At 44.7% G+C, this 518,114-nt stretch overlaps 3 protein-coding genes across 4 annotated transcripts; 1 reads left to right on the top strand and 2 right to left on the bottom strand.

Annotated features, from left to right (window-relative positions):
* Positions 1-131,861: 131,861 nt before the first annotated feature.
* On the bottom strand, positions 131,862-379,030 carry FRMD3 (FERM domain containing 3). The gene is made up of 14 exons (XM_088470113.1): positions 378,732-379,030; positions 263,979-264,083; positions 259,575-259,617; positions 228,491-228,569; positions 200,988-201,085; positions 197,536-197,659; positions 189,230-189,317; positions 184,409-184,497; positions 181,221-181,284; positions 176,971-177,059; positions 175,488-175,562; positions 174,360-174,428; positions 164,769-164,896; positions 131,862-137,626 (listed from the first exon to the last, which is right to left on the bottom strand). Exons 1-14 carry the CDS (start codon positions 378,870-378,872, stop codon positions 137,028-137,030), a joined length of 1,791 nt encoding a protein of 596 aa, XP_088326239.1. The 5' UTR covers positions 378,873-379,030; the 3' UTR covers positions 131,862-137,027.
* Positions 379,031-408,673: 29,643 nt separating this feature from the next.
* IDNK (IDNK gluconokinase) lies at positions 408,674-448,188 on the top strand. The gene is made up of 5 exons (XM_088470290.1): positions 408,674-408,739; positions 409,649-409,679; positions 419,552-419,638; positions 427,976-428,019; positions 447,681-448,188. Exons 1-5 carry the CDS (start codon positions 408,696-408,698, stop codon positions 448,036-448,038), a joined length of 564 nt encoding a protein of 187 aa, XP_088326416.1. The 5' UTR covers positions 408,674-408,695; the 3' UTR covers positions 448,039-448,188.
* Positions 448,189-465,443: 17,255 nt separating this feature from the next.
* On the bottom strand, positions 465,444-517,315 carry UBQLN1 (ubiquilin 1). Of its 2 annotated transcripts, XM_088470111.1 has the most exons (11): positions 516,605-517,314; positions 511,866-512,017; positions 511,641-511,762; positions 510,937-511,199; positions 504,254-504,412; positions 501,970-502,192; positions 489,093-489,235; positions 478,518-478,601; positions 477,137-477,252; positions 467,932-468,088; positions 465,444-466,600 (listed from the first exon to the last, which is right to left on the bottom strand). In XM_088470111.1, the coding sequence occupies exons 1-11, from the start codon at positions 516,743-516,745 to the stop codon at positions 466,448-466,450; spliced, it is 1,713 nt and encodes a 570-aa protein (XP_088326237.1). In that variant the 5' UTR covers positions 516,746-517,314; the 3' UTR covers positions 465,444-466,447. The 2 variants fall into 2 exon arrangements, with proteins under 2 accessions (XP_088326237.1, XP_088326238.1); XM_088470112.1 differs by lacking the exon at positions 478,518-478,601 and having other exon boundaries at positions 516,605-517,315.
* Between the last annotated feature and the right edge of the window lie 799 nt (positions 517,316-518,114).

The raw sequence follows: 518,114 nt of genomic DNA, 5'->3' as shown, positions 1-518,114 counted from the left end.
AAATTTGCTATGTTGCGTGTTTACGTTGTTAAAAACATAAGCGGCCAAAGTGTGGCTTCCTATTTATATGTTCTGCATTCGCTAAGCTTTAACTTTTTGTGCTGGGTTTACGGTAAACATAAACAGCACATTTTATTTTTTATTGTATCAGTCATGCATACCTATAATGGTATAAATAAATAATACAGACTGTGGCGTTACATTATATTGAAGTCAATGTACTGTACTATTGGGAACATAAATTACCTCTGGTGTGGGTAAAAGCCGGGTCCATATTACCTACAAAAGAAGTAGGATACACAGAACAGCTGGATCCATACTAAATAATAGAGGAAAAATGGATTCACATAAAAAGCTGAATCCATACTAAATACACATGGAGAAACAGATTCATACTAAATACATAGAAAAAAACATATCCATATTACATACATAGGAAAAGTCAGATCCACATAAAATACCAGGGCCGAATTAAGGTCTTTGGGGGCCCCCGGGCAACAAATTTGTGGGGGCCCCTAATATATATACCGTGTTTCCCCGATAATAAGACACTGTCTTATTTTTTGGGGGGGTCAAAAAAACTCAATAGGGCTTATTTTCAGGGTAGGGCTTATTTTAATTAACATTGACAGCATCATTCCCTAAGTCCTGCTTTTATCCCCATCATGCCCTCAGTCCTGCTTTTATCCCCATCATTCCCCAAGTCCTGCTTTTATTCCCATCATGCCCTCAGTCCTGCTTTTATCCCCATCATGCCCTAAGTTCTGCTTTTATCCCCATCATGCCCTCAGTCCTGCTTTTATCCCCATCACTGCTTGCTAGGATGGTCATGTTACAGGATTACATCATAAACAGCCAATGTGATGTCAGATTTGGTATAAATGTCACTGCTTTGGAAAAAGCAGTCAGTTGGGGGGGAGGGAGGGAAGGGGGAGGTTGGGCGGGAGGAGGGAGGATGGGAGGGGAGGCTGGGGGTGGGAGTGATATAGGGAGGGAGGAGGAAGGGTGGGGGTTAGGGAGTGGGGGTGGGAGGGATTTTGAGAGGGAGAATGAGAGGGAGGGAGGGTGGGCGAAGGGGGCTTAGGAAGGGGGAGGGAAGGTGGGGGTGGGAGGATGGAGGTTAGGGAGTGGGAGGGAGGAGGAAGGGTGGGAGGGATGAGGGTGGGTGCAAGGGAAGGTGGGGGTGGGCTGAGGGAGGAGGAAGGGTGGGGGTTAGGGAGTGGGGTTGGGAAGGAGGGTGAGAAGGATGAGTGGGGAGGGTGGGGGTGGGAGGGATTTAGGGAGGTTTGAGGGTGGAGGTTAGGGAGTGGGAGGGAGGAAAGGGGAGGGTGGGTGTGGGACGGATTTAGGGAGGGAGGAGGTAGGGAGTGGCGGTGGGAGGGGGTGTGAGGATGGGGGAGGGATTTAGGGAGAAGTTTGGGTGGGGCTTAGGGAGTGGGGGTGGGAGGAGGCAGGGTGGGGTTGGTGGTTTGGGAGTGGATGTGGGTGGGATTTTGGGAGGATGGGGTTTAGGAGGAGGTAGGGTAGGGGTTAGGAAGTGTGGGTGGGAGGGAGGGTTTGGGAATTGGGGTGGGAGGGATTTAGGGACGGTGTAGGGTTGGGTTGCGGAGGTGGGTGGGATTGAGGGAGGGTGGGGGTTAGGTCGGGATTTAGGGAGGAAGGAGTGCGGTTGCGGATTACGGAGCTGGGGTGTGAGGGAATTTAGGGAGGGAGAGAGGGAATGTGGGAGGTAGGATGGGGCAGATGGTGGGAGGGAATGTGGCAGGTAGGGTGGGAGGGAGGGAAGATGCGGGTTAAGGGGTGGCATGACAGAGGATGGGAGGGATTTAGGGATGGAGAACGGATGGATGATCCCAGAAAGAGAACACTAATAATGAACTGGATTACAAAGTTAAAAAAACATTAACTGCGATAAAAATATCATAGTAACATTAGTTGCTAGAAAGCAGTCAATGACCAGCTGCATCTTCTGCTGTGACATCTTACAGTGTAAGGTAAACTTATGTTAACTTAAATATTATATGAAAATAATATTGAATGGGTAGTTATAGATACTGTAGAACATGGGCGGCCACACTACAGCCTTCTGCTAAAATCCGGCCTACTACCTGAATTCAGCATCTTTGTCTGGAGGCTGCTTAATCCTTGATGAGTGCTGTATGGGAACTGCAGTGGGTGAGGTTCCAGCGACATCACTTTGAGAGCGTCACCTCCAGACTGGCCCCGTCTGCTGCTTTGCCTATAACTACCCTCTTCTGAACAATCCTTCAGGCTGCAGGTGTGACTGAAGTGATGTGTGCTTGACAACTTTAGAGTAGCATCTTAGTTAGTGAGGCCATGAGTTGGAAAAATTAAAATATCTGCCTTTCACTATTTTATTTAGCAGCTGTAAATTGTATTTTTTGTTTTTCAGTTAACTGTGATCTACAGTACTGTATGAACTAACTGCACATCACACACATCATGAATGAGGTCCAAGTCACAACTCAACTGTTCGCATGAAGACAGCATGTCATCATAGTGCGTAAACTTAGTAAAAATATGTTTATTTCAAAATACAGATAAGTCCTCCTACATCTAGCCTCAATACGCCACACAGTGCAACTTGCCTGGCATTAGTAAGGCGCCAAGTCCTCTGCTACTCTGCTAGCATCAGGCATCTTTTTTGCCACAAATGCATCTAAGTCACAATGTGATGCGACTATGAAGCACCAGCAGACTGTGCTGATTAATTTGACATGCGACTCTTGTATATCTGTGTGCACCTGAGGCTGTATATGAAGCACAATGGTGGAACATTGAACGAAAAAGGCTGCAACCACTACATTATAGCACTTCGTTTACAGATTTAGAGACTCATTTGCACAAGATATACAAGTGTCACATATCAAATGAATCAGCACAGTCTGTTGGTGCGCACGCATTTTCATCACAAAAAAGATGCCCGGTGGTAGCATAGTCTCATAGGACCTAGCGCACCAAGAGGGGCTTTTTTAGCGCGACTGCAGCAAAGATGTGTAAAGACACATCTATAATTTTATTAGTTTTAGTGTTTGTTGGGATAATATTTTCCCAGCAGGGAACCTTTACCTCATTGCTTAGAGGCAAACTGTAAAAAAATGTTTTGGGGCCCACCAAACAAAAACATTTTCTTAATATACCATTCAAACAAAAATGTTTAGATATCTCTGTTGTAGATAGATAGATAGATAGATAGATAGATAGATAGATAGATAGATAGATAGATAGATAGATAGATAGATAAATAGAAAGATAGATAGATAAATAGACAGACAGACAATTAGATGATGACCATATAAATAAAAACATTTCAATGGTAAAATGCATGCAATTTGAATTAGATCATATCACTTCAGTAGGGATGATCATGTGACATTCTTAGATCCATAACTGCCATTGTGATGTCAGACTCCTTTGTTAAGTCACTGCTTGCTAGGCTGGTCATGTGACAGGGTTACATCATAAACAGCCAATGTGATCTCAGATTTGGTATAAATGTCACTGCTTTGGAAAAAGCAGTCAGTTGGGGGGGAGGGAGGGAAGAGGGAGGTTGGGTGGGAGGAGGGAGGAAGGGAAGGTGGGAGGAGGGAGGGAGGATGTGTGGGAGGGAGGATTGAAGGCTGGGGGTGGGAGGGATTTAGGGAGGGAGGGAGGAGGAAGGCTGGAGGTTAGGGAGTGGGGGTGGGAGGGATTTTGGGAGGGAGGGTGAGAGGGATGAGGGAGGGAGGGTGGGCGAAGGGGGACTTAGGAAGGGGGAGGGAAGGTGTGGGTGGGAGGGTGTAGGTTAGGGAGTGGGAGGGATTTTGGGTGGATGAGGGAGGGGGAGGGAGGATGGGTGGGGTAGGGAGGGATTTCGGGAGGAAGGAGGGAGGTTGGGTGGGAGGAGGGAGGGACGGGAAGATGGGGGGGAGGCTGGGGTGGGAGGGAATTAGGGAGGGAGGAGGAAGGATGGTGTTTGGGAGTGGGGGTGGGAGGGATGAGGTTGGGAGAAGGGGAGGGAGGGTGCGAGGGAAGGTGGGGGAGGGAGGGTGTGCTGTGGGAAGGATTTAGGGAGATTGGGTGGGAGGACGGAAGGGGGGGAGGCTGGGGAAGGGAGGAAGAAGGGTGGGGTTTGGGGGTGGGAGGGATGAGGTTGGGAGAAGGGGTGGGAGGGTGCGAGGGAAGGTGGGGGTGGGAGGGATTTTGGGTGGGTGAGGGTGGGAGGGAGGAGGAAGGGTGGGGGTTAGGGAGTGGGGTTGGGAGGGAGGGTGAGAAGGATGAGCGAGGAGGAGAGGGTGGGAGAGAGGAAGGGGGAGGGAGATTGGGGGTGGGAGGGATTTAGGGAGGATTGAGGGTGGAGGTTAGGGAGTGGGAGGGATTTTGGGAGGGAGGAAGGGAGAGGGAGGGTAGGTGTGGGTGGGATTTAGGGAGGGAGGAGGTAGGGAGTGGGGGTGGGAGGGACTTAGGGAGGGGGTGTGAGGATGGGGGATGGATTTAGGGAGGAGTTTGGTGGGGGCTTAGGTAGTGGGGGTGGGAGGAGGCAGGGTGGGGTTGGGGGTTTGGGACTTGATGTGGGTGGGATTTTGGGAGGATGGGGTTTAGGAGGAGGTAGGGTAGGGGTTAGGGAGTGGGGGTGGCATGGAGGGAGGGTTTGGGAATTGGGGTGGGTGGGGGTTAGGTTGGGATTTAGAGAGGAAGGGAGGAGTGCGGTTGCGGATTACAGAGCTGGGGTGTGAGGGAATTTAAGGAGGGAGAGAGGGAATGTGGGAGGTAGGATGGGGCAGATGGTGGGTGGGAAAGTGGGTGGGAGGGAAATTGGCAGGTAGGGTGGGAGGGATGGTAGATGCGGGTTAAGGGGTGGCATGACAGAGGATGGGAGGGATTTAGGGATGGAGAACGGATGAATGATCCCAGAAAGAAAACACTAATAATGAACTGGATTACAAAGTTAAAAAAACATTAACTGCGATAAAAATATCATAGTAACATTAGTTGCTAGAAAGCAGTCAATGACCAGCTGCATCTTCTGCTGTGACATCTTACAGTGTAAGGTAAACTTATGTTAACTTAAATATTATATGAAAATAATATTGAATGGGTAGATATAGATACTGTAGAACATGGGCGGCCACACTACAGCCTTCTGCTAAAATCCGGCCTACTACCTGAATTCAGCATCTTTGTCTGGAGGCTGCTTAATCCTTGATGAGTGCTGTATGGGAACTGCAGTGGGTGAGGTTCCAGCGACATCACTTTGAGCGCGTCACCTCCAGACTGGCCCCGTCTGCTGCTTTGCCTATAACTACCCTCTTCTGAACAATCCTTCAGGCTGCAGGTGTGACTGAAGTGATGTGTGCTTGACAACTTTAGAGTAGCATCTTAGTTAGTGAGGCCATGAGTTGGAAAAATTAAAATATCTGCCTTTCACTGTTTTATCTAGCAGCTGTAAATTGTATTTTTTGTTTTTCAGTTAACTGTGATCTACAGTACTGTATGAACTAACTGCACATCACACACATCATGAATGAGGTCCAAGTCACAACTCAACTGTTCGCATGAAGACAGCATGTCATCATAGTGCGTAAACTTAGTAAAAAAATGTTTATTTCAAAATACAGATAAGTCCTCCTACATCTAGCCTCAATACGCCACACAGTGCGACTTGCCTGGCATTAGTAAGGCTCCAAGTACTGTGCTACTCTGCTAGCATCAGGCATCTTTTTTGCCACAAATGCATCTAAGTCGCAATGTGATGCGACTATGAAGCACCAGCAGACTGTGCTGATTAATTTGACATGCGACTCTTGTATATCTGTGTGCACCTGAGGCTGTATATGAAGCACAATGGTGGAACATTGAACGAAAAAGGCTGCAACCACTACATTATAGCACTTCGTATACAGATTTAGAGACTCATTTGCACAAGATATACAAGTGTCACATATCAAATGAATCAGCACAGTCTGTTGGTGCGCACGCATTTTCATCACAAAAAAGATGCCCGGTGGTAGCAGAGTCTCATAGGACCTAGCGCACCAAGAGGGGCTTTTTTAGCGCGACTGCAGCAAAGATGTGTAAAGACACATCTATAATTTTATTAGTTTTAGTGTTTGTTGGGATAATATTTTCCCAGCAGAGAACCTTTACCTCATTGCTTAGCGGCAAACTGTAAAAAAATTTTTTGGGGCCCTCCAAACAAAAACATTTTCTTAATATACCATTCAAACAAAAATGTTTAGATATCTCTGTTGTAGATAGATAGATAGATAGATAGATAGATAGATAGATAGATAGATAGACAGATAGAAAGAAAGATCGATAAATAGACAGACAGACAAATAGATGATGACCATATAAATAAAAACATTTCAATGGTAAAATGTATGCAATTTGAATTAGATCATATCACTTCAGTAGGGATGATCATGTGACATTCTTAGATCCATAACTGCCATTGTGATGTCAGACTCCTTTGTTAAGTCACTGCTTGCTAGGCTGGTCATGTGACAGGGTTACATCATAAACAGCCAATGTGATGTCAGATTTGGTATAAATGTCACTGCTTTGGAAAAAGCAGTCAGTTGGGGGGGAGGGAGGGAAGAGCGAGGTTGGGTGGGAGGAGGGAGGAAGGGAAGGTGGGAGGAGGGAGGGAGGATGTGTGGGAGGGAGGATTGAAGGCTGGGGTGGGAGGGATTTAGGGAGGGACGGAGGGAGGAGGAAGGCTGGAGGTTAGGGAGTGGGGGTGGGAGGGATTTTGGGAGGGAGGGTGAGAGGGATGAGGAAGGGAGGGTGGGCGAAGGGGGACTTAGGAAGGGGGAGGGAAGGTGTGGGAGGGAGGCTGTAGGTTAGGGAGTGGGAGGGATTTTGGGTGGGTGAGGGATGAGGGAGGGGGAGGGAGGATGGGTGGGGTAGGGAGGGATTTCGGTAGGAAGGAGGAAGGTTGGGTGGGAGGAGGGAGGGAAGGGGGGGAGGCTGGGGGTGGGAGGGAATTCGGGAGGGAGGAGGAAGGTTGGTGTTTGGGAGTGGGGGTGGGAGGAATGAGGTTGGGAGAAGGGGAGGGAGGGTGTGAGGGAAGGTGGGGGAGGTAGTTAGGGAGGTTGGGTGGGAGGACGGAAGGGGGGGAGGCTGGGGGAGGGAGGGAGGGAGGAAGAAGGGTGGGGTTTGGGGGTGGGAGGGATGAGGTTGGGAGAAGGGGAGGGAGGATGCGAGGGAAGGTGGGGGTGGGAGGGATTTAGGGAGGGAGGGAGGAGGAAGGGTGGGGGTTAGGGAGTGGGGGTGGGAGGGATTTTGGGAGGGAGGGTGAGAGGGATGAGGGAGGGTGGGGAAGGGGGGCTTAGGAAGGGGGAGGGAAGGTGGGGGTGGGAGGGTGGAGGTTAGGGAGTGGGAGGGATTTTGGGTGGGTGAGGGTGGGAGGGATGTGGGAGGAGGGAGGGAGGATGGGTGGGGTAGGGAGGGATTTCGGGAGGAAGGAGGGAGGTTGGGTGGGAGGAGGGAGGGAAGGGAGGATGGGTGGCAGGGTGGAAGGGGGGGAGGCTGGGGGTGGGAGGGAGGAGGAAGGGTGGGGTTTGGGAGTGGGGGTGGGAGGGATGAGGGAGGGTGCGAGGGAAGGTGGGGATGGGAGGGATTTAGGGTGGGTGAGGGTGGGAGGGAGGAGGAAGAGTTGGGGTTAGGGAATGGGGTTGGGAGGGAGGGTGAGAAGGATGAGCGAGGAGGAGCGGGTGGGAGAGAGGAAGGGGGAGGGAGATTGGGGGTGGGAGGGATTTAGGGAGGATTGAGGGTGGAGGTTAGGGAGTGGGAGGGATTTTGGGAGGGAGGAAGGGAGAGGGAGGGTGGGTGTGGGTGGGATTTAGGGAGGGAGTGGGGGTGGGAGGGACTTAGGGAGGGGGTGTGGGGAGGGAGGATGGGGGATGGATTTAGGGAGGAGTTTGGGTGGGGCTTAGGTAGTGGGGGTGGGAGGAGGCAGGGTGGGGTTGGGGGTTTGGGACTTGATGTGGGTGGGATTTTGGGAGGATGAGGTTTAGGAGGAGGTAGGGTAGGGGTTAGGGAGTGGGGGTGGGATGGAGGGAGGGTTTGGGAATTGGGGTGGGTGGGATTGAGGGAGGGTGGGGGTTAGGTCGGGATTTAGAGAGGAAGGAAGGGAGGAGTGCGGTTGCGGATTACAGAGCTGGGGTGTGAGGGAATTTAGGGAGGGAGAGAGGGAATGTGGGAGGTAGGATGGGGCAGATGGTGGGAGGGAAAGTGGGTGGGAGGGAATGTGGCAGGTAGGGTGGGAGGGATGGTAGATGCGGGTTAAGGGGTGGCATGACAGAGGATGGGAGGGATTTAGGGATGGAGAACGGATGAATGATCCCAGAAAGAAAACACTAATAATGAACTGGATTACAAAGTTAAAAAAACATTAACTGCGATAAAAATATCATAGTAACATTAGTTGCTAGAAAGCAGTCAATGACCAGCTGCATCTTCTGCTGTGACATCTTACAGTGTAAGGTAAACTTATGTTAACTTAAATATTATATGAAAATAATATTGAATGGGTAGATATAGATACTGTAGAACATGGGCGGCCACACTACAGCCTTCTGCTAAAATCCGGCCTACTACCTGAATTCAGCATCTTTGTCTGGAGGCTGCTTAATCCTTGATGAGTGCTGTATGGGAACTGCAGTGGGTGAGGTTCCAGCGACATCACTTTGAGCGCGTCACCTCCAGACTGGCCCCGTCTGCTGCTTTGCCTATAACTACCCTCTTCTGAACAATCCTTCAGGCTGCAGGTGTGACTGAAGTGATGTGTGCTTGACAACTTTAGAGTAGCATCTTAGTTAGTGAGGCCATGAGTTGGAAAAATTAAAATATCTGCCTTTCACTATTTTATCTAGCAGCTGTAAATTGTATTTTTTGTTTTTCAGTTAACTGTGATCTACAGTACTGTATGAAGTAACTGCACATCACACACATCATGAATGAGGTCCAAGTCACAACTCAACTGTTCGCATGAAGACAGCATGTCATCATAGTGCGTAAACTTAGTAAAAAAATGTTTATTTCAAAATACAGATAAGTCCTCCTACATCTAGCCTCAATACGCCACACAGTGCGACTTACCTGGCATTAGTAAGGCTCCAAGTACTGTGCTACTCTGCTAGCATCAGGCATCTTTTTTGCCACAAATGCATCTAAGTCGCAATGTGATGCGACTATGAAGCACCAGCAGACTGTGCTGATTAATTTGACATGCAACTCTTGTATATCTGTGTGCACCTGAGGCTGTATATGAAGCACAATGGTGGAACATTGAACGAAAAAGGCTGCAACCACTACATTATAGCACTTCGTATACAGATTTAGAGACTCATTTGCACAAGATATACAAGTGTCACATATCAAATGAATCAGCACAGTCTGTTGGTGCGCACGCATTTTCATCACAAAAAAGATGCCCGGTGGTAGCAGAGTCTCATAGGACCTAGCGCACCAAGAGGGGCTTTTTTAGCGCGACTGCAGCAAAGATGTGTAAAGACACATCTATAATTTTATTAGTTTTAGTATTTGTTGGGATAATATTTTCCCAGCAGGGAACCTTTACCTCATTGCTTAGAGGCAAACTGTAAAAAAATGTTTTGGGGCCCTCCAAACAAAAACATTTTCTTAATATACCATTCAAACAAAAATGTTTAGATATCTCTGTTGTAGATAGATAGATAGATAGATAGATAGATAGATAGATAGATAGATAGATAGATAGATAGATAGATAGATAGATAGATAGGATGATGACCATATAAATAAAAACATTTCAATGGTAAAATGCATGCAATTTGAATTAGATCATATCACTTCAGTAGGGATGATCATGTGACATTCTTAGATCCATAACTGCCATTGTGATGTCAGACTCCTTTGTTAAGTCACTGCTTGCTAGGCTGGTCATGTGATAGGGTTACATCATAAACAGCCAATGTGATGTCAGATTTGGTATAAATGTCACTGCTTTGGAAAAAGCAGTCAGTTGGGGGGGAGGGAGGGAAGAGGGAGGTTGGGTGGGAGGAGGGAGGAAGGGAAGGTGGGAGGAGGGAGGGAGGATGTGTGGGAGGGAGGATTGAAGGCTGGGGGTGGGAGGGATTTAGGGAGGGAGGGAGGGAGGTGGAAGGCTGGAGGTTAGGGAGTGGGGGTGGGAGGGATTTTGGGAGGGAGGGTGAGAGGGATGAGGGAGGGAGGGTGGGCGAAGGGGGACTTAGGAAGGGGGAGGGAAGGTGTGGGTGGGAGGGTGTAGGTTAGGGAGTGGGAGGGATTTTGGGTGGGTGAGGGATGAGGGAGGGGGAGGGAGGATGGGTGGGGTAGGGAGGGATTTCGGTAGGAAGGAGGGAGGTTGGGTGGGAGGAGGGAGGGAAGGGGGGGAGGCTGGGGGTGGGAGGGAATTCGGGAGGGAGGAGGAAGGTTGGTGTTTGGGAGTGGGGGTGGGAGGAATGAGGTTGGGAGAAGGGGAGGGAGGGTGCGAGGGAAGGTGGGGGAGGGAGGGTGGGCTGTGGGAGGTAGTTAGGGAGGTTGGGTGGGAGGACGGCAGGGGGGGAGGGAGGGAGGAAGAAGGGTGGGGTTTGGGGGTGGGAGGGATGAGGTTGGGAGAAGGGAAGGGAGAGTGCGAGGGAAGGTGGGGGTGGGAGGGATTTAGGGAGGGAGGGAGGAGGAAGGGTGGGGGTTAGGGAGTGGGGGTGGGAGGGATTTTGGGAGGGAGGGTGAGAGGGATGAGGGAGGGTGGGGAAGGGGGAGGGAAGGTGGGGGTGGGAGGGTGGAGGTTAGGGAGTGGGAGGGATTTTGGGTGGGTGAGGGTGGGAGGGATCTGGGAGGAGGGAGGGAGGATGGGTGGGGTAGGGAGGGATTTCGGGAGGAAGGAGGGAGGTTGGGTGGGAGGAGGGAGGGAAGGGAGGATGGGTGGAAGGGGGGGAGGCTGGGGGTGGGAGGGAGGGAGGAGGAAGGGTGGGGTGTGGGGGTGGGAGGGATGAGGGAGGGTGCGAGGGAAGGTGGGGATGGGAGGGATTTAGGGTGGGTGAGGGTGGGAGGGAGGAGGAAGGGTGGGGGTTAAGGAGTGGGGTTGGGAGGGAGGGTGAAAAGGATGAGCGAGGAGTAGAGGGTGGGAGAGAGGAAGGGGGAGGGAGATTGGGGTGGGAGTGATTTAGGGAGGATTGAGGGTGGAGGTTAGGGAGTGGGAGGGATTTTGGGAGGGAGGAAGGGAGAGGGAGGGTGGGTGTGGGTGGGATTTAGGGAGGGAGGAGGTAGGGAGTGGGGGTAGGAGGGACTTAGGGAGGGGGTGTGGGGAGGGAGGATGGGGGATTGATTTAGGGAGGAGTTTGGGTGGGGCTTAGGTAGTGGGGATGGGAGGAGGCAGGGTGGGGTTGGGGGTTTGGGACTTGATGTGGGTGGGATTTTGGGAGGATGGGGTTTAGGAGGAGGTAGGGTAGGGGTTAGGGAGTGGGGGTGGGATGGAGGGAGGGTTTGGGAATTGGGGTGGGTGGGATTGAGGGAGGGTGGGGGTTAGGTCGGGATTTAGAGAGGAAGGAAGGGAGGAGTGCGGTTGCGGATTACAGAGCTGGGGTGTGAGGGAATTTAGGGAGGGAGAGAGGGAATGTGGGAGGTAGGATGGGGCAGATGGTGGGAGGGAAAGTGGGTGGGAGGGAATGTGGCAGGTAGGGTGGGAGGGATGGTAGATGCGGGTTAAGGGGTGGCATGACAGAGGATGGGAGGGATTTAGGGATGGAGAACGGATGAATGATCCCAGAAAGAAAACACTAATAATGAACTGGATTACAAAGTTAAAAAAACATTAACTGCGATAAAAATATCATAGTAACATTAGTTGCTAGAAACAGTCAATGACCAGCTGCATCTTCTGCTGTGACATCTTACATTGTAAGGTAAACTTATGTTAACTTAAATATTATATGAAAATAATATTGAATGGGTAGATATAGATACTGTAGAACATGGGCGGCCACACTACAGCCTTCTGCTAAAATCCGGCCTACTACCTGAATTCAGCATCTTTGTCTGGAGGCTGCTTAATCCTTGATGAGTGCTGTATGGGAACTGCAGTGGGTGAGGTTCCAGCGACATCACTTTGAGCGCGTCACCTCCAGACTGGCCCCGTCTGCTGCTTTGCCTATAACTACCCTCTTCTGAACAATCCTTCAGGCTGCAGGTGTGACTGAAGTGATGTGTGCTTGACAACTTTAGAGTAGCATCTTAGTTAGTGAGGCCATGAGTTGGAAAAATTAAAATATCTGCCTTTCACTGTTTTATCTAGCAGCTGTAAATTGTATTTTTTGTTTTTCAGTTAACTGTGATCTACAGTACTGTATGAACTAACTGCACATCACACACATCATGAATGAGGTCCAAGTCACAACTCAACTGTTCGCATGAAGACAGCATGTCATCATAGTGCGTAAACTTAGTAAAAAAATGTTTATTTCAAAATACAGATAAGTCCTCCTACATCTAGCCTCAATACGCCACACAGTGCGACTTGCCTGGCATTAGTAAGGCTCCAAGTACTGTGCTACTCTGCTAGCATCAGGCATCTTTTTTGCCACAAATGCATCTAAGTCGCAATGTGATGCGACTATGAAGCACCAGCAGACTGTGCTGATTAATTTGACATGCGACTCTTGTATATCTGTGTGCACCTGAGGCTGTATATGAAGCACAATGGTGGAACATTGAACGAAAAAGGCTGCAACCACTACATTATAGCACTTCGTATACAGATTTAGAGACTCAGTTGCACAAGATATACAAGTGTCACATATCAAATGAATCAGCACAGTCTGTTGGTGCGCACGCATTTTCATCACAAAAAAGATGCCCGGTGGTAGCATAGTCTCATAGGACCTAGCGCACCAAGAGGGGCTTTTTTAGCGCGACTGCAGCAAAGATGTGTAAAGACACATCTATAGTTTTATTAGTTTTAGTGTTTGTTGGGATAATATTTTCCCAGCAGGGAACCTTTACCTCATTGCTTAGAGGCAAACTGTAAAAAAATGTTTTGGGCCCTCCAAACAAAAACATTTTCTTAATATACCATTCAAACAAAAATGTTTAGATATCTCTGTTGTAGATAGATAGATAGATAGATAGATAGATAGATAGATAGATAGATAGATAGATAGATAGATGGATAGATAGAAAGAAAGATAGATAGATCAATAGACAGACAGACAAATAGATGATGACCATATAAATAAAAACATTTCAATGGTAAAATGCATGCAATTTGAATTAGATCATATCACTTCAGTAGGGATGATCATGTCACATTCTTAGATCCATAACTGCCATTGTGATGTCAGACTCCTTTGTTAAGTCACTGCTTGCTAGGCTGGTCATGTGACAGGGTTACATCATAAACAGCCAATGTGATGTCAGATTTGGTATAAATGTCACTGCTTTGGAAAAAGCAGTCAGTTGGGGGGGAGGGAGGGAGGGAAGAGGGAGGTTGGGTGGGAGGAGGGAGGAAGGGAGGGATTTAGGGAGGGAGGGAGGAGGAAGGGTAGGGGTTAGGGAGTGGGGGTGGGAGGGATTTTGGGAGGGAGGGTGAGAGGGATGAGGGAGGGTGGGCAAGGGGGGCTTAGGAAGGGGGAGGGAAGGTGGGGGTGGGAGGGTGGAGGTTAGGGAGTGGGAGGGATTTTGGGTGGGTGAGGGTGGGAGGGATGTGGGAGGAGGGAGGGAGGATGGGTGGGGTAGGGAGGGATTTCGGGAGGAAGGAGGGAGGTTGGGTGGAAGGGGGGGAGGCTGGGGGTGGGAGGGAGGAGGAAGGGTGGGGTTTGGGAGTGGGGGTGGGAGGGATGAGGGAGGGTGCGAGGGAAGGTGGGGATGGGAGGGATTTAGGGTGGGTGAGGGTGGGAGGGAGGAGGAAGGGTGGGGGTTAGGGAGTGGGGTTGGGAGGGAGGGTGAGAAGGATGAGCGAGGAGGAGAGGGTGGGAGAGAGGAAGGGGGAGGGAGATTGGGGGTGGGAGGGATTTAGGGAGGAGGGTGGAGGTTAGGGAGTGGGAGGGAGGATGGGAGAGGGAGGGTAGGTGTGGGTGGGATTTAGGGAGGGAGGAGGTAGGGAGTGGGGGTGAGAGGGACTTAGGGAGGGGGTGTGAGGAAGGAGGATGGGGGATGGATTTAGGGTGGAGTTTGGGTGGGGCTTAGGTAGTGGGGGTGGGAGGAGGCAGGGTGGGGTTGGGGGTTTGGGACTTGATGTGGGTGAGATTTTGGGAGGATGGAGTTTAGGAGGAGGTAGGGTAGGGGTTAGGGAGTGGGGGTGGGATGGAGGGAGGGTTTGGGAATTGGTCTGGGTGGGATTGAGGGTGGGGGTTAGGTCAGGATTTAGAGAGGAAGGAAGGGAGGAGTGCGGTGTTAAATTTGTAAATACCTTTTAATACATTCCTGCCTATAAACCTCTAAGATTCACCTGCCTAGAACCTCTAAGATTCACCTGCCTAGAACCTCTAAGACAAAACCTGCCTATAAACCTCTAAGATTCACAAGATGTCGCTATTTTGATTATACCATTAATGAAATACCAAGACAGTTGAATAGCGGTCCGAAGCGCTAAAGATTATTATTCAGGTAAAAGTACAGATGTTACAATGCTATGATCTAATAATGAGCGCAAATAAATTGTACAAACATTAGGTCATAAGGTACAGTTAAAATACATGAAACGGTTATTAAAGATCAAAATACAATGAGCAATATGAGACAGAGAGAGAGAGAGAGAGAAAGAGAAAGAGAGAGACATTTTTATACAATGAGAGATATATCAATGTCTGCTGAGAGCACATGTTCAAGATGGCTGGTGATGGAGTGTGTGTGAGGGGGGGGGGTTTGGGAATGCTTCCTGCCCTATTGTTCAAACCGCATGGTCTACAAACAAACTCCATTATGAAGCTACCTCATTGAAATCTCCCATAATGCCATAGTTAGTTAAATATGCAAGCTGAATATAATATGCCAACACATCAGGCAAACACTGCACCATTTAATATTCCAACATGTACCACACAAGCTGATTCCAATATACAACAATACCATCCTACAACAGACTTCATCCAGTAGTCACTAGACCGTGGGGAGGGGGAAGGGCCGAAGCACATGTTTTTCCTTTGTTTGCAAGCCTCATGATCCCTAGGCAAACTCCATCCTGCACCAAGCTGCAACTCCGCAAATCATCCATCAATGACCACAACCACAACAAAGACAATATACCTATCTGACCCACACAACACCACAACTGGGCAGAATCACCATTTCCCTTGTTCACCCCACATGGAGGCAAGCCATCTCCAACAAACCGCAGACAACATACCCATCTGACTCACACAACACCACACTATGATCACATTCATGAGTATACAACACACACAAAGCCCATCTCTCCCAAGCAGAGATACCGTTCAAGCACACGGCAAGGCCCAAACACAGAACACATGGCAAGGCCCAAACACAGAACACATGGCAAGGCCCAAACACAGAACACATGGCAAGGCCCAAACACAGAACACACCAGAGGATCTCAATCAACCAGCATCAATCATTCACAAATATCACAACAAATCCACAATCAATCCCTTTCCTGCATGCTGACAACAGACCACTGTACCCTACAGTGCAGATGAAAAGCACAGACCAGACAACACATCATCCACTGCATGCCAACACAGACCCATGAATATCCTTAGAAAACTACAAACCACACACCATGCTAAGCTAATAACAGATTAACACCAAAAAGCCACAGACACCCAAATAGGCTAAATATTGCACATTTTATACTCAGCTATAATAACCCAGAGGAACTGAGACCCATTCTTCCGTTGTCTGGTCAGGGAGTGTACCTCTCTCTTCCTTCCAAAATCTCCAAGTGCCTGCTAAGCTGTGTGTGTGTTCTCAGGGTGTGCATGCTATGTTCCCGCCCCCTTTTACCTGTGAGGTCTTCAGAAAGGGAGTATCCTTTTGGTTACCTGAAACTACTGTTAATTAAATTCTACTCCCAGTTAGCTAGCTCTATTGATTAGACTGGAATAACCAGTCCTTTGGACAAAAATTTAAACAGTCCTACACCATGTTATTGTCTTTTGGTAAAGGTTAGAAATCTGTTACAGGGCATTTATTGGACAATTCCAAATGGATACAAAAGGTCTCCAACCTCCTTTTGTATCCCCCACCTGCAAATCTAAGCTGCTATGGAAAACAACATTTCAAATAGATATTCTCTCTAACATTCATATTTCATAGCCGCATGTTCTGATCTTCATATTGATGTCACCGGAATGTTGTGGAAATAGAGTCGATCAGTACGGTTCCACACACAGTTCAATTGTCATTTACTAAGCCATAGTTACAGAAAACATTCATTTCTTTATATACTAACATTGCGTTTAAATTATCCTTTTTGCGTTACGGGACCATTGCTTTTAAATGTATGTATGCGGGGAAAACAGCACTGAATTGCATTGTGCGTCTGATTGCAAACAGATTCTGTCTTCGTCAATTATCCGGTTTTGACAGTCTACCCTTTGATAGCCAAACAAGCGCTATCACAACCTGTTCTGAATCTGTTTAGCCATGCATGAGAATATACCGTTCAATGTTATTATGGTATGACACAGTATGGTCATTTGAACCATTCAGATAATGCGTCTCCGGGAGGGACATGAAACTGTCCTTATACGCACACCGCGGATCCTTAAGGGATCATGGGAAAGATGTTGGGATGCACCTATCCTATAAGGAGAGCCTTGGAAGGGGTTGGGACTGCATTACCTAAGATGACTTAAAACAACATAAACGTTATATCCATGCATGACCACTCAAACTCAGGCTACATTATTATACACTACATATTGGACCGGCACTCCCCTGGTTTGGTATAGCACTCCTCCTTTCGACTCCTCTGCATCAATGCCGACATCAGCTCCCATTGTCTGTATCAGTCCCCTATCACCGAAACCAGGAATCCCCGAGCAACCCAGGATGGTGAAAACTCTGAAAAAGAATACAAAAATGAACACAGCGGACTGGTCCATTGCTGCAACACTGATCTGCAATTTCTTTAGCTCAGATAGCTCACAGTCACCTTTTAATCTTCCCGGCACAAGCTTGCGATCGACAGGTCCATGCTATCGGCCTCGTCTCCGCCTTGCATCTCCCCCGGTAGATTAATCCTCCCTGTATTTGGTGGAATGGACTCTGGCATCTTAGTCGGCCACCCTTTGAGGATGTAGAATTTAGTTAACACGTCGGATATGGTTCTATCCCCCAATCAATCAGGCAATCTGAACACAAGAAATTATTAGATCAAATGAATTTTTCTCCAGGTTTAACATCATTACAGTTTGCTTCAGGCATGTTAGTAAATAACACTTCAATTCCTGTTGTTCTTACACATTGTCATGAGAACCTGCACAGTAACCTCATAATATTTTCACATGAGGCTACCTGGCAAACAGTATCTCAACGGGAGACAGACAGGTGGTCTGGGATGATCTTGATACTAGTACCTATCACCTTACACATGTTGTAAAAGATATTACTTGTGAAATGAGTATTCCTTCCATCACTAATTCTAAGGATACTGTATTGATACAAAATTCCTGCAATAAAAAAATTCTGTTATAAATGTCTATGGTTCTATTGTTTCCTTGTCCCCTGAGTAGGGCAGTACTTAACCTTAGCCGGGTATGGCTGTCGTATGTCTTTGGCAGCCTTGCGTCCTGTATGTGAAAGATAAAGCACAACAGTTTAATATCATTTAAACATAACAGTTCTATAAAGCTTTGACAAACAATACTGGGTTAGTCCCTGGGACCCTGAGGCTTTCGTGTCTATGTGCAGTGTACCTCTCCCTTATATGGAAGCAAGAGGGCACTGGTAGTTGGGGTATGGGAGGGAGAAAATAAACAATAGTTAAGCTACCTTACTCTGGATCTCTTACATTTTTATGGGTTTTCACATTGACTGTACCTACACCCCCATCCGCATATGACGGTGGTGGTGCGCGTGAACCATCTGTACTACCTTCCACAACGCTACTGTGCCGCATGTGCGCGCTATTTCGCAGCTCGCACGCATTGCAATTCAGCGCTGCGGGTTTTATCCTATGGTAATGTGCTCACGACCCTAGTTTGTGTCGTTTGCACATTGTTAAGCCACGCATCCCCTTCATGCTGCCATATTTTTTCTAAACATTCAAAATACTTAATCTTTTTTCTCTCGGGATCGCACCATACTGATGTGACCTTGGACATTATCTAACACATTTTTATCAAAACCACCAATTCTGGGAAACGTTCTAACACTCTTTCTCATCATATTCCTCCATTAGCAGCACATCATTGCCTAACATTTCTACCGTTTGCGTGGCTCCCATTTTGAGACAACTCCTACGCTTTTCAATAAAGATTTAAGCCGGTGAAAGACAATCAAGATACTTTCACTTACCTACGGACGTTATTTCTAGATGCGCCACGCTCACCTACAGACGTTATTTCTAGATGCGCCAGCTCACCTACGGACGTTATTTCTAGATGCGCCAGCTCACCTATGAAAGTTATTTCTAGATGCTTTCACTCACCTGCTCTCTCTCAGCTCACAATCACACCCTAGTGCGGCTCAACTATAATGCTCAAATATTATTGAACATTGCAGTCACACTGAGAGCCGGTCCCTAACAAAAATAACAAACCATACACCTGCTACTGTGTTTAGAACAGTAAAGCTGCTTACCGAGCGGCTAGGCTAACCCTTGCACCTAGCCCTTAAGGATCATATGATACCCTTAACTGTCCAACACATACTCACTGTTACACACTTTTTTCTCTGCGCAGAAAATAAACGTTTACCCAGATATTGGTAGATAGAAAAAAAATGTAAACCTCAATGGCTTTGTTCAAACATGTGGCAGCAGAACCGGAAGTGCGTATACGCTTATTGTGCGACCGGCCGCATAAACAAATATGCGACTACCACACAAGAGTATAATGACTTTTTAACTGCGTATGCAAAAATGCGTCTCAGCCGCATACTCAATACTGCGGCACCCCTCTAAACGTAAGGTTCTATCAACAAAGGAAAAATAAACTTTTTCCTTTCTTGTCCCTGGATTCTGATCAGCGCTTCCTCTACACAATAACCGGCAGTACGCTCTCAGCAACACTGTGGTAATGAGAGACTAATGCGTCTCTCAAAAGGCGCCTCCACCCTTTTGCTGAGAGAGGACTGACCGATTGTTATCGTGTATCAGATAGTGTGATAAACCGATGCGAGCCCCCACTGTTAAATTTGTAAATACCTTTTAATACATTCCTGCCTATAAACCTCTAAGATTCACCTGCCTAGAACCTCTAAGATTCACCTGCCTAGAACCTCTAAGACAAAACCTGCCTATAAACCTCTAAGATTCACAAGATGTCGCTATTTTGATTATACCATTAATGAAATACCAAGACAGTTGAATAGCGGTCCGAAGCGCTAAAGATTATTATTCAGGTAAAAGTACAGATGTTACAACGCTATGATCTAATAATGAGCGCAAATAAATTGTACAAACATTAGGTCATAAGGTACAGTTAAAATACATGAAACGGTTATTAAAGATCAAAATACAATGAGCAATATGAGACAGAGAGAGAGAGAGAGAAAGAGAGAGACATTTTTATACAATGAGAGATATATCAATGTCTGCTGAGAGCACATGTTCAAGATGGCTGGTGATGGAGTGTGTGTGAGGGGGAGGGTTTGGGAATGCTTCCTGCCCTATTGTTCAAACCGCATGGTCTACAAACAAACTCCATTATGAAGCTACCTCATTGAAATCTCCCATAATGCCATAGTTAGTTAAATATGCAAGCTGAATATCGTATGCCAACACATCAGGCAAACACTGCACCATTTAATATTCCAACATGTACCACACAAGCTGATTCCAATATACAACAATACCATCCTACAACAGACCTCATCCAGTAGTCACTAGACCGTGGGGAGGGGGAAGGGCCGAAGCACATGTTTTTCCTTTGTTTGCAAGTCTCATGATCCCTAGGCAAACTCCATCCTGCACCAAGCTGCAACTCCGCAAATCATCCATCAATGACCACAACCACAACAAAGACAATATACCTATCTGACCCACACAACACCACAACTGGGCAGAATCACCATTTCCCTTGTTCACCCCACATGGAGGCAAGCCATCTCCAACAAACCACAGACAACATACCCATCTGACTCACACAACACCACACTATGATCACATTCATGAGTATACAACACACACAAAGCCCATCTCTCCCAAGCAGAGATACCGTTCAAGCACACGGCAAGGCCCAAACACAGAACACATGGCAAGGCCCAAACACAGAACACATGCCAAGGCCCAAACACAGAACACATGGCAAGGCCCAAACACAGAACACACCAGAGGATCTCAATCAACCAGCATCAATCATTCACAAATATCACAACAATTCCACAATCAATCCCTTTCCTGCATGCTGACAACAGACCACTGTACCCTACAGTGCAGATGAAAAGCACAGACCAGACAACACATCATCCACTGCATGCCAACACAGACCCATGAATATCCTTAGAAAACTACAAACCACACACCATGCTAAGCTAATAACAGATTAACACCAAAAAGCCACAGACACCCAAATTGGCTAAATATTGCACATTTTATACTCAGCTATAATAACCCAGAGGAACTGAGACCCATTCTTCCGTTGTCTGGTCAGGGAGTGTACCTCTCTCTTCCTTCCAAAATCTCCAAGTGCCTGCTAAGCTGTGTGTGTGTTCTCAGGGTGTGCATGCTATGTTCCCGCCCCCTTTTACCTGTGAGGTCATCAGAAAGGGAGTATCCTTTTGGTTACCTGAAACTACTGTTAATTAAATTCTACTCCCAGTTAGCTAGCTCTATTGATTAGACTGGAATAACCAGTCCTTTGGACAAAAATTTAAACAGTCCTACACCATGTTATTGTCTTTTGGTAAAGGTTAGAAATCTGTTACAGGGCATTTATTGGACAATTCCAAATGGATACAAAAGGTCTCCAACCTCCTTTTGTATCCCCCACCTGCAAATCTAAGCTGCTATGGAAACAACATTTCAAATAGATATTCTCTCTAACATTCATATTTCATAGCCGCATGTTCTGATCTTCATATTGATGTCACCGGAATGCTGTGGAAATAGAGTCGATCAGTACGGTTCCACACACAGTTCAATTGTCATTTACTAAGCCATAGTTACAGAAAACATTAATTTCTTTATATACTAACATTGCGTTTAAATTATCCTTTTTGAATTACGGGACCATTGCTTTTAAATGTATGTATGCGGGGAAAACAGCACTGAATTGCATTGTGCGTCTGATTGCAAACAGATTCTGTCTTCGCCAATTATCCGGTTTTGACAGCGGTTGCGGATTACAGAGCTGGGGTGTGAGGGAATTTAGGGAGGGAGAGAGGGAATGTGGGAGGTAGGATGGGGCAGATGGTGGGAGTGAAAGTGGGTGGGAGGGAATGTGGCAGGTAGGGTGTGAGGGATGGTAGATGCGGGTTAAGGGGTGGCATGACAGAGGATGGGAGGGATTTAGGGATGGAGAACGGATGAATGATCCCAGAAAGAAAACACTAATAATGAACTGGATTACAAAGTTAAAAAAACATTAACTGCGATAAAAATATCATAGTAACATTAGTTGCTAGAAAGCAGTCAATGACCAGCTGCATCTTCTGCTGTGACATCTTACAGTGTAAGGTAAACTTATGTTAACTTAAATATTATATGAAAATAATATTGAATGGGTAGATATAGATACTGTAGAACATGGGCGGCCACACTACAGCCTTCTGCTAAAATCCGGCCTACTACCTGAATTCAGCATCTTTGTCTGGAGGCTGCTTAATCCTTGATGAGTGCTGTATGGGAACTGCAGTGGGTGAGGTTCCAGCGACATCACTTTGAGCGCGTCACCTCCAGACTGGCCCCGTCTGCTGCTTTGCCTATAACTACCCTCTTCTGAACAATCCTTCAGGCTGCAGGTGTGACTGAAGTGATGTGTGCTTGACAACTTTAGAGTTGCATCTTAGTTAGTGAGGCCATGAGTTGGAAAAATTTAAATATCTGCCTTTCACTGTTTTATCTAGCAGCTGTAAATTGTATTTTTTGTTTTTCAGTTAACTGTGATCTACAGTACTGTATGAAGTAACTGCACATCACACACATCATGAATGAGGTCCAATTCACAACTCAACTGTTCGCATGAAGACAGCATGTCATCATAGTGCGTAAACTTAGTAAAAAAATGTTTATTTCAAAATACAGATAAGTCCTCCTACATCTAGCCTCAATACGCCACACAGTGCGACTTGCCTGGCATTAGTAAGGCGCCAAGTCCTGTGCTACTCTGCTAGCATCAGGCATCTTTTTTGCCACAAATGCATCTAAGTCGCAATGTGATGCGACTATGAAGCACCAGCAGACTGTGCTGATTAATTTGACATGCGACTCTTGTATATCTGTGTGCACCTGAGGATGTATATGAAGCACAATGGTGGAACATTGAACGAAAAAGGCTGCAACCACTACATTATAGCACTTCGTTTACAGATTTAGAGACTCAGTTGCACAAGATATACAAGTGTCACATATCAAATGAATCAGCACAGTCTGTTGGTGCGCACGCATTTTCATCACAAAAAAGATGCCCGGTGGTAGCAGAGTCTCATAGGACCTAGCGCACCAAGAGGGGCTTTTTAGCGCGACTGCAGCAAAGATGTGTAAAGACACATCTATAATTTTATTAGTTTTAGTGTTTGTTGGGATAATATTTTCCCAGCAGGGAACCTTTACCTCATTGCTTAGAGGCAAACTGTAAAAAAATGTTTTGGGGCCCTCCAAACAAAAACATTTTCTTAATATACCATTCAAACAAAAATGTTTAGATATCTCTGTTGTAGATAGATAGATAGATAGATAGATAGATAGATAGATAGAAAGAAAGATAGATAGATAGATAGATAGATAGATAGATAGATAGATAGATAGATAGATAGATAGATAGATAGATAGATAGATAGATAGATAGATAGATAGACAAATAGATGATGACCATATAAATAAAATCATTTCAATGGTAAAATGAATGCAATTTGAATTAGATCATATCACTTCAGTAGGGATGATCATGTGACATTCTTAGATCCATAACTGCCATTGTGATGTCAGACTCCTTTGTTAAGTCACTGCTTGCTAGGCTGGTCATGTGACAGGGTTTCATCATAAACAGCCAATGTGATGTCAGATTTGGTATAAATGTCACTGCTTTGGAAAAAGCATGAAGGTTGTGGGGGAGGGAGGGAAGAGGGAGGTTGGGTGGGAGGAGGGAGGGAGGAAGGGAGGGATTTAGGGAGGGAAGAGGAAGGGTAGGGGTTAGGGAGTGGGGGTGGGAGGGATTTTGGGAGGGAGGGTGAGAGGGATGAGGGAGGGTGGGCGAAGGGGGGCTTAGGAAGGGGGAGGGAAGGTGGGGGTGGGAGGGTGGAGGTTAGGGAGTGGGAGGGATTTTGGGTGGGTGAGGGTGGGAGGGATGAGGGGAGGGAGGATGGGTGGGGTAGGGAGGGATTTCGGGAGGAAGGAGGGAGGTTGGGTGGGAGGAGGGAGGGAAGGGAGGATGGGTGGGATGGAGGAAGGGGGGGAGGCTGGGGGTGGGAGGGAGGGAGGAGGAAGGATGGGGTTTGGGAGTGGGGGTGGGAGGGATGAGGGAGGGTGCGAGGGAAGGTGGGGGTGGGAGTGATTTTCAGTGGGTTAGGGTGGGAGGGACGAAGGGGGGGAGGCTGGGGGTGGGAGGGAGGAGGAAGGGTGGGGTTGGGAGGGAGGGTGAGAAGGATGAGCGAAGAGGGGAGGGTGGGAGAGAGGAAGGGGGAGGGAGATTGGGGGTGGGAGGGATTTAGGGTGGAGGTTAGGGAGTGGGAGGGATTTTGGGAGGAAGGATGGGTGGGAGGAAGGGAGAGGGAGGGTGGGTGTGGGAGGGAGGGATTTAGGGAGGGAGGAGGAAGGGAGTGGTGGTGGGAGGGACTTTGGGAAGGGGTGTGAGGAGGGAGGATGGGGGAGGGATTTAGGGAGGAGTTTGGGTGGGGCTTAGGAAGTGGGGGTGGGAGGAGGCAGGGTGGGGTTGGAGGTTTGGGAGAGGATGTGGGTGGGATTTTGGGAGGATGGGGTTTAGGAGGAGGTAGGGTAGGGGTTAGGGAGTGCGGGTGGGATGGAGGGAGGGTGTGGGTTTGGGAATTGGGGTGGGAGGGATTTAGGGAGGGTGTAGGTTTGGGAGTGGAGGTGGGTGGGATTGAGGGAGGGTGGGGGTTAGGTCGGGATTTAGGGAGGAAGGAAGGGAGGAGTGCTGTTGCGGATTACGGAGCTGGGGTGTGAGGGAATTTAGGGAGGGAGAGAGGGAATGTGGGAGATTGGATGGGGCAGATGGTGGGAGGGAAAGTGGGCGGGAGGAAATGTGGCAGGTAGGGTGGGAGGGAGGGCAGATGCGGGTTAATGAGTGGCATGACAGAGGATGGAAGGAATTTAGGGATGGAGAACAGATGGATGGTCCCAGAAAGAAAACACTAATAATGAACTGGATTACAAAGTTGAAAAAACATTAACTGCGATAAAAATATCATAGTAACATTAATTGCTAGAAAGCAGTCAATGACCAGCTGCATCTTCTGCTGTGACATCTTACAGTGTAAGGTAAACTTATGTTAACTTAAATATTATATGAAAATAATATTGAATGGGTAGATATAGATACTGTAGAACATGGGCGGCCACACTACAGCCTTCTGCTAAAATCCGGCCTACTACCTGAATTCAGCATCTTTGTCTGGAGGCTGCTTAATCCTTGATGAGTGCTGTATGGGAACTGCAGTGGGTGAGGTTCCAGCGACATCACTTTGAGCGCGTCACCTCCAGACTGGCCCCGTCTGCTGCTTTGCCTATAACTACCCTCTTCTGAACAATCCTTCAGGCTGCAGGTGTGACTGAAGTGATGTGTGCTTGACAACTTTAGAGTAGCATCTTAGTTAGTGAGGCCATGAGTTGGAAAAATTTAAATATCTGCCTTTCACTATTTTATTTAGCAGCTGTAAATTGTATTTTTTGTTTTTCAGTTAACTGTGATCTACAGTACTGTATGAACTAACTGCACATCACAGACATCATGAATGAGGTCAAAGTCACAACTCAACTGTTCGCATGAAGACAGCATGTCATCATAGTGCGTAAACTTAGTAAAAAAATGTTTATTTCAAAATACAGATAAGTCCCCCTACATCTAGCCTCAATACGCCACACAGTGCGACTTGCCTGGCATTAGTAAGGCGCCAAGTCCTGTGCTACTCTGCTAGCATCAGGCATCTTTTTTGCCACAAATGCATCTAAGTCGCAATGTGATGCGACTATGAAGCACCAGCAGACTGTGCTGATTAATTTGACATGCGACTCTTGTATATCTGTGTGCACCTGAGGCTGTATATGAAGCACAATGGTGGAACATTGAACGAAAAAGGCTGCAACCACTACATTATAGCACTTCGTATACAGATTTAGAGACTCATTTGCACAAGATATACAAGTGTCACATATCAAATGAATCAGCACAGTCTGTTGGTGCGCACGCATTTTTATCACAAAAAAGATGCCCGGTGGTAGCAGAGTCTCATAGGACCTAGCGCACCAAGAGGGGCTTTTTTAGCGCGACTGCAGCAAAGATGTGTAAAGACACATCTATAGTTTTATTAGTTTTAGTGTTTGTTGGGATAATATTTTCCCAGCAGGGAACCTTTACCTCATTGCTTAGAGGCAAACTGTAAAAAAATGTTTTGGGGCCCTCCAAACAAAAACATTTTCTTAATATACCATTCAAACAAAAATGTTTAGATATCTCTGTTGTAGATAGATAGATAGATAGATAGATAGATAGATAGATAGATAGATAGATAGAAAGAAAGATAGATAGATAAATAGACAGACAGACAAATAGATGATGACCATATAAATAAAAGGCTGGGGGTGGGAGGGATTTAGCGAGGGAGGGAGGAGGAAGGGTGGGGGTTAGGGAGTGGGGGTGGGAGGGATTTTGGGAGGGAGGGTGAGAGGGATGAGGGAAGGAGGGTGGGCGAAGGGGGGCTTAGGAAGGGGGAGGGAAGGTGGGAGTGGGAGGGTGGAGGTTAGGGAGTGGGAGGGATTTTGGGTGGGTGAGGGTGGGAGGGAAGAGGGAGGGTGGGAGGAGGGAGGGAGGCTGGGGGTGGGGTAGGGAGGGATTTCGGGAGGAAGGAGGGAGGTTGGGTGGGAGGAGGGAGGGAGGGAAGGGAGGATGGGTGGAAGGGAGGAAGGGGGGGAGGCTGGGGGTGGGAGGGAGGGAGGAGGAAGGGTGGGGTTTGGGAGTGGGGGTGGGAGGAATGAGTTTGGGAGAAGGGGAGGGAGGGTGCGAGGGAAGGTGGGGGTGGGAGGGATTTTGGGTGGGTGAGGGTGGGAGGACGGGTGGGAGGGATGAAGGGGGGGAGGCTGGGGGTGGGAGGGAGGAGGAAGGGTGGGGGTTAGGGAGTGGGGTTGGGAGGGAGGGTGAGAAGGATGAGCGAGGAGGGGAGGGTGGTAGAGAGGAAGGGGAGGGAGATTGGGGGTGGGAGGGATTTAGGGTGGAGGTTAGGGAGTGGGAGGGATATTGGGAGGAAGGATGGGTGGGAGGAAGGGAGAGGGAGGGTGGGTGTGGGAGGGAGGAGGTAGGGAGTGAGGGTGGGAGGGACTTAGGGAGGGGGTGTGAGGAGGGAGGATGGGGGAGGGATTTAGGGAGGAGTTTGGGTGGGGCTTAGGGAGTGGGGGTGGGAGGAGGCTGGGTGGAGTTGGGGGTTTGGGAGTGGATGTGGGTGGGATTTTGGGAGGATGGGGTTTAGGAGGAGGTAGGGTAGGGGTTAGGGAGTGGGGGTGGGATGGAGGGAGGGTTTGGGAATTGGGGTGGGTGGGATTGAGGGAGGGTGGGGGTTAGGTCGGGATTTAGAGAGGAAGGAAGGGAGGAGTGCGGTTGCGGATTACAGAGCTGGGGTGTGAGGGAATTTAGGGAGGGAGAGAGGGAATGTGGGAGGTAGGATGGGGCAGATGGTGAGAGGGAAAGTGGGTGGGAGGGAATGTGGCAGGTAGGGTGGGAGGGATGGTAGATGCGGGTTAAGGGGTGGCATGACAGAGGATGGGAGGGATTTAGGGATGGAGAACGGATGAATGATCCCAGAAAGAAAACACTAATAATGAACTGGATTACAAAGTTAAAAAAACATTAACTGCGATAAAAATATCATAGTAACATTAGTTGCTAGAAAGCAGTCAATGACCAGCTGCATCTTCTGCTGTGACATCTTAAATTGTAAGGTAAACTTATGTTAACTTAAATATTATATGAAAATAATATTGAATGGGTAGATATAGATACTGTAGAACATGGGCGGCCACACTACAGCCTTCTGCTAAAATCCGGCCTACTACCTGAATTCAGCATCTTTGTCTGGAGGCTGCTTAATCCTTGATGAGTGCTGTATGGGAACTGCAGTGGGTGAGGTTGCAGTGACATCACTTTGAGCGCGTCACCTCCAGACTGGCCCCGTCTGCTGCTTTGCCTATAACTACTCTCTTCTATACAATCCTTCAGGCTGCAGGTGTGACTGAAGTGATGTGTGCTTGACAACTTTAGAGTAGCATCTTAGTTAGTGAGGCCATGAGTTGGAAAAATTTAAATATCTGCCTTTCACTATTTTACTTAGCAGCTGTAAATTGCATTTTTTGTTTTTCAGTTCACTGTGATCTACAGTACTGTATGAACTAACTGCACATCACACACATCATGAATGAGGTCCAAGTCACCACTCAACTGTTCGCATGAAGACAGCATGTCATCATAGTGCGTAAACTTAGTAAAAAAATGTTTATTTCAAAATACAGATAAGTCCTCCTACATCTAGCCTCAATACGCCACACAGTGCGACTTGCCTGGCATTAGTAAGGCGCCAAGTACTGTGCTACTCTGCTAGCATCAGGCTTCTTTTTTGCCACAAATGCATCTAAGTCGCAATGTGCTGCGACTATGAAGCACCAGCAGACTGTGCTGATTAATTTGACATGCGACTCTTGTATATCTGTGTGCACCTGAGGCTGTATATGAAGCACAATGGTGGAACATTGGCCCTCATTCAGAGCCGCACGTTAACAACAGTACGCTCGTTGCGTTCCGATGTTGACTAACCGCGCATGCGTCGGTGTTACACTGCGCATGTGCGTACGACAGATTGCGAGCTTTTTTTCTCTCGTTCCTAAAATAGCGTACAGGAAGTGACATGTCAAATGTGATTGACAGAACAGGGCGTTTTTGGGTGTTGACGGGGGTGGAGATGAAAAAACGCAGGCGTGGCGAGACGTTTTTGGGGCGTACATACATTAGCAGATGCGAACGTCAAATGTGTTCGGACCGTCTCATACGTCACTGGAACATCCGCTTTCCCTTCAAAATGCTCGCACAGCTTAGGGTCAGGATTACTCGACCACATTGGCGATGGCCTTCTCCTCCGTCCCGGGACTCCACGATGGTGCAGCGATTAATCGCGGCTGGTCAGTAAAGTAATTAGTGTTGGATTGAAATCCGGCTTGGTATGTGTTTGGAAAGCAGTTTATTGGGATAGCACAAAAGCGTACGCAGGTGGAAATCAGAGCTGCTAATGTCATGATTACACAATCAATTAGCGTACATTTTTGGGGTTTTATTTTGGCCACAATTTGGTGGTTATGGCCTATTGTAACAATAATGTCATCATCTTTTAATTAGCTCCCCTTTTTTTTGGTTTACTGTGGAATTTGCATCGCTATGTGATTTTTTAAACGTTCCTTAAAGAGGCCTTTTTTTTTTTTAAAGAGGGTCAGTTTTTGCGTTTAAGGCCAGGATTAAATGTAACCCATTTGTCCAATAATGTCACAATACAATGTCAGTGTTTTGTTTTTAATTTATTGTTTACACACAAACAAATTGGCCTAATATTGTATTGCCTTTTTTTGTGGCCAAGATATTTGATCCAAAAAAAAATATAACATAACTACTAACATAAGCGTAAATACAAAATTTAAAAACATTTCACAAGAAAGGAGAGGGAAGTTTTGACCAGAAAGGAATATGAGCCAAGCACAGAAGGAGTGTGGGAAAAGTCGCCATTGCTGTCACCGTTTTCTCGCCCGTTTGGCTGGGTGAGGGTGGGCGCCAGACCGGGTCCGGGATGCCATCGGGCTGGCCTGTCCAGAGGCAGATGTTGTGGCCTCTGGACTAGGCACAGGGCTAGGCACATTTGGAGGATTGCCTGATGTTGTGCCAGAGGTGGAGGATCCGGATGTTCCGGCAGGAAGGGAGGTCGGCTCCACCATGTGCTGGCGAACGAGCTGCTCCAGGGCATCGGCGATGCGGATGTTGGCCCTGGTATTTTCCGCCAGGGCCCCACCAATGGTCACGTTGGCCGCAGCATTTTGCTCCAGGGCCTCAGCCACCCGTATCAGACTGGCGTCCATCCTCTGCAGAATCTCCGTATGGCAATCCGATTTAAAATTGAGTTCTGTGAGGAGGCCCACTGCCTGCGAGGGGGCACGCCCTGGACTGGCTTCTGCAGGGTCCTCAGCCGGATGTACTGGTTCCTCCCCTGCAGAGTCAGCAGAAATTCTGCGGCCAAGGCTCCCCTCTGGAGCAGACTCATCCGCCTCTGTCTCTGTTAGGAAATTGGAGAAAAGACTCACATTAGAATCTACATATTGGCACAATAGCATTTCTGAGTTGGTGACATCACAAGACTTACCTTGGCCAACATGAGGAGCCGCAAAGTCTGGCATGTCCGTATCCATGTTGGACACGCCAAACACCTCCACAGCCTGCACACACCCCTGTGCCATCTCTTCTAAGTCTGTCAACTCCAATGACACAGGGGTGGGACCCCCACCTGTCCCCCTTGCATGCCTAGCCCTGTCGGCAAGTTTTTGTTTGAGACGATATTTGAAGTCTGCCCATCTGTGGAATGAATTTGGAACCATTATCCTTTTTTTTACAATGGGGTTTGTTTATAGGATGGGAAAGTGTTTACTTACCGCCGTTTGACATCCCGGGCTAGACGGACATAATCACCCACCCTATTGACAGCAACGGCGACCTCCTCCCACATTCTCCACTTCTGGCTTTGGCTCATATTCCTGGCTGCCTGGGGCAGGATGTCAACGCACTTCTGGATCAAAACCTCCATCTCCTTGCTTGTGAAATGTGGCTGCCTTTTTTTTTTGGCAGCTTTGGCGGGTTGACTGGGGCCAGCAGTCTCTTCCATGTCATCCTCCTCACCTATTTGGGTAAATATGCAGATTTAGCCACTTCACAACTTGCACAATATTATGTTTTAAAAGAATCATTGACACAAAATGCATGAAGGCCTTACCGCCGCAATTTTGACCATTGTTTCCCTGGTTTGAAGCCATGTCTCTGCTTCCAGCATGAAATCATCCAGAAATTCTATGTGATTTCGTGACGTATTTATACATGCGTCCTTAGTTTGCGGCCGCATCATTGATTGTGCGTCCCTATGATTCATCCTTAATTTGTGCGGGAAAATAAACACTATTTATGGCTTGGTGTGTGTGGATTCGAGGTGGGGTTGTTGGAGTGTTGTCGGTTAAGTGGTTTGGATTTGGTTGGTTGCGTTTGGAGGATTTTGCAGAGTTGTTTTTTTGTTTGTTTTTGCTACATTTCTTTGGTTTTTCCGTTCGCATTTTTTTCATTTTTTCAACATCCTTTCCTGATTTGGTAAGTTTTGTGCATTCAAATTTGTGGCCAATTGGTGTATTCTTCTGTTTTGTGGTTCGTTAATTTGTTTAACACTCATTTCATCTTTTTTAGTTTTTTTTGGTTTTCGGACCCAAAGAAGTTTTTTGTGGAAATCTTATATATTCGAGTTGGGTAAGTCCATTTTTTGTCTTGCATTTGCGAATTAATTACCGCATTTTTGACTGTTGGTGTAGTGACTTGCATTTGCGAATTAATTACCGCATTTTTGACTGTTGGTGTAGTGACTTGCATTTGCGAATTAATTACCGCATTTTTGACTGTTGGTGTAGTGACTTGCATTTGCGAATTAATTACCGCATTTTTGACTGTTGGTGTAGTGACTTGCATTTGTGAATTAATTACCGCATTTTTGACTGTTGGTGTAGTGACTTGCATTTGCGAATTATTTACCGCATTTTTGACGGCTTATTCATCATATAATCCAGTTTTGCTTTTCCCTTTTCCATTTTTTGGGTCCATTTGAACCCTATTTGACGTACGGTGTGCAATGTAGTTTTCATCGATGGCCAAATGTGTTTTTCCGCTATTTTCTGTGTTGGCTTGCAACAATTTTTAAACCAAAAAAACACCCTCTAAATTTTTGAAGTCTCATTGTTGGCTTTTTTACAGTTTATACGTATCATGACAATACCCCGGCATGTAAGCAGCTATGGATGGTATCAGAAAGCTAAGTTGTTTTTTCTTACTTTTGGGGTGGGTCAAAAGCCTTACATTGTAAACTTTGAATTTCAGGTAGATCTGGGGCGAATTGTTCTGGCCCTGCTCCCGGAAGACGACCAACCTCAAACTCGTCCCAGGCGTAGGCATCGTAGGCATGCAAGGCCCCAGATATTTCGAACACGTGTCACCCTTTTTGGAATGCCCGATGATGAGGTTTTAAGACGCTACCGTCTACCTCCCAAAATCATCATAGACACTCTCTCATTAATAGAAAGTGATCTTGAGCGGCAAATTGACAGTCCAACAGCAATACCACCACTGACGCAATTTATGGCGGTGTTACATTTCTGTGCCTCAGGATCATTTCAAACAACGGTGGGAATAGTGGCGGGCATCTCCCAATCCTCCTTTTCCAGGATCCTGAGGGCAGTGATGGAGGCACTTTTCAAGCACCTCCATCATTTTATTAAAATGCCTTTGGATATGGGTGCCCTTAGTGTGGGCAAGGCCAATTTTTACCAAATAGCTGGCTTCCCACACATCATAGGGGTTGTGGATGGTACTCACATACCACTTCAGCCTCCAGCACGGCTGGAGGCAATATTTAGAAACAGGAAACACTATCACTCCCTGAATGTAATGGTGGTATGTGATGCCTCCCTCCAGATCCTGTCCCTGAATGCTAAATTACCCGGAAGTGCTCATGACTCCTTCGTCATCCGGCAATCAGGGATATGGCAGAAATTAACCAACCTACAAGCTGGTGATGCGTGGCTTCTGGGTAAGTGGAGACCTTTAGTACATAACAATGTTAAGCTTGATACACAGTGTTCCTGATGTGGTCTATTTTTGTTCACAGGAGACAGTGGATACCCTTGCATGTCCTGGCTGCTCACTCCTTATTTGGCTCCCACACCAGGGCCACAAAGTGCGTATAATTCCGCACTTACAGCCACCAGGCAAGTGGTGGAGCGCTGTATCGGCCTTTTAAAAGGCCGATTCAGATGCCTCCACCGCTCTGGTGGCGAGCTCATGTATGTGCCGGATATGGTGTCGAAAATTGTGGTCCTGTGTGGGATATTTCACAACATTGCCATAAGGAGTGGTGTCCCAATGCAGCCAGAGGATGCCTTACCTGAGGATGGCCCCCCCGAGGTTGGTCGAAGGTCAGTATGTGGGGGGGCCATACGCGATGATGTGGTGGCCAGATTTTTTAGGTAAGTTTGAACAAAACTCCAGTGTTTATACCTAATGTGTTTGTGTTTTTTGGCGAACATCTAATTTATTTTTAATTTTCTCACCATCTTCTGTTTGTTCACATAATCTTTGGCACTCCAACGCTTACTACTTCCTGCTACCCTTACCAAACCTGGATCTGGTCCTTTTGGGCATATATTCTTGAACCCATATCGCAACGCCATGTTTGTGGAATCATGTTGGCATGGTCCTTCGTCAACCAGTTCTTGATTTTGTGTTTTTATTTAATTATTTCTTGGTATGTGTTGTATTTGAATTTATCACTGTGTATTTTTTTTGGGAGTGACCACTTTGTTTTCTCTGTTATGTTGTCAATAAATGTTTGAAGAGTGAAATGGTCTTCCTTTTTTGGGACGTTAACAGCAAGTGTAACCAGGTTAACACAAGTTACATTTGACTAAGGGGTAAACCAGTACTGACGCCAGTTGAGCAAAACTGAAATATGTTTTCAGCTTCCCAATCCACACCAAAAGGAAGCCTGGCCCAACCTTGGGATTTGTAAGATTGGCCTAAGCAGCTTGCGCACCAAGTAGGAACCTGGAAAATGTAGAAATCTGAAATTGACACTACACCCAAAAAGGGAAATGACATTGTTACTGTTATGTGTTTCTGGTGTCTGTTTGACATACAAAGACAAAACACAATCTAACTTTTAAAAAAGGGAAATCCTTGCAGGAACTTATGTCAGGCTAAACTATCTTGGTTTTGGTTTTTAAAAATGAGCCACAACGTATATTTGTCTTAATAAATTTATTTGGAAAATAGAACAAAAAAAAAAAATCTAATGCCGAAGGAGGCCAGACAGCCGGTCGAGGGCCACCAGAAGGCCGATTACATGGTGGCGCATCTGCCCCACAACATCCGCCACCTCTTGCCGACGCCTCTGTTCCTCTGTGGGTGAGAAAAGTGTGTGGGTTAATACAACAATAGGGACTCCACAGAAAAACATAAAAAAAAAACCAAATCACTCCTAAACCCAAAAACTGAAATAAAAAGGGTGGGCGGGCAAAAATACAAGGCCTAGGTACAAATTCCCACAGGTATGATATGTGTATGCTTAAATCACCAGGAAGAGGTAAAGGCAAACCTTCACAATCAACAAAAGTCAAGACACAAAAACACGAAGAAAGGCACGACACATGATTACATACAAACAGTTTGTGCTTTAAAAAAAAAAAACATACCGGGAAACAAATCGGGAGCTCCGGCCAAACCTCCATGATCCTCCTCGGAGGATCCGTCATTCCCCAAAGAATGGGGCGGAGTTATGCTGGACTCCGGGGAGGGGGTAATTGGAAGAGGGGTGGGTGGAGGAGAGGGGGAAGTGGGACGGAGGGGAAGGAGGCCCGACATTTCCGGGAGAGGGTCTGGGAAGGATGGGGAGGAGTGGGGAATAGGGGAAAGATTTGGGGTGGAGTGTTGGCTGGGGGTTGGGGAGAGTGGGCGGGAACGCCGACGTTGACGGCGGAGTCTTGGCTGTCCCCCTAAAATATGTCAAATAAATTGCGTTTAGTTTATGGACAAATCCGGGCAAACAAACAAACAAAAAAAATAAAATAAAAAATAAAACCAAAAAAAAAAGCAGTAGATTTAAAAATTCAGAAAAAGAGGGGAAACATGCAGGCGCAGATATGAGTACCAATAATAAATAGAACAGACAGGAAAACATGCAGACGCAGATATGAGTACAAATAATAAATAGAACAGACAGGAAAACATGCAGACGCAGATATGAGTACAAATAATAAATAGAACAGACAGGAAAACATGCACACGCAGATATGAGTACAAATAATAAATAGAACAGACAGGAAAACATGCAGACGCAGATATGAGTACAAATAATAAATAGAACAGACAGGAAAACATGCACACGCAGATATGAGTACAAATAATAAATAGAACAGACAGGAAAACATGCACACGCAGATATGAGTACAAATAATAAATAGAACAGACAGGAAAACATGCACACGCAGTTTGCCCCACAAACACAAACATGAAAACACTTACTTGCCAGGATCTGCATGCGAAAGCATGCCAGCAAGCGGGGCGTTCGCCGTTGCAGGTCGGACCACCTGCGCTCCAGCTGCCCGATGTTTCGGCGTGAGCCGAAGGACCGCAGGCGGGACCGTACCTCCGCATACACGGAGCGCTTCTGCCGGTTGGTCATGGGTTGAGGCTGGCTGGTGATCCGGCGATCCATGACCTCCGTAAGCACCAGCAGCTCACGCCTGGTGAATGCGGAGGCTCTCATGATGGCAATGGTGTTTTTCTTAAAAATCATTTTTGATAAAGTGTGTAAAAATTTTCTGATTGGCTAATGTATTTTGGAAATTAACAGGAGCAATTTTATTGGTTAGTGTATGAGTCATGTGTTCGACAGGGCCAGAAATCTCTGGAGAGTTAGGATAGGCTTGATGCAGTGACATGCGTAAGCAAATTTAAATAAAGAAATGAACCCAGGGAAATATGCGGGGATCCACAGCAATAGTACAATTGTTTAATTGTGGTTCACATGTTTTTTGAACAATAAAAGCGAATGTTTCATCCGTACGTATTCTGCGGGTAAACACAAACACGGACAAGAGTAAAGTTTCTTGCATTGTGTTGAAAAAAAACAAACAATTAAGCTAATTGATACATTGATTGGCATGATACGATTGATGGAGGTAGGCAGAATAAAGGAGCAGGTAATCGACATCTGACAAGGCCACTTCCTGTTTATACGTGTGCGTGCGTTCCTTTCAAACCATTTCGGGGATGTACGCTCGCTATTTCGTACGCTCGTTAGTTAGAGGAGGGGTCGTCAGAGTTTAGGGAGGAATTTTAGATGCGAACGAAAATACGAGCGAGCCATTGAATTTAAATATTTTTGTACGTACGCCTAACGTACGTGCGCCCGCTTGCGAGTGGGTCTGAATGAGGGCCATTGAACGAAAAAGGCTGCAACCACTACATTATAGCACTTCGTTTACAGATTTAGAGACTCATTTGCACAAGATATACAATTGTCACATATCAAATGAATCAGCACAGTCTGTTGGTGCGCACGCATTTTCATCACAAAAAAGATGCCCGGTGGTAGCAGAGTCTCATAGGACCTAGCGCACCAAGAGGGGCTTTTTTAGCGCGACTGCAGCAAAGATGTGTAAAGACACATCTATAGTTTTATTAGTTTTAGTGTTTGTTGGGATAATATTTTCCCAGCAGGGAACCTTTACCTCATTGCTTAGAGGCAAACTGTAAAAAAATGTTTTGGGGCCCTCCAAACAAAAACATTTTCTTAATATACCATTCAAACAAAAATGTTTAGATATCTCTGTTGTAGATAGATAGATAGATAGATAGATAGATAGATAGATAGATAGATAGATAGATAGATAGATAGAAAGAAAGATAGATAGATAAATAGACAGACAGACAAATAGATGATGACCATATAAATAAAAACATTTCAATGGTAAAATGAATGCAATTTGAATTAGATCATATCACTTCAGTAGGGATGATCATGTGACATTCTTAGATCCATAACTGCCATTGTGATGTCAGACTCCTTTGTTAAGTCACTGCTTGCTAGGCTGGTCATGTGACAGGGTTACATCATAAAAAGCCAATGTGATGTCAGATTTGGTATAAATGTCACTGCTTTGGAAAAAGCAGTCAGTTGGGGGGGAGGGAGGGAAGAGGGACGTTGGGTGGGAGGAGGGAGGGAGTTAGGGAGGGTGGGAGGAGGGAGGGAGGGAGGAGGGGAGGCTGGGGTGGGAGGGATTTAGCGAGGGAGGGAGGAGGAAGGGTGGGGGTTAGGGAGTGGGGGTGGGAGGGATTTTCGGAGGGAGGGTGAGAGGGATGAGGGAAGGAGGGTGGGCGAAGGGGGGCTTGGGAAGGGGGAGGGAAGGTGGGGGTGGGAGGGTGGAGGTTAGGGAGTGGGTGGGATTTTGGGTGGGTGAGGGTGGGAAGGATGAGGGAGGGTGGGAGGAGGGAGGGAGGATGGGTGGGGTAGGGAGGGATTTCTGGAGGAAGGAGGGAGGTTGGGTGGGAGGAGGTTGGGAAGGGAGGATGGGTGGGGGGAGGCTGGGGGTGGGAGGGAATTATGGATGAGGGAGGAGGAAGGGTGGGGTTTGGGAGTGGGGGTGGGAGGGATGAGGTTGGGAGAAGGGGAGGGAGGGTGCGAGGGAAGGTGGGGGTGGGAGGGATTTTGGGTGGGTGAGGGTGGGATGGAGGGTGAGCTGTGGGAGGGATTTAGGGAGGATGGGTGGGAAGGACAAAGGGTGGGACGCTGGGGGTGGGAGGGAGGAGGAAGGGTGGGGTTTTGGGAGTGGGGTTGGGAGGGAGGGTGAGAAGGATGAGCGAGGAGGGGAGGGTGGGAGAGAGGAAGGGGGAGGGAGATTGAGGGTGGGAGGGATTTAGGGAGGATTGAGGGTGGAGGTTAGGAAGTGGGAGGGATTTGGGGAGAGAGGATGGGTGGGAGGAAGGGAGAGGGAGGGTGTGTGTGGGAGGTATTTAGGGAGGGAGGAGGAAGGGAGTGGGGGTGGGAGGGACTTAGGGAGGGGGTGTGAGGAGGGAGGATGGGGAGGGATTTAGGGAGGAGTTTGGGTGGGGCTTAGGGAGTGGGGGTGGGAGGAGGCATGGTGGGGTTGGGGGTTTGGAGTGGATGTGGGTGGGATTTTGGGACGATGGGGTGTAGGAGGAGGTAGGGTAGCGGTTAGGAAGTGGGGTTAGGGAGTGTGCGTGTGATGGAGGGAGGCTGTGGGTTTGGGAATTGGGGTGGGAGGGATTTAGGGAGGGTGTAGTGTTGGGAGTGGAGGTGGGTGGGATTGAGGGAGGGTGGGGGTTAGGTCGGGATTTAGGGAGGGAGGAGGTAGGGAGTGGCGGTGGGAGGGACTTAGGGAAGGGGTGTGAGGAGGGAGGATGGGGGAGGGATTTAGGGAGGAGTTTGGTTGGGGCTTAGGGAGTGGGGGTGGGAGGAGGCAGGGTGGGGTTGGGGGTTTGGGAGTGGATGTGGGTGGGATTTTGGGAGGCTGGGGTTTAGAAGGAGGTAGGGTAGGGGTTAGGGAGTGAGGGTGGGATGGAGGGAGGGCGAGGGTTTGGGAATTGGGGTGGGAGGGATTTTGGGAGGGTGTAGGTTTGGGAGTGGAGGTGGGTGGGATTGAGGGAGGGTGGGGGTTAGGTCGGGATTTAGGGAGGAAGGAAGGGAGTAGTGTGGTTGCGGATTACGGAGCTGGGGTGTGAGGGAATTTAGGGAGGGAGAGAGGGAATGTGGGAGGTTGGAAGGGGCAGATGGTGGGAGGGAAAGTGGGTGGGAGGAAATGTGGCAGGTAGGGTGGGAGGGAGGGCAGATGCGGGTTAAGGAGTGGCATGACAGAGGATGGAAGGGATTTATGGATGGAGAACGGATGGATGATCCCAGAAAGAAAACACTAATAATGAACTGGATTACAAAGTTAAAAAAACATTAACTGCGATAAAATGTCACTGCTTTGGAAAAAGCAGTCAGTTGGGGGGGAGGGAAGGAAGAGGGAGGTTGGGTGGGAGGAGGGAGGGAGGAAGGGAGGGTGGGAGGAGGGAGGGAGGATGGGTGGCTGGGGGTGGGAGGGATTTCGGGAGGGAGGGAGGAGGAAGGGTGGGGGATAGGGAGTGGGGGTGGGAGGGATTTTGGGAGGGAGGGTGAGAGGGATGAGGGAGGGTGGGCGAAGGGGGGCTTAGGAAGGGGGAGGGAAGGTGGGAGTGGGAGGGTGGAGGTTAGGGAGTGGGAGGGATTTTGGGTGGGTGAGGGTGGGAGGGAAGAGGGAGGGTGGGAGGAGGGAGGGAGGCTGGGGGTGGGGTAGGGAGGGATTTCGGGAGGAAGGAGGGAGGTTGGGTGGGAGGAGGGAGGGAGGGAAGGGAGGATGGGTGGAAGGGAGGAAGGGGGGGAGGCTGGGGGTGGGAGGGAGGGAGGAGGAAGGGTGGGGTTTGGGAGTGGGGGTGGGAGGAATGAGTTTGGGAGAAGGGGAGGGAGGGTGCGAGGGAAGGTGGGGGTGGGAGGGATTTTGGGTGGGTGAGGGTGGGAGGACGGGTGGGAGGGATGAAGGGGGGGAGGCTGGGGGTGGGAGGGAGGAGGAAGGGTGGGGGTTAGGGAGTGGGGTTGGGAGGGAGGGTGAGAAGGATGAGCGAGGAGGGGAGGGTGGTAGAGAGGAAGGGGAGGGAGATTGGGGGTGGGAGGGATTTAGGGTGGAGGTTAGGGAGTGGGAGGGATATTGGGAGGAAGGATGGGTGGGAGGAAGGGAGAGGGAGGGTGGGTGTGGGAGGGAGGAGGTAGGGAGTGAGGGTGGGAGGGACTTAGGGAGGGGGTGTGAGGAGGGAGGATGGGGGAGGGATTTAGGGAGGAGTTTGGGTGGGGCTTAGGGAGTGGGGGTGGGAGGAGGCAGGGTGGAGTTGGGGGTTTGGGAGTGGATGTGGGTGGGATTTTGGGAGGATGGGGTTTAGGAGGAGGTAGGGTAGGGGTTAGGGAGTGGGGGTGGGATGGAGGGAGGGTTTGGGAATTGGGGTGGGTGGGATTGAGGGAGGGTGGGGGTTAGGTCGGGATTTAGAGAGGAAGGAAGGGAGGAGTGCGGTTGCGGATTACAGAGCTGGGGTGTGAGGGAATTTAGGGAGGGAGAGAGGGAATGTGGGAGGTAGGATGGGGCAGATGGTGAGAGGGAAAGTGGGTGGGAGGGAATGTGGCAGGTAGGGTGGGAGGGATGGTAGATGCGGGTTAAGGGGTGGCATGACAGAGGATGGGAGGGATTTAGGGATGGAGAACGGATGAATGATCCCAGAAAGAAAACACTAATAATGAACTGGATTACAAAGTTAAAAAAACATTAACTGCGATAAAAATATCATAGTAACATTAGTTGCTAGAAAGCAGTCAATGACCAGCTGCATCTTCTGCTGTGACATTGTACAGTGTAAGGTAAACTTATGTTAACTTAAATATTATATGAAAATAATATTGAATGGGTAGATATAGATACTGTAGAACATGGGCGGCCACACTACAGCCTTCTGCTAATATCCGGCCTACTACCTGAATTCAGCGTCTTTGTCTGGAGGCTGCTTAATCCTTGATGAGTGCTGTATGGGAACTGCAGGGGGGAGGTTCCAGCGACATCACTTTGAGCGCGTCACCTCCAGACTGGCCCCCGTCTGCTGCTTTGCCTATAACTACCCTCTTCTGAACAATCCTTCAGGCTGCAGGTGTGACTGCAGTGATGTGTGCTTGACAACTTTAGAGTAGCATCTTAGTTAGTGAGGCCATGAGTTGGAAAAATTAAAATATCTGCCTTTCACTATTTTATTTAGCAGCTGTAAATTGTATTTTTTGTTTTTCAGTTAACTGTGATCTACAGTACTGTATGAACTAACTGCACATCACAGACATCATGAATGAGGTCCAATTCACAACTCAACTGTTCGCATGAAGACAGCATGTCATCATAGTGCGTAAACTTAGTAATAATATGTTTATTTCAAAATACAGATAAGTCCTCCTATATCTAGCCTCAATACGCCACACAGTGCGACTTGCCTGGCATTAGTAAGTCGCCAAGTCCTGTGCTACTCTGCTAGTATCAGGCATCTTTTTTGCCACAAATGCATCTAAGTCGCAATGTGATGCGACTATGAAGCACCAGCAGACTGTGCTGATTCATTTGACATGCGACTCTTGTATATCTGTGTGCACCTGAGGCTGTATATGAAGCACAATGGTGGAACATTGAACGAAAAAGGCTGCAACCACTACATTATAGCACTTCGTTTACAGATTTAGAGACTCATTTGCACACAGATATACAAGTGTCACATATCAAATGAATCAACACAGTCTGTTGGTGCGCACGCATTTTCATCACAAAAAAGATGCCCGGTGGTAGCAGAGTCTCATAGGACGTAGCGCACCAAGAGGGGCTTTTTTAGCGCGACTGCAACATAGATGTGTAAAGACACATCTATAGTTTTATTAGTTTTAGTGTTTGTTGGGATAATATTTTCCCAGCAGGGAACCTTTACCTCATTGCTTAGAGGCAAACTGTAAAAAAATGTTTTGGGCCCTCCAAACAAAAACATTTTCTTAATATACCATTCAAACAAAAATGTTTAGATATCTCTGTTGTAGATAGATAGATAGATAGATAGATAGATAGATAGATAGATAGATAGATAGATAGATAGATAGATAGATGGATAGATAGAAAGAAAGATAGATAGATTAATAGACAGACAGACAAATAGATGATGACCATATAAATAAAAACATTTCAATGGTAAAATGCATGCAATTTGAATTAGATCATATCACTTCAGTAGGGATGATCATGTCACATTCTTAGATCCATAACTGCCATTGTGATGTCAGACTCCTTTGTTAAGTCACTGCTTGCTAGGCTGGTCATGTGACAGGGTTACATCATAAACAGCCAATGTGATGTCAGATTTGGTATAAATGTCACTGCTTTGGAAAAAGCAGTCAGTTGGGGGGGAGGGAGGGAAGAGGAAGGGAGGGTGGGAGGAGGGAGGGAGGATGGGTGGGAGGGAGGAGGGGAGGCTGGGGGTGGGAGGGATTTAGGGAGGGAGGGAGGGAGGAGGAAGGGTGGGGGTTAGGGAGTGGGGGTGGGAGGGTTTTTGGGAGGGAGGGTGAGAGGGATGAGGGAGGGTGGGCAAAGGGGGGTTTAGGAAGGGGGAGGGAAGGCGGGGGTGGGAGGGTGGAGGTTAGGGAGTGGGAGGGATTTTGGGTGGGTGAGGGTGGGAGGGATGAGGGAGGGAGGGTTAATGGATGGGGTAGGGAGGGAGGATGGGTGGGATAGGGAGGGATTTTGGGAGGAAGGAGGGAGGTTGGGTGGGAGGAGGGAGGGAAGGGAGGATGGGTGGGAGGAAGGGGGGAGGCTGGGGGTGGGAGGGAGGGAGGTGGAAGGGTGGGGTTTGGGAGTGGGGGTGGGAGGGCTGAGGTTGGGAGAAGGGGAGGGAGGGTGCGAGGGAAGGTGGGGGTGGGAGGGATTTTGGGTGGGTGAGGGTGGGAGGACGGGTGCGAGGGACGAAGTGGGGGAGGCTGGGGGTGGGAGGGAGGAGGAAGGGTGGGGGTTAGGGAGTGGGTTTGGGAGGGAGGGTGAGAAGGATGAGCGAGGAGGGGAGGGTGGGAGAGAGGAAGGGGGAGGGAGATTGGGGGTGGGAGGTATTTAGGGTGGAGGTTAGGGAGTGGGAGGGATTTTGGGAGGAAGGATGGGTGGGGTAGGGAGGATGGGTGGGGTAGGAAGGGATTTCGGGAGGAAGGACGGAGGTTGGGTGGGAGAGAGGGAAGGGAGGATGGGTGGGAGGGATGAATGGGGGAGGCTGGGGGTGGGAGAGAGGGAGGAGGAAGGGTGGGATTTGGGAGTGGGGTTGGGAGGGATGAGGTTGGGAGAAGGGGAGGGAGGGTGCGAGGGAAGGTGGGGGTGGGAGGGATTTTGGGTGGATGAAGGTGGGAGGACGGGTGCGTGGGACGAAGGGGGGGAGGCTGGGGGTGGGAGGGAGGAGGAAGGGTGGGGGTTAGGGAGTGGGTTTGGGAGGGAGGGTGAGAAGGATGAGCGAGGAGGGGAGGGTGGGAGAGAGGAAGGGGGAGGGAGATTGGGGGTGGGAGGTATTTAGGGTGTTGGTTAGGGAGTGGGAGGGATTTTGGGAGGAAGGATGGGTGGGAGGAAGGGAGAAGGAGGGTGGGTGTGGGAGGGAGGAGGAATGGAGTGGGGGTGGGAGGGACTTAGGGAGGGGGTGTGAGGGAGGATGGGGAGGGATTTAGGGAGGAGTTTGGGTGGGGCTTAGGGAGTGGGGGTTGGAGGAGGCATGGTGGGGTTGGGGGTTTGGGAGTGGATGTGGGTGGGATTTTTAGACGATGTGTTTTAGGAGGAGGTAGGGTAGTGGTTAGGAAGTGGGGTTTAGGGAGTGTGGGTGGATTTTGGGTGGGTGAGGGTGGGAGGGATGAGGGAGGGAGGATGGGTAGGAGGGTGGGGTGTGGGAGGGATTTCGGGAGGAAGGAGGGAGGTTGGGTGGGAGGAGGAAGGGAACGGAGGACGGGTGGGAGGGTGGAAGGGGGGAGGCTGGGGGTGGGAGGGTATTAGGGAGGGAGGAGGAAGGGTGGGGTTTGGGAGTGGGGATGGGAGGGATGAGGGTGGGAGAAGGGGAGGGAGGGGGCGAGGGAAGGTGGGGGTGGGAGGGATTTTGGGTGGTGGGCTATGGGAGGGATTTAGGGAGGTTGGGTGGGAGGACGAGTGGGAGGGAGGAAAGGGGGGAGGCTGGGGATGGGAGGGATTTAGGGAGAGAGGGAGGGACAAGGAATGGTGGGGGTTAGGGTGTGGGTTTGGGAGGGAGGGTGAGAAGGATGAGTGAGGAGGGGAGGGTGGGAGAGAGGAAGGGGGAGGGAGATTGGGGGTGGGAGGGATTTAGGGAGGATTGAGGGTGGAGGTTAGGGACTGGGAGGGATTTTTGTAGGGAGGAGGGAGGATGGGTGGGTGGGAGGAAGGGAGAGGGAGGGTGGGTGTGGGAGGGATTTAGGGAGGGAGGGAGAAGGTACAGTGGGGGTTAGGGATTGGGGTTGGGAGGGAGGGTGAGAAGGATAAGTGAGGAGGGGAGGGTGGGAGAGAGGAAGGGGGAGGGAGATTGGGGGTGCGAGGGTTTTAGGGAGGATTGAGGGTGGAGGTTAGGGACAGGGTGGGATTTTTGGAGGAAGGAGGGAGGATGGGTAGGTGGGAAGAAGGGAGAGGGAGGGTGGGTGTGGAAGGGATTTAGGGAGGGAGGAGGTAGGATAGGGGTTAGGGAGTGGAGGTGGGAGGGACTTAGGGAGGGGGTGTGAGGAGGGAGGATGTGGGAGGGATTTAGGGAGGAGTTTGGGTGGGGCTTAGGGAGTTGGGGTGGGAGGAGGCAGGGTGGGGTTGGGGGTTTGGGAGTGGATGTGGGTGGGATTTTGGGAGGATGGGGTTTAGGAGGAGGTAGGGTAGGGGTTAGGGAGTGGGGGTGGGGGTTAGGAAGTGTGGGTGGGATGGAGGGAGGGTGTGGGAATGGGGGTGGGAGGTATTTAGGGAGGGTGTAGGGTTGGGAGTGGCAGTGGGTGGGATTGAGGGAGGGTGGGGGTTAGGTAGGGACTTAGGGAGGAAGGAAGGGAGGAGTGCGGTTGTTGATTACGGAGCTGGGGTGTGAGGGAATTTAGGGAGGGAGAGAGGGAATGTGGGAGATTGGATGGGGCAGATGGTGGGAGGGAAAGTGGGTTAGGTAAGATGCGGGTTAAGGGGTGGCATGACAGATGATGGGAGGGATTTAGAAACGGAGAATGGATGGATGATCCCAGAAAGAAAACACTGATAATGAACTGGATGACAAAGTTAAAAAAACATTAACTGTGATAAAAATATCATAGCATTAGTTGGTAGAAAGCAGTCAATGACCAGCTGCATCTTCTGCTGTGACATCTTACAGTGTAAGGTAAACTTATGTTAACTTAAATATTATATGAAAATAATATTGAATGGGTAGATATAGATATTGTAGAACATGGACGGCCACACTACAGCCTTCTGCTAAAATCCGGCCTACTACCTGAATTCAGCATCTTTGTCTGGAGGCTGCTTAATCCTTGATGAGTGCTGTATGGGAACTGCAGTGGGTGAGGTTCCAGCGACATCACTTTGAGCGCGTCACCTCCAGACTGGCCCCGTCTGCTGCTTTGCCTATAACTACCCTCTTCTGAACAATCCTTCAGGCTGCAGGTGTGACTGAAGTGATGTGTGCTTGACAACTTTAGAGTAGCATCTTAGTTAGTGAGGCCATGAGTTGGAAAAATTAAAATATCTGCCTTTCACTATTTTATGTAGCAGCTGTAAATTGTATTTTTTGTTTTTCAGTTAATTGTGATCTACAGTACTGTATGAACTAACTGCACATCACAGACATCATGAATGAGGTCAAAGTCACAACTCAACTGTTCGCATGAAGACAGCATGTCATCATAGTGCGTAAACTTAGTAAAAAAATGTTTATTTCAAAATACAGATAAGTCCCCCTACATCTAGCCTCAATACGCCACACAGTGCGACTTGCCTGGCATTAGTAAGGCGCCAAGTCCTGTGCTACTCTGCTAGCGTCAGGCATCTTTTTTGCCACAAATGCATCTAAGTCGCAATGCGATGCGACTATGAAGCACCAGCAGACTGTGCTGATTAATTTGACATGCGACTCTTGTATATCTGTGTGCACCTGAGCCTGTATATGAAACACAATTGTGGAACATAGAACAAAGGTGGGGCTTAGGGAGTGGGGGTGGGAGGAGGCAGGGTGGGGTTGGGGGTTTGGGAGTGGATGTGGGTGGGATTTTGGGAGGATGGGGTTTAGGAGGAGGTAGGGTAGGGTTTAGGGAGTGGGGGTTGGGGTTAGGGAGTGGGGGTGGGATGGAAGGAGGGTGTGGGTGTGGGAGTGGAGGTGGATGGGATTGAGTGAGGGTGGGGGTTAGGTAGGGATTTAGGTAGGAAGGAAGGGAGGAGTGCGGTTGGGGATTAAGGAGCTGGGGTGTGAGGGATTTAGGGAGGGAGAGACGGAATGTGGGAGGTAGGATGGGGCAGATGGTGGGAGGGAAAGTGGGTGGGAGGGAATGTGGCAGGTAGGGTGGGAGGGAGGGAAGATGCGGGTTAAGGGATGGCATGACAGAGGATGGGAGGGATTTAGGGATGGAGAACGGATGGATGATCCCAGAAAGAAAACACTAATAATGAACTGGATTACAAAGTTAAAAAAACATTAACTGCAATAAAAATATCATAGTAACATTAGTTGCTAGAAAGCAGTCAATGACCAGCTGCATCTTCTGCTGTGACATCTTACAGTGTAAGGTAAACTTATGTTAACTTAAATATTATATGAAAATAATATTGAATGGGTAGATATAGATACTGTAGAACATGGGCAGCCACACTACAGCCTTCTGCTAAAATCCGGCCTACTACCTGAATTCAGCATCTTTGTCTGGAGGCTGCTTAATCCTTGATGAGTGCTGTATGGGAACTACAGTGGGTGAGGTTCCAGCGACATCACTTTGAGCGCGTCACCTCCAGACTGGCCCCGTCTGCTGCTTTGCCTATAACTACCCTCTTCTGAACAATCCTTCAGGCTGGAGGTGTGACTGAAGTGATGTGTGCTTGACAACTTTAGAGTAGCATCTTAGTTAGTGAGGCCATGAGTTGGAAAAATTAAAATATCTGCCTTTCACTATTTTATTTAGCAGCTGTAAATTGTATTTTTTGTTTTTCAGTTAACTGTGATCTACAGTACTGTATGAAGTAACTGCACATCACACACATCATGAATGAGGTCCAATTCACAACTCATCTGTTTGCATGAAGACAGCGGGCCAAATGTAATAGGGTGAGAGTTTCTGACACTTTTTAAACTTTGCCAATGTAATAGAGTCCAAAAACAAAGTAACAGAGTGAACTTGCATGTTTTTTTAGACTTAAAAAACTCTCACAATTTAAAATCTCATTCAGATGTTTTCCCATTTTGAAGATAAAACTCAACCAATGTGAGAGTTTACTGCTAAACTTTCACATTTTCTAAACTCTCACACTATTACATTTGGCCCAGCATGTCATCACAGTGCGTAAACTTAGTAAAAATATGTTTATTTCAAAATACAGATAAGTCCTCCTACATCTAGCCTCAAAACGCCACACAGTGCGACTTGCCTGGTATTAGTAAGGCGCCAAGTACTGTGCTACTCTGCTAGCATCAGGCATCTTTTTTGCCACAAATGCATCTAAGTCGCAATGTGATGCGACTATGAAGCACCAGCAGACTGTGCTGATTAATTTGACATGCGACTCTTGTATATCTGTGTGCACCTGAGGCTGTATATGAAGCACAATGGTGGAACATTGAACGAAAAAGGCTGCAACCACTACATTATAGCACTTCGATATACAGATTTAGAGACTCATTTGCACAAGATATACAAGTGTCACATATCAAATGAATCAGCACAGTCTGTTGGTGCGCACGCATTTTCATCACAAAAAAGATGCCCGGTGGTAGCAGAGTCTCATAGGACCTAGCGCACCAAGAGGGGCTTTTTTAGCACGACTGCAGCAAAGATGTGTAAAGACACATCTATAATTTTATTAGTTTTAGTGTTTGTTGGGATAATATTTTCCCAGCAGGGAACCTTTACCTCATTGCTTAGAGGCAAACTGTAAAAAAATGTTTTGGGGCCCTCCAAACAAAAACATTTTCTAAATACCACTCAAACAAAAATGTTTAGATATCTCTGTTGTAGATAGATAGATAGATAGATAGATAGATAGATAGAGAGATAGAAAGATAGATAGATAAATAGACAGACAGACAAATAGATGATGACCATATAAATAAAAAAATTTCAATGGTAAAATGCATGCAATTTGAATTAGATCATATCACTTCAGGAGGGAGGGTGGGTGTGGGAGGGATTTAGGGAGGGAGGAGGTAGGATAGGGGTTAGGGAGTGGAAGTGGGAGGAACTTAGGGACAGGGTGTTAGGAGGGAGGATGGGGGAGGGATTTAGGGAGAAGGGTGGGTGGGACTTAGGGAGTGGGGGTGGGAGGAGGCAGGGTGGGGTTGGGGCTTTGGGAGTGGATGTGGGTGGGATTTTGGGAGGAAGGGGTTTAGGAGGAGGTAGGGTAGGGGTTAGAGCGTTTGGGTGGGGGTTAGGGAGTGTGGGTGGGATGGAGGGAGGGTGTGGATTTCGGAATGGAGGTGGGAGGGATTTAGGGAGGGTGTAGGGTTGGGAGTGGAGGTGGGTGGGATTGAGGGAGGGTGGGGGTTAGGTAGGGATTTAGGGAGGAAGGAAGGGTGGTAGGGAACGTGGGTGGGAGGGAATGTGGCAGGTAGGGTGGGCGGGAGGGAAGATGCGGGTTAAGGGGTGTCATTACAGAGGATAGGAGGGATTTAGGGATGGAGAACGGATGGATGATCCCAGAAAGAAAACACTAATAATGAACTGGATGACAAAGTTAAAAAAACATTAACTGCGATAAAAATATTATAGTAACATTAGTTGCTAGAAAGCAGTCAATGACCAGCTGCATCTTCTCCTTACATCTTACAGTGTAAGGTAAACTTACAGATTTGCCCAGCTATTTTGTTGCTCATGGCGTGGCATGAGTTGCGCCATGGACATGTGGCGTGGCGTGCAGGCCTCTGAGTCACGCCATGGACTTGTGGCATACCATGGTAGTCTTCAATGAAGGATATGCTACTGCATGTAATACAGTGCTTTACCGCTGGGTGGCGAGTGCTCCACTGTTGTAATTGCATGTAATACAGTGCTTAGCCGCTTGGTGGCTAGTGCTGCACTGTTGTAATTGGTACTGAATGCCTTGTACTGAATGCCATACTGTTAAACTTACAGTAAATTGAATGGATATCACATTCACAGCATTTGCATGTTCGCACTACCAATAGTTTTAATGTCACATAATGTACATACAGTACAGTACTGTACCGTACAGTAAAATCTTATAACAGGATGCAAATCACTGCACATACAGTATTGTACATACGGTGCAGTAACTGAACAGTAGAGAAGTTGCCCGAGTTGTTATCACGGTATAACCGATACTGTAGATTAATGAGATGAACGCACAGCTTTCACTGAGATGGGATGAATTACAGTATGACAATTTTTTTTAAAATTAAAAACAGCAGTGGGAGGAGTGCACAAGGATGAGGCCGCTCTGTGCGGTTCACTATAGCTGTCGTGTGGGCTAGTGGTTAGGTGATCACTTTGGAAGAATTATGGTCCCGGGTTCGATCCCTGGAAAAGAATATACTGTACCGTATACTGTATAATTTTTTTATTGGCACTGTCTGCTCTGGACACTATAGTGAAACTACTTTAATAGTGTTGTACTGTAATACTGTAGTGTTGTTGTTTAAAAGGATGCTTAAAAGTAAGACATTACAAACTGATTGTGTGTTTAAATAGTGCAAAAACTTTCGTCAATGTCTGCGCTGTGGTGGCTGTCTGCTTCGATGGGTTGCAATGGGATTTCATGTGCATGCCCAGTGGAGGGGTTACAATGGGATCTGTAGCGCCAAGAGAGGGCTCTGTATTTCAAACTGTGCGCCTAAAACGAAAACATACGACAATGTAGATGCGGTCTCAGCCTTACACACTATAGCGACGTCTCTTGGACTGTGTCTGAGAGTGGTTTCTGTCTGTGAGAGAGCTATCTGTGTTCAAAGCTGACTGTGCGTTTGAAGCGCAAAATAGCGTTTCATCGCAAACTTGTGACAATGGTGATGCTGTTCCAACCTTGCACACTATAGTGATTTCTCATGTCCAGTAAGTACGGTAGTAGTGGGATCTGTATGAGAGAGAGCTCTCTGTATTACTCGGTTGGCGCTGTGGTAGCTGTCAGCCATCTGTGATGGATTAGAAATGGAGGGGGTACAATGGGATCTGTGGCACCAAGCCATACGCCATGTAGCGCTATGCCATGGATTATGGAAGATCATCACTGAGCATGCGCATTTGGCTGTATTACTGCAGTCGGTATGCTGTTGAATTTCCATCTAAGGTGGACGCATGCCCAGTAGGAGGGTTGCAATGGGATTTCTGGCGCATGCCCAGTGGGCCGAGAGTCATACACAGTGCATCAGGTCCCTTCTCCCAAATCAAGCAAGAGCCTCTCATTACCATAATAAAGGATGCTTTGTTAATCCATTTAGTGTAAGCAGTCAGCTCTGCCCTAGTGTCCTGAAAAATGCTACGAATAGTGACCATTGCCAAAGATACCATCCCCCATCTGCTAGGACAACTAGTGTGCCGCTATGAATGTGTCTGTACTGTATATTAAAAACTGACGGTGCCATTGAATTTTGCACCACAAAATAGTGATTTCATAACTGCAGAAACTGGTAGTGAATGGACTGTATAGAATGAGAGAGAGGGCTCTGTATTACAAACTGTGCCTAAAGCGCAAAACGCAAACATGTGACAATGTAGATGCGGTCTCAGCCTCACACACTATAGCGACGTCTCTTGGACTGTGTCTGAGAGTGGTTTCTGTCTGTGAGAGAGCTCTCTGTATTCAAAGCTGACTGTGCGTTTGAAGCGCAAAATAGCATTTCATCGCAAACTTGTGACAATGGTGATGCTGTTCCAACCTTGCACACTATAGTGATTTCTCATGTTCAGTAAGTACGGTAGTAGTGGGATCTGTATGAGAGAGAGCTCTCTGTATTACACAGTTGGCGCTATTGTGGCTGTCAGCCATCTGCTATGGATTAGAAATGGAGGGGGTACAATGGGATCTGTGGTGCCAAGCCATACGCCATGTAGCGCTATGCCATGGCGTATGGAAGATCATCACTGAGCATGCGCATTTGGCTGTATTACTGCAGTCGGTATGCTGTTGAATTTCCATCTAAGGCGGATGCATGCCCAGTAGGAGGGTTGCGATGGGATTTCTGGCACATGCCCAGTGGGTCGAGAGTCATACACAGTGCATCAGGTCCCTTCCCCCAAATCAAGCAAAAGCCTCTCATTATCATAATAAAGGGTGCTTTGTTAATGCATTTAGTGTAAGCAGTCAGCTCTGCCCTAGTGTCATGAAAAATGCTAGGAATAGTGACCATTGCCAAGGACACCATCCCCCATCTGCTAGGACAACTAGTGTGCCGCTATGAATGTGTCTGTACTGTATATTAAAAACTGACGGTGCCATTGAATTTTGCACCACACAATAGTGATTTCATAACTGCAGAAACTGGTAGTGAATGGACTGTATAGAATGAGAGAGGGCTCTGTATTACAAACTGCGCCTAAAATGCAAACATGCTACAAAGTAGATGCGGTCTCAGCCTTACACACTATAGCGACGTCTCTTGGACTGTGTCTGAGAGTGGTTTCTGTCTGTGAGAGAGCTCTCTGTGTTCAAAGCTGACTGTGCGTTTGAAGCGCAAAATAGTGTTGCATCACAAACTTGTGACAATGTTGATGCTGTTCAAACCTTGTACACTATAGTGATTTCTCATGTCCAGTAAGTACGGTAGTAGTGGGATCTGTATGAGAGAGAGCTCTCTGTATTACATGATCGGCGCTATGGTGGATGTCAGCCATCTGCGATGGATTAGAAATGGAGGGGGTACAATGGGATCTGTGGCGCCAAGCCATACGCCATGTAGCGCTATGCCATGGCTTATGGAAGATCATCACTGAGCATGCGCATTTGGCTGTATTACTGCAGTCGGTATGCTGTTAAATTTCCATCTCTGGTGGGCGCATGCCCAGTAGAAGGGTTGCGATGGGATTTCTGGCGCATGCTCAGTGGGCCGAGAGTCATACACAGTGCATCAGGTCCCTTCCCCCAAATCAAGCAAGAGTCTCTCATTACCATAATAAAGGGTACATTGTTAATCCATTTAGTATAAGCAGTCAGCTCTGCCCTAGTGTCCTGAAAAATACTACGAATAGTGACCATTGCCAAGGACACCATCCCCCATCTGCTAGGACAACTAGTGTGCCGCTATGAATGTGTCTGTACTATATATTAAAAACTGACGCTGCCATTGAATTTTGCACCACACAATAGTGATTTCATAACTGCAGAAACTGGTAGTGAATGGACTGCATAGAATGAGAGAGAGGGCTCTGTATTACAAACTGCGCCTAAAGCGCAAAACGCAAACATGCGACAACGTAGATGCGGTCTCAGCCTTACACACTATACTGTGTTGGATACTACAGTATCTGACGATGACTGACAGTTGTTACCACACACTGACATGACTGGCAGACATTTGATTGACAGGCTGATTAAATGATACAGTACTGTACATGGACTAAAGGGTGACACACTATTGGTCGACATGGCTTGTTTGTATAGTAAACCTACAGTAACAAAAGGCAAGTTGATAGATCCACCATTCTAATGCCTGTCGACCAAATCTATGTTAATCTACAGTACTGTACACACTATTTATCTGTGCTGGGCCTGCCCCCTTTAAGTCTGACATTATTACTGTACGTCACGGACAGATTCAGGGGTCTCCAATCAGCTCCCAACTGTCATCTCACAGGCTGTGTTTGAAAAATGAAGTTTGGGAGCTGATTGGCTGGTATCTTATCACTTCTCACATCTTACATCGAATGCTTCATTGAAGCTGGAAAGGCACTGCCGAGTCTCCATTGCCAGCAATGGGGCCCACATCGCTCTCGCCATCTTTTGTGCCATCTTGTACAACTCGTGGGGTGGTGACAGTGCCACCCACAGAGCCTCTCTGTGACGTTGCAGCACTTGGTCATACAGTACTTTACTGTACTGTATATTTTTTTATATACAATACAGTACAGTACCATACTGTTTTATGTTGGGCCCAATGCCAGCTTCACAGACTACAGTAGTTTTTGTACTACAGTATACTGTATTGGTTTGTATTTTAATCAATAGCTAATTCCCTAAGCCATCTACAGTACTGTACGGTAATCCCTCTCCAATTTGGAATAGAGGTCTGAACTCTTGTTTTCAAATTCTCCTTAATGACAACATGTATTTTTCCCCACAGGGCGAGAAGCCCCCCTGCCCCGGCAGCACCACCACCACCACCGCCGCCATCACCACCACCACCACCGCCAGCAGCCGGGCCCAGTTGGATGAATTGTAGGAGTAAGTACAGTACACACTACTGTACACTGTTCTCTCTCTCTCTCTCTCATTTGTGTGTATGTTTTTGGTGTTATGGAGTATCTGGTCATGATTTGTACAGTTTATTTGTTTCAAAATGGTTTTGAGGGAAACTGACAGTACAGTGTTCTTTTTCCACAGTCCTACCTCCACCACCACCACCACCTTCTGCAGCCTCCTCCTCAAATGACAGTGGTAATGATTAAAACAGTTACAGTATGGACACAATAGTGTCATGCTACTGCCTTTTTTATTTTTTGTAGAATATTTTTTTTCTTATACTGTACACACAGACAGACTCGTCATTGATGAGGAGGCGCAATCTTACAGTCTAAGTCCCATGCCACGTAAGTACAGTACACCACATTGTTTTCTACAGCACTGTATATCTCTCCTTTTCTTCCCTTGTCAGTCTATCTCGACCTACGGTATCTCTTTCTCTCTCTCTTTCTCAGTGTCTCTCTTTTCTGTACTTGTGTAATAGTAACATTATTTTTTTTCAACAGTATCACCAACCGAAGCCTACATCCCTGGCCCCAGTGGCCTCACCTGGCCGCATAAGTACACTACACCACATTTTTTTCTACAGTACTGTATGTCTCTCTCTCTCTTTCTCTCTTCCTGTTTTTCTCTCTCCCTCTGTTTTTCTCTCTCTTTCTTTCTCTTTATCGCTCTTTTTTGCTCTCTTTCCCTGTTTTTCTCTCTCTCCCTGTCTCCCTCTGTTTCTCTCTCTCTCTTTTTCTTTCTCCCTTTCTTTCTCTCTCCCTCTCTGTTTTTCTCTTTCTCTCTCAAAACATCTCCAACGTCTTCTCCTTACACAATAATTGTTTCTGTCCTTGTGTATTTTAGTTGAAGACATTGAAGGGCCTCAGCCCTCCCCAGGTCAAGAGGAGGACCCAGACTCCCCTCCCCAGCCAAGTAAGTATTGCATACAGTACTTACTTGGCTCTTTCTCTCTCTCTTTGTTTCTCTCTCTCTCCCTCCCTCTCTTTTTCTCTCTCTCTCCCTTTCTTTCTCTCTCTCTCTCCCTCCCTCACCCCCTCTCTCTTTTTTTTCTCTCTCTCTCTGTCTCTTTCTCTCTCCCTTTCTCTATCCCCCTCTTCCCCTCTATCTTTCTCTCTCTCCCTCCCCCTTTTTTTCTCTCTCTCCCTCCCTCTCTTTCTCTATCCCCCTCTCCCCCACTATCTTTCTCTCCCCCCCTCTCTCTCTTTCTCTCTAAATCTCTTTCTTTCTCTCCCTCTCTTTCTTTCTCTCCCTCCCTCTTTCTTTCTCTCTCTCCCTTTGTCTCTCTCTCTTTCTCTCTCCCTCTTTTTGTTTCTCTCTTTCTCTCCCTCCCTTTGTCTCTCTTTTTCTCTCTATCTTTCTCTCTCTTTACATGTTTTTTTCCCACAGTTCCAGAGACTGCGTAAGTACAGTACTGTATACTACAGTACATTGTTCTCTCTCTCTTTTTCTCTCCCTTTCTCTCTTTTTCTACCTCTCTCCCTCCCTCTCTTTATCCCTCCCTCTTTCTTTCTCTACCTCTCTCTGTCCCTCCCAATCCCCCTCTCTGTCCCTCCATCTCCCTCTCTCTCTTTTTCTCTCTCTCCCTTTCTCTCTCTTTTTCTCCCTCTCTCCCTTCCTCTCTATATCTCCCTCTCTTTATCCATCCCTCTCTTTCTGTCTTTCTCTACCTCTCTCTGTCCCTCCCTCTCCCCTTCTCTCTGTCCCTCCCAATCCCCCTCTCTCTGTCCCTCCCTCTCCCTTTTTCTCTCTCCCTTTGTCTCCCTTTCTCTTTTTTCTCCCTCCCTTCCTCCCTCTCTCTTTCTCTATCCCCCTCTCTCCCTCTATCTTTCTCTCTCTCCCTCCCCCCTCTCTCTTTTTCTCCCTCTTTTTTTCTATCTCTTTCTCTCTCTCTTTCTCTCCCTCCCTCTTTCTCTCCCTTTGTCTCTCTCTTTCTCTCTCCCTCTCTTTTTGTTTCTCTTTCTTTCTTTCTCTCCCTCTCTCTCTCTCTTTCTCTCTCCTTTTCTCTCTCTCCATTTGTCTCTCTTTTTCTCTCTCTCTTTCTTTCTCTTTACATGTTTTTTTTCCCACAGTTCCAGAGACCGTACCCCCAGCCGGCCCCAGCGAGAGTCTGCGTAAGTACAGTACTGTACACTACAATACATTGTTCTCTCTCTTTTTCTCTCCCTTTGTCTCCCTTTCTCCCTCCCTCCCTCTCTCTTTCTCTCCCTCCCTTTCTTTTTCTCCCTCCCTCTTTCTCTCTCTCTCCCTTTATCTCTCTCTCTCCCTCTCTCTTTCTCTCACTCTCTCGTGTGTTTTCAGGGAAAATTACATGTTTTTTCCCCACAGTTCCAGAGACCGTACCCCCAGCCAGCCCCAGCGAGAGTCTGCGTAAGTACAGTACACTACAGTACATTGTTCTCTCTCTCTCTCTTTTTCTTTCTCTGTCTGTTTCTCTCTTTTTTTCTCTCGTGTGTTTTCATTAATATTTTGACTTGTCAACATTTGTTTTTTTTTGACACACAGATGACTGCTTTATAGTGGAGGAAGGCAGCAGCCCTGCCCCGATCTGTAAGTACAGTAGTGTACATTACATTGTTCTACCACTGTATACTTACTGTTTCTTTCTCTCTCCATGCATCTCCAACCTCTTCTCAATACACGCTAATTCTTTCTGTCCTTGTGTTTTTCTTATTTTCCAGTACTGTACAGTATGTTTCGGTGACTTGTCTTTAGGTGCATACACGCTAGACTATTTTTATGAATGCTAACAATATTGTTCAATGATACAGTACAGTACATTATACAGTGTTGTTCATATCATCTAGTGTGTGCTGTATGCAGTAAATCACCAAGGATGCGTGTGCGCGCTCCCCCAAGGCATCAACGATATCCGCAGTGGGCTGTACATGCAGGTCAATCTATGGATATTGTTAACCCTCCCACCCTGTTTTTCTTCGCTGCCGGCATCAGCAAGTGTGCATAGAGTACACTTGACAACGCCAGCACTGTGACGAACAATATCGCCTCATATACTGTATACAGTACCTGGTCTAATGCCCATGTCCCACACTCTACAGTAAGTGGATACTGTCAGTAAAGTGTAATAATACAGTAGTAATAATACTGTCAGGCTGAATTATTGACATTTTTCCATATTGATTTCATGCAAAATTACAATTTTCTTTTTCCCACAGTGCAAGGCACAGAAGGGCACCTGTCTCCCATAGAGCCATGGAAAAGGAGGCAATCCATTTTGTGTAAGTACTGTACCGTACACTACTTTACATTGTCTTCTACTGTATCGCACTCCTTTTTTTACTTTCACAGTGTTTCTCTCTCCCTCCCGTACTACAAAGACCCATCTCACTTGCTCCGGGGCTCGCGTGCGCAATGCCGGACAATCGACCCGGTTGCGCGTGGATCTGAATCAGGTCCTACTGTAATTCTTTCTCTACTGTACTTGTGTAACAGGAACATTCTGTTATTTTCCCCCCACAGTTCTGCAACAAGGAAAGCCCCGGTGCCAGCCCCCCACTGACCCAAATTTAGGCTTTTGCCCGCGTAAGTACTGTACCTTACACTACTACAGTATACAGTACTGTAAATTGTCTTCTACTGTATCACTCTCGTTTTTTGTGTGTTTGTATTGGTGTTATGGAGGTGTTATTTTTTCTACCGTATAATCGTTTTTTTCTTAAACACACAGTAAAAAAATTCAAACAGGAGCAACCGGAGGCACAGCTTCCTGGCCTCTGTACGCGTAAGTACAGTACTGTATCTTTTTCTCTCTCTTCCTTTGTCTCTCTCTTTCTCTTTTTCGCTCTCTTCCTCTCTCTTTCTTTCTCTCCCTCTCTGTCTTTCTCTCCCTCGCTCCGCCCCTCTCTCTCTTTCTCTCCCTCACTCTCCCCCTCTCTCTCTCTCTTTCTTTGTTCCTCTCTGTTTCTCTCCCTCCCTCTCCCCCTCTCTCTCTCTTTCTCTCTCCCTCTGTCTTTCTCTCTCTCCCTCTCCCCCTCTCTCTCTTTCTTTTTCTCCCTCTGTCTGTGTTTGTTTTTGTTGTTATGGAGGCTCTGTTCAAGATTTATACAGTTTATTTGTTTCCAAATGGTTTTGATGGAAACTGTTCTTTTTCCAGTCCTACCACCACCACCACCACCACCCAGTCCACCACCTGGCCCCAGTGGCGTCTCCATGCTGTGTAAGTACAGTACACCACATTGTTTTCTACAGCACTGTATCTCTGTCCTTTTTTTCCCTTGTCAGTCTCTCTCTCCCTGTCTTTCTCTCCCTCCCTCTCCCCCCTCTCTCTCTTTCTCTCACTCCTTCTCCCCCCTCTCTTCCTCTCTTTCTCTCTCCCTCTATCTTTCTCTCCCTTCCTCTCCCCCTCTCTCTCTTTCTTTCTCTCCCCTCTCTCTCTCTCCCTCTGTCTTTCTCTCCCTCCCTCTCCCCCTCTTCTTTCTCTCCCTCCCTCTCCCCCCTCTCTCTCTCTTTCTCTCTCCCTCTGTCATTCTCTCTCTCCCTCTCCCCCTCTCTCTCTCTTTTTCTCCCTCTGTCTGTGTTTGTTTTTGTTGTTATGGAGGCCCTGTTCAGATTTATACAGTTTATTTGTTTCCAAATGGTTTTGAAGGACTGTTCTTTTTCCACAGTCCTACCACCACCACCACCCAGTCCACCACCTGGCCCCAGTGGCGTCTCCATGCTGCGTATGTACAGTATACCACATTGTTTTCTACAGCACTGTATCTCTCTCCTTTTTTTCCATTGTCAGTCTCTCTCTCTCTTTCCCTCTCCCTCTGTCTTTCTCTCCCTTCCTCTCTCTCTCTCTCTTCCTCTGTCTTTCTCTCCCTCTCCCCCTCTCTCTCTTTTTTTTTCTCCCTGTCTGTGTTTGTTTTTGTTGTTATGGAGACTCTGTTTAAGATTTATACAGTTTATTTGTTTCCAAATGGTTTTGATGGAAACTGTTCTTTTTCCACAGTCCTACCACCACCACCATCATCGAGTCCACCACCTGGCCTCAGTGGCGTCTCCATGCCGTGTAAGTACAGTACACCACATTGTTTTCTACAGCACTGTATCATATCTCTATCCTTTTTTTCACTTGTCAGTCTCTCTTTTTCTCTCTCTTACTTGTGTAACAGTAAGTAACATAATTTTTTTTCAACAGCATCACCAACTAAAGGGCCCCAGCCCTTTTAAACATTTAAAAGGCGGCTTGCCGCCCTGAGTAAGTACCGTGCACTACTGTACTGTACATTGTGTTCTACTGTATTGCTCTCCTTTTTACAGTGTCTCTCTCTTCCTCCTGTACTTCAAAGACCCATCTCCAACCTTTTCTCCTTACACACTAATTCTTTCTGTACTTGTGTAACAGGAATATTGTTTCTTTTTTTCCCCCACAGTGCGGGAACATGGAAGGCCCCAGTCACGGCCCACCACCGCCCAGGAGCCTGATCCCGGGCCAAGCAGGCCTCACAGGCTGTGTAAGTACTGTACCCTACACAACTGTACATTGTTTTCTACTGTACTGTACCGTATATCTCTCATTATTTTTTTCATTTTCACAGTGTCTCTTTCTCTTCTGTACTACAAAGACGTATCTCCAACCTCTTCTCCTTACACACTTTGTGTTTTTATTTTTTAGAAAGGAAATCACTGCAAAGGTGCCCATCCACTTAAAGATATGAAAACCACTGCACGATTACGACATTGTAATCATGCAGTCATTTGTCAGTATGTGATGAGCCTACTGTGAACAAGCAGTTGTTCAGTACAGGGTCATCAATAATCTGCAAACATGCTTTGCACATACAGTAATAGTCATTAAATTGTGGGAGGTTACTGTACTGTATCTACTCCCCACCTAAAGTATCCCTCTGTCTGCCAGCCTGAAGCTTCAGTCAGTGTAATGTAGCAATGTTTAGACTGTACAGTACTTTTCCTGCATTGTACTGTATTTTAGTGTACAGTACTGTAGCCATTGTTTTGTTCGGTTATGTACTGTACAGTATTTTGTTAGGAGCTAGCCAAACCATGTACAGTAGCACTATACCGTATAAAGGTAAATACAGCACTGTTAATGTGAATATATATATTTTTTCCCAATACAGTCTTCCATCAGGGAGACTCCGAAGGGAGCCAGGGATCACGCCTGACTCGAGGTACAGTAGAGTACAGTATTTACACAGTAGTCTCAAGATTGTACAATATTGTAGATTAGTGTTGTAATGTAATACTGTACCCTTTTTTTTCTCCCCACAGAACAAATACTATTTTTTATGGGCCTGTATAGGCAGATGGGCCACTTTCTGTTGGATTTATTTTTTAATTTCTTGGTGACATTATTTTTGTTTATTTATGATTTTTATTAAAATTATTTTTACAGTACAACGTTTTCTGTCTTTTCTTGGTTCTGTGAATAAAGTACAGTATACTGTATTTTAATTTGATACTGTAGCAACAATACGGTAAGAAAATAAAGTACAGTAACTCACCCATACAGTACTTTTATTAATTGCACAACACTCTTAAGGGGTGATTTCATAAAGCTTGGAGAGAGATAAAATTGGAGAAACAGTCAATACAGTAGCACCAACCAATTAGCTACTACAGTAACTGTCATTTATCATTAAAACACAGCTTGTAAAGTGACAGTTAGGATCTGATTGGTTGGTGCTATTTATCTACAATTATATCTCTGTCTAAGCTTTACTAAATAACCCCCTTAAGCTTTAACTAAATAAATACACGACAACAGTAAAAATAGGAAAAGAGGCCACAGGCAAATTTATTAATAAAGATTTATACTGTGCAGTAAATATACATTACTGCAGGGTTTCCCAACCACAGTCCTCAAGGCACACTAACAGTCCATGTTTTAAGAAAAGCCATACTTGAGCCCAGGTGACTTAGGGCCTGATTCAGACCCACTCACGAGCGACTGTCCGCTCACAAGTGGGTCGATGGTGTGCACTGCGCATGCGCACGATGGAGGGAGCTCCGTCATGCGCATGCGCGAGACGCGATGAGCGAAGGACTTTCCTTCGCTCGTTGTGTCTGATCAAAGGGGGCGTACTGTCGATGTTGATTGACAGCACGCCCCCTTTGGTGGGCATGCCGGGGGCGTGCCTCCCAGACGGGGGCGTTCCCAAGGGAACGCCTACCGTCAGAAGCCGGCCCCACTGACATCACTAGTGATGTCAGTGGGAGTGATTTTGGCTCTGATAGAGCCAAAATCACTCCTGGCCTTGCGGTTGAGAAACTCAACCGCAGGCTTCGGCTTGCAGTGGCGATGGTCGCGATGGTCAAGACCATCGCGACCATCATCCTGCACGCTCGTATATGCTGACCCACAGCTATACGAGTGTCCAGGAGGATGCTCCATAATTATGGAGGTGGGCCCTGATTCAGAGCGAGCACTCTGGTCAGAGCGTCCGGCTCTGAATCAGGGCCTTAATTAGGACCTCACTTACTTTGATTGAATCATCTGTGCTTAAGCATGGATATCACTAATAACAGGCCTGTTGGTGTGCCTTGAGGACCGCAGTTGGGAATCAGTGCAGTACTGTGCATACATTACTCAGGGCTGCAACTCGGGGGGGTGTGGTTAGAGGTGCACGTGCACCAGGTGCCGGAATGCAGGGGGTGAAAAAGGGATGACTCACGGTGGCTTGGGGGCTGGAGAGTCAGAAAATGCCCATCCAAAAATGGCCACCAGCAAGGAGGAGACAGATGCTAGAGATCCTTACTGGACCTCTAGTGTCTGTTAGGCCAGCGCAAGTGCCAGGAGAAGATGCTGAAAGCTGGATCTTCTCCCGTGAAACCCCCTGGCAATGAGCATGAAATCCCCCTGGCAATGAGCAGGTAATTATAAAGTAATTAGAAGCTTTACTGTGGGGCATACAATATTGTTGGGCAAATATGTACAGTAAGTGCAGTTTGGTAATAGGCATTACAGTGTGTGGCATAATGTGTAATGGGCATTATTATGTGTGGAATAATGTAAGTCACTATACAAGGGATGTTTGACTAGTGTACTGCCTTATGGAGGAGCAAGAACAAAATCCAGGTACAGGAAGGGTGCTACAGTACCTTGCACCAGGTGACAGATATCCTAGTTTCAGCCCTGCTACTTTTTTTACTTTTTTTTTTTTACAAAGTCTTTATTCAACAACTGTATTACACTATGACATTATTAGTGCATTTCTAAGAGGGGTGTGGTGCCTGCTGCCATGCAGGTGTACTTCCATAGCATGCGTCTCACCATCAGCCCGTATGTTGCTCATATGGCCCTGGAATTCCAAGCTGGACACGGACATGACTACTGTACAGTACCTAGGAGGAAGGAGATGATGTGAGAACAGTCCTTCCTCAATGCCGACCGATACGCCCTACCAGAACGAAGACTACTCAAAAAGATTAGGCTTTTAAGTTAAAATCATCACTGGCACTTTTGGCCTCAGATCCACAGTTTTACCTATACCAGGTGCAGACTCTACCTCACATCGGAGTGAAAGGTCTACTGTACACCCTGAAGAAAGGAGGATAGGCAGAGACGAACAGACAGTAAAAGACAGACACATAGGTTCTCACCGGAGATGCTCTTGTTCTTCATCCTGCTCGATCCCACACACCCTGTACTGTAGGAGAGATTACGCTGTGCAGGGCCCTTTCCTGCTCTAACAGTGTCACACTAATCCACTTCTCCACATTAATATATGCCCTAACTAACCAGCCTAACAAATTTATTAATAACGAATTTGTATTATAATTAAGCCTGGTGGTGAAATACTCTAAGCAGTGCCCCTAGGCCCACAGCCCATATAACGATAAAAAAAATACATGAAACAAGACAGGATTTGGGTGCAGATGGAGGTGAACACCACCTGTCATTTTGAGGTCAAAAGTGAAAATAACTCAAACACCCCTACTGTAGCAGCTGGTGGCCCTGGGTTTCCCAAAGAACAAACTGGCAGGGAGCTAGAAGTATCAGAAGATTCATCTGTATGCAATAACAGAGCACTAACACTAGCAAAAATGCTTTTCTCACCTGATCCTGATGTCGAAGGGACCGCCGCTCCAACCATAGATGTACAGTAGAAACCTGTCTCTCAATGCACGGTGCAACCACTAATGTACAGTACTGTATGTCTGCAACTATGGATGTGGATGTTGAAGCAGCCACTACTACTGTACTGTATATGAACCAAAGGAACCTGAAAACTTGAAACATCTGCAATACAAACAGCAACATGAAGCGCAGTAGCAGAAACTGGCAGCTGCAGCACAATCTGTGACGATGCCAATGCATGCCTTGGAAAAGGGGGCAATGTACAGTAAAGTAGGTGTACTGTAGGAGCCAGTGGACGGGGTGGTTGAACCATTAGCTGCGGGCTTGCACACTGACTAGGCACATACTGTACAGTATTGAACCTGCTGTGCATAAGGGTTAAACAGTGTAGGGGCAGTGACATAATGAACAGAGGTGTGTGACAGCAGAAACGCAAGGACGGGGAGGGGAAGAGAGAAATTAATGAAATTAAAGAATGAAAGGAAAAGAGGAAAAGTATGAAGTACAGTAAATAAGGTACAGTAAGAGAAAGGTATTGTAAATAAAGAGCTTATAAAAGAAATTAGGAGAATACTGTATACTGTATAATGTAGGGACAGAAAGCACAACCACAATACTGTACATACCAGACAGTACAGTATGGACACAGTGTACAGTACTTAGCAGTCCGGATCACAAACTGAAAAGAGGAAGTTAAACTCCTCCTCCACATTACTAATTATATACAGTACAGTATAAGCTACATAGCAGTTGCTTGACCATTTCTTTCGATGACAACTGGTAAGACTCTATGGAGATGATCAATATAATTGTTACACTGGGCACATGTCAATACTGTTCTCCAAAACTTCATTATCCCATCCAAAAGTTCCTGTTTAGTTGTTGGTTTCACATCAGACCTGATGAACCTCTTCAACTGGGCCCAGACCAATTCAATGGGATTCATGTCCGGTGACCTACAGGAAAGTAAAAAAAATCAAATATTCAGTCACAGTACTGTACTTTAATAAAAACTGTACTAGAATAATTACTGCTCGGTACTGTACATACCGGTACTTTATTGTACAATAAACAGTTAATACAGTACTATAGGACAATACTCACTCTGGTGGTGTGCGTTCCCTATTTAACCCTCTCTCTTCCATGAATTTTGCTGGAGCCGAATGTTTTGGATCATTATCCTGGAATAATCGATGTCCTGATGGAAAGCATTTTCTCACAAATGGCACCATACAGCAATCTACTATTTTTTCTTGGAAGGTCTTATCCATGATGCCTAAAGAGATGAGAAATTATTGTCAGTAACAAGCGTACACTGTACAGGACTGTAAATAATTTTTACAACAAACATTACTGTACTGCACCTTCAAAAATATAGATCTGTCCTGCACCCCAACGAGATATACCTCCCCATACATGGACCTTTAACGGATGCTTCGGACGTGGTTTAAGTGAGAGATGTGCACGGTTCCGGAAGGACAGTCTTGAGAAGCTCTCGAGAGAAACCGAAGTTTCATCTGTGAAAATTACGTCATTAAAATTCTCTCCACTCTCTATCCACCGTCGTGCTTGTTCAACTCTCCTTACTTTATTAACATCCCTTATCATGGGATTTATCCTGTGGAATAAAAACAAGATTTAGTTTACTGTCATGTAAAATCAGTGCATTATTTATATATATATATATATATATATAATTATATATATATATATACACACAGTATATATATATATATATATATAGTATTTTGTGTACAGTACCTTGTAGGGCCGTAAGTCCATCCCAGTTCCTTACGCATCCGTTTGATGCTTGAACAGGAGATGTCCAGGTCACATTCTGCTTTTAGAATACGTTTTATTTGTAAAGCTGTACGCTCATCATCCTCACAAGTCAATTTGTGCACAATCTTTTTGACGCTCCTACGGTAGAACACATACAGAGCATATAGCAATTATTGGACAGTTAGTGTTGAAATTGGAACACAATACAGTAGCAATCTAGCAACATACAGTATAATAAAAAAAGGTTGCTGTAAAATACCTACCATGTGCATTTAGAAGGAAATCTATATCTGGTCCGCGTTCTCTGAAATGCATGATAGCGCACAGTCTGTAAACTAACAAGAACACCACACTCTTTCAGCCAGGCCTGGATCTGTCGTGTTGTTTTGTGTTCTTTTTTCATGTTTGCAATTATCTTGCTGATGGCTTTGCTGATTTTTGCCATGTTTGACGACAAAATCTGTGGAGAGAACAAGAGAAATACGGTACAGTACTGTTGCTGAGTATACACACTGAGTACAGTATACAGTACATAATTTAATGTTCAGTATCTTAAAAAATATATACTGTATAACACAGTACTGTACAGTCTTTTAGAACACAGGGAGGTATTACATTCTTACTGTATATCAGCCGTAACATACTGTACTGTACTTTTTTTAAACAAATACGGTATACTGTATACAGTAGTACTGTACTGTATATTGAGAAGTACCGTACCTGTACAATGTACTGTACAGTGTACAGTAAACTGGATACACAAATATGCGTCTAGGACCGGGGACATTGTAGCAGCACATACTGTGTTAATGAGTTAATGGGTCAGTATGAAATAGCAATATTGTGACTCACAAGATGGGCGCCAACCATACACAAGATGGTTGCGAGGCAGTGGGGGGCTATGGAGTGTTCATCGGTATACAGGGTATGTGAAATGTGGCCTGCTACTGTAGATAGAAACTCAGGGGTCTATTTACTAAGCAGTGTTAGGAGACATTGAAAAGTGATAAGGTACCAACCAATCAGCTCCCAACTGTAATTTTTCAAACACAACCTTGAAAAATTACAGTTGGAAGGTGATTATTTTGTACAGTATGGTACGGTACCTTCTCTCTTCACTGTCTCCGAACACTGCTTAGTGTACAGTGTGTATACCGTATATAATATATATATTGTATACACATATATAAATACACACACATACTGTATATATATATATCGTATATATATATATATATATATATATACACACACAGTATATAAATATATGTGAAATGTGGCCTGCTCAATGGAAAGGGGCATGTATGGTATCGAAGCTTGATGTGAGATAAAATAGTGAGATACAGTACCGGTATATACAGTATAACCAGCTAGTAAATTTCATTTTGCAGGCTATGTTTAATAAATTATAGTTTTGAGCTAATTAGTGATATATATTTCCCAATTTAATCTCACATCAAGCTTTCATACAGTACATACAGTATGCCCCTTAATACGCAAAGATGCATCTACCGTATGAAGGAGACAAACAGGACAATAAACACAGCAATTTTGTGACTGAAAATAAGATGGCCGCTGAGCATAACAAGATGGCGGCAGGGACAGGACGGTCACTCACGGGAGACTATGAAGGACAACGGGCGGCTAGGAATAGATCAATGGTATATGGTGTGTTTGATTGAAGCTCGATACGCAAATAAGCGACTACGGGGACGGGGCGTGCCGAGGCAGCGGGATATTAAACAGCAATATTGCGACTGAAACTAAAATGGCCGCTGAGCATAACAAGATGGCGGCGGGGACAGGACGGTCACTCATGGGAGACTATAAGGGACAACGGGCGGCTAGGAATCAATCAATGGTATACGGTGTGTTTAATTGAAGCTCGATACGCAAATAAACGACTATGGGGATGGGGCATGCCGAGGCAGCAGGATATTAAACACAGCAATATTGCGACTGAAACTAAAATGGCCACTGGGCAAAACAAGATGGCGGCGGGGACAGGACGGTCACTCACGGGAGACTACGGGACAACGGGCGGCTAGGAAACGATCGGTGTGTGTGATAGTTACTCGATACACAAATAAGCATCTACGGGGATGGGTGAAGGACGGGGCATACCGAGGCAGCGGGATATTAAACACAGCAATTTTGCGACTGAAACTAAGATGGCCACTGAGCAAAACAAGATGGCTGCGGGGACAGGACGGTCACTCACGGGAGACTAAACACAGCAAAATGACCGTGAACCATACATACAGTGCCGTACTGTAGCAAGCTACTTACAGTACCAGCAGATAGTAGTATCTCAAAGGTTCGTACTTATGATACGAGCAGCAAGTCCGTACGGCTAAGTAACAGATTCACGGTGTGGATCGGGAGGCCTGTCTGAGACGCTATATTATACTACCAGAGACAAAAGAATTCCTTCCCACTGAAAATCTGGCCGCTGATTGGTGTATTTGAAAAATGCACTTCCTTGTGGTCCAGTGGCATGGCAGAGTTTCGGCGGCAAGGTTTTCTTTGTCTCTGTTAGCATAAAAGAGCGTCTCAGACCGGACTAGATATCCACACTGTGAATCTGCTACTTAACTGTACGGACTTGCTGCTCGGATTGTCTCATCGGCACGTATCACCAGTACGAACCTTTGAGATACTACTGCTATCTGCAACGCTGCCTGACTTCTAAGTCGCTGTTGTTGCTGCTCATTACCGTGATCTACCTCTGCAACTCTGCCTGACTTCCGGGTCACCTTTGTTGCTGTACCCTGAGCATCTACAGCTGTTTCCTACAGTATCAACTCGCTGGTACTGTAAGTACGGTAGCTTGCTATGTTATGGTTCACGGTCATTTTGCTGTTTGCTGTTAGACGCTGAATTGCGTAGCGAGTTTCAATGCTTACAGTACCGTTTTGTTTTGCTTAGCGGCCATCTTAGTTTCAGTCGCAATATTGCTGTGTTTAATATCCCGCTGCCTCGGTATACCCTGTCCTTCACCCATCCCCGTAGACGCTTATTTTTGTATCGAGTAACTATCACACACACCGATCGTTTCCTAGCCTCCCGTTGCCCCTCATAGTCTCCAGTGAGTGACCGTCCTGTCTCCGCCGCCATCTTGTTTTGCTCAGCGGCCATCTTAGTTTCAGTCGCAAAATTGCTGTGTTTAATATCCCGCTGCCTCGGTATGCCCCGTCCTTCACCCATCCCCGTAGACGCTTATTTTTGTATCGAGTAACTATCACACACACCGATCGTTTCCTAGCCTCCCGCTGCCCCTCATAGTCTCCCGTGAGTGACCGTCCTGTCCCCGCCGCCATTTTGTTTTGCTCAGCACCCATCTTAGTTTCAGTCGCAAAATTGCTGTGTTTAATATCCCGCTGCCTCGGTATGCCCTGTCCTTCACCCATCCCCATAGACGCTTATTTTTGTATCGAGTAACTATCACACACACCGATCGTTTCCTAGCCTCCCGTTGCCCCTCATAGTCTCCAGTGAGTGACCGTCCTGTCCCCGCCGCCATCTTGTTTTGCTCAGCGGCCATCTTAGTTTCAGTCACAAAATTGCTGTGTTTAATATCCCGCTGCCTCGGTATGCCCCGTCCTTCACCCATCCCCGTAGACGCTTATTTGTGTTTTGAGTAACTATCACACACACCAATCGTTTCCTAGCCTCCCGCTGCCCCTCATAGTCTCCCCTGATTGACCGTCCTGTCCCCGCCGCCATCTTGTTTTGCTCAGCGACCATCTTAGTTTCAGTCGCAAAATTGCTGTTTAATATCCCGCTGCCTTGGTATGCCCCGTCCTTCACCCATCCCTGTAGACGCTTATTTTTGTATCGAGCAACTATCACACACCGATCGTTTCCTAGCCTCCCGCTGCCCCTCATAGTCTCCCGTGAGTGACCGTCCTGTCCCCGCCGCCATCTTATTTTGCTCAGCGCCCATCTTAGTTTCAGTCACAAAATTGCTGTTTAATATCCCGCTGCCTCGGTATGCCCCGTCCTTCACCCATCCCCGTAGACGCTTATTTGTGTATCGAGTAACTATCACACACACCGATCGTTTCCTAGGCTCCCGCTGCTGCTCATAGTCTCCCATGAGTGACCGTCCTGTCCCCGCCGCCATTTTGTTTTGCTCAGCGCCCATCTTAGTTTCAGTCGCAAAATTGCTGTGTTTAATATCCCGCTGCCTCGGTATGCCCTGTCCTTCACCCATCCCCGTAGACACTTATTTTTGTATCGAGTAACTATCACACACACCGATCGTTTCCTAGCCTCCCGTTGCCCCTCATAGTCTCCAGTGAGTGACCGTCCTGTCTCCGCCGCCATCTTGTTTTGCTCAGCGGCCATCTTAGTTTCAGTCGCAAAATTGCTGTGTTTAATATCCCGCTGCCTCGGTATGCCCCGTCCTTCACCCATCCCCGTAGACGCTTATTTTTGTATCGAGTAACTATCACACACACCGATCGTTTCCTAGCCTCCCGCTGCCCCTCATAGTCTCCCGTGAGTGACCGTCCTGTCCCCGCCGCCATTTTGTTTTGCTCAGCGCCCATCTTAGTTTCAGTCGCAAAATTGCTGTGTTTAATATCCCGCTGCCTCGGTATGCCCTGTCCTTCACCCATCCCCGTAGACGCTTATTTTTGTATCGAGTAACTATCACACACACCGATCGTTTCCTAGCCTCCCGTTGCCCCTCATAGTCTCCAGTGAGTGACCGTCCTGTCCCCGCCGCCATCTTGTTTTGCTCAGCGGCCATCTTAGTTTCAGTCACAAAATTGCTGTGTTTAATATCCCGCTGCCTCGGTATGCCCCGTCCTTCACCCATCCCCGTAGACGCTTATTTGTGTTTTGAGTAACTATCACACACACCAATCGTTTCCTAGCCTCCCGCTGCCCCTCATAGTCTCCCCTGATTGACCGTCCTGTCCCCGCCGCCATCTTGTTTTGCTCAGCGACCATCTTAGTTTCAGTCGCAAAATTGCTGTTTAATATCCCGCTGCCTTGGTATGCCCCGTCCTTCACCCATCCCTGTAGACGCTTATTTTTGTATCGAGCAACTATCACACACCGATCGTTTCCTAGCCTCCCGCTGCCCCTCATAGTCTCCCGTGAGTGACCGTCCTGTCCCCGCCGCCATCTTATTTTGCTCAGCGCCCATCTTAGTTTCAGTCACAAAATTGCTGTTTAATATCCCGCTGCCTCGGTATGCCCCGTCCTTCACCCATCCCCGTAGACGCTTATTTGTGTATCGAGTAACTATCACACACACCGATCGTTTCCTAGGCTCCCGCTGCTGCTCATAGTCTCCCATGAGTGACCGTCCTGTCCCCGCCGCCATTTTGTTTTGCTCAGCGCCCATCTTAGTTTCAGTCGCAAAATTGCTGTGTTTAATATCCCGCTGCCTCGGTATGCCCTGTCCTTCACCCATCCCCGTAGACGCTTATTTTTGTATCGAGTAACTATCACACACACCGATCGTTTCCTAGCCTCCCGTTGCCCCTCATAGTCTCCAGTGAGTGACCGTCCTGTCTCCGCCGCCATCTTGTTTTGCTCAGCGGCCATCTTAGTTTCAGTCGCAAAATTGCTGTGTTTAATATCCCGCTGCCTCGGTATGCCCCGTCCTTCACCCATCCCCGTAGACGCTTATTTTTGTATCGAGTAACTATCACACACACCGATCGTTTCCTAGCCTCCCGCTGCCCCTCATAGTCTCCCGTGAGTGACCGTCCTGTCCCCGCCGCCATTTTGTTTTGCTCAGCGCCCATCTTAGTTTCAGTCGCAAAATTGCTGTGTTTAATATCCCGCTGCCTCGGTATGCCCTGTCCTTCACCCATCCCCGTAGACGCTTATTTTTGTATCGAGTAACTATCACACACACCGATCGTTTCCTAGCCTCCCGTTGCCCCTCATAGTCTCCAGTGAGTGACCGTCCTGTCCCCGCCGCCATCTTGTTTTGCTCAGCGGCCATCTTAGTTTCAGTCGCAAAATTGCTGTGTTTAATATCCCGCTGCCTCGGTATGCCCCGTCCTTCACCCATCCCCGTAGACGCTTATTTGTGTTTTGAGTAACTATCACACACACCAATCGTTTCCTAGCCTCCCGCTGCCCCTCATAGTCTCCCCTGATTGACCGTCCTGTCCCCGCCGCCATCTTGTTTTGCTCAGCGACCATCTTAGTTTCAGTCGCAAAATTGCTGTTTAATATCCCGCTGCCTTGGTATGCCCCGTCCTTCACCCATCCCTGTAGACGCTTATTTTTGTATTGAGCAACTATCACACACCAATCGTTTCCTAGCCTCCCGCTGCCCCTCATAGTCTCCCGTGAGTGACCGTCCTGTCCCCGCCGCCATCTTATTTTGCTCAGCGCCCATCTTAGTTTCAGTCACAAAATTGCTGTGTTTAATATCCCGCTGCCTCGGTATGCCCCGTCCTTCACCCATCCCCGTAGACGCTTATTTGTGTATCGAGTAACTATCACACACACCGATCGTTTCCTAGGCTCCCGCTGCTGCTCATAGTCTCCCATGAGTGACCGTCCTGTCCCCGCCGCCATCTTGTTTTGCTCAGCGGCCATCTTAGTTTCAGTCGCAAAATTGCTGTTTAATATCCTGCTGCCTCGGCATGCCCCGTCCTTCACCCATCCCTGTAGACGCTTATTTTTGTATCGAGTAACTATCACACACACCGATCATTTCCTAGCCTCCCGCTGCCCCTCATAGTCTCCCGTGAGTGACCATCCTGTCCCCGCCGCCATCTTGTTTTGGTCAGCGGCCATCTTAGTTTCAGTCGCAAAATTGCTGTGTTTAATATCCCGCTGCCTCGGTATGCCCCGTCCTTCACCCATCCCCGTAGACGCTTATTTGTGTATCGAGTAACTATCACACACACCGATTGTTTCCTAGCCTCCCGCTGCCCCTCATAGTCTCCCGTGAGTGACCGTCCTGTCCCCACCGCCATCTTGTTTTGCTCAGCGGCCATCTTAGTTTCAGTCGCAAAATTGCTGTGTTTAATATCCCGCTGCCTCGGTATGCCCCGTCCTGCACCCATCCCCGTAGACGCTTATTTGTGTATCGAGTAACTATCACACACACCGATTGTTTCCTAGCCTCCCGCTGCCCCTCATAGTCTCCCGTGAGTGACCATCCTGTCCCCGCCGCCATCTTGTTTTGCTCAGCGGCCATCTTAGTTTCAGTTGCAAAATTGCTGTGTTTAATATCCCGCTGCCTCGGTATGCCCCGTCCTTCACCCATCCCCGTAGACGCTTATTTTTGTATCGAGTAACTATCACACACCGATCGTTTCCTAGCCTCCCGCTGCCCCTCATAGTCTCCCGTGAGTGACCGTCCTGTCCCCGCCGCCATCTTGTTTTGCTCAGCGGCCATCTTAGTTTCAGTCGCAAAATTGCTGTGTTTAATATCCCGCTGCCTCGCTATGCCCCGTCCCCGTAGTCGCTTATTTGCACATATTATACCTACAGTACTGTATCATTGCATTATTGCACCACTTTGCACATTTAACTTTTACACTAATGGTTCTAATGGTACTGTACACACTAAGGGGGTCATTCAGACCCACTCGCGAGCGGCAGTACGCTCACAAGTGGGTCAATGGTCCCCACTGTGCATGCGCACGACGGAGGGAGCTCCGTCGTGCACATGCGCGAGACCCGGCGAGCGAAGGACTTTCCATCGCTCCAGGTCTCGCACCAAAGGGGCGTGCTGTCGATGTTGATTGACAGCACGCCCCCTTTGGTGGGCGTGCCGGGGGCGTGCCTGCCAGACGGAGGCGTTCCCATGGGAACACCTACCGTCTGAAGCCGGCACCACTGACATCACTAGTGATATCAGTGGAAGTGATTTTGGCTCTGATAGAGACAAAATCACTCCTGGCCTTGCGGTTGAGAAACCCGACCACAGGGTTTCACTCGCAAGACCGATGGTCGCGATGGTCAAGACCATCGCGACCATCTTGTTGCACGCTCGTATATGCTGTGGGTGGTGACCCACAGCTATACGAGCGTCCAGGAGGACGCTCCATATTAATGGAGGAGGGCCCTGATTCAGAGCGAGCGCTCTGGTCAGAGCGTCCGGCTCTGAATCAGGCCCTAAGTTTTGATTTATGTTATAAAAATAGCACATTTGGCGCTCTACTTTACAGTACTGTACTGTATATCAGTTCAGATATTCACACATTTTATTACTGATGAGCTGACACCTACCGTACAGTACTGTACAGTATATAATTAGGGAGTGTTTTTTAGACACCTGTATTATTTATCATATTTATTATCTTGTGCCTCTATACAATCTCACAATATTGGTTAGTGCTGTAACAGTTGGCGCTGTAATCTCCTATATTTACCTGTATATACTGTATAACACGCGCACAGTGTTAGGAGACAGTGAAAAGAGATACTGTAAGGTACTTTACCAACCAATCTTCTTCCAAATGTAATTATTCAAATGCAACATTGAAAAATTACAGTTGGGAACTGATTGGTTGGTGCAGTACTGTACAGTACCGTATCTCTTTTCATTGTCTCCTAACACTGCTTAGTACTGTGTACAGTACTGTACCGTACAGTATGTACTATATTTGATTGAATGTACGGTATATTTACTGTTGAAAAAAAACACTGAAAACAACTTTTAAGCTAAAACTGAAAGTAAAGTACAGTACTGTCTTTATCCGGCATTTGAAGCACAGGTTTTTTTGATGCTCCCGCTTTGTACCCTATTTGGCACAGACAAACAAATGACTGGGCATACAGTACAGTAGCACTTTTAGCCATTGATTTGCAGATGGACACGAGCATTTATTCTGTGTGAAAGGGTCAACATACCGGTACTGTACGTCGAAATGACCAGGTCTCTGACCCAGGTTAAATGTAAGGTCAAAGTGACCCTTTCACACAGTAAAAAAGCTTTACTGTAAATGCTACAGTACTGTAATTTGCTTTTCTGTGTGATAGGGTTTTTACTGGAGTTGTATAGAGTACAGTAGCAGCACATTCTTGAAAGTGCAGTATGAGTACTAATTGTTTACAGTGTTGTAATGTGAAACATTTACTGTATACAGTACATGTATTTCCACTATTTTACTTAACATTGTATTTAGTGTCTTTATACTTGTGTATTTCAGAGTGCACCGAACTGTCAAAATGGTGAAGAGCAAAGGATTTTACAATGGAAACGAATCTTGCCCACTTCCAATGACCAAAAGGCTGAGTGCACTAGTCCCACAATGGTCGGCAAGCAAACCTTCCAAGAAGAAAACAGGTAAGGAAAATTTACAGGTACCTCTTCTAATCAAGGCAAGGAAGAATGCAAAGCCCAAGAACAACTCTTTGCAAGTGGACATCGGAGAAAATGGACCAGGGAACGTGGAGCAACCCATGAACGTCCAGAACCAGGAGGAAACACCAGTGATTTATGGACCCAAAAAATTGGACACCTTTGAGCCTCTTGTTGAAGATGTATCCCACTCACCAACTCGTCGAAAACTGTCATTCCAAGAAGATAATGCATGCACATGTAGCTGTACTAGGATGGTGAGAGACCTCGTGGGAAAAGTTGGTCATCTGGAAGCGAATATTGACAACTTGAAAGAAGAGCTGAAGGAAGGGCTGAAGGACACCATTGCAGAAGCAATGAAAGAAGCAATCCGGCAAAGTAAAGAAAAATGGCAAGAGGCCGCTGCCCAGAGTACCAGGAAGAGACATGACCAGGCAATCCAGTATGAAATGGTCACACCGGATGAATTTGAGCTTGAGGATAACGACGACGATTTCAACTTGGAGACTGACCCATCCTTCCACTTGCTAGATATGGACAATACAGTGGCATCAGAGCACTTGGACATGACACCAGTGCCATCATGCAGCCTGCCTCAGTGGGAGAGTACACTAGTGGCATCATATCGCCTGCCTGAATGGTCAGTTGAAGAATCGAGGATCAACAATGCAAGCATGCCTGTACTTTCACCAGGAACGCCTGTCATGTTGAGCACCCCAGCACCACTGACTGTATTTGGAACACCTTTACCGGATATACCACTGGCTGTAATCAACGTTGACAAGGACAATGAAATTTACAGAGCTGTCAATTGTGAGATGCATCGAAATGCGCAAGCAATATTTCAAGAACACGTGCCCTATGACCTGTATTGCAATTGGACCAAGCGGGTGAACTTTGATGGAAGTCGGAAGAAAGCGCCAATCCCCAACAATTTAAGAGAAGATATTCTCTCAAGATGCCGGACAAGATTCAGTATTGGAAAAGAACTTACCCAGATAAAGGACAGATCTTCAATCAACAAACACGACTTGAAGGGACTTGTCAGAAGACAGGAAGACACGACGCCGCCGCTGGCCAGGACGTGGCAGCGGCAGAAGAAAGAAGCTGAGGACAGGAGAGGACTAAAGGGGTGGAAAGCAAAAGAGCTAAAGAAGTTCCCCCCAAAAGCCTCTTCCACCATAACAGATAGGCCCTACAGTATGTGAGGCCAACGGAACATTAAACCCAACCTACAGTAGACCAACAGGTCTGAAGAGAGGAAGACCCATGTGAAGAGAGAAGCGGAGGACAGGAGAGGACTACAGGGGTGGAAAGCAAAAGAGCTAAAGAAGTTCCCCCCCTCAAAGCCTCTTCCACCATAACAGATTGGCCCTATGTGAGGCCAACGGAACATTAAACCCAACCTACAGTAGACCAACAGGTCTGAAGAGAGGAAGACCCATGTGAAGAGAGAAGCAGAGGACAGGAGAGGACTACAGGGGTGGAAAACAAAAGAGCTAAAGAAGTTCCCCCCCTCAAAGGCTCTTCCACCATAACAGGTACCGGTAGGCCCTCTGTGAGGCCAACTGTACTGTACATTAACATTGTAGCTTGTTAGGCTGGTGAGATACAGTAGGGCTGATATTAATGTTACAGTAGATTAGTGTGACACACTATTAGAGCAGGAAAGGGCCTTGCATGGCATATTCTCTCTCCTACAGGGACCTCTGTGTGGGATTGAGCGGGACGAAGAAAAAGAGTATCTCCAGTGAGTACTGTATGTACCGTACCTGTGTGTCTGTCTTTTACTGTCTGTTCGTCTCTGCCTATCCTCCTTTCTTCAGGGCATACAGTGGACCTTGCACTCCGATGCAAGGTAGAGTCTGCACCTGGTATAGGTGAAACTCTGGATCTGAGGCCAAAAGTGCCAGTGATGATTTTAACTTAAAAGCCTAATCTTTTTGTGTAGTCCTCGGTCCAGTAGGGCGTATCGGTCGGCATTGAAGAAGCACTGTTCTCACGTCATCTCCTTCCTCCTAGGTACTGTACAGTAGTCCTGTCCGTTTCCAGCTTGGAACTGCAGGACGTGCCAGCGTCAGAAGAAAGAAGTGGGGGACAGTAGAGGACTACTGGGGTGGAAAGCTAAAGAGGTTCCCCCCCCCCCCTCTGTACAGCATGTTACTGTAGGTTAAATAAAAATTGTCATTAATTTATAAAAATTGGTGTTTGTACTGTATGTAATTCAGTCTTTAAGTGCGCCTGAGACCCAACACGTGCATCTGTCATTAAAAAGGTACAAAAAGTCAATAACACACAGATGCAGGGGCGTATCTTCCTATTGGCCAGGATTTCACTCACCAGGGGCGCGCCGGCCGATGGGGGTTGCCGCCCACAGTCATATACTGTACAGTATCCCTGTTGCCCATCCCAGTGATTTCACAGCTGCCCGGCACTTACAGTACAGTAGACATACAGTACTGTACACACTGAGGGCCGGTTTCAATTTAGGGGTCTATTTACTTTTTTAGCCGATCTCGTCTTTTCACTCCAAGGGGTCTATTTACAGTACTAAGCAGTGTTAGTAGACAGAGTGAAAAGTCAATCAGCTCCCAACTGTCATTTTTCAAACACAGCCTGTGAGATGACAGTTGGGAGCAGATTGGTTGGCACTTTTTCACCCATTGGAGCGAAAAGACGTGAACGGCTAAAAAAAGTTTAGCCGATTACGTCATTTCGCCAGGCATAAAATTATCGCTGTATTCAATTTGAAAGCTTTTCCGCCTACCGTAGGCGGGAAGTCAATGCAATGTACAGTAAGACAGTACGTGAAAAAGTTTCGCCTACTGTATGAATAGCAGGCGGAAAAAATTGGTGAATTGGGGTGCAACGTTGCGGGAAACTTTCAATGTGCAGCCTTAAGACAGTCCCCTAAAGGTACTGTAAACTGCGTAATTTTTTTTTTTTTATATATATATAAAAAACAGTCAGAACACCCCAAAAAATCACTTTCATTTTGGGGGCGGAAGAAAAAAAATTTGGGGGAAAAATGTAAACATGTAGGGGTAGAAGTTACTGTACTGTATGTTGCCCATAGCAACCAATCAGATTCTACTTCTCATTTTAGTACAGTAGCACCTTCTAGAAGATAATACATGGAATCTGATTGGGTGCTATGGGCAACATCACTTCTTAATAGAACTCCCATCTTAGTAAATTTACCCCCCTAATATATAAAATGTACTGAGTTTAGTAAGGGTTGGATAACAATACTGAACAAAAGTAGCCAAGAATTAAAAAAAAAAAAAACGCTACATGGGTATACCGTAGATCTGGGCATGCGCCTGAGATACGATGACGTACAGTATTGTAGGACACACTCAGGCCAGGTGCAACCTTGGTATTGCAGGCGGCTGTAGTGTAATGGTAAATAATCAAACCAATACATTACGTCGCTTGTACAACCCTTTTGCGGGTTCGAAACTTGAAAGGTTACACTTTTTATTTTTTATTATTATTACACAGTCAAGGTTACACTTTTTTGTCATAAAGTACTGTGACATAGAAATACCAGAATTTCTGGATAATGTATTAGTGAAGATTTAAAACAAAATAAAATTACCGTATACAGTATATATTTTAAAGGTCTCGAACCAGCGGGACAAGAAAATGGTAGATGCAGTAGGGCTAGGCATTAGCCCCCTAAACTACTGCATCTACTGTACTGTACGGTAGTTCCTAGAGTCATGGAATCTCTACAATGTCTACCGTAAGTCCGGGACAGGGTCGACAGTATTGTACTTACTATAATACAGACAACTGGGCATGCGCAGTGCTATGAGACTCAATACGCCACAGTGTAGGGCGCAACTACAGTAGCAATGCGGTATACAGTATGGCGTACCGTATGGAGCAACAAACTACAGTACTGTAGCTGGGCACATCTGCAGTACATACAGTATAATATATTGAGTTTTGTAAGGGTTGGATAACAATACTGAACTACAGTACTATAGTGAACATTTAAAAAAAATAAAAAATTCTCAAGGTCTCAAACAGAAGTGTAAGCAAGACGGATCACCTAACCCCTTGCTCACAAGTCTCTCCTAGTAAGAATTGCATCTGTCCTCTACAGTACTTTATGTGACATCTACAGTACCCTACGATGAAGTACTCAGGCGTCTGTAGCGTAGAGGTAAGAAATCGAACTTCTACATTGCAGATGTCTGTACAACCCGGTTCCGGGTTCAAAACCTGGAAGGTTAAACTTTTTTATTTTTTTATTATTATTATTATTAGACAGTCAAGGTTACACTTTTTATTTTTAATATTATTATTACACAGGCAGTGTGTAATACGGAGATCCCACTTTCACTGTGTGTGAATCATGACCCGCTACTGTATGATCTTCCATACTGTACGCCATGGCATAGCGCTACAAGGGTATGGCTATGGCGCAGCCCCAGTGGCAATGCATTGCAACCCCGCCACTGGCCACGCGCCAGAGATCCTATTTGTACCGTAACCCCTCAGAACTGGCTATAAGTCACCACAGCGCCAACTGTGAAGACATTGATGCAATTTTGCGGTTTAAACGCAGAGTCAGTTTGTAATGCAGAGACCTCACTCTCAAACAGTGTCAACTATCAGTTACTGAACTCATTAAATCACTAAAGTTTCCAAGTCTGGGACAGCATCGACATTGATGCAAGTTTGCGCTCTAGAGCACAGTCAGTTTGTAATACAGAGACTTCCCTCCCAAACAAAGCCCACTACTGTAGCACTTTCTGACGTCATGAAATGAGTATTGTGTATATTGTAAGTCTCGGACAGTGCAGAATGGCACAAGTGTGAAAATTAAACAGTACTGTAGCAGTACAGACAACTGGGCATGCGCCATGGCATAGCGCTACTTGGTTTATGGCTTGGCTCCACTGGGCATGCGGCACACATTCCATTGTCATTGTAACCCCTCCACTGGGCATGCGCTGACATTGACGCAATTTTGCGGTTTAAACGCAGAGTCAGTTTGTAATACAGAGCCCACTCTCTTTAACAGAGACCACTACCAGTTGATGGTCATAAAAAATCACTATAATGTCCAAGTCTGGGTCAGCGCCGGCATTGACGCAAGTTTGCGTTCTAAGGTACAGTACTGTATGTACAGTAATAAAAATCTAAATTTTGCTGTTTGACTCCCGAAGCACTGGGCATGCGCTTCACATGTACTGTATTGAATACTGAATATTTTAAGTGAAGATTTTAAAAATAATTAAAAAAAACATATTTTCAAGGTCTCGAACCCACGGAACCAGAAGAGGGGAGAAGCAGTGAGACAAGTCATTAGACCGCTAGGCCACACGCTTCACCCATTACTTGAGTTCTGTAGTTTGTAAAGTAATGAAACCACTACAATGTCTAAGTCTGGGACAGTGGCGATAGTATTTACATTTGCGCAAGTACAGTATGATTTCAACCGCACAATCAGTGGGTAATACAGAGCTTAATGATTTCAAACTTTATTAGACATTCTTCTACCGCTTTATTATACCGTACATTCCTGATTCCATGTGGAAAACGCTGTAATAATGTATAGTGTACAGAATCACTGCTTCTCTCAATCAATCATCGGGCAGTGATACAGAACATACCATACGGTACATTGGAAATCACACACATGCGCTATGTAGTTTAGGAAAAGTGACACCTGGTGGGGAAGATGTTGTATTACACATAATGAAATCAGACGCATGCGCTATGTAGTTTAGGAAACGTGACATCTGGTGGGCAAAAAGTTGCATTACACGTAATGACTTTTTCATTACTAAACCTTCTTTGTGGCGCGACTCATGGCGTGGTGTGTGGCGCGCCATGCGTGGCGTGAGAGATAACGCTGTGATGCCACGTGATAGCTGGGCACATCTGTATGTTAACTTAAATATTATATGAAAATAATATTGAATGGGTAGATATAGATACTGTAGAACATGGACGGCCACACTACAGCCTTCTGCTAAAATCCGGCCTACTACCTGAATTCAGCATCTTTGTCTGGAGGCTGCTTAATCCTTGATGAGTGCTGTATGGGAACTGCAGTGGGTGAGGTTCCAGCGACATCACTTTGAGCGCGTCACCTCCAGACTGGCCCCGTCTGCTGCTTTGCCTATAACTACCCTCTTCTGAACAATCCTTCAGGCTGCAGGTGTGACTGAAGTGATGTGTGCTTGACAACTTTAGAGTAGCATCTTAGGCCCTCATTCAGAGCCGTACGCTCTGAGCAGAGCGCACGCTCTGAATGAGGGCCGTCCTCCATAATTATGGAGCGTCCTCCTGGACACTCGTATAGCTGTGGGTCACCACCCACAGCCTATACGAGTGTGCAGTTTGATGGCCGCGATGGTCTTGACCATCGCGACCATCGCCACTGCGAGCCGGAGCCTGCGGTTGAGTTTTTCAACCGCAAGGCCCGGAGTGATTTTGGCTCTATCAGAGCCAAAATCACTCCCACTGACATCACTAGTGATGTCAGTGGGCCGGCTTCTGACGGTAGGCGTTCCCTTGGGAACGCCCCCGTCTGGGAGGCACGCCCCCGGCACGCCCACCAAAGGGGGCGTGCTGTCAATCAACATCGACAGCACGCCCCCTTTGATCAGACACGAGCGAAGGAAAGTCCTTCGCTCATCGCGTCTGGCGCATGCGCACGACAGAGCTCCCGCCGTCATGCGCATGCGCAGTGCACAACATCGACCCACTTGCGAGCGGACAGCCGCTTGCGAGTGGGTCTGAATCAGGCCCTTAGTTAGTGAGGCCATGAGTTGGAAAAATTAAAATATCTGCCTTTCACTATTTTATTTAGCAACTGTAAATTGTATTTTTTGTTTTTCAGTTAACTGTGATCTACAGTACTGTATGAACTAACTGCACATCACAAACATCATGAATGAGGTCCAAGTCACCACTCAACTGTTCGCATGAAGACAGCATGTCATCATAGTGTGTAAACTTAGTAAAAATGTTTATTTCAAAATACAGATAAGTCATCCTACATCTAGCCTCAATACGCCACACAGTGCGACTTGCCTGGCATTAGTAAGGCGCCAAGTCCTGTGCTACTCTGCTAGCGTTAGGCATCTTTTTTGCCACAAATGCATCTAAGTCGCAATGCGATGCGACTATGAAGCACCAGCAGACTGTGCTGATTAATTTGACATGCGACTCTTGTATATCTGTGTGCACCTGAGGCTGTATATGAAGCACAATGATGGAACATTGAACGAAAAAGGCTGCGACTACTACATTATAGCACTTCGTATACAGATTTAGAGACTCATTTGCACACAGATATACATATCAAATGAATCAGCACAGTCTGTTGGTGCGCACGCATTTTCGTCACAAAAAAGATGCCAGGTGGTAGCAGAGTCTCATAGGACCTAGCGCACCAAGAGGGGCTTTTTTAGCGCGACTGCAGCAAAGATGTGTAAAGACACATCTATAAATTGAATTAGATCATATCACTTCAGTAGGGATGATCATGTGACATTCTTAGATCCATAACTGCCATTGTGATCTCAGACTCCTTTGTTAAGTCACTGCTTGCTAGGCTGGTCATGTGTCAGGGTTTCATCATAAACAGCCAATGTGATGTCAGATTTGGTATAAATGTCACTGCTTTGGAAAAAGCAGTCAGTTGGGGGGGAGGGAAGAGGGAGGTTGGGTGGGAGGAGGGAGGATGGGTGGGAGGGAGGAAGGAAGGGAGGCTGGGGGGGGAGGGATTTAGGGGGCGAGTGAGGAGGAAGGGTGGGGTTAGGGAGTGGGGATGGGAGGGAGGGTGAGAGGGATGAAGGAGGGAGTGAGGGAGCATGGGGGTGGGAGGGTGGAGGTTAGGGAGTGGGAGGGATTTTGGTTTGGTGAGGATGGGAGGAGGGAGGGAGGATGGGTGGGGTGTTGGAGGGATTTAGGGAGGGAAGACGGGTGGGAGGGAGGAGGAAGGGTGGTGGTTTGGGAGTGGGGGTGGGAGGGATGAGGGTGGTAGAAGGGGAGGTAGGGTGCGAGGGAAGGTGGGGGTGGGAGGTATTTTGGCTGTGTGTGGATGGGAGGGAGGGTTGACTGTGGGAGGAATTTAGGGAGGGAGGAAGGGAGGTTTGAGGGAGGATGGGTGGGAGGGAGGAAGGAAGGGGGGAGGCTGGGGGTGAGAGGGATTTAGGGAGGGAGGGAGGGGGTTAGGGAGTGGGGGTGGGAGTGAGGGTGAGAAGGATGAGGGAGAAGGGGAGGGTGGGAGGGAGGTAGGGGGTGGGAGATTGGGGGTGGGAGGGATTTAGGGAGGAGGGAGGGTGGAGGTTAGGGAGTGTGAGGGATTTTGGGAGGTTGAGGGTGGGAGGGATGAAGGAGGGAGAGGATGATTTGGAGGGATTTAGGGAGGGAGGGTGGAGGTAGGGTGGGGGTTAGGGAGTAGGAGGGATTTTGGGAGGGAGGATGGGTGGGAGGAAGGGAGAGGGATGGTGGGTGTGGGAGGGATTTAGGGAGGGAGAAGGTATGGTAGGGGTTAGGGAGTGGGGGTGTGAGGGACTTAGGGAGGGAGGGTAGGGTTTAGGAAGTGGGGATGGGAGGGATTTTGGGAGAGGGTGTGAGGAGGGAGGATGGGGAGGGATTTAGGGAGGAGGGTGGGTGGGGCTTAGGGAGTGGGGGTGGGAGGAGGCAGGGTGGGGTTGGGGGTTTGGGAGTGGATGATGGTGGGATTTTGGGAGGATGGGGTTTAGGAGGAGGTAGGGGTTAGGGAGTGGGGGTTAGGGAGTGTGGGTGGGATGGCGGGAGGGTGTGGGTTTGGGAATGGGAGGGATTTAGGGAGGGTGTAGGGTTGGGAGTGGAGGTGGGTGGGATTGAGGGAGGGGGTTAGGTAGGGATTTAGGGAGGAAGGAAGGGAGGAGTGCGGTTGGGGATTAAGGAGCTGGGGTGTGAGGGATTTAGGGAGGGAGAGAGGGAATGTGGGAGGTAGGGTGGGGTAGATGGTGGGAGGCAAAGTGGGTGGGAGGGAATGTGGCAGGTAGGGTGCGAGGGAAGGATGATGCGGGTTAAGGGGTGGCATGACAGAGGATGGGAGGGATTTAGGGATGGAGTGTGGGATGGAGAACGGATGGATGATCCCAGAAAGAAAACACTAATAATGAACTGGATGACAAAGTTAAAAAAACATTAACTGCAATAAAAATATCATAGTAATATTAGTTGCTAGAAAGCAGTCAATGACCAGCTGCATCTTCTGCTGTGACATCTTACTGTAAGGTAACCTTATGTTAACTTAAATATTATATGAAAATAATATTGAATGGGTAGATATAGATACTGTAGAACATGGACGGCCACACTACAGCCTCCTGCTAAAATCCGGCCTACTACCTGAATTCAGCATCTTTGTCTGGAGGCTGCTTAATCCTTGATGAGTGCTGTATGGGAACTGCAGTGGGTGAGGTTCCAGCGACATCACTTTGAGCGCGTCACCTCCAGACTGGCCCCGTCTGCTGCTTTGCCTATAACTACCCTCTTCTGAACAATCCTTCAGGCTGCAGGTGTGACTGAAGTGATGTGTGCTTGACAACTTTAGAGTAGCATCTTAGTTAGTGAGGCCATGAGTTGGAAAAATTAAAATATCTGCCTTTCACTATTTTATTTAGCAGCTGTAAATTGTATTTTTTGTTTTTCAGTTAACTGTGACCTACAGTACTGTATGAAGTAACTGCACATCACACACATCATGAATGAGGTCCAAGTCACCACTCAACTGTTCGCATGAAGACAGCATGTCATAGTGCGTAAACTTAGTAAAAAAATGTTTATTTCAAAATACAGATAAGTCCTCCTACATCTAGCCTCAATACGCCACACAGTGCGACTTGCCTGGCATTAGTAAGGCTCCAAGTCCTGTGCTACTCTGCTAGCGTCAGGCATCTTTTTTGCCACAAATGCATCTAAGTCGCAATGCGATACGACTATGAAGCACCAGCAGACTGTGCTGATTAATTTGACATGCGACTCTTGTATATCTGTGTGCACCTGAGGCTGTATATGAAGCACAATGGTGGAACATTGAACGAAAAAGGCTGCAACCACTACATTATAGCACTTCGTATCAGGGGCTGGCTGGCAACTTTCAGCCTGGGGGGCAAACACAAGCCAGTGGCCCCGGCTTTTCTTTCAGCATATTGTGAAGCATTTAGCAGCTTGGCCCCGGAAGAGTAATGCCTGAACGCACCATCAACAGAAAACCCCGCCCCCACCCTCCCGCTGGCGTTACTGGCGTTACTGGGTAAACGCTCTGGGGGAAGGAGGGGGCACGGCAATGCAGCACACTCTATATATACACACGTGCAATATTAGTGACAAGAAATTATAATTATCGGGAATAGGTACCAATAATTAATATAACTGCTGCTTTGGGGCACCATGTTAATGCATATATAAATACAAACATTATATATACCCCTCACACAGCTCTCGCCCCTCACTCAGATCTTTCCTCTCATATAGCTCTCCCCTCCTCACACAGATCCCACCCTCTTATAGCTCTCCCTCACACACAGACCCACCACCACACAGCTCTCTCCACTTACTCATATCCTCCCATACAGCTCTCTGCCCACTCACTCAGCTTCCCTGATCACACACACAGCCTCCACCTCTCAGACCCCCCCACACACAGCTCTACTCACTCAGGACCCCCACAGCATTCCACCCCACCCCTCACACGGCGCATCACCCACACATAGATCCCCGGGCCCTGGCCCCTAACACAGAACACACAGGGGGAGATCACCTGCTGAGCCTGCATTACATTGAGAGATCAGTGCATCGGGTGTGGGCGTGGCGGGAGCAGCGAGTGCCACTCTGCCCACACCCAGGGGTGTATCTAGGGGTCAGAGCACCCCTGGCAAAGTAAGAGACTGGCGCCCCCCTCCCCCCCATTATAGTCTAATGGGGACGGGGTGTGGCCACAAATTAGTACCAATTCAAATTATGCCACACAGTAGTTAACCTCATTCACATTACCACACGGTAGTCCCCTTAATCACGTTATGGGGCTACCACACAGTAGTATCCCTTATTCACATTATACCACACAGTAGTGCCCTTTATTCACCATATGCCACACAGTTGTATCCCTTATAGAACTATTTACCTCCCAATGCATGGGTGCAGCTAGAACATGGTAGGGTAGTAGGTATTACACAGAGCAGAGTCTTTGCCTCACTTTTTTTTTTTATAGAATAGCATCCACCTATTTAGCTATGTAGTTATTATGCTAGGACTACAGATGCCACATAATGCTAAACTACACAGACATACAGCAGAATATACTGAAAGTGTGTCTGTGTGTGTAGGGAATGTGCTGTATTAGGGAGGGCTTTAGCAGAGAAAAGAGCATAAATAGACACACTCACAGTCACTCATTGGCCACGTCCCCTACAGAAACAAATTGTCACATAGCAGCCAATTAGCACATCAGGCCTAGTGCATTACATACTTCACTTCTGCCAGGACTAGAGCCTAATTAAGGCTCCGAGGGGCCCCGGGGCACTTAAGACAAGGAGAAGGGGGCCCCTATGGACTAAAATAAAGTAACTGCAGTCCTTGGTAGTCAGCCCCTGGGTGGGAACAGACAGCCCCTCCAGCCCTCCACCAGGTGTTTGGAACCTGTATATTATATCTTAAGTATATATATATATTCCTAAAGCACATACATTAACCTCCCAGGATACAAATTCAAGAAAGGGAATGGGGGGGGGGGTTGGACAAAGACAGATGGGGAAACAGAGGGGAGGTTTAGGACATAGCACAGGAATACAAACAGGGGCACAGATGCCCATAAACCCCAGGAAGGACAGAGACAGAGGTTGAGAATAATACACACTGAGAGAGGGGGTTTACTAACACTACTAACACTTACTAACACTTCAATGACAGCAGCACCGGGGAGGAGGTGGAGTAGAAATTCAGGAAGTGCTAAACTAGGCAGCTACTGCAAAGATCCTGACAGCATGGCTAGCTGACCCGCAGGCAGCTGGTGCCTGGAAGGAACGTTTAAATTTTCTTGCATTGCCATCTTCTTCTGTCCTCTGGCCCGGGAAGTGAAGCACCCAGCTAGCCAGCAGAGGAGAGGTCAGGGGGCGTGGCATGCGCGAGTTATGTGACGCCCACCAGAAGAGCTGTGGCTGTGCTGGTTGGTATATTTCTGTTTCCCCTGGAAAACAGAACGCAGTGACCACATATTCCCTCTATGGGAACAAGTAGTATGTCCTGTCCATCATCTCCTCTCTCAGTGCGGATGCCGTGGCCAGTGCAAATTAGAATAGAGGTGTTTGTTTTTTTTAAAGGCATCTGCACTTGCCGCCGGCAGCGATTAACAGATGGGCCCCATGTGGTCCCCTAACCCCCGCCCGTGCCCTCCATTCTTCTGGCTGATAGCCTGCACATTGGGTCTGATTCAGAGCCGGACGCAATTAGCGCTCGCTCGTTCAGAAAAAGGGGTTGGCTATTCAAATGATCCGTTCGCTCTTTGCGGTCTGTTGACGCCTCCATATCTGAACGAGCGAACAAAACTTGCGGACGTTTATTTGAAAAATACGCCCCCTGGCCGCTCGCATCATACGTCATGTCCGCTATTTATTAGATTAATCGAGTACATCGAACAGCGAATGAACTGCTCTCTATTCTTGTGGTTGGTTTTTCCTACCACAATCTTCGAGCAGTTCTGGCTATAAAATAACCCAGTGACGTGGTCAATGACGCTGCTGTTTTAATTATGCACACCCATAAAACGCCGGTTTTGATCTTTAAGCACGCCTGCGTTCGGATCTCCACTCCCCGTTTTCAAGCACCTTCCCCTGTTACCACCCACATACGCCTCTTTCTGTCACTCAAAATAGCAGGCATTCTCTATTTAGCGAACAAACGATTTTCGACCGCACTGACTGGTTCGCGCATGCGTATTACGATCCATGCGCAGTTGGGCAAACATTGCTCGAACGAGCGTACTGCCGCTTACGAGCGGCTCTGAATCAGGCCTGTAGTCAGCAGCACATACCTCCAGGGGCTGGAGCAATGGAGGAGGGAGCCTCCATTGTATCCCGTAGTTCCGCCCCTGACCGCACCGCCCGGCCTTACACACGCAGAAGGAGAAGGCAGAGCTGAACAGCCTCCAGGCAGCTTCAGGATTCAGCACACTTTGTAAATGCTGCGAGTGGTGGGGTGCACCCCCTAGCCACACTCCGTAGTTTCCCCAGTGCATGTCAGTGTCTGCCGGCCCCTTCACTACTTGCACTGCTGCAGCCTGACAGTGACAGCCGGGAGGCAGGCATAGGAACCTCCCCGGCTGTCACTGATATATTCTTACAGAGCGCAGCGGCGGCCCCTAGTGCTGGACTATTGTGGGGGGCAGATGGCACCCTGCCCCCCGGCCCAGCCCGCCACTGCTTCGTATACAGATTTAGAGACTCATTTGCACACAGATATACAAGTGTCACATATCAAATGAATCAGCACAGTCTGTTGGTGCGCACGCATTTTCGGCAAAAAAAAGATGCCCGGTGGTAGCAGAGTCTCATAGGACCTAGCGCACCAAGAGGGGCTTTTTTAGCGCGACTGCAGCAAAGATGTGTAAAGACACATCTATAGTTTTATTAGTTTTAGTGTTTGTTGGGATAATATTTTCCCAGCAGGGAACCTTTACCTCATTGCTTAGAGGCAAACTGTAAAAAAATGTTTTGGGGCCCTCCAAACAAAAATTTTCTTAATATGCCACTCAAAAAAAAAGTTTAGATACCTGTTAGATAGAGATGAGAACCGGACCCACCCGAACATTGCAATTCCGAGTCGGATCCAACGAGGTCCTGCCTGACTCGGATCTCAAAATGAGGCAAAACATCATCCTCACGCTTCCGGATTCTCACAGGTATTGGATTATTTAAAGGTCCCCCCGATATGCGCCATTTTCACTCCGGCTTTGGAGAGAGAAGCTAGCAGACCTGTAGTCACTGTCAGTCACTCAGGGGTCTATTTACTAAGCAGTGTTAGGAGACAGAGTGAAAAGTGATAAGAAAGAATAAGGTGCCAGCCAATCAGCTCCCAACTATCATCTCACAAGCTGTGTTTGAAAAATGACAGTTGGGAGCTGATTGGCTGGCTAATCACTTTTCACTCTGTCTCCTAACACTGCTTAGTAAATAGATCCCTCAGTGTGTGTGTCCAGTCGGGGTCTTGGGCTGAAGGCTGCTGCTGTGTTGTCCATAAAGGGGCTGGGGCTGCAGTATATAAAGGGGGGAATCAGTGGGTGCTGCAGTTGCTGTGTCACTTGTCCTGTCAATCAAGTGGCTGCTGCTGTTATTATACATAAGGGCTGCTGTTGTTGTCCTGTCCATCAAGGGGCTAGGGCTTCAGTCCATAAAGAGGTGCTGTGTTGTCATGGGGGTGGTTCTCTGTCAATTAGGGGTGCTCTTCCCCAGTGTAAAAAAAAATAAAAGTGCATTTTTTCTTTCTTTTTTTTTGTGTGTCCGTTTGCAACTTAGCTGCACTATTATTGTTCGGTGATACTGCTGCAGTTTATAGTCCACGTATTTGTGACTCTACAGGTGGTCTGTTGGCACTCAGCAGGGTTCTTTTGGTGTCCATAAAGAAGGGGTGCTGTGTGTGTTGTTCATCAAGGGGCTGATGCCTCATTCAGGGGTGCTCTTCCCCAGTGTTAAAAAAATAAAATTTAAATAATATAAATTTTATCAATCCACAAAAAATAAAAAAATAAATATTTTTTCGTGTGTGTGTGCGTTAGCAACTTAGCTACGCTATTATTGTTTGATGACACTGCCGTCCAGACCGCAGTTTATCGTCCACATATTTGTGACTCTGCAGGTGGTCTGTCTGCACTCGGGCGGGTTGCTTTGTTGTCCATAAAGAAGGGATGTGTTGTTCATCAAGGGCTGCTGCCTCTTTCAGCGGTGCTCTTCCCCAGTGTTAAAAAAAATATTATTCGGTGGCACTGCCGGTCAGACCGCAGTGTACGTTTGTTGAGATGGAGGACAATCAAATGAGAGGAGAGCAGGAACCACATACCAGTCATGCAGCTACTGCCAGCAGTCACAATGACGATGCAAGGCCATCAACGTCATTTACGAAGGCCAATGCCCAAGGGCTTAATTAAGGGCATTTGAAATCAAACAATCAATGTTTAACAGTGTTAAAGAAAAAAAAATTAAAAGCTAAGTTAGCTGCAGAGAAACAAAAAATTGGCAATATGCCATTTACTACACAAAGTGGCAAGGAAAGGATAAGGCCTTGACCTTTATTTATGACTGGTGGTTCTGCATCTTATGATGATGTAAGCCCTTCTCCCTGTAAAAGTGTCAAAAAATAGAAATCACTAAGGCACATGAACCAACTGTGTGCTCAAAAAACTCACAGATCACTGAGGAGAGTAAAGTGTGTCCACAGTTGCCATGTGTGAGCCTGACCTTTCTAATACTGTACTTGAAGAGAATCCTCCTTCCACCGTTTGTGTACCCTCTGCAAATGTGGGGATGAGCAGCACAAGTCAACATGCTGATGTAGAAATTGAGGATGCTTCTGTGGAATTGCACCTGGAGGATGAGGAGGTTATTTCTGAAGTTGACGCTAACAAGGATGATTAGGATGTTGATGATGAAGATGTTGATGCCGAGGATGTTGTTTGTGTAAATCAGACAACAGTCGTTGCCCATGGTATGAAAAAGCTCATTGTCATGCCGGGGAAAAAGACAAAAAAATCCCCTTCTCATGTGTGGAATTATTTCCACCCAAATCCGGACAACAGTTGTCAAGCCATCTGTAATATTTGCCAAGCAAAAGTGAGTTGAGGTAAGGACCTTCACCATCTAGGAACATCCTATCTGTTACGTCACTTGCACCGCATTCATCAAATTCCAAAGTGTTTGCAAAATTCAGGGACTTTGGCGAAAAATTTAACAATCAGTCCAGCGTCACCTAGCTGCTCCATTCTCTCTGTTAGATCCAAACGCCTGCAATCTCCACCACCAACACCTGCATCATCAACATCCTCAATCATGAAGTAGTCCTGCTGCATCCAATTTCATAAGCATGACTGACTCCTCTTCTAACCCTGATTCCTCAGAAGGATCCTTGAGTGCTACACCTGTTGCTGATGCTGCTGCTGCTGCTGGGGGAGGATCTTCATCCCAGAAAGGGACCACGAAGACTACTACTAGTAGTAATTTAAAAAAAACAATTGACTATTAAACAATCCTTTGATAGAGGAAGTAAGTATAACAGCTGTCACCTAGTTGCACAACAGATAACTGATGCCATGACGGCTGTGCTAGTATTAGATGGTGAAATAATCGAAAATCAGAATGATAGTGTGGAGGTAGTGCAAAAGGAGGATGAGGGGAATATTTGTGTCCTATCTGACGCTAATGAGGATGTTGATGATGAGGATGTTGTTTGCGTAAATCAGCCACAAGTGGCAGCAGTTCTTGCTCCTGATAAAAAGAAATCCAGAAAAGCCATGTCTTGGGTGTGGAATTATTTTAATCTAAATTCTGACAACAGTTGTGAAGGCATCTGTTCCATTTGTAAAGCCAAAGTTAGCAGAGGAAGGGACATTAACCATCTAGGCACCTCCTCCCTGTTACGTCATTTGCAGCAAGTTCATGCAGTTTGTTTAACAAAATTATAATAATTGATAAATTAATAACAAGCAATCCAGTATCAGATACCAGCAGTTTGGACCAGCACATGCAATCTCCATCACTAACACCCTCATCATCAACCTCCTCCTTAATAATTGAAGGTAGTCCTTCCAAAAAATGTTTTGTGAGGGCCCAAACAAACCAAAGACTTCAGCCACAAAAGTGTCAGTCCTTGTCGCTAAAGTGCTTGGTTTGTTAAACTGTACATGTCCTTTTTTTTAAAAATACAATGCTTATTGAATTCAAAAGGACATAGAATAAAAAGACATAGAATAAAACAATACAAAGAGTGCGCATCAAATTACATTCGCAGTACATCACATAAAATCATAGAATTTGCAATACAAAATTACCATATAAGACAAAAATATATAACAAAATATCTGCAGTTGGGTAATGTAATACATTTTAATTCAATCAAAACTTTCTATTCTACTTATCCCTAGAGAATTCAAATTTTATTTATTTTTTTAAATGTGTAACAGTAAATTGAATTCCATTAGAGAATTAGGTCAAAAGGAGAAAAAGAAAGAGAGAAAACAAAAACCAAGAAGGTTGGTAGGGGGAGGGGAGTATAAGAGTTGGAAGAGAGTTTGAATTTACGAGGAGGGTTCGAGCATGGGTAAAGTCAACCACATTTAGAGAATATTCAAGAGATATTTCGTAACAGCGACCATTCATAATCTGTTCAAAAGTCGAATTGGGTAGATAATTAAGATAGGTTTCCCACTTGTTATAGAATTTAACTACACCCCTTTCAACATCAAATACTGCTGTACATCTATCAAAATAGACTATGTTGAGCAATTCCAATCTAGGCATTTCCAAAGAGGGAGCCACTCTAGAGATGCATTTCTACAAAATAATTTTCTTCGCTAGGGTAACCATTACAGCAAAAAAAAAGGTAACATAGAAGGGGAGATAAACTCTGGTGACCAAGAGGTGAAATCTGCGAAGAGGAATGCTTCCCAAGAGAATGGTAACCTAATTCTAGCAATTTAAATAATGAGAGTGTGTACTTTATACCTGTACCAACATTTTTTTATTTTAGGACACTGCCAAACATTATGTAAAAAATTTGCTGAGGATGCATGGCATTTTGGACAATTACTCGGTTCATTTGGGAACATATGACTTTGCTGTGCTTGGGATATATATGCTGTATTCAAGAATTTAATATGAGTTTCCTGCAATTTAGCTGAGTTTATCCATTTCATAGTAGATGGATTCAATGCCATAACCCGGTCTGAAAAGTCGAAATCTGGAAAATCCTGATTCCAAGACAACCAGACTCGTTTCCATAAATTCAGTAGTTCATTAGATAATAGATCATTGTATAGGTATTTGAGTTTATACTTTTTACTAGAAACTAAAGTAAAAAGAGAATGTAGAGGGGATGGGGTAGATAGAGCTAGTAGTGATACATAAGAACCAGAAGGCAATTTGCTATTAATATAATGTCTAATTTGTAGGTATAAAAAAATTGCTCGTTAGGAATGTCATAAATATCCTTCAATTGTTGGAAGGAGTAAAGATTGCCTCCAGAGTCAAATATGTTTCTAATTGCTGCAATCCCTTTTTGTTTCCATGTCCTGTAATGGGATATTGTGAGAGATGGGGGGGAGAGCCTGGGTTGCCCCAGAAAGGTAGGTATTTAGTAATATGTGGGTCAGAGCCTAGACGGCTATTAAGAGTAGACCAAGCTTTATAGGTATCCATAAAGAAAATGTTAGGGGTGATTCCTATAGGGAGCTTTGAGCGAGGAAGATGCGAGAGAGCTTCTGGAGAAAAGGGAGAGAACAATGCCTCTTCTAGTTGAAAGTTAGTAAAATGGGATTGGGTCAGGAACCAGTCGGAGATATATCTGAACGCTGCTGCATAGGAATAAGGGTGCCCACACACATAGCGATATTTTACCCGATCTGGCCGATTCCGATGCATTGGAATGACAGATTGTGTAAAATATGCCAAAATCGTGAGGAAATCGTGAGTCCCCACTCACAATCACGATGCGATGCGCGCCCCCGCAGGTCCCACATCGCATCATCAGATCTGCCGTGCAGTACAGCAGATCTGACAATCTAGGACACAATGCACTATAAAAAAGTCTGGCTGCAGGAGATCGTATGAAGATTGGACAGCGTATCGTGTATCGAATTTCAAGGGGAAATCGTACACATCAGCTGATCGTAAGTATATCGGTATGTTTGTGGGCATCTTAAGTCTGGATGTCTGGCAACCCCAGACCCCCTTTATCCTTAGTGTATAGCAGTCTTTTTTTTTAGCTATTCTAGGTTTTTTGCAATTCCAAATCAATCGCTAAAGGCTGATATACATTTTTCTGTATCCTGTCTAGATAGAAACATGGGAAGCATCTGAAGGGGATCAATTTTGGAGACAGTACACTTTTAATAACTGCAATTCTTCCCAACAGTGAAAATGGGAGGGTCATCCAATGTTGGATTTTTTCTATAATTTTTTTCAATAATTTGTGGGAAATTGACCGCATATATACGGTTTATAGAGGAAGTAATAAAAATACCCAGATATTTAAAACTGGAATTGGTAATATGAAAAGTAGTAGAGAGAATAGGACACTGAGGCAGCAGGTCGGGTCATGTTAATGGCAAAACTTCAGATTTTTCAGTATTAATTTTATATCCTGCAAAAGAGCTAAAACAAGAAATGTATTCCAATATTACAGATATACAGTAGATAATGTGCCCTGGGAAACAAATAGGAGCATATCGTCAGTAAACAAAGAGAGTTTCAATTCTACACTGCCCATCTGGATCCCTTGAGATGAGGAATTGGATCTGAGGGCAATAGCCAGAGGTCCTAAGACGAGAGCAAATAATAGCAGGGAGAGGGGGCATCCTTGGCGGGTACCCCTTTAAATTGAAAATGGAGCTGATAAAAATTGTTAGCCATAATGCGAGATGAGGAAGTCAAATTTAAAAACTGAATAAGGGCTATAATTTGAGGAGGAAACCCAAATCTGTGTAAAGATTCATACAGCAAATCTGTGTAAAGATTCATACAGGTGATTCATACACACTACTAAATTAAACACCTTCTCTGTATCGAGTGAGAGAAGAATGTGAAGGTCACTTTCATAAATCTCCTCTAAGTGCTGTAATACAGCAAGAACCTTGTGGATATTGGAGACTGCATTACGTCCCCATATGAATCCAGTTTGGTCTGAGTGTATCAATGAAGACACTACCAACTTAAACCGTTCTGCTATTATTTTTGTAAAAATATTATAGTCTACATTCAGTAGTGATATTGGTCGATAAAAATCAGGTAGGGTTGGATCTCTACCTGGTTTAGGTAGTACTTTTATAATAGCACCATTGAAATAGGCAGGTGGGGGGCTGCCGGCGAGAATGGAATTGTAAAGATTTGTTAAAGGGGAAGTTATTGAAGATTGAAGAGTTTTGTAAAATTCTCCAGAGTAGCCATCAGGGCCTGAGGATTAACATGGCTTAAGGCCATTAATGACTGCAGTGACTTCCATTTCAGTTATGGGATGGGTTAAAGTTTTTAGGTGTTCGTCTTATAGTTACGGGAGAACCATGCCCCTGGGAATACAGTGTAGAGTAAAAAGTATGAAGTATGTCTAAAATGTCCGGACCTTTATTTTGTAAGGAGCCAGTGTCGTCAACTAGGACTAAAATGGCAGAACTAGTTCTAAGTTAGATAAAAGTCTGCCATTTTTGTTACTGTGCATGTGAAATGTGTATTTGTTATTATGGATTTTGCAATCACCGACCTGCTGCAACAATGCATCAAAAGTCATCCTACATTCTTGAAACTTCCATCTATTTGAAGGCGAGGGATTTGTTGCAGAGTCACGTAGGCCTGGGTCAGGGCAACTTGAGCCGATTGAGTCATCTCAAAAAAGTCTTTATCAATGGGATGATGAAGACTCCAAATATCAACCAATTGTAAATGTTTTAAAAGATACTGAATATCTATTTTGCGTTGTCTATTGGGATTGGAGGTGTTAGATTGGCGGTCCATAAATTGTGAGGCAAGAAGATTGAAATCGCCCCATAGTATAAGTTGTGTATCTAAATATGGATATAAGAAATTAGCAAGAGAGGTAATGAATGAACTATTATATACAGCTGGAGCATATACATTAGAGAAAGTGTATGACATTCCATATCAGCCATGTTCAATACTTACCGTCCATTTTGGTCCGACCTCTGCTGAGTGATCTTAATAGGGATATTTTTCCTTACTAAATTGGCAACTCCACGTGATTTAGAATTAAACAAGGCAAAAACCACTATGCGTTGCTCCAACATAGATAGCTTCTGATGATCAGAATCATTCAAATGTGTTTCTTGTAAAAAAGTGATATCTGCGTTCTGAAGATTTAATAGGAGATAAGTTTACGTCTTTTTGCTGGCGAGTTAATGACCTGAACATTCCAGGAACAGATTTTAATGTCAGGCATGAAGGGGTATAAAACTAGACAACACCGCAGAAGTCAGAGCCAGGGCAAGCACAAATCGCAGCATGAACCATATGACTGGAGAAACAATGATAGACATCCAATATATATAACAAAAAATGTGGAAGACATGTGAGTAGTAAGAAATTGAAGGAAGGGAAGTAGGAAAAGGTAAAAAGGAGAATAGGGAAAATTGAAAGAAAAACAAAATAGTTTGGGGTAAGATTCCCCAGGTGTGACCACCGGTTTGTGTGCCCCCCCCCAGTGTCTGTGTGCCCCCCCGGAATGGGCGCTGGGAGAACTACATCTCCCAGCAGCCCTTGCCCCTCCCACCAGCCCCTGGAGCCTCCCAGCAGCCCCCAGGACACCCAGCAGCCTCCTATCTAGTGAGAGGATAGAGGGGAGGCCACCGGGAGCCACGGAGACCACCGGCAGGTAAGTGCAGAATTCTTTTTTATTTACGTGGCCACTTTTTTTAAATTGGATACCGCAGGTATAGGGAACGCGCATACTCGCGGTAATCCAAATTTGGGCGCAAGGTTTTTTCCTCGTTAAATCTTGCGCCCAATTGAATATGCTCCTTCGTTTAGCTGGAAATAGCAAGACTAATTTCCTCTGTGCCTGAATTAATTTGGAGCAAATTGGAGACATCTCCTTACGTGCACAGGATACCTCTGCCGAGTAATCTTGGAAAAGTAATAACCGGCAGTTCTGCCATTCAATGCGCCTCAGCTTGTGGGCTGCAGTCCATATTGTCGCTTTGTGGGCAAAATTGAGACATCGGAAAATAACAGTGCAAGGTCGTTTAGCATCCTTGAATGGTCCCAGTCTATGTGCCCTTTCTATGGCAAAGTCAGGAAGTTCGTCAGCCAAACCAAGAATTTGTAGTAGATCAGTAGGAGGAATTTGGTTAAATCAGTCCCCTTTAAACTTTCAGGCAGTCCGACTATTCGTAAATTATTTCTACGAGAACGATTCTCCAAATCGTCCACCTTATTTAAAAGTTGGTGATTGTGCTTCTGTAGTGTTTGCATCTTTTGTTGCAGATCATATATAGCTTGTTCATGTTCCCCTATTTTTATTTCATTAGTGACCACTTGTAGATCTGTGGAGGCTAGGTGCGCGTTGATATCTTTAAGTGCTTCGGTGAATTTGTTTGCTTGTTGCTCCATTATAAAGGCAATTGTATCCTTAATCGCTCGAACCATATCTTCATACATTAATGGATAGGCAGGAGCAGCGATGGGATTGTGTTTAAGTGAAGACAAAGTAGAAATAATTGTGGTAGAACAGGCGGGATCTGTAGATTCCGTGTCTGGATGGTCAGTTATTGCAGAGTTATCCCCTTTCTTGCCAGCCTTTACACGTTGAGCTCTTGCTGAGGTGGATGGCATGATAAAGTTATCCATGTCACCACTAGGTGGCGAGAAAGTATTAGGAATGGAGCCAGAGTATAACTGATTATGCTGTATGGTATGCAATGGAGAGCTATAATATAAGATTTCCCCTATAAATGATCTATACACTTGAAATGTCAAAAGATGTATAGTAATTCAAACACCTGCTTCATAAAAATAGAATACAAAAAGTGGCTGAGTTGGGAGTTCTCATATAGAAATCATTCCATCTCTCTTTCTCACAGGGAGAGCAAAAGTGGATAGTGGGGGTTCAGAGGGAAGAAGCTTACCTGTGTAGTTGGAATAAGCATGCAGGCTGCAGTGCTTCTAAATCTGCTGGAGATCCAATTTCCAAGATGGCCACCGACGTCTCCTGTTGCCGGGGCTGAAGAGGAGGCAGCGTGTCCCACTAGGAGGGAGCCGTCCAGTACAGTACAGGTACAGCAGCTCAGTAAGGGTAAGAGTGGACTTGGTGAATGGCAAGGTGAGTGACCCGGCGTTGTAACGGGAGAGCGAGCCAGCGCTCCCCACTCATGCAGAGATTCCCGCAAAGTGCATGTCCTTTTTAATATCCCACATAAGAGTGTTGTGGGTATGCAGTCGGGAAGCCGGCGGACCAAATCCCGACGGCCGGCTTCCCGACTGTCATATCCCGGCAAGGGTCTAAAGACAGGCGTCGATATACCGACGTCTGTCATTAGATATACGCCGGGAGCCCGACACCCGGCATCCCGTTCGAAGGGACGTCGAGCGCGGATAGCCGCTGGGGAGGGAGGGTTAGGTTTAGGGTTTCCGGGAGGATTTAGGGTTAGGCACCCCTCCGGGAGGTTAGGTTTAGGCTAGGGGAGGAGGGGGTTAGCGTTAGGCACTCCCGGGGGGGACTTAGGGTTAGGCAACCCCCGTGGGACTTAGGTTTAGGCCGCGGGGAAGGGGGGGTTAGGTTTAGGCACTTAAAGGGGGGATTAGGGTTAGGCACTGGGGGGAAAGGTTAGGGTTAGGCACCCCTAAGGGAGGGTTAGGGTTGTGGGGTACAAATAGGTTAGTATATACTTACCTTTGATGATCGGGATTATCTCCTCTGCCGGAATGCCGCTGTCGGGATTCCAACCGCCGGGCATGGGTCCGGCGGTAAATCATACCGATTCCAAGTGTGTGGGAGAGCACTAGGCCCAAGGACCTGTGGGTAGGATGGTGGGAGGGACTTAGGGAAAGTGGTACTGGGAAAAGGGCAGGAAGGAAGGGGTGTTTTGGAGGTTTTAGGAATGGAGGGAGGAAGTATAGAAAAGAGTGGGCAGGAGGGATTTAGGGATGGAGTGTGGGATGGAGAATGGATGGATGATCCCAGAAAGAAAACACTAATAATGAACTGGATTACAAAGTTTAAAAACATTAACTGCAATCTCTCTCCCCTTCTCTTCAATATAGCTTTAGATCCTTTCATTCGTCACTTTCACCTAAACACAGTATGGCGTGGGGTTTGGCCCTCATGTATTGATAGTATCGGCATATGCGGATGATCTATTACTCTGTTTCACTAATCCACATATTGCTTTTCTGGGTTTTCTGCAGCTCCTTCATGATTTTTAACTCATATCTGGGTTTGTGATCAATAAAACCAAGACGGAAGACTTGGCATTGCATGCGGGAGCGGCAGAGATTTGGAATGGCTCATTTCCGTTTAGGTGGGCTGATTCAACATTGACCTATTTGGGACTTATGGTACCTATTAATCCCTCTGACCTTTATGCAGTTAATTTTCCTATGGCCATCAGCCGTATTTTAGCAAACTTCCAAGATTGGAAACATTTACCACTCTCCTATATAGGTAGATGTCATTTGATAAAGATGGTCTAATTTCCACGGTTATTTTATCTGATTCAAATGCTCCCATTACTATTAACAGACTCCGACTTGAAAATCTTAGCCAAAGCTATTAGCAGATTCATCTGGTTAGGGAAAAAAACCTAGAATATCGTTATTTCAATTGAGCCAATCCCCACACTTAGGAGGTGTAAACCTACCTTGTATTAGAAGTTATGTCTTAGCTGCAAATTATCGTTACGCCTTGGATTGGTTCCAGAACTCTGATGACTTTGCTAATACTGGACTAGAACAAGCCGTTTGTCCCAACATTCCACTTCCTAGGCTCTGACACATGAGACCCACAGCATTTTCCTCTTCTGTTGCTACCAATCTATTGCTTACCACAACCTGCGTGGCATGGCGATTACTCTGTTCTAGGATGGGTGTCTCAGCTCACAACACTATTTTCCTTCCTTTACTTCACAATGCAGGATTTCGTAGATCTTCCATCTCTATCTCTACAGTACTATGTTCATGGCACCTCCAGGGTCTCCGTCTAGTTTTCCAGCTCCTGGACCAACAGACGCTTAAAATGCTTCCCCATGAATGTTTGGAGGAGGCATTTCCTCACCTCTCCATCCCTTTATTTGTGTATTAATTTAGCTACGTGGCTAAATTACTATCTAAGCTAACAGAAACGGATAGAACGCATGTGCTGGATGGTGTGCTGCACCGCTGCCCTGGGAGGGGTTGTGGTACCTCATTTTTGTATTCACATATTAAATTAAACACTCAATTATTATATATAATCTAGTATTGCCAAATGGACAATTGATTTTCCTACCACACCTTTCCAAACCATACTCACTGACCTTAAGGTGCCCACACACATAGCGACATTTTACACGATTTGGCCGATTTCGACAAATCGTGACAACGAATCGGGTAAAAAAAGTTCAAATCGTGAGTTTATACTCACGAGCACGATGCCGATGCGCGTCCCCGCTCGTCGTATATCGCATCTTCTGATCTGCCGTGCTGTAGGGCAGATTAGCCAACCATGAACCCGATGGACGCCGATCGTGAGGGTTTTTTTCCTCACGATGATTCGTACGTATCATCACACAATGCGGAATTTGACTGACAGAAGCCTGGACACGCCCCATCGCCATCTTGTGCAGCATCGTGTATGCAGCAAGACAGTCGCACATTGAGGAGCCTGCACACTGAAGTCTTGTTTTGGACAATTTTTGGTGAGTATTGGTACATACAACCACACTGACCACCAATATGTGCCCCCAGGCAATAAATGCATGACCCATCCACCGCCCGCCGTATTGAGGCGGGCGGTGGCTGGGTCATGCATTAAGCTCCCCCACTGCCCACCAATGTGTGCCCCCAGGCAATAAATGCATGACCCAGCCACCGCTCGCCGTATTGAGGTGGGCGGTGGCTGGGTCATGCATTAAGCTCCCCCACTGCCCACCAATGTGTGCCCCCAGGCAATAAATGCATGACCCAGCCACCGCTCGCCGTATTGAGGTGGGCGGTGGCTGGGTCATGCATTAAGCTCCCCCACTGCCCACCAATGTGTGCCCCCAGGCAATAAATGCATGACCCAGCCACTGCCCGCCGTATTGAGGCGGGCGGTGGCTGGGTCATGCATTAAGCTCCCCCACTGCCCACCAATGTGTGCCCCCAGGCAATAAATGCATGACCCAGCCACCGCTCGCCGTATTGAGGTGGGCGGTGGCTGGGTCATGCATTAAGCTCCCCCACTGCCCACCAATGTGTGCCCCCAGGCAATAAATGCATGACCCAGCCACTGCCCGCCGTATTGAGGCGGGCGGTGGCTGGGTCATGCATTAAGCTCCCCCACTGCCCACCAATGTGTGCCCCCAGGCAATAAATGCATGACCCAGCCACCGCTCGCCGTATTGAGGCGGGCGGTGGCTGGGTCATGCATTAAGCTCCCCCACTGCCCACCAATGTGTGCCCCCAGGCAATAAATGCATGACCCAGCCACCGCCCGCCGTATTGAGGCGGGCGGTGGCTGGGTCATGCATTAAGCTCCCCCACTGCCCACCATGTGTGCCCCCAGGCAATAAATGCATGACCCAGCCACCGCCCGCCGTATTGAGGCGGGCGGTGGCTGAGTCATGCATTAAGCTCCCCCACTGCCCACCAATGTGTGTAATACCTCAAATAAATAAATAAACAAGTTTTTTACAAAAAAACACCATACATTACATTTAAAAACACACATTATTTCAAGCTGGGGGTCTTCTACCTTTCGGTTTCCAGCTGTTGTGGAACTACAGATCCCAGGATGACCTGCCACCCACCTTTGAAACTGTTTTTAGGGCATCCTGGGATCTGTAGTTCTACCACAACGACAGGCCCAAAGGTGGAAAACCCATACTGTCAAAGAAAAACATTATAGTACCAAGCAATAAACACATAACATTCCTGTAAAAGAAAACATGATTAGAATACCATAACAAACCTTTAAAAACCTGTAAAAAATAAAATATTAAAACATTAAAAATGTGAACTATAACAACATTACATTTTACAAAACTATATACACAAATATTTAAATGTCCTTTTTTTTCTTATTCATAGATAATGTCCATGGATTCAGAACGTGAATTCGTTACAGGATTCATTGAAATCCTGCACTCGAAAGACTGTCTGTGGAAGATCAGTTCTCGGAAGTACCATAATAAGTCGCAGAAGTTGGCCGCACTCGAGGAACTGTTGGTGTATACAAAAAAATACATATCTGATGCAGACCTGAAAACTGTACGGCAAAAGATACAAAATCTCAGGACAGTATACATTAAAGAAAAAAAGAAACACTATGACTCCAAAAAATCAGGAGCGGCTACAGATGAAATATATACTCCTGCGCTGTGGTACTACCAAATGATGTCATTCATCAGTCAACAAGAGCCTCAAAGGGAATCAATCATCTTGATGTCGGAGCGTGAGGGGGATGAGGAGGTTGCAGAAGTCTTGGTAAGTAGTGACACAGTTTAAACCAAAATCCTTAATGTTTTTGTTGTTAAATCCCAAATGTCCAATTTAGTCAGTAGTTCACAGACAGTCCTCTTGCCATGGTACAGCACCTGGTCCATTGAAATAGGTCATGTATTCCTCCCTCACTTCTTTGGCACGTGCGGTGGATGTTGTTGTAGTTGTTGGTGCAGACACAGATGTCAAATGTCCAATGTCCTCCAGGGGTCCTACATCTTCTGGTCTAGCTGGGACTGGTCCTCATTGAGTACATTTTCTTCGCAGAAAGTTGTGCAGCACACAGCACGCCATCACGACCCAGTCTATCTTCTCCACATGTAGATTGATGGTGGTGTGGAAAATGCGGAAGCGGTTGCTCATTATTCCAAACGCATTTTCCACAATGCGCCGTGCCCGGGATAGACGGTAGTTGTATATCCTTTTCTCTCTGGTCAGGTCCCTGTGTGCAAATGGCTTCATCACATGTTCATGTAATGCAAAAGCCTCGTCTGCAACGAAAACGTAATTTAGGCCGTGCTTTGTCTGGTCCAGTGAGGGCAGGTTGAGGGTTTTGTTGGCGAGTCTCTGGTAGAAAGCCGTCTTTTTGAAGGACCCACCATCTGAAGCACGCCCATTCTTGCCGACATTCACAAACAGAAATTCGTAGTTGGCATTCACCACTGCCATGAGAACGATGCTGAAGAATCCTTGTTGTAGTAATATGATCCGGTGTTGGCAGGTGGGTTGATGCGGATGTGTTTCCCATCGATGGCTCCTCCGCAGTTAGGGAAATTCCAACGTTGTTCAAAATCTTCCGCGATGCTGGTCCACTCCTCCACGGTGTTAGGAAACTGTAAAAATAGGAAAAAAGATGTTAAAACATGACTATAATATTTCTTATATATTTTTTCCCTATATAGACTCCCACCCAAGACCCTGATTTAACATCAACACCGGACCTCAGTCTGCTCGGTGGCGACAGTGATCCGGAGAATAGCACACAAGTGGAAAGTCAAGTTCCACCTGGACCCTCATCTTCGAAACAACCCCAAAAAAAGAGAAAAAAAGGCAGAAAGGAGAATTTTACAGAACGAGAGGACCATTTTTTACAAAACGCAGAACGGCTGCTGCAGAAACCCCCAGATGCAATTGATGATTTCACAGCTCATGTGAACAGCACATTGAGAAATCTGGATGCAGATATCCAACGAAATTTTTTACGGTTAAACTACGACCTCTTGAGTCGCTGTATTAGCAAAAATATCTCAAATTCGACATACATTGCAGATCCAATGCTATTTTCCCCTGCCCCAAATAGGTATGTCCGCCCCCCCCCTGCCCAGTTAGATATTACTCCCCCACCAAGCACCCCAAGCACCAGCCACCACCTTGTATAATGCTCTGCTGGATGCAGCAGATGAGTCACCCCAATATACAGAGATGTAAATTTTTTCTATATTGTAATATCACCAAATTTTATGAATTCCAATCTGTGCTTGCTGCATGGGATAGGGTGGTGATGACGTCATTTGAACAAGGTCACTACGCACATGGCACAAGTACACATAGCTGGAAGCCGGGGCCACAATGTGTACTTGTGCCATGTGTGTATTGGCCTGTTCAAAGTGGCGTCTGACCCACACTATCACATACAGCCGGCTACCTATTGGGATTCATAAAATTTGGTGATAATGTTCTTTTGTAAAGTTGTAATAAAAAAGTATTGTGCACACAGTTTAGTGCACACTTTCAGTTGCCTGCAGGTCAGTGCACATTGTACTAAAAGAAGGCAATTTCTTGCTTTATGTTGAGTAAAAAATAAATCTAAAAAATTTTCTTTGCACAAGAAACCAATGTGTGGTGTTTTTTTTTAACTTACCTTGCAATACTGGTACTGTAGCACTTTTACGATGGCTTTGCAGGTCTCCGGAATGATGACGCCCAAGGACTGAGGTGAGATGAGTGTCCCAAACTTTAGGTCTTCCAGTGACCTTCCTGTAGCCAGGTATCTCAGGGTAGCCACCAGTCTGTCTTCAGCAGGGATTTCCCTCCGCCACCTTGTGTCCTGTCTCTTGATGTGGGGGGTCACCAGATGCAGCAATTCTTGGAAGCTGGCGTCATCCATGCGCAGGTAGTTCCGATAGTTGTCTGGGTTGTTCTCCTTGATCTCTATCAACAGGGACATGTGAGAGCGGGTATCCCTTTGTAGCAGCCACTCCTTGGTCCAGCATGCTCTCGTCCTTCTTCGCTGGGCCCTCTTCCTAATCTCCCGGACCCCGGCTTCAGCGACCAACACTTTATACTGATAGGGACGCATCAGTACAGAATTCAGAAACAGGATAGAATGCAGGTAGGTAGCACACACTTGCAGGTAGAATAAACTTTGTATAAGGCAAGCCAAATACAAAGAGCACAGTAGCAATGTACAGGATTCAGCAGGAATACACCTAGCCTCATCTAGTAGCAGAGCAGAATGTACACAGAGTTTAGGGTGCCTGCTTTTTTTATACTACCAAGCTAGCCCCTCCCATTGTTATGACTATTTAAATTTCCCTCCAATAGTCAAGAGCCTGTTTTTTTTTTTTTTTCAACTCACGATTTGTTATGTCGAATCTCATGATGCGTACGATCCGATAGATCGTGAGATCGTAAGACAGATTGGGTGTCTTTTTTCGCAAATTGTGATCACGACGGCAAGGGAGCTCCCGTGAAAGTTCATGAGGAAATTGGCCATAAAATTGTATCGTGAGCACATCAGTATATGTGTGGGCACCTTTACACGCCTCAATATAACTCTCATTTCTGCCTCCTATGTGGAGATGCATTACAAGCTACTACACCGTGCTTATATCACCCCTAAATTGCATTGTTTGATGGGTGCATCATCCGACTCTAATTGTTTTAAGTGTCAGACACCTGAGGCAGATCTTTATCATTGTGGAGTTGCCCAGAGGTCACCAAATTTTGGACCCTTGTTCACAAATATATAAAGAATACCCTGGCCATCACTTTTACTATCTCCCCCGAATGGGCCCTTTAGCACTTCTATCCGACTCCCCGACAGTCTGGACTTTCCATGGGACATTGCATTTTATTAGCCAAAATTGCTGCGGCAGGAAAGAAAACAGTACTTTCCCAATTGGTCTCCTCAGATACTTTGACCCTTACATTGTTAATGCCACACATTTCCTATTTATTCCATTTAGATTGGCTGGAAATGTCGATTAATAAAGAAAAGAGAGTGGAGAATTTCTTTGCAGTCTGGATGTCATATGTACAATACGTACTTTACCTTCATCTGTGAAGGAAACCTTCCACAATGCTGTAGTGTTAACCTCATGGTACAATCTAGAAACGTTTTCCTTGGGCTGTCCTCTGTTCTAAATTATTTACTTTTCATCTCTCTAAATCTATTCTCCTTTAGACCATCTATACTCCTACATGATTTGCCAAGTTGCGTGCAGCTCTCTCACTCTTTTTGTTTGTTCATTCTATCACATATGTGAATGTGTTTATATTTCTGTATATGTAAGTAATATGTGGTTCTTCAATAACATATAAAAAAAAAATGAAGGAAAGAAAGAGGGAGATTTCCTGTTCTGTGTGCATTCATAAAAATAGGTTATATGTGATAAATGTAATATGTGGTATATTGATGTAGATATACAATTTATGCAGATTATGGTAGATGCCAGGGGCGGGTTGGGATGAAAAACCAGCCTGGGAAAATTCTGTTAGCAGCCCTAATGGGGGCGCGTCTGCTGATGGGGCGGGGACTGTTGAGGGGAGCGGGATACTCCCTCCCGTAGAGGCCGTCCATGCATCTTTTGATGCAGCTGCGTCTGCGACTTAATGCTAATGCCAACAAAGCCCTTCCCTGGTGTACATCCATGCATCTGAATGTGCAAGGACAAAGACACCCACTGTCAGTGTGCACAGACGCTGCAATCATGCCTTGTGCAGCTTCAGACGCCAACGACAGTCGCGCCATTGAAACTTGCACCAGCTCTATGCTAGGGGCAGATCATCCAAATAAGTATGGCCTCCAATGTGAGCGATTCAGCGTCTCTGTACACAACCACTTTCCACAACACTCCTGTGTCACTCCAATAACACGCCCATCGTTACATCTGCGTCTGATTAGCCAATCCTGTGTAACCAAACAGAAACGGCCAACACATTTCTGATGCACTTATTTGTGTGTGTCCAAATTTGTACTGCATATCTGTACAAACACCTTCAGTATGTATGTGTGGTGTAACTCAGACAACAAACACCACTCCACTGCGTCCAACATTGCTGCTGCATCTGACTCAGAATAAGGCCCACAATGCTGTATACTATGTCATACTGGTGCTTGCTATATAATATAACTACAAAAGGGACATTCATATTTACTAATACTAATATGGTTGGACACCATAGATCATAGTGGCCCTGATTCAGAGCCGGACACTCTGAAAGAGCGCTCGCTCTGAATCAGGGCATTTTTTTTTTGTGCGGCCTCCTGGTCGCTCGCATAGCTCGCAAACGGGAACGCCTCCGTTTGGCCAGCCACCCCCCCTGCCCGCCTCCAAAACAGTGCGAGCTGTCGATCAAAATTAACAGCCGCCCCCTTTTGGTGCGAGACCTGGAGCGACAGAGGGCCCGTCGCTAGCCGGGGCTCGCGCATGTGCACGCCGGAGCCAGCTCCAGCATGCGCAGTGGCCAAACATCGACCCGCTTGCGAGCTCATAACGCTTGCGAGCGGGTCTGAATCAGGCCCTGTGTTCACTTTAAGGGCCTGATTCAGAACCGCTCTCTGCTGCTGCCTGCACACTGGGATTGTGGGCGTGCTTTGTTTTGTTTTTTTTGTTCTCCAGGCGCTCTCAAGGCTGTGGGAGACCACCCACAGCGGTATACAATCGGGAAGCCGGCTGCCTTAATACCAGCAGCTGGCTTCCCGACTATCATATTTGATCGGGATGCCGGGCGCCGCGAGCGGACAGCCACGGGGGGGAGGGTTAGGTTTAGGGCACCCGGGGGGGACTTAGGGTTAGGCACCCCCCCGGGAGGGTTAAGGTCAGGCTAGGGGGAGGGAGGGTTAGGGTTAGGCACCCCCGGGGTGAGGTTAGGGTTAGGCACCCGGCCGGGGGACTTAGGTTTAGGCAGCGGGGAAGGGGGGGTTAGGGTTAGGCACTTAGAGGGGGGATTGGGTTAGGCACAGTGGGGAGGTTAGGGTTAGGCACCCCTAAGGAGGGTTAGGGTTAGGGGGGTTAGGTTAGTAGATACCTACCTTAGGACGATCAGGATTTCCAGTGCTGTCGGGCTTCCTCTGCCGGGCTCTGCTGGTTTGTCGGGCTGTTGCTGCTGGGATTCGAGCTCCCAGCCATGCGGCAGCCGGGATATCATACCGATTCCTACACAGCTTGTGCGAGCGGCCTGGAGGCAATCGCGATATTCACGACCATCGACTTTGCGACGAGACCCTACAGCAGGGTCTAGGCTGCCGCAAGGCTGAGTGGACTTCCTGCTCTAATACAGCAGGAAGTCCACTATTGACATCAGTAGTGATGTCAGTAAGCCCTCCCTACAAATGCCAGGCGTTCCTAAGGGAACGCCTTCGTTTGTCCAGCCAACCCACCTAACCGCCCACAAAATGGGGTGAGCTGTCACTCACCATCGACAGCCGCCCCATGTTGTTGCGAACCCTGTAGCGACTGAACTTCATTCGCTCGACGGGGCTCGCGCTCGCTGGACGCGGCGCAAGCGCAGTGCCTAAACATCGGGCCGCTTGCAAGCACACAGCGCTTGTGACCGGTCTGAATCAGGTGCCGGACCTAGAGAAAGGGCACTTCTGCGCGTGCCTAAGGCGCGCGTCCGAAAAGAGCCATGGTCAAGGAAAAGGGGGCGCGTCTTTATGACACATCCCCTTTATGTCAGTTTTTGGGGCGTGCCCCCAAGCGCTGCGGTCACTGTGAATGGATGCCGGGAGCATGCGCCCAGCATCCACTCACCGACACCGACCGCTGCACCACCATTTACCCCACCCACGGGACACTGCGGCCCGTGGGTGGGGACAGAACCCCCAGGCTTGTTTCAGAAGGGTGCTGCGCCGGAGGGCAGGGTGCTTTCTGCCCTTTAGAAATAGGGCAGGGCACAGAGCACCGCTGAAACAGTCTAGTAGGAACGCTAGATCACATGACTGCACATTATTCCCCGACCACAGTTTCCAGCATAACCTGTAAACAGATCCACCTGTATACACTAGCACAGGGGGCGATTCAATTCAGTGCGATGTTGAATAGCCCCAGGAAGGAGTTACTGGAGCTATTCAATTGACCACACTGTTAAGTCTGACTAGAACCACTTAAGTCGGGAATGCCAGTGACTGCGCCTTAAGCTGGGTATTTAGTTGCGCTAACCAGCATCCTCCGACCAAAGTAACGGCCACAATGCTGTAGGATTTCTGCTCTCACCTCAGGAGGGTGCAAGCAGAAATCCTCTCAGTCGGACTTAACAGAACGGTCAATTGAATAGCTCCTTTCCGGGCTATTTAACATCACACTGAATTGAATCGCCCCCAGAGAGACACTACTGACAAAATAACAGCACATCACCGCCTCACTGACGGACATACTGTACACATTTCAGAAAAAGTTAATCTTTTTAAGGGCCTCATTTATTAACGAGTTCTCTCATTCACAACAAGTGATACAACTCATTGCGTATGATAATGGTGCTCCGGCCAATCAGCTCCCAACTGTCATTTTTCAAACAGATGACAGTTGGGAGGGTGATTGGCTGGAGAACTATTATCATACGCAACGAGTTTCATCGCTCATTACTAAATGAGGACCCTAGTCACTTACACTATTCTACCAGTTAAGGGGACCTGTGTGGGGGAGGGAGATGGGGGGTGCCGAGGATGAGGGTGGGTGAAGTGTTTGGAGCTGTGAGGAGAGAGCAGGAAAGGGGACATGTGTGGGTGAGGAGGGTTGTCGGGGGTGCCACAGATGGAAGTGGGGAAAGTGTTTGGATCTGTGAGGCTAGGGGACCTGTGTATGTGTGTAGGGGGGTGCCGTGATTGGGGGTGGGGAATATTTGCAGCTATGAGCAGCAAAGGGGACCTGTGTGTGGGGGAAGCGGGGCTGCGGATTGGGGTGTTGGAAGCGTTTGGAGCTATGAAGAGAGAGCAGGAAAGGGGACCTGTGTGGGGAGTCGGGGGTGCCGTGGATGGGGCGGGGGAGTGTTTGGAGCTATAAGGAGAGAGCAGGAAAGGGGTCCTGTGTGAGTGTGTGTGTGTGGAGGGGAGGCTGCGGATGGGGGTGGGGGAAATGTTTGGAGCTACGAGGAGAGGAGCAGGAAAGGGGGACCTGTGTGTGGGGGAGGGGGGGGGGTCGGGGGTGCCGGGATTGGGGGGGGGGAGTGTCTGAGCTATGAGGTAAGGAGCAGGTAAGAGGTCCTGTGTGTGGGGGAGGGGGGGAGTCGGGGGTGCCGCGATTGGGGGGGGGAAGTGTCTGGAGCTATGAGGTGAGGAGCATGTAAGAGGTCCTGTGTGTGGGTGAGGGGGGGGTCAGGGGTGCCGCGATTGGGGGGGGAAGTGTCTGGAGCTATGAGGTGAGGAGCAGGTAAGAGGTCCTGTGTGTGAGGGAGGGGGGGAGTCGGGGGTGCCGCGATTGGGGGGGGGAAGTGTCTGGAGCTATGAGGTGAGGAGCATGTAAGAGGTCCTGTGTGTGGGTGAGGGGGGGGTCAGGGGTGCCGCGATTGGGGGGGGAAGTGTCTGGAGCTATGAGGTGAGGAGCAGGTAAGAGGTCCTGTGTGTGAGGGAGGGGGGGGGTCGGGGGTGCCGCGATTGGGGGGGGGGGAAGTGTCTGGAGCAATGAGGTGACGAGCAGGTAAGAGGTCCTGTGTGTGGGGGAGGGGTCGAGGGTGCCACGATTGGGGGGGGAAGTGTCTGGAGCAATGAGGTGAGGAGTAGGTAAGAGGTCCTGTGTGTGTGGGGGAGGGGAGGCTGCGGATGGGGGAAATGTTTGGAGCTACGAGGAGAGGAGCAGGAAAGGGGGACCTGTGTGTGGGGGAGGGGGGGTCGGGGGTGCCACGATTGGGGGGGGGGAGTGTCTGGAGCTATGAGGTAAGGAGCAGGTAAGAGGTCCTGTGTGTGGGGGAGGGGGGGAGTCGTGGGTGCCGCGATTGGGGTGGGTGGAGTGTCTGGAGCTACGAGGTGAGGAGCAGGTAAGAGGTCCTGTGTGTGGGGGAGGGGGGGGGGTCGGGGGTGCCGCGATTGGGGGGGGGAAGTGTCTGGAGCTATGAGGTGAGGAGCATGTAAGAGGTCCTGTGTGTGGGGGAGGGGGGGTCGGGGGTGCCGCGATTGGGGGGGGAAGTGTCTGGAGCAATGAGGTGAGGAGCAGGTAAGAGGTCCTGTATGTGGGAGGGGGGTCAGGGTTGCCGCAATTGGGGGGGGGAAGTGTCTGGAGCTATGAGGTGAGGAGCAGGTAAGAGGTCCTGTGTGTGGGGGAGGGGGGGGGGGTCGGGGGTGCCGCGATTGGGGGGGGGAAGTGTCTGGAGCTATGAGGTGAGGAGCATGTAAGAGGTCCTGTGTGTGGGGGAGGGGGGGTCGGGGGTGCCGCGATTGGGGGGGGAAGTGTCTGGAGCAATGAGGTGAGGAGCAGGTAAGAGGTCCTGTATGTGGGAGGGGGGTCAGGGGTGCCGCAATTGGGGGGGGGAAGTGTCTGGAGCTATGAGGTGAGGAGCAGGTAAGAGGTCCTGTGTGTGGGGGAGGGGGGGGGTCGGGGGTGCCGCGATTGAGGGGGAGAAGTTTCTGGAGCAATGAGGTGAGGAGCAGGTATGAGGTCCTGTGTGTGTGGGGGAGGGGAGGCTGCGGATGGGGGTGGGGGAAATGTTTGGAGCTACGTGGAGAGGAGCAGGAAAGGGGGACCTGTGTGTGGGGGAGGGGGGGTCGGGGGTGCCGTGATTGGGGGGGGAGTGTCTGGAGCTATGAGGTAAGGAGCAGGTAAGAGGTCCTGTGTGTGGGGGAGGGGGGGAGTCGGGGGTGCCGCGATTGGGGGGGGAAGTGTCTGGAGCTATGAGGTGAGGAGCAGGTAAGAGGTCCTGTGTGTGGGAGGGGGGTCAGGGGTGCCGCGATTGGGGGGGGAAGTGTCTGGAGCTATGAGGTGAGGAGCAGGTAAGAGGTCCTGTGTGTGTGGGGGGGTCAGGGGTGCCGCGATTGGGGGGGGAAGTGTCTGGAGCTATGAGGTGAGGAGCAGGTAAGAGGTCCTGTATGTGGGAGGGGGGTCAGGGGTGCCGCAATTGGGGGGGGGAAGTGTCTGGAGCTATGAGGTGAGGAGCAGGTAAGAGGTCCTGTGTGTGGGGGAGGGGGGGGGTCGGGGGTGCCGCGATTGAGGGGGAGAAGTTTCTGGAGCAATGAGGTGAGGAGCAGGTATGAGGTCCTGTGTGTGTGGGGGAGGGGAGGCTGCGGATGGGGGTGGGGGAAATGTTTGGAGCTACGTGGAGAGGAGCAGGAAAGGGGGACCTGTGTGTGGGGGAGGGGGGGTCGGGGGTGCCGTGATTGGGGGGGGAGTGTCTGGAGCTATGAGGTAAGGAGCAGGTAAGAGGTCCTGTGTGTGGGGGAGGGGGGGAGTCGGGGGTGCCGCGATTGGGGGGGGGAAGTGTCTGGAGCTATGAGGTGAGGAGCAGGTAAGAGGTCCTGTGTGTGGGAGGGGGGTCAGGGGTGCCGCGATTGGGGGGGGAAGTGTCTGGAGCTATGAGGTGAGGAGCAGGTAAGAGGTCCTGTGTGTGTGGGGGGGTCAGGGGTGCCGCGATTGGGGGGGGAAGTGTCTGGAGCTATGAGGTGAGGAGCAGGTAAGAGGTCCTTTGTGTGGGGGAGGGGGGGGGTCGGGGGTGCCGCGATTGGGGGGGGGAAGTGTCTGGAGCTATGAGGTGAGGAGCAGGTAAGAGGTCCTGTGTGTGGGGGAGGGGGGGGTCGGGGGTGCCGCGATTGGAGGGGGGGAAGTGTCTGGAACAATGAGGTAAGGAGCAGGTAAGAGGTCCTGTGTGTGTGTGGGGGGGAGGGAGGGGGTGCCGCTATTGGGGGTAGGGGAAGTGTCTGGAGCTATGAGGAACAGGAAAGAAGACCTGTGTGTGTGTGTGTGTCACCGCGATTGGGGGGGGGTTGTTTTTGGAGCTGTGTGGGATAGGGGGAGAGAGCTGGGTATTATTTCAACATATACAGTATATTTTGACTACCTACCTTCTGTCTAGGCTGCGATGCTGGGATGGCTGCTTGCAGATCAGTCACACCACACTGCAGTGCAAATGGAGATGTCCTGGAGGCGGGCCTTCGGTTGGGCTGGAGGCAGAGCCATCAGTGGTGACTGACTGGCTCCGCAAAGGCTTATGGGAGGAGCTGCTGCGGCTGGGCATGTGCAGTAGCTCCCCCGACGGCCATTTTTTTTTTTAAAGTACTATTTCTGCCCGATTGGAGCTGAGCTCCGATCGTGGCAGCCGGCAGGAGGGGTGAGTAAAGGAGGGCCACCAGCCACTACAGGGAGCAAAGGGACCGGCCCAACGGGAAATGGCCCGGTGTCTCGGCGGCCCAATCCGCCCCTGGTAGATGCAACGTAAAGAAGTTTAGTGAAAAAAATATTTGTATTGTAGGGGTACATATTTATAGGAGCAATGTGTATCTTCCTAATTAAATAATATCTAAAGTGAAAAAAGGTCTAGTGTATGACAAATAATATATATGACATAGTTATAAAAGAAAGGGGGGAGGGGGTTTTGATGAGTGCAAAAATAAATTTCAAATTAAAATTTTACCTCTTCAGGGATACTGGCACATATGTGTACGGTTACTTTTATTTAAAAATAACGGTTATTTTTCATTGCAAAACTTTTTGAAGTTTGAATATATATTTATAACTAAATCACCCAATATACACAGGAAATGCATTTATAATTTCTATGCATTTGATTGGAACACAATACATATAGTCAACAACAATTTGCAACAGTAAAGTGGTGTATTTTTTTCAACATAATATAATTAAACTTTTGTGCAATAAAAAACAGGTGTGTACTCTAGACATGTTTAGGAATTGTGATTGCATTCATCTAGCGGATTTTTTGTATTGTGTCTATACATTCAACGTAAATAGTAAACATCCACATTTGTGGACATTTAGCGTTTGTGGGTATTTTTGTGTCAGTGTATATTCTATATGTATTTCTTGTGCCAGTGCGCAGTGTATCTGTCTGCCGGAGCATATTGATGACGTTACTCCCACTCCATGTCACAAGTCTCCGATTCTCCCAGATTCTTTCTAGGGATGGACATCAGAAGCCCACTATCAAATGATGGCTGGGCTTCCGCCATTGAAACTTTTGAGGAGATGATAACTATACATCACAATAAAAAAATTTGATGGAAAAAAGTATTCATATGATTTTCGCATGTGTGAAAAACCCTGTTTACGCATGCGGAATACCACTGCAGCACGGCTAGCTATGGGATGATCTCTACATATGCAGGAATAACACCGCAAGACGTCATCTCTAGATAGGACAGAAAACTAAAGAAGTATGCCCAAGTAACAAGGCCATGGGGGAGTAGATACAGTATGTACGATAGGATGATTGCTCACTACCCTCATTCAATCAAAAATAACACATTTTACCATAGAATTGCGTTCAAATATGGCAAGAAATCAGACATGAGTTTACTAGAATTCACAGCGGGAACTGCAGCAACATTAATTAAAATAGGTGAAAAAAACAAAAAAGGGGAAGGCCTTCTAACTCTAATGTGGAAACACCACAAAAAAAGCAAAAAGTTGGTAGAAGGTTGTACTTGAAATAAGATTGGAAGGAGCTGGACATTATCCCTAAACAATGGTTCTTAAAAATTCTCCATGATGCTACGACAAAAACTGTACCAGGCGCACTTGCTACATTTGTGGAAAATGCAAAGATTCAGTGGGTGCGATTCAATTGTTTGCGTCCGTGGCTTATGATGCCGGCGCCTGACAGAGCAATTCAATTGTTGCTCTGTAAGAGCATGTACATCCGCGGGAGCACACATTTCTGCTCGCAGCCCCCAGGCAGGCAAGCAGAAATATGCGATAAGTTGGCACTTTGGGCGCCTAAACGGGAGTTTGGGCACCCAAAGCAGGACTTTAGATGAGTTTAGCCGTTTTACGTGGCTAAACCCTGTCTATTTGGGAGCTACATGCTCTATATGCATGGGTGCCCAAAAACAATTGAATATTGCACCCTGATCTCCCGTCACTTTAGGCGGGAGATAGGGTGCAATAAAACAATTGAGTTGCCCCCAGTGTGTCCAGAATGTATGGAGTAATTTGATACTTAACAACCACCAAAGACCAACGTACATATGTGGCCGGTTCATTTTTCCTGCTTTTCACCGCTTACATAAAACAGTTTTTGTCTTAACTTGAAATTTATTATCTTTTTAATAAAATTTGTAAAAACAAAAAAAATTATATATATATATATATATATATATCTTTAAAATTTAAAGTTTGTCCCTGAAAAGGTTAAAAGACAACTAATGAATGATATAAATAAGATTGCGTCAGCAGTGTTAAAAATGAAATATAATTCATAAATATATTTGACGCTGGGTGTGTAATAATATAGAATAGCTTAATGTGATCTGTAGATTTGATGTGTGGCATACACCAAGGAGATAAATAGTAAAGTGAGATATGTGGTCCTTATTCAGCATGAGCTGATATAAAATTATAAGTACCTAGGACAGCAACAAACATTGTTGTTACTTGTCTAATAGAATCCAATGTGTTGGTCAAGATTTATATTGATGATGTACCATCCTATGGTATTTTAAGCTTCATAGGTAAGGTCAATTAACTACCTTCAAATATAGGGTCAATTAACTAGACAGTTTATGTTGGTAAAAAGACTGTAATTTATGCTCTCATTTAGACCTCCTGGTGCAAGTGTTCCTAGTTTGAAGATCTAGGCGCTTTCTCTTTGAAGTAATTCTTTAATGATAATGCTTCCTCTAATCCCCATCCGTACTCTCTCCAATCCAAAGATTTTCAGATTATGTGGGGCGTTGTTATGTTCCCAATGGAAATGCCTCGCGACAGAAGTCAGTTGTTTCATCTTGCCAAGATCTTGTAGGGCATTTCTTATTGAGTCCACGTGTTCCAGTGTCCTCTGTTTTAGCATTCTTGATGTCATTCCTACATATTGCATATTGCATGGGCATGTAATGCAATATATTACATTAATTGCATTGCATTGCAATTAATGAATTCCTTGACTTTGATATTTTTACCAAATTTGTGTGTGATGCTATCCTTTTTAGAATATACTTACAGGCTTTGCAAAATCCACATGGGTAGGTCCCTGTCCTTAAAGGTTTTTTGGGTAGTGTACTTGAGAAGTTTTTCAAAAGGCAAAAAACCTCACTAAGTGAGGAGAAACGCGTCAAGGAACAGATTTTTCTATTGAACTGCTGTTGCTGTTGATGGTGAGCCAAGCAGTCGATTGCCGCTGGTAGGAGGATTAACACACCGGAGTGTGTACTTATTATTTTAGCCCTTAGCGGATCCGGCTGCCTCACTGACTATTTTGCCGCTGACTGATTCCATTTGATCCCAGTTGACGGGGTTTATTGCTACACGTAGATTTGCTGCAGTCCATCGTCAAACCAGCCCGCTGTCAGGAGGAATAACACACCGGAGTGTGTACCTTTTATTATAGACCTTAGCGGATCCTGCTGCCTCACTGATTATTCTGCCGCTGATTGATCCCATTTGATCCCAGGTGACGGGGTCTACTACTACACGCAGCTTTGCTGCATCCCATCGTGGAACCAGCCCGCATCCAGAGACTCTGTGAGCGGAAAGGCTGTCACCCGTGGCCGGCTGTGCTCCGGCGATACATATTCCTGGCTGGGTGCTCATTGTCCACTTGCATCTCCCTTTGCTGATCCCTGGCCTGCTCTGGATTTATCCACGACGGTGGTGAGTGGCAGCTTATTACAGAGGAGATACGAATATTCCTAGTAAGGGAAATGAGCTATTTGCCATTTATTGAATTATCCATGATTACCATCTTTTCTATGGAGCTTCACCATTGATCAAGGAACTCGTATATTTCCATCAGTGACTGTATTGTGTAGGTCATTTGGACTTTATATGGCTTTATACCTTTATTAGTGTGCGGTTACAATCTGTTTCATTGTCCATATTGTATGGGTTAATTATTATATGAGAACTGCAGTTCTTTAGGTACATTGTTGCTATTTTAATAAATATTATATGATTCACTTTTGGTTTATTTTGTTAGAACAGTGAATCCCGGCGCAGACACATTCTTTTTGTTTGTTCAGGTTGATTTGGGGAATTTCAGGCAGTTATCCCCTTGTGTCAGCTGCCGACAATTCACTGGCAATCTCTGTTGCAATAACAACGCTACACTATTTTTCTATTGATATGTTCTCTATCTTGCAATATTTGTTTTCTATGTGATACTGGGCATATCTTGCAATATATGTTTTGTATGCGATACCGGATTTTCTATATTTAAACACTGTTGATGCTGCAGTGACTGCAGTACATGTATTCTACTGTGTAGCACATGTTTTCTATCAATACAAGTTTTCTGCGTTGTGAAGCCAGGCTTTCTGTGACATACCTAATTTTAAAAAATTAACTATTTTATGTTGCAATGGCTGTGCAGTACATGTTTTCCACCTGAACAGTGCAAGGTTCATCTTATGGGACAAATATTCTAAATAATTTGTGGAGATAACCTTAAGATCAAGAGAATAAGATTTTCTTTCTTCTTTTTTCCTCCCCCTCTTTTACTGTTTTATGAAGGTATACACAGGACAATTAGAGGATGCTCTTATACTGTATGATCATAATAATCCATATGTATACACTTTTATTGGTGCCTGATACTCATTATATGTAATACTTGTATTAACCAGAATCTCATATAAGAGTATATATATATATATATATATAAATATTTTGGCCCAGAGCCGTAACTAGACTTTTTGGTGCCCTGTGCCAGAAAGAGCATTGGTGCCACCCTCATTTTTCAAAGGGACATAATGCACCCAAAAAAGGGGAATGGCCTCATGGGGAAGGGCCAGGGAAGAGATAGGAGAGACCAGGACATGCTGGGGATGAAATAAGAGGAAGCTACAAGTGAGAATGATAATAAACAGAAATTTGACAGACCCAAACAGCACCCCCTGACCTGTGGTGCCCTGTGCGATGGCACCGTCCACACTACCCTAGCTACGGCCCTGTTTTGGCATGAGGCATAAATATTGTAGCCAGATTTTCCAATGTTCTTATTGTTTTTAATTTGAACATTATAGTTCTCATTTAGGGGGGCTAAAAAAGTTGTTAGACCACCCTATTAGTTTGCTTAGAGGCAAACTGTAAGAATTTTTTTGTGGACACTCAACATTTTCTTAATATGCCACTCAAAAAACAAATGTTTAGAAACCTCTGCTGTAGATAAATAGAAAGATGGAGAGATAGACAGACAGATAGATAGATAGATAGATAGATAGATAGATAGATAGATAGATAGATAGATAGACCATACTTACCGACATTTGGGCAGCCCCATCCATTCATTGTTTAGAGGCCCTTTAAGGTAAAGAATTTGTACATACTGTACACTGGGAACAGCTGCTGAGTAAAGGCTCTGAGAAGGAAATACATTCCTAATGACTGTTATTTTGGAATAGAAACATGACAGCTATTTTGGAAAATAAACATGCCAGCAAAAAAAAGTTGCTAAGGAAAGCAAAGTATAAATACTCTTACTACACAATAAAACAAAGGTCAGGTGACATCAAAATGTTATTTAATATTCTTCATCAAACAGTGGCATTTTGAAAAATGTTATGTTTCATAGGACACTTCGAGGTCCATCCAATTACACGCAAAGGGTGCACGTTGCCGTTGCTATGGCGTTAAAATTCCGTCAACGGCACTGCATCTTGCATCCCTTGCGGCAAGCTTCGAGCCCAAAATCTCATAATTTTGCTCGAAGCCTCGTGGGGCTGCAAGCATTTTTATGTGAAATCGGGCTGCGGTCAAGTGCGCCCCTTGTCGCGATGACTCGCACCTGCAAGTACATCGCGTGTAATTGGATTTACCCCTTCCACTGTGTTTAGAGTTTTGATGCAAAATCTTTTTTTTAACCTGTAGATGTCATTAAGTGGCATGGAGTATTTATAAACCGAGACAGAAACAATGACCAATACATGCTGAGTACATACTACAGATTATCAAATACTAACAATACTCTCATTTTAATAAATTTGGACAAGAGCAAACTATGGTGAGATCAATTGCAGTCAAAATGTCGGCAAAGTGTTGTCGGAACACTGGCACCTTGCGAAGACAAACATAACCAATTTTCCTTCACACTCTGTAATGGTGCATTGGAAAATTAGCAAAGTTGGACTACCGTAATTCTTGGGTATGTAGGTCTTGGCTGGAGTGCTGAATATCATACTGTATGTGCTGAAGTCAAAAGTGCACTTTACTTTTTAAATCTTAATCCGCATACACACTTAACGATACGCTCCATTAGCGATATCGTTAAGTGTTTCCCTTGCACTGCCGGGCTCTATGTTGTTAACGACATTGAGCATACACACTGTACGATATCGTTCAGTGATGGCACCCTCCCTCATCCCTGTACTTGCAGAACCTGACGATATCGTCAGGTTGCCCTGCAAGTACGGGCGATTAAAGACATCGTTAACGATCCGCGGGAGTGCGCAACATTAGCGATATCTTGCATATACACTGGGCGATATTGAACACGATGAACGATAACGATATCATTATCTTTCATATCGTCCAACTTATCGTCTAGTGTGTATGTGGCTTAATTTCGGCATTATACCGGTTTTATTCATTATATCTTCAGCTTCTATTGCTCGTGAATTGACGCATCCTGTCTTTTCTTCTCGTCATACAGGTAAATTACTACAGCTCTCAGCGTCTTGCTGCCTTGCATTTCTATCACCCAGCCTTAAAAATTTGTTTAGGTAAATTACTACAGCTCTCAGTATTTACCTTATAAGTTATAAGTAATGTTATATTGCATATCACTGCATAGTATCTCTATCTGATGATTTTTTACTTCGCTTATAGATGTATAGACCTAGGGCCTGATTCAGAGCCGGTCGCTATTTGCGCTCGCTCGTCCAGAAAATAGGGGTGGCTATTCAAATGAACCGTTCGCTGTTTGCGGTCTGTTCACGCCTCTAGGTCTGAACGAGCGAACAAAACTTGCGGTCGTTTTTTGGGAAACTACGCCCCCTGTCCGCTCGCATCCTACGTCATGTCCGCTATTTATCAGATTAATCGAGTACATCGAACAGGGTATGAGCTGCTCGCTATTCTTGTGGTTGGTTTTTGCTACCACAATTTTGCGAGCAGTTCTGGCTATAAAATAACCCAGTGACGTGGTCAATGATGCTGCTGTTTTAAATATGCACACCCATAAAACGCCCGTTTTGACTTTTAAGCACGCCTGCGATCGGATCTCCACTCCCCGTTTTCAAGCACCTTCCCCTGTTACCACCCACATACGCCTCATCCTGTCACTCAAATTAGCAGGCATTCGCTATTTTGCGAGCACATGAATTTCGGCCGCACTGACTGGTTCGCGCATGCGTATTACGATCCGTACGCATGCGCAGTTGGGCAAACATCGCTCGGAGCGAACGAGCTGCCACTTACGAGTGGCTCTGAATCAGGCCCCTAGTTGTTAGCTTTGTGGTATGGCCTGTTTGTTTAAGTTAATTTATTGCTAGCCATACTAGTGGGAGTGATTTGGGGTTGCTAGTAATAAGTGGATTCACATGCCAGGTCTCCTATGTAAGGTTCCGTATTAGGCTGTAGTGCTGAATATCATAAGTGCTGAAGTCAAATGTGCACTTTATTTTTTAAATCTAATTTTGGCGTTATACCGTGTTAAACCGAAATTAAACAAAAGTAAAACAATCTAACATCACTCAACAACCTAAACTATATATGAACAAAGGGCATGATTCAGACCTGCTCATGAGCACAAAGCGATGGGTTGATGGTGGCCCAGTGCGTACGCGCGGCATGCGCGTGCGCAAGCCCTATAGCGAGTAAGAACTTCACTCGCTCCGGGGCTCGCAACAAAACGGGGCGGCTGTCGATGTTGATCGACAGCTTGCCCCATTTTGTAGGCGGGTAGTTGCACAAACGGAGGCGTTCGTCTGCCGTTTGTGGGCGGCCCTACTGACATCACTCGTGATGTCAGTAGTGGACTTCCTACTCTATTAGAGCAGGAAGTCCACTCGGCATTGCGAGTGCTGAGACCCTACTTTAGGGTCTCCTCGCAATGTCGATGGTCGCGATAATCGAACATCGCCAGGCCGCTCGCGAGTGGCCTGGAGGCGGAGTAAGAAAAAAAATCTGCTCTGATTCAGAGCGAGCCCTCCCAAACTGCGAGCACCTCTGAATCAGGCCCAAAGTTGGATCATCAAATGTGAGTTCACAATCTCTTTACTACAAGTTCCAGCTGACTACATAACCAGGACATTCATCATTGGACTCCCTGTTTGGTAACTACAAAAACCTTGTGCCTCACTTGCTCCTATTTGTGCAGGCTCTGTGCTTTACATATAATCTCAATGCATACTGTATCTGTGCCAAAGTCAGTTTACCTCTCTAATAATGTATTTTTAGTACCTTAGCACTTTTGCCTAGTCTTTTGCATAGTCTCACATGATCTAGCTACTACCAATGTCTATTTTAATATTCAATGTCTGCTCCCACTAAATCTCCACTTTTATTATACTCAATTATAACTTTTTGTTGCGCAGACACCTTTTCCTACATTGTACTTCTACTTGCATTTCTGGAAACCTCTTGCACTTCATCTCACATTCTTACTTCATTTCCTCCCCCTATTAACCTCATCCTCACCATAAAGTCTACTTAATCCTTTGTTCTGCCCCCTGCTTCCACCTTTATCCTTTCTCCCTGGTCTCCTCCTCCCCTTATCTCCCCTCCTCTGTCTGTCTTCCTCCCCCTCTTCTACCATTACTCCACCTTCATTCTCTTCTACCCCACCAGGGTCCTACTATCCCAATGCTAATTTCTCCTCCCACCCTCCTCTCCCTGTCACTTCACCCCACCTCCATCCACATCTCATTAAACTCCCTCCCTGCCCACCTCCTACAGGTTTACTTACTAACACTGGAGCCCACATGATCACTATACGCTATTCGTCTCAGGCTCCCAAATAAATCTCACCTCCACGGTACAGCAACCCTAATAATCTCATTCACATCTCTCCCACTAACTCTGTCCCTCTATCCTGTGTCCTTTGGAATGCCAGATCGGTCTGTAATTACCTGGTCCCCACCCATGACCTTTTAATCTCCAACTCCCTGAATCTCCTAGCCATTGCTGAAACCTGGATTTCACCTTCTGACACCACTTCTCTGGCATCTCTCTCTTCTGGGGGCCCCACCTTCTCCCACACCCCTCTGGGGGTCACCGTGGTGGTAGCGTTGAGGTCCTTCTTTCCCCCGGTTACTCATACCACCTCAAACCCTCAGAAGCATCTCTTACATTCTCTACATTTGAAGTTCATGCTATATGCCTCTTCTAACCAGTACACTTCTGAGTAGCTGTCATTTACCATCCCCCTGGCCCTCTCTCTAAATTCCTTGACAGCTTCAGTTCCTGGCTCCCTCACTTTCTCTCCTCTGACCTTCCCTCCATTATCCTAGGTGATTTTAGTATTCCAATTGAAATTCCAACAGAATCCTCTGGTTCTAAACTCCTTACCCTTACATCTTCATTTAGACTCTCCCAATGGACCTCCTCACCCTCCCTTATGTGCACTCGCTTGACCATTGCGATATTTCTAATTTCTCCAATTCCCCATTCCTCCTCTCTGAACATCACCTTCTCCCTTTTAACTTATTCCTCTTTCCCTGCCCTACTCTACCTCCTAAGGGTACCATTACTAAGCATAACATTGGAGCAATCGACACTGTTGCTTTTTCCTCCCTGCTTGAATCGCTTCTCTCTGCTATCCTTTCTCTCTCCTGCCCTGAACAGGCCACTTCCCTCTACAATGCCTCCCTTACTTCTACTCTTGACTCTGTTGCTCTGGTGATCACTACTCACCCTCACAGATCCACACCTCAACCCTGGCATTCCAAATGCACCAGATACCTGCAAAAGTTTTCACAAACTGCCAAGCGACAGTAGAGAAAACCACGCTCTATGGAAGATTTCCTCCATTACAAATGTATGCTGTCATCCTACAGTGCTGCCCTTTCCCTCTCTAGTCATATTTCAAAAATCTCATCTCCTCCCAGTCCTCAAACCACCAGCGTCTCTTTGCCACTTTCAACTCCCTCCTCTGCCCACCCCCTCCTCGCCTCCCCTTCTCGCTCTCTGCCTTTGACTCTCAGCACTCCTCCCCCTCCTTACCGTGACCACCCCTCCCCATCCATCTTACAGAATTTAACATCCTTCTCCCCTGTATCTGGAGAGGAACTCATGGCCCTCATCCGATCCTCCCCCCTTCCACCTCCCCCTTGACCCTATCCCTTCCTGCCTCCTCCACTACCTTTTTCCCCTTGCCTGTTCCCATCTTGCCCACCTCCTCAATCTTTCTCTGTCATCTGGCAATGTCCCTTCTGCATTCAAATATACCCTTGTATCCCCCATTCTTAAAAAAAACTACCCTCGATCCTAACACTCTCTTCAACTACCGATCCATCTCTCTCCTCCCGTTTGTCTCCAAACTCCTTGAGCATGCTGTCTACAACCACCTTATCACCTTTCTTTCCTCCCACTCCCTGCTTGACCCATTTCAGTCAGGTTTCTGTTCTCTCCACTCCACTGAAACTGCTCTTGCAAGAGTCAGAAATGACCTCCTTGCTGCCAAATCTAAAGGCCACTACTTTCTGCTCATTCTCCTTGACCTCTCTGCTGCTTTCAACACTGTGGACCAGCCTCTCCTTATTCAGACCCTTCACTCTCGGTCTACGTGATACTGCCCTCTCTTGGCTGTCCTCCTACCTCTCTGACCCTTCTTTCTCTGTCTCCTCTTCCCCCCTGTTTCCAATGATGGTAGGTGTTCCCCAAGGTTCTGTTATCGGACATCTCCTATTCTCTCTCTATACATCTTATTTAGGTGAACTCATCAGCTCTTTTGGCCTACCATATCGTCTCTATGCTGATGATACTCAGATCTACCTTTCCTCCCCTGACCTCCCCCCCTCTCTCCTCACTCATATCTCCAACTGCCTCTCTGCTATCTCTTCCTGGATATCCCAGCGCTTTTTTAAACTTTACATATCTAAGACTGAGCTGATCATCTTCCCACCCTCCCGCATAGCCTCACTGCCCACAATTTCATTATCTATTAACGGTACAACTATCTCCTCTAGCCCGCAACTGCGCTGTTGGAGTCCTTGACTCCTCCCTCTCCTTCAAACTACACATTCAGTATCTCTCACAGTCTTGCCACCTCCATCTCAAAAATATTTCCAGGATAAGACCCTTTCTCACCCTGGAGGCAACTAAGACCCTCATCCACTCACTGGTCATCTCTAGATTGGACTATTATAACTTCCTCTTATCTGGCCTTCCTGACAACCAACCTCTCTCCACTCCAATCTGTTCTCATTGCTGCTGCTCGGCTCATCTTCCTCTCCAAACTTTCTACATCTGCCTTCCCTCTCCTACAAGCTTAACTGCAGGCCGGGGACCGCGACAGGTGGCTCCGTTAACAGAAAAAAAAAATGTTCATCTGGGGAATGTGGCCAGGGGCCGGGGACAGTGTGTGGGGGCCCCAGGACAACCACCCCTGTTGACCTGTCTATAATCAGACCCTGCCCTGAGTATTGCGACATGTAAATGTCTTTTTCAACTGCACATCCCATCTACAGTATCCAGGTAGCGAACAAATGTTCCCAATACAAGGGACCTCTACATCTTCACCCCCCCCATATTTTCACAACCAGGATTGGCTCACACAGCCTGGTGCTAGTTGTACCTTTAGGGGGGACCCCACGTCATTCACTGATCTGTAAATGCTTCTAACTCACACCTGCTAAGGCTATACAAACTAGCCTGAAGCAGGTCTATTATTTTGCAAGTTTTAGGTAAGCTAAACATTTGCACTCTATTACATTGGCCAAGTTGTATGGGAAAACATTTTGATGCGAGTTTGGCCATTGCGAGTTCCGGGAATGTGAGAAACATGCGAGTAGCGCTACATAAAAAAACAGAAAAATGTCCACCATGGCCATTTTCCTGGTGTTTTGTGCATGTGTAGTAGGAAATCACCGGGAAAATGACTGCCACGCCTTATCCCCGGTGGCTTGTGCATGCGCAGTAGACTCCAGACACAGACTAGGAGGCGGGGTGATGATGTCACAAGCCGTTATTGGCTCGTGGCAGCCATCTTTGAATTTCAAAAATGGCGCTGCGGCGCCATTTTTAAACTGGGCACGAAAGTAACCTTAAGCTCGCCTGTCTAAGCTAATAAGCACTCCGTCATTTGGGTAGTACTAAGTTCGTGGCTCACGTATTTGCGTTTTTTTGTTTTGCCAAAACCGTGGATGCCAATATAGAACTAAGAGGACGTGATCCCCGCATAGGAGGAGGTGAGTATGGATTTTTTTTATTACAGGTATGCTATGGATTATCTACTTGGACAAGTGGACATTATTGGCTTCAGGGATATGTGAGATAGTTTGTGCATGTGTGTGTGCATGTATGTCTTTAATAAACTTTTACTTTCAACGGTGTGTGTTTTGTGTTTATTTGAATATTTATATTGCTGTGGAACTACAGGTTCCAGCATGCCCGTAATGCCCTACATGCTGGTAATTGTGGTTCTCCAAGTACTGTAGTTCCACAGCAAAAGACAATATTTTTGCTATCATCAAACACACCACACTTTTCACAATCAACCCACCGTCCAGGGGTGTCGGGGCTATCAATACATGTTGTAGCTGCTGCCCCAATAGCTACATTATACTAAAAGAGGAATAGTTGAACATACAGTGGATATTTACATAGCGTTATTTGTGGACATTTATAGGAGAAAGATCGTCAAGTGGTCCTGCGCTTTGTCCCCACATGTCCCTGATCCATTTCTCATATGTATTATATCTGTGTGCATTTATAGATATGTGGTTGTAATCTTATTGTTTTGTAATAAGTTTATTTTTATTAATTATTGTGGCCACTTGATTGTACTAGAGCTCCACTCTCTTCTTTTTATTAATTTTAAGGTATACAGGATCTGGTCTTTCTTAAGAGCCCTATAATTAGTTGTGAAATGCGGAAGTCTGTAGCCTTCATTCCCATCTCCCAGACTGGCTGCAAAAAGTGCTGAGACGTAGTACCCATCCGGCCTATTGTGTAGAGCGAGGCTCCTGGATGTGATTGTGCTGTATTGGACCATTATCGGAATGAATTAGAAATCGAACCTAAGTACCAAAAAATCATTTAAATTAATTAACTTAAATTCTGTGTGTATTGTGTCATTCATATCACTTTTGATGTACTCCTGAACTGTTTGTTTCGACCGGAAACAATGTCCCAGTACAGAGTCCAAAGTCAAAATTCTGCCCGGCGCACTCCACCGTGAGGTCTGACCCCAACCACTCCATTAGGCACCCCAGACCAATTACCACCCCTCTGTGAAGTTTTTATCCACATTCATCCAGTCGAAGGCCCAGAACAGGCTCTCCGGGTCAAAGTTCTGCCCAACGTACACCAACGGGAGGTCTGACCGGGACCTCAACCCCCTAGTATTTGTTCTGGGATCCAATGTTACCACTCTGTAAAGTTTTCGTCCAAATTCATCCAATGGAAGGCTCAGAACAGACTCCCTGAGTCAAAGTTCTGCCCAGCATACACCAATGGGAGGTGTGACCGGGACCCTAACACCCCCTAAAACCTGGGCAGGATCCAACTGGACCACCTCGCGTTGGTTTCATCCCAATCGGTGCAGGGGTTTCTGAATGCATAACCGCACAGACAAACAAACAGACCAATAAATTTTATATATAAGATTTGTCGCTCTGTAACATTGTCGGGTTGTCGCTATGTGGTCTAATAGCTTCCTTTTTTTAATACTAAATAACTATGCAAAATTTGGCAGCTGCACCATTATAACTGTGGAATATATTTGCTAATGAACAAACTTCTTCTTTTATGTGTGTATATATATATATATATATATATATACACACCAGTGATTTTCAACCTTTTCAACTTGAGGCACACTACACAAGATTTTAACATTTCCAAGGCACACTATCTGGCTATACGGTGTGCGTGACCAATTAAAAAAAAAACAAAATTGGCTCCCACATAAAAATATACACACATACTGGCCTCCACAGGAATAAAACACACTACATTGGCCTCCTCAGGAATAAAATACAGTACTAGTACGCTGAGCTGACCGCCGCGGCACACTTGACAACCGCTCGCGGCACACTAGTGTGCCACGGCACAGTGGTTGAAAAACGATGATATACACGAATCCAAGAAAATAAGGAGGAGACTTTTCAATGAAGTGAGAGGAACAGTGAAAGCTTTACTGCATGAGTCAACGTTTCAGGGACGTGCTCCCCTTCTTCAGGACAAGTAAAACATCATAAAGTGAAACATTAAATACAGTGGCATAAGTTCATCCCAATCGCCCCCCGCCCCCCCGTCACAGCCGCTGACACTGTAATGTAGCAATTCGCATGCAGGCAGGCTATAGACGGACGAAGGCAGCAGCTGATGGTCTGACATGGAGCTCTCCACTAGTGTATTGTGGCTTCTCAGGTGTCGGGAAGAGGTGCCATGTATTGGGCGGCTGTGACGGTACACTCCGGGTACATAGTTACAGCCCTAAGTGGGGTGAATATGTTGTGAACAAGGTGCCCCTTCAGAGCTGGAGCCCGGCGGCAGGCGCCTCCATTGTCTCCCATAGTTCTGCCCCTGATTAAATAGGTGCGCTTACCTATAGTGATCCCCCCATCTGTGTGCATCCTGGACGCTCTGCCCACAGCTCCGGTCCGTCTACCTCCGGAAACGCTTCACTGCTAGACCGGAAGTGACGTTGCGGGACCCGGCAGTGCTGCCATGGAGACAAAATCAACAAAACCATCTTACTGCTAATGCTTAAACACATTACAAAACATATACATCGTAAATGCAGTGACTTAAAATAATACTTAAGACGTGCACAATCATATCACATGATTACAGTGAATAAATAAAGTGCAATATCTTTGTGCATAATATCATATCTGATATTAAAATGTCCATTAAATATATAATATATAATATGAGTGTTATATAAGAAGAATTGTTATATTTAATAAGAATAATTGTTATATTAAAAACTACACAGCCATAATGACACCTCTTATCTCAAAATATATCTGAACCTCATAAAAAACAGAATCTTGTGTCAAAAGCTTATGTATAATAATATCTTTTAGCTGAAATTTATTAGCTGAAATTTATTAATCCTAGAGAATCCTATAACCCCCTAGGTTTAACCGTGTCTAAGCGAAAAATGCTTTGCTACCAGTTCTCCTGTCCCTGACTGTAAGGCTATACGGATGGCTGATCTATGTTGTGCCATCCGTACCTTAAACTGGCACTCTGTTTTGCCTACATAATGTAGCCCACAAGGGCATATAATAATGTAGACTATAAATTTGGAACTGCAGGTTAAGGGCCACTTTATCTTGTATTTTTTTCTACGAGAATGTGGGTAAACAACTGTATCACCTACTGCCAAATAATTGCAAGTAGTGCAACCTAAACACTTAAAGCAGCCGTTTTTACGACGTAACAAATGTGTGGGTGCCTTCTTGAACCCAGTGATGTCCGTCTTCATCACTACGTCTTTTATATTCCTGCTCCGTGTATAACTTGGCATTAATCTAGTGTTACGCATAACACCCAAATCTGGATCTGATAAGACCATGGGCCATAATTATTTCGCCTTTTTACTGGTATATTTGCTAATTGTATTGAATTCATTTACCCAGGGTATAACTTTTTCCAATTTTCTCTTTGTCACAGGCCCAAGGAGTGCCTTTCTATCTTTAGATAGGGCCTTGCTCCTAGCTATCTTTAATTCATTAATCAGGTAGCCCCTAGCTATGAATTTGTTCATCATAAGATCCAATTGTCTTTCTGTTTCCTGTTGATCACTTGTGACCCTGCATACCCTTAGGAATTGGGAATATGGTAATCCCTTAATCGTGGATACTTGGTGGAAACTATCATGACGTAACAATGTGTTACAATCAGTAGGTTTGGTATAGAGGCTGGTATATATTGTTCCTGAACTTACCCTGATAAGTATATCCAAAAAACATATCTCAACTTTGTTACAACTAACAGTTAATTTGATGGAACTGTCAGACTTATTTTGTCCATCCACTAATTCCACCAACTGTTTTTCATCCCCTCGCCAAAATACCAGCAAGTCATCTATATAACGATAGTATAAAAATACCAATTTTTGTACATCTTATTTTTAAAAAAACAGATTGCATGCAATTTTCCACATATATGTGTTGGCGATTGATGGTGCCACCGCCTTAAGGGCTAACTGTTCTTCTTTTGTTAAGTTATAATGAATAGGAGGATCATGTTGTAGGCCAGATGTTTCCAATAACCTGTGATAAGTTTTAATCGAAGCGATTGATGAAACAGGGTCAAAGCGAGATTTTGGGCCCAATTTCCCTATTCTCGTGGGTACTGCTTCTTTTGACTGGGAGGGATGTTTATCAAAGTGTTCTTTTAGCTTTAAGGTCCTATTTAGTTTGTACATATCCACTTTCCATTTGAATGTCTTAGGTTTGTTGGTAGGAATATATGATAAACCTTTACTTAATACATTCATCTCAACTATGGATAGTGGGCTTGAAGATATGTTAAAAATCAGTTCTTCTTCACTTTCGGGAGTTTGTTTCCCTGCTTTCCTCCTTGTCTGGCCCCCACATCTGGTAAATTTCTTTCTCTCTGGTTAAATGATTCTCTAGGCTTAATACATTTTATCCAATAAATTTTATCTAAAAGATACTATTATACATAAGCTTTTGATACAAGATTCTGTTTTTTTATGAGGTTCAGATATATTTTGAGATAAAAGGTGTCATTGTGGCTGTCTAGTTTTTAATATAACAATTATTCTTATTAAATATAACAATTATTCTTATATAACACTCATATATTATATAATATATATTTTATGGATATTTTAATATCAGATATGACATTATGCACTATATCTTTTTGCACAAAGCTATTGCACTTTATTCACTGTATACATGTGATATGATTGTGCACGTCTTAAGTAGTATTTTAAGTCACTGCATTTACAATGTATATGTTTTGTAATGTGTTTAAGCATTAGCAGTAAGATGGTTTTGTTGATTTTGCCTCCATGGCAGCGCTGCCGGGTCCCGCGACGTCACTTCTGGTCTAGCAGTGAAGCGTTTCCAGAGGTAGACGGATCAGAGCTGTGGGCAGTGCGTCCAGGATGCACACAGATGGGGGGATCACTATTGGTAAGCGCACCTATTTAATGTTTCACTTTATGATGTTTTACTTGTCCTGAAGGAGGGGAGCACGTCCCCGAAACGTTGACTCATGCAGTAAAGCTTTCACTGTTACTTTCACTTCATTGAAAAGTCTCTGAGTGCCGCTTTATTTCCTTGGATTCGTACATTGGGGGGTGCTGTCCCCTGAGGAGGGCACCTAAGCAAGCAATCTCTTGGTGCGGTGTCAGAGTGCCAGAGTTGATGTACTGTATATAAATATATATATAGTAGATAAGTTAAATCTCCCTTAACCTGTGCTGCTCTGATCCTCTAATTTGGTGGTTTCTGGAACTGCATCTACAGATGTGTCCATATACATCTTACCTCCATGCGCCACAAGTTACGTTAATCATAATGCGTGAGCACCATGCTACTCATATCACATGCAGATGCACCCGTAGTCATACACAGAATATAGGCATGCCACATATTTTAAATCAGCAGAAGCTGCATGTTTGTCCAATTCACATCGCTTTGCGAATAAGATGCATTTGTAGGTTGTTACACGATCAGCGCTACTGATTTACGCCACGGCATGGCGCATCTAGAAGGTGTTTAACGCGAATGAAAGTAAGATGTATGTGGATATATGTGTAAGCAGGAGATCCCTTGTTAATAGCATAACACCTGTTTCCTAAACAGGGCCGTTTCTAGGGGCGGGCGACCCGTGCAAACGCACGGGGCGCTCCACCCTGTCACTGATCTCAACATACGCGGCCAACGTCCAATCACCGCCTCCCTACTCTCGTCATGGGTGGCACTGTCACATGACAGGAAGCCGCTCTTCCCGCTCGGCGTTCACAGCAGCCGCACTGACACTCTGGGCGCCGGCTAAGAGGGAGAGACCTCCGTCCTCCGCTCCACCACTCCCCCCGGGTCGCAGCCGGACTCTGAGTCCTGAAGGAGGGTCCGCTTCCCTGCCCTGTCTGGCTTCTGCCTCCGCTCCGTCTGCTGCCGCCTGCCGCTTCAGATTGACTCCCGCGGCGGGCGCGGCCGCCGCCTCATTCAGGTCTCAGCGCCCTACACAGTGACTGAGTCACATGGTGGTAGCAGGGGCCCCGGCTGTCCGACCGCTCCCATCTGCCGCAGTGCCGCACTCCGGAGTCCGGACTGGCTGGCCTGGGACAAGCAGCTACACCAGGTAAGGTAACCTCCGCGAAGGGGGAGGGGGTGTAGGCTGCTTGTGTGTGCGCACTGCGCAATATCAGTGGGGGGGGGGTGCAGGCTGTCTGCAAAATCACACAACAGAGGTTTTAGTGAAAATATTATAATGGGGGGGGGGCGCATTTTGAATGCTCGCACTGGGAGCCAAATGGGCCAGAAACTGCCCTGTTCCTAAATCAGGGGTAATTAACATATGGATTATTTGAACATATGGGCATCACTGTAGATGCAAAATAGTATGTGTCACATGGTGGTTTATTCATGAATTATTAATATTAAAATATTTGTGTACAGGAAAGTAATCAAGATATTTTTAATTATTGTATTCTTTCATGGAATTTTATTAGGGATTGTCAAGAATACCATACAAAACAATCTGGATGTTGACATAAAAATGTGAAATTTACTTCATACAAAGATCATAAGGCTTTAATGACAGGTAGAATTTTTCCTTGTATACAGAAAGACACACATATACATTTGTAGTTTAAGTTCCCAGAGTTGTGTTTTTCAGTAAGACAAACCACAAAAACACATTTTAATTACATACATAAAAACCACTATTTAACAGTATCATCATAAACCAACTATACAAAAGCCGTTATTATACACATGGCTGATTGCCGGGAAAAAAAAAAAAAATCATTTTTGATGTTATTTTTTTATCTATTCCATCTTTCTACGTGCTTTCAACAAATAGACCTGGTTCAGCTCCCAAATTGTCAGGAGCCTATCAATCAATCTGTCAAATGTCAATAAATATACAGCAGCAATAATATGCTTCTCTCATTTGTTTTTCTTTTAAATATTTTGATCCCTACGTTCAAAGTCGAAAGCTATTTTAAAACCAGAGAAGGTCAAATTTCAAGTGAATTAAATGATAATGCTCAATGAAAGGAGTACCGTGAACTTGTGCAAATTTCTGCTGCGTGAAAAAACACCACATGATCTATTACAGGGAAGTCATATGTTAGAATAAGAACATCAGGTTAGGATTCCAGCTTTACGGGCCGATGTATTTGCCTCCCGGGCTGTAAGATCCCTGTCTTTAGCAAATGTTTTATGTATTGCAGTGAGCAACCCACAGAGCACATATTTTTTTTGCCTTTCTATTTTGTAATTATGATAAAAACCTTCAGTGAGTAAGGTGGTCTATATACTAAGCCTTGGAGAGAGATAAAGTGGATGGAGATAAAGTACCAACCAATCATCTCCTAATTGTTAAGGGCTGTGGGCCTGATTCAGCACGGATCGCACGGCTGCGTTCGCACACACCCACTAGCTGCAAGATTATGCTAATGAATGCAATTGCACGGCAACCTCAGCAGTATACCAAGACGCCCATCACTGTATAAAGCCTGCCCACTTCCCATGACATGCATCCACAAGTCAGCAACAACATCGGTAACATTGAGTAATATCGGAACCATTCGCACAGCTGTGGTTGACCTGACCCTACCTCACAAACTGCTAAACTTCCTGTCGCCATCTAGAATTCTGCCAGCGTACACAATCGCAGGGACTTAATTATGCACGCCTCTGTAACGCCATTCACACATACAGGCACACCTGCGTTCCGCCAACCACCCTCCCTCTCCACCCCCAAACGGTCACTTAATATCAATCACTCTGTGAACACTCTGCATGCTCACTGTGCTCGCTTCCCGATCGCAGCGGCAGGTTCACGCACGCGCACTGCGATCCATACGCATGCGCAGAATGCAGCCGTGCAATCCGTGCTGAATGAAGCCCTGTGTTTGAAAAATTACAGACAGGAGCTGGTTTCGCACTTGGGCATATGTATCAAAGCTTGATGTGAGATAAAATTGTGAAATATATATCACCAACCAATCAGCTCCAAACTATCATTTATTAAACACAGCCTGCAAATTGTAAGTTAGAAGCTGATTAGTTGGTGACATATATTTCACAATTTTATCTCACATCAAGCTTTGATACATATGCCCCTTTATCTTTGTCTACTTTATCTCTCCCCAAGGCTTAGTACATAGACGCTTAAAAGCTAAACAAAGCAAAGATCTGGATCACTGGGATTCTTTACTTAATCCTATCTTTCATGTGGGTTTTTTGGCCTTTCAATGTATTAACAATGGAAATAAACCTAGCATGCATAGTGAATATATAAAACAGCTAGTTATAAAATTCATATATAAATCTAAAGTTACAGGAATTTATCAGAAAAAATCTTGAGATAAGTTGTGATGCGTGAAGGAAGTATTTTTGTTACACACACCAGTTTTCTTGTCTGTTGAAGCTCACAGCACAGAGCTACTTGTATCTCCTGCCTTTTCATATAGCATTGACATGTGTTAATTAGATGAGGTCTGACTTTATCACAGCCATTTGTTTAGCATATAAGACTGGTTTGGATATGGTCAGAATGCCGGGAGCGGATTCCCAACAGTGAAAATGCAGGCGATTTTTGGTGAGTATTCTAAGGCTAACTCTAACCCCAATCCTAACCCACCCCTACCGCAGCCTAACCCTAACCGTCCACCGATCCACCCCCGCCAGCTAACCCTGTCTCCTTCGGCACCCTAACTCTCCCCCCGGCACCCTCTCCCCCCCAAGCAGCCTAACAGTAACCCTCCCCTAATACTTAAGTTTGAAGTTGCCTGCATTCTGATCCATCGGTATCCTGTAGCCAGTTTATTAAGCTTCGGGAATCTGACTGTTGGGATACCGACTACATCCCAAAATAATTGCTTCAGCAGTTTAGTACAATAGCACTGGGTCTGATCACAACATACTTCATTGAATCAGAATGCTGGGAGCGGATTCCCGACAGTGAAAATGCAGGCGATTTTTGGTGAGTATTCTAAGGCTAACTCAACCCCAATCCTAACCCACCCCTACCGCAGCCTAACCGTCCACCGATCCACCCCCGCCAGCTAACCCTGTCTCCTTCAGCACCCTAACTCTCCCCCCGGCACCCTCTCCCCCCCAAGCAGCCTAACATTAACCCTCCCCTAATACTTACCTTTGAAGTTGCCTGCATTCTGACCCATCGGTATCCTGTAGCCAGTTTATTAAGCTTCGGGAATCTGACTGTTGGGATAGCGACTACATCCCAAAATAATTGTTTCAGCAGTTTAGTACAATAGCACTGGGTCTGATCACAACATACTCCATTGAATCCAGTGCAATACAAGCATTCACTGCCACCAGCATTTTCCAGGGCAACATTAGTTGAAATATGCAGCCTGTTCCCAAATATGCTGAAACCTTTTAATCCATGATTAGTTCCCTCATGGGCAGCTGGTCTACACGTATTACCTGTGATTGTCATAGAATTAAATAATACCTGTAGCTAGCTCAGTTCCTGTCAGAGGATATGGGAGAAACTCAATTAGCTCCGTTACGTTAACAATTGCTAGTTGATCGCCGGCAGCTATTCAATTAGTCCAACTTTATGTGGATTTCTTTTCGGGTCTCATGAGTATGCAGTTAATGGGCAAAAACACACATTAACACATAAGTCTGTGAACTTTTCACAGACTTTGGGGTCTATAAATCAAGCAGTGACAAGTGTGGAGAAGTGGACCAGTGGAGAAGTTGCCCATAGCAACCAATCAGCTCCTACCTATTACTTTATAGGACTGTACTTGATAAAAGCTACTTGAAAGCTGATTGGTTGCTATGGGCAACTTCTCCACTAGTTCACTTCTCCGCACTTTTCACTGCTTGATAAATAGACCCCTAAATGAATTAACACCCGTTAACTGCACTTACTGTCCCTATTTAACACTCTTTAATAAGGGGTTCGGATGAAAAAAGGCAGAGGAATAGGCTGAATCCCCCTCCTCTCCAATATGTGTTCACCACTTCGAAAACTCACTAAAAAGTGCAGATACAGTGCTCTGCCATGTGGTGACAGTAATGGACTTATCTTACTTATGTTCAGTTAACAGCTGGGAGAGACTGATATAACAGGTTTATAAACATTACAGCTTTATTTCTGTGACACTTTCACGGAAGCCATTCACTTTCTCCAATCCTGATCTGAACTTGCTTTAACCTGTCTCTACTTATTCTTTATTTATTTTATGAATAAAATGTTGATAGATGAAAAACGCATTGCAAGTACACTGATATGTGGTCTATAGAGGCACTGATGTATTTAATACCCTGCTCAATAATGGAAGAAGTGAAGAAACCTCTACATTGAGACTATGACAATTCAGACATTGTTGTAAATTTATTATTCCAGCAGCACAATACATGGACACATTAACAGGAGAACTGTTGTCAAAATATCACCATTTGCAAATGTGCCAATGAAAGAAAATTCTAAATAATTTAATTGAAAATATCCCGTTTTGCACATGCGCAGAATGGATCCTGTGCAAGAGCAGACTCCCAACATCGGAGATGTGCGCTAACCATCGGGTTAGTTTACATCTCTGAATTAGGCCCCTAATTTGATCGGATGGAAGTAAACGTGGATGGGACAAGCCTGTAGAAAGCTATGTCATGCCTTCACTAACTCACTCCTTTATTCCATAGAAATGTGTTTGGTTTGGTTTCAGAGGATTGATGTTTGTTTATAAAACATGGCTTGGCTTGTGTCAAAATAATGATAGGATATTCTCAAGGCCCCCATACACGGCACGATATACCTGCCGATCCAACAGATCGGCACGATATAGGCGCTATATCGTGCCGTGTTTGGACACGATATCGTACCTGATATCGTGCTGCACGCTCCCGCGATGTCGTACATCACATCCCCAGATCGTCCTGCAGAACCATCTGATCTTGGATGCTATGTACGATCCCATTCAAATAGAGGAGGGGGGAGCCGGCATATCGTGCGGTCAGTGGGGATCGCACGATTGCCGGCAGTAACAACACGATCCCGACAGATCGGCCGTGTATGGGAACCTTCAGTCTCAGAGCTACTGAAAGCTTTACGTTATGCAATGCATCCAATTATATTCATCTTTTCTTTACTTCTGCATTACTATTGCCTGCATTGAAAAGCAAAATATTAGAAAATTGTCAAATAAAACCTATGTTATAATACATCTTCAATTATTAGCAAACAACAAAACAAAATGTAAAAAATATAATGGTTAGATTCATTCATTTAAAATGGATTGTTGAACAATTGGGGAAAAAAAACTAGTCAAAATATGTTTTGATATTTAGGATAAGAACCTATAATTTAAATGTGTGATTATTTATCTTTCTATAGTATAGTGCAAGTGTATATTTACTTGTGGTGTGACCTCATATACTATAGATAATGTCAACATTCTCCTATATGATATGGAAGCTGAATGTTGATAAGATAAGTGACACTTTACAATGGACTAATATCAGTGACAAAAACATCTTTCTGCACATCCACATTTCTCAAAATGTTTCCAATTCATGATTTTCAGAAGGATAGTAAGAGTTGAGATAATAATGGTGAAATATAGTCTCACACAATTTGTTTGTTTTAAAAATATACCTTGTCCAATAATCAAAATACATTTTAATATGTGAACACTGCAACTCATGTGATATATAAAAAAGCATTTTGATTATATTGAATGTTTCTTTTTTTACTTTAGGATTTCTTTGTCGCTTGTTACATGACCAACATTCCAGTTTTTAATGGAACTGGCCCAGTGTTAAATAAAGGGTTATAGCGATCTGGATTTTGTTGGGTAGCTCAGAGTTGGCCCTAGTGTTTACTGATTTTTACCTCGGGAAAGATGAAATGTACAGTATGTCACTAGGCTGATATCTCTTTCTATTGATATAAATGGAAAAAGTCATGATTGCTAAATATAAACATTTCAATGAAATTACTGAAAGGTGGAACAAATATTACATATAATTGAAACTTTACATAAATATTAAATATCTCGCTACATTATGTTTTACACAATATTACTAATGACTCTTTTGATGACTTAAATTCTTAAAAGAATAAGGAATTGTATCATTGTGTAGTAGTCACACCACTCTATTGCCTTTACCTTACACTTGGATTTCCTCGCCCTAGGACAGGGCGATGGGGAGAACAGAGAGGGTTATAGGAGGCAGGGTGCTAGGGGAGACAATATAGGTAATTGGGATTAAACAGGGATGTGGGGGTGATATTAAGGGACAGGGTCCCAAAGACAGGAAGGACCCTGTGCCCAGTGGACAGGATAAAATAAATGTAGTACCATTGTGATTTCCCACCTTCTTTTGTCATTTTCACCTTTATTTTATCAGTCTCTTTCTGTCTCAGCTTCCCTCTCACGGTCTGTCTGTCTACCTGTCTCACTTACCTATCTCATTCTTTCTCCATGCAGGATCGGTTTCTTACCCGCCCTTAGCAAATCAGCTAAAGAACTTCGTCAAGCTGCTTCCTGTGCCTCCTAAATGCCGCTGTGACAGCATAGAAAGGAGCGCGGTGAGGATTCTATGCTTACATGCTGCTCCCATGGCACTTTTTTACTCTTCACAAAAGGCTTCTTTTTTTTTTACTTTAACCAACAGTAAAAATTCAGCAGTTGGGAGGTTTTCAGTTATAAACTAAAGCCTGGATCTCACCTTATATGTAATTGCCTTTTAGCTAAAATCCATCCTATACTGTACTGCAAAAAGCAACATATGGTTTTTGGGTTGGTAGTAAAACTGGACTTTGCAATGTATTTATTAGGCACATTACTTGATTTGAATATTCTCATTATTTTGTACTAGTCACATGATGACTCTCCCCATCCTGGGCAGTCTGCACGTGTCTCACTTCTTAGTGATATGTATCCATGAAGAAACTTCACTAAATCTAATCTAAACAAAAAGTGCATTTCTTCCTCTCCAGTATAATAGATTGCATCTTTCAGTGTAACATTTTGTAAAACTCAATATAAAAAGTAGTGATAATAAGGTTGGTATGTTGCATGTTTAACTTTATATAATTGAAATAGGTGAGACACTCTGAGCAAAGAATAATATACTGTATACATTATTATAAAATAATAATAAAAGGGGTGATGCAAAGATAGAAATAATTTAGTGTATATTAAGCAAAAGTAATAAGCCTCCTAACTGGTGTATATACATTTACATGTTGGTCCACATTGGCCGAATTATGTGAATATGCCCCTACTGAATTCTGGGTATTTGAGAGTACCCCATCACACCCCCGTTCCACCTCTATATTAGTAAGTGTAGATACATTCGGAATGTGTTTGACTCTGCATTCTCACATTTCCTGAGCACATGCAAAGCGAGTTCACGCAAGATATTGGGGGAGATTTATCACAATATTTGGAGAGATAAGGTACTAACCAACCAGCTTCTGTCACTTTACAGGCTGTGTTTGAAAAATAACAGGATATGTTTGGTTATTACTTCACTTTATCTCTCTCCAAGCTTTGATAAATCTCCCCCATGGTATACAAACGGTCATATGTTCAACTCTGCATAAGCCCGAAAGTCTGCAGTTGACAAATCTATTTTCTTCTTGGGCAGTCATCACTGATATACCAGCTTAAAACCTCTGAATATATTGTGCAAATATGTGTTTTTGAGAATTGAGACACAGATTGAAAAAAAAAAAAAAAACATTCAGAAAAAAGCCAATATTGCAAGTCATCTAAAAATATTTTTTTCAACATGCTCTTGTGCATTAAAGTTTTTAGTCTGTACAATTAAATAAGTTAAGAAGACTTATTTCTTTACTACAAATTTACCAAAATATTTGAACACATAAAAAGTTAAGAAAATAAAACCAGCAAAAAACGTTGCTTGTATAGGCATCGGTTACCCCTTCTGTGGCCAGGGTTCGACTGCATTATGCATCTGCAATGTGTTTCAGTACTCTCTGGCAAGGAAGGAGTTAGGGGACATTATACTGAGGTTTATATTCAAAATGACTCTCCCAGAACGTGCCACAGATCTCAAGGACAGATCACTTTTTTTCTGATTTAAACACACCAAAATGTCAACTGCTAAAAATATATACATAATTACTCCACTATACAGTAAAAAAAGCAAGAAAATCAAGATATTTACAATGTACTTCATTATTTTTGGTAACAGTTTCAATGACCCATTGGATATTAAAAATACATCTTTATGATATGTAGGGAAGAGAAGTATTGAATATAACCCTCAGTTGTTAATATTGCACTAATTTAGGAACTGTTAGCAACATTAAGTGCTGAGCTGATTTTACATGCCAACCACTTCCGAAGAGGACAATAGAACTCGTTGTGGAACTGCTCAAATTCCGGAGTCTGGCGGATTTCGTGAAGAAAGGAAACGTCAATGTCCGATTCCAGCAGGACGAGAAGCAGTGGGAGAAGCACCAACAGCAAGCCCAGGGTTACCACGAGAAGCCGGGAGAAACTCTTGAGAAACGCATTCAGCTGCATGTTTCCCATCAGTACATTGTAGCTCATGCTTAGTGCTTTCCTGGCAGCCTTCAACTCTTCCTCCTCTGCAATCAAAAATGCATGTTCATCTGCCTCAAACTCCTCAAAAGAATAAGCATCGTCTCTCTCACTTTCTGCCCTCAGTGGGCAATTAAAGAGCATCTCAACCCCCTCATCTACTGGTGTGGGCAACAAGCTAGCGCTGGGGTTGTACACCTGCTCTGAGATGGTCAGAGGCTCCTCTTTCTCACTCTCTTCTTCATCATGACTAGTATCTGGCATCACCTCTATGTCTCTGGCAGGGGAGTTACCAGGCACAGGGGGAGAAGTGACATCATGTTGCTGTGACAGCAGTATACCTAGAGAAAAGAACAAAAATATGAATCATTTGCCAGGATCACTGTACATGTTGTTCGTCACATGTTGTAATATTAAATGATAGTGTTCAACAAGGTAATGTTAGCATACACAGGACTTACTGTGATAGGATGTGTATTTGTTAGCAAGTTGTGTTCTGGTTAAGTCATTGTGTAACATGCCACAATTATGTGAGGGATGTAGAATTTATGGTTTATGTGAGAATTTATTTGTGATAACGACCCACATTGAGCATTAGTCTTGTGGATTACCTCTCCCTGAAACTATAATTCTCTCTTTTTATATGTAATTACATTCTACAGTTTAGTAGCCATAACAATAGTTATACTTAGGACATAATAGTCTACTCTACCTTCATGTTGGAGAGACTCCCAGATTATTGGAAAACCTCCCACACTATCTGTGGATGCAGGCAGCTCACCAGCCTGTGAATTGGGTAAGGACTGTCATAACGATGCATGCCATGAAGACCACTGAGGGGCTAATGTAAAGCTAGACACATTTACACTCCAAATGTATGCAGGAAAGGATACAGGCAAAGAAAAGTGCCTTTATGTAAGTGTGTCATCCTCATGCACCTTGATATGCAACCATCCATACAATAGTAGCTTTTGTGCCAGACCTAAGTACGTCAGACATACAAGTGTGAATACCTACACACCTTAATAGTGAAGAGATAATTTCAGTAGAAATTTGCTAAGGTCATATTACCCTATCTGTACACAACATAATAATTAAATTAAATATATACACAAGAGAAAAGGGTGTAGACATTTATAAATAAATTCAAAAGTCGCATTTTCAACATTAATTAAAAATTAAATATAAACGTGCTATTTTTCTCTTTTCAAAATCCATTTTGAATATTCTCCTCACAGTAGTCCAAGTGGAAATATAAGTTAATGCAAATAGATGGATGTGACTTACATTAAGTACTATCAGCTGTGTCAGTACACAAGCAGCCAATTAGAAATGTCTAGGTAGGTATGCTCAACATTGACTATCCACACACCAGCCCTCTGGAACTCGCACCCATGTCTACTTGAGATGCAATTATAAGAACTTGCTTTACTTTACTTATGCTCAGATTGGGTACAGGATCCCAGCTGTCGAGATGCCGGCAGTCTGAATCTCGACTCAACTAGGTAAGTGTTCCAACCCTATGCCTCCCCCTAACCCTCCCCCCTGCAGCCTAACCCTTCCCTGCCGCAGCCTAACCCTCCACCCTGCAGCCTAACCCTCCCCTAGTCCCTAATTCTAACCCCCCTTAACCCTAATACTTACCATCGGTTGCCGGCAGTCAGGATTCTGGCACCGGGATTCCGACTGCTGTCTGACTGCGGCACCAGTATTCTGAGCGCCGGCATCCTGAGCGCCAGGATGGTAACTACATCCCCTTTTGCTCACCCACCATTCTCTTCATGTTTTGCAAAAAGTAGTTTTAAGTGTAAGTTGCATAGAATCTGGATACAGACAGACATACATCCAACTCCACATGAGTCCATAAGTTAACAGGGGCATAATAATGTGATTTGCCCCATCACATACCTTGCCAGCCTACATGAGGACACCAATCTTATCATCAAGCCCTGCCCATGTTTTCTTTTCATACCTTCTCTTGGAAGGAAGATATTAAAAGTAGGTAAGTATGATTAAGGAGCAAACACAATTACACATAAAATGCCACCCTTGCAAATGTTTTGCAAAAAAGAACATTAAAATGTATTAATTCCCTGTATAATTCCTTCCTTACTAAGGGCCTGATGCAGTAAGGATCACAACTGCGATTGCAATAGCGATTATGCACGCATTCTCACTGTGATAGTATGCTAATCCACTGCGATCGCTATGCCTCCGCTGCACTATATAAGGACGTCCACTTTACCTCACACACATCCATAATTTTTAGCAAGACTGCAAAACCATTGGTACCATCGAGTACAATCGCAGCCTCACACACACTTGCACAAGGTTAGCAGAACTTGCTAACCTCACCCCCCCACCGTCACCAACCCCAAGCGGTACTTCCTGTCAATCACTCTGCGGTGGGTCCCGATCGGGTGCACGGAGTGCGATGCATATGCATGTACAGAACGCAACAATCGGACAATTGCGTGCGTATTAGCAGTTGCGATCCTTGCTGAATCAGGCACTGATACAACATGATTTGACCTGTGTTTTAGACTGGTTTTATAATGACTGAAAAAAATCTACATACTGTAAATAAATTACCAGTACGGAAGTAATGTCACCAGCGGAATTAAGTTATGAACTCTAGCTCATAAAAGACTTTTCTCAACAAAAAATGATCTTAATGAAAATCAGTAATGATAACACCTGCATAGAAGTATGTATAAATAAAATTGGTGGCAAAGGATTTTTTTTTTTTTATCAAGATCACAACTCAAAGGGGCTGATTCAGAGTCACACTCAAAGCGGCCATTTACATCTGCTTGCAAGAGCGTTCATCATCAATATCGCTATGTACACCAGCCATATCCTGAGTCCAAGACGTCCAACTGAAATTCCAGGTCTTTACATAGGCTTACCTCTGCTCTGAATAGACTGTAATTCCATCTACTGTACACACCCAAGGCAAACTTATGCTAAGTGTGAAAGCCCAGTTGCCATCCAGTTAAACTTATTTTAATATTGCATTTATTTATGGATTTTCGAAATTTACATCCACAAAAATATTACAACAAACAACATATCCAGGAGACAAGGCAAAGTACAGTAATAAAAGGAATAATACTTAGCACTTTAAGATATATAGAGATACGTAAGTAAAAAGAGCATACGAAATGTGACAAGCCAAGCAAAAACGAAACACAGTAAAATAGAGCACAAAAAGAGACACTCAGTAATAATTAGCATTTAAAAAAAAAATATTTGTGAGGTATCAGAGTAGAAATAAAAGCAGGCGAATAGTAATTCACCCAATACAGAAAATGTACAAGTATCAAAACCCCATAAAATAGAAAAGTAGTGAAGTGGGGCTCGAAGGCACCATTCAGGCCCACACAACACTAAACCAGGAGAATAATCGGTAGCATTGTGTAGACCTCAACACTCAACATCAAACCAAGCTGCACTAATGTGAACCTCTCTACAGAAGGCTGACGTGGTGCAACTAAGTATCAGATCAATATAGAGTAACTAACAGAATATATACATCAGCCATTAACTCCACAACATAAACAGCAAAATACAGCAATTAACAACCTTCCCCACATTCCCCCCACTCTGTATGACCATACCACCACCATACCCGGATCCCCGAAGAAAAACCCCTTCTAACTACTCTCCTGCACCTAAACCCCACCCATCAACACAAAGAACAAGGGAACAGTTATTCCTGAGTACCTAAGACCATGGTGTATTGAGCCAGATCTCAGTGGCAACAAAGAGACTCCCAAAAATAATAAGCGAGATAATCTAACCAAATATAAAACCAAAACAATAAAGAGCAATAAGGAAAACAAGAAAAAAAAGAACGTGACAGAGCAAACCATAGGGGTAAATAATTCTGGAACAGTATAAAGACAGGAAGAGAAAAGAAGACTCTTTGTTGGAGGCACTCTTAAAGTAGTATGAATAGTTTAAAGTTTTTAGGTTTTAGAATATAAGGGGAAAGAGGTTATTTTTCAACCTCCAATAATATTTAAATACAACCAACAATTACAAACAAACATATAAATCAATATAGTTGACTGTCAATTTTTGTTAATACAGGCAAAAGGCGATTGTTGTAAGTGGTTAGATTCAACACATTATATATATCTATTATTGATCATTCAAAAACATCCCTTGTTGTTGAAAATAATGACAGAAAAACTTTCCTTCTAATTTTGAAAAAATATCAGATAAACATATCTACATACAGTAGATTCTAGTATTCTTGAAGTAGTATTTTGTCAGATGGTTTATCCTGCATACAGTACATACTGTTATAGGAGATATCATTGTATCCATTTAGTACAAATATCTTGCAACATGTTGCAATGCAGTTGCTGAAGAGCTAGCAGAGAGACAATTAGTACTAATATGTTGCAGCATGTTGCAATGAAGCAGCTCAAGAGCTAACAGAGACAATTAGTACTACTATGTTGCAGCATGTTGCAATGCAGTTGCTCAAGAGCTAGCAGAGACAATTAGTACTAATATGTTGCAGCATGTTGCAATGCAGTTGCTCAAGAGCTAGCAGAGACAATTAGTACTACTATGTTGCAGCATGTTGCAATGCAGTTGCTCAAGAGCTAACAGAGACAATTAGTACTACTATGTGGCAGCATGTTGCAATGAAGCAGCTCAAGAGCTAACAGAGACAATTAGTACTACTATGTTGCAGCATGTTGCAATGCAGTTGCTCAAGAGCTAGCAGAGAGACAATTAGTACTAATATGTTGCAGCATGTTGCAATGCAGTTGCTCAAGAGCTAGCAGAGAGACAATTAGTACTACTATGTTGCAATGCAGTTGCTCAAGAGCTAGCAGAGAGACAATTAGTACTACTATGTTGCAGCATGTTGCAATGCAGTTGCTCAAGAGCTAACAGAGACAATTAGTACTACTATGTGGCAGCATGTTGCAATGAAGCAGCTCAAGAGCTAACAGAGACAATTAGTACTACTATGTTGCAGCATGTTGCAATGCAGTTGCTCAAGAGCTAGCAGAGACAATTAGTACTAATATGTTGCAGCATGTTGCAATGCAGTTGCTCAAGAGCTAGCAGAGACAATTAGTACTACTATGTTGCAGCATGTTGCAATGCAGTTGCTCAAGAGCTAACAGAGACAATTAGTACTACTATGTTGCAGCATGTTGCAATGCAGTTGCTCAAGAGCTAGCAGAGAGACAATTAGTACTAATATGTTGCAGCATGTTGCAATGCAGTTGCTCAAGAGCTAGCAGAGAGACAATTAGTACTACTATGTTGCAGCATGTTGCAATGCAGTTGCTCAAGAGCTAGCAGAGAGACAATTAGTACTACTATGTTGCAGCATGTTGCAATGCAGTTGCTCAAGAGCTAACAGAGACAATTAGTACTACTATGTTGCAGCATGTTGCAATGCAGCAGCTCAGGAGCTAGCTAGCTTTATTCTAAAACCTAAAAAAATAAACGTTAAGTTTTAATCTATTCATACTACTTTAAGAGTGCCTCCAACAAAGAGTCTTCTTTTCTCTTCCTTTTCCTTATTGATACTGTTCTGACTCAGGGGAGCACCACCAACCAAGAATTAGGAAGCAACCACTGCTATTGCTTTGAATCTTACTAAGTTGGTCTTTTACACATAATAATATAATATACCCTACTGTAATATTTTTCATATTGAGTATATAGTGCCAACCACTTTTTCGGATTGACCAACTTAGATTGTTTTTTTCTAGTGCAGGTCCCAATCCTTCTGTCTCTACAGTATAAAGATAGTCAAACGAAGGTCAAAAGCATAATTAAAAGGGTAATGACCAAACAAATTAAAGAAAAACAAGTCAAGTGCACCTAAGTCAAAACTGGATACAAAAACATAAGTACAGAATAAAACATAGCTCATTTTTATTTTTACATTAGTAAATAATACATACATTTTATTATATTTATTGGGGTTTTTTGTCATTTTTTTTACTGTTTATTAGCTATTGGTGCAAAACCTTCCATCTAGCCTGCAAATGCAGATGGTCAGCTAATAAACTAACCATGAGCATGTAAAAATGTTGAGGTTTAGCTGTCTGAAACTGCAATTCCAAAAAAAGCCATTTTAGTACTCTTGTAACTACAGGGATCTGAGGCACGGCCTCCTTGTATCAGAAGCGATGAGATAGTACTAACAGCTCCTAGTAAGGTGTGGGTGTATGCTTAGGGTTGGGCTGGGTGCACACCTTTGCGATCACTCTTTCGATATGATGTATCGATCAACTTCACTCCCTATCGTAAGACCTGACCACAGTGCTGATACCCGCATACACACCCATACAGTTATACTTGCAGCCTTCGATCCTGACTGCCAACATATCGTAAGAAAATTATTACACCACCCACAGAGGAGGCGATGCTGCTGGTGTAGAATTGCAAGAAAGGTGGAAGGTGCGTACACACAGCACTTTTGGTCCGATCTGGCCCAGTTGAATCTGACGAAAAGTAAACTGCACATAAGATGCGATCCTTCGATTCGACCACTTTTCACCAACAAAGCATGATCGAAGGTGCATACACTTTTAATATCGAAAGAACGAGTCAAAATTGAAAGAGTGGCCCAACGATTGTATAGGTGTGTACCCAACTTTACACACATGAATGTTATGTTTAAAACAGTGGCTCAGGTGTAGTATTGTACGGAGTGTAGATGCATATGACTATATATAGTAAAAAAACATACTAAAACAGGATACATTTTTTTGAAGACTTAGGGGTCTATACATTAAGGGAAAAATATTCCCAGTGATAATTAAGGATTGAATTCGCTGTGAGTTCAATCCTTGTATAGGAGGCATTTATCATGTGTAGTGTAAGGAGTATAGATGCATATGACTATATATAGTAAAAACAAAACATACTAATACAGGATAAATTTTTTCGAAGACCTAGGGCTGTATTCAATTAGAGGCGAAACTGGAAGTTCCGATCAGCCGATATATCATTCGATATATCGGCCACAATCAGCCGATTTGCGGACGAAATTTGCCAACTTTCGCCTAAAAACTGGAGAAAACTTTTCTCCAGCCTAGGGCAGGCAAAAAAATTAGCAAAATCCCTATTTTTGTGTAAAAATGTGGGGATTTCTTACAGAACCCTTTGGACAGGCCCCCTAATAATACCTTAGCGAAAAAATAAATTGTAAGTTGCGTACTTTGTTGAAAACGGCCCCTGAATTTTGCGGTAAAAAAAAATTTTCTCCATGAAAAATGCGTTTTACGTATTGGGTCTGGTATTACGGAGGGCCATAACGATGCGCCGAGTGTTTTAAATATCGCATGTATAATAGTACATAGGCAACCATAGAGAGAGAAAGTATTGGTGAAAATTAAATATAAAACAATGGGGTATGTATGTAAAAATGTATATAAATTTATTCTAAATTGTAAAATCAATGTTACCATATAGCAAACATATTAATCATGAATACTAATAAAAAGGAAAAGGGGCCCAAAAGTCACTGGAATATAATATGAGTAAGAAAGTTAAGATGTTACTTATATCCAATGCAGAGTGAATGTTCCTTTGCAATGAAAGAGGTGAATTAGTCTCTTATAAATTCCATACCAGATCACAGCCCTTGAGATAATGAAAAGGTGCTCCGTGGGTTAAACTGAAACTCGACCCGACCAGCAGGGAGTTGATGACAGGTAAGGCTGCCAGAGGGAGCTTGCATGTGTTGCGGTGACTCTTATGCAGCCGCTTGTAAAGAATAGTCCTGTTCTCACCTCGGCTTGTATCCTCCAAGGCGCGGTGATGTAATGAGAGCCATGGTGAAGGTGGCTGGCAGGTGCAGCTCTACCCACTTACTGGGGAGCTGATAAATTGCCGCTCAATGTTCTGTGGACGATGGGATAGCCGGGCTAGTAAGATGGGACGCTCCTGGGTTGTGGAAAGGGTGTGCAGTCGGGCTCCTTGAGAATTGCCAGTTTGTGGCCAAGCACCTACGTGTTTCAACTTCTAACTGACGTCTTTTTCAAGGTTAGAAGTTCATCAGCTCCCCAGTAAGTGGGTAGAGCTGCACCTGCCAGTCACCGTGACCGCGGCTCTCATTACATCACCGTGCCTTGGAGGATACAAGCCGAGGTGAGAACAGGACTATTCTTTACTAAAGTATGGGGACTGTGGAAATCATTGGGGGACAATTGTAACCAGTAGATATCTGTGATATCTCCTACTTTACAAAAATTATAAATTACTCAGGCACTTAATAGGTGAAAATCTTAATTTTCACCTACTTTTGTAGAAATTAAGTGATGATGAATAGACCCCTTATAGAGAAAGCTAAAATAATTGCTTGTTAACCATATATTATTAGACATAAAACATGTATAATAATAGATGACAAAAGCCAGGTGATAATTTATTGTGGAGAACAGTATTCTCCAAAAAAGCACTTAGAGGCAATATCAACAAGGGTAGAAATGTTAAGGTTGAGCTACTGCAGATTTATCGTAGTAAGAAGTGTAATAATTATATACTGTCGTTTTAATTGTTAGCAATTTATAAATGTTGTATTATCCTGTATCAGGGCAACTATTTATGCTGAAGCACAGAATAATAAGTTAATAGATGATTTTGATTCTATAAACAGGTGCCCAGAATCAGTTTTCAATAGCATCATGTCTTTCAGTGAATATGTACAAGAATGGGTATAGAAATCATTGTAAATTATTATATAGTATTAGATATTATTATTATTATTATTATTATCATTATTACTACTGAATTCTTAACATTTTACCATAAGAAGAAGTTTACTTGCATACATAGATTAAAATTGTTGCACATGCCAGCCGTATGTTCTGGATGAAATACATATATTAAAATAACCATAATGTTATCTTACTAAATACTCTATAGATATCAGTAATTAGTCACAAAATAGAGCTAATACATGTATGTCAATCTATCTTCCCTCTATTGAATACAGAAGCACACTGATTCCCTGTGTGAAGCCTCTGTGCAGAGTCAGACTGACACTGACTATAAAGCTAACAAACCCCCCGTAGTATAAACATTGTGGGGAAGAGAGAATGAAAGCAGGTATTACCAGCGCTCTTTGCTTTGATCCTAGATCCAAACTTCAGTAAGCGTATGAAAATCTCTTTGCTGGAGTGATTCACCATGCGCAAATATACACTTTTGGTAGTCTTGATTTTAACCAAACACTTCACCATGACTGGTATCTTGCTAGCTGTGCCATGCACCAGTGTGTTGAAGCTCTGACAATTGATAGCTATGATATGCCAGGGCCAGAAATGTTTATAACAAGAGAGAGAATAGGAAGGTCATATAAACAAAGCCAGGGGTTTAAATGGGAGGATAAAGTGATCCACCACTCTAATAATAAACACTTAGCTATGGAACTGGGCAATGCATACTTTCTCACTTCTAACCATATATATCAATATGTTTACAGAAAATTAATTAATTAATTGAGGTTAACTATTTGTGCCATTTCTAGAAGTTCAACCATCTGTCATTTGTAATAACAATATTTTTTCTTTGATAAAAATGTATTAAATGATGTTACCGAGACGATCGCCTAATGATCAGGGGAACTTTATATAAACGTCACTCATTACAGATAAAACATTTTTGTCACATAAAGTATGCTTAGTCCAAACATTTCTGACAACATTTATGAAAGGGTGCAAGATGCTGGCTATTCATATATAAGAACTGGGTTTTTTATTTTAGAGTAAACAATATGGGGGAGTTCTAATTAGCCATGTGATAAGGAATGCGCTAATACTACTGTATGTGGGGTGTGAAAGAGGGAAAATTGTGCTGGTTGCTGCTCAAGTCTCAAAGAGGTGCAAGCAAGCAATGAGCTATGCAGCCACACATTGAAACCTAGCGCTTAATTGAATCTGCCCCTTTGTATTAATTACTCTATAAGGTTGTCACTATATAAGATTATGGGGCAGATTTAATTAGACTTGAGCTTTAACGCCCGGAGCTAATCAATTATAAGCCCATTTCCTTTCATGGTAAGCCAGCAGCTAATGCGAGTTAACGCTTAGATTCTGAGTTAAGTACCCGTAGCTATGGGTTAACGCTCTTGTGACGGCCACGGTAAGGGCAAAAAGCGCTACCAATTCTCAGGAGGGTGTGAATAGACATTTGTGGTAAGTGCAGCCTTTTCGGCTTCCCGTGAGCAGCAATTAAATAGCCCCGGACACTGCTACAAGCCTACTGATTCACAGCCGCTCGCTAGATGCGATCGCTCGTACGATGTGTATGCAAATTGCGTAGGCAGTGCTACCACACAGCAATGCATTAGCACGCCCAGTATTTATTTTTTATTTTTTTACATCTGTTTATTGATAAAAAAAATTCACATATACAATAAAACAATAGATATAGCATAATAAAAAGCTACTGAAAGTTACAGAAATTATTGACCATAGTTATAGTATATCAGAGCATTACATTATCAATATTCTAAAATGAAAGAAAGAAGAATATAAGGGATAAGGGGGGGAAAACAAAGAAAGAGGAAGGGAGGAGATGACAGAAGGGATGAGAAAGTGAACAGAAAAGAATTAAGAAAATAGGAGATAGGAGGAATGATGCCAACCAGTGCAATTCAATATCTCTCTATAGATAGCGTCAAAAGAGAGTCTTTTTAAATTGTAGTCAAAGGGGGTTGACCATTAAAGTGGGAAGTCCATGGAGACCATACTTTAATAAAATGATCTGAAGTATCATGCAAGATAGAGGATATTCGCTCCATTTTATAAGTAATCCAAATTGCATTGATAGTAGCTAATACAGGGGGGGGGGGGTGCTGATGATTTCCAGTGAGCTGCTAATTGCCATTTGGCTGTGTTCAAAATATGTTTAATGAGTTTTTGTACAGGTCGAGTGGTGTTTTGAATAGGAGGAAAAAGCAGGGTAAATAGCGGGATAGAAGGGATTTGGACATCCACAATTTCTCTAATCAGTTTATGAATATTTTTCCAGTACTGTTGAATGTGAGGGCATGACCACCAGATATGCAGCAGGGTTCCACGCTGTACGCCAAATCTTTAATACATCGCGGAGACCATTAGGTATATTGATTGAAGGCGGGAGGGAACCAGATACCAGCGGTAATAAAGTTTTCTTTAATTCTAACTGAAATAGAACTTTTAGAGATTTCAGATCTGATTTCTATCCACTTCTCCGGAGTCAGAGTCTCTCCTATATCACTTTCCCAAGCCAGCTCATGAGGTTCTTTTAAAGACTGGTTGTGGGAAAGGAGGATTTGGTATATTGTAGAAATTAGGCCTTTGGTAGTACGGTGATTTTGGCATAATGACTCTATAGGAGTTTTATTTAAAGGAGAGGTTGGTTTTTTGAGTGACTGGAAAAAGTGACGGATCTGTAAAAACTGATAAAATACTTTGTGTGGAAGGGAGTATCTAGATTGTAAATCAGAGAAATCAGGGACGTAGCATAGAGGAACTATATCCAGTGGGAAAAGAATGTTAAATTTAGTCCAATACTGAAATGATTGATGGGTTATACCTGGGACAAAATCTGGATTATTCCATAATGGAATTAAAAGCGGATGGGAGGAGCGAAGTTGATATAGTCGTTTACAAAGGTCCCATACTGAGAGAGTAAACCGGACTGCAGGAAGGATGGAGCTCGTGGCCGGGTGGTTAGCAGGTGTACACCATAGGAGGCTATAAGGGGAATATGTCTGAAGGACATGAGCTTCGATACTTGTCCAAACTTTTCGGTCGGGGGGTGCATGCCATAGGATGCATGTTGACAAGTGAGTCGCACTAAAATACTTAACTAAATCGGGAACACCCAGGCCTCTCTGCAAGCCATTTTTTGAAGAATGCGCGACCTGCCCATATGAAGTGCGTTATCTTAATTTGAAGATTTGTTAAAAAAATTTGTGGAATGTGGATCGGTAAAGTCTGCCAAAGATATAAAAGACGTGGTAGGATATTCATTTTTACCACTGCCATACAGCCTATCCATGAAATCATTAGTTTTCCCCAAGTGGAAAGATCCGATGCAATAGTAGCTAATAGTCTTGGTGAGCAGCGTAGAGGGAAGAATACTTCTTGGTGAGGTAGATGCCCAAATATTTAAATTTGTCTGGCTGTCATCGGGAGGGGAATGTACACTGCAATAATCACTGAGAGGTCGGGGGAACTCGAATATCTAACATTTCAGTTTTGTCCGAATTAATTTTGAAGTTTGACAGCTGGCCATAATTCTCAATTTCAATAAATAGATGCGATAAAGAAGAGTGGGGGTCAGTTAGTGTCAGGATTACATCATCTGCATAAAGAGCAATTTTATACCAAAAATACCATTATTAAGTCTGATTCTAGCGGCTAGGGGCACCATCACAAGCGGAAAGAGGTGTGGGGACAAAGGGCATCCCTGTTTAGTACTATTTTGAATAAGAAATAGGACAGAGGAGAGTCAATTTACAAATACAGAAGCTGAAGGGTTGTGGTAAAGTGAAGTTAGACCGTTAGAGAAAGCCCCCTTGAATCCCATAGTATTAAGAGTTTGTTGGATGAAAGGCCAAGCCACTCTGTCAAAGGCCTTTTCCGCATCAAGGGCCACCACCAGGGTCAGCTCTGATCTGTTTTGAGCGAGATGAATCAAATTGATTAGACGTCTGGTATTATCTGAAACGTGTCTATTAGATATGAAGCCCACCTGGTCAGGATGGACCAGATGTGGCATAATCTGTTGGCCAAGATTTTTGCAAAGAGCTTCAGATCTACATTTAAGAGGGATATTGGTCTGTAATTCTTTATCTCCAAAGGGTCACGATCCGGTTTAGGGATAACAATTATATTGGCCCTGGTGGTGGCCTCATCAAGTGTCTTACCATCCAATAATGAGTTGAAGAGTAGTGGTAGCATTGGAAATAAAGGTTCTGTACATTTTTTATAGTAGAGGGCTGTGAGGCCATCTGGACCAGGAGCTGCTGATCTGCGGAGCTGTCTTATGGTGGCTATGATTTCTTCGTTGGAGATGGGTGCATTTAAAGAGAGAATATGTTTGTGAGTCCATTTAGGTAGGGAGCATGACGTTAAAAATTTACTAATTTTGGAACTTCCGGTGGGCGAGGCATCTGGAATGGCCGCCTTTTAGTTGTCTTCCTAGTAGTGGCGCATGAAATCCTCTTTGATCCTCCATCACATGCCCTATTTAGGGTTTTTTGACTGCCCCATTGTTTAGCCTATAAAAAGGGGATTCTTTTGATAGCCATATCGCCACTGCTCACCCAATCCCACCGGACTTCTGCTGCGAATAGCACAAAACAGCGAGCACGCCAAGTATCTGGTGCGAATTTCGGTGTGGACGCCGTCATGGCTACCTAAACTGCCTCCTCAGTGACAAAGCCGAGTGTGCTGCCGCTGACGCCCTGCCTGATTTGCCTACCTCGTGAGGTTGTCCGGCTCCTTACCTGCCAGGACCTTCTTGCTGCGGGGGCTGCTGATGGCCGGGATGTCCTGAGAGCTGCCGGGCCCTCTGCTACTGACGCCCTGGTCCTCTCTTCTGCTCCCGCCGCGGGTGACCGCACACGCACTGACTGTCCGGCTCTTTACCTGCCTGGATCCTGTTACTGCGGGGGCTGCTGATGGCCGGGAGATCCTGCGTGCCACCAGGCTCCTCCACTGCTGCTGCTCTGGTCCTCCCTCCTGCTCCTGCCGCGGGTGGCCGCACATGTGCTCCTGACACCCAGCTCATTACCTGTCCGATCCTGTTGCTGCGGGGGCCGCGGAGGGCCGGGAGATCCTGCGAGCCACCGAGCTCCTCCGCTGCTGACGCTCTGGTCCTCTCTCCTGCTCCTGCCACGAGTGGCCGCACATGTGCCCCTGACTGACCGGCTCATTATCTGTCTGCATCCTGTTACTGTGGGAGCTGCTGACGGCCGGGAGATCCTGAGAGCCTCTGGGCTCCTCCGCTACTGACGCCGCCGGTGACCCTCTGGTCCTCTCTTCTGGTCCAGCTGCGGGTGGCCTCACGTAGTCTCCTGGAAGCTGGCTTCTCATCTGCTGCCTTGCGTCAGAAGTCCTCGGTACTGGCGCTACATCCCGCCGGGTGTCCATCCTGGGACTGTTCGCTGTGCTGGGAGCGGTTGCCTGCCTGCACTCTCCCTTTGAACCAACAGTTCCTGCCTTGTTGAAGAGGCTCTGCTGCTGGCTGGGAGTCCACACGATTTGACGTCTCTGACCGCTCCCTGGTTCCTTTACTCTGGCAACTATTATTGGAGACAAATTTGGAGTGGACTTCACCTTTATGATCTCATGGACTCTGGTGATGACCATTTGACATCCCTTCTGGAGCCCTGGTATTAATATTGTCTGTCACCCTCCTTATTACCTGCCTACATATTCTTCTCCTTCTCCTTATACTTGATTCCTTGCCTCCCTAGTGTATTTTCCCTGCCCCCCTCACAACCCTCTCTCCATTCCTTACACCCAATTTACCCTATACCTCTTTCTCACTAAATTACCTTATGCAATAGTTGTGGATGTACTCTATGCAACTAGAGGCCACAACACGCAACATTCCTGAGACGACTGTCCCTTTTTGCACTTGGGACTAAATATTTTGGTTCCGCTTGTCCCCAAGTGAATTTTTTTTTAGATTTATTATTACTCACAAATAATATCTGGCAAGTCACCAGTTTGTATTCTGTACTACTCGTACCCAAGATATTTTTGCATTGTCTCTATAACTGTACTTAATTAGTGTTATCTACTACTATAAGTACTCTTGAGCTCTCATTTAATTTATTTTATTACTGTGCAGACTTACCAGATATAATATCTCACAACCTTTATTCAATATTAGTACTATTATAATCTTTTTGGCAGTAGCTATAATTTTTTTTAACACAACACCTCGTGGTGTTACAGAGTTACTGTATAGAATTATACTTATTGATTTTATTGATATCTATATTTGACAAATTCTGGTCACAGTACTATCTATTTTTCACTGCAGGGTGATTTCTTTTTCCCCCATTATTTTTTTTAGGAAAAAAAAAAAAGAATAATAATTATGTGATCCCGAATACTATTTTAGGGGCATCGTTTCCAATTTACCACTGTAATCTGTGTACCTATTTTTGGTAGCCAAGTTCTCAGTGACAACATATTATTGGTGGCCATTATATTTTTTGGTAATTTATTTAATCCCGGCCTACGGGGTATGGACAGATATTTTCTCAAGGCCTCTTCGTCCATATCCTCAGACATATCATCTCTCGCCACAATGGACAAATCAACCAATGGATCGGGTAAAAATGCCCTTCCCTCTCCCCCACTTGAGCCAACAGATGTCCTAGAACCTACAGGCTCTTCTGCCCCAAGTGTCATCTCCGTCTCCTCCCTACCTATGGTTGAAATGGCAGAGGCCATCTCTAAAGTACTAATGCCCCAGTTTGATAAGCGACTGGAAAGTACTGAAATGAAGATAGAGGCTGCTCTGACTAGAATTGATGCTCATGCTGCCCGTCTGACCACTTTAGAGACAAGGGTCAGCGACACAGAGGACAGAGTTCAGACCATCCAAGATGATACAGCCTACCACTCCTCCACTATTCAGTCCCTAAAGGAAAAAAATCGATGATTTAGAAAATCAACACCGTCGAAACAATTTAAGATTTATTGGTATCCCTGAATCCCATAAGGGCCCACAACTTCTTGACTTTCTTGCTAAGGACATACCTCTAGCCTTAGACATTTCAGATACATTAGGTACTCCCCAAATAGAGAGAGCTCATCGCTTAGGTCCAGAAAGACAGGGTGATAATAATAGACCTCGCCCTGTCATAGCAAAATTCCTCGACTACAGAGCTAAAGAACAACTTCTAACTGCTTATCGCAGGTCCAATCCCTTGGTAATCCAATCTCACAAAATTATGATCTTCCAAGATTTTTCCGTGCTAGTTGCTCAAAGCGCAAAGCTTTTTCTGAAATTTGCAACTATCTACAATCCCATAATCATCGTTTTGCACTCCTTTATCCAGCAAAACTCAGAGTGTTTGAGGATGGCCGACCATTATTTTTTGAGAATCCCGACGCGGCCAAACGTAATTTTTTCCCCACACGTTCACCTCCTAGGCCACCTTTACCTCCTTTGATCTAGGCCGTTCTTATATATTGGTTTACTGAAATTTACACTAAAGTATTATTTGTGCTGAGGATTTTGGGCTGTATACGATATCCTTAATAGTCCCATTATGGGCTCTATATGTTTATTTACAAAATAGTGCATTTTTCTTTTTTCGTTAAACCTATTGCCCTTACCACACTGGCTTAAGCAATATATAATTCATTATAGTTTTACAGCTCACATTAACTTAGTATATGTAAGCAGAGTTAATCGGTTACTTATTGTAATAGTTAAATTAGTCAGATGCCCCTGACTATTTTCAGAGTCTCTTTACTTATTGTTACTGATGTTTTTTTGGTTGCAATTTTGGACACATGCCATCCATTTAGGGCGACATGTGTCCTCATTTGTTGTTGGTAGGAAAATTGAAAATTGGAGTAGTAGGAAGTGAAACACTGTGCATTGTTTTCTTTTTTGTTTAATGTATATTTTGAGTTTAATTTTGTAAAGTGTCCGGTGCTCACCCACAGGAGTTTTTGTCAGCGGGTTGTGCATTCTGAGAATGTCGTTAGTCAACTTCTCAAATGGCACACAGAGATAATTCATCAATACCAATAATGAACACGACTCACTCCCGCGATCCAGTTCAACTGCGTGTTGCCTCGTGGAATGTTGGGGGATTGAACTCGCCCATTAAGCGCAAGAGGGTATTTACCCATCTTAAAAAATTACGCTCTGACATAATGTTTGTACAGGAGACACATTGGCGCACGGGAGATATTGCTACTTTACGTGCCCCCTGGATAGATTCATGTATTGCAGCTCCATTCTGCACTAGGTCCAGGGGTGTTGCCATTCTGTTCCGAAAAGGTTTGCCATTCACTATATTAGATCAGCTGGTAGATAAACATGGTAGATTCCTTATTATCGATGATGAAATTCTGCATTCTCGTTTCATGTTGGTGAATGATTATGCACCAAACACGGATTCTGCGACCTTCTTCCACCAAATTACTAGACTATTGCAGCAAAGAAACAATTACCCTCTTATCATGGGAGGAGACTTTAATACAGTCCTCAGTCCTCGATCCACAGATTGATAAGGCCCCTCCACCCCTTAGATCATCCCCCCCTTCATTAAATTTATTACAACTATCTGATCCCTGGCGCCTCCTGAACCCCACCGACCGGTCATATACACATCTCTCCGCAGCACATGGTTCATTATCACGAATCGACTATTTATTATTAGCTGATGTCCTGATGTCTCGCCTCCATGATACACATTTGCACATATTGATCTCTGATCACGCTCCCATCACTGTCACTCTGACATTTCCCTCAAATCCATACCGTGATAACATATGGCGGTTTCCTGCATATTTAGCATCTTCTGTAGATTTCCATTCTTATCTTAAATTAAAATGGTCCAATTTTATAGATGATAATATTGAACACTGGGACAACCCAGGACTTATGTGGGAAACCTCAAAAGCGGTATTAAGGAATGAAAATGAAATGAAACAACGACTACTTGTATTACACTACGTGCATCTGTTACCCAAACCTTTGCCACATATACTTTGGACCCATCCCCTGAGCATCTGCGACTTTATAAGTAAGCTCGTCAGCTATTAGAGGACTTTCTCCTTTCACAGGCGAAACAGAGTCTGGAATTTTCTAAACATAAATATTATCGCTGGGGCAACAAGGCTGGAAGTTTTTTGGCCAATATAGCCAAATCACGAAAGCCTAGAAATCACATCTCTGCAGTTCTTAATCCTTCTACCTGTTCTCCTGCTACTGATTCACAGACCATCTTGTCCCTATTTAACACTTATTATTCAACACTATATTCCCCACAACCAGTTAATTCAGAACAACAGAGACTCATACTAGACGAAGCTCGTCTACCTAAACTTAATCAGGATCAATGTGATATTTTAGATTCGGAAATCACTGAACAAGAACTTCGTGATGTGATTAAGGTCTTGCCCGCCCACAAAGCCCGTGGTCCAGACGGTTATTCAGGAGAGTACTATAAAATCCTCCAAGATGATCTCTCCCCACTTCTTTTAGACTTATTTCACCATATTCATCGCGACTCTCCCTCCCTTAGGTCCTTTAATATTTGCCATACAATTTTACTACCCAAGCCGGATAAGGATGCCCTCCTTCTCGGTTCATACCGCCCAATTACATTATTAAATGTAGACTTTAAATTACTTGCAAAAATAATGGCCACCCGTTTGCAGCAAATATTACCCACTCTTCTGACTGAACACCAGTTAGGATTCGTGGCAGGAAGACACTCGGTTAAAGGTATCCGCACTGCTATAGCCGACATAATTGCCTCCAATCAGAACCCCCATGTTCAAAATATGCTCCTGAGCCTTGATACACACAAGGCATTTGATACAGTTCTCTGGCCCCATTTATTTGAGGTTTTGAGTTGCAGAGGATTTGCTCCAAACTTTATCAAATTACTTAACTTTTATTATCACTCCCCCTCAACGTCTTTATTGATTAATGGATTACGTGGTACTCCCATGGAGCTGGGACGTGGCACTCGGCAGGAGTGCCCCTCTCTCTCCTCTCCTTTTTAATCTTGCTGTTGATCCCCTCCTTCGTATTTTGCAACAATGGTCTAGTTTTCAGGGAGTCCGTGTGGGCACTCAAAATGTTAAACTCACAGTATATGCAGATGACATTCTTTTATACATTCAGAACCCTCAACATACCTTATATTTAATTATGCAAAAGTTCGATCAGTTTAGAAGCATCTCTGGCCTTCAAATCAATGCATATAAATCAAGAGAAATGTTTCTTCACTCCACCATTGTTAGTCCCCCTTGGGCCTCGCTTTTTTCCTTCTCCTGGGCCTCCTCACACCTGGAATATTTAGGTATTATTTTACCTAAAAACCCTACTCAATTGTATAATATGAATGTGTCACGGATGACTCGTCTTATTACAGAGGAGCTCCGGAGCTGGAAACATTTGACGCTCTCATACCTTGGAAGAGCTGCCCTTATTAAAATGATGACCTTTCCCCGTCTTTTTTATATGTTGCAGACATTACCTATTCTTCTCACCAAAAAAAGATGTTCAATTAATTAATAAACTGTTTCGTTAATTTTTATGGCAGGGTGGTAGGGCCGCATCAGTCTTAGAAAACTATATCAACCTAAAGCTAATGGAGGAATAAACTTCCCTAATGTCCTAGATTATAACCATGCCTCTTGGCTACAAGATCAAGAGATATATGCGAATACATCCCTTGAATCACAATTTTTACCTAACATGGCCCTGAAATATTTCCTTCACATTCACAATCAAGAGGTTCCGCCAGAGGTTCTTGACGATCCTTTACTAATGACAACTAGACGCCTCTGGCATATTCTGCGTCACAAATCTTGTCTTAATGCTTATAAATCCATTTATCTTCCGCTGTTGGGTAACTTGGATATCCAAGATGGAAGGGCAGCATATCCCTTTACGGTATGGAGAGAGAAGGGAATTCATAATATAAGTCATTTGCTTGATATAGACACTCAGAAGCCCCTGACATTCCATGAGGCAACCGCGAGATTTGAAACTCTAAGGGCTTATCCTCTAGCATATTTTCAGGCACAACATTATATAGCTACGGTAATACGGCCACTTTCGGCTGATGACTGGTGTCATCCATTAGATCAACGACTTTCAGGACCAATACCCTCACGCAAAGCTATCTCTATATACTATAGATTCTTGAGTGAAAATCTAAATCATGACTTGGTCAGCCAAGGGATGCGCCAATGGTTGACACAATTTCCAACATTGACTATTGAGGATTTGGTAAAAGGGCTACTGAAGTCTCGCACACTATTAACCGCTAGTACATATAATGAACTCTTTTTAAATGTATATAATAGGACCTATTTGTCCCCTCACAGATTATACAGAATGGGTCTAACCAACTCTCATAATTGCCCTAGATGTGCTAGGGAAGAGGCCAATCTTTATCATTGTTTATGGGAATGTCCAGTAGTCCAGGGTTTCTGGAGGCAAGTACGACGGGAGGCTGAAAACCACCTAGTCAATTTTGTACCATTTACTCCAGAATGGGCCATCCTATGTATCTTTCCAAGGGGTCAGAGGCTCACTGCGGGGAGCAAAAAATTATTACTTGCAATAAGTGCCGCAGCAAAAAAAACTATTTTGCAGGATTGGATACACCCAACTCCCATCAACTTTCAATTATATAAAGAAAAATTAAATTTTATTTTACGTATGGATTGGATTGAGTCTGTGCTTGAAAAGGAAAGGAGGGTTGCTTTTTTTTCGATACCTGGGAAAGCTTTATTACGACTCTGCAAATTTTAACACAAACCCAAATTTATCACAGTATGCGTCTGACCCAATGGTACGAGACTAGAGCCCTCCTGGGTGATCCTCCTATTACGCTGCCTGGTGGGTGAGTGCCGGACATTCTTTCTTATTTAGTTTAATAGATTATTTGTTTTCGTCTGTTATTAGTGTCTAAATCTTAATTTGAATAGGATTAAATGTTGGACAAAATGGACACAGTTATATACATAAACATGAAAATGTCCTGGAATATTTGTAGATGTTAAGACACCTTATACTGTCTTTTTGAATTTGAAATTTATTTTGTACTATTCTGATGTGCGGTGTTATTTGCTTCAATAAAAAAATGTATTAAAAAAAAAATTTACTAATTTTGTTTGTGTCTTGGGGGGAATTTGTAATAGAGGAGGGGAGATTATAGAGGGAAGTATAATATTCACAGAATTGGTTAGCCATGGTTCGTGGATCATGAGTGGTGGAACCATCCAAACAATTCAGTGAAAAAATGCGATTACGTGTACGCTTAGCTCTAAGCTGACGGGCCAATAATGCATCAGCTTTATTCGATTTTTCATAGAACTTTTGGCGAGTCCACAATAGGGCATTGGACGCTTTCTTGGAAAGTATCTGCGACAGTTGGCCTTCTATCGCCAATATTTTCAAGGAAGTGCATTTTTTAGGATATTTTTGATGTAGGAGGGTTAAAGAGGATAAAGTGGATTCCAATTCTGATATGCGTTTAAGTTCTGTTTTCCTTTGAGCAGAAGCAAGACTAATAAGTAGGCTGCGTAAAGTTGATTTGTGTGCTTCCCAGAGAATGGAGGGTGATATGTCTGTTGTAAGATTGTGTTCAAGATATTCTTTTATGGCTAAAGAAATTTCAGTAATGTGAGTTTTTTTTGAGAAGAAGGGATTCATTTAGTCTCCAACTGCGGGGTAGGGGAGTTCTAGGTGTATCTATCTCTAGTTCAGTAGCTATGTGGTCTGTCCAAGCAGCTGGGAGAGTCTCTAATCGGGCTATGTGCTGCATAGTCGGGCTATGTGCTGCATTGTTATGGCAATAAAAATAACAATAATTACATATGCAAGTGTCCGTGACAAATCATTAGATATATAATAGCAAGTGCATATACATTAGGAAAATTCCACTAATCTCATGTACATGAAAAGTACAAACAGATATGTACAAAAACAAGTACTAAAAACAAATACATTACAAAAGAACACATTACAAAAAGTGCAACAGTCAGGTCTTTGTAATAAATCTTAAAACACTCCTGACTACAGTAAATATGAATTTAAAACATCAATGGTTCTACTAGTATATAGCAGCGATGCAGCATGGATATAGGTACAGGATATTTATAGGGTCAAACCAATAAAATGGACCTATGTTCCTATAAACAGTTCTTGTTCGAATACCTATTAAACTGCAAGATTAAATACCTAAATTGTCATATAGCTTCAAGAATTACAATGCTCATTAAATTAAGGAGATATTATCCTGTAAGATAGATATTGATACAACATGGCTTAAGGGAATATTTTCAACAAAAAATTAAATGTCCAACTATTGTTTACTAGCTGGGATACCTGGCATTGCCTGGGTTGAAGACTGGACCCTAAAGTACACCTGTAGCCTTTATTTGTTTACATTGTCCCATCCTATAACCCCATTCCATTGATCCTGAAAAGGACCACACTTGTTTGCCTCTGTGGCCCACCACTCCCCCCTGCACCCAGTCACGCACACAAGGTGGGCCATTAGAGTAAGGGCTGCTGAGAGGGGCCCAGGTGGCAGTGGTGGCAGTGCGAGGTAATCAGAGCTGGCGAACCGGCAGCCAATCAACAGTGGCGGTTCCTGATTGGCTGCCAGCCTTTGTGCTCTGATTTGGCTATCGATCTGCGCCAGCTTCAAATTGCACCAGCACTGTCTGTCCATGTCTGCCACAGCCTGCCGGTGCACCAGCTGTAATTAGCTGGTGGCCCGGCCCCAAACCCCCCACATGCTGGCTGCTGATGATACACAGAGGGAGGTGAGAGGCTTCTGGAGGGACACGAGGAGGTGAGTTGCTGGGGAGGGGGGCATTATGTGTAAGGGGCACTACTATTGTGTGGAATAATATGTTATATGGGGCAGTACTACTATGTGGCATAATCTGTAAAGTGCATTACTGTGTGGTATAATGTGTAAGGGGCATTACTGTGTAGTGTAAGGGGCATTACTGTGTGGCATAATGTTTGGAATTATATGTTATATGGAGCACTACTACTATGTTGCGTAATCTGTAAAGTGCATTACTGTGTGGTATAATGTGTAAGGGACATTACTGTGTAAAGGAAGGGGCATTACTGTGTGGCATAATGTATAAAGGGCAATACTACTGCATGGCATAAAGTGTATAAGGAGTACTACTTTGTGTCATAACCTGAATGGGCTCTGTTTGGCATAACCTGAATGGGCTCTGTGTGGGGGCAAATGTATGTTGTTTTTGCCTCTGGGGGACCCTTTAAGATCTTGCTATGTGCTCCCAAAGTTCTAGTTATGCCCTTGCATGCAAACACAGAGGACTGACTAATATATATGGTCACTTTAAAAAGGACTAATTCTGGATTTAATATGAACTTGCATGAGTCACAAAGTTTGACACTTAAGCTGGTCAGACAAACAGACATTTTATCTGGCAGGCTGTCATCTTGCAGATATCGCAGGCATACACTGTGAGATATCTCACAGTGAATTGGCCCCGATATCTGCGCTCCGCCCCTGGGGAGAAGACATTTCCCCGTACCTTCCCTGTGAAGGAACAGGTGAAATGTCTGTCAGTCAACCACGGCTAGGCATACACTGTGGCTGACATTTAACTTACAAAATGTTGTATCGGACAGTCATGCTGGACAAGCCGGCAAGCCTGACTGATCAATATTTTACCCTCGGTCGTCTGCACACACACTACAATTATTGGGGGGATACGCTGATATCGGATAGCAGACTGACAATTTCCACTTGAGCCAGCCCTGGAACCTTTGTAATTTAAGAGTGTGGCCATTTATAGGGCTTGTGTGACAGTATGTGGCCCTAACGAAGTTCAACCTAGGCAAAAACCTATTCCTGGTACAGGAATAGCTACAGCACCCTGCCAAATTTGGTGGAGCTAAGTCCAAAACTCCTACTGTGCTTAAAGGACAAAGAGACAGACAGACACACTTTCTCTCACTTATTATATCGATATGACAAAGTTTGATTATAGGAAACATATTAGACTCAAATTTTCATTGACTCCCTTAGGGGCTACAGTGTCCATCTTATATATCCATTTGGATTCAAGTTGGAATAATTTTTTTGGTCTGTCAACCTCACGTAATAAGGGAACTTGATCTATTATGCAGTATTTGACAGAAGCTACTCCATGTTTCGCCAGAGTGAAATGTCTGGCTACTGGTTGGTCGCTATTGCCTGATGAGATGGCAGCATGTGTGGCTGACCTTTGCTGTGCTATCTGTTCTTTAAATTGTCTCTCTGCCTTGCCCATGAAGTACAAATGTTGTACTTTTTACCTGAATAAGGATGGTAGACAGACATTGACATTATAATACTATCTGGAAGCACTTTGGTAATGTGGGGTGATCAATTTCCTGGTTTTAAAACAAATTGCATTGCAAGGTGCTAAAGGTGCAAACTATGGCCCTCATTCAGAGCCGTACGCTCTGAGCAGAGCGCACGCTCTGAATGAGGGCCGGCCTCCATGAAAATGGAGCGTCCTTCTGGACGCTCGTATAGCTGTGGGTCACCACCCACAGGCTATACGAGCGTGCATTTTGATGGCCGCGATAGTCGAGACCATCGCGACCATCAAAACTGCGAGCCGGAGCCTGCGGTTGAGGTTTTCAACCGCAAGCTCCGGAGTGATTTTGGCTCTATCAGAGCCAAAATCACTCCCACTGACATCACTAGTGATGTCAGTGGGCCGGCTTCTGACGGGAGGCGTTCCCGTGGGAACGCCCCCGTCAGGGAGGCACGCCCCCGGCACGCCTACCAAAGGGGGCGTGCTGTCAATCAACATTGACAGCACGCCCCCTTTGATCGGACACAACGAGCGAAGGACTTTCCTTCGCTCGTCGCGTCTGGCGCATGCGCACGACGGAGCTCCCTCCGTCGTGCGCATGCTCAGTGCACACCATCGACCCACTTGCGAGCGGACAGCCGCTCGCGAGTGGGTCTGAATCAGGCCCAATGTTTTTTCCATCTACACTCTATTAGTACAGAGACACACCTCCCTTTATATTTGGATGGAAATTTTTATCAGTTTTACCATATATATTTTTATTTGTTTTAGTGTTTGAACTTCATGGAACTCTGATGCAAGCACATAGAAGGGCACATATAAGCCTATATATTTATTTAGTAAGTGTGCACTTTGTTAGAACTTCAGTACACGGGTCTTATATATTTATCAATAACAATACATTACTAAATGATGCTATTTTCACCCTATTTTCCTAGATCTCATTCATAACTGCCTGAACAACAGCCATATTTGTAAATGCAGCTGCCGTAATAACCTATGGGAGTGTTGAAAAGAACAAAGTTTTTTTTAAATTATTTCCTGTGAAGGACATATCAGATTTTAGAAAGTATCCTGTTAGGTTAGCACTCATTACTACAATTATATATAACAGTAATAGGCTAATTTGTAAGTTAGGTTTTATAGTGTTTTAACTAATTTAGGAGTGATGACCCAATTATAAAAAAACAACTTTTGTGCTTTTAAACAGAAAGTGCCTCCATATTTAAGATAATATAATAATTATGATAATACTCATAACCACAACAGTAATAGCAATAATGATCAGTTATCTAAGAAGAAGAGTATGTTGGCACATTTAATATGTGGATTTTTTCTTTTACCAAAAAGTGTACAGTACGTATATTGCGGGCATTCCTGGCTATATATAACCCTAAAAGATGTGAACATGTATATTCCTTAGAAAATGGTGCTTGACTACTGTGTTGATTGTTGATTTGTGGTTTATTACATGAAAACATTTTTGTATCAGTACTTAAAATTAATAGAATTCAATCACACACATATTGGATGCAAACCTAAAATGCTGACAGATCCAGGATGCACTAGGTACAGAGCAATGCACACACAAGCCAGATGCGAAATAAAGTAGGGGTAAGATATTGCAGGCAGGATGCAGAAACGTTGAGTAGTAGAATATGCAGAAAAGAAGGGATAAAGCTGGGGTCCAGATAGGAACAATAAAAGACATGGCTTGTTTTTCAGCAGGTTTTTAGGAGTAGTCAGTTTGAGGCATAGTTAAGTTAGATCGTAACACATATAAAAAGAGCCTAAACTCACTCAAATGGTTTCTAGCCTGGGGTAGGTCCTTTGCTCAGGTGCTGGTTTTCTCTGGGGGTCTCGGAGAAAAAGTTGAGAAGTCAGACGCAGTTTTCTGCGATCCCTTGGGCTGACAGTAGTGTAATGTATTCTTAGAAGTACACTTAGTATATAACTCATCTTACATGTAGCCCTAATACACAGGTTCCTGAATAACCATCCACAGAGACAAGCTCACTGATTGTTATCAGGTTCTGGATTGTCATTTTATTCATACAGTGCCATTTTGGATTATACATCCATATGATAATAATAAAAAAGGTGTTTCCTCAGAAAAGCAGACCTAATAGCATGACTTAGCCCATTACTCTCTTCCAGGCTGGCTTTCTCCTAACATCTCTTTTGCTTCTCCAGAGCCAGGGAGGAAAGGGTTACTGTGACATATGAGAAATCTGCCCAAACTACCTTATGTGGAACACCATTTTGTTATATACGCATAGGGCCTAATTCTGATTTGGACGCAAGTGGAGATGCAGATGAATCTTGCATATATCTGCATGCTGCACTTACACTGTAGAAAGCAATCACCGACTGCGCATGTGCTGGACCAGGCAAAAGCACACGGATGGAGTCTGTAAGTGTGTACACACATTGATTCATCTGTGACGGAGCACTTTTTCTGGTCAGTAACTGGGCGGCAACCATGCGCATGGAACTATCATAGTGTGCGGATGCAGATGGGACAATTGTTTCTCATGGTTCTTTAGCAACCCAGCATGGGGTGGGTGCAAGTCCCGATACTAATGATAACGGCTGCAGCTGTGGATGTAGCCTCCACATGCAGATGTGCAGATACTCGGCATACACTGGCGGTTTCTCACATTAGCATAAGCTAGTAAGCGGGCTGAAGCAGCCAACTCAGAGTCAGACCCATAATACGTAAGGCACTACTATCCGGTGCCCGACCGCCCGATATGTCGGCCCCTGCAGCATCCCGCAGCATGGGGTCGTCAGTCGCATCGTCAGGTTGAGCTGCATGTAGGGTCAACCTGACGATGTGCCTAACGGCCCCACAGGAGAGCGCACCGCCCGACATATTAGGTACACACTGCACGATTTGAACAATTTTTTGTTCCGATTCGTCGGAAGTGTGTACCCAGCTTAAGAAATAAAAAGAAAAGACAAGAAAATAAAATGATACTCTAGTAGGGAGGACATTCTGTAAAATGCAAATGCAGGAGGACAATAGTGGGACCCAGGTTAAAATTTTGGATCCTAGGGCCTTGGGCATCCAAGTACACTTCTGCCCTGGTGTTTCCACTTCATATCCTCAGGGTCATTCCATGGTGACTCACGTTACAAAGTGACATAGCAAACATTTAACAAGTCCTGTATACAGTTTTTTAAAGCATGACCTGTCTTATTATTTTCACATAATTCCTTTTGCTGTTGATAGCCATGCATATACTTGCTATGTCACTTTGTAACGTGAGTTACCATGGAACAACCCCTCGAGTGTTTTGAACATATAATTATGTGACTGTATATGTCTCTGAAGGAGCTATTGCAGACAACACTGTAATATATGCAAGCAGATTAGAAAGAGTAGATTAATATGTATATACCCATTTACCTTCCTCTATAAGCGCCTCTTCCTCTTCCTCCTCACTTGGGGATGGGATGAGTGGCTGCAGTGGTTCCATATTTATAATAAGCTGCCTGTTTAAGGAGTAGGAGCTGCGACTGTGTGGTATTAGCGATCTAAATGGTAAACAAGAGAGATTTTGTAATTGTGAGCATTTATGTCATATGAGAAGTATCATTTTCATTCCAAATGTATAAATGTAAGCAGTAGCCAGGCTGTGTATATAGATGCCAGAGATCACAATTATTACTAATCAGTGCTCGAAATGCTACCAGTTCTCTATTGCATGTGACAAGCTATTTTTGGCTAAGAATTGTTTTCTTTGTGACCCTCCAATAAAGTAATATTTGTTGAAAACTTTGTAAATGGTGACAGGGCCATTACTAGTGGTGTGCAAACAGTGCACTGTTACTGCCCTGGTGGCACCTGTATTTCGCTTGCAGATTACCTGGAATGGCAGATTGTCTGGAATGCACCATGCAGCCTCGGGACTACCCTGTTATACTGAACTGAATGTTGCCCCATGTATATTATCTTCTATTGAAGGATGCCCAGATTGAGGATAGCTCTAGCTGAAGTGTCTCAGATAACTGGAGAAATTGTCAGATTCATTTATTTTTTATTTAGACATGCTCCTTAAAACATGGTTATAAATGTGTACTGCGAGTGGTTTTCTTAAGAAAAAGTCAGGTTCAGGTGCAGGAATGAGAACAACCTTATGGACAAGATGATGTTTTTAAAAAATATTTTCTAATATAAATATATTTTTAAAATAAATAGTAATTCTGTTTTTTTTCCACCATCGACTAAAGTGCTAATTTAAATTGTATTAATAATAATATTTAACTTAGTAATTTTGTACTGTATATACTAATAATGTAACATTTGTAAATGTAGTATGTTTTAGGCACAGACTACTACTATGTTACTAATCTTATGTAGATAATAATATAACAAGTATCGACAGGAATACATGTATTGCATAAAAGGAGTAAATGTTCTATATAAAGCTAATAACATATTGAAACTGTATCCCTGCAGTATATATTAGCTTAACTTTGTATGTACATAATGCTTCCCGGAGGAGTATAACTGTAACACCAGCTGCATGATCAGTCTACTATCCATATATTGAATCTGCTGATCAACAAAGTTATAACTCACCCTTGGTTAGGAGACTAGTATTACCTGTGTCCTCTTCATGACAGTATAAAGGTGCTCACAGACACAACATTGCTTTTCTTATTATGTAATCATATTCAAGGATATCTTGTGCTATGGTTATAGCACATGGATTTTCCCATATTATACAATATAATTCAAAATATGTTTCAGAAATATATTTGTCCAAGTTAAATTTGATCACCCAACATAGCTGTGTGTTGGCAAACTGAGCAATAATAAGCAATCTGTTTGCTCCACAGTTTATCATAATTAGATTATTCTGCAAATGTCTGAATCATTCAATGGATCACTTGTGAAAATAATCACAAAACTGTTGCATATATGGGCAGCTTGAAGAAGTACTCCGTCCCTGTCACACAACGTGGTCTTAGCCTTACCTATCCTGTGCAGCGGATTTATATCATGTTGACTTGCGCTTCTCCTTTTCATTCAGCAAAGACTCTGCTTCACCACTCAGCATCTGTCCTCGGCAGTACTCTGACTCCATCTAGCCCTGTCTCGCTACTTATACCCCTTTCACATTTGCAGTAATAACCTGGGTTATTGCACGTGAATGCGCAACAAACCTGGCTACTGTGCACTGTGAAAGGGCCAGGTTGAAATAAGCCAGGTCGAGTGACCCAGCATTTCAACCCTGGTCATGAGAAGGGTTGAAGGTGTGTTCAACCCGGCTCGCAGGGCAGTGTGAACGGGTAATCTGGGTCAATGCGACTCGAGTCCTGTTCACTGCATAGGAAGAGCCGACACTTGGAGATGAGATCATCTCCAAGCGCCGGCTCACCACAAGATGGCGGTGACGTCATCGACCCGGCAATAAGTCAGTTTGATGATGCCAGTCTGGAAGGGGTCTCAGCCGGGTCGCACCCGGGATGGAACAGTTGACAGTATCCCGGATGCAACCCGGTGTTTATATTACACTCATACCGCTCCACCTATTAACACATCTTACCTTGGAGACCTGTTAGCATACCTTACCTTAGAGACCAGACATCTACATCTTAAGTGTAGGTGTCTGGTCTCCAAGGTACAGTTATCTGGTAGCTGGTGCTAGTGCTGAGTCTCAGGTTCCAGTTATGTACTGGTTAGTGGAGCCCAGATCTGGGTATCCTCGGATGCACAGTTCTGAGTTCCCCACCTCTAGTCTCAGTCCTGAGTTTGTGATTATAGGCTAGTTCTATTTGGTTCTGAGTCTCTAGTTCTCAATAGCCAGTGCTAGCTTTTAGCTCCTGGGGTTCAGGTGCTGAGGATGAGTTAGCCATGACCGGTTCCAGGGCCTCATTCTGGTGGATTCCAGTTCCTAATTCCAGTCGTCATTGTTTTCAGGGTCATTCCCTATTACCAGTGCTACTCTGGTCCTGGATACATCAGATGGGCACTTGGGCAGTAGTTTTATTAACCCTACAAATTCTGCTTTAAATCAGCTTCAACTAGGCCCCAGGGTCCTGACACAGATTAAACAAATATTGGGTGCGGGATGCCGGCGCTCGGAATCCCGGCGGTCAGAATCCAGACGGCGGCATCCCGACAGGGTTAGCATACCGACACTTGTTGGTCGTTATGCTAACCCTCCCCTCTCCCTATCCTAACTCTCCCTCCCTACCTGGTGCCTGACCCTAACCTCCCCCCCTAGCTCCTAAACCTAACCTCCCCCTACCTGCACCCTAACACTCCCCCTAGTGCCTAACTCTCCCCCCAACCCCTCTACTTACCTTCAGTATACCAGCGGTCAGGATGCTGGTGCCGGTAATATAAGCATCAGCATCCCGGCCGTAGGGATGCCGAGCGTATCCCGTATATTATAACCACTATGCTATTTGTAACATTACCACTGAGAAGCGGAGTTCCAACCCATGCTGCTACTAACCCTGACAGGCAGGAGCTAGGGGCGGCATCCTTAGCTCCTCGTGTAACACTGACATAGAGGAGCATCAACCAGCATGTAATAAGATGCCGATACACAAAGAATATAAAAGTATTCCGAATCCAGGCATTCTAGGGTTAAATAAAAAAAACTATATCTTTATAATTAAAACTGAGTAAAATTTGGATAATAACTCCCTCTCCCTGATATAAGAATGGATTCTGAATAAAATAATCAAGACATATATAAACACCATGTCATTCTATTAGTATAAAAGGTTAAGGGGTCTATTTACTAAGCTTTGGATGGAGTTAAAGTGAACAGAGAAAAAGTACAAGCCAATCAGCTCCTAACCGCCATGTCACAGGCTGTTTGAAAAATGACAGGAGCTGATTGGCTGGCACTTTATCTCCATAATTTATTTAAAAATATTCGGTCATTTATTTCATTTGTAAATAAAAAAAGAAAGTCATATGCACAAGATTGCAATACGCTGGTAATAGCAATTTTCATATACACTTACACATTAGACGATATGTCGCCCGATTCGGTGAATCGGACCGACATATCATGCACATCGGTAAACGTGAATCTACTATGTCGGCCCTTGCGCGCTCCCGCGGGGTCGTTCTTCGCATCGACAGATCTGCAGTACACGTTGCTCAATCTGTCAATTTGATGAAAGACCCCATGCATTTGAATGCAGCAGGTGAACGGCATATTGTGCGGTCGTTCACAGGATCGTGCGGTGTGTACGAACCACGTGCTATGTTGTCCATCGCATCTGCCGTCGGCTGGGTCGTCCGTTCCATCATGGGTTGCCTGATGTGTACCCAGCTTTAACACTCACTCTTTGTAGTATTTACATTTTTTCACCTTTATAGCTAATCTTTAGTAGGAGATGCTGGTGGATAGGCCTACTGTATATGATATATATGATTTTTAATATACATAGAAATAAAATGTTGGTTTCTATTAAACCCTAGATTGCCTGTTTTCACAATATCATTGTTTATGTTGAGGAATAGTATTTTCTTATTCGGTGCAGCACCCAAATATTACAACCGAACACTGATATTTATAAGATGGAAATAAATAGAAAAGGGTTTACATTTATTTGCTGGTACCGTAGTATCTTCCTATGCAGAAATCCAATGGTTTCTCTAACTGGAGATCTACTTCTCCTTCATGTCAGTGGCCGTCATTCCATGTAGGTGTGTGTTTCCAGTACTAAAACCATTGAATGTGTTTATGTGCTCTTTAACTATTGGTACAGTAGGCAACCACCTAATTTCAGCTAATGATAGCACAGTCCTGATTGGCTGGTTTGATCCTGTCACTAGTTTTACCTAATACACACAGATTATATTGGACACTTCAAAAGCATGCAATGTTCCCAACTACTGATTGTGAATGCTCCCCTGACACTAATTGAAGCTTCTTTGTCACTCGGGCATAGATTACACTGGGTAATAAAAATATATATATTTTGTCTTGCCAAGGATTTAAGATCGGTTTGAGAGTACTCGCAGGTCCTATTTTCGCATTAGATCTTCGCTATAGCTGAATTGGCTCCAAATTTCAAATTAATAAAAAATTATAAAATTAAATTATTTTCTCCATTTGAAGCACCTTACTGGTCTAGGCCTGCTTTACTTAACATAATCAACTTAGTTTTGCTTTTCTAACAAATACTCTTTTTCAACAATAACAAAAAATTTTTTATTTGTGATAACGTAGCTGGTAGTCATGTTTGAGACATGTTACATCCTCAGACCACAGCCACGCCTCCTCCCAGCATACAGAGAGGAGCAGCACAACACATTCATATCTCCTCACTAACGCTGGGAGGAGGCGTGGCAGGGCACTGCTGAGCCTGCTGGGACATCCTCAGACCACAGCCACGCCTCCTCCCAGCATACAGAGAGGAGCAACGGAGAGGACCGAGTGACACAGTTAGCACACCTCCTGTTCCTTTGTTCGGCCTTCTCTCTGTCCCACCACAACCAATTTCCCGGCGTTTGGGCTTGTTTTGTTCAGTATGTCCCCGGCTTTTGTTGGGAGTTAGCACTGAATGTGTGAAACAAGACATTTTCGCTGTAAAAATTAGTTCTTCTCAGAGACGGTGTAGTAACAACCCTGATGTTTTTTGTTACATTTGTGGCAAATATCGTGTTACAAAAGAAATAAAAAATATAACTGTATTCATAAAACAAGCGTATCAGGCTTATTTTGGATGTCACAGAAGCCAGCAAGACAAGATTTGGGTGCCTCACAAAGTTTGTAAAACCTGTGTGGAATCACTCCGCAATTGGACTAAAGGTGATCGAAAAGGACTTAATTTCGGCATACCCATGATGTGATGTGATCCAAAAAATCACCTGAGAGACTGCTATTTTTGTGCTGTAAATGTGAAGGGTATGAATTGATTTAAGAAACGCAAATGGTAATACCCAAATATGACTTCTGCAAAACAACCGATACCACATAGCGACAATTTACCTGTACCATCATTCAGTTATTTGTGCGAAGTTGAATGTTATGATGTGGAAATGTTACTTTCATCCAGTGCAAGTGACAGCACAGATGAAAGTGAGTTTGAAGAAATTTCCTCTACTCCTAACCAGTTTTCTCAAAAGGAACTAATTAATTTAATTTGTGACTTGTAGAGATGAGAGGGTTCGGATCTCAGAGAACCGAACCCACCTGAATTTTGCAGATCCGAGTCGGATCCAAGCCGGCTTGGGTTTTCCCGTCTGACTCTTATCTCAAAGTGAGGCAAGACGTCATCATCCCGCTGTCGGATACTCGCGGGTTTAGGATTGTATAAAAGCGCGGAACGCGCTCGCCACCATTTTGATTCCGGCTGTGGAGAGTGAAGAGGAAGCAAGGGAGGGGCTGTGCTCTTGTTGTCCATAGCGGCTGTGCTGTGATGTTGCTAACATGCTGTGATAGGGGCTGGCTGCTGTGGTCACTTGTCATAGGGGCTGGCTGTTGTCCATAGGGGATGGCTGGCTGTTGTCCAGGGCTGTGTTGTCCACTCTATAGGAGCTGTGTTGCAGACAGAAGAGGGGGCTTCAGTGGCTCCTGTGTCACTGCAGTCCATAAAAAGGTGCTGCTGTGTTGTCCAGTGGGTGCTCTGTCCATCAGGGGGGCTCTCCCCCCAGTGTAAAAAAACAAAAAATGAATCAAAGTTTTTTTTTTTTTATGTGTGTGTGTGCGCGTTAGCCGTACTTATCAACAACGTAGCTGCGCAGGGGTGCTGCCTGTGTAATTTATCAAGGGGAATTTATCAAGGGGCTGCTGCCTCGTTCAGGGGTGCTCTCCCCCCACCAGAGTAAAAAAAAGAAATAATCAAAGTGTTTTTTTTTCTGTGTGTGTGTGCGTGTCAGCCGTACTTATCAACAACTGAGCTGCGCAGGGGTGCTGCCTGTGTCATTTATCAAGGGGCTGCTGATACGTTCAGGGGTGCTCTCCACCCAAGTGTAAAAAAAAATAAAGTAAATCAGAGTACATTTTTTTGCTGTGTATGTGTGCGCGTTAGCCGCACTTATCAACAACGTAGCTGCACAGGGGTGCTCTCCCCCAGTTTAAAAAAATAAATAAAAGTAATTTTTTTTCTGTGTGTGTGTGCGTGCGTGTGTTAGCTGCACTTATAAACAACGTAGCTGCGCAGGAGTGCTGTCTGTGTCGTTTATCAAGGGGTTTGCTGCCATGTTTAGGAGTGCTCTCCCCCCCAAGTGTAAAATAAAAAATTAATAAAAGTATTTTTTTTCTGTGTGTGTGCGCTCGTTAGCCGCACTTAACAACGGAGCTGCGCAGGGGTGCTGCCTGTGGCTGCACCAATTATCAAGTATCAACTATTCTTACTTTCACCAGTGGCTGCGCCAACTATCAACTATCAATTCTTACTTCAGCCAGTGGCTGCACCAATTATCAAGTATCAACTATTCCTCCTTCAGTCAGTGACTGTATCAATAATCATTTATCAATTCTTCAATCCTCAAGGGGTACCCCAACCATCAGCTTTGCACAGTCCTCAACTCTATTTATCACTCAGTTTTGATTCCGCCTAGGAATCATGACAGCCAGCTAGCTGGATGCAACCTTTTGGCCCTTAACTAGATGAAAAAAACAATATTGTGAGGTGGTTAAAATTGACTGGAACCTAGTGGAAATAAATGTTATTGAGGTTAATAATACTGTAGGAACAAAAATAGGTCAATTTTATGTGATTTTCGCTGTTTTTATGATTTTTTAAAAAAAAATCCAGATCCAAAACCAGAAAACAAAACACGGAAGGGTGGTTTTGGCAAAACCAATCCAGATCCAAAACCAGAGGAGATACAGATCCAAAACCAAAACATGGGGGTCGGCACACATCTCTAGTGACTTGAATTTATCGAAAAAAGGAGCTGAGCTTTTAGCATCCAGACTTCAAGAAAAGCACTGTCTTGAGCCGGATGTTACTATAACGTTGTAACGAAATAGAGAACAAGCCGTTCTTTAGCCAAGATAACAATCTTGTGTATTGCAACAATATTCCGGAACTTCTCCAGATGATGGGCTTACCAGAATATCGAGCAGAAGACTGGCGGCTCTTTTTGGATAGTTCTAAAAGAAGCTTGAAATGCATATTACTGCACAATGGAAATAAATTTGCGTCGATCCCTATCGGTCATTCAACAAAATTTAAAGAACAGTATGAAAATACCAAGTTAGTCTTAGAAAAAATAGCTTATTCTCTGCATCAGTGGTCTGTTTGTGATTTAAAAATGGTAAACTTTCTTCTTGGGCAGCAAAGTGATTATACTAAGTATCCTTGTCACATATGCTTATGGGATAGTTGTGCAAAACAAAAGCACTGGCAGCAAACCGTATGGCCTCCAAGAGAAGTTATAACTGTAGGAGAAGCCAACATCATTCATGAGCCCTTAATTGACAGGAAAAAAATCATACTGCTGACTCTCCATATCAAACTGGGTTTAATGAAACAATTTGTAAAAGCATTGGACAAGTCAGGTGATTATTCCACATATATTTGTTGAACATTTCCATCTCTTAGTATTGAAAAATTAAAGGCAGGAATTTTTGACGGCCCACAGATACGGAAACTGGTGTAGTATCCAAATTTTAACACATCTATGACTGAAACCGAATCTGAAGCATGGCTGAGTTATGTTTCTGTAATTCAAATTTTTTTAGGACATCACAGGACAGACAACTATCATGAATTAGTACACAACATGCTAAAATGTTTCAAGAAGTAGGTGCCAACATGAGTATTAAAGTAATTTTTTCGTATAGCCATTTAGATCACTTCCCGTCAAATCTAGGAGATTTAAGTGAAGAACAGGTTGAGTGGTTCCACCAGGATATTCAGGTAATGGAAGAAAATATCAAGGAAGGTGGGATCGTCACATGATGGCCGATTACTGTTGGAGTCTGCAGAGGGACTGCCCGCAACAAGACTACAAAAGAAAATCCTACAAAAAAGGGTTCTCATAGCTTCCTAACACTTATGTATGTAATTATCCTGTGTCTTTTTATAACATTTTACAATATCAAATTTAATCAGAATAAAAAAAAAATATCTTTTTAATTATTTTTAACATTGTTTAATTACATTTTTCATAAATAGTAAAGACAAATGCATATCTCAAAACTAGAGCCAATTGAAAAATAACCATGGCATATTCATGATCAGGAGCACAAAATTTATCGAAATGACTCTTAAATCCCTGGCAACAGATTAACTGTTCCCCAGTGTTCTGTGATCATGCTTAAGCACATTTTTTTGTTGCTTGATGGAAGACGGTGTGTTGTGTTTGCTGTATTACTGAGGATTTTGTAGTGTAATCGATATCAATATCAATTTAGTTCACTAGTTTACAACATGGGTGCAAGTGGGACTTGTGTCTAGTGTAAACCAGACACATAAGCTACTATTGTATACCGGAAAGCATCTTGAGCTCTGCATACGGGTGAACATACAGCTATTTATGCCCACTTTTGCCACCAATTTGAGAGAATATGAGCGTAAAACCTGTTATGCTGAGAGAAATCTTGTGTGGCAAAATCTTGTACTGTGAGGACCTTTTCATCAAACCTGAGTTGCACGCAGCCTAGAGGATATTTCTGACCATGGGACCATGTGGGGCTCACCTCCAGACTGCACAAGTAGCTTCAGGAAAACCAGGTGTTGAGTGTACAGCCTAGTAGAGGTGACTGTGCAGACTAAATGGAAGCTATTTCTCTACCTATATTACCAACCTATAATCTGGCTAAGAAGAGACTCTAACCCCATCCATCCATCCAACATGGGCGACAGGTACACCTAGGTACTGTTGTACTAGTGGGTTCCTGTTAATATCTAGACAAACTCTCTTGAAAACAGGAAAATTATATTTATATTTGTACTGGACAAAGACTATCAGTGATATAGAAGACTGGAGGCTACTTGGTTTTCTGTTCTTATATATTTACGTAATATGTCTAAATGACTGGGCAATGACAAGCTTACTGTAAATCACCTGTGAACTTCTGGAGGGTCCCTCTGGATCTTAGAACTTGCTTCAACAACTTCTTTTGCAACTTTCCCACTAATATGGAGCACAAATAATTCAGTGAATATAGAATATACTCTTCAGGTTATATTCAATAGCAACAGTAAAATACATTTGTCTGGAAAATAAACATTTGAATAAATTATTCATATAATCTATAATGTATTACTGCTTTGTTGTTGTTTTTTATATTAAATAAATGTGAAATAGCAGCTTTGAGCTGTAATAATCTAGTTCTTGTGAATATTACACAATGGTAGCTTAACCTTTCGAGTCTCAAACTATCCACCATTTTTAAATATTTATAAAGTATAATTATTATATATTAATAAGTACATTAAAATAATAAGTTATACTGCATGATGATTGCTTAGAAAAACAACTATTGTTTTTAAATATTTAATATGTACATTGGAACACACTTTAATCTTTTTATATACAGCACAGGATTGTACAGGTACCCAAAGGGACATAAAAGAATCTGAAAACTATTTGTCAAAGACATGTAGCATGCCATGGATCTATCAAAATTTAAACTAAATAGTTCTTCCTTATCTCACCTACCAGTTTCCTCTCTCTTATGTCAAACTCTATCCTCTTGTTCTAGAAATCCTTTTATTTTAACATACTGCCTTCCTGAACTCTTAATTCTTCTGATCTGTTTGAATGCTTACTTCATAATCTACAGTACCTACCTATCTATCTGTGGAAAAGCACCTAAACTATAGTTTAAGATAACCAGGACTCCATATTTTTATCAGCTGCTTTACTGCCATCTAGTGAACCAATTGCAGATTGCAGTCATCACCAAAATAAATGTACTTTCATAAGATGTACCAGCCATTGGTGGAGACAAATGAAGGTTAGATGTTGTAGAACTGATAAATTGGAAATAGGCTTCTGTAAGAACACTGGTTTTTAGAGACTGAGGGAAAGACTGATAGAGTTTGGTACGAGCTGAAGTCACACACGAGACATGGTAATGAGAGGGAAAACTAAAGAACATTTACATGTAGAGTAGTTTGAGATGTAATTAATTATATAGGAAGAGAAAACAATGAAAATACTATTTTACAAATATTAAAATATACCTACCAATAACGATATCGACTCCCTTTAAAAATTATATTGCTGCTTGTCACGGTCTTTACTTGACTTGATTTTGCATATCTAAAAGAGGAAACATGCCTGGATCAACAACAAGGTTGTAGGCATACTGTATAACTTTCACTTCATGGATATTGTTCACTCTGAACGATTGCCGGTAGGACAAGTGTGTACCCGGCCTTGACTGCAAATACACATATCTGAATGTCTTTATGATTTTGCTGTGCTCTGTAGGACTCTTTAGGCTCACAAAAATATTTGAAACTCACACTATGATATACACTATAGATGTGTCCTCATACCATGCGAATAGAACGCACAAGCAGCTTCTGCTGATTAAAATGATATGCGGCATGCCTATATTCTATATTCTCATATCATTTTAATCAGCAGAAGCTGCTTGTGTGTCCTATTTGTATTGTTGCGAATAAGACGCATTTGAAGGTAAAAAGTCGCATGTAAAGACGTCCGGTGCTACCAGGTCACACTGCTCTCACAAGTTATGTGTAACGCGACTTGTAACGCACGGAGGTAAGATGTATGTGGACACATCTGTAGCTGGTCTATTTATTAATGTTAGATAAGACAGTCATACAGCAGACACAGGTGTTTTCACTGGAGTTGGGGATTCTCCCTCAAGATAGTGAAAGCTGGGGTACACCTCAGAAATAAAAAAATATATATTTAAAATTTAAAAAAAATGTGGAAATAATTGGCCGACTGGATTGCACTTTTTTAAACTTTTTTTTTTTTTTTTAAAACAAGACAAAATGGAGGCCTACCATGCGCAGATGCATGCAAGACTGGCCCGGCAAAGCGATAATATCAACCTTACAGCTGTGAGCCCATACTGTCGCAGAGCTAAGTATCTCTCTGCTGCTTTGCTAACACTTTCTTAGTAAATTGCATTGATAACTAAAAATCAGCCTTATCACCGCAGATTAACAAAAAGGCCCATAAAAATTACACATTTTGCCATCAATACCCAGTTAGACAATTATATTTTAGCACTTCTATTACTGGTAAGAAAATATAGTCAATGACCCAATCTTTTAGCTGTCTGTCTGTTTGTCTGTCTATCTATCATAACGTACATATGTGAATGTTTCGTTACACCCTTGAAACTCATCAGACTAGCTCATCCGACAACAGACCATACATTTTTACATTTGGGTGCAAACTTGAATTAGTGTGCTTAGGTTAAATGTGTCATTCCTGCCATTGCTGGCATCTGCATGCACTACGCTATGAGCTTACAAGTGGGCAATGATACAAATACTGGAGAATCTGAAACTCACACTATGGTACACACTAGCTGGTCTGTCCTGTCTGCTAGTTTGCATGTTCTGAAATTATGCTTCCAGTGTATGGTGTATTGGTAGACTTTCTTATGCAAAGTATGTGCTTAACTGCTTGTCTGATTATCTTATAGGATTACCACTTATTATTTACAGCAGTAGTACAAACTCACTTGTAAAACGCCTGATTTTCAACACCACATTTCCAGAGATGCTTACAGGCTGCAGGAGTTGAGGTATGGTAAGTTAGAGCAGTTTTCTTCTGGAGGTTGGAAAAAAAAACAGAACACAGCACAATAAGTGATTACTGGGTAGAGGAAATATATTTAATATCATTGCAATGGCTGTTTAGTTGCGCCATTTAATGTAGAAGTAGAAGAGGGTTGCATTGAGAATAGAGAGAATAATTGGTGAGTATTGGTGAATATATCACTTTACATCTCTAACAAAACTAAATTGCATTAGCTATATTACCAAAATCCACTCTGTCTTGCTGAATATTATGTTCGTAATTGTCTCTGATAACAAATACCATGGCATGTATCCTACAGCGGTTATTAAACACAACATATAATACAAAGGAATGGCTGTTTGTTCAGGTCAGATCGGAGGGAGTGATAGGAACTCTGGGCCTGATTCAGACCCGCTCGCTAGATGTGTTCGCACACAGTCGTCAGCTGCCAAAGTATGCAAATCCCGTGATCGCACACCAAGATATTAGCACTCACACTATGTCTTGGCGTGAGATCGCAGTATGTATTTAGACGCCCACCAGCCTGACACAAGACGCCCACTTTCCCTTAGTAACACACGTCATGTCCAGGAAGTGTATTAAACAATCAGTAACATCGGACCCATACGCAGCACTTGTGGCTGACCATACCCTTCTGCAAGCACTGCGAATGCTTCAGTGTGTAAATCAGCCATCTGACGAGTCTGATGACGCTGCGTCTTAATTATGCACACCCTTGAAACGGCATTCAGATTCACAGACACGCCTTCATTTGCACCACCACATCTCCATTTCTTTCGACCACCCCCTGTCACCACCCACAAACGGCTCGTCCTGTCACTCATTCTAACGAGGCGTCTATGTACAAGGGGCAATTGCTTCGCGATCGCATGGACTGGTTTGCGCACTGCGACTTATACGCATGCGCACATTGCAAACATCGGCAGGCTATCAGCGAACGCATCCTAGCGAGTGGGTGACAATGATAAATTATGCAGTTTGTAGCATTGTAATGTGCAGTGTTCTCAGCAATAATATTACTTCAGGAGATAATTAAATGTTAATTGCCTCATACCTCCATTGTTGTTTATACATGAAAATATTATGTTAAGCAATTTCATTTCTGCCTGGAAATTCCCTTAAACAGATATGAGATTTAAATACTGATTTAATGCAGTACAGTTGCCATTATGACTTAGCAAGACTTACCAGCAAGCTGTAACATACGATAACCCTACACCAAATAATTAAGATAACAAGGAAACTGTACCAAGGAAAAATATATGTAGTAATGATTAAAAGTGACACAGCTTTAGTTCATATGCCGGTGATCCAATCAAAGCTAAAAAGTATTGCAAATAATAATAATTTTTTTCTGTAGGCTTCGGGTGAAAATTTATGGTGCAACATATGTGATTCCTTTGAAACATGTAGGATCAGACGAAATAGCAGAATGATGTAACTACGGGCATGATTCAGAGGTGGATGCAAATCCTGTCGCCCCTGTGTCTTCTTACAAAACCGAATTGAGAAGATATACAAATATCACAGCCACTGGGATTTGTATTGAGACACCCACTAGTGGTATCTCAAATATGTCACTCGCATACAAAGACGAACTATCGGTCACATCATCCAAGTTATGAGCAACCCTATAGTTGCTCAGAATGTCCATTGGAATTAAGACCCTGCGGCCAGTACCAATGCACACAAGGTTGTGCCACACCATTTCACTCGCCACCCCCCACTACCTCCCACAAACACTCATTACCTGACAATCATTCCTGACAGAAGAGAATCTGCATACATGCAATGCTGAATCAGGCCCATAGATCATGCAATCTATATCATGTAAGTATTCAATCACAACCAAAAATCTACTACAGTCAGTCAATGACTTCATTCAATTTAACTGAATAAAATCTGGTACAATTCTGGTAAACTGTAGAAAACAAACTATACTGCTACACAAAATATGATCAGCAAAATGCCATCTCCCAACAACAGTATAATGCAGCAATAAATTGGGTAATAAATGACCTGTGGAATTTTGCCCATTGGTACCAGAACAATTATTATGTTAAAAAGATTTCATGAAAGATAAGACACTTTTTTACAGGAAACTGGATTTTTTTTGGTGTTACCGAAATTCATATAGAAAAAAATGGACAGAAAACAGAAATATTTTTGTTTCTAAATAACATTCAGGCAATTATTAGAACACCAAATATGCTTAAAGCAGTAGTTTGTATGTAAACTCAGTAGTTGGGTCAGTAGGAAGTCCCCATTATGCTCGCCCCTGGGTGCTGCTTCCAATCAACTTTATTGCCGCACAAGCCCACAAGAGTTGAATGCAGCGGAAATGTTGGACGCAGTGGAGTGATTTATTTATGCGCTAGTGTCTGACTCGCACTGCGCATGTGTCCGATTATGTTCGTGCAGAGAGCCTGAATCAGCAAGGAATGCAGTTGCTAATAGCATGCAATTGGATGATTGTTGCGTTCAGCGCATGTATCGCAGTGCACGTGCGCAAACCGGCCACTGTGAACGGGACTGCGATCGTAGAGGCTATGCAGACCCATTGCAGTTGAATTGATAGGAAGTGCAGCTTGTGGATGGTGACAGGGGGGGTTGGTCGGGCGAATGCAGGCGTGCCTGCCTTAACTGTGCATATGGGTCCGATGTTACTCGATGTTACCGATTATTTCGCTATGTTGCTAAAGTATACGAATGTGAGTAAGGGGAAGTAGGCGTTCTTATGTCAGGCTGTGATCGCAATGCAAATACAATTATTTACATATCACTGCTGATATTAACAACTGCGTTGCGTACGTATTAGCAGAATAACGATCCATGCTGAATCACGCCCAGAGAACAGTACAGATTTGAATGCATGGTCTCTAAAATAAATAGGGGTGGCAACTGTAAGGTACTGGGAGTGGCTAAACAGATACACAGTGTGGGATGTACTAAATGAATAAAATGCGGTAAAACGTCCGAAAATGGCAATTTGGGGGTTTTACCACATTTCCCATATATACTAAGCACCGGAATGCATCGTCCCGGTTGGTTAACACCATCTTCTGATGGCATTACCCAATAGAAGCCTATGGGCTTCTTATTGGGAAGCCCCCTGAGAGGGATCCAATCAGATCCCTCCCAGCTCTCCCCGCAGCGCGTATCTTTCTGCTTAGTACATCCTGTCCACAGAGATGTTGCGTCTTACAGGAGTGTCGCAGATGTGTTGCTGAAAGCTGCTGAGTACAGCACAAAGGAGTCCATACCCAAACTGAGAAAATGCACCTACCGTAGGACTGGTGCAAGTTTCGATGATGCACCAGGTGGTAATGTAGCATCTATAGACGCTGAAAATGGTTGTATCTCAGTCCTTGAATATTCGGACGTACACTAGGAAAGGGCTTTGTAGCGTCATTAGCATAAAATTGTATATGCAACTGCGGCAAAAGACGCAAGGACGGCTGCGACTGCATCCGACTCAGAATTAGGCCCAAAGGGTGTTGTGTTTTCTTATTAGGTTTTGTACATCAGCATAGTGCACTAAATGTATATAACTAATAGAAATAATTGTGACAGAAGTCTATTTTTATAATGAGTTTTTTGTTGTTGTTTTTCTAGATTGATATTTGGAGGAACATATTTGTGCAATTAGGATGAGACACATGGATCTCCTGTCTCACCACAAGCAATCATTCACTAGCGATCTAATGCTGTCATGCCAGCAGCATGTAAGATACATGGCTCCTCCTGTCTTAATTTGTTCACAGCACATAGCACCTCCCAGATACAGGCAGTTCCATAGTAACCCCAAAGTGGAAAATCTTCTCAAAATATCAGGTTACATGCTGTTCAATCTAAGTGCTTTGTAATGAGTGATCCTATGCCTGGAAACCAAATGAAATGAATGCTAGCCATAGTGCTGGAACTGGAGCCTGTCACAGACAGCCTGGCTGTTCTGCTAATAGGAATGAGCTGCTGAGCCATTATACCCTCCTTACACTGGCCTACTGTGTATTGTACATATGTCACAACATTGAAAGGCGTCTTTAGTCCAACTGCGTTACTATAAGGATATACAAAATAACATGCTTATTACCTGAGGTAGGTTAGGGACTGTATAGGAGACATGGCTATCACACAGACTATACACAGCATGCTGTACATTACACTGACCTCTTTCTGCATTGCAGCAACATGAAATGTCTTCCCATCAAATCTCATCTTGCAGATATCTGGCCTGTAAAAGGTAAGGTGGAAATGTAAGCAACTTAAAATGATAGCTAGTTGGTTACCAAGGGCAATATCTGCACTTGTCCTCGTTAGAAGGTGTGATACATTTTCCCCTCAGTCGAGTACGTTGCACTAAAAATGGACCTTTCTTTGTATGGTAATATGTAATGACTGTGCGGATAGGACATGTCACACAACAATCTGACACAGATATGTTATTCTCAGTCATCACAACAGCTAATTGTTCCAAATGAATATGGAAACAGAGTGACTGAGCCATTACACATTGGGTCTCATTCAGACCCGGTCGCAAGCACCGATGTGCTCGCAACTGGGTCGATAGTTAGCCCTGCGCACGTGCAGCGCCCGCACTGTGCGAGCTCTCTACAAAAGGGGCGGCTGTTGATTGACAGCGCGCCCCGTTTTGTAGGTGGGCCGGGGGGGTGGTTTCCAAAACGGAGGCATTCCTTAACGAGCGCCTACCATTTTGTGGGCGGCCGCACTGACATCATCAGTGATGTCAGTGGGGAGTTTCCTGCTCTTTCAGAGCAGGAAGCTCCCTGGGGCTTGCGGCTGCCGAGACCCAACCTTAGGGTCTCGTCACAAGCCCCAATGGTCGCGATGGTGAACCTGGTCGGTCGTTAAGCTGTGGGTGGTAACCCACAGCTTACCTAACGACCAGGAGGCCGAACTTCAAAAATGAAGCGGCCGCCCTCATTCAGAACGAGCGTTCGCTTCTTGCAACTGCCTCTGAATGAGGGCCATTATCCCCATGGCCAGGACCTATATAGCTTCTGGGCCTAATGGCAGTATATGAACTGCTACAAACATACAGATGTGTCCTCATACATCTAGCCTCCTTGCACGTTAAACAGCTCTTCAGGTCACGCCATGCCATGACTCTGTAGCACCGAGCGTCTTTTCATGCGACTTCTTACCTTCAAATACGTCTTATTTGCACTGTGATGTGAATAGTTAGCACAAGCAGCTTCTGCTGATTAAAGTGATATGCAGCATGCCTATGTTCTGTGTGTGACTACGGGTGTATCTGCATTCGAAGCGCTACATTACAGTGTTTCAGTGTCAGCGGCTCTATCACTGTAACGCAGCGTTTTACATGCAGATACACCCGCAGACGCACACAGAATATAGGCATGCCGCATATTATTTTAATCTGCAGAAGCTGCTTGTGCTAACTATTCACATCACAGTGCAAATAACATGCATTTGAATGTAAAAATTTGCACAAAAGACGCATGGCGCTATCAAGTAACACGGAGCTCCCTCGTTATGTGTAGTGCGACTTGTAGCGCACGGAGGATAGGTGTATGTGTACACATCTGTACTGTAGTTGTGGACTTTCCAATCATTAACTTACTTTTTTTTTTACATTTATTTTTAACACTATTAGTGGTTTGTAATGAAAAAATATGTCCTAGGCTTTACTAAACATGCTTGCTGACATTCTGGTGGGGGGAGGGGGTGGCTTGGAGCATGGCTGCGTGATTGAGACATTGCCCACTTTTCCAGGCGGCCGGGAGTGGTGGGGTCGGCTCGAGGCACGTTCTGTCCGTGCAGCTACACAAGGGTGCCAGGACCACAACCTGGCCGGCTCCAGAAGAACTTCACCCTCCACCCAGATGCTGGAGTTACTGACATATATAGGCTCAGGTAAAGGGAGTGGGGGAGGGAAGGGGTAGAGGGCAGTGGGAGTGTAGCACAGGACGGCGCTGGGTGCTGAGAAACCTAGTGTCGGCCCTGGTTCTGGGACAGTAGGCAAGTATGAATAACTTATGTGACCATACCTATACCTAAACAATCCCTGCTCAGAGATACATAATGAAAAAGTGGTTGGTCCTTTGGCTTTTAATGTGAGCCTGTCACCCACACACATTGAAGGCATCCACTTTTGCAGGTTGATATAATTGAAGCCTTTCAATGTGTTAGGAAACAGCGACAACACTATGGCACTGCCAAGCTGATATTCATGAGGCCTGACTTAAGCTGGGTACACTCTGACAGATATAACGCCCATTCCATTGAAAGGGCTATATATATCTGTAGTGCATCGGCAGGTGTGTACACCAGATATGTCTGTGAACTACATCTTTCACAGACATATCGGATGAGATCAGCCCTGCAGCACAGCCGATGATAAATCTAGCAGATATATTGTTTCATCTGGCTGTCTGTAAGGCCGCCCCACCGACAGCCTGATATGTCTGCAGCAGAAGTCATTGATTATGACGTCACCAGATATATCACACGAATGATTGGTAAGTGTACATGCACACCAATTGTTAAATAGGTTGGCAGGTGGGCAGAACAGCCGACCTATCGGCCATGTGTGTACCCAGCTTTACAAGGTACTGATTCCCAGTGAATTTGCTGCATTCAATCACTACTTTGTACCGGACATGTCCACTTTAAGTCTAAACCACAAATCACGTGAGCTAAGTGCTGATCATGAACATTGTTACAGGAAGTTCCCCCTTTCCCACATTTAGGGCCTGAGTCAGTTGAGTATGTAGATGCAGCCGCTGGTGCATACAGTATGCTTGCAGAGTCGCGGCAGCGATAATATTCAAATGCTAGTTTCAGCCTCCCCTTTGCGTACTAGCATGCGTCTGAATGTGCAAGCACTGTAACGTCCACTCTAAGCTTCTCTGGACACTGTAACACCACTGGTGATTTTTAACACGCTACCATTGGCGCACCATCGCGAACACAATCAAAACTTGTACCAGCCCTATGGAAGGTGTAGTGTCTAAGCATGTCCTCTATGGCTGTAGCTCTACATCTGAGAACGCAGCTGCTTATACACCCATGACACTGATTTTTTTTTGCATTCACTTCATACCATCTCCCAGTCACCACCCAGGAACGCCCATGTTTATCAATAGCATTGGACCAATGGGAGATCTCACTGCAACAATGAGTCTGGCCATACAAAGCCTTAATGACTGCATTTATTAGCAGCACTCCAAACACAACAGAGATCACCACACCATCTGCCCAGCTCATCACATGCCTTATACTCAACGTTTCATGCCATTACATGTAACTTTTATCATCTATGTTTCAGAACTCTATATAGAAATGAACAATATGAGGTAAAATAAACTGCTTACCATCTTATTAAATGTATTCTCTTATTACCCTGGAAAACGACAAACCCTGCGGCAGTATACCCGAGAAATGTTGTGGTCCCTGTTGAATCCTTAAAGTGACAGAAAAAGAAAGGAGCGACAGTAAGATATAAACGCTCCTCATTGTAGGTAGAAAAGCAAGTTTAGCTATTTACTTTAGATCCCAGGTTCTCAAACTTGGTCCTCAGGACCCCAAACAGTGCATGTTTTCCAGGTCTCGGTATCTTCGGGAAACACAAGCAAATATTCAGTATCCCCGAATGAACCATGATGGGATCGCAGAAGATATGTCCATTGGTTTATATGGGGGCTGCAAAGCTGTCAGATTTACCAAGCTGAAGGTGTCAATAGCTTGTTGTAGCCTATGGGCTACATTTCGTAAAAACCTGGAGCCCTCTCCGGCAATGGCCGCGGCACATGAATGGTCAGTAGACCTCGCATGCGCAGGAGACGCGAAAGAGGAGTGAAGAGACCGCTGATAAGATCACTTCACTCCTAACCCATTGCAGAGAGAGGCTCCTTTCAGAACCCCTGTCCCTGCATGTGAATGTGAACACATTTAGGGGGTATATAATTTCTTATTGCTGCGAATAGCGGCGATAAGAAATTACAATTATCGGGTCTGAAACTATTGATAAATATGCCCCTTAGGGGGAGATGTACTAAGCCGTGGAGAGTGATAAAGTGGAGAGAGATAAAGTACCAATCACTCAGCTCCTACTGTCATTTTACAGGCTGTGTTTAAAAATGGCAGTTAGGAGCTGATTGGTTGGGACTTTATCTATCTCCACGGCTTAGTACATCTACCCCTTCTCTTATATGTCTCCCACACTCCTGTATTGGAGAGAGGGAGCATCCATGCATTCCATTTTTTTTACAAATAAAAAATAATTGGATTTTTTTACATGGATCAATGTGGTTTTATGTATGGATGACTTATGTCAAAGTAGGTCTAGCACATTGTTTTAATCTAAAACATCAGGGGTGGCCCAACAGGTCCTCAAGAATCCCAAAGAGCTATTTCAGACACAACAGTTTTGTCTGGACAGGAAAAAATCAGAACTTTTTTTTCCGTAGAGTGTTTTGCAGTCAAACTGAGAAATGCCTGCTTTTAGAGGACACAAATACAGCACGGTCGCTGTGTTACAGCTGTGAATACCCACTGACAAGGACGGCTGCCGCGACGTTTCTTTTTTGTCCGGACAAAATCACTGCATCTGAAATAGCTCTAACAGTTCATGATTTACAGGCCACCTCCTGTGCATCTGTAGAATGTGTCAGGAATGAAGGCAGCACAACATGTGACAGTAATGACTACACCTGTGTACCAGCTAGGTGTTCTGGAAAATGTGAACTGTTAGGAGACTTGAGGATTGACCACTTCTGTAGTACATTGTGGCTAAACCACGGGCGGATCCACGGTGAGGGTGGGGGGATCTCCCCCATTTCTTACTTGTGCACTACCATTCTATAGCAGTGCAGGGGCACTAGGGTAGGAAAGCCAACCCAGTCCCATTTTTGTAAACCTGGAATTCGTGAATGAACAAAAAATCTCAATCTCGGGATGGAAGTGTACAAAGATATCCTTCCTCCCCCTCCCCCTGATTTCCTATTCCCTCACCCCCCCTCCCCCCCCCAGGCATCCCTCTCCCTCCTCCCCTTTCACCTACCTTGGTCACACAGTTGTGGTCAGTAGCGGCTTCAGTTGCCATCAGGGGCATTGTCTGGTCCTCTTCCGGGCCCAGCTACAGTAGAAGAACTGGAGTCCTGTCATACGGCTAGTCTCAGTCACTGATTGGCTGGGAGTGTGCCCCACAGTGATGTCACCACGCAGTGCAGTCCCAGCCTGTGACTGAGAGCAACTACATCATGGGACTCCATCTATTCTACCAGCAGCTGGGAAAGCCTGAGAGGACTGTATAATGCGCCAGGAACCGAGAAGGTATATTATCCCACTGCCCCGGGCTCTATCCACAGTTTTGAATCCCGTAATACCTGGGAATTAATGATTATAATCCCGGATCCACTTACCTAAGCGGCACCTCATGCAGAGAGATAGAAGAGACTGCTGCTGCTCAGGGGCATTAGCCTTCCTGGACCCTCTACAGCCCAACACACAGCAGCTTGTGCTGTGCTGGGAAGGGAAGGGAGGCTGCTGCCATTGAGTAGCAGCTGTATCCTCTCTCTCCAGTGCCGGCTCGAGGCACGTTCGACCAGTGCGGTCGAACAGGGGCGCCACCCCATAGAAGGCGCACCCCTCCCAACCATCCCGATTTCAGTGGGACAGTCCCGTTTTTTGGGCACTGCCACACTGTTCCACCCACAGGCCGATGTGTCCCGCCGGTGGTCTGCAAGTGAGGCACCACCACCGTGGCAGCTGTGCGGCTGTGCCGGCCCCAAAGAAGAGAAATGGTTGCCGCGTGCCATTCAGTGCAGGAATAGGGCTGGGGGAAGCCCAGGTACTGAAGGAGTGCTGGGGGAAGCTCCCAGCCTGACGTTAAATGGGAAGCGTGTCATATGGGCCCGCCTCCAAATAGCGTGTCATTTAGGTACCTATGGCCTAGGGTAATTAGGGCATGCCCCTTTTCGGACAAGCGCGTCGGATTCCATATCTGCACAGGGCGCGACTCCTTCTGGAGCTGGCCCTGTCTTTTTCCATGCATGATGTGCTGCAATGGCTGCACTTCCATACAGCAGTCAGTAGTAGTGAACAGGTTAAAATTGTTGGGTGGGAGACTGGATCCGCTTTTGGGCTAAACTCCATGTGGGCTTAGCTGCTTCTAACCATTTACAGTCAGTGGATTTTCTCATGTTCTGGCCAATTAGAGTGAAGGAGGATCCAGGACTAGAAGGATATGCATAGAGGCCCTCATTCAGACCAGCTCGCAAGCGCTCTGCTCGCAAGCAGGTCGATGGTGGGGCACTGCGCACGTGCCACACGCGTTCGCAAGCCCCGGAGCGAGTGAGAAATTCACTCACTAAGGGGCTCGCTACAAACGGGGTGGCTGTCGATGTTGATCGACAGCTCGCCCCGTTTTGTAGGCGGGGGGGGGGGTGGCTGGACAAACTGAGGCGCTCCTGAAGGACTCGTGAGGTCAGTAGTGAGCTTCCGGCTCTATTAGAGCAGGGAGCTCACTGGGGCTTGCGGCAGACGACACCCTACCACAAGGGTCTCGTCGCAAGCCCGATGGCTTAGCGAGTGGCCAGGAGGCCGGCTAAAAAAAAAAAAAAAAGCAGATGATCACACATCATATGTAAAGCCACCAGCATTAATTTTACATTGGCAGTAATTTAACTTATCTGCAGTATGTGATCCGAGGACACAGGCTTTGACAAGACAATGTAGTATTCTAGAGCCATTCACATCTAGCATTTTAAGCAGTCAGGGAAGATTTGCAACTATTTGTTTCAAAAGATACAATCACTAAAATGTGTTTGACGCATGTCCTGGCTCATGGGTTCTGGGCAGCTCTGCTGATGGGCCACAGTAAGAAAAATTGTTTTACAGTTGCCGTTAAGGGTAATCAAATGCCAATATATTGTACCGCGGGTACACAATAGAACTATGTAATGAATGACAGAACAATCCCTCGTTCCGTCCTTCATAATCTGCAACGTGGCCACATGCAATATCGTCCAGTTGGAAGTGAAACAAGGCCAAGATCGCATGCGACCACGGGATCGCTCATATTGGCTGTACACACTAAGCGATGCGGCTGATATGTCGTTGAGATTCAGCTGGAAACGGCATATCGTGCCGACATGGTCTCAGTGTGTACCCAGCTTTAGAATAAGACTTTTGCTGTAAAATTCACAAACACTGCAAAAAACTTTTGTGATCTTGATGTGAATTATTTAGCAGTAACTATATAAAGACTGATTTACTTCTCAAATATATATTGAGGGCAAAACTTAAACTTGGGTAAGCTTGCAAGGGCGAGCATCTGTAAGTGACTGATCATCTTGATAAGATAATGCAGCCCTGAGATCACATGTAGGCAATGAGTTACTGTCATATTAAGCTCTCTACCAACTGCCCAGTGATCTTTCCATAATCTGGTTGCCTATATGAAAAATATGTTTACACAAAAAACTGATGGTCATGGTGTGATTCACTAAGCTTCACTCATCAAACCCAATGTTCAACACAATAGTACTAAACATATGCAATATTGAAACCATTTTGGTGGTCCTACTATTTTAGTAAATGGGTGGTGCATTTTGCTTGGGTCAGTCAGAGGTCTAGACATAGAACAGTTGAGTACTTAATATTACATTTAGAAGTTCACAGTTTTAAGATGACTTTAAACATCTGTAAAAAAGGAATTTCCAATGAAAATGAGTCAGGCAAACCATAAGTAATGTCACCAGTTCTTACTAAATTGATAGGCTGCATATTGGGTTAGACTCCATTGTGTGTAGGTGGCAGGTCCTCTTTAAGCAATGTGGAACAAAAAATTGAATGGCAGAATTATTTAACAGAAAGAAATAATTAGAACGGCTCAGCAAAGCTACATGTGGATAGTAAGACCTTGCATAAATCACAAGAATGTGAATTACCATATCACCCTTTACAGTCGATATTTAAGTCTTCATCAATGAGCCACTTAACTCGTCAGTCACACTGTACAGATTGCATTAAATGGAAAAGAATGTATCACATTAGCTGCATAGACTTGGCTTTGATAGGTCATAAAGCTATGAGGCAGGCATATTATCGATTCACAAGATATACATTTATGGCTAAAAAGCTGATAGTGAAGCAGCAGACTATTGACCGCTGGTTAGGGACAGCTGTGATACCTTGCACGGATGGGGGTCAACACCGTAGGTTTCCAGGGAATGTGCTTTCAATAGCAAATTAAATTCTGCAACAGCTGGGCTCTGATCTCTGTAATGACAAAGTGTAGGATGAAGGGGTCATTACAAGAGTTACAAAGTAAGCAAAACATGTCCTGAGAATTCACATTTTGCTTGTGTTTCATAAGTCAACGCAAGCAGTAATACAGATTGGTATTTCTTGTTGTTACAAAATAAAGAATTAAAGTTTTTATTGCATAAAAAGGTATAAGCAATATAGTAAAGTTGAAAAAATGGTACAGTACAGTAGGCAAGAATGGGTAAAGAAGGAATCAGTTATCACGATAAGTTAAAGTATGGGTATATACATTTATGCATATAATGAACCTGGGTAGAAGATTAAGAAATCAACTTTATTGTTATAACATAAGCTAATTTTTTATGGAAGTATGGAATTTCATAGCTGATGTTAAATGTGTATCTAACAATGAGCATAACAAAATATCCAGAAACAACATGATCCATCTCACCTAGTATACAATGATTGTCTCCTGTACTTTCTACTTAAGATGGGTACACAAGGTAGGATGTAGGCAGCGATCCAATCTCGTTATCGATCTCCCTTGAACTCTCGCCGGCAGCTCCAGTGTACAATGTGCAGCAATCTATAAAATCTATCGTGCACAATCTAATGATTTGAATATTCATTAGATCGTGTGTGATCTAATATTTTTAACTCTTTCAAATGCGCCACACTACATAATCAAACCTGCACCCACCGATCCAGGGGTGCCGGGAATAGCCCCGGGCTATCAGCCTAAGCCTGGGGTGCCCATGAGAGGGGGACCCCTTAATTGGGAGGATCCTCAACTCCCCAGGGCTAACTAGCGGTCGGGTAATGCTTTGGCCGCGGAACCCGGTGAAAGGGTTCCCCTGGCTGTGGCATTACCACCCCACCAGAAAAAGTTCGGTGCTGGTTATGGAAATTACAGGGGGACCCTACGCATATTTCACCCCTGTATTTCCAGAATCAGAACCGGATCAGAGCCCAGTGCTGGTTGCACTAAATACGTTATTTGTCCCCAGTATTTTGGCAACCAGGGCTGGTTCTGAATAGCTCAGTGCTGGTTGTGCTTAATACAGGGGACCCCTACATCGTTTGCCCCCTGTATTTAGCACGGGAAGCCGATGGATGTATTCCCGACTGCTTAATCCCAACGAGGCACTAATGACAGGCGTCAAAATCCCGATGCCTGTCATTAGACCTACACCGGGAGCCCGACAACCGGTTTACTGATCGAAGGTAAGCCGGGCGCAGACAGTCGCGGGGGGGGGGGTTAGGGCTCCCAGGGGGGACTTAGGGTTAGGCACCCCCGGGAAATTAGGGTTTGGCAAGGGAGAGGGAGGGTTAGGGTTAGGCACCCCCGGGGGGAGGTTAGGGTTAGGCACCCCCCTGGGGGACTTAGGTTTAGGCAGCAGGGAAGGGGGGGTTAGGTTTAGGCACTTAGGAGGGGTTAGGGTTAGGGTTAGGTGCTGGGGGGGAAGGTTAGGGTTAGGCACCCCTATGGGAGGGTTAGGGGAGGAATTAGGTTAGTTAGTACTTACCTTAGGGATGACAGGATTTCCTCCTGTTTTGGCCAGCCGCTGTCGGGATTTGAACCGCAGGCCATGCGGCCGGCGGTAAATCATACTGATTCCTTTAGCACAACCAGTACTGGGTCTCCAAAGCCTGGTGCTAGTTGTTCTTTGGGGGGGGGGGGTTCACGGCATTTTCTTTTATTTTTACAAAGGTTACTGATTTTTTTTAAACACAGAAGCACAGACGGATCCGTCCATGCATCTGTGTTTATTTTTTTACACACAGATGCATGCATCACGGATCTCCCTGATCCATGAGTGCATCTGTGTCGGCCTTCACATCGTTCACCGTGCATACACACGGAATGATGTGTGGCATATCGTGAACGACATGTCGAGATCTTTCTGCATATTCAAGAGATCAGCGACCACGATCAATGACAGCGGGAGTGCGCATCACCATTGTCTACACACGGCACTTTTTAATCGATAAGTAGTTCCAAATGGTCGAAAACGGACATATTGTTTAAAAAATTTTACTGTGTGTGGGTCTCATTCGCAATCTGTACTGAATTACTGATGGCAACCAAACATTTCCTTTCAAAAGATAGAGAAAAGCCAAAATACAGTAGCTATAGTAGTATTATAAGTTAGAGAACATTCAAGCTCTTTAATCAAGTTCATGATTAAACAATATATGACATCTCCTGTCACTGCAAATATTAATAACAAGGTTACAATATAGACATATTGGCCCTCATTCAGAGCCGTACGCTCTGAGCAGAGCGCACGCTCTGAATGAGGGCCGGGCTCCATGAAAATGGAGCATCCTCCTGGACGCTCGTATAGCTGTGGGTCACCACCCACAGGCTATACGAGCGTGCATTGTGATGGCCGCGATGGTCGTGACCATCGCGACCATCGAAATTGCGAGCCGGAGCCTGCGGTTGAGGTTTTCAACCGCATGCTCCGGAGTGATTTTGGCTCTATCAGAGCCAAAATCACTCCCACTGACATCACTAGTGATGTCAGTGGGCCGGCTTCTGACGGGAGGCGTTCCCGTGGGAACGCCCCTGTCAGGGAGGCACGCCCCCGGCACGCCTACCAAAGGGGGCGTGCTGTCAATCAACATTGACAGCACGCCCCCTTTGATCGGACACAACGAGCGAAGGACTTTCCTTCGCTCGTCGCGTCTGGCGCATGCGCACGACGGAGCTCCCTCCGTCGTGCGCATGCTCAGTCCATAACATCGACCCACTTGCGAGCGGACAGCCGCTCGCGAGTGGGACTGAATCAGGCCCATTTATCCCTACAGCCTAGAATAGAATATGAGTATTAGTGAGAGATAGAGCACAAACATGGGTAAGCTGGGTGGGAGCTGTAGCAATGCCACAGTATTGGTACTAAGGGATCTATTCTTCACTTAATTTCTACGAAACTAGGTGAAAACCAAGATTTACATCTATTTGTGTGGAAATTAGGAGTCAGTGTTATTCATCAAACATGTAATGCAGGAGATATCACATATATGTGCCTCAATAATTTCCACAGTCCCCATACGAAATTATGTAATTCATCAAGTTCTGAAAAAGCATTTTTTTGGAACTTGACAGTAATACAGTGATACTGTACACTATCCTGAAATGGCGTACAGCACCCGATACAGCAGAGGGATCTGAAAAGATCCTGCCATGTCATCTTACCTCAAAACAGCTCCCTCCTGGCTCCCAGAGCAGTTCTTCTGCGAGCCGGGGCCGGAAGAGGGCACAGCAGTGGCAGCGATGGACCTGATGCTGCAGGTCTGACTGGGGCAGGGGGGAGGGTGGGTGGCGGCCCTCCAGTGACAACCAGAGACGCAGAAGGTAAGTAGATACAGCTAGAGTGTTCTGAAAAGATCCCTCTGCTGCACAAGCTACCCGAGAGTCCATCTGCGCATGTGCAGAGTGACTCGGCGGCGGCGGGACATGCTGGGAGAGATCCGACTGGCGTTACCCTCCACTTCAGATCCTTGGCGGCAGTGGCGTAACTTCATCCAAGGTGCCGGAGGCAAGATAAATGTTGGTGCCCCCCCCCCAAATTAAAATGTACCACCCCCCAGCACCTATGCCAGCCCCAGCTGCTGCTGCCCCCCCTATGCAGTTCCTTTAATACAATGCCCCCAGTAGTGGTCCCCCTATGCAGTGCCTCCAGTAGTGGTCCCCCATTAGTTGCACCATGTAGTGAGCCCCTTGTAGTTGCCCCCCAATAGTAAGCACCCTGTAGTTGCCTCCAGTAGTGAGCCGCCCCCCCCGTGCGCGCACACACACAAAAAAAAAAAATTACCCTTATCCCCGCTCCAGTGCTGCTGCCGTCCATCCCCAGCGTCTGCTCCTCGGCACCATGGGAGTGATGTCACTACGTCACTCCCATAGTGCACTGCGGGACCCGGAAGACGGAGCTCACTCCTGAGCTCTGTCCCCGGCGTCCGCTCCTCGGCACTATGGGAGTGACGTCATGATGTCACTCCCATAGTGCACTGAGGGACCCGGAAAACGGAGGGAACTCCGTCCTCCAGCTGCCGCCGGGGGTTTGAATAGGAGCCGGGCGCCCGCTGGTAACACACTCAGAGGGCGCCCAGCAAATGAAGAGTGCAGGGGGTGCGACCGCACCCGCTGCACCCTCCGTAGTTACGCCAATGGAGGTGGAGCGCCGCTCAGCGGCGCTCCTTCTCCATGCAGCTCCCGGGGACAATGGAGCCAGGTGCCCCCTTCAGGGCTGGTGCCCGGCGGCAAATGACTCCATTGTCTCCGGGACTTCCGCCACTGCTTGGCGGACAGCCAATGATACATATGGAAAATGCGGTAAAATCCGCAAACAGGGTTTTTATGCATTTTCCATTTAGAACTTCCCGGCCCCAATCTTCAATTCAATTACCGTATATACTCGAGTATGAGTCGACCCGCATATAAGCCGAGGTACCTAATTTTACCACAAAAAACAGGGAAAACTTATTGACTCGAGTATAAGCCTAGGGTGGGAAATGCAGCAGCTACTGGTAGTAATCCCTCCCCTGGTACTGCCCCCAGTAGTAATATTCCCCCTCTGGTAGTGCCCCCAGTAGTAATACACCGCCTGGTAGTGCCCCCAGTAGTAATAACCCCCCTGGTAGTGCCCCCAGAAGCAATATCCCCCCCTTGGTAGTGCCCCCCCTGGTAGTGCCCCCAGTAGTAATCCCCCCCTGGTGCTGCCCCCAGTATTAATCCCCCCCTGGTACTGCCCCAGTAGTAATCCCCCCCTGGTACTGCCCCCAGTAGTAATATTCCCCCTCTGGTAGTGCCCCCAATAGTAATACCCCCCTGGTAGTGCCCCCAGTAGTAATACCCCCCCTGGTAGTGCCCCCAGAAGCAATATCCCCCCCTGGTAGTGCCCCCAGTATTAATCCCCCCTGGTAGTGCCCCCAGTAGTAATCCCCCCTGGTACTGCCCCCAGTATTAATCCCCCCCTGGTACTGCCCCAGTAGTAATCCCCCCCCCTGGTACTGCCCCCAGTAGTAATATTTCCCCTCTGGTAGTGCCCCCAGTAGTAATACCCCCCTGGTAGTGCCCCCAGTAGTAATACCCCCCCTGGTAGTGCCCCCAGTAGCATTATCACCCCCTGGTAGTGCCCCCAGTATTAATACCCACCCTGTTAGTGCCCCCAGTAGTAATCCCCCCCTGGTACTGCCCCCAGTAGTAGCCCCTCCAGTAGAGAGAGATGTAATAAAAAAATAATAAAAAAAACACTTACCTGAAACCCCGCTCCTGGTCCCGAACCTGCTACTGGCTCCTCGGCCGCTTTGCATTATGGGAGAGACGTCGTCATGACGACGTCTCTCCCATTACCCACTGCGGGAGCCGGAAGATGGCTCCCGCAGTGGGAGCGGCAGCAGCTGATGAGAGTCTGACAGACTCTCATCGGCTGCTGATTACAACAAACACACAGCTGCCGGCTCCAGCGGCTGTGTGTTTGGCAGTGTGTAGTGGTGACCAAACTCTGTCCGGTCAGCGCTACACACGCGGTGCAGCTGTGTCACAGAGACACAGTCTGCACCGCGGCCCGCATGGTACGCTACTCAGCTGCATACCATGCGGGCATGACTCGAGTATAAGCCGAGGGGTACTTTTTCAGCACAAAAAATGTGCTCAAAAACTCGGCTTATACTCGAGTATATACGGTATATCACTCACTGAAAAACCTGACCCATATGCTATATCAGTGACGTACGGTGAGGTCAATGGCTGGCGAGGCATACATAGAGATGGGTCTGAGTGCTGGGAGCCTGTCTCACCCCTACTCACTGTAACTCTCCCCTCACTACACTAATACCCCTTTCACATTGCAAAAGTAACCCGGGATATTGTCGGGTCTACCCGGGTCGAGGTGCAGTATGAACGCACCATTAGAAAAATTCCCGAAATTTCAACCCTGCAATCGACCAGGGTTGAACAATGGACCGACCCAGGTCATAGTGCAGTGTGAACAGGCCCTACCTGGATTATCCAACCCGGAACTCAGCAAACACAGCTGATTGGATGTTCTTGGGTCTCACTTGATTATGTCAGCAGCCTGACACACAGGCAGCACACTGCAGACAACAGCAGAGGCAGCATTCCGGCAGCCTGAAAGGGGTTAATACCACTGCTGTCATTACAGTGATGGATCATTGGAGTGATGAAGAAGTGAACTGTACACTATGCTGTCAGAAGCTGTATCATGCTCTCACTGGCTGACTCAAACAGCAGTAAAGCACAAACACTCAAACTCAGGGCTACACAGTGGTAATCCATCAGCCATGATGCCTGCAATGCTGGGAGCAGTCCCCACCCTACCCTTTTTTTTCTCTTTTGTCATCTTATCTTTGAGAGCCTGAAAAAGTAAATTTTTAATGATATTCATAAAGTTTTACAGGGCTGACCCGGGTTCAGTGTGAACGGGGCCAACCCGGGAATATCAAGGGTCGAAGGTGCAGTGTGAAAGAGCTCTGACCCGGGTCGCAGCTGGGTTGGACCCGTGTTCAAAATCCCGGATCAGAGCCAGGTTTGTGATGTGAAAGGGGTATAAGCTTCAGTGTCCATTCATTCTCCTACAGATGGGTCCTCATACATCTAGCCTCTTTGCGCGTTAAACAGCCCTTCTAGTCACGCGATGCCGTGGCATGACTCTGTAACGCTGAGCATCTTTTCGTGTGCCTTTTATCTTCATATGCATTTTATTCGCACAGTGATGCGAATAGATAGCACAAGCAGTTTCTGCTGATTAAAATGATATGCAGCATGCCTATGTTCTGTGAGCGAGTGCGGGTGTATCTGCATGCGAAACGTTACATTAGCGTTTAGCACGCAGATACACTCGCAGTCACACACAGAACATAGGTATGCTGCATATCATTTTAATCAGCATAAGCTATCTATTGTGCTATCTATTCGCATCGCTGTGCGAATAAGATGCATTTGAAGGTAAAAGATTGCACGAAAAGACGCTCAGTGCTACCGAGTCACATGGAGCTCACGCGTTATGTGTAGCGTGACTTGTAGTGCACGGGAGATAGATGTATGTGGACACATCTGTACCTGCATCACTTAGTCTTCTCTTGCTACTGCTGACTGAGCTCTGATCTCTAAATACTGCAGTGCACTTCCTGGTCACATGACACATCTAAGGCAGTGCCGTAGCTAGTGCTCCCGGCGTCCGGTGCAGGCCATCTCCCCTCCGCATGACATCACATAGAAGGGGCATGTCCTGCACCCGGCGCCAGGAGCAGGTGATTACAGTAATGCCCGGAGCATCCTAAGGATGCTCCAGGGTGATGTAAGGGCAGCATTGTGACAGTCTGGAGTGTCCTAAGGATGCTTCAGGCAGCAGTGCAGCAGAGATTCTGGCAGCAGGGTGCCGTTACAGGCACCCTGCTATCTAGATGAAAGAGATGTGTGTGAGCGGCAGTGCTGTTCAGAGCACTGCGCTCTGTCATTCGCATGTCATTACGGCCCTGATTCAAAGTGTCCATCAGTGCTCAAGGCACGACCCCCATACTCAGAGGCAAGCCTATATTAGCTCTCTTTCTGTGCAGCTTACTGCTCGTGGTGTGACCCCCGCCCCCAGCTCTGCAAGCAGTGCCTGACAGACAGAAGCAAGGCTGAGCTGTTCCTGCCTTATCTCTCGTCTCCCTGCAGTCCCAGGGAGCTTCACAAAGCTGGAGAGTGTTAACTATAAAAATGATTACAATAATCAAAGAAGATGTTTATAAGTTATAAATATTTTCTTTGTATTATTCTAATCATTTTTATAACAAAAATTAGGAGTGTGACAGGGGAGGCTGTATAAGGCCCCCAGAATCATTTGGTCTGTCCCTTGGAGCTTTTTTCTGCTAGCCTCATCTGGCTAGCAGGGTGCCTAGAATGGCACCCTGCAGCCAGAATTTATGCAGCAGTGCCGCCTGGAGCATCCTTAGGATGCTTCAGACAGTCACAATGCTGCCCTTACAGCTCCCCAGGGCATCCACTGGATTCTCCAGACATTGCTGTAATCACTAGCGATTGTGACCCCGTCCCCGTGTGACATCACACGTAGGGGGCATGGCCTGCACCGGGTCCGCGAATAATGTTATATATATCAAAATGGCCCTCGGCAGAAAAAGGGTTCCCCACCCCTGCTTAACTCATGACCCTACATGAGAACCATAACATAAATGGAATTACATCAGTGTAATAAGATACCTGAGTTCACTTTTATGAATTTCAACTATTTTTCTTTCCAGTTTCTGTGATTGCTTAGGGAATATCTTGAAGTCACAGATGTAATTTTCAGGATGTTCATCAGGATCATAATCTCCAATTTCAGCTGTAAAACAAATACATTTGTGGGTGGGTCTAGCGTGTGAGATGATCCCACTCACAGGAGCATGGCATAGCACCCATCAGCTGGGACTAAATAAGTCACTACTGTATTAGGATGGCGGGACAGTCCCATAATAGCTGCATTTTTAGCAGGATGTATTTAGATGCTAAATTGTAACACACATAAATTAAAGTGCTACAACTTTATTTTGTACATTTCTCAAGTAAATAAAACATAAACAAAATCTATTTTCTGTCATAGAGATAGATTAATGAAGGACTTAATTTTGACATAACATCAGGTCATCTTAAACACACACATTGCGCAGCACATATCCTAAATAGAGATGAGCGGTTCGGATTCTGTGGAATCGGATTCTGTGGAATCCGAACCGCTACGAACATAGGGGATCCGAGTCCACCCGAACCCTGTTCGGGTGTTCCCCGCCTGACTCGGATCCCCGTTCGGGGCCGAACGGCGGTCACCTGATGTCGGATTCTCGCTACAGAATCCGACATCAGGGCTCCTCGAGTGTAGGGCAGACCACTGTGATAGCGGTCTGCCCTACACAGAACAAACACACAGCCACCAGCGGCAGCTGTGTGTTTGATACAGCAGCCAATGAGAGTCACACAGACTCTCATTGGCTGCTGCATGGAGGGAGCTGGCTGGAGCTCACTCATGAGCTCAGTCTTCCAGCTCCCTCCTCGTCACGTGGCAGCAGAGCGGACGGCTGCTGGAGCGGGAATACAGGTAAGTGGTTTTTTTTTTATGTGTGTGTATGGGGGCCTGCTAATGGAGGGGCCTGCTAATGGGGGGCCTACTACTTGGGGGGCCTACTACTGGGGGGCATACTACTGGGGGCCTGCTTATGGGGGGCATACTACTGGGTGCCTGCTTATGGGGGCATTCTACTGGGGGGCCTGCTAATGGGGGGCATACTACGGCGGGCCTGCTTATGGGGGCATACTACTGGGGGCCTGCTAATGGGGGGCATACTACTGGGGGCCTGCTAATGGGGGGCATACTACTGGGGGGGCCTGCTAATGGGGAGCATACTACTGGGGGGGCATACTACTGGGGGCCTGGTTATGGGGCATACTACTGTGGGGGCTTACTACTGGGGGCCTGCTAATGGGGGAATACTACTGCGGGGGCATACTGCTGGGGGCCTGCTAATGGGGGGAATACTACTGGGGGGGCCTGCTAATGGGGGGCATACTACTGGGGGGCATACTACGGCCCTACTACTAAGGGGACTGCATAGGGGGAACCACTACTGGGGGCATTGTGTAAGGGACACCACTGCTGGGGGCATTGTGTAAGGGACACCACTGCTGGGGGCATTGTGTAAGGGACACTATTGCTGTGGGCATTGTATAAGTGGCACTACTGCTGTGGGCATTGTATAAGGGGCATTACTACTGTGGGCTTTGTGTATAAGGGTCACTACTGTGGGCATTGTGTAAACGGGTCACTACTGTGGGCATTATGTAAAAGGGTCACTACTATGGGCATTGTGTAAAAGGGGCACTACTGTGTGTCGTAACATAAATAAGAAACACTACTTTATGGTGTAATGTGAATCAGGGGCACTATGTGCAGTGTAATGTGAATAAGATTGTGCACTGTGACTCCTAGGGCTGTAGCCCACTTTGTAAACAAGTACTGTGATTCTGCTGGCCGTACCCCACTGGGTGGGTGCACTACTTTTCATTTCTGCCACTGCTGTGTGGCAATGTGTCATAGATGTGCTTTAAATTGCAGTGTCTGTGCGGCTGCGCCGCTGCTTTGTCGCTTAGTAACCAGACAGCTCACTGCAACCTTTGGCCAATAATGTTGAAAACAATATTATAAGCTGTGAGGTGTTCTAAATTGACTGGAAATTAATGCTATTGAGGTTAATAATACTCTAGGAAGAAAAAAAATACCAATTTATGTGATTTTAGCTTTTTTGTCAATTTTTGTAAAAAAATCCAAATCACCGCAGTTTGGCAAATCCAAATCCAAAACCAGACGACGAATTAGAACCAAATCCAAATCCGGCAAAATGTTTTATTAAATAAATGAGTTGTTTTGCAAGAGCTGTTAAACATTCTTTGAGCATCAAAGTTTTTGCAAATAGCAATTTCACATTTTTGTCAGGTTTTCAAACCTTGCACTTTATGAAAGTAAAAACCGAATTTATCAAGACACATGCTTTTTTCGGTAGATCAAAAACCACAAGGTCACTATTGCAACCTCCATACAAATGGTGCAACGTACAAACATCAGTCTGCAAAATTCATGCAACTTTGCAGAATGGGTCATGCGTTGTTGCACGCAGTGCCCTCTGAGCCACAGCCTGTCAGGCTCAGGGGGATTGACAGGCTGTGGCCGTTTAGGGGCAGTGGCGACCTCCGTATCAGAAAATGGGGGCATGTTGCCCCCCCTTTCTGGGATGCCAAGGCCAATGCAGACTTCCTGGAGTGTCAATCTGAGTAACCTCAGGTTTACTCAGATGGCCGATGGTGTTGTAGAAGATCCGGGGCTGCGTCTTAGGATACAGTACTCAGATCTACAAATGCTGTCAAGTCCTCTTTTCTCCTCAGACGCCTCCTGCTGCATAATTATATGTTAGCAAGGCTGCTGAATCCAAAGACACAGCAACAATGCCAACAGCGTCCATCTCTATATCAGGCCCTCAGGGCCTCATTTACTAACGAGTTTTATCACCAAAATGAGTGATAAATGTCACTGTGTATGATAAATGGTGCTCCAGAGAATCAGTTCCCAACTGTCAACTGTTAGAAAAATGACAGTTGGTAGCTGATTGGCTGGAGCACCATTATCATACACAGTGACATTTATCATTCGTTTTGGTGATAAAACTCATTAGTAAATGGGGGCCTCAGTCACTGAAACACTTTACCTCACAGAATCATTATTCACTTCAGATACTGTTGTGAAGAATCACAATGATTTAGGTTTAGGCTAAGGCATCATCAGCAACCATTCCTTATCTACAGTTTACTCTTAAATGTCTTCTGGCTACTTGTTTCGGAGAAATGCCTATTGTTATATTCTCTGAACTATTGTGGCATAGAACTCGAGTCCCCTGTGGTACTACAATTACAGCAGGGGGTTATTTAGAAATTATTATTTTTTTTGTTTGTTTTTTAAGCGGAAATCTTTTTAAGAGGAAAATATACTACAAAAGCCCTTGTATTACATTAAGCTCCTGCTCCCAGTTCACACAGAAATGTGAAAAATAAATGAGGAATTGCTCTGCTTTGTGGATACCAGTTTATTTTGGTATATAATAGGGAGCTTAAGAAGAAAACATACTAACCTTGCACAATACATGCACCCAGGAAAGCAGCGTCAGCAAAGCAACAGAGCAGTCGTCCATGGAAAATATCTCTCTTTATTTGTAAATACAAAAGATACCTATAAAACAAAGAAAACATCTTATTTCAAATATTGGGGCTCACTGACAGTACATAGGGAGTCATATTCCTATCGGTGACTGGAGCTTACTCAGTGAGGCAGTAACAATGAGATTACAGTCTGATCTGTAGTGACTGCAGCACTGAGGATAACAATGGCTCGTACCTTTTACAATGCAGATAACACTGCAGTGCATTTTCAATATGGTTGATTGCACCTTCTGTAATGCACCACATATATTTTATTTGGACCTGCCTCCTTATTAATATGAACATTTCCATTTATTCTCCTAATGCCTGTTTATTTGTAGTGAATTATGTGATTTATCAGTGTAAGTCCCGGTCCGGACACTCCATTGTAAAGGGAAGTGGGTAGAGACGGGAAGAAGAGCCACTGGCTCTGGCATTGCAATGGGTAAATTGACATAGACCGTCCTCCAGCCCAGGTTTGGCATAAAGGATGGAGAATAAACGCTGGAGTGTGGCTATGGAAATAGGCATGCCAATTGCTTTGATTGTGGATGAGAAACACTGGGAAAGGAGTGTCAGTCCCCCCAAGTAAATGTGAGCCTACCAGAGAGCCTTGCTTACCAAGGGAGAGTAAGTACGTACTGAGGAGAGAGTGGTTTTCATAGAGTGGCATAGCCTTAGAGAACACTGCCAGAGCAAGAACTATCATTACACAAGGGCTACCTGATATAAAGTGGGTGCCAAAAGAGAAAGTTGCAATAGAGAGAACAGCTAAAGGGAAAGCAGCCACTATGGATTGCCTGCCATGTATAGAGCTACCATTAGCTACAAGAGGTTTGCATGCCAGAGTGGGAGAGCTGTCAGAGAGTAGAGTGCTATCCTCTGAAAGACTGACTGTCCAGAGATAGTCCAGATCCAGTCCAGCTGTCCAGACATAGTCCAAGTGTCCAGAAGCCTGTCTTTGCTAGTGTATCTACTCCTTGGGATAGTAAGGAATCCTCCAGAAGCCTTTGCACCTTACTTCAACTGCCTGCAAGGACTTCAGTACTGGTCCATGTTTCCATGTACACCCTTACAACTTTGCAGTGCACCATACCTAGGGCTGAATCCTCATACAGCGGCCAGACAGAACTAGAGGTCAGACTTTAAACTGAATTAATACAGCTGGAACTATTCTTCCCCTCACCTTCATATACTGTGTATATTTTATTGAGACAACCTCCCTCAACATTTCCTCTATGAGAGAGAATGGTTTATTCTTTTTGCCTCAAGACAATAGCAAAATAGTGTACTTTGTGTGGTATAAAAATCTTAATTGCGAATAAATATTTTTTTTCCACCTGGTCAGAAATAGACCTTTAATATATTATAATTTTTCTTCATAGGTCCACAACATGCATCGGTGGGGAGGGCTCAAAAAGGGAAAACCATAATGTGCACCAGTATATCAAAAAGTAATAATGAGGTAGGTAATTGTACTCACCTAAAAAACACTAATCAAAGACTCATCTATATATGAAATAAGGTATCCATTGAGTTGTAGATAAAATTGTTTATTCTACAACAGATGATAACAAAATAGTGTAGTATATTTTTAAGATATAACTAATAAAAGAAAAATGCACTGGCATATTGTAGGCGGTTTGATAGCTTTCTTTGGTATGGCTGGTGATGGCAAAGTTTGTGTACCACCACCATGTGACAAGTATTCCAAACAGTGACAATCAAAGGTTTAATCCTTATCAAAATATTATTTCTACATGTTTTGCAGGCTAACCGCCAGCTTCATCACAAAAGTGTACACAATCTGTGCCAGATGCTTTAGAACATAAGTGTTAATACTGCCTGTGTTAGGCTCACCCTCTATATTTGAGTTATTGCAGCTAAAAGTGAACTTTTTATTATGGTTTATTACTGTATTTTTGTCTATAGGATCATCAAATGCCAAAACGTATTTATCATTGTTATTGTATGTATGTTGTACGTATGTTGGGAAATGCAGGGCCAGTCCTAGCTCCTCAGAAGATCCTCAGAAGTGACACCCCCACTTTGTACCGGTAGGTGGGGCTGTTATTCAGAGTTGGAGTGTAGTACTTGGCTGTGAAATCTTAACCAAGTGCCACACTTCTGCCTCTTACAGATATGATGGAGCAGCGAGTAGCTTCTCCCCCATGTCAGCGCTTTGTGTGGTGACATCAGAGGTGCATTAAAAACACTGATATTATATCTTCAAGATGCATGTGAATTTGTACTATGTCATTGCTGATTTCATGTAAATGTATTCATTCTCATAATTGATCTTTTGTACCAAGTTTTCTTATTGTAACATGATGTGTCTTGTATTCCATTGAACATCTTTCATCCAAGCCACTTTCAACTACTTAGGGGCAAGCCCTTATTCTTCACTCTTTATTCATTGATTTGCTGACTTTACAGCTCTTAGGCCCATTAATAAATGCACCAAATGGCCAATTCTTCTGGATTTATGGATATTGCTAAGAACTACGATCCCAAGAGCAAGGATCAGACACGGACAGTGGCACTGCGCCAGAGACCAGATGAGATCGATCTATCCAATAATCTAACCCCAGTTCCCACAGGTACCAAGTACTAGATCTGTATTATACACTTAGGTGTAAAAATATGGACCACATAACAGTCATGTTTTTCAGTGGCCAAAAGGGACGTGATCTACTCCAAAAAGGCATTCCATCACACAAATAATAGTGGTTTGGGTTGACCTATAGTAGTTCACTTTAAAATTTTCTTCACTAAAACAAAATTCTGGACTTTAGTAGCAGGGAGATATACACAATTAAAGAGTGCAACAATCTGCCCAGTGCCTTCAGCAAAAAGAAGCTCCTATGCAAATTACACCATCTTGGCCTGACAAATGTATATGTGTCAATGGAACTGAGGAAGCCGCCGACAGGCTTGAATAGGTGGAGAAACGCGTAACAAGTGCCCATTTGTGGAGAGGCTTGAACATATACGGGTTATTGCTGGACAGGGTGGCTCCCCGGTTCAATTTACTGGACACAGCTAAACATTGCTGCCGGCTAAAGACAAACATGGACCGGTAAAATACTTGTGGTCTCTGGACTAAGATGTTTTAATTACAATGGATGCCACTTGGGATTGAGTTTTGGAATATATAAAACCACTATGCATACATGCCATTTAAATTAAACTCTCCCTAATACCCACGCCTAATAAATCCGCAGTTCTGCTATTTTCAAGCTCGAAATACCAATCCATTTGTCTGGACTGTTTTCTGCTAAAAGCTCTAAAGGCAGTTTATTATTCCAGCCTACTAAAAGTGCCCGCTGGAAGTTCTCTGGGCACAAAGATATTTTGTTACAGATTTATTGAAACAATATACATCTCGTTCTCTACAACAGTATACTAATTACAGTGGGATTTCCACCTGAGCAACTTTATGTTGCAAGTGTTCTAATGATATGCTATTATCTTTCTACACTGTAGAGTTTATGCTGCTACATTCAAGCAAATATCTGTTTAGTAGGGATACCAAATCTGTTAAAATTGTGGTCATGTTGACAATTACATTATATGATCATTATTTTTTTGTACTGTGTTGGTGCAATATAATTGTTTTTTAAGAATATTTCTTTTATTTTGCATGTAATTAGATATTTTTTCTTTTCTTTTTATGGTATCAAAGATAATTTATTACTGACCCAGGCCCTGATTCAGAGCCGGACGCTCTGACCAGAGCGCTCGCTCTGAATCAGGGCCCACCTCCATAAATATGGAGCGTCCTCCTGGACGCTCGTATAGCTGTGGGTCACCACCCACAGCCTATACGAGTGTGCAGGATGATGGTCGCGATGGTCTTGACCATCGCGACCATCGTCACTGCGAGCCGAAGCCTGCGGTTGAGTTTCTCAACCGCAAGGCCCGGAGTGATTTTGGCTCTATCAGAGCCAAAATCACTCCCACTGACATCACTAGTGATGTCAGTGGGGCCGGCTTCTGACGGTAGGCATTCCCTTGGGGACGCCTCCGTCTGGCAGGCACGCCCCCGGCACGCCCACCAATGGGGGCGTGCTGTCAATCAACATCGACAGCACGCCCCCTTTGATCAGACACAACGAGCGAAGGAAAGTCCTTCGCTCGTCGCGTCTCGCGCGTGCGCACGACGGAGCTCCCTCTGTCGTGCGCAAGCGCAGTGCACACCATCGACCCACTTGCGAGCAAACAGCCGCTCGCGAGTGGGTCTGAATGAGGCCCTCAGTGCCTTACCCCTTTCTCATTTTTCCCAACTTTGAGTTAGACGATGTTATAACCCAGTGATGATGCGTTGCAATGTAATGATACATCACGTGCGCCATACACATTGCATTGTCCAGCGTATCATCGTGCAATGTATCGTTATATGCTGCATGTAACTGCACCACATCATTCATTGCATCATCCCTTCTGCTGTGCTGTACAGCAAATAGGACGATGCTATAAACGACCGTCAAGAAGTATGCATCGGATGTACACACTATATTATGTGTATGATATATCGTTGCGATCTGCATCGAAACGATATTTCGTACAATACATCATATAGTGTTTACCCAGCTTTAGTTGAGGCCACATTTGCCTACTATTTTACTGTCATTGCATGTATTTGATTCCCTGAATGCACAACACTGTGTAATATTCTGTTTTTGTATAACTAAACAATAATAAAAAAATATTTCAGAGTCTTCTTTAAAAATGTTCAGGGAAGGAGCAGAGCATTATAGCTCCGCCTCCTCAAAGCTAAGGTGCAGCCATTTTCATAGGGCTCCATGTTTGTCTCACTGCCCTACCTGAAAACCAGCGCTGTGTGACATTTTGCAGTGTGGTGGGAGCGTGAGACCAATGAAAATCCACAAACACAGACAAAAATATACATCGCTTTCGGTGGTAATGCAGCTCTCTTATCTATCTTGATACAGCAAACTAATTTTCTCTTCCTGTATCTTGAAGAAAAAAAAAAAATTTAAATTCATAAGTAGATGACATAAATATGAGTGTAAGCTATTGTTTGGGGGTGGACAGCTCAGAGATTACAGAATAATGTTAATATTTGCTTACACCACATTACAAAAACAATGCAATGATTTAGTGAAAAAAAAATATCACTTTCTTTTCTACATAAAACTCAATCCAACCAGCTACCTAACAACAACCACTTCTGTTCTGCTGCTCCCACACACTATACACAATTAGTAAATGAAAGGTTAAAAATAATCACCATTTAATTACAGTAGCTAAAACCATATAAATATCAATGGTCTATAAGCTTCTAGGGGTAGTCATATCACAGGCACAAAGCAAGGACAGTATCAAATTATATTTATACTTTACAGGTGTGATGTGGTGTGAAAAGTATTGTTTCTATAATGTAGACAAATGTTGACTTTGGATGCTGGATAACAAATTACCACATTGTTATCTTAGTAAAAATAAATAAAATAAAAATGAGTCATAGTAAAGTTTCATTTTATATCGAATGCCCACGTTTCTACTCATTTGCTTATTTAAACCTCATTCTTCTAGAACAATCAGAGCTGGTGCACAATTCTAGTATTATATATTCCAATATTTATAGAACAACAATTTGATTACGCTTCCTATTCCTGGAAATATAGGCAATGTGTTATCCTTTAACAACATGCTGTCGGTAGGAGTGAGGACAGCCTTTCTTCACAAAAACAGTCCTTGGTAAACCAGCCTGATCTGGTGGGCATGCCAACTTTCCCTGATTGTCAAGGAGACTCCCTGAAATAGTAACAATTTCCCTGGCTCCCTGAAGAGTCTGGCAATCTCACTAATTGCACTTTCATTATTAAGTTGATATATAAAAAAGAAAACACAGACATATACATTAAAATGGGATCACTAGTATCATTTCCCTGCATTGGTTATAAGGCACAATGATCCCTATGGCTGCATGCATTTTGTATCAGTGTGTTTTCATGAAACAAGTAGCTCTTATTAACTCCTTTGGGGCTCATTTACATTTGGATGCAAGTTGTACTAGCCAACATTCTGCCTGGCACCTCCTAAAAGTGCAGGCAGAGTGGGGAGCATGATCACGCGTTCGCGTCATCGTGGCCCCGTCCCCACTACACAATGCAGAGATTATCAGCATTCTGGAACAGAGGGTGCGACTATAATTACGCAATTTAGCACGAATAACGACGTCACCCCTTGCTGTCGGTGTGGAGGGTCCGGGGGATTCTCAGGAGCCTCCTGGTCGTTCCAGCAGAGCAGTATGATGTAAGTCAGTTTTATGACACGCCTCTCAGATGTAGCAGTACACGCCCACTTTACCACCACACTTATAGGTGCTGCTTTCACAATCTTCCTAAAATGTTTTTTCAAAAGTAGGCAAGTATGCTCATGGGTAAAATTTACATTTATGATTCATCTATTGAAATAGCATTTAAAATTGTAAGCTCACACAAACAAGGCCCTTTATATCTTTGTTTTGGTTTATGCTTGCATATAATAATCCAGCACACTAAGGGCCTGATTCAGAGCCGTTCGCTATTTGCGGTCGTTCGTTCAAAAACAAGGGGTGGCTATTCAAATGATCCCTTCTCAAATTGCAGTCTGTTCCCACCTCTAAGTCTGAACGAGCGCGCAAAACATACGCTTGTTTATTTGTTAAAAACGCCCCCTGGCCGCTCGCACCATACGTCATGTCCGCTATTTATTAGATTAATCGAGTACATCGTACAGCGTATGAACTGCTCGCTATTCTTGTGGTTGGTTTTTTCAACCGCTATTTTGCGAGCAGTTCTGAGTTAAAAAAAAACAAGTGACGTGGTCAATGACGCTGCTGTATTAATTAGGCACTCCCTTAAAACGCCCATTTTGACCTTTAAGCACGCCTGCGTTCGAATTCCACTCCCCGTTTTCAAGCACCTTCCCCTGTTACCACCCACATACGCCTCATTCTGTCACTCAAAATAGCAGGCACTCGCTATATAGCGTACAAACGATTTTCGGCCACACTGACTGGTTTGCGCATGCGTACTAAAAACCGTACGCATGCGCAGATGTGCGAACATCGCTCGGAACGAGCGTACTGCCGCTAGCGAGCGGCTCTGAATCAGGCCCTAAGAGCATAAGATGGAAAGCAACATTAACTAATAGTATGCCATATTAATCCATAAATGTGCCCAGCTGTACTAAAGTTTATTTGTGTGTAGTATAGTGTCTATCATGCAATAATAAGCTGAGTAATGACATTCTAGCTACATAAATTGTGCTACAGAAACATTTTATTCAAACCTCCCAGCTTTTCTGATATTGGCAGTACAGTCTCGATTTCAGAAATGTGTTCCAGTTTCCCGATAGTTGGAACTTTTATTCCTACTCACAGAATGAACTAGTGAGGGGTTGGGTACGGGATGCCGGCGTTCAGGAGCCCGGCGGTCAGAATCCCGATGCTGGCATCCCGACTAGGTTAACATCCCAACGGCTTGAAGTATACCTAATCTAACCCTACCTTAACCCTCCCTCCCTGGTGCCTAAACCAAACCTCACCCCACCCCTAGTGCCTAAACCTAACCCTCCCTCCCCGGTGCCTATACCTAACCCTTCCCCTTTAGTGCCTAGCCCTCTCCCCCTAATGCCTAACCCTTAAACCGCCCCCCAACCCTGCTACTTACCTTCGGGATTCCGGCGGTCAGGATGCTGGTGCCGGTATTCCGACAAGTGTCAAGATTCCAGCGTTGTCATTCTGGTTGTCGGGATATTGAACATATCTCCTATCGATGGATAATCTGTTCACTGCTACTCTGCATTATGCTTTAAGATCTACATGGATTTATTTGTACCTCTAATCCTATCATTTGTACCTGATCCTGATGTGAATGACTGAAATTGTCTCTGTGAAATGCTTCAGAAAATGTGTGCGTTATATAAAATAACTGTTAGTAAAGAAGAATAAAAAAACTGATTCCTGTTTTTAAACTTGTATAATCAATAAATGAATATTCTGATCTCTAATGAGTTTCTTCAGATATTTTTAGTCCAGATTGGTGACTATTTTTATTGTTTAATTATATTTATATTATTTTTAGTAATTGCTTTTTAGTTCACATTCGTTTATTTGTATAAGACTTAAATGGTTATATTTACCAAAGGTCAATTTAAATCAATCAAAAACGATCAACAATGATGTCGTTTTTCAGGGGCTAAATGACACATTTACTACCAGACAATTTTTTATTTGATTTTTTTAAGTATTAGTAAATGTCTGATTTAGTCCCAGAAACACAACATTGATGTTGATCAACATGGATCAATTTCAAATAGATGGAAATCGATTAAGAACGACTTTTAGTAAATGTAGGCCAAAGTCTTGAGCTATATCACTTTACTCAAATGAGCTATAGTGAGTGTTGCTATTTTCTTTCTTTAATTTTAATGTATTATTGGCAGAAGCCCATTTTTGCAGCTGCTGTTTTGTAGCACAAAGTAGAAGGATATCTTTTGTGTATCCACCACAATAAAATTATTTACATTATAAATATTGTTGTATAAGAATCATCTAAAAAAAATAATTAAATGTTTCAAAACATTATAGTGATCTTTTTTAACTTTTGTTATAAATAAACCAAATTTAGAAAATAGACTAGTTCTTAAATAAGGCACAACATCTCAAAATTACAAAATAAATGAAATGGGAAATTAAATTTACCAATATGGAACATGAAACATTGTAATAATAGGTTTTGTCTCAGAGCATGATGGATAGGTAACTGGGCCTATATGCCATTGAGTATTTTGCGACATTGCTGCCATTTGTGTCTATGCTCATGGACTAAACATTTATATGGCAGTGGAACTGTAGCTGTAACAGAAGAAGGGGTGGAATGTATGTGATGGGTATATCAATGACAATACCTAATTAGTAGCCTGCAATATGTTTAAATTATTGCTAAATAGGCAATGAAACAGCTGTCACTCCATGGAATATCCCACCCTGGAGCTGATGGGTCCATAAACGTTGCTGATAAAGCAATAGACATCTTCTCCTTGTTGCTGCTTTGTCTGCTTGATGAGGGTAACGGTCTCCCTTAATATTGACTCAGAGTCAGCACCCTCTATGTTGCCCAAGGTAACAAAGAGAAAACATTATTTAGCAATCTTGCAAAATATAGATTTTGATGTGATATAATCAATTCACTGCTTCTCTCCATGCACCATCTGCATATACTGTGATAAAGATGTGTCCTAATACTCTTGCCCAAGGCACCACTTCTTATTAGATTGTACGGCTGTGATGATACAATTGAAGTTATCCCTCACATATACTGTACACAAGCACAATCACAAATGAACCTAATACAAACAGCAAATATACTGTATTCCTAGGCCTGGGAATAAATACAAATCACACCACCCTGCAAAAGGTTGCTGGTACTGATAAACTTGTCACATCTCTAATCCAAATACACTAAAATGATGGAGTGCTAAACTGTATTCCTCATATGTAAGTTCAAATATAAAACTGTCCTCACTATAGTAGATAGCAGTTATGAATTCTGAACACTTCTCCTGCCAAGATAAAATTCCACATGACGGCCGCTTTTCACAACTGTAATCCAACTTGAGCTACTTCGCATTCAATTCTATGCCAACACAGCGACAATACAGATAGTGTACTAAATATATTGTAAAGTTTAAAGGTTATTGGTCCTTCTGTAAAGGTAAAAATTAAGCACATTTGTTAACTACTGTAATGTAAATTTTGCATGACATTAGCTTTAATGAATGCATTTTATATAGTTTATCAATAGAAGAAAAGATGATGTCTTTAAATATTCATAAATGTCCTTCTTTAAAAAGTTAAAAACAATGGTAGGCAGATTGTGTTATTACATAGTGACCAAAACACCTTCACATATTTATACTACAATATATTCATGAACTAAGAGGCATTGGTCCGTGGGCCACTACCAACCACAAGTGATACACTGGAGTTAACTCTTCTACAGAAATGAGAATAAAATTCCCAACTTAGCACTAATACATCATAGAAATAAATAATGGTAGGCATATTGTGTTATAACACATAACCACATATAATTTAAAGTAAAATGCTGTGGGCTGCTTCTTCATTTCAGGAGGAAATTATAAATGATCTGATGTCAGTGACATCACTAGAACTTCATATAGGAGAGGGCAGTTCCAGGGCAGCACACACCTGATTTATCGCACCCCCCTCATACATAATAGCACTCTTTGTGCAATATAATCTGGATCTAATGGATGCAGCGTCTAGCAAAAGGGAACCCTATTAAACAAATCTGAAGTCCCTATGTTCTAAATATTAATAATAATAATAATAATAATAGTATTAACTAATAATGAAATTAAAAAGAGTAAAACCCAAGCAAAAAGAAAAAAAAATGCTTCAATTTACAGTATTATTATTCCTTAACATTTTAATAAATTACATATACCATTGTATTCGGGAGATCTAGCTGTTTGCACTTTATGTGCTTAAATGCAAATGCATCAAAATGTTTATTAAATTTGTTAATTTTTATAACATACTGAGTTAAAAATAGGATTACTTCAATATACTACCAGAAATATTGCTCTTTAAAATTTATATTGGTAGCTGGAAAGTTGTTCCCAATGAAATGGATATATCCTAATAATTGGTCATGTAGGAAGGAGGAGGAACCCTCCAGTCATTATATTGTTATTATCATTGAGTATAAAACATATTGTAATGTTGCAATAAACACTAAAAATTCAGACTGTCAAATAGAAGTATGATTGTTTTTTGTCAAATAAATCCATGAATATAGTGAAATTATTACTGTTTTGTCAAATTACACAATTAAGGGCTTATTAACAAAGCCCTGAATTGGTTTTTTTTCCCCCAAAGTATTTCCCTTCAACTCCATTTTGCCTACTTAAACTACTGCAAAGTACTGTACAGTAACACTTTTTTATTTTACACCATTTCCGGAAAAACACCTTAAAGCCAATACAAATATATATTATGCCGATTTAAGATGTTGTGAGACAGCTAGTTCACAGATAATTACACCTGCATTTTAGGGTTTCTCAGAAAAGGCATAATAGTTGTTACAGTATATTTATTTCATGTGGTTTTGATTTTAAGAAAAATGTATTTCAGTGTTGTAATGGCAAAAATACTCATACGGGTTGAGTCTCCCATATCCAAAATGCTTGGGACCAGGGGTATTTTGGATAACGGAATATTCCGTATTTTGGAATATTTGCATATAATAATGAGATATCTTGGGAATGGGTCCCCAATATACACACATAATGCATTTATGTGTTATATACACCTTATACACACAGCCTGCAGGTAATTTTATACAATAATTTCAATAATTTTGTGGCTCAAACAAAGTTTGTGTACAGAAATGAAATTCATTTATGTTTCATATACACCGTATACACACAGCCTGAAGGTAATTTTATACAATATTTTTAATAATTTGTGCCTTAGACAAAGTTTGTGTACATTGAACCATCAAAAATCAAAGGTTTCATTATCTCAGTCATGCCAAAATTATTCCGTATTTCTGAATATTCCGTATTTCTGAATATTTGGATATGGGAGACTCAACCTGTACAAAGATCTCTTCACAGCTCTATAAATATGTTCCTAAAATATGAATACCCTGCTTTACAAAAAAAGACTATAATAAGTTATTAACCTAAATACCAAAATTCTGCTACATAATATATGCCCATCATTTGCTATGCCTATAGCACACCTACTGTAAGCATAAGAGTGACAAATTATATAGTAGCAACTCTTGCCATAACAACTATGTTTTATTGGGTGTTTTCATCTACAACATAAAATAACATTTTGACAAGTCAAAGATCTAAAATGTAAAACAAATTTTCAATGTGAAAGTTTGATGAGCAGGTGGCAGAGTAAGAGCATTGCTACTTTCTACATTGTACGTTTAGCAATTGCTTTTGCTTCAACAAAAGCATATTATGGAGAAACAAGTTATCCTTTAGCAATCTTAATAATAGCACAGCTGCCATTACTAGGGCTTCTACACACAACATCACAGTCAGTTATGTTGCTGGCATTCCCGCTCTATGCAGTGTTAGTATTTCTTGTTATGTAATGATCCATTCTTTCTTTCTTTTAATTAAGAAACAAAACAAAACAAAAACATTTTATACAAATGTCCTTGTAGACACATGCTGGCACTGTCATATAAATAGAAGAAAACAGAATAAGATATAGCCTTAGTTGCATTAGTATGAAAATGATTTGCCAATGTTTATTAGTGTGAATTTCCTATGGCACCAGGACAGGAAGAGAAAAGGGTAATTTGTGACTGGTTATATTGGATGGCTTTATTCCACTATCAGGGCCAGATTAACAATGGGACAAACAGAGATACAGCTCCAGACCTCCACATAAAAATAGGACCATCATCATTCCAGCATAACGATGACAAGCCACCAGTTGGCCACAGGTTTGGCCATAAATCATATCTTTTAAAACTGTGTTTGTATTTCTTCACAAACTTACATTTTGTTTTTTTTACACTTATGTATTTAGGGAGCCATTGAGGCTGATAGTGTAGTGCAGGGGTATTAAACAAGCGGCCCTCCAGCTGCTGTGGAACTGCACATCTCAGCATGCCTTCCCACAGTTTTCCTATTAGGGCATGCTAAAACTGAGGCAGGGAATGCTGGGATGTATAGTTCCACAGCACCTGGAGGGCCACATGTTCCATAACCGTGGTGTAGGAGATTTTCACACCCACATAGCATTGGCCACAACCACACAGCACCAGCCACACCTCTTCCACTTCTGACAATAGGCCCTTGAACATTTCCAGCACCAGTCCCATGTGGCCCTTAAACTGGCCCTGACCACTTTCCCATTCTACTTCAGTTTTATGCAAAGTGGCAAAATATTGACTGTGTTGTTCAGGAGGTAACGCTTCTTATGTTGTAACAGCTCTAAATTTAGGTTATGCTTAATCCACTTTGCAATTGTACTGTAAGGCTTGATCACATTGCATTGCTTCAGATCAATAAATGACCTGCTCTGTAACAAATGCCAATAGTGTAGAATTATTTTTTTTCGTTTAACATTAATTGATATTGTTACAGCATAGATTATTGGACTAGAGTTACCTGTGCACCCAATATTGTCTTGGATAATTGTGAGTAATAGGAATACTGGGCATGCTAATAATAGACGAGGTGGGTGGTGGTTCCAGGGTTTTCTATGATGTTACAACTTAGCAGTATGTGTATTCAGGGGTCTATATACCCCTTGGCCAGGATGGCACTCGCCAAAGGCGCCACTATTAGCTGGGCACCCACCAGCTCCTTCTCTGCAGCCAGGTTTCTGGCCACCAGCACAAGGCGCTTACTATGCTTATTAATGAAGCATAGTCTTATTTACCACTTTATATCTTATAAATTTCATTTTTTCCATTTATAATACTTACCATATGCAAATCACCATTTATTTAATACTTTAATGTCAACTAAGTGGGCATAAAGTGCAAATATTACATCAATTACACTTAAAATGTATAGGCAGCATAATCATTTGCATATATGCATATTATTTAGCTGCTAAACTTTATGCATGAAGTATGTGTATGCACTTTCTATCTGTTTAGTTAACATTAAAGGATTAAATTACTGGTGATTAGCATATGCTAAGTATTATAAATTAAATGAAAAAATATATATTTAAAAAAGTCTCCTTAATTGTAATGTTATATGATTTATAATACCCCTAATGTTTCATTACATGTCCTATTAAATTATTCCACTCTATGAGGCCTTTTGGTTCTGGAGGTCTACGATGTCAAGAGGTTCCTCCTAGCTTTGGCAAAGGGGTACTTGAGAATTCCCTTTTCTCCTTAATGGGGCATTCTGGCTCAGAGGGGATCTAAAGTCTCATGCACCCAGCACAAGTTTGCATTGCACTGGGTGATTGGAGCATGCACATTGGGCATCAATAAATACAAATTGGGAGCTTTGATGTTCTGGAGATTGTGGTTTTGTATTATACACTGTCTGTAGCTATAGTTTCTGTATTGGGTGAAGGTAGATTTTTCCACAGTACAAGCTAAACATATTGGGTGCAGAATCTTCATGCCTTCAGTCCTATAATGACACAGAGAATGCCTGAAGTTACATAGAGAGATCCTACAGTGATATGATAATGATAGGGGATAGATCTTCAATAAAGAGGATATTCCCGACAATAGGGATATAGTTTAGGAACCTAATATTTGTGTTGACTAAGGTTGGGTAGCTGCCCCTTGTGAGCGATCAGCTTAGGAGGCTACTACCAAAAATGTGGAAATACTAATGTTCATAAAAGTGAACTACAAATTCCGTGAGGAATACCTTTGCTGCCAATTACAACAAAGTACAGAGACTTCTCTAATGGTGGATTTCAGTGGGGATGAGCTAATATTGTGTGTTGATGATATTAACAACAGTGATGAGGGTGATGATGAGTATGATAATGACATCTTCCAACTGTGATGATGATTAACAACACTGATAGTCAAGCCCATAGGTAGCTTGGTTTGTGGGAGTGCAAACAAACCAAGCACTTCAGCCACAAAAGTGGCAGTCCCTGTCACTGAAGTGCTTAGTGTGTTAAACTTTGCATGTAGTTTTTAATATATGACATAAGGGTGGGTGGGAGGTCCCAAGGACAATTCCATCATGCACCAATTTTCATTATGGGCTTTGCCATAATTGTGTGTGTTTGACAGGCAGCGTATATTACTGTACTTTACTGGGGTGTTCATGTTCTTTTGTATCTTGCAAGGCCATCTATCTATAGACCTTGTTTCCTGCAGCTTCTCCACAGATACAGAGTAGTATCATGATTTCGTATAATTATATGCTTAATAATTATCGACTTCAACTAGGATGTTACTCTGCATTGAATCTTTAGTATTGTCTTAGTACTGTGATTTGCTGTTTGGATTCAGTTTCCACTTTAAAAAGCTCATTGGGATTTTGAAAGCTTGTTTTTTATAGTTTTTTCCATGTCTCTGATTTGTTTTTCTTGATAATTATTACAGTACTGTTAGTAATCAATCAATCAGTGCTTTACCTGGCTTCTACTAAATATTCCACCTCCATTTTCTTGTGCTAATCTCGGGCATCTGATAATATTCTATAGGATCGTATAGTTAATGAAACTGCCATCCTGGGGGCATGGCCTGGAGTAGCTGGGAGTAAGCAGCTTTTCTTCAGCTCTCCCGCACAAATCCTGAAAAAATCCTGTTTTCCTGGAAATATTTGCTTCACAATCAGGGATTTGTTGGTCTATTCATTCCTGTATGTACTGGAGTGTCACGACTGGCTCCTGCTGTGTACTTTAAGGCAATATTACCCGGTAAATTGATGTGGCTGTTTCCTTCTCCTGCTGGCCCGGAGTTTCCATCCCTTCTCCTAACTGCTGCTTTTCCAAATACTACTTACTTGTTGGTTTGCTTCCATTACTTGGCCGCCACTCCTGGTGCTCCGATCCCTCTGCCACTGGCTGCTTGCCCGGTCTCCACCCCCCACTGCCTTGCTCTGGCGTGCTGAAGATAGAGACCGCCATTTTTGGACCGCTCCTTACCTGAAGCAGCGACACTGACACGTTGATCCTGCCACTGCTGATCATTACTCTGTGGGTCTCCTCCTGTTGTTGGTGCCTCTGATCTCCTGCTTCTCCATAAGGGATCCTGTCCCTAGTTTTGGTCTCCGGTAAATAGATTGGAGAGTTGGCGGCCAGTGCATATGGTGGTGGGATTCAGCTCCTCATAACAACAGGACCTGACAGTGGCTGCACTATATAGCTGTTGCTGGTGAACATACGTGGTGCGCTAGCCACCACCATATTGTCTGTACCTGCTTACAGTAACTGTGGATACTCATGACTGATTGCTTTATAGATGGCCAGTTCCCTGCAGCTGATTCTTCAAGCTATTGCTGCCTCCACACAGAGGCTTCTCACTAAACTTGGAGAAGTGATGGCTGTGTCCCCAAGTGATGATGTTACTTTCTGCATGTCTTATAAGAAAGAACAATTTTGGGGCTTATCCTCACCTAGGGAAGTGTTTACTCCTATGTTGGATATCCTTTCAAACCTTAGGCATTCAGAGTCCACTGTGTATTTTCCAAAGAGTTGCTCTACATTTTTAGTGGAAGGATCAATGCTCCAGGCTTTGCCATTCAAGTTTTTCATATTTTTCTCTGATTGCCCTTGGGAAGATGGATGTCTTCAAGATACAACATTAAAGCATTCCAAGTACTTTTCTATATGTCTTTGGGCGAATGGGTATGGAACAATGCTTTTACTTTCACTGCCTGCTGAGATCTGGCCGGATTCATAATTTGATGCCCCTTATTTTGCTTTCATGTTTCAATATTTTCTATGTTTTGTTGTTTATAATATCCTAGTATATACATTAGTATGTTGCCAAGCTGTATGTCTGTGGAGAATGTTTTATCCTTATAGTATGTCTGTGGTTTATCCTTATAGTATGTCTGTGGATTATCCTTATGTCTGTGGTTTATCCTTATAGAATGCCTGTGGAGAATGTTTTATCCTTATAGTATGTCTGTGGTTTATCCTTATAGAATGCCTGTGGAGAATGTTTTATCCTTATAGTATGTCTGTGGTTTATCCTTATAGAATGCCTGTGGAGAATGTTTTATCCTTATAGTATGTCTGTGGAAAATGTTTTATCCTTTTAATGTGGGACAGCTAAGTTTAGTCTAGCCTAGCTAAAGTCAACAATATATTGTCCTTGTCAGTTATGTGTTTAACTATCCTTTGTCTGTGTGGGTGGAGGGAGGGGGGTTGATAGGTTAGGATACTGTAGGTTGGTAAGGGGGAACTGGGATCCAAGTATGCCTGGGTTGGGGTTAGGCCATACAGGGTGGGGCTGTTTGTTTTGGAGGGTTTTGTTTTGTTTTGATTTTTGGCAGATTATTAGATTTGTTAATTTTATTTAGTACTATTTTGCAATTATTCTATATCAGGCTAAAGATGAGAGGTACTTTTGTACTTTTCTATGCCTCTAGTACTGGTTATTTATATTTCATATTTGGTATGCGAGCTCAAATGGCGCCTGTGTGCTCTTATTGTTTATTGATATACTGCGAGGCGCTCTCTGTATCCTGCTATATTGGTTATTTGTCTTTACCTATATTTATCGCCTGATTGTATTTATTTTTGCATATCGTATTCCTTACTATGTCTGCCATTATAATTTGTTATTGGGTGTTTACTTTAAGTTCTCTATTGGGAATTATGCCATTTAAACAGTGGCGTATCTATAATGGGTGCGGGGTGTGCGGGGAACACGGGCCCCTGGGTCCAGGGGGCCCCACACCGCACACCCTACACCCATAATATTACTTACCTCTCCGAAGTCCCACGTCGGCCGCGGCGGCCATTTTCTCGTCTTTTGCGCATGCGCAGTACAGGGAAATGGCTGCTGCGGCCATTTTCCCGGTAACCTGTGCATTCATTATAGACTCTGGGCACACTCTAGTGCCCAGAGTCTATAACTCCGGTGCCCCTGCATTTAAGATAATATTGAATATTATTCTGTGAGTCAATGACTATGTAACTTGTCCTGTACCTGAACAACAGTATTCTTAATCTGTTTCGTGCTTTTGATCTCTACTGTTTCTGCATCAGGCATAATTTGTAATGGAGTCAATATATGTGTCATTGTTTTGTTTATGTTATTATAAAAACAATAAAAAATATTGAATTTAAAAAAAAAAAACTGTCATCCTGTCTGCCACTGCAGTGCCATTATGTTTCATAGATGGGCGATATTCCACCCTCCAACATAACTTCACTTCCACAATTTCTTTAACAATTGATGGCACAACTATCTCTTCTAGCCCCAAAGTGCGCTGTCTTGGAGTTATCCTGGACTCCTCCCTCTCCTACAAACCACATATCCAGAACCTCTCACAGTCCTGTCGCTTCCATCTCAAAAATATTTCCAAGATTAGACCCTTTCTCACCCAGGATGCCACCAGAACCCTCATACACTCACTGGTCATATCCAGATTGGACTACTGTAACCTTCTCCTATCTGGCCTTCCCAACTCCCATCTCTCTCCTCTCCAGTCTATGCTCAATGCTGCTGCTCGACTCATCTTCCTCTCCAAACGCTCTACATGTGCCTCCCCTCTCCTACAAGCCCTCCACTGGCTCCCCTTCCCTTTTAGAACCCAATTCAAGGTTCTCACACTTGCTTAGAAAGCCCTCACCCATTCCTCTCCCACTTACATCTCTGACCTCATCTCCCTCCACTCTCCTGGCCGCCCCCTTCACTCAACCAATACACACCGCCTCTAATGCCAACTGATTACTTCCTCCCACTCCCGCCTCCAAGATTTTGCCCATGCTGCTCCCGACCTTTGGAACTCTCTCCCTCTCCCTATCAGACTCTCCTTCTCTTTACAGTCCTTCAAACGGGCTCTCAAGACCCACTACTTCATCAAAGCCTTCCAGCTCCCATCCTAACTTGCTGCAACATGCTCCTTCCTCCATTTACTCCATCTGTATCACACCTGTTTGTTTGCCCCTCCCCTTTAGAATGTAAGCTCTTACGAGCAGGGCCTCTACCCTCTTGTGCTTCTCTTTACTTTACTTTCACCTACTTCTTACCCCCACCAGGGCACCTAACACTTGGTTGCTTACGCTCTGTTGCATATCTAGGTGCTATGGTCACTTATGTATCAATGTATATTATCCATGTCCTTGTCCTATTTTTTACTGTAAGTCAGTTGTCAAATTATTTGTTTATGTACTTTGTAAGGTGCTGCGGAACACTTGTGGCACCATATAAATAAACGATAATAATAAAAATAATAATAAACTGTAATGTGTTTGTGCCGTTGCTCTGTCGCATACTGTAGCCAGTCAGCTCACTGCAGCTTTTGGCCAATATTGGTGAAAACAAAATTGTGAGCTATGAGGTAGTCAAAATTGACTGGAAATTAATGTTATGATGTTAATAATACTGTAGGGACAAAACAGGTCTAACTTACATGATTTTAGCAGTTTTTATAAATTTTAAAGAAATCCAAAACCAAAACATTTTGAGGGTGGTTTTGCCAAAACAAAAACACAAAGAAGATTTAGAACTAAAACCAAAACACGGGGTCCGCGCACATCTCTAATAGCAATATGCACAATTCAAACTACTAGTTTAGAACATGTACAGTACTAGCAATTAGAAGATGTGGCAATAGTTATAACTATTATATCAAGTTTATTGGACTAACCTTCAAATTTAATGGATGTACTTAATCAATATGAACTATTTTTCTTAAAAACATAAATCCCTTCTCACTTATACGATTAATGTTTTCCTGATCTAATACAGTAGGTACTGATTTGAGTACTTAAAATTGTATTCTGTATTTACATGTATGCATAATTACTACGTTTATGTAATACTTTATTGTTGAAGATGACAACATAAGCCAAAACTTGTTGCATATTGAATAATTTTAATTTAAGTATACAAGATATTTTGGTGTTATAGCCCTGGTTTCTGTATGCCACATCTAAGCATAAAACTGCAGCTTTCCACTATGCAGTAACATTTAGATCTACGAGGACAGTGTTCCTGGGTTCCATTCCTGAATACGATTAGATTAAAGTAAACACTAAAGACCATGTAGTTTATCTTTAGCCTAACGTTTCCTGTTTTCAGAGCATAATCAAATGTGGTTTTAGAGTAATACATACAGGCACAAACAGGCTTGCTACTAAATCAATTCTTCAGATTATTTGAATTCTTAAGAAACAAACCATTTGCTTATAATTCACATATTGAATTTTTTTACATAAGAGGGAACATTTGCAAACTGAAAGTCTAAATTCTAAATCTGCACATTGAGGCTCATGTTAAGCTGGGTGTACACGTTGTTTAGTGCAAAATATGCAAGTTTTTGCGGCGTATACCCACAAAAAAGCTGTACACCTGTGTTTGTATGCAGATTTGGTACTTACGCCTCCATGTGCTTGGAGAGATGGAGCGAAGGAGGGAAGGGTGTATCTAATAATTGCACACTGAGGCAGACCAGTATGGAAGCTCAGAAATGCCCCTGAGTAGCCATATCACTTGCAGATGTCTGGGGGTTGGTGCAGATACACTTTGATGGGTGTGGATTAACAGATAGACAGTAAAAAGGTCAACAGTGTCTAGATAGGCACCAGATGTTAGAGAGTCAGTAGGTCGACTGTTTGTCCCAGTGGACCTACTGACTCTCTAACATCTGGTGCCTATCTAGACACTGTTGACCTTTTTACTGTCTATCTGTTAGGTACAAATATTCGACATGTTCAGAAGGTCGACACAAAAAATGGTCGACAAAAATGATCGACACATGATTTATTTATTTTTTTCTAGCCTTAATCTTCACCCTAACCCTAATCTTGGTGCCCAACCCTAACCGTCGGGGTAGGTGCCTGACCCTAACCATCCCTTCTAGTGCCTAACCCTGACCCTCTGATAAGTGCCTAAACCTGACCCTCTGGTAAGTGCCTAACCCTAACCCTACCTCCTGGTGCCTCACCTTAACCGTCGGGGCAAGTGCCTAACCCTAACCCTCTGGTAAGTGCCTAACTCACAAAAAAAATCACGCGTCAACCATTTTTGCGTCGACCATGTTTTTTGTTTACCTTTTGACCCTGTCGACCATTTGCAAATGTTGACCTTCTTACATGTTGACCTTTAGTTTGCTGACCTGTTGTCCCAGTATTGACTGTCTAACATCTGGTGTCTATCTAGACATTGTCAACCTTTTTACTTTTTCTGGGTATAGAGCGGGCGGCACGCGCCCCACTTCACTGTACGGCCCTGGTGTATCGCACACATTGTACCCATAATACATATGCCACTGGCTCCACCCTACACTGCTTCCAGACAGGACGAGGAGATACCACTTGATCCCTTGCTACTGCTACCCTGAGATGGTGATTGGAGTACAGCTGGCGGTACTTGTACCACCGATGTCTATGTTGAATTTGCTTCTCCGTTCAGAAGCCCTTAATTTGATGAATACACCTTTTTTTCACAGAACAAAAGGCTTGTCTCCCTTTAATAAATAGGTTCATAATTTTACAGTAAACAGAGGACTGTCTATAGCTTATTTATGCATGCAGGTAAAACAGTTTCAGTATACAAATCAACAAAACAACAAAGAACTTAAGGCCCCCATACACGGTGCGATTATAACATCCAATCCGATGGATTACTGCTGCTATATCATTCCGTGTGTGGGTATGATATCGGCCAGTGCTCCCGTGGGATCGTACATCGCTCCTCAAGATCTTTCTGCATGCTCAGTTGATCTGGGGATGCGATGTACGATCACATGCAGAGCTATATGGGTGGGGGAGGGGGTGCCTACATATCGGATGGTCGGTCACCTGATCGCTCCGTGAGGGGGGACTGCCCGATATGTAGCCCGTCGGATCGCAAGGTGCATATCACACCGTGGATTTAAGAGCCAAGCAGGCAATGTAAAATGATAGCAAATAAAGTGTATATGCACTTGCTAATTCTTAATACACATTAAGGGGCCTATTCATGATCCATTATGGGCCCATTACACATGTTTTCTGTAACATGGCATTTATTGTTAGTAAGTAACCTCCAAAAACTAAAAGTTTTAGCAGTTTGCATGCTGGAACCAATGCCATCTTCAGATGACATTGATTCCCGAAGCCCTGCTCCTTCCTATAATACAATAAATTTTTTATTGTCATTAACAAAACACTGAATTGTTAACGTAATATTATATGGGAAGGAGGTCCGGGGTTGCAAAGAGAGATCTGGATCTCCGGGCTCGGGTTGCACAGCAAAGGCAAGTAACACTGCTACTTCAGTTGCAATGTTAGGGATCGCATGGACATCTGCTTTTCACAGCAGCTGTCTTTGCACCGGAGAATACTGAGGGCCTGATTCAGCATGGATCGCTAGTCTGATTATACGTAAGCAACTGCGTTGCTAATATCAGCCGTGCTATTTAAATGTGTGCATTCGCATTGCTGATGCAGCCTGACATAAGGACGCCCACTTCCCCTTACTCACTTGCCCAACACAGCAAAACAATCTGCAACATCAGACACTGACGCAGAGTTAAGGAAGCCCAGACCTCACTCAGGAATTGCTAACTTCTGCGCATGCTATGAGTACTCAGGAGGCGTCTGGTAGAGCAGTGGATGATTTATGCATGCCCATGCAACAGCGTTGAAACACAGAGGCACGCCTGCGTTGACACGGCCTCCCCCCATCACCACCCACAGATGGCACTTCCTGTCAATCACTCTGTCGTTTGTCTGCATAGCCTCTGCGTATGCAGTTCTGACCGCAGCATCTGGCTCACGCACGCACACTGTGATGCATCCACTCAATTTTACAAGCTACTTGAAATAATTTTGTGCAACACAGACAGGGTCCTTTATGAAAAGCAATCAGCAAATCAGCACCCCACAACTGTGCAGCATTGCACATTCTTAGTAAGTTTAGATGAAAAATAAAATGCAGCTGCCAAATTTAAATAAATACAGATTCTCTCTTTTGCTCATCTATAGTGTTTTAATATTTAAGTTAGTAGTAATCTAGAAGCTGATTACAAATGATTACATTTGCACAGTTGAATAAAATGTCAGAAAGGGGGTAACTGAGTATCATAAAAGTCATTACTAAGAAGTTATTTTAACTCCAGTTTTTCTTTGCTGCACTTGAAATTATTGCTCCATTTAAAAAAAAAAAAAAAAAATGAAAGAAAGTGCGTGGGTTTTTTTTTTATTGTTGGATGTGAAAGTTACTGCTGCTTCCTGCACTAATGCTACATGCATGCACTGTACTGTATTAAGAGTTTTCCATTATACTTTACTTGTACGTGCTTTGCATACCATAATATGGTGACTACAGTAAAATACACACAATTATAACTATGGGGTTTATTTTCCATCAATTTCTGCTAATTCATCATTCATTTGCCTTCCAGTCCTCACAGACTCAAATCTCTGAACAGCTGCTATCCTTATTTGAACAATTCTGGCTTCGAGATTCTGCTTCCAAGGGTCTCATCTTTTCTCTTTACTACTCTGACCTCACACCACTTTCCCCCTCGATAACACTTCATGTGAGATAGTGGGAGTCCGAACTGGATGGGGATCTAGATGTAGACGTTTGGTCTAATATATGGCTGGGAGGTGCCAGCAGTCATGGACACCACTAGCTTGCCTCCAACACTCAGTAGGCCATTTATTGCTGGCCTTCTCAATTAGAATCCTTAACTGAACCCAAACTAGAGATGACATAACAGCTCCCTCAGGTGTTACCACTAACCTCTAGCATCGATGACTCATGCAGGGATTCACCCATCAGCCACTATAAGAACTTGCTCAGTGCACTCCTCCAGTGCCTGAATATCTATTGTGTTCTACATAGGTGCTCCCGCTCCAGAACTATACTTTCCAGTATAATTTTCTTCCATTGATTAAACTCCAGTGTTCGGTTTTCGCGATAGCTGCACATCCTAACCTTCATTTCCATATCTGCTAAGTACTCTGTTGTTTTCACGGTGGGAACTAACTACACTGGGCTGGGACCGGGGTCTTCACTGAGTAAAGTCCATATCCTCTAGCGGGGACTACTGGTGGGGGTCTTAGACTCCACACCAGGGTATTTGGTTTTGCCAATTCGACCTGTTTGCAGTTATCTGCTGTGTGTATTTAGACTCTGTTACATTTGCTGTCTGTGTTGAGCTCCAGGGTTATTGCAATATATTCTGTGCCTAACATTGCAAGCTACACACTGTTCCCACAGTGCCAACACCACCATGCCTTTCATTGCACACTACATACAGTCCAAAGAGTACTAAAACATCCGAGCCTCATTGCACATTATGTGCTGTTCCCAAAAGGGCCAGCACATACTGTATGTGAATCTCATTACATGATATGTGCTGTCCTAACAGTGGCAACATGTTTGTATATACTATTGCACTCTACTCGCTGTATAAACAGTGCCATCCATGTACCTTGTCCTACCCTACCAAAATCCCACACTTTGTGTACCATTGGAATTTGTGCCTACTGTGTTAAACACCTCAGGGTATTCCATGGCTACTACCTCTCGGAGTTTCACAGCTATACCTCTTTCATTGTGTTCCTCAGTAGAAGCAAAATCCCAAGGCTTCACAGAATACTCAGGCCAGGACTACGGCTGAAACTCCATTAGCTATGGATCTCCTGAAAGACCTCACTGGAAGGGTGGACAACCAAGCGAACAACCAAGAGCAGATAATGCCATGTCTGCAGAACTTGTCACAATGCCTACAGGAATTCCATCAGCGCCTTCTCAAACCTTCTGGGAAATTAATAGTTCCACCTGCCAGGCCTACGCCTCCTCTGCCCAGGGGAGAGTCCAGCCACATATGGATCTCCAACCCAGGGTTATATGGAGGGGAACCCAGATGTTGTCGGGAATTCATCAATTATTGATTCACTTCTAATTGTTTCCTTGTGAATTTTTTTCAGAGAGGACCAGGGTAGCATTTATCACTTCGCTACTACTTCGCTACTATCTAGCCAAACCCTGGTGTGGGCTTCTCCCATCTAGGAGCAAGACAGTCTCCTTCACCAGCACTCTACAGTATTCATCAATGCCTTTAGGAGGATTTTTGATGAACCGGGAAGAGTCGCATCAGTGGCATCTCAATCCTCTGGCTCCACCATGGTTCCTCCACAGTGGGAGAGTACCTCGTCCAATTCCAGACTCTGTCCTCTTAGCGGACATGGAATGACAAAGCCCTCCTAGCCAATTTCTGGAATGGTTTGGCAGACGACATCAAGGATGCCCTAGCATCTCCATTTGCATCAAGTGTGACATCCGGCTGACCGAAAGGGCAGCTGAGAGAGGATAGTTCCAGGATCTGCCACCTCGGTACCTACCACCTCCTGACCAATACAAGGAACTCATACAGCTGGGTAAAGAATGCCTGCATGCCTTACCCAATAGGAGCAAGAGCACTGCCTTAAGCACAAACTATGTTTGCTCAGTACTGCCCCAGATCACCTGCTGGAGATATGATGGGAGGGTGACTGTGGGATTGACCTTTTTGCAGGAAAGTCTTCACCTCAGAGGCAGGTTTTCTCACTCTCATTGCCAGAGCCCCAGGCGATGTCATACTACATCCAGGAGAACCTAGCAAAGAGATTTAATTGAAAGCCCAAATCACCCACTGGAGTTTGGTTCTTCTTCGTAGCCACGAAGGATGGAGCACTCCATCCTTGCATTGACTATAAGGGTCTCAATGCCATAACCAATAAAAATGTATACCCCATCACACTCATTTCTGTACTACTTGGTGAGAAATGAAAGGGGCCTACAACCATATCTAGATTGTACAAGAAGATGAGTGGCAGACCACTTTAAACACAAGGAATGGGCACTTCAAATACTTGGTGATGCCCTTCGGTCTCTGCAATACCCCAGTGGCCTTCCAAAGATTCATGATAGAGATATCCCGAAATCTACTGTATCCATGTATCATATAGTACCTAGACAACATTTTAATCTTTTCCTCTTGCCTCGTGAAATGCCATCAACAAGTAAAAGAGGTGCTCAGTGACTATGAGCCAACCACTTATATGGAAAGCAGACCTCGCTACCTTTCCTTGGGTATATCATGTCAGGCATGGGTCTGGAGAAGGATCTGGGAAAACTCCAAGCTATCAAAGAGTGGCAACTGACTACTGGCCTCCAAACCATGCAAACGATTCCTGGGTTTCTAGAGCTACTATAAGTAAGTTCATTAAGAACTACTCCAATAACTGCATTCACCAGGACAGAGAATAACCACAGACAATGGTCGACAGAAGCCATTCAGGCCTTCAATTCCCTTCACTTCGGCCACTATTCTCAAACAGCCTGACACCTCTCGATCCTTCATACTGGAGGTGGATGCATTCTCCATTAGCACTGGGGCAGTACTTTCTCAGCTGGATACCATGGGGAAGCTTCACCCCTGCGGATATCATTCCCCCAAGATGCTACCCTCTGAGAATAACTAGAGCATTGGGGACAAGGAACTACTAGCCATTAAACTGGTGCACGATGAGTGGAGACATCTGCCTGAGGGGGCCCTACACCGAGTGACAGTATTTACAGATCACAGAAACCTGGCATATCAGCAGTCAGCCAGCAGACTGAACTCAAGACAAGCACGCTGGTCACTGTTCTCTTCCAGGTTTCAACTCACTATCAGCTTTCGGCCAAGCTCTTGGAACAACAAAGCACATTCTCTATCCCGCTCATTCGACAACACATACACAGAAGAGGAGGTGAATCCTAAACCACTCCTTGAGCCAGCTAGTCTACCAGCAGTTACAGATACAATCCTGGCAGGAGTTCACTGTGGCATATCATTTGTTACAGAAGGGCTGAAACCAAGATTACGCCACTGGACCAACACATCACAATTTTTATTACATCGGACCCCTGCTTGGAAAACACCCCCCCCCCCCCTCCCACACACACACATACAATATAGGAATACTTGCTCTACATCAGAAAATCTGGTACATCTTAGAAATGAAGCTAATGGCTAGCATGCTCCGGGAACCTAACGGACATTCCATGCATTTTGTAGTCCCTAGACGTTAAACTATGGTGCATCCTCCCTGCTTCTTTAGGTCTCCGCTCTCATGGGTTTGTGATATTGAGGTCCAGGTCTGTTCTCCTGCTACGCACTCTAAGGTATCCCACCCTTTCCACCTCCTGTCTGTTTCCTCCCCCTCTTCACCTTTCTTATATTCAAAATCCATAGGCATCACAGTTATATTTAGTTTATTTGTTATCGCATACTCATGAGAGTGATGTCACTCTCTGTGCACCTTTGCGTTCTCTAATAACTATTTTTAATCTTCCCGTATTCATGATCCTCTGTGTAGGAGCGTAGTACATTATCATTGCTTGAAGCCCTTAATAAGATTTATTGGATAAAAATGACAATGTTAAGTGGCCTTGACAGGAATATATGTTGCATTTTTGGAACCACAAAAACAAAGGCTTACTACATGTGTACTGCATGAAATTGTTCTAAAGCACAGGCATACATACAGAATCTGCTAATGGGCTAATAAACAAACACGAGAGAGAAGAGCAGACATCCTGTTTACAATGGACACAGATTATATACAAGATTACAGCATATGGACTCGCACAAATGATTCAATTAATGTTTTACAAGGGATGACTGGATCAGTTTTATATTGGAAATGACACCAGTAAACCGACAGCATGACTTGGCTCCTAGCCTTACACCACACTAGTGTGACACACATACACATATAAAATACCTGGTGAGCTCTTCTTTAATCTTCAAAGGTTCATGAGGGTAGAATTTCACTCTAAAGCACATGGTGTATGGTGGATGAGCTGAAACATTATAAAACAAAAACAAAAAAAAGCATGAGAACAGCGCCAGGTATAGTTGCTTGATGAATATGCAGGAGAGTTTCTTTATAGTTAGTGAAATGGTTTTATCGGCAGTTAAGGCCAGGGCAGTAAATAAAAGCATGCTAGAAAAGCTCCAATGCATTTGCTGATTTACTTAGTGAACAACATGTAATGTCAAAAGCAGATATGAAGAATGCCTTATTGCAGGTAAAACTGAAGTCACCATTGTTTCATAAATGAGTACATTACAAAAGCAGAACACAGGTTGGCCAACCTACCAAAGAAAACTCCTATCTATATACAGGTTGAGTCTCCCATATCCAAATATTCCGAAATACGGAATATTCCGAAATACGGAATATTCCGAAATACAGAATAATTTTGGCATGACTGAGATAATGAAACCTTTGATTTTTGATGGTTTAATGTACACAAACTTTGTCTAAAGGCACAAATTATTTAAATTATTATATAAAATTACCTTCAGGCTATGTGCAGAAGGTGTATATGAAACATAACTGAATTTCATGTATGTACACAAAGTTTGCTTGAGCCACAAAATCATTAAAAATATTGTATAAAATTACCTACAGGCTGTGTGTATAAGGTGTATATAACACATAGATGTATTCTGTGTGTATATTGGGGTCCCATTCCCAAGATATTTCGTTATGATATGCAAATATTCCAAAATACGGAATATTCCGTTATCCAAAATACCCCATGTCCCAAGCATTTTGGATATGGAAGACTCAACCTGTATTATGCAATCCTACATTGCCAACCAAACTAAAGTATATGCGTTTAAATATTATTCTGCAGCCCATACTAATAAACAGTTATTAGAATAAATAACAAGTGATACAGATGTGTCTATACGCCAAGCGGCACGGCTGAGAAACACCACTTAAAAAGAGTATTAGAGCCGCTGGGCTGCAACTTTTAACTGCACAAATGCAAAGGTGCAGATGAAGCACAACGGAACTTGGCATGAGGAAAAGCTGCGGCCACTTCATCTACAGATTGACTCATTCACACACAGCTGTAGAAATGTTGCAGTATAATGTAGCAATGTAGATTCTGTCGCTCCCAGATGTTTTATTTGTGCAAATACACCGCACATTTTGATCAGAATAGACGATCGGCATGGTCGAGCCGCTGGGACCTGGTGCACCGAGAGGGGCTGTTTGGCGAAACTGAAGCCACATCTGTATGTAAACATAGCTGGACCATTCATTAGGCAGCCTACTAAAGCCCACTGGGCACTGAGGGGCCATATTTCTCTAAGCCATGTTTTGTTTTATTAAATATACGAGGGGAATTGGAACCCATTCCAGTATGTTACCTGGAGCCTTATGAGACCTTAATCTTAAAGTACATCAGATTATGATTGTACAGTATATTCCATTCACATCCATAGATCAAGTTGTGTAAATGCTGAAAACTTGTCAATGCATCCCTATATACTGTATCATTGAACTATTAAAAGGCTTGATGGGTCACTTTCACAAACCTCACAATAGGGTGATATTCTAAAGCAGGGATGGGGAACCTCAGGCCCGGGGGCTGTACAGGGCCCCCGGAATCATTTGGTCTGGTACTTTGAGCTTTTTTCTGTTAGCCACATCTGGATAGCAGTGTGCCTATAATGGCACCCTGCAGCCAGAATATATGCAGCAGTGCTGCCTGGAGCTTCTTTAGGATGCATCAGACTGTCACACTGCTGCCCTTACAGCTCCCCGAAGCATCCTCAGGACACACACACAATTACCACAGCTGTAGGCAGTGCTGCACATGCCCTGCTTTTACAGATGTAACGGCGCATGCCAGCACTGATTCCAGCTGCGGTAAGGTAGGACTAGGAAGGGAAAAGTATCTATATCCCAAAAAGCTGTCATCACAAAAATGACAGCTTTTCAGAATAGATACTTATGGGGAGGAGGAATGATGAATTAATAATTAGGTAGAACTCCATGAATAGGCCCCCAAGACAGACTCTCATTGGCTGCTGCGCCCACTGCAGGAGCCAGGCTAGAGCTCACTCATGAGCTCCATCTTCCGGCTCCCGCAATGGGTGATGGGAGAGACGTCATGACGTCTCTCCCATAATTCAGAGCGGCCGGCCCGTGAGGACGGAGGAGCAGACGGCGGCGGGAGCAGGAGCGGGGATTCAGGTAAGTGGGTTTTTTTCTTTTTTGTACGTGTGTGTCTTTGTCTGCACTGCTGGAGGGGCCACTACTGGGGGCACTGCATCAAGGGGGGGGACTACTACTTGGGGCACTACTGGGGGCACCACTACTGGGGGCACTGCATCGGGGGACCACTACTTGGGGCACTGCATAGGGGGGACTACTACTGGGGGCATTATATAAGGGGCACTACTGGAGGAACCGCATAGGGGGGACTACTACTGGGGGCACAGCAGGGGGGGACTACTACTGGGGGCACTACATTATGGGGACCACTACTTGGGCCACTGCATAGGTGGGACTACTACTGGGGGCACTGCAGAGGGAGGCAGTTATGGGACATAATTAAAATCGTAGGAGGGGGCAGTTATGGGTCATAATTGTGTGAGGGGGCAGTATAGCTTAGTGGCCCTTCAGCTTCATTGAATTTTTTAATGTGGCCCACACTGCCTTAAAGATTGAAGACCTCTGCTATAGAACTTCGACACTGAGCAATGGACGGTCTGATCAACAGGAAATGCCACGCCCACACCCTGCCTACTCAGGTAAGAAGCAGTGGGGGATTGGATGTGATACCCAAGAGAACACTTGGACTCCAATGAGAATGTGCTACCTCTGAGGGAAGGTAGGTTCATCTAGGGCACTCACAAAGTTTCCGCCAGCCCTAAATCTAAAGCCACATTTCCAGACGCTATATCCTTAGACACATGCGCAGAATGCAGCAATTGGCCAATTGCGTGCATATTAGCAACTACGATCCAAGGCCCTCTATCCGCTGGCTCCTGCAGTAGCCATCCCCGTGGTGTTCTATGGGTATATGGTATTTAACAAGAACTTGCCTGCGTGAGCTAATACCATCCTCAGATGGCATTAGCCCATTACCTGCTATGTGGCTTGCGACCGGCGAAGGATCTTGGAAGCCTTGTCTGGTGGGCTGCAGGACATCCCTAAGCACTTTGCAGCTATTGCCGCATTGTGCATATGGTGCTGGTAAGCTGCGCATGTACAGAAGGTGGGAGATGGTCTGCAGATTGAAGTAAGGTGATGACAGACGCGATGACTTTATTTCTTCCTGATTGTCAGGATGGCTCTTATGGGAGCCCGTGTGCCAGCAATTCAAAGTGATACATTCAAGGGGAACAAAAATCATTATTGCCAATATAAATTCTTCATTTATGGGGGCACACCCCATTATTTAATAAATATGCCCCATAGTATGAGGGCAGCACCACTAATAAATACCACATAGGAAAGAGCATTATTTTCAATTATCCATTTTTATATATTTTATCACAAAAGCCTTCGGAATAATGATAAAACAGAGTTACCATGGTGTTCTGAGTGATATATGTAAGACTGGAAATATACTAGGGATGTGCAGGCTCGGATAGGTTCGAGTTTGCACGTGGAGTTCGGATTTTTCCCTCCAAAAAAACGGAACTCAGAACGAGGCAAAACGTCATCTTACATGGACGAACATCATCATTCCTGGACAAAAGACCAGGAATGATGATGTTCGTCCATGTAAGATGACGTTTTGCCTCGTTCTGAGTTCCGTTTTTTTGGAGGGAAAAATCCGAACTCCACGTGCAAACTCGAACCTATCCGAGCCTGCACATCCCTAAAATATACAAAAACAAGTTTGAATGCAGCAATTCACTGTTATAATGACAACTCATCTTATATATTGTGTTTGTGCATAAGGTAATTATTCAATGCCTCTGTATGTGCTGTATGTAAATTTAGAAACTGTCCTTACTATTCAAATTATTCCATTATATATTGTATTTCTCGCATTTAAAGTACAATAATTGTAATTTTTTATTTACTATACCTTTAAACTTAATGAATTCCTTTTCTATATTCAAACAATGCTCAACACTGTGATCAGACCATAGGCGGCAATATTATCTGTGAGAATTCCACCTCAATGTCTTCTAGAGCTACTATTCATCTAGAATAGGGGTGGGCAATAAGCACCCCCCCAGCTGTTGTAGAGCTACACATCCCAACATGCCCTGTCACAGTTTTGCTATTTTGCAACTCTAAAACTGTTGCAAAGCATGCTGGGATTTGTAGTTCAACAACAGCTGGAGGGCCGCTTATTGCCCACCCCTGATCTAGAAGATCGTGGGTCACTAAGGGACGCCAAGGGTAGAAATATGGAAAGGGCTTTCAAGAAGCTTCATATTCTTTCAGGAACCACATTCAAACTAAATATGGCCAAGTGGCAATGGATTTAAGATTGTGGAGCAATACACTCCATATGGATATTGAGGAAAAGATAAACAAGCAATACCTGATAAGAAGTGTAGGAATTATAAATTTATTGATTTTCTATGATAAGCATCTCAAGATACCATTGCATTTTCAGCAAGATCTATGGCATCAATAGTAGTGGCCAGAAGAGCACTCTGGTTAAGTCCATGTGCACCTGATGCCCAATCGAAGATTAGTCTGGTTAATCTTCATTTTGAAGGAAATCTATTATTTGGAGAAAAAAAAACCTGGATTCCATGATACTGAAATCCTCTAGAGAGAAATCGAATCCACAACAGAGAAGATCCAGGTTTTTCAGCATCCCTCATCATGTCAGCAATTCACTATTCAAGGAGTTATAAACAAGGAAGACTATACAACAGACAGGATGTTTATTTATCCTCAAATGGACCTTTTGAGTCTTCAAGGTTAAGGCTGAGTTAAAAGAACCCACAATGGCAATTGTAATGATCTACTCCCTCTAACGCCAGTAGGGGTCAGAACTGAACAGAATACACATGTATGGTCACACTCCATCACAGACCAATAGGCTCTAGACATAATAAATAGATATAAGATAGAGTGCCATCACTGCCCAGAAACAAATGTCTTTTTACAATCCAAGACTCCATCTGATTAAACAAAACTAAATGCCTTAGAGATAAACCTACACGCTTTAATCAAAGCAGGTACAATTGTACCAGTTCCCTCAGGCTCTTATGACAGAGTATTCCTTGTTAAAAGACCTCAAGTGCCTTTTGCACTATCCTGGACTATCCTGGACATGACCATATTGAACAAATTTATAAATGCCAGACAATTTTGAAATGAATCAGTGAATTCCATCCTCTCAGCTATCAGCAATGGGCATTTTTTGTCACATCCAAAGATCTGTAATATGCTTACATCCATGGTACAGTTGCAGATTAGCACATTAATTTTCACACATTCCAGATCCTGGCACATTTACAATTTACTTTCGCCCCGGCAACATTCCAAGAATCTTTACAAAAGTATTAATGACATTTACAGCAGAGTTAAGAAAGCAGGGGGTGAAGGTACGGTTATACAGGGAAGAAATCTTCGTTTAGGGAATCAGAAGATGTTGTAAATACCAAGATAACACAGGGGATGACCCTTCTGCAGAGACATGGCGCGACAGTGCACAGGACAAAAAGTCAACTAATTTCCACACAGCAGATACAATATTTGGGAGTGCAAATATATACTATATAGAACACAATAACTCTCCCTGAGGGAAGGTTCTGCAAAGTACAGCACTTGACACATCAAGTTCAGATTCAACAATGGACAACAGTAAGGAGAGAGCTTCAACTGCTGAGAACGTTCTTCTCCACTATAGATGTAGTTCCCTGGGCAAGATATGTGCAGTCTCCAGCTGGCATTGTTAACAATGTGAGATCACAAACAGACATCACTAGATCACAATATCAGAATTACCAAGAACCAAGGAGTAAGGACACATGGTATGTACTGTGAGTTCCAGAATGAGTAAAGCTGAAGATAGATTGTAGTACTACAGGCAAGGAACAATCCCATGGAGATTTCACCTAGTCTATGTCTTCTCTTTGTTTCTTATCATATCTTGCCTGCTAAAAAGAATAAAAAAAAAGTCAAAAGTAGAAGTTGTAGCACCTCTTCCATTTTGGCCACATTGCCAACCATGGGCTCTACCTTCTTGTCCAGATGCTTTGTGGTCCAGTTTTTCACCCAAATGTGCAACAACTAAATTATCCACACTCAAGGTACAAGTCTCAGCACTGAGTGTTTATTTACGAGCTAGATTGTTTCAGAATTATTGTTGTTTCCATATCGTTGAACCTAATTTGTCTTTTGTATCAAGACCATTGTGGCTTCATGGGACTTCAATCTCGTGCTTGATGGTCCAGATGCTTTTTTTTTTTTTAATTCTTTATTTAGAAAGCTCTCAGAAAGAAAACATGGAAAAACACAAATATAATAAACATTACAAATGCGCCATTTATTTAAATGAGATAATTAGCAATAAGCATATGAGGTGGGGGGGGGTAAGTAGAGGGGGTGGGAGGGTGTTGGGGGGGAACAGGACTACCAAGGGAAGCAAGATACCATAGAGAATACCAAATGCTTGACAAGAAGCATTATAAGGAACAAAAAACGTGCCATATGGAGAACAGCAGAGATAAGTATTCAGTTAGTTAGCGGGGTTTGTCACAGGGGAGTCGGATTGGGGGGAGCAGACCCAGCCTTCGCACATGGATGCTTTCTTTTAAAGAATTCAGGAAGGCTTCTTGAGATGGATGACTGAAGGTAGTATTTCCAATGGCAATTACTTGTGCCAGAAAGGTTGGAGAATTACAGGCACTGTGGTGAAAGGAACCCTTCCTAAATATCTACAAGGATAAAGTTGTTCTAAGAACCAATCCCACTTTTTTTTTTATCAAAGGTGGTATCTATACTTCATATTAACCAGGAAATTGTTTTACCCACCACCCACGGATAGCAAAGAGAGCACACTACATTATCAAAGTCTTAGAAATATAGAACAGTTTCTGTAAATCCAGCAAGAATTTGAAATAGTTACGTATGTGTCTTACAAAACAAGTAATTTCTAGATGGACCAGAGAAGTAATGATAAAGGCATACAATGAATGTGGACATAAAGTGCAAGAATAATTACAAGCTCACTCTTCTCGAGCAGTAGCAACGACTCAGGCCTTGGTGACAGAAGTTTGCATGGCAGTAGGATGCACTTCTATCCATACCTCCTCTATTCATGATCACTTGGATATGTTATTCTCCTCTGATTCCCAGTTTGGGAGACATGTACTCCACACAGCCACTTAAATAAATGTTTGATTATTCAGAATATGGTGCATATGTTACCTTTAGAAGAAACTGCGATATTTACAGTTAACGACACATTTGTCATCAATTGGACATGGCACTTTTATCCATTAAATATTTCAGTAAATATACTACCAACATTTAAAATAACATTGTTACTATGATCCCTAAGTCATAACACCATAATCTATTAAAATAAAAGTAATTTTTTTAAAAAATTGTTACATAATGACTTCGCCCACTCAACCTCTTTAGTTCATTTCTTTCTATCTAGTTTTCTCTATTGTATTGCTTGGGCACATCTCATGGTCAAAGGTAGGAGCCACCGCTGGTGTATATATAGTATAATGCAGGCACTTTATAACAGGCATCTTCCTCAACAACAATTGTTATAAATTTGTCAATGCAAAAAAAAATTGTAGTAGCTGTTTTACAAACCTCAATGCATATAGATCAATACAAATTGCAAAATACAATGTTGAATACTGTTGCACCTACGCGTATGAGTGAGTAACATGCAGGATGGCCAGCACGGGGAAGCAGGAGCAGCATATGGGTAAATTGGGGCAGATACTATGTGTAATTAATGTTACTATTCTTATCTGCATGGCACTGTGCAATCCCACACAGCTAATGACAGATGTGCCAGACTCATATATAAATGAACTGAGTAGGAAGTAATTGTGCATAAAGGACAGCAAACCATTTAGAGACAAATGACGTACAAAATTGTAGATATCACGGATTTACTGCTAGCAGACCATGTAAAATAAATATAATGGACTCAGAAACTGAACAGTTTGGGATTTGACTCAGGGATGCTGGGAATTATAAAAAAAAATTAAAGACAGAAGCAATTTACAGCAATGCAAAACCCATTTCATCAAATTGCATTCTATTTAAAAGCTCTGCGCATTTTGCTGGCGCTATAAAAATAAAGGTAATTCATAATGATTAATAACATTTGCAGAAGATGCATGTTTCTGCACTATTGCAATTGTGGATATGGGTAAGGTCATGGAAAAGCATGTTATTATGTTATCTACTGGTGGGGTACAAAATACTGTTCTATAGAGGTAGCCAGATCAGACATTCCTTGCTGGGAAACGCAGCCCCATGTATTATAAGTGTGTGCATAAATAAATGTAATAAAAACATTAAAAACCACAAATCTCACACAAGACATTCCCAAACACAGGTAAACATAATTTATTTAAGGTATTAGGCCTGAAAAATTATGTTAGGTTGGTCTTTGAAGCAACATTTTTATTTTTTCCACCATGCGCATTTACATGGAGGCACTTCTCATAAATGGAATGTTGGTGTGTTTAAGATAGTATATATGCAAAAATAAAATGTGCTTCAGGCATGATTTTGTAGATTCACAATGACTTATACAAAAAGATGGTGCCCAGTGTAGTATGTTAGTAAACCTATAACCAGAGTTTAAGGACAACTAAAGGCTGAACAATAATACAGGAGATTATTTGGAGGATATCTATGTATCAGTTTGGATCTCAAATTACTGATCTGAGATGCAGAAAGTAGAATAGAAATAGCAGCATATAGTGTAGTAAAATCTGGCATCTTTAAGGGGCCTATTCATGATGTTAATTATCGGGGTCCAAACAGACCCCAATAATTAACATTGTAACTCGCCACAGATTCCAGAGCAATTCACCATTGCTCCGTGGTGGTGACAGCTGATGCTAAATCAGCTGTCCTGGCGAGCGGCTTCACTGCTCCTTTCGAAGCAGGTACGGTAGTGCGCATGAGTGACATACAGGTCACGTATGCGCACAAGAGCCCTGACATCCGGCAGAAGGAGCTGGACAGGGGCGGAGGGATCCTAAAAGATCCCTCTTCGCAACCCGGACCTCCTTCCTGTAGGGAAGGATTGGGTTACGATCCACAAGCAGTAGCATTTGCCATCTGAAGATGGCGAATGCTCCCGCACTCAAGCTCCGAAAATATTGTATTTTTGGAGCTTGATGAATTCTGTCCCCATACTAGTGTATGGAGACAGCAGGCCATTCCGCAAAAGGAAGGTAAGTAGGAGATATCTGTAATATCACCTGCTTTACCTTCTTGATGAATGGCCCGATAACTTAATTTTTACAATTGCAGGAGAAAATGTTAATTTTTACCTGCTTTTGTAAAAATTAAGTATTGATGAATAGGCCCCTAAAAAACAGTAACAAAAAAAACGAAATAAGTGAAACTAAATAGGATTATCTGGAATACTGCTTTACAGTCCCAGAGCTATTTCCATGAATTGACGTGTACAAGGACAGATTGTCTGTAGTCCAGAAAGGCAGAAAACAGGATCCTACTGTGTATGTTTTATACTTGGTATTACATTCTCAGAGGAATTTTTGACTTAGGGCCTGAGTTGTCCGCTCATGCAGCTGCTGCGAAGTGTACACAGATACTATGCGAAAATATGCAAATGTCGCCGATGCTGGAAGATGTATTGAGCTGCCTAAGACAGGCATCTGCAAAGACACAGCATATGTCGCAGATCTTTCAATGATCGCAGTCATGAGTGAGTATATAATCTCACAGAATGGCCGTGTGACTTGAGACGCCGAAGCCATATTTCTTGCATAAGGGATTGCAGATGCAGGATGTGGCACCCCCCCTGAAACGGTCGTAACACCTGCCATCTTTGCCACCACTCCTGTTATCTCCCCTAAACACACACTGTCAATCACATTGCAAATAAAAAGTCGCTGTGTACGACTATGTAATGTACCTTGGCACATGCGCAGTGCGTCTTGGCTGCATGTACGGTTTACTGATAAAGCTCAAATCCCTAAACATCAATACTGCATACAGCTCTGAGTCAGGCCCATGGTTCCCAGTGTTCCTACAACTTTTTTTTTAAACAGAATACCAGTACAGAATGCATAGCTCTAACCAGGAGCGTAGTAAGAGAGGAATGGGCCCGTGTGCAGTCTCCGTCCGGGACCCCGTACTCTCTACCTGGTGCCCAGCAGCGCACTGAGCGCAGCAGACTCCGGGCACTAGAGTAAACGTGCTATGCCAGACAGGGGTGTATCTAGGGGTCCAAGCGCCCGTTGGCAAAGTAATGGACTGACGCCCCCCCATTGTTACTGTCACAGTTACTGTCACAGCTACAGAATATAGGGCATACTGCATATCATTTTAATCAGCTGAAGCTATCCTATTTGTATATCTTTGAAAATAAGAGGCATTTATAGGGAAAAAGTTGCACAAAAAGTCTTGGCACTCCCGAGTTACACTGCGCTCATGCATTGTGTTACGTGACTTGTAGTGTATGGAGGATTGATGTATGTGAACACAACTGTAATGTTTGCAAATAAACTTCACATTATGCCACATAGAAGTACCTACAATTTACATTATGCCATACAGTAGTGACCCTTATTCACACATTATGCCACAATAATGCCACTGCTGCTCCTACAGAATAATGCCTTCTATAATGAAAATAAAATGGGGGGTATATAAATAATTAAAAAGAAAAAAGGTAAATACTAGTTGGTTCATGGAAAAATATAAGTGCATTTATTACATATATAGTTCATGCATAAACATGCTGTTCGTCAGGGATAAGTCAATTACTGCACCCATTTCTAGTAAATATTTCTAGCTTGGTGTAAGATTTAATGTAAGAGTTAAAACAATGGACCCATACTCGCCATCCAGTAATGTTTGTAATATATCACCTCCGTGTCCCCAACACTCCTGTCACTGATTATGTAGTCAAGGCTGTATAGCTGCAGCATATTCCATGCTGGGACTTGTGGTACAGCCTGTTGGTGGTGGACCCACCCAGTGTTTCCCTTACCTTACCTCGCCTGTGATTCTGCCTCTGTGGATGGTCGTCTCCTCCCACTCTCTTGACACATCCTTCTGATTGGTCAGTTCTCTTCCCAGAGTGTTGTGTGGTCACAAAATCACTTTATTGACAGTGTGACACAGTGTGACAACAGTGGAATGCGTGGAGCTGCTGAAGTGGACAATGATGGGCGCGTGGTGATCACATAACCTTGGCCCCGACTCCACTTGACAATGCCGCGATTACCGGTATTGTAAAACGGGGACATGGCCAAGATGATAAGATTCAGCGCGAATTGCGTCATCAGCCACCGGAAGACTTGGTTTCTCCTCCGGGCAGCTGGGAGCACCACCTGTTTTTCAGGAGCCTCACAGCCGTTCCAGGAGAATAGGCACGTATGCTGTATTTGTGTTAATATTAATGGTTACAAAAGTTAACATAAAAGATTTCTAATCGGTATCTACTGCACGTGTCCAGGAGTCAAAAATAGAAATCTCTAAATTAATAGGTAAATAAAACATCAATATTAATAGATACATATTAAATACATACTCTGCATGCACGTAATACATTCGTAAAATGCATACATTCATAAAATCCGTGTTTATCAGGGAGATTATAGATCTAAAGTCAGAAAACAGGGGTATATCCTCAAGTATTATGGACATTAATATTCCTAATCGAAATGTATAAACATATATATACTGTATTGGAGAAAAAATAATAGTGCAGGAAAAAAAGATAAAACAAAATCTCAAGCTGGTAACGCTTATCAGATGAGAGAAAGGAATGAATACTAATTACCATACAATATATGAAAAGCAATATAAGTAAAAAAAATAAATAAAAATAAAGTATCTAGAAATTGTGTTGGGGTAACAATAAGCAGATATTAAAACATTACGAGATAAAACTACAGATGCTACTGTAAAAGTAATATTAATAGCAGTATTTTGCTCAGGATCAAAAAAGAACTACACCTGGGCGCTATATAAATATATTTAGAAGTGGATACATCCCTTTCTCAAAGTTGGATCCTTTACACCTTCTCCTCTTCCTCCAGAAAACGGATTGATGTTACAGGGTTTTTTTTCTCACGACCAGTTGACATGTGGAAAAATATAACCATATATCAATATTTCAGGAGGTCAATTCCAATCTTAGTTCATAGACAAGGAGATCAAAATCCCCAAATACCCTGTGACACGCCAGCGTACCCCACTCACAGCAGAAATATGATGTGTGTTCCTCAAAAGGTTTCTTTTAAAGATCCCATCACCCGGAAATTACAGAGAGATAGAACAGCAGTATCCTGCGTACCGTAACTCACATCAACACATGCAGAAACACCATATAAAGGTTTCTTTGGTGGGAAAACATAGCAAGCGTACCGAAACTCACAGTAAGAACAGTGAATAACCACTCATAATGGTTTCTTTTCTCTGTATCCGTCAATGTAGAATAGACTCCCAAAAATTGCAATCAGGGGATACCAGATTAAAAAATTTATTACCAACAAACTTAGTTCCACAGCACCAAAAAGTTAATCCATAAATAGTACAATAAATCACATGCGAAAAAATGGCAACAAATAGAAAAATAAAAATAAATAGATAAAAATGGCAAATGATCTCCCTTATGGATAACGTGGGTAATGTCATAAACAAGGATTTGGGCGATAGTCCAAAAAGAACCCAAAGCTTATAGAGACATACCTCACCACAGGGGATCTGAAGAAAACACTCCTTAGTCACTGTTCACTGGACTAAGGAGTGTTTTCTTCAGATCCCCTGTGGTGAGGTATGTCTCTATAAGCTTTGGGTTCTTTTTGGACTATCGCCCAAATCCTTGTTTATGACATTACCCACGTTATCCATAAGGGAGATCATTTGCCATTTTTATCTATTTATTTTTATTTTTCTATTTGTTGCCATTTTTTCGCATGTGATTTATTGTACTATTTATGGATTAACTTTTTGGTGCTGTGGAACTAAGTTTGTTGGTAATAAATTTTTTAATCTGGTATCCCCTGATTGCAATTTTTGGGAGTCTATTCTACATTGACGGATACAGAGAAAAGAAACCATTATGAGTGGTTAATCACTGTTCTTACTGTGAGTTTCGGTACGCTTGCTATGTTTTCCCACCAAAGAAACCTTTATATGGTGTTTCTGCATGTGTTGATGTGAGTTACGGTACGCAGGATACTGCTGTTCTATCTCTCTGTAATTTCCGGGTGATGGGATCTTTAAAAGAAACCTTTTGAGGAACACACATCATATTTCTGCTGTGAGTGGGGTACGCTGGCGTGTCACAGGGTATTTGGGGATTTTGATCTCCTTGTCTATGAACTAAGATTGGAATTGACCTCCTGAAATATTGATATATGGTTATATTTTTCCACATGTCAACTGGTCGTGAGAAAAAAAAACCTGTAACATCAATCCGTTTTCTGGAGGAAGAGGAGAAGGTGTAAAGGATCCAACTTTGAGAAAGGGATGTATCCACTTCTAAATATATTTATATAGCGCCCAGGTGTAGTTCTTTTTTGATTTTTGTGTATAAGATTGTCTATGTGTGAGTGTGGTGACACTCACTATCATTGAGAACTCCCATTATTGGCGACTGTGCGCAGACTGGGTAGAAACTTTTTTATTATATTATATTTTGCTCAGGATGCCTTGAAACGATAATGTTTGGGAACCAGTGCATGTATTGTTCCGTGATGTTAAAGACTAGCAAGTTATATGGAGCAAATCCATAGGCAACTGTACATACTGTAAGCCAACAGAGTAGCACAGGCCTCATCAAACACCACTCCAAGGAAATCATAGTCAATATTCCTCACACACTGTGGGGCAGATGTACTAAGCTCTGGAATGTGATAAATTGGAGAGCAATAAACTACCAACCAATCAGCTCCCTAAATGTCATTTTTCAAACACAGCCTGTAACATGACATTTATGAGCTGAATGGCTGGTAGTTTGTAACTCTCCAATTTATCACTTTCCAGAGTTTAGCACATCTCCCCACCAGTCTATAAGATTACACACATCAGATACAAACTTCATCAAAACACTTTGGGCTCCTCCAAAAGCCAGTGGGTGAGATGTGCTAAATGGCAAATGCGATAAAAATCCTGTTTTCTGGGTTTTACCGCATTTTCCATATGCACTAGTGGGTGGCCGCAGGGGCTCCGACACGGAGGGTGACGCCAGCTTTTGCTGGCGTTACCTTATAGAGGCCTATGGGCTTCTACTGCATCGCACTGGTCTGAGGGATCCGATCGGATCCCTCCCAGCATGCGTCACTCTGCGCATGCGCAGATGGCCTCCCAGGTCATAAACCCGGAAGTCCAGGGCGCATCGCTGATCACTAACGTAATTAGGCCCGTCCCTTTCATGGAAAAGTCCGCGATTTGCTGGTCCGCGAGGAAGGAACGGGGCTAAATTACGCAAATCACATGTTTTAGCCTCACCCTCTCCTCGCGGACACCCGAATTCCCTATTAAATCTCCCAATCCTGCCCGCTTCACTACTTAGTGGGCAGGATGCGGGAGATCTGCCTACACTTCCAGGGGTGCTGAGGGCTACCTGAAAATTTGGGAACCTCCCGTGACTTGGGAGTGTAGGCAAGTATGGAGTAAACTCTCTATTTATCAATATTATTTTTACTAACAGCCTTTTCACATTATTTTAGTATCACAATGTATTAAAGGGCTTTTGGAGCAATTTTCATGAAAAACTACTCCATGCCCTTTAATTCACATATTTTTAGTAAGTAGATCGCATTTACCATACATGTAATGGGAAATGTGATCTGCTCAGATTTACTAAAAATAAATTGTAAAAAAAATATAAGGGAAAGCCCTGTGATGATAACGCCACCTCTGCAAGCAAAGCAAAGCCGGGAGCCAGCCCCTGTGATCAGCTTTGTGGCCTAAATAGACCACAAGCTGATCACTTTAAAAAAAAAAAACAACACTTACCTGCATCCAGGGCCTGGTGATTTGTGCTCTGGTGATGTCCTCTGCGACTCCGGTCAGCTGGTCTCCAGGCTCCTGCACTGTACTGGTCTCCGTTAGAATGTTCACAGTGCAGGAGCCCAGAGTCCAGCTGACGGAGTCCCAGAGGACCTCACCGGAGGACCAATCACCGGGCAGTTAAGTATGTACTGCCCCGCACTAAGTGTCTGACAAATTTGGAGCAGCCAGCATAACCAATACTCTATCTTCCAATAATCCAGTCAGATGTGATCTGAAGAACTGAGCTTATTATTCGATAGAGGAACTTGCGTAGATGTACACAGATCGATGCGTATAAACAAATGTGCACGTGTGTGCATGTGTGATTTGATGAATGATGATAAGTAATGATAAGTGATGGGAAAACTAAACAAACAATGAAAAACAATTACTATATGTACATGGGAATGCAAGGCAAACATATACATAACATGGGATATGCAAACAACATGAAACATACAGTATGCAAAGTATAGACTGTAGTGTCACATAGTACAGCTAACATGCATAACATAACTGGCTAGCAGATCTATGGCACAGTTGAAGCTTAGAACTCACCATCGGATGTTGTACCAGGTTGAGCATATGTAATGATGACTGCCTGGGACCATGTGAAAAGGAAAATGGCTGCTTACAGCTCCTTTGGCCCATAATGCATTGCTAGACTGCTATGGAATGTTAAGAAGGACAAAATAGATCAGATATAAACTGCTGCTGTCCTGACCACTAGGTAGGGCTGCTAATATGAAATAGTGTATAATAACAAAACCTAAGCTGAAGACATGACAAAGTAAGCTGAACAGAGGAAAGTAGGGGTTGGTGAGCCAGCGGTGCATGCGAGGACACTTTCTCACTGTATTTTTTGCTAAAAATAGAATGAGAAGTATGTGAAGTGGATTCGCAGAGACAGAGCTTTATCACAATATTTGATAGGTCCTTGTGGTGTATTCAAATATCGCATTGCGATATTGGGAAAATTTATCACAGCCAATCCGCATCTGAGACTCAGATTGTGATAAGTATGCCCCAAAGTAACACACAAACTACCTAAAATGCCAGCCTAATTGGGCTGACTAACATAGAATACTTGTACAATAAAACTTATCTTATTCCAAAGTATGCTGCATATTGGCTCCTGATGAGGCTGCATTCTTATTATTAAAATTTATTCAGCAATCATTAATACTGACAGTTTTGGACATTTGCCCCACTACTTGCTTATCCACAAACATAACACACTGTTATTTATCTCCAAATGAAATGTAGATTTATAAAATAATGGCCTGATTTACGCTAATGTAATCGCAACTGCATTCTCTTACGGATCACAGTTGCTAAAATCAGTGGCGTCCCTCCCCGCGGTGTCACATGGTGTGGGGAGGGACTATATGCGCAAGAAGGGACATGGCTATGTGGGGAGGGGCCACGCAGCCCAAACCCCCGTGCCTATTACTTGGGAGGGATGGGGGGGGGTGCAGGAGGTCCCTGTGTGGAGTGCCAGCTGGCTCCCTCAGTGACAGGAGTTGAGTGCTGCACTTAATGCTACAGTGCAGCACATGGCTCCTGTCAGGAGGGGGAGTCTGCACCTTGGTGTTACCCCTCAGCAGCTGACAATCGGGTGCGGACCGCACCCCCCTTGTGATGCTACTGGCTAAAATATGCTAATGCCTTCCAAAGCATAGCCGAGAATAGAGAGGCCCACTGCTGCCTGCTCATATTCGTCCGAAGACATACAACAGCATCAACATTGGTACTATTGATGCACATCGGGCACATCATGCCTGACCATCCCCGATCACTGTAGCTCTCATGCTGCAAAGGTGATCGCAATGGCTAATTTATGCATGCATGAAATGGCTTTAGATTTAAACGGTCAGACAAACCTGCGTTTCTCTAACCACCCCCTCCCCCCCCCATTACCACCCACACTGACTACCCGTCACTCACTTTGCAAGTGATTCCTATGTACGAGAGTAAATGCAATGCAATAACTCTGAGTATGCGCAGTGCAGCGTATGCGCAACAGCAAACAATAGCAAAAACTCAGTCTGTGAAAATATCGGCATTGCATCCGTCTCTGAATCAGGCCATAAGTCCTTCAAAGTTTGCAAATTTATAAATTAAGAAAAGTAAAAAACTGAAAAAAAATAAATAAAAAACACAAAAAGAAAATACAAGTTCACAGTAGCCAACACAGGGCCTGATTCAGAGATGTGCGCTATTCTGATGTTTATACAGTTGAGCTATAATTATCCATTTGCACATCGCATGCGTAAAGTCCACATAGTCACTCGCAGGTGACTATTTTCACGAAGGTTGTCTGACAATCGGGCACAGTTTAGGGGAGTGGCAGCAAAAACTTAGCCATTTCACAACCGTTTTCGGGACTGGTCGCAGTCTGCATCTGTGATCCAGTATGCAGATAACATAGCTACGGCGTCTACGGCAATTCTGCACAAACATAGGGCTACTCAGAAGTCCGATTATCGAAGGATCCGCGATTGCGGCTGCTTCTATGTATGCATTCGCTTGAATTTGCAAAGCCACAGGTGGGTGTCTCAATACATATCCCTAGCGACTGTGACATATTTTCACACAACATAAATTTCTGTATTAGGGCCAGAATCCAGAGCTGCAGCAGTCAGTTACGAACTGAGGGCCTGATTCAGAGCCGCTCGTAAGCGGCCGCTCGTTCGCTCCGAGCGATGTTCGCACAACTGCGCATGCGTATGGGTTGTAATACGCATGTGCGAACCAGTCATTGCGGTCGGAAATTGTGTGCTCGCAAAATAGCAAATGCCTGCTAATTTGAGTGACAGAATGAGGCGTTTGTGGGTGGTAACAGGGAAAGGTGCTTGAAAACGGGGAGTGGAGAGCCGAACGCAGGCATGCCAAACGGTCAAAATGGGCGTTTTAAGGGTGTGCATAATTAACAAAGCAGCGTCATCGACCATGTTACTTGGTTGTCTTTTAGCCTGAACTGCTCGCATGATTGCGGTAGGAAAATCCTACCACAAGCACTGCGAGCAGTTCAGACGCCTTTCGATGTACTTGATTAATCTAATAAATAGCGGAGATGACGTAGGATGCGAGCGGCCAGGGGGAGTTTTTTAAAAAATAGTGAGCTCATGTTTCGTTCGCTCGTTCAGACATAGAGGCGGCAATAGACCGCAAAGAGCGAGCGCTCTATTTAAATATCCGGCCCCTTTTTCTGAACGAGCGAGCGCAAATAGCGTCCGGCTCTGAATCAGGCCCTGATACATTTAAAAAGGTCTATAGTTATCTGTAAAACATGGACCATTAGGGGGTCCTTGAGGACCAAACTTGGCCATTCCCAATCTATACCTTGCACATTGTCTGTGAGCTTTAACTGTCATTAAGCCTTGTATTCATCAAACAGGGTAGCAAAGAATAAGGTGGAGTATTGTATTCAGGTGCACTTATATTACATTCACATAATAGAGCGTTTGATTACATTGTTAAAAGTTATAAATCTTTATTGAAATAATTTAAAATAATACTGTATAGGGTTAACAATAAGGCGAAATATTAAAAACAGTCAAAGGTCTAGATAGATCTGTGCATAAAGAAAGAATAAGAAAATGTGTTTAAAACGTGTAGTTATCACCACTGGTTAGGTGTATGTATATCTCTCTGGGACTGGAATTATAGTTTAATTCGTATCCTCACATTCTCATGCCTTTGTATGATTTCCACTCTTATTACAGGAGTATGATTTTTTATATGTGCTTGTGACAAAGACAGCTAGCTAATAATATACAGAGAATATTAATGAACTGCTACATAAAGATATAGGACCTCATTCAGAGTCGGTCATAAGCAGCCGCTCGGTCGTACGCATCCTATGTTTCCAAACGCATGCGTACTGTTAGTTGTGCGCATGTGCGTACGAGACCTTGCAATCCAAAATGCTGTAGATCGTATGGCTTCCGAGAGTTGATTGACATGAAAGGCCGTTTGTGGGTGTTGACGGGGGTGGTGGTCTGAAAACACAGGCGTTCCTCAGCGTTTTCAGGGCGTTTTAGGGGCGTACATAAGTTACCTGCTACGACCGACATAGAAGGCCGGAAGAAGTAAAACGTCACTCTGCGAGCAGGTTAGAGGCCTGGCTGATCGTCCAGCTTGAGGTTGGGTACGTGCTCTCGCAAGCCCCAGAGTACAATCAATACTATCGAATGTTACTGATGTTAGGAGTGATGTTTCTATTTTGAACTACACAATGCAAGCAGCTAATAATCGTTTGTTGAAGCTAATAACACTGCTAATTGGCTTGTAATTGATTCAGTTGCGTTTGCATTAGCGAATAATAAGTATAAATATATTTCATGGGTATGGCTTATTCTATGCGTTTTTTTGTTAATTTTTGGTGTAATTTGCACACAACACAAGCGGCCGCAACCATCAGAAGAAAATTAACATACAGCGACAATGACTGACAACGATTGACTAGGTCACTAGCTGCTATCACTCGCTAGCTAGAGGAGGTGCATTATTCACGTATGGGCGTCACTTTGGTTACGACCGACCGGCCGTGCGATCGCTTCCTTTTCAGTTTTGCGGTCGTTAGGCGTACGACCGAGCGGCCACTTACGACTGACTCTGAATGAGGGCCATAATGTGTTGCTGATGTAACAAATTCTCTGACTGTTCATCGTGACTTGATATATTACGATACAGTTATACAGAAGTGTGATACCACAGTAGCTGGAAAATACCTCACAGATAACGGTATTGTTAATATGGGGCAATGAATATAGATTGCTAAGTCCTGTATGTAACATTACATGAGAAAGTGAGGAGACGAAATAAACTATAATTCCAGGCCCAGAGAGATATACATACACCTAACCAGTGGTGATAACCACAAGTTTTAAACACATTTTCTTATTCTTTCTTTATGTACAGATCTATCTAGACCTTTGACTATATTTAATATTTCGCCTTATTGGTAACCCTATACAGTATTATTTTTAATTATTTCAATAAAGATTAATAACTTTTAACTATGTAATCAAATGCTCAATGTGAACTTAATATAAGTGCACCTGAATAAAATACTCCACCCTTTTCTTTGTCACCCTGTTTGATCTATATCTCGGAGTATATGGTAGCACCTCAGTAACTTAATTAATTTGTGGAAATATAATAACTATTGTTAATAATTTCAGACAATATCAGGATCTATATGACTCTTTTTATTTACTGAGTTAATGTCACATGTAAAAGACAAGAGCCATTAATAAGAAATAATGATGAGATTATATTTATATTACTAGTGCGGGATCATATGTAATTTGTGTAAGCCTTGTATTCAGGCAGCAGAACATTTTATGCAGTAGCTCTGATTCAGACATGGACGGTATTGCAGAGCCGCACAGAAGCGACTGTGCAATATGCTCAACACAGTATAAATGCAGCAGGAGGTAGCTGGAGGAAATAGACACCTCCTTGCTGCATCTGAGAGATCCGAGTACAGCGTCCATAGATGATGCCTCTGATCTCCATCGCAACATCATGATCATCTGTCGCAATGGTTGCCCCTTTGGCCAGGCTTCCGTATCCTGAGATTTACTCAACCTGGCCGGTTCCTGGCCTTGGCCTTGTCCCTAATAGGAAAAGGGGGCACAATGCCCCCATTTCCGGAAGCGTTGGCCAGGAAGGCCCCCACTTCACTCCCCCAAACGCTGCAGTGCTGGGAGACACCGAGAGCAGGCTTGTATATGGATGGTTGCACATGTGCAGTACAAATCTTGTACTCCGATTGTTGCAGTCCTACAACAATCAGAGATTTGCGCTAACCATCGGCTTAGCGTACATCTCTGAATCAGGCCCTGAGTACAAATGTCACAGAGAGCAGTTCTCTGTGAGGTTAATAGCAATAAAGAGTCTGCTATATATAAATATTTCAGACTGATTTCTATACAGTCTGGGTCCAGATGTTTTGGTAAGGATACGATTGTACGGTATGCGTTCGGTTGGGATGCCGACACTTACAGTACCGGGGAAAGTATAAAGACGCCGGCATCCCGACAACTGGTATGCCAAAGGTAAATAACGGGGTTGGGGGGAAGGTTAGGGTTAGGTTTGTGGGTTAGGGTTAGGCACTAGGGGGAGGGTTAGGGTTAGGCACTAAGGGGGGAGGGTTAAGTTTAGGGTGCGGAGAGGGGGAGGTAAGGTTCAGGCCCTAGAAGGGGGAGATTAGGGCTAGGCACCTAAGAGGGAGAGTTAGGGTAGGGAGAGGGGGCGGGTATGCTAACCCTGTCGGGATCCCGGCGTCAGGATTCTGAACGCCAGGAATCCGACTGTCGGTATATCATACCAATTCCAATTATACATTTGTATGTATACCTAACCGCTGTATAGTTTAAAGTAGACATGTCTTAACATTTCAGTGGTTGGAGAAGTCTAATAATAAATGTAATCTCATATGATTATACAGAAACTGCATTTGCCATTCAGTGTTGGGTGTCACTACACATGCTTTAGGTTTTTTCTTTTTTTTTAAAGACCACCCTTGTGACACCAGCCTATACCTTTAAGTTACTTCTAGTTGCAAGGCTTGCATCTGACAGTACTGCTCTCCAATTACCCTGCTGAGCTTGGTATTCATCCAGGAGGAATGATCACACATCATTCTGACTGTCCCCAGGAAAATGAGCTGGTCCAGAGTCCATTGCACGTGGAGCTGGTTTTGCAAATGGCCGTAGAGCTTGTCTTCAAATGGTCACGGACCTAAAATGGTCACTGGCATCTCCTCTTACATCTGGAGACAGACATGGGGGCTGGGTTTGCTTCAGTAGGAAGTATCTGGTCTCTCACCAGATACTAGAGCACTATTATTATTACTACAAGAAACAGGCCCTACAGGGCTGTTAGCATATAAATAATAATTTTTGCCTATATTACAGGAAGCTCTGACCTAGACATGAGAATCACATTACAATAAACTCTGAATACTTCCTTTGAGCTGGGTTCCCCACTTTAGAACACAACTGATAAAATCTCACAGACAAAGAACCCACACAGCCAGGTACGTAGCCAGAACTTTGTGAGCCCCATAGCAACATTCTGAAGGGACCACTGTCCCAATGTTTCTACATAGACACCTTTCTACAGTAGTTGTTCATTTTATGCCTCACGATATTGCCCTAGTTCACATTATGTGCTGGATGCACTATAATCAATTATACGGTCAAACCCCCAAAAATGCAATTTTCGGGGGTTTGAACGCAATTCTCTTATGCACCAAGCTTCAGAAAGCAAAGCTTTCCACAGCTTGGATCCGGTGGACAAAGCCATCTTCAGATGGTGTTTCCCAATAGAAGCCTTTGGGCTTATTTTTGCATTCTGACATGAGAGGGATCCAATCGTATCCCTCCCAGCACCCCCCATGGCGCGCACATCATAAGATGCATGCACTAAGGGACTTCTGAGTCATAAACCCGGAAGTCCTTGTATCGCAAAGGACAGCTCTTATCAGGAGAGGTGGTAGGTGGGAGCATTGGGGAAAAAACCCTTTTGCTGTTCAACCAGACCAGTGTTGTTTGGCCTTCTGCTTGATATCACTGTCCCGCGGAAAACTGTGAACTTTCTTCCAGGCTGTGCTTTTCTAGCCTGCTGAGCAGGTTTTATTGCAGTATCTTCCAATATTATGTCCCAGCCATCAGTCCTTTAATTTTAACAAGATCCCCAGTCCCCAGTGAGAAAAAGGATCTCCATAACATAATGCTGCCACCCCCATACTTTACTGCTGGTAAGGTGTTTGCTGAGGAATGGGCAGTGTTATGCTTGTGCCACACATAGCGTTTTGAATTGAGGCCAAAAACTAAATTTTTGTCTCATCTGTCCACAAAACCTTATCCCACATTTTAGCTGGGTCTCTGCGATGTGCGATCCCAAGCAGCGCTATGCGGGGGGGGAGGGGGGTGCTGGCATATCGGGCAGTCGGCCACCCGATCGCACAATGTGTGGGGACCACCCGATATGTCGGCCGTCGGATCCCCCGTCGCGTCGCAAGGTGCATATCGCACCGTGTATGGGCGACTTAAGGCTGAGTGCTGAGGAATGGCGTGGTATGATTTCCAAAGAATGAGAAGCCCATTATGCCACAGTAATAAATATTATTTACAAAAATGGTATCCCAGCAAATTCATCCAAAAGATCATTATGATTAGTAATCAGAGAGATATTGCAAATAAACCAAAATCTTCAACCAGGCCTCTGCCAACATTCAGAGATTCAGAGACGGACGCCAATGCGATCCCAACTGAGTTTCCGTACGCAATACAGTTGCAAAAGTATGCTAATGCTAGCAAAGATCACCAGAGCATAAAGACACCCACTACAGCCTTCACACCTACGTGCGACTATGCATACCTACGTAAACATCGGTAACATCGAAGTTCATCGGCAGCCATTTTACCCAGGGAGCTCTTCTGCCATGCAGAGCTGCGTATGAAATTGTAGTGGCTAATTTATGCACACCCACCTAACGGCATTCAAACGGCCAGGCACGCCTGCATTTCGCTAACTACCCCCTGTCCACACCCCCAAACGATCACTTCCTGTCAATCAATCTGATGGTCTGCGTGAATGCACACTGTGATACATACACATGCGCAATGGCAAACAATCGCTAGATTTGCGTGCGATTTGCAGTTGCGTTCATCTCTGAATCAGGCCCATAGTAAATGCCACAGCACAAAAGTCTACCAACAGAAAATGACTTAATAAATATGTCTGTCACTACCTCTGGGGAAGCTAAGGCCCTGATTCAGAGCCGGACGCTCTGACCAGAGCGCTCGCTCTGAATCAGGGCCCACCTCCATTAATATGGAGTGTCCTCCTGGACGCTCGTATAGCTGTGGGTCACCACCCACAGCATATACGAGCGTGCAGGATGATGGTCGCGATGGTCTTGACCATCGCGACCATCGAAACTGCGAGCAGAAGCCTGCGGTTGAGTTTTTCAACCGCAAGGCCAGGAGTGATTTTGGCTCTATCAGAGCCAAAATCACTCCCACTGACATCACTAGTGATGTCAGTGGGGCCGGCTTCAGACGGTAGGCGTTCCCTTGGGAACGCCTCCATCTGGCAGGCACGCCCCCGGCACGCCCACCAAAGGGGGCGTGCTGTCAGTCAACATCGACAGCACGCCCCCTTTGATGAGACACTCCGAGCGAAGGAAAGTCCTTCGCTCGTAGGGTCTCGCGCATGCGCACGACGGAGCTCCCTCCGTCGTGCGCATGCGCAGTGCGGACCATCGACCCACTTGCGAGCGGACAGCCGCTCGCGAGTGGGTCTGAATGAGGGCCTAAATGCGTTACAGGGAGGCAAAAACTTTATATGATAACTTGTGCTCCGAACAAGCCCTTATAGATGTGACCTTTCAAAAGCATAAATTCTTTAAATGGGACAATAAGTCCCTTTTATAAACTACAACAAACCACTGATTTGGGAGGTCTAAATCTCCCCTGCATACAACGCTATTCAATAGCGGGCAATTACCGATTCGCCATGGATTGGATTAGTGGGGCCAACAATTACACTTCCTTCTCATGAGAACAAGCCTTTAGCCTTGGGGTACATCTTGCTGCTTTGTTACATACCCGATCATCCTCGATGCCACAAGAAGTTAAGAACTATATGCTCTGGGCCTGATTCAGACCCGCTCGCAAGCGGGTCGATGGTGCCCAAGTGCGCATGCGCACGACGGAGGCGGCTCCGTCGTGCGCATGCGTGAGACCCGAATAACGACGGCCAAGCCGTTGTTATGGGTCTCGCACCAAAGGGGGCGTGCTGTCGATGTTGATTGACAGCACGCCCCCTTTGGTGGGCGTGGCTGCCCAGACGGAGGCGTTCCCATGGGAACGCCTACCGCCTGGAGCCAGGCTCTGATAGAGCCAAAAGCACTCCTGGGCTTGCGGCAGCGAGACCCTACCGCAGGGTCTCGTCGCAAGCCCGATGGTCGCGATGGTCTTGACCATTGCGACCATCATTTTGGCTGCTCGCTATAGCTGTGGGCGGTCACCCACAGCTATGCGAGCAGCCAGGAGGCCGCTCCAAAAAGGAACAGGGACGGCCCTGATTTAGAGCGAGCGCTCTGTCAGAGCGTCCGGCTCTGAATCAGGGCCTCTGTTCCACTACTTAGTGCTTGGAGGCAGCTCCGCACACTTTTAAAGATCTTTCCTACCCAGTCCCTTTTTCTCCCGTTAGTGGTTAATCCTGCCTTTTCTGGGGGTCGATCATCAAAATATATTTGAAACTGGTCTATCCGGGGGTTGAAATATCTAGATGTCGGTTACATTACAGCCTTACACACTAAGGACCTGATTCAGATCCGCTCGCTAGGATGCATTTGCATGCAGCCAGACGATTGTTTGCATTCTGCGCGAATGTGTACGCATCGCAATGCGTGTGCGCGAACCAGTGCAAGCGATCGGAAAGCGTTTGCTTGGTGCGCATAGACTGCCCGGCTTAATGAATGACAGGAGAAGCCGTTTGAGGATGGTGACAGGGGCTGGCCACTAGAAACGGGGGAGTAGAGGTGTGAACGCAGGTGTGCCTGAGCGTCTTAATGCTGTTTCAGAGGCATGCATAATTAAAAGGCAATCTATAGTAAAGGTGTGTTATATATAATCCAGCTGCATCCACCAAAAGGGCCTGTGTACACCCTAAAAAAAGATTACCAAAGTAATCACGAAAAGAGAATCTATAGTAAAGGTGTTTTAATACTAACTAGACATGGCAGAAACCTGAGTCAAAACACCAAATGTAAATTGAGAAATAGTTCTTGTAATAATATGAACTAGTTCTTTGCCAGAAGTCTGTACAGACTAATCTAAAAAATCTGCTACAATGAAAATAGGGCCCTCATTCAGAGCCGCTCGTTAGCGGCAGTACGCTCGTTCCGAGCGATGTTTGCACATCTGCGCATGCGTACGGTTTTTAGTACGCATGCGCGAACCAGTCAGTGTGGCCAAAAATCGTTTGTACGCTATATAGCGAGTGCCTGCTATTTTGAGTGACAGAATGAGGCGTATGTGGGTGGTAACAGGGGAAGGTGCTTGAAAATGGGGAGTGGAGATCCGAACGCAGGCGTGCTTAAAGGTCAAAATGGGCGTATTATGGGTGTGCATAATTAATACAGCAGCGTCATTGACCACGTCACTGGGTTATTTTATAGCCAGAACTGCTCGCAAATTTGTGGTAGCAAACACCAACCACAAGAATAGCGAGCAGTTCATACGCTGGTCGATGTACTCGATTAATCTAATAAATAGCGGACATGACGTATGGTGCGTGCGGCCAGGGGGCGTTTTTAACAAATAAACGAGCGTATGTTTTGCTCGCTCGTTCAGACTTAGAGGTGTGAACAGACTGCAATTTGCGAACGGATCATTTGAATAGCCACACCTTGTTTTTGAACGAACGACCGCAAATAGCGAACGGCTCTGAATGAGGGCCTAGGTTCCTTAATTAGGATCCATTTGTATAGAAAACTCTGTCCATCAAATTGACTGATCTCACCAGATGATAATGTCCACAATCGGGAGTCTTAAGGTGCGTACACACTAGACAATATGCTCCCTGAGCGATATCGTGTAGTGTGTCCCCGGCAGGTTGTGCTCAATGTCGTTCATGACATTGAGCACAGCCGCTGAACGATATCATTAATGATATCGTTCAGCGCCGGGCTCTCTCCCCCATTCCCCAACATGCAGCAACCTGACGAGGTCGTCAGATTGTGCTGCATGTTCAGGCGATGGACAATGTCGGAAACCACCAGCGGGAGTGCGCATCGCTGGTCGTTTCCGACATAAAAGTGCACGATTTGTGCACGATTACTGTGCGATTGCACGATTACGATGTCGTAATCGTGCAGTCGCTCAGTAATATCGCCCAGTGTGTACCTACCATTAGTATATTTGGTCTGACCTCCGGGTCTTGGAATGTTAACACTTATAGTGAGCACTGAACTGTGTATAGGGGCCGTTCATAAGGAAAGTTTTAATCGGTTTATTGTATGAGGGTATTGTATTTTATTGCTGCTATTAATCTTATATAAAGAACTATTTCTCAATTTACATTTGGTGTTTTGACTCAGGTTTCTGCCATGTCTAGTTAGTATTAAAATTCATATTCCTTTTTATTTAAGCGCAACACCTTTACTATAGATTCTCTTTTCGTGATTACTTTGGTAATCTTTTTTTAGGGTGTACACAGGCCCTTTTGGTGGATGCAGCTGGATTATATATAACATATTACAATTTCTTATTAGCGCCAGGCTGAACCAAACTTTTATAATTAAAAGGCAACCTCATTGTATACGTCACTTGGTAGTATTCACTCGCAGTCCTTGCAGCAGGGTATCCGATGTTACTCGATGTTACTGATGGATGCATACACTTCCTGGATATGACGTGCGCAAGTGGGCGTCTTAAGACAGGCTGGTGGGCGTCTGCATACACAATGCAATCATACGCTAAGACATAGTGGGCGTGCTAATGCCTTGCCGTGCGGTCACCTGCCTTGCAGAATTTGCATACGCATCTAGCGTGCAAACGCATCTAGCGAGCGGGTCTGAATCAAGTCCTACAGTAAGTCAGCTGAAAAGCAATTTTCCACACCTCAATATACAGTTACTCCCTTATCTCCAAGTGTCATGTTACATTAAAAAAATATTATGATTCTTGACTGATGAAGATAAACAATGTAGATTGGATGGTGCGCTACACCTCAGACCTCTGGAACCCTTTTCGTCCTCTTATATGTATATACATCTATTCGTTCTATAATTCATTTGGAGACGATTTCAGGGGTTTGGCCAAATGGAAAGAGATTTTCCCTGACCTTACTCTATCCCAGATGGCAACAGTCACTAAATAGCTAAACAAACAATTAATTGCCACATCCTACGCAGAAATGAATGATAAGATTTTACATCGTGTATATTATACCCCCAAGCTAAAGTTTACAGTGGAGATTGGTTATAAAGCACAAAAACATATTTGGTGAAAACCAGTCTATTATCACCACATACCAACCATCAGGGGTGTTTTAAGAGAGGAGGGGGCCCGTGTGCAGACTCAGTGTGGGCCCCCTCCTCTGTCCGGCAGTGCCAGAATCTACTGCGCATGCGTGTATCTCTGGGAAAATGGCGTCTTCATCGTTTTCCCGGGAACAGCAGTTTTGCGCATGCACAAGTCACTCCCCTGCCTCCACTTCCCCAGTGATTTTTGCTGCTCTACAGCGCCGTCCGGAAAGGAATACTTCTTTATACTAGAGTATTCTAGTGGAAAATCTTACTTGTCATTTGTCCGACATCTGTAGCTGAAGCACTGCCCAACATGAAAGGCATGATGGTGTACTTTTAATATCCTCTGTGTGCTTTTAAAGCAATTTTCTATTTGTCAGCAGATAAGATTATAGGCTTCCAGCAAATCCAGTTTACTAAACAATTTGTTTCTTCTTAAATTGTTGAAAGCTCAGTAATCAAAGGAAGAGAACATTTGTCTCTGACCTGTGTTTGGATAAGTCCTGTGTAGTCTATACAGAAGTAAAGTGTAACATCTTTTTATTTGCTTATTTATTTTCTAAACAAAGTATATTATTACCGCTGCTGCAAAGCCAGAAGAATCTGCTATTACTTACTGTAAGCCTTCTTGGCCTATAGGTTCTACCATATGAAGGAATATCCCCTGGAAATCGCAGTTTCCAGGACTGTGTGGTTGTTAAATGTCTGTTGTTATTTGAAAAAAAAAAAAAACTGCAGAAAAAGCTAAATACTACTGAACAGAAAGAATAAAGCTGGTAGCCCTTCAGGGACATCTATGAAACCTGCAAATAGATTTCTCAGCAAAAATTGCTCCAGGAAAGAATTCAAAAATGTGTTAAAAATCGAAAGTTATTTATTTTGATATGCTGCCGAAATAGCCCTATCTATAATACTAGTAGCTAAAAATCCATTCTCTCCTTAGCTAACACATAGTAAAACTGTGAAATGTCTGGTCACAAATGTATGAAATAGCAATGGTACAGAGAATATTTTGAATTCACTTCTAGTGTTATGAATGTACTCCTCCTCCATTCTTTGTTGTGGTGGATATGTATAAATGACACCAACACATACTATAGGTTACAGCAGGTTCTATGAAGTAGAAAAAATCTTCATAACATGTGACTCACTCCTACATCTTGGTGTGTAGTGATCTATTCATCTGCAAATTGCTTTGAAATTGTGACACTAAAATGTATGTACTGTATTTTTCTGTTCAAAAGCTGCAGCGTTTACCTTTTTTAAAAGTATTTGTCCACCTCAACAGCATTTACAGTGAGAGGTTCTGTAGAGGTGCTGCTGTATAGAGGTAGGTAAAACCGCATCATTCAATGCGCCAAGCGGTGCGAGAGAGCTGACGTGAGTCTACAGGTCATCTTTTTTGCCCAAAAATGCATCTTAGTCACAATGTGACTACATCCCCCCTCTTATCGGGTACGTACCGCCGTTAATTACCCCGGTATATACTTAGAAATGCGATTAAACTCCAGTGATGGATAGGTACCAACAAGGGACAGGAACAAAAAAACTGGTCCAGCAGAGACATCTGGATACATTTATGAGCGAAGACATAATTGACATTACACAAGGCATTTTAGAAAAAAGTTTGCCAGTGTATTAACCTAGGTATGGGGTGACATTGTGTTAGTTAGTTTTATACCTTCTTGATACCAAATGTTTACAATTAAACCCTCCAAGATTAATCAAGCCTCCCACATCCTTCACTGGAGCAGTGGGCGGATGCAGAAGGTTTGACTACTCTCCTACTATGAATCAAGTCATCATCATGGTCACACCCCCTGTCACTTACTACCGCAAATCACAGCATTATATCACAAGGGTGGGGCCACCATGATACGATAATCAGCAACACGCCCCTATTCTCATCCTCTCCTATATCCCTGGGTAGAAAGCATGGCAAGTATGGCATGTATTTTTTAGACCCATGCATCCAATGATGTCATAATGCACTCCCATTGATATCACACATCACTTGCCAGTAGGCCATACCCCCAAGTAATTAAATTATTTGTGAGAGGATAATCACATCTTATTTGAATTGACAGAAGAGCTCTGGAAGGAGATAAAGGGATTAAGAGGAAGAGAAAGTACATCACAGAACTGTACTACACTGCAGGTAGACATGTTATCACCATCATGAAAACTAGGTAAAGCCCTATACCAACAATATTTGATACCGTTATCCTTTAATATCTAAATTAGACAACTATACAAAAAGTTTATTTAGGATGTAAAAATTCTGTACTTAAAAACCATAAATAAATAAATAAATTAAATCAATAAAGATCATTTGCTACTTTTTTATGTACAATGCTGAGAGGAATAATATACAAGGAAAATGATACAAAAATGCATTTTATACTAGTGAAATTAACTAAAACATTGCAACAATATATTCATAATCATAATAAGAGGCTGTTCCGATTCAATAAGCCACAGAGGATGTTGTATTTTAAATAAAGATATGATACTGGTCTACTTTTAGGTTAATAAATACCTTAATTAACTGTAAACTTATAATGAATAAACTAATCATTATAAATTATATATACAGTAATCCAAAAATATCAAAACTATATAATAAATTAGTGAACAACTCCTCACACTGTTTGTGCCCTGTAATTGACTGTATCTTTAGAGGTTTTGACCACGGCATTAATGCAACAGGCCGGTCAAAGCGATGGGAATTGATATTGTACATAGTATGTTGTAACAGCCCATTAGGATAAGAACACTTACATTTCATTTGCTTGGAAATGGGTTTGTTGGGATCAAGCCAATGCTGAAAAGAAAAAGTAGAGGACAGTGATTATTGACCAATCTAACAAAAACAGATTATATATATATTGTGATAGGATATAGCTACAGTAGGTGGCATTGGTGAGGCACTGAATATGTGCTGGGATGGTGAGATCCACCTAAACACGTTATCTGCTGCCCAGAGGATACAGCCCATGTGGGGATGTGGCAGCCAAGGAGGCCTGTTGCCATACCAGCAAGAAGCAGGCAGGACTGATGTACTAAGCTCTGGAAAGTAATTACACTGGAGAGTGATAAACCACCAGTCAGTCAGCTCCCAAATGTCATTTTTCAAACACAGCCTGTAACATGACAGTTGGGAGCTGAGTGGCTGGTCATTTATCACTCTGCACTTTATCACTTTTAAGAGCTTAGTACATCCCCCCCCAGGGCCACATTTAACAACGAGTTTTATCACTTACAACGAGTGATAAAACTTGTTGCGTATGATAAATGGTGCTCCAGCCAATCAGCTCCCAACTGTCATTTTTCAAACAGCCTGATTGGCTGGAGCACCATTTATCATACGCAATGAGTTTTATCACTCATTGTAAGTGATAAAACGAGAATAGGTGCAGCCAGTGATCATCTACTACCAATAACATTGATTGACGAAATATATAGAAATGTGCCATTTCCATGTAAGCATCCAGCCTTTGCCATCTGTAACTGCTACCCAGGTTTCCTCAGAGCTCAGCATAAATGGAGACATGGTTCTAGAAATGGTTCTGCCAAAATATATAAGGTACACAGCAATGAGCATATCTTGATCTGCCCAATCTTACATGTAAAATTATTGTCATATAAAAGATGTAAATTGTCTTTAGAAAAAAGCATAACGTTCTTTTCATCCTAATTTCTATAAAAGGAGGGGAGCTATAGGTCTGTGGTTTGCCATGCAGAAAAAAAAAAGATGTTAAGCTGTTTTTGTAACATTCTCTAACTTCTTTAAATATCCCTCCATGGGTCCATTTAAATGCTAGAATTACATGGTTTCAGTGTTTAATTAGAGGAAAGAGAAAACATAAAGGATGTTTTATAGCAATACATTTGCCATAAATCAGGCCTTTGTACTTATATCCAAAATGTGACTGTCATTCACAGCAATTAGAACACTAGGGGCTCCATTTACTAACGAAACATAACCCCTTTAGCGCTCGCTAAAGAGGTTATGCCACCCATCTGCATTTAATAAACAGCCGTAATCTAAGATCACCGCTGTTTTCACAGCATCGCTCTCGCCATCTTTTAGATGGCGAGAGCGATGCAGTCCCCATTGCCGGCAATGGAGACCTGGCGGTGCCTTTCCAGCTTCGGCGAAGCCTTCCAAGCACTGCCGGGTCCCCGCATCATGCACATGCGCAGACGGACCGCCACGCATGCGCATAACACTGGAGCCCCGTTGCTGGCAGCGTTAGGCTCGCCGAGGACTACACGGGACCTCACCGAAGGGGTAAGTATTAATAAATATTAGTGCCATTTTCGTTTGTATCACAGTGATTCTAAACGAAAATTGCCGCTGGTATTTTCGTTTGTTTATAAATGTGGCCCTAGATACCTTATTTTCAGAGAACATGGAAATTATGAATTGCTACTTTATGGTTCTATTATTATTAACCATAAATGGATCCTTTAGGTATGTTATGTGATCCTGCATTTACGTTTTGCTCTTCCTGTAATATGTTTAATGTACAATTTTCTACTTTATTTTGTCCTTCTCTGTGAATGGAAGTTAATGAAGTGACTGGAAAGTTTACTTCTTATATTCTACAGGGAAGCCCTGATTTGTGAATATGTAAAAATACAAAAGATATAAGGCTAATTTAAGCAGCTAAAAGGGACATATTTATTGAAATATATGGTCTGCCCCGAAAATTATGAATCGCTATCACCAAAACTTGCGGCAATAAGGTTTCTTTTTTCGCTAAAGTGTACCAATTTTGACCGCTGGGACATGGGCTCCGAAAAAAGCCTGTCCCAGCTATCAGGAAAAAGTTTTCCCTACAGACCCCCTTGTGGCTTCTGCACATGTACGGCTTTCCAGCTGTGCATGCTCAATTCAGCAAAAACCGCAATGCACTTCAGGATGTACTGCAGCCCAGCGGAGAGGGCTAACTGAAGATGAAGTAAGCCCGCTCAGACAAGATCCTCAAACTTTGCTTTGCAGATCTTTTAAAAACCAGGCCCTTAGAAAACTATGGGGATGGCTGCTGCAGGAGCCGGCGGACATAAAGCAGGAGATATCTCAGATATGCGTAAACAGCAATTTTGCATGTTGTAAGGGCAGAATTGATTAATAAATAGGACACTATAAGAGCTAATGCCATATCAAAATTTAGGAGAAGGGCCAGGTAATTGTACATCATCCTCTTGGGTCCCTTCTTATCATTCAAAGGTCCAGGGGCCTCATTGTGCATACCCAAGGCTTGAACATACTCAGATGATATCGCAGCTAGGCTTTACTGAGTACAGAGGCGGCCGTGGGAGGCTGAGCAAGCAACATATTCCTCTGCCATGACATCACACCACTGCCTTTGGCATTTTGTTACTGGTTTTGTTCAACATTTCAGTTGGCAAGATGTCTTAGTTATCAAAGATAGTCAGCTTTACTTAAGGGGCATGATTATTATTTCTTGCATCCTCAATGAGTATAATTTATTTTTATTGCTGCAAATTGCAGCAATAACAAATTTATCAGGGCTATCTTATATATAAAATGCATTGGTCTGTTTGTTTGTCTGTCCAGTTATGCATTCGGACACCCCTGCACTGATTGGGATGAACCAACGTGAGGTGGTCCAGTTGGATCCTGGACAGGTTTTAGGGAGGATAGGGTCCTGGTCTGACCTCCTGTTGGTGTACACTGGGCAGAACCTTGACCGGGGGAGCCTGTTCTGGGCCTTCCACTGGATGGATTTGGATGACATCACATAATAAAACTTAATGCCGGGTACATTGGCTAGTTTATCAATATTTTCTTAAAGGGACACGTGAACACTTTACTCATGGGTTTGAAGCTGTTGCAGATACTTGCACCAGGGCCGAAACTAGGATTTTTGTCACCCGGGGCAAGGCCATAATTTGGTGCCTCCACCAAAAAAAATATAACATCGAGGACGAAAAGGGTGTGTGGTTTTGTAACACAGTAATGCCCCTTATAATACATTATGCCACACACTAATTGCCCTTATAACACATTATGCCACAGTAATGCCCCCTACAACACATTATGCTACACAATAATGTCCCTTATAACACATGCCACCGTAATATCCCTTACAACAAATTATGCAACACAGTAATGCCCCTTACAACACATTCTGTCACAGTAATGCCCCTTACAACACATTATGCCACAGTAATGCCCCTTATCCATTAAGCCACAGTAATGCCCCTTATTCATTAAGCCTCAGTAAGGCCTCTTTTACATTAAACCACACTAAGGCCTCATCTCCCTTCGCTTACCTGCCAGGGCCATGCGGTGGGTGAGCTCGGGGTGGCACGGGACGGGGCTGCCACACGCTGGGGAACTGTCAGTACTGCCATCATTGTAATGTGGAGCTACTCGCAAACCATTTGTAGCTCACGGACCGGCAGCCTCTGCTGATTGGCTGTCGGTCCGCGAGCACTGATTGGCTTGCGACTGGCACCACATTAGACTGATGGTGTCTCTGTGCCTCTCAAGGCTGGGATGCGGCTCCAAACCCACAAGAGCAGCAACCTATCCTCCCGGCAGCCTCTCCCCGGCACCCCCTCAAGTCCGGCACCCAGATTACATGCCACTTAGCCCCCCACTAGCTGCGGCCTTGCGTGCACGCACATGGCCATCTAGCCACACATGTCCAAGTGGTCATTAAACAAAAGGGAGCCTTCAGATCTCTCTCCGAAAACAAATGCGATCTTGTAGCCTAGAGGAAACAATAGCTAATGCCATCTAAAGAAGGCATTAGCTACCGAAAGCCAAGCTCTGAAAAGCTTTTAAGGGCTTGATAAATTTGCCAATATCACAGTCCCCATAAAAACCGAAGGGGATGACTATAGTGATTGAAAATATAGAGACTGCAGCAGATATCAGAGATATCAGATTTGGTACTCTCCTAAAACATACGTGGGACACTTAATCAATGTGGAAACTGCAGTTTTCTGCAAAAAGTGCTTAATAAATATGCCCCCAAATGAGGCACAGAGAGTTCAACTGGAACAGTCGTGATCTCCACTCTGTTCAAAACATTGGAAAAGGGAACTGGCCTCTGTTAACTCTAGCATGTGTTGAGGGGCTTGGAGAAATGTCTTAGGGAGTTTACTTTATCTCCATGTAAAAACAATGTAAATTAATATACATACTCGCTGCTTATCGGGGTCAACAAAGCGGATTCCGAAGTAATCCTTTTCCATCAGGCTGTAGTGATTGCAGATATGATCAAGGAGAAATTGGCCTTTGGTCTCTTTCTGGAAGAGAAAATGTGCATATTAGTTATAGGAGCATCATTGGGTCATTAGCCACTCAACATTGCAGAAAGGTAAACTGCTTCCATTTCTCATGCAGCTTTTCATGAAATATATTCCATAAATGGCTACAGCTGCTCTTAAGTAGGACAGATAATATAATGATACTTATATAAATAGCATATTGATATACAGCGCGCACTTATTATGTTAAAAGTCAATGAAAGATAACTAATGATCTAGAAACATTGATACACTTTTTCTTCTTTTGTACTTCCTTATTCTCTTCTAACATATATTACTCAGAACATGGGAGAGATATAAAACCTTAATAGGGTAATAATGTAAACACGCTGATAGTAAATTACCTGTGTTTCACTCTTAATGATATTGGAAATGTGCACCAAAGCCTTCAGGTCAAAGAATACAACAAATAGTTCCCAAGCCAATGTGGAAGAAATTAGAAGGCACCTCTATGAATTGGAACATTATTAGTGAATCCGAAGCTCTCATGTCTCTATATCATTAGTTATCTTTGATGGACTTTTAACACATTGTAACACCGGTGTGCGCTGTACTGTATATCAATATTGCTTTTTATATTTTCCCTTGTTCTCTATTTTTTTTGAGAATACATTTATTGATAGCAGCAATCGACATCTACAGCGCTGTGTAGAGTTAGACCCTATTCTATTACAGTAATTATAATCATGCTTGCCTATTATTCTGGAATTTCTGGGAGACGCCCAGATTTGATACAAAAATTATGAATATAGTGTAAGCTCTCCCAACAAATTCAACAGACTTCCTTAAGCTTAAAAACTTTCAGCATTTGTACTTTCCAATTCCAGTGTATTAAGCTTGAAGTATGGAATTATACATACATGATATATATATATATATATATATATATATATATATATATAAAAAACATTTCCATATCTCCCAGAAACTCATATGAGCACATGTAGCTGAATTGTCATGTCAACATATACTGTATAGAATTCATGCCCCTTAATAGGGTTTTAAAGCTGGTGCGCTCGCTGACTCAACATGCTATGGCTTAAATGAATACAGTTTAACAGTTTTTTTTAATGCAAACCTCGTATGCGAACAATTTGAACTTCAAACACCATAAGTCATTCAGAAATATTTATATACTTTTTTTTATCATAAAAAATATGAGATATGGTAAGAACTTACCTTTGTTATCTCTATTTCTACGAAGTCCATAGGGTTCCACAGGATACCTTGGGGTATAGGTGATGACGTCAGGCATCGGGCACCATACAGTTAAAGTTTTCAGCCTCCCAGGATGCACTAGGGTCCCCCTCCTATACCCCGCCCCCGAGCCAAGGCATCTCAGTTACGTACCAAGCCATAGGCCGGAGGACGATAAGGAAGAGAGAGAAAAAAGATCTGGACACACACAAGAATCACGTTCTCACCAGAGGGAGATGGAAAAACCGGTGACCAGAGCAAAGCCCATCTGCAGCACAGGTGCGACAGGGCGGGAGTCCTGTGGAACCCTATGGACTTCGTAGAAATAGAGATAACAAAGGTAAGTTCTTACCATATCTCATATTTTCTACATCAGGGTCCATATGGTATCCACAGGATACCTTGGGGATGTCCCAAAGCAGTATCCTTTAAGGGTGGGGACGCTCCTGTGCAGAAAGGAGAATCCGCCGCCCGAAGGAAGCATCCTGAGAGGCAAAGGTGTCAAACGCATAATACCTCACAAAGGTATGGACCGAGGACCACGTGGCAGCCTTGCAGATCTGGACTGCAGAGGCACCACGTTGAGCTGCCCACGAAGGACCCACAGACCTAGTGGAATGAGCCCTCACAGAGGATGGAACCGGAAGGCCTTCATGAAGATAAGCTTCAAAAATTGCCATACGAATCCAACCTGCCAAAGTCTGCTTTGAAGCAGGCCAACCCTTTTTACGGAAGCCATTGAGGACAAACAAGGCGTCCAACTTCCTAAACGAAGAAGTGCGGTCAACATAAATCCTTAAGGCCCGCACAACATCCAAAGTGGCCTCACCCACTGACAGGTCAGGTGAGTAGAAAGCCGGCACAACGATTTCCTCGTTGATGTGGAAACTTGAAACAATATTAGGAAGGAATCCAGGACGAGTGCGCAGCACCGCCCTGTTCCTATGAAAAATCAGTAAAGGGGGTCTACAGGAGAGAGCCCCTAAGTCAGAAACACGTCTGGCCGAAGCAATGGCCAGAAGGAAAATTGTTTTAGCTGTCAGCCATTTAAGGTCCACTGAGCCCAGTGGTTCAAACGGCAGTCCCTGGAGAGCCCTCAGGACCACAGCTAAATCCCAAGGTGCCACCGGTGGAAAAAAAGGTGGCTGAATTCGAAGAACACCTTGCATAAAGGTGTGCACATCAGGGATTGCAGCAATCCTACGATGGAACCAGACTGACAGGGCAGACACTTGCACCTTCAGAGACACAAGACAAAGCCCATGGTCCCATCCCGCCTGTAGGAAAGATAACACTCTAGACAGATGGAACTCCCGAGGGGCATAACCTCTCGGTCGACACCACTGGAAGAACGTATGCCACACATGATGGTATATCCTTGCAGAAGATGGTTTCTGAGCATAGTTTGCACTACAGAGCTGGAAAACCTCCTGGACCTTAACATGGCCGTCTCAACAGCCATGCCGTCAAAGACAGCCGAGTCAGGTCCGGGTGAAGACAAGGACCCTGTGACAGTAGGTCCAGTCGTAACGGCGACCGCAGAGGAATGTCCACGGACAGCCCCTGGAGGTCTGAGAACCACTCCCGCCTGGGCCACGCGGGAGCTATCAACAGGAGCGTCCCTCCTTCCTGTTTGAATTTCCGGATTACCCGTGGAAGAAGGGAAAACGGAGGAAATAGATAAGCAAACCGGAACGTCCACTGGACGGACAGAGCATCCACCAGAGACGCCTTTTCGTCTCTTGTGCGAGACCCGTACACCGGCAACTTGTTGTTGTGCCGTGACGCCATGAGGTCGATCTCTGGAAGACCCCACCTGTCCACCAGAAGTTGAAAGACGTCCTGGTGCAGAGACCATTCCCCCAGATGAACTTCCTGGCGACTGAGAAAGTCCGCCTCCCAGTTTAGGACTCCCGGGATGAATACTGCTGATATGGCCGGGAGATTGCGCTCTGCCCAAACCAGGATTCGGGACACCTCTACGAGTGCCGCCCGACTTTGGGTTCCTCCTTGCCGATTTATGTAGGCCACGGTGGTGGCGTTGTTCCCCTGGACCTGCACGGGGTGACCTTGGAGAACCCGATGTGCCTGCTGGAGAGTATTGAAAACTGCGCGGAGCTCCAAGATGTTTATTGGAAGCTCTGTTTCCGCCTGAGTCCATCTGCCCTGGAACAAGTGTGGACCCGTGACTGCTCCCCAGCCCCGAAGGCTGGCGTCCGTTGTCAACAGGACCCAATTCGCCACCCAGAATGGACGACCCTTGTTGAGATGGGTCATCTGCAACCACCAGGCTAGGGACAGGCGAACCTCTGGAGTGAGCACCATCATCTGGGACTTTAGACTCTGAGGCAGTCCATTCCATTTGGACAGGATCAATTGCTGCAGAGGTCTGGAGTGAAACTGGGCATATTCCACCATGTCGAATACTGACACCATGGAGCCCAGTAACCTCATCGCCGAGTGCAGAGACACACGGCGACTCTGCAGACAACTGCGCACCCTCGACTGTAAGGCAGAGATCTTTTCACCCGTCACAAAGATCCTTTGCAGTCCAATAAGGCTCCGAGGTGTAGAATCCTCTGAGATGGGATCAGGGTGGACTTCTGCCAGTTTATTAACCAGCCATGCAGTTGCAGTACCGCAATCGTCAGGTCCAAGTGGCGTAGAAGGAGCTCTGGAGATCCTGCTACCAATAGAAGGTCATCTAGATACGGCAACATGCGGACTCCCTGCAGCCGCATGTACTTCCAGATGAGCAGCCACAGCTGTTTGCGAAGAAACTTCAGGGGCTAACCTTAGCCCCCCTCTAAACAGGTGCATCCGACTCCGAGCCGGGCACCAACGAAAAACTGAGATGCCTTGGCTCGGGGGCGGGGTATAGGAGGGGGACCCTAGTGCATCCTGGGAGGCTGAAAACTTTAACTCTATGGTGCCCGATGCCTGACGTCATCGCCTATACCCCAAGGTATCCTGTGGATACCCTATGGACCCTGATGTAGAAATATATTTAAAAATAAGAATATTTCAAACAACTAATATTAACCTTAAATATGAACTACAAATATCAAACTGTAGAAACAAGCCTAAAAATCAAATCAGGGTCTGTTGACGATTGTACCACAAACATGTTTGTGCTGGAAGTAAACCTGAAGCATATTCTACTGGTGAAGACTTGTGCCCACTCTTGCGACTTTTGTAACTGCATATACACGTACATTGTCTTTTTAGTCAAAGCATTTTACATCTGCAAATTTAGACGCAAATACATTCATAGCCAGCTCCTAAATATATTAAACTAAGGGCCCCATTAAGTTAGGACTCAATACAGCTGAAAGATGCAATTCTGCACCTTGACTAAACGATCCTGCGCTGCAGGGGGTATGGGGTTAAATTAAAATGTATGAACAGATTTGGAAGGGTGTGCAAAGGAAAATACCACGAATCATGGCGGAGCACGTAATATTTATCATTTATTTTTATCTATTTTAAAGTGAGCATGGCCAAGTCTCCCAGATTTGGCCACACCCAGTATCACTGCCACTCTAGTTATAGATGATAGATAGCATGGAACAGTGCAATGTGACTGTATGCATCACTATTACAGGTCTGTAGTGCAAGTGCAGTCTAGCCATATTTTTTTAATGCAAAACAGGGTTAGCTAAAGTTTCTTAAAGCTCTCCTGACAGGAGCATAATAATAAAAGCTCATTAACGTTAATATTATACTAATACAGGAAACAAATTAAATCCCTCATTTTATTTTTTATTTGTTTAGTTAAGATAACAAAGTGACCATGTCATGAGCATGTCAGACTCATCTAAGTAAATTAATGGTTCAAACCAGAGCTACCAACATGTGCATGTATTTTCCAAGCTATGATTATATCAGCACTTGGCCTTATCATATACGCTTTTGGTAATTACATGTTAAAAGACAAGGGGGCAGAAGTATGAAGCACTGGGAAGTGATAAAGTGGACAGTGATAAACGACCAACCAATCAGCTCCCAACTGTCTGTCAAAGTCAAATAATTGGATATGATCGCTTTACAATTATTATTACTAGGATGCTACTTTGCGTCGGTGAAATCCAATGCACACAAATGCGAATCCACAATAGACATACACTGACGCACATAACGCACACACACACATATATATATATATATATATATACACACATAGAGGTTCGTATGTATATTCACATACGTAAACATAGACGCTCATATGCGTATCACATACATACGGACACATATTTGCTATTTCAATACACAGATGCACATAAACATATAAAATGGTTCCCACACATTATAGTTAATAACCAGAATTTTTAAAGGTATTTTTAGCCAATAACTATGATGTAATATGTACTTAAACGAGATCTAAGGTTCAGAATACAGTGGACATGTCATGTTTGGTATCATACTAAATCCCTGTTTATTTGCAGACATCCGTTTCTATCGGCAAAGAAGTCGCATCATGCGTCCGCTAGTTATGGATGATAGGGAGTTATTGAATAGAATGTTATTACTAGTATGCAGTGTTGTAGCCAGTTTTAACCAGTTGTTTGGCGGGAAGCTATACAATGTGACCGTTGAGGACTGAGCCATACCCCTGATGAAACCGTATGAACTGACCAATGACCAGAAGCAAGAACCAATGAGAACCTGTCAATTTGTCCCTTTGTTAACTCAGAAACCTGTAAGGTATATAAGCTGTGGGCTGACCTCAGTGTACACACATCTTCTTGCGATGGTAGGCTTCTAGATTGATGACTGTATACTGGGACCAGTGTAAACGCTTATGTATCGGCTGTACTATTTTCATTGCTTTTTACTCTAATGGTTAAATCTTACATCGTGTTATCCCTTTTTACATAAATAACTTTTTTGCTTTGGAACCACACGATTGGACTGGTAAGCAATTCTTTCTTAAGCGACTTGCAGCGCTAAATAGCGACTTATAGGAATCAATATGTCATTTTTCAAACATATGACAGGAGCTGAGTGGCTGGGCATTTATCACTCTGCACTTTATCACTTTCCATAGCTTCATACATCTGCCAAAAGATGTACTAAGTTCTGGAAAGTGATACATTTGAGAGTGATAAAGTACCAGCCACTCAGCTCCTACGACCGCACGGCCGCCTCGATGTTTGTCCAGTGCACATGCGCACGAGGGAGCCGGCTCCTTCATGCGCATGAGTGAGACCCGCTACGACCGACAGCGTCGGTTGTAGCGGGTCTCTTTCCAAAGGGGGAGAGCTGTCAATGTTGATTGACAGCTCGCCCCGTATGGAAGGCGGGCCGGGGGGGTGGCAGTCCAAACGGAGGCGTTCCCATGGGAACTCCTGCCGTTTGGGGGAGGCCCCACTGACATCACTAGTGATGTCAGTGGAAAGCTTCCGGCTCTGACAGAGCCAGAAGCTCTCCGGGGCTTACGACAAGTGAGACCCTACCCTAGGGTCTCGTCGTAAGCCCCGATGGTCGCGATGGTCTATGACCATCGCGACCATCACCCTAGCGGTCATTAGAGCTGTGGGTGTAAACCCACAGCCTAACGACCAAAACAGAGGTGGCCGGTCAGGATGTAAGCGGCCGCCCAGTTTCGGAGTGACCGCTTGCATCCTCCGACCGCCTCTGAATGAGGGCCATTATGTGTTATAGAACTAAAAACTATGCACATTGGGCCTAATTCAGAGATGTGTGCTAACCCGGTGGTTAGCGCACATCTCTGATTGTGCCAGTCTGCGTATTTGGACGCAGAGCTGCATCAGACTGTCAGTATTGACAGTGTGCTGTCGTCTGTGGATGAGGGGGCGGCGACGGCCTCCGATTCCACAAACGGAGGCTAATCACCGCCGTTGGTGGGGAAGTAAGAGGCCAGGATCTCCGTCGACTCACAGAGATTTCCTGGCCTCTTTTGAGCAACTGCATTCGCAGCCTTGAGTGACCGCATGGTCATTGAAGCCGGCAGAAGATCACGCAGATGTTCCAAAGCTGCGTCCATGGACGCAGCTCGGAACAGTAATGTATGCAGGAGGCGTGATATCTCCTGCTGCATTACCATAACAGTGCTATCGCAGCTACTACCACAGTACTAGCTATGATAGCAATAGCGTCGGACTGCGAATCACTCCCATTATTAGTTAAGAAGTCAGTTAATAAAGCACATTATTTGTTAACAAAGAATGTGATTTTTTTAACTGATTTCTTAACTAATAATGTGCTTTAACAAATAATGTTATTAATGTTTTATTAAATAAAAAAAAACATAATGCACCTGCTAAAACTGATGTAAAAATATATGCCAGCCACAGCCCTACTCCCATCTATTACAAGCGCTGTTCTTATGAACAGAACAGCGCTGTATACCGGAGAACTCCGTTCCCTGCCTAACTGCATCTAACCTGTCCGATGCGGCCGACATGGAACGACAAAATATTGCATCGGCAGTACAATTATCGGGGCGATCTGCTGATATCGGGCGGATCGCCCCAATAATTGTATAGTGTATGCTCAGTTTAATTTGCCACAATTACTCTACATTCGTACTAGAGTGTTAGTACTTATTCCTAAAACATGTGGCTTCACAGGGAGTTAGGGAAGAATGCACAGGGATTTACAAGCCATAACCTCTTAGGAGTGGATGGTGAAAGCCGATCAGCAGATAGGAGTCCATCTCATCTTCAGACTGATTAATGTCTCCCATACTATATACCACTGAATTATTTCACAAATCCCTTAAGCATGGTACAGGCATATGGTGAGTGAATTAACAGGATTTTACTGTTTGTTTTCTGCTATGGTATTTACAGGATTCTGCAGGTAATTAAAAACCTCAGACAATTCTCCAATGAATGCAAACTTACATTGTGTTATGAAATGTGGTATAAAAGTCTTAAATCCCTTTCCCTGGCACAGAGAAGGTTGTATGAACAAATGCATGTGTGTCATTAATTCTGTATTTGATCAGGAGAACTATTCATTTGTACTTTCCTAAAACACAACAAATGTTTGTTTCATAACTACTAAAGACAGTGCTGAACTCTACACTTAATTGGTCAAACACTAACTTGCCTTACTGAGGCCAGTAGCATACTATTATACTGTATCTCTTTATGGTCTTAATATGTCTTTCGCATACTGTTTATCTAACAAGCTGAAAGCAATTCAGTGTATTTTAATAAAGGTCTAAGCTGTACTTACACCAGAAGCGTAAAATCTGCAAAACCTTTCTAAAAATGCCCAGAAAAGAGGCTAAACGCAGATGAACCAAACTTTCGGACTTTACAAAACTCCTCTCCGGTAGCAGGCAGGAGAGGAGATGCTGCTGACAGATTCAAGGGGCGGGGCCGGACTGTAGATGCCATTAGGCCCTGCCCCTTCACTGGAAAATGTTGCGATTCGCGGATTCGCACTAAGGAGGCAGGGCTAAGTGACGCTATTCACGTCATGTTAACCCTGTCCCCTCCTCATAGACCCGTAAATTCCTTGTAAAGTCTCCTCATCCTGGCCACTTCACTAGGAACTCGGCGGGATGTGGAGATCTGCCTACTCTTCCAGGGGTTCAGGCAGGGCCGGCACTACCATTAGGCAGCTGCCTAGAGCGCCGAGCCCTGAAGGACACTGCAGAGTCCGAAAAAAAAAAGAGAACTATGCTCCTGAGAGATGAAGCCCAGCGCTAACACGTCCCTCGGCTGCTTCCCATATGCGACTACCAGCCCCAGTCCCAATCCTCAGCCTCCTCTAGCGCACGCAGGGGAAACCATCCCTGACTGATTCCCCTTGACATCGACAGGAGTGGGGGTGGAGTCAATACTGCAAGCCCCGCCCCCATATCACCCGCGAATCGCGGCATTTATTACATCATGTGGGGGGCCTGATGATTAGCAACCTGCACCAGCTGCTGCATCAATAGGGTAAGTATGTTTGCCTACTGTGTAAATATGTTGATGTATGTGTTATTGTGTATGTATATGCAGAGCCGACTCCAGGGGTCTGAACACCCTGTGCCGGCCTTGTACGCTGAGCCCTGCTATCGCGAGCGGCTAAATTGGGTGTGTGGCCTCATTACCATAGGTCATGCCCCCTACATGACGTTATTTGGAGGCGTGCCCGCATGGGACGTCAGAGTAACATCAGGCTGGGAGTATAGCCTAGCCCTCCGTCACTGGCTGGGCTTCCCCCAGCTCTTTCCCGTCTGTGAATGGATGCCGTGCGCATGCGCACTGCATCCATTCAGACTCGGCTTCCACTTCAGCCCATGGGTGGAACAGCGGGACAGTACTGTCCCGCTGAAATTGGGATGTTGGGGTGGGGGCTGCCCTCTATGGGTGGCGCCCCTGTTCGACCGCACTGGTCAAACACCCCCAAAGTCGGCCCTGTGTATATGTTAGTGTATGTATACAGTGTATGTGTTAGTGTGTATGTATGTGTTATTGTGTATATGTGTTAAGCTGGCCACACATCTAAAGATTTATCTGTCCAACCAGCCAACTAGTTGATTGGTTGGAATGAAAATCTGGTAACGTATGGGAGTAAATGATCTGCAATTTGCTCCTAAATGCCAGAAAACAGATGAAAATGGTCGTTCAGACAAGTTTGTTAAATGTTTGATCCAAACAATTTGTTCAAACAACAGTTTTTGTCCCTTTTCCGGCATTTGGGAGCAAATTGCTGATTGTCATTTGCTTTCATACCTTACCAGATTGTCATTCCAACCAATCAACTAGTTGGCTGGTTGGATGTAAGTTGGTCTAGTGTGTGGCTAGCTTTAGTGCATGTATACAGTGTATATGTTAGTGTGTATGTATGTGTTATTGTGTCAGTGTATGTAAACAGTGTATGTGTTAGTGTGTATGTATGTGTTACTGTGTATGTGTTAGTGTGTATGTGTTATTGTGTATATGTGTCAGTGTGTGTTAGTGTGTATGTATGTGTTATTGTGTATGTGTTAGTGTGTATGTATGTGTTATTGTGTATATGTGTCAGTGTATGTATGCAGTGTATGTGTTATTGTGTATATGTGTCAGTGTGTATGTATATGTTATTGTGTATATGTGTTAATGTATGTATACAGTGGATGTATGTGTTATTGTGTGTATGTGTTATTGTATGTGTTAGGGTATGTATTATTGTGTATATGTGTTCCCACTATAAGCTGGGAACTCCTACTACCCCGGAAAGTAAACTAAACTCAAAAGTTGAACTGCGCATGCTTAGGTTGGTTGGGGGGCGGGACCTGGACTCAAGGTCATTAAGACGCATAACATAATTTTGCCGGCCACTGCGGGTTGTGGGTAGCGGTGTCCATCTAGCCCCAGCCCAGCACAAAGTCTCAGTCACTGCGTTGCATGTGCCCACACCGGGCTCCTTTAGAAGCATTCGGGCTGGCCCGGCAGCCTGGAAGCACTTGTTGCACCAGTGCGGCCCCATCATTTAAACCTCTCCTCAGTGTCGGACTCAGTGGGCGGCTGCACTTACATACCTAATCAGGGCTGACCCCAGCAATTGGTTGCCACCTGGGAATCAGCAGCGTGGCACCACTTCTTGCACAGCAGCTCCCAAATGCAGTGACAGTGTGTGAGCTGCTGTATCCAGCTAGCCATATTATCCCTTTAAACCAGGGCACTCCTGAAATACACAGGTTCTGTGGCTAATTAAAACCAGGTGAAATGCAGACTTGAAGTCAGTCAGCCACAGAACCTGTCTATTTCATGAGTGTTTTAATGGATAAATATTTCCTTAAGATGGGTACACATTATATAATATCTTGTACAATATATCGCCCTAAACCTAACCCCCTGCTACCTAACCCTAACCCTTTCCCCCTAGTGCCTAACCCTAACTCCCCCCCTAACCCCACTACTTACCATTGCGATGCCGGTCAGGATGCTGGCACCGGGAATCTGACTAATGTCGGGATTTTGTCACCAGCATTCTGAGCGCCAAAATGTTATGTAGATTAAAGTTGAATCTACATCCCCTTAGAACACAGGATTTATTTGTCACTGCTTTTTATCTCTAATACATAAACTTTATACACAAACCTGCTCTGGCAGCATGCTGCTTTTAGTACTATAGTTTTAAACTTCCACTGCAGGACTTACCCCTGAGTGGCAATATACAGGGCTGGATTAAGTGGGGGGCGACAGGGGAGGTTGTCCCTGGACCCCCACACACAGAGGGGCCCCCACTAGCAGCGGTGCAGTCGGTGGCTACACCCGCCGCTAGTGTCCCCACCGCTAGTGTAGTGTAGACTGCGCAGGGAGCGGTGACAAACACACAGCCGCCGCCGGAAGCTGTGTGTTTGTTACAGCAGCCGATGATAGTCAGACAGACTCTCATTGGCTGCTGCTTCAACGGAGGGAGCCGGCTGGAGCTCACTTATGAGCTCCGTCTTCCGCCCCCCCCCCCCCCTCGGGAGATGATGGGAGTGACGTCATGACGCTGACGTCTCTCCCATACTGCAGGAGAAGAGGAGCCGGAGCGGACAGCAGCGGTCGCGTCAGGAGCGGGGTTTCAGGTAAGTTGTGTTTTTTTTGTGTGTGTGTGTGTAAGGGGCACTGCATAGGAGGGCCGTTTCATGGGGGCAATGCATAGGACAACTACTGGCGGCACTGAATAGGGGTGGGCTACTACTGGGTGCAGTGTATAGTGGGGGACTACTTCTGGGGGCAATGCATAAGGGGGGACAACTGGGGGCACTATATAAGGGGCACTGCATGGGGGGACCACTACTGGGTCTGGGGGCACTATATAAGGGGCACTACTAAGGGCACTGTATAGGGGGACCACTACTGGGGAGTTATATAAGGGACACTGCATAGGGGGGGGCTATTGGGTCTGGGGGCACTACTGGGGGCACTGTATAGAGGGGACCACTACTGGGGCATTATATAAGGGGCACTGCATAGTGGGGACCACTACTGGGTCTGGGGGCACTACTGGGGGCACTGCATAGGGGGACCACTACTGGGGGCACTGCATAAGGGGCATTACTACAGGGGATGGTGGTATATAGGGGCCCCCACAAGTTTGTTGCCCAGGGGCCTCCACAGACCTTAATCCGGCCCTGGTAATAGATACCCATAGGTGGAGGTAGACATGCGTCTTAGGTGGAGCTGGTCACGCCCCCTCGATGTATATGTATATGACTAGGTTGAGGATTGTGGATGGAACAGGGGCGATGAAGTTTTGCCTAGGGCGCCTAGAAACCTTGCACCGGCCCTGTGTGCGGGGGGTTACCCGAAAAATCAGGAACCTCCCGCAACTTCCGGGAGAGTACATGATAAACATATACATATTTACACAAATCTGACACTGCACCCACTAGCGCCTGCAAAGGGTATAGGTTAAGGAAGGGGCATTCTAACATAGGAAATGTATGGTAAGGGTTTATTCATGCAGTAGCGTAACTAGGGTATTTGGAGCCCAGAGCAAATTGAAAAATGGAGCACCCCCTCTATGTGCGCGTGCCAAAAATGGGCGTGGTCACACAGGGCGTGGTCACTGAAAAATGGGATGTGTCAACATGACACACCCCTTTTTCGTCACTCTAGGAACATTCATTTCTATTCCATATGCACCTTAATGCAGTGCCCCTTACACAGTGCCCCCTACGCAGTGCCCCCAGTAGTGTCCCCCTTATGCAGGCTCCCAAAAGTGCCCCTTATACTGTACCCCCAGTATGCAATGCCCCCAGTAGTGGTCCCTCTTATGCCCCTTATATAGTACCCCCAGTAGTGGTCCCCCTTATGCAGGCCCCCAGTAGTGATCCCCCCTATGCAGTGCCCCTTATACAGTGCCCTCAGTGGTTCTCCATACTCAGTGGCCCCAGTAGTGGACCCCCTATGCAGTGCCCCTTGTGCCCCCAGTAGTAAGTCCCTAAATAGTGCCCCCAGTAGTGCCCCTTATGTAGTCCCACCTATGTAGTGCCCCCAGTAGTGGTCCACCTTTATGCAGGCCCCCAGTAGTGCCCCTTATACAGTGCCCTCAGTAGTGGTCCCCCTTATGCAGGCTCCCAATAGTGATCCCCCTATGCAGTGCCCCTTATATAGTGCCCCCAGTAGTATTCCACCCAATAGTGGTCCTCCGATGCTGTGCCCCCAGTAGTAGTCCCCCCCCAGTAGTGGTGCCCCCAGTAGTGGTCCGCCCCGTTGCAGTGCCCCAGTAGTAGTTCCCCCCCAGTAGTGGTCCCCCCCGATGCAGTGCCCCCAGTAGTGCAGACAAAGACACACACGTAAATAAAAAATAAAAAAACACATTTACCTGAATCCCCACTCCGGCTCCTGCTCCTACCACCGTCCGCTCCTCCGTCCTCCCGGGCCAGCCTGCTCTGCATTATGAGAGAGATGTCATGACGTCTCTCCCATCCATCACCCACTGCGGGAGCCGGAAGATGGAGCTCATGAGTGATCTCCAGCCTGGTTCTGGCAGTGGGCGCAGAAATCAAAGTGAATCTGTCTGACTCTCATTGGCTGCTAATTAAAACAGCTAATTAAAAGAAACACACAGCCGCTGGCGGCGCTGCCGGTCCGATGGTGCCCAGGGCACAAGCCCTGCTCCACCCCTCCTAGTTACGCCACTGTATGCATGTGTAATTGTAAACAGACCTATGCCCCTTTCAGACATACGCCCCGGAGAATACATGCCTCCAAACCTGGTTTTTCAACATTGGGCCAACCTGGGTCTTTGCTGAGAACTCGTTTCACACTACACCTCAGATCCGGAAAATTCTCGGGACAACCCTTTTCAGACATAAGCCGAGTCTGCCCTGGCATTTAGTGTGAAGTCATTTAAAGGGATGGTTTTTGGCTCACAAAATGAGGTCATGCAAAGGTGGGGGCTGACTATAAATAGACTAGGTAGTGCTCCCAAAATGCATTGCTGTAATCATTCCCACCAAGTAGAAGTGTTGCCCATTGTACCTGGTTTTCAGTGTTTATTTGCTGTATTTCACAGCAAGTGATTGCCTCAGGCAGCTGCTGACACTATGCTGTATTACATAGTACACCTTTAGGAGAAGAGAGCATTTTGTGTTGGAGAGGGATACCAAGTGCCTCCATTACTTGCACCAGAGGAGAGTCTTGGTAATGACTAGTGTCTTGTCCATATTGCGGATAACTTCTGCATCATCTCACACAATGTGGGCTCGAGATTGCCACCATGGAGAAACTTTCTGGGTGACGGTGGAGGCATTTGAGGAGAACCAGTGGTTGGCACATTTTAAGATGTCGCATGGCACCTTTGCTTACATACCGGAACTCCTCACCCCAGCACTTACCAGGCAAACTGCCCGATGGGGAAGACCTATCGCTGTGAGTGTGAGAATCGTCTTGTGGTGGTATACTACCCCTGCCGAATACCGCACAATCTCCTGCTTGTTTGGCATTGAGATCTCCAAGGTTTGTGTTCTAGTTCGGCAAGTGACGCAGGTGTGACTGGACTCACTGTATCATCTGTTTATATCCTTACCACAAGGGCAGCGACTGGAAGACACAGTGCAAGGTTTTCTGTGATGTGGATACCCACAGTGTGCTGGGGCATTCGATGGGACCCACATACCTATAATTGCCCCCTCTGACAGCCCAGGGGACTACTACATTAGGAAGGGTTGGCATTCGATCATTCTACATGTGGTCGTTGACCATAAATATTGGTAAGCCTCTTGTATTAGTTTCATTGTATTTATACTGTGAGTTTTATAAAGTAAGCATGCTGTGTATGTATTTAGTTTAACCAAGATAACATCAATTTTTTTCAGCTTCACCGATATCTTTATTTGCTGGCCGGATCGTGTCCATGATGCCCGTGTGCTGGCCAATTCGGATATTTTTAAGATTACGGAGGCGAGGCAACATGGCTGGCTGTTCCCTTGTGAGGTAAGCATATATGTGCAATTGTGTGATGCCTATATCTGCTAACTAAAATTTTGTTCAGGTACTAGATTTCAAATTCTGTCTAATCCCAGGCATGTGGTTTTCTAGTTCAATATAGAATTATTTGTACGTGTAGAAATTTCATATAACTGCACAAAAGGGTGTTTAGCAGCACAGTTCATATAATGGTTAGCATTGCTTCCAAAAACCATCCAAAGAAAATTCCACAGCTATGAATATAGCAATAAATATTTTGAGGGATATAGACTAGAAGTATACTGTTTTCTAACATGACTCTTTCTCGAATAAAGGAACAGTGTATATTTGTGTTAAAATTGGCTTTTAAGAGCTAACATTATGCGGCAAATGTATTCCTTCTAATGTGATCATCATCATGTGTCATATATTCCACATTTTTAATCCATAGCGACATGTCTATACGATTTATCTTAGTATACATCTTAATTGTCTGGAGGTATACCTTTAATTGTCTTAGACAGTATCATGCATAATTAGCATATTGATGAATACTACCCGGCGGCTGTGTGTTTATTTTGGCAGCCAAAATAAACACTCATGAGCTCCACATTCCGGCTCCCACAGTGGGTGATGGGAGAGACATCATGACATCTCTCCCATTGTGCAGAGCGGGCCGGTAGGATGGCGGACGACGATGGGCACAGGTTTCAGGTAAGTGTTGTATTTTTGTGTGTGTCCTTTTATATGTAAGGGGCACTGCATAGGTGGGGCCACTACTGTGGGCACCGCATAGGGGGGACTACTACTGGGGGCACTGCATAGGGGGGACTGCTACTGGGGGCACTATGTAAGGGGCACTACTGGGGGCACAGCATAGGGGGGACCACTACTGAGAGTACTGCATAGGGAAGACTACTATTGGGGGCAGTACATAGGGGGGACTACTACTGGGGGCACTATATAAGGGGCACTGCATAGGGGGAACTACTGGGGCACTGCATTGGGAGGACTACTACTGGGGGCACTGCATAAGGGGGACTACTGCTAGGTGGACACTATAAGGGGCACTCCTGGGGGAACTGCACAGGGGGGACTACTACTGGGGGAAACTGCTACTGGGGGCACTATATAAGGGGCACTGCTTAGGGGGGACCACTGCTTGGGGCACGGCATTGGGGAGACCACTACTGGGGGCACTGTATAAGGGCACTACTGGGAGTATTGCATAGGGGGGACCACTACTGAGGGCACTATATAAGGGGTATTACTGGAAGCACTGTATAATTGGTACTACTGGGGACAATGCATAAGGGGCAATACTACAGTGGGCATTGCAAGAGAGGCACTACTACTTGGGGTATTAAGGTGCATATGGAAAGGAAAGGAATGTTCTCAGAGTGACGAGAAACGGTGGTTTGTCAAGTAGACAAGCCCCCATTTTCCAGTGACTACGTCCTTTGTGGCATGTGACCACGCCACTCTTTTGGCACGTGTACTGGGGTGGGGGTGTCTCTGTTTTTCAACTTGCACTGGGCTCCAAATACCATAGTTATGCCACTCTATGGTGAGAGCGGTATATCATGGAGGAAGCTGAAGTGACGGATTGTCCTCTACTACCAGGAAGCGTTCCCAGAAATGGGGGGGTGTCGTCCCCATTTTACAGGAGGGACAAGTCCAGGGTCTGCGATGACGGATGCAGATTCCTTGCCTATAATGTGACCAGCACTCAGTGAGACGGCAGGAAGCTTCAGCTCCCACAGCCTGACCAAAGGAGCAACCATCACGACCCTCAGTCACCATGGTTGCGATAGTGCTCGCAAATGCAGCCTGGCACCTCCTTCTGCATTTGCATTAAGATGGGCGGAATGGCACAGCTGCTTGTGTGTGGCTCTGCAATTCTGTCCATCTCTGAATCAGGCCCAGGGTTTTGCAGTTCTTTCATTTTCATAAAATCGCTACATCCTGGCATCTTCTTGGGCCTGCATTGCTGCATCCATTTCTCAAAACTGCTCACAAACTATATTTGTCATGGCTCTTGTGGCAAGCTCCATCTTGGACTTTTTCTTAGTCTTTGTAGGAACATTGAAAACTATTAAAAAAAAAACCTCAGTATTTGCTTGATAATTGACTAAAGTGATGCGTTTTCTTGCACAACGGATTTTAAGTTAGTTTTGGTGGAGAAAGTATTTGAGCAATATTTCTGTGTTTAATTACAATTGAATGTAACTTCTAACAATACCAGAATATATTGCAAATGAAATAGTAGCACAACAAGCTGATCTGTGCTTGCAGCCTCCTTTCACTTGCACACTAGCTTTACGCTGTAACAGATACGGTTTTGAAGTTAGTGGTCGCAGTTTTTTATGTATATAGTATATTTAAGTTATAGTTTGCAGCATATTTAGTATTTTATAAAAAACTTTTTTGGGCGCAGCAGGGGGGGGGGGGGGGAACAAAATCCGGCAAAATTCTGGGTCTCTCAGTATTACACAGATAAATACATTAAAGGACAGTTGCAAGTGCTGATGGGTGACTCAGGGCACTTTCAGGGGTGACTCTGGTTGATGGTCTGGTACCAAATAATATGATTTTTAGTCAGTGAGATAGGCAACACCAGTGCTAATGACTGTCATTAAAAAAATATGCGTACAAAAAAAGTGCAGCCCTGTCAACCACCACATAACTGAACCTAAAGGTTAAGCACAATTTACATAAATTTATTTTTGTGGAATATCTCAATAAGGAACTTTTGGCACAGGGGTGCCATAGAAAAAATGCTGATAGTCTAGGGCGTTATGATTCAAAAAAGTTTGGGAACCACTGGGTTTAACATATGGGTATGAAAGTATAAGACATATGCCTGACGCAAACCTGGTCCACATGCTATGAGTGAGGGCACATATCTTGCAATATGTACACCTCAGCATATGGGCATAAATATGCTCTTTTTATGTGAAATGTTTCTAGCGTACAGTAAATCATGACCAATGTAGATCCAACCTTGAATCAGGACCTTTACTTCAGAAATACAATATTTTATTTGAGATAAACATAAAAAAGAGTCACACGCATGATGTTTTGTTTCATAACCAGGGATGGACTGGGGCTGTAGGCACATCCCCGTCTCTCTTCGTGCTGGCCGAGCAGAGTGTCTGGAGGTGGAGCTAATCGGCCAGGCTTTCTGCCCAGACCGGTCCATCAGGCCATTGGCCTCCACCTAAGATGGTTGCCTTTGCTTGTTTTGTTCTGCTAAACATCTGAATTCCCTTCTCCTCTAAGAAGTGGTGAGTGGATACCGCACGCAGCTGACAGTGTCTGCAGAAGTGAAAAGGTATTTTCAGGGGAAGGAAAGGCATGACTTGCCATGGCAGTGGAGGGAAGCGGTATGATTTACCGCCGGACGCATGTTCGGAGTTGGAATCCCGACACCAGCAGGCTGGCAGCAGTGGAAATCCCGATCATCTAAAAGTAAGTACTAACTAACCTAATTCCCTCCCCTAACCATCCCTTTTGGGTGCCTAACCCTAAGTCCCCCCCGGGAGTGCCTAAACCTAAAAGCGGCTGTCCGCGGCCGGCATCACGTCGATCAGGAAGCCGGGTGCTGGTCTCCCGGCGTCGGTAAAATGACAGGCGTCTAGATTTAGACGCCTGTTATTTAACCCTCGCCGGGATAAAGCAGTCGGGAAGTCGGCTGCTGGGATTAGGTCCGCCGGCTTCCCGACTGCATACCCAGTGGAGCATACGTGCCTATTTAAAAATCTCTTCTCCGAGAGAAGCCCGGATAGGACATGGATGGTGATAGAGGCGTGGCTAGTGTAATGTGGATGCTAATGGCTATCACATTATTCCATTGCAATATAGTTAAATATAGAGCAAATTTAAGGTGCATGCAACATAACAAATAGCTGCAGAAACAGGAGTTTACAGATGCATTTTTGCGTCTATGCAGGAGTCACAATTTTATTTGAAGTCTAAATAAGGCCAATAGTGTTTTCCCCACCACTGCCTCTTTTGTGATGTAAAGCACAAGCACAAAGTACATTTATTGCTTAGCCCAGTAGTTTTTACTTTGAATAAATTAGGATTTTCTGACCTTTTCTGGTCATCTTTTACCTTTCTTAACTTTGGGGCTAATGCAAACACATCTGCGATTTTGCACGGAACGCAGCTGCAAAAATATGCTAATGTTTCAAGAGCTTACCCGACCATAGGGACGCCTACTGCAGATCAGGCAGCCATGCAGCAAGTGTGACCAGCCGCAAACACTGACACGCAGAGACCTCTCATGCTTTATAGGAGATCGCAATAGCTAATTGTGCCCACCCATAAAACGGTGTTTAAATAGTCAGAAACACACCTGCATTTGCCTAACCACCCCCACCCCCCCTTTATCTCCCCCAAATACTGACTACCTGTCACTCACTTTGGATCCTCTGTATGACGCAATTGCAAAACAATCGCTGCACGTGCGCAGTGAGGCTGACACACATGCGCAATAGTAAACAATTGCTCAGTCTGCGTAAAAAATCGGCATTGTGTATATCTCTGAAACAGGCCCTTTATCTTATAATTTGTGCTCTGTGCAAACAGCTTGTTTACTATGGTTGCCTCCAATCCTGTAATCACACTGGTCTAGGTGCAAATGTTTGTCTCCTAAGGATCATTTTGATTGGTTGTATATATAACATAACAGGAGGTGAGCAACCACTCTATTGGTTAACCAGGTAAAACAGTTAAGCTGCTCACCTGTTTAAGAGACTCAAGAGCAACAAGCTTGAAGTGAAATAGTCCAGGATCGGTACAACTAAGCAGACAATGGCAGGCAACAGTTAGTCAACTAGCAAGGTCAGAGGTCTGGTACAGAGGTAGGTCTGGTACACAGGAAGGCAAGTAATAACATATGGGGTGCGGCAAAGTGTAATGCAGAAACAAGTTCAGAGATTCAGTATACAGAAATGCAGGTTTTTGCAGTCAACGATGAAGCCAAACATAGTTGCATAAGAAGCTGGGTTGAAAGACAATTTGTTCAGCTATAGAGCAGACAGTGGGGTAGTCAACTAGAAAACCAGAAATCAGTGCCAGTATCACATTCTATGTTCTTTAGATTGTGCACACATGCAAATACACAGAACAATCACCTAGCACTGATTGCTGGGTGAGGTCCTATTTATAAAGCTCTAGGAAGGGGAGATGCAAACATATACAGTTTGGATGGCTGTGTATTGTATTCAAACAAAGCTGGGACCTGGAGGCTTGTCTCAACCTGTGGGCAATGGGGGTGATTAAGCAAGGATTGCAATTGCAAAGCTGCAAGCAGGCAGCTTTGCATAGACGGAATCCTACAATTCCATCCTTGCTTGGTGGACGGCGCCGTGCCGCCAGGCAGCTGAGTAAGCCTCAGCTTACACAGGCTGGCCGGCTTGTGAGGCCAGAAACCTAAGTCAGTCGACGCAGTCCCTGGCCTTGCCACTCCCGGAAAGTGGAGTGGACACACCCCTGTTTCCGGGAACGCTGGCTGTCCCCACACTGCCCCTTACATGCCTCTGCCTGTCAATCAGACAAGAGGCACAGAAGGGGCTACGTGCAACTACGTAGGACCATTCTGCACACTCACAGAATGGGTCCTGCACACGCGCAGATTCCCGATAATCGGGAATCTGCGATCAGCAGTGCACTTGCATACACTGCTGAAGCAGCCCCAATGTCTCCAAACACCTGACTTACCAACTTACAAAAGTAAGGGACATTAATGTACACTGAGACATCGCAACATGTAATGCTGACAGTGACAAATATTCTCCTTCTACTATATACCTGTAACTGTTTTCTCCCATTCATTCTCTCTGCTCCTACCCTTGCATTTCCTGACTTCTCCAAGGCTCTTTGATTTTCTGCAAAGCTCTTGTGGTGGGAGCTGATGATGCAGAGTCCACAGAGGAAGGGTGAGAGCACAATGCACTCCCTTCCCTCCTCTGATATGCTCCATTACCTTCCTGAAGTGTGGAGATGAGGTCAAGTGCTACCAGAAAAGGCTGCCCTAATCTTTGCTCTATAACTAAAGAAACAGTAAATGAGATCACAAACAGCCGGCTGGGGGCCACAGGTGAAGGATAATCGGGCCGCCTATTGCTCACCATGATTAAGTGTGTGTTTCTCTATGGATTTATTAGTACCTAGTATTCCAGTTAGAGAATAGACAAAAAGGAAAAGGCAAAGTCAAAATAAGTATGGTCAGGAACCAGGACAGAAGTGGCAGCAAAAAAACAATAGGTAAATAAAAGGTCAAATTGTAAAAGTAAGGGCTGAAGAAGGATATCATAGTAAATACTCACGTACAGTTGATACACAGGAACAGTAGTACAAAGAGCACCCAGACAAGAACAACTTACATATAACAGCCAATTTTTACATATGACAGTAAACATTAAATATAGCCTATTACTGAGTGCCAAGTTGGGTGTGCCCACCTATCAATTTAGAAATGAACACCTAATGAGGTGCATAAGTGTCAAAACACGCACATGCCGCATCCATTGTACAGGTATTTTAGCATTATACTACATTTAAACATTATACTACAAAAACTACAAATGCTGTTTATCAAAGAATGGCTCATGACATCTTTTCATATGGGCCCTCGCAACAGTCCTCTCAAGTGCCAGAGTATTTGTGAGAGATTCAGTAAACATATTAAGGTTTACAATGACATGCATGTATCCCCCCAAATCACCCATTCCCTCACCAAAATCAAATCTGCCTACTCTTCTAGACTGTAGAGGATATTCCCAAATTTCATAGATGCTGGCCAGACTCCCGAAATAGTAGATCAGCCTCCCAAAACCTGTTCACTTTTGATGTAAATTAAGCAGTCCAGAGGCTAGATGACGTCATTGCACAAATAACGGAATTGCGCAGCGGGGCGGAGCACCTAACATCAAGACCTCCCATCTGTGATCTCCCAAAGTAGAGAAATCAACTATCATCAAGTTAGCAAGAATTCTACAATAATACTGCTTTTACATTGAAGTCCCAGGTCTGAACAGGGATTTGGAACATGTTTCCAACCCAGATCAGACCTGGGACAACCACTTATCTACTGCAGCGCCAACCTGGGGTATGACCGGGTCGGCACTGTTCACACCAGAGCCGGGTCTGCAGTGACCTGGCTCTTCCAGCGTTGCAGTGGACGCTTGGAGATGTTGTAATCTTCAAGCGCCACTGAAGCCACCCCATCGGGTTGAATGTGGCACGATCTGGGTTATCGTGACCCGGATCACACCGTTTACACTGCAGGGTGGCACGGGAACGACCCGTGGCCAACCCTGCAAGCTACCCAAGTTGGTTCCCTGGGTCCCTGCACCTGGGTGGATCCATTTATACTGATAAAAATGTTCAAGTCTGTGTAAAAGGGGTATCATTCTACCGCCCTAGTTCTGGGCCTATGTGGCTCTTGAACATATCCAGGCCTAGCTAAACACAGTCTTTCAAGCTTGAAGGCACACTTAAGTTTAACATACACGTGGAAATCCGTCCTGTATTCATGAACCTTTCTGATATCTCTCATGCATTTTCATTCATATACTTTTATTCTAATGTCAGCAACCCAGTTACAATGAAATTATCATATTCCCAAGGTAGAACAAGATAAAAAAAATACACACACATGAAAGTATTTAATCTACACTTAACCCAAGTACAAATCTAATTAATTTCTGTTGATGTAATTATTACATTTCATAATTAGAAAAAATATATTGTACAAACTAATTAGTTTGATTAGTAATCCACATTTCACAATGATTCTACAAGCAGACACTTGTTTCAAAAGATATAAATGTCAAAATGAGTCTGTCAGTCTGAAATCCACAGTCCTTTTCATAAATGAACTGTACATAAATAAAATTTTGTGATCTGCATCAGTACACCTGACAAAGCCATCAAAATGCAGCAATAATTTACCAATTTAATTTTATTTCCATATTTTTTGGACTCTCTCTCTCTCTCCCTCTCTCTCTCTGTATATATATATATATATATATATATATATATATATATATATATATATTGTTCCAATGGAGGCACTCACCAGTCAGATGTAGCAAAAAGATGATTTATTCCAACAAAAAAGTTAGATTGCATAGCAGTTAAGTTGCATAGCGACGTTTCGGTCAAATCCAGACCTTTTTCAAGCCAGCATCACATATCAACGATAGCAACCATCAAATACATCAACAATGTACAGCCACAGCTCAAAGAACTGTCTTACCTTACTAGTGCAGCACCATAAATACCCGCAGTAATCACACCAACTAGTCTCACCAGCGGCATCCTTCCCCACGTGCAGAGCACGTGATCTCACTTCCTCCATGCCGCGCTGTAACCCCAGCAGCACTAGCTTGCGTTCCACACTCTGGAGCGCACAGCAACTACCATCATACCGCCGCTAAAGAGGCGCTGTCCAGGAAGTGATTTCACTTCCTCCATGTCCTGCTGGATCCCCGGCAGCGCTAGCTTGCGTTCCACATTCTGGAACGCACAACAGCCCTCATACCACTGCTAATAAAGCGCTGTCCGGGTATATCACATGGCATCTACCACGTTACACCATAATCAAACTGGAGAATTTAAACATTTGGGGTTAACTCCTTAATCAATAAACATCAAGAACCAGCTGCAAGTATCACAAATGGTGCTCCACTAGTGTACAAGTGACACTTAAACTACAATCCAATGTAATAAAACACCTAAAGCCCACATTAATAATATTATCCTTCTTATATTATATATTTAACCTATTGAATATTTTTATTGTTTTTTAATTTTCTATATTTTTTAATTATTTCATATTTATAAAATAAATATAAAATAACCCCAAATGTTTTGCAACCTTATTGTTGCAAAACATACTGATGGCATTGGTTACAGCAGGATTTCGAAACTTCTGAATATTCCAGTGAGCACTGTTGCGGCCATAATCCGGAAGGACATAATTTCACCATAAAACGGCCACGACCAGGTGCTCCTCACAAGGTTTCTGACAGAGGATTGAAAAGAATTATCAGAAGAGTTGTCCAAGAGCCAAGGACCACTTTGTGGAGAGCACAGACAAATTTGTATATTACAAAAAGATATCTATATATGACTGGCTGCTAATTGTATGAATTTTACTTATATATCCTGGACACTTATATATCCTGGATACTTACTAAGCATGTTAAAGAGAACACGCACACATTTGGAACTTGTGCAAGAATATAAGCTTGTGCTCATAAGCAACCAATTTTAAACAGCAACATTATTTCTATTACACTGTAATTTTATATCACTTATTTGTATCTCTGTCTGGTACCATTTATGTATCAATTTATGTATCATATAGTGTTCTTTATTTTTTAGATAAAGTGTAACTATTTATTAATACTTGTGCAGCCTCATAATTTTTATTCTGATATAGATTTAGGGGGGTATTTAATTAGGCTGCAAAAAGTCAGAAATCGTCGATAATTTATCGCCGATGACGTCATTTTTGCCTATTTCAATTATCCCCTTTCAAAGACTTTTCGCAGGTTCAAAAAGTCTTTGAAAAAAAACGGGGATACCTTTTCACCATGTTTTACATGGTGAAAAAAAGTGCAGAATTGGGGTTTAGGGGTGCAGGCTGTAAAAAAATAGCCTGCACCCCTGGGAATATCCCCTAAAAATGAACTGTGTCAAAAAAAAGAAACAAAATAATAGGGACACCCCAAAAAAATGATTTAAAGTTTTGGGTAAAAAAAAAGAAAAAATGGGGAAGTGTTTAAAAATAGCGAAATAGGTTCAGGGGTATTCTGTAAATATGCGACAGGTGTTTTCTAGAATAGGCTATTAGCGGCAGCTGCATTTTTGCTGATTTTTAAAAAAAATTAGTTTAGGGACTTAAAAATATGCTAGTACCCATTTTCATGTACCCCAAATTTGATGGGAACATTTTTAAAAACGAAAAAAAAACCTAAGTGCTCTTCTGCATCACTTCTTCAATGTCGGAAAAAACACCTGCCGCAGCTATTTAAAAATGCAGAACACATTCGGCAGGGCAAAACGGGGGTACCCACAGAGATCCCCCATGTCTGGTCATCATTAGGGGGGTCCCAGGATCACTTCCCAGAAATTCCCCAATTTTTTCCGATACTTACCTTTCCGCAGGCTTCTGTTTTTGCCACCTCCAAATTGAATACGGGGATAAAGCAGGCGTGTGCTCGAAACTTTATCCCCAGAAAAGCTCAGATGTGGAGCTAAAAGTCCAGCACGGACTTTTCGCTCCAATATTGAATACTGGCCATAGGCTAGAACCTAGCGCAGTGAAAGTGTGAGAAAGCCCAACAATGTATAAAATAGATTTGAAAGCAACAAAACCATTCCATTATCTAACATATGAAAGTCTATTAGAGATATCAAAATATATTTACAGGATTTTTGGTACATTTTAAAACCATATGCTTTTCTTTGCACTTTTCTTCTTCCTTCAAATATATTGTTATACGAAGCTTTAAACCTCAAACAGGATGGGGTAAATATCTTGCTATGGATCAGCAAACTTGTTAAAGCCATTAGCCATTACAATTGCAGTTTTTCATTCTGCTGACTGCTCCACAAGCAGGATAATAACCGGAATTACTGCACCGCATGCAAAGATAATGGCAGAGACTCATTTACTTTTTTATTGATCTGCTACTCAATTGACTTCTAACAGCGGAGACTTCTTTCCTACTTGAAGGAAAAAATATTCTGTGATGCAGCGCGGATTTGTGCGCGGATTTGTTTGTAAAAACAATTAATGGATCTTGGAACACAACCTCTTTGTCTTTAAAAGGCTCATTGGGTTTCATTGTATCCTGATGACCACTAGCAAACTCCTCACTAGGCTTTTACAGGTGGGTGTCTTTACTGATTGCCTCAATTATCTTGTTATAGTAGTGTTCTGTAAGCAGTATTGTCACCATCACCATCATCATCATCTTTAAATGCTTCATTGATTTTAGGAGCATGTAAGGATAAGCATTCTATCACATGGAATATATTCAGTATTATAGTAACTTGTGTTTTGTTTAGCAAAATGTTTAAATCCTTTAGGATGTCTTGGCAAAGCATTGATGCCTTACAGCAATGCCCGCTAATTAAATCAAAATAATATGTGTACTTTCATTATTAGCTTTCTATATAATATGAAACTGCAAAACCTATTCATACAAACTGTAATGAATTGCCTAACAGGAAACAAACTGCAAATTGTCACTGCTAAATTTATCGCTCATTGAAATGACCATACTGATACCAACCAACAGATGTGTTCAGATAATTATATTAAGATAATGTTCACATAAAAAAGCAAAAACCCTGATCTATCATTAATTCTAACAGGAAAGCAAAACATTGTTCAGCAACAATATACAATCAGTAAACTTATAACATGTATAAAATACATAAAATTAACATGGATAAAATAGACTACAGCAAAGATATAGAAGATAGATCAGATAGTATAGACAAAAAGTATATGAGGGGTTCCTGAGACAGATCAGAGAGAACTTGGCCATAAACATACAGAAAGTACAGTAATACTCTATCTCTGTGGATCTAAAGTGTGGGAACTGATAAGATGTAGTTGGTATCCCGGTGGTTGGGATGCCGGTGGTCAGAATACCGGCACCGGAATCCTGGCTCCAGAATCCCGACCGCTGACATCCCGACATTAAGGGTAGGGTTAGGTTTAGGCACTAGGGGGAGGGTTAGAAATAAGCTGCAGAGGGGAGAGGGGGGCAGGGTTAGGGTCAGGCTGCAGGAAAAGTGGGTTAGGGTTAGTGATAGGGTTAGGAGTTAGGGTTAGGATACTTACCTAATTCTGTCGGGATTCTGACTGTCAGGATGCAGCTGTCGGTATTCTGACCACTGGCATCCCGACCACCGTTATCCCATACCCAACCTGGAACTCACCATGCATGTGCCATTAGGATCAACCTCTATTACCCATCTGTACTACATATACTTATTACAAGTCTTGCTAACCTGTAGTATAATTATTATCACGCATCTTAGGGGTTTATGTATCAAGCAGTGAAAAGTGCGGAGAAGTGGACAAGTGGAGAAGTTGCCCATAGCAACCAATCAGCTTTGTAAAAGCATTAATCCAGTACAGCCTATAAAATAATAGGTAGGAGCCGGTTGCATTGGGCAACTTCTCCATGCTTTTCTCTGCTTGATACCTTAGTCACATGTCCATTTGCAGCTGAGTAGGTGTAACTGGGCAGCAACTGAGCGATCGCATGGTGAATGTTTCCTTCGGGCGTATAGGCATAATTGCAGGCTATGCCAGTTGAGTGTACGTAGAGATTCATTTGATTTAAGTCGGTTCTCTTGCACCAGGTATAGGGCTGATGCAAGTGCACCCTGATAGTGATGACAGCTACTGTACTTTCACTAGCGGATGGATAGGAGTGGTGCAGCCACATAGACGCAGCCAACTCTCAATACAGGTATAGGCAAAGATCTGCATTTATTTCAATGTGCCCACATCTCCTGCCAACTTGTGTGCAAATCTGATTCAGGCACTGTATGTTCATCTACACATCAAAGTGATGAGATATATAGTGTATGAAGGGATCTATTTAGGATTCATCTACTTTTTGAGTGTTACCGTACATTTTCTGTCGCTGCTTAATGCAATGATATGTGTTACCGCTGTAGCTGCAATTTACACCACCAGAGAACTCTTGCAAAAAAGTACTTCTCCTGCAGTACCTTTCCCTCCATTCTGCATCAATATAATGTGAATATCCTGTCTCCAATTTGTAATTAGGGTGCATGTGTGATCCCATATAGCCATGCATCCCCAGTAAGTGGTGCTTTTGTGTAATTTGCCAGAGGAAGGAACATGCACACCAACAGGGGAAGAGCCTCAGCAGATGTCTGCCTGGGGGTGTTAGAGAAGAGCCAACATTTATATTACAATTAATGGATATTCTGCTAGGGTGTAACTACTGTACTTCTATTTACAGTTTTACCACAGTTCCATGAAATACACAGTCATACTACCTGTACTATATTTTTAAACAGGATTAACAACAGGTCACCCTGGGCGATCGCCCAAGGGCCCACACACACTAGGTGGCTCCCACATATAGCTACATCACCATCATGGGAGCAGTGTGTGGCATAATGTGAACTGGGGGCACTACAGTGTGTTTAACACATTTTTGGTGCACATTATAATTTTTCATAACATCGCCAGAATATCTTGTTGACAATTTCATTTGTAGGGGCCCCCACAAGATAGCTGCCACAAACCTTATTCTCTCCCTGTTTTTAATGTCTCACATTATGTCATTGTAGTCCATAAATAAAAGCTGCTTTTCTCAGATGCTTGAAACTATGTTGCATTTGTTTTCGTTACAAAAATAAATGCTTTGATGTACCCTAAAGTTTTATTACTTGACCTTATTTTTAGTTTTGGTGTTTATATGGATGAAGGCGCTCTTTCTTTTCGTTACAAACAAATCTTCTTTGCTTTCTCTATGTACAGCTCCCAACTAGTCACAGAGAAGACGAAGGCAGGAAACAGACTGGCACAGAGCGCAGCCCAATAAAACAGTCATTTAGTTGCCATGGAAATAGAGCAAAATCTTAGTGAATGACATGCAGCAACATAAACAACTTTTATTTTGTTGGAAAATTCAGGAAAATAAACAAATGAAACATGCTGTTGGCTTTTCCATGCCTTGTTATTAAACATGTTGCAAGGATTGCTAAGAATGGAAAGTGTTACGCATTTACACATATTCTCACCTCTATATTTGTTATTTTATATATTTCTTTTTTATTAACACCAATTTGAAACAAAATATGACCAACATACGCACATGACTGTTCATACTGTTGATAATTACATAAATGTTTTAAAAACATATATTAAAGTTCAGAAATACAGGTAGCCAGAAGAATTTTATACCAAATAATCAATATTATGCCTTGATTTTAACTTGGCATATGTACATAACCATGCCTTGTTTAAGGTATAAATATGCAGGTATTTCATGGCTGCACTGGTAAATCTGAGTTGGAATGCGCAGAAGCCACAACCCACCTACTATGTTATTATATGACCACTTAAGAGAGCCACCCCTGTTTAAAATAAATCTATGTTAGGGTGTTGGGCTTAAAGTACTTTTTAGTCCAAATTATAAAGTTAAATTTAAATCAGGAAACACAGTGTCTAAATTATAAACACTAAAGCTCTTTCAAGGTCAGGTCACGGCTATAGAACAAGTATGGGTTTGTGTTACATTTGGCATCAGTTTTCATAAGTGATCATTTAGGTTGCTCAATATATACTCAGTTCACAGAGAAGTGGAAACAATGTTGCTTGTTTAAGGCACATTTACAGTATAAACATGATCTATAATAATAATAAAAGTCTTTTCATAGTAGAAACATAAAACATAGAATTTGACGGCAGATAAGAACCACTTGGCCCATCTAGTCAGCCCCATTTTTAAACATATTGTTACCTCAACCCTTATTGATCCTTACTTCTTCTGAAGGATATCCTTATGTCTATCCCATGCATGTTTAAATTGCTCTACTGTCTTAGCCTTTACCACCTCTGATGGAAGGCTATTCCACTACCCTTTCTGTGAAATAATTTTTCCTCAAATTTCCCCTGAACCTACCACCCTCCAGTTTCAGAACATGTCCTCTTGTGCTAATACTTTTCTTTCTTTGAAGAATGTCTCCTTCCTTTACAAAACCCTTTATATATTTGCACATTTTTATCATGTACCCCCTTTCCCTTCTCTGCTCCAAACTATACATATTAAGATCTTTTAGTCTTTCCTGGCACGTTTTGTGGCGTAGACCTTGCTCCATTTTAGTTGCCCTTCTTTGTATAGTCTCTAATGTATTAATATCCTTCTGGAGATATGGCCTCCAGAACTGAACACAGTTTTCGAGATGAGGACGTACCAATGACATATACAGTAGTATTATCACTTCTTTCTTTCTACTACTGATTCCTCTCCCTATGCAACCAAGTATCTGACTTGCCTACCTCATCGCTTTGTTACAATGTTTGTTTGCCTTTAAGTCACCTGAAATAGTGATTCCTAGATCCCTTTCCTCTTCAGTAGTTTCCAGTATAGTGCCATTAATACTATATTTAGCCTTTGTATTTTTGAGACCCAAGTGCATGAGCTTGCATTTTTTGGCATTAAACTGTAGTTGCCACATTCTTGACCATTCTTCCAGTCTATCTAGATCATCAATCATTTGTTTTACCCCTCCTGGTGTGTCTACCCTGTTGCATACCTTTGTGTCATCTGCAAAAAGGCATAGTTTCCCTTCAATACTATTTGCAATGTCACAAATAAAGATATTAAAGAGCACTGGTCCAAGTACAGATCCCTGAGGTACTCCACTGGTAACTTTCCCATTTGAGACTGCACTCTGTTTACTACAACTCTCCTATCCTGCAGCCATGATCTTATCCATTCAACTATCTTTGTATCCAATCCCATGCTTTCCAGTTTATTTAACAGTCTGCGATGTGGAACAGTGTCAAAAGCCTTACTAAAGTCTAGATAAGCTATATCTATGCCCCCCCCTTTATCTATTTCCTTAGTCACCCAGTCAAAAAAGTCAATAAGATTTGTTTGACATGATCTCCTAATAAATAATAAATCTCCCCCCAGTAAATCCATGCTGTTTGGGGTCCTGCAAATTGCTGGATTTCAGATAATCTCCAACTCTTTCTTTTAAGAGTGTTTCCATCAATTTCCCTACTACTGATGTAAGGCTCACTGGTCGGTAGTTGCTTACCTCTTCCTTGCTTCCACTTTTGTGCAGTGGGACAACATTTGCTCTTTTCCAATCCTCTGGAATTACTCCAGTAGCTAGCGATTGGTTGAATAATTCTGTTAATCGTGTTACCGGCACCCCTTTAAGCTCTTTTAGTATCCTTGGATGTATCCCATCTGGCCCCATTGACTTTCAGTTTTGAGAGTTCTGTTAAGATCTTCTCCTCTGTAAATGTGCTTGTTCCTACCTCATTGTTCTGATTACACCTGCAACTTAACTGTGGCCCCTTTCCCTCTCTTTCAGTAGTGAATACTGAACAAAAATAATTATTAAGATGATCAGCTATTACATTGTCTCTCTCATCAAGACTCCCTCTTTTTGTCTTTAGTCTTTTTATTCCACCTTTTTTTTCTCCTTTCGCTTATATACTTAAAAAATGTTTGCCTCCCTTACCCACTGACTGTGCCATTTTCTCCTCAGCTTTTGCCTTTGCACATCTGATTACATTCTTAGCCTCCTTCTGTTTTACAAGATTCACCTCTTTGTCCTCATTAGTTTGCGTCTGCTTGTATTTCCTAAAGGCCATCTTTTTTGCTTTTACAATACTTGCTACCTCTTTCCCAAATCACACTGGCTTCCCTTTCCTTGTGGTTTTCCTAACCCTTTTGATACAAAGGTCTGTTGCCTTTAATATTGCACTTTTTAAGTTTTCCCACCTCTCCTGCACTCCTTTCAAGTTCCTCCACTCTGCCAAAGATTCGCTTATACATCTTCCCATCCCTGCAAAATCAGCCTTCCTAAAATCTAACACCTTTGTTTTTGTACGAGGTGAGTCAGTATCTGTCTTTATTCTGAACCATACTGCTTGATGATCACTGGATCCCAGGTTTTCACCCACTTTTACATCAGATATTCTGTCTCCATTTGTAAGTATTAAGTCTAATATTGCGTCTTTCCGAGTGTGCTCCCTCACCAATTGCTGGAGGGAGGCTCCGTGCAATGAATTCAGGATATCCCCACTTCTAGTGGAACTTGCCACAGACACCTCCCAGTTTATATTGGGTAGATTAAAATCCCCCATGATTGTAACCTCTCCTTTTAATGCCATTTTAGTGATGTCCTGCAGTAGTTTATTGTCCAGTTCCTCTTACTGACCTGGTGGTCTCTAGTACTCGTCATACTGCTTCCTTAGGCTCATGGATAATGGCAACATAATGTTGGAGTTTTAGCTATATAAAAAGTGATTATATGCTGATGGTGGTGTGCTTTTGTAATCTAGAATCGTGTAATCATACAGCAGTATGCTACTATGTGAAATTCTATTCTTTGAGGAAAAGCAGTAAAGACCAAACTATAGTGTTCTTGCAAAGGGATGGGTACGGGATGCCGACACTCGGGACCCTGGTGGTCAGAATCCCGACGCCAGCAACCCGACAGGGTTAGAATACTGACACTTGTCGGTCCATATTCTAACCCTATCCATCTCCCTACGCTAACCCTCCCTCCCCGGGGCCTGACCCTAACCTCCCCCCCCTTAGTGCCTAAATCTAACCTCCCCCTCCCCGCACCCTAAACCTAACCCTCCTCCCTTAGTGCCTAACCCTAACCCTCCCCCTAGTGCCTAAACCTAACCCTCCTCCCTTAGTGCCTCATCCTAACGCTAACTCACCCAGCTACTTACCTTCAGGATTCTGGCTGTCAGGATGCCGTCGCCAGGATTCTGACAAGTGTTGGGATTCTGACAAGTGTCGGGATTCTGGGCGCCGGAATCCCTGCGGTCGGGATATTGACCGCATCCCCTTGCGGGATACTCTTTTTAAGAGAAAACTGGTAGGTGGCTAGCTTAAGAGCAATGCTAGAAAATATGAATTTTACTGAAAGAGTAAAAGATAATAGAGATATATTTAGATGTTTCTTTCCTCTCCAGGTCTCTCGCCATCTGTCTTGGCCGATGTAAATGACCCTCTTCATCTCACCACCTAAAGCACAATTCCACATTTCTCAGAGAGCAAGCTAATAATATTCCCACCAATCAATAGCAGTTACCTACTTGACATCTCTATTTCTGATAATGACAATAACACTACTGGCGTTAGCTACAGGAGCAAAGCCCAAGCTCAATGGGGCTGCTATTGCGATCGGAAACGGGGGAATCACAGCAGGTACCTCCGATATCTACTGCAGTACCCCCTACATATGTTCTTGGAATGCTGCCATTTTGCGGGCATCCCTCCACCCTCTGAAGCCAGCCCTTTTACTTTACTAAATAGGCCCCCAAGTGTGATGCAAGTAAGCCCATGCAAAGATAGGTGTTTGTATGATGAATGCTTCAATAATAACTAGCTTGGAGAAGATATACACACTTTACAAATAATAAATAATTTAAAACGCACATCTTCCTTTTTCAACTCTAGAGTCAGCTAAGTGAAAACTAGGCACATCATTTCTGTACATACCTAGGAAAAAGGCTGTGCACATGGGATGCATTCCGTGCACATGTTTAGATATGCTTGATACCTGCAAGCGCATGTGACTGGATAGGCAGGATGGGGGAGGGATTGGATGGTCCAACGTAGGCCTAGTACAGTAAAAGTATGTTTGGGTAATTGCACAGACACACATATTTACCTGTCAGAGGCTTGCAGGTACAGAAGCCAGGCCTTTGGGTACTCCTTCAAAAGCAGACTAAGCATAAGCCACCTGTGCTGATAGATTAGCTGAAAATCTGTCCCACCCCTGAGAACCACTGTTCTAGCTGCTATATATGTTAGTAACTGGGCAATAAGTTGTGTCTCCCTATACTTTCCATCAATTGTACGTTGCTCTTTATCATCAGTAGCCATGCTAATGAGACATCCCTGGGAAATCCCTTCATGACATCCACTAACAGAGCGTCATAAGCGGCAAAATAAAAAACACTCAGTCTCAGGCCAGCATTTGTATTCTGCACACAATGTACAATGTTCTTTTTGCTGCCCACAACCTATTAGAAAGCCTACTTGCATACCAATCTGTGTGTGCTGTACGAGTGCCAACGTGGCATGCTGCGAAAATACATTAATTACATTAATAAACGGGCTCTATCCAATGCAAAACATGTAACTATACTTCTGAGGAATGTATGAACTCCCACTGCATATTTCACACTGCAATGCATCATTTTCAGTAAGTGACTGCTCTCCAGCATCTACACAGTGACTTCCTCTCAGGCCCCAGATTAGCTAAATTAATATAGACCACTCCATGTTTTAAAATAAACGTAGAGCAATAAAAAAAAAAAAAAAAAACTTAGAGTACAATGACAACGAAATAATGAAGCAGAGAATAAGGCTTAATTGTTTTAGACCTAAGAGAATATAATTGTAGGCAAAGCTGTTGTGGTGTAGTGCAGATTTGCACCTTTGAGCAATGGGCCTGATTCACTACCATACGCAACCGTGATTACGCATGCAATCGGCCAGTTATTGCGTACTGCGTATGCATCGCAGTGTGCGTGTGCGAACTAGCCATTCCAATCAGTGGAGTCCCTCCCCGTGGTGTCACCCGGTGCGGGAAGGGACATTGTGAGTGTGGCGTAGCCGTGCCCTCCCCGAAAAGGGGGCGTGGCCTTGTAAGAAGGGCCTTGCATCGTGGGATGGGGCTTGGCCTCACGGCCCGAATCCCCGTGGTCCCATTCTTAATATTACTGGGGGTGTGCAGGGGGTGCGTGCTGACTGCCTTGTCTTGCAGTGCCCGGCTCCCTCACAGTGTCAGGAGCCAGTTGCAGCACTTAATACTACAGTGCAGCACCCGGCTCCTGTCACTGTGGGTGAGTGTCAGTCTGCACCTTGGTGTCACCCCTCAGCGGCTGACACCCGGGTGCGGCCCAAACCCCTCTTGTGACGCCACTGATTATGATCAGGACTGTGATCGCAATGACTACGCAGACCCATCGCAGAATGATTGACATGAAGTGCAGTTTGTGGGTGGTAACTTTGGGATCGGGTGAATGCAGGCATGCCAGTGCGTTTCAACTGTATTGCAGGGGCGTGCATAAATTTTCCACTGCGTTGCCCTACGCAACCTGAGGCCTGATAGCATGTGTGGAAGTTAGCAATTTCTGAGTAAGGTCTGACCTTGTGCAAGTGTGCGTGAGGCTGCAATGGTACTCGATTGTACCAACGTTTTAGCAGTCTTGCTAAACATTATGGATGTGTAAGGTACGGTGGGCGTCCTTATGTAGTGCTATGGCGGCGACATAGCGATCGAAACAAATTATCATACTATTGCAGCTGAACTGCATGCGTAATCGCTATTGCATTCGCAGTTGCGTTACGTAGTGAATCAGGCCCAATATTAGTAAATAAACCTCATTGGGCCTGATTCAGAGGTGGATGCTAAAGCAGCCGCAAATGTGACTTTCTGAAGCATGCTGCGCCTTTATGCTAATGCCGTAGACAATGGGATTCATACAGAGATGCCCACTGGCTGCATCCGCCACTTTACTTATGAAGACGCACCATCAAACATTTTACTGCCAAGGCCAGTAAATCCGCATCAGAACATGCAGACACTGGCCTCGCCACTCACAGAAAACGGGGCTGACATGCCCTCGTTTTTTGGAACGTTGCCCAGTGATGGCGCTGACCAGTTCTGCACATGCGAACCATCAGTTTATGGTGAATGTGAGGTTTTCAGTATTATAAAGTTATTATCAGACAGAACAGGTTGTCTTACAATGATATCCCCTCTAAGCTAATTATTCTTATACATCACTTCATCATTGCGGCAACTGCTGGCCATTCATTGCATTAGCTGCATGTTCCTACCAGGATACAATGAACATTTGTGGCCCTCAATTTATAGCCCTCAGCAACTTCTATTCTTCTGTTTTATCTCATTATATAACCTGACCGACGCTCCTCGTTGCTTCTTGTTTCCCACATTTCATAGGACATGACACTTTTCCACATTAAATATCTAAGTCACAACTGCAACTTAAATGCGCAGGAATTTTAAATATGTACAAAGTCGCAGATGCAGCACAACGGAGTTTGGTGTGAAAAAAAGTTGTGCCCACTGCACCGTAGCACTTCTCATTTGCACACAGTTATACAAATGTCGTATATCAAATTAATCAGTGCAGTCTCGTTTTGTAGCATTGCAAATATTTCAGCAAAAAAAATCATGAAAAAGACGCTCAGCACAAGCCGAGTTGCACAGGACCTGGGCTGTTTGTGGCAATAGTGTATGATGACACATCTGTATATATACACACAGCAGGTAAAATAAGTATTGAACACATGAACATTTTTCTCAGTAAATATATGTATAATGGGGCTATTGTAATGAAATTTTCAACAAATGTCAGCAACAACCCATGCAATCCACACATGCAAACAAATCAAACCATAGTTATGTTATGTGTAATAATGTGAAATGACACAGGGAAAAAGTATTGAACACGCTTACTGAAATTTATTTAATACTTCGTAGAAACGACTTTGTTGGTAATGACTAATGACAGCTTCAAGACGCCTCCTGTATGGAGAAACTGGTCGCATACATTGCTCAGGTGTGATTTTGGCCCATTCTTCCACACAGTCTTTAAATCTTGAAGGTTCTGTGGGCCTCTTCTATGAACTCTGGGCCTGATTCAGACCCGCTCGCAAATGCATAGCGCTCGCAAGCGGGTCGATGGTGGCCCAGTGCGCAAGCCCCGGAGCGAGTGCTTTTTGGCTCACTACAAAAGGGGCGGCTGTCGATGTTGATCGACAGCTCGCCCCGTTTTGCAGGCGTGGCTGGGGGGTGGCTTCAGAAACGGAGGCGTTCCCAAGCGAACGCCTGCCATTTGTGGGCGGCTCCACTGACATCACCAGTGATGTCAGTGAGACAGCTTCCAGCTCTATTAGAGCCGGAAGCTCTCTGGGGCTTGCGGCCACGAGACCTTACTACAAGGGTCTTGTCGCAAGCACGATGGTCGCGATGGTCTTGACCATCGCGACCATCATCCTGGCCGCTCGCAATAGCTTTGCGTGGTCACCCTCAGCTATGCGATCGGCCAGGAGGCCGTAACTAAAAAAAACAGCACCCGCCCTGATTCCGTGCAAGCGCTCGCTTTTTGCGAGCGCCTCGGAATCAGGCCCACTGATAATTAGTTCTTTTCATAGATTTTCAATTGGATTCAAGTCAGGTGATTGGCTGGGCCATTCTTGCAGCTTTATTTTGTTTCTATGAAACCAATTGACAGTGTCCTTGGCTGTGTGTTTGGGATCATTGTCTTGCTGAAATGTCCACCCTCGTTTCATCTTCAGCATCCTGGTAGATGGCAGAAGATTTTTACCAAGAATGTCTTGGTACATTTTTCCTTTCATCCTTCCTTCAATTATATGAAGTCTGCCAGTACCGTATGCTGAAAAACAGCCCCACACCATGACGTTCCCACCTCCAAACTTCACTGTTGGTATGGTGTTTTTGGGGTGATGTGCAGTGCCATTTCTCCTCCAAACATGGTGTGTATTATGACATCCAAAGAGTTCAATTTTGGTCTCATCTGACCAGGCCATATTCTCCCAGTATTTCACAGGCTTGTCCAAGTGTTGTGCAGCAAACTTTAAACGAGCTTCAATATGCTTTTTCTTCAGCACTGGAGTCTTGCGTGGTGAGCGTGCATACAGGTTATAGCGGTTGAGTGCATTACTTACTGTTTTCTCTGAAACAATTATACCTGCTAATTCCAGGTCTTTCTGAAGCTATCCCTAAGTGGTCCTTGGCTCTTGGACAACTCTTCTGATAATTCTTTTCACTCCAGAAATCTTGCGAGGAAATTATGTTCTTTCTACCTCCGGGTTATAGCCCCAACAGTGCTCATTGGAACATTCAGAAGTTTAGAAATCCTTCTGTAACCAATGCCATCAGTATGTTTTGCAACAATAAGGTTGCAGAGGTCTTGAGAGAGCTCTTTGCCTTTACCCATCATGTGATGTTTCTTCTGTGATACCTTGGTAATAAGACACCTTTTTATAGGCCAACAGTTGGGACTTAACCAGCTTATATTAATTTGCACTGACAAGGGGCAGGATTGCTTTCTAATTACAGATAGATTTCAGCTGGTGTATTGGCTTGCCATGCCTTTTTGCACCTGCCTTTCTTCATGTGTTCAATACTTTTTCCCCGTGTCACATTATTACATATGGACATCTATGGTCTGATTTCTTTGCATATGTGGATTGCATGGGATATTGCTGACATTTGGGGCAGGATGTAATAGAGATCGAGTCTGCCGGAGGTGCGGGATGCAGACTGATCTCGATCGTTTTTTTAAAGTTGCAGTCATTTAGAAGGCAAAGCCGAACTGGCGTTGCCTTGTAAGTGACTGCAACTTTAAAAAAACGATCAAGATCAGTCTGCATCCTGCACCTCCGGCAGACTCGATCTATATTATATCCCGCCCAAGGTGAGAATTTCATTACAATAGCCACATTACAAATATATTTACTGAGAAAAATGTTGATGTGTTCAACACTTATTTTACCCGCTGTATGTATAGGAGGGGGCATCTAATAGTGCATAAACGTATTTTATTTTAAAACCACAGTGCACATAACATATAGTGCCCGTACCTAAAATACAACTGTGTGGGCTGATTACCACATGATTCAAAACAATGTCCACCAGGCAATGCACCATCTACTGTCACCTCGTCTCCGGACACATATACCACGTCGTCTTCTGCTGGATGCAAGTCCAAAGTGCAGCAATGGAATGACGCTGGTGGTGGAGCATCGCAGAGTCCCACCTTAATTGGATTAGTCATGGACTTCGTCAGAGGGATACATATATATAAATATATATTTATATGATTTCTATATTGGATGTAGTTATTATTCTCAAAAATCCGGCGCCTTAGTACCGACACCAGTCAGAATCCCGGTGCTGGCATCCTGACGGTAAGTATCAGGTTTAGGGGGAGGGTTGGGGTTAGGCACCAGGTGGAGGGTTAAGTTAGGTTTAGGCTGCGGGGGAGGGAGGTGAGGTTTAGGCACTAGGGGGGAAGAGTTAGGTTTATGGTGCGGGAAGGCAGTATTAGAGGAAGGGGTAGGAGAGTATGCTTACCTCCTATCAGGATTGTGATCATGTCAGGATGCCAGCGTCAGGATTCCGACCGCCGGGATCCCAAGCACCGGCATCCTGTACCAAACTAATTGTGCTGGGGTGTCTCAAAACTCCCACTATCCGTTCCCCTTTCCTCCCGACCAATGTTATTTCTTCCTGACTCTCCCAAGGGATGAAGAGAGGCTGTGGTGTCTGGGCAGCCAATAAGAGCTGTGAGGGGAGGCAAGGGGATCCTTTGTCCAGGAGTGTGCTTTCTAGAGCAAGCTCAGCGTAGGGAAGGCCATCGGTGTGCCCTTCATCTATGGTTGCCATTGATGGTAAATATGGATGGAACCATCGATGGTATGAAACTATGCAATGGTGTACTTACAATGTTTCCTGCTGGCCATGGAGCAAAGGCGTGCCAGTGCATTTGAACATTGTTACAGGGGCGTGCATAAATTAGCTGCTGCGATGTGTAGCTTGGGCTTTCACTGTGTGCGATGAGGTTAGGAACCTCTGAGTAATGTCTGACCGTGTGCAAGTAAGCGTGAGGTTCTGATGGTACTTGATGTTAACGATGGTTTTGCAGACTTGCAAAGTATTACGGATGTGTGTAAGGTAAAGGGTGTCCTTATGTTTGGCTGCGACGGCATTACGATTGCAATCATTAGCATATTTTTGCAATGAGACTACGTGCATTATTGAAATCAAAGCAAGGCCTAAGGAAGACAACAAAAACTTGGCTATTAATCCTTCCCCAAATTATTATATCCATTCTTTAATATATGGTCCATTACTGAGCTTAACCTAAGCAGCTCAAACTATGTGTTACCTGATTGAGCAATTGTGTCCTGCTGGGTTAAACCATATAATGCCCTAAGCAAAGACTGGATAGGGGGCCATAAGCTTGAAAAAAAGGAATGCATGTTCCAATAAATTCTCCACTTCTACTATATTTTATTCATAAAGCTTATCAGAATGACTTAATACACAGGATGAAGCTGTAATAGCTTTCTCGAATGCAGTTAAAAAAAAGAAAGCTTTTAGAATTAAAGCTTAAGGAAAAGAAAGCAAGGCTCTTTTCCTTTTTTTCCCCTTCAATAATTTCTGTTTAATAAAAGATTAGAAATTATATTTGAATTATTCATTTGCTGAAAATTCATGCTTCAAAGACTATTATAGAGCTGAGCTGTAGTGAATTCAACGGAGAACTAACAAACCCTATCCACTTTCCACTGCCTAATTACCATCACGTTGGGTGCATTGTCTAAATTCTTTAAAAAACTGAAGAAAGTACAAAAAGCCCAATAAGTCTAGGTCTAAGAAACTCATAAATTGGAACGCTACTACCAAACATTCTTCACTTAAAAGGACTGAGCACCCTGAAAAGCAGTGTTTTAATGTTTGTTATGCCCATTTCACATCGGAATGCCGGGTCGCACCCGGGATTTTGTTCACAGGTCCATCCCGGGTGCGACCCAGCTGAGACCCCTTTCAGACTGGCAGCCCAACCAGGCAATAATGCTAGGTTGATGACGCCACCGCCATCACGTGCTGAGCCAGGGCTTGGAGATCAAGTCATCTCCAAGAACTGGCTCTTTCTATGCTGTGAACGGGAGCTGGGATGCATCGACCCGGGTTACCTGTTAACACTGTATCGGAAGCCGGGTTGAAACCCTGCTCATTACTAGAGTTGAAATGCCGGGTCCCTAATTCATTATTATTATTATTTTAAATAAACCTCCTACTATTTATTTTTAATTGTATATCACCATAATATAACCATAGAATATTAAGCCAATTACACGAATCACTAAACTGTAGCACCTGAAGGAAAACCACGCAAACAGAGAAAGACCATACAAGCTCCATACAAATGATTTCCCAGACGGAATCAAAAGCTTTGCCACTTCGCTGGGTGGTAACAATGCTAGCCACCGTGCCCCACCTAATTGCATCGTGTTCAGTTCAGTTTGATGTCTGAGCAACAGACTACAGAAACACGAGACCATGTCTTGTGGTTATCAGGAAAATATATAGGCAGTGAAGAGTTCTCTATAATAAGGGCAGTAAAATTATGGAATGTACTATTAGAAGACTTGGTATTGGCAGACAATGTATTTGGATAAGCAAAGATGAAGTAGATATCTTCGTAGCAAAACTAAAAAATAAAGGACTGCAGACCTTAAAGGATATGTCTTAAACATAAGCATAGCTAGAAACTATCTAGCTTACATCATTTAGACATGTGAAATTGGGACAAAATAAGACAGTCGGAGTATGCCTGAAAGTGCGCGTCTTCACCATGTGAATATATCAAGTGTCATTGCAATAATAAAGCTTCAGAACACCTGTGACTTACACTTGTTTCCTGGGTCTCCTGAGAATCACACAAGCCAGTGCATGTTAATGATGCCTATTTAGATGAAAATTAACGTACCTGCAAGGACATAACATTGCAATATTAACAGCGTGTGTCCTGGCAGAGTTGAAAAATTAGGCAACTGATCAACAACTTGTTTGTAACATATTTTTTAGAAGTAAAACTCATTTAAATTACTAAAAGGTTAAACACAAATTACTTAGATTACAGTATAACTTCAGTCAATTTTTATATACAGTGGCTTCCAAACGTATTCAACCCCCTAAAAAGTCTACAGATTACCCTGTATTGCAAATTACCCATACAAAGTAGGCTCTTAAAGAATACATGCTAAGGGCCATATTCAATTCGACATTTTCACCGCCGCCGGCGGAATCTAGTTTCCGCCTACATTGCGTGTTTTGGACGTGGAAACTTATCGGGCGCGCCCCCGCTATTTGCCCTATTCAATTCCAAAGGACGCAAAAAAACGGCAAGCCGCGATGTCGGAACAGGCGGAAAGTGCTGTCAAAAATGGGGAAATCAGTCTGACTCCCCCCAAAAGGTACACTAACATCGGGGATCAATATAGATGTCCCCGTATAGCCCTACTGAAGCTATTTGGGGTACTTAACTTGTTTAAATGGCTTATTATTAGTGTCTTTGCATAAGTGATGAAGAATGGCATTATGCAGTATTTTTTGGAGAAAATAATTAGTCCTGTCAAATTTGGGGTACCTGAAATTAGGTGCTAGTATATTTTAAAGTCTGTAAAGTGGAGTTTTTAAAAAAGTTAAATTCCTCCGTCATACAAGCATCTGCAATCCCAAAAGCACTTGGCCCCTACTTAGAGCACTCCCAGAACCTTATTTCGCTAGTTTTTTAAGTTGCCCCCCCCCCTTTGTACTTTTTTGGGGTGTTCTTTACCTTTGGGGGGCTGTTCGAAGAGTACCTCCAAATAAAGAAAAATGCACTTCTTTTCTCCACCTATTCACAGGCGTATCTTTTTCGCCTACTACACTGCATTGACTTTTCCCGTATGCGAACAGTATTTGGAATTGAATACGGCGATACTTTTGCACCTGGCGACATGACGTCACACGCGATACTTTTCCGCGGAAAACGTTTTTTCGCGTCTAATTGAATATTTTCCTAAGTTTAAAATGTACTTTATCTGCAAATTAAAGAAAATAATCAAAACTGAAACACAATTGGATTGAGATCTAGACTTTGGCATGGCCATTAATGAACATTCATCTTTTTATTGTTCAACAACCCCAGTCCCGCTTTGACTTCATACTTGGGATCAGGGGCGTATCTACCCATTGGCCAGGATGGCACTCGCCAGGGGCGCCCACCAAAGGGGGGGCGCCGCCCGGCAGTGCCACCAGTAGCCAAGGGGTGGCCAAGTCCCCCGGCCCCACAAGTGTAGGGCAGACCGCAGTGATAGCGGTCTGCCCTACACCGTTTACAAACACACAGCCGCCAGCAGCGGCTGTGTGGCTGTAATAGCAGCCAGCTAATGAGAGTCAGACAGACTCTCATTTGCTGCTGCGTCGTCCACGGAGGGAGCTGGCTAGAGCTCACTAATGAGCTCCGTGTGCCGGCTCCCTCCGCAGCATCCAGGACCAGGAGAAGAGCGTCCGGGATTCAAATCGGATAGCGGCGGTCGTGTCAGGAGCGGGGATCAGGTAAGTTGTATTTTTTTTGTTCTTTGTGTGTGTGTTTATGTGTGTAAGCCTAGCACTACAGGGATGGCACTGAAATAGGGGGTGGCCACTACTGGGGTGCACTGTATAGGAGTGGCCACTACTGGGGGCAATTTATGGGGGTGGCCACTACTGGGAGCACTGTTTAGGTGTGGCCACTACTGTTGGCAATTTAGGGAGTGGGTGGCCACTACTGGGGGCACTGTATAGGGGTGGGCAATACTGGGGGCAACTTAGGGGGGTGGCCACTACTGGGGGCACTGTATAGGGGGGACTACTACTGGGGGCACTGTATTGGGGGGACTACTACTGGGGGGCACTGAATGGCGGGACTACCACTGGTGGCACTGTATAGGTGGGCTACTACTGGGGGCACTGTATAGGGGGGGTACTACTGGGGGCAATGCAGCGTAGGGGGATTACTATTGGGGGCACTGCATGGGGGGGCACCAGTCCATTACATTGCCAGGGGCGCTTGGATCACTAGATACACCCTTGCTTGGGATCATTGTCCTTCTGAAACGTGTACTTTCTCACAAGCTTTAGTTTTCTAGCATCCTGAAGCAGGTTGTCTTGCAGTATCTTCCTGTATTTTGCACCATCCATCCTCCGGACTTATATTTTATCACTATGCCCAGTCACCACTAGAACAAACAGCATCACAACATGATACTGTCATTCCTAATGACATTGTTGCAATGTATTTGCTGAGGAATGGGCAGTGATAGGTTTGCACCACACATAGGTACATTTTTATCTCATCTAACCACAAAACCTTATCCTGCATTTTATCTGGGTCCCTCTCATGTTTTCTGGCAAACTCTAAATGTGCTTTGAAGTAGTGTTACTTAACTAATGGCTTCTTTCTAGCCAGGCCACGTGTATGCAGAGCTCTTGATATGGCTGTCTGGTGCTTCTTCCCTCCAGTCTTTGTCACTGAACTCTGTACCTCCTTCAGAGTTATAGTTGGCCTCTCTCTGGGCTCCCTCACTAGTGTTCTTGCTCTGCTGCCGAGTTTGAGGGGTGGCCTTGTTAAGGCAGTAATTGGGTGTTATGATGCAGCTTCCATTTTCTCAAAATTAATACGAAACAGAGCTCATTGGGATAAAGGGGCGTCGCGTGGAATCTGCCATCTAGATCGGTCAGTTGGTTATACCTCACTGACTTCACTTGAGCTGTTGAGACTGTTAAGCTGCCCACACACATAGCGATATTTTACCCGCTTTGGCCGATTTCGACAAATCGTGACGACAAATCATCTAAAGTATGGCCAAATCGTGAGTGTCCACTCACGATCACGATGCTAATGTGCGTCCCCGCTCATCGTACATCGCATCTTCAGATCTGCCATGCTGTAGGGCAGATTTGCCAATCTGGAACACAATGCACTGGATGCACGATAGATCTTAAGTCAGATTGGACATTTTTTACTCCAAATCGTGTGTAGGATTACCGGGGAGCTGCCGGGGGAGAGTTCAGGGGAAATTGCACACATCGTGGGATCGTGTGCAGATCGCTATGTGTGTGGGTACCTTTACTCAATGTGATGATCCCAGTGGCTGAGACTGTGATGCACAGCACTGGCAGCTGATCACTAATGGGGGGAAAATGGGAAGGGCGCAGACGACACTGTGTGGAGAGAGGCAGGATAATGATGGCATATGGTAGAGAGGGCTAGGGTAAGGGTGGCATAGGGTAAAGAGGGGTGTGGTAAGGGAGGACTCTTATCTAGATCTGCTCCTTCTCGATGTGAACTTGCTGCTGCAGGCTTAAGTGAACGGTGATATGGTACCAGCCAGTCAGCTCCTAAATGCCATGTCACAGGCTGTGTTTGAAAAATGTCAGTTAGAAGCAGATTGGCTGGTACCTTATCTCCGTTCACTTTATCTCCTAACAAAGCTTAGTAAATAGACCCCTTAGTCTCAGTGGGTCAACCCCACTAAACCTGGGTACACACTAGACGATGGTACCCAGCCCAACATCTGCAGCAGCAGGACCCGGCGGAGAGCCAGCATCAGCATGTGCATACACACCTGCCGAAGCAGGCAGCGATGCCTGCTGCATGCTGCAGACTCAATGCAGGCCCACTCTTCTCATGTGTGGTGCCGTAGAGCCACCCACAGTGCAGTAGAATCTACTGCACATGCACGGACCTCCAGGAAAATGTTTTCCTGGGGACAGCAGTACTATGCATGCTCAGAGTCACCGGGAAAATTACAGGGTTTTTTTTCAGTTAAAATTATAAGAATTACAGAAGCGATCACACTGATTGCATTTAATCAGGCTGAGGGGCTTACACGCTGCAAAAACAGTTTTTTGTTTTCTAAGGGGATGTGGCCACACCTCACACGATTAAACCACGCTCCGTTCCTCTGGGCCCGGGCCGGCTCTCTACGGCCCTTGCGTTCTCAAATGCAGGTCCACAACCACAGAGGCCATGCTTAGAGGATTGCACAGTCCGTGGTACGCTAGTGCACAAGGGGGAGGCTGAAACTGCATTTGCATATTACTCCCTCCTGCAAATTTTCACCAGTGCATGCATTAGTGTGCACCTCTGAATCAGGCGCTTAGGGAAATAGGGAAATAGCGTGGCTAGGAAAGCAAGTAAAAGGCCTAAAGTTAATACTAACTTTAAAAAATAAATAATCATTGGGTGGACTAGTTCATTTAATCATCCTCAAAATGTTTTCCGCACATTTTTTCGCCCCATAAGTAGAGCAGAAATGAAATGTTGTGGTTAATAAAAACACATAAAAATATAACAATACAAGAACCATCTATCCGTGCCTCACCAGTGCATAATGCATTACTGCAATTGTTTCAAAAGTAGTCAATTGTGTACAAAACACAATGTAGAATATATATATACTACAATGGAAAAATAAAATATGAAAAAATCCATGCAAGTACTTTTTAAATGTTTTTGTATCTGGTTCTAAATGCAATAAAGATAGAATGCTGTGACATAGGGATAATCAACCTTTATGCTGATATAGGTTATATAATACTCACATGGGCTAGGCAGCATAAAAAAATACAGCCAGACACAAAAACTGGTGCTAGAAGTATTTTCTAAGCTTTTGTTCATTCAGGATTTTCCATATCTGCCTGCTTGAACAATATACAGTTATTACTGCATACAGATAAATGATCCTTATGCATGCAGCAATTTACCAATACTTCTAAAATGTGTCCTGGTTTAAAAAGTATTGAGGATGGCAGAGCTTGCAGGTTGTCTGCCAATGTTTATTGTAATAAATAGGGAAAGACAATGGGATATTCAAACGCAGACATCTATCTTTTAAAATTAAGTTAATACTGACAGATAAAGCAGATAGCGTATATGAAAACAACTTTAATATATGATTTATTTTCCTACAAGATGTTTGAAACCTATTCAACAAAAAACTGCCTATAATACACAGTCACAATAACCACAAAGCAGTAAACACAAATTACATATTAGATGTGATAATGTTACATTTTGTAGCGAACACTGCTCAGTGTGCTGCATGAGTGTTCAGATATGTGGAAAAACTGCAGTGACTGTCAGTGGGATCAATGGGCCTGATTCAGACCCACTCGCGAGCGGCTGTCCGCTCGCAAGTGGGTCGATGTTCTGGACTGAGCATGCGCACGACGGAGGGAGCTCCGTCGTGCGCATGCGCCAGACGCGACGAGCGAAGGAAAGTCCTTCGCTCGTTGTGTCTGATCAAAGGGGGCGTGCTGTCGATGTTGATTGACAGCACGCCCCCTTTGGTAGGCGTGCCGGGGGCATACCTCCCTGATGGGGGCGTTCCCACGGGAACGCCTCCCGTCAAAAGCCAGCCCACTGACATCACTAGTGATGTCAGTGGGAGTGATTTTGGCTCCGATAGAGCCAAAATCACTCCGGAGCTTGCGGTTGAAAACCTCAACCGCAGGCTCCGGCTCGCAGTTTCGATGGTTGCGATGGTCACGACCATCGCGGCCATCAAAATGCACGCTCGTATAGCCTGTGGGTGGTGACCCACAGCTATACGAGCGTCCAGGAGGACGCTCCATTTTCATGGAGACCGGCCCTCATTCAGAGCGTGCGCTCTGCTCAGAGCGTACGGCTCTGAATGAGGGCCAATGTTCCTTAAAACAGTTTACGTTTATGCTTTCACAGCCGGTGGTATGAGACCCATAAAAGTACAACATCGAAGAGTCACATGGAAATATGATCCAAAAGATATAATAATAAGGGACGTAAGTAGCATGGTACGACATGTGCCATGGCACACGGCACCGCAGGGCAGGGGGGCGGTGTTTGGTGGCGCCTGTCAATTTTCTGTTTATAATTATTCTTACTCTTTTTTTATCCCCAGCAACTGTACTTACAGGAGCCTTCGGGGTAAATTTACTAAGATGGGAGTTCTATTAACAAACGATGTTGCCCATAGCAACCAATCAGATTCCAGGTATTATCTTCTAGAAGGTGCTAGATAAATGAGAAGTAGAGTCTTCTTGGTTGCTATGGGCAACATCACTTCTTAACAGAACTCCCATCTTAGTAAATTTACCCCTTCCTGTCTGTCTATGTGAGAGGCGCTGGGTTCAAGTCCTTGGTATGACCAGGGCCGCCAAGAGCCAGGCCGGGCCCGGATAACAGGGGGCGTGGCCTAATCATGGGCGGCGTGGCCACACCCCCTTTGGGAATAAAAAAAGAAAATGTTTTTTAAGCAGCGCCGTGTGCTGGGCTGCTGTGATGTAGTAAAGAGGGGGGGTCGGTGCCAGGCCTGGGTATTTTGTACCCGCTCCCCCCCCTCTCGGCGCCCCTGGGTATGACTGCTCATAAATGTGTGATTTAAAATAAAGGATAATGTAACCAAATGACAAGGAGTTCTCAAGTTAAATGCATGAATTTGGTATAAGAGGATTGGTGTCCAAATCCATTTTCTTGAAGGGTTCTTAAAGTATATTTGTTCTATAAATGTTGAAATATATGTGAGTATTTATATAATTTATATATATGTGTGTGTGGGTCAAATGGGAAAATACACCATACTGCAGTACGTGCTTTCCCTGGGCGCCAGGGCTCGCTGGAACTTTGTGTCTAACACAGGCTTGTCCAACCCGCGGCCCGCATACCTCTCAAGTATCCCTGATACGGCGGGACATTCACGATATGTCCCGCTGTTCCCAGGATTGCTCACTGTAGTCCCGGCGCTCCCAGACCACGCCCCCACGCTCTCCTTCACTCACTGTGCCGCCAGCGTAATTGCGCATGCTGGGCGGTCACAGTGGCGTAGCAGTACTCTGTGGTGGCCGCGGCTCCGTCGGGTGATTTCTGCGCTCTGCTTACAAGCGATACTGCCTGGTAAGCAGAGCTTGGTACAGCAGCTGTGTGGGGGTATTTGACTGGGGGTACTCAGCTTGATGCAGGGGATTTGTGGGGTGTTGGGGTAGCTTGGTACAGGAGCCGGGGGGGTGGGGGACTCAGCTTGATGCAGGGGGTGGGGGATGGGTGAGAGCTTGGTACAGGAGCCAGGGCACTGGCATGGCATATATACTGGAGAGGGGAACTGGCATGGCATTATATAACTGGAGGGGGCACTGGCATGGCATATATACTGGAGGGGCACTGGCATGGCATATATACTGGAGGGGGCACTGGCATGGCATATATACTGGAGGGGGCACTGGCATGGCATCCGAACTAGAACCAAAATATCTGATGAGCACATTGAGCACTCACTGAGAATTGCAACAAGTTCCATCGAAGCAAATATGGATGCATTGGTGGCTGAGAAACAATGTCAAACATCTCACTAACTTCATTTCTAAGTAAGTTTAATATGTTAACTATGTTTTCTATGTTTTCTTTGGATGATCAGGTATCGTTACTGTTATTTTATTTTATGTGCGGCCCTAACCAAATTTTTATCTTCTAATGTGGCCCAGGGAAGGTGAAAGGTTGGACACCCCAGGTCTAACAGGCCGGGGAGGGGGTAGATAAGGGGAGCCCTGTCTGTTACATGTACACTGAGCCCCACAATTTCTGATGGCAGCCCTGAACATAGACACTGATTCCCGACCCAGTGTTACCAGCACACCTCGAGTAGCTTTGCCAGTGAGTTCAGCTGCAGACGTAGGATACATACATGGACTTTCCCTCCATTGATATTTGCTGCATATACACTACAAGCAGCACTCTTTCTATACTTTCAGTCAGTGATCTACACTGCCGGCTCCAAGCTTGTACACAGGCGTTCTGATGGACAAATCCCGCTGTAGGTGCAGCTTCACCAGCGCTCTCCTACACAAGAGCTGGTGAGTTATACTGCATAATAATTGTGTATTATCACTGCAGCCATTGGATACACACTGTATTTGACAGTAACACCTGGATAACAGTGGTAAAAAGGGACCGGTACCCCTACATCATCGTATGGAGCAATGATGTGGCCACACCCCTTTATGGGGAGTGTGTCTCATGTCCCTACTTGAAAAATGAGAGGGGGACGGGGCGCCAATTCTTTTTCTGGCCCAGGTCACCAACCTGTATCCGCCTTTACAAACAAAGCATTTCTGGAACAGACATATATCATTGAATTAATTTGAATTAATTTTAATCTGACAATTGTAATTAATGATAACTGCTCCTTCAAACAATCGATAAAACAATTAAAAGAAAATGTTTCCTAATGGGTCAGTATTATACAATATATTTTCTCATCTACAGAAAAACACAGTTTAAGAGAGAATGAGATTTCGATAGAATATATTTGTTATCATGTACCATGTTTTACATCTCAGATTTGACCACAGGCACACTGACACAGGACAGATGCAGCAAACTGATTAAGAAAGTGAAATGCGTTATCTAGCAACATTTGCAAGCTAAATGTATTTTGTTTTGCCAGATGGTAAGCAGCTAAAGGAAAAGAGGATCTTAGCTGACCATCTGGGCTGTCGGCGCCCTCCCTATTAAAAGCAATCTAAAAAAAAAACATTTATGGCTTAAACCTGTCATTATTGGAATGAATTGTACAGAAATGCAAAATTAAAAAGGATTAATTGTGCAGAAATGCTAAATAAAAAAGGAATATTTGAATGCCTCATCAAAGATGTAATTATTACTAATGTTCGAACCAAGAATAATAATAAAAAAAAAAAAGATAATGGGTAATTATTATACATTTTTAACAACAAATAAACCCACTCACTAAGCTTTATAATGAGAACCCCAAACCTTGGCATCTTCACAATTTAGGGAAGAGTCTACAAACTTTAAATTCTCAAGGCATCATTGATTCTCAGGCCAGCAAGGAACTATGGAAATTAAGTACTGTAAGTTCTTCCTGTACTCTAGTTAGTAAAACTGATATACTTTACTCAAAATGTAAAGCGGATTCTGTTGATCAGTACATGCGCAGTGCTATTTTATCTGTTCTGTTCATAAAGATATTGCGTTCTAGCCCCCTCATCTTTGACATATTCCACGCTAGACAGAGTTAATTCCTATTAGAAATCCAAAGCATGGTTTTGGTCATGTATCACTGGTTGCACAATTGTAGTTTGTTGCCATAGAAACAGTTAGTAGGTTTCTCACCGACATCTAATAAAAGCTTGCTGCTGAAGGCTGAGTAATTTTGCCCTTTTTCTGATTTGTTATCCTCACTTACAAAATGGGATATATACATAAACACACGCACAAATAAATATCTGCAAGTATTATATATTTAATTCTGATGATATAATATGCCCCTTCAGTGTAGGTATTACTTTTTACATTATGAAAGAGTTTAAATGTACCATGTCAAAGTTCCTTGCCCACTGGTATTGCTAAAGGTCCCTGAGGCACAGAGAAAATTCTGATCTGGGGTACCTGTAACCATCAAAAACACCAGTTCAGCCTGTATGGTATGCAGTCAGGAAGCCGGCGGACGTAATCCCGACAGCTGGCTACCCGACTGCTTTATCCCGGCGAGGGTTAAATGACAGGCGTCTAAATCTAGATGCCTGTCATTGTACCAACGCCGGGAGACCGGCACCCGGCATCCCGATCGAAGTGATGCTGGGCGCCGCTGCGAACAGCCGTGGGGCGGTGAGGGTTAGGTTTAGGGCTCCCGGTGGGGACTTAGGGTTAGGCACCCCCCCTAGAGGTTAGGGTTAGGCTAGGGGGAGGGAGGGTTAGGGTTAGGCACCCCTGGGGGGGACTTAGGGTTAGGCACCCCCCAGGGGACTTAGGTTTAGGCGGGGAAGGGGGGTTAGGTTTAGGCACTTAGAGGGGGGATTAGGGTTAGGCACTGGGGGGGAAGGTTAGGGTTAGGCACCCTAAAGGAGGGTTAGGGGGTTAGAAATAGGTTAGTAAGTACTTACCTTCGACGATCGGGATTTCCTCCTTTGCCGGCCTCTTGGTGTTGGGATTCCAACTGCCGGGCAGGGGTCCGGCGGTAAATCATACCGATTGCACCTGTATGATAGATGCTGAAGACATTCCCACAGGAGTGATTCAGAAATACTCCTATAATGACTAAATAGATTGCACCTATCTCAAAGAGGGAAAAATAAGTATTTTGATATTATTTAGCTATGATAACGCATCACTACAACTTGCTCCACCCACACTCATCATAAAGCCACGCCCACATCTTCTTTTCTTACCTTCTCTGGGATGTAAGGATTGAAAACAAGGTAAATATGTCATATATTGAAGACATCACTTTGCATAATTAACTTCCTTTAAATAAAAACAATACTGAAACTAACTTGCATAATTACCAATCTACAGCCCTGAAGCACAAATGCTGTTTTATGAGGCCATTTATCTTTGTTCAATTGCTTATAGGCGTAACTGCATTCCTACTCAAAGTGATTTACTACCCCCAATCAAACTGCTTCATTTGTATTTTTGGAGGTGGTGGATGTCAGCATTTGGCCTATATTATACTAAGCCTTTGAACCGACCAGGCACACATTGTATAGGAAAGGGTAACTATATCATACTTGCCAGTGGCGTAAATTCATCCCAGATGCCCGGAGGCAAGTTATAATTTGGTCCCCCCCTCACACATGGAAAATACCATGTAAGGGACAGCTGTGACAGTACACTCCAGGTACATATTTACAGCCCTAAGTGGGGTGAATATATTGTTGGCAATGGAGGAGGTGCTGGCACCTGGCGGCAGGAGCCTCCATTGTCTCCCATAGTTCTGCCCCTGATACTTGCCTATACACAAATTTTGGTGAGTTTTCAAGGAGAGTACATTAAATTCCCAGAACCTCTCCACTCCCCCAAAGAAGTGGTTTGATGCTGCAATTTATGGTGAAATGCGTTATTAGGCCCAAGTGGGTGACCCAAAAGTAATAGTAGGTGGGACATTCAGTGACAACATTTGTACTTTTCTCAGAATGCACATTTCCATCATGGACTGTATTCTAGCAAGTTTTCTCACAAAGCGGCAGATTCATTAACCACCGGATCCTAGACATAATAATTATAATTTCTTATTGATGCTTTTCACGGCAATAACAAATTAATTCAGGGCCGTCTCCAGGGGTAGCTGCACCCTGTGCAGCATGGGTAGTCGTCACCCCCTAGTAGCGCGTGACTTCGGGGGTGTGGCCTAATTACCATAGACCATGCCCCTAAATTGCATTATTCGAGGGAGTGCACACATGGCACTCCTACCATGTAACGTCAGGCTGGGAACAAGCCCAGCACTCCGTCACTAGCTGGGCTTCCCCCTGCTCTCTCCCTGCACTGAATGGATGCCGCATGCATCATCAATTTAGCTACTCCGGGGTCCAGCACCGCAGTACAGCTGCAGCGGTGGGGGTGCCCAACCTCCCGACCAGACCACCCGCGGGACACTTTGGCCCACGGGTGGAACAGCAGGTCAGTCCTGTCCTGTTCGATCGCACTGGTCGAACATGCCTCGAGCTGACCCTCGAGCTGACCCTGAATTAATTATCGACAGATAAATTAAAAGCACCAGCAGGGACAGGGGCTTCTTCAGAGCTACTGCGCATACATGCTCTTCCTGGCCATGTATGCACGACTGGAGACTGGTGGGAGGTATTCTACATATCCCTCTCATGGTAACTCTTGTGATCTGTAGTCAATAGGTCCCAAAGGGAAAGACGGTACAATTACGACATAGTAATCATATCGTCGTTCCCCTAGGGGGTGCAGTGCCTACACTGAACGATTGATCGTTCAGTGTAGGCACATCAATCGTCCCCGAACATGGCCAATCTGTTGTTATCGGCAGATGAACCGGCATGTTCGGCCGATGATTGATGTTGGAAACGACCAGCGGGAGTGTGCATCGCTGGTCATTTCCGACATTTGGATGCACGATTTGCGGACAATTATTGAGAAATTGCACGATTACGATGTCGTAATCGTGCAATCATACAGTGTAATCGGCTAGTGGATGGGCACCTTCACAGTTTAAATTATCTTTCGCTCATTTTCCACCAAATACTTGCTGCTAACTTACCAGACTGTCAACTGGGAGTATGCAAGCTGCTTACAAACAATAATAACTGTAAAAGGAAAACAATTTGAGGAAAAGAACTTGAGGAGAACATTGCTTACCGTAAGGTGAAAAAGAACTTGTGCCAGAATTTCACAGCGGTTTCCAACAACACTTCGTAGTGGACATAGTAGTTTTTCATATTAAATCCAGTTCAAGAAAGGACCCAAATTAAAAATTCACATTAATTCTTCCAAGCAGTGATATGTGGTGAGGCATGCCCCCCATACTCAGAGGTATGCCGCTATTAGCTCTCTTTCTGTGCAGCTTACTGCTCGTGGTGTGGCCCCGCCCCCAGCTCTGCAAGCAGTGTCTGACTATACAGAAGCGAGGCTGAGCTGTTGCTGCCTCATCTCTCGTCTCCCTGCAGTCCCAGTGGGCTCCACAAAGCTGGAGAGTGTTAACTATAAAAATTATTACAATAAACAAAGAAGATGTTTATAAGTTATAAATATCTTCTTTGTACTGGTCTAATCATTTTTATGTCAAGTATCAGGAGTATAACAGGGTATGCTCTGCCTCCCCTGACTGCACAGCCCTGCTTCCAAGATGTTGGAAATACATACACCGATATGAGGTGTGTTCATGCTGGATGAATATCAGTTCCAAGTGTACATGTGAAAATAAAGAGACATAATACAGTTTTCTGTGTGCTGAAAATTATGTGAAATAAAACTTGATAACTGCCTACCTTTATATGGGTGAGACGAACGTGGAAATATGAATTTGTGTCAATCATCCTTTTTGTGCTAGGTGGTATTCAATAAAGCAAAAATTAATAATTAAATAATTATTTAAAAAAATTGATAGTGCAAGTAACGCAACAATACACAAATATGCTTCCTCGTGCACACGGATGTCTTCACCCTTGAAAGCCATTTAATGTATACCTCTTAACTGCCCTGATTTTGTGTCCTGTCTCTGTATTGGAGTTCCAGCCTGATTTGTATTTTTGGCGTCCCCCATTACACCCATAAATACAGCACGCACAGGATACAATTCTAGGTGCTACATAAATATTGATAAAGTAACATCTGTAAAGGATTGGGACATGAAATTAGATAAAATTTTAGGTCTTGGTGAGGACTAGATGATTGTTAATTATATCCTGAAAGAGTTTTGAAAGAGGGTATATTTTCTTTTTCACATGAATGTAAATTAATTGTATCCCAAAAAGCTTCCAAATCCAACTACTATCTGAATAAAACAATATTCAAAGTATTTTGGTCATCAGTATTATCTTTTAATTATATGGTGCCACAAAGTGCCCACAGTACCGCACAAGGGGGTAAACATAAAAATACATCAAAATAACAGAGTAATGTAGCAAAAGTACAAAACTGTCACAACTATTATTTCGAGATGATGGATTATAAACTACCAGATAAGATTTTCCACTACATAGAAAAGGGACACAGAGTCTAATACACCAGTGGTATTTGCCAGGGACCCCCGCAAATGGATTTGGACTTTGCTGTGTCTAGTATGCAGGATTTGTTCCCCTGAACTGGTTCCTTCATGGTAGACTAAAGCATGGTCAGCAAGCAGGGTTGGTACACGGGACTGTCTTGCCATTGCCAAGGATACAGCAGAGATGAGTCAAGGAAACTAGCCAGCATAAGATTCAGGAGTGTCAGGATACAGCCAAGTTAATTAAACATAGAGCAGGTCAAATAGCTTGTCGGTAAACTGGAGTTCAGCAAATACAAGAAGCACCATATATTGTAAAACCCATAACCACTGCACACAAATGCTCACAAGTGATCTGCCAAAAGAGCAAACAACAAGCTGGAGAATCTCACTAATGTGGACTAGATTTAGTGTAACTAAACAAAAATCTTTGGTCAAACTAAGCAGGTTCAGTATTACATGGACACAGAAAACAGATGGTCCACAGTGTAGGGTAGGGATATATTACAATTATATCAGTAATGTTCTATATTTAACAATACAGCTGAAAGCATTTGCATTTTCTGAAATGATCAGTGAACCCTATAATTTAAAAACTTTCAGATATGAACCATGAAGGCAAAATAGACTTTGTAGTATTAATCTGACATTCTACTAAACATAAAGTGTTACCTTTGCACCAATGTCTGGCAAACCCAGTCCCCAGGGCACCCTAGCAATGCATGTATTCTCAGGTATTCTATGAGAATCATAAGTGAAATAATACATGCCCGTGTCAGTCAGTAATGAACTAAGCTCCTGCTATGAGGTAATCAACACATTTCATAAATGCTACTCTACAAAACATTACAGACATCCGTTGATAGGGAGTTTTTTTGCTTCATCTTATACATGAATGATTATACCAACAGCGGCAGTCCGGCGGGTCGAAATCCCAACAGCTGAAGGTAAGTACCCTAACCCAACCCTCTCCCACCCAACCCTAACCCTCCCTTAGGTGTGTCCAAGCCCTAACCTCCCCCCTAGTGCCTAAGCCTAACCTCCTTCCGTTAGTGCCTAAACCTAACCTCTCTCCCCGCACCCTAAACCTAACCCTCCCGGGAGGGGTGCTTAACCCTAACCCCCCTAGTGATGCCTAAGCCTAACTCCCCCTTCCCTTACCCTAACCCTCCAGGGGGGTGACTAACCCTAAGTCCCACTGGGGTCCCTAAACCTACCCCTCTTCCCCCTCACCCCCCCCCCACGGCTAGACACTAAGACACCCGGCTTACCTTTGTTCGGTATGCCGGATGTCGGGATTCCGTAGTGGGATTAATGATAGGCGTTGGGAATTCGATGCGTATCTTTAGTCCCATGTCGTGATGTAAGTATCGGGGTATCCTGACTGCATCCCATCTCCAACAGTAACGCCCGTCGGTGGTAGGGCTCGACATCTATCACCCATCCCTATGGCTTTAACAATACTTATTTTGTTATTCTTTGAATAAATGATTTTTCTTTTAGAAATTTATTTTTCACCCTTTTCTATTTTTTTTTTCAAATAGTAGAACTAAAAGCACAAAGCTGGCTAGGCAACTCACTATTAAGTATGTCCACAATTGCCCAGCGAAGCAATAAATTGACCCTTACAGCTCTGGGTCAGTACTGCTTTGCTGCGTTGGTGACATTTTCATGATAATTTGCAATAATAACTGAGTTTTCATCGCTGCAATAAAAAAAAACCCCATCCTTATCACTTCATATTAATAAATTCCTTATCTGCAAGACTGTCAGATAGTAGCCAGCTAATGAAGCATTCAGGACCTCATTCAGAGTCGGTCGTTGCGGCCGCACGGTCGTGTGCCACCGATGTTCGCTATACTGCGCGTGCGTAAAGTTCGCAATGCGCGTGCGCAAACTAGCCGCTACGAACAGAAATTTCTCTTTCCTTGAACACAGCCAGGTCGGTAGTTTGAGTGACAGATGGAGGCGTTTGTGGGTGGTAACAGGGGAAGGTGCTTGAAAACGGGGGAGTGGAGATCCGAACGCAGGCGTGCCTCATTATGCGAACGGCGTTTTATGGGAGTGCATACGGATTATCCTTACATGGCAACCTGATGTAGAAGGGTGAAAGAACATGACAGACATACAGTACATATTTAGATCTAAACACTTGAGCTATTTCAGGTACATTATCCAGCTCAGAAAAACTCAGCATTTAATGTATATGTTAAATTAAAGCCAAATATTGATGTTAATTGCTCTTTAATCCAAATTAATGGAGTTGAGTCACTCATGGGCAGAGATGTGCTGTTCGGTGTTGTTGAAGACTGAAGGGTGTTAAATTACTCTAACACCCTTTAGGTGCCACAATACAGCACTGTGGTATATTAGGAGACTGTGGCTATACCAGAAGATTGTGAGAGTGTAGAGCTCTAATAATAGAACAATCATATATTGAGGTAATTGGATTATAGTGAATTGATTGAGTGCTGTCTGGCACCAGTCTCTTCAGTAAATCACCAATATCCATTTCACATAGGTTTCAATCATGGTACGAGACGTTTACTGGTGAGATATTCTACATTAAACTATATTGTGTGGAATGAATATGCCCATAGTGGTTACATAGCACATTTATAAGATTACCACACAATAATTATTACTAGAGAACACTTATTTTATATATTTAGTAATATATTTCGCTTTTGTTTTTTTATTATTTAAGGACGTAATAAAAGTTATGTTTTATTAATTGTTTGGTCACTTGAGTACATCACGATAATCCGTGAGTGCCCCGATATAGGAATACTTTGCTTCTTTTGTTCATTTTATGTTATCGTCTATGTCATGACTAGTGGCAGCAGCTTCAGCACTAGGAGGAAGTGGTTCTTGATCTTTCCCTATTTTATTTTTTTCGGAGAAAGCTTGGTCCTCCATTTATGTTATATTGATTTGATATATACGTGCGGCTAAGGCGCACACAAACACAGAAAATATTATTTTATTTTTGCTGGAGACTAGTGCACTTTGTGGGTTACACCACCCTTTAAGAAATGAGCCAGCCGGCTCTTTACTTATGGGACACAGGCGCATGCTTGGCGCTGCTCCTTTGTTGATGCACGTGCAGCCACAGTGCACACAATTCACAAACACAGAAAATATTTTTTTATTTTGTTTGGAGTGTACTTTGGGGGTTACAGCACCCTTTAACGGACAAGCCAGCCGGCCCTTTACTTATGGGACACAGGCGCACGCTTGGCGCTGCTCCTTTGTTGATGCACGTGCAGCCACAGTGCACACAATTCACAAACACAGAAAATATAAAAATTTTTGTTTGGAGTGTACTTTGGGGGTTACAGCATCCTTTAACGGACAAGCCAGCTGGTCCTTTACTAATGGGACACAGGCGCACGCTTGGCGCTGCTCCTTTGTTGATGCACATGCAGCCACAGTGCACACAATTCACAAAAACAGAAGATATTTTTTTTTTTGTTTGGAGTGCACTTTGGGGGTTACAGCACCCTTTAACGGTCAAGCCAGCCGGCCCTTTACTTATGACACTGGCGCACGCTTGGCACTACTTTGTTGATGCACGTGTGGCTACTGTGCACACAATTCACAAACACAGAAAAAATATAATTTTTTTTTGCACTTGGGGGGGAGCACCCCTGATGGACAGAGCACCCCCTGGACAACACTACAGCACCCCTTTAGGATTGGGACACTGCACAGGACTTTGGAGTGGACAAAGCCCCTATGGACAACTGACTGCACAACACAGTCTAGCCAGCCCCTATGGACTTTGGAGGAGTGGACACAGCCCCTATGGACAACAGCAGCACAGCGCAGCACAGCACAGCACAACACTGCACTACACTACACTACACAGCCCAGCCAGCCCTAACTCCCACCCTCCCTCTTCACTGTCCGCAGCCGAGTGAGAAAATGGCGCCGACGCGGGTACCTTATATTAGGATCCAAAACCCGCGAGACCCAGAAGGCGGGATGATGACGTTTTGCCTCGATTTCAGATCCGAGTCAGGCGGGAAAAGTCGAGCCTGACTCGGATCGGCCTCGGATCGGGGGGCTCGGGGGGGTTCGGATTTCAGAAATCCGAACCCGCTCACCCCTAATGTAAACGGGTCCAAATTAAAAGATTTCAGCTGGTCCACAATTTTAAAGAAAACCAAAACAGTAAAGAACCAAAACCCTTGAAGGTGGTTTTGCCAAAACCATAACATTTGAGTATGGTTTTGCCAAAACACGGGGTCAGTGCACATCTCTACGCATGGGATAGCAAGTGTTAAGTTAGCATGCATTGGGTGACTACTCCTTGATTCTTTGCATTTTTACATAAATTCTAAAAAATTTTAGAAAATAAGTTTATTTATGAATTAGCAATTAAAGTGGTGATAAATGCTATTCTATATTGCACAATATGCATTTACCAAAGCAGCAAAGCATTAGGTACTGGCTAGAAGTGGTAATAGTAACTTTCTGAGGCTGTGTCTGTTGTTGCGCTTCTGTGCAATGGAACTGAAAACCAAGATTCTTTCTTTCAGATACATTATTAAAAAAAATAAAAATAAGATTAAGTATAAAATAAGTAAGAAAACCAAGTAGACATTTCTTGTAATAGATAGTTATGTTATTTATTTACATAAATTAGCATTATTAGTTTTAACAATTAACTATTATTTAATCAGTATACTGTTTTAAAAAAAATGTTAAGGAACAGATTTGGAAGTGTTTCAGAAACACCCTACTATGGTATGACATGCGTGTATGTTTTCAAGACCCTCCGATTCCCTCACTGCTGACTAGATTATGGCTGATTTTATTCATAGTGAAAACTTATTTTATATTTGTTACACGGGTATGGATAGGGGAAGAGTGGACATCATGGATTCGGGTTCTCACCATAATTATTGTGCTTATTTTTTTTATTTAACATTTATCTGGAATGTAATGATCGATTTATTTGAATGTATATTGGTAATGTGTTCCAGAAATGTATAATGCTGTATTTCTATTGACTGTACAGGTTGAATCTCCCATATCCAAAATGCTTGGGGCCAGGGGTATTTTGGATAACAGAATATTCCGTATTTTGGAATAATTGCATATCATAATGAAATATCTTGGGATTAGGCCCCAATATACACACACAATGCATTTATGTGTTATATACACCTTATACACACAGCCTGCAGGTAATTTTATACAATATTTTCAATAATTTCGTGGCTCAAGCAAAGTTTGTGTACAGAAATGAAATAAATTTATGTTTCATATACACCTTATACACAGAGGCCCTGATTCAGAGCCGGATGCTCTGACAGAGCGCTCGCTCTGAATCAGGGCCGTCCCTACTCCTTTTTTGGAGCGGCCTCCTGGCCGCTCACATAGCAGTGGGTGACCACCCACAGCTATAGCGAGCGGCCAAAATGATGGTTGCGATGGTCAAGACCATCGCGATCATCGGGCTTGCGACGAGACCCTGCGGTAGGGTCTCGCTGCCGCAAGCCCAGGAGTGCTTTTTGGCTCTATCAGAGTGATGTCAGTGGGAACCATCGACCAGAGCCTGAAGGTAATTTTATACAATATTTTTAATAACTTGTGCCTTAGACAAAGTTTGTGTACATTGAACCATCAAAAATCAAATGTTTCATTATCTCAGTCATGCTAAAATTATTGCGTATTTCGGAATATTCCGTATTTCGGAATATTCCGTATTTCGGAATATTTGGATATGGGAGACTCAACTTGTACTATGATTGATATTATTTATTGATATGCTTCAATAAAGGAGAAAATTTGATTTAAAAAAATAAATAAATGATTTTTTTTTTTTTTTTTGGGGGGGGGATATAGAATAAAGCATTATGATTATATTATTGATCAGACAATACTTCAGTATATTTTAAAATAAAAAAAATCTAAATAAAAACAATAATAGTTAATGGTGCAATTAATCCGCCCTGTGATATGAGCACCTCTCTAGGAAATCAGTTTGTGCATAGATGTCACTATTTACTTTAACAATCCGAAGGAGTAAACAATATTATTGCCTCAATATTTTCTCACAAACAGGCTTACAAGGAAGCAGTGAGATATCATACCAGCACTGATTCATCAAGGGCAGACTAAATTTCCTGTGCAGATTTGGGCATTATTCTGGTGTATTGACGAATGGGGTGATATAAATGATTCAAGTTTTCAAATAAAAAATGCAGACAGGCAGGTACTGGTGGAGGCAAAACTAGAACTTTGGGCTTCATAACAACATTTTCAACAGGCCCCACATTTTCTACATAATAAAAACTAATAAATTCACCTAAATTGGGCTAGCTAATGAATAAGCCATTCAAGTCGTCCAATGGTCGAACACTTCTACCTTTCATTCCATTGTTAAACTAGTTATACCATGCATGCCAAGAGGGACATATGCAGTATTACTTGATGCTGCACAGGATGATGTGGAAGATCAAAAACATGACCACAGAGAGCACATTTGAGTCCTGTTACATTTGATATACTGATAGTAAATGTTGCATTATGCATCAAAGAGAATAAGAAAACATGCTGAAAATTCAATCTGGAATACAGAAAAAATGGGTACTGTGCAACTAACTGGTCAGAAGTAAAAATACAGAGAAAGATAATAAACCGAGAAACATTGTTACTGTCATTGTTCATTCACCTCTACATGACAACGGGCACCAATCAAAATAAGTCCAAAATGCAAATCAGTTGCTTACACATGAATATGAACAGGCAGTTTGTAATTTACCAGACAAAGGAAACACTACCACTATCATTGATATTGCATAGTTTAAGTGTTCCCCACCGCTCTCAGGGCCTGATTCAGCTATTACGACCACAGCTGCGATTACACATGCAGTTCAACTGCGATAGTATGCTAACTCATTGCGATCGTTATGCCGCCGCAGCACTACATAAGGATGCCCACTTTACCTTATTGTGAGAGAAGCACTGGTGAAGTGCTAAATGGAGTGTACACTTGTATAAGGTTTCTGGCCTATGTCGTTTAAAGCCCCCAGGAAAAGTCTGAATCTGCTTTGCTGGAGTCTTGGACTAAGAGTAAAAGCTGGATAAAGGGTCCTGGGGGTGTGGATGTGAGAGTGAATGGCGGGCTCCATCCACAGGGCCGGTTCGGCTTTTCCGGCCTTCTACCTGAGACCAGGGTAATCAGTGCCTGCAGCTGGGAGAGCCTCATATAAGCTGTGTTAGGGCTATGGCTCAGAGTCTCACACCTGGAGAGAGCAAGCAGGCAGGCAGGCTTGTTCAGAGACACTATGTTATAGTTCTTGTAAGTAAAGTGCATATGCCTATGTTTGTGGTAAGGGCAGTAGGCTCTACTACTTTTGAGAGAGGGAAGTTATAGTCTAGTTAGTGCCCAGACGGGCTAGGATTTATGTTTATGATTTTAATTTAATTTCTGCACAATAAAAACTAGCTCCAGCTAGCTTTCACGAAAACCCTGGACTGGTGTGCTGGTTTCCTGCCTGCTGTGTGTTAGGAGATGTCCAACTACCCCAGGAGAGGGATCTTATTACACTTACACACGTCCGTAATGTTTAGCAAGAGTGAGAAAACATCGGTACAATCGCATACAATCGCAGCCTCACGCACACTTGCACAAGCTCAGAAATTGCTCACTTCAGCGCACGCTGTCAGGCCTCAGGCTGTGTAGGGCATCGCAGTAATAATTTTTGCACGCCCATGCAACGGCGTTCAAACGCACTGGCATGCCTGCGTTTCACCGACCACCCCCTGTCACCTCCCACAAACTCTACTTCTTGTCAATCACTCTGCGATGGATCTGCATAGTCACTGCGATCGCAGTCCCAATCGCAGTGGCCGGCTCTCATATGCGCACTGCAATGCATACGCATTCGCAGAACGCAGCAATCTGCTGATTGCGTGCGTATTAGCAACTGCAATCCAAGCTAAATCTGTCCCTTAGATTGTAAACTTTTTTTGCAGTGACATCTTTCCAGGGCCAGATAAACAATGGGGTGGCTAGAGCTAAAGCTCCAAGCCTCCACATAACAATAGATCCATCATCATGCCAGCATGATGATGATCAGCTGCCTAGCTGGCCACACTGTTGGCCATAAATCATTAAAGCGTTAAAATTTAATTTCTTTTAATTTTTCTCACAAAATTATGCAATTTTCTATTTTTATGTATTTAGAGGAGACAGTAGGGCTAACCACACTCACACCCTGGCAGTAGGGCCTCCCCTTCTCAGTATAGGCCCTTGAACATTTTCAGCCACAGGCCCATGTGGACAAAAAGGTTGGGTAAGTGAGGGGAGAAATATTGCAACATCTTGCCTGGACAAAATAATAACTTAGGGGGAGATGTAGTAAACTAGGGAGAAAGTGGAGAAGTTGCTCATATCAACCAATCAGCATTGGCTATCATTTATCTAGCAGAGTCTATAAAATGACAGTTAGAAGCTGATTGTTGCTATGGGCAACTTCTCCACTTTATTTCTCTCTAAGGTTTGATCCATCTCTATCTCTGTCTCTTCTGCCATGTGGCAGTGAATGGGAAATTATAATTTTGGCTGTCTAATGTAAGTAATACAATGAAAGCAAGTGTCTGATTGGTTCTGATGATTTTAGGGGATGTAGTTAATATACCTACACCCGGCGTTCCGGCTGCCGAAATCCCAGCGCTGGAATACCACTACCCGGCCAGAAGACCAGTGCCGGAATACCGACAGTAGGTGGAATGCCGACGCCGGAATGCCGACAGACGGGATAGCGGGGCTGGTTAGGACTTAGGGCCTGATTCAGAGCCGGTCGCTATTAGCGCTCGCTCGTTCAGAAAAAGGGGGTGGCTATTCAAATGAACCGTTCGCTCTTTGCGGTCTGTTCACGCCTCTATGTCTGAACGAGCGAATAAAACATGCGGTCGTTTTTTTTATAAAAACGCCCCCTGGCCGCTCGCATCATACGTCATGGCCGCTATTTATTAGATTAATCGAGTACATTGACCAGCGTATGAACTGCTCGCTATTCTTGTGGTTGGTTTTTCCTACCACAAATTTGCGAGCAGTTCTGACTATAAAATAACCCAGTGACGTGGTCAGTGACGCTGCTGTATTAATTATGCACACCCATAAAACGCCCGTTTTGACCTTTAAGCACGCCTGCGTTCTGATCTCCACTCCCCGTTTTCAAGCACCTTCCCCTGTTACCACCCACATACGCCTCCTCCTGTCACTCATATTAGCAGGCATTCGCTATTTAGCGAACAAACGATTTTCGGCCGCACTGACTGGTTCGCGCATGTGTATTACGATCCGTACGCATGCGCAGTTGGGCAAACATCGCTCAGAGCGAACGAGCGGCCGCTTACGAGCGGCTCTGAATCAGGCCCTTAGCCTTTTAGGTTTCGCCGTCATGGGGGGGGGTTAGGGTTAAGCTAGGGGAGGGGGAAGTTAGGGTTAGGTATCCCCGGTGGTGGGTGAGGGTTAGGGACCACTGGGGGTTAGGTTTAGGTACTAAGGGGGGAGGGTTAGGTTTAGGCACCAAGGGGGGAGGGTTAGGTTTAGGCACTAACGGGGAGGGTTAGGATGGGGTTCAGCGGAGGATTAGTGTTAGGATGTAGGAACACAGGGTTAGGGGTAGAAGGGGGGAGGGTTACTATACTTATCCGACCCTTGTCGGGTTCCTTAGCATCAGGATGCCGGGATTTCGAACCCATTCCGATTTTAGTGCAGATTGTCAAATTTGAGTAGTATTAAAATGAATAACCATCTCTTCCACTTCGCTTATTATGATCTTGACTTTTAAATAGACCCAGCATATGTTATCTCAGCCCTCCCCTTCCTAACTCTGTTTCACCCCCTCCCACCCCTGCCTGTGGCATGCATTCTACTCCCTCCCTGCAGTCCCCCTTGCTGCAGCGCGTGTCCGGTTCCTACTGCGCACGCCGGAGATGGGACAGACCACTGCCGATGATGATGCCATTCACACCATGGAGTGGATGGGGATAAACATAATATGATGTGATTTGTGTCATCACGGCACATACTCACAAACTTTGCAGACCAGTGAGCCCCCTTTCAGGATTTTAACCTGAAAGTCCACCAAAAAGATTTGTTTATGTTAGTAAGTTTCCTTTTACAAACAACTGACCAAAGTAGGTGTTTCAGGTTGTCAAGGCAACTGAGAGTTATTTATTGGAGAATACTTGTGCATTTAATGAACAGTATGATATAATATACTATAATAGGGGTTGCATACAGTATACAGCTCTTTAAATCCAGGGATTGCTGTAGTACATCAAAGCCCACAACTTGAATCCATCTCCAAATACAGATAATCCATGCAATTATTCTGCCTTTATGTATGACACTTGTAAAATGATTATATGCAATAAGGTTGCATGCCTCTGATCATGTAATAGTGCGGTGTATGCCTATTATTGGGGATGGCTAAGGGACGCCGGCGGACAGAATCCAGACGCCAGCATCCCGACAGGGTCTGGATACCGACACCTGTCGGTAGGTGTCCTCTCCCTACCCTAACCTCCCTGGTGCCTGAACCAACCTTCCCCCCTAGTGCCTAAACCTAACCTCCCCCTCCCCGCACCTAAACCTAACCTCCCCCTCACCGCACCTAAACCTAACCCTCCCCCTAGGGCTTAACCCTAACGCTAACTCTCCCCCTAACCCTGCTACTTACCTTCATGATTCCGGCATTCGGGATGCCAACACCGGGATTCTGACATGTGTCGGGATTCCGGCGCCAAAATCCCAATGGTTGGGATTATGACCGCATCCCCTATTATTGTTACTCTTTTTTCGTTTTATGAATACAAATGAAGGTCTTGTTTGTACAGAATTTGTACAGGTTATCTGAGTTTGCAACACTTTATCCAAAACTACAGTACAGGGAGTAATATAAATAAAAGTGCAGTGCATTGATATGTATTTTAAAAAAAACATGCAGTATTACTATCTTACTACCTAATTAGATGTATAGAAACAATACATCAAGATTTAGTACATATATAAAACTGTACCATTAAAATCAACACACAAAGCAAGGTTTCATGTACAGGTTGAGTCTCCCATATCCATATTTTGGATATCGGAATATTCTGTATTTTGGAATAGTTACGTGCCATAATGAAATATCTTGGGAGTGAGACCCAAATCTAAACACAGAATGCATTTAGTTTTATATACACCTTATACACACAGGACAGCCTGCAGGTAGTTTTATACTATATTTTCAATAATTTTGTGGCTCAAACAAAGTTTTTGTACATTGATGCATCAGAAAGCAAAAGTTTCACTATCTCAGGCATGCTAAAAAACAGTCTGTATTTTGGAATAATCCGTATTTCGGAATATTTGGATATGGGAGACCCAACCTGTACTTATAAGCGAAATGATACTTCGAAATATAATTAGGGAAATATTTTCACTCCAATATTTGTCATGTCTTAAAACACTTTTACTTTCTATTTTGGTTTATCAACACAACATCCGAGTAACTTTTTATTGTGCTCAAAAAGAAAATAGGGAACATTAACAGTGTCAATTTAAAGTCGCAACTTACACGGTATAGTCACATTACGCATGTACTAGTATATCCCGTCATCGTATGGCGGATCGTGCAGAATGTACGACGATATGATAAATCACTACACCACACCGCTGCGTCGGCACATAGTATAGGTGTGTACCCAGCTTTATACCTCTTTCAGACAAACGGGTCGACCCGGGAAATTGCTGGGTCCAACCCGGGTTCACTGTACCATGTCCGAGACCGTTCTCGCTACCAAGGATTTTCACTGGACCGACCCGGGTCACGTTGAAAAGAGCTGTTTGGCTGTTCGGGGAGCTGGCAGATGACCTCATCAGCAGGCGGCAGACCAGACAGCATGGCTCACTGGAGTAATGAGGAGGTGCGCAAGCTGCTAGCTGTCAATTGTGCTCTTCTCCTCCTGAAATAACATTGTGCAATGTAGCACAAAGTAAGCAGCTGCATCGAGTTCTTGTTGGCTGTGTGAAACAGTAAAATCATCGTAAATCATCGCCCATGATTAAAGCAATGCAGTCTCCACCCAGCGCCCAAATCCAGGGGCATAACTTGACCTAGGGGGACCCAAATCGCAAAATTTTGAGGGGCCCCATAAGAGGGCGAGGACGCGACCACATACCGATCCCATTATTACGTTACTAGGCATTAATATATTTAATAACTCAATTCCGACAGCTGAATCCCGACAAGGGACTTAAGATAGGCATTGAAATACCACCGCCTATGTTAATCCTCCCGCCGCAAAGCCCATAGCGTTAGCCGCAGGGGAGGGGGTTAGATTTAGGTAGCATAGCGGGGTTAGGGTTAAGTTTTTTGGGGGGAGTTTAGGGTTAGGCACCCCTAGGGGAGAGAGATAGGGTTAGGCACCACTGGGGGGGGTTAGGCACTAACAGGGAGGGTTAGGGGTAGGCCACAAAAAAGGAGGGTTAGAGGAGGGGAAGGGGAAGTATGCTTACCCGAGGGGAGCAATACCGGCAGCCGGCTTCCCGACTGTCTTATGGGTGAAATGCCGGGCGTCTAGATGTAGACGCCCGCATTTCCCCGACGCCGGGAGACCGGCGCCCGGCATCACGATCGTAGTGATGCCGGGCGCTGCGAGCGGACAGCCGCGGGGGGGGAGGGTTAGGTTTAGGGCTCCCAGGGGGGACTTAGGGCTAGGCACCCCCTCGGGAGGGTTAGGGTTAGGCTAGGGGGAGGGAAGGTTAGGGTTAGGCACCCCTGGGGGGGACTTAGGGTTAGGCACCCCCCCGGGGGACTTAGGTTTAGGTAGCGGGGAAGGGGGTGGTTAGGGTTAGGCACTTAGAGGGGGGATTAGGGTTAGGCACTTGGGGGGGAAGTTAGGGTTAGGCACCCCTAAGGAGGGTAAGGGTTAGGGGGGTTAGGTTAGTCTATACTTACCTATCCACGATAGGGATTTCCAGCGCTGTCGGGCTTCCGCTGCTTCGAACTCTGCTCCTGTCGGGCTGCCGCTGATGGGAATCGAACCGCCGGCCGTATATCATACCCATTCCTTACCCGAACCCTGTCGGTATAGCAACCATCGGGATGCCGCTGTCTGTATTCTGAAAGGAGGCATCCCGACAGCCGGTATTACATACCCATTCCATTACTAGAATATATGAGCAGTTTCTGCATGATTTTCTGGGAAAATATGGTTGATAAATACGTCCCAACATCTAACAGCACTCTAACTATATTTCCTTGTTTATACACACAACATGTATACCTAATTGGTTCCTGCCTCTTTTTGCTTATGTGAGGCAACCTCATTTAACATACAGAACTGATTTTAAACAACTTTTACAACAATACTATGTTTGAAAAGAATGGAGAGGCTGCTGAGATTTGAAATGAACCACACTCAAAAGAGTGGAGGTGGGGCTGGACAATGGAGATCGTCATGAAACACACACTGCTACGCAGTGCCACAAATCTCCTGGAGGGGAGGTCAAAATTGACAGCAAGTATGTACTAAATATCGGAGGGAAGATGTACAGTATTAAGCCTTGGAACGAGTTACAGTGGAGAAGTTGCCCAGAGCAACCAATCAGCTTTTAACTGTCAATTCAAAGACTGTGCTAGATAAATGACAGTAAGAAGCTGATTGGTTGCTTTGGGCAACGTTTATCTCCAAGGATTAATGCAACTGGGTGTGATATGTTTAAAGAACATACCAAGCAAAGGAAGTGTTGTGGTGAGTAAAGAACAAAATGGCAGGAACACATCAATGTGAAAATTGAGAACAGTAAATGAAACATTAATCAATATGCAAACTCAGAATTCACCCTCAAAATATCTGTGCAGTGCACCCACATCTTAACTCCCTTCCAGTGCTGAGTATACCAGGATATGAGTATAACAACTACATTTACAGTATTTGTGTCACTTGGACAAACGAGCGAACTGCACATAAATATGGGGCTGATCCAGAGTTCTACACAAACCCAGTGTTTGAAGATCTGCACATACACAGGACTTGTACTGCGTATGTGGCGATCTCCTTCTGTTCGCTCGCTGTGCCTGCTTGATTGACAGGCTTTGGCCGTTTTGGGGGTGGAGATGGAGCGAGGACAATGTCAGCCAGCGTCACAGAAAACGGGGACGTCGGCCATGCTAAAGCCAGTGGCTGCTTCCTTGTACACAGCCTCACTGGCTTCAACTGGGTGAAAACACCGGCCATCCTGAGTACCCTTAAGGCTACTCAGGTCACAGAAAATTACTCAGATGGCCAATGTTCGCACAGAGTGATCTGATGCTGCATGGGACACAGAAGTCGGCAGCACGCCTCCTGCACCATCAACATATTTTTGCACAGCAGCTGCGCACCCACAGACACAGCTGCTGTGGTAATAGCCTGGTCTTCCCAGTTGTAGGAGGGAGATCGCTGCCAGTACCAGGTTCCTGTACTGGCACTTTGACCATAAAAGCACTAGTGTGAGAAAAACACTGAAACATTTAGAAAACACATAAAAAAGATTGTTTTGAACTACTTGTAATGTATATTGATCATTTTATGTTCGTATTTATAGCATTGAACCAACAGTAATGAGATATTAAAAATAACCTGAGTATGTTACCATTCTGTACAGTCACAAACCAAGTCATTTTGTTTCTCAGGCAAGACACTTATGCTGTGCTCGTTGGGTTTCCCTATTCATTTAATATCCGCAGTGTCCTCCTTTTCAAACCAATCAGCATCATTCTCCTAAGACTGCAAAGTGACCCTCGAGCTGTGTTTCCAGCTTAGTCCATCCGTCTATACTAGCAGCACTAAACCTATTTTTAGGACTTAGATGAAAACAATACTGAATTCCCAGGTCAGTACACAGGAAACTCACAGTGCTCAATTTCCTTCAGATCTCTGACTCCCAACCAGTTGCTGACACCAAGATACATTTTTAATGATCTTATTACTAATGAATGAGGGCTATGTTGGCTTACTGAAAGAAAAATCAATCTAGCACCACACTATCAACTTCTTCATCTTCTGCAGAAGAAATCTGAGGTAAGGGATTAGCTGTCAATGCAACTAAAAGGGCATATGTCTAAGAAAAATATCAGCTTTAAGGTACTGGTGTTTTCAACTGCAGTCGTTCTTATAGACGTATGTTTATGTATTTTACTTTACATAATTACTTAACATCACATGGAGCATGCACTTTTCTTGGCTGGAAACCACAATGTAAATAGCACAATAATAAAATATCAATTAGTATAAAGGATTACAAAGTACTTCCGCTTTATCATGACATAACACTACACGCCATTAGATATGCAGAAGACAAATTGACAAATATTATTCGTCCAATAACAATATTGTTTTGAGAAAACTATTACATGTTAAACTACCAAGGCTATAGCAATAACACTTGTTCCAATAATAATAATAATAATAATAATAATAATAATAATAAAATAATTAATAATAATAATAACTAAAATAATGCTTAAAATAGTTTGAAATCAGTATTCTGAGGGGTCAATCCTATTAGGTGCGAGTTGGCTTGTGCAAGCCATTTTCACAGCAAGCTCGCACTATGAAGCGCAGTTGCAAACCAACTCCAAACTACAATTTGTGTATGCATTGCAGTGCGCAAACCAGTCTGAGTGATCGGGAAGAATACTCTCGCTGTGCATAGACTGCTCAGCTGAGTGAGTGACAGGAGAAGCCATTTGTGGATGGTGACAGGGGTTGGTCTATGAAAACGGGGGAGTGGAGGTGCGAACGCAGGCGTGTCTGAGCATCTTAATGCCGTTTCAGAGGCGCGCATAATTAAGATGCAGCGTTGCTGCGGCTGGGGGGCTCCCCTGGCTGTGGCATCAGTCCCCCATTAGAAAGGGTCCAGGGCTGGTTCTGTGAATTACAGGGAGACCCTCCGCAAATTTTTCCCTGTAATTCCAGAACCAGGACTGGTTCCCATAGCTAAGTGCTGGTTGAACTAAGTACAGGGAGACACTATGCAATTTTTTCCCTGTACTTAGTCAACCAGGACCGGGTTGAACAGTCCGGGGCTGGTTGTGTTTTGGGGGTGGACCTCACGTCATTTTTAACAGTTAACTCTTTATTTGCTTTTTACAGTCAGATACATGAAGGCATCTCACTGATGTCTGCATGTATCTCTGTCAATCCGACCTGCTCATGCTCAAATCGAAAGCATGAACAGGTCTATTCATTTGGTGATTTGAAGTTCGATTTGAAGTCCAATTTTGAGGTCGATTTAAAATCGAATGATAGTAAATAAGGGTTTTGTGTGTTGGGCAACGAATCGACCATTGATAAATTTACCCCATAGTGGGCATGCTAATGCCTTGCTGCTAGTTAGCCGGATTTGCAAATGCGTACGCATCTAGCGAGTGGATCTGAATCGAGCCCACAATGCAGAATCCTTTGGGTAGCCCATCTAATGACTAACAAAGCATTTGGAAGTTTTCAATTAGCTTAATTGGCCAGATAATGATGTCATTTTGGGGTGTTAATCACAATGGTGGCAAATTACCCCCCCCCCCCCCAAATCAATGTTATTGTTAGTTTAGGCACCACAAATGTAATTACAGTATTTTTTTGTAAATTAAAAATAATTGCTATTTACCATTTTTTATTTTTTATTTTTAAAGTAAAAGTGACCTCAAATTAACACAAGACCACCAATTTTCGTTGAATTCGTTTGAGAAGAAACTAAAAAAGTTTGCTTTTTATAATTTTTCAATTTTTTTTTCAAAAATGCACAAATCAGTCAATTGACACCATTTACAAAAACCTCCTGTACTTTCCTTATGCACACTAAACAGCCATTTATATGATTCTGCAAATTAAATTGTCACTTTTAGGGGGTCCAATATGGTTTTCCCATTTTTTCATGCCCTTCTCATGCTATAGTCGCATGCTGTAGAAACTTTGCACACCCTCAATGCGAGTAGCGCAAGTTGGCATTTCTAATTGCATTGAGCTATTCTCGGGAGAGAGCATCTCAGCAAAGTGTGTGAGTTAATATAAAATAGTGGCTGCTCATATCAACTTAATTTTAATGGTCTTTCACAGGTATGTGTAAATGGAGGGGTTTAATCTAGACTAGAAAAAAAAGGAAAAATGTTCCCCCAGCACACTTTAAAAGAGTAGCAATTAGATTTGAATAATGATAATATTGATGATAATATACAGTCAGGTGCATAAATATAGGGACATTGACAGAATTTTCATATTTTGGCCTCTATTCACCACCACAATGGCTTTGAAATGAAACAAACAAGATGTGCTTTAACTGCAGACTTTCAGATTTAATTTGAGGGTAATTACATCCAAATCAGGTGAACGTTGTAGGAATTACAACGGTTTCTATATGTGCCTCCCACTTTTTAAGGGGCCAAAAGTAATGGGACTATCAACTCAAAAGCTATTTCATGGACAGGTGTGGGCTATTCCCTCATTATTTCATTATCAATTAAGCAGGTAAAAGGTCTGGAGTTGATTCTAGGTGTGATATTTGCATTTGGAATCAGTTGCTGTCGACTCTCAATATGAGAACCAAAGAGCTGTCACTATCAGTGAAGCAAGCCATCATTAGGCTGAAAATTCAAAACAAACCCATCAGAGAGATAGCAAAAACATTAGGTGTGGTCAAATCAACTGTTTGGAACATTCTTAAAAAGAAAGAACGCACCGGAGAGCTCAGCAACACCAAAAGACCCGGAAGACCACGGAAAACAACTGTGGTGGATGACAGAAGAATAATTTCCCTGGTGAAGAAAAACCCCTTCACAACAGTTGGCCAAATCAAGAACACTCTCCAGGAGGTAGGTGTATATGTGTCAAAGTCAACAATCAAGAGAAGACTTCACAAGAGTGAATATAGAGGGTTCACCACAAGATGTAAACCATTGGTGAGCCTCAAAAACGGGAAGACCAGATTAGAGTTTGCCAAACAACATCTAAAAAAGCCATTACAGTTCTGGAACAACATCCTATGGACAGATGAGACAAAGATCAACTTGTACCAGAGTGATGGGAAGAGAAGAGTATGGAGAAGGAAAGGAACTGCTCATGATCCAAAACATACCACCTCATCAGTGAAGCATGGTGGTGGTAGTGTCATGGCGTGGGCATGTATTGTTGCCAATGGAACTGGTTCCCTTGTATTTATTGATGATGTGACTGCTGACAAAAGCAGCAGAATGAATTCTGAAGTGTTTCGGGCAATATTATATGCTCATATTCAGTCAAATGCTTCAGAACTCATTGGACGGCGCTTCACAGTGCAGGTGGACAATGACCCAAAGCATACTGCAAAAGCAACCAAAGAGTTTTTTAAGGCTAAAAAGTAGAATGTTATGCAATGGCCAAGTCAATCCCCTGACCGGATTCCGATTGAGCATGCATTTCACTTGATGAAGACAAAACTGAAGGGAAAATGTCCCAAGAACAAGCAGGAACTGAAGACATTTGCAGTAGAGGCCTGGCAGAGCATCACCAGGGATGAAACCCAGCGTCTGGTGATGTCTATGCGTTCCAGACTTCAGGCTGTAATTGCCTGCAAAGGATTTGCAACAAAGTTTTAAAAAGTGAAAGTTAGATTTAGGATTGTTTAGTTTGTCCCATTACTTTTGACCCTTAAAAAGTGGGAGGCACATATAGAAACCGTTGTAATTCCTACACCGTTCACCTGATTTGGATGTAATTACCCTCAAATTAAATTGAAAGTCTGCAGTTAAAGCACATCTTGTTTGTTTCATTTCAAAGCCATTGTGGTGGTGAATAGAGGCCAAAATATGAAAATTCTGTCAATGTCCCAATATTTATGCACCTGACTGTATATGATAATATAAATCCAGAGATCTTTGTTGCATATATTTGCAAAGATGTGTTTAAGCCATCCAGGATGCGTCAAGGCGTCTCTGTACCAGTGTCCCTAATGCTACATGATAATAGCACCCACTTTGGGTCATATAATTGCATACTGTTATGCCACATGATAATATCACATACAGTAAAATATCTAAGTTGAGAGCCAAGTGAGTTGTCTCTCAACTTAGATATATTAATGTATGTGCTTTTATCATGTGGCATAACAGTATGAAGTGTGTGAGTTTCATGAAAAAAACTCGCACCTAATCGGATAGACCTCTGAGTGTTAGTGACATTCCAATAAACACCTGATAAGACTTTATTAATAAAATATCTTTAATATCTTTTTAATGAGCAATTAAAAATAAAACAGAGGCCCGGAGAATATGACCGATGTGACGTCAGGTACCTAATTCTGTGCATTTACTCCCATTGTTACGGATATACACAAGATAAATCCTTCTAGATAAATATGGTGCAGTATTCTTCATCACACTCATGACAGGTGGAGTTTTACATGTCCAGGCCTTGGTGTATTTCTCAGGAGAAATGTCATCCTTACATGAGCAAGTCCCAGGCACTCACTACTAACTATAGAGAGGTTCCAAAAATCAACAGTTTGTTTCTCATGCAGAAGCACTGAAAAATAATCAATGTGATAATACTTAAGCTTTCCACAGCACTAAGAGAGCATTGATGCCTAGGCCATGTGCTGAGTGCATGCTACAATGTGGCATTATGTACCTAGCCAATAAGCACCTAACACTGAAAGGCTTGTACGAAAAATGTTGGGCAAAGTACTGTACATAACAGAAGTCACTGAGAAGTTTTAAGACCAGATAAATACACAGGGGTGAAAGTCATGGACTTTGTTCTGAGGTGTATCCATATCATCTGCACATTAAAGGATACATTATGCATAACAAAACATTTTTAAAATATGAAATTGCTTAAATAATACAGGACTGAAAAATAAATAATGGAAGATTTTAAGCACTATTTGCCCTGTCTGTGGATTTATCCCTATGTTTGTTTAGAGAGGACCAGTCACTACATGTTATATAGCGTCTGTGTGTTAAAAAAAGATATAGATATATCAGCATTTGTAAGTACAGTACGTCTGTGTCAGAGTCTTAGTCATGCTCATTTACAGGTGTGTTCTGCCTATAATCCCCAGCAGCGCTGACCAGTCAGTGTGATGTAGGATATCCGGGAACTGAGACTTTTAACCTAGTAAACAGTATCTTCATAGAGTGAGCAACAATTTTCTATGTTCTCTCCATGGTGCAGAAAGTATAAGATTGCTTAATTTAATTTTTAATATATACATAATTCACATGGCAAAACAGACTTTTCAAAATCCTGGCAAATAACAGCAAATAATTCTTTAATAACAGAGAGCACTGTGGGAACGGATGGACACGGCTCAAGGAAGGAAATGACTGTTGATATTTTGCTCTGCAGAACTTAATCTGCTGATTCCCAGCTCCTGAATAAGCACAGCTCAGCGAACTATACAATTGTCATTGTTGACAAAACACACCTAGATCACCTCTAGAGGAGCATCTTGCTTACAGTGAAGGCCAAACTTGCAAGGTCAAGTTTCATCTAAAAACAATACACACAAAGTGGGCACCTCAGTCCCATCTCTACTGTACAATTACGCCTTTGTTATTGGCGCAGTCAGTGGTCCACCTCCTAGTGCATCTCATCGTGCAGTGGGAGATGTTGAAAGGTAGAGGGGAGGGGGGGTGCAAGCCACGGCTCCCATTGTGCATATTGCAGATGGGACAGACCTGTCACCTTGGAATCGGTATGTAACACCGCCGGATCTAAGCCCGGCGGATGAAGTCCTGATGCCGGAAGGCTGGCAGATGAAGATCTTGACTAGGGTAAGTACCCTAACCCTCCCCTCTCTCCCCCTAACCCTCCCTTAGTGGTGCCTAACCCTAACCTCCCCCCTAGTGTCTAAACCTAACCTCCCCAAGGGGTGCCTAAACCTAACTCCCCCCTCCCCGCACCCTAAACCTAAAACTCCCGGGGGGGTGTCTAACCCTAACTCCCCCTTCCTCTAGCATAACCCTATTTAGACGCCTATTTAGATGGTATTTAAACACCTATCTTTAGTCCCATGCTGGTCTTTCACAGTCGGGATTTCGGCTGTCAGCATTTGGACCGCCGGCTTCCTGACTACATCCCGTCACCTTTGCCGATTATTATATAGCTATACAGTTTGCTCAATGTCATTTGATTACCATAGCAACAAGTCACAAGTCTTCCTCATGAAGAAGTCCAGCTTTATTTGCACAAAGGACGCAACGCGTTGAGGACTGTGGGTGTACCCCAAGACTTTTTACCAGCTACTATCAGATGAGCTTGTTTGAACTTTTTTAAATGTAATTCTCCATTTCTATGTGTGTGTCGTATGTATTGGAATTAAACGCTTTTTGGAATTTATTACACTATGAGAGTGTGTCTTTCTCTCTTTGAATTCTATGTTTGGAGTACATCCTCATTTACTGTTGGATGGTTAAGGGAATCAACCCATTGAAGTCAGGAAAAGGATTTATAACCCAGTGCTTGTTGTTTCGGGTTGTCACGATACGAGTTTAATTATTGAGAGCGTGCCGTATTATAAAAATTACTACACTATAAAGGCGCTTGTTCTCACCCTTCTGTTTTTCATAAATTTGGGATCATACAAAAATTGGTTCTTTTGGAGAACATACAACTGCCACCGCCTAAACGGGATTATAGTGGAACAGACGTTCATATCTATATAAGACAGCCGCATCTACACAGAAATATACGGGACTGAGCAATTTTTCAGTTTTCCCAGTATCTCTGCCATTCTTAAAACAGCTTCCCACAGGTGTCTGTAATTAGCTGCCTTTCCAGACTCTGATTGAGGCAACACCTGAACTGGACATAAAACACAATCCTAATGCCTTTGCTTTGCCAAACCAGGGAGATCTGGATATTACACATTTACTTCATGTGGAATTATGCTGACCCTGTCACAATATGTAGTCATTAAATATTAGCGTACTTGCTGAAGTATATATATAAACCAAATTGAGTGGCACTCCAATCAATACAATAACAATGTCCCTGGTGCCCTCTGTTTACGACCAACCTATGTGGGTCCAACATAGAAGTCCAAATCGGCGGCACTCAGGTAAAAAAAACAGTCACAGCACAGGTATTAAATCACCGACGTATCGGAGCCATTTATTGATCCATCATCACATACGTATATATATATATATATATATATATATCAAACACACATATAAACAGATGCACTCTTGTATAACTCCTAATATGGGACCGGGCATGTACAATGATTTAGGGCGGGATGCATAACGCATCGCATTCGGATGCAATGCATCCCGCCACTCATCGTATGCATGCCGGTGTTAATTTCACAAAGGACAGCTCTCCCAGTAAGAGCTTTCCTTTGTGATAGAAGGATTTATGGGTAAAGTACCCAGATGTCCTTCTGTGCATGCGTTGAGTGCAGCACACGCTACGGGGTGCTGGGAGGGATCCGATTGGATCCCTCTCAGTGGTTGTCGCAAATAGAAGCCCATAGGATTTTATTGGGCAACACCATCTAAAGATGGCATTACCCAACGCATCCATGCCCAGAAATGTTTAGCATTCCAGGGCTTGGTCATATGCGGCGAGTGGCCAAACCTCTGAAACTTAATTTTCAGAGGTTTAACTGCAATAACCGCAATAGTGCAGTCCGTCCATAGAGTATTCAGTAATTAAAAAAATAAATAAATCTTATAGGGTGGCTATTGCCCTTGTTGCCATCATAAGTGGAGAGAGTTCCTTCTATTGCAGATGATAAGTTGCAGGGTCCCATGGGATGCTATGGGTACATAGAGTGCTGTCTGCTGCAGCTGGCAGAAACAGCACTGATTTGCTGATTTGCATTGGCAGATCATGCAGCATACCTGCTGATGATCACTGCTAGCCGATGCCTTATAAGTCCTGACTCCCGCACTAGCCTCCAGCAGCACCAGTAATATATATGTTCCTGACAAAGGCGACATTTGATATTATACAGTACTACACTGTGCAAGTGTGCGGAACATATGCATTACTGGCAGGGCTGCCATCAGAAAATATGGGGCCCGGGACGGACAAAATAGACAGGGCCCCTCCAGCCCTGGCCCCACCACAACACTCCAGTTGCTCCTCAGTCATCCTCACACACAGTGGCTCGGCGTGACATCATAGTGATATTAGTCAGAGGCGTAACTAGGGTAAATGGCGCCCAGGGCAAATGGCGGCCCTTGAAAACTGCACCCAGCCGGCATGTAGTAGCCCTACTACACACACACAGTGTGACCACTAACTGTCTGTAGTTAGTCCTGTGGGACCCAGACTTTATACATGGCCTTGCTACAATAAGGGGGTAAAAATACATGTTATAGTATGTAAGTGCAAAAACTGACTGCCTTACTATACAGAGAATAAGAGCTCTGCAGCTCAAGCTATGCAATGAATGATGGTCTGCCAGCAAACCAAAATGCACCTGTCTCATTTTGATTTGCGCCTATGTTGCCAGTTGAATTCCCACTGGCAGCAGGGATAAATGTAGAATTCCTTGCCAGGAAATTTTTAAATTTTAGCTTTCGCTATAAAGGAGAAAAATAATAAAAAACTTCAGACTATGGCTCTGATTCAGAGCCGGACGCTCTGACCAGAGCGCTCGCTCTGAATCAGGGCCCACCTCCATAATTATGGAGCGTCCTCCTGGACGCTCGTATAGCTGTGGGTCACCACCCACAGCCTATACGAGCGTGCAGGATGATGGTCGCGATGGTCTTGACCATCGCCAGTGCGAGCAGAAGCCTGCGGTTGAGTTTCTCAACCGCAAGGCCAGGAGTGATTTTGGCTCTATCAGAGCCAAAATCACTCCCACTGACATCACTAGTGATGTCAGTGGGCCGGCTTCTGACGGTAGGCGTTCCCTTGGGAACGCCTACGTCTGGCAGGCACGCCCCCGGCACGCCCACCAAAGGGGGCGTGCTGTCAATCAACATCGACAGCACGCCCACTTTGATCAGACACTACGAGCGAAGGAAAGTCCTTCGCTCGTCGCGTCTCACGCATGCGCACGACGGAGCTCCCTCCGTCGTGCGCATGCGCAGTGCACACCATCGACCCACTTGCGAGCGGACAGCCGCTCGCGAGTGGGTCTGAATCAGGCCCTATATCAGTATATTTAATTATATATTTGCAAAAATTTTATTATAATGCCCCCCCTGTCTGCATAATTTTTCTGGTGTACCCCGTCTGTATTTTGATTATAATGCTCCCCTGTCTGCATTATTCTTCTAGTGCCCACCTACTGTATTTTTCTTTTAGTGCACTCCTGTCTGTATTTTATTATGCCCCTCCCCATTATTATTTTCTTTACATACAGTAGCTTAAATGAAATAAACAACATGGGGTGAGACCATGTTGTTTATTTCATTAATGTGCTCCGTCCTTACCCTTTTCTCCACACACACTCACGCTCCACCCCCCCCCTGTAACTTCCACAATATGTACTCTGCTCCCCCTCCACCTGTATATTCCTGATAGGGGTCTCCTTCCCCCACCCGCGATTCGTATCATGCTCCCCCAGGACTGTAGCCTGCCTACGTGCCAAAAACGTCCTGTTCCCTCCGTTTTCTCCCGTGCGGCTACTCTGAGGCATAGTCGTTGCTTCATGATTACATCATGAGCTGCTGCTGCCTGGTCTGCAGTGATCTTCGGCGCCGGCTGTTTTTAGGAAGGAGCACCAGGCTCCTTTGCAGCTTTCATCCCGCCCTTGTAATGCTACTGATAGCTGTAGCGGGCGGCTAGTACTAGGAGTGGACAGGGCCCCCCCCCCCGAGTGTCCGGCGGCGTCCTGATGTCCGGAGGCGGCATTGGTAGGAGGCAGAGCGGGAGGGTGTCTCTGGTCCTGTCAGTCACTTACTGCGCAGCTATTGTGCGACGGCTGCGTGGTAGGAGTGGGCGGGCCCCCAGAGTGTCCGGGCCCGGGACTACAGTCCCGGCAGTCCCCCCCTGATGGCGGCCCTGATTACTGGTGATGCATGCTATCTGTGTTGAGAGCATATGCAGTACTGCTCCCGCAGCAGCATTGTGACTGTTCCTGCCAGCCATGTGGCACTGCACAGGCTCCCACTGGACAAAGAGGGTCTGGAAGTCGGGGAAGGAGGAAAACCTCTCTTGCCGCCAGAGGGTCGAGGTCAGAGGTCCTGGTGAATGGCTGTGAAGGCAGACAAGGAACGTCTGCTGTCACAGAGGCAGGCCAGCAGGGGACACTTAAAACTCCCCAGTTGCTAAGGAAACTGCTGCCACCAATCTCAGGCTCACAGAGGCAGCCTGGCAGTATTGATAGCCGCAACCTGCCCCTGTTCCTCCACCCTCTGTACCGCCGCTGTTGCCAGAGATTGCAGGGGACATGTTACTGCCGACGCTAATGACGGGACCCGCTACTGCTAAAAGGTGAGTACGTCAAAAGTAGTCGGACACTGCCAGCCAGCATCCATCTACTTATCGTTGGGGGGAACTTTCCCCCTACACTAGAATAATTAGTTGGGAAAAATCAAACTTGTTTGATTTTCCCAACTAATTGGAACGACCGTTTTTGTCCATTTTTTGGTGCGTGGGAGCAAAAGAACGATTATCGTTTACTCCCACACACGGCCAGATTATCATTCCAACCATACAACTAGTTGGCTGGTTGGAACAATATCGTCCTGGACTGCCCAGTTTAAGAACGCAGCTGCTTACACTCATATGTTCGCGACACTCTCATTACCATTGTTTTGTGTTCACTCCAGGTCACTACCCAGGAACGCCCATGATTTTGCCTCAACGTTCCTAATGCCAGCGGCCCCGTATGCAAAAACGTGTTTCTACGTACACTTAGTAATGCATACGCTGTATGGGTTTTCAGGACTTTTTGCGCATGCACAGTAGCAAATAATCTCTCAACTGCACAAACATCAGCACTGTGTACACCTTACAGGCCCATACTGAGCTCAAAAAATAGCTGTATCGGGTGCACACTGATCTGATAATCGCTCAGAGGATAGGATCATTTATCAGATATGCAGAGATATTTGCAAAGTGTTTACCTAACTTAATGTACTGTACATTTATTTAATAAGGTTAGAGAGCCGCCCTTGTGGCATCTGAAGTGTATTAGGTTACCTATCACTGATTTAGAAGTTAATAGGCCAGGTATAATAATGTGCATCTGGGTAATACCTTTTGTAACAAGATGAACAGCTCACATACTCTGCGACTTTCAAATCTATTTTCAGTGACTCATTCATTCAGTCATAACACTGGAAATCCTGAGAAGCAGCTGGAGGCAAAAGAAAGGGTTGGCTTGTGTTGAAAGTAAGTCTGTCTGAGCTCACAATGTTCATTGACACATTATGTTACAATTCTGCTATATACCAGGCAAATTATAGCAGAACTGTACTGTAATAACCCACAAATCAGAATAATGATGAAACTCCTGGAATTAAAATAAGCATTGTGGCAGCCCAGATATTTTTAATAGTAATAATAAGACAAAAACGAATACTACTATTACCACATATAATGTATTAAAGACTACTGTATATTACTGTATATTTTAGTAGCTAATTAAACAATTTAGAGTTAATGTACTTTTGGTGTTGTGTCACAAAAAAACTGACTCATGTGGTACCATGTGCTGTGACAACAAACACATTGGGAACTAACCTGACAACTCTTCTTTACTAAACATTATATTATTTTTAAATAACATTTGGTGGAACTTTTTTGTGGTACGTATAACAAAAAAAAAGATATATTAATGCATGCTGTCCTCGAATGTATGGGAAGCTCCTTAATTTTCAGGAACTCTCCCAGGAACCATTCTGCATCAAGTGGGTGGGGGAACCGTGGCCCGCTCCCTCTATATAATGCTGTGAGTTGCAAGTTGTGATGACACAAATCTCTGTATCGCGTTGCCCAGCTGCACCACCTCCTCAAGGAACTATGGACTAATTAGCTCATGTTAAGGTTTTGTATTACAAATTTTCAATACAGGTTTAATGCATAGGCAGAAAACATAAATGTTTGTCAAGTTCCCTTTTTATTTATATACACAGCATATTTGCTATACATACATACTATATGTTAAACACTAACCATTCCCTTGTCTACAAGCTACATATGAAGAGATAACATTTTAGTGGTGGTTAATTAAATGGCTTGAAAAATAAATGTCCATTAAATGACCAGCTGAGTTACAACTGTGCCACTATCCATAATATTAATATAATGGGTCTCTTGTTGCATTACAAAGAGGGGTGGGATTTAAAAAGTATGGAGAGATTACGAGTGTGAGAGCGCAGCGTGTCCTTGACTCTACATTTCAGGATAAAGATGACGCTGTCCAGTATTCATGTGCTACATACAAAGACAGTATTTTTCCTGCATGCAAAAGACCTTGTACAGTATAGCAGCATGGTTTATCCAGGAACAAATTTACACCCGCTGGATGAATCAGCTTGTAACTTTAAACAATGAATGTAAATAGTATTTTGCTTATCATTTACATTTTATAGGCTATATTATGCCTTGTTCTAGACCTTCATTAAATTTGATCATTACTATTTGTCTAATATCTTTGAACTTTGGTTTAGAGTTTCATAAGAGCATTGGTACGCTCACACCCTTGTTTAAAAGTTAAACATAACTTACATAAATATAACTGTGTACACAGCCTACATGAGTCCTGCTCGCTGTCTGTCAGGTAATGGGCGGATTACTGGGAGCTACAATTGAAACAAACACATTTATTTGTTTAATGTTATGATGTTGTCAGTGTGTGCCTTTCATTAGTAGCCCTATAGAATGATTTCCATCTTGAATACAGTGACAATATCATGTGTAGTCTATGGGTAGGTAGCTTAGTAAGGCCCAGTAATATCGTGTAGTGTATAGGGGCCTTTACCTCAGTTCCCTACATCACTGCCTAGGACTACCTAGACACACACCACTGCTGAATATAGTCAGCAATGATCTCATTAAAGGGCAGATGTACTAAGCTCTGGAAAGTGATAAATTGGAGAGTGATAAACTATCAACCAATCAGCTCCTAACTGTCATTGTCAAACACAGCCTGTAACATGGCAGTTAGGAACTGTGTGGCTGGTAGTTTATCATTCTCCAATTTATCACTTTCCAGAGCTTAAAACATCTCCCCCTAATTTTTGATAAATCTTATTTCAACCAGGGCTGATACATATAGTGTATAGTATAAGTATAACTAAGAGTTGCTATGGAAACTCAGAGATGGTGCATCTTAGTAATCTGCAATATTTAGTATAGAATAGATGCTGAATCTGGGCACCATTTTTTTTAAAAAATCGATTTTATTAAAAAGAGAAAAAAAAATCTTTGAATTGGATGCCTGAAGTCATCGTGCTGCAGGTGAAACTAATGAGGGGTATGCCGAACCTCAATAAGATGCAAGGGGATACTGGTATATTAATATGGCTCTTAGGGGCCTATTCATTATACATAAAAAGCGCTGCGGAACACTTGTGGTGCCATATAAATAAAGGATAATAATAATTCATCATCCTTAATGGGACCGTACAGAAAGTTTCCACATTTTTTTTGTAATGGACCCATTCATTATTAGGGGCCAGATAGTGCTGCCTAGTATTCAGCAAACTCCAAAAACCTTACCTCCCCACGCGTACCCTGTGGCCGTGCGCATGCGTGAACCTACATCTAGCAATAATAAGAAGTCAGGACTTCAGCAAGCACCTACTGGCTCAGATGCTACTGTCTTCTGTGCCTTAGGGGGCCTATGTACTAAAGCTTGGTGAGAGATAAAATTGTGAGCTATAAATCATCAACCAATCAGCTTCTAACTAACATTTTATAGGCTGTGTTTGAAAAATGACAGGAGCTGATTGGTTAATACTTTTTCTCTCACAATTTTATCTCTCATCAAACTTTGATACATAGACCCCTAGGTCTGCTAATTTCTCCTGGCAGACTCCATTGTCTGTTTGAAGCCCCTGTGCAGGCTCCTCGATATAGGGAAAATGACTCTCCCTGCTGCTTATACTTTAAATCATGTGATCGCTGTAGTCACTGGAGGCAAGCTGTTCTAATCATGAGGTCTACTTAAATTACATTCTGGCTGCCCACCTCCATTCTCCGAGGAGTAGTTCCCCCCCCTCACATATTTAATATGTACTTTGCTTGGAGGTTGATTTTTCAATATTCTCTAGGCCTTACATAGCTTCTAAATCCATGTTTTTGGCTTTGGAGAGAAAAGGGCATAGCACGGGTTAAAGATGTTTTTGTCCCAGGTGGCATTATTCTCTTTTTTAGGGCCTTGCAAACCAAAGCACAGATCCCACAGAGACAATTTTTCATGTATCTGCAAGTCGCACATTTTGCACGTACTATTATTACTTCATTGGCTGACCTTGCTATTCTAGATCCATCCATACCCTGTTGACAAATATCACTTTGCGTCCGTATAAAACCATGCACTTTTCTATGAATTTGGCTGTCCTTTCTTGTGACAAATAATGGGGTCGCTAAGTGGCTGATTGGGGCAGAGACATTCCCACTATCTCCACCTCGGCTCATCTACTTCAACATTTTGAGTCAACTCTCAAGTATTGGGGATGCTCCTGGTTGCAAAAGGTACATTTGAACACAATTCGCAGAGTTTTATTTCTCAAGCTTATAGGAGATTCACAGTGCATGAGGAGCTGGGCAACTGTCTCAAATGTAAGCACCCTAATGCAACTTTTTTCATAACTTATGGGCCTGCCCTAAAATTCGGAAGTTTTGGGACAAAACAATGTGTTTGATTAATTCTGATCTGATTTTCAGCTACACCTTTGTAGTAACCCATCAGCTATGCCATGTGTCAACTTCTCTAATTGGGACCGTGGCCCAGAGACAAATAATATAATCCCTTTGCCCAGTTATAATCACTGTGGGCTAGAAAGTTATACTGTGCAATTCGACTTTGCCTACTCCTCCCTTTCTAGAGGCAGTTAAATCCTTTCTGCTAAAGATTCTACACTTTGATAGATAAGATGGAATCTGGGGAGGTAATTTTTTATTTTAAAAAAATGGGGTAATTATATTGAGAGGCTTGACTCCCCTACGCAGACCAAGATTCTCAACGTATTTGAAACAACCGCATGGTATTTATATCAGCAATTATCTTGACACCCATATTCGCTTTTGTGATGCTTGAGATATTCTGTGGTTCATCTCTCAGTTACTGTATACTGTCTTGTCACACCAAGTGAGCTTTAGCAATGTATTCTAGCTTTATTTTGATGCTTTCATGTGCACATTCTGAGATGTTCTATACTCCCGCTCTTTCCTTTCATTCCACCCCCCTCCCCTTTTATTTTGTTTTTCTTTTCATTTTATATTTTTTTATGTTGTCCACCTCCCCCCTCCCCTTTCTTTTTATTGTATTGCAATGTTGGGATGGAAGTTCTCTGTAATTGTATCATCTCTGGTTTGCACTAGGGACACCTTTTATTGCAACTGTATTGTGTGTTAGAGGTACGATTTATGTTTTGTATGGTGATTTGTACATGGTTTTGCATATTTGTGTATCTGATGTTCCCTTTCTCAACCGACAATTATTGCATTTGAGTGCCTTACCTATCTGCTGTAATTTATTTTTAAAAAATTAATACAAAGATGTTAAAAAATAAATAAAAATACATTCTGTCTACAGGAAGCTGACAGAGTATTAAGTTTCACACACTTAAGCTGGGTACACACTAAGTGATGTGTACCCAGCCGATAAGTTTCAGTGTGTAACCACCTATAGGGGGAGATGTCTCAAACCTCGGAGTGAGGTAAAGTACCAGAAAATCAGCTTCTAACTGTCATTTTATAGGCTGCATATGAAAAATTACAGTTAGGAGTTGATTGGTTGGTACTTTTTCTCTCTAAAGTTTGATACATCTCCCCCCTTCTCTACAGCGTTACTCACCTGTGTACTTTTGCTGTCAGTTTATGACCTGGCTATCCCCAGACTCTTCTATTTGCATTAACCTATCTCTGCTGTGATATCAATTTGGTTTTGAGATATATGCTCTTTAACCAGACCCGAATGGCTGACTACTCTTACTCATAGTTGCCTACCCTCCCGAATCTTGCGGGAGACTCCTGCTTCACTGCAGAGTCTCCCGCTAACCCGGAATGTTTAACAAAACCCTGGATTCCATACTGACTCATAGGGAATCCAGACTGCGCATGGGACAGAAACTGGATGAGGCGTCATGACGCGTGACATCTGACATCTGAATACTAGCCACCCCGCCTCCTCATAGGAGAAGTCCGATCTGCCTCCTCTCCTGCCTCCGGAACCCCCACTGGCACCGAGGGTTAGGCAGTGCAGACTGGCCCTTCCGGTCCGCTTTGATCCGCCACCGGACTGCCTGCAGTCAGTGCTTACAAGTATTAAAGAAATGGCTGGTGCTGTTTCTCCTGGTCCGCCCCGGCTCCTCCTTTACCGGCCACTGTCACATCACAAACTCCGGAGGTCCCCATCCCTCACAGGCTCACACTGCTCTGCTGCTGCCTCTGAAAACACTGCGCTTATGGCAGCCATGGTCAGTACCTCAATGCAAGTCTTTCCTCTCCAAACGTTTCCTCAGGACTCCCAAACAGTCTGCAGTGCAGTCAGTTTCTCCTCAGCCCCAGGCTCGTGCCAGCTTTATTCCCGTGTCACTGTCCCTCTCCTTTTATGGTCTGTCCTCCAGCCACACTAACGGGCAAGCAGGGCTCCCCATCTTAAGTCCAATGCGAGAGTCCCCGCCATGATCCCCACTACCATAAAACAGGCTGGCTGGGGAAAATCAATAAACCTTTTGGGAGAAGGGGGAAGGGGTGGGGGGGTTGAATGCACACAAGAAGGGGACACAGCATGGGGACAATAATATAAAGAAGGTACCATAACAACCACTTTACTATAATTATAATAAAGTAATTATACATTAAAGTAATTATACAATTTTAACATATGTATTTACACATATTCAAGGGCACACTAGTACAGGTGGTGCTCCCAGAATCGGGGGTACCACCCCTACCCTTCTGCATCCGCTACCCCAAAATGTTTAACAAAACCCCGGATTCCACACTGTCCCGTAGGGTTTCCGGTCTGCGAATGTGCAAGTCCAGATGGGATAGGTGCTGGATGAGAGGACGTCATGACGCGCGACATTGGATTCTGTCTGCTGGCCACAGCGGAGTTGTGTGTAGTGGTGGCCGCCTCTCCAGCAGCATAGACATGCACAAAACCTCCCCATCCACCACTAGTTAGTAATTGCATTATAATTGTACCCTCCAGGTATGATAGCCACATATATCTACATTTTCTACACTCTTCCCTCCAGGCAGCTTTGTACACTACATGGGATGGGTGATATGATGATATCTGGATAGATTGGGTAAAACATTTTAAGGATACTTAGTTTATTGGGTGGAACATTATGAGAAGGGGGATTAAAGACATGCCATGCGTGTTACTAGACTCCTATAGGCGGTGCTGGGCACGCCCCTCCAGTGGTGCACACCTTAATGAAGCTAGACACTCCTTTGGGCGGAGCATGGCACACCCGTTAGCAGTGCGGCGCACACTACGACAGACGAATCTCCCTGAAACTAGTTTTCAAAAGTAGGCAAATATCATGCTAGGAATCACCTCAAGGAGCCCAGTTCTGAGTATTGGGTACAGCCAAGCCCAAACCTCCTTGCAGGGGCCCAATGGTCAAAAAAAAACAACTAGGCCTAGTACTCCTGTTGCTGGTAGTGCAAATTCCATCTGATCGTGTGAATCCAGTAATCTGACCAAGAATCCTGACAGATTTGTCAAACTTTCTGAATTGGGGCTGTTGCCCACAAGCAACCAATCAAATTCTAGCAATCATTTATATACGTAGTACATTCTACCAAATGATAGCTAGAATCCATGGGAAACTCTTTCACTTGACCCCTTTAGACATGTCAATGCAGCATGCAGCAAGGGGAAGGGAATGCTATTGGCACTTGTCAAATGTGGGTACAGGGCCGGATTATAGGGAGAGCGAAGGGGACGGTCGTCCCGGGGCCCCCACACATAAGGGGCCCCCACACACTGCCCATAGTCGCCGCTGCTACTGACAGTATTTAGCTGTCTCTGGCGCCGCTATTATTCTTGTCAGCGGCTCAGCAGCCACCGAGGAGCCTCCTACAGTCAGAGTCTCGCGAGATTGCGAGATTTGACGTCATCATCTCGCGAGACTCTGACTGTAGGAAGTTCCTCGGTGGCTGACAGTCAATGACAGTCAGAGGGGGAGCCGAGGCTCCAACATAAAGAAGAGTTGAGTCGACTTGACTCAGGTCCTCATGGTGCACCTCAGCGGTGCAGAGCGCTGACAGGCAGGTACTGTAGCCCATAGTGTGTGTGTGCACGTGTGTGAGTGTATATATATATGTGTATATATACTATAGATTGTAAGCTTGCAAGCAGGGCCCTCTTACCTCTATGTCTGTCTGTTATTACCCTGTTTTGTTCTATCAATGTTTCCAATTGTAAAGCGCAACGGAATATGCTGCGCTATATAAGAAATTGTTAATAAATAAATAAATAAATATATATACACACACATACAGTATATATGGCTATATATACATTATATATTATATTATATATTATATATATATATACATATATATACACACTGTGTGTGTACATACACAGTATATATAATGTATATATAGCCATATATACTGTATGTGTGTGTGTGTATATATATATATATATATATATATGTGTGTGTGTCTATTACATTTGCTTTAAAATGTAAAATTACTGGAATATGAAGGTAATTTTTTTATATATATATATATATATATATATATATATATATAGTGTGTGCTTTCATATATATATAATAATGTATATAGTGTGCTTATATATATATATATATATATATATATACACACACACAGTACATGTATATATGTGTGTATATACACACCAACACCTATATATGAGTGTGTGTATAGTTATATATACAGATATACTGTATGTGTGCGTGTGTATGTATATATATATATATATAGATATATATAGATATATATATATATAGCAGTTACATAGAGGCCCCCACAAGTGTGTTATTGCCCAGGGGCCCCCACAGACCTTAATCTGGCCCTGTGTGGGTAGCATGCTAATATCAGGTAATGCAGTGAGGTACAGGGATTATTCATCACATGGGCCTCTCCTCCCCACATAATTATTGTGCTTTAATCTTAATTAGTACAACATGGGAATCCATATCTAAACGCTTTCTTTACTTAATCATTTTTCAATAAACCGCAAGAGCAGTTAAAAACACAGGTAAAGATGGCAAACCTTTGCAGATTTCAACATACAGTGGTATAACTTTAGCACAGAACTGTATATAAAATATAGTCATGTGAAAAATAGCTTAAAGGAAACAATAGCACTTTTTATAAAGAACTAGCACAGAAAGTGATCATGAAGTCTGGTTTTGTCTTGCATGTCAAGTAGAAAGCAAGAATGTACACCAGAGGTTTGAGCTGAAATGCTGCAGGTGTTTAATTATTTAACAGCTTAAATGGTACGGTTGTCACATAAGATGTTTGGTCTAGTGTGGGCCAATCTACTATACTTGAAGGTAATGCTTTTTAACCCTTTTGAGTCTGGGGAAAACCTTGAAGTTACAGATTAATCAGCTCAGATTATTTGCCATAAACCTTAAATGAGTGCACTATTACAAACCTAAATATAACTGTATTTTCAGTACAGTGTGAAATCTTCCCGTGTTTCCTGCCAAAGGTAACAGACATCATGCACACACTAAATCCCTCTGTCAGTATATACTCAACAAACAGATCATGCACACTCTCTACCATTATTCTTGGTGGCAGGAAAAACAAACAACATTTTGGGCGCAGAAGGGGAAAATACAGACAGAAGGCTACACCAGCAACCCATATACCCCAGTTATAATACTCCAAGGATACTGAAGGACTAAAAGAATAAGACAATAGGAAAGAGAAGGAAGGAAGTATATTCTGCACAGAGGTCTTGAGTTGAACTATATGAATTCTTAAGTAGTTGCAGGGCCGTAACTAGGGTGGTGTGACATGTGCCATGGCACAGAGCACCACAGGGCAGGGGGCACCATTCAGGCCTGTCACAGCTCTGATTACAGCTGTGGTAAGTTAGAGCAGGCAGGGAAAAGTATCTATTTTCTGAAAAGCTGTCATTGCAAAAATTACAGCTTTTCGGAATAGATACTTATGGAGAGGAGGAATGATGAACAGTAATTAGTAGAACTCCATGTGAGTTCTAAACCTAATTACCTCCATCGATTTTTTTAGTAACGATGAATAGGCCCCTGTGAAAGGTAGCTTTGGTTTGTGACTAATGCTGGGCATACACTCTCAGATAATATGTCTGTCAGACAGAGAGACATTTTATCTAACATCTGGACACCCATCATATATTGTGGCCATACACTGAGATATTTTAGTGTATGGCCACACAATATCTGCGTTCCTTCCATGGGGAGGAGACATTTTCCAGTAACCCCCTGTGAAGACACAGGGGAAATGTGGGGCTGTCGGCTGCGGCAATGCATATACTGTCAGATGCAGCTGACTAATGATTGGTTCAGTCGGGCATGTTGGGAGATTTCAGCATGCCAGACTGTTCGATCATCGCTGTTCGGTTGCGTCAACACAGTATGCAATTATACGGTGATAATCTGAGGATTGGGCCGATAACTGCATACTGTATGCCCGACAAAAGAGAATTAGGGAACGGAATGCTGTCGCTTTGATCTCACAGCTCTCCTTCACTGCACTATAAGGACACTACTTGAGAAAAGATCTCACAGTTCTCCGTTTGCACATAAAGGGCATTACTTGAGAAAAATATGCAAAGAGGAATCTATAGACGTGGGCAGCGTACCCGTGTAACAACTAAGTAGTATATGCTATTCTTCTGCCATATGCTAGTAGCTGTTATCACTACCACCTGTGTGTGTTTTAACCAATTGCAATCAACATTTAAATAAATTTTAAGCCATTTATAAGAAGTGGTATTGACTCTTTCTGTTGGTAGAAGCTGTGCGAAAAGAGGGCCTTCCCTATTCCAAAGGACCTAGGAAGGGTCAATAAGCCAGTATGATTGGGGGTAAGCCAACTGGATCACCAGAACAAAAAGTCAAAGATAAATAAATGTAATGAGCGCTAAAAAGGATATTCTAAAATGACACTGGAAATTATAAAAACATATATAAACAATATGTAAAACATGAATATGTTTATAGCTCTTTTGAGAATCAATTGTGGGTTCCGGTAACTGCCTCTATGTCCGTGATGTAGAACATGCATGAACTTAAACTAGCCCTTACTCTCCCTACCTCTTACCAGCCAGTGATGATTTCCAGGTTGTGGTCGGCAGTGCGGTGAAGGAGCAGGGGGCTGACTTCCCTAGTCGCAGCTCCCCGCTGCACATGTCCCGCTGAGTCTGGCCAGGCATGGCCGTTGGTAATGACGGCTGGTGGACAGTCAATATAGGCAGTAATACTGTGCACGGGTTGCTTCCAATGCGTTTCATGCATTGATTGCACTTTTTTTAAGGATAGCTGGAAGCTTTCAGAGGGCTTCCTTAACTAGTAAAACACTTTATTGATCTATTCATTAAAAGACCACAAATGCTGGCTGAGATTTTTAAAAGGTGGTATGACCTGGAAACTATCTTGATCTTAAGTTAAGTTTAAAGGTGCCTTGTAAAGAATATTTGTATTAAAATAGCTTTGTGACATAAAAATTGTGTACAAATATATTAATATAATATAATCAAAATGTTTTATAACAAATATGTAGAAATTATTAAAATGTAAATGTACTAAACAGAATTTATTTATTTTTATAAAAATGTGTTTAATTCAATATCTGTGTTCAATCCTTGAGGTTGCAAGATTTTTAGTTAAAAAAATCCATCTAGTTATTTTTTTTTTTCAGTTGAGCCACCACATGGTTGCCTCTCTAGTTTTGTTTTATTTTTTGAATGGCTATAAGTTTCAGACCTGATGGATTTTTGTTATGAATTTCTGCGAAGTTATTCGATACAGTATGTGTTTTCAATCCTTTATGGATATTGAATATATGCTCAGCTAGTCTGGTCTTCATCTTTCTCCTAGTGTGGCCAATATATTGTAGCCCGCATGGACAAATCAGTAGAAAGGAGAAAAGCCAAGCCATAAAGATATCTAGGAAATCAGAATACATATAACCAGGACTCATGAACACTGGAGCACAAATACAACCAATTAGAATGAGACGGCTTACATGATATCAGCATTCAGGTTATCCCCAGAAGCCCATTCCAGCAGCTCCTGATGGAATGAAGACGTTCCCATATGGACCTGCCCCATAACATTCCAGTCTAAAGCTGACCACATATCTAAAGATTATCTGTCCAACCAGCCAACTAGTTGATTGGTTGGAATGAAAATGTGGTAAGGTATGAAAGCAAATGACAATCAACAATTTGCTCCCAAACACTGGAAAATGGACCAAAACTGTTGTTTGAACAAATTGTTTAGATCAAACATTTAAAAAACTTGTCTGAAGACCATTTTCATCTGTTTTCTGGCATTTAGGAGCAAATTGCTGATCATCAGTTACTCCCATCCATTACCAGATTTTCATTCCAACCAATCAACTAGTTGGCTGGTTGGATGCAAGTTGGTCTAGTGTGTGGCCAGCTTAACTGTCTAAGAGAAAACTTCTGATGCAATAACAAAAAAAGGTACTGGTAAGTACTATTAACTATGCATTCTTACAATATGTACATGGTGTATTGTACATTATTCTTTGCTAATTCATTTGATTGCTAAAATAAAGTCAGGATAAACAGCAAGAATAGCAGCAACAAAAAAAAATTCTCACAATAGATGTGAACATAGAACTTGGTATTGATCAGGAACTAAACATGTTTTTGATGACCCACCTCCGTAAACTTCGCACTCATGCAATGATGAAAAAGACTGCCTGAGAAGTAAAGAGGATCACAGACATTGTGATACCTGATAAAAATTGAGGGGATTCTACATAAAAACTGTGGTATAGGGTTTTTAAACTCCTCTTAATATAAAATATGTCAATTACACAATATTATTTAACTAACGTGGGATTATATATAGTTTTCTGAATCAGATAGAGATTTACACAAAATAACCATTTCAAATGTAAGTGAAAAATATCGCTAATATTCTGTGTTTGCCTTTTGTGTCTGTGGTAGAGATATTTACTTGCATATGTTCAGAAGGAATTGTTATTAATACTCTCTAATCATAGAAATAAGGTTAAGATCTGGGGGTATATTTATTAAGTAGCGGGTTTTCAAAGCAGCCAATTGTCGGCGGTATTTGAAATGGCAATAATATTAAATACAAAACCATGGGTAATATTTTCACTGCAAATCTTGCTCTAACTTTAATGCTGGGTACACACCATATGAAATATAATCCTATATATTGTATCGACGCGGATCGGAACGATATATCATACACATCGTATAGTGTGTACGCCCAATTTGTCGTTCCCGCCAGTTGTTCATTTAATCATCCCATTGGATGTGCTGCACGTCAAATGAGATGATTCAATGAACAACACAATGTAGTTACATGCAGCATGTAACAATACATTGTGCCGTCGTAAAGCGGATTGCAAAGTGGGTACGGCGTGCCGATGTTTTGTTACATCTCTCGCCGCATTGCTGGGTTGCACCACCGTAAGGTGTGTACCCAGCTAAACCTCATTTCCTACAGTTAAATTTGATGTCAATAACACTTATCTTAAAATAACTTGTAGGTTTGGAGATTTCACCCCAAAATATGTACATTTATGATTACTGTTATCCAGGATGCTTGGGACTTAGGGTTTACTAAATTTAAGGTTTTCTATAAAATGTCTAAAACACATTTAAAAATAACATCAGTGCTCCTGGTACTCCCCTCATTAAATGTAGTAGAGACCCAATCAACACCCTTCTCCAGGAGAGTGAGGCAGACTTTGTGGGTCTCTTTGGTCTGGCTGAAATAGGGACTGATTCAGGGACAGTCGCAATGCAGATGTTTTCGCAAATGGAGTTTTTTCCTTTGAACTGCACGTGTATAAGTCACACTGCGCATGTGCTGTGATGGTCCTGCACTGCGGATTTATTTGCCAAGCGATTGATAGGCAGGGACCGCTTGTGGGCGGCAATGGGGGTGGAGACCATATTTGTGGTGTGTCTCAACCAGCGACTGGGATCCCACACACAGTTGCGAAGGCTCCAGTGTCCCAGTTCCGACGGCAATTCTGCGCAACCATGTGGTTACTCTGAAGTCCAATGTTCGATCAATGTGCCTCCAATGGTTGTGTCCTTGTACACAAATAGCTGATCTGTGTTGCCCACGGTAGACGTCTCAATACAAATTTCAGTGGCAGCGACATTTGCAAATTTTCAAACAGCCATGGCATATGGGATCGCAGCAATGACTGCATTTCAAGCCCATCTCTGAATCAGACCCATAGTCTTTTCAAACAGGCGAGCTTAGTGGTGGTACAGCAGTAGATGCATGTAACATGGAAGGGAACTCGTCAGAAAGAATCATCACCGGGCCCAGGGTTTGCAATCTTACAATCTTTGGGTGTACATGATGTTCCACCCAAAGTTAGAAATGATAGTTTGCATGTGGTTCTCTCTTTTATTGAATGCACTTTTCAAAATAAATAGTAATCTGCACAGTTTTATAATCATGTTTAAACAAATATAAAACCTCACTATATTAAACAAAAGTTATTTACTAACAATAAAATATATGGATACTAGCAAAAAACACTGGCTTTGCACAGGATCAATTTAATCTCACCAAAGCCCCCTGCATCTCATAACAACCTACGCCATGTCACCACAGTCCCCTGCATCTCACCACAACCCCCTGCTTTTCACTCCTACCTCCTGTATCTCACCAGTGTCACCACAACCCCCACTGCTGCTGCCCTGCAGCTTGCTGGGGCCCAGCCAATGGGATGTGCTGGGAAGGGCAGGAGGATCATGGATGAGAGAATTGTATTGCAGCTACCATAATCATTATCAGCAGCATGTCCCCGGGGCTTGGGCACCTGTGCATATTTCTGCAGCCTCTATGTGCACCCTTCCCCAGCAGCCGAACATGGCAATAAGCAATGTCCTCTTTCTACAATGTACCCTGTACTTCCTGGGCTTCCTGTTGAGCTTCCTCGCAGTGGTGCCCCTGTCTGAATACAGCAATGACTTCCATGGGAGATGCCTCCTGTTCAGCAAGGGCGTGTGTCCGAGCGTGAACATTACACTGGAGGAGCGGAGGCCAGAGTCCATCTACAGGTTCAGTGTAGGGATGGACATCGGAATCCGATTGTTACTAACCATTGTTTTGTTCTGATGGTAGTGCTTTTTCCATTTGATAGTGGTGGTCCGATGTTTGCCTCCATTGAATGGAAATCATTTGATGATGTTTGAGGTTTTTTTTAATTTCTGATAGTTATGCCTCCCATGGCTACTTCCTGGCTGTAGTGCCTGCATCCGGGCATCTTCATGGGTTCATTGGAGGCTTTCCCTCACTCTCTGTCTGCCTCAGACGTGACCCTGCACAGTACCTGACTCCCTCCCTTCTCTGCGCTGCTGCTAATCAAGTGGGCACATTGCTATCTCTGATTGGCTCTCACTTGCTGTTTCAGCACCCTGGTCAGCTCCTATCTGGTCAGCTCCTATACAGCAGCTTGGTGCTGCTTCACAGAGGGGTGGCAATTGGTCTGGGATGCCTAATTCAATAACTTGAATATGTAAACCTGGGCAATGCTGGGTACTTCAACAAGATATATGAAAAACAATGTCTAGGCGGCACTCGGAGACTAGTGAAAACAATACCCTCACCAGAGGGATTTTATAGGTGGGTCACCGTTTCGGGGTATTGTACCCCTTCCTCAGGACAACATGTTGTCCTGAGGAAGGGGTACAATACCCCAAAACGTTGACCCACCTATAAAATCCCTCAGGTGAGGGTATTGATTTCACTAGTCTACGAGTGCCGCCTGGACATTGTTTTTCATATCGACTTCGGGGTGCTGTCCTCCTAGGAGGGCACTGGAGCAAGTTGGGGCTGTACGCCCACCTACACTGAGTGGAGGAGTGCGGAGCACCGGATTATATATATATATATATATATATATATATTAGGGATGTGCAGGCTCGGATAGGTTCGAGTTTGCACGTGGAGTTCGGATTTTTCCCTCCAAAAAAACGGAACTCAGAAAGAGGCAAAACGTCATCTTGCATGGACGAACATCATCATTCCTAAACAAAAGTCCAGGAATGATGATGTTCGTCCATGCAAGATGACGTTTTGCCTCTTTCTGAGTTCCGTTTTTTTGGAGGGAAAAATCCGAACTCCACGTGCAAACTCGAACCTATCCGAGCCTGCACATCCCTAATATATATATATATATATATATATGAGAGAGAGGGAGAGAGATGCCCTGATTCAGAGCAGCTCGCTGCTTGCGGGCGCTCGCTCTGAATGTGGGAGTTTTTGTTTTTTTTGTCTCCAGCTGCTCGCAAAGCTGTGGGTGATTATCGAGACCATCAGGCTTGCGACGAGACCCTGGGGTAGGGTTTAGCTGCCGCAAGCCCGAGTGGACTCCCTGCTCTAATGCAGGAAGTCCACTACTGACAACACTAGTGATGTCAGTAACCCCTCCTACAAATGCGTCCATTTGTCCTGCCACCCCCAATACCCGCACAAAACAGGGTGAGCTGTCGATCAACATCGACAGCCGCCACGTCTTGTTTCGAGCCCCGCAGCGACTGAACTTCAGTCGCTCAGCGGGGCTCGCGCAAGCTGGACGCGGCACGTGCACAGTGGGCAACCATCGAGCCGCTTGCGAGCGGCTCTGAATCTGGCCCACAGTGCATTAAAATTTTCATTGTGCTTGCCCACCATGCACAAATGTAATCTCATTTATTTATAGCTTGCGTTTTGAAACACTTTAAACAAATGTCTGCAAGAATGTGCATAGCAGTAAAAATAAAAATGTCACTTTACAGCCCCTCCTATTATCACTTTTGTATAGCTTCATTTTTATAATAATAATAATAATAATAATAATAATAATAATAATAATAATAAAGCCAGCAAGGTAAGGAGACATTAGGCTTATTTCATGTATCACATTTCTATATTTTACTGTGTTGGTTTTCATAGGGTTGCATCTATAAATTGATTTTCCCATGTAAGTTACGTAAAAGTTACAGTATAGACCAATAACCATTCTCTGCCTTCTCCAAGAATGTGGCAAAATTATGTCTTTTTGTTGAGTCTCCATCCTAGAACAATGAAATATAATGTAGTATCCCACAATACAAAATCTAATTTTTTGCAGACGGACACAAATAAAAAGTACTTTCCTGTACTATTCCATATTTAGCACTCAAATTCGCACCCTCATTCCCATCTACAGAGCTACTGCCATAAGGAGCATTCCCAAAGTAGACATCATCTTAATGTACTAAACAATTAGCCTTCCCATACAAACAAGCAGATTAATACACAGTATAAGTATGTATATGACATGGCAGAACATATTTTGCTGCACAACCACATATTTACAGCTTTGTAAGACAATCACTTTTATGTTTATCTAAAATAATGGAAAGCTCATTCCTGTAACAACAGCTACTGTAGGAAACATCCTTCATATATTTTACAATCATGGACCAAGCTGTAATCAGACATCTCCCACGTACACGTACTTGTAATTCAAATCCTAGTTGTACCTAACAGCAAAAGGAATACAGCCGCCCAGCTGTCACATAATTCTCATGCTTACAATGCTGCAAGGCAGTGCGACATTTATAGGCCAACACAGGATAAACTATCAACCGGATGAAGAGGTAAAGCTATAGACCAAGTAAATAGGCAGAAAAGGATTGCATTACAGACAATTGAACTCATCCTTGAAAATCAATAGCCAACAAGATGGTACGCTACAAAATAGGTTTAAAATACAAGCTTCTATTATGATTATTTGTTTGCATTCTATTGAATTAAAAACAGATGCTGAAGGGCAAATAAAGAAGAAAAACATGTAGAACATGGAAAATTCTCTTGTCCCTCCAATACTTCTGTATCCTCTTCCAAATAGCAACCTGTACAATGGGACTTACAACCCTAAGATTATTTCCTGAATCTCTCCCCTTGTTTGCAGTACTCTGTCCCCTGCTCTATGATCCTGTCCCCTGACACCCTCTCCTCAATCCAATGGGACCATCTCCCTTTTACCTGGCAACCTCCCCTGTATTCTACTTTATCCAGGGACCCATTCCAATCTCCCGGGACTTCCGCCCCTGAAATCTTTGCCCCTCCTCTCTAAATACCAAATTACACTTTCTGGTTTTTCATATTAGAAGTTTCCATCTAACAAACCAGTATAGCAATACAATAATATAAAAGGAACATACTGTGACATGTCAAAGGATAATATATAATAGACTAGCTGAAGTACCTGGTGTTGCCCAGGTTTAAACCTTCAAGTTATTAAGTTAGGAATCCCTGATAAAGTTCCACCCCTCTGTGAAGTTTTCAACCAAATCCATCCATTGGAAGACCCAGAACAGGCTCCCCGGGTCAAGGTTCTGCCTAGCGTACACCAATGGGAAGTCCGACCAGGCCCTAATCTTCAAGTTATTAAGTTAGGCATCCCAGACCAATTGCTAGGCATTCAGACCAATTGCCACCCCTCTGTGAAGTTTATGTCCAAATCCATTCAGTGGAAGGCCCAGAACAGGTTTTCCCAGTCAAAGTTCTGCCCAGCGTCCCCGGGCAAAAGTTCTGCAGAACGTACAACAATGGGAGATCAGACTGGGACCTCAACCCCCTAGTATGTCTTCTGGGATCTAATGTTACAACTCTGTGAAGTTTTCGTCCATATCCATCCAGTGGAAGGCCCATAACAGGTTCCCCAGGGTCATAGTTCTGCCCAGCGTACACCAACAGGAGGTCCGACCGAGTCCCTAAACCCCCTAAAACCACCTTGCGTTGCTTTAATCCTAATCGGTGAAGGGGTGTCCAAATACATAACCAGACAGACAAACAGACCAATGTATTTTATATAGAAGATAAAATGATTTGATGAAAAAACTATTTGGCATCCTTTTTTGAAAAACCAGTTGGGTTTTTATTTTTACTCAAGTGTACTGCTCCACCCATCTCAGCACACTGCAAAACTCATTATAAAAAAGCATTTGCTGGGGAGAGCACTGTTGCATGAACACAGGTTTAGCGCCATATGGGAGGTGTGGGAAGTATACCAAGAGAGTAGGTAACTATGAATAATTCCTAAAAAGTACATTTTAAGAAATTAATCATGAAGTATAAAGCAGCCATTAAAAAGTTAAGTGTGTACTTAGACATAAAGAACTGTTATAACATTCAGAAAGTGTGCCCTATTTTTTCAATATACTGTATTAATATTTTTTTTAATTAGTGTGTTAGGTGTAGTAGTTGTATATCTTTACTGTACAAATATTTGATACTTTAATTCGATATGTATGTATTATTGTTTTATTTTTTTTTTATTCAGTTATTCACTGTATTGATTTTTTTTATATATGTTTGTTTATGTTTATGTACCTTCTTAATAATATTTGCACCTGTAGTCACAGGTATATCAAGCTGCTTGGAGATGATCTTATAGCCTTTACCTTTAACATGCTTGTCTATAACTTTCTTTCTGATCTCCTCAGACATCTCTCTCCTTTGCTTTTATTGGTCCATGTTCAGTGTTGTGCGCACAATGATACCAAACAGCAGAGTGATTACTTTTCTCCATTAAATAGGAATGACTGATTAGAAGATTGGACACGTGTGATGCTAATTCAAGAAAGCAATTAGTTTGAAATATCACTATAATCCAATTATACGTTATTGAACATGTTGGACAATCTCGATTCTGACCCGAAAATGGTCATAATCGGCATGTTGGGCTTTGTTGACATGTTGTTTTTTTTGGTCGATCCCCTGAGAAATTGCTGAATATCGGAGTCCGCTGATCGGTGGATCAGCAAAATGGGGATCGGCATTTAGATGTACAGTATGGCCCGCATTATATGTTGGATTGCTGATATATAGTAACTTCAGTGTTAACTTGATATTGAGCAGCACAGATGGCGTAGTGATTAGCATTACTGCCTCATAGCATCATGGGTTTGTTCCCACCATGGCCTGTTTGGAGTTTGTACAGAGGCAGACCGACCACATTAGCAAAGGCAGCACAGTGCGACTGAGTTGCTGTGACATCACTGGCCTTGACCCTGAAAAAGATGACGGAAACTACAGCTTCTCAAGTCATCCTCTGCAGTAATAGTAAAGTTTTGATCAAAAATAGATTTGAGGGTGCTACAGTATATAAATGGAGGACCTCAGTTACAAGGTTTCCAGTAAGGGTACATAGCAGGTAAGTAAAACTTTAATGAGAAATGGGACTGCTGCTTTAAACCTATAATATTATGTGTGCCAATAAATTATTAAAGGGCTTCTTGTAACATCTTTAAATATAAAAAGCAAAACAAAATCTATAATACTTCAAATTGTATATCTCATAGAAATAAGGTTACAAACATTATGTTGTCAAACGGAGTTAAAATCGTTAACCTTTGTCATTAGCCATCAGACTAACAATTTAATGTTCGTTAATAAACTGGACTGTAAGCCACCAAAGTGACATTTTGTTTTCATATATTACATGCATTATAAATGAAGAAAATTAGTTATAATATAGTATAAAAGTGGGCCAAATGAGAAACACACATCAAGATGAAATCTAAAATTCCATAAACTAAAATTCCAAACTAATAATAGTAACAGTGATAATATAAAAACACTTCACAAATGTTAGCTGTACTGTGGAATGAGATCAGCAACATAAGTAAATATTTACAAATCAAAATCTTAAGTCTATAAGTAGCTAGTAATTTTCTAGCTATGAAAATGCTAGGGGAAAAATGTGACTTCTTGTTCATTGCCCCTGGGACATTGTTACAGCGCACTGTGTAGAAAGAGAGAGAAACAGACCCAGCATGATAAACAGATTCTTAAATGTCAAGGGTTGGAAATCAGCTGAATGAGAGTGAACTTCTGCATGTTTGAAACATGAAAATTATTCCAAGTCATGTATAGGAGTAAAGTGAAGCTATACTGTATTACGCTGCGGAATATGTGTGCGCTATTTAAATAACTGGTAATATATTACTGGGTAAGAAAAGGGCATTAAACTAACTTGATACTTTGAATTCTGGAAGACCAACAGTTTTCTTTGAAATGTTTATTGGGGACAGGATGCATTTACTAAAATATTCAGCTTGTCTGATCTGTTCCCACTTACATGAGCATAATATATGTGAGCATTTACCCGCAATAATAATGTCGGTAGAAGTTCTCACAAGAAAAAGAGAGCTATTTGGCCATAAACATCTGGAGTCATGTGTAAAATGGGTTTCTTATCTAAAACGTTCTGTTATGTTCAGGGCCGGATTAAGGTTTGTGAAGGCCTCATGGCAACTTATTCGTGGGGGCCCCTACCAATAAAATTACTTTATGCCACACAGTGCCCCATTATGCACATTATATCACAGCGCCTCCAGTATAAACATTATGCCACACAGCACGCCCAGTATGCCACACAGTATACCACACTGTGCCCACAGTATGCCACACAATGTCCCCAGTATTATTACACCACACAATGCTGCCAGTATGACACTAGTATTAATATAATACCCCACAGCGCCCACTACTATGCCACACAATGCCCCCAGTACTACTATTATGCCCACAGCACCCCCAGTATTAATATTATGCCCCACAGTGCTTCCCCAGTATGCCACAAAATGCCCCCACTATTAATATTATGCCCCACAGTGCTTTCCCAGTTTGCCACACAATACCCCCAGTATTAATATTATGGCCCATATTGCCCACCACAATACCACATGATATCCCCAGTATTAATATTATGGCCCACATTGCCTACCACTATACCACACAATATCCCCAGTATTAATATTATGGCCCACATTGAACTCCACTATGCCACACAATGCTCCCAGTATTATTATACTCACAGTGGCCCCAATATTAATATGATACCCCACAGCATTTCCTCCAAATATCGCAGCAAACAGGATTTGTAGTGAGCCGCCCACCAGTGGCTTCACAAATCCAAATGGCCACATACAAAGATGCAGCATTGATCGCAGATCATTAGATTATCAGAGTTCCGGCGCAGAATGGGCGCTGGGAACTGAGATGCCGGAGCCATTTTTATTGTGTATTGGGATCGTAATCACAAGCTGAGATGCTCCTTGAAAACGGTTGCAACACGCCTGTGATTGTGTCGCCATCCCTAGTTGCTGCCCACAAATGGTCCTTAACTGTCAATCACTTAACGAATAACCCTCACTTCGAGCGACAACGGTAATAAAACTTGACGCATGCACAAGGCGTCTCGGATACATGGGCAGACCACCAATAATCGCTCAACTGTGTAAACATCTGCCTTGCTCTACGATACTAAATATAGATTCTCTGTACACATTTTTTTTTTTTTTTTTACACAAAAAAAACATTTCCATTGATGAAAATAGAATTTTCAATTCCATAGGTTACAGATAAAAGTTTTGCAGTTATGGAAAGTCTAGAACAAGTTCCATTAAACTTGTCTTAAAGATGTTGACTTTACACTTCCTGACAGAATTTTCCAGCCTTCGTTCGGCTAGTGATACACTTACTGACTTCGCTTGGCTAGTGGATCCGCATGACCATCAGTTTCACTGATCCATGAGGCTTCAAAGGTTATAAAATAAACTGTAAACAAGTTGCTAACCAGAAGTGAGCATGACAGTGACTGTGGTTGTTGAATGGTAGCACCATTCATATTCTGATATGCCAAATCTCTATACTACCAACAATTATACCCAGTAAATGTGAAAGGTGGGTGAAGAAGCAATATCAATGTACTGCTGCAATCTCAAAAACAAATGATTGGCATATTATTGCTGGCAATGCAGTAGTAGTTATTGCAGTAAGAGGTAAATTACCTGCACACCACTGTGGGACTATTTTAAATTGAGGTCTTACATTCGGACCAATCCTGCTCAAACACATGATTAAAAAGCAGCAGGCATAAATCTAGCGTCCAATGCGTGCTTTACAGTTGACTATATTAGTTATTGGATCATGTGTGGACAGGGTTAAGGTGGTTCTGACTAAATCTGCCTAGAGGCACTTTACTTTTAGTTTGAGAAGGGAAATAACATCAATTATGTCAGGTTCTCTGCAGTCCTTTTACCTAGTCAAAGAATATCACTAATTTATGACACCTTGAACTAAACTTGATTAGGTTTTACCAGTCAGAGTTTAAGACAGAAAGCAGCTAGGCCATCTCCTCGGGCCTATTTGCCTTTGGCGTTTCCTAGAGAATTAGCTGAAAATGATTCTTATTAGCTATCAAGTCAGTTGCTCAAGATGAACTGGTGGATGATGAATTAATTGAATTGGGTAATAAAGTGTGTATTATTTGAATAGGCATTCTGATTACCATGTTCTAACTTCTCCATTTGGTTTTAGGAGACTGAAATATTTGTAAATCACCTATTCGTGATGGCACATCTGTGGACATCAGGATTTATGGCAGAATACCATGCTGACTACTATAAACTATTTGTCACACATAGGATCTTAAGGGGCCTATCCATTAGACGACTTTCTGAATGATGCGACCAAAACCTCCTGGAATGTTCAGAAGGTCGTCTAATGGATAGCCAGCAAGGATCAGCAATGCGCGTGCACGCTAGGTCCTTGCCGACCCCGACTATCTGTGGAACATGCTCGTCAAACTGACAACGAGCGTCATGTTCCACATGTTCACAGATAGGAGGTCGGTCTCCTGCACTGAATGACGTTCACCCGGCGACCTGAAGGACTGAACGCTAGACGTTCAGTTTTTCAGGTCGCCTAATGGATAGGCCCCTTAAGCCTTATTTACCCTATCCGGCATGTTCATATCATGGTGTCCATTGCTTCTCCTGACGGCGGCATCCCTAGGATCGTCATCTCCGTTGTAACTAGATTTTCTGATTGCATGAGCACGCTTATATTGGATTCGGCCAGGTGAACACTCTTAGGGGCCCATTTATCAAAGTGTATTTGAGGTATAATCCATTTTTGGGGATTTACCTGAAATACTAAGTATCCCCTGTATGTATTAAGGAGGGACCACAGCAGGTCTGCGCAAGTCCAGTATCCACACAGACGCTGGCGAATATGCAGAAATATAAAGAATAGAAAACTCAGAAGACACAAAGAAGAAGAAGACAAGACTGGACCGCCAAACCTGGATATGCTGCTTCATTTCGGTAAACAGGTAAGTGTACATGAATTGCTACTTATCAAAACTATAGATCGTGTCGTAAGTAACAATTCTATACTGCACTTCTTCATGAATAGACCCCCAAACCAGTCACATCTCAGGAGCTGCGCTCACATGTTCTTTGCTACCAACATAGAGGGAGAGCACCCTATTTAAACCAGATCCTGTGAACGGAATCAGTATGTAATACCGCCTTCGGAAGAGGATTCTCCCTGGCTCTGGGCTTCAGCTGTTATATGATCTGTTCCTGTGTTCACCTGCAAGCGCTCCTGTATACCTACCAGTACGCTTGTGTTCCTACAAGAGATCCTGTCACCTGCAAGTATCCTCGTTTGTCCTCTAATGCTCCTGGTGGTCCTGTCATCTGTAGTCACTCCTGAGACTCCACTGAGGCAGTACCAACAAGTATCAGGGACCCCATGGTAGATATTTGATAAGAGACTGGAACACATGTACCAACATGATAGGACCTTATTAGTGGGTTTCAACCACCAACATGTTAACAACGAAGGACTTAAGGGTACTGCTAAAAATCTCTGGCCAATGTTTTTCCCCCACCAGTCCCCCCAAATCTCTTTGCCAATCACTTGTTAATTGTTGCTACTTTCATGGTAAATGTAATTTTGATTGATCTTTGCCAATAGATAGAAATTATGATGGATGAGTTTTGATTGTTAGTCTAACTGGCTGCGGTCAGTGTTTTTTAATAAATTATGTTTTAATTCCGTTATTAGCAGGCACACAGGTATCAATTATACTCTACTTGTCTCTGTCTTAAACTCCCATAAAAAAAGGATTTGTGCAGTAACATCAGAACATGGATGCCTGCAATATGCTTGCAAATTTGTGTCCATTGTGTTCATGCCTTTGCAGTGGCCATTGTATAGTTCAGGAATGGATCTAGTCAGCGGTGGCCTAAATGTAGGTTCATGATACCATCAGCAGTTATAGTACATTAGCAACAATCATATGCTGGAGACATGGTTTGTGTTATGTGCAAACATGAGTGAATGATGCTGCCAGTATATGTAGCATGGATGAAGGGGTCAGGATGACCATTTGCAACATGGACTCTTTAACCTATATCCCTAAATGTGTTCACAGAACATATAATATTCATGGGAATACGATCATATTTAAAAGTTATAGGCACCCCCTGAAGATGTCCAACCATGGGGGATCACTATGGGTACCCCAATTTTTACCTGCTGAAGGTAGTCTGGGTTTGTAATAGCTGCGGCAGGTGCATATTTGCGGCTATGAAGAAGTGGTGAAGAATAGCACTTAGATTTTTGGGGGGGAAAAATAACAATTCCTATGAAATTTGGGGTACATGAAAATGAGGTTAAGCATATTTTTAAGTCCCAAAAGTTATTTTTAAGCATTTTGCAAAAATGCACCTGCCGCTACTCTGCAAATGAAGAAAACACCTGCCGCATATAAGGGAACCCCTATGGATTAAATTTAGCTATTTTAGAAGTGGTTTTTCTTTTTTTTCACCCCAAAATGTAAAATATTTTTTGGGGTGTCCAGATTTTTTTAAAAACTTTTTTTTAACACAGATCGTTTTTATGGGCCATTCCCAGGGGTGCAGGCTATTTTTTAAATCCTGCACCCCTAAACCCCAATTCTGCACTTTTTTTCGCCAGCTAAAGGTTGGTGAAAACTTATCCCCATTTTTTTACAAAGACTTTTCGCCCTTGTGAAAAGTCTTTGTAATTGAATACGGGGATAATTGAAACATGCAAAAAATTATGCCGAGTTTTCGCAGCCAAATTGAATATGACCCTTGATACATTTTTAAATACCTTTATGCCACAATATTTTAAACAATACTTTTATGATGCACTTTTAGACTTACAATTGACCTTTTTTTTTAAAAAGTGAAGCAAACACAATTAAGAATTACAATCTGAAAATGTGTTTAGTTACACAATTGTGATTAATAAGGCAGTTATAACAATCAACACCAATATCTTAAGGCCCCCATACATCATCAATCTGAAAATCACAACTGAACAATCTGAAGATTTTTTGCCCGATCTTCGGATTTCCCAATTTAGCAATCTGCTCCCATACATTACAGATCTTTTTCAGTGATCTGGCAATCTTGAAACGCCCATCATTTTACTGGTAACGGTCTGCAAATCTGCTGATCATGGCCATACACTAGCAACTTATAGCCCCAATCGATTTGTGAAATCCAACATAATGGAAAATCTGATTTAACAATTCCAATCACTTTTTGGTTGCAATCTGCGATCAGTGAAGCCCATACATTGCAGATTTTTATACACAATCGATTGAAAATTGCAGAATTGCCACAATGGATTGCTGATGTATGGGGGCCTTTAATCAGCGATGATGGAAGATAACATTAATTGCTGGTAATCACTAATGGAGCTGCATAGGGGTGTTTTCTGCAGTCATTAACTGCAGCTGTTTCTGCAGATATAATCAGGGAGGCTGATTACACAACACTTTTGCCAAAGTTACAAAGTTCCGTGGGAGTAATTCTGGGTAGAGAATCTGTTACCTCAGCACCAGCCATTGAGATGTCTACATTTTTTAAACTACACTATTACGAGCATTATTTGTAGAAATTCATTTAAAAAGCAGTCATTAGCAGACTGGTGTTTCTCAGGTTATTCAGGACAATCCCATTATATTCCACCAGAAATCTTTGAACTTTTAATTTATTTTTACTCTTTCAGACGTAAAGGACCTCTAATTAGAGTTCATGTGGAGACCTGATGATCAGTTCATAATTAGGATCATCTACAAAGGGCAGCGTGTAAGCATCTGTATACACATGCTGACATTAATCGTATCTGGCATCACTGCACTTAGCTGTGCCCTTCTGGGACAACATGTCTAACAGAAGATGTTGTCTACTGCAAGCAATATGACTGTTTGAGAACATGCATAGAGTAACGTTTTCGGGCATTCCACGCACACTGCTCAGGACCATCTGTTGAACTGAATGCAATGGCAGTGCGGTGGCGGCCTCGGGCAAACCCCGACTGGGGGCAGGTCCGGACATGTCCATGAATGTCAGTGCGCATGAGCGACCTTGTTGCAAGCGTTGCATACAGATATATCAGACCACTCACTGAACTTTTTAGACAGACCTTGTATGATTTATATAGGTTCTGTGATTGGTTGATAGCGACCATGTGGAATGATGAGCTGTAATGAGAAGTAAAGCTGACCACACATCTAAAGATTATCTGTCCAACCAGCCAACTAGTTGATTGGTTGGAATGAAAATCTGGTAATGTATGGGAGTAAATGATGATCAGCAATTTGCTCCCAAATGCCGGAAAATGGACAAAAACTGTTATTTGAACAAATTATTTAGAACAAACATTTAACAAACTTGTCTGACCGACCATTTTCGTCTGTTTTCTGGCATTTAGGAGCAAATTGCTGATCATCATTTACTCCCATACATTACCAGATTTTCATTCCAACCAATCAACTAGTTGGCTGGTTGGACAGATAATCTTTTGATGTGCGGCCAGCTTTACCATTCACCAGCTACCAATCAGCCAGCCAGCCACACAACCTGTGTAAGCTTACATGTCTTTTGGCAACCCTAACAAGTTATGGATAAATACAGCTTTTCACACCAATTAAACTAAGTTTAGTAGAGTTTGCAAATTGTATAGATTTCTCTTGAAAGAATATATAACAGTAATAATATCCATCATTTGTAAAAGTTTTTTTCCCAACTGTACTCTTGAGCGATAAATACAATATTCACAATATAGATATGTGACAAATACAATTTTCATAACATTGTTCTTCGTGGTAAGAATAAGGGGCATATTCACCATTCTTCCCCTAAAGCTCCTCATTAATTATGTATCTGTCTCGCCGTGCGGTGTGGCAGTGCATACTAAATTATCGGAGCAATGCAGTATTTTTCCAATGCTGGGACAGCTGCTCCGAAAAGCAATTGTCAAAGAGAGCCCCAAAGCTGGCCACACTACACCAACTTTCATCCAACCATCCAACTAGTTGATTGGTTGGAATGAAAATCTGGTAACGTATGGGAGTAAATGATGATCAGCAATTTGCTCCTAAATGCCAGAAAACAGATGAAAATGGTCGTCAGACAAGTTTGTTAAATGTTTAATCTAAACAATTTGTTCAAACAACAGTTTTTGTCCGTTTTCTGGCGTTTGGGAGCAAATTGCTGATTGTCATTTGCTTTCATACCTTACCAGATTTTCATTCCAACCAATCAATTAGTTGGATGGTTGGATGCAAGTTGGTCTAGTGTGTGGCCAGCTTAACACTACTGATTCCGCCGCTGATTAGTGGTGGCAGAGTTTTACACAGCCAGGTTTGACCTGGCAGTGTTAATGTGCATGTGTAAACTTATTCGGGCCATACATCTATAGCCTCGATTCAATGTTCTACCGATCCACCATCCGATTTGCTGATCGGCAGCCAGTGATGATTGGCGATCCATTGGCAGATGGGGGAAAAAGAGCACTCGTCGATCCCTATCATTTTTTGGTCGGAATGGTGAATTGAGGCCTTCCAACATGTTGAATTTCCACAAGTCCCTGACCCTGCGTTGGCAGAATGGGGAATTTGGGAAATACTTTGTAGATATTTGGGCCCCTTTAGTTCACACATGTGCACTGATGAGGGAGAACAGGGCAGGAGAGGGTGGAGGGATCTGAACAGATCCTTCTTCGCAACCACAGACCTGAAGGAGCGAGACTCTGGGAACTAACGTGATGTGAAGATGACGTCAGTTTCCGTAGTGATACCATTGATATCTCCTGCGTAACCTATATGATGAATGGATCCAATAGTTAGTAAAAATGTATGTTTTAGTGATGATAAATATGCCCCTAAAGACAACATTTTGAAAATAAGTAGCCAAACGATCAAGCACACTCATCATAATGACATTGGCTGGCACTGTAACAGCACTGGGAAATTGCTAGGGCAACAAGCATTCTCAAGTCTTACAAAGCAACCAATATGTACAGTATGCTAAGAGGAATTTACCATTTGTTGACATTATGGTACGGACTTGCATTTAAACATGGTCTATCAAAGACAAGGTCACAGCACTTGTGAACTGCCACAAAGAGGTTTTGAGAAATATAGAGCTATTTTCAACATCTACCCATTTGTTTTCCCAATGTCACCTTCTGTAATTTCCCCACAGAATAAGTGAGGTTGCATTTTTAACATTATAAAATGATTTAATGGTTTGATTACAGCTGATATAAGATATCTCTACAAATTTAAAAAGTATTTGTTGTAAAAATCGATGGCTGGCGACTCAAAACAAACTTTAGGTGGTGATTAGCACAGGTTAAACATTCTGCTTGTCGAGAGGCTTAAGGGGGTCTATGTATTAATAATCACGGTACTGCCGCGATTATTAACGTTCCAACTCGCCGGAGATATTTTAATTTTTTATAAAACTATCTTGGTTATGCACTACTGGGAACTCACAAGGACAGCGGTTGCGGTAACCGCTGTCCCCGTGAGTTATATCCCCGGCATATAGGAGAAGTCTTTCACTGAAGTATAGTGGCAGCTTCCAGGGCTGGCCGGGTGCGGGGAGAGATCAAAAGATCTCTCTCCTTCCCCTGGAGACCCCATAGTAGTTTTATACCATCTGAAGATGGTGTAAACTACAGTGGCTAAACTCCGAAAAGCTTAGATTTTTGTAGTTTAGTACATAGGGGTCAGAAAGTAGTCTCCATTGATAATAATGGGGACTGTGATCTGCAGTGCTACTGTAATTAGCAGTTTGCCGGAGATATTTGTGAATCTCCTGCACTGTGCTATTAGTACATAGGATCGATTCATAAAATTATGTAGAAACTGCAGTTTCTTCATAATTTTATGTAAAAATCAGCTTGATACATATGCCCCTAAATCTGTTATTTTCATGAAAGTGTTTTTCTGGATATAAAATGATGCCATGCATAACATCATTTACGTCTACAAGCATGTAAACAATATTCTCACATATGCAAAAATATCACATTATGATAGAAAACATTTATTAAACAATATATATACTGTATATAATTGTTTTATTATTATTTTCATGAGTATCTCTGGAGATGAACGTGCTGTTTGTCTGGCAGACAGTGACCTGACAGCTGATGTGATTCCAGTACAATTGTATCCAATAAAGGGGGCACAGCTAAGTTGTCTCGGGTCACAGGGCAAAGTAAACCAATAACTTAGCCCCATAAAATAAATGTATGGCTGTAAAGCATATTAAGCCACATGCACAGGACAATAAAATAAAATCATATAAAGGTTGACAATTAAGTTGATGATTTATATGGGAAAGACAAATGTTAAATTACATATTTGGTAATGCTTTGATAAATATTCACCTACCACATTCTGGTCAAAACACAAACAGGCTTGTTAGTACTTTTGTCACATCTCTTGCTGATCATCATGGAAAATAACAAAGTACTCATAAAGTTCTACATCAAAGTAGTCCTATAATAAGGCTAAATACTTAGGGGCATATGTATCAAAGCTTGATGTGAGATAAAATTGTGAGATATATATCACCAACCAATCAGCTTCTAACTTACATTTTGCAGGCTGTGTTTAAAGCTGCATACACACACAACGATTTTTTTAATGATTATCGTTAAACGATATCGTTTAACGATAATCGTTTGCAAAAATCGTTCACTTTCTGAGTCAAACGATGAACAATTATCGTTCATGCGCGTTCACGTTTGTAGTTTGTCGTTTGTAGTTTAGTCAGACTTGTCAACTCAACGATTTTCATTAAGGGAATATGCAAAAATCGTTTGTAGTTCATAAAAATCGTTCATGACATTTAGTAAATGAACAACTTTAGTAAACGATTTTAGTTAATTTTTTCAAGGGAAAAAATCGTTTACTAAAATCGTTCATTAAAAAAATCGTTGTGTGTGTATGCAGCTTAAGAAATGATAGTTTGGAGCTGATTGGTTGGTGATATATATTTCACAATATTATCTCACATCACACAATATTATCTCACATCAAGCTTTGATACATATGCCCCTAAATCTCTATCTTTGCAAATTAGATGTAAAAACACTTTATTTTCACTAACAACATAGATATATGGTTTATCTGTAGTGAGTGAAATAGTGCATACATGATTTGCAGAACATTCTGCAAACTCTTTAAGCCTTGGCTTATAGACATAAATGTATCTGCCTCTTAAATTTACTCCTCTATTCTGCACCGATAGCTCAAACATACAATTATATCCCATATATATACACCGCAAGTTGGTGCAAAAGGCTCACCACACAAAAACGTCTGCAATTTCCCTCCTGATGGTTTCAAGCTTTCCTCGGACCAGAGTGTGTGGTCCCAAAATCTTTTTAGGGGTCCCCCGATTGTCAGTATTACAGGACAGTTTGAGAACTGTCTCTGGGGGTTAGAGTTAACATTAAAAAAAAAGTTGTACACTACTGTTTTACACTACAGAGAATCTGTAAACAAGATCAATATAAAGAAATAAAGCCTGTTATAATGGGATAGAATTGTTCAGTGGTTTGTTTAAAAGGCTTTGCTTGGAGAACTGTGACAACAACACAGGGGTTGCAGAATGTGTCATTGGCTGTCAAAATGTATAATGGAAAAGTAGTTGCAATAACAAAATAAAGTGTGTATCTGTGTGTCACCAAACCATAACCTGACTAATGTGCTCTACATATAAACTATTAGCACCAAAAAATCAAGGGGCATATGTATCAAAGCTTGATGTGAGATAAAATTGTGAAATATATATCACCAACCAATCAGCTCCAAACTATCATTTCTTAAACACAGCCTGCAAAATGTAAAGGTGGGTACACACTATACCAGTGGTCAGGGAACAGGGGTAAATTACCCCACATGGGGTAAAAATTAAATTCCTGGGGATAATGAACGGACAGCTGGGCATGCATATATTGATTCATATGCATGCCCGGCTGTGCCGCAGGGAGGCTCTAGGCCGGACACCCGCTGAGATGTTATTACCAGCGGGCGCCCGGCTCCTTCCCTGCAGCGCCGTGTAAGCCGGAGGCTGGAGTTCTCTTCTGAACTCCAGCTTCGCCTCTCTCCATGCGCACTATGAGAGAGACTTGATGAAGTCTCTCCCATAGTTCCGAGGAGCAGCCAGGCGGACAGGACGGCAGCGGATGCAGGAGCGGGGATTAAGGTAAGTGGTTTTTTTTGTACAAGCGGCACTACAGGGGCATTATATGGGGGCACTACTACAGGTGCACTATATGGGGGCACTACTACAGGGGCACTATATGGGGGCACTACTACAGGGGCATTATATGGGGCACTATTACAGGGGCATTATATGGGCCACTACTACATGGTCATTATATGGGGGCACTACTACGGGGCATTATATGGGGGCACTACTACAGGGGCATTATATGGGGGCACTACTATATGATTTCCTTCCTTTCAAATCAAGGGGGTAATGTCGGCGTATCTAAATATATTTTGAGGTAAAAGGTAAAAAAGTTCCCTGACCCCTGCACTATACAGATATATCTGCAGATGATGTTTGTTTGTACACACTGAACAACCATCATCTGTGCCTGCCCGCAGGTCCCGGCGACCAGGGGCGTGTCCCAGCGGGCGGGGTGTGTGTCCCGCCCCCCTCCTCGCGGCTGCCGCTGTGTGTGTACGGGTGGTCCACACCTGCCGATGGATGGATATGTCTGCAGACAGCCAATGCGATATGTCAGTGAACGCCGATGCTCACCGACATGTCGTGGGTACACACTGCCCAACGGGCAACAGATACATTAACCGAACAATTGATCGGTCAATGTATCTGTCAGTGTGTACCCAGCTTAAGTTAGAAGCTGATTGGTTGGTGATATATATCTCATAATTGTATCTCACATCAAGCTTTGATACATATCCCCATTAATCAAGAAGATAAACACAGACTTTCAGTAATACCGGTGTTGAAGCCTGAACACTTGACACCAATAGCAGGAAAGGTTGTGTATTGTCTGTTATTTATTTTTTAGTGTACAGTGCATTAAAAGTAACATAAATTTTATTTAATAAAATAACATCTCCCAGCAGTGAGGTCCTGGTGCCAAATTCTATAGTAATCACTGCATAAAATCTACAGCATTTCAATACTTTCCCCATAGCATCGCTGACCTCACTGTAGTGGGGTTAATGGGGTTAAATGTATTTTACTCAAGTCCATAAAAATGCCAGCCATATTGATCCTTAAAAATAAATAGACATACATATTTTTAAGTAATTTATACACTACAATCAGATTTTTTTATACAAATGGGAAATCTATATATATATATTTTTTTTTATCTAAAATTGGAAGAAAACCACTAAGGCAGAATCTTTTATTTCCTGCTGTCTATAAACAAGACAGATCCTAGTGAGTGTAGTCACAGGGTGGCGCCAGGGTGCACATTCACGTGTCGGGAATACGGATGGATGTAAATATAGCTGGGCTTTATTGAATTCTTTTCTACGAAGAACTGTATTGTATTCTGAATACAAGTGGAATATATTGGACTGGCAAACGTCACCACTCCCGCCTCATATTCCATTGTCAGCCTCCAAACCGGTACTATGTGAGGTAATGAGCACAGTGTAACACATTGGCTGTATTATTATTATGCAGGTGTCTATACATCAACATGGCAACAGTCACAGGTGTCCCGCGTCCTGCCTATGCTCCTGTGCCTGCAGCATGTCTGCAGCTCTATAACTTCTCCAACACATGAACAGTTATCCGCAATGTCTAACTTTTATTCAGCGGGAGGGGGAACGTTCTCTTCATGATCCCAATATATACAAAATGCACCCACAGCAGCAGCATACAGGCATATAGTGTGACCATACATACATTCTATAAGCTCTTTTATTAGCCAGGTATTGTAGTTACACCCCTGTCCTTCTATTCATAAACACTGTCCTACAATGAGTGCTACAATTCATCCACACAACATAATAAATACAAGTCACTGGTGCAAAGGAAAATGGTGATGTTGACCATAGCAACCATTCCAATGCTTTTATTATAGACCAGCAGCAGTCATGTAGTGTAATCATACATCTGCCCTGTAACCCATTCATCCCCAGGCTGTGACATAATAGCAATCCCATACCTGTATATTGCAGGAGACCTCGGTGTCGTCCAGCAGCCGGATGGTGCATTTCATCTCTATATTTAAAGATCTCATACTGGCAGTCCTCAAGCGGATCATTTTCATAGTCCCTTTGTGGTGGGTGCACTGGCAGCCAAACATGCACCTTGAGTTACCAAAACAATGCTCTCCGAGGAAGGCTCCTACCAGCAGCAGACGACAAGAGACATCTCCCCCCACGTCCTCTACCCCTGCCTCCTATTAGTGAGAGGAGCAGGGTCAGGGCAGGAAAGATGGACAGGCTGTAGCCGGCAGGCAGCTAGTCCTGGGGCTGCTGCTGCGGAGAGCTCAGCAGTCTGATCCCTTTATCTCCTCCCGGGATTGGGGCAGTGGAAGCTGCTGCTGCTGCTGTCTATGAGAGCGAGGCTGGGTTTGCAGCAAGCTCTGCCAGTGTGTGTGTGTCACCTCCCCAACTGAATGGAGAGGGTGTGTGTTACTGTTACTGTGTGAGAGAAATGCAGCCTCACTTATGTTTATGTCATAAATACAATTAGCAGCAGCCAGGAGTGGTCATGGGTGGAGAGAAAATTCCTAATATGCCACATGGAAAAGCTGTAGGAATCTGTAAAATAATATTGTATCTCTACGGTGATACTTCAATTTGCTGGGAGACATTATACAATAACGGTTGTCATGAGTTACTGTTGCATCTGCTGTGAGTGACACAAAATTATATACGGTAAGTTAGGTTTACTATATGTGGTAATAAGCCTTGAAACATTTAATTGTGGTCACTGAGTATCATAACTTTTAAGAACCAGCTTAGGATTTCCTGATTGTGCATTGACTATTATGATTATTATTATAATGATTATTATCTTTTATGGTTTAGGCACAGGGCCATACAAGAGGTTGTAAGAGCCAATGCAGTAATCAGAACAAATACAATGCACAACAGTAAATTGTAGAAAGCACAAATACAAACATAGCAATATAACCACGGACAAATAGTAATAAGTACAGGGCAACTGGTGTAGCTAGTCACAAGACAGTGGAGAGTTGCAGGGGAAGGCATGCACACTGGCCCATGGGTCCAGGGGGGCCCCGCACTGTACACCCTGCACCCAGGATCGACTGCTGTGTGGTGCACCGGCTCTCTATTCGTCTCCTGCAGCACCTTCTTTTTAGTGATGTATTTAGAAAGATGGCGCAGCACAGGAGCTAGCAAAGACTCCACCCCTGGGCATAACAGCTCTCAATTATATTTTACTCATCATATGGGCAAGCATACAGTGTCAGAGTTCTAAAGGACTAGAGGTACCAGCGTGCCCTTAATGTCCCGCATGCTTGAGTGGTTCTCCAAGTACCAGCATGCAGGGGTGGCCGCTAGGAACTCTAATTCTACTGTAAAATACACTATTATTCATCCTTTTTACACAATCAACCCAGGCCTGGGGTTCCCTGGAGAGGGGGAAACCCTTGTATTGTGCTGACTAATGGTCAGGTGTAAATGCTTTGGCCGGGGGACCTGGTGAAAGGGTACCCCGCCTGTGGCAATACACCCCCGCTAGAAAAAGTCCGGTGCTGGTTGATAAAAATACGGGGGAACCCTACATTATTTTCTTAAAATACAGGGGAACCCGACACATTCTTTGCCCTGTATTTTAAGAACCAGGACGGTCTCAACAGAGCCCGGGGATGGTATTTTTTCATGGTTTTGCTGCACACATTGTGCATCTTTACAACTTGGACCCTATTGCATAGGGCAAGTTGTATGTTCACAATGGCAAAACGTGTTTTGTCATTGCAAGTTGTGGGAATGCCAGAGACATACAAATTAGCATGTTCTTGCATTCTATTACATTCTCAGAGTTCTAAAAATGTGAGAGTTTACTGCTAAACTCGGACATTTTTAGAACGCAAACCCTATTACATTTGGCCCAATAATTCAATGTAAACTCTATGACTGATGCAAATTAAAATGGTAATGTTGACCATAGCAATAATTCACATTTTGCTTTTATAAGAAAAATGTCAGAATCTGATGTGGACAATGACTTTTCTTTTCTTGCTTTGCAGCGGATTAGATATATGTCCCATACATGCCTACCCTCCCGGTTTTCGCGGGAGGCTCCCGATTTTTCGGGTAACCCCCTGCACCCCCGGAAGGGTAGGCTTTTCTCCTGCATTCTGCCCACTTCCTAGTGAAGTGGGCAGAATGAGGAGAATACCCGCGGCGATCGCGGGTCTCCGTGAAGGGGGCGGGGCTTAAGATGTGTTTCTGCATGAATCACAGCATTTGGCCCCGCCCCCTATGTAAATTTGACCCAATCGCGGCAGTTTGCCATGCGGGGGTGGGGCTTAATGACGCGAATCATTAGGCCCCGCCCCCATCGGCCCCCTGCTGCTTCTCTTACCCGGGCTTCTCCCGGGAAGAGATTTATAAAGGTAGGTAAGTATGATATGTCCCCAAAAATGTTTTCTTAGTGCTCAATAATTCCAAGCTAAATAAATTGCAAATAAGTTCTAACATTGTCTTCACTAAAACCAATTTTTCTTTGTTGTGGTAATCATCAGGTGCGCAGATAGGGGGTTTTAGAGTTGCCCAGAACCCTTCATTAAGTTAAATGTGGTGGTCAGAGACCCAACCCCAACAATAAACTTATTGTGTGCGGCCCATAAATCATAATGATCCATCCTTCCTCGTTCCTCTCCTTTCATCACCTTTGTGTGTGCCCACCTTCCCCTTCTCTCCTTCTCCCTAACAACATGTAAGGGATGCACAACTTAACATGCGTGTGCAAGAAGTAAGGGTGGCAGACAGCCACCCTTATTGGTGGGGTGATTGTGGGGGCTATTCCTAATTTTTCAATCCATTTTTATTTCAAGATTGCGGGGGTCTATGTACTAAGCCTTGGAGAGAGATAAAGTGGATGGAGATAAAGTACCACAAAATCAGCTCCTAACTGTCACTTTACAGGCTGTGTTTGAAAAATGACAGTTAGGAGCTGATTGGTTGGTACTTTATCTCCCTCCAAGACTTAGAACATCGACCCCTAAAAGTGCCTACCCACCGAGTGATTATTAATTTTATTCAATGATGCTGAGTGATTCATTTTATTAAATGATACTGAATCGATGAATAAAGTATTATGTGGATGGGGTCTCTCTCATCTGGTTGTCAGTGAGATCAGTCAGTCTGCCTGCTTAGAGTCGTGCAAGCAGTGTGGTGGCCACCCCTTCCCTGTCTTTCAGTCCTCTCCTGCACTGGGGTCCTCCGGAGCCTGGAGGATCTCAAGGAACATTTCAGCTAAAATCCGATCAAAATCGGTTCAGTAGTTCTTGAGTTTATCGCGAACATATGTATATATAGGTAATAGATAAAGCATATGGAAAAAGTTAAATCAAGGTGGGGAGGAAGGAGGAAGTTGTTAAATAATTATCAAATAATATTGTTTCAGTCTTATCTCTTTATTTGTTGTAATCAAATACTATAATCTTTATTTTTTTAACTGATGAATGCATATGTAATAAAATATGTGATATGTTTGGAAAGAGTCCAACTGAATAAATAGAAGATATGGGAAAAATTTTACTTTCCTGCATTGTGATAATCACTACAACATGTTAAGTAGGTAGTCAAGGGGAGATATATATGCCCCAAGTTTTTTAGCTTCTGTCTGGTAGATAAAAGCAGATTAGCAACCCTGATTGCCAGACCACCTGTCACTCACTGCCTGGGGAACAATGTCAGAGGCAGTGTGATTACTGAATGAAAGTACTGTGATAAGAATTTCATTTTGTGAGAGGGTCGTTAGTTCCCTCCAATCTGAGAGAAAGAATACATTTGTTTAGTTAGAGCCTGACAAACCAGGTTTTACTTTTACTATTTTGTTTATTTTTGTGCTGCTAATAAAACTAGATGCAGATACTATCAAGGCCCTGAACTGGTGTACTACCATTTGGCTGCTGCATGACAAATGCAACCTTTTACCCCAAGAGACTGCACCCTTACCATGATCTTGCCAGTCATGGTGGAGAATGTGAGCATTGTACCTAAATTGCATCCAAAAAAAGATTTACGTGAAAAATTAAAAGCAACAGACCACCAATTTTTTTGGCTGTTGGGAAAAGACTGTTATGTTTTGGGTAATTCCTGGGGGTATCATTGTCAGATGCTTAGGAGAGCCATATTCTGCTTCCCATCTACACCACCTACACCACGCAATACTGTGGAAGACATAGTCAAGGCACTGTTACAGTCTACAGCAGCTCAGTAGGAAGCTACCAGGGTGCACCAACTGGCCATTGAGGAGGCCCGGAGGCAACATCAACTGGATATTGATGAACGCCGGAGCAGTAGCATCATGATGGGGGTGCGGGGGGCGTGGGCCACCCCCGGGTATCACCCTTAGAGGGTGTGGCACCAAAATGCCGGCTCCGCTGCAGTGACCGGAGCCAGGTGCTGCAGTGTGACATTTTCCTGCCGCACCCGGCTCCTGTCATAGAAGAGCCAACAGTGCTGACAGTCCAGTCTCTGGGTGCAGCCCAGCATCTCCGGCAATGCTGGGCTGCTCCCAGAGTGGAGTCATCGGGATCCCCCACAAGGCCACGCCCCTTTAGTTTAGGACGTGGCCGCGACTCCTACGCACAGGGATAGTCAGAGTACAAACTGTGTGTCTGCTCTGGAGGCAACAGCAAATGAATGCTGAGGAAGCCCAGAGGCAGCAGCACCAAGACCACAAAGCCTTGAAAAAGGTGGTGCAGAACCGCAGCCCTGTCTAGAAATGCTTCCGCAGATGTCACAGCTAGCACCAGCTTCATACAGGCTAGTCATTTTTTGCAAAAGAGACAAAGGGTGATGATGTTGAAGCCTATTTAACAACTTTGCACGCTCTCCCTTCTTTGGTTGTGGATGGGGGCACCAATGCTCTTTATGTACACAGGGCACAACAATGTGTAGTAACAGCTCTGATCTGGTGTGCACAAATGTGTCCTCCTCTGCGTTCAGCACCCTTGCCCTAAAAAAAATCCTACAGTGAACACTATCTAATCTTCTACATCTGCTAAGCTAGGGCTTGGTCAATTGGTCCCTTTTCTTTGTGTGTGACCTTGACCAGCTTTAACTAACAGAACCAACCAAATACCAAATGTCTGACTATGGCACATGTAACAATCTCCTACAGGATGAGCTCTGTAGTGTGAGTATTTTAATACAGAGAATGATGTACACTTTTTTGTTGTGCTAAGATTATATTTGTATAGACTAAGAAGTAGGAGGAGTCAGAAATAGTAAAGGGAGGAGTCTGTGCCTGGAGCCAGGTGTTGACGCAAGGTGGGCCTATGTGCTGTAAATGCCAGGGCCTATTTTTAGTCCCAGTCCGGCCCTGTTCTGTTCCAATACAAGATGGGGCAAACATTCCTTTTAGAGGATGATGGATAAAATCTAAAGCTGCCCATCCACTAGCAGACCTCAAAACGACTGCACGATTTTGACATTGTAATCGTGCAGTCGTTTGTCAGTCTGTGATGTGCCTTCACTGAATGAGCAGTCGTTCAGTGTAGGCACAATAAATCATCTGCAAACATGCTGAACCTGACGTTAGCGTCAGGTTGTCCAGCATGTTTGGCCGATCATAGATGCCTAAACGACCAGCGGGAGCACGCATCGCTGGTCATTTTTGCAAACAATTTGCAAACGATTTATGAACGATTGAACGATAACAATATCATTATCGTTCAATTACTCAACTTAATTGTCTAGTGGATGGGCACCTTAAGGCCCCATATACAGTATGTTGCTGTTTTTCTTGATTATGTAGTCATCTATCATCCTGATTTGCAGTCTCAATTACCCATGGTACAATCAGTGTTGGACTCCATGGCCCGTATTCAATTAGTTTCACACCCGCAATACTTTTTCACCTGCTGGACTTTTCACCTAGATCGCGTATTTTAGCTGCGGAAACTTATTGTGCACGTCCCCGCGATTCGCCCTATTCATTTCCAAAAGACGCGAAAACGGAGATACGCGATGTCAGAACAGGCGAAAAGTGGTGTCAGAATTGGGTAAATGAGCCTGAACCCCCCAAAAAGATGCGGAACTTTGGGGATCAATGTAGTAGTGCCCGATTAGCCCTAATGAAACAGTTTGGGGTCCTTAGTTTGCACAATTGCCACTAATTAGCATCTTAGCAAAAGTGGTGAAGAATGGCATAAAGCAGGTTTTTTTGGAAAAAATAAGTATTCCTGCCAAATTTGGGGTACTTGTAAATGGGTGCAAGCATATTAAAAAGTTGCTAAAGCGAAGTTGTCACAACTCTCGGACGGATTGGGGATGCAGCCCGTATTAGGGAGTTAGCTAGACCTATGCCTGAGGCGCGGAGTCTAATGTGCCAGCGGTATTCACCAGGGACCCTCGCAAGAAGTTATGGGCTTGGCTGCGTCCGACACACAGGTCACGGCCCTCAGGCTAGGTTCCCTTATACTGGTTCTGGTAAACACTGGATGAAGTGCAGAAGAATAACGTAGTCGACAGGCCGGGTCAATACCAAACAGACGAGACGATTCCAGGGAGCAGACGTAAACGGGTCACAGGGAGTAGCCAAGGTCAGAACCAGATATCAGGAGCAGTACAAGGGGTCACAACAAGCCAAGGTCAACGATCAGGATAATCAGGTAAGTACTGGAACGCTGGAGTATGGTATGGAGCCTATACTCTGGCACCTGTCTGGTGCCAGAGACTTCCTCTTATAGAGGAAGTTCAAATCTCGGGCCAAATGTGACTTCACGTTTGGTGCGCCTGTCCCTTTAAATACTTTGCAGGTCAGCGCGTGTGCGCCTAGGAGAGCCGCGGCCGCCTGCACTTCCAGCCAGCATGAGGGGGACCCGGAGCAGACGTCACGGCAGCAGGCGCCGGGGACTTCCCGCCCGCTACGCGCCGCAGATTCCAGTGCTGCCGGACCTGTTAAGTGGTAGCCGGTGTCCGGCGCACTGTGACAGAAGTTATAAGAAACGTAAAAAAACCACCTTCAGCAAACACCTGCAATCAAAAAAAACATCTCAACCATACTTTCAGACCCCCCAAAGGTCTATTTCGCTACTTTTTATGTTTGTACCCACACTTTGCACTTTTTCGCCCACTTTTTCAAAGTGCTTTTTTGGAGTGTTCCTCACTTTTTTTTTAAAGTTTTTTTTATGCAGTTATCCTTTGGGGGGCTGTTCCAAGGGTGCAGAGTGGTTTCACCACCTTTGCACCCCAAAATAGCGATTTTACACTATTTTTCTCCGCCTATTACATTGCATTGAATTTTCGCATACGCAATAAGGGTTTGCAATTGAATACGGAGATAAGTTTCTGCCAGGCGAATTTTATTCGCGGATCTCGGCTATTTGCCTTGAATTGAATACGGGCCCATACGTGAGGCAGGATTGACAGCCGATCCAAAAAAGTGTTGCTTAAGAATGGCGCGTTACTGCTGCACACCTTCTCTGCTTCTACTAAGACCCAGGTACTTCTATTTCAGGATCGCCCTACAAGCTGGAACACACTATCTCTCCCTGCACTACATTGTAACGGGGAGTACAAGTGACCTGTGTGACGCTGAGGGCCTTCCCATCTTCTTTACTTCGGGTTAGGAACTCTGGTCAGGACTGCTCACCGGTAGTTCACTGTGGGTCACCACACACTACTGGCAGTAACATCACGGCCGGTCCTATTCCCCTGCGCCTGCACTGTTCTCTGTCCTCAGGCTCTCTCATTGTGGTTGCTCGTGGGTATTAGCAGCCTGCCGTTATATCAGACTGCATCACACATCTCCACAAAAGCAGAAGTCAGTTTCCTTTCTTCTAACCACCCGGTAAGGGTGAGAGAGCTGATCACCCACCATTCACTGGTAACACATGGTGTGCAGCAGTGATTTACATCTCTAGAATACTTGGGGACCCTGCTATTTATTGTCCATCTTCTGGGCCACGCACCAATTTTACAGTTGTATACTAACTACAATTATACCCTTGGCTTAGACCCTTTTTGGTCATATATACTTGTGCAACAGAACAGACGTGCTGTGCCATATTCTACATTTTGTGTGGATGCTTTATGTACCCACTGGGAATGCCATTCAATTGTTATAATAATTAACACACGTGTTTTTTTTCTAAATCTGTGTGGATTCCTTATGTAGCCACTTTATGTATGTTCATACGTGTTGCATTTTTTCTAAATTTGTGTGGATTCTTTATATACCTATGGGCAATACCATTTCATTGTTACAAGAATTAACACATATATTAGAAAGATATCATTGTGTCAACATCTCTGCACTCACTTTTTGCATACATACAGTATGTGTTGCTGTGGATTCTATATGTACCTAGGGGCAATATCATCTAATTGTTACAAGAATTAAATACCTAAACATTTGTGTGCATTGGGGGATATAATTTGTCTCGCAAATTAACCACCATTACATATATAATATAAAGCTGCAGCAACATGTAAATGGGTGGTCAGATGAAAGCGTTGGGGCCACAACTTCTCATCTTACACATTGTAAATCATTCTATGTGGTAAAGCTATCCCCACAGATATTATTTTAGAACATTAGCCTACATAGGCAAAGGGGTGTGGATTAACAAGTAGACAGTAAAAAGGTACACAATGTCTAGATAGACACCATAGGGTATATTTACTAAAGTGAGAGTTTTAAGACATGGAGATGTTGCCCATAGCAACCAATCAGATTCTACTTAACATTTCACTAGCACCTTCTAGAAGATAATAGCTAGAATCTGATTGGTTGCTATGGGCAATATCTCCATTTCTAAAAACTGTTACTTTAGTAAATTTACCCCCAGATGTTAGACAGTCAATAGGTCGACTGGGACAAAAGGTCGACACACTAAAGCTCAACGTGTAAGAAGGTCAACAGGTACAAATGGTCAACATGGTCAAAATGTCGACAATAACATGGTCGACACAAAAAAAAACCATTTCAACGCACTTTTTGGGAGGGTTAGCCAAATCTTCAATCTTCAGTCTAACCCTCTCGTTGGTGCCTAACCCTAATTCTCGCTCCTGGTGCCTAACCCTAACCATCAGGGTAGGTGCCTGACCCTAATCGTTCCTTCTAGTGCCTATCCCTAACCCTCCGGTAAGTGCCTAACCCTAACCCTCCCTCCTGGTGCCTAACCCTAACCGTCAGAGTAAGTGCCTAACCCTAACCCTCCGGTAAGTGCCTAACCCTAAACAAAACTAAAAATCATGTGTTGACCTTTTTACCCTGTCGACCATTTGTATCTGGCGACATTCTTGCATGTCGACCTTTAGTGTGTGGTTGGAATGTCACAGGACTGATGTTAGCGCTCCCCTTTCCTTCTCCGGAGAAGCGTTTTTCAGATGACCCAAACAATCTGAAATGGGATTCATCAGAGAAAATAACTTTACCCCAGTCCTCATCAGTCCAATCAATGTACCTTTTGCAGAATATCCGTCTGTCCCTGATGTTTTTCCTGGAGAGAAGTGGCTTATTTGCTGCCCTTCTTGACACCAGGCTATCCTCCAAAAGTCTTCGTCCTGTGTCATGCCAACAGTAAAGCATCCTGAGACCATTCATGTGTGGGGTTGCTTCTCAGCCAAGGGAGTAGGATCACTCACAATTTTGCCTAAGAACACAGCCGTGAATAAAGAATGGTACCAAAACATCCTCCAAGAGCAACTTCTCCCAACCATCCAAGAACAGTTTGGTGACATACAATGCTTTTTCCAGCATGATGGAGCACTTTGCCTTAAGGCATAAGTGATAACTAAGTGGCTTGGAAAACAAAACATTAAAATTTTGGGTCCATGGCTATAAAACTCCCCAGACCTTAATCACATTGAGAATTTGTGGTCAATCCTCAAGAGGCGGGTGGACAGACAAAAACCCACAAATTCTGACAAACTCCAAGCATTGATTAGGCAAGAATGGGCAGCCATCAGTCAGTATGTGGCCCAGAAGTTGATTGACAGCATGCCAGGGCGAATTGCAGAGGTCTTGAAAAAGAAGGGTCAACATTGCAAATATTGACTCTTTGCATAAACTTAATGTAATTGTCAATAAAAGCCTTTGACACTTATGAAATGCTTGTAATTTTACTTCAGTATACCATAGTAACATCTGACAAAAAGATCCAAAAACACTGAAGAAAACTTTGTGAAAACCAATACTTGTGTCATTCTCAAAACTTCTGGCCGCGGCTTGCACATTAATCCTTCCTGTGGTTCGGGGAATCCAATCCACTTCCTTCCCTTTAGGAAACAAGTAAGAACGGAAGAGTACTTGGCTACGCCATAGCCAGAGTTTAAATAAAGCCCCATCTTAATAAATTTGAGGTAATACAAAATTGGCCACGACTTCTAAATAAGAAGCAGGTGAACAAGCAAATGAGATTCTCATCCTACATAATTAATAGCAATGCAGAGATATCATTTACATATATTTACAAACATATGGTAAGCCACCAAACCACACCAAGGCATCTCTATTTTGGTGGTCCTAACGCTACATGATAATAGCACCGACTTTGGGTAATACATTTATGTATTTTCTTATACTACATGATAATAATACATATATTTATATATTTCTAAATTGAGAGATAACTCACTTGGAGGCACACCAGTATCTTCCAACATGGTACTACTACAATCAGTATACCTTCCAACTACTGATCCAATACAAAGAATGGTATTTTTTCAAATCAATTTGTTGGTCCATCACATTTGTAAGGTTAATGTAGACAAGAAAACAATAACATAATTCCCCAACATAAGATAATACGAGGGTGGTTCAGTAAGTAAGGTAAAAAGACCTCTTGTGTGTAATGTTCTCTAGTTCATTCTAATTTCCCACCAGGCCAGAGCAGGTAGATCCTGCTTCACCTCACAGCCATTAGACTGCGCCTTATAATCGGTCATACTGTCCCAACATGGCTTGTAAGATGGTGGGGCTGGAGGAAACATACATTGAGGTACATAGTGTGATCAGATTTCTGCATTTGAAGGGCTGAAATTCATTGCCAACTTGTAGAGGTGTATGGTGATAACGTCATGTCACGGAAGCAGGTTTTTTGGGTTTAGTGCACTGACTTTAATAACAGCAGGACAGACGGTCAAGATGAGCAGCGATCTGGCCAGCAAAGCATGTCCATCACAAATGTGCCATATTGAAGGTCTGATTTAGGAGGACAGATGCATTCAAGTTAGTGATATTGCTGATGAACTGAACATCTCAGTGGCAGGGGCATTTTAAAAGAGGAGGGGGCCCGTGTGCACACTCAGTGCGGGCCCCTCCTCTCTCTGGCGGTGCCACGGTGCACCGTGTGCCGTGCCAGAATCTACTGCGCATGTGCGGGTCCCCAGGAAAATGGTGCCTGCGCTGTTTTCCCGGGGACAGCAATACTGCGCATGCAAGAGTCAGAGGGAAAATGGCCGCCGCCATTTTCCTAGTGATTTATGCTGCTCTGCAGAGTCGGCTCGCCGCTGCAGAGCAGCACTACGGTCAGGTAAGTATAAGACTAATGGGTGCAGGATGTGCAGTGTTGGTCCCCTTGAACCCAGGAGCCAGTGTGCCTCGCACACCCTGCACCCATTATAGATACGCCCCTGCCTTCATAGCATTGCATCGCTTCCATTTTGTGGCCACAGCATGGATACAGTTTGCATGAACATGCTCTTACCATACTTAGAATGCATTTACATGCCCACTCCCTCTCCCCTTAGTGCAAGGAGTCATATGTCTAAAATGTGCCTCAGGGGCAATGAGTACGGACGCACATTTTTTTGTACACATGCAAAAGATGTATATAATTAGGAAAATTGTGCAAATTACATTCACAACCAACTCTACATGAGCCTCCTAGTGACAAAGGCTCGGAGGTGAGGTGAGGGACACTTTGCAATCTAATTAAGACCTCTTACCCACCAACATTTACTGTATATTTCCTTTTAAAAATGCTAGTAAAAATATAGGTGAAAAAATTCATGTTAAATATGTTCATTATGTTTATTACTTGCATTTTGGTGGTAATTGGAGGTCACTGTAGGCTTCCTCAATGTGCTTAACTTGAGGTAAATGCAATCCGGAAAATAAGATGTGTTCAGAAAAACACAGTGCACCCAAATCTAATGCAAAAAAACAGTGGGTGAAATGCACTGAACGGTTTTCGAAATCAGTAGTAAAATGCATAAGATTAACATCACTGCAGTGACTCCGATCCAAACACGGAAGATGTGTAATAGCATTCTGAGCACAGCACAGACAGAAGGCCTGATTCAGACCCGCTCGCGAGCGCTGAGCGCTCGCATGCAGGTCGATGTTGCCCAAGTGCGCATGCGCATGACGGAGGCGGCTTCGTCGTGCGCATGCGCGAGACCCGAATAACGACGGCCAAGCTGTCGTTATGGGTCTCGCACCAAAGGGGGCGTGCTGTCGATGGTGATTGACAGCACACCCCCTTTGTTGGGCGTGCCGGGGGCATGGCTGCCCAGAAGGAGGCGTTCCCATGGGAACGCCTACCGCCTGGGGCCGGCCCCATTGACATCACTAGTGTCTCCTTCTTACAACATAAGAGAAAATATGTGTCACTGCATAATTCGTAGTGTATCAGGTACTGTTATTTACTTCTAAATAAAGGTCAAAATGTATACAGGTATTTTAAAGAGCCACTTGTGGTATTTTTCGGCTTTGAACTATATGTAGTCTTAATTATAACTTATTTTCCTGTCATGTTATATTCTCTTCTCTGTGAAAATTGATCCTGCATTGAGACATGAATACCTGAGCTCTTATTAGAGAATAAACAGGGGGTCTTCGCAGAATGTAAAGCATATACTGTACAATTCAGCTATGGTCAAGAGGACATGCTATTCATCTATACATTCACTGCATATGTTTTAAGGTTGAACTATAGATGTCTATAGATAACAATTACCTGTTTTTTTTTTCTTCTAGAAATCACTGTAATCTACACTAGAAGGGGACATGCTCACGTGTCTTGGGGAGGATTGTTCAACGCTGCAACTTGCTGGACCCATCCATCCCCCTCCCCTGAAAACCTTATTTGACTGACGTAAACAGAACATACCTTAAATATATAATTTTCTATACTTGATCTTAACCACAAAGCCATACAAATTATATGTTAAAACTTTCTGTCCTGATCAGGAGAAAGTTGCCTTTCTCCTAGTAGAAGGCAAGGTCAATGCTAATCACTAATGAAGGGTAATTGCAGAAATTCTCTCCTGATAGGATGGGTGACTTCTAAGTTACCAATGCCCTTATCAACAGCGCACGTATGGTTTCCTATTGGTTTAATGAACATGACACGGGCATGGTATACTAGTTCGACATTATGTTGACATGCTTTAAATGCTGGCATTGTGAATGTCCACATGGTATAAAAGTCGACATGTAAACATTCTCTATGTCGACACTGGACATAATGTCGTCATGTTCAACATACACCATGCTCAAACCCTAACGCTGCTAGGTTTATAATGTATACAGGCATAATGTTTACATTATGAACATATTGACAAGGTTGTGGACATTCTGAATGCCAATATGACTCCATACCTGAGAAACATGTCATCCATATGTCATTGCCCATTCTGTCACCAGATCTGAACCCAACTGAGCACTTGCAGGATATTCTGGACCAATGACGCAACAGCATTTTCTTCCACAATAAACTGCAATGCCAGGGTGCTGTATACAAGTTGTACTGCCGCACATTGTGGCCCAACGCTCTATTAAGTGGCTGCATATTGGCGTAAGTTGGTGTTTCCATTTTTATCAAGTGTCTGTATATTTCTATTTTCCTTAAGTGTCCTTCATGTATTTTATTAGGGGCTTTTCCAGTCCTTGTACATTTTAAACAATGTAATGATCCAAAGTACATATAATTAAAAAAAATCCAAGCTTCTGTTTGTCTTATACTGTTAATGTACAATGTAACCAAAGATTCATGGTAATGGAAAGCTGTAGAGATTCTGATGACAAGGCAGAACAAGCAGCACATCAGTAAAGGGAACTTCAGCAAGGGAACACAATTGAGTCTTAGGCCCTCATTCAGAGCCGCTCGTTAGCGGCAGTACGCTCGTTCCGAGCGATGTTTGCACATCTGCGCATGCGTACGGTTTTTAGTACGCATGCGCGAACCAGTCAGTGCGGCCGAAAATCGTTGGTACGCAATATAGCGAGTGCCTGCTATTTTGAGTGACAGAATGAGGCGTATGTGCGTGGTAACAGGGGAAGGTGCTTGAAAATGGGGAGTGGAGATCCGAACGCAGGCGTGCTTAAAGGTCAAAACGGGCGTTTTATGGGTGTGCATATTTAAAACAGCAGCGTCATTGACCACGTCACTGGGTTATTTTATAGCCAGAACTGCTCGCAAATTTGTGGTAGCAAACACCAACCACAAGAATAGCGAGCAGTTCATACGCTGGTCGATGTACTCGATTAATCTAATAAATAGCGGACATGACGTAGGATGCGAGCGGCCAGGGGGCGTTTTTAACAAATAAACGAGCGTATGTTTTGCTCGCTCGTTCAGACTTAGAGGTGTGAACAGACTGCAATGTGCGTACGGATCATTTGAATAGCCACCCCTTGTTTTTAAACGAGCGACCACAAATAGCGAACGGCTCTGAATGAGGGCCTTAGTGACTTTACTTTGACAAAAAGAAATCTGTAAGATGACTACATCAAAGGAGGGTGCACCAGTAAATATGTCTATATGACATTCTTGTTTTATTACATTGATAAATTGCCCTGTCACATACACATTAAACACACATTATATGAACAAATAATCCATAAATAAACATATGTTACATAAAAGTCTCCTCCAGATAAGCACCCTTGTAGGAAGTACTTGAGTTGTTATTTAAACAAAAAGCAGCAATGAGAGTAAACCACTCAAACTGAAAAGCTTAACAAGACTACATGAGATATATAGAACAACATAAATGCAATATGAAACATGAAAAATACCAAACAACACACTGTGGCCACGATTCTATTCAGCGCGATGTAAATAGCGCCGGGAGTGAGCTCCTGGCGCTATTCAATACACCGCGCTGCCAAGTCCGACTAATGATCTCTTCTCTCATCCCTCCGGGGATGAGAAAAGAAATCCGACAAAAGTCCCGGCGCGAGGCTGTTTACTGCCCTTCGCGCCTGGAAAACAGCCTCGCGCCGGGAAGTTAGGTCGGGGAATGCCCGTTATCGCGCCTAAACACCCTGTGTAAGGCGCGAGAACGAGCCTTCCCCGACCTAACATCGCGATGAATTGAATAGCTCCGGGAGCTATCTCCCGAAGCTATTTACATCGCGTTGAATAGAATCGTGCCCATAGACTAGTTTCCAAAAGCAACTATTGCAGCATCCCGACGGTCAGGAATCCCGGCACTGGAATCCCGGCAGTAAGTATTAGGGTAAGGGCTTAGAGTTAGGCACTAGGGGGAGGGTTAGGGTTAGGCTGCGGGAGGAGAGGGTTAGGGAAAAAGTTAGGGTTACTTACCCAATTCTATCGGTATTCTGACTGTCGGCTTCCTGATAGTTGTGTTCCCGGTACCAAACCCATCACAATGCCCGTCCTGTTATCATCTTTATTCTTTGATAATTTTTTAAATGATTATAAGTAATATATATATATATATATATATATATATATAAATATATATTAGGGGTGTGCACCGGCCACTTTTCGTGTTTTGTGTTTTGGTTTTGGATCTGGATCTTTCTTCGTGTTTTGGATCTGGATTGGTTTTGCCAAAACCACCCTTCGGTGTTTTGGGTTCTGGGTTTTGTGTTTTGGATCTGTATTTTTTTTTTAAAAAAGCTAAAATCACAGAATGTGTTGATTTTTCTGCTCCTATGCTATTATTAACCTCAAAAACCTTAATTTCCACTCATTTCCAGTCTATTCTGAACACCTCACAATAGTGTTTTTATGTCCAAAAGGTTGCACCGAGGTAGATGGATGACTATGCTAAGCGACACAAGTGGGCGGCACAAACACGTGGCCCATCTAGGAGTGACACTGCAGTGGCAGACAGGATGGCAGTTTGAAAACTAGGCCGCAAACAGTACATAATGCAAAGAAAAAAAAGAGGTGCAAGATGGATTTGTCCTTGGGCCCTCCCACCCACCCTTATGTTGTATAAACCGGACATGCACACTTTAACAAACCAATCATTTCAGCGCCAGGGTCTGCCACACGACTGTAGCTGAAATGATTGGTTCGTTTGGGCCCCCACAAAACAAGCTGGCAATTAATGTGTCCCTGCACAAACTGGCTCTACGGAGACAAGATGTCGTCCTCATCCTCCTCATTCACCGATTCCTCACCCTCTTCAGTATTGTGTACATCCTCATCCTCACAGAGTATTAATTCGTCCCCGCTGGAATCCACCACCACAGGTCCCTCTGTACGTTCTGGAGGCTGGACTCCCTGGAAGAGTTGATCATTCATTTTTATGAACATCATCTTCTCCACATTTTGTGGAAGCAACCTCCTACGCCTTTCGCTGACAAGGTTCCCGGCTGCACTAAACACTCTTTTGGAGTACACACTGGAGGGGGGGGCAACTCAGGTAAAATAGAGCCAGTTTGTACAGGGGCCTCCAAATTGCCTCTTTTTCCTGCCAATACATGTACAGACTGTCTGACATGCTTACTTGGATGTTGTCACCGATGTCCTTTAACAGACAGACGCATGCTTGTCGCTGCTGCTTTGAGGATGCAGGTGCGGCTACAGCCCACACAATTCACAAAGACAGAAAAAAAAGAATTTTTTATTTTTTGTGGAGCGCACTTTGAGGGTTACACCACCCATTAACAGACAGACGCACGCTTGTCGCTGCTGCTTTGAGGATGCAGGTGGAATCTAGACGGGATTTGGAACCGGGGACACACTACCTCCATCAATTGTCTAAATCCCACTGCACTAATGGCGGATACCGGACGCACGTCTAACACCAACATAGCAGTCAAGGCCTCAGTTATACGTTTTGCTTCAGGATGACTGCTGTCGTACTTCATCCTCCTCGCTAGGGACTGTTGGAGGGTCAATTGTTTAGTAAAAGTAGTGGTGTTCCTACTTCCTCTCTGGGATTATGAACAACTCCCAGCAGCAGCAACAGCACTAGGAGGAAGTGGGTCTTGATCTTTCCCTATTTTATTTTTATCGGAGAAAGTTTGGTCCTCCATTTATGTTATATTGATATATACGTGCGGCTAAGGTGCACACAAACACAGATAATAATTTTTTATTTTTGTTGGACACTAGTGCATTTTGTGGGTTACACCACCCTTTAAGATATGAGCCAGCCGGCCCTTTACTTATGGGACACAGGCGCACGCTTGGCGCTGCTCCTTTGTTGATGCATGTGCAGCCACAGTGCACACAATTCACAAACACAGAATTTTTTTTATTTTTTTTGTATGGAGTGCCCTTTGGGGGTTACAGCACCCTTTAACAGACAAGCCAGCCGGCCCTTTACTTATGGGACACAGGCGCACGCTTGGCGCTACTTTGTTGATGCACGTGTGGCTACTGCGCACACAGGGCCTGATTCAGAGCCGCTCATAAGCGGCAGCTCGTTTGCTCCGAGCGATGTTCGCACATCTGCGCATGCGTATGGGTCGTAATGCACATGCGCCAACCAGTCAGTGCAGTCGGAAATCGAGCGCTCGCAAAATAGCGAGTGCCTGCTAATTTGAGTGACAGGATGAGGCGTTTGTGGGTGGTAACAGGGGAAGGTGCTTGAAAACGGGGAGTGGAGATCCGAACGCAGGCGTGCCAAACGGTCAAAACGGGCGTTTTAAGGGTGTGCATAATTTAACAAAGCAGCGTCATCGACCACGTCACTTGGTTGTTTCTTAGCCTGAACTGTTCGCATGATTGCGGTAGGAAAATCCAACCACAAGCACTGCGAGCAGTTCAGACGCCTTTCGATGTACTCGATTAATCAAATAAACAGCGGAGATGACGTAGGATGCGAGCGGCCAGGGGGCGTCTTTACAAAATAGCGAGCGCATGTTTCGTTCGCTCGCTCAGACATAGAGGCGTCAACAGACCGCAAAGAGCGAGCGCTCAATTTAAATAGCCGGACCCTTTTTCTGAACGAGCGAGTGCAAATAGCGTCCGGCTCTGAATCAGGCCCACAATTAACAAACACAAAAACATATATTTTTTTATTTTGTTTGGAGTGCCCTTTGGGGGTTACAGCACCCTTTAACGGACAAGCCAGCCGGCCCTTTACTTATGGGACACAGGCGCACGCTTGGCGCTGCTCCTTTGTTGATGCACGTGCAGCCACAGTGCACACAATTCACAAACACAGAAAATATTTTTTTATTTTGTTTGGAGTGCACTTTGGGGGTTACAGCACCCTTTAACGGTCAAGCCAGCCGGCCCTTTACTTATGACACAGGCGCACGCTTGGCACTACTTTGTTGATGCACGTGCGGCTACTGCGCACACAATTAACAAACACAGAAAAAATATTATTTTTTTTTGCACTTGGGGGGAGCACCCCTGATGGACAGAGCACCCCCGTGACAACACTACACCACCCATTTAGGACTGGGACACTGCACAGGACTTTGGAGTGGACACAGCCCCTATGGACAACTGACTGCACAACACAGTCCAGCCAGCCCCTATGGACTTTGGAGGAGTCGACACAGCCCCTATAGACAACAGCAGCACAGCACAACACAGCCAGCCCCTATGGACTTTGGAGGAGTGGACACAGCCCCTATGGACAACAGCAGCACAGCACAACACAGCCAGCCCCTATGGACTTTGGAGGAGTGGACACAGCCCCTATGGACAACAGCAGCACAGCACAACACAGTCAGCCCCTATGGACTTAGGAGGAGTGGACACAGCCCCTATGGACAACAGCAGCACAGCGCAGCACAGCACAACACTACACAGCCCAGCCAGCCCTAACTCCCACCCTCCCTCTTCACTGTCCACAGCTAAGTGAGAAAATGGCGCCGACGCGGGTACCTTATATAGAATCCAAAACCTGCGAGACCCGGAAGGCGGGATGATGACGTTTTGCCTCGATTTCAGATCTGAGTCAGGCGGGAAAAGTCGAGCCTGACTCGGATCGGCCTCGGATCGGCCTCGGATCGGGGGGGCTTCGGATTTCAGAAATCCGAAACCGCTCACCCCAAATCCGAACCCCTTCTATATATATGTTTCAGGGCTCTAGTCCCCTTCCTCAGGACACCATTGTTCATAATGTTGTCCTGAGGAAGGGGACTGGAGCCCCAAAACATTTACTCTTTTATAAACACCTGTTTTGAGGGTACATGATTTGTAAGTCTCTGGGAGCCGCCTCTATTTCTGGATGATATATTTTGGGGGTGCTGACCACCGAGGAGGGCACCAGAGCCAGCTTTAATGCGATATGTATATTGGAAATAGGAGTGCAGGATTGTATATATACACAATACTGTGCAAACGTTTTAGACAGGTATGTGCGTAATAAATAAGGTACAGTTACAAGACCTCACATTGTTAAATTTATGTTTAGGCATTTTGTTCGCTGTTTGCTCTGCGATAAATAAACTGCACATTAACCTGGATTGCAGAGGTGTGGCAAACAGGACTACTTATTTAATGGATGTAAGATCTTCAGTATAGGAGCATCTGAGCAATGCCGGAATTGGCTGATAGTCTTTGTACAATACTGGATCGCTACTAATGAGTGACATTCACTTATACATCGCTTTAACACACCTCTGCAGCCAGCACACCGGATTTGTCAGTGGAGATATATATATATATATATATATATATATATATATATATATTTATTTGGCAAGAGCCAGGAATCTAAAGGCCCCCATACACTGGGTGATTTTTCACACGATATGGCCATTTTCGACTGATCGTATCTACCAATCATGTGAAAAGTACTGTTTTCATACACGATTACAATGCGATGCGCGTCCCCGGCATCATGTATCGGCATCATAGATCAAATGGTTTTGCAGAAGGATTTCGACCAAGCAGTACGATGTGACACATCTTAATAAATTGGATCGTATGGTTGTTTGTACAATCGTACCTTTTCTAAATACAAATCGTACAGAATGTCAAGGGAAGAATTTTCAAGGGAATCGTATGCGAGAACGGATCGGATACAAATCGCCCCGTGTATGGGGGCCTTAATATACACAAAGCATGATTTATAAACATCATTGCGTCTTATATTATTACCGATTTATGGGCCTGATTCAGAGTTGAACGCTATTCCGATATTCACGCATTTGAGCGATCATCGGTGGTCTGGGCAGGCATCACAGCTGCATTGCACACGCACTTTGAAGAATTGCGATTGCGCTTGCTGTTAGGATTCACTTGCAATTGATTGACAGGAAGAGACCATTTTGTGGGTGATTATGGGGAGTTCTGGACAAAGCGCAGGTGTGTCGGGGCCATTATGCGCATGCAGAGAACAAAGCTCTAGCGTCTCAGTTACCAAGGCCATTCTGAGTGACCATAGACTCACTCGAGGAGTCAATGTTTTTCGGATCTGCGTACAAAGCTGCGCTTGAGTACACAGTTTCGGGTAGCTGTGAAGGCTCCAGTAGGCATCTCAATACAAAAAGTGCCGGCTGATGCATTATTATATTGTATCAATTGCTAAGCAACACAATTCGCAAATGCATTTGCATTAGCGTACAACTCTGGATCAGGCCCTATATGCAATATTTTATTCCTTTTTATGATGTTAGTCTTCAATTAAATACTCATACAGTGCCATCCTTAGTTTTAGTGTTTCTTATGCATCAATGGTAGGGATGACCATTGATGATGGTTTTGCCATCGATTATAGAGATCAAATGATTCTCTGCAATTGATGGCTTAGAGACCCACACTGGTTTTGTTTTTTTTCTCCCCTGGCAACAGGACATGTTGCATAGCTCTGCCCCCAGCACCACCTGCAAAACGTCTCCTTCAAATCTGATTGGCTATCTGTCTGGGGACTACTATTGAGGTTATCCACCAATGGCACCATTTATGGTGACCCTCGATTTCTAACCCACTGATGGCCATCCCTAATCAATGGTATCTAGTCACATTGTCGACAGGTGTTAGGTACAGGATGCCGGCGCTCTGGATCCCGACGGTCAAAATCCCAGGGTTGGGATACTGACACCTGTCAATCGGTATACTAACCCTCCCATTCTCCCTAACCCTCTCTTCCCAATGCCTAAATCTATCCTCCCCTCTAATGCCTAACCCTAATGCTAACCCTCCCCCTATCCCTGCTACTTACCTTCAGGATGCCGGCGGTTGGGATGCCGGTGCTGGGATCCTGACAGGTGTCTGGATTCCGATGCCGTTATTCTGAGTGCCAGCATCCCTTTTGCTGGGATATTGACCATATCTCGTTGAGTTACTATGTCTAAATTCATAATGCCAACACCACAATGTTGACATTAGAATGTCGACATGGATTAACATATTGATTGGCAACATGTCAACATCATCAGAATGTTGACATGTTCTCAATGTTAATTAGAAAGACCTTAAATAACCATCATCTTTCCCCAATCATCCAAATATATGTCTAATTATATTGTACAGGGGAGGTGCACCCGGGAATATAAATAAATGTTATTTAACAAAAATAAACAAGTATTCCCAATAAGAGGCACTCCTGGACTGATATTTAAATATCCTTGAATCAAAAAACAAGAGATATCCTAAGAATTTACCTTTGTTATCTCTGTTTCTATGGGGTCCATAGGGTCCACAGGGTTGACCTTGGGGGTATAGCTGGATCTGGATCCACGGGCACCATGCAGTCAAAGCTTTGCTACTCCCAGGATGCACTGGGTCCATCCTCTTCTATACCCTGCCCCAGCCACAGGCACCACAGTTGGTAAGTAGCCAAGGCCGGAGGAGATAAAAATAGAGAGAAGGAAGACTGAAACACACAAGAAATATACTCACGGAAAGGGAGGCGGAAAACCGGTGATCAGCCACATAGCCCATATGAAGCCAGATGCGTTAGGGCGGGCGCCCTGTGGACCCTATGCACCTCGTAGAAACGGAGATATCAAAGGTAAGTTCTTACCATATCTCTTGTTTTCTACTTCAGGTTCCATAGAGGGTCCACAGGGTTGACCTTGGAGATATCCCAAAGCAGTACAACTAAGGGCGGGGACGCTCCTGCGCTGAAAGGAGAATCTGGCGCCCGAAAGATGCATCCTGAGAAGCGAAGGTGTCAAACTCATAGAACCGTAGAAAAGTCTGAATGGAAGACCAGGTGGCCACCTTACACAGCTGAACAGCGGAGACGCCACGGCCAGCAGCCCAGGAGGGACCCACAGACCGAGTGGAATGAGCCTTAAAAGAGGCCGGAACAGGTAAACCCTCCAGTGAATAAGCCTCACAAATAACCAAATGAAGCCAATGGGCCAAAGTTTGTTTGTTGGCAGGCCAACCCCTTGATTGCGAATGGAACTAGTGCGATCAGCAAACACAAACTTGGAGAGCATGGACAACATCTAAGGAAGGCTCACCAGCCGAGAGATCAGGTGACTGAAATGCCAGCACAACAATTTCCTGATTAATGTGGAACTTAGAGACTACCTTAGGAAGAAAACCCGGACAGGTGCAAAGCACTGCCCTGTCCTGGTGAAAAATCAGAAAAGGAGAACGTGTGCCTAATTCTGACACTCTCCTGGCCGAAGCAATTGCCAGGAGAAAAACAGTCTTAAGTGTCATCCACTTGAGTTCCACTGAGTCAAGAGGTTCAAATGGAGGACCCTGCAAGGTCCAAAGCACCACTGCCAAATCCCAAGGAGTCACTGGTGGAACAAAGGGATGCTGAATTCTGAGGACACCCTGGAAAAAGGTGCGGACATCAGATAGAGTAGCGATTCTAAGCTGGAACACACAGAAAGTGCAGACACATGAACCTTCAACGAAGCGAGGCGTAAACCTAAATCCAATCCAGATTGAAGGCACGCCAAAATCCTAGAAACATGAAACGCTTGAGGATCGTAGTTTCTGGACTCACACCATTGAAAATAAGTATGCCACACTCTGTGGTAAATCCTGGCGGAAGCAGGCTTACGTGCCTGTAACATTGTTCTGATGACTGAGCTGGAAAAACCCTAGGCCCTTAAGACGGATGTCTCAAGAGCCATGCCGTCAAAGACAGTTGACCCAGATCTGGGTAAAGGCAGGGCCCCTGAGACAACAAGTCCAGACGTTGAGGCAGAAGAAACAGAACGTCGATGGATAGGCCCCGAAGATCGGAGTACCAGGGACGTCTGGGCCAAGCCGGTGCCACCAGCAGAAGCGTGCCGCTGTCCTGTTTGAAATTCTGAAGGACCCGAGGCAGCAAGGCTATTGGAGGGAAGACATACGCCAGCTGAAATGTCCATTTCACTGACAGCACGTCCACCAGGCTTGCGCCGGCGTATCTTTTCCTGGACCCGTATACAGGCAATTTGCGATTGTGATGGGAGGCCACGAGGTCCACTTCCGGCAGTCCCCACTTGTCCACGAGCGGTTGAAATACATCTAGATGAAGGTACCATTCCCCGGGATGCACGTCGTGATGGCTGAGGAAGTCCTCTTCCTAGTTGAGAATTTCTGGAATGAAGATTGCCGAGATGGCCGGAAGGTGGCATTCCACCCAAGACAGGATGTGTGACACCTCCGACATCGCTGCTTGACTGCGAGTCCCCCATTTACAGTTGATGTACGCCACTGTGGTGGCGTTGTCGGACTGAACTTGCACTGCCCTTCCGTGAAGAACGTGACCAGACAACTGGAAGGCCCTGTACATGGGCCGAAGCTCCAGAATATTGATGGGAAGAACCGCTTCTTCCGCCGTCCAATGACCCTGAAGTGAAAGGGGACCCGACACCACCCCCCAACCCTGGAGACTGGCATCCGTCGTGAGCAGGACCCAGTCCGGGATCCAAAACGGGCGGCCCTCGGTGAGATGAGTTGTCTGAAACCACCAGGTCATCAACAGGCGTACCTCCAGAGACAACACAAGCATCTGAGTCCTGATTCAGTGTGGTAACCCATTCCTTGGATAGAATCAGCCCCTGCAGAGGCCTGGAATGAAACTGGGCATACTCCACCATGTCGAACGTCGACACCATGGACACCAGAACTCTCATTGCCGAGTGAACCGACACTTGGGAAGTCTCCAGACAACTGCTCACCCGTAGTTGTAGGGAGAAAACCTTTTCTGGAGTCAGGAAGATCCTTTGCTGATGAGAGTCTAGAAGAGCTCCCAAATGAACCATCTTCTGTGACGGAATGAGGGAGGACTTCTTCCAGTTTATCAGCCACCCGTGCACTTGAAGACAAGTGATCGTCAGGTATAGATGTTGCAAAAGAACCTCCAGAGAGCCTACCAGCAATAGGAGATTTGGCAGAAGCCATATCCCCTTGCTGTGCAGATGGGCAGCCACGACAGCCATCACTTTGCTGAACACCCTCGGAGCCATAGAGATGCAAAAGGGCAGAGCCTGAAACTGGAAGTGAAGATGTTGTATAGCAAACCTAAGATACTGCTGGTGTGAAGTGGCTATAGGAACATGGAGGTAGGAGTCCTGAATATCCAGGGAGACCATATAATCCCCCGGTTCCATAGCCAGAATGATGGAATGCAAGGTTTCCATCCCGAAAGTGGGCACTCTGCGGAACTTGCTCAACGATTTCAGGTTGAGAATGGGCCGATGAGATCCATTGGGTTTTGGAACCAGAAATAGAGAAGAGTAGTAACCCATCCCGCGTTGAGTTGGCGGAACAGGAACAACAACCCCTGCTTTCAGCAAGGACTCTAGTGCTCCAGGCCTGCTTCTTTGGTTTAGGGGCAGTCTTGGTTGACGACTGCCTTGGGAAGGATTGACCCTTGAACTTACCCTGAGTACGAAAGGACCAAAAGGCTGAGGTCCTAGCTTTAGAAGGCGCAGCTGCTGATGGCAGAAACGCAGATTTAGACATTGCCAATGTATCAACAATTTTGTCCAGGTCAGGGCTGAACAAAATCTCCCCATTAAAGGGTAAGGCCTCCAGGCCTTTCTTGGAATACGCATCCACTCTCCAAAAACGAAGCCACAAAGACCTGCGAGCAGAGACCGCTGCCGCCGAGACTCTAGAAGTGAGGAGACTGGCATTTAAGGACGCCTCCCCAATATAGGAAGCGGCATCCCTCATCTGACCAGCCAAAGCTGTCTCTTAACCTCTGAAGCTTCTTCAGGAAGTGTATCCTCCAGTACACTGGCCCAGCTCTCAATGGCTTTAGTCACCCAAAAGATGTCCATGGTCGGACGGGCCACCGCCCCAGAGAGAGAATAGATGGATTTCAAACAAGTCTCCACTTTCCTTTCTGTGGGATCCTTTATGGATGAAATGGATGGCATTGGCAAGGTAGCACTCTTGATCAGGTGAGCAACATGAGAATCCAGCGCAGGCGGTGTTTCCCACTTCCTACAATGACTAGCAGGAAACGGATAACTACTGCTTAAACATTTCTGCGGCTGGAACCTCTTACTAGGCGACTGCTAGGCCTCCGCAATATGAGTCAGTTGGTCAGATAAAGGAAAAGCAGCCGAAGTCATTTTTGCCTGTTTAAAATTTGGATATTTGGACTTAGGGGCTGAGGTATCATCCTCTAATCAGAATCCTCATGCAATTCACTCTCATCCGAGGACGCATCTGTCTGATAACTGCGCAGAATGGGATGACGTAACAGTGAGTTTTGACTTCTTGTGAGGCTTGTCACTACGCAACATGGTTCATGGTTCAGAATTGGAGAGCACATCCACCCACGGTGGGTTAGCTTGCGGGAGACTCTGGAAGGGGATGACGGACTGCTGCGTCATCGTAGGAGACTGAACATACATAGGGAACCCCACATATGGATGAACTGTCTGAGGCCCAGGGGGAGACTGCAACAATTGTGGTACACCCGGAGAATGGGGGACGTTGGTTGTAGAAACCCGCTATGGGTGAGGGTAGTCGGGACTGCCAGACGGTCCGCGATGGAGGCCAGCACCTGGGAAAATACCGCCCAAGGGGGATCCTGTTCTGAAGTTGGGGGATTAGAGGGCCCAGGTAACTGACGACATCTTCTACACAGATTCAGTGTCTGGGAGGGCTATAGCGCTTTGTACACTAACCTTTTGCAGGGGAGAGGTATACAGGGGGATCAACCGCACACTGCCAGCAGAGATCTGCACTGCCACCCAACAAAGATGGCCGCCGGAGACCTCAGAGGAGGAGTGGCCGATGGAGGAAGCAGCTCAGCATCTCCAGAACACAGGAGAAAGGTGCGCTGAGCTGAGGGGACTAGCCGCTAAACAGAGAATGTATTCCCTGGTGGTCCCGTGGTCTCGTGGGGTATGCCTCTGGGGAGGGGGAGCCCGCCGCCACTAGCTAGCGCCTCCGGTCTATCCCCAGAGACCGGAGGCATACGACTTGCATTTAAATGCAATTACATTCAATAGGCATTACACACGTGGGTCACCGCAAGCGGTGACCCGCGGCTTACCTTGTCCCCGGCGCTCCGGCGGCAGTCAAGGGAGAGCCCAGAGCCAGTGCTAGTGCAGACTCTGGGGTCCCACCTCAATCCCAAGATCTGTACTGGCGTTGTGGCGCCAGCGGGGTTGTAGGAGCGGCAGCTTAGACGTCCAATGGACAGTCTGAAGCTGCCGCTCTGAAGAGTCAAAAAAATAAAAATAATTAACTCCAAAAATAAGCTTAGGGGCTTGCCAAGCAGCCCCCCTGTGCTAAGTTGACCCGACTCCGGCCAGGCACCAACTAAAACTAAGGTGCCTGTGGCTGGGGCGGGGTATAGAGGAGGATGGACCCAGTGCATCCTGGTAGCAGCAAAGCTTTAACTGCGTGGTGCTCGTGGATCCAGATCCAGCTATACCCCAAGGTCAACCCTGTGGACCCCCTATGTAACCTGAAGTAGAAAGAGTGACCCCACTAATTAATGAAACATAACTTTTATTACATCCTGAAGATCAAATCAGCGAAATATTGTTTATGAATTTTGTTATTTTATTAAAAATAATGTGGAATGAGTTTTCACACACATATAATTAATATTTGCTTCTAAACTGTATCACGTCTACTGATGCCTTTATTGTAATCGTGTATAAGAGAATCAGAATCTCTGGATTATCATTCATTGATTATAATAAACATTCTGAATTGTCTGTAAGCCTCATTCATCATTTAGTGATAAGTAAATTATATCTTGTGTTAATTATTGATATTAAATAGTCTCTTATGTCTGATGCAGTTGTTTAGTTCTATGATGTGAGTAACTATTTTAGAGCCGTACTTATGGAAAGATTAGAGTGACATGTGGTGTGACATACCGCTCATCGTGATATATTTGCTAGGAGTATTACCTGTGTTACCAACAATAACTGCAGTTTAGCAGTGTAATGAATTTAGGTCCTGATTCAGAGCCGGACGCTCTTTGTGAGCGCTCGCTCTGAATCAGGCCGACCTTTTTTTTTTTTTTTTTTGGCCCGGTCTCCAGGTCGCTTGCTAAGCAGTGGGTGACCACCCACAGCTTTAGCGGGTGGCCAGGTGACAGTCGCAATGGTAGTGAAGGTGAAGGGAGCAGAGGAAGGTGATAGTGTCTGGGCAGAGAAAGGTGATGGGGTTGGGGATGGAAAAAGGTGATGCAGGCTGGGGATGGAGGAAGGTGAAGGGGGCAGATGAAGGTGATGGAGGCTGGGGACAAAAGGTGACAGGGGCTGGGGGCAGAGGAAGATGGGGGATGGAGGAAGGTGAAGGGGGCAGATGAAGGTGATGGGGCAGAAGGTGACAGGGGCTGGGGCAGAGGAAGGTGATGGGGGCTGGGGATGAAGGAAGGTGAAGGGGCAGAGAAAGGTGATGGGGGCTGGGGCAAGAGCAAGATGATGGGGGCTGGGGGCAGAAAGAGATAGGGGCTGGGGGCATAGAAAGGTGAAGGAGGCTGGGGATGGAGGATGGTGAAGGAGATAGAGGAAGGTGATGGGGTCTGGGGACAGAAGGTGATAGTGGCTGGGTGCAGAAGGTGATGGGGACTGGGGACAGAAGGTGATAGGGGCTGGGGGCAGAAGGTGATAGGGGCTAGGAGCAGAGGAAGGTAATGGTGCCTGGGGATGGAGAAAGGTGAAGGGGGCAGAGGAAAATGATGGGGGTTGGGGGCAGAGGAAGGTGATGGGGGCAGAGGAAGTTGATAGGGTCTTGGGCTGAGGAAAGTGATGGGCTGTGGAAGGAGGAAGGTGATGGGGGGCTTCTGGGCTGAGGATGGTGATGAGAGGCTGAATTTGAGGAAGGTGATAAAGGATGGCGGCTGCAGACACCTTCCCTCCTACCCCTTGGCATTCTCAGCACTGACATCAAGAAGTCCATGCAAGAGACGGAAGACAAGAACAACAGCCTGCATCATCAGTGACAGAGAGACAGTGTGGTAAGTCATAGTGTATTTTTACTTTATTCCTGGCATATCTTTCAGTTAGCATTCTCATGCTTCACATATCACACATGCAGGGGAGGGATGTGTGGGATCGGTGGTGGTGGTGAGAAGCAGAGCCGTAACTAGACTTTTTGGTGTCCCGTGCCAGAAAGAGCATTGGCACCCCCCTCATTTTTCAAAGGGACATAGGGGGTCATTCAGACCCGGTCGTTAGCGCCGATGCGCTCGGACCGGGTCGATGGCCCCCCACAGAGCATACGCACGAAGGCGCCGGCGTGCGCATGCGTGAGACCCGCTATGACCGTCAGCGCCGGTCGTAGCAGGTCTCCATCCAAAGGGGGCGAGCTGTCGATGTTGATTGGAACGCCTACCGTTTGGGGGCGGCCCCACTGACATCGCTAGTGATGCCAGTGGAGAGCTTCCGGCTCAGACAGAGCCGAAAGCTCTCCGGGGCTTATGACAAGGGAGACCCTACCCTACGGTCTCATCGTAAGCCCCGATGGTCACGATGGTCTTGACCATCGTGACCATCACCTTAGGCGGTCGTAAGGCTGTGGGTGTTAACCCACAGCCTTACCACCGCAAAGGAGGACGTCTTGAAAATTCAAGACGTCCTCCCCTCATTCAGACCGACCGCACGCTCTGTGCAACCGGCTCTGAATAAGGTCCATAATGCACCCAAAAAAGGGTCATGGCTTCATGGGGAAGGGCCAGGGAAGAGATAGGGGAGGCCGGGAGATGCTGGGGATGAAATAAGAGGAAGCTACAAGCAAGAATGATAATAAACAGAAATTTGACAGGCCCAAACAGCATCCCCTGACCTGTGGTGCCCTGTGCGATGGCACCGGCCGCACTGCCCTAGCTACGGCCCTGGTGAGAAGGTGGAGCCCCCAGGGACATCAGTGTACGGGGCCCCAAGATTTCTGTTGCTGGCCATGCCAATATTATATACATTTTTTATGTTTTGTTTTTTTTTAAATAGAATTTTTTTTTTCCACAATGAGGCAAGTCACTATCAATAAGCCCCATAACTTAACAGCTAGGAGCACTTGCAGGTTAAAAAATTCATTCAATAAAATACTAAAGAGGAATTGTACGACAAGAAGAAAAATCTTTTGTTATTTTTAATCTTTTATGCACAAATGTAATTAGCTTTTTGTAAATATTTGTTCTATGAATACTGTTAACAACTTTATTTTATATATGGGATACTATTACTTAACAAACGTGTGTGCGGATTAGACTGCATTTAACACTGGTTGCTCTAATTGTATTATAACACTGAACTCTGGGTCTGATGGGAACAAATTGCAGTTCCCATGGCAGAGGGGCAGGTGCTTATGCATTGTGTCACAGTGGGTGTTGCAGCACAATGTGAGCTGCTCCCTACACTGAGAGAGAAGGGAGGGAGGGATCACTACGTCTCTTCCTGGTTGCAGCAGCAGCTGATGGTTATGATAGTGGTGGTGATGGGGGTGAGCGGGTCTGGAAAGTAGGTATATTCTCCTCTCTCTATGAGGCAGCATACATTAGAGCTGTTATGCTGGCAGTGCAGAGTATAAGCACAGACAGCTGACACCGCAGATCCTGATACGTGCTGCTGGCTATAGGGCACAGGGCAGGCTCCATGTGTGTGCACTGGGTGGAGGGAGGCAGTCTGTGCTCTGTGTATTTATTACTGCAAACTATGGGCTCGGGGAAGAGCAAGTTAGTGTCTGGTGCGGGTACCACTCTGTTATGTACATAAGCACTAAAGAATGTGTTAGATAAACAACAATAAAGAGTTGCAGTTGGGATGTTTCTAATTGGCTAGATATTTACTATCTGTAAAAACTGTTCATGTCTGCATGCTGGTAATTGTAGTACCACAGCAGCAGGAGAGCCTGGCCTAAGGCAGCCTCTATACACGGTAAGATTTTTTAGACAATGTGCACGATTTCGATCGATCACAATGATCAATCCCGCATATCGTGTTTTGGCATGCTGTACGACGGCGATGCGCGTCCCCGCCGTCGTACATCGGCATCGTAGATCTTATGGAAAAACCATAAGATCTGCGATCCGTCATGCTCTTAAAGAGGTAAACGAAGCATCTTGTAAGATGCATCGTTTACCATTCACAGCAGCATGTGATGCATCGGGCTGAATTTTAAAACGTACCGAGGTGTTGTACGTTTTCAAATCGCCCCATGTATGGCCGGCATCAGAAATAGTGTAATATATTTATGGGTGTACTGATTCTGAACAGTGATTTAAAAGTTGTTTTAATGTTTAATTATTTTAATGTTCAGTATTAACTTTTTTTATTGGTGCCAATAAAGTACGGTACAAACAGCCTGCAGCTATTTTATCAAATATAAATCTCAGGATGTCTAATTCTCATGTATGTGTCTTTGTACAGAACAGAAGTGGGATCTTTACTCGCAAATAAGGTATGTTTTTGTGTTGTGTGGCAGATATGAGACTAAACAGGGATCTACATGATATACAAAAATGAAACCTATTGCTCAAACTTGAATTTAGGTAGATATCTGCATTATTAATTACATAGGGTCTGATTCATCAAGGATTGCTATTGCTAAAGCGTACGCAGAAGGGCAAATGTAGCGTACTGTGCATGCATCGCAGTGCGCGAAGGCACCACTGCGATCGCACTGCTATCATGGAGACCACGCAGAGCCGTCGCAGAGTGGTTGACAGGCAGTGAGCATTTGGGGGTGGTGATGGGAGGGGGGTGTGGTAGGAGAAACGCATGCGTGCCTGACCGTTTAAACCCTGTTGCATTGGCGTGCATAAATTAGCCAATGCGACGGCATACGCAGCTTGTGTACTCACTGTGTGCAACAAGGTTAGCAATTTCTAAGTAAGGTATTCGATGTTACCAATGTTTATGTAGGTTTGCAAGGTATTACGGATGTGAGATAGCGCTAGTGGGAGGCAGTGGGCGTCTCTATTCTGGCAGTGCGATTACAATAATTAGCATATTTTCACAGCAGACCTACGTACGCTTACGGAGCTGCGATCGTAATAGCGATCGTTGATGAATCAGGACCATATAATGCATGATATATAGAATGTTTGAACCTAAACTGCATTAACAAGTATTAAATTACATTATAATCAATTTCCTAATTAATTTATATTTAAACATCGGTGAAAGTTTTATTCAACATTTTAAAATATAATTGTAAATATTAATCTCACATCTGTTTACCATGGGGAGAAAATATTAAACTGGTCTCTGAGAAAGAGGGTGAATTTGCAATGTTAAGGTGACCACACATCTAAAGATTATCATTCCAATCATTAAACTGGTGGGTTGGAATTAAATTCTGGTAATGTATGGGGGCAAATGACTGTTGTCCCCTAAGCACCGAAAAATGGACTGAAACGGTTGTTTTCCTCTGCTCTGCGTTATTTGCTCCGTTATTTGCTCCCATACATTACCAGATTTTTATTCCAACCAGCCAACTAGTTGGCTGATTGGAAAGATACTCTTTCAGATGTGTGGCCAGATTAGTGTTGTCAGGCCACGTGATATAAACACTAACCTCCATACATCAGCAATCAGAAAATCACAAATTAACAATTTAAAGATTTGTTGCTCGAATTTAGGATTTCCCAATCTAGCTATCTGCACCTATACATTACAGATCTTTTTCAGTGATTTGCAGATCATTTTCAGCAAATATAGATCTGTCAGTCTTGAAAGGTCCATCATTTTACTAGTAACGGTCAGCTGATTGTTACCATACACTAGCAATCTACAGCCCCAATTGGCCTGTGAAATCCAACATGTTGGACAACATGATTTAACAATTCCAATCACTTTTTGGTTGAAATCTGCGATCTATGAACTCCATACATTGTAGATTTTTTTACACCATCATCTGCAAAATGCAGAATTGACACAATCGATTGCTGATGTATGAGGGCCTTTAGTGCCAATTCCAATTATAATTATTAAAGTGAAGAGGCATATGACATGACCAGAGGCGTGCTCACCTAAAGACTATTCTGGACATCGAGATCCAGTTTCATCAGGGAACCTCACCAGTGCAGAAAAAGGCAATCTCTGGGAAGAGGCCCCCAAGGTTTGGGTGAAGGATTCATTTAAATATGGTTTTAGCCTTTAAAGTGGCCGGATCACACTGCCAGATCTTCCTTGTACACTAGACTGTTAATAGAGACATTTTCTGGAATCTCAGCATGTGTTGTCCATTTCAGTGAGCCTCAAGTTTTCCCAACATGTCATGTTTTGAGGATATCTGTTCTTGGATGCAGGTGGGATAATTACCCAGCAAAATAGATGAACTCATCTGGTCATGATTAAAGAAGTCCACAAAACATGACCTGTTGGTGGCACTTGTGGACTGGAGTTCACTTTGTTGAGTAACCGGTAACAGAGAAATCACTTTCAGGTTTGACTGTTGTAGACACACAGAGGACCAGCACACACAGAAGTTCCAAATCAATTATTGTTTACTTTTACATAGGGCTAGCACAGGGTTTTCCAAACTCGGTCCTCACATGACAGTCCAGATATTAAGGATATCCATACTTAAGCACAGGTGACTTAATTAGTACCTCAGTCAGTTTGATACCATCTGTGCATAAACATGGATATCCTTAACATGGACTTGTGGACCGAGTTGTGGAAACTCTGTGCTAGCATATTAAACAATGCTTTAAAAAATGTTTTAATCATTTGCACCACTCCCTGCCCCAATGGAGTTTAGGCCCCTTACCCAAAAACACCAGTTCAAAGAATGCAGCCGCAAGTAAAAATATAAAACTCATTGCAGTATATGTTTTTTTTAGAAAGGGGCTCGTTGATTAATTTTATCTATTATAGGAGAATTCCCATTTATTTCAATTAGATTTCAACATGTAGTGCACACACTGAAAAGCCAATTGAAATGACTGTGTTGTTGAAAGGAAAATGAGAAAATCTCTGTACCGCTTGTGTTCTTAATGTACTCACAAACATATGTGAATGCATCAAGTGCAATAGTAAAACTATCCAATTAATAAATGCATAGTATTTATATGCATTTAAAAAGGTTTGCATGCTGTTTTTGAAGCAAAGGCAATGACAGTGAGTATGGTTCACATATCTCTCAATATAAGGATTATGGTCCTCATTCAGAGCCACTCGTTAACAGCAGTACGCTCGTTGCGTTCCGATGTTGAATAACCGCGCATGCGTCGGTGTAACACTGCGCATGTGCGTACTGCAGATTGCGAGTTTTTTTGGACTCGTTCCTAAAATAGCGTACAGGAAGTGACATGTCAAATGTGATTGACAGAACAGGGCGTTTTAGGGTGTTGACGAGGGTGGAGATGGAAAAACGCAGGCGTGGCGAGGCGTTTTTGGGGCGTACATACATTAGCAGATGCGAGCGTAAAATGTGTACGGACCGACTCCTACGTCACTGGATGATCCTCTTTCCCTTCCAAATGCTCGCACAGCTTAGGGTCTGGATTACTCAACCACATTGGCGATGGCCTTCTCCTCCGTCCCTGGACTCCACGATGTTGTTGCGATTAATCGCGGGCGGGCAGAAAAGCAATTAGTGTTGGATTGAGAACCGGCTTGGTATGTGTTTTGAAATCAGTTTTTTGGGATAGCACAAAACGTACGCAGGTGGAACTCAGAGCTGCTAATGTCAGGATGACACAGTCAATTTGCGTACATTTGGGGGGGTTTATTTGGGCAGCAATTTGGTGGTTAGGGCCTATTGTAACAATAATTTCATCATGTTTTCAGTTTCGCACCATTTTATTTGTGCCTCTTGAATTTGCCGAATTATATGAATTTTTAAACGTTCCTTAAAGAGCCCTTTTTTTTTTTTTTTGGCCGAGTTTTTGCCTTTTGGCCCAGGATTAAATGTAACCCATTTGTACAATAATTTCACAATCCAATGTCATTGTTTAATTTCCAATTTATTGCTCAAACAAAAAAACTTATTTTAAAAATTTGGGGGACATCTTTTTTGCCCAAAGATATGTTCCCAAATCAAACAAATTGGCCCAACATAACTGTTGACATAAACATACATCAAAAAAATAAAAAATTTCACAAGAAAGGAGAGGGAAGTTTTGAACCGAAAGGAATATGAGCCAAGCACAGAAGGATTGTGGGAAAAGTCACCATTGCTGTCACCGTTTTTTCACCCGTTTGGATGGGGGAGGGAGGGCGCCAGACCGGGTCCGGGATGTCATCGGGCTGGCCTGTCCAGAGGCAGATGTTGTGGCCTCTGGACTAGGCACAGGGCTAGGCACATTTGGAGGATTGGCTGATGTTGTGCCAGAGGTGGAGGATCCTGATGTTCCGGCAGGAAGGGAGGTCGGCTCCACCATGTGCTGGTGAACGAGCTGCTCCAGGGCATTGGCGATGCGGATGTTGGCCCTGGTATTTTCCGCCAGGGCCTGACCAATGGTCTCGTTGGCCGCAGCATTTTGCTCCAGGGCCTCAGCCACCCGTAGCAGACTGGCGTCCATCCTCTGCAGAATCTCCGTATGGGAATCCGATTTGAAATTGAGTTCTGTGAGGAGGGCCACTGCCTGCGAGGGTGATTGTCCTGGACTGGCTTCTGCAGGGTCCTCAGCCGGATGTACTGGTTCCTCCCCTGCAGAGCCAGCAGAAATTCGGCGGCCAAGGCTCCCCTCTGGAGCAGACTCATCCGCCTGTGTCTCTGTTAGGAAAAAAGAGAAAAGCCTCACATTACAATCTACATATTGGCACAATAACATTTCAGAGTTGATGACATCCAAAGATTTACCTGGGACAACATGAGGAGCCGCAAAGTCTGGCATGTCCGTATCCATGTTGGACACGCCAAACACCTCCACAGGCTGCACACACCCCTGTGCCAGCTCTTCTAAATCCGTCAACTCCAATGACACAGGGGTGGGACCCCCACCTGTCCCCCTTGCATGCCTAGCCCTGTCCGCGAGTTTTTGTTTTAAGCGATATTTGAAGTCGCCCCATCTGTGGGGAAAAATGGAAGCCATTATCCTTTGGTTTAAAATGGGGTTTGTTTTTAGGGGGGGCAAGGGTTTACTTACCGCCGTTTGACATCCCGGGCTAGACGGACATAATCACCCACCCTATTGACAGCAACGGCTACCTCTTCCCACATTCTCCACTTCTGGCTTAGACTCATATTCCTGTCTGCCTGTGGCAGGATGTCCACACACTTCTGGATCAAAACCTCCATCTCCTTTCTTGTGAAATGTGGCTGCCTTTTTTTTTTGGCCGCTTTGGCCGGAATACTGGGCCCAGCAGCCTCTTCCATGTCATTCTCCTCACCTATTTGTGTAAATTTACAGAATTCACAAAATCACAACTTGCCTAATCTTATGTTTCAAATTAATCATTGATACAAAATGCATGAAAGACTTATCGCCTGACTCTTGGGCATTTTTTCCCTGGTCTGTCGCCATGTCTGAGGTCCAAACAAGAAATACACCAGAATTTGAATGTGTTTTCGTGACGTATTTATACATGCGTCCTTATTTTGCGGCCGCATCATTGATTGTGCGGCCCTATGATCCCTCCTTAATTTGTGCGGGAAACGAAACACTATTTATGGCTTGGTGTGTCTCAAGTCGAGGTGGCGTTTTTGGATTGTTGGAGGTTATCTTGGCTGGAGTTTATTGATTGCGTAGAAAGGAGTTGGCTGTTGGAGATTCGTTTGTTGGTTAGATTTGCGTTTTTTTTTTCCGTTATCTTTGTTGGTTTATATTTTTGGGACCTCGTTTCTTGATTTGGTAAGTTTTGTGAAGTCTAACTTTTGTTCAATTGTTGTTTCATTGTGTTTCTTATTTTTTGTAAATTTTGGATCCATAATTTCTTCTATTTTAGATTTTGTTTATTTTCGACCCAAAAGACCTTTTGATTTTGACTCTTATATATTTGCTCTTGGTAAGTCCATTTTTTATCTTGTATTTGCAAACTAATTAGCGCATTTTTAGTAGTTACTCTTGTGACTTGTATTAGCGAACTAATTAGCGCATTTTTAACAGCTTAATAATCATTCTAACTTTTTGGTGGTTTCTCTTTCGCTTTTTGTGCCAACATTTTGACCCATTTTGATGTACTGTGTTAAATGTCGCTTTGTTGTTTTGCTAAATGGGTGTTTGGCATATTTTAACTTTGGTCTAGCACAAAATTTGTAAACAAAAATGCACAGAGTGAAATGTGTCAAGTAATTTTGGTGTTTATTTTCAGTTTGGACGTATCATGACAATACCCCGGCATGTAAGCAGCAATGGATGGTATCATCAAGCTAAGTTGTTTTAATATAGTTTTGGGGTGGGTCAAAAGCCTTACTTTAAAATCTTTGAATTTCAGGTTGATCTGGGGCGGATTGTTCTGGCCATGCTCCCGGAAGCCGACCAACCTCAATCTCGTCCCAGGCGTAGGCATCGTAGGCATGCAAGGCCCCAGATATTTCGAACACGTGTCACCCTTTTTGGAATGCCCGATGATGATGTTTTAAGACGCTACCGTCTACCTCCCAAAATCATCATAGACACTCTCTCATTAATAGAAAGTGATCTTGAGCGGCAAATTGACAGTCCAACAGCAATACCACCACTTACGCAATTTATGGCGGTGTTACATTTCTGTGCCTCAGGATCGTTTCAAACAACAGTGGGAATAGTGGCGGGCATCTCCCAATCCTCCTTTTCCCGGATCCTGAGGGCAGTGATGGAGGCACTTTTCAAGCACCTCCATCATTTTATTCAAATGCCTTTAGATATGGGTGCCCTTAGTGTGGCCAAGGCCAATTTTTACCAAATAGCTGCCTTCCCACACATCATAGGGGTTGTGGATGGTACTCACATACCACTTCAGCCTCCAGCCCGGCTGGAGGCCATATTTAGAAACAGGAAACACTATCACTCCCTGAATGTAATGGTGGTATGTGATGCCTCCCTCCAGATCCTGTCCCTGAATGCTAAATTACCCGGAAGTGCACATGACTCCTTCGTCATCCGGCAATCAGGGATATGGCACAAATTAACCAACCTACAAGCTGGTGATGCGTGGCTTCTGGGTAAGTGGAGACCTTTAGTACATAACAATGTTAAGCTTGATACACAGTGTTCCTGATGTTGTCAATTCTTTTCCATAGGAGACAGTGGATATCCTTGCATGTCCTGGCTGCTCACTCCTTATTTGGCTCCCACACCAGGCCCACAAAGTGCATTTAATTCCGCACTTACAGCCACCAGGCAAGTGGTGGAGCGCTGTATCGGCCTTTTAAAAGGCCGATTCAGATGCCTCCACCACTCTGGTGGCGAGCTCATGTATTTGCCGGATATGGTGTCGAAAATTGTGGTCCTGTGTGGGATATTTCACAACATCGCCATATGGAGTGGTGTCCCAATGCAGCCAGAGGATGCCTTACCTGAGGATGGCCCCCCCGAGGTTGGTCGGAGGTCAGTATGTGGGGGGGCCATACGCGATGATGTGGTGGCCAGATTTTTTAGGTAAGTTTGAACAAAACAGTGTTTTAACCTAATGTGTTTGTGTTTGTTTGCGAACATCTAATTTTGTTTTCTTTTTTTCAACATCTTCGGTTTGTTCACATAATCTTTGGCACTACAACGCTCACTACTTCATGCTACCCTTACCAAACCTGGATCTGCTCATTTTGGGAATATATTCTGGAACCCATATCACAACGCCATGTTTGTGGAATCATTTTGGCATGGTCCTTCCTCAACCAGTTCTTGATTTGTTTTTTTTGGTTTTTTTTTTATTGGGTATGTGTTGTATTTGAGATTCTCACTGTGTGTTTTTTTTGTGAGTGACCACTTTGATTTCTCAGTTATGTTGTGAATAAATGTTTGGAGAGTTAAATGTTCTTCCTTTTTTTGGACGTTACCAGCAAGTTTAACCAGGTTAACACACCTTACATTTGACTAAGGGGTAATCCAGTACTGACGCCAGTTGAGCAAAAATTAAATATGTTTTCAGGTTCCCAACCCACACCAAAAGGAAGCCTGTCCAATCATTTGGCTTTGTAAGATTCGCCTAAGCAGCTTGCCCACCAACTAGGAACCTGTAAAATGTAGAAATATCTAATTGCCACTACACACAAAAAGGGAAATGACATTGTTACTGTTATGTGTTTCTTGAGGGTGTTTTACATACAAATACAAAACCCAATCTAATTTTTAAAAAATGCAAAACCTTGCAGGAACAGTCTACTTATGTCAGGGTTAACTATCTTTGGTTTTGAAAAAACGAATGAGGCAGAACGTATATTAGAAATAAACAATTTATTTTGAAAAAGATAAAAACAAAAAAAATCTACTGCCGAAGGATGCCAGACAGCCGGTCAAGGGCCACAAGCACCCCAATTACATTTTGGCGCATGTGTGCCACACAATCTTCGACCTCTTGCCGACGCCTCTGTTCCTCTGTGGGTGAGAAAAGTGTGTGGATTAATCAAACAATAGGGAATCCACATTAAAAAAACAAAAACACAACGAAATCACTCCAAAACCAAAATTTAAAAAAAAAGGGGTGCTGCAAAAATTACAAGGCCTATGTAGAAATACCCACAGGTGTGATATGTGTATGTTGAAATCAGCAGGAAGAGGTAAAGGCAAACTGCTAAATCACCAAAAAAGAACCCAAAAATCACGAATAAAGGAACGACACATGATTACATACAAACAGTTTGTGGTTAAAAAAAACGCAAAAGAAAAACATACCGGTAGCCAAAACGGCAGATCCCGAAGTCCCTCCATCTTCATCCTCGGAGGAGCCTTCATTCCCCAAAGAACGGGGCGGGGTTATCACGGACTCCGGGGAGGGGGTAATTGGAAGAGGGGTGGTTGGAGGAGAGGGGGAAGGGGGACGGAGGGGAAGGAGGCCCGACAGTTCCGGGAGAGGGTCTTGGAAGGCTTGGGAGGAGGGGGGAATAGGGGAATTATTTGGGGTGGAGTGTTGGCTGGGGGTGGGTGAGAGTGAGCGGTACCGCCGTCTGGCCGGACGGTGACGGCGTAGTCTTGCCTGTCCCCCTAAAAGATGTCAAACAAATTGTGGTTAGTTTCTGGCCAAATCCTGCCCAAATAACATTTTAAAATCACCCACCACCAACAAAAAACATGCAAATATGAGTAGAATGAATATATCAGAAATAGAGGGAAAACATGGTCATGCAGATATGAGGAGAATGAATAAATAGGACAGACATAAAAACATGCACACGCAGATATGATGAGAATGAAAAAATAGGACAGACATGAAAACATGCACACGCAGTTTGCCCCACAAAGACAAACATGAAAACCACAATACATAACACTTACTTTCCACTATCTGCATGCGAAAGCATGCCAGCAAGCGGGGCGTTCGCCGTTGCAGGTCAGACCACCTGCGCTCCAGCTGGCCGATGTTGCGGCGTGAGCCAAAGGAGCGCAGGCGGGCCCGTGCCTCCGCATACGCGGAACGCTTCTCCGGGTTGGTGATGGGTGGAGGCTGGCTGGTGATACGCCGATCCATCACCTCCATTAGCACCAGCAGCTCGCGCCTGGTGAATGCGGAGGCTCTCATGATGGCAATGGTGTTTTTCTTAAAATTCATTTTTGATAAAGTGTGCCAAAAATTTCTGATTGGCTAATGTAGCTTGGAAATTAACAGGAGCAATTTGATTGGTTAGTGTATGAGTCATGTGTTCGACAGGGCCAGAAATCTCTGGAGAGTTATGATAGGCTTGATGCAGTGACAAGCGTAAGCAAATTTAAATAAAGAAATGAACCCCGGAAAATATGCGGGGATCCACAGCAATAGAACAATTTTCTCATTGTGGCTAACATGTTTTTTGAGCAATAAAAGCGAATGTTTAAGCCGTACGTATTCTGCGGGTAAACACAAACACGGACAAGAGTAAAGTTTCTTGCATTGTGTTGAAAAAAAACAAACATTAAGCTAATTGATACATTGATTGGCATGATACGATTGATGGAGGTAGGCAGAATAAAGGAGCAGGTAATCGACATCTGACATGGCCACTTCCGGTTTATACTTGTGCGTGCGTTCCCTTCAAGCCATTTCGGGGATGTACGCTCGCTATTTCGCACGCTCGTTAGTTAGAGGAGGGGTCGTCTGAGTTTGGGGAGGATTTTTAGATGCGATCGAAAATACGAGCGAGTCCTTGAATTTAAATATTTTTTTACGTACGCCTAACGTACGTGCGCCCGCTTGCGAGTGGCTCTGAATGAGGGCCTATGTTCTTTGAATCATTTTTTATCAAATATTACATATGCTTTATTGCAGCTAGGATGGAGATTTTATGATGCAGATGATTATCACCCTATGGAAAATAAAATTAAGATGTCGCAGGGCATACCATTAAGTGATCAGGTAAGTACAAGCTCACGGTAAATACCTAGGGCCAGTGGCATGTTCCCCCATATAAAAAAAAAATTGTGATTATCAGATAAACGCTCTTAATAAAGCACATTCACAGAGTGCATCCAGTATAACACAATTTACAGTATTTTTGTTTTATACAAACTGATACAAATGTATCAGAAAAATGTCAGTTCAGTTTAATGTTATATCTTAATATTGAATTTATTTATTATAAAAAAAATAAATACATATTTGTACTGGTTTCTTTGCAACTGAGGCACGAGTTTAGTCTTTAGAAATAGTGCCTCCACCAATTGGAAAGGAGAAATATATTAAGCCGAGAAGGAATACCAAGGTTTGCAAAAGCCAATTAGGCACAATCCAAGGCATCTGGCTAAGGCCCTGTATTGAACAGGACTTGGAATACAGCTCATTTCAAATTACTTGCAATTTTCTCTGCATTTTAAACTGTTTAACCCCTTGCATACCAAATTCTGTAATCTTTTTAAGACACATTAAATTAAAGAGAAAAAGGGGCATTTGTTTCCTTCTAATTCTCTCAGGGGGTGGGATACATCTTTGTGGTTTTTGTGGTCCAAACTCCGAAATTGAGGAGGTTTGGGCGCTTACCGCATATGCACCAAGCTCCGGAATGCGATACATTCCGGGGCTTGGATGCTGTGGGCAATGCCATCCATAGATGGTGTTGCCATTAGAAGCCTATGGGCTTCTATTCGCAAAGTCCTGAGAGAGGGATCCCTCCCAGCACCCCCCGCGGTACGTGCGTCCCTCGACGCATCCGTAGAAGGACATCTGGTTCATAAACCTGGAAGACCTTTTACCGCAAAGGACAGCTCTTCCCGGGAGGGCTGTACTTTAATTATTTTCATGCATGCGATGATTGGCGGGATGCATCACATTCAAAATGCGACCCGTCATACATCCCGCACAGGATGTCTTTTAAGAAAACATGAAAAAAAAAGTAATTCTAAAATCAAAATAAATGTATTGCTAGTCCTAAACCGTGGGTCTAGAACTAGCAGCTGCATCCCTAGATTAGGCCAGAGTCCTAGCGCCTGATTCCAAGTCGGAACGCTATTCCAATATTCTAGCAATTTTTGTTTTCTCTCTGCGTATGAATCGCACTGCAGAGCCGCAGAACAAATTTGGGTGCATGGTATAACAAATGTAATGGGCGTTTCTGGGAGCTGACTGTGAGGTAACACGGGGTGAATAATAAGAGGCACTTATGGGAGTGTTGTGGGTGTGTGGATGAAAGCGATTGCATACATACAGAGACGCACATTCCCTCATGTAGGAGGCCATGCTCACAGAGACACTGCACCTGCCAAAGAGCTGGAGCAAATTTGCATCTAAAGACACATCGGGCGGTAATGCAGTATCTATAGGTTCTGCAAGTGGGCGTCTCACTCCTTGCACATCCGGATACTCTGATGTACACCAGGGAGGGGCTTTGAAGCAGCATTAGCATAAAGTCGTAGGCGTGACTGCGGCATAATAGGCGAGGACAGCAGTGACTGCGTCCGACTCTAATCATAAGGCTGTAAGCCTGGCTTTAACAATCCTGATCTCACCCAAACTGTTACACTACAAAAAAGCAGTACAGATATAGTACTTACCATTTGTAGGACCCTAAAATTTAAATATTTACAATTGGTTTTCAGTTACACTCCGCACTTTTGTATAGGATGACTTCTGAGAACAAAATCTCTTAAACAGTGAAATAAAAGCATAAACTGGTGTAAATGTAGATAAAGAAACGTAATGCTGATGAGTTTATTGCATGAAAATGAAATTAGATTTGCTTTTATATGAAAGGCAGCTGATTATAATGAGTCCTCACAGCATGAGGAGGAGCATGTGATAGCACAATAACGGAAGATGTGGTTTAGGATGCAAAGTAATCAACATACAGTGACCGTTTGGGGGAGGTAACGTTGGAGAGGCGACTAAAACACTGGTGTGTCATGACCGTTTCGGGGGGGTGGGGGAAGGGGGAGTCACAGCCAGCATATGCAGTGGTTAAGGCTCCTTACTTGTGACCAAAGGGCTTCTCAAAAGGCGAATGGTGCGTCTTTGTACACAAGTGGCGGACTTGAGACACCGCTAGTGGGCGTCTCAATACAAATCCCGGCGGCTGCTACATTTGCATATTTTCTCACAACCACTGCGTGCAGGATTGCAGCAGTGATGGACATTGATTGTTTTCTACGTGCGAATAAAAATCACTGTGATGTGAACTTTGTGACAATTTATGATGTGCACAATTTGGTCTCTTGTGAATCTACAGCATACCAGCTCTATTAGAGTTATTTGCTGGAATTACACACCACCCAGGTGGACAGAATTAATTGTCATGTATCCCTTATTTACCCAATGCACATAATACCGGAATATCCAAGCTATTGACACCGTTGATTGCACAATGAAATAAAAAGATCTGTTTGCACAGTTAGAGTTATCCAGATTAGATGAAGAAATATGTTAGCTGGTTTATTTCATCTACAGAACATACTGTATTTCTCCCTAGTGTAAAAAAAAACAGGTTTATTTTCAATTTGATATATCCAATACATACTGTAATTATTTCTTTAAGGGTTAAACAGCTGGGGAGTAACTAAAACATTATGGTCCCCCATAGCAAAATTTTGAATGGCTCCCAAGGTTTCTAGAGGCCTATTCCCTGTCCTCTGCTTCTGCGCCTGATCTTCACAGCACCTCCTACTCCGAGAGGATGGGAACAGCAGGGTTCCCTTCCACTCTGAGTTCGTCTCTCATGAAGTTCCATGCTGACTATGGACACTGTAGAGGAGGAGGAGGAGGTGTAATGTGCAGTCTTTTCACTTAGACTGCACATTACACATCCTCCTCTGTACAGTGCAGGGGCCGTGCAGCCTAATATATATATTTATATATATATATATATATATAATAGATTGTGTGTGTGTATATATACTGTGTATGTATGTACCTGTATGTATATATATATTTATATATATATATAAAATGTTAAACAACTTGTATATTGGATCAGATAGAACACTGCAGACAAGGTCTGGGATCAGATGGAGAGAGATTCTTGGCGTTCATTTTAGCACCCTGCACCTGTCACAACCCATGCAGGTCCCCATTCCTGTCTGGGGTGTCGCTTTCTGCTCTGGTGCTTCTAGCACATTCAGCTGATGCAAAAACTCCTGAGATACAGACCAGAGTGTGCTAGAAGCACTAGAGCAGAGAACAACACCCCAGGCAGAAAAGAGGAACTGGAATTGTGACAGGTACAGGGTGTTAGAATGAACACTACATGCTGTTGTGGATGACTGCCTAATTCATGCTCTCTGACTTCCATTAGTAGAATCTTTGTATACAGATACAGTGTGGCTGCAAGAATAAAATGCTTATGTACTCTCACCAGCCTCCTACAAAAAGCTTGTGACCTGTGAGCTAAACTCAATAGTACTTTCTCAGACTTAAGTACATTATTCTTATTATTATTGTGTGATTTACAAGGTCTCTGTGCTCCATCTTTTTTCTCTTTGCCTTGTCCCATATTTTGAAATGCAGTGTCATTTAATGAATAATACAAAATAATGCTAGGAGAATGCCACCCAAGAAAAAATAATTTTATAGGCATTGTCCACCACAATACTCTGCATTATAAATCCTTTTTAAAATGTTATGTTCCTGGTCAAGTCAGTATTTTTGACCTAACATTCTTCTCTTGGATCTACTGTGAAGATTCGCTGTCACTGTCTGCTTCTTGCTGCAATCAGCCAGCAGCAGCACCCCGGCTTGTCAACCTTGGCATACATCTTGCCTAAACTGTTTGCTGAGGTGATAGCTGGGCATTGATAAATACTGACTGATAGTGACATCTTCTCTGCGGGTCCCAGCACATATTAGTTTGAGCTGGCAAACCTATCAATCATCTTTATCATGTCTGACAAGTTCTGCATTCCTCCAAAGAAATATAGTTAGAGAGGAAAATCTGTCAGCGGGATATTGGCCCTAATTCAAGTCCTGTGAGAGGTCTCAGACATACCTTCTCTCTGCCTTAACCGTGATATATATATATATATATATATATAATATATATATATACACACAGCAGCACAAATAGGAATGGAATGAAGGGCGTTGTTTTACTTCTTTAATCGTCTGCTGAGTGCCACCTCTTAATTTTTCATCATATATATATATATATATATATATATACATATACATACATACATACATACATGGAGGTGGCACTCGTGGTGACTGGCGTGAAAGCAGACAAGTGTCCCCTGTGGCTGTAAGCAACGTTTCAGAACTTTAATAACGTTCTTTCGTCAGGATATAGATATATGTATATCCTGATGAAAGAACGTTTTTAAAGTTCTGAAACGTTGATTACAGCCACAGGGGACACTTGTCTGCTTTCACGCCAGTCACCACGAGTGCCACCTCCATGTATGTATATGATGTCTCTCCACATCCGTGTGAATTGATTGAGGAAGGCACCGGTGCAGTAATTACTTACATTCAGTGAGTGCCGGCATCTAACTTTGTGTATATATATATATATATATATGTATATATTAGAGATGAGCGGTTCGGATTCTGTGGAATCTGAACCGCTCCGAACATAGGGGATCCGAGTCCACCCGAACCCTGTTCGGGTGTTCCCCGTCTGACCTGGATCCCCGTTCGGGGCCGGACGGCGGCCGCTTGATGTCGGATTCTCGCTAGAGAATCCGACATCAGGGCTCCTCGAGTGTAGGGCAGACCCTACACAGAACAAACACACAGCCGCCAGTGGCAGCTGTGTGTTTGTTACAGCAGTCAATGAGAGTCACACAGACTCTCATTGGCTGCTGCACGGAGGGAGCTGGCTGGAGCTCACTCATGAGCTCAGTCATCCGGCTCCCTCCTCGTCGCGTGGCAGCAGAGTGGACGGCGGCTGGAGCGGGGATACAGGTAAGTTTTTTTTTTTTTATGTGTGTATGGGGGCCTGCTAATGGAGGGGCCTACTACTGGGGGGCATACTACAGGGGGCCTGATACTGGGGGGCCTACTACTGGGGGGCATACTACAGGGGGCCTGCTACTGGGGGGGGCATACAACTGGGGGCCTGCTTATGGGGCATACTACTGCGGGGGCACACTACTGGGGGCCTGCTTATGGGGGCATACTACTGGGGGGCTTTACTATTAGGGGCCAGCTAATGGGGGGCATACTACTAGGGGCCAGCTAATGGGGGGCATACTACTGGGGGGGCATACTACGTGGGTCCAGCTAATGGGGGGCATACTACTGGGGGCCTGCTAATGAGGGGCATACTACTGGGGGGCATACTAATACTGGGGGCATTGCATAGGGGGTCCTACTACTAAGGGGACTGCATAGGGGGCACCACTACTGGGGACATTGTATAAGGGACACCACTGCTGGGGGCATTGTGTAAGGGACACTATTGCTGTGGGCATTGTATAAGTGGCATTACTACTGTGGGCTTTGTGTATAAGGGTCACTACTGTGGGCATTGTGTAAAAGGGGCACTACTGTGGGCATTGTGTAAAAGGGTCACTACTGTGGGCATTGTGTAAAAGTGGCACTACTGTGTGTCGTAACATAAATAAGAAACACTACTTTATGGTGTAATGTGAATCAGGGACACTATGGGCTCTATTTACTACAATCCGCATATTGAATGCGGATTGTAGTGTGATATTACCGAGTGAATTTGCATTGCGAATTCAGGTAATATCACAGGGATTTACTATAAATCCCTTGCAGGGACAGAGCTTGCGATAAAGCTCTGTCCCTGCGGATCCCATCCGCACTCTAGTCGCGGTATTTTCGGAAAAAATACCGCGACTAAGAGCCCGCGCATGCGCCGACCGACCACCGCTACTACCTCCCCACCGACGCTAAGCCCCGCCCCCCAGCACTAAGCCCCACCCCCCACGATCGCGGACGGGCGCGCGACCCCCCCTCCCCCCCGCAACCCCCCCTCCCTTCATTACACTTACCTGCATCCTCCTGGCCTCCGGTGGTCTTCTCCGGGCTTCCCGATCAGGTGATCTCCCATACTGCACTGGGGCCCGATCACCTGATGACCGGGCCCCAGTGCACTGTGGGAGACCAGCTGACCGGAGAGGAGCCATCACCGGAGGCCCGATCACCGGTCCCTGGATTCAGGTAAGGAAAAAAAAAATGTTTAATTTTTTTTTTCTTTTTTGTACAGCAATCAGCTTGCGGTCTGCTTAGACCACATAGCTGATTACTGGTACCGGCTCCCGCCTCTGCTCTCCCCGTTAGAGCAGAGTGGGAGCCCGGTAACCGGGGGAGACCCTGGATAACGCCACCTCCAGGGCTTCCCCCGGTATTTCACAGGGCTTCCCCCGGTATTTTTTTACAATTTATTTTTAGTAACTTAGGTCAGATCACATTTCCCATTACAATTATGGGAAATGCGATCTGCTTTGCTAAAAATAAGTGATACTGGGGGTTGGAGTAGAATTTTACTAATTCTACTCCAATTGCCCTGTAATAACTACAGGTGAAACTAAAATGATGTGAAAAGGGTGTGAAAACACCCTTTTTCACTTTATTTTAGTAAAAATAATTTTAATAAATAGAGCCCTATGTGCGGTGTAATATGAATAAGATTGTGCACTGTGACTCCTAGGGCCGTAGCCCACTTTGTAAACAAGTACTGTGATTCTGCTGGCTGTACCCCACTGGGTGGGTGCACTACTTTTCATTTCTACCACTGCTGTGTGCAATTTGTCATAGATGTGATTTAAACTGTGGTGTCTGTGCCGCTGTGCCGCTGCTTTTTTCGCTTAGTAACCAGTCAGCTCACTGCAACCTTTGGCCAATAATGTTGAAAACAACATTATAAGCTGTGAGGTGGTCTAAATTGACTGGACATTAATGTTATTGAGGTTAATAATACTCTAGGAAGAAAAGACCAATTTATGTGATTTTAACTTTTTTTGTCAATTTTTGTAAAAAAATCCAAATTCAAAGCCAGTCACCGCAGTTTGGCAAATCTAAATCCAAAGCAGGACGACGAATTAGAACCAAATCAGGGAAAAAAAGTTCCGGCGCACATCCCTAATAATATATATATATATATATATATATATATATATATATATATATTATATATATATATATGTAGAACTTACATTGAAGCAGATTTGGGTATTTGGTTCCAAGCTCTAAAGATTTACTGCATCATCTTCTTTTGAGATGCATTTATGTGAAATGTTTGTGAGGATTAGTTAAAGCAGGTTGAGCACCATAGAATTTTCTTTTTCTTTTGTGCCATCTGAAATGTAACTAATCTAGGAGGGAAGGCCAAAGGTGTAAAGCTGCGTACCCAGCCCGACGTCGCGGGCGACGGGACCCAGCATGCGGCAAGTGCATACACATTTGCCGATGCCTGTTCCGACGGGGGGAGGGATGCACATTGCTGCATGGCATCGTTGGCGACGTCCCCCATCGGCCCTGCTGTGAGAACGCACATATCATGGGTACACACTAGATGTACTAAGATGTACTAAGATTTGCAGTATAATGGCCCCACCCCTGCTGCACTGTAGCATGACTCGCACCATTGAGTACTGGAGGCTGGACCTGATCAGGTACATGTTCGTGAAAGGGGAATACACTACTGCTTCATTTAGCAAGATGGCCACCAAGGTCACTACTGGGCATGTGCAGGAGCCATCTTGTTTTTACTGTGTAAGAGTGACATAGTGGGAGATAGTAGTCTTTTACTTAGGTCTTCAAGAAAACCTGGTTAATACCTGCTTTAAGGCCATTCCAGCATCCTGCACCACTACCCTCAAGCAGCATACACTCACCGGATGGTGATCTGTATGAAACCCCGCTCCACTCCATTACCAGTGTACATGTAGCACTGAGTGCGGCTGTACCTACTATCAGTCAATAAACCAACACCACCGGTTAAGTAACTGGACTGTTCATAGTTTGAGTCATCTGCTGGTGTGTGCCTATATAACTCTGCGATATCAACACCTGCACACACATTTATTTCCAACAGATGCCAGTGAAGTCAGAATGTTAAACCAATAGTTAGAACCAGGCTGCCAAATGTGACTAATTGCACCCACAAACTGCAAAAATAGTCGTCCGGGACTGAAAGAGCTCTGCTCACAGGGCTCCAAGCTGGAGAAGTTTATATACTGAGCTGTTTGTATGGGAAAGGCTCTTCATTAGCAGAAAAGGATGGATTAAAATAATAATCTGATTTTTAGAAGCTGAACAAATAAGACTTTTAAGCAATAATATTTATTTTCCTCTCCACAGGACAGACAACCTTGGCTATGTGTATTGCATGAATTAATAAAGAGGTGAGTGAGCATCCTGTATATAAACTTTTCATAGCTCAAGGAAAACATTATTATTTTCAGATGGATAATAATGTCCAGTTAGGTAAATGTATGCCAAATTCTTCAACTATTTAGAGTGGTGGCCAAAGATATATATATATATCTTTGGCACTCCATGCAAAAAACAATACCTTTATATTTATATATATATTGTGATACTTGGGGTTAATTGACTTGGTAGACTGGGGTCAGTGGTGCAGTGAGTAGGTGCAGAATTAGAGTCCACATGTAGCATTCCAATTAAACAAACATAAATGGTGCTTTACTTCCAGCATGTGAAATCAGGAAACAGAAAAATAATAAACAACCCTAGTTCTTGTTTAGGGCACTAGCTCACTTCTTGAACCCTCACTACAGAAACAGCTACTCTGCATGAAAGTCTCTTACAGTCTATGAGATTGGTGGTCCTTCCTGCCACATGCAGGACTGGACACTGGCCTCCTGGCCTGGTATAGCTTCCTTAGCTTGTTGGCTGCGGCCTCTCACAGTCTGGCCTGCTTCCTTGCAGGTACCATAGCTCAGTGCCAGAGTTGGATAGCCTTCCCTGTATCTCACAGGTCTAGGCTCAGGCCTCCTGGCCCTCACTGGCTTACTAGCACAATGAGCTCTGTCTGACTGGTCTGCCTCAGTCCTCCCTGGACTGAGTTCACTCGGCAGCCCTTACACCTCTACCCAGAATCCTTTTCTTCTCTGTGTGGGCGGATCTCTCCTGCCCCAGACAGAATCTGCTGCTCACCAGCGCCATCTCTGGTGATACTGCCACATATCACCCTCCCCAGCTTGAAACCCCTGGGTTCAGCGATATGGGACGAGGCATTCTCATGACGATGTCCCTCTTCACTCTCCTCATGAGGGAAATCCACTGCATTCACGTTCATAGAAACTCTTGCGACCTCTGGGGGCCTCATCCTCCAGATTCCAGAATTTATTTTCCTCCTAACTTTTTTTCTCACTTTGTGGTACTTCTTGCTTTCTATATGAAGCACTTGAGATTCATTCTTGAGCATGTCAAGCTTTAAGGATTTCAGGCACATTTTCCCATAGTGCACTACTTTCTCATAGACAAATTCAGCAGCATTGCAAGTTCCATCCTGCTTGCATGAAGGCATTGTTTCACATACCTGAGTATTATTCTTCACAAGACTCTCAGAATTAACCTTCTTTAAGGTTCTGCTTTGCACTTGAAAACTGTATGATTGCATCACATTCACATCACTCTGAACCCACGGCAACAAGAGAGTCTCATCCTTTGAAGCCATCACTATCTCCATAGACTTCTGTACATCCTGTACTTTTGCTTGACAGATCATGCGATTACCATCTGTAAACGTCAGTTCTTTATCATCAACTTCAGACACAGTTTTGCCATCTGGACCTGTGTTTCTTTGGGAGGACTTCACACCCTCAGCTATCAGTGTAAACTGGAAGTCACTGCAAGGACTCTCATCCACTTTTCCAAGACAGACTTTTAGGGAATTTCCCAACTTTGATACAACTATTTCAGACGCTGCCACTTTTAATACACATTGCAACTCCAGTTCTTTGGTATTCCTCTCCGCTTGGAATCTTTGCAACTGGTCCTGTGCACTTAGCAGACACTTTTCAAGGTTCTTCTGCTGTTCTTGCAACTTCCAAGCCCTGCCATGGGCAAGGTTAAGCTCTCTCTCCAAAGATTCACTTTGATTTTGCGCCTTTATGCAGACTTTCGTCCAGGAATACATTTCTTTCCGTCAAACATTCTAAAACTGCTCTAGCTGCAGCTAAATTGGATTGGAGAGTTTGTACTTGCTCTTTACAATTGTCTTCAAGACAGACCATCTCCATGTCTTTTCCTTCACTGTCATTTTCCCACTGAGCGTGAGCCTGCAGCATCTGGAGATACCTCCCTTTTACTTCACAGAACTCTTCAGCCAGAGAACTTTTCTCCAATTCACAATCTTTAAGTTTTACTTGTGTGGAGACAATTAAAGAGTCTTTTCCTTTTAACACCATAGCCAGATCTGCCACTTTCACTTGTGCGTGCTCTGCATCACTCTGATGTCTCTGGACACCTTCTTTCAATTCTTCCACTTCCTGCTGAAGTACCACCCACTTTTGCTGCAATTCCACAACATCCTGCTCTAATACGTCATTCTTGGCTAGGAGCACATCATTCTCATACTTTGTAACACATTGGAACATTTTAGCTTCCTCAAGGCATTCAGACATAGCTGCCAATTTGAGGTCTGTCTCTTTAAGAACTTCACATTTTTTTATTTCTTGCTGCTCAAATGCCATTTTCAAAGAGGACAATTCACTCCGTAATTACTTTTCAGTTTGTTCATGAACATTTCTCTCATCAGCTAATTGTTCCATTAAGTTGTCAACCTTCCCAGCAAAATATGCATTACCTTCATTCAAAACTTTACGCATATTGTCAAATTCTTCCAGGTTGATATAGTCCTTTCTGGACAGCCGTTGCACCATACCCTGACCACTTTCTTTTTGGGCCTTGAGCTTTGCCCACTGCTGCTTGTTGGTTTCTCGCGGAGCTGCTGTAGCCATCCGCAAGGCCTTCACCATGTCATCCATGTTGTCTGGTTATTTAGAAGTGAGGCAGGGTTTGGTTTGAATAGATGCCAGCACCATGAAGAGCCTAGACCCACAGTCTTTTCTCCCCAAAATATATTGGGTGTCTGTCCCTTCAAATTTTAAACACTTTTTTTTTTCCCAAGCACAGTTCTTCTTTCACTTGTAACAACACTTGACTTTCAGTTGTATTTACAGCACAATATAACACAGCACCTGCTTTCACTTCTGTGGAACTACAATGTCCACCAATCAACATAGCACTTGCTCTTTTCTTTGCAAAAGAAATGTCCAGGCCACATAATTAGACACACCTTTTCTTAACGAGCTTGATTTCAACAGAATAAACCACACAACTTCTTTTAACCTTTCCAATGCTGAAGAAAGTGCACAACTTTTAGCAAACTTTGTAGACGGTTTTCAGACATGCATATAACTTTTCCATGAAATACTTAAAAACAGATTTTATCTTCACTCACCAACTTGACAAGCATTCCACCATGCAGGTGCAGTGAGCCTCCATATTTCCATTTGTATTACACATTTTCTTGCATAGACTCTTTATGCCCGCATTCTCCACCATATGTGATACTTGGGGTTAATTAGCTTGGTAGACTGGGGTTAGTGGTGCAGTGAGTAGGTGCAGAATTAGAGTCCACACGTAGCATTCCAGTTAAACAAACATAAATAAATGTGAAATCAGGAAACATAAAAATAATAAACAACCCTAGCCCTTGTTTAATGCACTAGCTCACTTCTGGAACCCTCACTACAGAAACAGCTACTCTGCATGAAAGTCTCTCACAGTCTATGAGATTGGTGGTCCTTCCTGCCACATGCAGGACTGGACACTGGCCTCTTGGCCTGGTATAGCTTCCTTAGCTTGTTGGCTGCCGCCTCTCACAGTCTGGCCTGCTTCCTTGCAGGTACCATAGCTCAGTGCCAGAGTTGGATAGCCTTCCCTGTATCTCACAGGTCTAGGCTCAGGCCTCCTGGCCCTCACTGGCTTGCTAGCACACTGAGCCCTGTCTCACTAGTCTGCCTCAGTCCTCCCTGGACTGAGTTCACTCGGCAGCTCTTACACCTCTACCCAGAATCCTTTTCTTCTCTGTGTGGGCGAATCTCTCCTGCCCCAGACAGAATCTGCTGCTCACCAGCGCCATCTCTGGTAATACTGCTGCAATATATATATATATATATATATATAAAAACGTCCAGGTGCGGCACTCAGCTGACTTATAAACTACAACTCACGACTCCTGTGTTCAAGCAACGTTTCGGGCTTTATTGCCCTTCGTCAGGCTACATATATTTAGGATGCGGTAGGGAAGGATCTGAAGAGATCCCTCTTCTGCACAAGCTGCCGTGTAAAGGGTAGCTTGGGAACACAGTTGGGGGCTGTACTCCATCTCACGATGACATACAGTAACACAGTACCAAAAAAATGCTTTTTCGGAACTTGATGAATGGCATAATATCTAAGTAACATACTAAAGTATGGGGACTGTGGGAGAATTGTAACCAGAAGATATTAGTGATATCCCCTGTGTTAGATGAATGGGTGTGTAGCTTAGTGCCTCATTCAGACCCGCTCGCTAGATGCGTTCGCACGCAGCTGTCAGCTGCCAAAGTATGCAAATCCCGCGATTGTACGGCAAGGCATTAGCATGCCCACTATGTCTTGGCGTGCGATCGTGGTGTGTATTTAGACGCCCACCAGCCTGTCACTTTCCCTTAGTAATACATGTCATCTCCAGGAAGTGTATTCAACAATCGGTAACATCGAGTAACATCAGACCCATACGCAGCACTTGTGGCTGACCATACCCTACCGCAAGCACTGCGAGTGCTTCAGTGTGTAATTCAACCATGTGACGTGTACTATGACGCTGAATCTTAATTATGCATGCCTCTGAAACGGCGTTAAGACGCTCAGACATGCGTTCGCACCACCACACCTTCGTTTCCATCGACCATCCCCTGTCACCACCCACAAACGGCTTCTCCTGTCACTCATCCTAAGGAGGCATCTATTTACAGGGTGCGAACACTTCCCGATCTCATGGACTAGACATCTTATATGCATGCGCACATTGCAAACATCGGCAGGTTTCGTGCGAACGCATCATAGCAAGCGGGTCTGAATCGGGCCCTTCATTTCTACAACAGTTGGTGAAAATTTTAATTTTCACCTACTTTTGTAGAAATTGATGGATGATGAATAGACCCCTTAATAATATATATGGTGAATAGCAGCATATAAACTATTATTGCACTTATATTGTGTACAGTTCAGTGGTTGAAGCGTAAAATAGTCTGATATGGAATTGAAATTAAGTTTAAATGTTTTTTCTTTAACTCTCTTGCAAGTGCTAATATTTGTGGCTCATAATATATACCACACTAATATAATGTTTATCCACCACTAACCAAATAAAACGACACCCTCACTGATGCAAAGAGCTTTTAGCTGGGGCTCTGACAGCTGTTCCTCACGGTCCCCTGCGCGCTCTGCACTGTCTGCAGCATCCAACTCCCACCACCCTGAGCTCCCACACTCGGAACAGGGGCAGCAGCAGCCTCTGCTCCATCAGAGCAGCATCAGCAATAGGCAGAGTCTCATTGTAGGCTACTGGGACTCCTGGATGGCCATGACACAAGAGGGTGTGTGGGACTGCATCATGACGCGGACACAGCTGCAGCTGCCAGTCGAGTTGCATCGTCCACCCGGTAGGGTCCGCGGCGGCCCAGCAACAGTAAGTTGGAGGGTTCCAATGCCCCTGATTAGGATGCAACAACGATCATTGCAGCAGCCCTATCAAGGCACAGAATGTTGGTGTGAACATGGCTGTCAAAATCAGTAATAAAAATATAACAAAAGATGGGCTTGGCATTATCAGGACATAAATAACTATCAACTAGTCTTTGCCATCCTAAAATTTAAAAATTCTAATGTTATGTGACTATCATTCAGTGCTCTTGTTTCCTCTGACAGTCCAAAAATATAATAATTACCCTCTGACAAATTTCCCTCAAAGAGAGAAAAATCTATATACAGTACATGGTAAATAAACATATACAGGCAGAGGCATAATTAAGACTTTGTGGGCCCCATAGCAACATATTTAAGGGCCCCCAATGCTTTTAGAGAGATGAAACATTGTGCTTACCTGCCATCTTTATGTTCATCTATGCAGCGCCAAACACGGTCTTTTCTCCGTTCACCCACCCTACTTCTGATCTGCAGCTACCAGCCTTGGAGATGGACAAAGACACATCTGGGGATGGCAGTGGTTGCACAGTAAGAGATGGGGAGGGTGGCTCAGAGGCACACGTGGAAAGGTGGGTTCAGAAGAACACATGGTTAGGGCGTGGTCAGTGGTACACATGGAGAGGGTGGTTGAGAGGCACACATGGGTAAGGGGGGATCAGAGGCACACATGGAGAGGTGGGTTCAGAGAAGCCCATGGTATGGTGGTTCAGAGGAACACATGGGTAGGGGGGATCAGAGACACACATGGAGAGGTGGGTTCAGAGGAACCCATGGGAGGGTGGTTCAGAGAAACACATGGGGAGGTGGGTTTAGAGTAACACATGTGTGGGGAGGTTCAGTGGCACACATGGGGAAGTGGATTCAGAGGCACAGTTTGGAATAGGGTCATAGGCACACATGGGGAGGTAGATCAGTGGTACAGTATGGCAGGGGGGTAAGATGAACACTATAAGAGGTGGTCAGTGGCACAGTAGAGGAGGGATAAGGGCAGATGCACACATGGAAAATTTAATGTGATATAACTGTGCAAGGCAGGGTCAGGATGAGAAAAATGGAGAGTTTAGGGTTGGGACACGTGAATGGAAAGAGTCAAGCAGTAGTGGGTGGTTTTTAAAGGGGTTGGGAACAGGATGTTGGTGCTCAGGATCCCGGTGGTCAAAATTCCGATGCTAGCATCCCGACAGGGTAAGAATACCAACACCTGTCGTAGGTATTCTAACCCTCCCCCTCTCACCTACCCTTTACCCTCTCTCCCCTGTGCCTAACCTCCACCCATAGTGCCTAAACCTAACCTCCTCCTCCCCGCACCCTACGCCTAACCCCTAACGCTAAACCTCCAACTAACTCCACTACTTACCTTTGGATTCCGGCGGTCGGGATACTGGCGCATGGATTCTGACAGGTGTCTGGATTCCAGCACCGGTATTTTATGCGCCGGTATCCCCTCTGAAGTGAAGCCTCCTATGAGAGGGGACCATGGCAAAATAACTTCTGTGTCCCCATCTAAAAATGGTTCTGCAGATCTGATGGTCCCAGTAGCATGGTGTCAGACCTGCAAAACTACAATAAATAATCAACCCATCCACCATTGCGCTTGATGGTTGGTATGAAGTCCAATGTAGTGATATGCTGGTTGGTTAACACCAAACAATGCCATTGTTGTGTTATCTGCCCAGAGACATTAGGGCTGATTTAGACCCGTTCGCAAGCGCTATGCGCTTGCAAGCGGGTCAATGTTTGCCCCCTGTGCATGCGCCGCCTCTGGCGTGCGCATGCGCTATACCCGGCCAGCGACATGCGCTCCATCAATACGGGTCTCGCACCAAAAGGGGGCGGCTGTCGATTGTGATTGACAGCTCGGCCCGTTTTGGAGGCGGGCAAGGGAGTGGCTACACAAACGGAGGCGTTCCCCACATTTTTTAAATAGGGGCATAAGATAGTGCACCTGAAAAAGGCCCATGGCTTCAGGGAGGAGATAGGGGCAGCCAGAAGATGCTGGGGATAAAAGAAAAGGAAGCTACAAGTGAGAATGATAATAAACAGGTGCCCTGTGCCATGACACAGGATGCATCACCCTAGTTACGGCCCTGCAGACAACGTCTGTGCGGAGGGACTTCTTGATCATAAACACGGATGTCCTCTCTTTGAAAGAGCTGTCCTTTGCAATTTTAAATTCTAGGTACATACTTGCGTTATTAACTCCAGTATGTACCCGATAACTGGCCCGATGTACCACATTCAAAATGCAATGTGTAGTATATCCCGCCCTTGGGCTTCTTAGCAATTACTAATCAAATTCAGGTAGATGGGAAGAACCCCCAAGGCATGAGCCCCACACCAGGTATGTGGGGTTAATTTATTGAACACTGGCCCAACACCATACCTCCCAACATTTCAATGTTGGAAGGAGGGTCAGGTCGACAGAAAAGGGGTGTGGTCTAATTAAAAAGGGGTGGAACCGGTTGAAGATGGGGTGGAGTCTCGCAGTTTCTCCCGTTTTCGTCACTTTGGGGGTGTACCCAGCACTCTCCGAGATGTTCCGATGCTGCGTCCATGGACATGGCTCGGAACAGTAATGCATGCAGGAGGCTAGTGCTATAGCAGCTGCTACAATGGTAATTGACAGGTATGTTACTTTATAGCACAAAACCTAAGCAACACTCTGTATTCTCTAAACATGAAAGCAATCAACTAAATGCAGAATTTTATGATCTAATCAGATGTAGAACAGTTATATTGTGGCTGAAATGAGCATTTTTTCATGGTCACTGAGGATTTATTTGTAAAGCATTTAGACATGAGTGCCTCATTAATCTTTAGTACACTGCACTAGTAATCAAAATAATATTTAATTTATCATAATATCTTTAAAGGAGAATACAATAAAAGAAACCTGTATGCTCATGTGTACTGTATTATAGCTTCTATAGGGGGGGATGTAGTCATAATCCCGACATTAGGGATGCCAGCCCTGAGAATGCGAAACCTCGAAACCTGTCAAGATCCAAGTGGGGTTAGGATTAGGGTTAGGCACTTATAGGGGAGGAGGTTTAGTGTTAGGCAACCATCTACACAATTATCTAGCACTAGTTTATGTAACAAATATCCCATAACAGAATTTCCTTTGTCGCTATTTATTCAGCAACAAATTAGCCAGTATGAAACATGTAAAATGGTAAGTATACTGCTTCCTTATTAATTAAGAAGGTATTTTAGCCAGGTCTAGTGCAATTCATTATCTGATCACCAGAAAGTGCTACCACCTCTGTATAAAAGCAGCAGTTCCATCTGGAGCATTCAGGGTTGGTGTTAATGATGAAAGATATCTGGAATGATTTCAGAGAGCATTTGCTGATATGCATCAGTCCGGAAAAAGTTAAATGGTGCGAGACCCGTCGCTCCCCGGGTCTCGCGCATGCGCACGACGGAGCTCCCTCCATCGTGCGCATGTGCAGTGGGGAACATCGACCCGCTTGCGAGCGTACTGCCGCTCGCGAGCAGGTCTGAATGACCCCCACAGTTCCGTAATCGCACGCAGGTCTGCTGTGAGAATATGCTCATGATTGCAATCGCAATGCCGTCGCACTGCCAGCATAGAGACGCTCAATTTCTCCCACTATCTCACATCCGTAATACTTTGCAAACTTTCATAAACATCGGCTACATCGAGTACCATCGGTCCCTCACGCAGAATTACAACAGCCCTGACCTTACGTAGAAATTGCTAACCTCGTTGCACGCAGTGGGCTCTCAAGCTGCGTATGCAATCGCAATGGCTAATTTATGCCTGCCCATGTAACGGCGTTCAAACGGTCAGGCACGCCTGCGTTTCTCCAACCACTCCCCCGTCACCACCCCCAAACCTTCACTGCCTGTCTCTGTGATCGCAGTGGGGCCTTCGCGCGCGAGCATTGCGATGCGTATGCATGCGCTGTACGCAACAAGTGCCCATCTGCGTACGCTTTAGCAATAGTGATCCATGATGAATCAGGCCCAGTGTCAGCTTCTGGAGTTGGACGGAGGCTGTGAGAGAGAGACTGTTTGAATCATATATGGCAATTCTTTTTCTCTCTGTTGCCTTACTACCTTCGGCTCCCATTATTCTAAAGGGAGTTTATTCCATACAACATATTAACAATAAACCTTTGCAATCTAACGTTTAAAACAAGAGATATGGTAAGAACTTACCTTTGTTATCTCTGTTTCTACGAAGTCCATAGGGTCCACAGGGTTGACCTTGGGGTATAGCTGGATCTGGATCCATGGGCACCACGCAGTTAAAGCTTTGCTGCTCCCAGGATGCACTTGGGTCCGTCCTCCTCTATACCCCGCCCCGGCCACAGGCACCTCAGTTGGTAAGCAGCTAAGGCCGGAGGAGGAGACTAAACAGAGAGAAGGAGGACTGGAACACACAAGAAACCATACTCACAGAAATGGGAGACGGAAAACCGGTGACCAGCCACACAGCCCATTTGAAGCCAGGTGCGTCAGGGCGGGCGCCCTGTGGACCCTATGGACTTCGTAGAAACAGAGATAACAAAGGTAAGTTCTTACCATATCTCTTGTTTTCTACTTCAGGGTCCATAGGGGGTCCACAGGGTTGACCTTGGGGATGTCCCAAAGCAGTTCAACTAAGGGCGGGGACGCTCCTGTGCTGAAAGGAGTACCCGGCGCCCGAAGGATGCATCCTGAGAGGCGAAGGTGTCAAACGCATAGAACCTCAAAAATGTTTGAATTGAAGACCAAGTGGCCGCCTTACACAGCTGAACAGCGGAGGCGCCACGTCTAGCAGCCCAAGAAGGACCCACAGAACAAGTGGAATGAGCCTTAACAGAGGCTGGCACAGGTAAACCCTCCTGTGCATAAGCCTCACAAATAACGGAACGAAGCCAACGGGCTAACGTTTGCTTGTTGGCAGGCCAACCCCTCTTGTGAAAACCGAAGAGGACAAACAAAGAATCCAACTTCCTAACCGAAGCAGTCCGATCCACATAGATTCTAAGTGCCCGGACTACATCTAAGGAAGCCTCACCAGCTGAAAGATCAGGCGACTGAAAAGCTGGCACAACAAGTTTCTGATTAATGTGGAACTTCGAGACCACTTTGGGCAAAAACTCAGGACGAGTGCGGAGCACCGCTCTGTCCTGATGAAAAATCAGAAAAGGAGGGCGACAGGAAAGCGCCCCCAACTCTGACACCCTCCTGGCAGAAGCAATTGCTAGGAGAAAAATGGTCTTGAACGTCAGCCACTTGAGGTTCACCGCCTCAAGAGGCTCAAAAAGATGACCCTGCAAGACCCGTAGCACCAGCGCCAAGTCCCAAGGAGCCACAGGAGGCACGAAGGGAGGCTGTATCCTGAGAACACCCTGGAAAAAGGTGTGAACATCCGGTAGTGTAGCAATCCGTCGCTGAAACCACACGGACAATGCAGACACATGAACCTTCAGAGAGGCCAGGCGTAAGCCGAGGTCCAAACCTGATTGAAGGAACTCCAAGATTCTGGAAACCCGGAACACCTGAGGATCATAGTTTCTGGATTCACACCACTGAAAGTAAGTGCGCCACACCCTGTGGTAAATCCGTGCGGAGGCAGGCTTGCGTGCCCTAAGCATGGTACCAATGACTGAACTGGAGAAACCCCTAGACCTCAAGACGGCTGTCTCAAGAGCCACGCCGTCAAAGACAGCCGACCCAGATCCGGGTAAAGGCAGGGCCCTTGAGACAACAGGTCCCGACGCTGAGGAAGAAGGTACGGAGCGTCAATGGAGAGACACCCCAGATCGGAGTACCAAGGACGTCTGGGCCACGCCGGAGCAACCAGCACGAGCGTGCCGCCGTCCTGCTTGAATTTCCGCAGAACCCGAGGAAGTAAGGATATCGGAGGAAACAGATACGCCAGGTGAAACGTCCATTTCACCGACAGCGCGTCTACCAGACTGGCGCCTGCGTCTCTTGTCCTTGACCCGTAAACGGGCAACTTGTGATTGTGACAGGAGGCCATCAAGTCCAGCTCCGGCAGCCCCCACCTGTCTACGAGTAGCTGAAACACCTCTGGGTGAAGCGACCATTCCCCGGGATGCACGTCGTGACGGCTGAGGAAGTCCGCCTCCCAATTGAGGACTCCGGGAATGAAGACTGCCGAGATCGCTGGAATGTGACACTCCGCCCAAGCAAGGATGCGAGACACCTCCGACATTGCTGCCCGACTTCGAGTTCCTCCGTGGTGGTTGATATACGCCACTGTGGTGGCGTTGTCGGACTGCACCTGAACCGCCCGTCCGTAAAGAGCGGGACCGGACGACTGCAGGGCCCGATAAACCACCCGCAGTTCCAGAATGTTGATGGGAAGAAGAGCTTCTTCCGCAGACCAACGACCCTGAAGTGACAACGAGCCGGTCACTGCCCCCCAACCCCGAAGACTGGCATCCGTCGTGAGCAGGACCCAGTCCGGGATCCAAAAGGGACGCCCCTCGACCAGATGAGCTGTCTGAAGCCACCAAGCCAAAGACTGCCAAACCTCCGGGGACAACACCAGCAACTGAGAGCGGATCCGGTGAGGTAACCCGTTCCATTCCGATAGAATCAGCCCCTGCAGAGGCCGGGAATGGAACTGGGCAAATTCCACCATGTCGAATGTTGACACCATGGAGCCCAAAACCCTCATAGCCGAATGGACCGACAGGCGGCAACTGCTCAGGCAACTGCGTATCCTCAGCTGCAGGGAGGTGACCTTCTCCGGGGTCAGGAAGATCCTTTGCTGCCGAGAATCCAGCAGGGCTCCCAAATGAACCATCCGCTGAGATGGAATCAGGGAGGACTTTTTCCAATTTATCAGCCACCCGTGCGCTTGCAGGCAAGCGACCGTCAAGTGGAGATGATGAAGCAGTACCTCCGGGGAACTCGCCAGCAACAGGAGGTCATCCAGATAAGGTAGTAGCCATACATTCTGGTTCCGAAGATGTGCGGCCATGACCGCCATAATCTTCGTGAACACCCTTGGTGCCGTGGAGAGACCAAAGGGTAGCGCCCGGAACTGGTAATGGTGTTGAAGGATAGCGAACCTCAGATACCGCTGGTGCGAAGGTGCTATCGGAACATGGAGGTAGGCGTCCTGGATATCCAGGGACACCATGCAATCCCCCGGTTCCATCTCCAGAATGATGGAATGTAACGTTTCCATCCTGAACTTGGGAACTCTGAGGAATTTGTTCAGAGACTTCAAGTTGAGGATAGGGCGATGAGAACCATTGGGTTTCCGCACCAGAAACAGAGAAGAATAGAACCCCGTCCCTCGTTGTAATTGAGGAACGGGAACAATGACCCCTGCTATCAGCAAGGACTCTATAGCTTCCTGAATCTGTAAAGACTTGGTCGTATCCTGAGAAAGACTCGTGCAGAAAAACTGGTGGGGTGGTCTGTGCCGAAAAGACAGGGCGTACCCCTGGGAGACCACTTCTCGAACCCAGGCATCCGTGGTGGTATTGTGCCAGCACTGGGCAAATAGAAGAAGTCGGCCTCCCACTCTGGGGTCCCCCAGAGGGAGGCCCGTCCCATCAGGCAGAAGGTTTATCTTCCTGCTTGGAAGAAGGGCGCCTGGCACTCCAGGGCTGCTTCTTTGGCTTAGAAGCTGCCTTGGTCGTCGACTGCCTCGGGAAGGACTGACCTTTTGCGTTGCCCTGAACCCGAAAGGACCGAAAAGCAGAGCTCCGTACCTTGGTAGGAGCAGAAGCCGAAGGGAGGAAGGCTGATTTAGACTTAGCCAGAGTGTCCACAATTTTGTCCAAGTCTGGACCAAAAAGCAACTCCCCATTAAAAGGTAAGGCCTCCAGTCCCTTTTTGGAGTCAGCGTCAGCTCTCCATGACCTCAGCCACAAGGACCGACGTGCTGACACAGCCGCAGCCGACACCCGAGAGGTTAGCAGGCTTGCGTCTAACGATGCTTCCCCAATGTAGGAAGCCGCATCCCTCATTTGACCTATCAACGCTCTCTGGATCTCCGGAGCATCTTCCGGAAAGGTATCCTCCAAAGCATTGGCCCAGCTCTCGATGGCCTTAGCCACCCAAGAGATGGCCATGAACGGACGGGCCACCGCCCCCGAGAGAGAGTAGATAGACTTCAAACAAGTCTCCACCTTCCTGTCCGTGGGATCCTTCAGGGAGGAGATCGACGGCAAAGGCAGCGTAGCGCTTTTAATTAAGCGGGTAACGTGGGAATCCACCGCTGGAGGAGTTTCCCACTTCCTGCAATGAGCCTCCGGAAACGGATAGTTCGAAGCCAACCGCTTCTGCGGTTGGAACCTCTTGCTGGGCAACTGCCAGGCCCCTGCCATATGATCCGTCAATTGATCGGACAGGGGAAAAACTGTCGAAGCTACCTTGGCCTTTTTAAAATTTGGGTATTTTGACCTGGGGGCGGGCACATCCTCCTCAATGTGAAGGATGGCCCGCACCGCCCTAACCAATGCCGGCATATTAATGGAAGACTTAGCCTCCATCTCCTGGGCCCCGGCATCCGAGTCAGAGTCTTCATGGATCTCCCCGTCATCCGAAGACACGTCCGTGTCCGTGAACTGAGCCGCCAGTGAAGCCGGAACGGAACGCTTGGACGCCCGTGGGGGCAAATCACTGTGCAACATATGTTGAAAAGCCGTTGACGAAGCCGCCAGACTCTGAACAGAGCTGGAGAGGACGTCCACCCAAGGCGGGGGTACTGCCTGAGGATACCCCTGAAAAGGTACCATCGACTGCTGCGGCACCGTGGGGGTTTGCACGTATACCGGCAAACCCGCATAAGGACCCACAGTCTGAGACCCGGGAGGAGACTGCACCAGACGAGTCACACCCGGGGAACGGGGCATGGTAGGCTGGGGCAACGCCCTAGAAGGGGCCGCAGTCGGGACCGCAAGTCGGTCCGCGATTGACGCCAGCACTTGCGTAAACATTGCCCACGGAGGATCCTGCGCCACCTGGGGTTTAGAGGGTCCAGGTACCAACTGGCACCGCCCGCACAGACCGTCCTGAGACAATTCTGCCCCGTCAACCCCTGCCGAACAGCGTCGGCAGGAAAACAACACAGGAGCCTCGGAGCGCTCATTCCCCTCATCAGACATGACACAAACTTTTTTGCAAAAAAAGTGTCTCACCGAAACGAGGTAAGGTGTATAACACCCACGCACTCCCAAGTATGCAACCCAAACAGCCCACAATATGGTACTGAGGAGCACACCGCAGTATGTGACGGACCTCACAAATACGTAGATTTATATAAGTGAGGTACACAGAAAGAACACCCCTCCCCCACGCACCTGCGGGCCGTAGGAGAAGGAAAGGGATAGGTAAAAAGCTGACAGTAAGTAGAAAATAAGCACAGACAGCAGCACTAGCAAAAGTCACATACCATGCAGAGAAGTTATACTCACTGCACCTTCCGCTACAATCAACCTCCCAGATTCAGTGTCTGGGAGGGCTATAGCGCTGCAAACACTGTTCTTTGCAGGGGGAGAGGTACGCAGGGGGACTGGTCCACTGGAAGCCTGCCTGGGAGCTCTGCGATGCTGCCTGAGGAAGATGGCCGCCGGAGAGCTCTGAGGAGGATTGGCCAGGAGATTACAGCCCAGCGATGCCAGCACACATGAGAGAAGGCGCGCTGGGCTAAGGGGAGGAGCGCTGAAGCAGGGAAGGCTGCCTCCCCTGCTAGTACTAAACCCCCGGGGAAGCCGGTTCCCCGCCGGTACTTACACCCCGGGGGCCAGCGGACACGCGGGGTATGCCTGAAGAGGGGGAGCCCGCCGCCGCTACTAGCGCCGCCGGTCTGTCCCCAGAGACCGGCGGCAAGAACACTGCATTTTCCCCGCGTGCAGCGCTGACAGCGCTGCACGCGGCTTACCTGGCCCCTTCAGTCCGGCAGCAGTCCTTGGGTGGTCCCGGAGCCACGCTAGCACTGACTCTGGGGTCCCGCTGTGATCCCCGGATCAGTACCGGCGTCGCATCGCCGGCGGGGCTGTTGGAGCGGCAGCATAGACGTCCAGATGGACAGTCTGATGCTGCCGCTCTGAAGATAGTGAAAATAAAATAATAAAATAAAATTTAAAAAATAAAAAATAAAGAATAAAGCTTAGGGGCTGCTTATGCAGCCCACTGCGCAGGGTGACCCGACTCCGGCCGGGCACCAACTAAAACTGAGGTGCCTGTGGCCGGGGCGGGGTATAGAGGAGGACGGACCCAAGTGCATCCTGGGAGCAGCAAAGCTTTAACTGCGTGGTGCCCATGGATCCAGATCCAGCTATACCCCAAGGTCAACCCTGTGGACCCCCTATGGACCCTGAAGTAGAAATTGGAAATCTGCAGAACGTTTCTATGAATATATACGTTCAGGTGCTCGCAATGTTACAGTGAAGTTACACTCATTAGTATTCTAATTTGAGTACACAGAATTGTGCAATTATTTATAGTGGTGAGAGCTCAATATAGATAATTATACCCACTATATTTTGATATATTGTGGCTATCAAATTTACTGATATGCATGTTTTATACCAGGCATAGTGTTTTTTATGGATTAAGCAGTATTTTATGTGTTTTAATAAATTGTCATTATTATACCACTTCTTTACTATATTATTACCCTAACTGAGCGCTATTGTACCTTAACATTAGTTCTATTCATCTACCATTGACAAAATTAATGCAAATGGGATCAGTAATTTCTATCACAGCTGCTAGACCCATTTAAATTGCTGCCTTTCGGCAGCTCAAGAAGAATGCTGTACAGTATAGTGCATAGACAGATCAAAATACTGGAAGATGCCCTTATCTTTGCAATCGGCACAGGTATTGGTGTGTTAACTTTGTAAAGAACCCGAATGCAGGAAAGGACATTCCTTCCAATGGATGGATTTGGACGAAAACTTCAGAGCATTAACATTGGATCCCGGAAGACATACTAGGGGGTTGAGGTACTGGTCAGACCTCCTGTTGGTGTACGCTGGGCAGAACTATGACCTGGGGAGACTTTCTGGGCCTTCTACTGGTTGGATTTGGATGAAAACTTCACAGAGTGGTAACATTGGATCCCAGAAGACATACTAGGGGGTTGAGGTACAAGTCTGTGTTGGGGCAGAGCTATGGGCAGTGGGGGTGGGGCATCAATTGGGGCATAACCATTTTTTTTTTTTTTAAAGAAAATTGTCAAAGTTTGGGCTGTACGGGTGGGCGTTATTAGAACATGTCAATCAATAATATAAGTATGTATAACTACAAATACAGAGATATAGGAAAAAAAAACTCTTTGGATGCAGCAGCGATGCTAAAATATACCAATGCCACAGAGGGTGTCCGAGGCCAATGCTGACTGCATTGCAGATCCAAGGGTTGCATTGAAAGACCCTGGCCTGGTCACTCCCAGTCATCCCCATTTTTGGGAACGCTGGCTATTGCCGCCCTTTGTCCACCCCCAAAATGCTGCAGCAGAAAGAGACCTGCACATGCACAGATCGCCAACAATCAGGGTTGTACGCAAACCATCGGTTTTGTGTACAACTCTAATTCAGACACTGAAATTCAAAGCAATGTAGCCAAGCAGCACATAGTATTTTAATATGTGTATATTTATATTGCGGGAAATGGGGACCTGGTTTTGCAGGGAACACAGTTGATATAAGGGACTGGAGGTAAGTAGCAATACACAGTGATTTGAGTTTCCTATACAATTGATGGAGAAATATGGTGGTGTCAGACGCACCTCTATATGAAACCAATTCTCAGATATTGAACAATTTTTATGTGAAGGAAGCTTAGCTTGTAATAATTGATCCTATCATACCGTGATTGAACAACCTAGCACATAATGATAATTGAGTTGTATTTCATTATAGAGGCAATTGCCATATGACTATTTCTATTTGCACAGTACGGGGCTGATGCAGAGCGAGTACTCGCCAGTCTGCATACCATACGGTCCATGAATTTGTTCTGCACAAGTTCAGGAAGTGAGAAATGATGTGTGTGCCTAATGCAGCCCTGGCCGCATCCTGCTCGTATCACACCTCATTACCGGAGCGGCAGAACAGGGCTGGGAAAGGGTGTTGTCACATAGGCGAAATACAGTTATATAGTGTTCACACAACATTTAGGCCTGTCAGGAGGCGTATCTTCCTTCTACAGCACTCTGTTAATGATGATATCAGTCCCGGGATCGGTATGAAATACCGCCGGCCCCTTGGCCGACAGCTCGATTCCCGGCAGCGCCTGGCCGACAAAAGCAGAGTTCCCGGCAGTGGAAGTCCCACAGCGCTGGTAATCCTGATCCTCGTTAAGATAAGTATAAACTAACCTAACCTAACCCTAACCCTCCTTAGGGGTGCCTAACCCTTACCTCCCCCCCCAAGTGCCTAATGCTAACCCTCCCTCCCCCTAGCCTAACCCTAACCCTCCCGGGGGGGTGCCTAACCCTAAGTCCCCCCCGGGTGCCCTAAACCTAACCCTCCCCCCCGCGCGGCTGTCCGCTCGCGGCGCCCGGCATCCCTTCGATCGGGATGCCGGGCGCCAGTGTCGGGAAAATGACAGGCGTCTACAAATAGACGCCTGTCATTTAACCCCCGCCAGGATAATGCAGTCGGGAAGCCGGCTGTCGGGATTAAGACAGCCGGTTTCCCGATTGCATCCCATCAGTCCCTATGTAGCTAGTTCATAATAAACCACAATGTTGTGGCACTAACAAGGCTTCCATATGCAAAATGATGGCCTTTTGTATGTTGGACTTGCATGTGTCTGAAGATGTGTATATCAGGAGACATTGTAATTATGCAGCCGCAACAAGATACACTCTATGCCTGCAGTAACAATCATAATCTTTCAGCCATAATAAGTAACTAAATGTCACCCTGCCCCTAAAGTAAGTAAACGGCACTAGTGCTTTAGACAACCAGTACCAAATTATGCCAGGCTATGCTCCCTTGTGTCTCCCCCATGTATTTCTCTTTCTCTCCCCCCCATGTCTCTCACTCCCCCCACTCCTTAGTAGATCTACACCTTACACATGCAAAATCAGGACAATATAAACCCCGCTACTGATTTAAACAAACCTGCCTAATTGCTATGAAACACATGTTTTGGGGCAAAACTCTGCCATTTTAAGGTCCACAAACGGGGAATGTTGGGGAGGTACACAGCTCCCTTTCATCACATTGAACTAAGGGGCCCATTTATCAATAAACGCATTTGCAATGCGATCGGGGCACAATATTAGCACCCAAAATCACATTGCAGGATACAATTATACCGCCCAGATGTATTAAATAGCAAATACAGGGACAGGATCCTTGGGATCAGACTTACCAGCAATGGCTCTGCTTGTATCCAAATTCACCGATTGCACTCGGATTCATACTAAGGTGTTTCATTTAAGTTATCTGTCTTTTTGTTTTAATTTATTTATTTTTTTACTTTTCCTATAAGGTAATGCAAAAACATACAGGACTTTAAAACAAGTTATACATAAACAAACAGAAGTCACACAGGAAGTAGTAGGTTACTTACATCATGGATAGTCAGAGGCCCCAGACCTGGTGAAATGCAAGTGAGATGGCATTTTCCCATGTGGACTACATACATTTTACTGAGCAAAGCATCTAATTTACATTAGTTCTTGCAGGTTTATATCTGCACCACTTTCATCATATAACTGGGTAATAAGGAGTAAAAGCAGGTGCAATGATGTAAAAGTATTTCATTTGCTCATGGAGTCATAAAAAGAGTTCATGTTATTTTATAACATTGTCATTTATTTGCATGCATTAGTTCATATTAACTATACTTACCAAATTCCCGTACTGTAAATAGAAGGGGTCCGAGTAACTACAGAGGTAGCTCCGTGCCCGGGGAACTTGCCTTTGCCCTGAAGAGCCAAATAATCTGAATAGAAGAGCAGACATTCAGAGACAAGTGCATGAATGCTGGCGTGTTTGATCTCTTACAAGTACTTTCCTAAAGCTCCCTGCACAAAGTGCTTACTGTGGGGAGTTGCAAAGGTTGGTAGTGGGAGCTTGCCTGAGGTTAAAGGAATTGCATTGATTTGTACCACATGGAATATATATACCACAGTCAAGTGCAGAGGTCATTAAAAGGTTTGTATTATTGTTTGTTTTAAACACGCATATTGTAATGTTATTTTTACTGAATTAAAACAAGGGTGCTAGCATTGATGCGCAATACATCATTCAAAAGCTGTCATAGAACTGGTAAAATACTTCTTATGACTGATCTTCATCTGTGGTTCTCTTAGAGAGAGAGCCTGTGGTCTGCATGTTGTGCTCGCATGCTCTGCACTGAAGAGGGCCTACAGGAGATCTCTGACTGCTGGGGGAGATTCGCCTGAGAAACGCTGGCAGCACAAAGAAGATGACATCTCTGCTGAAACATTGTTCATCCATTTGCAAGGTTCAATGGAACTCATCTCTAAACGGATGCAGAGAAGGAAAGGACATTTCATGCCATTAAAATTATTAGAATCCCAGTTTGACACATTGGAGCCTCCAGCTGCACCTGAGCTCTTTATTACTGTTAATGTGGAGAAGGATATCTCAGAAATAGTTTCTGAACTACAGGGTACGTTACAGGATAAGACTGAAATACGGATATAGGGCAAGGTAGAAAGTATTTCACCCTTGGTCCTCGGACCAGAACTTACCTTGCCATGAGTATATGTTCTATCCTGTATTACTTGTGTTTAATGATTTTGTTGATCTTAAAGATGTTGTAACATGAAAAAAATTAAATCAGATAGTTATGTAGTATGTTTTTTGTTTGTTTTTATTTGGCTACTGTTGTTGATTATTGTATATCTTATTGCTCTTTCTACATTTGATAATAACATTTTATTAAATCAATGAACATTTAAAAAAAAAAAAAAATACTAAAAAAAAAACCTAAAGAATCCAAAACAATATATATATATATATATATACACAAACAGTCTGGCACTCCACTGGTCACTGCGGACCGTTACCTTGCTCCTGGTGCCCTCCCCTGGGGATATACGTCCCCTGTGTACAGGAAAGAAGATTGGCGGGACTCTGGAGGCTTCGTTAATCAGGTGAAAAAAGCGTGTTTATTCTCAACGTTTCGGGGTATGACTACCCCTTCTTCAGGATAGGCACAAACAGTGACAGAATAAGAAGTGAAATAAATATCTTACCCCATCAATGCCCATGAGCAGCCGCCCGGCATCCGGATCGGGTACCAGAGGATGCCACAACCGGAAGTATTGATTCACTGTGTGTATCCTGAAGAAGGGGTCGCCGTACCCTGAAACGTTGAGAATAAACGCACTTTTTTTCACCCGATTAACAAAGCCTCCAGAGTGCCATGTGTGTATATGTATATATATATATATATATATATATATATATATATACACAGTATATATTTTACACATCAGGTTCAAAGTTGGGCCTATTTCTTTATCTGAACATCCTTGTTTATACACCCATTTTCAGGGACGTTTTACGAGAGGAGGGGGCCCGTGTGCAGACTCAGGGCCTGATTTAGCAAGGAACGCTATTCTGCTAATACGCACGTAACACAGTTGCTGATATCAGCGGTGATATGTACATTTTTACTCACATCCGTATACTTTGACAACATAGCTAAACAATTGGTAACATCGGACCTATATACGCAGGTCAGACCTCACTCAGGAATTGCTTACTTCAGCGCACGCTATGAGTCCTCAGGCTTCATCTTGTATTGCAGTGGCTAATTTATGCACGCCCATGCAACGGCTTTGAAATGCACTGGCACGCCTGCATTCGCCTGACCACCCACAAACTGCACTTCATGTCAATCACTCTGCCATGGGTCTGCGTAGCCTTTGCGATCATATTCCCAACCAAAGCGCCTGGTTCATGCACTGCGATGCAAGTGCATGCACAGTGCGAATTATTCGGCCGATTGCGTGCGTATAAGCAACTGCGTTCCTTGCTGAATCAAGCCCCCACCTCTCTCTAGCGATGCCGCGGCAGCCACCGGGTGCAGTAGATTCTAATCTACTGCGCGGGCGCCATTTTCCTGGGGACATCAGTACTGCGCATGCAAAAGACACTGGAAAAATGGCCGCCGCCATTTTCCCAGTGATTTTTGCTGCTCTGCAGCACCAGGCCGACGCTGCAGAGCAGCAGTCTGAAAACAACAGACAGGTAAGTATAAAGACTAAATGGGTGTGCGGTGTAGGCCCCCTGGACCCGTGTGCCCCGCACACCCTGCACCCATTATAGATACACCCCTGCCCCTTTTTCACCACAGCTATTACCTGGGTTATTGTAGGGTCAACCCGGATTGCTGCTAGGTGTAAAATGGGTAAGGATTGGATTCCTGGGTTAACTGACCCAGGAATCCAACCCGGGGTTTAACAGGGGAACACCCATGCAACCCCGCAGTGTAAACGGGTAACCCGGGTTCTGTTTACAGCAAGGGGACTTCCGGGTTTCTCGGCGCCCACCGACAACTACAGCGAGCGGCCATGATGATGGTCGCGATGGTCAAGACCATCGCGACCATCGGGCTTGCGATGAGACCCTTGTGGGGTCTCGTGGCCGCAAGTCCCAGAGAGATTTCGGCTCTAACAGAGCCGGAATCTCTCCCCTGACATCACTTGTGATGTCAGTGGGGCCGCCCCCAAATGACAGACGTTCTCATGGGAACGCCTCTGTTTGGGCAGCCACCCCCCCGGCCCGCCCACCAAAGGGGGCGAGCTCTCACTCAACATCGACAGCTCGCCCCCTTTGGTGCGAGACCCGGAGCGACGGAGTGACCGGGTCTGAATCAGGCCCCGTGTTCCAAATCTTCGGTCAGGCCCTGTACTTAGGTGGAAAAGCAGTATCAGTAAGACATATTTTATATTTGACATAGATATATGTTGATGTTGAACAGATAGCTGAATCTTTTCAGATGTACTATACTGGCTTATATTCTCTTTCTGGGCCAGTTTCCCTGGATCAATTATTTTTACGCATCAAGGAGATAGACAATTATTTATCTCACATTAAATACCCATGAATTTCAGAAGAGGCCCAGATGCTCTAAGAACAACCTATCTCATTGGCAGCGGTCTATCTACCCATTGGCCAGGATGGCACTCGCCATGGGCACCGGCCGAGGGGAGGAGCCGTCCGGCAGTGCCTCCCATGGTCAGGGGGTAGAATAAAGGAGGACTGCCGGGAAGTCCTAGGTACGCCCCTATATATGTCCGTCCAGAGCCTGGCAGCCGCTGGTGAGTGAGAGGGAGTCACCCACCCCCTACTTCCCGGTACCTCTTCACCCACTCCAGCACCTCCCGCCCATCATCCCCCAGTCTTCTCCTCCCTGTCCCCTGATCCTCCCTGCTCGGCCTCCCCGGCAGCCTCAGCTGACTCTCCGTCTCACATGCCACCGGGCACTGGAGAGCGGAGGATGTGGGAGTGTACCTGCCGGCTGTTCCTGTGCGGACTGACAGCAGGACACCCGGGCCCACAGCTGACTCTCCGTCTCAAATGTTCGAAGCTCATGTTTATTCTCCCTAAGGCGGGCAAGGACCCTACCCTGTTTTCAAGCTACCAGCCAATTTCTCTACGTAATATAGATCTCAAATTATATGCAAAGGTGTTGGCGAACTGTCTTAAACCTTGGTTAGCCACCTTGGTCCATAGTGATCAGGTAGGATTTGTTCCCAGATGGGAAGCAAAAGACGATTCTGTTATCAACAGATGCCGAAAAAGCTTAGACTGGCAATTAATATCTGGTGTGCTTCAACATATGGGTTTAGGTCCAATGTGCCTCACGAGAATAATGTCCTTATATAAAAATCTCTATGCCTGGGTTAAAGTAAATGGAATATTATCTGCCCCCTTTCCAATTTTGAATGGGACTAGACAGGGGCACCCATTGTCTCCCCTTATTTTTATATTGACTGTGGAAGCCTTGGCATGGGCTATTAGATGCAAATCTAATGTTCAGGGGGTTGAGTTGAGGACCACGGAATATAAATTAGCTCTTTTTGCAGATGATTTATTTGCAATCATCTCCAACCCAGTGGTTTCTCTAATTTAACGCTGGAATTGAAGAAGTTTGGTGCTCTGTCAAACTTTAAAATCAATTATTTAAAAACCGTGGCTCTCAATTTAAATGCCCCTGAATATATAATTCAAGGCCTTCTCATTTAATTGGCATCCGGCTCACATCCAATATTTGGGCATTAAGCTAATGAAGAATGTTAAGAGCTTATTTCAGGTAAATTTTACTCCCCTAATATGTACAGTGTTAAAGACCTTTAGACTTGGCAACCTAAGATTTTTTTCTTTTTATTGTCAAGATTACCTAGATGTATTATCTAGAATTTGGTATTATTTACAAAAACTTCATATATGGATCCCACCATCCTTCTTTATAGACTTACAGAAATTGGTGAGAGATTTCATTTGGTTTGGTAGGAATCCCAGATTTCGCCATGATATCCTATATAGGATTAAGGTAACTTCAACTCCCTATACTATTATCAAGTGGTCCATTTAACTAGGGTCACCAATTGGTCCACATTTAACTCTGATAAGCAATGGGTTTTGGTTGAGGAACATTAGAAGCTCAGGTTGTACCATAGAATGACCATCCCACTATCACCCCTATTTTACAAATTTTTAATAAATTGAGGATTCAACCCTCAATCTCTTCTGTCCCCTCTCCTTTGACTTCCCCTTTATGTAACCCTGAATTCCCCCTGAGTTTAGAGGACCATACTTCTAACTCTGGAATTCTCTTAGGATTTTGACGTGAGGTCAGTTAGGTCACTCGGGAGGGGTTTGTTCTTCTCCAGATTTGAGGACAGAACTGGGCCTTCCTCATTTAGAGTACTGGTCCAATATTCAACTGATGTCCTATGTTAGGAAGATTAATTTACGAGGAGTCTTAATTAGAGACTTGACCTCCTTTAAAATGCCATGTTCCCAAAAGGAGACTATGCACCACTTCATCTCTATCATTTATAAAATGCCTATAGATAATGTTTTTTTCTCACTACTAGACAAGATCACAGGCATAGTGGTGGAATGCAGATATATTTGCCCTAGGTTCCTAACCTACTGTATGTATTATAAAACCCAAGGAAAATGTATGTGTCATTGTTAACAGCTTTGTGGGCTTTTTGACAAAACTGGAAAAGGGTTCATTGGGTTTATGGATGGAGAGAGAGGACGGGCTACATTCATTAGGCCCAGTTCAGGTTTTTGACGTCACAAGAGGCTAATTAGGGCTTTCATTTGTGTGTGTGTTTTAAAGGCTGTCAGGCTGATTATTGGGAGACACACTTCCTGGGGAAAAGGAGAGTCACTCTATAGTGTCTCTGGGCTCTATTTATTAACATTATTTTTACTAAAATAAAGTGAAAAGTGAAAGTATCATCTAAAGTTACTAAAGGGCAATTGGAGTAGAATTCGTAAAATTCTACTCCAAGCCCTAATTATCACTTATTTTTAGTAAGCAGATCGCATTTCCCATAATTGTAATGAGAAATGTGATCTGGCCAAAGTTACTAAAAATATATTGTGAAAAAATACTGGGCAAAGCCCTGTGATAATTACGCCACCTGAACGTGGTGTTATTCAGGGTCTTCCCCGGTTAACGGACTCCTGCTCTGCTCTAACGGGCAGAGCAGAGCCCGGAGCCGGCCCCAGTGATCAGCTGTGTGGTCTAAACAGACCACACGCTGATACACTGTGAAAAAATAAATAAAAAAAAATTAGTAAGAAAAAAAAAAGCATACCTGAGTCCAGGGACCAAAGGTCGGGGCTCCGGTGATGTCTCCCCTCCCGTCAGCTGGTCTCCCAGCCTGGATGGGGCCTGGTCGTCACCTGACTGGGTCCCAGTGCAGGATGGGATGTCAGCTGACCAGAGCCATGGAGCACATCACCGGAGCCCCGATCACTGCAGGTAAGTGTAATTAAGGGAGGAGGGATCGCGCGTGCAGGGGGGGGGGGTCTGCAATTGTGGGGGTGGGGCTTAGCAATGGTCAGATGGCGCATGCGTCGGCACTTGTCACTGTATTTTTTTGCGAAAATACCGTGATAAGTGTGCGGAGGGGATTCGCAAGGACAGAGCTTTATCGCAAGCTCTGTCCCTGCAAGGGATTTTTAGTAAATCCCTGTGATATTGCCTGAATTCGCAATGCCAATTCAGTCGGTAATATCACACTACAATCTGCATTCAAAATGCGGATTGTAGTAAATAGGGCCCTCTTTGAGAGAAACTTGCTGTTGAAACCAAGTGCATTGTGCATGGTAAAAACTTTTTCTTTGTTTTGTTAGTGAGCTAGGATCACTCTGTGTTTAGTTAGTGCCAGACGGCAAAGTGTATATTTTTGTTATTTTGTTTTGCTGCATAATAAAACAGGCTGAGGCCAGTTGCACCAAACCAAAGGATTTGTGTGATCTCTCAGCTGCTGCGCAGTGCCATCTACCCCAGGAGATAGTGTCAGTTCCCCAACCCTGTTACACTACCTAAATTTACAAGTGCCTGGCTCAATAATCTGAATATGCAATTCACTGAACAACAATGGTTTAAGGCTTTCCAATACTCTTGTGTTTCATCCCAGAGTGTATCTGTTATTGAGATATACTAAGGGCCTGATTCAGACCCGGTCGCAAGCGCTGAGCGCTCGCAACCGGGTCGATTGTGGCCCAGAGCACATGCGCACGACGAAGCTGGCTCCGTCGTGCGCATGCGCGAGAACCAGATAGCGACGGGCATTCCGTCGCTCCGGGTTTCGCACCAAAGGGGGCGAGCTGTCGATGTTGAGTGACAGCTCGCCCCCTTTGGTGGGCTGGCCGGGGGGTGGCTGCTCAAATGGAGGCGTTCCCATGAGAACGTCTACCATCTTGGGGCGGCCCCACTGACATCACAAGTGATGTCAATGGGAGAGCGGTCGGCTCTGTTTGAGCCGAAAGCTCTCTGGGGCTTGCGGTAACGAGACCCTACCACAAGGGTCTCTTCGCAAGCCCAATTGTCGCGATGGTCTTGACCATCGCGACCATCTTCCTGGCCGCTCGAGCGCTCTGTCAGAGCGTCCGGCTCTGAATCAGGGCCTAAGTTTCTTAATCAAGTTGATCCAAAGTCACAGTTTCATTTATAACAGGGAAAACAGATGGTTTTGTCTTGAGAATATTTAGTACTCGGCGGTGACCAGTTACAATACCAGCAGTGGAATCCTGATGGTCAAAATTGACTAATTTTGGTAAGTATTCTAACCCTAACACACCCCTCCCGCAGCCTAACCTTAACTGTCTCCTACTGTAGCCTAACCCTAACCATCGGTATTTTGACCTGACGGGATTCTCCTGCCAGTACTGTGACCATTAGGATGGTCACCACTGACTACATCCCTTCAGTATATTCTACTTTCAATAAAGCAGTATTATTCTGCTGTGTGATGGCATTACCCAGTATTCTGCTGTGTGATATAAAATATGGGGAGGTAATTAATGTGATTTTTGCCCTGGGCTCACTATTGTCATAAAACGGTATTGAATACAGTTAGTGGAAATTGCAGATGTACTGTCATTATCCCAAAAATCATTATTGATATCTAGAGGTCTATGTTTGAAACAGGCCTGTGGTTTCAAAGACATATCATTATCTTGCCCTAAAGTTGTTTGTTGTGTATTAGTGAAACTTACTTTTTTTCCCAGGCTACATGTTTATTTTTCTTTTTTAAATCGTAGAAAGACTGCTGAATCTGTGTTTTGTCCTTTGTGTACTGTATATCCAATCTAAAGGCAATTGTTATCATTCTGCTGCACAAATGTACCATTTCTGCATGTCAACTGGAGCAAGGCCATGATTTAGCAAAGAATGAAAGAGAATTGGGAGGTGTGAGATTTAGGGGCACACAATCTGAGGAAAATGTAACAAAATGTGTAATATCAGAAGGAGATGTACAGTGGTGCGGCTTCTCTGCAATATGTAAAGATGTTTGGCACGGTTTCTCCTACATCTGCGCATTTGATTCACAAAGGAATGATTTAATCCAGAGTTGGCAGGAAAGTCAGAATGTGCTTACTTCCTTACCCTGGCTGCCATTTGTGCCCATCACATAATCCCATACGTGGCAGGAGCATGTGCATTGCCGGGGGATTCTGTCTATACTCACCAACATATAGCCATGCATTTCCTTCTCTCTTCTGTACCAGTATTGCAATGTGCCTTTATTTTATATTTTTAGTATTTATAGGTTTTAGTTTCAGAGCTCCTATACTAGATGATTTCAGAGTTGGTTTTCATATGAAAACACTAATTGATGACTTCATTTAGTCCATTCGGCGTTAGTGTTCCTAGTTTGAATGTCCAGGCACTTTCTCTCTTGAGTAGTTCACGTACCATATCTCCTCCACGTATGCCGAGGTTAATTTTTTCTAGGCCAAAGATTTTAAAGTCTTGATTTGATCCTTGATGGTATTTGAGGAAATGTCGGGTTACTGATGTCAATTTCCTATGTTTTTCTAGGTCAGACAATGCGTTCCTGATTGATCCAATGTGTTCCAGAATTCTATGTTTAAGTGCTCGAGACGTCATGCCCACATACTTTTTATTACAACTGCATGTAATGCAATAGATTACTCCTATCGCATTGCAGTTCATGAAATTCTTAATATGTAATATTTGGCCAAATTTGTCCTCCACTTTATTGGTCTTAAGTATGAATTGGCATGCCTTACAGGAACCATAGGGAAAAGTACCTGTAGGTTTGGTTGGTCTTGGTGGATTTTTAACAAAATGACTTCTCACCAACCCATCACGTAGATTTTTTGACTGTCTCCAACTCATGGAGACTTTATCTTCCAGAATTCCTGATAGATCCCTGTAAAGATGGAGAGTATGCCAGTGTTTCTGTATAATTCCATGCATTTGCCTCCATTCTTGACAGAAATCCCCAACAAATCGGAGCTTATCTGTAGTCTTATTCACCTTTTGATCTTTATTTGGAAAGATAAGAGATTCCCTAGGTAAATCAGTTGTACTCTTCTTAGCTCTTTTAATAGATCGTTTGCTGTAGCTTCTTTCCAGAAGTCTCTCAGTGAGTTCAATACATTTGTCCTCAAAAATCTTCTTTTCCGACCAATTGCGTCTCAGTCTTAAAAATTCACTCTTGGGTAGATTCTCTATAGTTGGTGGAAAAAGGGCACTGGTTTGGTGCAAAAGGTTATTCGTTGCAGTTTGCTTTCGGAAAAGTTCTGTCTGAATCATACTGGTGGAATCTTTGTAGATTCTAAGGTCCAAGAAAGGGACTGATTGATTGCTGATAAGATGTGTCAGTTTCAGATTGATGGCATTGATATTCAAAGTTCTAATGAATGACATTAGGGAGTTCTCTTCACCTTCCCATATCATGATGATTTCATCAATATACCTCCACCAACAGATGTGTTTAGTGAAGTTGTCATTCTCATCACGGAATACAAATCTCTTTTGCCCACCACCCTAACAAGAGGTTAGCATATGTCAGGGCACAAGATGCCCCCATTGCTGTCCCTCTAGTTTGAATATAGTGGGGGGTATCCATATGTGAAACTATTTCTGGTTAAGACAAATTCCAATAGTTCCATGAGAAATCGATGGAAATCATTAAATCCTTCCATCATTAGGAAGTATTTCACTGCCTTCAATCCCAATTCATGTTCAATGCTGGTGTATAATGATTCAACGTCCAGTGTAACCAGAAGATGTTGTTCTTCTAGTTTGACGCCATTTAGTTTTCGCAGCACATCTGCTGTGTCCTGGATATAAGATGGTAGACCCAGGACATGATGTCTCAAATGTAGATCTATAAATGTTCCCACCTTCTCTGATATTCCACCTATCCCAGATACGATACGTCTTCCTGGTGGTTCAACCATATTTTTGTGTACCTTTGGGAGAAGGTAGACTGTAGGTGTTTTGGGGTGTGGTGTTTTGAGATATTCGTACTCACATTTGATAATTGTCCCATCATTGAAAGCTTTATCTAGTATTCTATTCAGAATAATGTTGGAGTTATCTGTTGGATTGACTATAATCCTCTTGTAGCATTTCCCATCCTCCAATTGGCGTAGAGCCTCCTTTACATACATGTCCATGGGCCAAATCACAATATTGCCCCCCTGCTAAGGAGATGAATGGGGGGGGGGAAATAAGGGTGTCAACCTCCTTTACTACATCAAGCCTTGATCTACTGGTGATTTGCACAAGATGTTGTGTTTGGTGGAGAGGGAACGGATCCTGACATCCCCTCTGGTTTAATAGCAGTTTTTCCCAAGCTGGGCACGCTTGGTTCGGAGAATTTTTGGCTTTTATATGGTATCTGTTCCACTGATCACCTATTTCACAACAGTATTTTTCATACCTTTGAACACTTGTGGTTAGTTTGGCCTTCCTCACACCAGAAAAAATATGAGATATGGTAAGAACTTACCCTTGTTATCTCTATTTCTACGAAGTCCATAGGGTTCCACAGGATACCTTGGGGTATAGGTGTGACGTCAGTCGCAGGGCACCAAAGAGTTAAGCTTTCAGCCTCCCAGGATGCACTAGGTCCCCCTCCTATACCCCGCCCCCAGGCCAAGGCACCTCAGTTAGTTACCAAGCCATAGGCCGGAGGAGGAGAAGGAAGAGAGAGAACAAAGATCTGGACACATACAAGAATCACATTCTCACCAGAGGGAGACGGAAAACCGGTGACCAGAGCAAAGCCCATCTGCAGCACAGGTGCGACAGGGCGGGAGTCCTGTGGAACCCTATGGACTTCGTAGAAATAGAGATAACAAGGGTAAGTTCTTACCATATCTCATATTTTCTACTTCAGGGTCCATAGGGTATCCACAGGATACCTTGGGGATGTCCCAAAGCAGTATCCTTTAAGGGTGGGGACGCTCCTGTGCAGAAAGGAGAATCCGCCACCCGAAGGAAGCATCCTGAGAGGCGAAGGTGTCAAACCTGTAATACCTCACGAAGGTATGGACAGAAGACCACGTAGCAGCCTTGCAGATCTGAACTGCCGAGGCACCACGTCAAGCTGCCCACGAAGGACCCACAGACCTAGTGGAATGAGCCTTCAGAGAAGGAGGGACCGGTAGGCCTTCATGAAGATAAGCTTCAGAAATAGCCATACGGATCCAGGCTGCCAAAGTTTGCTTTGAAGCAGGCCAACCCTTTTTACAGAAGCCATAGAGGACAACAAAGCGTCCGACTTCCTAAACAAAGAAGTGCGGTCCACATAAGTCCTTAAGGCCCGCACAACATCCAAAGAGGCCTCACCCACGGAAAGACCCGGTGAGTTAAAGGCCGGAACAACTATTTCCTCGTTAACCTGAAACTGGGAAACAACTTTGGGGAGAAACTCGGGCCGAGTACGGAGCACTGCCCTGTTCCCATGAAAAAACCAAGAAAGGGGGTCTACAAGAAAGAGCCCCTAACTCAGAAACACGTCTGGCTGAAGCAACGGCCAGAAGGAAAACAGTCTTAGCTGTTAGCCATTTAATATCCACTGAGCCCAGTGGTTCAAACGGCGGTCCTTGGAGAGTCCTCAGGACCACAGCCAAATCCCAAGGTGCCACAGGTGGAACAAAGGGCGGCTGAATACGGAGAACACCTTGCATAAAGGTGCGCACATCCGGGATTGTAGCAATCCTACGGTGAAACCAGACAGATAGGGCCGAAACCTGTACCTTCAAAGAAGCAAGGCGAAGCCCATGATCTAGTCCCGCTTGCAGGAAGGCGAGAATCCGAGACAGACGAAACTCCCGCGGTGCATAACCTCTCGGTCGACACCACTGGAAGAACGTATGCCACACGCGATGGTATATCCTCGCGGAAGACGGTTTCCGAGCTCGTAACATGGTACACAGCATAAAGCTGGCAAACCCCCAGGACCTCAGCATGGCCGTCTCAACAGCCACGCCGCCAAAGACAGCCGAGTCAGGTCCGGGTGAAGACAAGGACCCTGAGACAGAAGGTCCGGTCGTAGCGGCAACCGCAGAGGACTGTCCACGGACAGACCCTGAAGGTCTGAGAACCAGTGCCGTCTGGGCCACGCGGGAGCTATCAACAGGAGCGTCCCTCCTTCCTGTTTGAATTTCCGGATTACCCGTGGAAGAAGGGAGACCGGAGGGAACAGGTATGCGAACCTGAACGTCCACCGGACGGACAGAGCATCCACCAGAGACGCCCCTTCGTCTCTTGTGCGAGACCCGTACACCGGCAACTTGTTGTTGTGCCGGGACGCCATGAGGTCGATTTCTGGAAGACCCCACCTGTCCACCAGTAGTTGAAAAACGTCCGGGTGCAGGGACCATTCCCCTGGATGAACGTCCTGGCGACTTAGAAAGTCCGCCTCCCAATTTAGCACTCCCGGGATGAAGACCGCTGATATGGCCGGAAGATTGCGCTCCGCCCAAACCAGGATCCGAGAGACCTCTACGAGAGCCGCCCGACTGCGAGTTCCTCCTTGCCTGTTTATGTAGGCCACGGTGGTAGCATTGTCCGACTGGACCTGCACCGGGTGACCCTGGAGAAACCGCTGTGCCTGCAGGAGAGCATTGAAGACCGCACGGAGTTCCAAGATATTTATTGGAAGCTCCGCTTCTGTCGGTGTCCACCTGCCCTGGAACAAGTGTGGACCCGAAACTGCTCCCCAGCCCCGAAGACTGGCGTCCGTTGTCAACAGGACCCAATTTGGAACCCAGAACGGACGTCCCTTGTTGAGGTGGGTCATCTTTAACCACCACGCAAGGGACAGGCGAACCTCCGGGGTGAGCACAATCGTCTGGAACTTCAGAGACTGAGGCAGCCCGTTCCACTTGGACAGGATCAGGTGCTGCAGAGGTCTAGAGTGAAACTGGGCGTATTCCACCATGTCGAACACCGACACCATGGAGCCCAGTAACCTCATCGCCGAGTGTAAGGACACCCGGCGGCTGTGCAGACAACTGCGCACCCTTGACTGTAAAGCAGAGATCTTGTCCTCCGTCACGAAGATCCTTTGCTGTCCCGAGTCCAATAAGGCTCCAAGATGCAGAATCCTCCGAGACGGGATTAGAGTGGACTTCTGCCAGTTAATTAGCCAGCCGTGCCGTTGCAGCAGTGCAATGGTCAGGTCCAAGTGGTGTAACAGGAGCTCTGGAGATCCTGCCACCAATAACAGGTCGTCCAAGTACGGCAACATGCGGACTCCTTGCAGCCGCAGAGAAGCCGCCATGACCGCCATAGCGTCCTGTATGTCCAATGACACCATGTAGTCCCCAGGTTCCAGCGCCAGAATGATGGACCGTAGGGTCTCCATCCGAAACTTCGGGACCCGCAAAGACTTGTTGAGTGCTTTGAGGTTGAGAATCGGACGATATGACCCATTGGGTTTCTGTACCAAAAATAGATTTGAATAGAAACCCTGGCCCCTCTGGGAGAATGGAACAGGCACTATAACTCCAGCCTGGAGCATAGTGTGCAATACCTTCCGCAGCTCCGTAGCCTTGTTCCGGTCTGATGGTAGACCCGTGGTGAAGAATCGAGCCGGGGGTCTGTGCCGGAAGGAGAGGGCGTACCCGTGAGAGACCACCTCCAGAACCCAAGTGTCTGTCGTAGTGAACGACCAACACCGGGAGAACTGCAGCAGGCGGCCTCCCACCCTGGGATCCCCCAAGGGGAGACCCGGACCGTCAGGCCGCAGGCTTGTCATCTGGCTTGGGGGCCGGACGTCTGGTACTCCATGCCTGTTTCCGGGGCTTGCCCGATTTCTTAGGGCCAGCCTGTCGAGGAAACGACTGTGGTTTGGGCCTGCCCTGGGCCCTAGATGACCGAAAGGACGATGGTCCAGAACCAGAAGGAGCAGCGGCCGACGGGAGACAAGCAGATTTGGCTGCCGCCAGCGTGGCCACAATCTTATCCAGATCCGGACCGAAGAGAACTTCTCCGGTAAACGGCAACGCTTCCAGACCTTTCTTGGATCTGCGTCCGCCTTCCAGGATCGCAGCCACAAGGTGCGACGAGCAGCTACCGCTGCTGAAGAAAATTCTAGACACCAGAGTACTAATGTCTAGAGCCGCCTCGTTGATGTAGGTGGCCGAATCACGGAGATTGCCAATCAACTCCGCTTGTTCGGCCGGACAGTCGGATTCAAAAGAAGCCTCTAATGAATCCGCCCAGCGCTCCATCGCTCTGGCAACCCAGCAAATGGCCATAGCCGGCCGTGCTGCCCCCCCTGCAAGGGAATAAGCGGACTTCAGGCAGATTTCTACCTTGCGGTCCGTAGCATCCTTAAGGGAGGACATGGATGGCATCGGCAATGTGGCACTACGGACAAGACGGGTCACGTGAGAATCCACCTGTGGAGGGGATTCACACTTAGCAAAATAATTATCCGCGAACGGATAAGCCACCGCCAGGCGTCTCTGCGGCTGGTATCTTTTGCCAGGTTGTTTCCACGCCTCCTCTAAATGGTCCACCAACTGACCCGAAAGAGGAAAGACTGTGGCATCGCCCTTCACATCTGTGAAAAAGGCATACTTAGATTTAGCCGCTGGGGGAACTTCGTCCTCAATCACCAAGGCTGTGCGGACCGCCCGAATAAGTCCAGGAATATATACTTTGGACTTAGCATCAGCGTCCTTAGTATGGAAAGGTTCCTGATCGTAAGGATCCAGAATCTCCCCATCATCAGACGTCCCTTCGTCATCCTCATAAGGAGCGGACAGAGACGCCACCGGCCTTTTATGAGGCCGCATCACAGACTCCCCTTGCAATACATCCGACAAGTGCTGTAAAGAACTCGTCAGGGAGTTAACCCACGCTGGCTCCTGAGAACCCGGGAGCGGGGAAATAGGGAGACTGTGGGGTACCACCAATTGTCGTGGGAACCCCTGCATGGGTGACGACACCACAGACTGCTGGGACAAACCCATCGGAGTAAACGCGGGCTGCGGAGCTAACTGGCCCACTAAAGCTGTTAACGCCTGAGCGAAACAAGCCCAGGGCGGCTCCTGTACCGGTGCTGTAACCGTAATAGGCCGCGCCATGGACAACACTGCCGGCAAAGGCCCTCCGCGCTACCCTCCCCCTCCGCTAACGGTACTTTGCACGTGGTACACTGTAGCCGGAGGGGAAAATCACTTTCAGACATGATGGCACCACGTATGTGACCTCTCTCACCAATTAAGTATTAAATAGGCGAGAGACCACCCTGCAGCACCGCACCGCAAGGGCTTTAGCAGAAAGAACAGGGACAGTAATAAAGCTGACAGTTTAGTGAAGAATAGTTACAGGCAGCGCTAGCACAGTCACATACAATGCAGAGAAATAACAATTCCTGCACTAACAGCGCTGATCACTCAACTACACAGACACAGGGCCTGGTAGGACACAGCGCTGCATACACAGACCTGAGCCACAGCGGAGGAGAGGTATGCGGGGGGACCCAGACCACGATGCTTCCTTCCAGACTTCCAGCAGCGTTCACCATGCGTTGCAGAGAAGATGGCCGCCGAGGAGCAGAGAGAAGCTGGCCTGGGGGAGGAGCGCTGACACAGGACCAGTCAGCACAGTGCAGAGAGGGCTGTGTGCAGCGGGGGAGGCGCCGGCTGTGAGACAGGGAAAGCGCGCTCCCCTGGCATGCATTTAACCCCTGGGACGCCGCAGCGCTACCGCTCTGCTGCGGTCCGCTGTCCCAGGGGGTAGTGGAAGCGCAGGTTGGTCGCCTGGCTCCACGCTGCAGCCAGTCCCCAGGGAGCCCCCTGCCTGGGGACTTAGGACCATGTGATCAGCGGGGACCCACCGCGGGACCCCGCTGCTTACCTCTGTCCCCCTTGAATCCGGCCATGGTCCGGAGCATCTGGGGTCACCGCTAGCTGTGACCCCAGACGCCCACCAGCATCCCCGGATCAGTACCGGCGTTCTGGTACCGGCGGGGTGTAGGGAAGACAGCATGGACGTCAGGACTGACTGTCCATGCTGTTCATCCAGTTGTGCAGCCACAGCTGCATGAAGAATAAGCTTCAGGGGCTCTTCTAGCCCCCACTCCAACAGGTGCACCCGACTCCGGCCGGGCACCAAACTAAACTGAGGTGCCTTGGCCTGGGGGCGGGGTATAGGAGGGGGACCTAGTGCATCCTGGGAGGCTGAAAGCTTAACTCTTTGGTGCCCTGCGACTGACGTCACACCTATACCCCAAGGTATCCTGTGGAACCCTATGGACCCTGAAGTAGAAACAAACACCTTACAAATAAGCTCAATACAAGAAGCTTAGTGACTGGCAGCCGGCGTTTATGCAATCCAAACCAACTCCTGGTGTCTGCCCTACTCATGCCTGTACATTACCAAGTACACACACACACACACACACACACACACACACACACACGGTGGACGAGGAATAATATAAAAAGAAAAAAGGTGGCAGACATTGATAGACTTTCATTGCACCTGCTAACCTTGGGGTCTTAAATCAACGTAAAATACGCTACCAATAGGCATGAGCAGGGCACCAAAAAGGGACATATACAGTACGTCAGAGAACCCATCGCATAGCCTGAACATCCTAGGCAAATAATATAAGCCTGAAATGAAGGATCATTTATGATACATGAATGAAAGATCAAGCCTAACAAAAATATGAAATATGTTAAACAAACAAACAAACAAACAAAAAGTAACTTTTAAAACAAGAAGTTTTATTCGACCAAAATCTCAATCTAAAAATGAAACTATTGGTAGATTAACCGGTAATTCAACATTGCCCTCTTGTGGTTTGTACTAGTACTGTTTATTCCTATAAAGGTTTTTTGCCTTGAATAAATCAAATGCATTTTAGCAAGTTGCATCCTTTGTGTTATACAGAATGACATACTTTAAAAACAAAACCGCATTATTAAAGTACCTTGGTAGGTTACAAAAACAAAAAAAACCCAATCCTTTATTCCCCAATGGCTAATGCCTGCACACATCCAGATACTTCTCATAGCAACTGTTTAATGGACAGAAATGTGCACACATCAATCCCAGGCAATCTAACTGCTAGTGCAGCCAATCCCGTAATGAAAAACAAACATTTCAAGTAGTTATATTAAGGCTTTCCATTCAGCGCAAAGATCACTGATCTGATTTAAACCACCTCATGTCCATGAGCCTGAATCAGTGTTGTACGCTATTTCCACCACAGCTGCGATCCCGTATGCAGCTGCTGTGCACATATATGCAAATGTTGCAACAGCTGGGGTATGTATTGAGACAACCACCAGAGTCTTTTGCAAATCCAATCATCAACATACAAAGATGCAGCATCAGTCACATATCATTTGATGTTAGCAGTCCTGAATAACTATGGTCACACAGAATGGCCACAGAAGAGAGTATTGGAGCCATGTACACTGCGTACGGGTTCGCAGACACGTTTTTGACACTCCTCGTTATCACCCCCAAACGCTCCCTGTCAATCACACTGCAAATAAATACTTGCTGCGAGTGACTACGGTAGTGGACTTTGACACATGTGCAATGCAAATCAGACACATGCACAGCCAGCTAATTATCGCTCAAGTACATTGGCATAGTGTACATCTCCAACTCAGGCCCATAGCTCAGATGTAGCTATTAATTTAAAAAAAAAAAAAATCACTAGTTGGTTGGAAATGAAATACCATGCAAGCAGCCACTTGTGAGACTTTGCACACTGCAAATACTGTTGCAATGGAGGAGTGATTTTTAATTGGTAAAGCAATAAATATGGCAGCAAGATGCAAACATGCGGCATATTAAGGCTCACTGCATAATGCCTGAAGACCGTCATGTTTCATTTGAACAGCAATGGATATTTAAAAAATCCTGCTTTTTCCAAGTTGGCTTATGCTCACATTGAACATTTAGAAAATACAAACACAGATGCAATACCCCAACCAAAGCATGGTAGCATGAATAGTTTGTTATAAGAAACACTGACAAGTGAGGTTTCAGAGAAACATAAACCAAATCAAGTTATTGGAAAATAAAAAGTGAAGAAGAAACACAGTAATTGTTGGCATTTATTTATTACCTGTGCACAGGAGAGAGTACTACTGATAAAAACAAGATAATCTGTTTGTACAATGTGGTTAAAAATTAGAAGATCACATGACACTTTCTCACATCCTGAAATCAAGCACCACATGGAACAGAACTGGACTGTGTTGTTACCTGCCTGTGTAAACACAAACCGGTGTCACTTCAGGAACATGGATTGGTAGGGCTCTGTGTGCAATTTAGCTATACATGGTAACAAAGATTAAGCCACAACAAAAGGGCTTACCATTGATGAAGACCTTAAAGTTATGTTCTAGAGTGTTCCTACTGAAATAGAAGTTATTAACTATTCCATAACAATGCCACTACATTGTGTCTCTGACCATATTTGTTTTACATGGGTTGCGACCCCACATTTCCCCAAATACAAAGTTTCCCCTAATCCGTGTGTGGGTGTGCCGTCATGACTGCTTCAAACGTATTGCAGCAAAATCATTATGTTTACATAAAGATGGAGGAAAAATGTAATGCTAAATGAAAATCAAGCAGTATGAATCTTACAGCATTATGCTAACAAAAATACATGCTAAAGTCACAAAAAGCGATATTGTATCACTAATTATAACTTTATTTTGTTTTACTTCCTGTATAGTTTGTATTCTACATAAATTACTACTAAAGGCTATTGATTTAAAGCAAATTTCTTTTGAAAGAGGAAAAGGTTTGTTGAGACCTGTTAACCAACGGCAGAAGCTATTCATTGCAAAAACCACAAGCAATGCAGTGCGTGGGGAAGAGGTGGTCGGTGATGCATGCAAAACGGTCAAATCAAAAAAGCTTTGCTTCCCACAGTTTCAGATAAACTACTGCACTTCATCCAAACTTAAATGCTTCATTAGTTTGTAATGACAAGGAATTCCAGGAGTCAAACTGAAATAAAGCAGGTGTTTTATCGAGACTTAAAAGCCATTATCAAAAATAAATTACACTTTTTTTCTGGGATGGAAAGGTTTGCTATGATGGTTGGGATCCCAGTAGTCGTTCAATCGCTGCATTGATGTCTCCTCCAGTTGCTATTAAAGCCTGTAAATTTGCTTCTCTGTTTAGGAATCCCATTGCGCTGAGCTGCTCCAGTTGCTGCTGAAATCTTACTTCTGGATTCTGAATCTGCAAACAAGAGAAGAACACTGGCTCTTACAAAGTAGCTTAATATAGATATCATGCTGGATTAGTGGCAGTTCTCACACCGGTCCTCATATATCCCCCTGACAAATAACAGGTTATGTATATGAACTCTGTGAATCATAGGTAAAGTAGGTAGCATACATTTTCAAATTTAAACTCCTAACAAAAGATCTGGAAATTATGCAAGGTTGGGGTACAAAACAGATTCCAGCTAGGCTGTTTTAGCGTCTGATTTTGACTGAAATAGCCGGTCGGATGCTGTGTCCCACGGATGGGCAAAGTTATGTTGACACAGACATCTTCAGGTGAATAGAGACCATGCACATGCGCACGGCATCTTTTCACTGTACAGGGAGAGCTTTGGGGCTGTCCAGCATCTGAGTGCTGGGCACCCCCACTGCAGTGATGATCTTGAGGAGGATCACATGAAGACGCACCCCGTTTTTACAGCAGGCGCCCTGCTGCTCTCCGGCCCTGACAAACACTACAGACAGATACGAGAAGCAAATTTACAGAGCTAGGGAATACTGAACAATGACTTCAAACAAAATTGTTATTTACTTTGGGCAGTTAGTTTAAACGTGCCGCCTGTGTACACAGATTCTTAAAACACATTATTTGCAGTGATTCACAATTACACAGCAGTCTGTACTCCCAACACAGGGTAAAAGCCAATTCTTCCCCTCCTCCCACAGTAGTAAAATTGCAGATATGCTTTGTCCAGGTCCCACACAATCAGATACTGAAAGCAGTGGCATACCTAGACATTTCTGGGTCACCCCTTCCTCGATGCGGGGCAAGTGACAGGCAGCCATCTGTGCCTTCACCTCAGCCTTGTGCCCCGGTAGCAGCAGCAGTCACACACCCTAACTACGGCATCAACAAAAAGTACTTTCAATTCTAATAGAGTTCTATAATGTTGTGAGACAGAGGCTGATTGGAGAAGCACCCACTATATGATGATTCCAACAATTCTATTAATAAATCGGGCGAGGGCTTCGGACTAAAAAGGAGCTCTGCAGGGAGTTTTGCTTGAAAGTTTTTTGTATATTAGAAATGAAGTTTCCTGTAGTAAAAGTCAAAACAGGAGAAGTCCATTTGATGGTGGTATAATGAAGCCTGTACTTGGTAATTGTCAGGATGTTTATTAGGTGTTCGATATTTCCAAGTGGATGTACAGTAACATAGCAATAATAAATGGTTTCAGAGAAGTCATGCAGCACTTCAAATACATGTTGACATATACAAATAAATGGTTGTTTTGCAGCAACTGCTTTGGAAGTATACCACTCTAAACACTTGATCGGGTTTACCTGAGAATTAGCACCAGATAGGGCCTGAAGCATTTGCTGTACAAACTGCTGATGACCTGGTTCAGAGATCCCAGACAAAGGACTTGTGTTTTCAGTTGATCCAGGGGTAGGCACGGGTGCAGGAGCTGGGTTGGCAGGGCCTACAATACCAGGACCACTACATGTGCAGAAGACAAAGAAAGCAGAGATCAGCATTTCTGACTGTGCTACCATATTTTACATTACAACAATCTTTCACATTCAAGTGTGATCCAGTTTTTTTTTTTTTTTTAAACAGTGTATTCCACTAAAATGTTTCACATATAACCGCAAAATCATTAAACTCTGATCGTCCACAATACTGTACAAAACTTATTTATATCACTATGCAATTCTGATTTATAGCATTTTGTTATAGACTAGATGATAAAAGTAGTTCAATACGCCAATTTGTGAGGCTCCTGGGTTACTGTGACTTGCTGCATGTCTAGGTTTAGATGCACAGCCCTACAATATAGTATAAACAAACATCTGTGGTGGTAAAAACAATCTCTCTCCCCCTCTCCCTCTCCACATACACACACACCAAATTAAATAAATATGTACATCATATGTAAATAACTATGATATCAATATAGAATTACTAAGTTCTACATAAACATTCAAAAAAAAAGCACAATTGTGATAACAGCATGCCCTGAAATGGCTGTCAATTTTGAATATTGACACAATGTAGCCACTATTCAATCAAACTTGCTAATGTGCGACGTAATAGATTAATGAATTATATTATAAATTGAAGGGGACCGGCTCAACAATTTCAAACTTTGTTCCTCTGAAGCCGTGGGAGATGGTTTAATTTACAATATATTTTATCATTATATGCATTCAATTTGTAATCTGTACTTAAATAGATATGCACATATGTAAATATAAAATTAGTTTTCTATATGGTTGTCTTAAATTGTATATTGTCTTTACCAGAACACACACACACACATATATATATATATATATATATATATATATATATATTATATATTTGATTTTTAATTTACAACACATTGGAGCAGTGTGTGTCTTAATTAGTTTTCTCTGGGTTGGCTACCTTTACAAAGCTGCCCAGTATTGGTATTGAAAAATACTTCTCTCAGTGTCTTGGGTAAACTCTATCCTTTGTAAAAAATTAGCATTATTGTAAAACTTACCTTTGTTAACTCTCTTTCTTCGAAGTCCATGGGGTCCACAGGGAGACCTTGGTGTGTAGGTGGTGGTTGAGGACCGGGCACCACACAGTTAAAGCTTTCAGCTCCCAGCATGCACTGGTCCAACCCCCTATACCCCACCCCCGAGCCAGAAGCACCTCAGTTCATGACAAGCCAAAGGCCAGAGGAGGAGAAGAGAGACGGAAGACTGGTACACACAAGAATCACACTCACGTAGAAGGAGACTGAAAACCGGTGACCAGAAACAGACCATATGAAGCCAGTTGAGTCAGGGAGGGTGCCCTGTGGACCCTATGGACTTCGAAGAAAGAAAGTTAACAAAAAGGTAAGTTTTAAAAGGGAGACCTTTGGTATGTCCCAAAGCAGTCATTCAAGGGTAGGAACGCTCCTGAGCTGAGAGGAGAATCCGGCAGCCAAATGAAGCATCCTGAGAGGCAAATGTATCAAAGGCATAAAACCTCAGAAAAAGGTATGGACAGAGTACCGCGTGGCTGCCCTACAAAGCTGTTCAGCTGGGCGCCACGGCGAGCTGCCCACGAAAGACCCACAGAACAAGTAGAATGAGCAGTAACAGTAGCCGATACAGGAAGGCCTGCCTGCGTGTAAGACTGAGAAAGTCATGCAAAGGCATCTAGCCAATGTCTAGTTTGTTGGCTGGCCATCCATTCTTGCGAAATCCATAGAGCACAAATAAGGAGTCTGATCTCTGAAGGGAACTGATACGTCCACATCCAAGGAAGCCTCTCCTGACGATAGGTCTGGTGATTGAAAGGCCGGGACTACAATTTTCTCATTAATTTGGAAACTATTAACTTTTCGAAGGAAACCAGGGCGAGTCCGTAGCACAGTCCTGTCCTGAAGGAATATCAGAAATGGGGAGCACCCCTAAATTAGACACCCTTCTGGCGGACGCCATAGCCAGAAGGAAAAGGGGAAAAAAAAAAAAAAGCTTCGCTGTGAGCTTCACATTTGAGGTCCACAGTTTCCAGAGGTTCGAACGGAGGACCCTGGAGGGCACGAAGAACTACTGACAAATCCCATGGAGCCACTGGAGGGACAAAGGGAGGTTTGAATACAAAGGACGCCCTGGAGAAAGGTGTGGACATCCGGTAGTGGAGCAAGTCTACACTGGAACGAAATGGATAGAGCAGAGATATTGCACTTTCAGTGAGGCCAGGCAGAGTCTAAGGTCCAATCCAGCTTTAAGGAAGGCCAGGACTCTGTAAATCCTAAACACTTGAGGGCCGTAGCTTCTGGTATGACACCATTGGAAATATGTATGCCACACTCTGCGGTAGATCCGACCAGAGGCTGGCTTACGAGCTCTGAACATAGTTTTGACCACAGAGCTAGAATAATCTTTGGACCTCAGGAGGGATGTCTCAAGAGCCACGCCATCAAAGACAGATGACCCAAGTCCAGGTAAAAGGCAAGGACCCAGAGACAACAGATCCGGAGGTTGAGGCAGCAGGAACAGAGTGTCGATAAAGAGACTCCGAAGATCTGAGTACCAATGACGTCTGGGCCAAGCTGGAGCCAACAGCAGGACAGTGCCTCAGTCTTGTGTGAACTTACGAAGTACTCGAGGAAGGGAGACTGGAGGGAATAGGCACGCAAACTGGAAGGTCCCTTGTTCTGGACCTGTACACCGGCAGTTTGCGATTGTGTCGGGAGGCCATGAGGTCCACCTCTGGAAGGTCCCATCTGCTCACTAGGAGTAGGAAAAACCTCTGGGTGAAGAGACCATTTCACCGGTATGCACGTCTTGACAGCTGAGGAAGTCTGCTTCCCAATTGAGAACTCCCGATATATGAACACCGCAGAGATGGCCGGGAGGTGACCCTCGGCCCATGTCAGAATGCGTGACACTTCTGTCATTGCTGCCCGACTTGAGAGCCTCCTTGATGGATGATGTAAGCCACTGTTGTGGCATTGTCTGACTGTACAGGTTTTCCCTGAAGTATGTCCTGGGCCAGTATGAGGGCCCTGTAAACAGCTCGAAGTTCCAATATGTTGATTGGCAGGGTTGATTCGACCGATGTCCAACAGCCCTGGAAGGTGTGTTGACTGGTCACTGCGCCCCAGCCACGGAGACTGGTGTCCGTTTGTTAGGATTAGCCAGTCCAGGATCCAAAAGGGTCGACCCATGGTTAGATGAAATGTCTGTAGCCACTAAGATAGGGACAGACGCACCTCAGGAGAGAGCACCATCGTCTGAGCTTTGATCCGATGGGGTAACCCTTTCCACCGTGGGAGGATCAGCCTTTGCAAAGGCATGGAGTGGTGCTGAGCATACTCCACCATGTCGAAGGAAGACACCATGGATCCCAGAACCTGCATTGCAGAGTGGACTGACACTCAGCGACTGTTGAGGAATCTGCACACTCGTAGTTGAAGTGTGGAGATCTTGTCCGATGTCAGAAAGATTCTCTGATCCCGAGAATCCAGCAGGGCTCCCAGATGAATCATTCTTTGTGAAGGATTCGGGGGAGGAGTTTTCCCAGTTGATTAACCATCTAGCTTGTGAAGGAAAGCAATGGTTAACTGCATATGGCGGTGAAGCACCTCTGGGGACCCAGATAGGAGCAGGTCGTCCATATATGGTAGCAGTCGGACACCCTGACCACGCAGGTGGGCCGCCATGATGGCCATAAATTTTGGTAAACACCCCGTGAAGCTGTGGATAGTCCAAAGGGCAGAGCCTGAAATTGGAAGTGTTGCTGTAGTATAGCAAACCGGAGATAATCGCTGATGAGAGGGTGCTATAGTTACACGTCCTGAATATCCAGAGATACCATAAAGTCCCCAGGCTCCATAGCTAGGATGATAGAGCGTAGAGTTTCCATCCTGAACCTGGGTACCAGGAATTTGTTCACGGATTTGAGGTTGATAGGCCGATGAGACCCATTCGGCTTCTGAACTAGAAAGAGTAGAATAGTAACCGGTACCCCGCCGCGATAGTGGGACTGGCACAATTACCCCTGCTTGCAGCAAGGACTGCATGGCTTTCTGGATTTGGGCCTTGCTTGGGTCTGAAGGAGGGCCTTTGTAGAAAAACTGGTGGGGTGGCCGTCGAAGAAATGAGGGGGCGTACCCGTGAGTCCACTTTTCTTACCCAAGCATCCATGGTGGTTTGACACCAGCACTGGGCAAACTGAAGAAGTCGGCCTGCCACTCTGTCCCATCAGCCTGAGGGCTTATCTGTGGATTTTGAAGCAGGGCATCTGGTGGTCCAGGGCTTGGCGGCGCTAGTGGAAGCAGACTGCCTAGGAAAGGACTGAACTTTAGGCTTTCCTTGAAGATGAAAGGACTTAAAAGATGTAGTCCAAAGCTTTGCAGTAGTAGTTGCTGAAGGCAGAAATTTAGTTTTTGACGCCGTCAATGTGGTTACAGACTTGTCAAGGTCTGGGCCAAACAAGATCTCCCCATTGTAGGGTAACACTTCTAGGCCTTACTTGGAATCCTCATCTGCCTTCCATGAGCATAGCCACAGGGTACGGCGGGCACACACTGCTGTGGCAGAGACTCTGGAGGTTAGGAGACTGGCATCCATTGTCACTTCTCCAATATAGGAAGTTGCATCTCGTATGTGAGCAACGAAAGAAATCTGATCCCTAGAAGCATCTGAGGGAAAAAAAAAAAAAAAGTCTTCAAGGCGTCAGACCAGCTCTCTATAGCTTTATCAACCCATGCAATAGCCACGGTCGGACAAGCAACAGCCCCTGAAAGTATATCGATTCAAGGTAAGATTCAACCTTTCTATCCGTGGGGTCCTTCTAAGAGGATACTGTAGGGATAGGCCACATGGCTGTTTTTACTAAACAGGTAACATGTGAATCCACCGCAGGGGGGAGTCTCCCATTTTGAACAATGAGCCGCAGGAAATGGATTACAGGAGGTCTTACCATGCGTCTGCCAGGCTGCAGCCATGTGTTCAGCTAATTGATCCGATAGAGGAAATTCTGCTGAAGCCACTCTGTCGTTTAAACAGTAGGTGCTTTGATTTAGGGGCTGTCTCGTCATCTTCTATGAGTAAGTTGGATCTGACAGCTCGCACCAAGGCAAGAATATTAATTTTAGACTCTCGTCCTCCCCCCGGAGGGGAGTCCGTGGTAGAGAGATCAGCATCTTCTGCATCCTCAGATTACACTTCAGAATATGAGAGCTGCGTGGACTGTGAAGATAACACAGGATGCTTGGAAGGCTTACATAGTTTGAAAGGCTGCAGAGGTAGCCACCAGACTCTGTACCGAGCCAGGGGGCACAGGAGGTACCTGTATTGCTTGAACCTGTTGTGGTAACCCCATAGGGGGAATTAGTGTCTGTACTGCTAGGGGGTCTGATGGAGTATAACAATTAACACATAACCCATCAATCAAATCCTCCTCACTTAAGCCTGCAGCACATTTTTCATGATAGCAGTATGGGAGCAGATGCTTGCTACTTTTGCCTTTGCTAGACATAGCTGTAGAGTAGTATAGCACACAATATGGCACTAGGTATAATGGATACAAGTAGGAATGCAATATATTGATCCTGTCTTATGCTTGGGAAAGCGGCAGGAGCACACAGCACAAATATGGCAGTGTGCAGTAACCAACTTAGTGATTGCAAAACACGAACTACAGAGAGTGAGGGACCCAGTTTTTAAAAGTGTTCGAGTCCTGTAGGACGCACTGTGACTCACTGACGTGTGCAATCCTCAGTATCCCCCCCAGCCAATCGCTGCCGGCAGCCTCTCCCTGAACGGCTCCCCATTGGCAGAGAAAAGCGACTAGCCACTCCCCCAGTGTGTGGAACAGCAGTCAGCAGCATTCTCCAGTCTGAACGGCAGCCATGTGGTGAACCATTGCTCTGAACTGGAGGTTTGTTGTTTCTGCTCCCGGTTCTCTAAGCCTCACCACCAGCTACATTACTTCCCAGCTGAGAGGCAACAGGCTGTCAGCGTGCAGGGATAGTCAGCACACAGCATCTCCGGTGATACTGTGAATGTAAGCTCTTGCTAGCAGAGCCCTCTACCCTCTTGTGCTTCTCCTTACTTTATTTTCATCTACTTCTTACTCACCACTAGGACACCTAACACTTGGTTGCTTATGCTCGGTTGCTTATTTGGGTGTTATGGCCACCAATGTATCGAAGTATATTATCCATGTGCATGTCCTGCAAGTCACTTTTTTTGGTTATGTACTATGTAAGGTACTGCGGAATACTTGTGGCACCATATAAATAAATAATATCATCATCATCATCATCATCATGAGATTTACCCACCCATGACCTCCCCAGCGGCTCCGTTCAGCACGGTCACTATTTACACACAGGCTTCCTTGACAGCAAATCAGTTCTTCTAATTTACTGTGGCCAGGTCACTACTTAATCACAGCACACACGCTGCTGACAGCTTTATCTACCAAGGCTGAAACACAGTCTGCCCTGCATTAATTGTGGCCACTGCAGGGTTAAACAGCTGGGAGTACTATTAGGACAGCTGACCTGTGAGTCAAGAGTCGGTGAGAGCACACAGCTCACAGTTCACCTGATAAGTTATTTTATGAACACATTTTTCTGTTTTACTGCATGCAGATATCACTAGCCAACAGTGGGAATTCGTTAGCATTACAATATATATTTTACCAGTAGTGGACCTTGGTGCATTAACTTTTAAGACTAACCTAAACTAATAACAGTGGACTTAACAATTGTGTGGACCATATTTAACCCATGTGAATGTCCTCATATTGGGACGGTAATAGGGCCTGATTCCGAGATGGACGCTGTGATCGCAGCTGCAATTGCATGTATCGCAGCTGTGAAAATATGCTAGCATAGGGAGACCCACCGCTGCCTTCTCATCTGCGCCCGTCGTTTGCCAGCGTAAAAACCAGCAGCATCGACCAGCCATGCAGCCCATGTGGAACGTCTAGCCTGTCTCAAATACAGCGTCTCTCCAGACAACCTGCACAGGATATAGCAATTTATGCACGCCATTGTAACGATGTTTAAATGGTAAAACACGCCTGCGTTTTTCTAATCACCCGTTACATCCCCCAAAAGCTGACCACCTGTCACCTACTTTGCGAATGGCTTCTCGCTGTGTGGAATCACAAGTCAAAATCGCTGCATGTGCACAGTGCTGCTTATATGCATACGCAATGGCATAAAAAAACGCTTGATATGCGTAAAAATCGGCATTGCATTCAGCTCTGAATCAGACCCTTAAAGTGCTGAGTGATTAGCAGTTGAAAACCGCTTGCTTGAGCTTACTAACCCACGTAGACATCAGCACAGTAGTGCATTACTGTAGCTGCTATTATTGTGTTTTATATTTATTGAGATTTCTACACTATTATTATTGACCCACATGATTTTATATTGCCGGTTGATATTTGTGGATTTATCCAAGTTAAACAATTTTATATGATTATTGCCCAAGCTGCCAATTGCCCCTTCCACGAGCACTGTCCCAACTGCTACCTGCCCTTAGCCCCCAGCACTGCACCTGTTGGCTATGTGACAAGGACATTTATAAGCATCATCTGTTCACTCAAAATGAGTGTGACTTTCCCTAGTTTACAGAATGAATAGCGCATGTGGGGTGGTCTGATGGCATATGGGAAGCTCAAAAATCAAATTGTGCAGTGGAACACCAGTTTTTTTTTTTTACAGTGAGGTCCCTGGGACCCACATTTTTTTTTTTTGCTCAGCGCAATCACTGCAACTGTATGAGACAACCCCCCCAAATACATTTGTTTTAGAGATGTGAAGCACAGTAAAAACCATGAATACACCTGTATGTTAGGGCAAAGTAGAAAAAAAAGAAATATACAGACAGTATAGAGAGATCAACAGACAGGCAGCGGTAGCATAAGTCACATACAATGCAGAAATACCATATAACTGCAGAATGGCACTACAATCAACTCCACAGATTCTGTGGTTAGTGACTCAACATCTGGTAAGCTATAGCGCTACATAACTTGACTCCAGGGAGAGGTATGTAGGGGGACCGGACCCAGAGTTTCCCTGAGAGAGCTGTGGCTGAGCCTGGAGAAAATGGCCGCCGGAGACCACTGAGGGGGCGGGGTCAGAAGAGGAGAGCAGATCAGGGAAGCGAGACCTCAGAGGAATGGCGCCGCTTTAATGGGGAAAGCGGACCTCCCCATGCTAATTTTTAACCACCGGGACGCTAGATTCCTGCTCCATATGTACCCTGGTGGTCTAGTGGATCACTGTAGACAAAGCCTGTGTTCGACTCTCAGCGCCTCCGGTCTGTCCCCTGAGACCGGAGTTAGGACTGTTAATCCGCGGGTAACCAAGAGCGATGACCTGCCTTGCCTGTCCCCTTGAGTCCAGGCTGCAGTCTGGGTCTGTCTGTGTGGCCGGCTAGCAAGGACCCGGAGATGCCCACAGAAATCCCCAGCCGAAGCTGGCGTTGTAGCGCCCGGAGGGGTGACTGAGCTGCAGTGCAGACGTCCTGTGGACAGTCTGCTGCTGCTTGCTCAACAGGCAGCCCACTGCATAATGGTGACCTGACTCCGGCCGGGCACTGATGAGGTGCTTCGGGGCGGGGTATAAGGGGTTAAACTAGTGTATCCTGGGAGCTGAAAGCTTTAACTGTGTGGTGCCTGATACTCAACCACCACCTACACCCCAAGGTCTCCCTATGGACCCTGAAGAAGAAAGGTTATTTTAACCTGACTGCATGTAATATTTAGAAACTGTTTTATACTTTCATACCTATTGCATGTAAAATACGTTAGAAATAAAATACAGTAACTTTACTATAAAAGTCTGATTAAGGACATTTTCATATGGGTGTATTTTGTAAGGACTATAATGGTAAACAGCGTTTCAACACCGCGTCCTGAAAGAAGGATTTTTATGGTTCATTGCACTCAGATACTACATTGTGACATTAGGTGTAGCTGCAAAACAGAATACTATGAACAGACCATACAACAAAACAGAGAAAATATTTGTGGAGGTAAATTCTTTTTTACCCAGGAATAAGTGTTGGAGCTTCTGTTGCCAGTGTCTGCAATCCCTGCTGGATCTGCAATAGAGCTTGCATTGCCCTGGGGTTTGACATGGCTGATAAAGTGTCGGGATTCTGCATCTAAAAAGAGGAAACACTTAATATATTTTCTTGACAAAAATATCTGAACTTTGTTTCATATTCCTGAATGTTCTCTTCACCAAATACAACAAACCATGGTACTGTGGAAAACTAGATTATCTTGAGCTGTCCATAAATATTTGAGGTGCTGATAGATTACACTGGGGTCAATGCTGCATATATCGATATATCGGTGGGGATGTACATAGACCTCGTGCTGTGATAATCGTAAATAAACCAGCAACCAGCTCATACAGAAGTCATGTAGTTAAAGAAGACACGTTCCAGCCACATAACAGACAATTCTCTGGTTATTTATAAAACTGTAAAATTTCAAGATTATGAATTACCCAAAACACTACCCTTCGCAATAAAGAGCCTAACTTCTTAAAGCAACTTCTCACGCCATAGACACTATTTTGGGCACGTCAACCCTAAATAAAAGGAGTCACCCTAATGTAAAATATTTAAAACCACATTGTCCTACAGTGAACATGACCAAGGTCCACTATCCACTTACAGATGTGTCCTCCGTCGTTGTCACGCAAGTTTAATCATGCTAAGCGTCTTTGAGAGTCTTCTTCACTGCAAATGCTTCTTATCTGCAATGCAATGCGATGCGAACATGCACAAGCAGACTTTGCTGATGAAAATGATATGCAGCATGTGTATGTTCTGTGTGCGACTGCAGCTGTATATGAAGTGCTATGTTACAGTGTCAGCAGCAGTTTTCCACACCACGATCCGTGGTGATTATTTTTATAGACCATACACATGCCACACATTATTTTAATTAAAAAAACTGCTTGTCTGCCTCCTCCGCATCGCGAATAAGACGCATTTGCAGCCCAGGGCTGGCCGAATTGCATGGGAGCCGGCAGCTCTTTTGCGCCCTGTGTAACGCAACGAGGAAGGACAGTGTCTCATCATTTAGTCAAGCTGTAATTTGAAAAGGTGCATACACACAACAATTTTTAAAACGATTATCGATAACAATATCGTTTGGCGTTCAATCGTTGAAAAAAAAAAAAAAAAATCGCTCACTTTCTTAGCTAAAACAATGAACGATTATCGTTCATGTGCGTTCACGTTTGTAGTTTAGTCAGACTGACCAACTGAACGATTTTCATTAAGGGAATATGCAATAATCATTTGTAGTTCAAAAAAAAAAAAAAAAATCGTTCATTACACTTTAAAAAAAAATCGTTCATAAAATCGTTGGTAACAAAATCGTTGTGTGTATGCACCTTAAGCCTTTAACGTACTTGCTGTAGGAAAATTGGCAACTGTTGTCGCATCTGATCTTGAAGCTGGGGATTTCCAGCAAAAAGTGGGTTATTCTGCATCATCTACAGATTTAAATATACAATCTGTTAGTTTCAAATCAGGGAAAGAAAAAAAAAAAACCATACACACACACACACACTCTTAACTGGGGGTCTCCTCCATCCAGTTCAGGGCATTGCAATATTGGCACTTGTGGTTCACGGTACCCAGTGCTACAGTGCTGTCTGCCACATAAGCAATGTCAGGATCATACATCACATCTGAGTGAGCCTTGACCTGCGTGGGTGTATCTGGCCAGACATTTGGCAGGAGCCTTCTTGGGGACAGGAAGAGGTGATACCTATGAGATGTGTGAGGCGGAGTCAGGGTTGTGTGGTGCACACTGAGGTTCATGTGGCAGGTACGCACCGCAATGGCCCATAGAGAGATCCTGCGTAATGCGTAGCCTTTTCACAGGGTGATGTTTAGCACAGAAACTCTCAGAGTTCAACATTGTGGTAAACCTAGAAGACTAATTTGAACAGCTGCCTAGCCACCATCATGTATGCATAAACCACCATAAGTAAAGGGTGGGATATGTCAAAGAGGTACTCATCAGAGCTGGTGTAGTTGTCCCACTTACTGTTGAGGGACATGATTGAGAACTCCTTCCAGTTGTCCACCACGTTCCGCACAATTAGTTGATGCACCTCCCTAGCCATTAGCTGACAGTCATACATGAGATAGAGGGGGAACAGAGCAAGCAGGTTCTGTCTCCTGTGATGGGGGTGAAAAGTGTTATCACTGCTCAGTGGATGCTTACATCATGGAAGGAATATACTCCCCGATTTTCATGTTTCTAGGCCAAGGGTTTGTGCAGGGACAGAACACTGGAAACAAGAAATATAGAGGGATCAAGCAGGAAAGTTTGGGTGCTTTAAGAATCTGAAACAAGTCTAAAAGCTTCTTCTCCACTATATTCCATAGCCTGTTTGCCTGCCTGCCACACAGGGCAGGAGAAACACAAAAGCAGCAATTAAAAAGAGATTAAAGCACTTGCACTTCTGCAACCATCAACTTGAACTTAAAGTAGACAACCAGAGTAAAAAGGGAGGGATATCCAGTCCCACCAATGATTCAGAGAAAAGAAAAGTAAAAAAAAAAAAAATAATCAAATTTTCTTCATCATCATCCCATTACGGGACAATGGAACCATGAGGACATCACAAAACTGACCGAAGAGTCAAATCTATCTGGTAGGCATCATAGTGAGCCAAAAGAGCAACCAATTAACATTGGACTTCAAAATCCTGAGAACATTTAACAAGTGAAAGAATTTTTCTCTTCCAAGATACTCTGGGCCAAAAAGTAATAGCTTGCGCTTTGCAGGAGCCAGATAGTCACTAGTTTATATGCATCAATAAGTTTAAAAGGCTTTTAAATGAATAGCCATTTTAAGTCTAGTGACTAGCTCACCGGAATTGCGACAGCTTCCAAAAATCATGGGCTATTAAATTTGGCCCTACACCATGAAACTGTCCAACTGAAGTTGAATGTGATTAAAGACCGCAGTATCAAAATGTGCTAAAAAATATAAGATATGGTAAGAACTTACCCTTGTTATCTCTATTTCTACGAAGTCCATAGGGTTCCACAGGATACCTTGGGGTATAGGTGTGACGTCAGTCGCTGGGCACCATAGAGTTAAGCTTTTCAGCCTCCCAGGATGCACTAGGGTCCCCCTCCTATACCCCGCCCCCGAGCCAAGGCACCTCAGTTAGTTATCAAGCCATAGGCCGGAGGAGGAGAAGGAAGAGAGAGAAAAAAGATCTGGACACATACAAGAATCACATTCTCACCAGAGGGAGACGGAAAACCGGTGACCAGAGCAAAGCCCATCTGCAGCACAGGTGCGACAGGGCGGGAGTCCTGTGGAACCCTATGGACTTCGTAGAAATAGAGATAACAAGGGTAAGTTCTTACTATATCTCATATTTTCTACTTCAGGGTCCATAGGGTATCCACAGGATACCTTGGGGATGTCCCAAAGCAGTATCCTTTAAGGGTGGGGACGCTCCTGTGCAGAAAGGAGAATCCGCCGCCCGAAGGAAGCATCCTGAGATGCGAAGGTGTCAAACCTGTAATACCTCACGAAGGTATGGACAGAGGACCACGTAGCAGCCTTGCAGATCTGAACTGCCGAGGCACCACGTCGAGCTGCCCACGAAGGACCCACAGACCTAGTGGAATGAGCCTTCAGAGAAGGAGGGACCGGTAGGCCTTCATGAAGATAAGCTTCAGAAATAGCCATACGGATCCAGGCTGCCAAAGTTTGCTTTGAAGCAGGCCAACCCTTTTTACGGAAGCCATAGAGGACAAACAAAGCGTCCGACTTCCTAAACGAAGAAGTGCGGTCAACATAAGTCCTTAAGGCCCGCACAACATCCAAAGAGGCCTCACCCAGGGAAAGACCCGGTGAGTTAAAGGCCGGAACAACCATTTCCTCGTTAACATGAAACTGGGAAACAACTTTGGGAAGAAACTCGGGCCGAGTGCGGAGCACTGCCCTGTTCCCATGAAAAACCAAGAAAGGGGGTCTACAAGAAAGAGCCCCTAACTCAGAAACACGTCTGGCCGAAGCAATGGCCAGAAGGAAAACAGTCTTAGCTGTTAGCCATTTAAGATCCACTGAGCCCAGTGGTTCAAACGGCGGTCCTTGGAGAGCCCTCAGGACCACAGCCAAATCCCAAGGCGCCACAGGTGGAACAAAGGGCGGCTGAATGCGGAGAACACCCTGCATAAAGGTGCGCACATCCGGGATTGCAGCAATCCTACGGTGAAACCAGACAGATAGGGCCGAAACCTGTACCTTCAAAGAAGCAAGGCGAAGCCCATGATCTAGTCCCGCTTGCAGGAAGGCGAGAATCCGAGACAGACGAAACTCCCGCGGTGCATAACCTCTCGGTCGACACCACTGGAAGAACGTATGCCACACGCGATGGTATATCCTCGCGGAAGACGGTTTCCGAGCTTGTAACATGGTACGCACCACAGAGCTGGAAAACCCCCGGGACCTCAGCATGGCCGTCTCAACAGCCACGCCGTCAAAGACAGCCGAGTCAGGTCCGGGTGAAGGCAAGGACCCTGAGACAGAAGGTCCGGTCGTAGCGGCAACCGCAGAGGACTGTCCACGGACAGACCCCGAAGGTCTGAGAACCAGTGCCGTCTGGGCCACGCGGGAGCTATCAACAGGAGCGTCCCTCCTTCCTGTTTGAATTTCCGGATTACCCGTGGAAGAAGGGAGACCGGAGGGAACAGGTATGCGAACCGGAACGTCCACCGGACGGACAGAGCATCCACCAGAGACGCCCCTTCGTCTCTTGTGCGAGACCCGTACACCGGCAACTTGTTGTTGTGCCGGGACGCCATGAGGTCGATTTCTGGAAGACCCCACCTGTCCACCAGTAGTTGAAAAACGTCCGGGTGCAGGGACCATTCCCCCGGAAGAACGTCCTGGCGACTTAGAAAGTCCGCCTCCCAATTTAGCACTCCCGGGATGAAGACCACTGATATGGCCGGAAGATTGCGCTCCGCCCAAACCAGGATCCGAGAGACCTCTACGAGAGCCGCCCGACTGCGAGTTCCTCCTTGCCTGTTTATGTAGGCCACGGTGGTAGCGTTGTCCGACTGGACCTGCACCGGGCGACCCTGGAGAAACCGCTGTGCCTGCTGGAGAGCATTGAAGACCGCACGGAGTTCCAAGATATTTATTGGAAGCTCCGCTTCTGTCGGCGTCCACCTGCCCTGGAACAAGTGTGGACCCGAAACTGCTCCCCAGCCCCGAAGACTGGCGTCCGTTGTCAACAGGACCCAATTTGGAACCCAGAACGGACGTCCCTTGTTGAGGTGGGTCGTCTGTAACCACCACGCAAGGGACAGGCGAACCTCCGGGGTGAGCACAATCGTCTGGGACTTCAGAGACTGAGGCAGCCCGTTCCACTTGGACAGGATCAGGTGCTGCAGAGGTCTGGAGTGAAACTGGGCGTATTCCACCATGTCGAACACCGACACCATGGAGCCCAGTAACCTCATCGCCGAGTGTAAGGACACCCGGTGGCTGTGCAGGCAACTGCGCACCCTTGACTGTAAAGCAGAGATCTTGTCCTCCGTCACGAAGATCCTTTGCTGTCCCGAGTCCAATAAGGCTCCAAGATGCAGAATCCTCCGAGACGGGATTAGAGTGGACTTCTGCCAGTTGATTAGCCAGCCGTGCCGTTGCAGCAGTGCAATGGTCAGGTCCAAGTGGCGTAACAGGAGCTCTGGAGATCCTGCCACCAATAACAGGTCGTCCAAATACGGCAACATGCGGACTCCCTGCAGCCGCAGAGAAGCCGCCATGACCGCCATCACCTTGGTGAAAACACGTGGTGCTGTCACCAGGCCAAAAGGTAACGCCCGAAACTGGAAGTGGTCGCTGCGGATTGCAAACCTGAGGAACTGTTGATGGCGCAAAAGAATAGGGACATGCAGGTAAGCGTCTTGTATGTCCAATGACACCAAGTAGTCCCCAGGTTCCAGCGCCAGAATGATGGACCGTAGGCTCTCCATCCGAAACTTCGGGACCCACAAAGACTTGTTGAGTGCTTTGAGGTTGAGAATCGGACGATATGACCCATTGGGTTTCTGTACCAAAAATAGATTTGAATAGAAACCCTGGCCCCTCTGGGAGAATGGAACAGCCACTATAACTCCAGCCTGGAGCATAGTGTGCAATACCTTCCGCAGCTCCGTAGCCTTGTTCCGGTCTGATGGGAGACCCGTGGTGAAGAAGCGAGCCGGGGGTCTGTGCCGGAAGGAGAGGGCGTATCCGTGGGAAACCACCTCCAGAACCCAAGTGTCTGTCGTAGTGGTCGACCAACACTGGGCGAACTGTAGCAGGCGGCCTCCCACCCTGGGATCCCCCAAAGGGAGGCCCGGACCGTCAGGCCGCAGGCTTGTCATCTGGCTTGGGGGCCGGATGTCTGGTACTCCATGCCTGCTTCCGGGGCTTGACCGATTTCTTAGGGCCAGCCTGTCGAGGAAACGACTGTGGTTTGGGCCTGCCCTGGGCACTAGATGACCGAAAGGACGATGGTCGCGAACCAGAAGGAGCAGCGGCCGACGGGAGACAAGCAGATTTGGCTGCCGCCAGCGTGGCCACAATCTTATCCAGATCCGGACCGAAGAGAACTTCTCCGGTAAACGGCAACGCTTCCAGACCTTTCTTGGAATCTGCGTCCGCCTTCCAGGATCGCAGCCACAAGGTGCGACAAGCAGCTACCGCTGCTGAAGAAATTCTAGACACCAGAGTACTAATGTCTAGAGCCGCCTCGTTGATGTAGGTGGCCGAATCACGGAGATTGCCAATCAACTCCGCCTGTTCGGCCGGACAGTCGGATTCAAAAGAAGCCTCTAATGAATCCGCCCAGCGCTCCATCGCTCTGGCAACCCAGAAAATGGCCATAGCCGGCCGTGCTGCCCCCCCTGCAAGGGAATAAGCGGACTTCAGGCAGATTTCTACCTTGCGGTCCGTAGCATCCTTAAGGGAGGACATGGACGGCATCGGCAATGTGGCACTACGGACAAGACGGGTCACGTGAGAATCCACCTGTGGAGGGGATTCCCACTTAGCAAAATAATTATCCGCGAACGGATAAGCCACCGCCAGGCGTCTCTGCGGCTGGTATCTTTTGCCAGGTTGTTTCCACGCCTCCTCTAAATGGTCCACCAACTGACCCGAAAGAAGAAAGACTGTGGCATCGCCCTTCACATCTTTGAAAAAGGCATACTTAGATTTAGCCGCTGGGGGAACTTCGTCCTCAATCACCAAGGCTGTGCGGACCGCCCGAATAAGTCCAGGAATATATACTTTGGACTTAGCATCAGCGTCCTTAGTATGGAGAGGTTCCTGATCGTAAGGATCCAGAATCTCCCCATCATCAGACGTCCCTTCGTCATCCTCATAAGGAGCGGACAGAGACGCCACCGGCCTTTTATGAGGCCGCATCACAGACTCCCCTTGCAACACATCCGACAAGTGCTGTACAGAACTCGTCAGGGAGTTAACCCACGCTGGCTCCTGAGAACCCGGGAGCGGGGAAATAGGGAGACTGTGGGGTACCACCAATTGTCGTGGGAACCCCTGCATGGGTGACGACACCACAGACTGCTGGGACAAGCCCATCGGAGTAAACGCGGGCTGCGGAGCTAACTGGCCCACTAAAGCTGTTAACGCCTGAGCGAAACAAGCCCAGGGCGGCTCCTGTACCGGTGCTGTAACCGTAATAGGCCGCGCCATGGACAAACACTGCCGGCAAAGGCCCTCCGCGCTACCCTCCCCCTCCGCTAACGGTACTTTGCACGTGGTACACTGTAGCCGGAGGGGAAAATCACTTTCAGACATGATGGCACCACGTATGTGACCTCTCTCACCAATTAAGTATTAAATAGGCGAGAGACCACCCTGCAGCACCGCACCGCAAGGGCTTTAGCAGAAAGAACAGGGACAGTAATAAAGCTGACAGTTTAGAGAAGAAAAGTTACAGGCAGCGCTAGCACAGTCACATACAATGCAGAGAAATAACAATTCCTGCACTAACAGCGCTGATCACTCAACTACACAGACACAGGGCCTGGTAGGACACAGCGCTGCATACACAGACCTGAGCCACAGCGGAGGAGAGGTATGCGGGGGGACCCAGACCACGATGCTTCCGTCCAGCGCTTCCAGCAGCGTTCACCATGCGTTCTTGAGAAGATGGCCGCCGAGGAGCAGAGAGGAGGCTGGCCTGGGGGAGGAGCGCTGCCACAGGACCAGTCGGCAGCATGCAGAGAGGGCTGTGTGCAGCGGGGGAGGCGCCGGCTGTGAGACAGGGAAGGCGCGCTCCCCTGGCATGCATTTAACCCCTGGGACGCCGCAGCGCTACCGCTCTGCTGCGGTCCACTGTCCCAGGGGGTAGTGGAAAGCGCAGGTTGGTCGCCTGGCTCCACGCTGCAGCCAGTCCCCAGGGAGCCCCCTGCCTGGGGACTTAGGACCATGTGACCAGCGGGGACCCACCGCGGGACCCCGCTGCTTACCTTTGTCCCCCTTGGATCCGGCCATGGTCCGGAACATCTGGGGTCACCGCTAGCTGTGACCCCAGATGCTCACCAGCATCCCCGGATCGGTACCGGCGTTCTGGTACCGGCGGGGGTGTAGGGAAGAGAGCATGGACGTCAGGACTGACTGTCCATGCTGTACATCCAGATGTGCAGCCACAGCTGCACTGAAGAAAGCTTCAGGGGCTCTTCTAGCCCCCCACTCCGACAGGTGCACCAGACGCCGGCCGGGCACCAAACTAAACTGGGGTGCCTTGGGTCGGAGGCGGGGTATAGGAGGGGGACCCTAGTGCATCCTGGGAGGCTGAAAAGCTTAACTCTATGGTGCCCAGCGACTGACGACACACCTATACCCCAAGGTATCCTGTGGATACCCTATGGACCCTGAAGTAGAAAAAAATAAATAAAAAAAATACATCTGGAGCAAGAAGAAAGGAGATTAATAAAATTAATCAACCTCTTCTGACCTCCCGGCACTGGATTGACCACACTTTGAGACTACTAAACACTGATCAGCCCTCGTCAGAGTCAGTTCGTCACATCTTCTGGAAAACTGGGGGTTGAAAGTCTCACATGGGGATTGAAGAAGACACCTTAGCTGCTCCTTATGAGGCACAGTACAATGTTCCTGCAGCATGGCATCCAAAGAAGTTACCTGCGATGGCAAAATAGATTCACCCATAAGAGACCATTCCATAGAAAACAGGGACCTAACCAGCTGCTAGTGACCTATGCCTAAACAGATATTTTGGCACAGTGTGTGATTGAACACACGGTGAGAGAAATCACTGCTGTGGAGTCTGTACACCAAACCTTTGACTCCTTCATGAAAAACAAATGTATATTAATGCAAAATACAGGATTTCACTGTCATTCTACAGGAAATAAATGCACAATGTTGCTAATTCCTCATCTATAACATCGGTGATTATTTAGGTCGGGTACACATCAGGCGGTATATTGGATATATCGTTCCGATGTGGTCCAGATCACTCAGTGTGTACCCTCAATTGAGCGTTCACGTGCGTCGTTATCCCATCTAATTTGCTGCACGTCAGATGGGACGTCACTGGCAATGGCATGCAGGTGAATGCAAGATGGAAGGCTATATCGCGCAGCCGTGGCTATATCCTTCCATCGGGCGTCAGGTCGGCTAGGATACAGATCGTTCTAATGTGTGCCTTACCTTAGAGTTGAGGCAAGTTGGGTGCAATTTGCACATACGAATTATAAAAAAAAAAAAAAAAATTTAAATAAAAACTACTGTGTTGCAAAGGAAAATGAAAAGTGCACAATATAATGTAAAGGTATTATGGGGACACAGACTAACCCAACTCTAAAATACAGTGCAGGAATAGCGCTAACTGATATGTGCATTCAGCATGTAAAATCATGCAGTATTTTCACTTCAAGCAAAAATGCATTTGGTCACCTTGCTTGCAGTGCTGCATGGTTTGTTTAAAAAGTGCAATTTGCACCAACTCTAAATCAGGGCCATCAATAATACTCAGCAAATCTCCTGTACCACTACTAACACACCTGTGCATGTGTTATCGCTGATATTTATATAATATTATAAGTTTCACATTTCTACAGACTCCGGAGGCCACCAAAAATGGGTTCCAACTCCACAGCCCTGAGAGAAACCCCTTATTTTTAAAGGAATATGGTTTCAACTGCCACATTGTTAAAGTCAGATCGGCTAATAACAGATTGAGTAACAGTCCTCAAGGATTACAACTAACATCTCAAAAATGTCTTTGTACCATAACAAACTTGTCCAGTCTGGTGCTACTAAAATCACCAGTAACTTTTCTTATGTGGTAGTGCTTGTGTGCATTTGCCAAAAGGTTAAACTGAAAAAATTAGATGAAAATTCCATGGGACACTCAAAGCATCAACAAGGAATACCTGCAGATCCCTGAGCCTTCAGCGAAAGTGGCCTAACAGTTTTGTATCGCTGGCCAGTATCACCAAAAGATGTTGTGCTGCCCAGTACATAGTAGTGCTGATTTTTCTTCATTGCAAAAGGAGCTCTGCGCCTTATACCAGATGACCAACAGATGCATTCTTAGAGACAGATTAGTTTGCTGTCTGGTCAATTGATTGTATGACTCTGGAGAGAAGTTTGAAGCTGTGTAGTTTGCATGGTTTCATTCAGTGGTGTTTCAAAACAAAGTGGAGACTCTTTCCTATGACTCTCAAACAGAAGTGAATCAACGTTTGCCCGAGAGCCAATAGACACCTTATCATCCTGTGTAAAGAAGCCATTTTGTTTCACGCTCTTCTGACAAGTGTCAAACAGCATACCAAGACTGACCAGCCTCCGAGTAGAGACAAGACTGGACTCTAGTGCAGGGCTCCCGAAGAAACCTCTGAAACTTTGCCATGGGGTCAAGAAATTGTCCAGATTATTATCTCCCTGGACCTCAAGAGAGCAGCCATAACTACCATAATCACCATAATCTTGGTAAGTAACAGTGGAGCTGTTGCCAGACCAAACAGCAGAGCCCCAAACCTGAGAGTGCACTAGTGCCCCTCCCAGATTGGAACATGCAAATAAAGCATCCTTGACAATCATGAAATCATGCACTCAATCCATTCAATGAATGATCTCAATTCAAAAAGCAGGTTTGAATAGAAACCTGTCACTCTGTTCTATCGTGTGGGCATACCTATGGTGAGTAATTTGTGAATTGCATGCCCAGGCACTTAACTTGGTCCACCAGGAGACAGGTAGTGAATAACATCAGCATGGTGCTCTAAGGAAATAGATGTACGCGTATTTCTGATCCATAATGTCTATCAGCCTGGCATATGATGTGAAAATGAAACCAGTCCTCAGTACAGTAGTAGATGGGATCCCATCAACGATTTGACTGGGTAAGGAGAGGCTCTATGCAGAAGTATTAGGAGGTCAACTTTCTAGTGGACCAAGCTAGTACTCAATGATGTAGTTCACAAGGAGCCAAGAACAGTGTTGACCTTTTACTTTACCTGGCTTAACTCTACTGGCAACTGAACATGACACTTTACTGAGATAAGCAATAAGAAAAAGCAAACCAGCTGTCAGGCACCAGTATACTCAGATAATTTGCAGAAAATAACACAATTTCCAATGTAATCCCACCCCAGCTAGAAGTGCTTCCCTGCAGCTGGCATCAGAGAGCAGGAGATGCTGACAGTATCTGCTTTAGAGCTTTGGACTGATTTTCAGTACACAGCCAATCAGGGAGGGGAGGGAGATGACAGTGCAATCTGGGCTGCTTGGTGTCTTCCCCCCTCTCTCTCTGACCCAGGACATCAGCAAATCACCATCACAGAGAAGGAGAAAACAAAAAAAAACACACACCAAAAAAAAAAAAAAGCAGCTTCCATTTACATCCATCCGCAAAACCACAACAACCTCCATCATCATCATTGAGAATTCCCCTCACCTGTGCTGCAAGTTCTGGATTCTGGCTAAGAGACTGCATCATGCTTCTCATGTAAGGAGCAGACAACATATTCTGCATCAATTGTGGATTTTCAGTAATCTGCTGCATCAAGCTCTGCATACCCGGTGTGTTGAACATCCCAACTTAAAATAAAACAGAGGTGAAAACATGGCATTAACATTTCGTTCTATATTAAACGTGTCACTTAAGTAGTAAGGAAACTGGATTCTTTCCCTTCATTTAAATATTGCACCTTCCTCAATAACAATTTGAATAACGTAAAAAACAAAACATAAAAAAAAAAAACACTGCTTTTCTTTGAATAGTTGATCAAAAGGTCTGTTATGACAGCCTCCTAACCACTATGGGCATCTATCTATAGATATCTACTGTCGGTGTCAATTATATGCTGCACTGTTGCTTTATGCTAAATATATTTTTTCTCCAGCACATGGCTTTTGTTACTTTTAGCAGTTTAGGGCTCTTGCTTGCATACTTTCATCAAACATGATCAACTTCCATGCACTTCCAGCTATTGTTCTCCTACATAGTAGCACTTGCATGGTGTATAGGAATCATCTGCTGCTGCTGGAAGGGTTGTCTGGCAATATATGGGCTTGTAAGGAGGTCAAGATCCCATACCCTACCCATAACATGGTGGTAATTATTACTGGTTCCAATTATTGGAAAACATCCATATGGTGGGTGCTACCTATTAGCAGAGCTATAGTTTGCTTTGGAGAGCATTTATAACAATTGTACAACTGCCCAAATCCCATTGCATAATACAAACTTGTTACAAAGCTTACCGGATTGTCCATCATGCTTTACAGAAGTGAAAGACCATATGACCTCCACAGGACAAAGCACAGCACACAACTTTTCCCCACCCAAGAACTCAAATACTAACCTACACCTGTTTTCTAATCTTTGTTATACCTATTGTTATTTGTGGTAGACTTTCATTTTAAATTAAATATATGGCAGAATGAGTTAGAATCTCTATGAAATGCTACACATTTGTGGACAATAGGAATAAGTGACAGTAACTTACAATAGGTCAAACATATCAATTAAATGACCAAGTCCCATTATGCTCTGAGATAAAAAGCTCTCAGAAGAAAATTAGAAAGGAAGACTAAGTCAGATCTGTCACCTTTCTATAATAAGTGCAGAGGAACGCCCAGAAAATGTAGGTAATAAAAAAAACCAACTATTGATATAACACTAAAGGTGCGTACACACTAGATGATTTGCTCCATGAGCGACATAGTCCAGCGTGTCCCCGGCAGGGGTGTGCTCAGTGTCGTTAACGACACTGAGCATAAACACTGAACGACATCATGAACGATAACGTTCAGTGCTGGGCTCCCTCCCTCATTCCTGAACATGCAACAACCTGACAATATAGTCAGGTTGGCCTGCATATTCAGGCGATGGACAAAGAACCAGCGGGAGCGCGCATCGCTGGTCGTTATCGTTCATGCGCAAAAAAATGAACCATATTTTGGACGACTGAACGTTAACGATAACGTTCGGTCGCCCAAAATATCGCCCAGTGTGTACGCACCTTAATGTATTAATATATGAATGAGAAAGACAGGCACTAAAACTTGTTAACTGAAAAATAGAGGCAGATTCACTCCTCGTGAGGTCGTCTGTGTAAGAGAAACAGTCTAGATGTGCTTTTATAAGAAAGACCTGTTTTTTCCAATCAGTTCAGAATATTCTTTAATTTGCCATTTTTATTTCACTGGGGTTTTCATGGAATTCAACAGTGTTGTGTTATTGTTGCATATGGTCTAACAATTTTAGTTTTTGTAAGATGGCTCAGTCTTTTGTTTAATACCAATTACAGTAGCATTGTCAAGACATTACTTGAGTAACGATGTCGTTATCGTGCAATTGCTTGCAAATCGCGCATGCATCGGGGATGTTTTGTCGGAAGCAACCCGCGATGCGCTTGCCCGCGGGTCACTTCCGACATCGCCCGTACATGCAGGCCAACCTGACGATCTCGTCAGGTTCTGCATGTGCGGTGATGAGGGATGTGCCGGGACTGAACGAGTGAACGTTCAGTCCTAGCACATCACTAGCTATACAAACGACAGCACGATTGCAATGTCGTAATCGTGCTGTCGTTTGTATAATCGCTTAGTGGATACCCCCCATAAGATATAAGTAATGAAGATCCAAGCTCAAGAAGGATGGTATACGCAGTGATCGCGGTGAGTGGAAAAAATTGTGGGTCCCAGGGACCCCTCACTTTAAAAAATTGGGGTCCTACACCACTTTTTCTGGGTCACATTACATATTATGAGAGTTGAGGGCAGGCACTAGTTGGGACTGTGCTGGGGGGGGTATATAGCAGCTGGGGTAGAAAGGGTTGGGGTAGAGCTGTGGGTAAAGGCAGGGAAGTTGGGGTAGAGCTGCAGCTACAGGGGAGTAAGGGCTGGCAGGGCTGGGGGTAGTGAGGGGTAAGTGCAGACAGTTGATGCGACAGTGCTAGGGGGCATGAAGGGTACTAGGGGCAGGTTGTGTGAGGGGCAATGGTAGATAGCAGCTGACGCAGTACTTGGGGGGGTATGGTGGGGGTTAGCGGCAAGCAGTACTTGGAGTAAGGAGGGGGCGAGGGTAGATAACAGCTGGGGCAGTACTGGGGTGGCAAGGAGTGGGTTAGGGGCAGAGTTGGGTCAGGATAGCAGCTGGGGCAGCACTGGGTGCAGAGAGGCGGCAAGTGTAGATAGCACTAGGGGCAGTATTGGAGGCATATAGGGGAAAAGAGTTGTTAGCAGCTAGGGCAGTACTGGGGGGCAAGGAGGGTGTTATGGGCAGGCAATAGTAAGGATAACAGCTGGGGCAGAACTGATGGTAGGGAGGGGGGTAAAGATAGACTGCACATGGGGTAGTGTTTACCTCATTGCTTTTGTTGGGAGCCCCCGGCCGGGTCACTGTTACAGCTTCCTCCTGTCCCATGTAGTGTCCACCTTCCCTGCCTCCTGTGTGCAGAGCGCTCAGCTGGCTGAAGGAGCGTAGGCTGCTGGAGGGTCCCGGCACCACGACAATTCTGCTGCCCGATGGACGCCGTGCGCCCATTGGCTGGGGGAGACGCCGCACGCCCATTGGCTGGGGGAGACGCAGCGCATACAGCCTGGGGGAGATGCTGCAGCACAGCCATTGGCTGGGGGGAGACGCTGCAGCACAGCCATTGGCTGGGGGGAGACGCTGCAGCACAGCCATTGGCTGGGGGGAGACGCTGCAGCACAGCCATTGGCTGGGGGGAGACGCTGCAGCACAGCCATTGGCTGGGGGGAGACGCTGCAGCACAGCCATTGGCTGGGGGGAGACGCTGCAGCACAGCCATTGGCTGGGGGGAGACGCTGCAGCACAGCCATTGGCTGGGGGGAGACGCTGCAGCACAGCCATTGGCTGGGGGGAGACGCTGCAGCACAGCCATTGGCTGGGGGGAGACGCTGCAGCACAGCCATTGGCTGGGGGGAGACGCTGCAGCACAGCCATTGGCTGGGGGGAGACGCTGCAGCACAGCCATTGGCTGGGGGGAGACGCTGCAGCACAGCCATTGGCTGGGGGGAGACGCTGCAGCACAGCCATTGGCTGGGGGGAGACGCTGCAGCACAGCCATTGGCTGGGGGGAGACGCTGCAGCACAGCCATTGGCTGGGGGGAGACGCTGCAGCACAGCCATTGGCTGGGGGGAGACGCTGCAGCACAGCCATTGGCTGGGGGAAGACGCTGCAGCACAGCCATTGGCTGGGGGAGCACAAATAGACCCAGCGGGTCCTACAGGACCCAATCAGTTTTAAAATCTGGGTCCCCAGTTTGCTGCAGCGTGTAAAAACGCGCTATAGCACGTATTTTGCGAACCCTGTATACGTGTGTAATATTTGTTACTAATATGATTAGTCGATTGAAAAGTTATAGGTAGGCGTGTATCTGTACAATAATATGAGATATGGTAAGAACTTACCCTTGTTATCTCTATTTCTACGAAGTCCATAGGGTTCCACAGGATACCTTGGGGTATAGGTGTGACGTCAGTCGCAGGGCACCAAAGAGTTAAGCTTTCAGCCTCCCAGGATGCACTAGGTCCCCCTCCTATACCCCGCCCCCGAGCCAAGGCACCTCAGTTAGTTACCAAGCCATAGGCCGGAGGAGGAGAAGGAAGAGAGAGAACAAAGATCTGGACACATACAAGAATCACATTCTCACCAGAGGGAGACGGAAAACCGGTGACCAGAGCAAAGCCCATCTGCAGCACAGGTGCGACAGGGCGGGAGTCCTGTGGAACCCTATGGACTTCGTAGAAATAGAGATAACAAGGGTAAGTTCTTACCATATCTCATATTTTCTACTTCAGGGTCCATAGGGTATCCACAGGATACCTTGGGGATGTCCCAAAGCAGTATCCTTTAAGGGTGGGGACGCTCCTGTGCAGAAAGGAGAATCCGCCGCCCGAAGGAAGCATCCTGAGAGGCGAAGGTGTCAAACCTGTAATACCTCACGAAGGTATGGACAGAAGACCACGTAGCAGCCTTGCAGATCTGAACTGCCGAGGCACCACGTCGAGCTGCCCACGAAGGACCCACAGACCTAGTGGAATGAGCCTTCAGAGAAGGAGGGACCGGTAGGCCTTCATGAAGATAAGCTTCAGAAATAGCCATACGGATCCAGGCTGCCAAAGTTTGCTTTGAAGCAGGCCAACCCTTTTTACGGAAGCCAAAGAGGACAAACAAAGCGTCCGACTTCCTAAACGAAGAAGTGCGGTCAACATAAGTCCTTAAGGCCCGCACAACATCCAAAGAGGCCTCACCCACGGAAAGACCCGGTGAGTTAAAGGCCGTAACAACTATTTCCTCGTTAATATGAAACTGGGAAACAACTTTGGGAAGAAACTCGGGCCGAGTGCGGAGCACTGCCCTGTTCCCATAAAAAACCAAGAAAGGGGGTCTACAAGAAAGAGCCCCTAACTCAGAAACACGTCTGGCCGAAGCAATGGCCAGAAGGAAAACAGTCTTAGCTGTTAGCCATTTAAGATCCACTGAGCCCAGTGGTTCAAACGGCGGTCCTTGGAGAGCCCTCAGGACCACAGCCAAATCCCAAGGCGCCACAGGTGGAACAAAGGGCGGCTGAATGCGGAGAACACCCTGCATAAAGGTGCGCACATCCGGGATTGTAGCAATCCTACGGTGAAACCAGACAGATAGGGCCGAAACCTGTACCTTCAAAGAAGCAAGGCGAAGCCCATGATCTAGTCCCGCTTGCAGGAAGGCGAGAATCCGAGACAGACGAAACTCCCGCGGTGCATAACCTCTCGGTCGACACCACTGGAAGAACGTATGCCACACGCGATGGTATATCCTCGCGGAAGACGGTTTCCGAGCTTGTAACATGGTCCGCACCACAGAGCTGGAAAACCCCCGGGACCTCAGCATGGCCGTCTCAACAGCCACGCCGTCAAAGACAGCCGAGTCAGGTCCGGGTGAAGACAAGGACCCTGAGACAGAAGGTCCGGTCGTAGCGGCAACCGCAGAGGAATGTCCACGGACAGACCCCGAAGGTCTGAGAACCAGTGCCGTCTGGGCCACGCGGGAGCTATCAACAGGAGCGTCCCTCCTTCCTGTTTGAATTTCCGGATTACCCGTGGAAGAAGGGAGACCGGAGGGAACAGGTATGCGAACCGGAACGTCCACCGGACGGACAGAGCATCCACCAGAGACGCCCCTTCGTCTCTTGTGCGAGACCCGTACACCGGCAACTTGTTGTTGTGCCGGGACGCCATGAGGTCGATTTCTGGAAGACCCCACCTGTCCACCAGTAGTTGAAAAACGTCCGGGTGCAGGGACCATTCCCCCGGATGAACGTCCTGGCGACTTAGAAAGTCCGCCTCCCAATTGAGCACTCCCGGGATGAAGACCGCTGATATGGCCGGAAGATTGCGCTCCGCCCAAACCAGGATCCGAGAGACCTCTACGAGAGCCGCCCGACTGCGAGTTCCTCCTTGCCTGTTTATGTAGGCCACGGTGGTAGCGTTGTCCGACTGGACCTGCACCGGGCGACCCTGGAGAAACCGCTGTGCCTGCTGGAGAGCATTGAAGACCGCACGGAGTTCCAAGATATTTATTGGCAGCTCAGCTTCTGTCGGCGTCCACCTGCCCTGGAACAAGTGTGGACCCGAAACTGCTCCCCAGCCCCGAAGACTGGCGTCCGTTGTCAACAGGACCCAATTTGGAACCCAGAACGGACGTCCCTTGTTGAGGTGGGTCGTCTGTAACCACCACGTAAGGGACAGGCGAACCTCCTGGGTGAGCACAATCGTCTGGGACTTCAGAGACTGAGTCAGCCCGTTCCACTTGGACAGGATCAGGTGCTGCAGAGGTCTGGAGTGAAACTGGGCGTATTCCACCATGTCGAACACCGACACCATGGAGCCCAGTAACCTCATCGCCGAGTGTAAGGACACCCGGCGGCTGTGCAGACAACTGCGCACCCTTGACTGTAAAGCAGAGATCTTGTCCTCCGTCACGAAGATCCTTTGCTGTCCCGAGTCCAATAAGGCTCCAAGATGCAGAATCCTCCGAGACGGGATTAGAGTGGACTTCTGCCAGTTGATTAGCCAGCCGTGCCGTTGCAGCAGTGCAATGGTCAGGTCCAAGTGGCGTAACAGGAGCTCTGGAGATCCTGCCACCAATAACAGGTCGTCCAAATACGGCAACATGCGGACTCCCTGCAGCCGCAGAGAAGCCGCCATGACCGCCATCACCTTGGTGAAAACACGTGGTGCTGTTGCCAGGCCAAAAGGTAACGCCCGAAACTGGAAGTGGTCGCTGCTGATTGCAAACCTGAGGAACTGTTGATGGCGCCAAAGAATAGGGACATGCAGGTAAGCGTCCTGTATGTCCAATGACACCAAGTAGTCCCCAGGTTCCAGCGCCAGAATGATGGACCGTAGGGTCTCCATCCGAAACTTCGGGACCCGCAAAGACTTGTTGAGTGCTTTGAGGTTGAGAATCGGACGATATGACCCATTGGGTTTCTGTACCAAAAATAGATTTGAATAGAAACCCTGGCCCCTCTGGGAGAATGGAACCGCCACTATAACTCCAGCCTGGAGCATAGTGTGCAATACCTTCCGCAGCTCCGTAGCCTTGTTCCGGTCTGATGGGAGACCCGTGGTGAAGAAGCGAGCCGGGGGTCTGTGCTGGAAGGAGAGGGCGTATCCGTGGGAAACCACCTCCAGAACCCAAGTGTCTGTCGTAGTGGTCGACCAACACTGGGCGAACTGTAGCAGGCGGCCTCCCACCCTGGGATCCCCCAAAGGGAGGCCCGGACCGTCAGGCCGCAGGCTTGTCATCTGGCTTGGGGGCCGGACGTCTGGTACTCCATGCCTGCTTCCGGGGCTTGACCGATTTCTTAGGGCCAGCCTGTCGAGGAAACGACTGTGGTTTGGGCCTGCCCTGGGCCCTAGATGACCGAAAGGACGATGGTCCCGAACCAGAAGGAGCAGCGGCCGACGGGAGACAGGCAGATTTGGCTGCCGCCAGCGTGGCCACAATCTTATCCAGATCCGGACCGAAGAGAACTTCTCCGGTAAACGGCAACGCTTCCAGACCTTTCTTGGAATCTGCGTCCGCCTTCCAGGATCGCAGCCACAAGGTGCGACGAGCAGCTACCGCTGCTGAAGAAATTCTAGACACCAGAGTACTAATGTCTAGAGCCGCCTCGTTGATGTAGGTGGCCGAATCACGGAGATTGCCAATCAACTCCGCCTGATCGGCCGGACAGTCGGATTCAAAAGAAGCCTCTAATGAATCCGCCCAGCGCTCCATCGCTCTGGCAACCCAGCAAATGGCCATAGCCGGCCGTGCTGCCCCCCCTGCAAGGGAATAAGCGGACTTCAGGCAGATTTCTACCTTGCGGTCCGTAGCATCCTTAAGGGAGGACATGGATGGCATCGGCAATGTGGCACTACGGACAAGACGGGTCACGTGAGAATCCACCTGTGGAGGGGATTCCCACTTCGCAAAATAATTATCCGCGAACGGATAAGCCACCGCCAGGCGTCTCTGCGGCTGGTATCTTTTGCCAGGTTGTTTCCACGCCTCCTCTAAATGGTCCACCAACTGACCCGAAAGAGGAAAGACTGTGGCATCGCCCTTCACATCTTTGAAAAAGGCATACTTAGATTTAGCCGCTGGGGGAACTTCATCCTCAATCACCAAGGCTGTGCGGACCGCCCGAATAAGTCCAGGAATATATACTTTGGACTTAGCATCAGCGTCCTTAGTATGGAGAGGTTCCTGATCGTAAGGATCTAGAATCTCCCCATCATCAGACGTCCCTTCGTCATCCTCATAAGGAGCGGACAGAGACGCCACCGGCCTTTTATGAGACCGCATCACAGACTCCCCTTGCAACACATCCGACAAGTGCTGTACAGAACTCGTCAGGGAGTTAACCCACGCTGGCTCCTGAGAACCCGGGAGCGGGGAAATAGGGAGACTGTGGGGTACCACCAATTGTCGTGGGAACCCCTGCATGGGTGACGACACCACAGACTGCTGGGACAAACCCATCGGAGTAAACGCGGGCTGCGGAGCTAACTGGCCCACTAAAGCTGTTAACGCCTGAGCGAAACAAGCCCAGGGCGGCTCCTGTACCGGTGCTGTAACCGTAATAGGCCGCGCCATGGACAAACACTGCCGGCAAAGGCCCTCCGCGCTACCCTCCCCCTCCGCTAACGGTACTTTGCACGTGGTACACTGTAGCCGGAGGGGAAAATCACTTTCAGACATGATGGCACCACGTATGTGACCTCTCTCACCAATTAAGTATTAAATAGGCGAGAGACCACCCTGCAGCACCGCACCGCAAGGGCTTTAGCAGAAAGAACAGGGACAGTAATTAAGCTGACAGTTTAGAGAAGAAAAGATTACAGGCAGCAGCGCTAGCACAGTCACATACAATGCAGAAAAATAACAATTCCTGCACTAACAGCGCTGATCACTCAACTACACAGACACAGGGCCTGGTAGGACACAGCGCTGCATACACAGACCTGACCACAGCGGAGGAGAGGTATGCGGGGGGACCCAGACCACGATGCTTCCTTCCAGCGCTTCCAGCAGCGTTCACCATGCGTTCTGGAGAAGATGGCCGCCGAGGAGCAGAGAGGAGGCTGGCCTGGGGGAGGAGCGCTGCCACAGGACCAGTCGGCAGCATGCAGAGAGGGCTGTGTGCAGCGGGGGAGGCGCCGGCTGTGAGACAGGGAAGGCGCGCTCCCCTGGCATGCATTTAACCCCTGGGACGCCGCAGCGCTACCGCTCTGCTGCGGTCCGCTGTCCCAGGGGCTAGTGGAAGCGCAGGTTGGTCGCCTGGCTCCACGCTGCAGCCAGTCCCCAGGGAGCCCCCTGCCTGGGGACTTAGGACCATGTGATCAGCGGGGACCCACCGCGGGACCCCGCTGCTTACCTCTGTCCCCCTTGAATCCGGCCATGGTCCGGAGCATCTGGGGTCACCGCTAGCTGTGACCCCAGACGCCCACCAGCATCCCCGGATCAGTACCGGCGTTCTGGTACCGGCGGGGTGTAGGGAAGACCGCATGGACGTCAGGACTGACTGTCCATGCTGTTCATCCAGTTGTGCAGCCACAGCTGCATGAAGAATAAGCTTCAGGGGCTCTTCTAGCCCCCACTCCAACAGGTGCACCCGACTCCGGCCGGGCACCAAACTAAACTGAGGTGCCTTGGCTCGGGGGCGGGGTATAGGAGGGGGACCTAGTGCATCCTGGGAGGCTGAAAGCTTAACTCTTTGGTGCCCTGCGACTGACGTCACACCTATACCCCAAGGTATCCTGTGGATACCCTATGGACCCTGAAGTAGAAATAAAATATAATACTTTGAGTCACAGCGCTCAAGATATCATATGTAGCAGTATTCACAGGAACATTAAAAACATGAATAAAAATTATGCCATCTGCAACCCTATAGTTAAATACCATTGGTTGAATATATTATTGTAAACAATCCAAGATTCTGAAAAATAAAAACAAAATAAAAAAAGGAGGAAAATAAAAATACTAGAAATAAAAAAAAATTATAAAATTAAGTCTCCAGTATTTGTTGTGTAGATGAAAGAAAACTAGCCAAAAAAAATTATAATGTTTATGGGAATGAATGGGGTGTCACTAAAGGGCGGCGTCCTGTCCCTTCAGTGGTGCAGCTCTTACCCTTCCTGGGATGCTGAAATTGATGCGGAAAGAACAGGGGAGGTCTTCCCCTCTCACCATCCAGGAGGTCTTTGATCCTTCCGTTATGAAATTGGACAAACTTATGAGTGGTCCTCACACGGGGATGAGGGGTTCCCCGCAGGTACAGACCAGCATTGGCGGAATAGCTGAGGCCACTCAGTAGCTGCGGGGAACCCCTCATCTCCAAGTGAGGACCACATATAGTTTTGTCCAAGTTCATAACGGAAGGATCAAAGACCTCTCCCTGGATAGTGAGATGGGACCACTTAAAGACCTCCCCTGTTCTTTCCGCATCCCAGGAAGTATAAGAGGTGCACCACTGAAGGGACGGGATGCTGCCCTTTAGTGACACCCCATTCACTCCCATATACATAAAAAAAAAAATTTGGTTAGTTTCTTTCATCTACACACATACTACAAATACTAGAACTTCATTTTATGATTTTTTTTCTACCATTATTGTTTTTCCTTTTATTCATAATCTTAGTTGAATATATTATTGTAAACAATCCAACGGTATTTAACTATAGGGTTGCAGATGCCAATTTTTATTCATGTTTTTAATGTTACTGTGAATACTGCTACATATGATATATTTTTAGCACTGTGACTCAATAAAAGTATTATATTGTACAGATACAGGCTTACCTATAACTTTTCAATCAACTAATCATATTAGCAATAAATATTACACACCTATACCATCCTTCTTGAGTGCAGATCTTCATTACTTATATCCTAATTAGTGAGGAAGTGACTAGTCCCACAACCAAGACCTGCTGCCAGGGGACTTACCCACGTAATGAGCGCAGAGCCTTCCCTTTAACAAATTACTTGAGTAAGAGACCATAAAGAAAAATAAAAAAAAATTAAAATATTTTTTGCAATTATTGCATCCTATACATTTTTTTGTTTTAAAACCAATTCAGTTTGGACACCACCCTATGACTAATTGCCTGAGAATTGAAAATATTGCTCCTGACCACCATTGTTAAAAGGCGAGCACTATTATCCTCTCTCAATATCCCTACAGAACGAACATTTCACTTATTTTTACCTTTCTACTTGGCCATTTGCTTTTCTACATGCAATGGTAGCTGTAGGTTGGAGTCATTCATGGTAGTAGTACTTTACTATTACATTGCATGGTATGTACATTTGATCATCACACGCATATGCGCTTGTTGAACATCTCATTTCAAAATAATGGGCATCCATATGGAATTGATCCCCACCTTTGTAGCTAGACTCAACTCTTCTTGGAAGGTTTTCAGACTAGATTTTGGAACATTGGCTGAAGGGATTAGCATCAATTGAGCTACAAGAGCTTTAGGAAGGTCAGGCACTGATGTTGGGGTGATCAGGCCTGAATTGCAGTACGCATTCCAATTCATCCCAAGGGTGTTCAATGGTGTTGAGGTGCAGGCTGGTCAAGTCCTACCACTCTAAATTCAACAAGCCATTTTTTTGGCTGGACCTCACCCCAAGTGTCATTGTCTCTCCTACTGGGTGTTTTGCTCTCCTCCCACTCTGACCAACTTAAAAAAAAAAAAAAAAAAAAGGGGAGGGACAGGGAAGACACTAACATTTTTGGCATACAATCGGGAAGCCGGCTGCCTTAATACCGGCAGCCGGCTTCCCGACTGTCATATCCCGGCGAGGGTGAAATGCCGGGCGTCTATATCTAGACGCCTGTTATTTCCCCGACGCCGGGAGACAAGTGCCCGGCATCCCGATCGAAGGGAGACTTAGGTTTAGGCACAGGGGGGTGAGGTTAGGGTTAGGCACCCCTAAGGAGGGTTAGGTTAGTAGATACTTACATTAGGACGACCGGTTTTCCAGCACTGTCCGGCTCTGCTGGTTTGTCGGGCTGCTGGGATTCGAACTCCCGGCCATGCGGCAGCCGGGAGATCATACCTATTCCACATTTTTGCATGTGTTATAGTGGTGGTGGAACACACTTTTTTGGCTTGTACTGTTGAACATGTGACAACCAAAGAGAAAAACACTGACTACCCCTACTATAGTATGTCACATTGTATGCTTTAGCATTAAGAAATTCTGTCAACGCACAGAGGGGGTCAAGGACAAACAAAGAACGACAGCCCAAGACCATTATTTCTCGTCCACCAAACTTACATTTGGAAGTATGCATTCAGATAGGAAGCATTCTTTTGGTATTCAGAAGTCAATCCAAAGGACACATTTTCACTACTCTAAAGTAAAACTGCTGATGTTGATTCCACGTGCAGTTTGGAACTCTGTAGTGAATGTTGTAACCAAGGACAGATAGACTTTACACAACTCGGTGGTTCTGTTCTGTTAGCTTCAGTAGACTAAAACTTCACAGCTTAGTTATTGTTGCTCCTACACTACAAAATAGCACTAACAGTTGACCGGGGAATCTATGCAGGGCAGAAATTTAATGAACTGACTTGTTGGAAAGGTGACATCCTGTAAGAGTGCCACCCTGAAGGTCACTGAGCTTTACGATACAACCCATTCTACTGCTATTGTTTGACTATGGAAAATGCGAGTTATGTTTTATTTTACACAGCTGATCATAAAAAAAAAAAAATATATATAAAGCAATGTTACTGTGAAATGTACCTCCCACACCAGATGCCAGGTTTGGCAAGGTGGAGCTTGGTGTTGACGTGGTGCTATTCCCAGCTGGGGTACCTCCACTTTCCCCTGTTGACGGAGAACCTGCAGAGTTGGACTGAGGAGCCCAAGGATTGGGTAAAGGATCTCGGTTTTCTGTTCGAGATGGCTGATTTCCAGCATTTGGTACTGCATTGCTCATCAGTGAAGCAAAAGGGTTGCCTCCAAACTGAAATAGGAGAGAAAACCTTAAATAAACGGAATAATCGTCTGCATTTTACCAAAATCTTATGAAGATTTTTTTGTATAATAATTCACTAAGGTCTGTCCCATCTTCTCTACAAGCATGCCCCCTACTGGAGCCAGCCCCAAAGCGCGACGCTCCTTCAATGGCTCCAACTGCTAAGGAGACGGGATAAACCCTAGCAGGAGTGGAGTAGTACCCACAGGGAGCAGCTGGAGGATTGTATTAACACACAAATACACATACCATTACTTTGAAAAATTATATAAATCAACTATCAAAACGCTGCATCCTTTGTGCACAGGGTTATTATGAAAGAGCTCAGGACCCAGGAGTACACAACAGCCAAAAACTGCCTGCATTATTTTCTGTCGAAGCTGGATTAGTGGCTGAGACGGAATCAGCGTAGAAATTGGCGTGCGTGACGCCATCTTGCGAATGGCAGCTAAACTCCATTTTAGAAACGAGAATCTGCAAGACGCCATTTTGCAACCAGCGCCATTTTAAGTTACAACTCACGAGCTAAGTAGAGATGGCAATGTTTTTGATAATCTACCAAAAACAACTAGAAATACAGCCCCTGGGAAAAGTAAAATAGAATAGACAATGCACCAGAATACTGTGAGTGTTTTACATACAAATTGGGAATCCCTGTATGTAGGCAAGTATAGTTGTGGCAATTGTAATATAACCCAGGCATTGATCTACACAATTGAATTTGTCTGAATCCTAAACAGTTTTTAGTCCCACACCCAGACAGAATGGCCCCCGGCTTCACAGCTGGGAGTAACACATTTGCATCACAGTTTGAAACTGTAAATAAGGAATGATATGTGTGTGTAGTATGTGTATATATATATGTATATATATATATATATATATATATATACACACATACATACATACACACACACACATATATATACACACACACACACACACACACACACACACATATATATATATATGTGTGTATGGAATCTCATGCATGAACACCGCACATTACGCACAGTTAAGCTGCTAACATGACGCTCAGTAGCGAATGCACAATATCCTGCAGGCGAACGCTGTTTATTAGCTACATGCGTGCACATCTGCCCCAAATCAGATAAACCTAACTAGCGTCTTTACATCAAACCCCACATACTCACACATTACATATTCACATACAAGGTTCCATAAGCTTTAAGGTATAAGATTCAAGTAAGCACATTTACTATAATTGCTATGAAATAAAGATTATTTTGTAACTAAGGTTTTATACGTGATAAGTAAGTCATGTTTGGTATTGTACTGATGCGTACTCTCTCAACAGTATTCCGGTAACATCGATGTAGAGATCGCAACAGGCATTCTCAACTTATGGACCGCAGAGACTTCAAGCAACAAAATGTACATTATATGACCAACTGTTAGGATTTGCATGAGGCAGGAAACCAGAGACAACCAGTTGTTAGAGGCTGGACTGTGTCTATTTGAAGCAACCTGTTAGATGCCTTGTAACATATGCCCTCTCCTTTAGGACCAATTGTATTAGCAACAAACTTCTCTATTGTGTTGTTTATTTCTGGGAGGTATAAATATGTGTGCTCTGACCCTGGGTTTCGAGTCTTCGTGCTGAATGCTGATTGACAAGGGGTTTCTTGCTGATGCCTAACATCTGGTCCAGAGCGCTACGTATGTATAACTGTACTTGGGTCTGTATAATTCCTTTGCGCTAAATTGTACTTATAACTAGCGTGTAACTGACTGTACTTTTACTTGAATAATACTTTGTGCTTTGGATCCACAGGTTCTAGGTCTGGAGTCTTTATTTACTGTACAACTGCATACGCAAAATAGCGTCATCCTTAGAGGTTTATAGGCAGGATATCAGAAGGTATAGGCAGGGGTGTATAGAGGTTAGAATCCAGAATCCTTATTTCCTCCACTAATCTGGAGTAATGTATGAAGTTCCATCATGATTCACATCATTTTAAATATTAGATTTTCATACATAAAGTACATGTTTTACAAGCACTCCTTTAAACCATTCGTCTGACTCACCTGCTCCTGAGCAGCGTTAAGCATTGGCTCCTGAATGTCAGTATACATTCTGCGCAGGGCATTGTAGCCTCCAGGAATACTTTCAAGATTGCTCAAGGCACGGTCCTGGTTCCTCATCATCTCCTGCATCATTGCTGGATTTCGGGCAAGTTCTAGTGTCTAGGTAGTAAAAGTAAACAAATAATACAAAATATGTATGGATTTGGTAGTGTGTGTCCAAAAACAAGAGATATGGTAAGAACTTACCTTTGTTATCTCTGTTTCTACGAAGTCCATAGGGTCCACAGGGTTGACCTTGGGGTATAGGTTGGGAACCAAATCCGGGCACCACGCAGTTAAAGCTTTTAGCTCCCAGGATGCACTGGGTCCACTCTCCCTATAACCCCACCCCCAAGCCAGAGGCACCTCAGTTTGTAAGTAGCCAAAGGCCGGAGGAGGAGAGAAAAAGAGAGAAAACTGGAACACTCAATAACCATACTCACAGAAATGGGAGACGGAAAACCGGTGACCAGCCACACAGCCCATATGAAGCCAGGTGCGTCAGGGCGGGCGCCCTGTGGACCCTATGGACTTCGTAGAAACAGAGATAACAAAGGTAAGTTCTTACCATATCTCTTGTTTTCTACTTCAGGGTCCATAGGGGGTCCACAGGGTTGACCTTGGGGATGTCCCAAAGCAGTTCAACCAAGGGTGGGGACGCTCCTGTGCTGAGAGGAGAATCCGTCTCCAAAAAGGAAGCATCCTGAGAGGCAAAAGGAAACCAATGCCTAGAACCTTAAAAAGGTGTGGACAGAAGACCACGTGGCCACCTAGTAAGGCAAAACAGCCGAGGCGCCACAGCGAGCCGCACACGAGGGTCACACGGCCCGAGAAAAAACAAGCATCAACAACAGGAAGGCCTACCCATGGGTAGGCCCCTGAGGAAGACCTACGAGGCCATCCAGCCAACATTTGGTTATAGGCCGGCCATCCTTTCCTGTGAAAACCAGAAATCTCAGACCACCAATAAGGAGTCCGATTTCCGTAAGGAACCTGAACGGATCACATAAATCCAAAGAGGCCAGACCACAGTCAATGAGGCCACACCAGCCGAGAGGACTGGGGACAGAATGGCCGTACCATAAGTTCCAGAATAATATGGAACCTGAAAACCACTAAGAAGAAACACAGGGCGAGAGCAACTCACACCCTGACATGATGCCCTCCAGAAGAGGGAGCCACATGAGAACGCTCCCAATTCAGACACTCTCCTGGTTGATATAAACACCCTGAGAGAAAGAGAGAGCCTAAGCAATAGACCATGTAATGGCTATCACAACCAACGGTTCCATTGACTGTCCCCGGAGGTAACGAAGAACCACTACTTACTCCCAAGGAGTCCCTAGGGAGGACAAATGGAGGCATAATCAAGAAAACACTCCAAAGGATGAACTGGATACCAGAGTGGAGCAATTCCATATCTTAACCATACTGACAGTGTAGAGATCCGCACTGTCAGGAAGACCAGGCCAAGTGTGAAACCCAAGCCAGCCGGAAGGAATGCCAGAATATCTGGAAATCCTGGACACCGGAGGATTGTATCGACAGGTACAATACCATAAGATTTATGGCTGCCACAGTTTGTGGTAGGTCCCAGCAAAAGCTGATCCATGTGCTCTAATCATTCCAACGATGACAAAGCCAGGGAAGCCGTAAGACCACTGTAAGGACACAGTCAAAGACAAACGACCCAGGTCCAAGGCAAAACCAAGGACCCTGAGACAACAGGTCCGGGCAGTGAAGCATCAGGGATGGAGTATCGATGTAGAGACTCCGAAGATCCAAGTACCCCTGACATCTGGGGCAATCAGGAGCCACCAGCAGGAAAGCATCTCAGTCTCGATTGAAAACACTTCCAAAGACCTCGAGGAAGAAGGGAGACCGGAGAACACAGGTACACAAAGTGGAAGGACCACTTCACCGACAAAGAGTCGCTGAAGGTTGCTTCAGAATCCCCAGAGCTGGACTGTAACACCATAGTGTGATAAAGTCAGAAGGCCATGAGGGTCACCTCAGGGGGGCCCCCTCTGCTCACCAGGAGATGAAACCTCTCTTGGGGAAGAGACTAGTCCCCGGGATGCACGTCGTGACGGCTGAGGACTCCCGCTTCCCAATGGAGAGCTCCTGAAATGAACGCTGCCGAGATGGTCGGGAGGAGACCCTCGGACTATGTCCGAATATGTGACATACCTGTCATTGCCACCCAACGAACAGTGTTGCTAAAAAGGAAGCCACTGTCCTGACCCTGTCGGACTGAACCTTTTCAGGTTCACCGGGAAACAAGAGTTATGCCAGAGTAAGTTAATTGACAGGGTGGAATCGACAGACGTCCAACTGCACTGAAAAGGATTCGATCCAGACACTGTCCATAGCAAAGAAAACCCTGGACGAGATGGCCATAGCCACCCGGACAGGGACCGACTTGCCTCCGGAGAGAGCATCATCGTTTGAACAGTTATCCGACAGAAAAAACTCGTTCCATCTGGAGATGAGCCAATTATGGAAAGGCCTGGAATGGAACTGAGCCCATTCCACCATGCATCCCAGAGTGTAAAGACATCTGTCGACTGCGCAGACAACCATGTACTCCTAATGGAAGAGTGGAGATTCCGTCTTACGCCAGAAGAATTCTCAGATTCTGAGAATCCAGCAGGGATCCTAGATGAAGAATACCCAGAGAGGGATGCAGGGAGGACTTTTCCCCCCGTTGATTAAACGTCTGCACCCTGAAGAAGCCACAGTCATCCTGACCTGGCTGTAAAGTACCCCGGTGATCCCGCTAAGAGCAGGAGGCCGTCCAGGTACAGGAGCATTGGGATATACTGAACAGAAGAACTGTCAGAAAATCCAAAACGCTGGTAAACCCCTGTGGGGCTGAGGACAGTCCCAACAGGCAGAGCCCGAAAAATTGTAAGTGTTGCTGTGATACAGCAAACCTCAGCCCATGCTGAGGAAAGGTCTCTGTAAGTACCCGTAGGCACGCGTCCTGTATATCCAGTGATACCATAAAGTCCCCAGGTTCCAAACATCGTATGATGGAGCATAGGGATTTCCTCCTGAGCCCAGGTAGCTTTAGGAACTGGTTCAGGGAATTGAGACAGAGAATAGGCCAAAGAGGACCATTCAGCCACCGCACCAGAAAGAAAGCAGAACAACCAGTCCCTCACTGAGATAGTGGGGATGGCCTAATTAGCTCCGCTTACCGCAACAACTGCATAGCTTTCTGGATCTGTAAGGCCCTTGTAAAGAGGCCGCCTGAGCAAAGAGGGCGTACCCTCCTACCCACGTAGCCGCGGCAACTTGACACTAGTACCGGGCGAACTGAGAAAATCAGTATCTCCCAGTTGTAGGCCTGTCCCGTCAGGCTGAAGAGATATCCGTAGGTTCAGAAGCAGGATCGGCTGGCAATCCAGACCTGCTCGGTACTGGATATGTCGGCCCTTGTAGATGCCGACAGTCTACGAAGAAACAGACCTTTAGGCTGACCCAGAGGACAAAAAGACTTAACAGACTTAGTCTGAGGCCTTGTAGTGGGCATAGCTGAAAGCGGTAAACTTGTCGTTAGTAATACTGACCAAACAATATCAACCCTAAAAATGGTATCTACACCTCTGCATTCCCAGAGCGCAGCCATAGGGTATTACGGAGGATACAGTCGCAGCCGGAACTCTGAAAGTTAGGAGACTGGTATCCAATATAGGCATTTCCACCTATGACAACTGCATGTATTACGTGAGCGACCAAATACATTTGAACCCCCGACGTGTTGGAGGGGAAAAAACGTTACAAATGCATCAACCCAATATGCAATAGTATTAACCAACCATGCTATAGCCATGGTAGGATGGGTAACAACTCCTGAAAGCAAGTATACTGATTTCAGGCAGAGTTACCACCTACGGATCCAAAGAATCCGACCACGCAGGAATGGGAGGCGTAGTAACGTCTGTAATCAGACGAGTAACACGCCCATCCACCCCAGGAGGGGCTCGTGATGACCCTCAGGGAATTTGGGACAGGAGGCCAAACACTGTTGTAACACCTCCTATCTGGCAACAGCCAGAGTCCCGCTATGCGATCCACCCGCTAGTCAGCAACAGGGAACCCGAAGGCACGCAATACTGAGGGTGTATGATACAGGTGCAGGTCAACATTCACTCTAACCAGAATGGACCTGCTACCAGCCCTAAAGCAGGGATAATAATACCTGAAATAGGCTTCCCCCCGTGTAAGAGGGAAAGAGCCCCAAACAGTATCCAGTTCACGGCAGAGCCAACTGGGAAGTAACCACAGGGCGTCAACCACGCCAATTAGCGTTTCGTAGAAAACGACATCCACCCAGGGTGGCTGTTGTGGTAATCCCTGCAAGGGGAATGACAGACTATTATGACACCAGGGAGAATTCATATACTGCGAAAAACCCCTGCAGGGAGCGGTAGTCTGTGTCACAGGGGAAGAGTGCAAGAAGCTGCGAGATACCCTGAGATGAAAAGGGCAGTATGGTGAAGTAACCCCAAGTGAGGTACAACAATGGGGCCCGCCCGGCGATCCGCAATTGAGAGGATCCCGAGAAAACAAACCGCCCAAGGGGGTCGTGAAAGAGGCCAGCACCAGATGACGCCACATACAGAACCCTTTATGAGTCAAATCCTCCGCACTAACACCTGCAGCACATGACTTGCAGGATAGTAAAAATGGGTGCAGTATAACGCTCTATCTCCTGGTCAGACATATCTGACCAACCCTCTTGGCGGAAATATTAAGCAGCACTATACTGGTCCTGACTGATGCCAAAAATTAGCTGCAGGGACCCATTTTCAGCGTATGCAACACACAGTTCCATCTAAAAAATGGCAACGTGCAGCACGCAACAGTATGTGACAAACCACACAAATATTAACAAGTATATAAATGTGAGGTCTCAGAACCACCCTAAGTACAGCTGTATTAGGGCAGATAAAGAAAAGGGATAGATATACACTGACAGGTGAGAGAATAAAGTACAGACAGTCAGCACTAGCATAAGTCACATACAATGCAGATATACACATATATACATAAACATGTCATATAATATACTGCACTATTACACTGCATGCAACTTACCCAGATTCAGTGTCTGGGAAGGCTACAGCGCTGTGTACACTGACCTGATGGTGAGGTACGCAGGAGGACTGGACCAACTGCCATCCTGAGAGATTTCTGCTGCACCACAGAGATAAAATGGCCGCTGGAGACCTCAGAGGAAGCGTGACCCGCGGAGGAAGCAGCTCAGCGACGCCAGACTATGGATACTGAAAGGCGCGCTGAGCTGAGGGGAGGAGCCGCTGTAACAGGGAAGGCTGCCTCCCCTGGCCGGCTATTAACCCCCGGGACGCCGGCTCCCTGCACCGATCGTTAAGTCCCTGGTGGTCTAGTGGACACACGGGGTATGGGGGGCCCGCCGCCCCTGCCGGCGCCTCCGGTCTGTCCCGAGACCGGAGGCACAGGACTGCATTTGAAATGCGCGGATCACCGCAAGCGGTGATCCGCGACCTTACCTGCTCCCCGTGGATCCGGCAGCAGTCCTGGGCGCCCGCAGAGTCCGGCTAGTACAGACTCTGGGGTCCCGCTGAGATCCCCAGATCTGTACTGGCGTCTCAGCGCCAGCGGGGTGACGGAGCGGCAGCTTAGACGTCCTATGGACAGTCCGACGCTGCCGCTCTGAAGAGTCCAAAGTCCATGGAAAAAACTTTGTCCCTAAAAAAATAAAATAAGCTTAGGGGCTGCTAATCAGCTCCCCCTGCGCTAACGGTGACCCGACTCCGGCTGGGCACCAACTGAAACTGAGGTGCCTCTGGCTTGGGGGTGGGGTTATAGGGAGAGTGGACCCAGTGCATCCTGGGAGCTAAAAGCTTTAACTGCGTGGTGCCCGGATTTGGTTCCCAACCTATACCCCAAGGTCAACCCTGTGGACCCCCTATGGACCCTGAAGTAGAAAGAACAGATAGAGAAATAGTGGTGTCCTGCTGGTAACTATCAAGATGGAACACATTAGGTGTGGACATGAGCTGCTGAACACGCTAAACATGCAACTGATTTTATGATTTAGTTGGGTAATATGCTGAATGAAAAAAAAACATTAAATTTCATTCGCGTTTTCATAACATATAATAAAAAAAATACATAACACACAATACTAGCTGTGCATTATACATCCCATCAGTGTTCTCCCCAGGCTGTTTTTTGCGGGTGCGCCACCAGGCAAGAAACAGCCTACCACCCGGCACTTTGGAAGCCTGCAAGTGGGGACAGTATCTGGGAGCTGTATAAAAAGGACCAGACCCTACAGACTTTGCAGTTTTTTTTTCATAAAAAAAAATGGAGCTTCTAATAAGAAGGAGAATTAATATATAAAATGTTATTTCAAATCATTATAAGGTTTAAAACAATTATTGTGCAGGCCCCCACCCGGCTACTTCTTGATGCCACCCGGCTGGAAAAAATTTCTGGGGAGAACACTGACCATATAGAATACTGTTCTGCATTGAAGAATGACAAACTGTGCTGTAACTGTATTAAACACTTCTGAACTGACATTCACGTGTTACTGTAAAGACCATGTGCCAGTTGAGCAGGAAAGGAACAAATATAAAAGAACTTACTTGTCGCATTATGTCTGGATTATTAAGCATGTGACTGATCTCAGGATTTCTCTGGATTAATTGCTGCATTTGGGGATTGGCCATAATCAAATGCCTCATCAAATCAGGGTTAGACAGCATACTCTGTACAAATGGGTTTTCCATGATCTGAACCATCATCTCAGGGTTGGACATGAGCTGTCTCTGCATCTGGCTCTGCAGCTCAGAGAAGTTTGATGCATTCATGCCTAGACTACTTAACCCCGCCAGGCCTCCAAGGCCTCCTGTAAAATGAAGAAAAAGATCAATTAAAACAAAAGGAAACATATTTAGCATTGGTTATTTGTATAGTGGACCCATTGTATTCAGGGTTTTGCAAAGAATATTAAGTCCTTTATCTCAGTCACAGTCCCATTGGAGCTCACAGTCTTAATTCCTTACCAAATATGGGACTAATTTTATCAGAAGCCAATTAAGCAACAATGAGTTTTTGGACTTGGAAGGAACCTGGAGCAATCATTTCAAAATAAATAAAAATAAAATGGGGAGTACATATAAACTCCATATATGCATATCATCCACTTACAAATTGCCAAAAGATAAAACATACAAAAAAAAAAAATCTATAGGAAATTCTGATTCTGTAAATGTAATATTTCCATCCTCAAGTCAAAAGAATTGTGCTTGACGGATTACTTCATTATAGGGGTATGTTGTGATCTTACCTGAGCCAAAAGGAGTACTTGTGGCAGGTGTGGTAGTAGAGGTACTGCTAGATGTTGTAGAGGTGGAAGCTGGACTGGCAGGGCTGTTAGGCTGAGAAGTAGTGGAAGTAGCAGACTGTGATCTATGGCCAGAAAAACAAATTTAGATGGTGCAGCAAAATGTAGCATGCAACATCTCTTCTGTATCGTTCTATTTTGCAGTTAAGTTAGAACAAAACATGGTACCTGTTCTGTGTCTTGATGACAAGATGAACAGTAAGTCCATCATGGATACCATGCTGACTGAGGGTGTCCTGGTCCTTTAAAATCTTTCCAGCAAATATCAGCACAAGTTGGTCTGTATTAGACTTAAAGCGTTTTGATATGTCCTCCTTGAACTGAAAACATACAATAGATTTGGTTTGTTAAATGATGACAGATATTTTAGTATATAGAAATGAAGCAGTAATGAAAATGGGCAATAATGAAAATTACAACACATATGCATGCCTACATGTGCCATAGTGAAAGTTCTAGTGTTATACTGACGGGTTGGGTACGGGATGCAGGCAGTCAGAACCAGACAGGGTTAAGATACATACACTTGTCGGTCAGTATCCTAACCCTAACCATCCCTTCCTGGTGCCTAAACATAAACTGTCCGCACTCTAAACCTAACTATGCCCCCCTTAGTTCTGAACCCCAGTAGTCACCATCGGGATGCCGGCGCCAGCATGCTCAACAGCTGCATCCCGACTGCCAGGATTGTGACCGGATCCCATACTGGCATCACTAACTGGTTGTATTCATACACAAGAAGATATTCTTGAGTAGAGAGGTCCATTATGACCCCAATATTGTTATGAATCTGTCTGCCTTATTTATAAGCAGTTTATTTCCTCACTTGAAGTAGAAAGGTATTCATCTACTGTATGTATGTATGTATGTATGTATGTATGTATGTATGTATGTATGTATGTATGTATTTGGATTTAGATGCATGATGCAAGCTGAGGTAAGAATCCATGGATAGGAATAAAAAAAAAAAAAAAATGTCTACAGCAGCCAAATAGGAAGATTATAAATGGCAGAATACTTGTAGGAGTATGAGCAGTGACTTAAAAGGATATGAAATCATACTTGTTTTGGTGCAACACATGTTGTTTTGACATTTTGTTTCATAATGTGTAAGCAATTATGAATGAGATAACATGACATGTAAATAGTCTCCAACAGGAGCTTCTACAAAAGCAACATCCGGTCAGACTTTTTTGCATAACAATCCAGCTTAGTTTCAGTTTTCTGCAAATTTTTGTATTTAAGAAATAGCGTGCATTAATATGAATGGATGTTTGTGTGTCACATAGACGCTTTTAGTCACAAGACCCATGTACTGGAAAGATTTTCAGATAAACACACATTCATAGATGCAAGCAACAAATTGTATGTTATATCTTGCACTACATTCAATAGCAGACAATATCAGCTTACATGCATTATATGTAATGTGATGGTGTAGCCAAAAGCTGGATGGTATAGATATAAATATCAATAAATATTTTAGCTATTTACTGGTTGTAACAAATTCAGAAAACGAACTAACTTCTGAGAACCCGTAAATGGAGGGCTTACATTTTGCATTTCTATAAACAGGTGTAACACTATCCTTGTATAAAAACATTTGCAATTTGAAATTCTCATTGTACAGCTACAGGCAATGTAAAGTAAGGATGAACATAAATAGGATGTAAGGAGACCGACAGCATGAATGAGGGAGAAGAGACCAGATGGATGAGAGAAACCAGGAGACAGAATAGATTTCTCAGGATCTGGTTCAAGAGAAAACCCTATCTCCCCAGCAGTGGGTAATGAGTTAGTGAATGAGTGGGTTTCCAGGTCCAATGTGTTATAACTTAAGATCATCTGGTTGACTCTTCAGGTCTATGTTATAGTGGCTTGTTTTTGCAATCACAGTCCACTATAGAAAAAAGTTTCTCTATTCTGGGTGTACTTTCTGCATACAGACTTTGGAAGGCAGAGGACAAATGGAGAAAATATCCATAGCAACCAATCAGCTTCCTGCTATTATAGTGTCACACCTCATCTCCTCCCTAATCATCTCCAGACTGGCTACTGCAACCTCCTCTTATCTGGCCTCCCTGACTCCTACCTGTCTCTGCTACAGTCTGTCCTCAACGCTGCTGCCTGGATCATCTTCCTTTCCAAACGCACTACATCTGCCTCCACTCTCCTACAACCACTACACTGGCTTCCCTTTCCCTTCAGAACTCAATTCAAAATTCTCCCTCTAACTTAAAAAGCCACCACACAATCCTCTCCCATTTACATCACTGACCCCATCTCCCTTCAGACTCCCACACGCTTTGCTCCACACACGAATTCCACATCTCCTCCCAGATTTTGTCTGTGCTGCTCCTTACCTCTGGAACACTATCAGACTCTCCATCTTTCTACAAGATTTAAAACGGGCTCTCAAGACCCACTTCTTCATCAAAGCTTTCTAACGCTCATCCTAACCCACTGCCCCATGCTCACTGCTTCTCCACTCACCCTGACTGTCTGCCCCTCCTACCCTTTAAAATGTAAGCTCTCACAAACAGAGCCCTCTTCATTATATGCTTTTCTTTCCCTTGCTTCTACTACACTGCCCAATACGGCTCCCAACATTTGGGTCCTGCCACACTGCTGCTTATTTGATTATTAGGACCTCTGATGCAGCAAGGTTTATAAACAATGTCCATGTTCTGCAAATTTCAGTACTGTATGTCAGTTTCTTTCCTGTTTTTGCACTTCGTAAAAGGTGCCCATACACTAGCAGACATGAAAACGACATTGTAATCGTGCAGTCGTTTGTCAGTCTGTGATGAGCCTGCACTGAACGAGCAGTCGTTCAGTGCAGGCTCATCAATCATCTGCAAACATGCTCAACCTGACGTTATCATCAGGTTAACCAGCATGTTTGCACTATGATAGATGTCTAAACGACCAGCTGGCACGCGCATCGCTTGTTTTAGACATTTTTGCAAATTACTTAACGATCGTTATCGTTCAACTTAATCGTCTAGTGGATGGGCACCTTAAGGCGCTGTAGACCCCTTGTGGCATATAAATAAAATATTATAATAATGTACTTGATTTATCACTAGAAGCCAATTGGTTGTTACAGGAAGCTTCTCCACTTGTTCTCTTTAAAACATAAATACAACAATGAAATATAGAAGTGACATTACCACATTGTGGGGATGCTTTCCCTCAATGGGGACTAGGCATCTTATTAAAATTGAAGGACAGATAGATGATGCAAAACACAGTAAGACAACTTGCTTCATTCTGCTAGAAAACTAGGAGAAAGGTCAAAGGTCCAGATCTCAATCCATTTGAACATCCAATTGATCTGGGTTTGGCGGTAAATGACAGGGGCACATATCGCCCGTCATTATTGGCGCTACTAACTGCAGGATAGCAGCACCGATAGCCTGGGCAAGGTATGAACGGTCACTTCTCCTGACCGTTCCGCCTGCAGCAGCTGTCGCTATCGACAGCTACAGCCTGGTGATGCCCTATCCCCACAACAGTGACTGAGCTGGCCCTGCTGCGGTGGCTGCAGACAGGATCTCGCGATACTTGTGATATCCCGCGCATGCTCAGTGGAGCTGGCCAGGACTGAGACACAGCGCATCAGCACTAGGCTGATGCGCTGTGGACTCTAGCAGGGATCGCCAGAGGGGGGAGTAAACACTCCCCCACTCTGGCCGATGAGATGTTCATACATTTCATCATTCATGCTTCGCCTCGGTAAAGAGGCGAAGTAGGAAGCTATATAGTGGCACTTAACGTGCCGTTATAATACATCCCCCCCATTATTTGAAAACTGCAGTCCACAAGTGTTATCCAACCAACCTGAACATCCTGGTTCAAATAGGAAATGTAGAATGGCCAAAATCACTCCCAGTGTGCAAACCTAGAAGAAACTCACCCCAACAAACTTTGCCCAGTGCTGGTCTGCAGGGTTTTATTACTTAAACAAGCACATTTTTTCCAGGTCTTTTATTTTTTTTTTAAACCTGCAGACGAATAATGATTTATGAGGTTCAATACATACTTTAAGAGTCTACTGGTACACAATAGAAACACTACCTGTAATAATCTGTCCAAGTGTCATTTGTAATACTGACTTTTTAAAGGGGTTGAATACTTCTGTAAAACCACTGTATATTTTATCAAATGACAAGAAGGTACACCTGTACCCATTTACCTAGGGTCACAACACAACCATGCTCCAATGACAGGGATGAGAGTATAAATATAAATTAACCAGAAGGCACTCACAGGACATGCAGAAGACTATTCAAGGACTCTGCAGCAAGGTTTTCTGCATTCTTCCATATATACTTGTATTATACAACTCGCTGCAATGATGCCATATGGCAGGCAAAGAGGCAGGTGCAAATAAAAGGCAAATGTCAAAATTCTTATATCAGACAAGGCTTTCCATTACAGTAATCAAGTGGTATCAATACATTACAATTAAAACAAGTCTAAACCAAACCCGATTAACCGCCATTACCATAATGATTAATGCATCCTCTTACCCAAAAGTCAAACTCTCCCATGAGGGATATGTACTAAGCTCTGGAAAGTGTTAACTGTCAGGTCACAGACTGTGTTTGAAAAATGACAGACAGCTTAGTACATCTCCCTCCAAGCGTTACACTGACAGGTGTCAGAGAGTGTGTCACCACCAGTGCTGGCATGAGGCAGATCACTATACATGTTACACATTACTGGGATACATACAAGTACCTTGTGTGCGTTTCATGTATAAGGTGACGAGAGAGGACACTGACACACACACACACAGCCCCAGTGTACTACTACTCAGCACTTAGGCACACAGTAGCCGTGGTTACACCGATACACTGCTGGGGCCATCATCTCCCTCCCAGCCAGTCCCCCGCTCTCACCTCTCTGACGCTGCTGCTCTCCGGCACCGCGAACTCTTCCTTCTCCTTCGGCGTCTTCACTGTGACTTTGATGAGCCGCGGGGAGTCGGTGGAGCCGGAGGCCGGGGACTGGGCGCCTGGGGATGCGGGGGGATCGGACATGGCTGGCGCAGGACGGTGAGGCTGCAGCGGGAAAGGATAAGGCAGCCGGTAACGGCGGTGGTGATGCGGCGGTGAGAGCGGTGTGAGCCCGGGGAGGGGGCGGCGGCGGGTGTACGGGCGGCTCAGCAGCAGCCTGTGTGCAGCATGTGTGTGACGGGCTCTCCGGCTGCTGTATCGGGCGGAGCTGGCGCAACTCTCAGGCCGCACTAGCAGCAGCGCTTCCTCATACCCCGGCGTCACTGCGACGTCACCGCTGCTGCTGCTGGGCGCTCTAGCGCTGCCTACCGCCGTCTCCGCCGCACACGCCTGGCCTTATACTGCCGCCGTCTGACCGGGTCGCGCACCCGTACAGTGTCTCAAGAAAGCCGGGCTGGGGGCGGTAGCGACGCTGACGGGTTATTACGTTAAGGCACCGACTTTATGTAACAGAAAAATAAAGAAAGACAAGAACCGTTCCCGGGCGCGGTGTGATGACGTATACAGTGTCAGAGAAACTGCTAGAACAGAGCTCTAGGAACACTCAGGGGCTGACACGCTGTGTGCCGGTGCTGCTGGGTCTGACGTGTCGCCGGCTACGAGTATGGCGGCCATATTGCTGGTTAGAAAAGAAGATTGTATGGCTTTGCTGCTGGGTTTATCATGTGCTAGAGTAGACCGTGACCCTGACGACCATTTGCAGGAGCCAGAAGCAGCACTGAGCACACTGATGATAATATGTTTATTTACAGCAGAACAGACTTTCAAGGTCAACAGATTTTGCTTGAAATATACATCTATCAGCACAAGGCTGAAGTTAGATTCTTATATGGCCAGCTTGTTATGCACTTCTTATTTCTGCTCCAGCTTCTTAGAACATGTTATATTCAAACAATTAAAGCAAGTCACATTGTATAAACAGAAAAACATCTCCCTAACACAAATTTCAATATAATTTGCCTGAGCCAACAAGGCTTTTGGCATGGAATAGGTGGTAAACAGGCACAGGTAGGTACTCATTTTATTTCAAGTGATTCACTTACATGTGACCCACTAGAAATTTGCCTTGTCCAACAAGGTTTTGGACATGAAATAGGATGACACAGTGGGGACAGGTACACATTTTATTGATTTGAATAAGTAGCTGTAGTTGTGCAAGGGTTAAATAGCCTTGGTTAACAAATTGAATACTTGAAACCCACTGAGGGTGGTCACTTACATATGACCCACTAGCAATTTGCTTTGACCAACAAGGTTTTGGGTATGAAATAGTGCAGTGAAGGGAGCACACAAATCAGATTTTGAATAATTAGTTGTGCAAGGGTTAAATAGCCTTGGTCAACAAATTTGACACTAGGAACCCACAGAGGGGGTTACTTACATATGCAATTTG

This window comes from Taudactylus pleione, unplaced genomic scaffold (assembly GCF_031769625.1).
Source record: "Taudactylus pleione unplaced genomic scaffold, aTauple2 ptg000095l, whole genome shotgun sequence".
Lineage (NCBI taxonomy): Eukaryota > Metazoa > Chordata > Amphibia > Anura > Myobatrachidae > Taudactylus > Taudactylus pleione.
This window is presented reverse-complemented; position numbering and strand designations above follow the sequence as displayed.

What these genes read in the sequence shown, in the direction of transcription:
- FRMD3 (XM_088470113.1), bottom strand. Translation starts at nt 378,872, where the DNA reads ATGTTTGGCTGCCAGTGCACCCACCACAAAGGGACTATGAAAATGATC. An exon ending in TTGACCCCGATAAGCAGCGA is followed by an intron (nt 259,618 to 263,978) that starts GTATGTATATTA and finishes TTTTCTTTTCAG; the next exon opens with CATTGGCTTGATCCCAACAA. An exon ending in GAAAATCAGGCGTTTTACAA is followed by an intron (nt 175,563 to 176,970) that starts GTGAGTTTGTAC and finishes TTCCTCTTTTAG; the next exon opens with ATATGCAAAATCAAGTCAAG.
- IDNK (XM_088470290.1), top strand. Translation starts at nt 408,696, where the DNA reads ATGGTTATGATAGTGGTGGTGATGGGGGTGAGCGGGTCTGGAAA. An exon ending in GCATACCATTAAGTGATCAG is followed by an intron (nt 419,639 to 427,975) that starts GTAAGTACAAGC and finishes TCCTCTCCACAG; the next exon opens with GACAGACAACCTTGGCTATG. An exon ending in TTGCATGAATTAATAAAGAG is followed by an intron (nt 428,020 to 447,680) that starts GTGAGTGAGCAT and finishes TGGTTCTCTTAG; the next exon opens with AGAGAGAGCCTGTGGTCTGC.
- UBQLN1 (XM_088470111.1), bottom strand. Translation starts at nt 516,745, where the DNA reads ATGTCCGATCCCCCCGCATCCCCAGGCGCCCAGTCCCCGGCCTCCGGC. An exon ending in AAGTACTCCTTTTGGCTCAG is followed by an intron (nt 511,200 to 511,640) that starts GTAAGATCACAA and finishes TTCATTTTACAG; the next exon opens with GAGGCCTTGGAGGCCTGGCG. An exon ending in TGCCAATTTTCCTACAGCAA is followed by an intron (nt 477,253 to 478,517) that starts GTACGTTAAAGG and finishes TCCTCTTTTTAG; the next exon opens with ATGCAGAATCCCGACACTTT.